Raw genomic sequence first — 545,219 nt, 5'->3', positions numbered from 1 at the left:
GCGCTGGTCTTCCGTAGGACCCATTCGGTAATGCTACGACAGATAACATATAGAGTACATTATAACATTACAAAGAAAAAGTCCAAGGAAAAGAATAACTTAATAAATATGAGTGCACACATCACTTCTATGAGACATGTTTTTGAGTTTTATTTTTATTTTTTTTATTTTTTATATATTATAGGACATTATTACACAAATTGACTAAGTCCCACAGTAAGCTCAATAAGGCTTGTGTTGAGGGTACTTAGACAACGATATATATAATATATAAATATTTATAAATACTTAAATACATAGAAAACACCCATGACTCAGGAACAAATATCCATGTTCATCACACGAATAAATGCCCTTACCAGGATTTGAACCCGGGACCATCAGCTTCGTAGGCAGGGTCACTACCCACTAGGCCAAACCGGTCGTCAAAATATGTAATCCAAACACTTGTCTGACTCATAGACTTTATTACAACGGGATAAAGTCTACCAATGATTATTTTGAATAGTAAAACAACAATTGAGACATAAATACTTTGCCAACGAGAGGTATTACTAAGTAGGTAGGTACGTCGCTACAAAATCAAGTGTAAATCTATTTTTTTTTATATGTAGCTACTTAGTTGGCAAAAGAAGGGAAGATATTTAGATTTAAAATTAACGCTGACGCCCAACCTATAAGGTTTCGTATATAACTTCTTGATCTTATGTAACGAGTTTAATAGCATTACAGTGCTCCAAGAAATTGTAGGCGAAACGTTGTGGCAACGCCTGGGGGCCGATTTTTTAAATTTCGATCGCTCGATTTCGTGTGGCTCTCTTCAGTACTATCTCCACTACTAGGCATTTAAATTCTACTAATAGAATTGAAAACGAGTGGTCAATACCACTAGATTCCCAATTTCAAAAATAGCATCAATAGGATTGTTTCCATCTACAAATCTTAGGGCAGAATTGTATCCCAATAAATTCTTTTGGATTATATGAACATGTTAAACTACTTTTAGGGGACCTGTAATGACCATATTTTTGTAAATATTGAATTTAAAATATCTTTTGGCACACGTCACGTGACCAAACTCGAAACGACATTGAAGATTCTGATGACGTCACAACTCTAGGATTGACACTATCGTTCGTATCTTCTACGTGTGTAAGTAGTTATGTGTCAAACCGTAAACTGTGACGTCACACAAATTTCAAAGAGCGTTTTGAGCGCGAAAGCATCTGTCATAATATATTTTGTTAATTTAACATATTTAAAGCCGTTTTTAGTATAAAAGTTGAATTTTAGGGCCACTTTTAGTTAATATAGAACGTAATACAAGCGTTTCAAAAAACTGGAAACAACCCTATTGACCCACGGGCAACTTGTCTCAACGAGCACATATATATGATTTTTATTTAAAAAAATATTTACATACATAACGATAACTATACGTGCGTATGTCGAAAATTTAAAGGGCCATTTACTGTAAAACGTTAATTAATTAATTGTAGGTATTATATCCCTTGGGTCGTGTTTTACTTTATTGCCACTCGTTCCGAATTTCCTACTTTTCGCACTTCTACGTACTGGTACAGAGGTACATATGGTCCTACTTTACCGCACTATTGCGGTAATTAGCACTTCCCGTGCCTGTGTCAAAAATTTAAAAGGCCATATGTACCTATGTACTGTAATAGTAGATTGTTAACCAAGGGATGAAATGCACTCATTTCTGTCGAGGTAGTTTGGCGCTCGAACTAGTGAAATACTAAGTACTTTTCATGTCGTATACGAGGAAAGTAAAATACTTACATGTGTATTAGGTAAAAAACATGACTTAGTATTAACTTTTATAGTATTTCTTCAGGGTACTTTCAATTTAAATTAACAATTTCGGTAAAAGTATCGAGATTTATGCAATGGGGAGTTAATATTAGAATGGAAATTGTACAATAAATCAATTTTAAATACTTAGGTAAACGAAAAAAAAACACACCAAGGGAAGGGAAAGTAAAAGTCTCTAGTCCAGAAATGTATCATTTTCATAGATAACTTTATAGTGACTTTATGCTGATAAATCAAGGCAATCGATGTATTGTAATTTTGTTTTGAAGTTACGTGAAAATATCCGTTAAGACATCTATGTCAACGGCCAACGACAAATGTCAAACATCAATCGAAAAAGACTCACCTAAGCGGCAGAACAAATGGATGTTTGTTCAGTGGCGCCCCCAATAAAGTTCTATTTTTTTTTGTTGGTCTTTCCGGATTTCGATTTGTCTCTACTGCATGCCCTGTTTGGATTTATTAAACAACTGTAGATCACATCACTAAGATGGCATCACGAGGCCAGGATGAAAAAAAGTGCAACTTAATTTAGAACAGCAGATTTTAAAAAGAAACACACAAATGGGACGGTCAGACAGGTATTATACAAATCTTAATACCACCACAGCATACAAAACTATAACTGACTATATACTAGTATTCCTCGTATACTTAGTATGCTTTCTTCTTTTGAAGACGGTTGAAAACGTAAACTAACTACCTAGGTATGCCATCCGGACAGAAACTAATTGAACGAGTATAAACAAAAACAACAACAGGTTGACTTCTCATTCAACAAAATCAGCTGTATCTAGTCAAATATCATGGACAAGCTGGAGCTGAATTACTCGTAGCTAGCTATAACTCCGAACGCATGTCTTTCTTTCGCTCTATATATAGGTTAACGGCACCAATCATGTGGCATTTCAGAGAAAATTTGGAGTATTTTTGATATTTCACCGACATTTGTAAAATGTTGCCAGTGTTTAAAAACTGATAAACAAATAAATACCAGTACTTATTTTATAGGAGGAAATGGCTTGACTGACTATATACAGATGTATAATTATGTAGAACAATTAGACTGTAACAGATACTTAATTTTGAACGCGAATTGTAGAGATATATACGTATTTTGTTTGCAACACGAACAGTTCATTCCATTCCAGGGTGGCAGATAGGTTTGGCGCGTTGTTTCATTCGCTATGATTGATGCTGACTGTACTTACATATTATGTAGGTGGGCATTTTTTTGTCATAAGGTTCACGTTCCACGTAGCGTGAATTGGTGAATAACATTCCATACCATCCCATTAAAATTAAATTCGATAAAAAAATAATTCTTTTAAATTTTTTTCATCTCGTCTTAACTTAGGTATTAGTTTATGGACATGATAGAAACATAAAAAAGTTATTGGAATGTTACCTATTTAACTGAGCGTAAAAAAGTTATCTGCTGTACTGCGATGGAAAAACTACAAGTAGGTACGTTTTGTATTTATAAATGTAATGGGCAATTTGAGTGACTTAGCTAAGCGTAGCTACTCATCATTCATAGCAGGTAAGTTTTTATGAAGCTATATAAATATCCGGTATTTAGGTAAGCCATTTCTCGCCATGAACCGTTACCATTTACATGGCAGGTAATAAGTAATCATCACACTTTTATTTTCCGTCTTTATTAACTGTCATTAGGCATTATTAAGCGCGTATATCGATGATGATCGGCCTTCCGTCCGTCGGGTAATTGCTGGATGTGCGGCCTACAAATTGAAAGCGGCCGCGGCCCGAGGCGCGTATTGATGGATCTGCTGCCATCGTGAAATTATAGCCGGCCCTTGCGACAGCTTCGCAAATTATGCGTATAATGCTAGTAAATAATACGCGCTCGCTATAAATTCATAAGAGGCTAGGATGCACGTCGAGTCCCTGCGTGAAACTCGCGTCTCGCCGGCCGTAGCCCTCTTCCGCCGTCAATACTTAGTTCGAATATCAGGCCAATTTGAACGTAAGTACACTGACATCAGAATGATATCTGAATGATGTCATTTAGTTCTCGTGCATTTCACTCGTACTTGTCCATACATGTATTGGCGCGAGCGAGATGCAAGAAAACTAAATGACATCATTCTGATGTCAGTATAGGCTCGACAAGGCCTAGTATGTCAGAATTGTCAGAAACTGGGTTGCCATTTTAAATTACCTACTAAGTGACAGGTCTAGGAGAAGGTTATAGATTTTTTTAAACTATGAAGGACCGCCCATAGGAAATAGGAGCTCACTTGTTTCGTACGTAGAAAATGTATGCATGTATGGCATAGTAGGTAGGGTCATAGCGCTAGTTTCCGTCCAGCTCTAGATTTCATCCACGTAACAAAATTTTAATATAAACCTACTTTGCCGCACAGACTTATTGCAATCCTTAATGTCTAAGAAACAATAGTAATAAACAATAAATTTCGAGAAGTGCGAATTATTTTTAAACCGTTGTAATCCCGACATCGTATCAAAATTTCAAGCCATCACCCCTAATATAAAAGTAGTAAACAAAGACTCACTAAACCTCCTAGGGTCACCAATTTTCGAAGAAGCCATTCCCAGCATCATTACAAACGCGATTACTAAATTCAAAAACTGCGCCGATCGCTTGCTCGACATCAATTCTCATTCCGCTCTGACTATTTTAAAATTCTGCCTTTTTGTACCAAAATTTACTTATTTGCTCCGCTGCTGTCCATTTTGGAAACAACAAAACTCCTTAACACCGATTGACAACCTTATTAGATCTTCCCTAGAATCCATTCTAAATATACAACTTAGCGAGCATTCTTGGAACCAGGCGTCCCTGCCCATCAGATTCGGCGGGCTGGGTACGCGCAAAATTTCTAGTGTTGCTTTACCAGCGTTTCTATCTTCCGTCCATGGCACGTCCTCCCTCGTAGGAAAAATATTAAAGGCCTGCACTTTAAACTACGAGACGGCGTGCTTGACGGAGGCCAGAAACGCCTGGCTGACGGCTTGTCCGGGTCAAAATTTACCTTCAAAATTAAACATTCAACGTTGCTGGGACGACACGTTGTGCAAAATTAACTTTGATAAACTACTTTCCAGCTCAGTTGGTCCTACACGCGCGCGGCTCCTCGCAGCTGCAGAACTAGAATCCGGCCAGTGGCTGCATGCCTACCCCTCCCCCCTCACCGGTACTTATCTAGAGCCGGATACCCTCCGTTTAGCCGCAAGCCTTAGATTAGGAGTAAAGGTCTGCGGCGCAACCGTCGACGTGCATGGACACCACGGCCTTTGTTGTCAATTAAGTGCCGTTCGCCTCTCCAGGCACGCTGCCCTAAACGATATCATCCGCCGATCTCTTGCTACCGTCAACGCGCCGGCTATCCTTGAACCAAACGGCGTTTCGAGGGACGATGGCAAGAGACCGGACGGTATGACCCTGGTCCCATGGAAGATGGGTCGAGTGCTAGTCTGGGACGCCACATGCGTCGATACACTGGCACCGTCCCATCTACCAAGAACTTCGGCCAAGGCTGGGGCAGCTGCCGAGGCGGCTGAAACCAAAAAGGTTTCCAAATATCGAAGACTCGGCCCCCAATACCACTTTGTGGCGTTTGGAGTCGAGCCCTAGGGCCGTGGGGTCCAAGCGCCAAGTTACTATTTAAGGAAATGAGTAAAAGGCTCATAGATTCTACCGGTGACCAGAGAGCTGGCAGCTTTCTCTCGCAGCGCATAAGTATTGCCATTCAGCGAGGAAATGCTGCCAGCATCTTTGGCACAATGCCGCGGGGGCCTTATTTAGATATATTTTAATTTAGATTAGTTTTTACCATTTTGTTTTATTATGTGCTGTATGTTTCCCAATAAAACAGAAACAATAGTTCTATATCGGTATATAAATAATATTTCGCAAGGGAATTAAAAATTAAATAAGTAGGTACCTAATATTATACGCAATTCCGTCAAGTAGATGCAAAGTAGAGTCTAGATGGATTAGCGCAATACTATTTAGTAGAAAAAAACAAAATATATCTAGTCTATGAAATACAATAACCAGTAAAATGCACTTCCTGGTTACACGATACGGGTCACAGTTAGGTACCAGGCTGCGGTTATTCCCACAGTTACCAACACGTTGATACCACAGTGGTACGAAAACATCTGAGAACTTTTTCCCTAAATGTCCCTGACAAAAAAAACCAGTAAGTGGTAACTACTAAAATATTTTAATGTTAAAGACTGACATTACTGACAAAGATACCTTTTAGCCACGTGAGTAGTTACCACCAGTACTACTGAGATTTTCACAGTTGTTACAGAGGTAGCTAACTAGAGACGATTTTTTTTAAATTACCTTAACCACGGTATATTATAATGTTGTAGATAGGTGTAAGTGTAAAGACAATAGAATAAGCAGATTCTCTGATGTTATATTTGCATATTTTAACCTTTATACAATAACTTCTTTGTCCGCGAGAGACACTATTAAAGAAGCAAATTACAGTTCGCCTCGACGCCACGAAGATACATAAATTAACGCGGAATACGCATTTCGCAGACACCGGCTGATTGACTCCTTTCATTACTGGTTGCATTGTTCGCCTCAAGAAAAAATTACAAATCCTCCTCGAATACAACACATTTCATAATTATGGACTATTGTGGTGCAGGAACTAATTTCTCGGGGACGAAAGCACTCCTCGCCCGAGGTGTGTAAGAGAGATATATCGCCGAACGTAAAGCTGAAGGTTGATGCCATAAAGGCGGCGCTGATTAGTTTTCAAGGCAAAGACTAGTTCGAAGAAAGGCGCGAGGATTTAATGTCTCGACTGAGCAATGTTCAAAGGCATTGTTAATCGGTGCCTGTGCCTATTCACGCGCAAAATAATATATAGGTAGACCGGTAACTAATTTTAAACTTTGACATCAATTTAATGGAAACACATCGAGATATAGCTATTTTCGAAGCGACTGTGATCGGCAGAGCGTTTCGAATTATTGGCATTAATTGCGCTCATTTGTCGGATGTATGGTGGTATTGTTCCCGAAGCGCCGGAGATTATCGCCGGCACAAGGCGATAGACGTCTCCGGGCCACGTGCGAGCCCTGTGCCCGATCGTGCCCTGGCGCGATTGCGATCTGCCCATATCGCGCCTGTGGGAACGCTCTTTATCAATACATAACTACTTGCCCAAGTACCTTGCTATCTACGAATGATCAAGTCGTGTTCGTGGCTGCAATTAGAGGCAACAATTAATTATAATGAACGTTAGCGAATTGACCCACCTTTGAACCGTTTCCCGTTTTGTGCAATTTGCTGTTTCGTTTCGCGGCGGTCAATCAAGGAACAGTCTAGTTGTCGGTGTCGTTCACCCGCTCGGACGGGCGTATGGACAGGTCGGTTGTTCGTGGCAAACCTTTTTCTAAGTCTTGTAACGGTGTCCGTCTGTTGGACGCGTCCGGCGTCAGCTGCCAGCTCTAGCCGACGGGAGAGACAAGTAAATAGAGCCAGGCTAATCGTCGAAAGGGAAACAGCGAATTACTCCGTCACGGCGCTCCCAACAATTGCTTTTGTTATTGGCGATAGACGCTCGATCGAGTGATGCCACTTGACATCTGTGCGAACTTTGCGAATCTAATAGAGGGCTATTGGAACTAACCTATGCCTCGTGTCAGAAGTAACGACAGACCTATTGAGCGGATATTCAAATGGTTTCCCAGGCATTATAGCGCCTTGCATTTCGAGCTGATTCGAGAGAACGTAAACTATGTTTATCGCATTTGATTGACAGAGTAGTTGTTGTAAATTATCATGATTATATCGACAATTGGTGAGAAGTGGAGGTCTCGTGGAGAGGAGCCGTCGTTAAGTTGTGCGGAGTGACAGGCTAACAGCAGCACAGTGCTGGCGCGAACGGACAGCCGGGCCTTGATAGGTAAGCGGTAATGCAGCTGTCAGCACTATAATCTACGCCCTAGAAAACAAGCTACCGTTATCGACAAAAGGTTATTAAGAGATGCCAAGGTTATTTGTCGTAGACAATTGTTTAACGGCCTGGGAGTATATTTAACAACAACAAACATTTTTATTTCAAAATCGCATTCAATCTGATTATTACTAGACTCTATATGTATAATAGAGTTAGTCTAGCTATTCGGACCACGTGGGCGTGCAAATCCTGCAACATATCAAAAATACATTTAAGAATAGATAACAAAGTAAGAGATTGAAAATTAGTCTTCGAGCGGAATTAGCACGTACCTTTTATCACACCGGGACTACCAAGCGATTCTATAAGGTTTCGCAATTTAAGAAGTTACAAATAAAGTAAAAGAACACCATATTTAAATATGTAGGTAAATTTAAAATATCTCTACAACTTGTGACCGTGATTTATTTCTAGGATTGCAAACGATGTTATGTGAGCCTGCTGGCCATGCACATGTATTTTCACTCCTTTAAGATTGTAATAGCATAGTCAAAATCTAAACATACCTACATAATTATATTGATATAGGTATGTTAGTATCTAAGTAGGTCAGTAGACGGTGTATATCAAATAATCGTTATTTGTTTTACAAGAGGGAATTTGTATTGTTTAACACCTCGTGATTGATACCCAAGTAAGCAAAGGATTCCAAAATTGAATTCCATAAGCGGAATTTTGAGGGTTTCAAGGGTTAAAAGTACTTTGCTACCGAGTAAAACACAATATTTTTCACCACACCAACGCGAGGAAAATACTACTACCTAACTGTAAACAATTATAAATCAATTCCAAATGAATGGCATTAAATACACATATTTATATCAATTTCAATTCTACAATTAAAAGTACTTAAATTCCACTAGCCAACATGAGGAAATAAATAAAAATTTGCATATATGTAATTACCAACTTTGCCTTCCTTGTGGATAAATTCGAACTTTCTCATCAGTTTTCTTGAGAATAAAGAGTCTTTGTGAGCTTGTGTCGTGAAAAAAATCTTTGATAATGTCAAGAATTGCCTCATTGTTATGTCTGATTACATTTCAGTTTATTGACAGTATCTCGTACAGCCCAATTATCTTACATAGAGTTATATCTATTTTTGTTAAGCTGTTAGAGTATGGAAGATACTTTTGGCGCATAGTCTGATCCGTTACTTTTGATGTTGACTGTACCTACTGGGTACAAAACAACGAAGCTCAGCGATAGACAACAACAAATCTAGACCGGGCATCTAAGCCGGAAACCGCGCTAATCGCATGTAAATGCCTACTACGCCCTATCCGAGATGCTTCCTCCGCTCGGTATCATTGAGCCAAGATCGATATCACCTACACAACCGACGTCAAATAGCAAGAATTTATGATTCGCGTAGTGTACACGTCGTGACCGGCCGCGGGGTGGCGTGCGCGGGCGGGGCGCGCGGAGGGTCGCGGGGGTGTCGGCGAGAACAAAGAGGTTGTGTTCAAACGTGCCGCCGCCGTGGCCGCTAATAAGCAATAAACAAGGGGGCGGAGTCGCGCGCGCACCTGAGGGATCACTTCGCGCCTGTGCGATACCAGCCTCTCTGTGCGCGAGCGCAGCAATGCCAGCTCGTCTGCTGGGCTAGCTGATTGCTATTAGAACGTGACTTCCATTAGGTACTTACTTCTAATTTGAATATAGTCATTGGAAATTCAATTTAATTATTTATTCGTTCATCATCGTACCTGCACATTATGTACCTACTTCCACATTTTCTATTTAAAGTAAGGTACTTAGCTTTTAACGAACTTTAAATAGGATTCTTATTTTAATCAGGGTTCAGTGACCAAAACGGCTAATACGAGTAAGGAAATGATAAAATGATTTTGAACAATTATGGATCTATTGTGGATTCGAAATAAATAAATAATTGAATTGATTTTACATGTCAATAGCTTAGCTTAGCGTATCTAGCTGACGTAGACTACGACCATTGCTTTTCATCAAAAAGTGGCTGTGACATAATCGGACAGACAGACGGACATGACGAATCTATAAGGGTTTCGTTTTTTGCCATTTGGCTACGGAACGGAATTATAATACATCCCGACGTTTCGAGCCCTTTACAGCGTTCGTGGTCAACGGGTGACTGAGGGAAAATTACAATGTGCAAAACTATGTGCATACCTACGCAAAATGGTTGTCCGAGCGACCATGCCGTCAATAAGTATATACTTACGTACGTATGTACGTTCTTAATACTATTCATAAGTGTGTTTTACTTGATTGAGAAGCACTTTTCTCTATCAACATTGTATACAATTATATTCAATGCCGTATACTGTTTAGGCTAGATGAAGCAATTTATAAATAATGCCGTCTTAAGAGATCGTAACAAGTGGTTTAATTAAAACAAACATTTGTAATTGAAAAACACATCGATTGAATCAATAAAAATTGCTTATTTTACGATAATCGTAAAAATAACTAGGAAAGGTTCACATTACCATGAAATCCACTGTCCATTATAAAACCACAATAAGTAAAGGTAATTCGACTCACATAATTAATACTTGCCTACAAAGTAAGCGGGTAATCATTGAGGGACCACAATGTATCGTGACGTATACTTAATTCATGTTTTTTCCTAACAAGTTGTTATTCCCGTGCGCATTTGCGACGCAACGATCAAGAACAATTAACGCGCTTGCTCGCTTATACATGAACATTTAGCTGCGAGGCCTGAAATTTATATAAATAGCTACTACTGTATTAAGTAGTGTTTAAGACCGGTATACTTACATGAGTGCAATAAACAATTTTGATTCTGATTCTTAGTGGCTTTGCGAACTGTAGACCTCGCAAGTCTTTATTTGCGTACTAGCTTAAAACTGCATCAATGTATGACTCTATTCTGAAAAGATTTATTAAAACTGAATCAACGAGAAATGCGACCAGCGGTGGCAGCATGGTTCCATTTTTATCACTTGTCACTATGCCCGTCACTTTCGCGCTTACATACTTGTTAGAACGTGACAGGCATGGTGACAAATGATAAAGAGCCGACCATATTAGACCTACAGAACAGCCGGACTGACATAGGACAGGAAACGCTTCGCGCTCGCTAGGTCAATGAAGATTGTATTATGTAAGTAGTATTTTTTCTACTCGTCGACTGCAATGGTTGAATTAAGATTTCGTATACCAAACTACATATAATTGCGTACTTTTCATGTATGGGCTTCGCAACTCAACTATAATAGTTATTTACGATACAAGTGCAGAAAATAGGAAATTCGCAATGAGTGGTGATAAATTAAAACACGACCGAAGGGACTGTTAAAACACACACACACACACGACACGCGTTGCGAATTACCTACTCGCACGTGTATCGTACAAAGTTTTATAATACATTATCTTTAAAGTTTCGACATATGCACGGAAAGTGCTCATTCCCGCACGCGTGCGGGAATGAGCAGATGATGAGGCACCATATGTACTGTAAAAAAATTTTTAACACGCTGTAGTAACTATAAAAAAAATGACCAATCACGTGCCGCGACGCTCCCGTAGAACGATGTACAGGCGGTCGGGGGCTCGCGCGTTTATGTCTTTTTCATCACACTTGCTCCAAAAAGTTCTTATTTCATGCAGGTGTACAAAGGCCTATTTTGAAGGACAAAGGCCTATTTTGTTCCCGCGGGAGTTATAGAGTGTGAAAAAAAGCTATAACTCCCTAAGGAGTTACAGATTTTTTTTATTATATCACTTATTCTTACAAACCAAGTATGTAGCATAAATAAGTTTTACTTTTAAAATACTGGCGTTTATAATTAAATATTTTTGTTTATGTTTAAAATCAAATAATTTGATACATTTAACAGCCGTTTAAAATATTTTTACATAATTTTCAATCGTCGCTGAATGCCGAATAGGTCGGTGCCCTTGATGCTAACCTGTCAAGAAATTACAAAATGGCGGACGAATGTTTGATATGTCACCGTATTTAAGAATTATCTCGTTTAAAATTTTGATTTTTCTTCGCAAGTGTGATGAAAAACATTGTGTGTAACTCCGGGGGTAAGAATATTGCAAACTCGGCTTTAAGGCGGCAAAATTACCACCCTCGTATCCAAGTGTTCACTAACCCCCTTCGTTGCATAATGTACTATTTTACTACTTACCAATTTTCATTACGTACTTATTTAGGTTTTATAGTAAAAAAATATTATTTTTGATGACTCGTAGAAAAAGTATTGTATACAATCGTGATATATTCAAGCTTTTCAATCTCGTACCTTGCTTAGGCAACTCGGCAAGCTTCGTTGCCTAAACACGGTACTCGACTGAAAAGCTCTCTATTATATCACGATTGTATAAAATACTATTATACACTCGTATCGTTAATTCATGAAAATTGGTAAGTATCTCTATCCCAGTATACAAAAATGTAGTGCAAAAGACAAAGACATGCGACTACTGTGGCCCGTTTAGGCTTTTCTAATATGGGAGCCCGACGTGATCGGCATTTTTTTTATAGCTCACTACAGCGTATCGAAATGAATAAGTATTATAGTTGACTTGGGAGCCCATACATGAAAAGTACGCAATTATAGTTTAGTATACGAAATCTTAATTAAACAGTTGAGTTGAATTTTAACTCAACCACTACAGTCGATGAGTAGAAAAAATGTATAATGATCCTCTACATTATTAGTTACATATTCGATATTTAAATCAACGTAAACTACATAATATTCTGTCGTATCCACGATTCTAACAATAAAATTAGTCATTTAATGTTTACCCTGGACTCCCTGGATTAGAGGTTAGTTTTAGATAGTTTTTTCTTGTTATTCATTTATAATGGATATGATCTGTTCTTGTTTTGACAGCTGACAGATCATATAGGCCTCCGTGTTTAACATCTAAAACTACTGCTCTACCCCTCTACACTACAAGTTACAATTTTACAAACTAACCTCCAATATGGTATTGGTATATTAATTGACATATAACTTACTTTCTCAAAACTCTTTTTAGGTACCTCTTGTATTACCTACCCTCGAACAACAACAAAACGTTTTTTCACTACCCTCAATTTTGATTTGTTTATTTACATTTAATTTAATATAATAATCCGTTTGTAGATAAATACGTGGGATCATGAATTCATATGCACAAACAAACAAACAGCTAGACCACTTCAAAGGTACAAAGTGAAGAAATCCACAGCGAAATGATAAAAAAATGGTATTGACTAGCCCTTCAGATATGTAATATGTATGCCAATACTTATGCCAAGTAGTTATTTATTTTGATGGTCATGTTACGAGCTGACAAAATAGCTGATAGAATAGCGCACATCAATATTTAGTGTCCTAATCGAACACCCTATGAATTTCCTGGAATATTTTCTCATCTACTTAGTATATGTATACTGGTACGCACTTAATAGATCATTCGTTTTAACGCTACTGTGGAGTAATCACACAGTAAATATTTTATAATATTAAGTATTTATTTGGGACTGGAAGTCGTAAAACTTATATGACACCTTTTAGAGGTCAAACCTCGTTCGTTTATAAATCATTCCGCGTACCACTTATTATTATTTATGACATTAATTTCTCTAGCAACAACACCGTCGAAATTCCACGAACGAGATCGATATCAGACTTGATTCAATAGTAAACCCATTAGGCACCTACATAGGCTCGGAGTGTGGGTGTAGGGTTGCCCGATACATTTCTAAATAATTACAAAATGACGGTTTCTGAAAAGTCATATTGTCTAGCAAACATTCCATAATATGTATACATATTAAAAAAAACAGACAATTGTTTAATTTTAACATAAGGCTTTTAAAGTAAATTAATTGGTAATATACGGTGTGTGCTATTCGATATATGTAAATTATAAATACTTACCTATAAATAAAACCAAAACAAATAACAGTGATATCGAATAGCACGCAAATAAGGGTAAAAAAAAATTAAAAATATTAAATTTGATCCAATGCCTAATCTCAAACTGCTGAAAGTAATTGCCTTACGTACGGCAACCATGAAAGATCCTCAGTTTTTCGTGAATCCACTTAGTTTTTTTCAAACAGTTCGCAGCCTTGTTACATGTCCATAATAGTCAGGGAAATTCTAACTTCTGGTAACCCTATGGGTGCTACATTTTTGGGATAGCAACCTAACGAGAGAGTGACAGGCCGCTCTTTGATATTGTGGACTTCTCATCATCGAAAACGGCTGCATCACGCAAATTACGACGCGATACCCATCATATAAAAATCCACTAAAGCGGAAAAAACCGACGAATAATACAAGTATAGAGAATGAATTTTAAAGAAGAAAGATGAGGCTTGTTCTTTCGTGATAAATCGCAGCGCGTATGTCGCTCGTTTGATGCTTTTGAAATTTGATTGTTCGGGCGCTGAAGGAAAGTTTATATTTGTTTGATATAGAGGTGAGTGTGTGATGTAGTATGCGAGTTGTGGAGATGCGGCTGATAGTGGCTGGGCGCGGCGGCCGCTAATGGGGGTGATAAGATCGCGCGACCACGCCTCGGCCGCGAATGCCCCGATGTGGTCGGTACGGCACACGGCACCGGGCCCGTGTCATCGCGAATTTAGGATTTACCTACGTCTACAAAAATAATACAGATGCCTCATAATATTCCAGAAGTGACACAGGACTACGCTATATTCCTACTACATTTCAACATCTCGCCCTTAAAAGTGTGTCGAATCATTTGTGACCTGAATGCCATATGGCCAACATGCCAATCGATAACGCTCCGTAGCGTAGCGTAGTCATCTCTCTCTCTATTTCTCTTCCTAATTAGTGCAACAGTGACAATTGCGTTTTGTTCATCACGAAATAAGCGATATATAATATAATCGTCATATCATGTCATTATGTACGACTTTTTTGAGTCAAATTTGGCCTCAAGTAACAATCGCACAGAAAGACCCATTTTACTGAAGTGCAATTGAAAATTACTTGCAATATTGGTGTTACTACACCATATTTTTTTGCTTGCGTAAGAAAAGATGTTATCAGCTTTGAAAAGGGAAAAGTAGACAGGATGTTAATAGGATATCTGTCTGCATTGCATCTTTTAGGTTGGATTGCATTGAAAGGAATTATAAATTAAATGAATCCAATAGTTGAATGTTTAATTGCTCTGTTAGTGAATGTTTCGAGAAACCCGACAATGTTAGAAAAATCAAACCTATTCGCATGCGAAATTAGATCCACGCCTCAACGACACGCCAACCGCGAGCATTCCTAACTTTACGGCCGATCGTATCATCCGCGCCCATAAACGAAGCCAACTTTTTGCCCAACAATAAGCATACATAATTAAATTTACAACTTTATTGCACTAAAGTGGATACGACAGCGGCTGCACCACTACCCTGACATTTGCACCTGTAAAATTTAATTCTGAAAATTTGCAAGTCATTATAGTTTTGTTGCATCAGATTATTGATTCGGTGATATTAACTTTATTGGAGATACTTTAAAAGCATTATTTGCATAATCCGACATTATGACGCTTAAGACGAAGCTCAAGACTATGAAACCCATTGACTGGATGGATGCATCAGTTATAGAATCCAGTTTAAAAGTTTGACGACTAATCCAGTGTAGAAGTTGTGTAACATAATTTCATCTTGACGCTTGAAGAGCCTTTACACCTCCAAATCTAATAATATTAGTACCTACTCTGTTATTGGGGCCCTTTCACATCTCCCGATTTAATTTACTATTAACTATACCTAAATCCTTGTTATATTGTGTGAGCTGTTGTATTTATAAATGTTGCTATGTATTTTTCATGTCAGTATATGATCACTGATATAAATGGTGTATTATTGACTCGGAAAAGAGCCATTGAGGCCTATTTGCAGAATTGAATTTTGAGACATTTTAACGGCTTTGCTAAGACCATCACAACGTTTAAGTAATAATAATTCCTAATAATATAAAAACGATTGGTCTTTCCCCGTTCCGGCTAACATTGTTAATAATCACACCTTTACCCACAGACCGTGAAGGGAAGAATTACAACTGTTCGACTGTAAATTGTAACGGAATGAACATTGTAACGTTTGTTAGTATTCTTTAATGCGGTTAATCGTTGCGATTACTGAGCCGAACCATTAGTTCCAACACTTCGGACCGACCAGTTGCTGGGTATCTGTTTGTCTGTCTGTTACCTCTTCATGCTTAAACTTAGATGAAATTTGGTACCTATAGAGATAGTTTGAGTCCCGGGGAAGGACATAGGGCAGTTTTTATCAGAGATGTGACTTATTTGAAATACTTGTATTTAAAATGCAAATACAAAATGCAAAATACCTATTTTGTATTTTGTATTTAAATACCTTTTAAAGAAAACTATTTTGTATTTTATTTCAAATAGTTTTTGGGACCTATTTTCTATTTTCAAAATACAAAATATTTTTAATTAGGTAAAGTAGGTAGTGACCCTGCCTATGAAGCCCATGGTCCCGGGTTCAACTCCTGGTAAGGGCATTTATTTGTGTGAACACAGATATTTGTTCCTGAGTCATGGGTGTTTTCTATGTTTTGTTTTTTTTTTTTTTTAGGTTATTTATGCACTATGAATTTTTTGAAACAGGGTTTAACACAATACCCACTATTGAAAACCTCTAGCTAGGGTTTATGTAATAGTTGGCGAGATCGCGCGGACCGATCCGCGTTTGCTTAATACCATTATTACATACTTAGTTATGTTTTCCTGTCGAAAGTGTTATTGTATCTATCGTTTAAATATCGACCTTATGTATATGTATTTAAGTATTTATAAATATTTATATATATCATTGTCTAGTATCCACTACACAAGCCTTAATGAGCTTATTACTGTGGGACTTAGTCAATTTGTGTAATAATGTCCTATAATATTTATTTATTTATTATTTTAACATGGAACCGGTGAATCTGTTTAGTAACGCCGCAAATGACCACAAGCGTAACGAGAGATTAAAAATGTGGAATCTTAAGCGTTGCAAGGGTTTCAAGGCACGAGAGGTAAACAAACTTTTCTGCCCTGGTGAAACAAACGAGACGTTTTCACCAACCAACGAGAGGTATATACAAGCTGTAAAACATTACAAATCTAAATTAATGCTTTTAATAATTGAGTGTTAAAAACCGTCACTTAAAAATCCATTCAACCGGTAAACATGAGGAGACACAAAAATTGCACTCTAGAGGACTGATATACACACTATTTTTAAAGAATAAAGACAGCCTTTCCAACTTGTAAATTCCGAGCTGTACTAACTTTTTAATTCAGACTAGGTATTCACTATTTAAGAGTACCTTTTATCGCAAAGTATTTGTATTTTAAAAAAGCATTTTGAAAATACCTATTTTGTATTTAGTATTTTAAATACAAATTTGAAAACTATTTTGTATTTTGCATTTGAAATAGTACCTATATCAAGGAAGTATTTGTATTTTGTATTTAAATACTTTTTATAAACTATTTTTCACATCTCTGGTTTTTATCCAAGAAATCACCCGTTAAGGGAGGAAAGAGGGGGGGGGGGGGGCTTGAAAGTTTGTATGGACTAGCTAACATTGTGAATAATCACGCCTCTTTACCCACAGACCGTGAAGGGAAGAATTACAGTTGACTGATTAAATATTACGTGCATACTACCTAGCTAAGATTAAATATATATATTCTGTTGCCTCCGTATCAACGTACACCTATCCTAGTCACGTGTAGTGTCTAAACTGTATGCAATCATGGGGAACTCCATAATCGTCGATAAAACAATGAAAAATGTGATAGTTTAATTAGAGTTTCCGGGCCTCGGCCGTAAATGTGCTCTTTCATTAGCAAGCCGTTTGATGTGGCGCGAATGCTCCTAATAACAGGACACCTTGAATTGCTATAACGTTTGACGGCGCGCTTTCGTCACGGTGTATGTTTATACCAACCGTTTATTGAACTTGTAAAAACGAAAAAAGTAAAATTTCCGGGCTAAATTGGCTCCCATACAATATAAGTTCCGATTTAACAAAACCCGTAACTTTATTTTTCTTTGTATGTAATAATCATTGTTAGTCATAGTATCAACAATCGTAATAAGAAATGTTTTTATTTCAGTAAATTATAAAGTATTTAGGATATTTTTATCTACAAGTTTTTAATTTACTTTTAGTTAAATTTTATTATGTTTTTACTCAATATCTCTCGTTGCACCAAATAAAATTATTTCTGCTTTAAGTCAAAATTATAGATAGTCATAGTACAAATATGTAGTTATAACATAATATTCAATTTCAAGGTAATGTAAATACTATGAAATTTCGTAATTGCGACAGGAATAATATTAGTTGTAGGCAATAACAATCAGAAGGCCCAATAATCAATTCATATAGTTTTTAAAGCCATTTTAACCGTTTTGTCTAATTTATATTAAACAATGAATACCTGGCAACCAGTCGATGATTTTACACTCCACTTAATGGACAAGAGGTACCTAATACGTGTGAAAATGGCGGGAACCCACAACGTTTTAATGGCTTTGTCTGTGTGCTTTAAAGTAAAGGGTATAGTGCCCTAAGTTAAGCTAAGCTCTTGCTTGGTTAGTAGTCACGGTACTGGTATTTATACTTGTGTGTATTTTCATGGCACGTGAAACGTACGTTTTGTATGTCCTTCTATATCTATGTTTTATGAGCTTTGTGCGGGGGCAAACAGCGAGACTAACGATGCATTGTATTTATAATTTATAACGATCTAGTTCTGGTTAAATAAAGTAAAAACGCAATGAAGAATATTTCCAAAATCATCACCTTTCGTCACTTATAATACTGGCTGTTTGACCAGAAAAATTCTGATGTAAAGGCACCACTAGTCAGCCTTTTTACGAAATTTCTATGTGCAAGATCATCTAATTTGTCCACCAATTGACCAATTAGAACTATTAATGTTTTTACTGTTCAGGAATTTCATAAAGTTTAATTTAAGTATGTAAAGAATAAAACGTAATGGAATTTCGCTTTTGGTAATATATTGAAATGGTATTTTTGAAAGTAATAATGCAGGCCCCTGTGTACCAATATATAGCCTTTAAGTACCCATGCAATGTCCACTTGTCCAGCCATTCCCGGCTGGCTAGTGGGTTCTGAGTTCCTATCTAGCACGCTTCCACATCACCAACACTGATACCTGCCCATGCGATGACACGACACTACAAACTATCGACCATCTACTCAAACACTGTCCCAAATATTCATACTTCCGCTGTGACCACGAGTTTCTCTGTGAACTACATAAAATTGACCGGTATGATGTATCTAAAATAATAGAAAAAGAAGTAACAAAAACATCGTTCGAAAAATAAATTTAATAAAATAATAAACACACTAAAATTAAATTATAATACATAAACGAACGTACTTATAGTCTGTCAAGCAAAGTCTGTCAGTAGCAATGTAAAGCAAACTGAAGTATGGCAACACTCACAGAGCAGTATTGCGCTAAGAAAAGCAGCAATGTACATCGAACCGAAACATATTTCTTTCCGCTGAGCGCGCTCTTCGTACGTCAACTAAAATTGTCGCTCGCGGTTTATTGAAGCATTTGGAAATTGTTATTATTATGAGAGGGACAATTTAAACTGGAGTAAAAACGATGTCAATCAATATGATAAACGAGATCAAAAAATACCTATTTGCAAACGGACTATGCTGGAGAAAATAATGTTTGAATCAAATCATTGCTTCCGCAGGTAGCTGGATTTTAATATATTATCAGATTTCTCGGTTGGAATTCAATATTAAAGATATATCACGATAAAATGCAATACAAATGCTCCTTTATGCAACCTTCAAAAGCTAATTAGACATATTTACGTAGGTACAATCGAAAAATATATCAATAGATTGAATTAAAATAAAGGTTTGTATGCTTAGTAAAAGGTGGACGCAAAAGGCGAGTGCTCGCATTCTTAACCTTTGGTATGCTTAGGAGCAGATCTGCTACATATATATTCAACTTAAACATGAAGATGTCATAGCTAAATAAATGTAAAGGTTAAGGCATTTGCACTTGAGTACTTTTTACCAAACGAGCTGTTAGTAGGTACCTATACTACTGAATTTAACTAGAATAAAACAATCCATTGTTTTATTTAGGTAAATATTAAAACCTAGGTAAGTAACCCCTGAGCCATCACTGGCAGCGGTAGCCCTGGTAGGGTATCACTGTAACTATTCTTGTCACAATTGCAGGGCTTATTAAATATCAAATATCTGGACTATTTACATCATTTTGATATGGTTTTATTGTTTTAGCAAACTTAGAAGACAAATAGGGAGCAAAGAGAACATGAGCACCACGGTAGAAAGCTGTTTTTAACATCAGTTCAGAAACTGAAGAAGCCCAATGAAAATAATTATGCCACTTGTTAATTGTAAATTAGTGTATTTCTCTTGAACAATGTCACATTCACATACCAGTGTAATTTTGAAATGGTTTTACAATATACTTATATAAATATACAGATTAAAAATAAATAAAACACAACTGCAGATATTTTGGTGTTCATTTTTATTTTCAAGGCAATTAAGATACGGGTCACTTTAGCTTACTTACACTTAATTCAGGCCATTCATTGAAAAAATATCATTAGGTTACCAATGTTACTGGTCCACTCCAACCAAGCATCAGAATACTTTGTACCTAGTCACTTATTGCATCTTAAGCATAAAACAGATGTTTGAAAATTTGTAATTTCAAGTTTAAAGTTTCCATTCCAAGTTTCAAAATTTATTCTTATAGTAGTAGTTACACATAAAACTTAGTCTAAAGCAATTTGCCTAATTTATAGTACAGAGATATTCCAATATCTCTGAGACCACTCTTACATGCTAGCTTGGTAAGGTGTTGCTCATACTACTGTTTTTATACAGGCTAAAAATGTTAGATATTTACATGTATCGGCTAGATCATATTTTATATGTAGATATTTAAAAAAGTCATTTAGATATCAGGAGAATGCTGTTAAGAAATTTTATTAACTTTCACATTAGTCTATTCAAGACTTGTCAGGAACTGACACAATTTCAGGTACTCAAAATATTAATAAAAGATACCTTGACAATGGAAACTTAACAACTTCCACTCATGTGAGTAATATGGAGTTATATTGTTTCTGGATAAAAGGTATGATTTAAATGTTAAGATATTTTTCTAAAATTATGCACACTGAATAAATTATTTTAATTTATTGAACAAACAGGTAAAGCGACTTAAAACTTCTCTTAAACAGGTACATACCGACTTCAGAAAGTATAAACTAGGATTTTCCATAGGTATACATGTGCAATAGCTGAGTGCATGAAACAAATCAGCCTAAATAATATATTTTTAATGATGATTAACAAACGGACAACTTTTACAATAATAATCTAAACTATTGTCCCAATTTTTTTAGTTTTTTTAATTAACAAGTTTATTTTTCGTCTTGTTTGCGTTGTACACGTATGTACGTAAACCGCCGTAGGTAAGTTTTGTATGAAGAGAAACTTTTACGAACGCCTTATATTGGGCGAGTTTTAATCCTGCAACAAACATATGGAAGTATTAGGTAGATGTTGCGAAAGAAAGTAGGTATAATCAAGGTTCTTAAACGTCTTAAGATTGTTTAAAAAAGTTACCTTTGAAAATATTTGAGGACTTCATCTGTTGATACTGGGAACAATCGAATCAGTTGCGGTTTCGAGGGCACAATTCGTGGTCTTATTGGATATATTTAGGCATACGTTTTATCTTTATTTAAGCCTTTTAACCCTGAAACAGAAAAAACTGCACATTATCTTAAAAATTCTCCGGGATCTTGCAGTAATTATCATAACCTCAAAATTTTCTAATGATTAAGATCAACGAGCATGATTTTACTTACATTGTAGGCATCTTGACTTTGCTTATGGTCATGCACAATATTATTTAATATATTGATATTTATTTTAATGCTGGGAGCAGAAATTTCTCTTGAATTAGCACCGATTCGGAATGTAAACAAACAAGATGGACGATCCACATTCTACAGATAAAACACAGATTACACGCGATTTTGGAATTATTCGAACAGTGTTGCTAGCCCGCGATTTTTCAAATTTGCCGCGTTTTTCTACTGACAAGATTTGCTTGACCAACTATATATAATATTTTATATACTAATACTACACGATTATAGTAATAATATTCATTAAAATGCTAAATATAAACCAAGTAATAAGAGTTGTAGGCCGCCCGTACTGTAAGCGAGGACCTATAACTTTAAAAATAGACAAAAAAAAAGAGTTCCGCGATCAGGCCAGGCCACATACCGACTACTGGGTATTTCATGTATTTCAATCAAATAAATACATCATAATGTACAATAATTAAAGGTGCTTGACTTAACGACTTAAATATAAGTCGTTAAGGCAAGCAGCTATAGGTATGAAATATCATTTGAGAATAAAAGTCTGCCGGCTCATTTCTGGGTTTATGACGTTTTTAAAATTACTGCCTTGAACCCAGTAGTCAGCCAGGGGAGGCTGACTATTAGGCAATAGACACTGTACAAAAAAGGAATTCCCAATGGTCAGCCGCTTTAAAAATAATACTTCTGTATTGATTTAAATTTTTTTTTTTACTTTTTTCAGATATAATAATTGTTAATTATATCAAGCAGTCCAAATTTTTAACAAGTAATCACAATTTGGCTGCTAACGTCTTGTCAAAATACTATGTGACACTCCAAAGAAAAGTGCGCATATCACATAACCTTACATGCTACATAGGTACATGAAGACGTCACTTCTTTGAAGTAATGTTGTAGGTCATGCTAGACAATTCTTTTATAAATTAAACTTTTTATTAAGATGAAAGATTATTGTGTATGAACGAGTAAGTACTTACATGCTTTCTACGTATGGACAGGAAGGAAGACCAGCGTGGCCCCAATCGATGTTCGCGCGATATCAGCGTTCCGATATTCGAGATCGCCATTCCTTCGCAGGGCCTCTGATAAACCACAAAAAAATTCACCATTATAGTCTTTATAACTATAGATATAAAGCCTAAATTTCCAACACTGCTGCGTCACACTGGATGCGATTCGCACGTCGCTCCGATGTGCGAGCGGGATGTCGCTATAATACGCGCACAGCGTTGTCTCACTCGAACATCGGAGCAACGTGCGAATCGCGTCCAGTGTGATAACCGCCTAAAGGTTTATGGGAAGTAAATCAAGTGCACCTGCCGTCTGATCCCATCGCTGAGCCGTTTTTAAGACGCCCTTTAATATCGCTGATGTTATACAGTGTACGGAATAATCGCTTACTGACATTCTGGAAAAAATGTTCGTGGCCAACAATAATACACACAACAAACGTACCTAGGTATACATACAGTAATTTCCAAGAATCCCGATCTTCGTTCAAGGAACCAAACGATGAATCACGGCCACGTGTCCGATAACGCAGGCTCACCATGTACTTAGTGAAAATTTCAGCAGCGGAAATAGTTAAATAAACAGCTGCAGGTGCGCGTGTTGAGATTAAAAGTAGAAGAAAGGGCTGCAACAATCGTGCGTGTTTAATTATTGGTATGGAACCTATTCCAAGCCTCTCGTAGTTACAATGACTACGGAACCCTAAAAACGAGTGACGTACAAATAATACTTAGGTTTAAACATGAGCAGCAACTTAAAACTATTATACATGTATACTATCTTTACCTGCATTAGGCAGCCCCATGATAGGTATTTAGTAATATTGATCGATATCAAAACCATAGATAGATAAATTTTTATTGGTATTAAGCATACACTGTCATTTACATAGAATTAACATTAATAAGAATTATAATCGAATGTATTTAATTCGCACTAAAATTGCTGAGTAAAATCGTGCAGTGAAAACAAAGGACGACAGCCTATTTTTTTATCACCAGCCAGCGCGCGCGTTGACTTCACTACACCATGCAGGTTTACCATGTTACAACACCTAGGTACCCCACCCTAAGGTAAATTCAATAAATCATTGTGTATTATGTATTAAATATGTATAAGCTATAGTGATTAAAATGCATTAACATTTCAAGAGCACATCTCAAGGGATCGCCATTTTGTTATGATCCGAAATCGATCACACTCAAAAACGGTTCATAGTAACGATTTTTATTCACTTTTCAAAAGTCGGTAACTTCTTCGGCGGTCTTCTTTAGGACTTACGATGATGGATGGGTCTACAGGATCAAGTCTGTGTCGGACAGGTAACAATGCGTGCTTCGGGTATTACGATGGATGCCGAGATAACTTTCGGCAAACGACGGAGGACGGAGATGGTATCGCGAGATGCGACAAGTCACCGCGGAAGGCTCCGGGACGTGTCAGGTCGTTTGTGTATAACGTAGGAACATTAGTATTAACTAATAATGTCAAATTTATCAATACTTGTAACACATGCGAGCCAAGCAAAGCTTAAATAAGGTAAACGTTACAGTAGGTACTCGGATTCTAGTCATAAACTTTGATTTTAGAATTAAATCCAATGGACTGTCCACAGTTTTTTTAAGTAGTTCAGTCTTGTAGCTCTAAAAGTTCTAAAACAATATCTATGACAAAACTGGTAACAGCTAAACGTGTCCATACTCTATAGAACGGCTGGTCGTACAAGAAAGAGTGAAGGGAACCAGATCAAGAGGCAGGTCACCTAACCTATGCGCTGTACTGACCAAATAAAATCCGCAATTGGAAGCCGCGTATCAGACTGTGCCAGACAGTCTACCAACCGGGAGAGATGGCGGGAGACGCCTCTACTACCGATGCGGGCGCCTCAACGTGACCACGACCGAGCTCCGCCAAGAGCGAAACGACAGAGAAGAGAAGAAGCTATTAAATCTGTCTGTAGAATTTTAAGGTTTAGAGTTAGATCAGATATACTTATCGATACACTGTTTATATTTTCTTGCAATAACAGATAATTAAATGACATGAAATTATATAGTATTGCTAAACGGGAAGGTTAATAAGGCGGCCAGACATTTCATTAATTCACCGGAGTTCGGCGCGGCTGAAGCAGCCACATTTAATACTTTATTTGCGTTTAATTTATCATCATGCTAACACTCAATTTTTCACCGCAAACTCCAATTAACGCAACGACATTCGCTTAATTACAAAAGTAATTAGCTTCGTTCTGTCTGGAGTTGTTTGAACAAATTGCAAAAACCTCCCAACTCGCGGGCTCATTGAAAAAGGTTATCGGCATCGACATTACACAGCTGTCTGAACCTAAATTGAACTACCTATACAAACGGGTACATTGTAATCAACAACAATACAATTTAAGTTTGTTTTTATATTTAAATGGCGTGAGTATACATTTTATTTATTTTAACAAATCGGGGCCTAATTGCATACACACACCTAAGTAAAGGTACTTTCTTATTTACATACAATTACATATGATGTCGAAACAAGAAAACCATGAGCAAAGAAAATGGGTCAGCTTATATAGAGATTTCCTTGGCAAGGGAATCCTTGATTCGTCGTAAGTGTATTTATAACGGTATATGCGATTAAATAAAATGTATCGAAATCGTAAAAGTATCAATACTTAATAAATATTGTGTAAACTTAAGTATTTTTAACAGAACAGTGTGGTGCGAAATTGTCAACGTGCACATAGGACATTAAAATTCCTATGCTATAAGTTACTTATAAATATAGCAAAGTTTGTTGACAATGTTAACTTTCCGTTGTCTTCCGTATCTCAGGTTTTATGAGCGCTGCATCATTTCTCGCCGAGTAAACACAGAGTAGGTACGTAAATCCATACAAAAGAAAACAAGTAATAAAGCGATGATTTAACATTTTACTTATCTCCTTATATAGCTACCTTACCTACCTACAATACAAAGCGGCACGGCCGTACCATCCTTTTCTTGAAGCAGTTCAGGTCATTTTCGTTCGACCCCCCTATAACTTCGTCGTGGATAAAACTAGAATCCTGAATTTTCAGTAACCAATCAGGCATTGTATAAACACAGTATATTTCAAATTTCATTCAATTTGAACTAGTAGTTTAAAAATTATAACTAGTCAAAGTTTCTTAATTTTGTCACTCACTCACAGACTGACCGATCATCAGAACTTTAAGGTACTTCTACTTACGGAATATTTATTAAAACTTTCTTGCACAAATTTACAAAATAGAGTATAAATAGCGGACTTAACGCCTTAAGGCATTCTCTACCAGTCAACCATTGGGCTAAACAGAGACAGTTTGGTGCAGGATTGCAAAAAGTGAATACAATTAGTGTTTAGTGTATAACTCAAGGAAAAACTCATTTATTTTGCAATTTCGGTCGAGTTTTCTAGATAGGTACACCAACTACATAAATAACTTTGTAATCCCATATAAATGTATAGGATTACATGAAAACACAATGTACCTATCTCACAAGTAATACTTATAATTATATTAAATTAGATTGCTTAGTGCGAGTGCCAAATCAATATATATTTATTTAAAATATTAAAGATTTTTAATATTGATATGGTCACTAAGTATAAAATGTTGTTAGGTTAGCTAATTACTTACGTAATAACTTAAGACAGGAGGTCCCTTAAGTAGATATTGATTAAATTAATCGACTTGGTATTATATGGATTTCACAACTTTTTATTTATTTATTTAATCTTTATTGCACAATACATGAAGGTACAAATGGCGGACTTAATGCCTTAAGGCATTCTCTACCAGTCAACCAATGGGTTAAACCAGAAAGATTAAGTAGGTGCAGTGTCTTTTAAAGTAAATGAATTTGTAACCGAGACTATATATGAATATAAACTATACATTGATAAACTTACACATATACTTATACACAAAAAAAATAGGTACGGTAGAAGAACTGAGTTACGGGACTTGTTTTTCTTTACAAGTTATGTTTTTGATGGCATTTCGTTTATCATTAACGAATTAGTGTTCTTAATTATATTTACTACCTATTAAGCAATAATCTTTTTACCAGCGGTAATCACACTCCCATAACTAGTCGTTTAGGGTTGTAATCGCCCAAATAAAATAAAAAAACGTAAATGCAGTTTTTTGAAAAAGTTGCGTTCGGCGCTCGAGGTCACAAACTTGGATTATTCATTGAGCCAACATCATAAACAAGTCTGCAAAAAATCTAAACTACCGGATTTGACGCAACCGAACCCCATTTCAAAAGTCGTCAAAGTTACTGCATTATTGGTCTGCATATTTAGCTTCTTGAAATGCCAATCAATCAGATTTTTCACCTTTAAATAATTGTATTGAATGTGTATGAAGCGTAATCTATGCTTTTCTATGCATAAAATGCATAGATTTAGTGTCAGCTTTGTGGAAATGCGATATGTATCGCTAACGGGAAGAATGCGACGACAACAAAGTATTTGCGCGAGGGCACTATCAGCCGCATTTTCATAGCGCCGGCGTGGGACGGTGACACAACTGGCGAGTTCGTCTGACGCATGGCCTTTTGTCTAAGGCACAGGTAATAACAATGGTTTTATATGGTTTTTCTTGAACGGTCGGACAAGCTCGGCTGCACTTGGCTTTCGGGTAGCTCCTATATTGGGACCGTGCAAAGTGCATGGTGGGGGTAAGTAAAGCGATCCCAGCGCATAAGGTGGTAAAAATTAGAACTAACTGCGGATAGCGTCTTTGCGTTTCGTACAAGTTATATGGCTCGAAATGAAACTTTAATTTACGATTACTCCTGAAATATTCATTTAAATTGTGTGGTGTAAGGGACCATTGTAATCTGTATGAAATGCATGTAATTTGATAATTATTAACACTAAAGATCCTAGCCAGTGTGATTTTTTCCGACAACATCGTTATATTTCAAACAAATTGACACATAACCTTAACAAGTAGGTACCCTCCTCAAGAATCACTCTATTGATAGATGACAGTCGTATGAAAATCCGTTCAGTAGTTTTTAGTTCTGGAGTAGTTTTATAAAATGTAGTAAATATATTGACGTTTTCCCCTTGATTTGTGGCTGCTAGGTTGCGTGACAGTTGTGCACATAGCGAATATGATTCGCCAGACTTTTATTCAACTTGTTGTCTTTAAAGTTGTGGAATTAAGAATAAAATCAATAAATATCTGGCTCGAATTTTATTAGTTCGTCAAGCATGTCAGGTAGGTATTTTAACGATTAAGTATAGGTACTACTTATTAGAACACACCAATGCATACTGTATTAAAACTCAAGAATCAAATCAAGTGTTACCAGATTTATATTGAACCAAAGTCGAGTTTAATTTCCAATTCGGTTTATAATACAGTCGTTACATTGTACTATAGAGTGAGGGGACTACTCCGACAGATGGCGCGCCTAATTTGTCGTGAACCCTTCCCGGGCTTCAATCGATATGAACTTTGCTAAATTATTTATAACTTCACGTGCTGAGGTCGACGAGGTTTGTATTTGATTAATTGAAGATATGAGTGGAGCTGGTGAAAGATCTGAGTTGTTATAAGTACCTAAGTGGTTTAAGATTAGTAAAACTAAATTAATTGTGTGGTTTTAAGAAACCACGATGCAAATGAAACTTTTTTCGGATTGTAGGCATTTAACTGAAAATTTTAGGAAAATTATTCGATTTAGGGTATTAAAAACTAATACATTTCACTTCGTTATTTAGTCAAGAAGTAAATGACTACATACCTATAGTATAGGTACTGATGTCATGTAATAAAATAGTAGGTGAAATATTTTTACTATAACAGGGGCCCGTTCCATTGCAACAGCCTATTAGCGGAAGTTTCTCCTACCTCTCCTTCTCCCTTTTTTAGAAAGATAATTAATTGCTCTTACTTACAACTTACAAGTTTTCATGAAATGAGCTCCGAGTGCAAATTGCAATCTATCTTGCATAGGCAACTTCTTAAGGTTGCAAATTATTGTATAGGTAATTATTTGAAAATTCCGCTTTAAAACATAGAGTTTTACTGGTTACCCTTTCTTACATATCAGAACTAAAGTAAGTACTTGATTAAGCGCTACGGGCTACGGCGTAGATCTAAAAACCATAGCTTCCCAGTAAACACTCATTTCTTATTTTCTAACTTAACTAGCGCTAACAGTTGACACTAACACAATCTCTATCTAAAAGTTAATTTAAAACTCAGTATCGCTTACTAGACAATAGTAAAGTTGCTGAGCTCCTGAATCCGTTGCTCTGTTTGCGGTGACTCCTGCTACAACAGTTTCCATTTAAAACACGACTCTATTGAGCAATCATTAAGGTCGGTTAGAGATTGAAACCAAATTTAACCTCCGCTTAAATCAGAGGGTCGAGTGATTAGGGTATCATAAACGTGTAGTGTATTTTGAAACAGACAGCGACACTGATGCACTTATTACAGGCGCGTAGAGCGTTAAGGGACGTTTGCGCGTGTGTGAGTAGATGTAGATACATACACATGTGCGGCTGTATTTGTGAGGTAAATCTCTCCGGAACAAGTTTACAAGTGTAATTGTCGCGGTGGGTGCTTTTAATTGATTTATTCGGTTCCATAACTTGTCTCTATTGCTGCAGCCCTGTGATTACTACCAAGTTTGGGGGAATTGACGTAGGATGATTGTTAACGATTGATTTTTATTACCTTCTAGGATTTTCTCTTCTAAGTCTGGTTAATGTAATGGATTGGTGATTTTAATTGGCTTGTATTATTGATAGTGGTTGTTCTTCGACTGACAAAGGACAGGTAACGATTTTCAAATGTGTGTGTGTGTGTGTGTGTGTGTGTGTGTTAATCTTTATTTGCATGTTCATTTCTTTTTACGGCCCATCGTTCTAACGTTAGGGGTATCAATGGATTCTACGTAGTAATGGAGTTATTGTCAATTTAGTGAGTTGTTTCAAACAGTTGATCAATTAACCGTTTATTGTCAAATATTCGCACATAGGTATCTCTCATTTGCCCATGTTAGCATAACACATAACATTTTACATTCTTTCAGTGAATTCGAAGAGCATGAAGAAGTCCACCCTGCAATAAAGCGGGTGGTCTTAAGGCGGGCGATGAAGCTAAAAAGTTCGTAGATATTTTCGTATTCAGGTCTATCGGAGGCGTTTGCCGATATGCCGATACGCGTAATACTCGCAATATAAAGATCATAAATATTTAATAGTCATTTTCCCACAATGGGGTGGCTATTCGCACCCGCTAACCCTCAGGAGCGCCGTAAAAGTGCGACCGATCGGAATCGCATAAACATAACAACCCTCAGCTTACTAAGCAAAATTATTAGCTTGTTCCACTTATTGTGGGTAGCCAAATTATTTCATCCCATTTGGATTAGTGACAGGTTTCTCATCGTTTTTAGTAGCAGTCGTGTGAATGATACGATTTATGATTTACGATAAAATAGGTAAATAGTGATTGATTTCTAAAGCATGTAGATCTGTTCTTGTAGTTAAAGTCAAGTCCTTAGTAGTCTGTAGTTAACCATCATTTTTCAAAAGCAATAGAGTGATGCCGTGTGTGGGTCTAATTTTCCCGATTTTCGATTGACCAGAAATTTTGCATATATGTATACATATGTAAATCGGATGACAATGCAATATTATGATGGCATGGAACTGACCTGATGATGGAGACACGAGGTGGCTATGGGAACTCAGTGATAAAACAAAGCAAGCCTTAGAATTACCTCGATGAGTCAGTTGCCTTGCTTGTGGAAAGAAAAGTACAGTCATTGATAAAAAAACTTGTACCAAAAATTAAATTTGTACCAAAAACTTATTTATATCTTGATCTGTTTTACATAAGTCGCAAGATGAATGCTTTGAGTCAAACAGGCAGAACTTTCCTATCCACTTAGACAAGTCTGTATTGTCTGCCTCTCGAAAGCAGCTTCAAAATAGCAGCCATGTACGGCATGACCTTAATACTAATAGAAAACATTTATTTATACATTTGTTCCATATGTCAGGAACTCCTGTCCGAGAGCCGTTCCGCCTCTAGCCTGTCGATGGCCGCCCACTCGCCGAACTATTGGCTCGCTGTAATCTTTCACCTTAGCAAAAGCCCCGCCAGCCATTCGAAAATAACTCTTATTCAAACATCTTAAGGTCCTTGAAGTAGATCTTTTTATATTTTATGGAATTCGGTCTCACTCACTACTGTCTTGTCAGTCGCAAATTCGTGGCTGACAGATCGACAGATCGACAGCTTCTACTTCGAAACCTGCTAATGTTGATCTGCCCACACACCTAGAGTTTTTGCGACATACTTATAAATGCATATGTTTAGGAAATGTATTTATGTATCTATAGGAAAAAAATACTGTTCAATTTCAATTTAATTTATTTAATTGCAACCAAGTACAAAACACATACAACTTAATGCTAGGTGTACAGTACGTTCAAGTGTTAATTAAGAGATATCTCGTATGGGTTTAAATGAAATACATGCGAAACTTAGGTACTTTATTGCTTTCGTATAACCATGGCATACTATAGTTTAAATTAAATTATATAAGTAGGAAGGCAGGCAACATATCTATTTGAAGATTCTAAGCAGTATAGATAATATCTTAAATGCAATTCTAATTCTAATAACAAAAAAAAAAAAACACTTTTTGTTTAGGTAACGTACATGTTATTTCGATTAGACACTATTTACGCCTTCGACTACAAATGGTACAATCGTAACATTAGACGCTGTTACACTAGCAACTTACATGGTAAATTATATCTTCTACGCCAGGAATACAGTAAGGTTTTGCTTGAGACTGAAGTTCTTTTCAATTTTCCGCCAATCGAATTTGGCTGTAACATCAATCGAGTTCCCACATTTTCCGAGCGCACTTACACAATATCAATCAAGTTTTATTGGTTATGTCGGGGTGGGGGAGGGCGGTGGGAGGGGCAGGGGGACTATTTGTATCAATAACTTGTCAATGGACTCGCACTCCACAGGGACGAGCGCGCGGTGGGTCATGGACCGCAGAGATTTGATTAGAAAACTATTCAAACGAATTACGATAGTCGTGCGAAATTTGCAGTATCATTACTTACATCGGGAATTGAGCAAATTGTTGAAGATTTCTCTGCTCATACTGTATTAACATAATTATAATGTAAAGAGAAGTTTAAGTAAGCAACGAAGTAAGTCTTTTAAGTAAGCATGTTCCATCCTAGACTGCATCGGTACTTACCATCAGGTGAGATTATGGTAAAACTTGCCTTTTCCAATAAAAATAAGTTGTATTAAATAACGTTTATTATTTAAGGCTTCAGTAGTTAGGTCCACCATGGTTGCTAGTGCTCGTTCTATGGCTTTTATTATTCCAAGCGTAAACATTTTAATAGTTTGTCTCAAATAGTCTGCCTACAACACGTTGATGTTACTTGATCCATCCAATTACAACAAAACTGACACATATAACGACATTACCTTCCCACATTATCGTTCCCGCTATAACGCTACATTATGTGCTGTAAGCGACGGTCGACAAAAGTAAAATTGGGGACACCTTATTTCCCCGGCTGGCTTGCAAAACACGTTCACGCTTGCCACCTATCCCCACATCTCAACGCTTATAGATAGTATCTGTTACACCTATTAGATGCTAAGCCAGAAAACGCTTCGTAATGTAGCGCGCAGTACATTGCCGAATTGAGTCGGTACGCGTTTCGCGTAAGGAATTAGAAAACAGCAATGTGTCGAAAGTTAACTGGTGGAGTCGTTCTTTCAGGCGTCGTTAGGCGCCGTGATGTGAGGTCAGGTGTGCGCCGTCTTCACGCCGCCGCCGCCGATAACACGCTAATGCCCTCAACTTTGCACCGCAAGGGGGTGTCGGGAGTTAGGGAGGCAGGGAGGGGCCATTCGTGGAGGAAAAACGAGAAAAGTCAGATCATTCGCGTTATTGAACGCAAATAACTGAGCTGAGTTGCCTCGACTATATTAACCTTCCAAGGGACTGATAAATACCTTCTTACTGATGGTCTTTAGGTACTTTCACAACAGGTGAAGTCATTTACTTCCCATAGAAACTTTGCTCAAAACAAACGATGATAAAAGAAACAAAACTTAGGTTTACCTAGTCACCCGTAGGTTATTTTAAATGAAAAAAAAGTATACAATGTTCTATAGTCAGCGATATAAATTGATCGACTCTCCCTCGTAATAGTATTTTTATACAATCGTTATGTAATAGAGAGCTTTTCAGTCGAGTACCGTGTTTAAGGCAACGAAGCTGAGTTGCCTAAGTAAGGACGAGATTGAAAAGCGCGGCGTCATGTGTATGGTCAAATTTTTTTAATACTCGGCACGTGATTGGTAAATTTTTCTTTTACTTTTTTTTTATACTACGTCGGAGGCAAACAAGCATACGGCCTGCCTGATGGTAAGCAGTATCCGTATGTACGCCTGCAACTCCAGAGGAGTTACATGCGCGTTGCCGACCCTAACCCCCTCCCACCCTCGTTGAGCTACAGCGTTTACTACAGCGTATCGAAATGAGTATTATAGTTGAGTTGCGAGCCCATACATGAAAAGAACGCAATCATAGTTTGGTATACGAAATCTTGATTCAAGCATTACAGTCGACGCATACAAAAAATCATTTATATTGTAGAACCGCTTAACCTTACTTACATACATGCATTTTAGAAATATTTGAATATTAATTGGAAACAGTACCTAAATCATTTTTTCTAAAGCTCCTGACTTTCTGAGCTTTCAAACGTACTTACTTCCTAAAGTTGCCCCATAGGTATTTTTACGTCCCGCCAGGGATTTTATTCGGTACACTCAAGGTTTTTTTTTTCATCATTTTCTTAAAATTAAAGGATATCGCACACAATTTATAGGTATATTAGATAATTACACGATCCAATATAATCCCCTATTGTTTTATGCATTGCTCCCAAAACGTGCGCATAAACATTAATATTTCATAACGCACGTTCGACAAGTTCGGCGTAAACGGCGGACCTCCGATTTGTTCCGGTGGCGGCTGCCAAGGCAAGAAGTACTTATATTTGCCGCAATAAACGTGAATTTATTACCCAGTTACGTTTGCAGTTTACTGAAATGTGGAGATGTGTGAGCGGAACGGTGCGTTAGCGCCAGCTGCCTCCCCCGCGAGATACCTATCTGTAACAACCTATTATTGCTCTTCATATTTGTTGTGACCTCATATTGTATCACTGTAATTAACGTGACGTTGAAGGTAACCATTTTCTTTGATGAGAAATTTCGTTGTCTACCTATGTTATATAGCTATTATTGCTAAAGGAAATTTGATTATTATTAAGGTATTTAGGTACAAGATCGGTAGGTAGGCTTATATTATTGTAATAGGTACCTTTTTTGAAATCGATAACTTATCGAGATAACTGAATTAGGTTTAGGATAAGTTAGATTAATTTTCTGGGAAGATCCTTATAAATCTTCCCAGGGCCGGATTTCCGTCTAGGCCCACAAGGCCCGGGCCTAGGGGCCTAGGCAACCCGGCAATGTTTTGAGATGGAGAAGGGGCCCCGATATATTTAGGCCCGGGCCTAGGGGCCTAGGCAACCCGGCAATGTTTTGAGATGGAGAAGGGGGCCCCGATATATTTAGGGGAGCCCCCTGGAATTCCAAGAGCCATACCAAGTGCTTAGGGGCCCTAGGTCTCGCCTAAAACTTCTATGACTTTGATGAAACGTTAAGAAGGAATGACTTCCTTGTATAAGTCACTCTCACAATTCAGACAAATATAACGACTCACACTTCATAAAGTTAGGCTCAATTGTATGAGGATATCTGTATAAATCCTCTATGAATTTGATAAAACAATAGAATAGATTTAAAATTCAGACAAATTCACACACTCATTACATACTTCAAAACTCTCTTCAATCTTCGTAAATCCGTTGAAACAAAATCATTATGTAGGTAAATTGTTTACTCTCTCTAGCGTGGAATATTTGATGGGCGTGGATGTAGCTTGATTAATTACATGAACATATAGTTTGCAAATCGGTATCGCTAGGACAAATCTAACGACACTCACAAACGGCAATCTTCTATCTTCGTTAGTCGGATGAAACCAGAGCTTATGTAGTAAAGTCATCTTGCGGCACGGAACGTGTGATGGGCACTCCACTCATGATCCCCTTTTAACTGCGGCTCGCGGCGAGGACGTGCCGCGCATCGCGATGTTCGCGAACATTCGCACTTCAGTCTACTCGCAAAAGAATTTGAAGCCGGTGGAAATGCTGACTTCGCTAGATTTAACCTATCCATAATTTCATGGAGCCTTATTGCGTTCGGCACACGTACGTACTTAGGGTACAGTAAGTGCTCCAATTTAAGTACCTACGTCGTCGCCATACTAGCTGTAGGTAGGTGTAGGAATAGTGGACACTTATGAGCATCAACTGTCAAATGTTAGCTAAACACTTAATACACTGCCTATTAGGTTATTCCTGTGAATAAAATATCTAGGCAGTGTAATTTCAATTAATATTATTTAGACGCTAAGGATTTAATATGAATAATTTACAATACAATACAATTATTATTTATTGCTCGCCAATTTAAGTATATATATTAATAACTTATAGGCAACCAAGTAAAACCCCAATTATAATTACCGTAGCACATCACACTAACGCAAATGAAAAATTCATTCGCACGACAAATTCAATCAGCGCAAAAGTGGCGTCACTCGGCAATTTCTGCGATTGGAAACAGTTTTACAAGCAATAAATTGTTGCAACACCCGTCAGGGGGTATCTTGAACATTTATTAGCTACAACCCAGATTAGATTAGCGTTGCATCCCGGCCCGGAGGACCGTTAGAGGGGTAGGGTACGTTCCAAAACGAGTATGACGGTGTCCGTTCCGAAGGTTCCCTACTTAAGCTGTTTATGTTTTAAGCAGCATGGTATTGTTGTAGGTAATGCGGCCACGCGCCACACTAATTCGATGGAACCTCCGACCCTCGGGTATGTGACTCGAATGACTCGCCAGTGTCGCCATAATTGAATAGTGGGATGTCGTTGTTTTGCTAAAGATAACTTTATAGTCGCTTTGCATAATTGCCGAGCGTGACGCTCTAATTTGCTGCAATTTCGCAAGCTGTCGCGGGTTTTGTTTAGACGATATATTTAAATATGTATTTTTTATTCAACCCTATTGTTTGTTAATAGATAGTAAAGTTAAATTCTTAATTTAAATTAATATATTATTAAACAGCTACTTTTCAGCTGAAGCTTTTCAGTAAATAAAGTAAATAGGTACATCCTTGTACCTTTACCGTTAATGTAATGTACTTATTAACGGTTAAGGTATTCATTGGCAGTTTGAATTCTAGCCTATGCCTAGTATTCAAAACCATTTAAAACCACCAATTAATTACCTAAAACCGGTTTTTATACATACAATCGTATTCTCAAATGATTTCATAGTAACGAGACTAAGAAATAACTTAAGAGTGCCACGCATTAAGTATGCCACGTGATCGTCCATACGAAAAGAGAAAACGTTTTTCCACTTCTAAATATTTTCCATTCTCCATGATTTTTTAGTATGTGATTGACAAATGAAAAACTACGTTATTAGGTTTTCCTTTTGCAAAAAACAAAAAAATATTTTCAAAAAAGCGAAACTTAAAAAAAAGTATTTTTAGTTTACTTTACTGACCCAGGTGATTTGAGCTGGATCAACAGAGTCAATTACAGAAAATATAATTATCATGCTATAGCGATCGACATCAAAATAAAAAGTGATTTGTTAAGATTAAGTTGGTGGAAGCCTTTTTCAAAAAGCTATTCTTCCCTCTTAAGTACTGTTGCGAATTTCCTCTTAATGGCAAGTCGTACCGCACGAAAGCTTTTTAACTCGCTCATTAGTTCATAACGAGACACGTGGCGCCATCTACCGGTACGCGCGCATACGACAGCGCTGCAGTGCACGGCCGCCCAACACGCTTCAGCCAACAAAGTCACGCTTACGGAAGCTAGAGGTACCTCCACCTTCAATAGTCACGCTGTAATTACTGGACTGACGACGAAAGGAGTGTAGTGTTTTTAAAGTTTACTTATACGTTGTGTATATACTTATGTCTACTTCTCCTTTTATTACTGTGTGTATGTGTGTTTTATTACGCTAGAATCTTCTTTTGGAATGAAGTAGTCCTAGCAATATGCTTACTTCAATGCCGAGAAGGAATCTAATGGAGAATATATTATTCGGGGGTAATCGAGTAATTTTCGAAAATTAGATCAAAATCACAAAAAAAAAACCATTATAAGAAATGTCCCTTTTCGGTTTATCCGACGATTGTCGACATTTGGAATTACCTACCCGAATTAAACCTTCTTTGACAATGTTGTCGTTGTTTTTCATCCAGTTTTCAAAGAATGCTAAATAATTTGCAGTAGGTATTGTTAAATAATTTGTAAAAGTACCTGTTTATATTTTAATTTATAATTTATTTATTTTATGGGCTTTATTTTTCTTTTCTTTTATTTTCCTTTTAAAAATAGGTAGTCTAACATAGTTCTTAAGTCAAGAGTCATTATATAACCTCTTTTCTGAAATAAATGATTTTTATTTTATTTTATTTATTTTTTATTTTATTTTGTACCTATGGGCACATAAAAGTGGGAGGGAAGCCTAACACGACAACTTACTTATACTTATATTATTTTACTCGGATAAGCTACACAGCGGTGGCAGCATGGTTCCATTTTTATCACTTGTCACTATACCCGTCACTTTCGCGCTTACATACTTGTTAGAACGTGACAGCCGTGGTGACAAATGATAAAAATCCGACCATCTTAGCCCTACAGGTGTTCATCCTCATACCCTAGAGCCTAAATGGTCGCGCACTGTGCGGTTTAAGAGGAATTTCCTCCCGCGGATGCTCCGGCTGTGGAATGAGCTCCCTGCCGAGGTTTTCCCGAGGGTATAAAGTATGGGGTTCTTCAAAAAAGGAGTGTACAGGTTTTTAAAGGGTCGGCAACGCACATGTAACACCTCTGGAGTTGCAGGCGTCCATAGGCTATGGTGACTGCTTACCATCAGTCGGGCCGTATGCTTGTTTGCTAACGACGTGGTATAAAAAAAAACAGGGTAATTCAGGAGACGTAAGCAGGATCATTTGGGTATTCCGAAGGCGGTCAGGTCTTTTAGGGCTTCATCACTACAGCGAAGTCGTGTGAAGTGGCGCAGACTAGGGCCGAGTGGCGCACTCTTTACTTGTGTCAGGGGCCGAGATCATGTTTGGATCACTGAGTAAGTACGCAGGATCAACCCTGCGCGTTCAGTAAATTATAAGCAACTGGTACTAGTATTAGTGAGGTTAAGGTTATATTTTAATATGCATAAAAAGTTACTTTAAAAAACGTATCTCACTCAAGTGTTATAATTTTACTTTTATTAAGTAATCAAAGTGTTGTCATAACGGTTAAATGAGTTATATCTTTATTAATTAGGTGTTGTAGGTTGATCTTGATTTTCAATAGTTAAATTTTCAATTACCAAAAAAAGTTAAAAATCAGGAAAAAGGTGTAGGTAATTGTTTTAGTGAATTATAATGGTGAACGACCCATTAATCTTTACTGTGTAGGGTTGGTCCTGCTCGCGTCTCATGAATCATTCCGTATGTATCCATGTCAAGTCCTATGCATTCTACTGGTTGGGATCTTACTTATGAAATGTGATGGGGCTCGGAATCGTACTATATAGGTATGTCTGGGTATAATTAACAATTATACTATCTACTGCTAGTACAACTACAAGTTTTGGCAGGTAGGTAAAAATGTCTTAAGGTAGGTATTAATGAATCAAAAACAAAGCATGTTTATGTTAACAAACATTTAATTTTTTTCGTTTAGCAATATATTATTCATAGATAATAATAACTATAATTTAACTACAATGTATCTATGTAGGTACTTCTATGTGTCCGCTGTAAACCATTCCAGCTTTCGAAACATCCTCGCGGCACTAAATATCATTTCTACAATTTATTTAATACATCTATCCTTACAATTAACACCTAGGCTTTCTAAAACAATTTAGTATTTTGATGTATTGCACATTTTACCTAATATGTGAAATCAGGTGCTCAGAACAGCAAACGTATTCGAGGAAACAAACTTGTGAAAAATCGCACTAACTAAATCCAATTAGATTCAAATACTGTCATTTAATGCCTTTATTAAACCCTAATTGGCTATAACTATAACACGAAATTTTGCTGAAACCATCACTACGAGACGAAACTATTAGGAACATATCGTAACAATATTAAATACGACTAAATTAAATATGTTTTTACAATATAATACAAGAGTCCGCAAATAACGAAAGGGACATCGTTACAAATGTCAAAAAGTGAAGGATCCCGATGCTTCTATGATACGCAGATTTTCACAACACATGTAAAGCGCAAGTTCTATTCTTAAATGCATTCGCGATACAGTGGGTATGTTCACTCGAGTCAGCACAATGCTAATAACCCACGTCGTTAAAGTCAGTGGAACGTGCGCGCGCGCCTCCACCCGACACCGCCGCGCAGCCATCCTAGCGAGGACCTTCCAACGATATCGCTCCTACAGAGATCTTGGAGATTATATATTTATTGGCTTAGCACTAAGTGGGACTGTGCGGTGGATGGGGAGTGTGCGGTGGGTGCGGGGGCAGCGGCAGGGGGTGTGGGCTGGCGTCGCGGAGCGAGTCGGGCGAGGAGCCGGGCGAGGCCCGCCGCGGAGGGTACGGCGAGAAACGGTGCTGCGCGAGCGGCGAGGGCGCCGCCGCGCCGCCCGGGTACACGGGCCGCGGTAGCTGCAGCCCCGAGCCAGACGCGGCGAGGTGCTGCTGCGCCAGCAGCTGCGGCGCCAGGCAGGCCCACTGCCCCCACAGCGCCGCCGCCGGTACACCGTACAGCGGGTACGCCGCCCTCAGGAAAAGCTGCGAACGCGCCGCCAGAATAGCCTTCTCCTCTAGAGTCAGGTTGTTATTGTGCTGGTCCAAATCGAAGGGTCGGAGCGGCGAGCGCAGATAGTGTTGCTCCGCTAGCATCGACTCCATTGTCTCTCTGAAAGAACACGATACGGCAATTGAGTAAATTGCTTGCTATTTTACTATTTCATCGTAACTTTACCTTAATGCGAGTATAGGTAATATGATTGTGTGATCGTATCTACCTATGATTAGCGGCGTTGAAGCGCGCCTCATCGGGGAAGACTGATGATCTTTCGTGCTCTCCCGTGATATAAAATCTCGACAAAGAAAAAAATTCAAAATAAAACATTTGCAGATATGAATTGATCGATTATGTCATACATTTTCACTATTTTGTGGAAGGAAGCGATACAATGCGCAATGGTGGGGCTTAATGAGCGGATGTATTAAGTAGAGAGAAATCGTAGAGTTATAAATTTTACCATTGCAATCGGTTATAGATCCATTCTTAAAAGACCAATAGGGTTGGCTAAGAAGTAATAAAGATCGAAGTGGAGTTGAGCACCCCGAGGCATCAAAAGCAGCCGAGGCAGCAAGTGTCGGTCATCGTGTTTGTTTCTGTGAGCGTCATTACACATGCAATACCTACATGATTAGAGACGGGCCGAATTCTAACGTTCACTAGTATGCACACGTAATGAGACTAATAAGTGTTCGTAAATTAATGATACACGGCTGTCGTTTCAGATACCTGCCCAATCATTATCCGTCATTGCCGCATAACTATTTCAACGGCATGTTTCCGGGTCATTTCTTATTTTGATTGATACATCAATCCAGTAAATATGTTAATCAGGCAATCCGACCAGATATCTAAGAATGATATTTACCTCTCGAATTCAGTGAGACGTGACGAGTCGCGGAACCCTTTCGCGAATGGATTACTGTCGATTTTCAGTTTCGTGATCTGTAACAAAAGGGATACGGTTATTCGAGCAACTGCAAAAATCATGCGAGCATTTGACTCGTACTTATGCTGACAATACTTAAGTATTAACCTACCTGGGCGACCGAGCATTGCTCGGTTATAACTATTTATTGTAATATGATGGTGTATAGGTGATAATCTTATCTACATTTTTTTACTAAGTAAATTAAACTTATCTAAAACAATAAAAATTAAAAATATATATTTAAACTTGAACATATAAAAAAAAAGTTAGTCACCGGGCGAGATTCGAACCCGTAACACTCGTTTAGCAGTCCGAGTCTTAACCCGCTGGACCAGACGGAGTGGCCGGCAACCAGCGATTGATCCGGCAACTCGAAATTAGCGACCATATTCTGCATCGAAAGAAAAACGCATGAAAACTCGAAAACACGCGTTTTCCCAAACATACGACTAATCTAGATAGATTGTATACCCCCAAAAACCCCCATATACCAAATTTCAGCGAAAACGTTAGAGCCGTTTCCGAGATCACAGAAATATATATATATACAAGAATTGCTCGTTTAAAGGTATAAGATTCTGTGTAAATTGTGTAGATATTAATTAAATCAGCAGGGCTAAGATGGTCAGCTGTCTATCATTTGTCACCATACCTGTCACGCTCTAACAAATATGTAAGTGCGAAAGTGACGCATGATATGACAAGTGACAAAAACGCGACCATGATACCGCTGCAGGTGATTATTGATCGAAGAAAGCAAGCCATAAAGTACAATCCGGTGATAAAATATTATAATAATGATGAATATTTGATTATTAATTAGCGGAATATAAATTTGATCTCTTGTATCCAATTTCAATTAGATGCTGAGAAGAGGCTTATTTTATAACCCACTGACATAAATTACCATAAGTAGAAGTTCATACTAGGAGTGCCCATGCAATGTATTGGTTTTAAGAATATGTATTATGTACAACTGATACTGATACTGATACTTGGGGTAACTCCAGCCAGCAGATCCTGCAGCAAGGACTAGGAAGGAGAGACTACAAGGGGGAGGCGATGTTGAAACAAAATAGCACTGTAAGCTCGCATGACTCTGCTGATTCAACCTAAGAGGCAGCGAGTCGGTGGATTATGTCAGCGTCACATGCCACCGGCTAAGCCTCAAACGCGAAATCAAACAAAGTACGCTCGCACACCGGCTCATTACGTAATAACCTCTGCCACCCCGCCGTAGGCACCCGCAGCCTGCCCGAGACACCGGAGCACCCAGTAGATAGGACTGGAGTGTAGGGTTTGCAGTCAGGATAGTAGGAGAGACGGGAATATGTATTATGTACAAAGAGAATTACATATTAATAATTATAATTAACCATATAAAGTACTTATTTGTAGAGCATGTACTTAGCTTGTGAATGTTGCCCAAAGTCGAATCATAACTACACATATGATTCGACTTTGGGCATTATAAATTGATTGTTTTTGATTCCTGGCCAATTCAAAAGGGTTCTTTAGCATTAAACGTTGTTGTACTTTTTTGCTATCCAACATTAATATAATAAGCACGACACGGCGACTGAAAATATACTAGCGGGCTTTTATTTATCATGTACCTAGCTTGCAAGTCTCAGTACGTATAAGTAAGCAGGAAGGGCCTGCTAGTGTCACAGTGTGAACGGGCTGTGCGCGTGCACCGCGCCACCGCCCGCGGCGCGCGCTCCGACTAATAAGGTTAACTTATTGACGACATCCACCTCCGTTTATCACAACACTTCACGGCGAGATACAACTATTATTTTATAACCAACAGTAGGGTGTGTTTGCATTGAATTAAATGCACATTATTTTAGGGCAAGAAATGACGTACGGATAAAAAGGCACTTTCAACAGATGGATGTCATTGATGTAGTTCGATACGAGAACATATAGTGGCTGTAGAAATATTTTGAGAAAAACTAATGGCCTAGCGGCAAGAGCGTGAGACTTGTAATCTGGAGGTTGCGGGTTCAATCAAACCCCGGCTCGTACTGATGAGTTTTTCGGAACTTATGTAAAAAATATCATTTGATATTTACTAGTCGCTTTTCGGCGAAGGAAAACATCGTGAGGAAACCGGACTAAGTTTTCGTAAAAACTTGTGCCTACGTCAATTCTTGGGATTAGTTGCCAAGCGGACCCCAAGCTCCCATGAGCCGGGGCAACGTAAGGAAGATGAGACAGGTTTTGATTAAATAATCAGGATTATGAATACTAGCTATTTAATGCAACGCTTACAAAACTGCAAACCAAATAAGTCACTATAAGATATCCAAACACATCAATCTTTGATTATTTACAATGTGACGATGCCATGACACAAAACATCATCGTTAAACAATTTGCAAAGGAAACCTGTATATAATTAAGTCGATGCACCCATAAAGCAAATATTTGATTTAAGGTAGGGCGAGGTGTTAAAAAATGTGTTTGGCTTCGCGGAGGCAGAACGATGAGAAATCGCCCCGCTGAGCCTGCGCCGCTCCCGCTGCGGGCACACGTTTTGAATAATATTTTAGGTAAACCTTCCTCAGAAACCTTAAACCATTAAGCCACTCGAATCGTAACGCCCGATCGGACTGCGACCATTGACGATAATTATCGAAGTCATTTTAGTGTCTCTGCAGACTACGCTATAAAGATGTTACCTACTACAAACTTGAATTGTCATAACGAGCATTGTTCTTCACGAGTTGCACTAATTCATATACGAGTTGCATTAATAGTCAATATTTATTGATACCTATACGATTTATTGCAGTGACCGCAAAGTATTTTTTTTAAATACATTTTTTAATCTAACTAGGGAACAAATCAAATTATTTTATGTAATATTTTTTGATTTGTGTGTTTTTAAGTATAGGCAAGGCATACTACTATATCATACGTTTATATGTTAGCGGTGTAAGCTGAAGACGTGGGTTCGATTCCCGCCTCGGCTACCGGTGTGGTCTTGGTCACTTTTTCTTTAATGTTATGATATCTATTACAGTTCACAATTTTAAATGTTTGAATTGTTTAAAAAATCAGGTAATGCCTATTTGATTCAGATTTATTATATTCATTTGTTTGAACTGGAATGTTTGAGAGACGCGTTAAGACTAGAAAATACATCCGGGCTCGCATTGTCACGGATCAAAGAAAAACGATAAACAATACAAAATATTGACTATCTCGTGACAAATCTTCTGTTGCCGCAAGTAACATCACACACAACGTGTCGCCCGCCTAATGATTACGAAAATAAATTAAAGCTGAACAAAGAATCGTGTAAGTTACTCATTCAGTAAATTGTTTCTTTGAATATCGTAATATTGAAATCAAAGAATTGCACCAGAAAATGAAAGCGTCTTTTTTTCTCTACGTATACTCGTAGGGACCTTCATGAAAAAACCGGCCAAGTGCGAGTCGGACTCGCGCACCGAGGGTTCCGTACAAACCTGTAGTATATAAGTAAAAGTTCACCCATCACGACAATCGAGTCATATCCATTATTTAAAATATTTTTATTATATGATGTAACTAAAAATTTACGGTTACCGCAATTTTTCCTTTATCTGTGCTATAAGATAAGACGTTGCTTCGTCACATATTTCAAGATTCTGAGTTCACTGGAAGTACCCTGTAGGTTTTGATTCCCTTGCGAGTGTCGAAAATTTGCGGAAATTTGCGGCATAAACGGCTGTATCTTTTGATTGCGTTGGCTTAGAAGTTTGATTTTTTCAGAGCTCCAAGGGACAGTACACCTGAGTATTTGGTATTAATTCCACCTCCACGCGTTCCTGTCCTGATAAAAAGGGTCTTGACAGACAGACCACAAAGTAATCCTATAAGGGTTCCGATTTTTCCTTTCGAGGTACGGAACCCTAAAAAGGAGTACCCACTTAGTATGTGCATACTTAGCGTAGGACTCTTAGATTACAGCCATTACTAGCTTTTATTTACTTTCACCTGACCGTTGTCTGTTTGTAATCAAATCTTGCAAGTTAAATTCCACTTCCCAGTTTCCGATTGAGCTGAAAATTTGCATACATATGTAAGTCGGGTGACAATGCAATATTATGGTACCATCGAGCTGATCTGATGATGGAGACAAGAGGTGGACATAGGAACTCTGATAAAACAACGCAACCTAATTGTGTTTGGGGTTTTTAGAATTTGCTCGATGAGTATTAGTTGCCTGTGGAAAGAAAAGTACAGTCAGCGATAAAAGCTTGTACCAAAAATGAAATTTTTAATAAAAACTTATTTCTTGGTTACCACTTACCATGCACTCCTAGTGTGTACATACGTTTTTATGCTTCCGACTTGGAGCTAGTTCTTGCTCACGTAAAAGACAATGCTGGCTTTTAAAACTCTTTATGTCTCCCCCGTTAGATTATTTTGTAATTGGCACATTATGTGGGTACCATTTTGAAGCAGGTCTTAATAAGGGTCGTCATGTAAAGGGTCTAGCAAGCTAAGCTAAGAAGATTGGCCCCCGCAAGGGATTTGGTTGTAATTTGAGGTGCAGAAGTGGCAGGTCCTAAGAACACTGTATGCGTAATATCAGCCTTCGATCTTCTTTTGTTTCAGACTTATCCACGAAAATGTCAAAAAATCAAGGTAATTTTTAAACTGTTATTGCAGCTAAACCAAGCAAGCCAGAGCAACCAAATAAATTCAGAATTAAGGAGCATAAAATGGGGTTCATAATGCATATTTTTACAGACATTCATTTCCTTGAACTTGGATGAAAAAAATAATGTAATTTTTTTCTGCTCCATTTTTTTGCCACTTCTCGCGGAGACACAACTATCAAAAAAATTACGTGATAAGCCACATTTGTTAACTACGTATCCATTTAAAAACATTTTGAAAAGTCATGGTGCGTCATGTCAAAAAAAAAAACAATTACGAAGATATGTTTACTATATCATATTATATCAATAGAGTAGTACCTACTATCTAGTGGCAAATGTGTCTGTAGTATAACTTCCTCTTTCGTTCATTATGAAATAATTAATTGAGACATTATCTAGCTATTTCTTATGCAATTTTAATAATATGTATCTGAAAGAAGGTGTAAATGTTGTAATATATGTTTATGCAAAACAAATGGAACTAAAAAAGTGATAAAGAACGCTGCAAAAATTGATTGCTTTAGGTATTATTTAATTTTTTTTTAAATATGCAAATAAGAAACGAAGTGGGTACATAAAAGTATTGGATGTAAAGTCATTGACAAAAACATTTTTTATTACCATTCCATATTAACAAATAACTCGATACAGCAAACAGAACAATACAATTCTTCCATTTTTACAGAGTCATTTCTCTTCATCGTCCCAAGTATAACTAAATTCGATTCTACAATATTCACATTTTCTCTTACGGGCAATATTTTCGTCCGTAAGAAAAATGTCGTCTGGTAAGGATTTCAGAAAGAGCTCCTTAGACATTTGCAATGGTATGTGGAGCCCAAATATTTTCGACTTTATGTTCGTAATTGTATACTACAGACACACACATTTGCCACTAGATAGTAGGTACTACTCTATTGATATAATATGATATAGTAAACATATCTTCGTAATTGTTTTTTTTTTTTGACATGACGCACCATGAATTTTCAAAATGTTTTTAAATGGACACGTAGTTAACAATTGTGGCTTATCAAGTAATTTTTTTGATAGTTGTGTCTCCGCGAAAAGTGGCAAAAAAATGGAGCAGAAAAAAAAACATAATTTTTTTCATCCAAGTTCAAGAAAATGAATGTCTGTAAAAATATGCATTATGAACCCTATTTTATGCTCCTTAATTCTGAATTTATTTGGTTGCTCTCGCTTGCTTGGTTTAGCTGCAATAACAGTTAAAAAATTACCTTGATTTTTTGACATTTTCCTGGATAAGTCTGAAACAAAAGAAGATCGAAGGCGGATATTACGCATACAGTTTTCTTAGGACCTGCCACTACTGCACCTCAAATTACAACCAAATCCCTTGCGGGGGCCAATCTTCTTAGCTTAGCTTGCTAGACCCTTTCGATGTGTCATTCAATACATCGAAGTCCGAGACGGGCGACCGGCCACGGGCTGCAGGTCGCGGGTCACCGTGGCGCAGCTACTTACGCTTGCACACCCACCTGGCTCCATTGACTACAATGGCCGCCCTCGTCGCGCCTGCGCCTGACGTAATGAGTGCGCCTACAATGCGAGTAGTAGCTGACAATATTGACGCATTATACATTATGTATGCCTGTCGAGCCGCCCGTAATTGTTTTCAATGGGTTGACACTGCTCGTTTCGTGATTTGCTTTTCCGTTAAAGAAGCGTCATTCACTTTTTATGAAGTTTTTTCGTAATATATCAATGAGCAAGCGCCACGGAGTAATGAATGAGACGCTTTCTTGCTACTGACGTTTATTAGATTTAGTACAAACATAAGAACAAGGCGTGTCAAAACATCCTAATTTAAGTATCAACAAACGTTCGCCTTGGGCGGCGGCTGCGCTCACTGACAACATTAAAGGCGCCATAATGACATTATTCCCGAGCGGGAAACAAAAAAAGCTCACAAAAAGGCGTCAAGGAGAAACGAACGTCGCCTGCGCGCTGCAAACGATGCTCTAATTATTGGGGTGGTGATGTATTGTATGGAACGAGATACAGAACCATGTGCACTCGACAAACGCAGATCTATTTATATTTTTGTTTAAGTAGCTAAAAACAGAATTAAACATTCGTAATTATTTATGTTAAGAGTTGATTAATGCTCTATTTATAGTCTATACGATTATCATTCATACTAATCTAAGAATGACTAGCATCACATTGATGCTATTATCTCTTCAACCACATGTATTTAAAAGACATGACGAATTAGATTGTTCGGTTGTCATGTAAACACGCAAGAAGTCAGTCCACAAGCGAGATCGGAGGGACATTCCGACGGATAAATTATGCCGGCGTTCCTGTACAGCTAGGTATCTCACTGATGGACGTAAGGAGGGAATCGTCGACGGAGACGCGGTGATCTATGCATGCATGCGCTTTTAGGGCGAAATCTCCGTACAGTACCTAGTAATAGCGCTATAGATACGCCAAACGATTAAATAATACTGATACATATATTGAATTAGTAAATCTTTAGTTTATTAAGTTTCGATTGTGGATCGAGCTTTCAAATTCTGGATCAAAAGTATCGGACTGTTAATTTTCAATGGCTCTACTCTTGACATACCGCTAACTTTAACTGCAATTCAAACAATCAGTACAAATAGGGTACTTAACCCATCAAAATTATAGCAAGAGTCTACGAGCTCGAGTAAAGAATGATGAAGAGCAATTGTTCGTTGATTTGAAGTTGCACAAGGTTCAATCGAAGACGTTCTCATGGCGTCGAGGCTGGAGCTACAGCTGCCGGTTCTAACGACGTTTTCCAGAAAACCGATGCTTTATTGACAATAATTCGCGAGTGCTCCGAAACCGCGCCGCATGTGGCTCGACCGGTTTCACGTGGGATAATGTGCCCAGTATCGAGACTCGTCAGTTTACTACAAACAAAATTTGCATTAGCATTCTAGATCACGTTAAATAACGGCTGTACTAAATACGTATCGGAAAGTGCCAGTTTAATTCAATCTCACTAACTGGAATCTTACGTTTAATTTGCAACTTCTTTAATTATTTACTATTATGGTCATGCTTCTGAGTATTGCATTTTTGACATAATTAACAGCTAGTAAATAGTACAAAATAAATCACGTAGGCTTTTTATATATGTAACTTCTGACCAGTAATTTCAAGTAAGGTTTCAGATTTCGTCTTCATCCAACAACTCGAGGAGCCGAAGGCTGTCGCTGACGCTGCCCACCGACAGGATGAGAGAGACATCGTGCAAATCGTACAGGTTGTCTGCGATTTCGGCTACTATTCTTATGAGCATTCTGCAAACCCACATTGCTTGTAGACTCTTTACACACTGTATAAGATTTTAACGCACATGCGGGTACAAATTCGAGCAGATCTTCAAATTGTTTCAGCTTCATCGCGAACATTTGATTAACTTAAATAAAGCCGATCATTAGATTCGTTCGTTTCCTGGTTCAGTTTGTTTATTAGATCCTTAAGTGGACCCACGCTGAGTATCAGGTCCACTTTACATTCGTGTCCGCTATTTTGGCTGCACACTCGGAAAATTAACGAATAAGCAATTTGCCACATTTCTATTGAAACGAGCTGTTTTTCTTTATTAATTCCTTTGATTCGGCATTTGATGTTGTTGTTGCGAATTTATGTAACGTCACCTGTCATGGTGCATGGTGATGACTTATTTTACTTTTCGAGACTTATCGGGCAATGATATTAATTACCTAACATTTTGTTTAAGGTTAATGACAGAGGTTAAAATTATACACTGAAAAAATATGATCTATCGAGCAAACATTAAAGTGATTTTCATTAGGATTAATTGCTTTATGCAATATCAACAAATGTTTGAAAAACAATAAAATACAAAACAGTTTGAACGTTTATAAGTATTGAAAAAACGATAAAAATAAACGAACAGTCACAGTCACTACATTTTAGCTACTCAAAACAGTAAAATTTACGGTCTTTTCGGAACAGTAAAATTTACTGTTTTGTTCGATAGGCTCATATGGAACTGTTTAAAGCATGAAACGTTAATGCAATTTCAATAATTTTTATTAATAAAAATATTTTCTCAGTGTAAGTAATATTGTCTCCCATAAGTTCTTGTTAAATTGGCGCTCTATTTACAGCAGGAAAGAAAGGCGTCACTTAACAAGTTGAAATTAATTGAAGTTCTTGTTCAGCAAGATGTTTAGTTTTTCCCCGTACAGTGGCAGGGTGCGCAGACGCAATAAATCCCGCGCCCGCACACGACGGCTGCGCGTGACGTCACGTGATCGATGGCGGGAGAGAGCAGGATGGCATCACTTCATTCACTAAAAAGAAACCAGGTAGAACCGAGATGCAAGACCAATAAATAAATTCATTTAACATTATTTTAAATCCACATTTAAAGAAAGTACGTTGACTTCTTGTATTTTTGCGTTGTGTTTGTTTCTTCTTAACTGGCCTTATTCATTGTTAATAAAGGCGTCGCATCAGGATACCGCATGATTGTGATAACCGCCTACTTAGGCTCGCTTATTTTATTCGTAGGTAGTACAATATTTAGAATATTTACATATTTTCATTTAATAATTTGATCTCCCGATATCATTTGAAAATGATAATTTTTAATTTGATTAATTTTCATTTCCTCTAGCTCCCTATTCTTCCTACGCCTCCAAGTTCCATCTTCATCTCTGATAGGTCCCAGGATCTTCCGCCAGATTTGGAAGATGGAACTGGAGGAGCTGGTTGCGATGTCCAATATAATTGGAGAGATCAAAGCCACACGACTCCGCTGGCTCGGTCACCTAGAGAAGATGGGAGAGGATCGTGCTGTGAGAGGAGCGTATGTGGGGCACCCGGGTGGAAAACGTCCGTCCAGATATCGCTGGAGTGACGAAGTCCTAAAAGACCTGTCCGCCCTCGGAATACCCAACTGGCGCGAAGTGGCGCATGATAGGGCACAGTGGCGCTCTCTTGTGTCAGAGGCCAAGATCCTGTTTGGGTCACCGAGCCAGTGAAGTAAGTAATTAATTTTATTTCATACTAAAAGTGCGTTTTACGACGTGATGTGATATGAATATGCTTTAATAAAATAAAGTTTGTGACCCCTAAAATATAAAAAAAATTTCTCCCGAATACAAAAGAACGTGATTTCTGTGGGTGGGTGTACAAATACTACAAGTTGTCAATTAAACTTACTCTATCAAGTATACATTCCATCTAAGCTCTATTAACCAGCTGACGAGACAAAATATAGTAAAGCCATTATAAACGTCACATCATTTGCATAGTACGGTCACGTCTGAAAATATCGATACGAAAAAAGTGCCAAAAGTATGTATACACGACTTTATTGCCCATATATTAAGGTAGTGTATATATATTTTTGGCACATTGTGACTGTACCTAACGTTAATGGTGACACTGCCACACTCAGCTTAGCCCGACTCTACCTACCCGTTGAGTTAGGTTTTATTTCAATTAGAACAAAAAACGAATTCGCATCTTCATATTATCTAAAATTGATACGAGTGTGATTCTTGCTTGTGTTCAAAATTACTTACTAATTTTGTTCTTACATAGCCAAATTACATAAGATGAGAGATGAGATGTCAGTTTAACAAACTTTAAGTAAGGTTGTTTGTCAGCATCACTTATGTAATTTGTAACATAGAACTTACAAAAGTATCTAATTTTAATATGGATTAGTCAACGTTATACTTGTTAAAAGTTGTCAAGCATAAAAGGATCACAATAAAGAATGAATCGATTATCGGGAAGAAAGAATTGCGGGAGGAGCGGCGCAGGCGCGGGCGGCGGCGTGACACCTGACCGCAGCCATTTTGGCCCATGAAATATGTTTATTTGTCATGGCTGCCCTTTGTTATTGAAATTGTGTTTGCCTTAACTCCTTCATTATATTGTATGATTATGCTCGTGTAAAACACGTTTGTAGCCGATCAATGTGAGAATAGCTTTGAGATTTTAGAATATTGATTGTTGATATCTACTGAGAAATGAGAAATAAATTTCAATTAAGTGTCTATTGAACATTGTGGTGCGTGTGTGCGGTTGCGCTGAGCAGTTATTTCCGTGATCATCTCCTCGAGCCGCGCAATGCGCTCTATAGCGTGACTAACAAAAATAGTTACCTACACGATTTCTTTAATCGTTTTACGACACATTTGTCTTGCACTAAGCATCCAACTTATTCCTATTACTTTTGGCCCTGTTGACACCGATTTTAATAAGATATTTCTAAGGATTACCATTTTTATAAAACTCCATTGAAAGAGTCAACATAGACGGTTGAAACAACTCTGCAGGTTACCATCCGCGAGTTTTTACTCCAGAATCCTCAGTGGAGCTATCAATCATAACAAATTCACAAGTCATCGGCTATTAAAAAACACATTGTGTGCATTGGGGATGCGCGAACGCTAACAAACATTGTCACCTCGCAGCGAGTCGAATCCTGGACAAAGGTTTCTCACAAAACGAGCGAAGCGACAATGGCCCGGTGGGTGTAAAAATGTATAAATATTGAAGCAGGTTGGAGCGCGAGCGCCGTTTTCCCGGGAACCACCCCGCGGCGCTGCGCCCGCGCCAGGCGACGCACAGTCTCACACCGCGACACACACAAAAAAACTATTCAAGTTTTTTGAGCAGTTTTATCTTGTCTTATATCAGCGTTCCAGTGTGATAAAGCACCAATAATGATGTTTCATTTCAAACCGATTTAACAACGTCTCGCTTCGATATAAAATTGTGGTGACACTTTTTTCATACGGGCAGCTAAAGAGATCCGAGTCTGCTGTAAAGCAACTATTCAAAATTAGGCTGGTGTTTCATCGTCTGTATAATGTTTTTAGGTTTTTTATACTCATCTATAACGACGTATTCGACTGCTCTTTTAAAAGCTTAAAGTTATGCAGGCTGAGCCATATCGATCTCTTGGCGCGCAGGTGCAAACATGCTAAGTGTATTCTTATTGTTGTAAGGGATTGGTTTATCAGTGACACTATCTCCGCTGTTCGACAAATGTTTTAGCTGTCAGAGATGTGACGTCAGCCAAATCGGGCCAGCGGTGCGCGCGCGCTGCGATCGAACCGCCGATATCGCGCTCTTTACTTTGTGAAGTGAGTAGACAGATATTTTAGATTTGCTACGAAATACTGATTATACAATTGCCGTGAATAAGCATTCGTTTATTTATTTCCAAAAAAATACTTGATCATTGCGACGCTACTGACTGCAGCGGCTCATTTAGATAATTCCATGTTTAAAGTGCAATGTTCCCTCTGTTAAGGTCAGATTCTGGTAGTCAATCTAGAAGTGCATTAGAATCAATAGAAACCAATGTGCATCGACCCAAGGGAGTCATCTGTAGCTATCGTAGGCGGAGCTTCGATAACATTAACTACGAAGGTCGTTATAAATACAGACCTTAGCTAAATAGTCTGGTGCAAGTAAAGTTTTGCTATCAAAACAGAAGGTATGTATACCTTATTTACATTAGTTATTTTCGTGGGTATCATCTGGAACCAGATATAATTTAAAAATGTCGAGATAATTGATGACAGACTATTTCATAACTGTAAGACAATGAGTATATTTAAGTAACTGAAATACAATAAACTAAGCTTTCACTATGTTTCGTTTTAAGCTTACAAATGGTCCGGAGCAGCTAATTAAGGGGCGAATGAAGATTTATGTACCGCGTTGTCGATATAAAGTAGCTTCCTTTATGAACCTCAAAATGTCCTAATTATTTTACACGGGAAGATACAAAACGAGAAGCGTGGAGAGTGGAGACGCCCAAACGCTCTTGTGACAGAGGATTAATTGTGCATGGCGACATATGCGGCGTGCGGCCGAGGCGGCGGTGAGCGCGACAGGCGGATAACCGTTTAATTATTACATTTTAAGACAGAATTTATAATCTAATTCGTTGATGATTCTATTCTCTAGCTATTAAATATGTATATCAACATATGATATTAAAACGTAGTGCGAGCATCTCAGTCGCACTCTAGTCTTGAACTTTCTTTTCCTTTTTAATAGATTTTTCATTTTGTTCCAGCAATAGCAACTGGTTTGTTTATTATTATTATTATTTTTTATGATACAGGAGGCAAACGAGCAGACGGATCACCTGATGGTAAGCGATTACCACCGCCCATGGAAACCTGCAACACCAAAGAAGATGGGTTTGGAGGGGGGGGGGGAGCTTCATAAACTTTCATAAACTTTGGTTATAATTCCACTTGGCTAAAAATCCATAGGTACACATACTACTGATCCTTTACCTTTATCAGATGTTGAATCATCAAGTCCAGACCAACTCTATTCAGCAAATCGTGATCCCAATAATATAATGGTGCTTTGAATTGTTATTTTTATCAACTATGTAGGTACTGTGCACCCACCAATATGAATCGATATCAATTAACACGCCTAGGTATATTTACGATACAAGTCAATAACACAGCGCAACGATTTAATCGAAAGACCTAAGCACAGCAATTGCAGTTGAATAGATGCTTAAAGCTCGAACTTGTACAAATTATCGAAATGAATACTTATATGGAAACCGTTCAGTAATGTGACGTGCATAGCTGGACATCGTTTAAAGGATTATATTTAGCGCGCGTGAAAACTTTAGTCGTCGCCGTCGGGCACGCGTCAACCGCGCTATCCGTCCGTCGTCGCCTCGCCCGCGTGTGGCCGCCTGATATACAAAAAATTATGTGCCACCTCCCTTTGTTCCACTGGACATACCTTTCAGCGGGATGCAATTAGTGTCGCGGAAATAGAACCCGTCGATAGTCAGTCGACGCACACGTATCCCAAACGTTTAGCTCTCAGATCTATTTCGGGTATCAAATAGATAAGCCAGGCAGATCGATCAATCAGTCCTTTTAGCACGGTGACGTTTATCACGCGCATAAAACATTCTGAACAGTCGTTTGAGGGAGCGCTTGTGCTTTATGTCAGCTGTAAACGTTAGAGCTCTCTATAGGTAACAAACTAGTGTAAGGTGGTCTAAATCTATGAGAAAACTTTATCCTGATTTTAATTATGTCCCATAAGCAGTAAAATCAGCAAACCTGCATAAATGTACCATAGTGTAGTTTGCTGTACCATCTTTATCACCATATTACTGTACTAGCATAAAAAAGAATACTTACAAGTTGATTCTGGTAGGCGGTGACGGCGGTGAAGACACACTCCGGGAAGATGAACGTTTTGAACTCTTCTTGTTCCAGGTCTGTGATCGGCGCGTTGATGGCGCCCTCGCGTCGCAGCACCAGGTGGATCCGGGGCTGGTACTTGTGCATCGAGTTTAACACCAACTAGACAAAAAAGGCAGCGTTAATTTCATAATCTCATATTGATGGACATATTATTGTTGGGTATATGCTTATTCTTACAAACAAGGAAGCACGGGGAAAAGATAGCCCTTATCCTGTGCCCCGCAAGGTGTAAGTTGAGGAGGTTATGATAATACGTATGTGTGTACAATCGACGTCAAAGATATGTTGACACTTTTGCACCTGACTCTTGTAATAAGGTAAACAATGTAAACATATTATTTGCCGTTGACTGTACTTTGTTGATGATTTTCAATACCTCCCATTTGAAACATAGGTGTACAAATCGGCTACAACTGTTTATCGTCCTGTATACTAAGCGTTATGTTAACAAATATATAATTCTGAAAGGTAAGTATACTTTATTTTAACATACTTGTCCATTTTTGTCCATCTCATTGTTGGTAAGTTTGACCTTCTCGAAGGAGACGACCTGCTTGCGTAACTGGTCGCCGGAGAAGGGCGAGTCGGGGTGCGGGTAGAGGCGCGCGGGCGCGGGCGGGTCCGCCTTGCCCGCTACCAGCCACGAGGAGCGGTGGTAGGCGTAGCGGTAGCGCTTGCCGTCCACCGGCACCACGTCCAGCAGCACCGCGTAGCGCGCCTCCGCACGGCACCCCGCGAAAGACACGCGCACCGTCGGGAACATACGTCTGTAACAAAATAAAAATAAATTTTAGTATACTAATACCTAAATAGTAAAAAAAAAACAAGACTGGTTAACATGGTCAGCATAAGTTGTCATTGTTCCTCGCTAACCAGTTACCAGTTAGATTTAGAACACTGCTCCTGAACAGTTTAACTGCTTTTGCCTAAATTCGTGGCTCCACTTCGTGCGTCTTATTGTTTTTCTTTCATTATAAAATAGATATGTAGTACGTACCTACATTAAAGGGTTAGAAGACATGTCATTATAGAAAATATAGCGTCGTGTAATGATATTGTAGATAGTGTGACTTAACGCAGATGTTTTAAACAATCTAGCGATAATACAGTAGGTAATTATTCTGTTTTATCGACCATACACTTCACCAACAGTCTACTTAACTGTGGTTTAAAAATGTATAAGGGTAACTCTGCCTCGTAAATCATAACAGTTGGTAATATTTTCGAGCATGCGAGAAATATTATGCCATCAAAAACTCCATTGCTATCAACATTTCGCGACAAGGAGAAGGGTGCATTAAGAGAATAGTACCTATAGGTAGAGTTACATAATCTTTTACAACAGTTTTACCTACGTCAGTTTATTTATAAGACGTATGCGTTATTTAGTGTCACTTTCTGTGTCATTTGGAAATATGGAGTTATTTTGAAAATGGACTCTAACATGACGAAATTATGGGTGATCATCCGATTCAGGAAATGATTCGGAAGATACGCGAAAGTACCTTAGGTACCTCTCCCACACTCTTCCGGCACGAGGAGTGCCACAAGGTGACGTGGATCTCTCCAGATGGCGTAACACGGAACCAAATTGAACATATTGCGATCAGCCGTGATCAGATTTGATGTGCAGAAACTCCGGGACCCCGAGTGTCGTGAGAACTTCCGCCTATGTCTCCGGAATCAGTTCGAGCTCCTGGAGGAACTCGAGGACGAGCAGATGTAGGAGACCTGGACCCGCATTCGCACTACCTTTGCAAACGCTAGCGAAAAAGTGCTCGGGTATTCTAATCTAAGGAGGAAGGTCTGGATGCTAGGCATAACATCAAGACCCAATTACTGACCTCTGTAGAGCCTCAAACAGCCCGCTTGAAGGACAAATACGGCACTTTTCGATCTATGATATAGAGAATCGCGCGTCAAGATCGCCGGAAAGCCGCTGATGAGCTGGCAGACCGCGCCAATACCGCCGCTAACGGCAGGGACATGCGCGAGTTATACGACATCATGCGCTCTCTCAGTGGGCGTGGTGCTCGTGCAGTCAGGAAACTGCTGAAGGGAAGCGACGGTAGCTTACTATGTACAGCTAGAGAACAGCTGCAACGTTGGACGGAGCACTTTACTCACATTTTAGACCAAACCCAGTCACCGGAACCGGAGTGCAGCACCTTTAGCGAACCTGCCTGGACATTTCAACCATGCCGCCATTATTTGATGAGGTAGTCACGGCTTTAAAATCCTTGAAGCCGGGTAAGTCGCTAGGAATCGACAATGTGCATGTTGATATATGCTGAAGGCTGATATCGCCACATCTTCAACGCTACTGTATCCCCTAATAACCCGTATATAGGAAACTGGACAAGTACCCGCCTAGTGGAAACAAGGACTCCTGGTGAAAGTCCCGAAGAAGGGTGATCTATCGCGGTGCGATAACTGGCGCGGCATCACACTACTTCCAGCTGCTGCCAAAGTCCTGGCAAAATTCCTCCTCAATCGCATCGCACCAAAAGTAGCTGATACTCTGCGCGAAGACCAGGCGGGTTTTCGCCTGGGTCGCACCTGCACTGACCATACTAATACCCTACGTATCCTTATAGAACAGTGCTTAGAATGACAATCGGAACTGTTCTTGCCTTTCGCTGACTTCGAAAAGGCCTTCGACACTGGAATGGAGCGCGTTGTGGTCTAGCCTAAGCAGGATCCCTACCTGTATTGTCCGCATAATACGCTCTTTATACGAAGGTAGCACATGCAGGGTGATCCATGAGAAAGAGCTTTTAGCGCCGATACAGATATCAGCCGGAGTAGGGCAAGGGTGCCTTCTATCACTGCTTTTATTTGTGATTTTCTTGGATGACGTCATGCGTACATGGGACATGAACGTTTTAGAGGACTTGGACTACACGGACGATATCGTGTTGATTTCGCCTACTCTTGCTCATCTAGAAGCCAAACTTGAAAGTCTTAAAGAAGAGGCTGATAGAATGGCCCTGCGAGTCAACAGACGTAAGACAGTTAGCATGCGAGTTAAGTCAAGTACAACGGATCCGCTGTCGCTGGGGGGTGAGAACCTGGACTCAGTGTCAAAGTTTGTGTACCTGGGGAGCGTACTATCCTGCAAAGGTGGAGTGGATGAAGACATCGACAACAGGATAAAGAAGGCGAAGGCTGCGTTCGCTCAGTAAAAGGCTGGTTGGGAGTCAAATGTGCCCTCGCGACGGGTTAAACTTTCCCTCTTCAAATCCATTGTGAAATCTGTGTTGCTTTTTGGCTGCGAAACGTGGAGAGAGAATAACTAATAAACTTCAGGTCTTCGTCAACAAGTCCCTCAGGTCGATCCTTCACGTTTTCTGGCCAAAACCATTCGAAATCAAAACCTATGGAGTAGGCCGGTAAACACCCATTGACGAAGAAATCGCGACACGGAAATGGAGATGGATAGGACATACTATTCGAAGAGGGGAAACGAATAATGCTACCATAGCTTTCGCGTGGAAACCTCCGGACGGAAGCCGTGGCTCCGGGCTTCCTGTACACTCTTGGCAACGGTCCGTCTTAAGAGAGCTACGAGCGGTCGGGTTGAGCTGGAGCGAGGCCAGAAGGCGAGCTGAAGTTAGGAAGGCGTGGCGCGAGCTTGCACCTCTGGGGTGCTTTAGGACAACAACAACAACCTTAGGTACCTACATGATTCTAATGTTTGTATGTAAGTAAATTTGTCACACTATTTAATACATTAATAAAATTCCATGCTTTATGTTAACTGACGACACTGAACTGAAATCTGTAAACTTTTGGTCCTGTTACCCAAATTAAATAATATTCAGTACATGTCGTTCCAGTAGACGGCGCACTAAAGTGTAACACATGTGCAATTTATTTTTATTTTGTTTTAAAGCGTGGACTTCCTCGATCCATTGTTATGTTAAAGCGTACATTTTCGCGTTAACGCAATTATTGGACAATTACTTGGTTGCGTAGCAATTATCGCTCGCTGAGAGCGCGGCAAATCGTCGCCGCTCATTAGAGCTCGTATCGCGCATTATCGCAACTAATTAGTATATTGCAGTGCACCGGATAAGTGTTACATTACATGCGTTTCAACGCATGAAATAAACTATTAAAACACACAGAGAAACCCGCAGAGTGCGTGACGACAGTGTCGCTACATCATTAAGTCGCAATTTTTTACTTACATTCTTACCGTTTTTGTTCCGTAATTCCTCTTAACAAAACCTCAAGCATGTATCGTAACGAGGGCGTATATATTTATTCTCCCCTTATAGCTGAGACATCGTCAGCAATGATAAATATTTAGACATAAAAAGTAGAAATTGAACCACGGTAAAGACAAAAATCGTTTGGCAACAAGTTATAAATTGTAAGACTGCGGTGCGAACCACTTCAGGCGACTTTGACTCTACAGAGCAGCCCCCTTCCCCTTCTTAACGGAGACATTTTTAATGTCACCCGTTGGAGAAAGATGAATGGGTACACATTTTGTAGAAGTGTATGTTTTTGTTGTTTATTGTAAGTAAAATTGTGGTTGGTCGACATAATAGCTCTTATTACACTCCTATACCGCTGCGGTTTCCTGTCGGAGTGTTTTGAATAGGGAGGAAGGCGCAATCATACAGTCGTAAGTTATGTTATACCACTTCATTACGAACAGTTAACAGAGCTTTCAAAAGCGCTAAATTAGAAATCAAATACAATGAACAAACATCGATCGACGATAATAAACTTGTTATAAGCAGAAAAGAGTGTCACAAAAAGTGGTGTCGGTAGCGGGCGCGTGAAACACTATCTCTAAATCGACATAAAATGGTAGTCATTGAGGCGGCGAGAGCGGAAACAACAAATCTTTAACTGTAAGTTGATACGCCACTTCGACTGACTGCCTCTCACTTTTAGTAGACGGCGGCAGCGGCCCAAGCCCCCGAGCGAGCGGGCGCACGCTTGACAATTCGCTATCAAAGCTTGCGCAACGCAACGTGACTACGGAATGCGGCTTCTGACCCGCAAACTAGCATAAGAACATTCATAACACGGGATCAGCGCCCACCCAAGTCGTTTACTAATATTGTGCAGACATGCTTAATTTACAATATGATTTTGATTGGTTTGATTTCTACAGAAAATGTTATGCCCTTACGGCTGAACGGCCGCATCACGATTTAACGAACTATAGATATTCATTCGGACACTCTTAGTTTAAATTCAAGCGTTCTAACGATTTTACAAGATCGAAGGACGGAAATAAGAAGAGCATTAATAAGATTTATGCGCGTTTGGATGTGGTCGCTCGCGTCGATTTGCAAGACGCTTCTTATAGCCTTCAGGATGGTGCATGCGTCGCCGGAGCGCGCGCAATTGCGCACAGCGTTAATGGCGACACTCGGCGCACCGCGCGATATATTACCGCAATGATATATGGCCACCGACGTCGTTCATCATTCTACCACCCAAAAGTTAGCGGAAAAGCGCGTGAGACCAAAAAGACGAGACTCGCATATGAGCCGATTTAATGAGCAGATATCGCGAACAGAAATAAGGGGTGCTATTTACAACGCCTCGTTATTGTTATGACATTGTTAAAACGCATGTCTATGCTTGGAATCTCAAGCTGACATCATAAATTAATCCATTTGTGGGTATTGTACGCTTCATTGGACTCACTATGTTAATTACATATTATAATACTAAATTCAGAAAATACTTGTAATAGGTAGGTACAGATATCATAATTTCAGTTGCAAGTTAATACACCTAAACCGCTTTAGTTATTAAACACCAGAACAATACAAACTAGATTGGGTAAAGACGCAGCTGCAGTAAGCATAAATGTACTGCTGCTATGAGAGTATTTTTAAATAAAGACTATTATTTCCGGATAACTAATAATTATTACCTAAATACTTAATACAATTCTCGTTTTTATTTTAAATCCGACATTGTTCCATCAGTTTAGTTAGGTCTAGTAAGTAACGCATCTGAGTGCGCTGCCGAGACACTACAAGGGTAAAATTAGTAGGTTGCCAACTAAGCGAGCGCGAAGCGTCGCGAGTGGGCATGTCGTCTTAATTAGAAAGCCGAGGTGCGAACTCGTCAATCATTGTTCCTCGCTTCTGCACGCATGTGATGGACTATTGGAATCTTCTCAACCATGCATCCTTTTTATTTAAACTAATTACGTATAGCAAATTGCTGGCGCCGTTTTGTATTATTCGTTTTTTAAGTGCAGCTAAAATGTAGTTTCCAGTTACTAGTAATAATGTTATTTCGCAAGTGCTAATATGTAGGTATTGGACAGGTATTAGGCTAAGTGCTTCATGATTTCATGAAATGTCGTGAGTGGGCTTGTAGTCAAATTTTAAAAGCGAGCGAGGTGCTAATTCGCCAATTCGTCATTCCTCGCTAGAATATCACCTGGTTTTCGCTTCGTTGAAGTATTGGCTTCTTTTCAACCTTATTTTTTACAAACGTTCTTTCCTACGCTACCCTGTTTATATGACCAAGATAAATTTTACTTTGCATCATATGTACATATACATATTCTTTTCTACGCCTGTTTGTCTCACTTAGTCTATAGTTAACCGGTAAACAACAGCATTTTTCGTTATGCAACAAAGTATAGGCAAATAAATATTTACTTAACTAGACTACCAAGACAACTATTTTACTTTTACTACCTTGTTTTGCGCGCAACAGCGTAGGATACATTTATGCTAATACGCAATAAACGAAGGCTGTTAGATAAAACTTAATTCAACGTACCTAATTGGGGCATATACCTAGTTTGTTTACATTCCAACGCCTTATACGTTACGAGTGATTAATAAAGCAAATTATCAATTACTGTGGTACATAAAGATTGATTGTGTAGCACGAATAGGCTGTGTGTATGTGGACGACATTATGCAATAGGAAGCCGTCATTAGCGCAGTGTTATCACGTCGTGCCGTGATTAGGGTCCGCGCAGCCAATCCGCGCTCTGCGTCTAATTATACAGGAACGCTTTATTAATAGCAATTACGCCGCCATATTGCCGACGCGATTTAATTAACTCGATCCGTTGATTAGAGACAGATGGCGCGAGATTGCTGATCCGGAGCCGCTCATTAGCGCACTTTTGGCGCTAGCTGCTGCTTGCCTACGCGTGATACTGTTATCTATGTAGATATATCTCTTGTATTATTAACTTTAATCTATTGTAGAGGTATTATGAGTATTAATGGACAGTAAAGATTGCAATCATAGGCGACCAGAACTTCGCACAATATTAGTTTCATTAGGTACTATACTAGGTACGCCACCCACACTTTATTTACGTAGTTTTGCTGACAAAGTTTTAAAATATCGCTTTTGACTACAGTATACACAAGTATGTAGGCAGAGAACAAAATATCCTATTAACGCAACTCCATAACTGATCATACAAATATTAAGGGCATCGCATTAAAATGCCAATTCATTTTGCAACTAAATTTATCTTATAGGGTGCATGGACGGGCAGCACAGGAGACGTCAGATTTTTGGCGCGAGGAGTAAATGTGAAGTTTATCATTCCAATATAGCCCACAAGATGGCAGAAGCTACTATGCACAAGAAAACGTACGAGAATGGTAGATGGCAGCACTTACTTTGGCGTGAAGTGTCAATATACATGTTTATGTTTCCGATTCAGGCCACAAGATGTCAGACCCTCCAAAGCGCACGGTCCATATACAAAAACGACCTTACCTAAACTGCGTTTTATTACGTTAATGTTGCGTTAATGTGCTTTATTTTGAAACCACCAGTGTGGTCGATTCCTAACAGCTTTATGAAGGCAAGAAAATATTCTCTAACTAGTAGTACGAAACGATATAAATATATGTAGGTGGATACAGCTTAGATAACTACTGTCAGTGACTGCACCTCGCAATGCGTGTGCGCAGAGCCATGTACGGTCATTACTGCGAATTAGAATGAATTAGCGGTAATACTGGCTAAGTACTGCCTAAGTGATTCCTGTCCGGTGACAACAATCTACCGTGGTGGCCTATGAATATTTCATCAGCTATAATCACTTGCAGATTATTTTATAGTTTATTAGATGACTTTTGATACTGATTATAATAAGCTGTTTGTAATATTGTTCAGATATTCGTTTCTAGCTTAATATCTGGCCACACGATTAAGGCTGCGATCAACTAAACGCCGAATAAAATTTGCTTAAAATAGTATTTGATAGGTATGTAGTTCGTTTTCCATGGCGGCAAAAGCTCACGCTACACAATATCTCAACTATTTTCGTCAGTCCGTATATTCAATGTGAAGTCCTAGCCTACCTTTAAAAATAACCTGCCAAGCTGAAGCGTTGAATATTATAAGTAAATATAAAAAGTTATAATTATAAAAGTATATTAAAAGTAGTAATAATATTAACAGGCAGTCTAACTAAAAATATGTGACGGATTTCTAATTAACTTAGCTGCGCTGTAATCTGAAAACATTTTGTAACAAATCTATGTCACAGGTCGAGTTTCAAAGGGGCGACTGTCATACAACAGTTTGAACGCGCGTCTCTCGCAGGCGCTGATCTGTAACGAGTCAGATCCGTCGGATCCAAACGACACCCGAGCATCCATCACGAGTTGACGCCATGACGCGACTGGATGCTGAAATGCGAGCTCTTGGCAGACTAGCTGATGATTTGCAATGTTCGTGGGCCGGAGTCACATGCCGCGGGTTTCTTGTGAAATGAAATTGAACCTTTGAAAAGATCATTTGTCATAGGTGCCATATGAGCATGTCAAGAATGTTACAAAATTAGGTATGTGCAAGTAAAAATGACAACAATAATTATGCGAAAGCAAAATATTTCCACTGACAGATTTTCAGTAGAAGGAAGGGTAGTTTATATATTAGCTTTACTGCAAATAGGACTTATTCCGCAAGAAGTGGTAATTAAGGTGTTATAAGCAAGTAAATAGTTTTAAGTGTTCCTGTTGCATCCTGCTCAAGTAAATCTTGAGATCTGCCATTTTAATATGCTTCGTGTCGTAAAGATAAAATATATTGAAATGATAGATCTCAAGATTTATTTAGGTATAAGTGGCGGGCACACAACATTTATTATGCAGGTTGAGATTATGACGGAAAAGGGCGTAGCACCGTGTACCTGGCGCGACGTCCTGATGACAAACGACAGTGTACTCCAAGATTTTCAATGACTCTGTGACCTCTAGAACTTGCTAATTTATTACAAATTAATTAAGCTCATGAACTATATGACATCACTTTGTACGGACATGACGATAAATGAAGTTCAATGCAGCGATTGAAGTTAATTAACACTACGAGTAACAACTATCGTTAAAAATAAGACTGAGTATTAGCTATGTTATTTAATGAGATCGATTCAACTTTTTAGTATTTTAATTATAAGGATCTTTTAAGCATGTATCAAGTCTGTTACTTAACCAAAAAACATCTAAGACCTTGTCGATTTTTTACCGCATCAGTCGGGCATGACGGCCGGCGTTCGATCGCCGGTAAGTTATCTGCGATCTCCGTACTGACAGAGATATTAATCAATGGGATTGACAAAATCGTGCGAGTGTCGAAAATTTGACGCGGCCCGCGCCCAGACCTCCCAAGATGAGCGATATTTCACCCGCAGCGGACCCGCCCCTGTGCTCATTATTAGCTCTAATTTAGCTCTCTACTGATTTTTTCATACATTTAAGAACAAAATAGTTTGCGTCATTTGTGTCTAACGTTTGCAATCTATATGTGTGCACTACACTATAATACTTATTCATAATAATCATCATAGTAATTACTTCTTACACAGTTATGGAATAGTTACATGACCAATGAAAATCGGCGAGTAATAAAAGTATTCCTGAAAATACAAACAGCCAAAAAACTGTTATTACAGTTTTTGATTACTTCTTAAAAGGATTTGTTATGTAAAACTATTTTCTAATGATAATTATACTTTTCTGTTGCTGGGTAAATACGGGATTCTTTTATTTTACGTAGTCTGCTGATTGCACACTACACAAGTACACAAGATATTGTCAACAGCACTGTTTCAATTCAATATTGTACCAAACATATAACAACCCTCGAATAAAAATGTTTATCTGAAACATAATATAATATTTAATTTAATAAAACTAAAAACTATGGTCGCGCAAATAGGAAATTATAAGTTGCGTGTATGTCGCTGTAACTATAGAATACGGCGATCACAGATGGCGCGTATAACTACGAATTAGCGGCAACTTAATTAGTGAATTTAAACAAATGCCGCTCAAAGCGAACGATTTTAATTGTTGAGTGCCGTGAGGTATAAAACGTACCCCTTATTAGCTGTAGTTTGGCGGAAGCTTTTCTCATATGTTTGTTCGGGGTTGTAATATTATTTATTAATATTTATTTTAGTTGCCGATGAAAATACCATTTTTAATCATAATTCTGATAATATTGGTTATAAACAGGTAGGTTGGTATTTGTATCAAGTAAAATGTCTTTTTGGGTGAAATTGTTGTTAAAACCAATGACAAACATATCATAATATATTCCGAAGTCTCCGAATGTATAAATAGGTAGGTACTGTTAAAACAACATACAATGATATAATTAGAGTACCTACACCTGGCGATCTCATTGCCAAAAAGCCTATTTTTAAGTAAAGATGCATCTCCAACATCGCGCATAGAACCCATTACTTAATGTACCAACAAAACGGAAAAAGCTAATTTAGTTCCGACGTAATATGAGTGAAAAAACCGGGAAATAATGTGCCCGAATGGGCCTCTTCACATTCCCTGCTATGAATACGTGGTGGAGCACTGGGAGCGTCGGAGGCGGGGCGAGGAATTCGACGAATGTCTCGAGGAGGACACTCATCACTTCCAATTCCAACAGAACACTCGATCAGTGCCACACAAGAGATATTATTAACAATCATTTGCTGAATTAAGCGAAATAAAGAACTCGACAATATGCTTGATATTGTACCAAATTGGGGACTGTGGTATTTCTAATTAATGTCAATTAGGTATATGTAATATCAGCTTTAAGTTAAAATAGGTTTATTTCTTAACCGGCTTCAAGATTTCAAAAGGAGGAGGTTCTCAATTCGGTTTTAGGTTTTTTTAAATGTTTGTTACTTCATAACTCCGTCATTTCTGAACCGATTTAGAAAATTATGTTTTTGATTGAATTGAATTGGTCCCGTTTTTGTCAAAACTCAGTTCTGATGATGGGATCCATGAGGAATCGAGGGAATTTAAGAGTTCTCTCGATTCCGATGTGAAAGGCATACGTATAGTGATTTTTGTATTTTCATCAACAAATCAAGCATTTACATTTAAAAAAGTGACATTTGATGAAGTGATGAAGACTGCTAATGATGATCAGAATGGAACTCTTCAACGACGCATAGTTCTTCTTTCACCGGTCTCCCTCATTGGAGTCGGTTTCTATTCTTAAAAATTATTTATGTTGATCGTCATTTTAAGTTTTATGACTAAGTGTGTATGGCTAGAGCCAATGTTGGCCGAAAGTTAATTAGAATTGAAAATATTGAAATTAACCATTAAAATTAACCATGGTTAATTTTAAATATTTTCAATTCTAATTAACGTTCGGCCAACACTGGCTAGAGCTAAGAAAAATGGCAAATAAACTGTATATATACTCGTAAATAAAACAAACAATTAATTAATTCAGTATTCAGTTAACTCATCACAACACATTTTCATTTCGCCTCTACGTATAATTTTCTTTACACTCAGAAAAATATAGTAGAGACCACCAAACCAACCAACCAAGCGCTACAAGCGAAACCTATCCTATCATTCTTAAATTAATATACCTACCTATATAGCAAATTTATGTTTCAGTAAAGCCTAGAACAGAATAGTATTCACAAAAAGGATAACAAAATAGTGTTTTGCACGCGCTGAAGTGCCAGGGGCGTTACAGCGCAGTCAGCCGACGGTCGCGAAATTTCTCCTCTTTCTGTTCCTATTGTCGCCTTGCGGTAATGGTGTCACATTGCATAGCGACGTCCGAGCTCTTCTTGTTTCCCGTGTATTTCGGTCGGTTGTAAATTTTACGAGGTGTTGCGGTGTCGTGGGTGATTCGTTATTTAGACATGAAAATCAACATGTCACTTCGATAGGATTCACAAACCTTGTAAGTGAACACGGCTATGTAGTGATACTAGTAACATAGCCGAAATGCTGTCAAACGAAATTTTACACACTGGAAATCCAATAAAGTTGAATGCTACTTACTCACGTGGTGAAAATTAAACGAAGATTAGAAGTTTAACGAATCCATTAGTTCGGGCCGTAATTTAAAACAAATGAGGAAGACTTTATATATCTGCTTTTTTTTACTTTTTTTTAATATCCTTTAAAATGTGGTTAAAAATGATTTTAATTGATTTCTTTAATTATACTTTACTTTTTACTGTATTCTTTCATTGAAAATATATCAATGGTGGTAGTCAAACAAACGTTGAAATGGTTTGTAACTAATTTAGGTTTATATTTTAGATTCAATAATTGGTTAATAGTCTAAAATTTACAACTGACAGCCAGAAAATGAAGTATCAATTTGCCTCTTCTCGTTTTTGTGGTCTATGGCAACACCTGTGCACTTCCGTTCACAACACCGGCGAAGAGTTTCGCAACTCGACACCGAAATTGGGAACTTTGGCGACAATATTGCGAAAACTGTCGCTTGCACCCCCCACGCTACCTAATTTACCACTCGCACCACCATTCCTTTGATTATTCTTACCACCCTGTTCGTATGTTAACATACCTATTAGATTTTTCAAACAGGAAAATACATTGAATATAATCATGCTTTCTTACTACAAACGTCACATCATTGGAAAGCAAACGTAAACAAGAATGACAGTTTGTTGTTTTGAGCTTAGAAAGATGTTAAATATGGTAATGTTGACAATATTATATTAGCTCTTTGTTATCTGTTTGTCTATTTAAACAAAACAGTGAGTGCATACATATTACCTACAAATTGTGGTTCTGAAATTCAATATTGTCAAACGTGTAACGCTGAAACTGTAAGGGCGGTTTCAGACTAGCGATTTATACGAGCGTATGCATACGCGCGTGTACGCTCATATAGGCCAAATGTAGGGGAAAGTAACGCTCGTGTAAGCTCGTATAGGCCAAATGTAGGGGAAAGTAACGCGCGTGTAAGGTCGTATAGGCCAAATGTAGGAACATATAACGCGCGTGTAAGATTGTACCGATGAAACGACCGTATACGCGCAGAAAAAATACGCTAGTCTGAAACTGCCCTAAAAGCTTAGTTTGGGTGTCTCATTGTAGGATTGTAGGTACAGTCAGCATCAAAAGTAACGGATCAGATCAAAATTATCTACCATTCTCTAAGAGCTTAACAAAAAGAGATACGAGTATGTCTCTACATGTAGTATAATTGAACTGTGTGATATTTTTGATCTATCTCTATTTGGTAAAGCGTATTCCACGGTATCAGATACTTTTGGCGCGTTGTTTCATCCGCTACTATTGATGCTAACTGTACACGAATACGTCAAATGTATTGTGGAACATACTATGGAAACAATGCCCGTGGTTAAAAAAACTGCTTATGCTACCTGATATGAATTATTTAAGGCGTATTAGAATAGTCTCTACATGCTGTAAGATGAGCCTATTGAACACCGCAGCTGTCCATTGAAAAAAGTAGGCGTTAACAGCACCTATTGAGACAGTGTAAACCTGTGGATAATAGATATTATGCAAATTAATTTTTGTATGTTTAAGAAATATCGAACAAGCCATTGTAAAGAAAATCTATGAATAATGGACGTAATAAAGTAAGTACGCTACGACATGCGAGATTGATGACTGGATGGTACATTTGCTTGACAAGTTAAAACCATGCGACGCAAATCTCCAGAAGACGATGTAGTATAAAGCGTGTGCACGTCTCAAGAATGTTAAGTGTAGCTATAGCTACGTATGTCAGCGTCTGGCTGGAGACGTGCCCTATGTCTGCGGCTGCTAATGTCGTCAGTTCCGGGCCGGGGAGGGGGGAGCTTGGGGAGGCACGTACTGACTGTTAAAACGCTACATGTCAACGGGGAGGCGTCTCCCGGCCAGGGTTACCAGACATTACAACTTTTCAGGAATTATTAGATATTTTTCAGGGCTAGATAAAAAATAAGGTGGAGAAACGCGAAGAATCGCGTGGCTGTATAGTGTATGTCATATTATTGATTACGGGCTCTTGAAATGTATTTTAATTAAACATATCACGTACCAGTGTTGGCCGAAACGTTAATGCAATTGACAATTATCCATTACAAATTGAACCGTAAACCATAACGGATGGTTACAATTTAAGGTTCAAATTGTAATGGGTTAACGTTCGGCCAACACTGTCCCGTGCCTTTTACTGCTGCGGTTATAACACTGCTACCTGAAATTTAGGGACATGTATTTAAAATAAAATTATATAAGTTTATTTTTAGGAAAAATATTACAAATTGAACATAAATAACATCCCATTCGCCCATTGATGGGCCAGGAATTTTGTTTAAGAAACAGGGATAATGCCAGGAGTTTATGTACGTAATGGTATGTGATAACCCTACCCCCGGCTGTAATCGCTGCGATGGAGGTCCGTTGATAATGTCGTGACCTCTCGCTGGATTATTGGGGTTGGGCCAAACTACCGCGCGATTATTTGCATACTCTGGCATTGCTCGATTAACGGCGGTTTGCTAACTTCAAGCTCCAGCAGATGTGTCATAAATTCCATTTATCGAATCATCGGTATACTTATTTCATAAAATTACCGTAACAGAACAAAAAACTAGCTTTGCTATTCATAGACACAAAAGTTTGTAAGCAGATCTATTTAGGTACTCTGTTAAGCTTAAAGCTGCGACCAGACCAGCGGCACACCGAGTGCCGAGCCGCTTATAATATATCTAAGAACAAAAAAAAAATGAATGTATGAAATTATCGGCTAGGCACTCGGTCCCGTTCTCAGATCTTGACTCTCCCACATGTCTGGTCGCAGCTTAGGTATGTAAATAAAATTTGACACAAAAATCGTTAGGTACATAAAATACTCTTTGCTCAAAACCATTCCATAACATATGGAACTGCGATTAACGAAAACAAAGTTGAGGATAGAGCCAGTAGAAGAATACCTATTTCAAATTGAAATTGTCATTATGACTTTATGAGTAATGTGTTTTAATGGCCGGTGGGCTAACAAATTGGCATCCGACAGCAGCAGGCGACAGCCCACACCGGCGGTTAGTGCAGCGCGTCACTCGACACTTGTCGAGATCAAACGGACTGCGCTTGTCTTGAATGATGGCTAAACTTGTCTAGACCGTGCTTTATGACTGTTAAACAATAATACAGATTGTGCACGGTTCTATGAATTACTTTTATAGTGCTTAGTACGTCGTTGGTGGTGGAGGTTACCACTATACTTCACTGCAATATCCTGCCCGCTGGGCGCGAAGGGAATGTTACTGTAAAATTATTTCATGACAGTACATTTTCAGTAACATATAAATAATCTTAATTGGTGGAAATACATGCCCACCGTAGTTCTAACATTAAAGTGAAAAAAATTAAACATGCTGCTAAATATTAGAAGCCCATTTTACTCATGCTATGTTTGGTATGTTATTAACTATAATTAATAGCACTGACATAATTAACCCTTACTTATTTTAGTTTGTTACATCCAATTAAGTTTCTAATTAGAACAAGTCCAAAATGTTCATCGTTAAAAATGCTTACTTTTGGAACATAAGTAATATCGCATAGTTTGCCCATACAAAAAGTGGTACCGGATGTCAACAAGCAAACACGAAAGGGCTAGTCTCTACATAAACATTTTCCGCGTACTTACTTCCATAAATTAGTTCCCGTGAAGGCACGGTATAAATACCCGCGAAACGCCACAGTTCACTCGCTCATTACTAAGGTACACTAATAGTTTTATTTATTGGCTTCCTGCGCGCTCCACAACAACCGCACCACTCCTATACCAAATTATTGCTTCCCAAACAAAAGCGGAATATTTTGGCCCACGAAACCCTTTTCACCCTCATTAATAGTCGATATCGGTCGCGAACCAAATATACACGTATGCCACCCGAGGACAAAACAGTCATCAATATAATAAGCACCTTCCCGTTTTGTCAGGCAACAACCGATGCCGCGCGTCTCAGCAAAAATTACAAATTACACCTTACTAACTTTCCCAAACGTTTATCCGAAAAAACTTATTCGATAATCACCTATCATTACTGGCGGGAGGCGTCAGACGACGCACACAAAGGGCGTCGGTGGCACCGGAAGAAAACGACGAAAATTAAAAGTTTCCACCAAACAAACCAACAGCTGTCATATTAAACCGTCAAAGTAAAGATTACAAATGAAATATTCACGGTGAAAGCGGGGTTCAGCCCGTGGTTATGTAAATAAGTGGCTACGAAAATGTACATAATTAGTTTACACGTTTTCTCCGAGACACCCTTAGCCCAGGAGTCTCAGGACGTCGGGTGCCCGCGGCATATGCGGGGCGTGCGGGGCGAGATCAGTCGCCGATATACATGCTAAGGGTGCATTTACATGAATCACACATCTATTACAAGCTGTATTCTAATACCCTACATGTGTTCTCTTCACATAACCTAGATAATAGTTGATAGGGTTGCGTGCTTGAATTATTAATCCATTGGAAATTAAAAGTAGGTGTAATTCTTATTTGTAACGAGTTGCTTTTTTGTAAGGGCTGAATGAAATAGGTATATAGGTACTTTCAGCTCGATATAACTTAATTGCAATCTTTTTATTTACGAATTTCTAAACCCTTGTTATCACAATTAGTCTTCAGTCACATTTATACACCGTACTTTAAGAAGTAACTATATTATTAATTAGCAACTTCTATTTATTCTTCCATGCCTTCCTGTACCTCCACCTTGTATAATCATTATGTGGAGAGCTTTTCATAAAATGTACAGGCTCTAAAGATCTCTGTCGCACGAGTGACAGCTAATCTCGTAATAAGACACGAATCAAAGTGAATTCGCGGTGCGACGGACGGGGATGCGCGTCACCGCTTCAACGTCGCGTGTTCTTCCTTCTTCATTCTTTTGTCGTTTTCAGTTCCGTCAAATAACGCGTACCCGTTTGCATACATTTTCACCGCGCCACCCAGGTACGGTGAGAATTCGCCCCGCTCTCCCCCCGACGCCGTCTTTCACGAATAAAATTAGTGTCGGCAGCGTGACACAAACTGAATTTAAGCTAATTAGATATTTATAAAGAAATTTCCGATTCAGCAGCAAAGTTCAAAATTTGACTTTGGCCCCGCAAAGAGTTTGGTGGCGTTTTCAATTTAAACTTGGAACAAGTTAAATAATGCGCGAGTTGCGGCCAACTCGATTCATCTAAAGGTTTTAGTAGGTTTTAGTGAAATTAGCTTTTGAATTCAAATGACTTCGGAATATCCGTTGGGTTTCAGCTCAACTTTTAGGAGACAATATTAATCCGAGTATTTATTAAAAGTAACTTGAGCTTATTGCGCGCTTGATAGGAATTAAACTCATAAAGAAAGCTTAGGGTGGCAGTGGGGGTAGTTGTAAAATAGTGAGGTAGGGTATGAGTGTTGAGACATGTAATGCGTGGCAATGGTCGCGGCTCGTGTGCAGTTCGCGCGTTCGCCCACCTCGCGCCTAATGTCCGGGCATAAATCAGAGGTAACAGCCCCCCTCCCCCCGCGCGGTAAGGCACCGCCGATAAAATTCCAAATTGTTTTCTCGCCCCCGGTGGGCGCCGCCCTCGGTTCGCTCTTAAACGCCGTTTCAAGTTGCACTTGTGAATCGCACTTTTTACTGTTCTTGAAATTGGCGTTGCGAATTGCTTTTCGACTTCGTCCATTCAGCGTTTATATAGCGACGGTGGATTTATGTTTTACGAATGTAACCGAAATCGAGAATGAATTTTTCGCATGACTTTACTATTGGCACATCGATATGGAGGCGACACGCTGGCATGTTAAATGCGATCCAATTAGAAGATTAAGCGTTGACAATTACGGTGTCGGGTCGCGATCGTATATCAACAATTATCGTGCGAGCGCGACAAATGGCAAGCGGGCGACGCCGACGCGCACCTGTAAGCGCGGGGAGCGCAGCCTCGCTACTCAAGCGACACCCACACACACTTAAATCCACATTACATCTTTCATACAAGATATCAAAGATTGCATGCGCCCCCTGTTCCAGGTGTCTCCTCTGGTAGAGAATGCAGGAAAGTGCATATGATCATCTCGATGAAACCAGTGCGTTCACAGTGCGCCGCCATCCTGATGGGTCCATGCCATGTGCTTTGCTACAATGATTGAAAAGCGATGCCTGAAGTTTTAAGTGTCATAGTTGATTTAAAGACAACGCAAGCTGTGACAAACTGCTAGTTTTCGAATAGTATATATGTGCATGTAGAGACACGTGGGACGCGCACGGTATCGCTCTATAAATTGTCCGCTAGTTCTGCGGATTGGACACGCGAGCTCTGTACTACTCGTTCGTAAATAAAACACTGGCAAATACATTATTTGTACGACTTGATGTTTATGTGATGCTTGTTTATAGTTTTTAAAACACAGATTAAACCTATCTCAAATGCATTTGACCATTAAACGTGTCTTCCAGTTTTGATACCATCACGAGGACATACATTACTTATGGTGTTTGAAAATAAAAGATAAATAATGATATTTCTCAGTTGTTTTATAATGCTAGTAAATATTACTTGAGCAGCGCACTCGGTTGTGACAGCGCATGAAATTATTAGTGATTAGTGTTTTAATTAAGAACATCTTCAAACGCTGGCGTGATAAAATACACAAGAAATGTCTACATTATACAACCTGTCTTTAGAGAGAATAGAATAAAGCAATATTTTAACCGGCTATTACTCACTGTTCAAATGTTTCATTTTAAATAAACGCTTAAAAATTAAATAGTTTTACGCAAAAATATCGCAGCCACATCAGACGCGGCGAAAAGCTATTCATTTTATTGTGCAAATAAATATGTATATCTCTCTCTATATTAACAGAATGGTGTTGAGAAGTAAATCAAAGACCGCGTTGTCTGCCAAGTCCGTGCGCCGATTAAAGCGTTGGCAGCCTTCCGGCAGACATCTTCACCGCGCTGGCTCGCCCGCAACTTCTAAACCACCGTAGAACCCTTAGGTCGGAACTCCAACACATATACAACAATACATTCGACCGATAGCATTTGAAGCAGCTCTTTGAAGTATTGTTCTCCCATTCGTACTGCTCATTTTTAGATAAAGACGGCTTTCGTGTTTAGTTTGGGTTTGACAAATGAGCCTAATGATGGGGGCATGGCTCGTTCGACACCTTCCAATCAGCCCGCCCATTAGATAAGAGGGCTTACTCGTATATATATGTAGTGCATAGTACTCAACCACTCCTTATTGGTTATGACTTACGTATTGTTATTTTATAACTAATCTTCTAGTGTGAAAGTCTTATCAAGAGGGCAACAGATACCCTATTTTGGGCTAGGGACATTAGGGATCCAAAAATAGGGGACAATATTAAATTAAAATTTAGTATTTATCTATATCAAACCACGTCTGACCATAAATTCTATCAAAAACCAATAACTGATAGTGCGAGTTTCACTAAAACTAAACCCGCCAGCATCAGTTGGACGCGTAATCGGGAAGCTGACAAACATCAAAATATTTGCACACTGGATGAAAAATAGCCCCCAGTTGAATAAAGTTCGAAAGAGCCACACAATGAGACAGGTTTTAAAACGCAGCTTACCGCTCCGACGCGATTAGCATACCAACTACTGGATATTTACATTATTCTATTACGGCTGTTATGATAATCTCTCGGGGTGAACCGAGCTAATGTGCGCGGATTAAGCTCTTCCATTCAATTGGTGATGCACTTGTCATAAATAACAGACCTTGTTGTGGCACGGCTCCTAATAGTTACTGTAGGTATTATTTTATTTGGCTTATTTTATCTGGATAAATGTTTCGAATTCTTTATTTTGGTGAAATGTTTATTTAAATGCCCAACTTCATGAGAACAAAACCTATAGCGTATTGCCAGAGACGATTACGATTTGATGCACATATGTACCTAAGCAAAATACTTTGGCAGACTTTGGCTTGACAGGCATTGAATTCTTACTTATTATATTTTTCACAAATTGTTGAACACCGAATGTCATCTGACGTCCTCGATATGACCCGACAACTCGGCAGATCTCCGCGGAGCAATTCAATTACAGTGAAAGATCCCTCATAAGCGAATCGTTTTTCCGAGTCATTAATTTTTTCGAACGACACGGGGCCGCGTGATATGGCGGGGTGGGTCCGGCGGGTATCTCGCGAGATAATGCTGATTTATGTGGCCGGGCGACGGCCGTGATTCGTCGCGCATCGTCGCCGCGACATGCGAGCGACGCGTCGTCCCGTGTAGAGTTCGCCTCCTGTTTGCTTTGCTCCCGCGGCTCGCGTCGTCCGACACACATTCGTGACGGTTAGTTGGCGAGATTTATGCTAATCGACGGGGCCGACTCAGATAAGCTCCCGTGACGGTGTGTGGCAAATTGTCTCCCATTGCGACTTCCCAAAGCCCTTTGTAGCATTCGCTATCGCGTTTAATCTTTTATTAACTCGCACGACCGTAACGAACATATCGCTAATGCAGAAAAAGAGATAACGTGGGCGAATCATGACGATACATCGTAGCGTACTAAGAAAAGGTAATAGTAACATAAGTAAAGTTTTTTCATGCAATGCTTTTTAAGAGGCAGTATGAAATAACACAATATTATCAATCATATTAACGCATATTGTGTTAGTTAGCATAGGTATAAAAATATTGCATGCGTTCAATGCGTTTCCAGATGTCGTGTTTTATGGTGCGAGGTAGAAAAACTGAATGCCCGAGGCGTCGTTAACTCGAGAACATTATAAGGAATAAATAAGTAAGGTATTAATACTGCTTTATAGTCCGTGAAAGAGCGGGCATTGTTTAGTGCTCCGTAGGTACTCGGTTTTGTGCCCATTTATATTTCGTTTAGCGGTAACGTAGTTATTTTAAACTCTTCGCATAGAGTAGTTATTACCCATAAATACTATTCAATAAAATGGTAACACAGGACATTAAAAGTTATACATATACAATTATTTAGGCAATAATTATTTACTATTCTGGAGTAAAATATAAAAACTAAAAATTGTATAAATATTACCTAAACTTACATCCAAGTTATTCTTATAAGTTTAGATTAACCTAAAAATTATAAAGGATCAACATTTACCCTTTTTCTTTAATTAAGGATGTTCTTATCTTGTGCTATCAAAATATTGATTAAGCATTAAGGGTTGGCAAATTACAAAAATTGGAAAAAGAGGAAAGTGCTGTGTCGTTAGTCGTTATCGATAGATTAGGTCGCGAATTTGTCACGATCGGCGGGCTGTCGCGGTGATTTACTGCCTCCGATAACGGCGCCGGCGCACTGATAACGAGCACCTATTATAAATGGTGTGAATATTGCTAAATATATAAACTTCGGTAAACTTGATATTTCATGTTACTTAAAATATAATATATCCCACCAATAACATTTTTATGTAAAATGTTGCCAAGACGAAACCATATAAACTCGCACTGTCAAAAATTTAGCAGATCTCATGTAGAGACAAGCTTCTAACTCTACAAGCCCTAACTTCACAAACTCAACACCTTAGTCAAAACATAAAAATTTTCAGACCTCTAGCATCAAAATTTGTGGAACCCTCATACAAATTTTCATCCCCTAGGTTAAATGGGGGGTAAATGTTCCAAGTTTTAGATTATTATTGTTGTTTGATTATTATACTTTAGATTATTATACTAGCTTATATACCAAATTTCAGCTTTTTAGGACTTCAGGAACTACCCTAAGAGTTTTGATGATCATTGGTGAATAAGTGAGTGAGTGAGTGAGTCAATGACGAAATCGGGTTTATTTTAGATAGCAATAAAATCTACAGTCCACTTTTGACACCCGAGAATTTTGTTTATCTGGGATAATCCAAAACCGCTTCGTTAAAACGTAGGTAATGCCCTTACGATTCGCTTATGTCAGATAACCAGCTTCAGTAAACAAAAATATTGCTTCACAAACAAAGAATATTAATTAAAATATAATTTGGGTCATATACATATTCTAATAATTAGTATATACTTAATTATAAATTATAATATACTGTTTTAAAGAAACTAAATCTATAATTTTTATAAAAATATCATTCATAAAGTATAAATGAATGCATGGCAATATAAAGGCTGTAATTTTTAAATGAGACACTGAGAGCAGCTACCTGATTCTATGCTCGTACGCCAAAATGATCTTAGGAGACAAGATTTATCCAAAATCTGTATATACCAGTCGACCTTAATCAAAAAGTTAGTAACGGAAAGCCCTAAGTTTTTAATTAATGTCGAATAAAATGTACAGATATTGGAAAAATACCTTTCATTCGAAATATTGCCAAAATAGTAGATTTTGTCGCTGGTCTCAGTGCCTTATTTTAAAATCTACCCTTTTTAGTATTTTATAAAAATAACTCCCTACAGATTAGTACAGATTATGTTGTGAGAAAAGCGTTTCCATATAAATCTTTAGTCTGATATGACATAAGGTCTAATTTCTCATGGCTGGTAGAAAACGGTTTTACTAGACCTGTATCGACTATCAAAGCCTCAACCTATACAATTCTTCGATTGACGACTTGATGTCGGGTAGTCGGCCACCGCGGGCGCGGTGGCGGCGGCCGATTGCCCATTGTGCGCGTTCGCGGCGCGACCGACACGCTTCGCTCGACCGCCACTGTGCCACCTACCTTATCGCCGGCGACTTCGATCGACGATTTCGCCTTGATCTCGTTAACCAACAATCGATTCGATTACCTACCACTGAGTTTTTAATTTCACTGTAAAGCTTAATGGCTAACCTACACTACAAGTCGCTGACTAAATGTACTCAATCAAGCGCGGTGAGCGGCGATGCGGTAGGTTCTATTGTGGTCTAATGTGCCATTCAATTTTTAGATACTTGGAGAAATTGCATGTGTTATGATGACTATAAAGTAACGGTTTAGTAGCAGACTATTGGGTGCTATTGGCTAATAATCAGTTAATAAGAGATTTGCTTTAATGTTTGTCAACCGGGTGCCGTTCAATTTTAATACAAACTTTTAGCATAATTTCATTTAACTACTATTGAAACTCATAATAAACATTATGTATAAAAACAAAACATATAAAGTTGTTAGTCATACTAATTTAATGACAGAATGCTCTATAATCATAAAAACATTCTTCATAACAATCCTTAGGAATAATTTTACTTGTTATAACATACATTTCGTATAATAATTAAAATATAGTACTAAATTTTAACGAATGGTGACATAGTGTTCTATGATATACTTGGTGTCAATCAAACTATTAAATTATACAACAATCTACCTATTCAACTTTAAAGCTGGTCGCCGTTAGGTACGACGACGAGCGAAGCGAGGAGGAGTGTTAGGTAGAACTGCGACCATATGGGCAGAACCATATGTCTCGGAAATTGTATTTTTGCTTGTTCATTTTCACTAGGCGTTTATATGAAGTTTATCTGAATCCCTTAGGAACCACAGAGGTTCCAACTCACACTGGCCGCTGCTTTGCGGTAAAATGATATAGGTATGTCGACAGACGTAAAGTATGGATGTAGGTAAGTTTGACGCTTAGAATAATCGATTATGTTCCATGCAAATATAATGTTTAAGTTTTTTAATAATTAGTAATTCAGTGTTGTTAAACTTTCAGCAAACTCAATCAAATAAAGTTTATGAACGATTTGCCGTGATTTTATTGTGAAACCACACCTTCAACATTATGCTGTTGGTTTTCATGAATAAAAAACGTTCTGAGTATAAAATAGTATAGGGAGCGTGCATGAACTGGACGTAGTTAAAGGAAAAGGATTCAATCCACAGCGAGATGAGCAAAAGTTATGGAGGTTTAAAGGTAGAAATGGTATTCCTCATTACTGATTCACTTTTCCCATAATACTTATTTGGATGAAACATGAGTTTTGACGTGTTTTAAGATTCTGTACATAAACGATTTACTTTAATGTCGTATTTCTTGAGATATTTAACTAAATGTGGGGTTGGATCCATTTTGAGAAAATACTTTTTCCATGTAACCTTTTTCATTTTAAATAGGCAATAAGGATCCATCCCAATAAATTGGAAAAAAAAACGAGAAAATCACCAAGAAAAGATAAAAAACTTTATTAAAAAAACAATGTAATAGCTTATCAAAGTATTGAGTATTAACAAAATTGAGATCACTTCTGTTTAACGATAATAAAAGCCTCTTATAATCACTAATCGTTTTTTTATTTTTTTTATTAGCCTATTTGTGTGTCCCACTACTGGGCAAAGGCCTCCCCTCTAGCTTTCCAATCCTCCCTGTGCTGAGCAAGGTCCCGCCAGTCCCGCTGAAACGCATCACTAATCGTTTACATAAAAAAAAAATTTAGGACATAAATCAAGATACCATTTTTGAACAATATTTCCCATGACATACCAAATTCATCACATATTAATCTTTTGTAAAACCAATGGAAAATGAATATTTAATAGTTAATACCAAAGTAATTGTAGATTAAAAGAAATATAACTATAACCATACCACTTACTTTTATGCCTATTTTCGTCATTTTTTTCATTCTTGTCATAGCATGCCTTCCGTGCAAAAAATTTAGGATCGCTATTCTCAGCTAAATAATAACATACACATATTAGAACAGAACTTTAATAATTTATCTTATCTTATCGGAAGAAGTTTTGATGGATTCAACCAAAATAGCTTTTACTCACCATTTTTGTCGTTACAAATCCACAGACCTGTCTTTCGCGACAATGCACAGCATGACGCAATAGCAAAATCAGTTTTTTTAGTTACAAAAATGATAGGTAAAGTTTCAAAATTATAATTACTTATATAAAGCAATTTTTTTTATGAACAATATAATTAACATGGATCGTTATTAAAATTTAGCATTGTATTGCCATTTTAAATAAAAAAAATCCCTATAACGTATTTATGTAAACTGGATCTTTTCTGTTGATTAATTTGCCACTATGAAACTATACCTGGAGTAAATTATCAAAAAAGATCCAAGTAACTTAAATCGACTTTGATGTTTGACGCTGAATATAAGAACAAGTTAATTTAAACCTGCAAAAATGATTCAAACAGTTTGAATGATTTCTTTCTTGTTTATGAATTACGATCCAAGTCGACATATATAGCAAAAAAATCAAAATTAGCCTATCATAGCAGTAAAACTGCCTTTTAGGTTAAGTATAAAGTTGTTTAAATTTAAAAAGTCAGCCTAAAGTTAATATATTTAACATGAATCGTTTTTGTTGTTTACTGACACACCAATGCTGGAATAACAAGAATTTCACAAATGTGATCCAAGTTTGCTGAATCGTTTTTGTTGTTTAGCTAAAGTATTTACACATCGTCAAATTAGTTTCTCAAAAATGATCCAAATGGGTTGGATCAGTTTTGTTGATATATATTTAGGACGAAAAGTATTCATTGCATTTTCTCAAAAAGATTCCAAGCAGTTTGGATTTATCTTGTTGAAATTTATATAAACCAGTCCTGTCACTAACATAATTTTACAACAAGGTACCAAGAGTATTGAATACCATTTTTAATCTTTCATACATGGGGGATGGTATCCGATGTCGATTAAAATATGAAAACGCTATGTGAGCTCAGTGCTTTTTTGCTGAATGAAAATATACACATTAAAGGCCTGCCTGGTATACTTAACTCATGTTTTGGTATTTTTGTGGATTGGATCCTTTTCCTTTAACTACGTCCAACTGTAGGAGGCAGCACAGGCGCCGTCAGATTTTTGGCGCGAGGCGTAAATGTGATGTTTATTGTTCCGATGTAGCCCACAAGATGGCAGAACCTACTATGCACAAGAAAACATTTGACGTGTAAATGTACACGTTTTTGGTTCCGATTCAGGCCACAAGATGGCAGACCCTCCAACGCGCACGGTCCCTATACAGAGTGAACATTATACTGGTTACCTGTTATGCAAATACATTACTATGCTACTAAACTATAATTACTTTCGAAATTATGCAATTCGTTTTTATTGTATTTGTTTTTATACCAAATCATAATTTCTGCATATCAAAATTATGCAATTCAAATTATGAAAAATAAAATTTCGCAAATTGTTATTATTAAAAACATTACACACCCTTGTCAACCACTTTTCCGATGCAAGCCTCATTTAGGCTTAAAAATAGATCAGTTATTAAGCAGTATTTACGTAAATTCAAGTGACCTAACTGACCTACCCGAGAGTCTTAATTATTTTTACATATTACGACCTACCTACTAAAGAGTAACAGTAGTTAAAGAACTAACAACATAAGCGTGTTAAAATGAACTCATGTTTTTTTAATTATTTACACACGTATAGTATTAGACAGGTCGGTTTTGTCTTGAAGGTTCAAATTTCTTAATATCCGCTCATTTTTCTCGCGGACTCTGTTGAATGGTTGCTGTGGGTTAGGGACTTGCGGACCAATATTTTTGAGTTATTTGAGTTGTATGTAAGGTATGCTACAGTAAAATGTATAATTAAACCTCTCGTAGTTCCAATACAATTGAACCTGGTGCCCGATCGTGAGTTTTGTAGTTAAGCTTTGATCTGAGTCACCTCGCAAATATCCGGGCAGCAGGCTTAATCACTCGTTCGTGCACTCACCTGCCAGTTTTCGTAATAATCATCTCCGTGCCAAGTTCGTTGAACTTGTCCCACAGCTCCTTCGTCTCGAGATGGCACTGTATGTGCCTCATCTCGTCGCTGGACCACCGCTCGGCCAGCTGGGGGTTGCGCGGCGGCGGCGACAGCGCGCGCGAGCCGCCGGCCGCGCCGCTCGCCGATCCCGCCTCGGACGTGGACGAGACGTCGACGGGGGAATCTCGCTCGTACTCAGCGAGAGGTGGCGACGGCGATCCGGAGCCGGACGCTGCTGCATCTACGAATTTTTCTGGAAACAAAATTAATTGGGATAAGTAAAATTAATATAGCATTCATTATTAGTTTAGTATAGGTAACAGAGCGTTTTTTCCCTAAAGCAATACATTTTAAATAATACACGTACTTAAATGTTTGGGGTGTAGGAAGTTTTCCGGGCTTAGCAGAAAAGTCTCCGCAACTTACCATATAATTTTTAGTTAACTGTACATAATAAATCAATAATAGCCTGTTTAACTTCTAATGTACAATGTTCAATATAGTATAATACATTATATACATATATAATACACATACATATACATACATATTATATACATACATATGTATTTTATGTAATTTTTTGAATCAGGCATGTATCGGCCTATAATAAATAAATACATAAATAAATATTATAGGACATTATTACACAAATTGACTAAGTCCCACAGTAAGCTCAATAAGGCTTGTGTTGTAGGCAACGATATATATAATATATAATTATAAATACTTAAATACATAGAAAACACCCATGACTCAGAAACAAATCAATAACTTCAAATGTTGTTGCAAATCATTATCATGGCGGCCATTTGTATTTTTTCAGTTTTAGTGGCATGGGGTATCACTGATCGCCTTTTGATAACTGATCAATGACAGCCCGCGAAATATAGTTTTTTTAGATTATTTAGATTATCCAGGGTTTCTTAACTGATTTTTGTCAGAAGTAGTCAAAGGCAGCCTGTCAATACGCCAAGCATCCGAACATCATGCTATTGTTGAGTACATATTGCTAGTAAATGTTGATAACGTTTTATTGTTGAATTGCGTTAGAATATGAGACTGTTTTTCCTAAACTACCCTTGTTTCTCTTTGTCAAGTAACCCCAAATGCACAAAAATCCTTATAACTCCTGAACCTTTTGAAGTTTTACTCCCTATATCGAGTTATGTCGAAAAAATGGCGAGTATTATAATAACCCCAAATTAAGTTTAAAGTTAGTTTATATGTAATTAGTTTGAAATATAGTCATAAAGTTGTAATTAATGAATTTACAAAAAAATGCAGGGCCAAGTGTGTAAACTAATTCCACTAGGATCAAAACATTACCTATGACAATGCAGTAGGTACACATGAATGACAAAAAAAAATGTTCATTTAAATCTAAATGGATAATTCTTATTAATTAGAGAATAACTACTAATGTATATTCTATAAATTCGTTGTTTAAAGTTACTTCTCTGCTTTCCAATTTGTATGTGATGTGTCTAATGATGTGTCATTTTTTTTTAAATATTTATTGTAAATATTGTGTTACGCTTCGTGCTGTACACGGTCATGGCCCCGACGGAAGACCAGCGCTAGCGCAGCCAGGCTAGCACCATGCTGAGTCGGGACCATTTCGTGATTTACCTATATATGTTATGTTATGTTATATCACTTGTTTTTTTTTCGCTCTCTACTGTACTCTACTACAATGTTTTTAATAATGATTAAAAAACGTATTCCATTAAACAGGTTATTAACACCTGTTTAGATACCTACCTATAGAATTTCAGAAATTAAGGTCCAATTTTTATTAAATTTCCCTATCCTATTAGCGCATTACTTACGTCGCATGTTCACGATGTACGAAATACTTACATGCCACTCGAAAAAAAAAAGTTAATTATGGTGTTGTGGTTAAGAGTAAATTAAAATTTACTTTCAGAATCATTTCATACCACTAAAATCTACGTCTCTTTTAAGTTTGTGGTTATATCAAAAATAAACGCAGTAGAATGATTCTATAATGTATCGATGGGCATACCCCGGCCGCATACCTACATATGGAATTTTGCGTCGGTTTTCGATGGAATTTTGAGATGTGCAAGCGAGACAGCACTATGTATGTATATAGCGACGTCCCGTTCCGTCCCGTCCCTCACATGTCATTCCGTACGGAAACCTAGTCAAAATTTCGTATGTATGCGGCCGGGGCCTGGCCAAACAGCCCCGGTTTGACGGGTGCAGTTAAGTTTGTTGCAATTGGGTCTACTGTACTCTACTACAATGTTTTTAATAATGATTAAAAAACGTATTCCATTTAACAGGTTATTAACACCTGTTTAGATACCTATAGAATTTCAGAAATTAAGGTCCAATTTTTATTAAATTTCCCTATCCTATTAGCGCATTACTCGTAAACAAAGGAAAACACAAATGTAGAGTACTTCCCCAGCGAAAACAGCTTTAAATATGCAGGCGTGAAGTTTCAGGCAGCCAACATGGCAGCTGCATTATTTACCACCTTAATATGAAGAAAATGGCTTCCTACTCGCATAACATGTAAGTGTTTTCGCTTTTGATTACTCGTAGTTGGAGAATTCGATTACGTTTTCATGATATTAATTTCAATAATTTTGCATTGAGTTTTATTTGTTATTAGGACGATAGCAAAGATAATTTGAAATTGAGGTGGATTATCAATGAAAGTTTTGTAGCCACAGTAAATTTACTGCCATCTTTCGACACATGATTACAACTTTTAGAACGCCATTTGACTTTGATTCTTATTCTTTCACTGATATATATGTGTTAAATTTGTTAAATATCAAAAAGTGACGCATTTCTTTTGCATTTACTTTATATTCATTATATTTTTTCCTTCATTAATATACATATTGCTTTTTTTCTGTAATTTCGTAATATAATCAATACCAAAAATTACCATTATTCTATTTTTTTTATATCATGTATTCAAAGAAAAAAATAAAGGATTGTTTATAAACTCATCAAGGGTCTTTTTCTTGATTATAAAATTAAAATAAATAACTAAATAAATAAATGAGTATAGTATATTGAGTTGAACTTTATTGCTAATGTCGACTACATAGCTCGCTAACGTCTTACCGTGCGATAAAAACTCCGATGCCTATAATATAATATAAATAAGTATACAATAAAAAATAATTTACTCACTATACAAAAATGTAGGAACAAATATACAGCGTGTATTTTTGATACGACTACATAATCAAAGAGTAGTTAGTTTAGACTTTAATGATCACTTTCATGGGTTTTATAAAAATTGTCGACTTTAATTTTCATAATAAAATAATTGAGCAAGCCATATATCACTTCTTTGTTTTAGCTCAAAACGTCGCATAATCACGATGTACGAAATACTTACATGCCACTCGAAAAAAAAAAGTTAATTATGGTGTTGTGGTTAAGAGTAAATTAAAATTTACTTTCAGAATCATTTCATACCACTAAAATCTACGTCTCTTTTAAGTTTGTGGTTATATCAAAAATAAACGCAGTAGAATGATTCTATAATGTATCGATGAGAGCTACTAAGTTGAGAACTTAGCGGCATACCCCGGCCGCATACCTACATATGGAAATTTGCGTCGGTTTTCGATCGAATTTTGAGATGTGAAAGCGAGACAGCACTATGTATGTATATAGCGACGTCCCGTTCCGTCCCGTCCCTCACATGTCATTCCGTACGGAAACCTAGTCAAAATTTCTTATGTATGCGGCCGGGGCCTGGCCAAACAGCCCCGGTTTGACGGGTGCAGTTAAGTTTGTTGCAATTGGGTTTTCGATTAAGAAGTGTGAGGAAAAGTGAAACTTACTATAAGTTAACGGCGAAAAATTAAACGTAGGACGGTACAAAATATAATTTCGTTTTTCTTGACGCTAAGTGCCGATGCAATCTAGGATATAGCATGCTTGCTTACCTACCTAAAATAGACTGAATTATTATTTGACGTAGATTTGAGTAAATGTTACAGTTGCAATAAGAATAAATCTATTAGATTAACAATGCTATCTGAGAGATATGTACATAGATAATAAACAAAACACACTTAATTAAAAATATTGACTTTAAGGATGATTCACATCTGTTATTATGATTTAGAAATTGGTTTGAACGTGATCTAGTAAGCAGTTTTTTTAATACGTCATAAATGGTACGGAACCCTTCATGGGCGAGTCCGACTCGCACTTGTTAACTTCTTTGTTACTTACACGCAAAATATAATATTGTAGCATATAATTTCTTTTTTTTTTTATTGTCGAACTAATGAAATTCAATCCAATTAAAAATACAATTAGGTTCAAACTTACTTATCGTGTGGTGGTCCGTGGGTGTCACGAGGTTAAAGCATAATAATTATTTTTTTTACTTAGGTCCTTATATTTACTGGGATTAACCTGGTTTTCTCACGACGGTTTCCTTTACAAAAACGATTGGTACAGGACTTAAATGTTAAATTATAGGTATTTATATCGGGGTTCGTACCCGCTGCATCTTGTTTAACAGCTGCACGCTTACCAACGTAGCACAATAAGTAGTTAGAATAGAAAATACGAGTACATTAAACATGACAGATAAACATGATGAGAGATGATGATTAAGTGATGACCAGGTCGGTCTATTACATAATACCATGTACCATGTACCAGTATAATACCATTATATATTGGAAAATACTAACGTCTAATTAGATTTTAGCTTATTAGGAAAAATGTTTACAATATAATTATAGGTTTATCTACTACTATTACCTAACTAAATAATGTGGCTATGTATCCGAAACACAATTAAATAACTGTTTTATTTATTCATTAATTTTTGATTCTTTTCTAGATTAAGTATAGGCTATTTTGAATTCCAATAACGTTAATTGTTTGGTGGTGGTGGTGGTTTATTTAGAAATTTATGAACTGTTTTATTAATACATAAATATCTTTATTTATTATTCGTTTAATTTTAAGTTTTTCGGCTAGGACTGCTGTTTGTCTTTTTTGCAATTGTGTTTGCTTAGTTGCCAGTAAATAGATGATATCTGATTTCAAACTTAATTTTAAGGTATTACATATCAGACCCATTGTTGTTACTGTAATACCAAAAAGTGTTTAGGTACAAGCAAATAAAAGTCAATGACTTTGTTGTGGAAGTTTAAGATCAACAAGCAAAAAATATGACCGAAAATTTACTTTTAAATCCGTTTTGGTGAAATAATATGTTTAATATTGCAATACCTACATACCTTCAATTAATAAGTATAATACAGCAAATTATTCGGAAACTGGTTAAGCACGTCAAGGATTTAGTTTTGTCAGAAGAATCTGATTGGGAAACCAATAAGTGTAAAACACGTAAAATACATATGTGTACGTTGATAAGTAGATATAGCTAGTATTTGTTTTACTTATATGTTTTTATATTGTTTATGGACAACATGTCCGTTAATGATATTTAAATAAATAAACGACACGTCTTACTAAACAATATGAATAAATGAAAAGTAAAAAATCTTAAAAGTTAACTTGTTTCGCAGCGGAACTTGAGGAAGTTGTTAGCGAAAAAAATACCGCGATAACTCAATCATCGCTTACCTTTAACCTTTTTAGAATAGAATAGAATAGAAATCTTTATTGCGAAACCATGGTACATAATAGTTGTTATATTAGAGTGTGAAAACACATGGCACCCTGTTAGGGCATTGCAAATAATCTTACATCTAGGTATTCTAGTTTCTAATAGCTATGCTATATGAATACAATAAGGTAAATTACTATTTTAATTAATGTAATCCGTGAACGTTTGGTTTATGTGGGCATCTGGGCATTAATGTCAAAGTAGGCAACAATTAATTAGTCCAGTGCTACAAAGATTATTAATAATTAGGTATTGTCGATGAAATGGCATGTCTTATTTCCTACTACCAATTACTTGTTAGTTATTCTTCTATACTTATTAAAGCAGAACTTTTTCCTAAAATTGTGTCAGAGTTTCCCGTGTTTATTGTCGTGTTAACTACTTAAAATATATGTATATACGTAAATGTACTTTTGAAAATTATTGGAATAGAATGTACTCCTCAAATCTAGTATACATACGTGGTGTACGTATTAGTTTGATAGCTATTTTTGTAGGGCTGATTTAAATATATGATGCTAATATTATGGCCATGATTGATGAATATTTTTTTAGGCTAGAGAAGAAAAAAAGTTAGTTAAAACGACCTACTGAACAGCTAAGAATCAGGATTAAATAAGGCAATGCATCATGAATTGCAGCAAGCATCGCCAGTAAGGATTAGATGAGAGTGGATACGAACCTAATGGCGTCAAGGTGTCCTCCCTGGGGTCCCTGTGCCTCCTGCGCTCGCGGCGCTCCTGGCGGTCGCGGGCCATGATGGCTGCGATGGAGAAGTCCGTGGCGCACGGCCGCGCCGAGCAATCCTCCTCCATGGCGGCCCGCTCGCGCTCACGCTGCAGCAGCATCAAGTTGGCCCCGCTCGCCCCCAGACCGACCCCACGACCACAGCTCAACACGACGTCACCGTCCGCGCATCCCATTGATGCAGAACATAGTCCAGATACGACCTTAACTCTTATAATCCCTTTTCAATTGTCAAAGTTAATCAGTGTTTTCAGTTTCAGGAGCTACAAGTTGTTTACAAAATAAAAACACCAACAAATAAAGATCACAAACTATCTATTGAGCTCTAGTAACGAAGCAAACAATGTTCGTCAATATGTTTAGGCGCGTATTCGTCGCGTTAGAAGTTTCAGTGCGAAGAAACTTTTTACGCGCGCGGCGACGAGGCGTTTCGAGCGGACCGGTGCGGCGCGGCGCGATGTCGACTCGACTGAGGCGGCGGCGGAGCGCCAGGCGGCGGGCCGTAGGGAGGGGCCTGCATCGCCGCCCTATGCCACCACGCTCCGACCACGCACACACTACTGATTTTTTTATTACTTCTTTCTTATAACGTCCGTCCCGCTCAAGCCGCTCGCTCCTCGCACTCGTCTTCCAAGCGGCGAGTTTTTCTCCGCGCGATAACTATTGAAATTCGCTAAATGGCTCACCGCGGTGCGGAAAAGGCTCTCGTTAAACGGTGAGTCGATCGTATCGCGGTATTTATTCGCTGCGCCGACGCCTCGCATCACTATTTATGCCGCTCCGCCTCACCGCCGATTACTTCAATGAGAATATTCGCGCTTATATTAATATGAATAAATAAATAAGCTCTTGCTTTATTACATGACGCAAATGGCTCCGAGCGGATAGGCTATTACCATTCTTATAAGATATTAATAAATTGTGATTAACTGGGATCGATAGCTTACATACTTGCGCTCTGTGTATCTAGACTACATACGCTATAAAATTAATACCAGTTTTTCTTTACATAAAACTCTTTGAACAGTCAACTTATTAACTCACTAGTTTTATTACGGGCACAAGCACTATTGTTTGCTCACTTTTCGCTACGTTTGCTCGTTTAAGGCATTTAATTAGAATGACTTTATAAAGTTGATTAGTTCGAGCTCGGCAGAATAAACAAGTGGTCGCAATCAGCGTACGCGCCACGTGATTGGTGAACGGAACTTTATGGCATGGGATCAAATTTGCGGAAAATTGCACTTAGACTTTCTCGTAGATTTGTATAAAATAATTTATTACGTGCGAGGGAGTCAAACTAACCATGCAGGAGTGCAGTAAACCTTATCGCTCGCGGTAATGGCCGCTCAATGGCCACGATCGGCCTGTGAAGCCAACTGATATCAATAATTCCGTGCATATGACTTAAAGCACTATAGTTTTTGTGACTATGTAGCCAGGTAGGCATTTTCCAGAAATGTTGTTTAATTTTACTAGGACGGTTTAGTTAATTCAACCGTATTAGGTACTCTACAAATAGGTACCTATATTATTTTGGTTTTGGCTAGTAACCAGACTTGCCTAAATTGAACTCTCCCTAGTTTACAGGTAGGTAATTAACGCATTCACTGCCAACGTTTTCGTAGCGCTACACGCGTAGCCGATTCTAGCGTTTTCCCGCTTTGTAGAGGAAAGCGACTAAGAAGTAAGAACAGAGCGCCCTCCAAGCGGGTTCCCGGCACTCAATGTGTTACATATAGAGATTGCATAAACTAACTCCATCTTAAATCACGCAGCATCATTATCTAATTAGATCACCAGATACTTAGGTACTTTGAGGTAATAGGCAGGCTTGATTAATATTTAGGTAAGTTATGGTTGCAACTTGCAAGTGTGCAAGTGAAACAAGTTTCCTAGAAGTTTGAAGATTTCCACAGGAAATAAAGTTTCCATTTTGGAAACAGGAAATTCGGTAATTGAATTTCGTAAATATTACAACTGTCCATCTGCACGTTAGTACTTATTTTACTAAAGATATTTTTTTTTGGCTAGAGAATGTAATATAAGAATAAGATTTTTTTTATTGCCACATATATATTTACTTGTTTTTGTTTCACCGACCTGATTGTTAACTTTTTACTGTCGCAGAATAATAAACTCTAGATAATACCTAACCTACAACAAAATAACAAACAAGCGTGACCCGCTCTACCTGTTGCTGAGTTTACATCTGCATGCAAGTTAGTTTCATGTTGCAATTAATTGCTAGTTTAAATAATATGAACATTGTTGTCAAATGATGGATAAAATAAAAAAATATACAGAGGCCGGAATATTAGGAATTGACGGGCAAGTAGTTATAGGCTGCCGAGTACCTACATGGAGGCTGTAGATAGTTACAATACTGGTCAATTAATACGTACAAGCAACTGATGGAAATCTTTCTTTCTATTTTTTTTTCTTACTGCAATAGTAGGTATGTTGACATTTTTAAAATTTAGCTTGGCACCGACATCGAACATATCTACTGCAAGCGCATATAAAAGTTATTATATCTTATTCTATCTTTTTTAAAATCAATTTTTGCTTTTTTATAACTACTGGTTTGACTGAAGAATATGCGGTTCTATATTGTGTATAAATTAGTAAATACTCAGTTAAATCAAAAACATTACATTAAATTTATGAATATAAGTGAAATACAGGCTTCATGCCTACTACTTGCTTCCGAAAGTTCCGAAGCTTATGGTCCAGCCCAAACGGTAAGAACTAACCCATCAAAAACAATACTTGTCAAAAAAACCAAGTCTCGCTACTCAGTTGTTCTGCGGTAAAAAGTTGTGAGATCCATATAATACCAAGTCGGTTATTAATTTATTCAGTCTCTACTTAAGCGACTTTCTGTCTTAATACGTCCAGTCTCTAAGACCACGATCGTGGTCCATAACAATTGAAAATCAATTGTGTCTGGAATCTCCGTACTCGAAGCATTAAGTTGTTACGTAATAATTAACAGCATCTTATAGTGACGTATATCAATATTAAAATTCTTTAATGTTTTATATAAATATATTGAGACTTGGCCATCGCCTGAAAACACGTGTAAATTCAATCGCCTGAAAACACATGTAAATTCAATTATTTAGTGCGATGGCCAAGTCTCAATATATTTATATAAAACATTAAAGAATTTTAATATTGATATGCGTCACTATAAGATGCTGTTAATTATTACATAACAACTTAATGCTTCGAGTACGGAGATTCCAGACACAATTGATTTTCAATTGTTATGGACCACGATCGTGGTCTTAGAGACTGGACGTATTAAGACAGAAAGTCGCTTAAGTAGAGACTGAATAAATTAATAACCGACTTGGTATTACATGGATCTCACAACTTTTTACCGCAGAACAACTGAGTTGCGAGACTTGGTTTTTTTGACAAGTATTTTTTTTTGATGGGATCTCATTTCTTTTTGTATTTTGTAGACAGTTCTACTTTTTTCCTTTTCGGTACCTTCTACTTATTGTATATATGTATAAATAAAACATAAAACATCGTTACGAATAAAGCCTATATTGAAAAATTTTACTGAAGACTTGGCTGTATGGGCTTAATTTTCTTTGCGGTCTTTTCTAGATTTTTTAGTTTTTCCTTGATTCATACACCAAACACTACTTTTATTCCAAATTTGAAGCTTCTAGGTCTGCTAGAAGTGCCTTAGAATTTTGATGATCGGTGAGTCAGTGAGTGACAAAATTAAGAAATTTGACCCGTTATAATTCTTAAAATACTGGTTCAAATTGAATGAAATTTTAAATATACCGTGTCTTTACAATGCCTGCATGGTTACTGAAAATTTCAGCCTTCTAGTTTTATCCACAACGAAGTTACAGGGGGTCGAAAATGGTCTGAATTGCTTCGAGAAAAGGATGGTACGACCGTGCTTTTTGCTCGACTTGGTGGGGGCACTGCCGTGCCCCCAGATTTGTTACTAAATCGATTGAAATCTATATATATATAGATCTATGTACTTCAATATAATTTTTATTAGAAAAAATACATTGTGACCTGCACTTTTATTTTTTTTATATGCTCTGGCAATAGATAATGCCAATAGAATGGTTTTTAGGTTTATCCATGGTATTTAAAAATAATAAAACGAATTATTAGTGTGGAGTAGCTGAAATACACGAACAACATTAGTAACAAACGTCAGTTGTCTCCGAAGTGTGACGTCATCGGCTCTGTAGAATTCGCGCCAAAAATTATGAGCGTTTCAACCGCTCAAAATTCTTCAACATTTTAAATATTTTTTAATAAAATAATGTGACGATTTATAAAAGTGTTTTTAGCTTTTCCGGTGTTCCACTGAAATAAATAATTATTTAAAAAATGTATAATTAATCATGCATGAGGCTAATTGGATATATAAAACATTACACAGTACACACTATGCTACCAAAGCACATGAGATATTTCAATATTGCATTATTACACACAAACAAGAAGAAAGAAAAATAAAACTAATACCTTAAAACCTCCCCCAAATCCCCTACTTCCGGCATAGACCCCACAATACTGGCGGCGTTACCTCTTTGCACCGCCAGACTCAACCTCTGAGCAAGGAAAGAGCCTGCATTGTGGTCTCCCGAGACATCTATCAGACGTTCTGACACCTTTTTATAATTTTTTTTTGGTGTCGGACGACCAAGGACCCATGGTCTCAGCAAGCGCCACAAACTCATGCACAATTATTAAAAAGCGAATAACGATATGACATATAGGCAAAATTACAATATAAAAAAACAGATGTAACAAATCACATGTAAGCAATAAGTAAGAACACTTATAAATGTACGCCGAAGTGAATAAAAGTTATATTCGTATTTTGATACATAACTTGGACCGGTCACAAATTAATTAACAGATCATACTCCATAGCATATCAATACCTGTAACAAGTTATTTAGCAACAACTATTGGCTATAATTACGCCTTAGACAAGGGATTGAGCAATTAAAAACGTCAATATCTGGATCATTCGAGCAGCCATTCAAATTACGAGCTGCGCGACAGAGGAAACTATTTTGCCTATAATTAGATAAAACTGAAAGGGTGGGGGAGGGGGGGATAAAACCTTTTAGACCGAGTGGGCGTATTGAACAAAAATATTAACATATACCAAATTTCAGGACTGTTCTAGAGGTTTTGACCCTTGTCCTAGTGCGATTCTGCTAAAAATAGTATCGGTAATACGACCAAAAAGCAAACATTGCGTTGTCTATCTATATTACTTAGTCAAACCCTTTGAAACAAAAAAGTTGCTGCTAATCAAATGTTGTACTTACTAAAATATAATAAACAGACCCCTAAAATCACCCAACTTGAAAAGCCATACTTCGCAGCCTTATTACGAGTAAGCTTAGAATAAATTTAAAAGTGGAAAAAAAACTCCGGTAGCCGTCTAAGAAGTGTAACTTTCTTACGGTAGATGTCGCTAGGGTCCCCTAGACCCATATGGTGGAAAATTTGCTGCCTAATGGATGAGGCCTTGGTGGCTCAGATGGCAGAGCGCTGGAGTATCGATCCAGGGGCCGTGAGTTCAAGTCTCACCCAAGACAGTAATTTTTTCCACTTTTAAATTTATTCTAAGCTTAATAGCATCGTTCGCAGACGTTTCTGCTTGTTAAAATTAATTTATTACGAGTAGGTACCTATAGCGACCGTATTAACGTTCATATAACGTTAGCGTATCCATGTGTTTGCAATATTAACTGACCATATGTCTCAAGTGAAATATACTAAGAACTTAATTATTAAATGTCATGATGACATTACTAGAATTAGACCAATATAAATCTTCAATAATTTTGATAGCACACGCAGCGCCAGTGTTATTTTAAACTTCATACTTAATAATATATTAAATAATGACGTATAAATACCTAACACTCGCACTACTCTAACTTTAGTGTTTATGTGTTAATTTACCTAGTTCCTGGGTAACGCTATAGTTCGTAAGGAATTTTAAAATTATCTGACTGTTACCTGATTTCGAAAAGTGAGAAATAATGTATAAAAGTGCTCATGTTATACGTAGGAAGTTTCATGAAAATAAATGTAACTTCGTTTCACGTGGTAATTCCGTTGAGTACACGCCCGAAAATTGCCTTTTACTCCATCTATTTCTCAAATTCACTATACCTAAGTTTTTTCAGATAGTTGCTTAAATTATTCAGTTTAGACACTTTAGTTAAATGAAGGGTTCAGACATTTTCCATAGAGATGAAAGTCTGGGTACCAAGGTTTCAATTGAGGTAGTTTTGCGCTCAAACGCTATGGGTCTGAGACTGAAATGGTGCCTTTCACCCGAGTTGAACACTCTACTTGTACGACGAATACGAGGGATCCAAATAAAATCTTCTTTCCAAAATCAATCTAAACTTCTGTATCTAAACTTCTCATAACTTAGATACATTTTCATTGAAACGGGATATATCGTTGTCTAATTCTCACGAAATACTAAATTCGGGGCGAATGAAAAGAACACGTTCGCTCGTGTGTCATAAAACATTTTCTGATTACCTATTTGTAATAAACAAATGCAAAAAATTTGTAATTTAAGTAATAGACCAACGGCCATGAATTTCCTTCAGGACTTACTTGGAATCGGTGACTTTATATTTATGAAATATATGACCCATTTACCATAGGTATATTTTTATCATATATGACAATTTATCATATTGACTGTAACTTTTGTTTTCATTACCAAACACAAGCAGTCAACGGCATTATTCACACAGCCAACTTTTAATTGACTAACAAATAACAATTTAATGACTGAAGAAGGCTATTTTTATCATATATTATTTTTATTTACATGAATAATGTACAATAACTTTTAAAAAGTTGTAATAACGTTTTAGTGAGACCGTTGCAGTTGCTCATCTACGCAAGCTTAAAGTTTAAATAATTATTTTTAATACATTTGTCAAAAAAGTTACGTAGCTGTAAAATATCGTTACCAAAGTTCGTTTTTGCGATTTAGTGCTTTTTACTTTTATGATAAAAAACATTATTTTTTTTCCATAATCTATACGTCCACAGAGTTTGGATGTTCATAAACACTCCTTTTTTTTCGCCATTTGAAATTTACTATGTACAAAAAACATTATGACATGATAGAAACTAAATATTTATTTGTTATTATACAAATGAAATGTCTAATAGTACATTACGGAGTGCCGTTCAATTTTAATACAAACTTTTAGCATAATTTCATTTAACTACTATTGAAACTCATAATAAAAATTATGTATAAAAACAAAACATATAAAGTTGTTAGTCATACTAATTTAATGACAGAATGCTCTATAATCATAAAAACATTCTTCATAACAATCCTTAGGAATAATTTTACTTGTTATAACATACATTTCGTATAATAATTAAAATATAGTACTAAATTTTGACGAATGGTGACATAGTGTTCTATGATATAAATAAATATTATAAGACATTATTACACAAATTGACTAAGTCCCACAGTAAGCTCAATAAGGCTTGAGTTGAGGGTACTTAGACAACGATATATATAATATATAAATATTTATAAATACATAAAATCATAAATACATAGAAAACACCCATGACTCAGGAACAAATATCCATGCTCATCACACGAATACATGCCCTTACCAGGATTTGAACCCGGGACCATCAGCTTCGTAGGCAGGGTCACTACCCACTAAGCCAAACCGGTCGTCAAACTATACTTGGTGTCAATCAAACTATAAAATTATACAACAATCTACCTTTTCAACTTCAAAGCTGGTCGCCGTTAGGTACGACGACGAGCGAAGCGAGGAGGAGTGTTAGGTAGAACTGCGACCATATGGGCAGAACCATATGTCTCGGAAATTGTATTTTTGCTTGTTCATTTTCACTAGGCGTTTATATGAAGTTTATCTGAATCCCTTAGGAACCACAGAGGTTCCAACTCACACTGGCCGCTGTTTTGCGGTAAAATGATATATGTCGACAGACGTAAAGTACGGATGTAGGTCAGTTTGACGCTTAGAAAAATCGATTATGTTCCATGCAAATATAATGTTTAAGTTTTTTTTTATTAATTAGTAATTCAGTGTGGTTAAACTTTCAGCAAACTCAATCAAATAAATAAAGTTTATGAACATTTGCCGAGGTTTGATTGTGAAACCACACCTTCAATATTATGCTGTTGGTTTTCATGAATAAAAAACGTTCTGAGTATAAAATAGTATACAGAGTGAACATTATACTGGTTGCCTGTTATGCAAATACATTACTATGCTACTAAACTATAATTACTTTCGAAATTATGCAATTCGTTTTTATTGTATTTGTTTTTATACCAAATCATAATTTCTGCATATCAAAATTATGCAATTCAAATTATGAAAAATGAAATTTCGCAAATTGTTATTATTAAAAACATTACACACCCTACATTACGATACAAGTGCGAAAAATAGGAAATTCGAAACGAGTGGCGATAAATTAAAACACGACCGAAGGGAGTGTTTTAAATCGACACGAGTTGCGAATTACCTATTCGCACATGTATCGTACAACGTTTTACAGTACATATGGCTCTTTAAAGTTTCGACATAGTTACATAATGTGCTACTTTACGCACTAGTGCGGAAAAGTAGCACCATATGTACTGTAAAAATGTTTTTAACTACTTGGGTGAATGGGACGTAGGTCGTAATCCAAAAAAATAAGAAGTAAAACCGACAGCTGTTATTTTCACTCAAAATTCAATATAATAATAATTCAAGTTTTCTAGGAAATTATACTATCAACATAGCTACTGTATATCCTGCCTATCTACCGTGGCCCTGTTTTGCTCTATTGGTCATCAACTGAGTATTTGCTCTGTTCATTGTGAGTCCAACCTCAAGGCTCGCTGTGGCAAGATCTTGTAGCATCTGTTGCAGTTGAGGTGCCGTGTGAGTTAACCATTTATTACCGATGAAATTGCCTCAAAATATAATAACTAAAATAACTTAAACTAAGCTAACCTAACCAAACATCATACATTCATTCAAAAATTACTACTCGGCGTCATCACGACGTTCAGCCATCTAGTTAATCGTTGCGGTCAATGACTTGGCTAGTCGTTATTTAGCCATTTAAATAGATTCAAGCGTTTTTAATGAACAGCGTTTTTAATATGAAGATAAAATTGAAATAATATATTTGGACTATCTACTTACATCATTTGTTTATAAAATAGATCCATTGCAGTAGAGCTAAGATGGTCGTTATTTTATCATTTGTCACCATGTCTGTCCCGTTCTAACAAGTATGTAAGTGCGAAAGTGACGCATGACATGACAGGTGACTAAAATGCAACCATGATACCGCTGCTGGAAGGGGATTAGGACTATTTCCAATTGTTCCAGGTGGGGAAATAGGATAACATTTTGCCATTTGTTTTCACTAAATTTCTCATTGGAAATATGCCACTTTTCAACCCTAGAGCCAAAACGTACCACTTTCAAGCCGCAAGGAATACCAAATAACAGTTTAGTTGGTTTTTATTTTTGGGATATTTCGGATTGAGTACAGAATGTTTAATTTAATTTTCATCACTCATGCTCATAAACGATGTTATTAGGGCTAGTAGCTCATTAACGGGCGGTAAGATTTTTTTTTAATTTCATTATGCCCATGGGCATATTTTTAATTATGTCACTGATTCATACGAACCAAGTAGGTAGATATAAATGAGTTTTACTTTCAAAATATTGACGTTTATCATGTAATACTTTTGTTTATGTTTAAAAATATTTAATTTGATCAATAAAGCCGTTTAAAATATTTTTAAGCAATTTTCAATCGTGGCTGAATGCCGGATGGATCCGTGCCTTCTGTCAAAAATGACAATATGGCGGACGAATGTTTGCAATGTCGACGAATGTAAGAATTATTTCGCTTAAAATTTAATTTTAAGCGAAACGGTACAAGCATTACGAACTGGTGTTCATTCTTGTGTTTAATTCAATGTACTATTGGCACAAATAACTATACTTAATAAATAAATTATCCTATGGATTCGTCCTCATCGTCATATAGTTGAAACTTCAGTACTGCGCAATGACACTGCCCATTTCACTTTTGTCAAAATCAACTACAATTGTACTTCACGTTAAAAATTTAAAGCGAGCTTGTCGTGTGAACGCACTCGCTGCGCCCACGGAGGGGGGGCGACGCCCCAAGTAGGCGGGACACTGACAACGCAAAGTAAGCTAAACTCTATGTTTAAATACGTAAGGTTCAGTATAAAGCTAGTTGTTTAGATGCATTTAATGCAAGTCCCTGGTATGAGCGAGGGGCCCGCTAAGTAGCTTTCAAGCCCGTGCGGCGATCGGGATTTTTTCGCCTTTCATTAATTCATTTTATAGAATCCGCCGTTTTGCAACACATTCTCGAGTTTTTGTCGCGATTCAATTTAGTACTTTTGTTGTTTGATCTCGTTGTTTATTTCTTTTGTTTAGTGAAGAAATTAATGTTTATTTGATATTTATTCTGTACCTACGAAGTATATATGCAATATAGATATTGTGTCATTTCCTAGTAGGTATCAAAAATAGATGACCTTATACTCGACCGCAATCAGAATACGATTATATATAATAATTATAATCATGAAAGTCAATCTATGATAATATATCTTCAAACTAAAAGGCCAGACACTTATTGACTGAGCGAGCGAAGCGTCTCCATTTCAGCTTGGGCAAACATGCTTTCGTATGTATTGTACGCCGTTTGTCTAGCTACTCGGCGGGTTGCATTTCTCAATCGCGATTCTCATGTATTGTTTGAGTAGCTTTATATAATTAGATTTATTTATCGAAGTAATTATTGGGTTTTTTTAAATGCGGTGAATGGGGTCGCAAAGTCTCTAGTAGATAATGGCATAAACTGTCTCTACACACATAATTCAGCGCTATTCTTGATAAATATTGTGTCTTCTAGTATTCCATACAAAAACTCTAATGGTGCAACTCTTTCCGTCCGTTTATCTTTCGCGTCACTAAATATCTCTCTATATTATAAAATATGAATCGTGGTAAATTATTTATCAATAGCTGCCGAAAAAATATCTCCAATATAATTCGATGAAAAACTAGAATTAGAAAATGAATATGATGTTTTCTTCCAAGCTTTGAACTGAAATAAGTATTTTCATTTATCTGCACACACTACCATTAATGAAATGTTGTAACTATTTAATAACATTTGTAATGTTATGTAGGTATAACTTACCTCTGTTTTTCACATATACAATAATAGACATTTTTAACTTTTATTGTAAAATATCAGATAATAACATTTTAAAACAAGCAGTTTAAGATATTTATTTTTAAATGAGTTATTAACTTCATTTAACAAAATCATATTCAACCATTTCTACCATATTTTATGTTTAAATTACCTACTTAAGAGTCAAGAAAATGTTACCAACTTGTAGGTTTTTTGTAATAAGCAGTTTTATATTATGCATATAATTTTGAATACTACACTTAGTACTACTTATCTATAGACTACTAGGTAGTTATATGGTATATTGGAATTTTCCTACCTACGAGAATACAAGAAATCTAATATAGTTTCAGATGAAATTCGTAGTAGGTAATAAAATTTTAGTAGGAGCTCGATATTAAAACAACTAAATCATAGGTATGCGACTTGCATTTCCTTCCCCACTACAATCCTGGGCACTATGGGATTACTTAACTTTATTGCTAAACTCGAAACTTGGCTTGGTTGGTTTACGACAATACAGTTAAGTTTAGTAGACAGCACCTAGGTATATAACGATTCTAAGATATCATCAGAATACAGCAATCCCAAATTCTGAAGACTACACAAAGGAGAGTTCCTGCACCGATATAACACTTACTGATGTAAGTACTTAGGGTCACCTGACTGCTTGTTGATCCATTTGGGGTTCAAGATAATTTTACTGTCAATATTAACGATACGAAATGTCCAATGTAAAGAATCCTAAATGGCTTTAAAAAGGTGTAAGTTTTAAAAAGTGCACTCATTGTTATTTAGAATATTGGACGATATAAATCGTATCATCCACGATGACGTGCAGATTTGTCAAATCTAACCTTTAATTACGTGTCAATACGAGTCAAGGCACGCGTCATCGTGAATGACACGATCTATAAGTGTTTACTTAAGTTTAATAGATAACAGTAGCAGAATTTACATTAAGCTGCACCTTAATTGCTTCCAGTTTCTCATCTACATAGCAGAGGATGTACCTGAAGCAAAACATGGCACATATCGACTAGCAGAGAACTTATTGGGCCGGCATATTTATTATTTAGCATATGATATCGGCACGACGGACACTAGGTACGGTAACTCAGCCGAGATATGTCGTTAAAAGAGCATTTGTTTATTGTTTATTATTATATAGGTACTAGGTAGACCGTTGATGAAACGTGTTGTGGCTATATTTTGTGTATTTTTGATATAACCTCAAACTTAAACTAGATGTAGTTTTTTTTTAGTTTAGTCTTCAGTACCAGAGAATTTTTTTTTCGAGCGTCAATGTATTTCGTACATCACAATCACTTGTGACAGTTGTGACGTCGCGTCATTAATGAGACATTTTGAGTTAAAAAAAGTAGGTAGTGATACATTCCTTGCTGAATTATTTTGTATGAAAAACTAAAAGTCGTCCATTTTTTATTAAACCTATGAAGTGTGTTAATTACAGCCTAAACTAACTGCCCTTTGATTATGTGTTCGTATCAAAAATACACGCTGTATATTTCAATCGTTCTGTGATTTTAAAAGATGTGTATAGTGTAAGAAAAAAAAGTGCCCGAGTTTGACAGCTGAAGAAAATTGCGTTGCACGGGGACAGGTTTTGTAAGTACCATAAAACTTAATTTAAACATTTTTAAGGATTGTCGCAATAAAATTTGTCGTAAAGCGAAAGCAAAACTCCCTATAAGCCGCCTTACGCAATTAATGGAGGCCCCTCATCTGGATCACTAGCAAATTAATTTCAACATAAAACTAATCTTTGGCTTGACAGAACTGTCTTCATGATTTCGTAGAAAAAAAAACAGAATCAAATTACAATGAACATACCTTCTCACATACAACCCTGGTTGTTACACCTGTCTATGATTTTTTCATTCAATAATTTTCTTACGTAGCTATTGAACTTTTCCGAATATGAGTGCTGGCTTTCAGCATTCTGAAATCCGCAAGAAAGCAAGCAGATTAGGTTAATGCTAGTAGACACATAGACATACCACTCACTCATATAACAAACTTTGAGTAAAATAAATATTTGGACTGAAAAATGTTATACCTTCCGTAAATTTTACTACGAATTCGATTTTACGTACTTACCTAACTTGGAATTATAAATACCTACTACATATAACTTAGCAACATAGTAACCACCACGTATTCATAATATATTTAATTTAGAGACGCAGAATTCCTAAGTCCAGTACTAGACGTGGCAACTTGAGACAAACACACCCGCTCCGGACAAACGTCGCGCGGCGGTGGCCCCACGTCACCTGAATAAATTAGGACGGTCCGATCTTAATTAATGTGCGACCCATACGACTACTACTTTTATCGTGATTAAGAACCTTTCTTGCCGTTTTCTAAGCACAGGGTGTTTACTAATGAACTGTTAATGACAGTAAAGTAGTAGTAAACTAATCTTAAATCAAATAAACCAGTAAGTAGGTAATTATACATGTGGTTAATTTACACTACCTACATAAATTATAAATTCATTGTAGATTTTTCCCTAATACATTTACTTGTATATAATGATATATCAGATGATATAAATCCACGTCAATTTAACAATATTATAACCTTCCAGCGCCCAATGTCCAAAGGTCAAAACGTCCAAGGAGTCAATATGTCCAAGGCTCAAAACGTCCAAGGAGTCAATATGTCCAAGGAGTCAACACGTCCAAAGGTCAAACCGTCCAAAGAGTAAATTTGCCCAAGGATAGAACAAATAAAAAATGTATCCAAAATGAGTTGACATCACGTTCAAAATAAATTATAAACTGAAATAGACGGCTATTTTTATTTGAAGTAAAATGCAGTTCCAGAAAAATCTTGAGCTCCTTGCGATCTTTTCGAATAAAGCATTATGTTTACCTACATCTCGGCATGTAGGGTGACAATGCGCTCCCCGTAGCGGCGGACAAGCGGAACGGGCCTGTCTCGAGGGACGCTCTAAATCGTATTGGTTTCCTATAATTTGTTTATTTAGGTGTTTTTTCAATGCAGAACGGTGAACACAGTTTTTGTGTATACATTATACAGTATTTTGTTTCAAGTTGTTGTAAACTGAGGATTATTAAATGAGGCATTTTTAAGTTACTTATTAAAAAAAATGCATGCGTACATTTAAGTGTAACGGGTGCACACAAGTTGCCCAAAAATATGTCCCATAGGTCTTATGCCGGCGAATTAAAAGCTATAGGACATAATTTTGAGTAATTTGCGTGGACCCATATTTTTACACTTGACTGTACCTATTTAATATAGTAAACTTTTATAGGTAGTTGTTATAGGTTCCTAACTAGCAAGTGCAAACAATATCAAGGTAGGTACATACCCGCGGATGACCCATAAAAACGATAGCTTTGATTTCTTATGCCTGATATTTGTAGGTCTTACGCCTAACAACCTGCCACCATAGTCTGCGAGATACTTTCGCGGGAATTCAGAATCCGTAGTTACATTACATATAGCTTAATTTGGAGTAAAATGTAGTTTAAACATTTTAACATCAACTTATCTACTGATCATAAATATCATAATACCAACAACAATACCAATTCGAGCACATCAAAACCTTCAGCAACGTAATACTTGTCATGTTGACCACCACAATAGCTTCTCATCGTCTCAGTAAAGCAGTAAGTAAGCTTAATATTTGGAGCTTCTCAGCTTATGTTAAAACAGAGCAGAAAATACCAAAAATTCGTTAGAATCGGTTATTATATATTTTTCCAATTCATTACACATTTTTAGGTAGGTCTTTTAAAAGAAAACACAACAGGAATAACAGGAATAAGCTAAATCCTAATCCAATTCTATACTTGGCCAAAACTCTTAATCCTTTGTCTTCAGCTGAAAAATATTGGAGCCGATAAATAATCCACACAGCGTCCACAAAGTCATAATGTGCAAACGCCAAGCTCTCCGCGTTTGGCTGACACTGGCCAACTGAGGCGCTGCCACTGCTAGCTGAGCGATTTATCATTTTTTGTTAAAAAATCTTTTTTACCTATCTTAATTTTTGGGTTTTGTCTTATGCAGAATCATTAAGATATCGATTCAAATAGTATACATGTCACAGATTGTCTTTTCCGGATCGTTACGTTTTAGTATGCCATATAGGTCTATGAAAAGTCTATGTTTTTTTCTTGGACCGAAAGAGCTAACAATTTTAAAGGAAGCAGTAAAATTAAACAGCAAAAAGGGAATACCAACAAACTAACACAACCTACATTAAATTTAATAGATTACAGAGAGAAAAATAAACACAACAGAGACCAATATTCAATCATAGATAAGAAAGTAAAACGTGCGATACGACGTGACATAAGAAACTTCAACACCAAATTAATAGAAATAGCTATAAAGACACACACTTCCCTCAGAGCAGCAAAACATGGAGTTAAGCAAGAAAGAGCATGGATCACAAGTTTGAGAGAAGCAGATGGGAAAAAATATAGCAGCCGAGACAAAATAACCAATATATGCACGAGGTTTTATTCAACTCTATATTCAGACCCTTCTGCGTCTTCAACCAGGGCTAATTATTCCTGTCCCGATACCATCTCTCCCATAACGGGGCAAGAAGTCAATACCGCACTAAAAAGTTTGAAATACCAGAAAAGCCCTGGAGAAGATGGTGTAACAATGGAAGCTCTGAAAGCAGGAAAGACCACCTTGTTGCCTCACTTAACGAAACTGTTTAACTCCATCTTGTACTCTGGTCGTTTGCCCCAAGATTTTTGCCACTCAAATATAATTCTCCTTCATAAGAAAGGTGACAAATCAGACATTGGAAATTATAGACCTATCAGCCTAATATCTCACATTTATAAATTATTTATTAAAGTTATCGAAAATAGAATAGCCCCCCTGCTTGATAAACACCAGCCCCCAGAACAAGCCGGTTTCCGTCCAAGTTTTTCCACTACAGATCACCTTCACAGCATAAATCAAATAATGGAAAAGTCTAACGAGTTCAAAATACCACTATACCTGGCTTTCGTAGATTACAGCAAAGCGTTTGACAGTGTCAAGCATTCTGCTGTATTCTCCGCAATGCGTGAGCAACGTATCGACAATGCATATATTGAACTCGTTGAAACCATTTATCGGCAAAGCACAGCAAGCATTAAATTACATGTTCCTGGCCCTAAAATTCGCATTGAAAAGGGAGTCAAGCAAGGCGACCCGCTATCTCCGAAATTGTTCACCTCGTGCTTACAACAGATTTTCCAAAAGCTAGTGACCAAGTGGGAAACAATGGGCATTGACGTCGACGGCAAAAGGTTAACTAACCTGCGTTTTGCCGACCACATAGTTTTGTTCTCCCACACTGCACCCCATCTAGAACAAATGCTACAAGACCTTAGCACGGCAAGTCTTGAAGTCGGACTCGAAATGAACAGGGCCAAAACCCAGTTAATGACCAATGGCGCAAAACGTGGAGTCAAGGTTGATGGGCAGGATATCCAATATGTCGACGAATACATATACTTGGGCCAGATAGCATCCTTCGATGACAGGCAGTCTAAAGAAATCGATCGACGCATCGAAAATGCCTGGAAGAGCTTCTGGTCCATGAAGGCACTAATGAAGGGCAACCTTTCACTGACACTAAAGCGCAAACTCGTCGACATGTGTATCCTGCCTATCCTAACCTACGGCGCCCAATCTTGGTCATTAACGGAAGCCCAGAAGTCCCGACTCAAGATTTGCCAGCGAGCAATGGAGCGCAGCATACTAGGAGTTCGGAGAACCGATCGAGTTAGGAACACCAAACTACGCTCCAGAACTGGTATTATAGATGTGGGTGTTAAGGCCGCTAAGCTTAAGTGGGGTTGGGCAGGACACGTCTGCCGTATGCACCCGGATCGGTGGGCCAAATTGGCTACCGAATGGACACCGCAGATTAGCCGGGGCAGAGGCAGGCCAAAAAAGAGATGGCGGGATGACCTCGACGCTTTTTGCAGAGACTGGCGGGAACATACTTCAAACCGTGATGAGTGGCGGAAAAAAGGGGAGGCCTTTGCCCAGCAGTGGGACACAAAATAGGCTATTTAAAAAAAAAAAACCTTAGTCCACTTAGTACAACAACCAGTCTAACCGCACCAAACTCATCCACCTTAGCGGGGGTCTTCCATGACTCGCAGTACCTTTTCAAGAAATTTTCTGCCCTACCAGCCATCACTTTATTCTATCTCCTATAGCTTAGAAACTCGGACGCTGAAGCTATTCCTAAAGTAACGACGCTAGGCACGAAGAATTTCGTGCATTAACTCGCCTATTTCTATCTCTATCGCTCTATCCCGCCGATGATGCCGGCGGTCAATGCCACTGTGCGAGCATGACAGTGGCTTATATGTTAAGTTTTCTTACGTGTTGTTTTCTTCTTTTATTTTGCCACGAATATTTTTATCATTATGTCCGTGCAATAGAAATAGGAGCAGGCGGGTCAATGTACGAAATTATTCATGCTTAGCGTTCGTACTTTATTATATAGGTACTTACTTAAACTATTAAATTATATTTCACTAATAAGTACCTAAAATCCGCCAGCAGTGAGTCCACCCAGGGCAGCGAGGCAGAACGAGGCGCGAGCTTGCTTTATCTGAGCTGGCGCGCTCCAAACAATATATTTATTGGACAGCGGAACCCCGGCGCATCTATTCACAACACCTTCGTTGCCACTGCACTGCAGCGAGACAATAGTGACGTAAGAAATCGCCGATTTGTTCATTTTTAGCAATAGCCAGTTCGGAACAACATTTTCAAATTCTGGAAATAATGATACTGCAATAGGCTACCATACTATTTCTGATATGTAACATGTGTCTAAAAAAACAGAATATTCATTGATTCGATTCGAGAAATAAAGTATATTTCCATGCAAATAATTACCATCGATTTCTTATTTATACCTACCAGACCTATTTACATGCAGGGATATCAGCTTTACCTCGTTTTCTAAGACACCTTATATTATAAGGTAATCGATCAGCGGTGGCAGCATGGTTCCATTTTTATCACTTGTCACTATGCCCGTCACTTTCTCACTTACATACTTGTTAGAACGTGATAGGCATGGTGACAAATGATAAAGAGCTGACCATCTTAGCCCTACAGTAGGTATATTGCAGAGACACCACTGAAATAAAAACAGCATTAAGTAATAAACCACCTACAATTCTACAAAATCTAATTACATAATATCATTTTCTATATTTCACTAGATATGCTGTACTCGTAAAATATATACCTACGTAAGACTCATTTATGATCAATGACACACTGACGACTCAAAATAATTATGATATGAAGTCTACTGATGCATGTCTTGATGCAAATGTTGAAACGAATTTACGAGTAATTAGTAAGTAAAATCATTTTTTATAGATAATGATCATTTATGATTTTATAAACCAGGTTGATGATCAGAATCGGAATGATCATTGACGCAAATCCGATAGGATTTTAAGACGCCTATCCGATAATTTTTAATTTATTGTCTCTCCTAATTCATACCAGTTCAGGCCAAGCTAAATTTTGTATGCGCATGAATACTGAAAGTTTGCAGTGTGCACTTATTCTGACTGTAAAAATTTAGTCGTGAATGTTTCAGCAGTCGCCAGTGGAGCCAGCGGCGCGGTGCAGCCGAGCGTAGACCGTCCATCATGCGAGTAAGGTCACAGTTTGTCCTGCCCGCCGCCGCCACTGCCGCAACGCTCCTGTTTTACGATACAGCGACTGTTTTGTTTTCAAGATTAAGCGAAACTAACTACCGGTTTCTATCGCTTACTGACCCATTTTATTTTATCGAATTGCCATACTATACGTTATGCCAAATTATACCAAATGTATAAATTAAAAAATTAAAATTCTTTTATTTCAGTCAGGGTCCATATACATCTTACAGTTAAAACTACAAATAAAATAAAATAAAATTAAAAAAACATAATTAATAATTATACCACAAATAAATACTATTCTTATACACACATTATTTATATTACACCATTTACACATAACTGACACAAAAATACCCATTAATAATCAATATCATAAATAACATTTTTATTAAGTTGGATCATGCAACAATGATTCATATATGCGCAGTCGAACCTGCTCGCAATCATTGTCAGAATACTGTTGGAGCTGCCCCTCACCCTGCGCACCAGGGAGGCGCAGCGCTTCCGCATGGTGGCATGGAAGCAGTCTACCCTGGCTGTAGCAAACATCCCTGACGCGCTGCAGTATCGGGGCAACCTCATCAGCACTCTGAACGCATCGTTATATTGGATTCGCAGAGCATTGTACTGTTTCTGGGTATAATCACTCCACAGGCTGCTGGTATAAAAGGCTGTACAATAGGCCCTAAACAGGGTGACCTTGACTTCAGCGGAACAATGTAAAAACCTGGGGGCGATCATATTAGCCCGTACAGACAATGCTCTGCGCTCCCGCTCGATGTCTGCATCGTCCTTAAGGTCAGAAGTTACTTGATGTCCGAGATATTTAAACTGGCAAACTAGTTTTAGCGGTGTGCCATTTAGTTTGATCGGAGGGACATCAGGCAAGCATTTGTTTCTCACCTTAAAAACCATGCACTGACTCTTACTCACATTATATACTAGGCCGTGACTCGCAGCATACCTCTCGCAAATTCCTAGTAGTCTTTCAAGGCCACAAGCAGAGGCACTCAGCAAGACCATGTCGTCTGCATAGCTAATATTATTGACACATATTCCGTCAATATAGCAGCCGACACGGACACTGCTGAGCTCCTCGATAAGTGCGTTGATGTACAGGTTGAAAAGCTTCGGCGAGGTCAAACCACCCTGCCTCACTCCACATTCCAACCTGTACGGATCCGATAGTACTCCAGCCCATCTCACTCTATTTTCTTGATTCTGATACCAGAACTCAAAGAGGCCACGCAAGTCAGCTGGCATATTTATTTCTTTTAATTTCTGCCACAAAAAGTCGTATCTAACCAAATCAAAAGCCTTTGTCAAATCTAAGTAACAAGCATACACAGGTGTGTTTCTGTCCGTATAGTACTTGACAGTTTGCTTTAAAGCCAGTATGGCACTTTCCGTCGATAAACCAGCCCTGAAACCGAACTGATTATCATGCAGTTTTAAATATCGCTCCATTCTGGCACCAAGCAAACTGTCAAGTACCTTGGCTATTACTGTGGCTAATGAGGTGGGCCTGTAGTTCCTCGAGTCACTTATGTCACCAGTTTTATTTTTCACGATCGGCACCACCACAGTCCTCATCATGTCAGCTGGCATGTATCCGTGTCCCACACATAGCGTGTAGAACATAGCAAGCACTCGAGGTAAATGTGGCCCAGCGTTCTGAAGGTGCTCTATACTGAGACCATCGTGCCCAGGAGATTTCCCTCTAGACATAGATTTTATCGCATTTTTCACCTCTTTGCCTGCAAATCTAGTGCCCAACTCCTGGCCACGACGTACCTCATTGTTGACGTCCGACGCCCGTGATGGCCCCAATGGCGACTTTACAGTAAAACTGTTTTAAAACAACTCGGCTATTCCTTTCAGCTCGCTGACACCGTCGACGCTCACGGGAAGGCTCGGTTTGACATTTTGTTTATTTGTGGACTTCCAAAAGCTTTTAAAATCACGCTTAGAATATTGCGCTGTTATAATGTCTAACTTTATTTGCTCTTCGTTTCTCTGACACCATTTCAAACGCATCTTAAACCTTCTCCTACTATCACGCATTTCCTCATAATGGTATCCTGACTTCGGTTTGCCACAAGACAGCCACAACTTAAATTTATTTCGAGCCTCCTCGTGGACCTCGCTCACATATTTATTCCACCCCGTCACTGGTTTTTTCTTATCAACGCGTCTACATTTACAACTCAAAGACGCCGATTCCGATAAAGCAGCAACAATATCGCGATATAAACAATCAATAACATAGTGGTGATCATCAGAGTAACATAAATTATCGCAGCATCCACGAAGTTCCGCAGGGAAATCAATGGATGGATATTAATGGTATACAAATGTATAAAAATCTAGTTTGTAGCCTTAGCTGCAAATTCCACATAATATTTAAATTCATTCAAGAACCCACCTATAACCCCAACCAGGTGGCACGCGGAAACAAAAACATGAGAATCCTTGCACAAATAAAGCTCGTAGACGTTTCAATCACGGCACTATTTGACCAGGAACTGGTCTCCGGAGAGGCGAACAAGATGGATCGCGGTGTCAACACGAATTTGCATCCCTTGTTTGTCTCCGCGGAGCGTCGGCGGAAAAAACACCGCAATCTCATTGGGTTCGGTGCAGCGGGCGGCCGCATCAGTTATTCGCCGCTGCGGCCGGCTAACACGATTATCTGTCGTTTCGACCGAGAACCTCTTTTTTCTATTCCCTTGTTTTCCAACTTCACGTCTGCTTCGTGTTTTTCTGAATAGGAAATAGGATATGTCAGACGAAAAATTGACAAAAATATGGCTGACGCTGATGGAAAATAGTGGGGTTTGCGATACGATCTGTCGGATCGCGTTTTCTGTAAGTAGTTGTACGCTCCCATTTATTTGCAAGATCGTTTTCCTGTTTTGATTGTCCTTATAGGGTTTATTCACGCCACGCCGCAATCATATTTATCAAAACGTTCTACGAGAAAACTATTTGGAAATTGTGCTTACGCATTTACTCTATTACAACAACAGCTGATTTTCATCTAAATAAATTACTAGCCATTTAAAGTCAGAACCATAATAATTCTAATCGCTGTTAGGTACAAAATTCGTGATGAAAATGTTATCCATAAACAGCTGAAGAGCGGCGCGCTGTTATTAATGTTGGTGTCAGATGAAGAGCGACGGCGAGTGACGCGGGGCGGCGTGGACTCGCGAGAGCTGCCCGGCGTGGGTGGCCCTGAGGTCACGAACTCGCAACACTGCGATATTTACCTTGTTGGATTCACGCCTCGTTACAACACTTATTAATTTACCAAGCCATTTTTTTATAGTTCCAAACTAACGTTTCCTCTCCCAAATTCGTCTCATTAGCACTCGCGCGGCCTTCCTTTTCACAAAAACTACATCCACAAATTATACAAAAACTATTCCAGAACTGACAGATGAGTTTTAAAATATTTCAGCAATGCACTTTTTCTGATATACTTATGTGAAAGAAACCCACGCCTGATTTACTAACGAAGATCTAATATTAATGTACAAATTATATTTGTTACGTTAAGTTTCTACTAATTTATCTATGTATATTAATAAGGGGTATTCAATGAAGTTTGAAAAATAAATAAATCACGACAGGTATGTATTGCTAAATGTCCGTTCAGTGACAGCGCGTAACAAAAAGCTAATTTATCTCCGATTTCATAGCGTTACCTACCCGCTGTTCATAGTCGTAAATTGCAGGGCCACGAGATATGTGATTGTACCATGAATTACAGAGGAACCACACGCAACGGCTCATAAAGATCCCTCTAATGTCTTCATACGATACTCACAAGCGCTTCAACACGAAACTAGTGTCGGGTAAATTCACCAAACTAATAATTTCCTCGCGGTGAAGTGAGTCCGCAGAGAGTAGCTCACACGCTCTAGCAGCGACCCACTGATTACGACTTGATTATACCCTACAAAAACTTTCATAACCCGGAACTTCCATTGCCATTAGTGGCTAAAAAAACAATTATTGACGCCTCATGATAGCAATTAACACCCATCTGTTATTACATCCAAACCTTTACTTTCGGTAGACCTACTATCATGCGTAATGAGTTGCTCATATCGGCTTGATAGTTCCAGAAGATTGTTTTGTTGGTAAAGTAGAATTGGTGCCTTGTGTAGATTGTTATAGGCTCTATACTGTAGTGGTGAGCGGTAGTAGAAATGTGTGGTGTGTAGACGTGTGAAGCTGACGCCTCCTGCGGGCGGCGCACGCAGACCACCCGCGCCGGGCCCGGCGCCCGCGCACCGGCCCGAGGGCGTGCGCGCTTCACACGTGACGGTACCCAGAGTTTTTTTATTGACATTGCAAAAACTTAGAATAAATATAAAAGTGGAAAAATTGCTGCCTTGAGTGAGACTTGAACTCACGGCCTCTGGATAAAAAATAATAATTGCAAAAACTTTAGACGAACACTATCTTTTTTCAAAACGTTGAATGGATCGCACGTCCATCAACTTGGTCAATGCTCGTGATCTTATAGATAAGGCTGGCGTACGGACGTCAACAGGTTTGACCTAGCCGAGGCCGCGAGCGCGAGGTGTTTCAGTGTGGTCCGGCGTCGGCGGCGCTGTCGGCGCGCACAACGGCACGCGCGCTATGCGCATGAGCACAGCCTCGCTCTAACTGCTTAATAAATGACCAACCGACGGCATTAGGCGGATCACATACATCATTTATGTAAATTTTGACGAAGACATATCTATCTCGGCCAGAGCTGCCTTCACTCCACACGACACGCATTCCAACTGAACTTATTATGCCTTAGATGATAAATACTGACCATGTCACATGTCTACTACAAACATCAAGTGCACTTTGCCTAAAATCATCAGAGAAAATTTAAAGAAATTGTTAGTAAAATATTTATTGAAATGAGAAGTGTCCCGTTTATCAGGTGTGTCGGTTTACTAAACGAAATATCGTTATTTGGATTGAGTAGAAATCAATAAGTATAAAAGGTAATTTACCTTTATTAGGGGTAGCGGGGACTTCAATATCGAAAAAGCCCCCTGAGCTAACCAATTTTGGTCCTACTAACTCCATAACCGGCTCTGCTGATGTTAGCACTATAAAGTAAAAACTTGTTCACCTGTACTAAGTAAAAAAAATCATTACAAACTCTCAAAAACATGTACCTTTATACATTGATGTTTGCGGATACACTGACGCCTTTGCATCGCTTGGTCGATAATTTAACTGTCCATCTTTCGCAACATACTCGTAAATCTGAATAAAATTGTCGTATCAATTGTATTGATGCTATAAATATTTTATGATTAGTGTAATTAACTGCTTGTCAGACGTCTAGCTAGGGTGGGCACGATTGAGCTCTGGCTTTACTAATAAACTACTTACCTAATTAGTATGTACATATAAGTACACGGACTCATTTAGTAAGTAGTGCACATGTACGCGCCTCAATTAATTTATCATCCAATTTATTTTATGTAGGTACGTACAAGCCTTATTGAGCTTACTGTGAGGCCAGATCGATCCGTGTAAGATTGTCTTATAATAGGATTGTATTTATTTATGTACCTATTACTAGTAGAAATAGTAGATTTATAAATTAATAGATTAATTAACAGTACATTACGATACAAGTGCGAAAAATAGGAAATTCGAAACTAGTGATGATAAATTAAAACACGACTGAAGAGAGACATCGTACAATATTTTACAAAACCTGCCTTTAAAATTTCAACGTAGTTGCGTAATGTGCTAATTTACGCACTAGTGCGGAAAAGTAGCACCATACGTACTGTAATAGTACATTTCGATGTTAGTGCGGAAAGTATGTCATTACTTCACGAGTACCGTTTATTTTTTAATATTGAATACTTATTGAAAAACCGTTCTCAATAAGTTGTCTGAATGGAACGGAATAGCTGCCGAAACGCCTGTCAAAGCAGAGGCGTTTTTTCTTACTGCAAGAATGATTTAAGTTTCCAAAGGCAACATTTTAAATATACGATACACAAATAATAGTAAATAACGATACTTAGGTAATAATAGTATAATATTTTATATTTACAATTGTTTCTGTCTTATAGAACATGCATAAAAAAATACTTGTTTGTTACGTTGTTATTTTTTCGCAACTGTATTAAAAAACGTCCTTCGATACACGTGCGGAAATGTCATTCTTCACTCGTAATGTAATGACATACTTTCCGCACTAGCATCGAAATGTACTATTATGCAACCAATTAACTTATATAAATATGAAAAAAAAACATGACAGTTTAGTAGTTTAGCGAATTTGTATAGTATATGTATATAATAAAATGGGGTAGGTACCCTACTTTTTTTTCCTTTTTTATTTAGCAATGCCTTACATACGGATTTAACGTTCACACAATTAAACAATTCTACCTATTTTAAAGCACGCTGCGCTTTTCTTTAGAACCAGCTGTATCTCCAGCTTCGAAGTCCATTGTTTCGCATTGTTTGTGCTTTCTCTCCGTACACTTCATTCATCTTCAAAACCTTGCACTATTGTTGAATTAATGGTTTTAAATGATGTTGTCACAATATTTTGTGACAATTGCGTTTCTTACCCTAATATAAAAATAATTGATTCGATTTAAAATGTTCGCTTAGATGTACAGCCAGCATCAAAAGTAGCGGATCAAACAACGCTTCAAAAGTGTCTACCATTCGGTAACAGCTTAACAAAAAGTGATGGTTCTATATTTAGAACCATTTAGACTGTAAAATATATACTTATGGATGTGAATTTTATAGATTTACCTATATTTAGAAAAGTTATTCGGAATATCAGATACTTTGGCGCGTTGTTTCATCCGCTACTTTTGATGCTGACTGTACATCTAGTACTTACCACCGTCTTATGGATACATCCTTACGTTGGATAATGGGTTACAATTAATTTAAAAGAACATAAGTCACAGTCGTTAGGTGAATGATATTTGAGAGTTTTGATGTCTTACATATTAGTCATAGGACTTTTTATTGATTGCGATATTTAAATAATTGTGTGAAAGTTTACGGTGTAAAGGAATACAATGGTAATAAGGTACGGCAGTGGAACACTGTAATTTTTAAGTGACACTCATGTACTATTTTGACTTTCTACCAGCGTATAATTATCGTGTGACTTTAACCAGTTGTTCTGGAGACGGCATATATTTAAGGCTGTTTACGATAATGTCAAAAACGTATTTGACTACACTTTTTATCACTAAATACGAACAGTAATTAGTGTTGTTTCTCGTTGTGTATACTGAAAAATATTACATCAATAGACATTTAATTTAATTAGATTAGATCACAATTAGCTTAGGTACTTCAGATGATCACGTGGCTTTTGGTAGCATCTGTCTGCCCGAAACATTTGAACTTTTTGAAGTTTGTCGATGTACGGTCACAGACGTTAATTGTTGATCCATTTAGGGTTCAAGTTAATTTGGTTTTCAATAATAGCGGTATGAAATGGCCAATGTAAATTTAGGTATAAAAATGTAGCAGGCTCAATTCTCCATACAAACGTAGGTACGCTATCATTTAAAATCGACTCGCTAGATTGCTCTGAAACTTTGTACTTACCATAAAAATCAATATCAATTACATATAATAACAAGTAATTGAGGTTGGTGTATTCTGAAATGTACTGATTACGTATTAGAATTAGATTGAGAATGTGTTAATGAATACAAATACGAAAATTTTTTTGGCTGTTTCATACATTTTGGCTGTCTAACCTTGACATTTTCTACGGGAGAGTAGGTAAATCCCCATACTAAAAGTTGTTCTATATGACCTATAAGCCCGTAAATTATTGCAGGTGACTAAATTGAATGCCAATTCATGAAAACCGAGGACAAAAAGTTTCTTTCATATATTAGCCAGCTACATAGCACAGTCATACGTTAGACATTAACTGCCCCCTGGGCTTTTCGGAGCACACTTCACGCCCGCGACTATTGTACCTCTATGAAGACGTTTTCATTTGATTCCTTGTTGTATTGAAGTATTGAGGGCGAGTGATTGGCCACAAACCATCACTTAATTTATAGTTTCGCATGGTGTGGTCTTGGCATTGTTCGTTTTTGTATTAGTTTCTGGTAATTCAAATGACATTTTACTCTTAACTCATTCGTATTTTTTTAAATATTGGTTAATATATTTTAAATTAATATAGATTTAGAGCCACATTAATTTATTTTTTTATCAATATAAACACACCACATTATAAACTTTTTCATGTTCATAAGTACAGACCTATATATGTAGAGTGTTTTTTTTAGTGGAATAATATGGGGAAATCCAAAACGATTGAAGAGAGAGGAAAATTGTTTTTGGAACCATTCGTTTTTTATTTGTGAAAACAATTTTGGATTAGTCAATTTTTTTATTAAACTTTTCCTTTGTACAACAAACTATTCATGTAAATACTACTATGTTTAATCTAAGAATCGCAGTGACCTTGAAAGTCATATTCTAATGTTTTGCAAAACAAACATATAAGTAATATCGATCAACACCTAATTCAAAATTACCAATGACCAAACTTAAAATTTCTTTGAAACCAACCGCAAAAAATTAACGCATGTGTTTGCAAAAAAATGATAGATTATATTGCTAGCGCCACGTGGTCCGAGGCCGTGTTTGGACACTTCACCCTATTAAGGCGCGCACCCCGCGGCTCGCATTCTTGCCCGAAGCCCTTGGTTTGTCAACTGACACATTAGCCAAGGTGTTTTCCACGATGGTGGTCTTTTTTGCGCGCGCCCACACTGTTAATTGGTGACAATTGTGATCACCAACCGTCCGGGTGAAGAGAGATGTTTCCACACAACAGATGTGTTGATAATTACGTTTTCTTCATGCTGTTGCTGTTTGTTGTAAAATTATTTCGTTCTATATTTTAAAGTGGTATTTAAGGGTTTGAAACCTTTAGTTATGGATATTGGTATTTAAATTTCAATTACCACGGAAGGTCTATTTTACATAATTAACATTTTTGTTTCATCCAAATGCAAGTCAACTTTAAGCATAGGTTAGGATCAGCATTTAAATCTAGTTATTTATCACACTTACACTCAGATAGAAGTTATTCATGATTTTTTTTTTCCAATTAAATATAAAAATGAAAGTCATGGAATAACAAAATGCTACTGTGTGTTATATAATTATATTTTCTAAATTCTTCTCACAAACGAATGATAGGTATACTCATATCTAAAGCTTTCGACCAAATTGCATTCGATCTATATCAGGTGATCGTAAATTGACTTGGGTATTTTTACCACTGCAACCTGCATATGTATTTATGTAAGTGCCATTGAGTGAACCACAAGTACCTTCGTATTATAAGGCCTCATGCACGCTGCAGTTTTTCTATAAGCACTTACAATCTATTCTCGTCTCATCAAGGGTTATGGACTCGGCGGCTTCAGACATTAAGATAATGTCCAGGAGCTGGTGGCTAAGAGATGTGGCGCCAGTCACCCGACACCGGGCCTGTCGGCGTTTTACAACACTAAGTGTTATAGTTACGGGGATGCTCGTGTTAATCTCGAGAGATTACGGGGTCTGAAACACAAAACGCTCTCTGAAAACTCGAATTACAGAGTGAACTAAAACAACCGCCTCGTATTGAAGAGTTGCATTCAAGTTCAAATAGATAGGTAAAAAATAAGACGCACTTCGACATTACTTAATCAGTTTGTCACATTACTGACATTGTGAAATTTCAGCGATATCGCAATATTCGAATGTTCACTCGAATGAAAATTAAAAATAGTCTCCGTTTCAGCTTGGGCAAAAATGCGGTTTTAAGTTACGCTCGCGAGGTCTACAGCTCACAGAGCCACTAGTTTTATGTACTCTAATTACACTATTTTGATGAATTTATAGTGACGTAATACGGCCGTTATGTGCTTTTACTAAAACTTATGGTTCATGAGCCCGTGATGTTTTTGTTGTTTTGTTTTTTGTTGGACAAATTTAAAGAATCAAAGTATTTAATCGTTAATGCCAATTAATAGAACAGCCTAATAGATACCTAGATTAGCTTTTACACATCATACATTTAGGACTTTAGGTATTATATATACAGGGTTCTTTTTGAATGCGGTAATGTAATACCTTTACCAAGTAAATCGATCATGCTGATTTGCAAATATCGTCATTCACGAGCTAGAAAATATAAGTTAATGCCTGATGCGAAAAACCGTCTTATAATATAACCGGTAGTATGTAGTTGATCATGTGAGATGGAAAACAGGGCAGCGATGAACTCGGCCCGATTATGTTTGATCGCGATTTAAGCACCCTGTACTACCTACCCGTAGCGGCTCTTTGTAACCGCCGCTCTCACACTACCGTCGGCAAAATAATTTATTTAACTTTGTTTGTGTACATCTAACATATATCATCATCATCATTTAAGAGCATGGCTCTTGTCAGTGGAGTAGACGCCAGTATAACATATATAATATATATCTATGATTTACCCCTTATTTAATCAATAACCAGAACTTCAACATTAAGAGGTAAATTACCAAAGAAAGCTATTTTTAATTACTTGTACTAGCATCTACAAAAATAATGGCAAGTGTTTTTCAAAATGTAACTAAATTCACATATAAGTAGATAGCGCTATAGGTAGGTAAAGCTGCAATTTTTAAAATGATGTCTAGACGCAACTATGCATCATTCTAAACTGCGGTCTTAATACCTAACATTTTTTTCTAATGCTCTGAAAATGGCTTAGGTATTGTTTATCTATAAAGCGGGTTGAAAGGGATACGTTTGGATCTAGGAAGTTTGCATTTATTTAGTAGTAATGAAAATTCGGTTCCAAATGGATTTGTTGTGTATTTTCATTCTAATATTTAACTCCCGATTCCATAAATAACTATTATTATGCCTGTGCCTTTCATCCCTTGGTTAAAAAATTATTACTAGTGGTTCTGTGAGCGAAAGATCTCGCGATCCGGGTTCGCCGTTTATTTGTTTATTTCCAAACATTGAATAAAAAAAAATCTATATATTCTTAATAATCGAACCTGCGCACCATCACTCACGAAAATCGGATTGAAAAATGCAACTTGTAGACGAGAATATCCGTACATACCGTTTTCGTTCATACCTTTTCGTTGAGATGTAAGGATACCAAGCAAAGCTTAAACCAACAGTCGCAAAGAAATAGAGCCCAGAACAGTCCAGCTCCACAATTGCGATATAAGGTTGTCTCGACGTTGTTTCTGACCCTATACTGCAATCTGGTTGAAGTCTGCTCCCGAGCTGAGAAGTTTTTGCAAATTCGGCGGCGATCGGTCTCGCCTATTATAGCGAGCCTTAAGCTGTAACGATATCATTTTATTGCCAAGAAATGAATGTTGCAACATGGAACCAAGACTTAATATGAAAAAATAAATGACATTCATGAGTTTTGAATAGAAGTGGTTAACATATACCTACATACGTATTCCAAAAACATGTCGTTATAATACATACTCATTAGGACTGCTCAAGGTATATAGGTACTCAAGAGTATGAAAAACATTTTTTTTTTTGGCTATAGAATGATATGATCTGATATTGAGTCCACAACTTTGCAGTAGGTATGTATTAAGGTGCATTGCAAATATTACGATATGGGTATGAAAGTAGGAAAATTTTGTTTTTTCGACTATAGAATTATTAAATATTCAGACTTATAGAGGTTAAAAGGCAACATACCAAACGAAATATATACCTCGGGTGAGTGATGAAAGTAGCGACAATTATTAATGATCTTATAAGTGCTTTACATTGAAATTGAGTTACAAAAAAAATTTGGACTCACACGTGTTTTGCTTACTTACGAAATCACACTGGACTGTCGCCTTTTCGCATAAAGCCGTTTTTATTCCCAATCGAAGCTACCTAATTACCTCGCCGACCGGGGTTGGTGTTGATGAAACAACGTTTTTGTGCGCAGATTCGCGGTAGTGGTGTTATAGCGCATAAACGGTACGCCCATTAATGACGCTAAATATATTGCTCTCGGGAACCCGCTCCGAACAGCGCATGAGCCCGACTTAATTGTTTTAAACGTTCAAGGAGTCAATTACTAGGACGTGAACACGGCGACACCTTCTGTCGAGCTTGCCGTGCGGGAAGCAATTAGCTAAGTACGTGTACTTGCTTAGAAAGCGTAACTTTCATTCCGTCGTAAGTTCATGTGATTTTCCTTTTCTTTAGGTATCCATGACACAACACTTGTTTACTGCTATATGCTATGTTTTGTTTATTGTTGTCTGCTGCCTTATAGATTAGTGATAGATATGACGTTCAACTAAAAAATATTTTAACTAAAAATACTCCAAAATAACACGAATCACTTGTCTGACCCGAATCATAAATGAGTCAAATGACCCGTTTTCATTGTTATTGAGTAGGTATGTGTGGACTGCTCGCAATTGAGGATGCTGAAATCGCCCTGTGGAAAAAAATACATCTCTGAACTGAGAAAAATTTGGGGGTCTAAGTAATATATTGTGCAGTACTTACGACTTACAAGTTTTCAATAATAGCGCCTTAGGCAAACGAGCACCACAACAAATCCGGAAAATCGGAAAGCCCTCAGGACCGGGCGTGCAAAATTTGAGCCATACAGTTACCACTGCGTGGGCCGCCTAATGGCCATTTGCTCTCATTGATTAAAGCAGACGAGCAATAAAACGCGTCAGTGCTCGTAAACTGGCACTCGAAGCAGCGCTACCGGCGCCCGCGCTTCAAAGAGACGCCGACAAAGAGGCCGCGCGCTCCCAGCCCTGTCAACACAGTCACGGGCCGTTCTAAACGTTTCCCTCGGGCTGAAATTACGAGCGATGAGCGTTACAGTCGAATCGATAGCATTTGCATACAAATTTTTGAAAAGGTTTTTTTTTGCGAACAGTGTGTTACATATAAGTTATATGTATACATTACATCCTGCCGGAGCGAGCCTTTTCTAGAACGGTTACAAGCACCTCGTCTGCCCGGGTTTATCTCAAAAGAATGATTCTTTTCTGAGATAAACAAAATCGAATTTTTGGCCCGATTCGAACTTTAAAATAGGTACCTAACCAACGACAAACATTTAGAATAGTGTAGAAAAAAGTTTATTGCAAAACCATCTACAAACAACACCACATTATTTAAAAAAAAGAAAGAAGATCTAATACACTATGTAAACAGTTATAACTACTTGTAACCTACACTAACATGCAATAGTTACAGTGATGATGCTGCAATAGAGGCTACAAATGGACACCACTCAGCATATGCTCTAACATATATATGCTTGAGCGCTGGTCTTCCGTGGAGCCCAGGGCAAGAAGATAGCTCAGAACAGTAAAGGCAGTATCAGACAGTGATTTAGCAAGTAATATTTAACACAAGTTAGTAAATAATGCATGGAAAATTTTCAAAGCGGAAGTGAGTAGGTTGGGAATATCTAAAAATATATAAAAATATAAACAGGTAAAGATACGAAATGGATTAGATGTTAGTGTCAAAAGCGATGTTTTTGTTTGAAGAAACGTAACTTTTCATATCGTATCTAGGTACCTACTCCAAAATAAATGTAGGTACAGTACAGACCGCGCACATTTAACATTAAGAAGCTTGTCTATGCAACCTCATTTGTCCATCAAAAGATCTAGATTATAAGAAGCGAGCGCGCCAAAGAATTAGATATGTATATATTCGCTCGAAAGGCCCTCCTCCTTCATTACTCAAAAAAGTAAATGATTACAACTTGTAGAAACCATCGACAATATTAAAACCAAAGAAGTGCATCCCAGATAAAATATTGTTAGTGTGCGCGGCACACGCGCCACGAGTACCACGCCGGATAATCCGGCTGGAGTGTGCCCAAAAACTGCGGCGTCTCAAGATGGCAATTTTAATTAGGCGTATTAGCACTGAGCCCCTTATTAATAGGTCGATTACTTGCGGGCGGCTAGCTGCAGCGCAGGACGCGCCGAGCCTGCAGACTAGCCGGGTCTCACGAGATTACCCGAGATGCTAACGCAATCCAAACTTAGCTGCGGAAATAACAACGCAATGTACTAAATATATAAAATAAAAATAAACATTTATTTCAGACTAAAGGTCCATACATGGTTAATTTAATAATGCCGCTTCTTCATATTTATCATAAAATTAGATATAAACCCTCTCTTTTGTGTTAGCAATAATTAGGGGCTTTGTATACTTATTGATCGACACTAAGTAGATACTTATTGTTTGTGAATCTGCATGTACATATTTGCACGTACATGTACATATTTGACGAACATGTTTGCATTTGTATAGTATACATAGGTAAAAAGTACGAAATAAAATGTACCTTCTTCCTATATTTACTCCAACTATGGCTACCTACTTAAAACGTTTCATAAGCTGCTTTGCAAATGATATTTACCATCAGGCAGAAAGTGAGCGGCCGATAGCACCGACACTTCGCAGATTTATGGCGCAGCAGATATCGCAGATATTTCCAGACAAATTGATATTTTCAGCTCGCTCCATCATGTGGCTATGAACTCCCAACACTCTCAAGTAGGTACTTTATGCTCGATGGAACAGCAATTGGTTTACACTGTTCCAGTGCCAATACAGTGAGTTCGTTTCAGAGATATTAATCATGAATCACACAGTCATAAATATTATGTTTCACAAACAACCCACGAATAAACGCTAAGATGAGTGGATTGATAAACTTAAATACAAGCAGTGCTGTAACTTGTGAAAGAGCGCTGGTAGCCTAGCGGTAACAGCGTGCGATTTTCATTTCGGAGGTTCAAACCCAGGCTCGTAACAATGAGTTTTTCTGAATTCATGTACAGTCGGACTCTAACGCCTTGAAAATAGAGGCGTGTTCATATATTTGTGAGTACCTTGGCCGCTTCGATATATCTGATGGTGACTGTACGTTATAGGTAGGTATAGCCTGTCCGATTTCTAAGATCAAGTTCGCCATACATTTACTATGGCGTACTTAATCTTAGAAAAACGGATATACTTATTTGATATTTACCGGTCGCTTTTCGGTGAAAAACTGACTCTTCCGGTTTGAAAGGTCAGATGGTAGTCGCTTTCTTAAAAACTAGTACCTACGCCAATTCTTAGGATTAGGTGCCAACCGGACCGTAGTCTCCCATGAGCAGTGCATGGTTAGGACAAACTCAAAGAAGATGAAAATTACTAGCACTCTAACTTTTTATTTAATATTAAATAAAATACCTACCTACTAAATAAATATTTGGAAACTATCTTACACAAATCGACCTACCCCTAAACTAAGCAAAGCTTGTACTGTGGGTACTGAAATACTGCTCGATTTACAAATATCTACCACGTTTGGCGCTTTCAGCCGACTTCCCTATACTCATTCAATAATAGCCGCATCAGATGTGAATATTTTTCAAGTGGTCATGAGAGCCGCACGCGCCGGCTGACTCAGCGAGGTAAGTGCTGCCCGCAATTAAGATTGTACGATGAAGACACATGCTGAAGTATTTTCTAATTACGTACACCATCAATCACGGCTCAGCCAGACCAGGCCAGAACACCGCCAATCAAGTAATTGCATCGCGTGCATTGGCTTTTCGGTCCTCGATAATAATAGGCATTTTATTGCCCCTAATGGAGTCTCTAGGGCCGCCCGGCTAAATGATCAGCATTTGGTATCCGTCGCTACTTTTAATTTAGACTAATATTCGTATGCAGTAAACACTCGTGAGTGACGAAGCTCCCTAACCATGTTTTTCTAATCAATTAAGGCATCGATTGTTTCGGTATTGCAAGTTAATGGAAATTTGATATTGTTGAGTGACTATCATGTTGATTGATTTTAAAATGTAACACGCAACTGTTTGTAGCCTCGTGTGACGGCACATCGGTTGTTTCTAATTTATAATCGGCTTGTAGCAGCGGCATTTTTGTATGTCAGCTAGATACTTTGACAGGGTAAGGGCATAACGAAACAGATTTCAATTTGTGGCATGCCGGCAGCGAGCGGGCGCGTCTGACAATAGAGGTGATGGTGCTCGGACAGGTGGGTGACGGCCGCCCGCGCTGCTCTCATAATCCTGTCTCTCACCGAGCATTCGCCTTACATAAACCACTATAGCTTTGATCATAAGATCTGTAACAACATTGTATCGCAAATCATTCTTAAACTGGTTAGCTTGAGCCCAGTGTTCGGAAAGGTCGACGGAAACAACAGTTTTGATCTCGGCAGACACCCAGGCGAGTCGAGACCGCGTTGTGTGTGATCGATCGATATTTCCACTTTCATATTCCAACATCATTCCTACACATCGGCTATAGGCTGATGGAATTAAAGATATCGTAATTAACCCGTATTCTCTCCAGCGTAATACACCGTGTAATGTAACTGCTGACCTTGTTTACCAAATAGCGAACAATGCCTACGTTTTGCAATGCAAACTAAAGCTCATCAATCATCATTCATCAGAGGCCTGAGATTACTCAGATCTCGACCTATTACACAAGTCACTTTCAGTAATAAACTGCTTATAAATGTTTATAAATCACTATTAATTTGAGTAGAATGGTCTGTAGAGCTATTTGTGTTGTCTTTTATTAGTGCACCTTACTTGACTTTCTTTTACGGTCTCACTCAATAATACAAATGAAATCAAACCTATGCGAGCATTAAAAAAATTATAGAAAAATTTATAGAATGAGTAGGGTCTCTCTAGACCTCCAAAATACGGAAAAGAAGATGGATGGTTAGTGCGCGTGAGTTCAACAATCGTGAACCAATTGTTAGAAGTCAGATCACCTATCACCGAACTGGGTAGCGTGCAACGGTTAGTTCATTTCTTTGCCAAAATTAAGTATTTTTTTTTCTTAAATCTTAAAAATAACGGTTTTTTAGCAAGACTTACCTTATCAAGAAAGTTACCTACATACACAAAGGGGAAACTACTTTTGGCGAGAAAATATTTCCATGCTGGAGTAGGTATGCGTTTTGATTTTTTTATTAAACTTGCTAGATCTGATCTGATATTGTTCCATTTTGAATATAATGTATATTATATATAAGGTTACTTTAAAAAAATACTTATCTGTATCTTTTGTAAGTGGTTACAATTCCATTTTTATAATTTCAAAGTGATTACTTAAAACAAAAATCAAACAATAATAAATGAGGTAATTTGGTTTGTTCCGTATTCGCGTAGTATTTTATCTTTATCTTGTCATTTAAATATTTTCAGACCATCACATGCCCGAACCTTAAAATTAAACCGAACGATCAGTCCGTTGTTATCTGTAGTGATAGAACGTCGGTAAATCACGATCATCGATGATCGGCCGATGCGATGTCAGATTAGATCGCGACATATAAGCTGATCATTCGTAAACCTTATTGCAACGAGTTAAGGTGTAAGAGTAGTGAGTTGACTGTGTTGCACTTTGTACCGGCAAGCGTCCGCCACCATGACTGGCGCTGAAAGATGGCATAACATTGCTGTTCAGTTAGTTAGCGGGGCAATTTATCAGGAGCCATTGTTTTCTATCGTTGTTGATCCCTTGACCATGACTGAGCATTACTTGGGAATTCCATAGGTAGGAAAGATAGTCGATTAATGATAAAATTTTACCGTGTAGAAGGTACTATTTTGATAAGCCCTAATTACTACTGATAGATACTACCATAGATAAATAAGTGAGCTTAAGAGTGCTCACTCTAAACATAGATAAAAACCTATTTATAGAACTAATAAGTTTTTAGCGAGATTAGCGAAAACTTATTTGTAATAGCATTTAAGATTCATAAGTAAATATTAACTTTTAACCGAGTTTTATACTTATTAATCATATGTTTTACCAGACCTTCCATACAACTGATTATTTATTAAGTAAGGAAGCTGATGTATGGAGTGTGAGCACTCTATGTAAGATTACTTATTTCTCTATAAATGTACCAATAGGTATATCGTAAACTTGAAAAAATAATGATTCTTTTCCTAACAGCTGTACCTATGCAGAAACCGTCGTCCAACCCTGCATAGACTTTGAAGTAACGAAGTGTGGAAGTACCACTATGAACTTTAAAGGAATTTGAGGGTCAGTTCATTGCAGTCTCTTATCGTCATAGAATTCTGAGCGTACTGAGGGATTCAAGTGTTAACACCCAAGGCGGAAATAATTATTCTACCATGTGAATGTAACACATACTGCTTTTCACATCACCTATGAAGAAATTATTATGTTCCAAAGTAAAGGCCAAAATGGGGAGTTCGTACTATTCTTGCACAGGAAAGTAAAGGTGCGTTTTATACTTAAAAAAATCTATACAAAAAAAAACATAAATAAAATTGTTTCCTAGAACACAAAATTGTCACTTTGGTCCTTCTAGCAGGGAAGAAACTTTTCATCCCTGCTACTTTGATCCCTCCAGGGAAGAAAGAGCCCTTTTCCGAATGAGTGATGTGAAAAAATAATTGCTTTATCTTGAACCAATAACCGTACAACGCGCTAACTGAATAAAGCAATTCAGCCCACCTACTTAGTCTATTTTTCCCCTAGCACGGGACTTCACTAACAAACATCCTCGGGGCTAAATGAGGGATTACCGGGGCCGGTGCCGAAGCCGCAATTACTAGCAGCTTTGCGTTCCAATACTGAGACCCTACCCTGGGCTCACGTTACTGACGCTTAACACGTGCGAGAGTCGCGGGTTTAACAAACCTGTATAAAAGTGCCCTCCGATTACCCTGATCCTATTGTAAATACATTGCATTTTTTTTTTCATTTTGATTGCTCTGAGTGTGTCGATCTATGCATATCATAACTACGTAGGTACCTACTTAAAATATATGTTTACGTATATCCACTTAATTTGATTTAAAATACACGGTGTTTTTTTTAAGTCCTTTAATTTCAAGGGCGCATTCCTGAGCTTTTAAGTTACTTTCTCAAATAAACTGGTATTCTAATTAACTCCGAAGATCATCAGACAAAGATCATCAACGATTTATTTTCATCTGATTAAGCCTCTTCGAGCATGTACACTTGCCTTAGGGCCTGTTTTCATATTGATTAATATGAAATCATAGTGTTTAGTATGAGTTTTTGCATTAGCAACTAAATGCAAGTCCTATCTCGGACGATCGATATTCAAAATGTCATTGATATGTCATAGTATTGAATTGCTTAGTGCATTTAAATTACGTGTTACAATGAATAACTTTTTACGAAAAAAAAAACATACTTAAATGAAAAAAATCTATGCCATTTCGTTTCCTTAAATGTCGCTATGACTCGATGTTAGCGGAGTTAAAAAAAAACACCGTGCCAAATTTTCAGGTATTATATACTTTTCTATATATTTGATTGATATGAGTCATAAATGTCATAATGAATGAAATTTGGTTATTAAAATTTAATACCTACTAAAATCTGTCAAAACGTGAGTTTAGAATCTCGAGGTCACGTTCCACTAAATACGACTCTCCGGTGTCACGCAACCATTGAGAATACTCGATCTGCTACTACCAAGCGCAAGGGTCATTCGAGCCACATCCTTAATCTAAGCTTAGATGATACGTGACTTCGTTTCAAAAGGATCTAAATCATTATGTCATAACTTAAATTGGTCAGCATTAGTTGCTTGCTTGAATTTTGTAATTTCAGTAAAGTCCCTTTTTAACCGACTTCATAAAGGGGACCTCATTTTGTTCTGTAGTAACAAATTCATCGGGACATTTGTTTTTTTGCTCCCCGGTCAGAAACCGAGTCTGATGATGGGGTCATGAAGAAATCGTGAGTCTCTTCATATATTATTGGCACACATATAGTAAATTGTTATTGTGTATTAAGTACCTAACATATGGTCTTGTATCTGGAAAACAGTTCTACACTACTGCTGAATATGACAAAATTGAAACACTGACTAATTTAACTCGTTTTCTGAAATGTTCTTAAAGATTATTTCATATTAACATACAGGGTCAATCACAAAAAGATGGCATTCGGATGATCCCTTTTCCACTCAGTATTTAAATGGCCCATCGAGTTGCAAATTTGCATGGACACATTATGAATGGAATTCATTCACAAACTGTAGCTTAGCTGTATCTTTTGTAGCTTGGTGTACATAATACAATTGTTATGATTGACCGTGTTAAACTGTGTAGTGAGTAGCCAAAATGTCAACATTGAGGTAAATTGCACGATTACAGTATCAGTACAGTCGGCAACAATAGTAGTGTATGAAACAACAAACAAGGTATAGTCTGCCACACTGGAATACGTTTCCATATAGAGATTAAACTTTACAGTTCGCATTCTAAAGTACCTGTTAAAAATGTATTATTTTAGATAATTTTAGAAACATCTCTTTTTATTAAGGTGTTGGAGAATGGTACTTTTGACGCGTAGTCTGGTCCGTTACTGTACTTTTTAAATGCACATCGTGCATTTACTTTTTTCGTATTCGAAATAAAAAGTAGAGTGTTCAACTCGGGTAAAAGGCATTATATTAGTCTCGGACTATTGGCGCTCTCACTGCATTCAAGCGCCAAACTACCTCGACAGCAATGGGTACCTTTCATCCCTTGGTTAATAATTAAATCTACTATTTCAGCGTTGTAGGGGTGCAGGTCTGACAGGTATGAATCATCCTTAAATATATTACTAATGATTATACAAATATTTTACTATAGCCGTTACCGATAATTTTATCGTCAAAGTTCACAACAGTCTAAGCATCTTGTCGGCTCAAACCAAAGCCTGTCCTACAATGGAGAGGCATCAGTAAACGGCTAAAAAGTCGGTAATCCGTCAGTAAGCGATATGACACGCGAGCCACACCGGGACAATGGAACATTATATCTTCTCGTATAGTCTGCTGCATAGTTTACCACACAGTATAACGCGAAATTAATTTGTTTCACAAACTATAATACAAAATTTTAAATTCAAGGAAGAATGGAACAAAAAATACAATAAAGAGTTTAGGCATACATACATACATACATACATACAAAAGTTTGCAGTATATCACGGTCCATAACTGATCTGTGAAAGCAAATAAGTTACTTATGCAAATTACGGAAAGTTCCCAAAAAGTTGGAAAAGTTGTCGGAATTTCAGGAAAATTTTATAGGAAACCAAGGAAACTTTAATTTTCTGTATGATTATGTATATATAGGTATGAAAACTTTTTCCGATTTTTTTCCATGTGGAAAGTTTGCAGTTTTGGAAACTTTCCGATGGCACATTACCAACTTAATTGAGGACTAAATTTTCCGATATTTTATGTACCATTTTTATATTCGTACATTTTTTTTATATATTTCCGGAAGCCGTTATTATATATTATATGTCGCGAGCCATCACGATTTGAACGCCAGGAGTACGCCAGTTGTCGTTATCATAGGGCTTATACATTATCGTGTACCTACGCTGTCAAAATAACAAGTCAAGTTTCAAGTATTCGTTAGTATAGTATAATTATAAAATGGACAATTTTTTTAAGCCCTGTCTCTTTTCCTTGGGCACTACCCTTGGGCACTAAGGGTGGAGCTACCAAATTTGTTGGTTAAAAAACGTTAATTATTCGTGATTGTCATTATGTGAGCTCCGTAAGCTTCATTTTACTACTTGAAAATATTAATGGCTTTTTGAGATTTGTTAATTTTTGTCGTCGCGTCCTTTTACAAATAAAGCTTTTTTCTTCTTCTAATATTGAGCACAGGTCGGAAGCAGGGATGTAACTTGCTGTAGACTGTACCTACGTCCCGCCCCGGGCACTGCCATCGCACCACAGTTTCGCTACAACTTATTACTGATAGTGCTTAACAAGTGTATGAGAAGAGAATGCGAAAATTGCGAAATTACACAACATTGAAGTTGTTGCAGGTTGACTATTTTTAGCTGCATGTTATTCGCACTTCTCCGAAAGATCTCGCCATTACATGATTCATTCCAAGTCTTAGTACTGAAGTCATTAAGTCCACTGAGCTTGATGTTCATTGACTTGAAGGACTTATAGTTTTTTCATTTCTCATGCTCTGAAAGAGGGTCATTGATGTTCTATGAGGTGTGCAGAAAGTGATACCTTTCTGCACTAGAGCATTTACTTACCACCTTTTTTACGATAAGCAATTGAAATATGGTTTTAAATGAATTTGTTCTACAATTTCCATTCTGATATTTAACTCCCCATTCCATAGATAACGATACGTTTACCTAAATTTTTAATTGAAAGTTGATTAAATTCTTGAGGGGCCAAGAAATAATATAAAAGTTTATACTTAGGCATGTTTTTATTTAAACACATATATTTTACTTTCCTCGTATTCGAAACGAAAAGTAGACTTGGGTGAAAGGTATCATTTCAGCCTCGAACTATTGGACAAACTACAACAACCGAAATGAGTGCCTTTCATCATAACTACAACCATTATACCTAATTCCAAATTATTTATTTGTAATCCTATCCGTAAGGATGTCAGTGTCCAATGTGCTGCAGTAAACTCCGACACACTGTCCACTTGCAGGCAAATACCTACCTACTAGTATTTTAATATTTAATATATGGTCGAAAATAAACTAGTTATACCACGCGTATCGTGTGCCGCAAATAACAACAACTTTTCACGACACGATCTTGTCGTTTCAATTTCGATATAGTCTGTCGATCATTGTACCTGCAGCCACTTTCGATATCCTTTTTTTACGCGTTGCATCGAAAAACGCGTATCATAAAACGGTTTCCCATTATAAAAAGATTAACATCGATTTTCTGGCATAATAACACGATTTCTTCTCATAAGAATGGACACTTTCGGTGAACGGTGGCTGACTAAAGCAATCCTTCATGTACTTTGACAGCGCAAGCTGTGTGCTTGGAAGAACGGCAATCACGCTCGAACGTATCGGACAGACTGTTCTTATCTAATAATTAGAAAAAGTAAAGATTTGGATTATTTTACAGAAAATAGATTCCCGTGAAAAGCTACAAAGTACAAAAACCGTAATTACATGGTACAGCATTGGCACTCGTGTATGTTACTGAAACATCAGCACAAATAAGCATCCTGTCTCATTCTTACACCAGAACTGTAACCCTGAATTTTAGGGTTCAGTAGATATTAGTTTGAATGCAAGAAAGCGTGATTTATTTGCTGGCAGTTCGAAGATCAAATAAGTTTATATTATATAATTATATATATATATTTATTTATGTAATTTATATAATTATGTATCCTTATGTATTTAAGTAGTTTATAATAAATTTATATGTATTAGGACTTTATTTCTTTCATTAACAATTTCTTTTACTTTTAAATGCACCGCCTACAATCTCTCCTGCTTTGCCCTGGTAGAGAATGCCTCATGACATTAAGTTCGCCTTTTGTACATTAAATTTTTCTTTTGTGCAATAATGTTTAAATAAAATAAAAAAAATCGGCCAAGAGCATGTCGGGCCACGCTCAGTGTAGGGTTCCGTAGTTACTCTTCCGTCACAATAAGCTAAACTGGAGCTTAAAGTATAGTAAATTGTTAACCAAGGGATAAAACGGTACCTTTCACCCGAGTTAAACAAATAGGCAAATTTGCATCTTTTTACTATGAAGGGGAAACTTTTTGCGATAACTCAAAAACAGCTAAACTGATCATGTCCGTTATAGTTTTCATTTAATGTCTTTCTTAAGCTCTACTTCCACGATTTTTTTCATATTTTTTGGACCTATGGTTCAAAAGTTAGAGGGGGGGGGACACAATTTTTTTTTCTTTCGGAGCGATTATCTCCGAATATATTCACTTTATCAAAAAATGTTTCTTAAAAACCCCTATTAATTTTGAAAGACCTTTCCAACGATACCCCACACTCTTGGGTTGAAGCGAAAAAACAAATTTCACCCCCACTTTACGTGTAGGGGAGGTACCCTAAAAAAAAATATTTTTTTAGATTTTATTGTACGACTTTGTCGGTTTTATTGATTTATATATCCATGCCAAATTTCAGCTTTCTAGCACTAACGACCACGGAGCAAAGCCTCGGACAGACAGACAGACAGACAGACAGACAGACGGACATGGCGAAACTATAAGGGTTCCTAGTTGACTACGGAACCCTAAAAATAAAAAAGAATGAGACAGCACGATATTTGGAAATATAATTTCTATGATAAATACAATTTCAGTTAACGACACACACTAGTTAACGGTAAGAAAGACTACTTTTGCTTTTATATGTATCAACTATTTTGTATATGCAAAACTTCTACTCGCTCAATTTTCTTTGTATAACAACTTTTAGCAACAAAAACTTGTAGTTATCAGACACAGCAGTACCAGCATGGTTCCATTTTTAACACTTGTCACTATGCCCGTCACTTTCGCACTTACATACTTATTAGAACGTGACAGGCATGGTGACAAATGATAAAGAGCCGACCATCTTAGCCCTACAGACATAGATATATGTTATGTTAATGTTCATGCCAAGTTGTATGTAATCTAAGCATGTCGTTATGAAATAAGAGTGCAACTATGGTTGTGTGGGTTCCATGGGATTTTGTGTGACTCTTAACATCAAGATTCAATGGAGGAAGAATCATGGATACAACATTCAAAAGGATAATATTTATCACATTTACCAGTATTTCTTTCAAACAATTGACGCCGATACATCCACGTAATGCGACGCGGTCCGCGAACCCGGGTGTTATCTTCTTTGTTACACAAATAAAGGGAATAACAATTTTACGTCAACTTTCTGTCAGTTTTCGGTTCCACATAATACGTCATTGAAAGTAACTGTCACTCAAATGTCAAAATATCACTCGCGTGTATGAATTCCGCGGTACATTTCCCTAAACGTCGGCATTTCTGATGTTGTCACAACAACACACATAATAGAATAATTGAATAGGTGTTTACCAGATAATGCGTTTGAAATCTTGTTATTGCCAAAGGAAAAAAAATGTCTGTAACTAAGTAAGCCAACTGCACGAATATGATGGAAGAGTTTTATCGCAATAACGTCTTTGATAAGTAGCATGACATCGAATAACGTCGATGCGAGAGTGTCGGATGTATTGACTTTTAATCTCAGCGATAAGTGAGAAAAAAGCAAATATAACGCCGCCTACATACATTATATATCCTCATATATAGATAGTTCATTGATAACCAAGGGGTGAAAGGCACTCTCACTGCGTTAGAACGCCAAACTATCTCGACAAAATGGTGCCTTTCACCCAAGTTAAACACTCTACTTTTCATTTCCAATACGAGAAAAGTAACAAACGTGTGTATTTAAAATAAATACTAAGCACAAACTTTTATAGTTTTTCCTGAGAATACTTTCAATTAACAATTTAGGTATAAGTATAGTGATTTATGGAATGGGGAGTTAAATATTATAATGGAAATTATACAACAAATTCATTTAATAACAAATTTTAATAGCTTATCGTAATATAAACGAAAAAAAACGTACAGGGAAAGTAAAATGCTCTAGTGCAGAAACGAATAATTTTTTGCACACTATTTAGAACAACAACTAACCACAGCATGAGAAATATAATAGTACATTTCGATGCGAATAGTGAGGAAAGTATGTCATTATCATTACTTCACGAGTACCGAGATATCTTGCCACTTAAATTTATTATTTTTACATTAACAGAAAGTTTTTATGTTGATTACGACTTTTAAAGGAAACTAACATTAACACTCATCAATAAGTAGTCATGAATTGGAACACGTGGAAAAGTAAAAAGCACTAATTCGCGAAATCCAACTTTCCGCACGCTAAACAGCTACGTAAAATAGCACTTTTTGAGCAACTGTATTAAAAAAGTAATTGTTACCACCTATAATGAAACGTCCTAAATGTAATACACAGTATCAACTTACAAAAAATTATAGTGTGTATTAGAAAGCTACTGTCTAAATAAAATAATAAAGGAATAGAAATGATTCAGCTGTTACATATTGGTTACGAGCGGCGGCGTCCGGCAAATTATAGACAAACTCAGGTGGTTATTTTTTCAACGCGCCCGGGTGAGAAATGCATGATTGGGGGCCGGGCCCAGAATGGCCAGATTACAGGCCTCGGCCCGGAGACACGCCACCAGCTCTCGCGCGTAATCATTATTTTGACTACAATAAAGTGTTGGTGAACTAAGTTATTGCCACCCAGCGTGCTTTTATTAGGTATGTCGTGTTAGATTTTGTTTTAGATTACTTTTACTATCTCTTCCAATAGGTATTTAAATTGAAATTAATGAGCAATTTGCACAGGTAGTAAAAAAGTTCTATAAATATATTAGATTTACCTATACTAGAAAGTTATAAGTACTTACTTCATCATTGTACATATATGTAAGTACTTTGCAGTGTTTCGTACGGACTACAGTAGTTACTCATACATATGTTATAGGCGAATTTACTACGTAATGTGTAAAGTAAATGTGGTCTTTTAACTGACTTGTTTCTCTGACTATTCTAAATAATATTATGAGGCCCCATACTTAATTAATATGTATTTAGGTATTCTCTAACAAAATTGTCTACCGTTGTTTTAACACATCGAATATTGCGTTAACATTCATTAACATTTTTATGCAAATTTGAATTTGGATCACAGGTTTAAAATGGGCAAATTAGGAAGGAAATTACAGGGCGGGCGCGCCGATGGCGCGTTGTTCGAGTAACGGCCCGCTGCCGATGCCGTGCCCAACCATGGATAAAACACTCGCAGAGGGATCCTTTCATCTGCTGAGCAGCAACTTACGAATCACGCTGGATAATTGTATTATGACAATGTGCGAAGCAGAGGTTGATTAATTTTCGTCGTTATCATTATTTATTTGATTTAATAATATTCTAATCTTATTGCGTTTATATTGGTCAAAAATAGGATACTCTTAGTTATATTATTTGTAAGAAATGTATGTATTTATAATAAGGACAGAAGTAAGAAAGGAAAGGCATGTGCATCAAAGCAAATGTTGGGAACACACAAATTAAAAATAAACCTCATTTCGTAAAATTGCAATCAAATAAATACAGATCTAATCTGTTTACGGAGCCTAAAGTGTAAAAAGGCTAGTTATAGTATCTAAATACCTACTGTCAATCGTAATCATCGAATAAGTGAACATATAAGTAAACTGCGCAAACGAACTTTGTAAGATGCGAGCCTTCTGGGCTTATTTACTCTATAAGTCTATACTACGGACTGGACCATAACTTAGTCTCATTTTCGAAAGTGTTAAAATTGACTTGAATAAACTATTAACTTTCAACGGATATCCGAGACGATTAAATTTTGATAGGTGGTTATTTATAGATCCGATAAAAAATAGGTAAATAAGCCATTTGGCGTTGCTTTTAATATAAAGCAAAATATATCAATGTTTTAATGGTTCTCCGTTTTAGCAAAAAATTATTGAACTAGAAACCTAGAACAGAAGGCCTTGTCGTAGCTTTTAGCTAATCTAGCAATGTCTGCAACATTACGAGGAAAATAGAGCTTGTGTATTCCCAATAGGAATAAAAATAAATAAACATGTTGTATTTTTATTTATTAAATAGAATTAAGCTCGGCCAGGGCAATTGCAACTACGGGGCAATTTCAACTACGTTATAGCTAGTTATACTCGTACCGTGGGTGAACTCTTTGTTATGACTGGAAAAGTGTGCGATGAAGTGACTTTAGCTCTAGACTCACTTCTGGTATTTCTAGAGTAGGTACTACTGAGAACTTACAATTTAAATAATAAATAAGTAAAGCCGTATTGAAGTATAATATAAATATCGTAAGGTGTATTGAATGCATTTTGCGAATATTTCAGAATTTCATGTAATTCGAATAATCATACATTATTCCAACATAGTGATATTTTATTTTCGGAATACCTCGACAATCTTAAATAGATATTGGGATTTACATGATTCCATCTTACAAAGTATTTGACGCTAACTGTACCTACTTAATTTCAGATGCTGTAACAACGATTATTTTTACCCCTTTTTTAACCAAGCACAGCATAGGCTTACCCTACACTTAATAATCATTTCATTGGCTATTTGTCACCAGTGTATTAGTGGAAACAAATGAACAGGTATGCGAGGCGGCATCGGCAGCAGCAGATTACAAGGCCCGCGCGTAATAAGGCCCGTCGCCTCCACCCTATATTCAACTTAATGCTCTCGCAATTTCACTCAACATAATGAACACAATAAAAAAACACGTTTTCGGCAGATCCTGAGGGATCTGGGTGTATTAGCGAGTTGTGCCGGCGGTTGAACTAGAGCTTTCAAGACTGCGAAGGTGGCGTTTTTGTAAACATACGGTTTACGGTCAAAGGCTCTAGAATAGGCGAGAGATGACTTTGTTGATATAAAAAATCTATTTCATGGGATAAATACAAACGGAAGTGTTTTTGACGAAACGAAAGCGGAGAGCAAGCGATGAGTCTCATGGTTTCGTATGTCTGTTAGGGTGTTCTCCTCTACCTCAGGTAAGTAGTATTTTTATGTGATTATATAATGATATTTTTGTCTTTATACATTTTAAAAAATGTCGGAGCCTTACGTTTAATTAGTTTAAGCTATGAAAAGACAGACTTGTTAATAAAATGAATTAAAAAGAGACTTGCGTTTTCTTTATAAGTCACAAGGTTTCATACGAGTAAAACTATAAGGTTCATAAATCATATAGTCATCTCTAGCTGACGTAAATTTGGAGTGTATGATTTCTACATTTACGTCCTCCATTGCGGCCTACATAGTAATTGATAAAACTTAAAAAAAATGCTTTTGGTCTGCCATCATAATTATTATAAATCTATGAACTTATTCTATATACCATATTTTAATTAAACTAATTTCAAATTTAATTGACGTAATGGGTCCGGGATCCGGTTCCTGCCACTTGAAGGGATAAATACAGTTCAACTTATGTTTATACATAAAGACGTGACAAAGTGTCGATGCGTTAAAGGTACTTATACCTATAGTTAACTACCGAACTACCTGCCTAGGTATTAGGGAAATATTTGACATTTTACAATTTGATATTTCAACCAATGTTTAGACCTTACCCTACTAAACCATAAATAAGTTATTAAATGATATTTACTCATCAACCTTGCCTACTGGAAATATAAGATGCACACTTGCATTAGTTTTGTCAACTTTAAGCCAAAAAACATATAAAACCAATATTGGGACCAGTCCCATGCGGCGCGCTTGTCCCAGCCTCCGTATTGATCCCGAGATGAGCGTACTCCCATTGATCTTGCCAAATTGTTCCAAGAACCTCAGTGTTTTTTTATATATTGCAAACTAAGTAGGCAATAAGAAATGAATCAATATCAAATTCATTGATATTCAAAGATTCGTGGAAGAGCAATGTCAAACGATAACTGATTGAGCGTATATGTATAATGTATAAATAATAAATAAATAAATAAATATTATAGGACATTATTACACAAATTGACTAAGTCCCACAGTAAGCTCAATAAGGCTTGTGTTGTAGGTACCTAGACAACGATATATATAATATATAATTATAAATCACCCATGACTGAGAAACAAATATCCGTGTTCATCACACAAATATATGCTCTTACCAGGATTTGAACCCGGGACCATCAGCTTCATAGGCAGGGTCACTACCCACTAGGCCAGACCGGTCGTCAGTATGTTTTATAACAAACCTTAATTAGCTTCTTCAGCAAAGTAACAAGAGCACCTAAATATTAATGTTTTAATTAAGTTCATTGGTTTTACAAGCAGAGCAAAACATGCCCCTTCTGTTACTGACAGTTCACTACATATTTAGCTTAACATTTTATTTCGCAATTATCCGTCCGTATTTTCCAACGCTACTATGGTTTGCGCTGTTTTTGTTTTTAACCCCTGGCATAAAAAGAGGGGTATATGTTTGACGCCAATGTCTGTCTGTCTGAGTGCCTGTCTTTGGAATCGTAGCTCTTCAACGGATGGACCGAATTCGATGACTTCTTTTACGTGAAAGACAGTACCCTTGCATCTTAGCTATGTTTTATAGAAATCGATCCAGCAGTTTGAAGAGTATCAGGGTGCTTAGCCAGCTTGCCAATCGTTAACGCTCCGTAGCTTAGCGTAGGCATCACTATAATACTATTCCACATCAGTGCTACAGTGCCAGTTGCGTTTCGTTCGCTATGGAGTTTTAACGATTGGCCCGTTGGCTTCGCAAATTGATATTTTTGGGATATAGCGTTAGCGTAGTATTTTTTTTAGTTTAATTGTTATATGTATTTTTACACACTTTTCAGCTGCAGCGTGAAATCATGTATAGTTGTATCATAAGCATGCATTGTCCCTTGGCTTGGATGATACGATTAATGATTGTATGGGAGACGCTAATATACGACACTTTTAATAGTTGTATTGTATTCGAAACTTCATTACAGTCAAAACCTTGTAAGCTAGATAAACTCACAAAACGTGAGGCTGAGTCGTCCTAGTTTGTGTTGCGATAGGCGGGCATCAGATAGCAGTGTGCAGTGGAATATGACGACAGTTTGCAGCCCGAGCACAGCCTGATAAGCGAGCGTCGCAAACCGAAACTATTGACATAACATTGTGTGAACCCTAGTATAAATTAAACTCGGGACTCGTAATGACTGCGAGTATAAGAGAACTCAGTTATTATGGTTATCTGAAGCGAACGCAAGGTCAGTGAAGTAAGTAACATCCATCTATTTCTCAACTTTTTTGTCTCGGCGGTAAAGTTCCTGTTACAGTATAACATGTGATTGGGAACACATACATGTGTGTAATGCGAGTTCACATTATTTTGGTTCGACAAAAGGATAATGCTGGCTTGGTAGAAACAATAATAGTCCGGGATTTAAATATGTATATTTATAATATAATACCCGTAAGTATATATGTACTTACATTTACGGCAATGCCCGGTCCTACGCCTCTTGGTATCATGGGCATCTACCGTAACAATGGTTGACATCTTCTGCGAATATTGTGTGTGGTTGAACATGACATTTTTTTTCTGGTAGGCTACATTTTTACCGACTTGCTTACAACAAGATATTAGAAAGAAGCTAAAGCTTTAAGCTAAGTTTTGGACTGACTCTAACTTTAGGGGCTTGCCATGCTATATACTTAGTTGTTGAGACTTGAGCAGGGACAGTAAGTAAAACAAAGAGGTTGGATTCATACAACTTTGGTTGAATTCATACAATTTTATTAACTGTCAAGTACTATGTAAAAACATTTTCACTAATAAAAAGAGAAAGATATTTTTTTGAATTGATGTCCTATAATACGTAACAGAGCCCTTTCGTAAGTTTATCTGATGAAGGTGATTGAATCTTAATAGCATTTCGCCGGCTACATTTTAGACACATGAATTTCAGTTTCATTTCTATTAATTTTCTTTGTAAACATAAAATATCCAGCCACTCAAGCAAGCAATAGCATTATAAGCATTTTCCCAGATGTCTGCGCTGTACCATACCTAGAGGATACATTTTATTCGGTTAAGCATAGAAGAGGGTCTGTGCATTTTCTCGACGAATACTCGCTGTAAAGCAGGCTTAGCGCCGATAACCGAGAACTGGGCAACGCAGAGCAGCAGCGGGCAGTGGGCAGTGGGCAGCATGTAGTAGGCAGTAGGGAGGCAGGAGCGCGCCCATCCGATACCGGCTAATACGACGACAATTCGCAGCATCCCGCTTTGTATCCGGCCCTCGCAATCCTATCTTTTATTTTTCTATCGATTGCGCACTTTTAAGAACCCGTGTTATCTGGAAAAATAAAAGAATGGTTTGTTTTTATTCACAGCCGCAGCGTTTCCTACATATTGATAGGTATGAGATGAGATATGCTAAATTGCCTTGCTGATAGTGTAAAAACGAAACCTTATTAAGATTTAATGCATAACGACATCAATGTGTAGGAAAGATGTAGAGAATGATACATATGCATTAACTAGACATGACGATGTCCCTCTGAAAATTAACCTACTTTTAACCCTTCGCTATCAGATATCTGATAAACTTCATTAAGAAACGAGCTAATGACCAAATAATAATCGCTGTTACAGCTCTTGATGTAGATATTCGAGAGAGATTACCTTAATCTATTAACTGTTAACGTCAGAAACTCAGACGGCAATTTACGGAACTTCCAGAAATCACATTAAACGACAACATCAAACAATAATTTTTGAAAAAGCAATTATCATTATACAGATAGGAGGGTCGGGGGCGATCGCATTAACATCATAAAAGGGGCGAAGTTTGTCTGCGCCCCCGGGACACCCGTCGGCGAGGAGACAGTTACATATTACGCAATAAAGAGCTGTTCTCGCGAAAGGAAGTGTGAAAATGAACAACATCAAGGGGTTATCTTGAATTACTCACTAAAAACTTATTGCCTGAGCGTCGGCGGGCGTCGCGGGGGTGCGGAGGAGTAGCGGGCGGGGGTGGATTTGCCGCGAACAGATAAGGGCGCGCTATTGGGATCGCGCCGTTCTCATCCAATTACACGGTCGAGCGAGCGCGGCGTGGAGCAGATAAAAACGACGCCTCCGGCCGTCGGCTTGTCGCGCGGCTAACGGCTAGCCTCGCGTCACGCTGTCTTCGGCGTTACATGCTACCTCGCCATCCCCAACCTACACCACCCTAGATACAACTGACTGCACTGAAAACACAACGGGATGACTATTAAACCAACAATATATTGCAATGCCGACGCAACATTGATGATTCGTTGTTCGATACTAGATTTTTTATACTACGTCGTTGGCAAACAAGCATACGGCCCGCCTTATGATAAGCAGTCACTGTAGCCTATGGACGCCTACGTAGCTGGATGTACATGTAGTGAATAAATCTCAACAATTTCAAATTCAAGCGTAACAATTTTCCTATAAGATTTTATGAAAAGGGCGCCAGCTCTAATAAATCAACCTGTAGGTAGTAATATTAGGTATCAATCATTTTATGTAATCATTCAATACAGCGTAGGCACACACACTTAGCAGAAGACAATCTCGAGGAAGCAATCTAAGTCGGCGCGCTGAGGGAATTGCCGGCCGCGCCGTGAGGGCCGCGTCTAGATTCAATTTCCACCAACCATCGCCACGGGAGCGCATCTCACAGTCATGCTAGCAAGCACACGTTCATTCCGTAAAAACACTCCAAAATTAAATACAAACAAGTACATGTACAGAAAGAATAGGGGCGCGAATCAATTAGATTTGTTATCATTTCTTTTGTCTGCCAAAAGACTTCGCCACCGCAATTTGAACTACGGCTTCCCGAGTACTATAATTCCCGTCTTAGGCTTAATAGCACCGTAACCTAATAAATAACAGTGACATTTGTTTTCGGTACTAAGCCCCACCCTCTGTCACAACAGAACCCAATCCGACAGCGTGGCCGCCGCCGCCGTATGTAAATAGTTTACCGAAAGTCGCCGCTCGTCCATCACGCGTTGTCACATAAATTATGCCGCGGCGAATCCGCGGTCGAATCATTGTTTGACTTTTATCTTATTACGTACATCTCCCGATTTTGTTCGCGTCATATTTCTTGTGACTTATCGGCCTTTATCTATCGTTTTGTGGCGAGTAGCGCTATCGATCACTCGATCCCCGGAGCGGGCCGACAAATTCGTCTCCGAATATTTTTAGTGGATTAGGCGAACCGTCTGTGTCGGTGAGCGGCGGGTCACCGCGATGACTAATGCGTCCCCGAGATTATGTGGAGCGCGAGTTGTCGCTTATCAGATGGCTGCACTGAGGTCCAGCGACAACTCAAGCCTCCTATCGGCAGCGCACCCGCGCGGTGGCGGCGGGCGCCCGCCGCGCGCGCACTATATATCGCCACCGTCTGCTCCCTCGTGACTAATGATTCGTCTTCTGAAATATCTTAGAATTATTCTTCATCGGTCGTGGCAATAAATTAAGTCACGCACTTGACTCTTAAGGAATGACGATTCATTTCATATTTAAATACACATGCCTCGATCACGACTTGCACTTATTCACTTCAGATGTATCAAGGCGATTCGATGGGTACTTTTAGCTTGGTATACTCGTACATAAGGTGTCGTTGGTTGCAATGACGTCAGTTAATCCTAAATGACAAATAATGCCCGGCAGCGGGAACAGTAGTCGCAGCACGAGCCGTATCTCGATCTGTCGTCCGCGACACCCGACACCTCGGTGGCATTCCCTGGTTCCGCCTTAAATTAATGAAAACATCCATCCATAAAGACCCATACGCCTCTGCGTTCTTATGAATGAAATTCCAACCCGAGCTCGAATCCTTTTTTATGATAACCATAAATTAAACGACCAATTTCCAGCGAGTGTCACAGCACGGATAAAGGAATCATTTTTATAATATCCTCAGCGCTTAACAAGGGTACAAATAATGCCCACGCATATTCACGCGGCTATAAGTTGGGATCAGGAGCGGCCACTGACTGCTAAACTGTTAATATAAATAATGAACTGTGTTATGGGCTGGCTGGTAGCTGCAGGACAGCGTTAACTAACAGCCGTTTTGTTGGCGGACTCGTAAGTTAGGATTGTCGAGCGCCGGTGCCGGTGGTCAGTACGAGAGAAGGCTCCACGCACAAAATAAATTAGCACAACATTTTATAAAATATACACTTTCCTTTCCATACTATTAAATATAAACACTAGGTAACTTTTTTAAGTTATTTATTTTGGAAACTATCAAATACAAAAGTAACTATTAGATATACACAACTAAGAAAGTACCTAAGTATCAACCTTAGTTGCATTATACAATAGTACCTGGGCGACCGAGCTTTGCTCGGTTATAATTATAAAAATTAAAAAATAAACTTGAACATATTTAAAAAAAAACAAAAGTTAGTCTCCGGGCGAGATTCGAACCCGTGACACTCGTTTAGCAGTCCGCGTTATAACCCGCTGGACCAGACGGACAGTGGCCGGTAACACGAAATTAGCGACTATATTCTGCGTCGAAAGAAAAACGCATGAAAACTCGAAAACACGCGTTTTCCCAAACATAAGACAAATCTAGATCGATTGTTTACCCCCAAAAACCCCCATATACTAAATTTCAGCAAAATCGTTAGAGCCGTTTCCGAGATCCCGGAAATATATATACAAGAATTGCTCGTTTAAAGGTATAAGAAAATAATGACAGTTACACTGCTATGGAAAAATTAAGCTCCGAGCTCCGCCTAGATTTTATAAAGTTAACATTCTGACAGGATTTTATAAAGTTAACATGCTGTCAAAAAATTGTTAAGGCCAATAAAAGAGGTTAAAATTCCTTAGAGTTAACCTCTACAAACAAACCATAACAAACCTAGGGATTGCAATCCGGTCCGGCGGATCCGGTAATCCGGCCGGATCCGGCACTTTTCAAGAGCTACCGGATCCGGTAAAAATTACCGGATCCGGACCGGATCCGGTAAAATAAAAAAACGCTTAAATACAGCACGCGCTGTGCATTTTAGATGAGAAAAAGGCGACGGGTGAGAAGTATGAAGTTAAACATAACAAAAAAAGAATGAAAAGTTTGAATTTAGTAAGATATTTATATATATATATATTATGACGATAAATGGGAACAGAAGAGGATTTCTTCTTCTTTCGTGTTGGTGGCATGATATGACGATTACATAAATACTGTAATAGAAGGAAAAATTAAAGGATGCAGATGCCATGGAAGGCATTTGTAATTTATGCTAAAGAGAAAGTTAATGTTGTGTCATAATGTTGTGATAGGAGATTTATAATAGTAAACAAATGAGCAGGATTAAGTCGGCCGTACTCTACCGACTAGAGTTGGACTCATCAATATTTAGTTTACTCCGATTATACATATATATATAATTAAAATACAATATTGATTCTTTACAATCTCATTCAATCTTATGCGATTTCCTTTATCTCCTGGCACATGCTACTCTACGTGTAGCCAGTTCTTTATTTCATCCAAGTAACTTTTCTTAGGGAGTCCCTTTCCGCGATGGTTTTCAATCTTATACTCTATTATTTTTCGCATGAGATCGTCGTGTCGTGTTTTGTTCCCTATAATTTGACCAATATACTTTCCTGTAAATTAAAAAAAGTTCATTTTTTTTTATCATAGAGTCTGCCACATTCTCGGACAAAAAATTAAAGCAAGATGATACTGGAGCACATTTAATATCATTTTGGTTAAAAGTAAAATATCTTCCTTTCTTACTAGAATGGATGTCAACGTTACAAAGAATTCAATCAAAGAACAGTAACAAAAACATGTCCTTTCAAGGAGTTAAAATTCCCACCCCACATCCCATCATCGGGCTTGGAAACTAATGAAATTTATAATTGTAATCGAAAATTTGAGCACTTCTGAATGGTTAAATATAATAAATGACCGATTTCATATTTTGTTATTAAACTGATATAGACATTGTAACACTTTTTAGTCTTTTTACTACCAAGTTCTATTTTATTGTTAAGAAGTTATTTCTTAACTTCAAATTATAGATTTAGGAATACGTTTTACTCAAAAAACTAGAAAAATATGACATTTAATTAACTTCAATATCCCTATACCAAACCGGATCCGGCCGGAATATGGCCAAAATCCTTTGGATTGAAAATCAATCCGGTTTGCAATCCCTATAACAAACCATATATAGGTAGTACCTAACTAATAATCTAATTATGGTTTTCTTTTTCTTCTAACTAGTTCTATCTAGGTCTTTACAAACAAATTAGTCGTTCTTGTAGGTACTTCATTTTAGGATATTTCCTAATAAATCCATTTATTATAAAAATATTAACATATTAAAAGATAAAATAGGATCATTTTATTAAAGATTGTACCTATATTTTTACGTTACGTCCTATTGCTAAATGAGCGGAAACTGCTAAAAATACCCATATGCAGATTATTTTATTGCGAAGTTATTTTTTATTTGGGCAGTATACAATTCTCGAAGATGGCTTAATAGTGCGATTTTTTTATTTGCAGTCCTTCGCAGTGAGAGGTCCGGTTCTGTTTGTCGAATACTTGTAAATTAATAAAACAGCGTCGTTAAGTTTTCTGTTATAAAACAGTTACTATAACTACATACGTACCTGTATATGCTTTGTACCTACGTTGAATATTTTATGACAAATCTGGTAGCCGAGCGGTATGGCTTTCAAACCGGAAGTATTAGGTATCATGTTTGTTTCCTGATATTTCGAGTAGTATAGTAACCATGGGTACGCAGAAAACGGCTTTCCGCTAAAGGAAAACATTAAACATCGTAAAGAAACCTGCATAGGTACATCTACGAAGAAACAATTGTGTGAAGGCCCTAATCCACTTTCGGCTAGTGTGAGGACTTTAGCTCAAAACTCTTTCATACAATAAAATGTAGCATTTGCCGAGCAGTGGTATATACGAATCACGTGATGTAGCAGTCTACGCAGGGGCGAATTAGGGGCTACCCAAGCTACAATTTTCTCAATGACATAGGGTTACTAATCGTATCCACATAATATACGAAAAAAAATTACGTTCTGATGGTTGAAAAATACAAAAACCTTTTTTAAGCTCCACCCTGTACCATCATTAACCTGACCATTCGTAAACCTGATAAACCCCCCGATAAGGGAGCCGCTGTTAGTGTAGTATGTTATGTGTGATAGTTGAGAAGTGGTCAATATTTTTGTAACTCAACAAATCTCCTTAAATCTCCAACAATCTACAACAATGTATGTAGTTTAGCGCAGTGTCTTACACGCAGCCATCCACTGCTCCGCCCACGCGACACACCATACGAGAAACAAAGGCTCATATTGCCATTGCCTACTTTGATAAGGAACCAGTATAAATGCGAGCTCAACATCCGTAATTATTAAGTGCACTCAGGGATCACAGGTTAACCTGGTGTTTGCGATAGGAGCCAGGATTTACTACCCGTTGGTATGACTTATGTGGCTCGGTGCCCTTTGAGGCTTTAGCTTACTTGCATTACGAGTGAAACATATGCGTGTCACGAAGAAAACCCAGAGAATTCGCTAGAAATCATGAGGACCACACGGCACGACACTAAAATGTTCACTTCTACTGCTAAGGACAAATAAGTTATTCGTTTTGTCTTATCCTTTTGGTTTAGTTTTAGTGAACCTTGTAATCTTCTCGTTTAATGTCAGAGAAGATCTAATGGACTAAATGTCAATTATTATGACCAAGTTCTTCCACGTCGTTAACTGATACAGTGGTTAAGAGATGTGATGAGTGATGAAGAATTGAAGATGTATAATGTAACCTCGTGAAAGGCTGTGGTGTGAAGGCTGCCCTCCGTTGGTGGGTTGAGGGACGGTAGCCACCCAAGCACGAATAAAAAAATATGTTTTCAGTAAAACCTTCACGACTGAGGTTTATTCACTTATTAAATTTTAGTTTGCGATTTTATTAAAGTAGGCAAATAAATACTATCATTTTCTATACTTTTGAATGTGGAGAAGGTATTAAATAGTATTAGTTTGTTCTGAAATATAATTGCTACGTAAATGAGAACGTCAAATAAGTAATTATTAAAAAAATAATAACTCTTACCCCTCTGAATTCTTCACATAGCATGTGGGTGGATTTTATAAAAATTACGTACGTAATACATACTTATCAATTTGAATGCAAGTAAACATTGTCAATGATAAATCACTCTAAAGGCTCTAAAGAGTCGCGATGCGACAGGGATGGTTTCAAGAAGGGGAGAAGGAAACCAGCTCGGCAGAACCAATGAGGTACCACGACCACTGGACACAACCATTTGCTGCGACCTGCAACCTGCAACACCGACGATGCTACTGTATGTGGCCCTTACCATTACCTTGGGAAAGTCGATGACATCGTAAAGTATGTACCAGTGAAGCCCGGATTCGTCATGAGGGTCGCGAAGTTGGAATCTCGACACAATAAGAATTTTAATACTTTTGTGGTGAGCGTTCCAACTGAACGTGTAGCGACCTTCACCAAGGAGGAGTTTTGGCCGAAGGGCCAAGCAGAAGTTTCCGCGGCTGGCTCCCTGACACTGCGGAGTTGCGTAACTCATCGCACCCATAATGTATTTTTACAAGCTTTTATTTAACTTGCCCTGTAGGGCTACGGCTACGATGGTCGGTTTTTATTATCTGTCACCATGCCTGTCACGTTCTAACAAGTATGTAAATGCGAAAGAGACGCATGACATGACAAGTGATAAAAATGCGACCATTACACCGCCACTGATGTTATTTTGTTTCGTTGGTGTCAAATTTAGAAGCTAATTTGATCCACTTTCCAATTTGGGATTGAGTTAAAAATTTGCATACATGTGTGTCGGGTGACAATACAATATTATGGTACAATCGAGCTGATCTAATGATGGAGACAGAAGGTGGCCATAGTAACTCGATGATGAAACAACGCAACCTAATTGTGTTTGGTATTTTTAAAATTGTCAAAATGAGTATTACTTGCCCGCGGTAAGAAAAGTACAGTAAGCAACAAAAGCTTGTACCAAAGTTTTAATTTTTACCAATAACTTATTTAGTGCTAAATTTATTTTCATAATAGTTATCAAGGCTAGTTTAAAAGTACCTATTATTATTGGAAATTAGTTGCCTGAAATAAATATTTCCATTCATTCATTCAAACGGTGTTTCTGAAACATACCAGATGTGTATTTTTTATGTTATAGTGAAACATTTTAGCTTTAAATCTAAAACTACTGAAAGGATTCTTAACGTTAGTCAGATGTATTTTTGTGTAGTTTGTGCGGAAAGAGAAGAGTCGTGGAATATGAAAGCAATACATTTTCTAAGACACTTCTCTTTTCGCACAGATTCTAAGGGATTATGAAAAGTTCATATCCTGGGCTTGAGTAAGGAATTCAACAAAAATATATGCACGAAGAAATACCTAACTATATATAAACGTAGAGCGTAATGTTATGTTTTTAAGAAGGCTGTGCAAGTTACGCAATGTTTCCAATATGCCCTTGTTACTCGTACATAACCGAGTTACATTACCAGCAATGTACAAGGAAAAAATATTCTTCGCACAAAACCGGGTAATGTATTAAGAAATCTTTTTTCTTTGGTTTTGATTGGTTGAAATGGTTTTGTACACGGAATAAAGATTTCTTTTAGCAAAACCAAGTAATGTAAGAAGAATATTTACATCCTCGTACAAAACTGGAAATGTTATCGGTAATGTGCAAAGAAAAAATATTTCTTAATACATTACCCGGTTTTGTGCGAAGAATATTTTTTCCTTGTACATTGCTGGTAATGTAACTCGGTTATGTACGAGTAACAAGGGGACCTGTGCTTATTTTTAAAATATTTAGGATAAAAAAATGGCAACTGCATTATATTGATTAAAACTTTTATACTTCAGAATGAAATCATATTTTAGAATGAAATCATTGATTTAGCATTAGAATCTGAACCTCCGAAAACTGAACAGCTCTTAGGCTGGTCAACGTCACCGTTTGGTGCTCGTTCGATACTAAAGTGTCCATGTAAATGATTAAGTGTTAAGTTACGATGTCCGCAGGCGCGCGCAGCAGGCCCCGGCCCATTCAATATTATATTACTTTACCACACCACACCTCGCATCGACAAGCGAAGATGTTATCGCTCCGGAATGTTATAAAATTGAATATTTCCCATATATTACCTAATACGCTTACCCCTGCAGCGTCTATGCGTCTTCCGCACACTCCACGTCTGTCCTCTACACACAAATATAACGTTTTACGATACATTTTATAACGAATAGAGATGTTATTTAGTTTCGTCGTCAACATTACCACGAATATTTTAAAGTTCCGTTTCATTGAAATATCATGTTCCTACAAATTTGAATTATTGTAGCTATGCTTTCTTACCTTTGTTATCTAAGTAATAATTGCCATTAAGAATGTGAGAAAGATACTCTATCAAGTATGGTTTACCTAAATAGCAATTCACAAATGCCTTAAAATTTAAAAGATATCTCAAGCCCAGTGCTTACCTAAATAGCAATTTACAAATGCCTTAAAATGTAAGAGATATCTCAAATCGCATGCAGGTGAAATAAAAATCAAGCCAGTGAATTGATATAGGTACTTTTAGAAAATTATTTAATTGGACATTATGATCACCAAAATCGTTTCTCGAAGCATAAGCAAAACAGGTCTAAAATGTACGAGATGGCCTGTCAAATGTCTTTGGAAGTATTGAATTCACAAAAAAAATTGTGATTGAGTAAATCATTTGATTATAGCAGTAGGTATATTCCAACTATTCCAAGATATAACCACACCCACCGTATCTCCCTGAATATATCTTTTCGTATCGTCCAGTCCACTAACCTTACACTTTGGCACATTCAGGCGACCGCTAGCGGCCGTTATGAAGCTCAAAGGCGGTTATGTTTTTTTCATTCGTTAGTCTGCCTCTTTCGCACTCATAAAATGTTAATGTACCTAAGTGATGGCTTCCCTGTTACACTGTTCAAGCCTTCCAGAAGTATCTTTAAGGATAATTTTAGATCTGTGTGGCCTATAAATATATATGCTCAAGCAAAGATACATAATTATAATAAGTACTTACCTACAGTCCTTACAGATATTTAGTTAACTACAGTTACTACAATTACCAGTCATTCAGCAACTAAACGTATATAATTAATTAAGAGTTTTATGTGCCTAATTCGCCAGTATTCGTGACACAGTCGTTAGTGTAATGTATACAAAATAATAGTTCGCTTAACATCCTATTTAGGTAGACAAATGAGCCGTTCGTTTATCCATTGCCGAAGCAATCAGCCCACATAAACACACAGCCAAGACATAAACAACGCAACGTATCGCAGTTGACGCCCGGAGTGACACCACGTGCGTCCCTCGCTCCATTTGGCTTTCAAATTGAAACAAATCTATAAACGAAATCCATGTTTTAAATAATGACACCATCAAAAAACAATAACGAACTTCTCGGAGTGCTTAAGCTCTACGTGTTTGTATGTAGTTATTCTTATATTCGCACGTTGATTAACTATTTATCCGTTGGAGATGTAGTTGAGAAAACGGGGTCATTCGAAACGGCTCCGGATGTCTCATAATGGAGCTTGAGACACTGCGCAACGGGGGGCCACTAGTTAGCACGCCAAATTCCTTTCACTGCCTACGTTCAACGTAGATATCGCAACGGGACACTGTTTCTCAGGCTTTGGTGAATTGATAATAATATTTGACTAACAAATAATATAATTTTCCAATACCAACGAACACCATCTGTTTTACGACTTAACCGCAATGTGACGAAATTCTTTTTTATGGCAAATGTGATTTAATTTCCGGTGGCCACAAAAATCTGTATTCGGTACACTTACAAATATTTCCTGGACCCCTACCGGGAAAATCGAAGTTCGTCAATTGCGGGCATTTTTCTCTGTCACTCTAATTACGTCTTAGTAAGAGTAAAAGAGAAAGATCCCCGCAATTTGCGAATTTCGGTTTTCGCGGTAAGCCCCCCGATTTTTATCATCCAAAAACTAAAACGCAAGTTAACCCGTTATTGATGTATTTAAGGTATGTAACATATTTAGCAACTCGAGACAATATTTTAATATCTGTATAATTGAATCCGACCAAAACTTTTTTATGTAAAGTGTTCCGCAACGTTGGATCTGAAAATTGATATATGATATAAATACGTTTTTCATGATTTTTAAATAAATCACCCCCCACCCTTTAAATAAAGGGGATGGAAGATTGTCATAAGCAACTTACAAAAAGAAGTGAAATCCCACTAAAAACATTTTCATGTAAAATGTTGCCAAGACGAAACCATAGGGCTCGCACTGTCAAAAAGTTATCAGATCTCATGTAGACCCAAGCTTCTAACTCTACAAGCCCTAACTTCAAAAACTGTACACCTTAGTCAAAATATGTGGCTTGGCCGTTTCATTACTACAAGAACTATTGTATAACAGAAAAGTAATATACTGATACTGATGAACTATTGTATAACAGAAAATAATGACCATTTTTCACGTCACGCCCACGTGATGGTAGTGCAATGGCCAAGTGACATATTTTGACTAAGGTGTAGGATTTGGTGGTTCTAGCATCAAACGTTGCGGAGCCGTCATACAAATTTTCATCCCCTGTTTAAAGGGTTGGGGGTAAAAGTTCAAAGTTTTTGGGTTTTTTTGCTATTCGTGTACTAATACAAGCTTACATACCAAATTTCAGCTTTCTAGGACTTCAGGAACTACCCTAAGACTTTTGATGACCATCAGTGAATAAGTGAGTCTGTGACGAAATCAGGGATTTTTTGATATCCATAAAATTGAAAATGTAAGAGCAATGCAATTGAAACTTCTTATGTTTAATAGGTCCACTATCGACATCATATCCCAAGAATTTTGTTTATCTGGGATGATCCAAAGCCAAGTTACAAAAAAGTCGAAGCGCTTCAAGAAAAGGTAGGTTCACTTCGCTTGGCTCCTCTTGGCGGGACACTACCGTACCCCCAGGATAATCATTTAAAAAGTCAAAGAAATGAGAACCGAAAAAAACAGAAGGGAAATGTGGAACAGAAAAACGTGTCGTCCTTTTCAGGTTATTGGTAGGTTCGATCTTAAAGGAATTTTTTACACGCTTACTGACAGTTTAGCACATTCACCGCTGAAATACGGTCGTACCGCTACATCGTAGCCGATAACATGGATTTCCTGGTATGTAGCGGAAATGCTTCTTAGAGGCAGAACGGCAACGAGAAAAATACGTGAACTAAACCTTAAAATTAGTTTCATAAATAGTCGTTGTTCTTTAGAAATTGTTGTGATAGTGTTTGCCGTTCCCGTATTGGCTTACACGGCCATGAAAAACGTTGTCTCTCTACCTGACACTGCTTGTATAGTCTGTAATAGATTCGAAGGCCAATGATGATCATTCTTAAAACTTCAGCGTGCCCCTTGCTACCTTTAAACTAACATGACAGACGCAGGTAAGTACTTGATTTCTATCCTATGGCAGTCCGCGCAACGCCAACTACGGACACTGCCAAACGAAGTAGTTTTTTTTTACATTTCGAAAGCGCGAAGCGGTGTGATTTTATTGGCGCGGGTTTTATATCAGAGAGCGAGTGTGTCGTAGCGAATATCAATTAATAGGCGTTGGGGCGCGCGGAGCTGCAAAAGTGTAAAGTGCAGTGAGGCGGGGGGCGTTACGTAAATCACGGTGGAGTAAATCGACAGCGCTGAAATGGGAGCATTTCACATAGCTTACCCATATAGTATTGGGCTCAAACTTGGCATTTCGTAATATGTAAGTACTAATGAGGTTTTTGGTGTTAGTAGGAACTAAGGTACAATGGATGGAATAAGGTTAATATGGCTAAATAATGAGACTTAAACTTTATTTTTACGACTTTTTTTTTAATTTTAATATATTTTGCGTTACACACAGTTATATCAAACTTTAAATAAAACCCATAATAAAACTGTTCAATTGATGTGAAGCATTCATTGAAAATTGTATAAATGTTTAAATTGATAATATAAAAAAAAAAACAATTAAATTGATTCAGAGCTCGATTGTATGTTGTTGAAACTAGTGCCTACGCCACATCTTGGGATTAGTTGTCAAGCGGACCCCAGGCTCCCATGAGCTGTGGCAAAATGCCGGGACAACGCGAGGAAGAAGAAGAGCTCGATTGTATGTATACCTATATGAAGTGCGAAGTAAGGGAAATAAAAGCGGGATGGTTCTGTTATTCGTTAATCACGATGGCACAGCCCTGAAATGGGGTGTAGTTGACTATATAATTACTGTATAGGTACTATAGGACCTTTGATGCACAATCGTACATATAAATGAGATTCTATAATAGGCTATAATCGAGAATATTTCACTTTACTGAAGTATCCCTAGAAATCTCCTATTCTCTACAAATACCTATGGTCAAAGGTACACAATTGACCTGGGACTTTGGGATTTGATGCAGTAAGATCGCTTGATTTTTTTTTGTATACACCGTGTTTTTATTGAATTCCGTTAACTTCGGGGTATGAGTAAGAACGTTTAACCCTTTTCCAGGCATAGTACGATTTATCGACCACATACGCACCATTAAAATTTCAACTTTAGCATTCCGATTTAAGGTTCAAATTAGATTACACTTTTTACTTGTCTTCAAATGAATCAACAAAGCTGGATTAATTGGAATATATTTGGATTTTTTGGGAAAACCTTGTAGATTGGTGCGGCCTGGAAAAGGGTTAAGGAAACTAAATGGCATAGTTTTACAAAATTTTTTTTAATGAAAAGTAGATTGTCTCGGACTATTGGCGCCAAACTACCTCGACAGAAATGGGTGCCTTTCATTTCATCCCATGGTTAACAATCTACTATTGATTGTTAACTTCTCTTGTTTTGTTTGCTTATGTACATCTATTATATTATAGCTACCAGTATAGAGCATCAATATCTGGGTAACAATTCTATTTTCACGCGAGCAAGCGGCCGTTACCGTCACATGGACATAGGCCGGAGCACAGTCAATAAAAATTTGAGTGCCTAAAACACACGCTGTGTTTGGCAGCGGTCGCCAAGCAAAACGTACGAGAGTGCGTCCGGCACTACACGTTACTGTTACAGTCGATACAGTACAGATGGCACGTGAAAATTATGGCCGCTCGGATTTTTCGAGAGCATTAATGCAAATTTATCGAGCAGCGTAGCGCTAATTGCGAGCGACGCGCGCTCGCTGATTGTTTTCTCCTCCAATTTATGGCAACACCTATTGCCGATTTAAAGCTTTAATTGTAAACGATTCACGTGTTTTATTGGATAGTCGGGCTGTATTTATTCGAGTGGCCGCGGCTCTCTGCGGTTTCTGTTATTGATTTTCCCACTGTTTGTACCGAGTCAAAGTTTCACTTGTCGTTATCGAAGTGGACTCGACGCCTGATATGATATATATCGCAGTTGCAATTTCACACTAAAATACCCACGGCGAATGACCTGTGTAGTAGAGTGATAAACACATTAATTACTTGAAAACATAATCAAATGTTTGCACGAACACATTTTACTCTATTTTGCAGTGTATGACATTGAAATCAACAAAATTGCAAGAATAAGGGTCCTTAGCAATTCATTTTAGTAAATTATTAATATTACATAATTGAAAATAGTCAGTAAAAAAATTCCGGAAAAGTTACTTCATGACAGGTTTCTGCCTGCCGAATAAATAGCATTATATCATTTTCACAGTAACCACAATAAGCGGTGTCATTAACCGTCAAAGAAACTCTGTTTATAAAATAAGTGAGTGACGTCACATCCGAGCGGTCAACAAAGTTAAGTGCGGGCCGGGGGCGTTCGAGTTTTTCGCGGGAGTTTTCCGCGCCGGCGGCGGCGGAACTTCGGCCATTATTATTTTACGCGGGCAACAAGCGGCGCGATAATATCCCGCGCTTCAGCCCGGCCAGCTTAAGACTTCCTTTAATGGCCGAACGTGTCTTCTTACTTTTCGTTTAATAGGTGTAATAACTTAAAAAGCGAAATTTTGAATTAAAGTAAAGATTTTAGCCGCGAGAGGAATACCGTAGCCACCGGGGCCGCAAGAAACGTGGATGAGGTTTACTGTAATTTATGCAGTCATTTTATGAATGTCCAAACACAATTACAAAATTTTGGTTAGCTTTGACATAGGAAGAGCGAATCTTTTTCATAACTCATTTAATTATTTTCCAATTATAAATCCTATAACAAATTATTATGAAGCTACATGTTCCTACTAAAAGGCTAGCATAATCTGTGACCGTCTCAGGTGATATAATTGAGGGTGTATACTAACAAATAGGTAAGGCAAAGAATAATCAACGTCAATTGTGGATTAGCGTAGTCAGACCAAATGTCTAATGGAATCAATACTGAAAACTTTTTAGGAAAAATCTGAACGGGAAAATATAATCATCAAAATATGCAAGGCTTTGCTTTAATGTAACAATTGTTCAATATTGTTCTTGGACTAAAGTAGCCCGATCGCCTAATGGGGCCCGATGATACCCACGTCACGGCGACGTGCGGCGTGTGCCGTGTGTTTCGGCTTAGCTAGGTGTAAGCCGGGTCGGGTATCTCGCACTTCGTCCCGTAAATCAATCCTGTCCGTCTCAGGCGACGGCAAAAATAAAAGGTCGCTGGAACTCCTTGGTGCAGCAAACTCCAGTGGGCGAGGGTTGGAACGTTATTCCATTTTTAATGGTCAAACGGTAACCAAATTGGAACAAATGACATTCCGTTTGGCGTTAATCGATGTATGATCGTCATCTTGGCTAAGCCTCCAGATTAGCATATCATGGCTGTTTTGAAGCCAATGGGTACAGGCAACCTCAAACCATTGTAAATGAGATGAAGTGTGCATCGTGTCTCGTGGGTTGACACGCATCGAGGTTGCCCGATCAGTTAGACCATCAAAATATTTATTGAATCAAATGTATTAAAACGGAGGAGTTACCTCCTCTGAAACACGGAATTGCCTATTTGGAGCTAGCATCTAGCAGGCAAATTAGTCTAATACATGGCAAACGTAAATGTGCAAGCTAGTGAATACCATTTCTAATTGCTGTTTAATTCAACACCCTATCTACTACGAGTATATAGTAATTCTTTAGTATTGTTAAAATGTTTTGCAACTGTTATTTTGTTAGCTAGCATCTTGCTCGAGCAACACGGAGTCGCCACTGAAATCCGCTTACACACACGGTTTAGTAACAATATATCTACACCGGATCGACTCGAGCCCGCGTGTGAAATACTATGGTGCTTTGTTCTTCAGGTGTTGGTGCTGTAAATGCCAACATAGATATAGGGTCTTGTTTCTTATTTCTTAATCATTAGCAGCAAAATAAATTTAAAATACAATTACTAGCTCATGCACAGCAGGCATTCTGTTCAGTGGGCCCCTAGCCAAGATGAAAATCGTTTGCGCCGTAGCGAACGAAACGCTGTATCTCTATCACTCTTTCTTTTTTGTGCGACGGAGAGACAGCGTCTCGTTCGCTACGGCGCAAATGATTGTCATTTGGCTGGGGCCTGGAATCTTAGACCTCCTTGCCTCATCATAACTTGCTACTAGGCTACTTCAGAGTATTAAAAAATGACGGTATGATGAATAAGGTGTTACCAGGTTTCTTTATCTGTCCAATACTTACTCATATTGGATAGGTCACCTTATATGACATGACAACCTCTATTTCAACAATGTCAGTTATCAATCGCATTGTGAATGAAAAGCAATTTCCGCCGAGTTGCGCAAACAAATAATGGGAAGTTATTTACCGACAGGCTTTCTCGTGTCATGCGATGCCACAACACGACATAATGGAATAGAAGAGTTGACAGTCCATTGTCTGGTAAATTATTCACGAAAACTATTCGGCGCTCCAAATCTTCAACAAGATCGTGCGATATGGGGAATTACACGCGTTTCCATATTTCATAGACAACTTTAATGACAGTCGTGACAGCATTATATTGACTTTTTGCTGCTGAATAATGATGTCGCTTTCACGAAAACGTCAAATTATAAGATATGCGGATCTTTACGATGGATGCTTCGAGATGGTTATTATATAACTCATGCTTGAAATATAAGGAAATAAGGAAATGATCTTATATTGCCTCTGAGAAAAACTGTGTTAAATTAATTTATATATACGTATGCATTCGTTGATTTGTCGCACTTGCAGAGCACGGGGGGGCAATTAAAAGGCTACCTTGGCCACGGTTAAAATGATTCGCTCAAAGCAGCAGCTGGCAGGGGTTTGTTTCATATCTTCCGGGTCAAGAGAATCTTGAGGTCACGTTACAGTGGATCGCTCAAGATCCGGGCTAGCCTGCGCTCGCGCACAGAAAGGGAATGGCAGCCAGGCCAGGGCATCCGGCAGCGCGCGGCCGCGAGCCGTCATTACCCGCCCGACGATTCAATTCGACACATCTTCAGGGTTTCACCTCGCCCAATAATTACCGGCACTATCATTAAGCCGCGTGCACAACAAAACGTAATAACCTTGCAATTAGACGGTGGCTGTCATTAGACTGTAATAGAGTTTCGTACAACAATTTTGTGAGTAAAATCGTCAAGCGTGTCACATTACCGGCGTCCATTAGGGCGTTTACACAACACGGAATTGAAATGAGCAGTCCACAGATTATCGTGATAGACAAACAGACCGCTTTGTCTCGATAATAACGCCTTATAGGGGATGTCCCGCCGCGGACTATCGTGTTTCACTTGTTTACCTACCGCGCTCCATCACAATGACAAATTGCTGCGCCTTATGTATTTAAATATCCTTGTTTGTTTATCACAAATAATCTTAAATTAAGTAACTTTCTCAAAGACACCGGTATTCTAATTAACTCCATTTCGGAGATAATCAATAATTAATTATTATCTTATAAGGCCCTTACGAACGTATACACTTGCCTTAGGGCCTGTTTAGATTTTAATTAGTGTTTAGTACGAGTGTATACATTTGCTATTAAATGTAAGTACTATCTCGAATGATTGATGTGCAAAAATTTTCTATTGTTCGGTTGAATTAAATGAAATGCCCGTGTTACAACAACGCTATATGCAACATATAATTACTTTTTATAAAAAAAAATATTTTTATATTTTTTTTAAATTAACTATGCCATTTTAGTTTCCTTCAACGTATTGATGTGCAAAAATTTTCAATTGTTCGGTTGAATTAAATGTAATGCCCATGTTACAACAACGCTATATGCAACATATAATTACTTTTTATAAAATAAAATAGAAATATATTTTTTTAATTAATTATGCCATTTTAGTTTCCTTAAACGTACTTACCCATACCCCGGATTTAACGGAAGACAATAACGGTGTATATATTTCAAGCGTTATATATTATACAACCTAGCCCAATTTAAATTTCGAGTTAATTTTCCATTAGAAACACTAAAATGGACATGATGTATAAGCCATATCAAATGGTAAAAGCTGGCATGTTGGTATAGGTATATACGGAGTGTATCAGCCGTCCGATTTCGGCAGGTCGAACGATAATATCCACACGTCGAGAATTAGGATCGCGCCGATAAGATCGTATCGTTCCACGTTAAATAACACGTTTCCTGCAATCATCGTGGTAATTTTAATAAATTATAATTACGATATTCGGCGGCTTTTCAGCCTGTAATGACGGACAACAAAACACCCTGACATTTAAATAACACATATCGCTTTTGATATCCACCGATTGTTGTGATATATTTTATAATTCCAAATGTCACCTTGAATAAAATGTGACATTTTTACTCCGACCTATTTAATAAGGTCATATATTGTACATACCTACTTTTAATCTGCTCCTACTTTTTTTTTTTTAATTAACTACCTTTGGTTTTGGTTTGGTTTGGTTTTTTTTTGGCCAAAGCCCAAGTCCTCACAGTCCGACAGCTCTACATATACATACACAAGGTTTGCCTCTCAATGCATACATACGCGTCTAAACTGGATAATTACTCTGAATTGCTCTCTAAACGCATTTTTAAATGACCTATTCTATCAGTCAACACTGCATTTGGCAGGCGTTTCAGTAATGTCCTTAGCTCTAAGACTTACAATGCTGCTGTAAAGCTACAAAGTGGGTTGATACATTGCATGGTATCGGAGTCTCCCGCGTACAGGCCTAGCCCAGTGCGGGGACCCCTGGAAACTCCTTTCATGTAACTATGCTATGCACCCACCCGATGTCACGCCAATTCTGTATCGATTCATACTGTTTTGTGTGCAATAAACTTATTTTTTATCTTTATCAATTCTAAAATACCATTTTATATTCTATTTGTAATAAAGATCCTCTCAAAATCTTAATAATCTTAGTGCGCCTTCTGATGAGTTTAAATCCTGTCTTAAAACTATCGCTGATATATAACAAACTGGATATAATAGGTAAATAGGAGCATTCGATCGCATTTGCATTTAGGGTAGCAGGTTAAAATTCTGTAAATGTTTGAAAGATTTAGTGGCTCTAATATTTAAGAAAGGGATAACATTGGCGAAACAAATTTAAAAAAAAGGTACTTAACCTACAGATTCGTACTTTTTGCAATTTCAAACCCAATTGAATGTTATTATAATTACAAATGTGCAATGGAATAATGGAAAGTTTCCGTCGGCACATCAGTAATCATAATAAGTGTCCGGGACCGAATTTAATTTTAACATGACAACTTACCGGATTTAAGTATCCAAATTAAGTATTTACTTTTTGCTGAATTTGTTTTTGTATACCCCCAAAATGTTGCTGTTCATATTATAATTGTTAATTACGTATAAATATAATAAATGCAAAGGTTAAGTTTACCTTTACCTACCTGCTTTTAAGCATATCTGACACGAGCTCGTTGCTCATAGTTAATTAATAACTCTAATTTCCTTAAAATATCCATTTAATGTGTTAGCCACGGAACTAGGCACTTTATTCTGCGTTAAAAATTAAATTAATTACTGCAGCACAAACAGAGACCGATTCAGGCAGATGGTCAAAATGGCAGTCGTAATAATCACGATAAATCTCACCCCAAAGGTGTTTTATTGACTGTGAAATGGATTCTGGTGGAATGGTTTTGTTTTAGTTTCGATAAACGAACAACTTGCAAAATACAGAATTACTAACGTCAGTTTTCAATAGATTTTATATACCTATCAATAATACTACTACTACCTATACTTAAGGTGCTTACTATATCATCCTATGATATTTAGGTTTAATATCCCAATTTCAAAAATAGTTACTGATATCAACCTAGCTTCAGTCAATTCATCGGCATAATGACAGGGTAGTGTTGTCATCTAATTTGTGAACATGTAATGAATAAAAGATAGTTATTAATGAGGCTAAATGTGGTCAAATTACGTATGGAGACAATGATCTGCAACGGCTGGGGCTAATGTCAGTCACTTTATTGTTTTAGATCACCGCCGCCCTCTAATTCAGTGCATCGCCTGTAATTAAGGGCCAATGTGCCGAAAAAAACATATCAAGTTCACCCCTTCGTGGTAAGGGCATCTGTGGTCGCCGCGCGGCCAGTCGACATCTACTCGTAACGGTATATGCGGGGCAATTTGAAAGATTTACCCAAAGCCATACTTACACCGTAGCCAATATCACTATCTCTATAATGCAATTTAGAGTTGAACCGCATAATTCTGTAAATCTCCGCTCCCCTTCTTTCGATTGCCCAAACCATTGAGAAAAAAAGTTGTAACGGTCGTTCAATTACAGTTTAAGATTCCGCACAGAAGCGTCGGCGACCCTAAATTTTTCCCAATTAAATGCAAAACTCGCCTGGACCGGCAATATAAAATTTAACGTCCATACAATTCGCGCAACACAAATTTTTATTACCTTCGCCCTGTAAGTAAGTAAACAAAAAGAACAAATTAGCTCGGGCCTTAATAGAAGACGTCGTCCGAGCTATATCCCACCCGGGACACAAGGGTGTAAAAAGTAAAACAATAAGGATTCCGCGCGACTGCGAGGGGATATTTATTGTTAATGAAAATGGCGGGATTTGAACTAACGTCTTGTAACTAAATACCCTCTCACGGTTAAAACGAGCACTAATTTGGTTTTTACAGCGCGTCCTTAATTCGATTTGGCGGTATCGCGGGCGCACTATTGGCAGTAGCAACGATTAATTTGGCCGGATTATATTTTTCTCCGGCGCCTTATGGAGTCCCGCACCCCGCCCGGCACTTGCTTACGCGCCCGCAACACGATCCAGCTGAGCGGAGGAAAAAATAAAATAAAACTTAAGCCCCGTTTAATTTGAAGGGTGGTTCTGGGCTATTAAAGTAACACGCTTATGTATTGCAAATTATATTGAAATTTGTCTTCCATTACTAGGCGTCTTCCTAACACAAATGTTGCCCGCATTACGCCGGGAGATTTTTATTCCGCTACGCCCACCCTTGTCTCCCGCATTTTACGTCGGAAGTTGGTGCTTTTTTTTCACTAATTAAAACTCTTCCGCGCCGTTTCCTCTGAGAACCGAGATCCGATCAATTAATTTTTGGGCGGCGTAAGCCATCTCTAAATTTACTGGGCTGTATAAAAACAATTTCGATTCCAAAAAAAGGGTAGATATTAAAAAGTAATTGATCAAGTAGCTAAGCTTTACGCTCTAAACGACGGCATTCAATTAGCGAACTTTTGAACGAAATAAAAAATGTTGGGGAATATTAGCTGCGGCGTAGAAACCCTTTTTCTTTTCTGTAGTAACTTCAGTTAAATTATGGTAGATCTACAGAGTCAGGAAAGCTGCTGAAGATTCCATGAGAGGGCATTATTTACCGGACAGTGATCGCCCCCGTAATCGCGCCGCGATGCTCGGAAGGCCCCGGGATAGGATCACGCGCTCTATTGTTTCGACGACCGACGACAATCACTTTCTGTAAGATCACTACTGGGCAATTTCAACATAATATACTTGATTAGTTCAAATTGGCGCTACCTGTACATTATGTTTTATAATAGAAAGAAACTGGACAAATCGTTTATTGACCTCCACTATCAAAACGGGTAAGCCGCTGCTTTGGCTCTGAGCGTACGAGTATACTATAGTATTTAATGCCCGGTTCACATCTATTCCAACAGCATTCCAGACATTCCAGTCCAGTGACCGAAACTAGCGCTGGACTGGATCAAATCGTTTACATGAATTCCAATAATTTAAGACTAATTGAAGCGGTACCATGGATTTGGCGAGCTGGAATCAAAAAGTAGACCGTCACTGGACTGGAATGCTCACTGGAATGAGTATATTCCAGTATCGGTTCAAATTTTTCCAGTGGTATTCCACTGCTGGTTTCGATCACTGGACTGGAATGCTACTGTAATAGATATGAACCGGGCGTAAGTATCTTTATGTTAAAATTTGCATAGGACCAAGGAGAGAGGCATAATAAAGAAGAGAACTATACACAACGGTGAGATGAGGCAATTAATATACCGTGATTTTGTATCATATGCGCGGTTGCTGCGCGTACTAACTGGTCCAATCCGAGCAGGAAACTCGATAAAAATAATATTGGTATGAACCTCGCACCCAGCACTTAAAGTATGGGCTTCCCTTAACCGTGCAGCAACTATGTAGTCCAAGTCCAGCGTCGGCGAGATGTAAGGGTCGTCGGTCACGTGCGCGATCGCTATTGATTTCCATTTAATTCGACGCGTGCCGGTGGCGAGTGCGCTGCCTGACCCGACCCATCAACGACAAATTGCATTCACCGTCGGCGCCTTCATTTCCACTGATTGAGGTGCGATTGATTTCGTCTATTTGCTTGGATTTGTTTTGTATTGTCTTTTTGTTTAGTGGTAGTACGGGGAACAGGAGGCACAGACAAGTTTTAATAATATGATATTGATTTGATATTAGTATCTGTACCTACAGCGATTTTATTTATTAAGGCAAGTGAACATGCACCGATACTATATATATATATATATATATATATATATATATATATATATATATTGCTGCCATGTGTAGATAGAGTTGTGGCATTATAATATTTTAGGTTATACAATATAGGTGTATCTACCTACATTTAAACACGATCAGAACCCACAATATCGCAGATGAGTATCCAATCCATACCACTAAATACAGCAACTGCCAATACCTACATAAAGATACTGTGCTATACTTATGCTTACCTTACGTATAGATAATTTTATGTTACTTCAAATAGTTCCTATGCAATGCAATATGTATAATCAATTATTAAAATTGCATAAATTTTGACTTCACTACGTAGGTCCAGTAAAATAAATCACACTCCCTGTTACAATCGAAATCGAACTGGCCTGGAACTGGCAGTCTATGCTAACATAGACTAAGAAATATAAAAACAGTGCCTCTGTATTTGAAAAACCGTATTTTAACCCCTGACGTAACCAGAGGGGGTTTAAGATTAACGTGTTTATCTGTATGTGGCAAATTAACTCCCAAAGGGATGAAGCGATTTAGATTTAACTTATTTTTATTAAATGATTTAGTTAAAATTGAAACTTAATCATACATTATTGTCCTATCCTATGTATTTAGATCACTTTTAATTGAAATCCTGAAATATTACCAGTATTTATTTAGTATTGTACCTATAATTTATAGTAACAACCAATGGCACCAATAAAGGGTAAGATAACGTAAACATATTGAAACACTTCTGCAAACAATAGATCAATATAATTGATTATAAATTCTACTGCAGGTAAAGTTTATACTTATCTACATATCTTCAGAAAATTTAGCAAATGAGCGAAAACGCTATCCGAGATAGCCCAAGCAGAGATCGTTATGTAGGTACAGTCGTCATCAGATATATCTGGTGCTCAAAAATATCTGAACCCGCACTCTAACGCCTCGACAATAGAGGCGTGTTTAGATATGTGTGAGTACCCTGCCCGCTCCGATATATCAAATGGCGACTACACATAGAATACATCGCTCCTCTACCGTTTTCATTAGTCTTTGCAACATTTCAGAACGAGCGAGGCATCACGTCCGCGGACAATGCGGCCCAAGACAAAGCAGCACTTCGATTGTGCCCGATGATTGATCAATCAGTACATTAGAAAGGATGGCTTAATTGAGGCAATTTCGTGCGTTTATTTGTACTGACGAACGGGACGGTGGGCCCAAATTGCCTTCCATTGTAAGTGCAGCTATCGTTGCTGAGGAAGCTACGTGGCTACCTCAAGTGTACCTACCGGGGTAATTACGTAAAGAAATAGCTTTGTGTAAGGTATTGTTCTGGTGAGATTGGTTTAGTGTCCCAACTATTTTGTATTAAGAATTCGGAAACTTCGGTACCTGCTCCTGGAATCGGTTTCATATAATAATATAAGGATATATACTTAACACATAATAGTTCTTATAATATCGTCAAACTACAATACGTTCCCGAAGAAATGCCTAATGTGTGTAGAGTCTGTTCGGAAAGAGGAGAGTCGTGGAATGTATTAGGCCCCAAACATTCCACGACTCTTCTCTTTCCGCACAAACTCAATACAGGTACCGTTAGGATCTCCTGGGTGGAGATCCTAACGGTACCTGTATTAACTAGTATGTAACTAGATGTATAGCCCAAAAGCTCTCTGACACGGCCTGACTGACTTTTGGCTGTGACTGTTTTTGAACAGGTAGGAATAGTAGTTTTTTCTATGGACTGTTTTTAGCAAGTTCTAAAGTAATACCTACATCGTAATCAATAAAATTGTATTTTCATTGTTCATTATATTTGGATTTTGAAACTATTAACTGCGCATAATTATAGTGCAACTACAGAAACCTGTGCAATAAGTAGTATAAATCCAAATTAAGTAATTACGTCAATTGTTAGTGAATCGCGGGGTCACTTCAGCAAACATTCGCCGGTCCTACCTACTTCCTGCTGCCTAATCGTAAATATTTGATAGCTGCTTATTATCCGCAAGCCCGGCCCTATCCGCTGCGCCCTGCTTAGTGCTTACGTAGTAAACCAATATCCGCAAAAGGACAAAATATCGCTACAAATAAACGTTTAAGTTTATGGACTCGAAAGATATTACCGATTCGTGGTCTCCTTTTTCTTTAGTTCCCGGACGGCCATCTTGGCGACATGTGGCGGTAGATTTAGGCGGGAAACGTGCCCCGGTATATTAGATTATGTCGAAATGAATTGAGCGCTACTATTGGATATGTTATTGACGTAGATTTGCGATCGGAGGAACGAACTGATATTTCGTATTGTTATTAAAGGCGCTCCCCGCGGACGTGCGCCGGGTCTCAAGTGCCCCGCCCGATACGGCGCCCTTATGGACCTATCGTTTAGGCCTCTTTATATTTTTCTTATGTAAATACGGTTTCATATCCGATGAGCTTTATTTATGTGGGAATCGTTTTAGCGAGATAAGTCTTTTGTGCTCCAGTGTTCACCTCTCGTGATGCATGTAAATTTTGTTTGTTTGGGAATACCTATTGATTTATGTTATCCGTTGCTTCTACCTTTGTTTATTTAAAAAAAAAATACTTACATAGGTATATTATACATATGATATGAGAGTAATGCTTATGTGTTTGACCCTATGGTTAACTGGTAGTAAATGGCATTAGGCAGACAGTAGCTTAATTTACGATATTTAGGACATTATTACACAAATTGACTAAGCGCTGGTGGCCTAGCGGTAAGAGCGTGCGACTTGCAATCCGGAGGTCGCGGGTTCAAACCCCGGCTCGTACCAATGGGTTTTTCGGAACTTATGTACGAAATATCATTTGATATTTACCAGTCGCTTTTCGGTGAAGGAAAACATCGTGAGGAAACCGGACTATTCCTAACAAGGCCTAGTTTACCCTCTGGGTTGGAAGGTCAGATGACAGTCGCTTTCGTAAAAACTAGTGCCTACGCCAAATATTGGGATTAGTTGTCAAGCGGACCCCAGGCTCCCATGAGCCGTGGCAAAATGCCGGGACAACGCGAGGAAGAAGAAGATTACACAAATTGACTACGTCAATAAGGCTTGTGTTGAGGGTACTTAGGGGGCGTCCATAAATTACGTGAGGCGTTCAAGGGGGGGAGGGGGTTAAGCTTAATCTTACCAAATCTCACTCGGGGGGAGGGGCGTTTTTAGCAAATATCACGTAATTTTTTTCTTAGTGGACAAAAGTGTAAATTTGCGTGGAAGTAAAGTTGAATCGGAATAAAAAATTTTTTTAGAAAAAAATAGCAAATTTCACAAAATAGTGTTTGCCGTATCTGCCGGGACCCCGCAGAGCAGCACAGTAGCCCTTCGATTGTTTAACAGTTATCGACCAGCCGTATCGACACGTGTGACAAACGACGCAGCGTAAAGAGCCGAGTAATAGCGATGCTCGTACAAGTTTTGACCTGCTTCGTTTACCCGAGTAAATATTTCACTTAATAACCATTCTAGAGACGTTTTTAATGATTCAGAATGAACTTCCGAAAATATTATAATGCTTACGTTAAAAGACACGTCTACAAGACAAAAATATGCTGTCAAGAAGAAATGGTAAAATTATGGAATACAGCAAAACAAAAGTTCCCGATGAAGAGGATTTGGTTAAACTTGTTCAACATGAGGTTAATCAGCTTCTTAGAGAAGCAGAGGAAAGAAAGGCCCGAAATACTCTGGCGTTCCTCTTTAAAGTAGGTTTAATATCTTCATAAATTTATATTATAATATTGATTCTATGTGCAAAACATTTCAAGATCGCGGTGCAGAAAAATTAACTCAAGCACTTTCAATAGATGTGTAAGTTTTTTATAAATTTCATCTCCAGAAATTGTTACAAAAAAAAAAAAGAAATGTAGGCCTGAAAGTGAAATTTTTAATTTAGATATGCTAAAAATACAGATTAAACGTATTAATGCACCTTTATTTATTATTATTATCAATTCATTATTTTTTTTATAATTATTATTATTTATTAGTATTTTATTATTATAATTATTTAATTTTATCGCATCGAATAATTAATTCTCAAAAAAGCCTCACGTAATTTATGGACGCCCCCTTAGACAACGATATATAAATATTTATACAGTACCTATTTTATACAATCGTGATATAATAGAGAGCTTTTTTATATCACTATTGCATACAATACTTTTTCTACGAGTCATTAAGAATTATACTTTTTTTACTATAAAACTTAAATAAGTAATGAAAATTGGTAAATATCTCAGTAGACAAAAATGTAGTACAAAGACATAAACGCGCGAGCCCTCGCGCGCATCCTCCGTTCTATGGGTGCGCGGCGGCACATGTATAGTCAATTTTTTTAGTTGACTACAGCGTATCGAAAATTTTATATCAGTTGAATTGGTCGCCCATGCATGAAAAGTACGCAATTGTTGGTAATGGTATACGAAACCTTAATTCAATCATTGCAGTCTACGAGTAGAAAAAATACTTAAATACACAGAAAAAACCAGGATTTTGACCCGGGACCATCATCACCGTGGGTTACGTGATGCATGTGAACAGTGTGTCGAATGTTGTCCAGCATTGCAAGGTCTATATGTACGCGGACAACATGTGCCTGGTGCTCGCCGGCGGGGATCTGTCGGACATGGTAACCAAGGTGCAGGACGATTTTGAGAACATTACCAAGTGGGCGCACGATAATGGAATAATATTGAATATTAACAAAACTAAATGTATGAGAATATTTTCACCGTATAATAAAAAAGCAAATCAAATAACGTCGAATGATATTAGTATTATAGGACACACGTATGAATGTCTTCATTGGAATAAAAATAATTGTAGATGTAGTAAAATTGAATTAATTGACAGTTTTAGATACCTAGGATTATTAATTGATACACATTTCAACTGGAAATTGCATATCAATCAGGTATGTAATAGATTGCGAGCTATATTGGGGCAATTTTATCATTTAAGCAGAATAGTCAACAAGCGCACCTTGTATATTGTCTATCATGCCCTGGCGGACGCATTGTTAAGTTATGGACTCAGTTACTATGGACGTACCTTCAAAACATATTTAGACCAAATAAAACAACTCCAAATTAGGTTAATTAAATATTTAGTTGGGCGAAACACAAGGAATAGGTATAAACATCAGTATGACTCACTGTTCTCATATTGTAGAATTCTCCCAGTGCATTGCAAAGTCACATACTTAAATGTTATCAATACGTATTATACAGATGATTTTAAAGTACAGAAAAAGAATAAACGTGTGACTCGCTCATCTAAAAAAGTAAAATTGTATCAACCTGCAGCCAAAAACTATTATGGTCGGCGAACCCAAGAATACTTAATCCCAAAAATTTACAATGAATACCCAATATTGCTAGATTTCCCTAAATTAAAAATAGGTAGACTGAAAGAAAAATTTAAAGAAATATTAATAGACAGATTCGATAACTCCATAAAGCATGAATAGTAAATTAAATACCTAACATTAATATTAGTATCATAAAATAACTTCATATAAATCAACTATTGTAGTGCCTCTTGCCACTTGTGTTGTAAAAATATAACTAGTTGTTAGTTTATAAACAAACGTAGTAATTAGCGTTAAGGTGGTTCGATTTTCATACAAAAAACAATCGCTATTTATTAATTAATTACACAATATTATTACATAAATAGTTGCGCATCTATCTACTTTCGAATATTCATTTGCGCTAAATTAATAGAAAAACTTTGTTTCATACAGAAATCATGCAATAATCAACGTTATATTTTTATAAATTTTACTCATGTGTGTGTGACAAATGTCGTGTACAAATACATTGCGGCGTTGCCACTCCATGCTTCGGACGGCCATCGGCGCGACGTTGCGATGTTTGACGCGTTTTTAGCTGACTCTGTCGACACTGACACTCAGTGTGACCAGGCGTACGATAATTGTCGTACATGTATGATAATTTGGGCCCCGGTATGACATAATGTTCCAAAGAGCATTATCGAACACTAAAGTACTATAATTTCAGCCCTTGGATGATGCCACCTTAAAAATTTAGTAATTTGAAGCAAAATATGACACTTTCTCTCAGAAATAGGCTAAAATTAGTATATTTTGGGTGTTCGGCTCCTTGGTGTAAGTTTAAAGTTTAAAATGTCTCAATTTTCTGTATACCGTTTGAGTCTATCCCAAAAATACACAAACATAAACAGATTTTTTGCGCAATTTAGACGAAAATTGTCTTTTTTTTATTATTAATTGGAAATTTAAGCTTATTTTGCTAGACATTTTTAGGGCCTGCCTTTTTGATTGGCGTACGATATTTTTTTCAACGGTACAATAATATTGACACTCAAGTACGATAATTCGCTTCCGCTCGCCTGGCAACACTGCTGAAACTTGACAGGACCTGGGGCCTACCGCGAAAACCTAAATTCGCAAATTGCGGGGATCTTTCTCTTTTACTCTCACTAAGACGTAATTAGAGTGACAGAGAAAAATGCCCGAAAATTGACGCATTTCGATTTTCCCGGTAGCCGCCCTGGTGCTTGACGTACTTGATAGAAAACAACGCTGTCGCATGTTCTGAATTGTGATTTTATGTGTTTTTGGATTGAAAATGATAGCGACGTCTAAATAAAGTTACAAAAATCATCGATATTCTGGTCCGCAAAAAACCAGGAAAAGTGTAACTGTAATTGGAGTCTACAAAAATGACCAATTCATAAAATATGACCTAGAAACTAGTTCATTTTTATAAAACTCAATTTTGCCCGAGATTGTACTTAGGCGAATACCTAAGGGAGCTAAGTGTATTGATCTTGAATAATTAGTTGGCTAATATATGACTCCAACATGATATGGACATTTACATCATAACTATTATACCTAGTTGGTTACTAAGTTCTGTTACTCGATTTCTTTCTTTCTTCCTAGCGTTGTCCCAGCATATTGCCACGGCTCAAGGGAGCCTGGGGTCCGCTTTGACAACTAATCCCAAGATTTGGCGTAGGCACTAGTTTTTACGAAAGCCACTGTCATCTGACCTTCCAACCCAGAGGGTAAAACTAAGCCTTGTTGGGATTAGTCCAGTTTCCTCACGATGTTTTCCTTCACCGAAAAGCGACTGCTAAATATCAAATGATATCTGTTCTGAAGTTCTGTTACTCGATTTGCAACCTCTTTATTCCCGTTAAAACAAATGCTACCGAAAAAATAAAAAATGGCATAATGTGGTGGATTTGTGAGCTATAATTATATACCACACATAACGCTTATCTCGTCGTATCTATAATGAATTGGGGCCTAAAAGATAATCGTATTCCAATTTTTTGAAACGCTTGTATTACTTTCTATATTAACTAAAAGTTGCCTTAAAATTCAGCTTTTATACTAAAAACGGCTTTAAATATGTTAAATTAACAAAATATATTTTGACAGATGCTTTCGCGCCCAAAACGCACTTTGAAAATTGTGTGACGTCACAGTTTATGGTTTGACACATAACTACATACACACGTAGAAGATACGAACTGTCAACTGATATTTGTCATTTGTTGTTAATCGCCTAACTGTCAACAGTGTCAATCCGAGAGTTGTGACGTCATCAGAATCTTCAATGACGTTTCGAGTTTGGTCACGTGACGTGTGCCAAAGATATTTTAAATTCAATATTTACAAAAATAAGGTCATTACAGGTCCCCTAAAAGTAGTTTAACGTGTTCTTATAATCCAAAATAATTTATTGGGATACAATTATGCCCTAAGATTTGTAGATGGAAACAACCCTATTGCGTTGCACAAATGTGGGCACCCGCCAAACATGATTTTGGGTGTGTCATACTCAGGGCTAACACAGATTCATTTCTGTGAAAAAGGTGTGAAAACCGGAAACTGGAAACCGTTCTCGAACCAATACCTAGTGAAGCCCTTAAGCCACACCCTATTTCAAAACCAGCCATGGATCTTTGAACAAGACTCAGCTCCTGCACATAAGGCAAAAACAACTCAAGCCTGGTTTCGAAGGAACAAAATTACCTAAAAAATTACCTAAAAAAAAAAGAAATGTATTGTATATTGCTATTATAAGTTAAGAAGTAAATATACCTAAATGTAATCTGAGTGTTAGCATGTAAGGTTTATCTGTTAGTGCTAATATTAAATAAATAAATAATAAAAAATAAAATAATAAAATTGACTTAATTGCCCACGAAGACTGGCCGTCCTCCAGCCCGGACCTTAACCCCCTGGATTATGCCATATAGCAGGTTATTGAGGAGAAAGCCTGTGCTAAACCCCACACAAAGCTTAACTCCCTCAAGCGGGCCATAGTTAAGACAGTGACGGAATTAGACATGACAATCGTACGTGCCGCTATTGATGACTGGCCTCGTCGTTTCAGGGCCTGTGTCAAAGCCAGAGGAGGCGATTTTGAATGATATTGTCATATGTGATTCCTGATTTACTTATTATTTTATAATATATACTTTATTAAACTTTCGTTGGTATATTTTATGTAGATAAAGATTATTGCAGTAACAGAATTTAATAACCAACTAGGTAGAAAACAATGCAATACATAAACACATAAATTGGATATGATGTGATCCGTTGAATGAAATTGACAATAAATAAAATAAATAAATAATTTTCTATCCCTAGGCATTGTGTGAAACTTCTAGTTGTGTCAAAATATCGGGAAATCAATAATATAAACAAACATGGTAAATATCTCATTTCTTTTTATAATGGTTATAAATAGAAGGCCATGCAATTTTGTAACTCACTGTAATTTAATTAAATGTATCGTAAAAAAAGGTTTTAATTCTACTGTAAAATAGTACCTACTTTTTTAAAGGCTGGGCAGTAAGGGAAAACAGCGTTTTTTTTTTAAAAGGATACCGGAAAATCTGACTTACAAATTTGGACTTTCTTAGGTTCATTCTACTTAGAATCTTCTCCACCCTAGCATTAAAAAAAGATATCCTAAAATATCCATACCATTACGTCACATTTTAGTGTGAAAGAAATTTCAGTGTAAAACTAAAATTTCAATACAAATGTTCGGGTTTTTATAGCACGAGGATTGATTATGCTAGTGATTCTGAGTTGGAAGAACCCAAAAATATCATGATGTGTGAGAATCAGATTTTTAATATTTTTATGGAAAAACGCTCATATTTCTCATAAAATAATTTATTAATAATAGGTACTTGATAATACTGATAACAAAAAAAAAATTAATGAGTCTCGAACCCACATCCTCTTGCATGTATTTCCACGTACATACCGCAACGCTATTGAAGCCTACTCACGCTGTGCCAAATTGTCTACTACAAGGATCCCAGTACGACTGTTTGAATGTGTGAGTGATAGTTAGAAATAGAGTCAAGAAACATTCTGTCGACATTAAGGGGTAGTTTTTGTACAATGAAGTGTTCAATGTTTGTTTTAATAGTTCAATATTTATTTAAAGAGTGCGCTAAACATAATTTACAGTATAGAAATACCAAAGACTACTCCACAAAAAAATTAAAACTCGAAATTTGCAATTGTGGCGCCATCTAGTGAGTTTTAAGCTTTGGGTAACCTAGTCGAACCACCTTAAGGTAGTTTTTTACGCACCGCTGTGCTCCTGTCACGCGCCCGCGCCACCAGTGTTGAGTCACCAATCCTACGTTATACCTACTTCATAATTGTAATACCTACATAAAAATTGGCCATGCCGGGACGGTAGGACAGTGCAAAATTATGTACCTTTTTATAAGTATAACGAGCGAGCTCATCGCCAACAAACTGTCTCGCAGTTTGGCGAATATTTTGTTTTGTGGTACACATATTTTATATTTTAATGTTATAATAAAAAAAAAAATAATAATAATATCTTAAATTATCATATCAACATATCTATTACAACCTTTAATTATAATAAACACAAATGGGTGGAAAAACAATTAAAAACTTAAATTAAAAACTTATAAATAAAAAAATTGTCCCAGATCGAGACCGCTTGGCAGGGTGCCCAGAAGGCTGGCTGCATTGCCCCTCTGGATAGCAATGCTTATCCGCTGGGCGAAGTACAGGCCAGCCCTCTGGTCACCCGAAGCCTCTATAAGGCGTTTTGCTAACTCCTTATAGAGGCGGCGCGCGCTAGGCCCCCACGGCCCTAGGGTTTCAACCCCAAACGCCGCAAATATGTAACTACTGCCGAGGTTGACATACTTGCGACGCTTGAGGCTTTCGGCCGAGGATGCAGCCGCACCAGCGTCAACTTTGGTGCCTGGAATATGGGACGGTGCCAGGGTATCTACGCATGTAGCATCCCAGACAAGGGGCCGTCCCATACTCCAAGGCACCAACGTCATTCCATCAGGCCTCTTGCCATCATCCCTGACCAGGCCGTTTGGCTCGAGGAGCGCCGGCACCTTGGCACTAACAAAGGCCCTACGGATGACGTCATTGATGCTGGCGTGCCGAGGTATCCTCCCAGCACTTCGGCTGCAAGAGAGGCCGTGGTGGCCTAGGTTGTCTACCATGACGCCGCATTGGCATCGGTGAGGCATGTTTGTTGATGCTCCTATTCTAAGGCAAGTGGCCAACCGGAAAGTTGAGTTGTCCAGCAAAGTTCCTATTGTTGGTGATGGAAGTGCCTGCAACCACAGACCCGACTCCCACTCCGCTGTTGCAATGAGACGAGCTCGATCTGTTGGACTTAGTGCCGTCTCTAGGAGGCTGTTCCTTGTTAGACGACAGAGAGGCTCGTCCCACTGCCTTTGCGAGCATGGGTTGACAGGTGGGTCTGTGTTGGGGCATGTTAGTGACCATACGTTCTTGGCCTCGGAACAGTGCGCAGCCTCCAGGACCCCAAGGGAAGGGGCTAAAATTTTCCCGATAAGGTTTTGAGCACCGTGTACCGAAGCCAAGAAAGCAGGTAGCGCCACGCTGGAAATTTTGCGGATGCCCAGGCCACCCAACCTAACGGGCAGGCTAGCCTGGGTCCAAGTTCTTTCCCCAAAAGATATGTTGAAGACGATGGTGAGAGTTTCTAAAATTAAATTGTCCAAATTTGAAATCAAAGTGGGGTGTTTCCAAAAGTGTGATCCGCGAAGTATGTATGTAAATTTTGGAACAAAAAGACAATGTTTCATTATACAATAAGCCGAATGTATGTTAATTTTAGTCAAACGATGTGAAGATGCCTTGAAATTTTGAATTTTTGTATTTATAAAATTTCCAAAAGATTGGTCCAAGATGGGACAGCCAAGAAGATGAAGCGTTTCTTTTGTAATAATTTTGATTCCGGGGGCAAGTTGGTTAAATTGTTCCAATGTGCGTTCTTTGTTTGGGCAGGACTCTGTTACAAAGAGTTCGCATTTCGAGAAGTTGAGGGATAGGCCGATAGCTATGAATTCAGTTCTTAATTTTTCTAAGTCATTTAAAACTGAAATCGCTTCACCGCCAAGGGTCCCATCGTCTAGATACCAAATATTTAATTTTGAATTTAGATTCTTGATTATGGGATGAATAGCGAGGCTGAAAATTGCTGGACCGAGGGGGTCGCCTTGTTGACAACCTACGGAAGATGCCAAAAGGTTAGATTGGTATTATAATCTATTACATATGTGTAAAAAAGTTAAATTACAATTACAATATATATTTAGAATTTTTCAACACACTTGCTCAAAACGACGTTTTTATTCCACCGATTTCTGGCTCATAATCTTAGATATTAAACACGCGTGCTTTCAGTATATTAACACTTGTGCTTTTTCATTATGTTATCTGACTGAGTTAAGAAGGTAACTGATTGCTAATAACATGCCTGGAAACGGAGCCTTCTTAATTAGGTCGAGTAATATTTTTTAAGCAATTTTCAAATATTAGTTCAAAGAGGTTTTATCACACCAAACATAATTTATAGATTAAATTATCTCGTAAATTACATTGATGAATAAACATAATATTTAATCGATTTGATCTCCATCCTTCGAATAGAAATACGAAAATATTAGCATTTTAGATTTTTTTTATTGGCTGTTTGTCGATTTCGTTCGCGCCTTTGCCTTGCGTGCGCATTAGAATCGTGCGAAAAAAAAAACGCGCTAGCCATTTTCCGTATTTGACATAACATTGGAATAGGTAGTTTTGCATGTTTTTAGTTTTTATATTGACGAAAATGTCATTTTCAAGCATTGAAAATGAAGAACACATAAAATTGACGCTGCCAGTAATACTAATAGAGGCAAGAGCCGAGAACGATAGCCTTTTACCATCAAAATCGGGTGAAAAATAATTGGCGGCATATATGAAACTTTTATTGGAAATATAGTTCAGTGGAAAATCAGCAAAAACGCCCAGTCTTTCTTGAAAAACGTGTTGGTAGCTTACTTCAATGAACTGGCGAACAAGTGCCTACAAGCCCAGCACGCTTTGGTGCAATTAATCGATGTTAAAACTGTGAGCCACCATTTTGAAAATTGCACTTTTACTGTTTTGACAAAAAAAAAACTAATTTATAAGTTTTGTTTTTTCCTCGCAAGTGTGTTGAAAAACGTCGTATGTGTGTAATGACCAATTTAGCACACTTGTATAATCTCCTTCTTCTTCCTCGCGTTGTCCCGGCATTTTGCCACGGCTCATGGGAGCCTGGGGTCCGCTTGACAACTAATCCCAAGATTTGGCGTAGGCACTAGTTTTTACGAAAGCTACTGCCATCTGACCTTCCAACCCAGAGGGTAAACTAGGCCTTGTTGGGATTAGTCCGGTTTCCTCACGATGTTTTCCTTCACCGAAAAGCGACTGGTAAATATCGAATGATATTTCGTACATAAGTTCCGAAAAACTCATTGGTACGAGCCGGGGTTTGAACCCGCGACCTCCGGATTGCAAGTCGCACGCTCTTACCGCTAGGCCACCAGCGCTTCATCATAATGTACTATTATTACACGATCTGTAAGGCTAAGTTGATTCCTTTTCCGGGTTTTATTCATATTGCCTCTTTACTAAATTTCTCAAAAGTTACCTTATACATCTATCATTACGTTTGCATCCAGTCATAGATATAGAGTACAGTCGTGTTTCAAAGTAGCCGAAGAAGTATTTAAGTGTCGCGTCAAGATCAAAGGACGGGACGGTGCCAGGCGAGTGCTGCGTCTTCAAGGGTTTCGGCGAGGCAAACAGAAGCGCCGGTACAAAATACCATGTGGCGCAAGTTACATGAAACCAGTTACTTAGTAGTAGTAGAGCTTTTTTGACAACTTCTCTCATTTCTGCATCGGAAATGAAATTTACCTTTTCTAAAATGGAATCTTCTTTGATTCTTGTGAAATTTCCAATTTTTTTATACTTTCCGCAACACCTTTCCCATGTGTATCTATAGGAATAGTATTCACGGAGTTTGGCCAAAAGAGCTAGCTTCTAGATATGTAACTATGACAATGACCCTCTGCGTGTATTAGTTTCTAATAAGACTTTTAACAAGAACTAGTGAACGCTAATCAGTTGGGCTCTCAATCTTTTAAGACTGATTTACTGCCTAGTCTCGGTTATTTTATTACCAAGGCTAGGCCTACTGTCTCCATTATAAAGTACCTATATCTATACCTAAGTGACTTAGTGTGTTGTAATCAGTTGATCATGCACATTTTTTTCGTTATACATAGCTAATGAAAATGAGAATTTTATACTTATCAGTAGTTAGATCAAAACATTTGAAATCATTTTTCGACCATAAAAAATATACATTTAAACGATATAATTTATACAATGCCAGAAGTATAGTATTAGTTATACGTAAGGTTAGAGAGCCTTTACTACTACCACTTGTATGGTGATATTTAATTTAAGAATCTAAAATTATTTCTGAAAAACGCTCGAGTAATTTTTTAGTTAACAGAAAAATTCTGAACTGGAAATTTTAACTTTTTAATAAAATACCTTAACACTACACACTAACATACCTTTTTTAATAAAACATACAAATCCGCTTGTCGATTTCACTTGCGGCACAGCTGAGTGCGAGGGCGCGGGCCAGCGGCGGGCTTTGATGTCGCGAGGGTAGTTACGAAAATTAATAAAGTGAACGACGTGTAATTGCTTCCGATAGCTTCTGCGCCAGCGCATCGGCGTAGCCGCTTTACGAGCAACACAAACTGCATTAAACCGATTAAACGCTTGCGCTCAGTCTTTATAAATATTGAATAAAAAAGCACTACTTACATTATTACGCAAGCAAAGAAAGATAAGTAAGTCGTTTGTAGTAATGTTGAAATTAACTTTCGATTCAATAGCAAGGGTTTTCTTAAATAAATATACACATACCCATATTTTTTTTACTTTGTGTAAGTATGTACTAAGTATATATTATAGGACTTTATTACACAAATTGACTAAGTCCAACAAAGCTCAAAAAGGCTTGTAGTGTGGGGGTTTTATTAGGAGTATGTCTAAGTGACAACGTTATATATATAAGATACGTGTTTTTTTTCGTTAATTTCAAGGGCGCATTCCTGAGCTTAAATTAAGTAACTTTCTCAAAAACACCGGTATTCTAATGAACTCCATTTCAAAGATAATCAATTTTTTATGAGGCCCTTACGAGCGGGTACACTTGCATTAGGGCCTGTGTACATATTGATGAGTTTTTAGTACGAGTTTATTTATTTGCAACTAAAATTAAGTACTATCTCGGACTATCGATGTACGAAATGACATTGATACTTATGTCACAGTTTTCAATTGTTTGGTTGAATTGAATGTAATGCCCGTATTACAATAACGCTGCATGCAACATTTAATTACTTTTTTTTTTTCAATTAACTATGCCATTTTAGTTTTCTTAAACGTACTTACCCATATCCGGGAGTTAAAGGAATTCAATAAAAACACGGTGTATAAATACTTAAATACATAGAAAACACCCATGACTCAGGAACACATTTCCGTGCTTATCACACAAGTAAATGCTCTTATACCAGGATTTGAACCCGGGACCAACGGCTTCATAGGCAGGATCACTACCCACTAGGCCAGACGGGTCGTCATATACACCGTGTTTTTTTTTCCGTTAATTTCAAGGGTGCATCCCTGAGCTTAAATTAAATAACTTTCTCAAAGACACCGGTATTCTAATTAACTCCATTTCGGAGATAATCAATATTTAATTTTTATCTTATAAGGCCCTCACGAGCGTGTACACTTCGCTTAGGGCCTGTTTACATATTGATTAGTGTTAACTATGAGTTAATACATTTGCTACTAAACGAAAATACTATATCGGATGATTGATGTTCAAAATGTCATTGATTTGTCACAGTTTTCAATTGTTTCGTTGAGTTAAATGTAATGCCCGTATTACAACAACACTGTATGCACCATTTAATTACTTTAAAAAAAAAAAAAATACCGTAAAGTCGGGTTACATGACCCTTTTTTCTTGTATTTTTTTATATACTTCTAGATCATTACGTTTCTATCCTTGATCCGAATTTTTAGTTACGGTTAGGTGCATCTTAAGGATACGTCGGATAAGTAAACGTAAAAAAAAAGTAAAAAAAAAACCTTCTGCGTATTTTTTTTTATTTTTTCATTTTTGGGCCAAAGTTGATCTTAGATGCGGGTAAGTTTGAACTTTATACTTATTTTCATACAGAAAGTCCCACTATTAATCTAAACAACAAAGAAACCCAAGAAACCTCTTTAAGGTAGGCTAGTAAATGAAACGAATTAATTTTTGATACAATATTTGACATTTATTTGAGCAAAAATCAAACAAAAATAACTTTTTCAGTTCTGAGATAGAATAAAAGTTGTTCAAATTTTAACAAAACCTTAATTAACAGCCTGTTAATGAGAATCATCATTAGAATTAGTCAACATATACGATAATAATCACCTTTATTAGTAACAAGAATATGGTAATATTTTACCTCTAAGTAAAATAAAAGTACAAAATCTCAGTCAAGTAAAACTTAATACTGAAAACGTAACAAATTCTTAAATCACAGCATTTTAACGAGAATAATTGTTGGAAATAGTAGGCTAACAATTCGTTTTTGTAACTTAAGACTCACTTACACTTATTTTAAACCTATAGAGAACAAAAACTCACAACAATCATGAAAAACTTAAAATTTAGATACCAGCACTTAATTAATTCAGTCTTTAAACGAAAACTATCATTGGATTAACGAAAACTATCAACTGATCTTCGTCTAAAATGACATAATCGTATGATTATGTCATTTTAATACGATGGGTACAATCAATGGGTATTACTTGTAGGCTAGCTACCCGCGGGCTAAAGTTCCCCGAAATGGGGGACAATGTTTACTATGATTATACTAACGAACTTTATGTTTCTAAGAAAAGACTAAATAAGTTTTTATTGTAATTGCAGCATTCTCAAAGACATGCTTTGTATCAAGATATAGGTATTAGTAAGCTAACTAATCTTATTTCGCTGTTTTAACCAAAAGTTTGCAGACACCATTTATATACGTACGTCTCACTTCACGTTTGATCGATACTGACAAGTTGAAACCTGCGCAAGCAACTTGGAAACGGTACCACGTCGCGGGTAGGTAGTGCCATTTATGATTTTAGAGGGTAACTGCTACGATCGGACGTCTATTGGCTTTGTGGCGGGATGTTAAATCTTTTTAATTTTTTGGGACAATCTTTACCCTTAGGGCTAAAGAAACCCGGTTTTACGGTAATTAAAAAATTAAAATAAATGTTTTTTTAAAGAAATTACTATGCGATATAGTTTCCTTAAACGTACTTACCGATACCCCGAAGTTAACGGAATTCAATAAAACACGGTGTACATATAGTAAATAAATTACTTTACATGTACTATTTACGTTCATATACGCTGTAACTTTCGTTATATTTTTCAGCGCATGTTATTCATTTCTGTAAAAAGCTGAGAACATAAAAAACTGAACAATCGAACGTCTATTCTTAAATCAGGTTAAAGTTAAAACCATATCCGTATCTCATACAATTTAACAATCGGCCAATTAAGATACTAACGGAGCAGTAATTCGAGCACCTGTCAGTCTGGCGAGCTTTAGGATAGCGTTATCGGCGTGCGCACGCGGCTCAAAGTTTACACCGGCAGACAGTAGCGCTTTTATGTTCGGCGGCGCCTCTTACCTAATTGCTTTCTGTTTGAGGGCTTTAGTGGCTGAAAGATGGTATCGCGAGGAGTTTTTATGAGCAAAAATAAGTATACTTATCGAAAAGTATGAAAACGTAATATTTTCAGTGGGTAGTTTATAATGCTATGTATCACTATAAAAAATATTATTAATGAAAATTCTGACGTATTGGTATGATGGAAAGGGACAGACGATTATTAGCGTCTTGTCAACTTTAGTAGACGTTTATGAATAAGGAGGTTATTTCACAATTTATTTAAATAAAACTGTACAATCCACCCATTTTTAAGTGCTGCCGTGGTGTACAATTGCAGCAATTGTGTAATGCAGACAAGTATTAAATAAGTACTAAATATCTATGTACACATATTTTCTTAAAAACGCATAACGTCAACATTAAAGAAACTGCGCGTATTTGGAATATTTGTGATTTCGACCCGACGCAACGAATAAAATAATAACGTTAAAAGAAACCTATCAATAAAACTCAACTTAACATGTCCCGAAATAAAACACTTTGTTATTAAGTTGACAAGCAACCGTAAAAATGTTCCTTTAAAATGTAAAATAAACAGATCAATCATGTTAAAGTGATCCCACCGGGCTCGCATCGAATCCCCGAAAAGAAGCCTACGTAAGCGTCTATTATAAAGCACAGATGTTACCACAAGACCGATTTATTACCCCGTTCCCCTCGCACAAACGCAATGCAAACTGGACTGAGCAAGATAGAAAATAAATGTGATACGTATTTTTTATTCTTTTTCAAAATAAGAATTGTTCTACATTCGGGAGAGTGATTGACACGCGGTCGCCGGCGGCGCCCCCTGACGCGCGGCAGTAAGCGTTCACAAGATGGCCCTCGCATTATTATCATTTTGTAATTTATTACGCTAATTATGAAAGGCCCATATTTAAAAATGAAACAAAGGTATTACAGCGGCCGTTTCTGTAAAAGCTCCGCGGACGTGTGGCGTGCTACTTTTTTGAGCAAATAAATCTAGGAGTGGCCATCAATCAACTTGTCAGATGGACGGGAAGTCCCGTTTCACATTATTATGTAGATCCGTGATTAAGGCATTTAAAAAAGTAACGAATTCACAATATGTAGGTGTAATATTAACGTAACCCTTTCATTTCTGATTGCTGTATAAAAAGGGAAGGGTTTGTGTTTGATGCGACGTTATTTACGGACTGACTCGTAGCACTGCATGTTGACGAATTAGTCTGGTGTTCAGTGTACTTACATAGTACCGCGTGAGGATTGAATATAGTTACATAGAGGTACAAGGATATATTTAATAAAGCTATATTACCATTGGGGCGATTGCGGGTCGTAATTGGGTCCGAGCTACGACGTGAGAAGACTAGCCATCGGCCGGTCCCGGCCCGCTGCCCGCTGCCCACACCCATATTTACTACACGTAATTGGAACTTTGACAAGATAACACCATCCACTAACTAATTATGATACCTACGATACAATCTTTGTCTCAAGACCAACTCACAGAGTAACAAATTTAAGATATAGCTTGAACCTTTAGAATATGTTAGTACATATAAATATTTAGGTGTGCATGTTGATAACAATTTTAACTGGAAAACGCATGTTACTGGAGTTTGTTCAAAACTCCGCTCGGTCCTAGGTAAATTGTACCACTTAAATAACTTAGTTAATAAAAAAAACAATGTTCGTTGTTTATTACGGGTAAGTGGACTCAATCATTAGCTATGGTCTTAATGTTTATGGTCGAACTTTTCATACTTATTTAGACGAAATTAAAAAAATACAGTGAAGATCTATGAAATACCTAGTTGATAAAAATAAAATAAAAAGAAGCTTAAAGGAAATTACGGCAAATTGTACAAGATATGTAAAATACTTCCTATAAATCAAAAGGTGCAATATATGGTATCTGTAGAAAATAATTTTGATGATAAATTTACGGTGCGGAAACAAAGTAAATATAAAACAAAGAGCATAAGGCTTAATTTTTTTTGTACAAAACACTGCTAAAAACTATTATGGCAAAATAACTAAATCTCTTTGATACCAAAATCAGCCTGCTAAGGGCAGAAAATAAAAATATAGAATAAATGAATTTAAAAAAAGGTTAAAAAGAACGTTACTGGAAATTTTACCCTAATAACATTGCTTTGAAATTAACCTGAATTAGTTGTTAAAGCACCAGTGACTATTTGGTTTTTGTTTGTTTTTATATTTATAAACTATCGCCATGCATGTTCGCTTTACATATCGTACCTAAGCTTATCATTAAGTGCATAGCATAGATACTCGTATTAAAATGTATAAATGTATAAGTATTCTTGACGACCGGTTTGGCCTAGTGACCCTACCTACGAAGCTGATGGTCCCAGGTTCAAATCCTGGTAAGGGCATTTATTCGTGTGATGAGCATGGATATTTGTTCCTGAATCATGGGTGTTTTCTATGTATTTAAGTATTTATAAATAGTTATATATCGTTGTCTAAGTAGGTACCCTCAAAACAAGCCTCATTGAGCTTACTGTGGGACATTAGTCAATTTGTGTAATAATGTCCTATAATATTTATTAATTATTTATTATTACTAATAAATGAGCGCTATCTCGCCAATAAACTGCGATCGCAGTTTGGCGAATAAAGTGGTGTCACAATGTTATGTACCTTTATGATGAATAAAAAAAAAGGCAGATTCTGACTTATCATTAACACAATTCACGACTTTGAAATGGCAAGATATAACTACTCGTAAACCTTAGGAATAAAACTTTGATACTAACCCCAATTAGTCTAACTAGGATTATCTTGACGACTTAAACTCTCAAACTCAGCCAATTCTGGAGCGGATCTATCGACCGTGTCAATTTACAGCCAGTTTAACAAATGTACATAGCAGCAATCAACAACTAAGCAGCCTAAATACCACCTCCTTGCCACCTCCTCCTTACTTCACCCCCTCACCTTGTTCTATTTAGCGGCCAATAAAAAAGAACAAAAGGTGACATGCAAATGCAGCACGTTAGCAAAACAATTATAAAATTTCTGTTAAATTATCAGCGTCTTCAGCGTTAAAGGTTAAAGGGTAAAGCTAGCGTAGAACGTAAGTAAGACGGGGTTTGACGCGCGTTTCGACGCCTCCCTCGCGGGGTGACTTTAAGCCGCACTTGCAATTGAAACATCGCCGCCGAATTTCGAACGGCCCTGGCTTAACGCATCCCGCACTCCACTCGATATGCGTCTCCTAACTTGTAATTCGGAGCTTAGGCGCCGAAATAACGCAGATTCACGACTTAAGGAAGAAATCTTGAAGCTGAAGCGTTGTATCGTTAAGCACAGCCAAACGTAAGTATATGAAGGTATATAACTAATCTTGCATAGGACGGGGTAGGCTCAAGTGGATAGTTATAAACGATGCGGACAGCACAGACATTTGACACGAGAACAAAACGACTCGAGCGGGCTCAGAAGACGTCACAGGATTCGTGCTGCGTCCACTCTGCAAGACTGCGTGGTCACGAGAGTAATCCTTATTTATGGCAAGACGCCTTGCGACGCCTCCGCCGGACCAACTATTTGTCAGGCACTTGCGACTCGCAAAGCATCAATCTGGGATGTTAGCTTAGCGATACCGACGACGCCTCACGGTCCACATAATTACCCATCCGTCTCATCACTATCGACATTTGTTGTTACGGACAGGAATCATAACAACTAAACAGTTATAAAAGGCGTAACTTAATCTATTATCTACCTGGGTCATAAATTCAAAATGGACGTAAAGTGGCCAACAAAAGTGAAACTGAGTCACCCTTAGAGCAGTAATTCAACAGGAGCACGGCTGGACAACAGCCCCGGGCCGCAGCCTACTCGTTAGGCGATCACTCTAAATTACGCGCAATATACGCGGGCCATCTCTCATTATTACGACTCTATTTTGGCAAGTCACAACAGCGGGCGTGGTGGTCATTGCGGGCGGTCACCGCTCACCATTATCCCTGTATCACCCGCTGCAACTTTTTTTCACAACACTGACCAGTACCCCTATGCGGGGTGCCGTATGAGATAAAATCGTAAATTATAGCCCAATTCCATGGCTGTTAAGACTTGACAGATGAAAAGGCTTATGATGCGGAGACTGTCGGGGATGAATCGTTAACATTTGAAATAAAATGGGGCTACTTCACTATAAAGACATTTAGTGATGATTAACGTCCACTTACTTTGTTTATGGTGTGGTGGCGAGTACAAGGCGTTTCAAATATTTTTTATATGCGAACATTTGAAATTTAACAAAAGACGGTTCTGAAATGCGGTCGTAAAATAAATTTTCCATATTTGAGGCATCCGCTTTTATTGAAGCAGGGTAACATAATCATGGAAGGTTTATCGCCCCAATTCAACATTGTCAAAATGTTGTCCTCACTACCTATAGAGCTTTCCCCGTCGCATCATGTAGGAGCCCAGGGTGCCTAGCCAAGGTGACAATCGCTTGCGCTACAGCAACGAAACGCACCCAGGATGCGCTAGGTAGCATTATGCGAAGATTTAGCGCTGGTACTAGTTTCTCGAATGTGACTCTCATCTTGCCTTTATATTCCCAGGATTTTTCTTTAAAATGTACATTTATTCTATTATGAATGTTTTTAGTAATGAATTAATTTATTGAAAAACGCTGTCAACCATCTGTCTGTCACTTTGCACAGCAATATTTTTGTCTAATTTTTCAAATTATACATGGTCTTAGATGCCTAAAACTGCTTTTATTTTATCAATAACCATCGAATTACTGTGCAATAGTGTGGGCAGGCCCAATACTGAACAAATAATAACATATCTTTTTGTTTCAGACGTTGCGGCCTTGTCCGGGCTACGTCGTGTCATCCTGACGGCCGACGTCAACGCCTTTAATGGACTTTATATTTACATTATTGTATATTTTAAGTGATTTGTGATATTCTGTGAATAAGTATTTTGTGCTCTAACTATTGGAGTGTAGTTTTCCGGTAAGTGGATGCATGCCGCAACTCAACCAGGCGATGGCACGTCATACCAAAATTTTACTTGTGTACAATGCGATAACTCTTTTAAAACGCAGAGAGGCCTCAATATTCATATTACCAAAAAACACCGTCCTTGTATCAGTCAAAACGATGCCGGTCTAAATTTAGACCCATCCTTTTTGACCACCCCCCTTTCTGACCCACCTAATTCTATCCCTTTCCATTTATACCTCAGCGAACTTAAAAATAATGTTCCCGTTGTTAAAAGAGTTCCGCGCGGCGCTAGGATCACAGTCGCTAACCACCTTTCAGGACTAATTACAAAATGTGTGGAAAATAATCAACTTGATGATTGGCATAAACTTTTCCTTTTTTCTTTCAATACCCTTCATGCCAAAAACGATGGGGCAATTTCTTTAACACAAAAAATCAAAAACAATTGTGTTTCGAATACAACTCCACACATTTATCGACCTTCTAAAGGGTGCGCCCCATCCACCTTCAATAGAACCAAATTAATTGAAAGTAAAATTAGCGACGGCGATCTTAAAGGTGCCGCTCGTATTCTTTTCACAAACGATGTGCTATCGCCAGATACTCCTGATACCCTCTCGGCCTTACGTTCTAAACATCCCCCGGCTCCTTCAACACCACACTCATTTGCCCCACCTACGGCTGACCAGGCCTGCCTCCAAATCGGAGGCAAGGACATTATTGACGCTATAATGTCATTCAAAACCGGTTCGGCGGCTGGCCTGGATGGGATCTCGCCCCAACATTTGAAGGACCTAATTTCTCATTCGGTGGGCGACTCAGGTGAGCAGCTTGTCTGTTCCCTTACTAAATTAATAAACTTTATGTTTTCAGGCAAAATTAACACTGAAATTGTTCCTATCCTATACGGTGCAAACCTGATTGCCCTAACCAAAAAGGATGGAGGGGTGAGACCCATTGCGGTGGGGTCTACTTTACGACGTCTGGCATCAAAAATTGCGGTTAGACACTTTAGATCAAAATTGCAGTCCCTTTTTGAACCAGTACAGCTAGGTTTTGGCACGAAAGGTGGGTGCGAGGCAGCCGTCCATGCCCTAAGGACCTACCTTTCATTCGATGATTGTGAAATTGTAGTCAAAATTGACGTTAAAAATGCTTTTAATTCGGTTAATAGGGACACTTTGCTGACAGAAGTTAAGGACAAAATTCCGGAACTGTACAATTACCTTTTCTTTTGTTATTCAGACTCGTCTAAATTAATGTACAAATCACATGAATTATCTTCTGAGGTTGGTTGTCAGCAGGGTGACCCTCTCGGGCCAGCAATTTTTAGTTTGGCTATAAATCCAATTATTAAAAATTTAAAATCAAAATTCAACGTCTGGTACTTAGACGACGGAACCCTAGGAGGCGACCTGAATACTGTGCTCTCTGATTTGTCTTTTGTTAGGAGCAGTTTCGAAAATATTGGTTTAGATTTGAATTTCAGCAAATGCGAACTCTTTATTCACAAATCTTCTTGTACTTTGACCGACTTAAAACCCAAATTTGACGATCTGGCTCCTAATATAAAATTGGTAGACAAGGATTCTCTTTGCCTCCTGGGTTCTCCTATATTTGAAGAATCTTTTCCTGATTATGTTTCTAACTCTATATCTAAATTCAAAAGTCACACGAATAGTTTACTCGAAATTAGCCCTCATTATGCTCTTGTGATTCTGAAATTCTGTCTTTTTGTCCCTAAATTTACATATGTGCTCCGCTGCTGTCCTTTTTGGAAACATCAAAATTTATTGTCGCCTATAGACGATTTGATCAAAATTAGTTTAGAGATGATTCTAAACATTCAGCTGAGTGAGCCTTCCTGGTCTCAAGCGTCCCTCCCTATTCGGTTCGGAGGTTTAGGAATTCGCAAAATTTCCAGTGTGGCTTCCCCAGCCTTTTTGGCATCCATTAATAGCACGTCTGGTCTCATAGGAAATATCTTAAGGGCTTTGCCCACAAACTATGAGATTACGGGCTTTGAGGATGCTAAAAATGCTTTTAAAATTGCTTGCCCGGGCAAACAATTTCCAGACAACCCAAAATCACAAAGGAGCTGGGATAATATTTACTGTGATTTAACTTACAATACTCTTCTAAACAACTGTACAGGTCCAGATCACGCGAGACTTTTGGCGGTCGGAGCCCGGGAAGCCGGCTACTGGCTACATGCCCATCCTTCACCTAATACTGGTACTTTCTTGGATCCGACCTCCCTAAGACTGGCGACTGGTTTGCGACTCGGGGTTTCGGTATGTATGCCACATATATGCTCTTGTGGCACGGACGTGGACCGACTGGGACACCACGGATTATCTTGTCAAAAAAGTGCAGGTCGTTTTTCAAGACATGCGTCGCTTAATGACATAATTCGTCGATCTCTTGCCACCATCAATGTGCCTGCTCTTCTTGAGCCAACTGGCATTATCAGGGATGATGGCAAGAGGCCTGATGGGGTGTCCTTGGTTCCTTGGAGCTTGGGACGGATGTTAGTGTGGGATGCTACCTGCGTAGACACACTGGCACCGTCCCACCTCCAACGGACTAATGTAAAAGCGGGCGCAGCGGCGGAAAGCGCCGAAATTTTGAAACGTAATAAATATAAGAGCCTCGGTAGAGAGTACCATTTTGTACCTTTTGGCGTTGAAACCCTAGGTCCATGGGGTCCCAGCGCGCACAAGTTTTTTGGAGAAATCGCGAAACGTCTGGTTGACGTAACTGGTGACCGAAGAGCTGGCGGCTTCCTCGCACAACGTATCAGTATTGCAATACAACGAGGAAATGCCGCCAGCATCCTTGGTACAATGCCTCAAGGGCCTATTTTAGATATAAGCTAGTTATAGTAATCATCTGTATATATCCATTATGTATATTGTTCTTGTCATTTATCGAAGTCTTTTTTTTAATATGCCAATTGGATATTGGAAATGCCACAACCATACTTTGCGAGGTTAAAGATTAAAGACCAATGTTTAAATAAGTAGCGAGAAAAAAGTAATTTCATAAGTTCGGCTGATCAGATGTCGATTACTGTTTTTTTTTACGATTTTGAAGTTTGTAATTAATACGTTTTATTGTTTTGTGTGAAGGTATGTTCTTACTGTTAGATTGGAACGTTAGTAAACAGTGCCAATAATTAACAGTAAAGACACAACAGGTTGATACTGACTGAATAAATAAATAAGTAGAAAGATACAAGAGTTGTAGACAAAATGAAGGCACAGAATACCTACGTAAGTACCTACGTATTACGAAAGTGACTAATGTGATTATCGATGCTTAAATATGTAAATTGAAACAAGATATTTGTTTCAATCAAAAGTTACTAGGTATACGGCGAATATTAGGGTAAAGGCACCTATTACCGTGGTAGTTAAGGAACTTTTCAAAAGAGATCCAAAAATTAAGGGTATCAATGCTGTCTAACAGCCAGGATTTTTTTTTTCATCAGAGCATTTAATGAACTTTCCGTTTCACACGTTTTTGGATTCATTTTGGGTTATTATATGTATTAAAATATTTTTTGAAGCCAAAATGACCAAATCTTCTATTACCGTGGCAAGGGACAGGCTGTGATTCTATTATCGCGAATTGAGCTTTCATTACCGAGGGTACAATTGGCATCATTTTTCTGCACTCGTTAACAGAAACCAAACTCAAAATTCGAAACCTAATACCGAGGGTTAAAACAATAATAACGACGTGGATTCTGTATATTATTTTTGTGTCATTAAGTTGAATAATGACACAAAAATAAAAAATAAAACTATAGGAGTATGTTTAAAAATAAGAGATATATTCGAAGAGATTATAATTACACTTTGGCACAATCAAATACTATTAAATAGTTAACTTACCAAGTACCCACGAGTACCTGTATAACAAGTTATAAGTTGAATGTTTTACATGTAAAACAACAAAAATTATTGTTAGTAAAGTTTTACTAAGGACGTATATGACAAATAGGCCTGCCTGTTATTAAATAAAGTAATTTTTGAATGCTATAAAGATTGATAAGAGTTTGTCTTACTGACATAATTAGCTGCACAAAAAAAACAAGTAAGTAACATTTTCTCATAAGGCACAGCGTAAATTATAGTCGAAATTTTATAAGCTGGACGTTTACCACCTGAATGAAAGTTTACCACAGTGAAATGGTAAACGTCCACATTATAAAATTTCGACTATATATAAAAACATGAAATTTTTTAATTCTAATATTTTTGATAAGGTAATTAAGTTAAATAAAGTCTCTCACATATTATGTGTTATAATTTACCCGTTTATAACTAACAAATCACAGTACTTTTCTTATTGCTGATTCTTATAGCTAAAAAAAATCATATCTGAGATTTTGGACTACTGTATAAATAAAATTATATAAAAAAAAATCTAATCGGAATTGTCCGGCAGTTGGGTACCCTTCCTTGTCTGTCAGAGTAATAACTGAATCAGAAAACAGAAGAATTTAAATCTGATAATGATAACTGAAGTCTAAATTTTATCAACGAAATCTGTACTTGCGGTACCCTAAATGCGATATTTCAATACAATACCAAATAGTCACTCGGTAATAGATAACTCTTTAAGAGCCTATTACCGACCCATTCGATATTTCTCTGGGTCGGTAATAGATTTCTATACATTCTATTACCGAGGGTAATCTGATCATACCATCGGTAATAGGCTTAATTTGGAGTTTAATTAAACCTAATTCCGACCCATAAAAAGAATAAAACACAGATGTTTTTTAAAATCAAATCAAACACGTATATTACAAGCTTCATGTAAAGACAAAATCACATAACTGGCAAGTAAATTTTAGGTTTTAACCCAAAATAAAAAAAAGTTGACAGATTAAGGGTTCCTATAGAAACAAGGAAATCGGTGCTGAAGTATTTGTTAAAAATTAAGGGTTAGTTGAATACTTTCCATACCACGGAAATAGCTCTTTAATAGCGTGAATAGATCAAGATTGGAATAAATAAAAGAAATTATAAAATTGATAATTTGTACCTAAACTAAAGAGTAAATAACAAAACTACCACTTTTTCTATTAACGTGGCATACCACGGAATTACTTACCACAGAAGTAATTGGCGCCTATCACCGCTGTATTTTATTTTCAATTTTAAACGTATTTCCCGGTCAAAAACTAAGTTAAAAGTAATTCAAAATCGTGTAGAAAACAATACGCAACCTCTTAAAAGGCATTGCACTAGTTTATTTGCCATAACTATTACGTAAAACACTAAGTAAGATTAGAGTGCACTTACCTGTGGAGTCACGCGTCTGTATGGAACAACCGGTTCTTGCGCCGCCGTCGCACAAACTGACGAATCGCGAGTTTTTTGTTACACTCACACAAATGCACACTAATGGGCACGATAGACCAATGAATCAGCTTGTTTTGTGTATGCTTTATTTCTTAGAGAATAGATCTGTTTGCTTGCAAAATACGTGTTTGTATACACCGCGGTGTTAGACGTCGATTTTGATACCCGCGTTAATAGGCGCCGTTACCCTATATTTTATTTTAAAAACTGATTACAGACAAGGACTAAGGGTGACACTAAATGTAATAACCACTTTGTCATCGTATTTCCCGCTAATATATCCTCCTGACCTTAAGGGTCTAAGATCTCTAAGTGTCGCGATCTACTAGAAGCCTCAGCAGCGTGTAAAGATTGACGGTTATTGTTTTGCTTGTAATGATCGGATTTGTGCTAAAGAGTGTATAGTAGAAAAGACAGCGTGGGCGCACTGCCGTAACAAATAACATTGTGGCATTGATGATGCTGAGATATATTACACAACACTTATGGCATCCACGTGGCGCCAACACAAACAATGCGCCATTACGCGCCGAGGCTGCGGACAGTCCGGCCAGGTATAGAATACTCCACGTCCAGGTCTTACTTACCATCAGGGATACTGAAAGAGACGTTTGCATAACTATAACAAAATATTTTGTTACTAGATACCTAGTTCTTAGTTCAGTTATTTTCTGAGTTATGTAGATACTCAATGAATTCGGTTAAAAAAATTTTTCAGTGGGCTCATTCATAAATATATTATCATTTTGGTCTTTTGTAAGTACACCAAGGCTTAAATACGAAGATATGAATACAAATAAACGACCAAAAATGGCTACTTACACGTTACCTAATGTTTAAACCAACAACGTCGTGTAGGTACACCTTCTTCGTCCGAGTAGATAATTTAGACTATTTATTTAACCTTACAGTACAAAAGGCGGACTTAATGCCATGAGGCATTCTCTGCTAGTCAACATTTAGGCAAAGCAGAGAGATGTACAGTACAAAGATGTGCAGAGAGACTTTGTACTTATTGAATACGGATAACTTCTATAGTATCAACTTTATTTGGAAGCGCTGGTGGCCTAGCGGTAAGAGCGTGTGACTTTCAATCCGAAGGTCGCGGGTTCAAACCTCGGCACGTACCAATGAGTTTTTAGGAACTTTGTACGAAATATCATTTTATATTTACCAGTCGCTTTTCGGTGAAGGAAAACATCGTGAGGAAACCGGGCTAATCCCAATAAGGCCTAGTTTACCCTCTGGGTTGGAAGGTCAGATGGCAGTCGCTTTTGTAAAACTAGTGTCTACGCCAATTCTGGGGATTAGTTGTCAAGCGGACCCCAGGCTCCCATGAGCCGTGGCAGAATGCCGATGCCGGGACAACACGAGGAAGATGATGTATGCATCTTTATTTGATATTTTTACAAGTTCTACGCCTTAGAAATATTTATGAAAAACATTCGAATAGGATAAGCCACAGAATGCTACCCACGAAACTGTCTTTAAAATTGATTGTCAACCTTAACTTACTTTGCCATTCATACATTTTGGTGACCTTTTTTATCACCCAATAGGGGAAGATTGGCACCATTCGTACACTTTTTATATTTTGATTTTTTTAAATTCTAATATCAAAGATAAATTGCATAATCGGTGATTATAACAAATTACATATATTCAGCTTCCCAATAAAAATATATGGAGTCATTATTTCTTAAAATAAATGAATGAAATGCATTTTAATAAAAGCTGTCAAATGTCCGAAACTACCCCACTATAGGGGTGCATTCGTACATAGATAGGGGAACATTCGGACGGTAGGTTGGTAGGTAGGTACAGGTAAAATAAAATAGCAAAATAATTATCAAAACTCGTATTAATTGGCATTAAAAATAGCAACGATGTAATAAACTAAATGACAAAACTTTTTATCAACAAAACATATTCATTTCTTAGAAAAATCTTTAAATAAGTAGAAAATACACAACATGGTGTAGACTATACCAATTTTTAAACCGAATCAGTCAATGAGAGATCAATATTCTAGTTACTTGCTGTATCAGACATAATTAGAGTCCAGTTTCATCCCATTTTTGCGGATAGGTACATTTCAGAACTTTAGCATAATCATATGCCAGCTTTCTGACTTGTAATATTGTGAACCCGTAATGCATTTTTGAGCTTTTTGCTATATATTCGTTTAATTGGGACTCTTGTTCTTGAGAAAATACTTGATAACTGATGAATTTAGACTGATATGTGCGGCTCGTGCCAGCATCATCATGTTTATCTTTTATTTTATTTACCCGACTCTCCAAAGTTGAGGCCTTAAAGTTATATTTATCCGCTGCTTTTCTGTAAAACATTTTCTCTTCCAAAACATCTTTTATTGCAGAGGACATATTTTCTTCATTTATTAATGTAGACCTAGTCTCTTTTTTTCTTGTAACTCCGCACCATTTCTGCGTATTTTCTGAAATTAAAAAAAAACCTGTTAATACATGTACGTGTGGGTATATTCGTATAGTTGCAGGGCACATTCGTACGCGTACGTTGGTTGCTAGTTATTCGTACGAATGTGCCCATCAGTAGGCGTACGAATCTGCCCCGAAGGTCAAAAATGAAAGATTTTTATCCACACACAAATCATGTATAAAAACCCGCAAAAAAGATACATTATCATTATCGTGATCGTAGTTACTTACCAATTAGCAATAATCCAATAGAATTTGGCACTTCACATAACCACGAAACACCCGGAAACATCGACAAAATATTTACTCTGAGCATGCAAAAACACATTTCTTCCTCTCGCATTGCTCGCAATGGCCGCACTGGCGGCTAACTTCGTTGACAACTGACGGCCGCCTGAGCCCACTCACACACGCAAAGCCGTAATAAATACGTCGTTCTAACAGGCGGTTGTAGTGACTGTATGAAGCTTCCCCGTGTATGAATGGTGCCAATCTTCCCCTATTTCTATAAATTATAATTTACTAAATGTAGGATTATTATAGTTACGATACAAGTGCGAAAAATAGAGAATCTGCAACAAGTGGCGATAAATTAAAACACTCGAATTTGCACTTGTATCATACGTTTTTCGGGTTATTCCCACTAGTTACCACCAAGTTGTTACCAGTGGTAACTCAACTAGGTTTGGTTGGCAACCACTAAAATTTTGTTTGAGATTAATTGAATACTAATAAACACAATAGAAATAGTATAGTATAAATAAAGAGTGCTTTAATAAATAATTATAAGACGATTAGTGTTTCAGTAAACTACCTTAAAAGTTGGTGGTACAGTCAAGTGTAAAAATGTGGGTGTACACATCTTACTCAAAAATATGTCCCATAGCATCTTATTCCAGTGTAATAAGAGCGTATTACCATATTTATGAGACGATTCTTTCGATACATATTTTTGCACTTGACTGTAACTACTGGGATTTTATTCCCAGTGGTAAAACGTGGGAAAAAAATCCCAGTAGTTCGGTTTAAAGAAACTTTACTATCTAAGAAACTACAGAAATTTTACTTAAAGACAACTTATAAATAGCTAACTTAAAAACAATACAAGTTACGCAATAAAAAAGCACTTATTATGACAATGTTTAACAATACGAGTAACACAGTTGCCACTGGTAACAACTTGGTGGTAACTAGTGGGAATAACCCCGTTTTACAGTATTTATGGTCCTTTATATTTTCGACGTGATTACATAATGTGCTAATTATCGCACTAGTGCGGTAAAGTATCACCATATGTACTGTAAATAATATTACCTTTAATCCCTCTGGATCCCACACCTTCTCTGTACTCAGAGATAAACAATCAGGCAAAGCAGTAATAGACTGTCGCATCGATGTCCTATGCTATACTACAAGCAATCATGGCACTGCAGATCAATGAGATTGAACTTTATTATACACGCATACAGTTCATGGAAACTGTCACAGTAACTCGCGCCGTTCAGCTATGTGGGTTTAGCGTCATGTTCAAAATGCGATTATTAAATTAAGGCACAAGGACCGTTGAACGCCGGACCCCCGCCGCTCGAGGGCCATTCTCTTCACCCACAAATATGCTCCATTCGACCACTATACAGATTTGTGCCGGGATAATATCAATGTGATATTTCGTGTTTGTGTTTGGACACGAATGATGGAACGGTTCGCGACAACAAATGTCAATGAGGGTGAAGTGGCGTTTAGGGACATTTCTGAAAATAGACGACGCTTCGCTATCGTAATTTGAATTTAATGTAGATCTATTTAAAAAAAACGTTGGTACATTGTGGGCTTAAAACAGCATTTTAGACGAGGCTTTGTCTCCTAGTTACCATAAGCACTAAAAATATGTTCTTACCTAGTAATAAATTACAAAGTGTATTATAACACAATACACGTGAAAGATGACGAACCCAAACGACAACAATTGGCCCAAAGAAGCATGAGAAATCCCCAAAGAAGTTGATAATAGTCGAGCATTCGCAGACTGGATATGTGTAATAAGGGTTTTTTTTTTTACCTATCGTTTTATTAATATAATCACAGTTATTACAATACTATAAGATGACAAGAAAACCAAAGATAGGAAAGTGTTCGAAGAAAATGTATTTACAAAATCCTCTTACAATACCATGTCATTGGTATCCATTACACGGAATACAACGGAAAACATCCAATTCAGGGTTATAAATACAAATAAACAATCGTGCCTTTACGAGCTATGACAAATCCGAATTACAATCATAACCTTTATCCAGCGCATTCTCGGCGCATTCGGGGCAATAAAATAACTCATGTCCAATTTATGTTAATACAATAAATACTGACATAAATTATTCTGACCGAAGGTCTAGAAGACAATTCAAATTTATGTTTGAAAAGAACTTACTGTCTTAGTAGGGCTCAAACTGAATGATTTGTGTGACGAATCATACCCAAAGGCTATCTACTTGCTAAGGTACCTTACAGCCTATATAGGCGGATCATTTATGGGATGTGGTGGGACTTTCAGTGTTGTGACGACCGGTCTGGTCTATGGGGTAGTAACCCTGCCTATGAATCCGATGGTCCTGGGTTCGAATACCGGTAAGGGCATTTATTTGTGTGATGAGCACAGATATTTGTTCCTAGGTCATGGATGTTTTCTATGTATTTAGGTATTTGTATATTATATATACCTATCGTTTGTCCTGAGTACCCACATCACAAGCCGTCTTGAGCTTACAGTGAGACTTAGTCAATTTGTGTAAGGATGTCCCTATAATATTTATTTTATTTATTTAGTGATCTAAAGTCAATAAGAAAGAAACAAAAAAAATTAAAACATTTATATTCTATTAATATATCTTATCAATCACAATCACAATGAATGTCATGACCAAATGTTGGAATGTCATGACAAGTCATAGTTATGTCATTCCAAATGATAGTGTCTGGTCTGCAATAAAGGGAGAATGTTGTGATACAGATTGCCAAGACGCGTTCATTAAGTTCAATGCCTACAGGAGCAGAATAAACATTTCTCAATTGTTATTTCAATTTACATATCCCCAGGCGTTCGGTTACAACACAAGTGTTCACGCGAACGAACTTAAACCGCAATAATACTTCATAGCAAATAATTGTTTTGAAGTACTGTCATTAAAAAGAAAGAGCGACAAACCGACAGATGCTCGCGGCCATCTTGCGGCCTACGTGGCATTGTCTGTCGGCTTCGTGACTTTGTGGTCACAATGTCTCCATTTAAAATCAAATTTTAGTATTTCCAAAATTACCAGAAATACCAGCCAAAAGGTGCAAGACGTCGTACATGTGAGCAACGGCGTAATTTGTAGACATTCGTTGCGGTCTACTACGAATAACTCCTTTTAATTGTGGTCCGAAAGCATGTATTGCATACTTAGACGCGTTGGTATATTGTTTAGGGTTACGCAACCACGGAATCCGTAGTCAATAAGGAAAGTAGCTGTTAAGTATACTTATGTTATTTTCGGCAATCCATTTGAGGGATATATGCCGTTTTCGCTTCAATCCCAATGTAGGGTACTTACATTAGATCTTTGGTCTTTCTCAGTTCGTCCGTTCCGTCCGTTATAAAAAATTAACAACTTTTAGTTTTCCATATAAAATAATTCAGCAAGCAATGTATCACTACTTTGTTTAACTCAAAACGTCGCATTTAATGACGCGACGTCACAACTGTCACAAGTGACCATGATGTACGAAATACATTGCCGCTTGGAAAAATGTCAATAATTAATATTGCTCTAGTAGTTAAGACTAAAACCTACGTCTAGTTTAAGTTTGTGGTTATATCAAAAATATACACTATGTATTTGAGTTTTTTTCGTTCACCATACACGCAATATCGACAAATCCCCTAAAATTTTTTGAACACTGTAAATCACAGCATTTTCCATTTTACTCGTAAGTATAACTACAATTTCGAATAAGTACCCATCATATGATTGGCTAATAAATAATAAGTATGTGCCTATAGAAACGGTAACAATCATGAGACTTTAAATATGAGAAAATTTGGAATATTTTTGATATTTCACCGATACCTGTATGGCGCCATTTATTATAAAACAAACAAATTAATAAAAAGTCAAACTTACAGCAGCTCTATGACTTTTGTTTAGGTATAATAAAATGTTTCCAGTGTTTAAGAACTGATGTTAAATACTTATTTTTACAGCGTTGTTTTGTTACATTACATTATCGGTGTTGACTAGACCGTCTTAGAGTCAGTCTCATCTAACGAAACTGTACCTTAAAATAAGAGAAAAAAAAACAACGGGTTGCACTCCTGGAGTGTCGGCAGAAGTGAAAACTTGAATATTAACGTTGTGCATTTTTGATATTTTGGAGCCATTGAGTAGCAGTTTTATAAAAAGAGATAATTCTGTATTATACATACATAAATAAATTTGAATGTGGAAGATATTTTGAAATGCGAATTTTAGTGTTAAGTAATGTATAACATATACAGGGTAATTCATGAGACGTGAGCAGGACTAAAGCATAGTTAATATAGAATTGACATATAATTAGCAATGTATAAAAAAAACCATGGCGGGAAAAAAATTGACAATTACAATTCAATCACCAACCTTCAAAGTATTAATGGTGAAAATATTATTTTTTCTAGCTTTATGCATTTTAAAGTTTTCGACCATGAAAATTGAGAACAGGAGATTGATCGTGCACATACTTCGAAAATTCTTATCGATCCCGGACAAAGACAGCTAAGTCGCTTAAGATGCTAAAAGCTAGTATTTGTAGGGCCATAAAACGTTACAAGGAGACTATCAACCGACAGGAAAATACAAACTAATCGGAGGTCTGGGACAAATAACAATTTTTTTGGAAAAAAGTGCCAAGGTCACTCATACAAAATTCAGGACGGTCTAAATACGATTTATCCCAAAAATTCAAAGAAACTTCTAGAAAGATAAAGGTAAGAGCTATCGAGCAATAAAACAGCCAAATCGGACTGTTAAACAGATCCGACAAGCTAAAACACTAGCTCGACTATTGTACGACTCAGTATTGACAAAATTCGAAGGTTGCTTGTTGTTGGACAGTCAAGTGTAAAAATATGGGTGTACACATCTTACTCAAAAATATGTCCCATAGCATCTTATTCCAGTGTAATAAGAGCGTAGTACCATATTTATGAGACGATTATCTCGATTACATATTTTTGCAGCTGACTAGACGACAAGACGTATGTAAAACTCGATTTTAAATTTTAATCAACAACTCGGTTCGAAGTTTTATATGGCCAATATAATAGAGGTAATTTACCCGAAAAATATAAGTTCGTGAAACTTGACATGTTCGCAAAAAAACATATGATATGGCAAGGAATTTATAATTGCGGCTGTAAGACGAAAAGTTTTATAACATAGTCAACAATGAAGTCGGACCTTTATATTAAAGAGTGCTTAGAGAAATGAGTATTACCATTTATTAGAACCCATAACGGTCCTGTGAAATGTTAGCTAGATTTAGCCAGCTGCCACTACTCAAAAAAAGTTTTGGCATGGTATGCTAATAATCAGGCCAATTACATACCCCGCGAGATGAATCCTTCGAATCGTCCCCAATTTCAATCTATAAAAACTACTGGGCAATCATGAAAAAAAAATTAAACAAGACTAATCAAATTGTCCAGGGTATCAATTCATTGCCATCTACAAGAAATCAACACGCCAAAAATGTCGACAAAATTGTTGTGCAGAAAATGACGGGGGTCCATTATGAAAACAGTTCGTAATTATTTACATAACAGAGTTTTTTTTTTAATTTATACATATTTGAAAGCTAAATACATTACTATTTAAAATTCACCATTCATAACTTTCTTATTTTATTAACTTAAAAAAATAACAATCTTCTAGTGCGTACCAATTTTATATGAACTATGCTTTACAGCCTACACCTCAGTAAATATTAATGAATCGTTCACCATCATTTTAAGTAAAACAATCACGCTTCTTTTCTGTTATTTAACTTTTTGGTAAGGAAAAATTTGAGTATCTACAATCACGGAAACCCAACAACACAAAGATACAATACAACACAATTAACAAATATTAAACCTCTTTAACCGTTATGACAGCACTTTGATTATGAAGAAAATAAAATGTCACTCTTGAATGAGATACGATTTTTCATCGCTTCGATGACATTCAATGTGCACGTCACCATGACGTCACGTGTCCGTCTTACGAATTTTCAATCTGACGGTCACGTGACACCTGACGCCCTGACGCGAGTTTAACATTTTTTCCCCATCACAAAAAGTGCACAGCGCCGCTAAAGAAGTTTTCACTTCAAAAAAACATATTATTTCCCCTAATTTACGCACATAAAAACAATACGCATGCGAGACAAGAGCTGTGTAGCGTGAAATTGCCATCTGTGTCGAGAACGCTGGTAAACGTACGCGTAAGTAGGTACGCACGTTACCACCGATTCCCACCCTCATTAGGGTTCCAGCTAAAACCTTATGTAACGTCACAATATTACACCGGTCTTTTTTACTCTTTTTATGGCTGACCGTACCCCGATATCTTTTACACGACAACTATCAAAATGCCCAAACTCAACGTAGTTGCATCATCAGATCATCTCTTGCGAAAGTTTACCAAATTTCAGCTCAATCCGCATACCGCACAGTAGCAGAAGATTCAAAATCAACGTACAAGATTTTAATCAAATAAATATAGAATACAAACAGAAGTATACGAAAGAGCGTACTTTCATCTTAAAGGCTGGCAACGCACTTAAAACCCATCTGGTGTTGCGGATGTCCATGGGCGATGGTAATCATTTACCATCAAGTACTCCGTCTGCTCGTTTGTCTCTTATATCATAAAAAAACGTGTACAGTGTACGAGGATGCACTGTGGTGACGGCTAGGGACGTAATAGTACATTGTGCAACGAGGGCGGGTAAGTGAAATTTTGCAAACGAAGTCTTTAGGTGCACAACCGCCGCAGGCTATGTATTAAAGACTCGGTTTTGCAATATTCTTCCCGCCAGAGTTACACACAATGTTTTTCATCACACTTGCAAAGAAAAAACAATCGGTCTAGCACTGTTCCTTATAAAATGTATGGATGTTTTAAATCCATGTATTAAATATGAAGCACGGTGTGGGTCGCTATAGTATTTTTTTAAATTAAAGGAGAACCTAACAATATTTTCGTAGCAGGAGCCTGATTATGCCAACTTATTGTTCACTTTCACCAGACATAGCCATAAAGACTGAAGTAGGTCTTCAAGGAGTTTATTAATCAAGTAGAACTGGGCTTAGTGGCATTTTTCTCCAAGGATGTCGTGTTCATTATTTCTCGAGAAGGCGGGCGGCATGATGAGAAATTAATCCGGGGGTGGGCAGGTGGCCGGCCGTCGCCGCAGGTGCTGTGTGGGCCAATTTGCGACAACCAGTGTCGCCCTAGCCTGTGTACACGGTATAATCCAACGAGATACGTCTTCGAGTAATAGCGCGGCGTCTTAAGATTTTTTATCGCCGAGTTCCCGGGGTTTCAGGCTCGCTTTACTGTTTTCATTTTTTCCTATGTGGGTGGAGTATTTAAGCAAATTTGTTTGAATTCTGCACCTATACCCGTAAGTATATTATTAATAAGACATACTAGTACATAGACATACATACATACTCAGCACCTAGGCATACCTTTTTTCACCACACCAGCTGGTAAAGGCTCTCTTGATTGTTCAAAAAGTGATGAGTGAGTTGCATTTTATCTACATGTGGGGAAAAGTAAACATGCAGATGTAAATGTTGAGTTGTTTCTTGATGTTAGCTAGTAGAGTAGAATTAACTTTTAAATGATGATTTTGAATGATAAATATTTCATGACTTCCATTTCGATTTGATTTGTATGATTTTGTTTGATATCTTAGAGTTAATATTTTCTTCTGGTTGGTGTGGTGAAAAATTTTGTGCTTCGCTCGGGGGCAAAATTTGTTTAACCCTCGTGCTTTGAAACCCTCGTTACGCTAAAGATTCCTCTTTTCGAGCCACTTGCTACACTTGTGGTTTAATTTTGGGTTCTTTCGCTAGCTCGGGTATCAATAATAACACGAGCGGTTAAACAACTTTGCCTCCTTGTAAAACAAAGTAACTATTAAATAATCACCTTTGTCTCGGAACAGATTTTTGGTAGCTTTTTTTACCTACAATCACATCCAAGGGCATAATTGAATTTCTCTACATATAAGTTAATACCAATAATGACAATGATTATCTATTTTTAACCGACTTCAAGATTTCAGAAGGAGGAGGTTATCAATTCGGTTGGTATGTTTTTTTTTTAGTGTTTGTTACTTCGTAACTCCGTCATTTCTGAACCGATTTTGAAAATGATTTTTTGATTGAATCTATATATATACAGATTGGTCCCGTTTTTGTCAAAACTCATTTCTGATGATGGGATTCATGAGGAATTGAGGGAACTCTTCAAATGTGAAGAGCATACATATAGTGATTTTTGTATTTTCATCAACAAATCAAGCCTTTACATTTCAAAAGTGACATTTGATGAAGTGGAACTGCTGATGATGATCAGAATAGAACTCTTCAACGACGCATAGTTCACGTTTGGTGATTTGTCCTCTTCGCTGTGTTTGTAAAGCAAATTAGATTTTTAAGACAAATTTTTTCAAGTTCGAGTTCTGACGATAGGGTCCATGAGGGATCGAGGGAACTCCTCAAATGTTAAAGGCATACAAAGTGATCTTAGTATTTTCATCATCAAATCAAACATTTACATTTGTAGAAGTGACATTTGATGAAGCGTAACTGCTGATGATGAACAGAATGGAACTCTTCAACGCCGCATAGTTCACGTTTGGCAATTTGTTCTCTTCGCATGTTTGTGAAGTTAGGTTTTCAAGGCACATTTAGTCAAGCTTGAGTTTTGATAATGGATTTCATGAGGAAGTGAGGGTAATTCTCAACTCTTTTAAGCAAACTTATAGCAATTTTTATTATTATTTCGTGCATGGTGTGAAATAATTTATTTTAAATGCAGTTGAATACCCTATTGCGGGTATTTTACCAGTCAACCTGCAAATCTGAAATGTGTCAAAGTGGGTGCAGTGACAAACCTCCTTTTACCTCCTTTTCTACATAATTAGGCGTAGGACGCTGTCTTGTTAATTTCATTGTATGAAATCCAAATTCACCAATAATCTTTCTTTCAACGGTCTCCCTCATTAAAGTCGTTTTTTTTTCTTAAAAATTATTACATACTCAATTGAATTTATATGCTCGGATTTTATTATATGATAATTACGGTAGTTCAGTCAGATAATCCTGTGTAACTGCAGGGTTAACACGATGGGTTAAACGGCTCAGCGGTGGCAGCATGGTTCCATTTTTATCACTTGTCAATATGCCCGTCACTTTCGCGCTTATAGACTTGTTAGAACGTGACAGGCAGGAATGGTGACAAATGATAAAGAGCCCACCATCTTAGCCCTACAGTATCTATTGAATCGGTCCGAACCAATAAGTTGAAATAGATCAACAATGTTCATTTAATACTTAATTAATTTTCATCTGTTTATAGAAATATTTCAATAACTACTCTCAGTGGAAAAGCGTCTCGCGGAAGGCGGACGAGTAATCCCGACATATCTTGGTACATTTCTCAACGCGACACAGCGGGACTTAGCGGAAAGCCGCGCCGCGCAGATGCTTATCTCAATAACAGTTTTATTTATTTTTGCCAGACTCTGATCCTCCCCGCGGATGCGTCTAATGAAAATAGAGGAAGATGTTCCGCTCCGCATCCTCAGACGAGGCGTCTGCCTCAAGCCTCGCGTCGCACGCGAATTGCAAATGACAAACTGCTTGTTCCGATGGGAACGGCCCGGTATTTGCAATTGCATGAAATATTATTCCGTTTTTTTGTGACTGTTTGGAGCGTAGAAGTGCGAGCGTAGACGTGCGAGCGTTTTTCGGTTAGGAGGAATCGATAGTTCTCTTTCTGAAGCATGCATGATGCTTTAGTTGCTTACATACGTAGTCAACTGCCTAAAATAATCTTTACACTGTTTAGGCTAAAGTCGGAAAACTCGTAACTCCAATACAGGACATTAGGGATTTGCTACTTTGTTCAATAATAAGTACCTTAAGTTGAAACCTCGTAACTATTCCGGGGAAATTTCGAGGTTTGCGACTTAAGCCGACGACATTTTAGTTAGACACAGAATATAACGGAACCTAAGTAAAATACTCACTAACTTATTTAGCTTAATAATAGCGATTTTACACTGCTAGGTATGAGAAAAGTAGGTGTTATGATATTTTTGAATACATTAATAGTATCGATATATTTGTTTTCATCTGTATACACCGATTCCATATAAGTAATTTACAAAGTAAGTAGTGCTTTAATTAATCGCGTATAACTCAAATAACTTTCAACTGACGTTAAAACAGAAATGAATTCGGGGTGAGAGCTCGCTTATTTCGTTTGTTAGGACTTCAGTTAAAGTGCGGAACACATTGCTGCATTAAATCAAATTAATTGTTAACACTGGCGAAGTATGCTCTTTGTAACAAACTTGCACGGGCCGTCGGTTATTTGGTCGCGAATTATGCCCTCTCGTAAAACAGAGCGTCGTAAACCTAACACCGTCACAAGTTCCGAGCGAGATGCAGATCAACTATTAATATACATTTATTAGAAATCTGAATTAAAAGTCTTGTACCTTAGGTAAACGAATAATGCAAAAAGTACAAGACTTCATAGCCAGTGTAACTGTAATGAATTCGCCAGAAACCTGATAAACGAACAAGACTACATACTGAGCCTAAAAGATGTCAATTCTAGGGCTAGACCTGTGACAATGAGCCCCCACGTGAACTGGTGATGGTGCTCAGTGGAACACCACCCTAAATAGTAACATAACAAAAAAACAAAAATAGACTATCTGATTATGGCTGTAGCCGATTGCAGATTTAAGTAGAGAAAAAAAAATGTATAATTATGATCGGTGATCTTTATTTTTAAAAGACAAAGGATTAATGAGATCTAATATAAATAAATAAATAATAAATAAATATTATAGGACATTATTACACAAATTGACTAAGTCCCACAGTAAGCTCAATAAGGCTTGTGTTGAGGGCACTTAGACAACGATATATATAATATATAAATATTTATAAATACTTAAATACATAGAAAACACCCATGACTCATATCCATGCTCATCACACGAATAAATGCCCTTACCAGGATTTGAACCCGGGACCTTCAGCTTTGTAGGCAGGGTCACTACCCACTAGGCCAAACCGGTCGGTCGTGTTAATATAATAATGATTTTTTCGGTGTAGGTACTTATATGTTTAAATGTAGGTATACATATTTGAAAAGCTTTATTACATCTCAGACAGATTAAATGTTTGTGTTGATTCGTCAACCTATCAATTAGGTTATTTTTTATTTACTACTTTTTCTGAAATAAAAGTAAAGCAAATCATTTAGGTATAATGAGCGTGTAAGTTATGCGGTCAAATATAGCATTAAGTACGTTCATATTCCTTTACTTTGTGCCTTATCTTTGCGACTTAATTTAAACCAAATCGACAAAACAGCTATCGTTCACCGCTTATTAAAAGGCAATTCGCGTGAAACACCGCAAAGACGCGGTGAAAAATCTTGCGGTGGCGACCGTCCCGAGTCTAATTAGGTCATTTGCCATAATTGCCGGTTCCAGATTGGTTTTTTCGCGTCGACAACCTCCCGCGGGGCACAGTACACTCTAATGAACACTTCTAGCGCTGAGAGCGTTGAATAAAAATCGAATTTCTTCGCAGCGGTCCTCTTAACGACGTAAAACGTGAGTAGGTACAGTCGGTGTCCTATTGAAAATGTTTTTTTATTTACTTTTGTCGCTGATTAGGGTACCTGCCTTCAAGTTTAGTATTGTAAGTTAATGTGATTTTGTAATTATCTACCTCTAAATAAAGAAAGAAAACTTTCACCTTGCGTTTCGTGACTCTCGTCGTTCGTCGCAGCTGTCCACTTACCTACTCGTACAGGACCTGTGAGCTATCGATGCCCATCGGGCCTTGCTTGCGCTCTCGATGGCAAGCTCTTTGTGTCGTATATAGCACCAGTGGTTGTTTTCGGCATCTAACGGTTCACTTACCTATTCGTTAATGTCTTGCGAGCTGTCAATGCCAGGCGGGCCCTGCTTACGCTGTCGCTGGCCCAGCTCTTGACGCAGCAGTACCAGGTGCTCGTACTGTTCGGCAGATGCGTCTAGCAGCTCAACGCACGCGCGCATGGCCCCCGCCTGCTTACCGCTCTCTTCTTCTACTGTCTTGTCCGCAGCTTGGCTTACTAGCATCACCCTCTCTACCATTTCATCCAACCTAAAATAAATTGAAGGGGTTATCGTATAGCGCTTAAGAATATCTGATAAATTTAGACATGTAAATAACTAAATATTGGGCCTATAGAACGTCGTAACCGTCCAAATTCAAGTATAGGATAATAGGTCTAGGTTTTTCAATACTACTTACTTTCGCTTTCTTATCTCAAGATGAATAAAGAACAGCAACAATACTAGGGTAATAATGGCAGTATTTAACTGCGACCAAGTGAGGTGCTGGGCGAGGATGTGGAAACGAGTCACTTGCACTTTAGGAACTACCGTCCACAACGAGAAGTCGGGCACCAGCAAGGTCAAGGGCAGCGTGAACGCCAGGAGCGCCCCCGTTATAGCAGTCCAGTCCCATTCTCTGTTGTTAGCAGGCATAAGTGTTGGCCAAATTAATCTAGGTGCTTGTGAAATAAAAGTATAATTTCATTGGAAATTTTTGTAACGCATGACACGCTTGCGAACGCCTGACATTTGTGTGACAACAACTGTCTTTAAATCAAATTTGCCTAAGATTCCCTCTGCGCTTGAAAGAGGTTTCATTGACTACGCATTCGGCGGCAAAGAATATAATACTAGGAGGTCGGAGATTATGTTTGTTATAGGAATCTAAGCTACATCACAGACACAAATTATTAGTGTAGTAGAAAATGTGTTTGTTTTATTAGACAAAGTTTTGCGAGGCGGCAAATGGGCCGGCGAGCCGGTGCGTCCATCGAAGGCGCGGCACGACGACAGGCACTCACGCGGCATATCAATTTCCACTAGGTACACACAATAAAATTGGACGGTCTCCGGAGAGGGCTTAAACGATTCGCCGTTTTGTCTCGGGGCCCAGCTGTGTAATGACCGGGACAGGAAAAAATTGTCAGCAAGAAAACGCGAGGGTAGTCGGGTTTATGTGAGCGCGGCAGCTGGCGGCGGCGACGCGCTCCTAACGGTCTCTGCTTACCTCGCAAAACCCGCGCCAATTTTATTTATCGAAAATATAAACCGATTTGCGGAGGGCCCTCGTAAATTTTGGACGGCCGATTTATAGCGGTTACAGGGCGCGCTTAAAACCAACTTGCTTCTTAAGAACTCCTCTTTCCATTCTTTATTTCCTTACGTAAACAGATCGTGATCTAATCTCGATAGTAAAGCCGACCTATCATACGTACGAGTAGTTGTACCTACTTACCATTCAACTTGAAAACTGATCGTCTTGTCGGTAAAGCTTTTCATTACTCCATTAAATGCCCTTAGACTTAGACACATATGCCACTAAATGCCCTGAGACATGTCATATATTCAGAGTTTTGGACCCATTTTTGACTAATTGTCAGTTTTATTATAGACCAAAGAAACATATAGACCTACCGCGGAGTAGGCACTTACCTACTATAAATGTGTCCACGAATGTGATCCGTATGATCCAGCTATGAGGTGTAACCTCTCGTCTTACAATTTCTTTTTTTCAAAAACGTTTGTTTCTGCTGTAGCACGGCTGAGGTGACTCGCGATTTTAGACCGCCGCATACGAAAGTTTAAACACTGTTGCCTGCATATCTATGCAATAAGCACCTAGGAAGTAAATAAAGCCCCACCCCCATCTCAGGTGATGAACCCAATATCGGTTTTTTTTTTCTTATTTATTTTATAAGCCATACATCTTAACCCTTTTCCAGGCATAGTACGATTTATCGACCACATACGCGCCAATAAAATTTCAACCTTAGCCATCCGATTTAAAGTTCACATTAGATTGCACTTTCGGAAAATGTGACTTGTTTTCAAATGAATCATCAAAGCGGGATTTATTTGAATATATTTGAATTTTTTGGGAAAACTTTGTAGAATGGTGCGGCCTGGAAAAGGGTTAAGTCGGTAAATCAGAATTTTTTTTAGCGTGTGAAATTTTAACACTAAGTAGGTCGGTCAAACACATTTTAGAAAAAGGTTACTCCTATGGAGAATACAATAAAAGTTAACGACTCTGGTACATAGACATTCCATTTTTCTTATTTGAGTCTCAAATACTGAGAAAATGAATCCCGTCTGTGAAGGTGCCACGTAAAAATTAGCTTTAGATTCCCTTAAATTTGCGATGTTTGCAGGAAAGATGCGAACGAGTTTGCTATAAAATACGTATGACCCAGAGACATCTTTAATAAATACCGTCGTTTCATTATTTACAAATAGCATAAGGTCACTGCACCTTTTAAGATAATTTCCAGTTCCGTAGGTACGTAAACAATCATAGTTTAATTGAGTAAGTGGTACCTACTTGGTTGCGTGCAGTAGAACATTTCCTCACGGAATTAACAAGCTCGGCAGCGACTAGATCGCGAACAGCTCCCGTGGGTCGCGGACGGGCCACACGAATCAATTAGGTGATTTGAGGGTACCTTTGCGTGTCAGGCCAGCGAGTCAATAAAAACCCTTAATGCACCCTTTATTACTAGTTTCAATGTATATAAGTACTTTCGCATGTCTGTCTACTATACATTTATATATCTACGGGTTATTAGTGTGTACAGACAGGCTGCTTAGTTATAAGTAGGTAGCAACTTCATTTATTCGGTAAGATGGTGGTCCTAGTCTTGAAAAATAAGTACCTAAATGCTGTGCTTAGTTACAACAATAGCCAGGAAATGGGGATATTGTACGCCCAGTGTAATAATATATCCAGGCGAGCGAAGCGAGAGCGTTTAGAAACACAAGGCTAGCAATTCTTATTCCAGCCGAGGCATGTATAAATTTTGTTTCATTCAGGTAACCTAGGAAGACCAAAAGGATGATGGAAAGACGAGATCGTAGAGATTGCCAGAGAAAACTGGACAGTAATAGCGTCTGAAAGAGACGATTGGAAATGCCTGTAGACCGCAAGCCAGGATCAATTTCCATGACCAATCGCCTCCCAGCTGAAAACTCGTGTAGTGGTTAACAGCTGCCGCTCCGTTGGTGGGTTGAGGAATGGCAGCCGTCGAAACACGTAAAACAAAAAAAAATGTCATCGCCTCCCATTTGATACTTTGTCAAATGTTAGTTCAGATGCTGTTGTTAACTAAAAAAATCGTTAGCCGGTTATATCGCGGTGGTGAGAACATCAGCTGGTCGCATGAACATGTAAAAAATAAGCGATATACCTTTTATGATAGCAATAACAAATCATGAAACTTTGCATGTAGCATTTCATCAGGCGTAAACGCCTGAAAAGCCATCAACGGGTTACGCAATTTACACATTACGTATACTTTGCCGCACATAAAGTCGTAAGGCGCATATTTTTTACGTTTGTTTTACAGTTGACGGTCATTCCACCGCGATAGAATCGGCTGACGGTTTTTTTAGTTTAAAACATCATCTAACAAAGTATCAGCCGGTAGGCGATGACTGACGAAATATGCTCCTGGCCCGCGGTCTACCGGAGGAGGCCTTTACCCGCCGAGGGGTCCACACACAAACTACACCGAATGTGTTCTAGTTAAAAAATATGATATAGGTACTTATTCTAACTTTAAAAAAAACAATTATTCTTATTATAATGAACATTCTTTTTTTAAGGTACGTAATTGATTTAATGCAAATGAAAAAAATATATATGATTAATGATTAATTTATTAATATATGTTTATTGGAACACAACACAAAACTATATATATTTTTGTTTTTTTTTTTAATGCATGCTTTACTAAGAAAATGTAATCTAAGCTAATTTATCATAACGAAATATTGCATGATATAATCAAAATTTGGAATAATAAAGGCTTTTTTATTTCAATGTCAACATTTATACATGCCTGTTTCTAAACGCCCTCGCTTCGCTCGCCTGGATATATTTTTACACTGGGCGTGCCTGGGCACCCATTTCCCGGCTATTGTAGTAACTAAACACCTTACAACTTACGTATTAACCCTACCCCTCCCCCTTAGTTAATACCTAAATTAGGTATTAACTTGTAGAAGGTGTAACAAAAATAGTCGGGATCCGTTTAAGAACATATCGTGTTCTGATTAGGAAAAGTAGAAGAAAGTTTTTATACTCGGATTTTTTTTGGCCTTTGTATGAAAGGTAAGTACTTGTAAGTCAGCCAGACTTGCGACGACTTGCCCCATAGAAAATAATAATTCTTTTCGCGTACTAATTTTTTTTCTTATAGTTGTTCCTTATTAGAAAACGATACCTAATATGCCCTTAAACGAATCCCGACTATTTTGTTACCCCTTGTATATCAAAGATATGTATGAAGCAGGGATTATAAATGAAAACAAGAGTCATTGTAAAGGATTTTAATATTTGTTTTATTGAGTGACGCTACAAATGTATAAAATATCAGTCACGCTATTAAAAAATTTGGTACTTACAATTAATAATGATCCATGTTATGATATCATTATCGTATAGTAGTAGACATGCAATTGATTTAAAATAATACACGTTAGATAGGCACCAACAGTACAATAAATATTCTAATACATTTTGATTAGTATCTGATGTGAATCTCATTCACTTCAAGAAGTCACGGATGATTTTAATTTTCTGATGGCCGATTTAGACATAATCACGTGTTTTCCCGTTCCATAAGCATTCATTTTAATCTATAAAGCCCATTACTGATTAGAATCACACCCAAAGCTTTCGTCCTTATATTTGGAAACTAATTAGCATCGAATAAATATTTAAAAGTAAGGTACCCATTGGGTAATCAAACCAGTATCATAACGAGTAGGTATGCAGTCAGCATCAGTCAGTCGCGGATGTGACTACGCGACAAGAGTACTAGGTACCTATCAAATAATTTTATGAAAAGAGACAAAATTCTGTGTATTCATATACATACATATGTATAGAATAGGGTTGTTTCCAATTTTATGAAACGCTTGTATTACGTTCTATATTAACTAAAAGTTGCCCTAACATTCAACTTTTATACTTACTAATAAAAACGGCTTTAAATATGTTAAATTAACAAAATATATTTTGACGGATGCTTTCGCGCCCAAAACGCTCTTTGAAAATTGTGTGACGTCACAGTTGACGGTTTGACACATACACACGTAGAAGATACGAGCTGTCAACTGACATTTGTCATTTGTTGTTTATCGCCTAACTGTCAACAGTGTCAATCCGAGAGTTGTGACGTCATCAGTATCTTCAAAGACGTTTCGAGTTTGGTCACGTGACGTGTGCCAAAAGATATTTTAAATTCAATATTTACAAAATATGTATATATATAAAGTAGTTTAACATGTTCTTATAATTCAATAGAATTTATTGGGATACAATTCTACCCTAAGATTTTTAGATGGAAACAACCCTAGTAGACTATGCCAACTACATTCAAACGCGAACTATAAAGATATAATTATATCTCTAAAACTATTACTTACAGGTTGGCAGATATTTAGGCGCGATTTTTTTTACCGCTTCTATAGGTACTATTGATGCAAACTGTACCTACTTATACTAAGCTGGTTTAGAATCGAAGTACATACATTATGTCGAGCTTATGCCGAATTTACCTTCAGATTATTATAGATTTAAATTTATATCGACAAATTGTGACTAAATTACTCAATAGGGAGTATTACTGCAATGTTCTGCCGCCAGAGTGCAGCACTAGCACCTTTCATAAACCATAGAGTAACTTATACATACTGTGCCTTAAACTGTTTTTGACAAGTTTTCACAGATAATAAAATATGACATTGATACATCAAGGCGGTTTGTTTACAAAGGGCCTACCGGGAAACGCGAAAATCGAAATTGAGTTATCTGCCTCTTCATCGCTCGAATATGCAAAAGTGATATTGAGGGTAGATACTTTCGCGTAATATTCCCTATTTAGCAAACCTAATAGTCACAATGGTCGATGATGTGGACTTAAGAAATACGAAATAAGACTTAAGAATTTAAGAAATACATACAATTAATATGCAACAGTGGAAACAGAGATTAATTATCACAAAGAATAATTGTAGAACTGCTACTATACTTATAATATAGAATTGTACTATATTATGTATATGTATACTCGGACAGATTCATCTGTTGATCTGTTGTTGTATTTAATTATATAAGCAATAAGCATACATTGCTCAAATATTGACTATTTCATTTACTTACACGTCCTTTTATACGAAGTTGGCGCCAACTCCTGTATCTTTGCTATCTGTCTAAACTAGTTTTATATTAAAAACAAAAAGGATGCCGATAGCTCATGAGACAATGGTAACACACCTACAGTAATCAATCGATAAGCTGCCTGACTTTATACACAGCTACCGATGCGGGCTATTAAAAAACAACAAAAATATAATAAATGGTAAATATAAAGAACATAGGTACTAATAACTATGTAATTTCATACGCCACTCTCGTTGTGTACTAATCCGTTCTGAATCAATATTGCTAATAACAAAAACGTTGTTATAGACATGGGCAGATTTATAAATACTTCGATTGAATGGTGTTCTATGCTCTGGAAAAAATTTCATACAAAAGTTTTTAACCTAATAAGATAGTATTTTCTTTATGGTCATATTCGATCGAAATACTTTTCGCAAAAAGAACACATATCACAATTATTTTTATGGCAGATTAATTATAACATACCTTTCTATCTCTTTGGTCTTAATGAAGAAAAGTGTTATATTGGTAGTTTAAAGTATAATATCGACCGTTGCCAGAAGCAACGACAGAAGATGTTTTCTGGTAAATAAATAATAAACTTTATAAATTATAATCATTTGAGCTTATAAATATTCGAATACTTTTTTGAGACAAATAAGACTAGAAAGGTCAGTTAAAGGTACAAAAAAAATCCATTAAAAAAGAAAATCTGATGCAACTATATATGTATACAAATCACAAAAAAATAATACAACGTGAATGTGTTGCCTTCTTTTATAAAAGTAAGAGACCAAAGTCTTATCAATTATTATAATCGTTTCACTCACATTATGTATGGGTAATGTACCATTCAACTACTTTAGCAAACATTTATCAGCGTTCCAATATTTAAAATTTAGGTACCTATATACGTTATTCCCTCCGTGTAGTGTGTCGAGTCTAAAATTCTTGTATACGAATTTACGACTCTGATCATCTGCTCCTGATTTTTTTACAAAAGGCATAGGTAAAAAAGTCTGGCCAACCAACGGTGACATTGTAAAAGGGCTGAGAGCATTATACTATCTGTCGGATGAAGATACTCTAAGCATATGCTTAACATTCCTTTCGGCTGTGTATGTTTTAACTTTTAACTGCACTAATGATATGGATGGCAGGCCAGATTATAAAGGTAAGTACTTATATTTGCTAACTCCGGTCTAAGAGTTAAGTATGCTACTCGTATAAGGGGGTATGTGATGTGATTGTGGACTTTGATACAAGTTTGACGAACCAGGCTTTTTAATTCCTCTTTTACTTCTACTATGTTCCTGAAAACCTCAGTTTAAAAAAAATCCCTTAATTTTATAAATTGCAGAAACTGCGGTATAACCAAACACACAATCATTGACGATTTGTTGGCCACACAGTCTCTCTAAATTCATTACATTTCTTCCAAATTGACACAATACAATTTACCACAATATACATATATAATATAATTTTAATTTTATTATCGGTTCTTATGCTTACGGCTTTTCATTTTAGTACGATGTACGTTTAAAGATGCGTCATTATTATTATTACCAAAAGTTAATCTTATCATAAACATTAGCTGTGTCCCACCCCCTAGGTGGGTATAGTTATATCTAAAAATAATGTACCTACGGGTTAACCTTCCTACACTCCACATTTTTTTCAAATAGTTATTGATTATACTTTTAATTACTGCCATAATTATTACTCTTATGTAATAATCTAGTCGTAATGCGAAAAACTCGTAGGTAACATTTATCACAATGTAAAGAATACAGCTGTAATTATTTCGCACTTTAATTCAATGCACAAGTAATGTAGCTTCTTGTACAAAGAGGTGAAAAACTCACTGATTCCATTGTTTTAAACTGCTTGGAACCAAACAAAAATCTGCAGTCTGTGGTTTAAGTTTCTTTGGATTTAGCATATCTAATGACATGTTTTATTTAAAAGATTACAGCGCCATCTGCGTATAACTTTGTGCGTTCATCGTCATTGTACAGGTACTTGCCAAATATTTACACTACTACATAGACACGACGGGTATTTTATAAGTTAAGTATTTTACTAAAAATATTATAATACGATATTTATTGAAAGTTACTTTGTTACAGTGAAGCACACTGGTCTACAATGACTTTATTAATAATTAAATACATTTTCTGTGTGCAGAACAAAAACTAGTCGTGACATGGCATTAAAAGATAATAATTTAAAATACATTTCCTCTGATAACTACTTATCTTCTCATATGGAAACAAACCTAAATAAATTGATTTAAACTTAACATCTAATGAGATAAGAATAGTATAAATTTATAATATACTTTAAACATAATAAATAATAATATCCGCTTATATGTATTTTTATTTCTAATGACAAATAGCAAAAAATGTAAACAACTCTTTAAAAAAAACTTGCAACAGCTGTCATAAAAGTTTCTAATCTGACAATATTTCCACTTATTACACTACAAGAAAACGTGCGCCTTGACTCATATGTGTCATGATATTAAAGGTTAGATTTGACAAATCTGCTCGTCATCGTGGATGACACGAACTATATTATTATGGGATTTTACTACGTAACAAGGCCACACAACAGAACACTACAAAAAGCAGCAATTGATTGCTAATAGCTCAATATTTTGTCAAATATTTCGCTTATACACACATAGTTAACTAATTATTGTGTATTATATCTTATATTATATATCTTATTCGTTCCTAAAAATAGATACCAATGGTCACCACGTGACAGAAAAAGCGTGGTCACCACCATCACAGATAGCCACTAACGTATTGTTTTAGCAAGGGAGTGCGTCCGTCAGTTCCATCCACATTGATTTAAAATAAAAGTAGGTATCTAATATAGTTCTTGGGAGGAACATGGACTGATGTTGTATAAAATGTAGGATGCAACTAAAATTGCATTTAAAAGAAGTGACACTTTTCATATATATTTTCGTAAGGTCACGTCTGAAAATATCGGTACGAAAAATGTGCCAAAAATATGTATACACCTTAATATATGGGCAATAAAGTCGTGTATACAGATTTATGGCACTTTTTGCGTATCGATATTTTCAGACATGACCGTACATTGACCCGCCTGTTGCTATTTATATTGCACGCGCATAGTTATATTGCTGTTCCGCCCATGATGCCGGTTGTCAATGTCACTGTGCGAACTTGACGGCAATATAATTATGCACGTGCAACAGAGATAGCAACACGCGGGTCAATGTATTACGAAAATCTATATGGAAAGCGTCTCTGCTTTAAGTATGGTGACCTCTCTTCTTCTCCTCCTCTCCTCTCTTCGTAAACGCTTAATAATGTCGTAAACTGTTAATCTGTGTAATCTGTGCCAAAGACAGACCAGAATACATGTCTTATATCTAAGAGATCTATTAAATAACAGTGGGCAAGCTGTCCACCGCCTCCATAAGGCTCGGTACTGAATCTACTTTCATACCTTTTTTGCGGAGATCGTTGAGTTCTTGTACCAACTGCGATTTGTCTTTTCCAAGCGTTTCCCTGAAAATTGAGACAAAAAACTTTAACATTATGACGGTCACCAGAGGACCAAGCAATTAATTGTAGTCTCACTCGATTAACGACTAGACCATTGTAAACCTAGCCTCTTCTAATATGAGACCACAAACAAAACAACTCCTTAACTCAAAAAATCTTTTTAATTTAAGATTAGTAGTTAAGTTAGAAAAATGCATGTTTTTTTTATATGAAATAAACAGATTAAATTTAATTTTTTTTTTTTTTTTTAGATATTTTGGCAACTCGGCCGCTCCGATATATGATGGCGATTACGACTGTACGTAATAAGTGTATGTTTAAATATAACTTCATATTCTTTATATTTAAAATATAACTCTAAATATGACTATAGCTATACGTTGCTATTGTTTAAAACCCAATCTATTACCTATTACCGTTCAGGCTATAAGGTCTAGTCATAGAAATAAACCGACATACCAAACACGCATATAAGTATACACTCAAAAAATATCTGTTATTTGGGTAAAAAGAAGTATACTTACATAAAAGTAAATATTATTTTATTGTAATTATTGTGTAACGTATAAAAAAATAAGCATAAAATTAAATATAACATTAAAGCTACTTAACAATAGGCGGTCTTGTCGCTAATAAACAATGTCTTCCAGGCGTATGACGCCATATGTAAATTTTGAAACCATAAAGTTGTGCAAATTACGGTCATTAGCAGCTCAGTAGGTTATGTAAACAAGGTTGCGTCATCTTACGTCGTCGAACCTCGTGACTTGCTAAAGTAGCTAAGCATCTGTTTAGCATGACAAATGGGTTCAATTCAGTTTTGTTTACGGTTGGTAAAATGTGTTAATTTTTCCACACGTCTTTAATAAAATAGAAAGCTGTCTTATTCCATATCTAGTTACAAAATATTGCTACCGAATTTCTGTCGAGGTAGTTTCCTGTCGGACCTGCACCCCTACAACGCTGAAATAGTAGATTGTTAACCAAGAGATGAAAGGCACCCATTTCTGTCGAGGTAGTTTGGCGCTTGAACGCAGTGAGATCGCCAATAGTCTGAGACTAAAATGGTGCCTTTCATCCGAGTTAGTTTAAATAAAAAATTATGGAATGGGCAATTAATGATCAGAATGGAAATTGTACAATAAATCCATTTAAAACCAGAATTTTATATGCTCATCTTTAAAAAAACGGACTTTGAAAGTACAGTGCTCTAGAGCAGACACATGCAATAAAAATACATTTACAATAATAGGTCATGAATAACGTTTATCTATTTTTCAGAGACACAGATTAACATTACGTGATGATAACAAAGTTGGCGCATTTATTTATCATTACATTGAATCTGCTAATCATAGATCCGTACACAGTTTTCAATTCAATGTCAAACTAGCCCCAGCCCGATTCTTCGCGTAGAATTCGTTAAAAACTTTCAACCCAATGTTCGCCCGCTTTGGGATTGATATTCGTAATCTTTTCTTAGTAAAGCTTTCAAATTTTTAAGGAATATATGTATGCAAGATCCTACACATACCTTCAACAGTTTAGGCTGTGACGGTATTGTTCAGTATACATAGATATAAGGATGTTAATATTGAATGTCAAGCCAAAGATCAGTAGGTATGGATTCTGTACATGTTCATAACCCATTAGTCATGAAATTATACAACCTCTGATCTAGTTCATACCTACATGTTTGCTGCTATCAGTCAGCTGAGTGCACATACAATATACTAATGTACAGTCAGCATCAAAAGTAGCGGATCAAACAACGCTTCATAAGTATCTACCATTCTGTAACAGCTTAAGAAAAAGTGATGTCTTTAATATAGAACAACAAAGACTGTAAAATATATACTTTTTAAGAGCCCATCAACGTGCTCACTAGCGCCACTGCTAAATAATTGTGATTATTTAAATTTAACGATAGATATTTAAAAAAGCGGCCAAGTGCGAGTCGGACTCGCCCATGAAGGGTTCCTTTATGACGTATTAAAAAAAACTACTTATAGTACGGTCGCCAAGCCGCTCAGAGGCCAGATTTAATTGACTCAGCTCGGCCTTACCCACAACCGGTATCAATGTGTTCGGACAGTTCTCCTGATCACCGTACATGCGGTAGTAAAGCGGAAAAATGGTGGAGGGGATAGTAATGACGTCACAAAGATGGCGGCCGGACCTATTCTTTTTGGCGGTGTATCTCGAAAACCACTTAACCGATTTTAATCATCGAGGTGTCAAATAATAGCTTATATTATGGAGATTATTTCCTTTTCTACAAACATTTACGTGAAACCTATAGGAAAAAAAATAATCACAAAAAACAGTTTTTTTATAAAATTATTATTTTTTATTTTGTAAAAATCTCCGTAAATATTAGCATTTCGCAAATTTTGTTTAATATAAAACATATTGCTTCATTATCAAGGAATATAATAAGCCTTAAAACATACAGATCGAGTAATAAACAATGAAGCTACACTCATTTATTTGCGCATGGGTAACGATAACTGGCTTTTACCGGTCGAAACTGTGGTGACTGTTACGATACGTATTGAATGGAATTTATAGAGTATCGGTTTTAATTACTGAAATTATAATTAAAATTATAAAAACCAGACACAATAATGTTACCTTACTTCGACGTTTAGTCTCTTTTTTCGTCTTAATCATAGGTAGGTACATATTTCTTTTTACTTAAAAATTTTATACAGGGTGAACTTTTAACCACCAGTCATACTCTGCGCAGCGACTTTATAGGTCATACTTAACAACTTTTACTATGGGACCAATTCCGAAATCGCGAAAAAAATTTTGACTGTCCCATATAAAGGTGCGACCAACTTTACCAGACCAACACTTTTCCAAACTGAGCTACAGCTGTCCGATGAAGTTAAGTACTTAGGACTAACTCTCGACAATAAACTCAATTGGAACAACCACATCAACAAACGGATAGACAAGGCGGGAGTTGTCTTCTGGCAGTGCAGAAGGATGATTGGTAAGAGGTGGGGACTCAACCCGAAAATTTCCCTCTGGCTCTATAAGACGATAATCCGCCCCTTAGTCTGTTACGGTGCTCTGGTTTGGTGGCCAAGAACAAACCTAGGCAACGTACGAGACAAACTACAAAGACTTCAAAGGCTCGCATGCGCGGCCACCACTGGCTGCACGAGGTCTACCCCGACTGCAGCCATGGAGGTCATGCTAAACCTGACCTGAGGACGACAATCATGAAGGACTCAATCCCCGGGAGCTGAGAATCTTCACTGATGGGTCCAAAACAGACAGCGGATCGGGCTCTGGAACCTTCTCAGAAGACCTGAACATGTCGATCACCACTCCGCTAGAAGCCCATAACTCGGTATTCCAAGCTGAGTGCATGGGCATCATAAACGCGGCGGCTGCCATCACTGCAAGGAAGGTAGTAGGATCCTCCATCCGCATACTCTCCGACAGTAGAGCAGTCTTAATGGCTCTAAATAGCCATATAGTTACATCCAAACTTATACACGAATGCCACGAACGACTAATGGAGGTATGTCATAATAACAAGATCACCCTATAATGGATCAAGGGACACAGTGGATCCCGAGGTAACGATGCTGCGGACGAGCTTGCCAGGCAAGGATCGAATGCGGGGGCGATTGGTCCGGAACCGATTCTTCCGATACCATTTAGCAAGGTACGCTCAATGCTGCTGGCACGTACAGGGAAACTACACACAGAACACTGGCTGAACCAGACTGGATGCAGACAGACAAAAGAAGCCATGCCTGGCATCAACGGAAAACTCACAAGGGCGCTCCTGCAACTAGGGAAGGTCCGACTGAGTATGGTAACCAGTGTCATAACAGGTCATGGACTATTTAACAAACATCTTTTCACAACAGGTGTCACAGACAGTCCCCTGTGCCGAGGTTGAATGGAGATAGAAGAAACAGCCTCTCACGTGGTGCTGGAATGCAGCGGAGTGACTCCATACAGGGCTAAACATCTCGGATCTCCGAGAGACGTCCCCGAGGTCCTACTCAACATCAAAGGTTTGATAGGATTCCTCGAGGAGCTGGGCTGGCAGGACTAGCCCACCCCCAACATATCACGCAAAATAGGCGCAAGTCGTCGAGTTGCGGAAAAATCGCCCGAATACAATACAATACAATACAATACAAGGTGCGACCAGACCGCAGCTTAAAAAACGGTCACGATACGGAATCGCAGTGACGCGTCGTATGCGTACCGTTTTTGACGCATGCTCCCCACACCGCTGTTTAAGAAACGGTGACGGTACGGAATCGCAGTGACGTGCTTCACGCGAATCTTTTTTGTTCGCAAAACAGTTGCGTCTTTTACGTCACCGGTACGGTGTCTGCCATAAGATCTCCGTGTAATATTTTTTGCGATTTTTACGCAGTTCAATTTACGGTGCGTCAGCTTATTTTAAGCAGCGGTGTGGCGAGCATGCGTCATGGACCCTAGTACGTCCTTAAACTACGTCCAAAAGAGAGGTATGGGCATTGTGAATGTCATCTCGCTTTGTGTGGTAGGGCACAGCCAGTGGGTGTCATTCCAGATCCAAATTTTCTTGCGTGATTCGGCATTGGTCCCATAATAAAAGTTGTTCAGTATGACCTGTAAAGTCACTGCGCAGAGTATGGCTGGTGGTTAAAATTTCATCTTATACCTATATTCGACACAAGTAGTAAGTACTTACAGACCAACTATGATACACATTTTGCCTGTATAGTGATACATAGTGAATAAATTAATACCTGATTTAAAAAATAAAACAAAAATAACAAATAGCATGTTATTTAATTCAGTAATCACTAATCAGTCTTAAACAATGAACATCATACTTTTAGATTAGACAACAAAATGTATATTTATACTGTGTTTCGACTTGAAAGATTTTACTGCTTTAAAACATAAGACAAACCTACCAACCAAATGTATAAAAAAAAATGTTTTTTGTGATTATTACTTTCCTATAGGTTTCACGTAAATGTTTGTAAAAAGGAAATAATCTCCATAATATAAGCTATTAGTTGACACCTCGATGAATAGAATCGGTTAAGTGGTTTTCGAGATACACCGCCAAAAAGAATATGTCCGGACGCCATCTTTGTGACGTCATTACTATCCCCTCCCACCATTTTTCCGCTTTACTACCGCATGTACGGTGATCAGGAGAAACGCCCGAACACATTGATACCGGTTGTGGGTAAGGCCGAGCTGAGTCAATTAAATCTGGCCTCGGAGCGGCTTGGGGACTACTAATAGTAAAAGTTGTTCAGTATGACCTATAAAGTCGCTGCGCAGAGTATGACTGGTGGTTAAAAGTTCACCCTGTATAAAATTTTTAAGTAAAAAGAAATATGTACCTACCTATGATTAAGACGAAAAAAGAGACTAAACGTCGAAGTAAGGTAACATTATTGTGTCTGGTTTTTATAATTGTCATTATAATTTCAGTAATTAAAACCGATACTCTATAAATTCCATTCAATACGTATCGTAACAGTCACCACAGTTTCGACCGGTAAAAGCCAGTTATCGTTACCCATGCGCAAATAAATGAGTGTAGCTTCATTGTTTATTACTCGATCTGTATGTTTTAAGGCTCATTATATTCCTTGATAATGAAGCAATATGTTTTATATTTAACAAAATTTGCGAAATGCTAATATTTACGGAGATTTTTACAAAATAAAAAAAAATAATTTTATAAAAAAACTGTTTTTTGTGATTATTTTTTTTCCTATAGGTTTCACGTAAATGTTTGTAGAAAAGGAAATAATCTCCATAATATAAGCTATTATTTGATACCTCGATGATTAAAATCGGTTAAGTGGTTTTCGAGATACACCGCCGAAAAGAATAGGTCCGGCCGCCATCTTTGTGACGTCATTACTATCCTCTCCACCATTTTTCCGCTTTACTACCGCATGTACGGTGATCAGGAGAACTGTCCGAACACATTGATACCGGTTGTGGGTAAGGCCGAGCAGAGTCAATTAAATCGTGTTTCTAGAGGGCTTTTGAGATTTGGCGACCGTACTATTAAACTACTAGATCTCGTTCAACATTTTACCACTTTGGACACACATTTTACCACTTTGGTAGTGTCTCTCGCGCAAACTATTCACTTTAGAAAAAAATTATATTAGGAACCTAAATATCATTTTCGAAGACCTATCCATAGCTACCCCACACGTATGGGTTTGACAAAAATTTTTTTTTTTTTAATTTTATGACGTATTAAAAAAAACTACTCACTAGATCTCGTTCAAACCAATTTTCGTTAGAAGTTTGCATCGTAATGTATATCATATATTTTTTTTAGATTTTTCATTCTGTTATTTTAGAAGTTACAGGGGGGGGGGACATACTTTTTTTCACTTTGGGAGGTTCTCTCGCGCAAACTATTCAGTTTAGAAAAAAATGATATTAGAAACCTTAATATCATTTTTGAAGACCTATCCATAGATACCCCACATGTATGGGTATGTTGAAAAAAATTTTTTTTTTTAATTTGATGACGTATTAAAAAAAACTACTTACTAGATCTCGTTCAAACCAATTTTCGGTGGAAGTTTACATGGCAATGTATATCATATATTTTTTTTAGATTTTTCATTCTGTTATTTTAGAAGTTACGGGGGGGGGGGGACACACATTTTACCACTTTGGAAGTGTCTCTCGCGCAAACCATTCATTTTAGAAAAAAATGATATTAGAAACCTCAATATCATTTTTGAAGACCTATCCTTAGATACCCCACACGTATGGGTTTGATGAAAAAAGATTTTTTGAGTTTCAGTTCTAAGTATGGGGAACCCCCAAAATTTATTGTTTTTTTTTCTATTTTTGTGTGAAAATCTTAATGCGGTTCATAGAATACATCCACTTACTAAGTTTGAACAGTACAACTCTTATAGTTTCGGAAAAAAGTGGCTGTGACAGAATCGGACAGACAGACGGACATGACGAATCTATAAGGGTTCCGTTTTTTGCCATTTGGCTACGGAACCCTAAAAAGGGGGCCGCTACGTATTGTATTTAGTATTTAAGTACCTTTTGAATACATCAGAATAGTTTTTACGTTGCTGGATTCGTCAATCTAGGCGTCCAAAGTTAAAACGGCCGTTTTTGTTTTGAGTTCATAGATCGACGAATCCAGCAACATAGAAACTAGCTTGATGTATTCAAAAGGTACTTAGATACAAAATACAGTACATAGCGGCGGTTATTAAATATGTATCGTACAATTAAAATAATCACAATTATTTTCCAGTGGCGCTAGTGAGCACGTTGATGGGCTCTTAACGCGAATTTTAGAAATTTATCTATATTTGGAAAAGTTTTCCGGAATATCAGATACTTTTGGCGCGTTGTTTCATTCGCTACTTTTGATGCTGACTGTACTGCTATCAAAGGATTTAATTTAACATCAAATAGAAATAAATATCCATACTTCAAAGAACAAATCTCGTTCTAGACTGTAAGCTTAGACTTTATGTATCTTACTTTATTTTAGAGCTTTCTCAGTTGCATTAAAAATGAGCCCAAGGTCTGCTTTTGGTAACCTAATCTCAAACATCAACTGAGCCAAATGACCTTCTAACTTACAAGGAAAATCAGGCCTCATTGGGATTTTTCAAGTTTCCTCATAATATTTTCCTCCACCGAAAAGTCTGCTATATAATTTTCAAATGACAAATCATAGATGTATGTATGTATGTATGTCACTTTATTGTACTTAAACAGGTTAACATAAAACAGACAAAACAAAACAAAAAAAAATGTTATGTACAAAGGCGAACTTATCCGTAAAAGGGATCTCTAGATAGATAATTTTCGAGAAACTCATGGGTATGAACTGGCGTTCCATGCCATTCAATTTCAAATGAAACCACACCAGCCTGCGCTTATCCTACTTTATATGTATGTGTACTATGTATGAAATAAGATATAAACTCACCATATTGATATACACGTGTGCAGCAGCGGAATATATATGAGCAACAGATCATCGTCGCTAACGGCCTCGTAGCGGCGGAGCGCAAGCTGCGCCCAGCGCTCCACCGGCCCGGCCAGTGCGCCGCCGCTCGTGGCCGCGCACGCCACCACGCGGCACAGCGCGCTCAGCACCACCCGCGACCGGTCTGTGTACACCTGCAATGTGTAGTATAAATATTAGATTTCAGAAGGCATTTTGGGACTCTGATTGATAAGTACCATGGCCGATTTTCGGAATTACCCCACATTTGGTAGTGACAAATACCTAAGTCATAGAATAAAACCTAGAAAAAATAATAGTTTTCCTGTTCTGCCCTCCTAAATAAGCTAACTGATGGTATCTCAGAAACAAATGTTTTTGAAAATGGAACTTATAAATAAATAATTTAAGGTACATGTTTACATTCAATTTTCATTTGAGAGACGGCCATTTATTTGTTAGGCAGTGTTGTATAAGTACAATTTGATAAATAAATAATTTGATGGTTAATAAGTGGTTAAAAGTATAATCTAATTAATTTAATTGGAGCACACATTATTTATTCATTCTATTAGATCATAATAAAATATAGTTATTGTTCTCTAAATGAGTAATCATTAGCAGTGCAAATTATGTCCTACATTACCAATAGTAACCATTAAGATTACGAGACCATAAGATTAGTCATTATGTACACAAATTACCTTATTTAATAATCTGAAACTAGTTTCCAGCACAGAAAGTGCCATGTCATGAGATCCTTCGAACATCAGTTGTCTGGCTTCGGCTAACTCCACATCTTGGAAAAATGCTATAGCTGCCGGGGACTCTCTAAGACGCGATTCCTCTGATATAAGCTTCAATAATGCCTCAAATGCTGTAGCTCTGGCTGTTATCAAGTTAGGGTCAAAATTGCCCACTACCATCTGAAAAGTATAAAAAACATATTTCATCCTGAATACGAAAATTTTTCTTTTCTTTCAGCCTGTGAAAGGCACTATTTAAAATCAATTTTCTTCAGGAATGAAACAGATTTAATAAAAATATTACAAATATGTATTAAAAATCCTGGAACAACACGTTATAAATGAAGTAACGCCCACTTAGGAAATACTTCTTTGTTGTTTAATAAATAATACATGACTCATACCTTTCTAGGGAATGATATGGTGCTTAAAATCGTTGGGAAATCCTTTTTGAGTCCATTGTACAGATCCAAAAACTGAGTGTATCTCCTTTCTACGTTAACGGGCTCTGGATCAAGTCTGCTAATATCCTGCCTGACTTGTAACATGTAAACCACAAACTTCTTATCTGACCCATTGCCTGTAGATATTCTGGAAGACACTATTTCAAACTTTATCATTGTAATTGAAAATAACGTTACGGGTTTTTTGAATTTAGAGGGTTCGTCACTTCAGCTTGTTAAACGGAAATTTACAACCACAACCAACTTGGGAAACAATAACAATGATTGAGTGAAAACGAGTCAAACGAGATGACCAAGAGATAACTAAATATGACATTGACAGCTGTAACAGTAGACAGTGACACATGACATGTCATTGTGACTATATTTAAGCCATCTTTTCGAGCGTGCAAATCATAAGTCAAAAATAACGTCATCTAAAAAATAAATAGAAACACTCAATGTAAAGCCCCCTCACTATGCGCGTGAATCGCAGCGCGACTTCGCGGAGCGAACATATCACGACGTTGACGTAGACTCCACACTCGCACAACTTCACGGCGATTTCGCAGTTTGGTTCGTGGCAAGATGGCGCCGAAACGTCAGCTGATCGGATTTAGTTTGCGGCAACGCACTGAGGGCCTACCGCGAACCACGTTCGACGTGTTGCCTCTCTCTCGCACTCGTAAATTTGTGCGTAAGCATGACAGGGATGCCTCCCTGTCATGCTTACGAACGTGGTTCGCGGTAAGCCCTCTGGGCTCCTACCGGGAAAATCGAAGTTCGTCAATTGCGGGCATTTTTCTCTGTCACTCTAATTACGTCTTAGTAAGAGTAAAAGAGAAAGATCCCCGCAATTTGCGTATTTCGGTTTTCGCGGTAAGCCCCCTGATTCAACCTGGGAACTGTCAAATTGATTTTTGGTTGATCAAGTTCGCACCCAATAACCAAATAGCCACCATAGAAGGTTATGACTGTTTAACAGATTAACCGACTCGTGAGCGAATCGCGGCTCGAAGCAATTGCGAGTGTGGATTCTTGCAAGTTCGCGCTTCGCGTCTCCTTTGACGCGGGCCAAATACTGACAAAAAACGGGGAATAAGGCGCGAATGCGTGAACAATCTGCGAAATCGACGCGAGGGCCATCCACACTCGCGTTCGCGGCTTCGCGCCTCGATTCGCGCACGAGTGTGGTGGGCCCTTAACGAAGAATGCTCCCGAATCACACTACTGGGGGCCTACCACAAAAATCGAAGTTCGTCAATAGGGTTGTTTCCAATTTTTTGAAACGCTTGTATTACGTTCTATATTAACTAAAAGTTTCCCTAAAATTCAACTTTTATACTAAAAACGGCTTTAAATATGTTAAATTAACAAAATATATTTTGACAGATGCTTTCGCGTCCAAAACGCTCTTTGAAAATTGTGTGACGTCACAGTTTACGGTTTGACACATAACTACATACAAACGTAGAAGATACGAACTGTCAACTGTCAACAGTGTCAATCCGAGAGTTGTGACGTCATCAGAATCTTCAATGACGTTTTGAGTGCCAAAAGATATTTTAAATTCAATATTTACAAAAATATCGTCATTACAGGTCCCCTAAAAGTAGTTTAACATGTTCTTATAATCCAAAAGGATTTATTGGGATACAATTCTGCCCTAAGATTTATAGATGGAAACAACCCTATTGCGGGCATTTATCTCTTTCACTCTAATTACGTCTTCGTCAGAGTAATAGAGAAAGATCCCCGCAATTTGCGAATTTCGGTTTTCGCGGTAGGCCCCCTGAACTCTCAGTAATGAACGTACAGATGGCAGTACAAAAAGCACTCATACTATCTATAGTATTGTAGCCTGGTAGGATCAACTAGATTTGCTATACGGGTGCGCCCGTGAGGGACAGAACATATGCAATGCGCCTAAGTTTAAAAACACGTTTTAACATTCCTGTCAACAAACCAAAAACGACCTACGTAATTTGGTCGGGTTATTATTTGTTGCCCACCATAAGCCTTACTAAAATTTACGGTAAGTAATTAAAAATACTGTGACAAAGACAAACAATCATAGCGCTTTCTCTGCTACTCTTACCGAAAGTCCCATAAGAGCATCTCGTTCGGGCATCTGCCGGCTCTACCTTTTCATACATCTCTATAAGTACTTATTTTACCTCTATGTACTATACTCATACCTGCCGTTATAGTGCCTTTTGCTTGGTTTTGGTCATGAAGTGAGCACGAAGTAAGTAGGTATTTGAAATAATAGACAAAACCTTATCTGTAGGTTTTAATTAGCAAAACATGACGTATGTGAATGACAATATGAATTCGGCATGTAAGATAGAAAAATAATAAATGCTGTGAGTAAAGAGGTTCACCACATTCACCCGGGCCAGATATAATCGGATAAATACTTAGGCGAATTCCGGATTCTGCCGGACCTCCGGGGTTGTTCCGCACCTGTGGGTTCATTTCTATCAGGGCTCGGTGGCTCTGGCATTTCTTGCAGAGTTTCGGATGGCGACTGCGACGACGGAGTAGCGAACGGCTACATACTCGTTGTCACCGTTATCACAGCACCCGAGAGGAGCTAGGTGACGATTGGACACAGTCGTCTCTCGTCCATCTTCAGTCCGTACGTATGAATAAGTGGGGTTGGTTTCTAATACCTCCACTTCTTCTACTAACGGTTGGTACTTCGATTTTCGATCAAATCGTCGCATAAGAACCTTGTTCGAGCTAGTTAGCCATGTCGGAATTGATTCTCCGTTTGCTGATTTTCGCGGATGGCGGAACATCCTCTCGTGTGGCGTGCAGTTCGTAGTTGTGCATAGCAGCGAACGTATCGAATGCAACGCTTGTGGAAGAACATCCTCCCAACATTCTATTGGTAGGTTTCGAGACTTCAGCGCTAGCTGAATAGATTTCCACAGGGTAGAATTCAGTTTCTCAACTTGACCATTTCCTTGCGGATTGTATGGCGTTGTACGACTTGTTGCTACTCCTCTGGAGTTGAAAAAGTCCTTCACCTCTGCCGACAAGAAAGATGTCCCTCGATCGGAGTGTATGTAGGCTGGCATGCCAAACATACTAAAAATGCTGTCTAAATGTTTAATAACAGTTTTGGCGCTTATGTCAGAGCATGGAAAAGCAAACGGAAATCGGGAATACTCATCGATCACTGTTAAAATGTATTTGTTGCTTGATCTGGAACTGGATGGTACAGGTCCTTTAAAATCCATGCTCAGTCTTTCAAATGGCGCTACAGCTTTTATGAGTCTATTTTGTGGATCTGGTTTAGAGAATCTAGGCTTAACTTCTGAGCAGATGCGACATTGGTTCGTCATGTTCCTTATTTCTTCAGTGGAATATACCAAGTTTTTGGAACGAACCCAATGTGCCATTCTTGTCACTCCGGGGTGACAGAGAGCTTCATGGAGAGATTGCAGCTCCGCAGGTGTATTGACGATGGCGCAGACACGGGAGAGAGCATCCGCTACATGGTTCTGCGTGCCGGGTCTGTACACAATGTCATATTTGTATGGTGACAGCTCCAGGCGCCAGCGCTGGATTTTCTCATTTTTGATTTTACTGGTGTGTTTCTTGTCAAACATAAAGGAAACAGAACGCTGATCAGTAATTAGCAGAAATAGCTTCCCGATGAGAAAATGCCGCCATTTCTTCAAGGATTCAACGATTGCGTAAGCTTCTTTCTCGATCGCCGAATGGTTCTGTTCACTTTGATTGAGCGTTCTCGAATAGAATGCTACAGGCCTGCCAGCCTGTGAAAGCGTCGCTGCAATTGAGTGCTCCGATGCATCCGTCTCAACCGTAAATGGAACGTTGTCGTCAATGGCATGAACACAGGACTTTACTATATACTTCTTGAGATCTTCGAAATCTTTGATCATAGTGTTAGTTAGTGGAAATGTCTTCGTTTTTGCTAGCTCGTGTACTTTTTCGGAGAAGTTTGGTATCCACTTAGAGTAGTGAGCGAACATGCCCAGGGCTCTGCGCATACTGGGCAAGTCATGCGGAGGAGGTAGCTTTAAAAGAGGCTCTAATCTGGCGTTGTCCGGTTTGATAACATTATTAGCAATCGTATAGCCAAGTATATTAATGGCAGATTGTTTAAAAGTAGATTTGGTTTCATTGAGTGTCAGACCGTACTTTTTAGCAGCTGTTAGAAAGTTTTGCAAATTTGTATCATGCTCTTCAGGTGACTTGCCACATATTGTTATATCGTCGAGATAGGCAAATGTGCCTGCTAGATTTTCTGTCCGAATAAGCCAATCTATGGTTCTCTGGAAGCTAGAAACACCATTGGTAACACCAAAAGGGATACGTCGGAATTGGTAAAGATTTCCGGCAGCTTCGAACGCAGTAAAATGTCTCTCCTCTGGCAAAATTGGCACCTGGTGGTAGGCACTCTTCAAATCTATAGCGCTGAAGACGGAGTATTTGGCTACTTTTGAAATTAATTCTTCAATGGAGGGAAGCGGGTAAGCATCTAGTTCAGTATATTGATTAATAGTTCTTGAGTAGTCGACTACAAGACGTTTCTTATGGGTTGTAGACTTCGTAATTAGTACCTGCGCTCGCCACGGTGACCTGCTTTCTTCAATAATACCTTCCTTTAAAAGATTATTTATCTCCTCCTCAATAAAGCGTCGATCGTCATCACTGTACCGTCGTGACTTGATGGCAATCGGTTTGTATCCAGGAGTTAGGTTTGCAAATAAAGGTACTGCAGGAACGGACGCTACAGCCACATTGCAGACAACTAAGGGTTCTCTCGGGCCGCCAAACTCGAACTCGATAGAAGAATGTTGAGCCAATACGTCGAGGCCTATAATGACGTCTGAACACAGATATTCTACTAGCAGTAGCCGTACGTCCTCATATGAATGCTTGCCCAATGTAAGATCGATACTTATTTCTCCTGCAACTGGCGAACTATGAGTTAAAGAGGCCATGGATATTGTCTGCTGGCTGGGCTTACTTGTCAAGGAACATAACTTGGCAAATTTAGAATCCATAAAGCTCTTGGCACTGCCAGTATCTAGCAATACTTCAGCTTTGATACCGTTGATGTACGTAGGTACCGTTGTTCTGCGTAACGACGATGGCGATGCAGCGACGATACTGGCACTGACGTTATTCGTATCAGGTATTGCAGCGCTGGTTTGATTCTTGCTACGACAAACGTTAGCGAAATGTCCTTTCTTATTGCAAAGCTGACAAGAAGCATCGAATGCGGGGCAGGTCTTGCGTAGATGTACACGTCCTCCGCAGAAGAAACATTTTCTATTCGAGCGATACGACAAGGCTGGCGTGGCAGCGGAAGAGTTTTCGCTTGGGCCAGCAGTATTCCGTATGTTTTCAATAGTCGCATTCACAGGGGTGTTGTTGTAATGTAATGTGTTGACTTCTGCCATCTCTAGGGAGCGAGCTTGGTTGTGCGCTTCATCCAATGTTAGGCTCAGGTTCTCAAGAAGCCTTTCTCTTATTTTAGTTGAAGAGATTCCTGCTATGAAGGCATCACGGATATTGTCGTCCCGGTTTGTATTGCTATCGACGGCAGTGAAGTCACAGTCTTTAGATAATTGTTTCAGGGATTGAATATAAGTGTCTATTGTCTCTCCACTGTTTTGCTTTCGTGTAGCGAGAGCATGTCGCGCGTAGAGAATGTTCTTTGGTTTTACGTAAATCCCGTCTAGTACGTGTATAGCTTGTTCGTAAGTTTGACACTCGCTTATGTAGTTATAGACATTTGGAGATAGGTGATTGATTAATATATTTAGCTTGACCTGATCGGAAGAGAGAATTTGCACTGCAAGGAAGTTGTTGAAAGTCTTCTTCCAATGTTCCCATTCTGCAGCCGCGGTGCTTTGCGATGGGTCTCCTTCAAACCGCTCAGGGCGTAGATATTTTTCCATTCGTAATTAGTCGTTTCTTTTGCTAATTAAATTGAAATAATAGACAAAACCTTATCTGTAGGTTTTAATTAGCAAAACATGACGTATGTGAATGACAATATGAATTCGGCATGTAAGATAGAAAAATAATAAATGCTGTGAGTAAAGAGGTTCACCACATTATTTTTATATTCTTTGGTCATTAGGTAAGCACATGTACCGCAAACCGTTTTCATAAATTTATTAAATAAATCGCTCGCTAAATAGATCGCTCTTAAGCGATAAGACCGCCTGTTGTTACCTCTATCAAATTGTCTTTGTTTCTGCAAGTACATTTATTGTAAACTATATATGTGAGGTGTGCAATAAAAAGTATTGTATTTTATTGTACCTACAAATACCTAGGTATATCACTGGCCAAAAATACCAACTGCAGTTTTATTCAGGTATGTAATAAAACACGTGAATACAACCCCTTCAATCTTTATTGACAACTTGTTGACAACAGTAACGCCAGTCAAAATGAAAGTTATTAGATCTGTAACTTTTCTCAAAAATATTCGAAATATTCGCTTCTTTACGTTTAGTGCACCAGTTCACGGGCACAAATGGTTTCCTGATGCGGAGTATGTGCAGCAGTTCAGTGGTCCAGCTATATACAGCACACCTGAAATGGAGAAATATTACAAACCGGTCTATCATGGGAGACTTCCACCGGTAGAACGAAAATTGAAAAATATGTGGATCAACTTTGGCCCACAACATCCAGCTGCACACGGTGTGCTGCGACTGATCCTCGAACTGGATGGTGAAACAGTGTTAAGAGCCGATCCCCATATCGGATTCTTACACCGAGCCACGGAAAAACTCATGGAAAATAAACATTATAATCAAAGCTTGCCCTTCATGGATCGCTTAGACTACGTGTCATCTCTTGCAAATGAACAGACCTTTGCTTTAGCCGTTGAAACCTTAGCCAATATTGAGGCACCCCCCAGGGCGAAAGCGATTCGAGTACTCTGTACTGAACTTACTCGGGTAGCCAATCATTTACTGAATATAGCCGGCACTGTTTTAGATGCAGGCGGTATTACACCTTTTTTTTGGACGTGCGAAGAGAGAGAAAAATTATACGAATTGTTCGAAAGACTATGTGGAGCTAGAGTTCACTGCGCTTACATAAAAGTCGGCGGAGTGTCTCAAGATCTTCCGATCGGGTACCTAGACGACGTCTATGAGTTATGTAGTAAAATGGGAGAACGTTTAGATGAAACAGAGGACCTAGTAACGGGCAATCGCTTATATTATGCTAGAACGGCAGGTATTGGCGCTTATAGTGCTCACGAAGCGATCAATTTAGGTTTCAGTGGACCGATGTTACGCTGTACTGGTGTAAAATGGGATTTAAGAATCAATCATCCATATGACGGTTACGATCAATACGATTTCGATGTTCCCGTGGGAACGTATGGCGATTCTTACGATCGACATCTTTGTCGCCTGGAAGAGACTCGTCAGTCTTTGAGAATTATAAATCAAGTCATCGATACTATGCCTGAGGGCGAATATAAAACGGACGATTCGAAATACTGTCTACCGAGTAGAGTAGAGATGAAAACTTCTATGGAGTCTCTAATTCATCACTTTAAGTTGTGCACAGAGGGATATCCGGTTCCGCCAGGCTACACTTATACGGCGACTGAGTGTCCGAAAGGCGAGCTCGGGCTGTATATGGTGGCGGACGGCACGTCGCGGCCGTACCGCGTGGGAATGCGCCCCAGCTCGTACACCCACCTCGCAGGCATCGCGGTCTTCGGCAAAGGACTAATGTTAGCCGATATATCTATAATTGTCGCTAGCATAGATGTAGTTTTTGGTGACGTTGATCGTTAGATCTCAGATACATTTCATGATGGAAATAATAATGCATATATTTGCGTGAAAATAATTTATTCAAAAATTGTTTCCTTCCAGTTGTATTATTGCGTTTATCATAATCATTACTATAAATAAATAACAAGTATGTAGGCAGCTATATTACCTACAACGAGTTGCTAACGTAACAGGTAATAGAAATACCAATTCTAAAATCAGGTAGGTTTAATTCTAAAATCACCTACGTCGTAAGAATTTCTGCAATGGCAGATTAAGATAATAATGTAATGAGTAAGAAAATAATTACAAAACAACATATTTAATTCTTAACTATACAATTTAGGAGGAACGATTAAACAAAATAGGGAGATACTTAATATTTGTGTTACATACTTGTAAGTATATTACCAATATCAAGAAAGCAGTGTAATTACGACGCCTCATTACAGGTCGGTCAGCTGCAAAATAGTGCTACTAGTAAATAATAATAGAACACTAAGTATATAGTTTGTAAATTCCGCATACCTAAATATTCAGACTTTACTAGAATACACATTACAATTAAATATATAGAAACATCCAAGAATACAATTTCTTACATTTGGAATGCATAGTTCCCATTTTAATACCTGTAAAGGTACTTGTTAATCTAGGTATTGGACGTGTATATAAAATTAATAACTTAGGTACATATATTTTTCAAACCTGGTGTCCTTAAATATCGGTACAAGTCACTCAATACTAGTAGTCCTACTCCCATCCATGGACCATATATTATTGATACACTTTTGATCTAGAGATATAATATGCATACATATGTACGATACATTAAGTATAACATGTAAGTATAACATGTAAGTATACTTACACTTTTAAACATTTAGAGAGCAATCCAAGGCATAAGATACAAGTATCACCATAAATATAAAAGTCACATACACTACAACATCTACTGCGAGTTGTCAGTGGATAATGTCGGCTTAGTGCAGAGCAACTGCACTGATAAGCAATCATGTAAGGATTATACCTATCCTAAGGTAACTTAACGAATAAGTTGTCTCTTGAAATAAAGTTTCCCATTTTATATTTAACCCTTTTCCAAGCTGCACAAAACTACAAGGTTTTCCTAAAAAAAAAAACAGATATACCTATTCCAATTAATCTCATGACTAATTTGAAGACAAGTCACAATTTCCCGAAAGTGTAATTTAATTTTAACCTTTATTCTGATTGCTAGGGTTGAAATTCTATTGGGGCGTATGTGGTTGATAAAGTATGCTATGCCTGCAGTGGCAGCATGGTTCCTTTTTTGATCACCTGTCACTATACCCGTCACTTTTGCGCTTACATACTTGTTAAAACGTGACAGGCATGGTGACAAATGATAAAGAGCCGACCATCTTAAGCCCTACTGGAAAAGAGTTAGATACTTTTGTGTGTCTAGTAAAATGGCTACACACCTGCTCAAAAGCATATATCCTAATGATTTTACATGTACGAGTACATTCACAATACCGTAAGCACAGGCAACACTTGCCATGATTGAACAAACCGAAGATAATTTATAAAAAAACGGCCATAGCATATCGAGCCATGCTCAGTGTAGGGTTCCGTCGTTACCGTAGGTATAAGTCAAAATAGACTTTTTGGAAAAACCCAAAAACGGCTGAACCGATCAGGTTCGCTATTTTCCTTGAATGTCTTTACTAAGCTTTAATTTCACGATTTTTTTCATATTTTTGGACCATGGTTCAGAAGCTAAAATAGGCACAATTTTTTTTTCATTCAGGAAGATTAAATTATTTCCGAATGTATTACGGTCATCGAAACAATTCTTGAAGACCCATATTCGTTTTAAGACGTATCCAACGATACCTCACGCTATATACACTATACTTTTTAAATCGTCATGTTTACTTTGCGTAACTGCGATTAATCGCACACTTATTATTACTACTAATAAAACTGAAAGCTACTAGTAATATTACCAGTATTCTATAAGCAGTTTTCGATATACCAAAGCTAGGCGCACTTAAACGGTATGGCGCACTTTGCCCCCCTCATCTAAATCATTGTTCAAACTTGTGCTTAGATACTATATCATGTGTCGAAAGATGGCAGTAAATTTACTGTGGCTACAAAATTTTCTTTGAAAATCCACCTCTATTTCAAATTCTCTTTGCTATAATAAAAACAATACAACGACGATAAACTTATTTTTTACAGCAAAAATTATCAGACTGAACAGCAGTACCAATATAGTGCTATTTGTCATTTAAAGGAATAATTCTGTGGCCCTAGTGAAAAAGGGTACAAGTCTCTGGCAGCGCAGGTGTAAAGGGGTGTAAGTTCCACGTAACACTTATGCCCTTATACACCTAAACTGCCAGAGACTTGTACCCTTTTTCACTATGGCCACAGAATTGTCGTTTAATAGTTTACCAAAAAATACTGTTACTATGGTTTACGACAAAACACATTTCATTTAGGTACGTAACATACCTACTAAAAGGACGGGCCTTTGCCTATTGGGAAGCACAATCGCAGAAATTTTTCATTTTACAGTACCCACAATATTTATAACATATAAGCGTACATAAAGGTACATAAATCGTTGGTCCTTTAAATTATTGTATTATTCAACGGTACCATTCATCCTTGTGACATTTTCTCATTCGACTCGACGTAAATACAGGAACATAATTTTTGGAAAAGCCTTAAAACGCATCCGGAAAGAGAGTGGTAACATTCCGGTTTCGACTGCCATTTGACGCCGAGGTAATAAACAGGTATTCCGCTGAGGAGTAGAACGACTCCTATGGCCGTGTCCTTGGGTTGGTATATGGCCGGGACGAAGACTAGGAACCCGATAGCGATGAGGAAGGTGAACGGGATGGCGAGGTGCACGCGGATGGGGCGCGGGATGTCGGGGCGCGCGCGCCGCAGCCACAGCATGCCCACCACGGACGCGCCCACGGACAGCCACAGCGTTTGGGAGAAGTAGTTGATCAACGCCAGCACGTTGCTCGTCGATAGCATCAGCAGGGAAAACAGGCACTGAAAACATACAAGGGCTCATTAAATGCTGTACTAAAAGTCAAGCAACCAAAAAAAAACTAGAGAAGACTTTGTCTACTAGAGTTGTGTTTGTGTAGAAGACATTCTGCGGGACAATGCATTTATTATTTTTTCCTACTCCTCTACTGTTATCTGTCATTTATGCATTCATTAACACGAATATAAGAACATACATAAAAGATTTCAAGAAAAGTCTATATTGTCTATTCCTCATAAAAGCTCTTGTGCTTTTATAAGCTATAATGTTACTGCGATTAATGGCTACCAACCTAACAAAACCAAAACGAATACAGTTTTAAACTAAGTGCATTGATGCCAACTTACAAAATATTCATTTGGTTGCATAGTAAAAATAATTACTTCATAAGTCAGAAACACGCATGTGACACCCGTAATATAGCAACACCCATAGACTACGAAGACCGCTTAGCGTTGCTTGTTAGTCTCCGTAGGCTACGGTGGCCAAAATTGAGAAAAAACTGTCCAAATAATTAATTTAGCAAGTAGCAAGTAACAGGGCCTCATGAGTTACGAGGAGGTGTCGCCGACCGGCCGGCCGCGGCCCGGGGCGGGCCGGGCGCGTAACAAGGTATGCTCGCGCGTCTTGGCTATATACTTTTGCTGTAATTTGTTTACCTAAATTAAGATTTATTTTTGTTGACTCGTAGGAAAAATATTGTATGCAACGTTGTATAAGTAGGTCAAAAAAATCTCGTGGCGTATTCCTTCACAATGTTCGCCTACGCCTTCGGCTCCGGCTCACATTGTAACTCACGCCACTCGCCTTTTTTGACCCTTCTTATACAACTGTTGCATAAAATACTATATTTCGGTCGGAATTCGGTAGAGTTAAAATCAAACGTCTTAATTGCTTTAGACGGCTCCGATTGATGAAAAACGCCTCAGATACCATATCCATATATTCAGATTATTAGCGTAGTCAGCTAAGCTTACCGTGAATAAGAGCGACGGTATGGGGGTCTGGCGCTTTATGTGGAAGAGCGAGAAGAAGGCAGGCATGTGTCCCTCCTGCGCGCCAGTGGCGAACAGCCTGGCGGACGTGAACAGCACGCCATTGACGCCGCCGAACGTCGACAGAGCCACGAACACGGGGATCACCCAGCTCCAAGCGCCAAAGAGACGTTCACCGAATTTCTGAGGAGGGAAACAACGTACAGTACAGAGATAATGTTTAAAGATAAATTAACTTTACTGATCACCTGTAAGAGCTGTCGTTGTAAATTGATTCTACTGTCTCGTACATAAGGCCGATATTTAAACGATAGATACAATAACAGCTTCGACAGGAAAATATAACTAAGTATGTAATAATGGTATTAAGCATACGCGGATCGGTCCGCGCGATCTCGCCAACTATTACATAAACCCTAGAGGTTTTCAATAGTGGCTTTTTGTGTTAAATCTTGTTTCAAAATTAATAGTTAATAATAATAATAAAAAAAAAAAAAAACGTCAACATTAAAATATTAGGTATATTATACGAGTATACATCAGTATCAAGACATCCGAATGTCAAGGTTCTCAGTTGTTAAATTAATAGATTTAGCTTAGATAGGTAACTTAACGACACCGTAGTTTGTAGACTACATAAGTACTATTGAGTCGTCTCAGATTTTAAACGTTCTGTTCGCCTATACATTACAATAGACCTAGAGAAAATAAGAGAAGATCAATCGAGTAAAGTACCTACTTTCTAAAGTCATTAGTGAGTATAATATATTATTAATATTATGTTCGTCCTTTACATAATCTCGGACACGTGGGGCGAAGACAACACGCAGAGGCCCCTTGTAAAAAGGGCAATTTACTCTAAAAAGTAATGTTACACTAACCAACGACTATCCCTGTATCCCTTATTGATATTATTATTACATGAAGCTTATTAACATGCCACTTTATTTGCAAAGCGCGAAACGAAACTATATCTATCGTCTACCGTTTTCTTCAAGGTGTAATTCATTTATTTTAAACGAGAACTCACAGTATTATACAGTAAACTATAAATAATCTTGAAAATAATAATATAGACTTAAAAGTAAATAAATAAAAAGCGGCCAAGTGCGAGTCGGACTCGCGCATGAAGGGTTCCGTACCATTTGAGACGTATTAAAAAAAAATCTACTTGCTAGATCTTGTTCAACATTTTACCACTTTGGACACACATTTTACCACTTTGGAAGTGTCTCTCGCGCAAACTATTCAGTTAAGAAAAAAATTATATTAGGAACCTAAATATCATTTTTGAAGACCTATCCATAGATACCCCACACGTATGGGTTTGATGAAAAACTTTAAAATTTTGTGACGTATTAAAAAAAAACTACTCACTAGATCTCGTTCAAACCAATTTTCGATGGAAGTTTGCATGGTAATGTATATCATATATTTTTTTAGATTTTTCATTCTGTTATTTTAGAAGTTACAGGGGGGCGGGGGGCACACATTTTTTCACTTTAGAAGTGTCTCTCGCGCAAACTATTCAGTTTAGAAAAAAATGATATTAGGAACCTAAATATCATTTTTGAATACCTACCCATAGATACCCCACACGTATGGGTTTGATGAAAAAATATTTTTTGAGTTTCAGTTCTAAGTATGGGGAACCCCCAAAATTTATTGTTTTTTTTCTATTTTTGTGTGAACATCTTAATGCGGTTCATAGAATACATCCACTTACTAAGTTTTAACAGTATAGCTCTTATACTTTCGGAAAAAAGTGGTTGTGACAGAATCGGACAGACAGACGGACATGACGAATCTATAAGGGTTCCGTTTTTTGCCAAATGCGTTTTTAAAACCAAACGAACACTTAGATATAAATATTATAAGAGCAAAACTGAAGAAGAAAAACTGTCCTATAACAATTACTCTAAAATATTAAGAAAGTGCTTATTTGTACTTCAGAAAAATTGTAACGATCAGTACATAAGCCAAGCGCAAAACAAGTGTAAGGCGACATGGAATGTTGTAAATAAACAAATTGGTAATTCTAAGATTTCACCACAAATTGATAAAATCGCATTTAATGCCAATTTAATTCGAAATGGAACTGACATTGCTAATGCATTCAATAATTATTTTATAAATTTAACAAATAATGACAGTAATATGACAAATAGTAACAATGCGACGAATCAGAATGTATGTAACCTTATCCCTAACAGTGTAAATAGCATGTTTTTAGAACCCACGACCCCTCAGGAGGTATTAAAAATAATAATGTCATTACGCAACACCAGTTCCGTTGGCTATGATAAAGTAAATACGAAAGCTTTAAAAAGTGTAGCTAGTCATTTGATGGTACCGTTATGTCACATTATAAATTTATCTTTGGAGCAAGGCGTATTTCCGAACAAATTAAAATTCTCTGTTGTTAAACCACTTCATAAAAAAGGAACAAAAACGGACATGGGTAATTATAGACCTGTCACATTGATCCCTGTAATAGCCAAGATATTTGAAAAAGTCTTCTATGCTCGATTACAGAAGTTTCTAGATAAGAATAAAGTATTAGCAATAGAACAGAATGGTTTCAGACCAAATAAATCTACAGCCTTAGCCGCTTTTACTTTAATAAAAAAAGTTATAAATAATATTAATAATAAAATGCCAACTGTTGCTCTCTTTCTGGATATGAGCAAGGCATTTGATTTTGTAGATCACAATGTACTGGTAAAAAAGTTGAATTGTTATGGTGTTCGTGGTCCTGCAGAGAATTGGATTAAGTGTTACTTGTCTAACCGTGTACAAGTTACACAAATAACTAAATTAAATAAAGTAACAAATACAATGGAAGAGTTTATTTCTTCAAAAAGAGAAAATAAAGTCGGGGTACCACAGGGCAGTATTTTAGGACCCCTATTGTTTATTATTTATATTAATGATCTGCCTCGTGCAGTCCAACATCCTACAGTTATGTTTGCCGATGACACAACCATCATCGTAGAAAGCCAAAATGTAGGAAATTATAATGATATAGTGAATAACGTCTCAGAGGAAACTGTAGAATGGCTAACAAGAAATAACCTATCTATCAATACTGATAAAACCAAATATATTTACTTCCGTACCAGACAGGGAAAAGATCTAAGGCTTAATATTAAATGTAATGGGAAACCAATAGAGAAAGTAGAGTGTCAAAATTTCTTGGGGCTTTATGTAGATGAGCACTGTGAATGGAAAGAGCAGGTTAAGGCAGTCTGCAACAAAATTAATAAATTTGTATTTGCAATAAAAAAAATTAGACTTGTAACATCACATAAAATTGCCCTGTTAGTATATTACGGATACGTGTGTTCTGCTCTCAGATATGGTATTGTATTGTGGGGCAACTCATCTGACATATCTAACGTTTTTATAGCTCAAAAGCGCTGCATAAGAGCGATATTCGGTTTAAAACCTTTAGACTCATGTAGACCTATATTTAGACAACACAGGATTCTAACGCTTACATGTTTATACATTCTGGAGGCATGTACCTTTGTCAAAAAACACATGGATCTGTTTCTGATTAAAGACAACAATAATAAGCGAACAATTACACAAAAACCTCTGAACATGCCAGTAGCAAAATTGAGCCTATTTAAAAAGAATTCCTATTATATGCTAAGCAAAATTTATAATACAGTGCCGAAATCTATTACTAGTTTAGTTGGACATACATTTTATACTAATCTTAAGACATGGTTAATCGAAGAATGTTACTATTCATTAAATGATTTCTTTAATAAAAATAATAATTAATAATAATTTTTTAAGCAGCAAATAACCCTTGTTCGAGCTGCTGGCATGAAAATGTTATTATTTAGTTTCTGAATTTTTAAATTTTATAATTATATTGTATATTTGTATAGACTATTGTAGGTACCTGAATATTTCTACGCCGATGCATGCCGGCAGAATATGCTGACCTAACACCCTCTACTCACCAACATTGTACCATATTCTCAGAAATAAATGATTGATTGATTGATTGATTGATTGATGATTGATTGCCATTTGGCTACGGAACCCTAAAAACGTCCCCCAAGTCACTGCAGATGAGCAGTGTCCGCAGAAGGCTGGCCGTATTCCCACGTTGGATGCCAATGCGTATCATTTGAGCAAAATAGGTGCCAGCCCTCTGGTCACCTGTGGCATCTATAAGGTGCATTCTTCGGCGGTCCTTGTAGAGTCGACGCGCGCTTGGCCCCACGGCCCCAGCGTTTCGACCCCAAAAGCCTCGAAAATGTAGCTACTGCCGAGGGTGGCGTATTTGCGGCGTTTGAGGTCTTCGGCCGCATGCTCAGCATCACTGCTGGTGCCCGGAAGGTGGGATAGCACTAGGGTGTCAACGCATGTGACATCCCAAACTAGAGGCCGTCCCAACTTCCAAGGCACCAGAGTCATACCGTCGGGCCTCTTACCATCGTCCCTTGCCAAACCGACGGGCTCGGAAACGCCCGGAATTTTAACACTCACAAGGCCCTTCGGATGACATCGTTGATGCTGGCGTGTCGGGGTATGCCGCCGGCGCTTCTGCCACAAGAAAGCCCATGATATATCTACTCCTCTATCTGTCCAGAGCAACCACAGAGCCAGCGATGGGGGACTTAATAGTTCCTAAATGCAAATAAGCCACCAGTCGAAATGTGGAGTTTCTGTCTACTCGTATTAGGGTGCCTAATATGGATGGCGAGGGTAGAGCTTATAAATAAATAAATAATAATAAATAAATATTATAGAACATTATTACACAAATTGACTAAGTCCCACAGTAAGCTCAATAAGGCTTGTGTTGAAGGTACTTAGGCAACGATATATATAATATATAAATATTTATAAATACTTAAATACATAGAAAACACCCATGACTCAGGAACAAATATCCATGCTCATCACACGAATAAATGCCCTTACCAGGATGTGAACCCGGAACCATCGGCTTCGTAGGCAGGGTCACTATCCACTAGGCCAAACTGGTCGTCAAAGCAAGAGCTTGCAACCACAGACCCGACTCCCAATCCGCAGTGGCAAGAAGACGAGTTCGATCTGCCGTACGAGTTGACGTATCAACAAGAAAATTCCGTACTGTTCCTTTCCACGAGACAACATTTATTTTGTCGTAGCACATTCGAGAATAGACCCACAATATGTAAATAACTCCACGTGTTCGCAGATAATGTAAAGTACCTAGCAACTATAAATTAAGCGCGGTGTAATAAACGCTGACAGATCATATCTCTATTATCAATTTATTATTAACTGGGTTCTGCAACAGAGTTATTATTAAAACAAAGAAGATAAGTTATTACATGACATAGGTATATTGGGCATTTTCCGCCCTATAACTCTATTATTGTCTCATAATATGCTTTATAAATAAACTCTGTACCTACAGTTACCATCAGATATATCCGAGCGGCCGAGGTGCTCAAAAATATCGAAACACTTCCCTAACGTCTTGACAGTAGAGAGGTGTTCAGATATTTATGAACACCTCCGTCGCCGCTGTGGCCGCTCCAATATATCTGATGGTGACTGTACCAACGGTATGTGCTTTTTAAAAGAAGTTTACAGGATTTTAAAGGGTCAGCAACGCAACGCGCACGTAGTGAACGCTTACCATCAGGCGGGAGATAAAGTATGCATGTTTGCCACCAACGTCGTATAAGTATATACCTATAAAAAAAAACTAGGTAGACGGCTTCAATAAAAATACTCTACCTTTATAAAGCCGACATGGCAAAATTATAAGGTTAAATAACTCACTTTTTTTTTTATACTACGTCGGTGGCAAACAAGCATACGGCCCGCCTGATGGTAAGCAGTTTCCGTAGCCTATGTACGCCTGCAACTCCAGAGGAGTTACATGCGCGTTGCCGACCCTAAACCCCCCTCCCCCTCGTTGAGCTCTGGCAACCCTACTCACCGGCAGGAACACAACACTATGAGTAGGGTCTAGTGTTATTTGACTGCGGTTTTCTGTGAGGTGGAGGTACTTCCCCAGTTGGGCTCTGCTCTAAATCTGGAATAACATCCGCTGTGCTGTGCCCTACCACACAAAGCGAGATGACATTCACAATGCCCATACCTCTCTTAATACTTATTGCAATATCAATCAACGTCATGACGTTGACGTGTAACTTTATTGCACTAATAATAAACTGAAAGCGACGTCCGCATTTTTATTACGCGACTGACCTTACACCCCACGCAGATGTTGCATTACAGCAGTGCGTGTTTAGTGGTGAAAACTAGTAAAGAATTCTTCACTGATTAATGAACAAATGCCTGGAAGAGAAAGCCGGGCTGGCGTCCAAAAAGCTCAGTATGCTCAATAAGGCGAAGCGATTCAAGCGATATCTTACTCCGGGGCGACTAATGCTATTACATTATTGCTATTACAAACCACAAGTCAGACCCCGTATGGAGTATCTTTGGCAGAGACTAACCACCTGGATACCAGCTAGGCTTTGACCAGATCCAAAGGTGCGCTGTACGAATCGTGGATGATCCTAGATCTAGATCCTACTCAACCTTTAAAATAAGGAGACACTACGTTTTGTTCGGTACACGAATGAGTGAGGGTTCTATTCTACCGCTGAAAATACTCTTACCACCGTCCATCTTTAATACAGTTGTTATCAACCTCAGGCCATAAGACTAATAAATCAGAGAGATAGACTTAATGCAATGCATCCCCACCCTTTTCCTTAGCGAATGCAGTATGTGTTACTAAACTTGTGCTCCATCTATTACGTTACTTACCACAGCTACGGCAAACTTCATCTCATCCTTGCTAACGACGGCAAAGTAGGCGACGTTGGCCAACGCATAGATGATGGTAACCATGGGCATGGCAATCCATATCGCCCGCGGCAGGTTCCTGAAACATAAAGCACATACTTGAGCATAGATCATAAAAATATCACGACTTTTATGGCTCGCTAGTGACGTGGAGGCGTAACAATAGACTTCTGAATAGCGTCGGGTTTATGACTTACTCGTAATATCTAGATACCTATTTATCTATGTTTATGTTAAAATTAAGGAAGCTGCAGTTTTGGCTACAATTCGTACAATTTAATAAATAATAATTTATAAACTAGTTTAACTCTCTGTGTACTCGTACGTAAAATGAATTAGGTATCAAAGTTATTCGGAGCACACCTCGAATTTACTAATAAGTAATTACTTTAGCAAGATGCACTACACATTGCATAAACATATGTACCTATAAGTATCAAAATGAGATTATTCAGTAATAGGTAGTAAGTAATATTTAAGTTAAAATAGGCCTGGTTTGAGACATATATTTTTTTTCCAATACCTGCGTAAATGTTTCGTGCTATTCCGTTATTTGAATTGTTAATAAATCGCCTAGTTCACACTATCGAGGCTGGATGTGGAAATGGCTCCCAGCGAATAGTGCGAGATAAACGCTATGAATAATACATGTAATAGGACGAGTGTTCATGCCGTGTATTCTGATTGGTTGCAAGAGCGAGTGAAGGACCAGCCAGTATAACGAGACTTCAACTAAAACCTTGGTCTCCAACTCTCCAGTTGACGTCTTATGTTGCCATCTCCCCATATGTATAATGCTCAGATCATAGAAGGTACTAGATATCTGGCGGAGGCGTGGCGTGGCGCGTGTCTGACTTCTTATATCTATGGTATAATGTGACCGAACCGAAGGCCAACGCATAAAATGTAAACGCCAACTATGATCATATTATTACATATTGCGTCTATCGATTATGTGCGTGTCAGTGACGTTTGACGGTTGCCCGCCATCTAAAGAAGGGACAGTTGTCCCACGACATGTTTCGCCAGCGACGTCAGATGAAGTGCTGCGACGTTGCCGGACTACGCTCGAGATGTCGGGCGACATTGCGCATCTTACATATGATGTCGCCCGACATATCGAGCGAAGTCCGGCAGCTTCGTGGCACTTCGCCGGTGACCGTTAAGCGATTGGAATGACTCTGGAATGGACATTACACTACCCGCAGTCATAATATATCTTTCTCGATTTAATATCGCTGAGTTAAAGAAAATCGTCTGAATAACTGACCCTTAATTACAGCAGGAATATGATTTCCTTATTTGTTTCAGTTCTTTGTACCTATATCATGAAATTGTATCAAGTCACGGTTGCCCTTTAGGTAAATGTTTATTATATACCTACATAACGTGGTATGTGCATTCACGATCACTTTTCAGGGCCAGCTTTCACTGAATAAGTTTCCACCGATGATCAAGAGTAATCCGGGTTGAGGGTGAAAACTTTCACCGGTTTTAATTAACTGATAGCGGGGTAACTATGTCCGGATTTCAGATTTTCAACTATTTGAAAGGGATTTGATTGGTAAGGTATCAGTCAGAAATACCTAAGTTAGAGTCACCAAACTTTGTTAATTACTAAAAAAATCTAAAAATATATTATTTTTGTCAAATATGTGTAGTTAAGTAAATTAATGGAATCATGATTGTCCTGGTAAATAACTTAATACCGGTATTATTTTACTAATGGATGTCCAACGAAACCTACATTTAATACTGAAAAGCCTCTGCTTTTGAACAGAGGAACGCACTTAGGCTTGTTTGAGAATCTCTCGAGGGATCTACTTCAAAGAATTTAAAAGTCGAACGAGTCGAGTCGAGTCTTTGCACAAACACTGCTATTTGTTAAAACTTCCTTATATTTGACGACCGGTTTGGCCTAGTGGGTAGTGACCCTGCCAACGAAGCTGATGGTCCCAGGTTCAAATCCTGGTAAGGGCATGTATTCGTGTGATGAGCATGGATATTTGTTCCTGAGTCATGGGTGTTTTCTATGTATTTAAGTATTTATAAATATTTATATATTATATATATCGTTGTCTAAGTACCCTCAACACAAGCCTTATTGAGCTTACCGTGGGACTTAGTCAATTTGTGTAATAATGTCCTATAATATTTATTTATTTATTTTATTCATTACTTTTTTATTTATTTTACTATGAACGTCATTTTGAATAAAAAACAAAAAGCGTTACGACCGTTAAGTAACTCTTTTCTTAACAGGAAAATCACACAATGGTTTACAAGAAATTATTCTGTATTAAATGTATTATAATTAAATTATAATTTATTAGTAAATACATTTACAAAAATGTCACTCACACATTAACTTAATGTTATGATACCAGTACGCAGTGTGAGTTCGTTTGACCACCGAAAGGGTTTTTCCCCGTTTTTCCAATTAGATACCTACCTATACCTTTATTTTAAATTGTACCTGACGGCTTTACCTACATTTAAATCGTACAAGCTACAAGCTCGCTGGGCATGCCAACTCGTAACGACGATAAGAGGACTTGAAGTTTCAGTGGGAATAAAACTATTTTGATCTGTTAAGCGTTATTTTTACCTATGTAAGGTATTGTATAAATAGCGGAATAAACTCAACCTGTTTTTCAACGAAAACAAGAATCTACAAAAACTGCACAAGTAATTAATTCCAGAATAACGATAACCAACTATAAGAATATCAATTTTCCATAGTTAACATTGTGTGCAATATTTGCATAGGTACCTTGTACCTACTAAATATTTTTTCGCCACACCAGCTCGTAACGGCTCTCTTGATTGTTCAAAAACTAATCAAAAAATTAAATTTCATGCACAGTTGTGAAAAGTAATTTAATGCAAATTTTTAGTTGTTGTTTCCTTGTGTTAGCTGGTAGAATTGACTTTTAAATGAGGAATTTCAATGATAAATATTTAATAACGTTCATTTGGATTTCATTTCGTTTGATTTTGTTTTACAATTACAAACAAACGAACAAACCAACATTTATTCAGCAAATAGGCCACAGGGGCACATTTACATGCCCAATTTTTACTATAAAAAATAACTAAATACAATTACAAATATGGAATCAATTAAATATTAGTATTTTCCTCATGTTAGTGTGGTGAAAAATTGTGTGTTTCACTCGGTGACAAAATCTCGTACCTTGAAACCCTCAACTCTCAAGATTCCACATTTCGAACCACTCGCTACGCTGACTACTTAAATTATGGAATTTTTACTTGCTCGGATATCAATGAGCACGAGCGGTTAAACCACAACTTTCCCCCCTTATAAAACAAATAACTATTATCGTCCGCACATTTTTATCGTGTGCCACAAAAAAATCCACGTCATTACAAGAATGGCTGAGCCCGGACTTGTCCTTAGTGGAGGAAGATCGTGCCTTCACGTAATATCGCTTATAAATAACGCTCGTTATTTGCTCCTCTAGTTTTGTTCCTTCATTAAATTACGAGTAGGTACCTAGCTATAATGGTGTCTTGTTACAACCAAATTGGACTAATGGAGTGAATTGGATTGATTCCTTGTGACCTTATCAATAGTTTAGTAGAAGTGTTTGTTGTTATTTGCCCCGACGATACGATTTTTCAGATCATCCACGTCATAATATCACAAACATATCTCCCCCTTGGGTTAACCTGTTATAGATGAAATTTACTGAATTAGATGTCATATAAGCACATAAGCAATGTCGAATAATTTAGTCAGATAGGGTAAAAGAAACATACTTACTTTGCTTGGATGAAGGGAAACCGTAAGTCCTTCTACGTAGGTATTTTTAAGCCAATATATTTATGCATTAGGTTTATTTTTGATACAATATTTTTAAGTATCTCTAACTGTTTATTTTCCCTACAACTGTCCCTCTTGCCCCATAGTTCCTCCTATCCCACCTAACCTTAAGCCATTCTATGTTCTATTAAGGAAATATTGTTTAAGCCCTAGGGCTCTCTAGAGTGGCGGAGACCGGATTTGAACCGTACTGGAGGTCTTTGTTGCGTTTATAATTTATATATGGTAGAGTAACTACTAAAACCATACTTAAGTAAATCAATAAATATGATAAAATATTTTTTTTTTCCTAAAAAGCTGTTAGATAAACTTACTTGTACGGATCCTGTAGCTCTTCGGTGACGAAATTGAGGTAGTTCCAGCCGCCGAAGGCGAAGAGACCCGAGTAAAAGGCCAGCGCCACAGTACCAGCTGTGTACTTGCCCTCCCATGCATTTTCAAAGTTTTCCGTGTGCCCTGTCAAATTAAAATCACCTTTAAACCAACTTCAAAAAGGGATAGTTATTTATTTATAACTTGTCGCTGAAATTATCCATGACACATCTATAACAATTAGGGTTTTTTCTTAAGTGATTTATATAATTTGCTGTCGGAAAGTAGGTAGGTATAAAATCCGGAACGATTTTATGGAAAGCGGCTGTTGTAATTGTACCTATTTAAGGGTAACTCACGCTGGAATGGCCCGGGTCCTACAAGGCAACCGACACTTCATTTTCCACGGCAGGTGACCGATGCTTTCTATAGAAAACGAAGTGTCGGATGCCTTGGCCTGGACCCGGGCCGTTTTAACGTGAGTCATCCTTTGCATGATGAAATTAGAGTAGGTAGTTACCTACTTATAAGTATAGTAGGTTGTTACATTTATTCAACTTTACTAGGCAGCGTATAACGCAAATAAAGCATTTTCATAGTTCATAATAGTACATTACGATACAAGTGCGAAAAATAGGAAATTCGTAACGAGTGGCGATAAATTAAAACACGACCGAAGGAAGTGTTTTAAATCGACACGAGTACAACTTTTTACAGTAGGTACATACATATGACCCTTTAAATTTTTGACATAGTTACGTAATGTGCTAATTATCGCCCTAGTGCGGTAAAGTAGCACCATATTTACTGTACAAATAATTACAGATAGGTAAGTAACATCTTCGTGAATTTTATTGGAACGAAAATAGGTGGCAAAAGAGTGTTGTGTTCGTTCTTCTTCTTTTTATCCTGTCACCCTCTGTTGGGGTGTAGGACTCGGAATTATCGGGTGTATGACTCCAGTCCTGGGCAGCTTGGGTAACCTGCTCCCATCCCATCCCCAGCACACCCAACTCTTACTCTTGTTGTTGTTAGTAGGTAGGTAAATTAATTAAGTCATACGTTAGAATATAAAATAACATATTACGCGTATTATTTGTGACCATGAAACAAGTACGAGAAACTTGACGACTAATATTAACGGAAATAAATAAGGATAATGTAGTATTCATTCAATTTGTATTATAAATCTTGTTATGTAGAGCGATAATTGTGTAGCTGTTGTTGTAATTATTTTTTTAAAGTTTATTAACAAGGACAAAAAATTAATAATACACACACAGATATCCCTGCGAAAAAAATTCAAGCTTTCCTGTACGGTAAGGATAATTTAAACTTAAGAACTCGATACATTTACAACAAAATTTATGATCGTTGCCTGTCATTAAATTGGTGGATCTGGATTTGTGACTGACTGTACAACTATACAGTTTGCATAGTAATCATTATGGAACTAGATTTTACTTCAATTTATTAATATTCATAGATACAGGATAAAATAAATAACACGCAATAGAAATAGCAAACCGGTAGCGATTAAAATATGTACTTTAGCTATGCGTGGACTTGTTCCAATATGGAAACATCGAGATTATCAAATCTCAGTTTATAGGTACGTCTTACGATTAGATTCCGACCTGTTCCATATTAAATAAACTAGTACATTTCAGTGCAAGTGTGGAAAGTGTGTCAAGGGACACTTGCACATGTACATTGAACGACTTTTTTAATACATTTGCGAAAAAATCACAATAAAACAAATATTGGTGACGTGAGACTTGCAGACCTTTCAGTTACGAATTTTTCCTTGAACTTGAATGTTAAAGCCCGACCAGAATTACCAGAAATATATGATCATTGTCAAGAGGGCGCTGTTATTCTCATGTATAAGGTGACAGTTCAGTTTAGTATGAAACATTAAGCTCCAATGAAATTCCGCAATATGGCGCATATCATATATTAATGGTGAGGCTTTAATTCAGCACTATACGAGGTTCAGCAATGATTTACATTGCAAACATTAATCGCAATAACTCATTTCATACAAAAACACTCTCACAGTTGCATAAATTGCAAGTTGCCTAAGTTGAAGTATGTATTTTGATACAACTAAATTATAAGTGAAAATACTGATAATGGCGGGCGCCGGTTTTACTTTTTAATTTTTAATTTTTTCTGTTAACGACAGCCAATGTGGTAATGATAGTTTCGTCAACCAAGAATTAAAAAGAATGTTTTAGTAAAATATTGCATTATACATATAACATTTAATTTATATAATAACAAATAAATATTTAATATATAACGTTTCATAATATTTTTTACGTAATAAACGTAGATATTCCGTTCCATTCAGACAACTTATTAAGAACGGTTTTTCAATATCCAATATTAAAAAATTAACGTGTTATAATGATTAAGAGGTAATTAATACAATATGATATATGTAATTTTTTATGATTCTTACATTAACAGCAGGTTTTTATGTACATTACGACTTTTAAAGGAAACTAACATTAACACTCATCAATAAGTAGTCATGAATTGGAACAAGTGTAATTTAAAAAAAATCGGAAAAGTAAAAAGCACTAGTTCGCGAAAACCAACTTTCCGCACGCTAAATAGCTACGTAAAGTAGCAGTTTTTGAGCAACTGTATTAAAAAATATTTTACAGTACATATGGTGCTACTTTACCGCACCAGTGCGAAAATTATTAAAAGCATATTACGTTACTGTGTCGAACATTTAATGGGCCATATGTACTGTAAAACGTTGTACAATACATGTGCGAATAGGTAATTCGCAACTCGTGTCGAATTTCCTATTTTTCGCACTTGTATCGTAATGTACTAATTTATTATATTAAAACGATTGCTCGACATGTTTCGCTCCATAACGAAGACCTTCAACGGGAATACGCGTGGCACGCGCAGAGTCGGCGTCGGTCCGCGAAACGAAACCGTTCTGTATCTCACGGATATTTGTTATTAAAGAAGATGTCGCCTTTGATCGCAGTCGCAGTTGAAAATTTTCAAATGATAGGTAAGTATACAGGATGATTCAGGAGACGTGAGCAGGATCAAGCCTGCATATTCGGTAAATTATCAGCAACTGTTTCGTACAAGTATTTGTGAGATTAACGTTAATTTAATTTTTACTATTCAAAAAAAAGAGTTTTATTTTATTTACGATATTTATGGTCACCCTCTTTGTTTTATTCATAATAAGAGACAAATTGAGTGTCATCGGAGTGTGGTTACTTTTATAAAATCGTATCTCACTCAAGTGTGACATTTTATTTTCTTCATAATCAAAGTGCTGTCATAACGGTTCAAGAGGTTTTATCTTTCTTAATTAAGTGTTGTAGGGTGTCCATGATTGTAGATAATCAAATTTGTCCTTAAGAAAAAGTTAAATAACAGATAAAAAGCGTGATTGTTTTACTTAAATATGATGGTGAACGATTCATTAACATTTACTGATTGTGTAGGCTTAGTCCAGCTCACGTCTCACGAATCACCCTGTATAAAAAATACCAAAATGGTACATATATAGGTACGCTTCTACGGGCGGCTTCGTCTGCGTGGAATTATGATGATGACTGATTGATAAGAACTATCTTATGTCCTTGCTCCACCCCGGGGCTCAACCCTATCTCCATACTTTCATCTAAATAGCCAGAGAGCAGCACTACCACATCATATAAACCATAGAGTAACTTATACATACTATGCCTTACACAGTTTTTTGAGAAGTTTTTACTATGACATTGATGCATCAAAGCGGTTTGTTTACAGAGGCCTACCGCGCAATTTCGTTATCTGGCCTCTCTATCGCTCGAATCTGAGTATTAAGAGTGATAGAGAGGCAAAAATTTGCGTTTTTTTCGAAATTTGGAGTTTCGTGTTTCGTGGTAAGACCTCAGAATGTGGTAGTGGCGCCCTCTACACAGAGTTTTGCGTAATATCCCCTATTGGTTTAGCGGTTTAAGCGTCAAGAGGTAACACACAGACAGACAGACTTTCTTTCGCATTTATACATTTTATAGTATTAGTAGGTATTCCGACTCAAGCCGGTTCAACGGATGTATGGATTGGATGTGAGCCGCCACGCGGAGGTGGAAGTGGTCAGTGCTAGCCGTTTAAATAACGAGGGAGACAATACTCTAGTCGTTGTACACAAATAGTATCTGAGGTATAGAAAGAAAGACACTACATTTATTCAACACCACAATATAGTACATTATAAATCGGCCAAGAACATATTTATTTATTTATTTATTTATTGTTCGGAGAACCAACAGCTATAAATTGTACAATAGTTATATATATAGATAACAAAGAGCCAATTATAGGTTCCCACCAGTAGCAACAGGTTAACAGATAATTGGTGGTTAGTACTAGATTTTTTTTTTTAGAACGTGTTACCACTAATATTTTTAAATATTAATACTTATTATATTATATACTTACTGAACAAAGAAACCAAAATTTATCAGTAAACTTAATACGTTAATCGATACAATAATATGCCAACACATACGACTCGCTCACTCAAGTAATTTGTCTGTTAGAATCCGTCTTATAGTTGTGATGTTGCTATTAAAAACGTCTATATCCCGCTCCTTCGTTAGTTCATTTAGATGTGTCAGGCTAATGGAAAATATAAGATCGAGATGTTCATTTAAATATCCCCTAACGTTATTTACTTTTAATACGGAGGAGTAGCGTTAATTATATCATAAATAACTTTAGTTTTCTTCTTATTTAGGTAGGTACAGTTGAAGTGATATCTGATCACACAGCTCACAGCATACAAACTTCTACTTATATAAGGGGGTCTACTTATATAACTAACTCTATGACCCTACATTAAAATTTTACAAACAAGTACCTACCTAAAGAAATATCGGCTACATAATATTGAACTTACCGATGCAGATGTAGTAAAGGCCCGAGATGATGATGACCACGAGTGCGAATAGCTTGGAGGAGGTGAACACATCCTGGATCCGCATGGTCCACCTCACGCTGATGCAGTTGATGGCCGTCAGGATACCTGCAACAACATCATCTTCTGTCTGGAGGTATACCCGGCCGCCAAATTGCATGGCAGCTTTATTCATGATTTCGTTGATAATATGCCCATGCAATTGTGCAGGCTCGCTGTACAGGCCGCTGCAAAAGTACATGACCACTTTATGAATTCATTCCAATGTGTTCATGTAATTTTACAGCTTGTCTTGCTAAATTCAGCTCATGGACAACAAGGAATGGCTAAAGTTTCCAATGTGCTTATGCTGATTCAACTGGTGAAAGCGGGTTCGGGAATTCAATTAAAAAACAGCTAACTGACTGTTAGCCAAAGTTAATCAAATTAGGTAAAACCCAGCGAGCACAAGACGCCAAATTAAATGTCTTCAGCGAACAATCTAACATTGTCAGTGATTTTACTTAGTTTGCGCTCAATCGTAAGTGAATTTTCGCCGGCATCTGGTTGATTTTCCGAGCGAGTGGTGCCTTGAGGTAATTAGGTTAAGTGACGCTTCCGCCCGACGTGAGAGGAACCGTCGAACGGTCAATTATGTTTATTGAGCCGCTTATCTAGAGAGAACTTCGATTTTTCATTCATTGTATATTTCACCTTGTGAGTAATTGTTTTGACCTATAGAATAAAGGTGCAACAAAAGCAGTAAGCTTAGTTTTTGTTTTGCCGTACACTGCTCTGTATTGGAATTGGAATATTGGAGAATGTTTGCCTCAACATAAACTAAGCCATCAGCACATAATTTTGCACCTTTTTGATATTTTTGCGTCTTAATTTGTAATAACATTAGATAACGTGTCATGTCTCTGTCCATTAAAATAAGCGTATCAACAAACTTCGTAGCTTATTGCGAGGGGTAGCTCTTTATTCATATTGACATCCAAATAAGCCAATTACTTAGTGGTACATACTTAATCAGGTAAAAGTATTGATTGTTCCGATAGTAAAGATACTAATGAGAATTTAAAGACGATTGTTGTTTAGTATTTATGTAATTAGGTTCAATGTAGTGTCGGAAAAGTAAAGTACACAACGTTTAAGATAGCAGTAAACCGGTTTATAAACAATAACATGTACCGTGAGAACCACGCGGCATGATAAGTTTTTTTTAAATACCTAGTTAACATCAAACAATTTTATTGTGATCTCCACTAACGCACATCTGCTATTAGTGTCGAGTTCAAACTTATACTGTTCTGAAAGAGTACTCAGTATGCGACGCCAATAACATTACTAGAGTAACACGCTAACCATTCAACAGGTCGTTTCTTGAGGAATCTCGCGGATGACTTACTTCCGTCGACAAGTGCGTAACTAGAGATATACCTTCTACGCTAGATGTCGTAGATATATGGATACAATTTTCACTTTATTACAAGGGGTTAAGGCACAAAAGTGTAAGCATCATTTTTGACATCAACAATACAATAGCCATTCTACACCAATCACTCAATAGGTAACTGCGACGTAAAATCGATCACTCCGATCAGAAGTCACAACAAGTCTGCCTGCCCACGTTGGTTTGAGAGTAAACAAGATCATTTAGATAAATGGTTGCAATCGACAGTTGTATCAAATGTGCATCGATGAGGTAGCTTGGAGTCAGAAGTCAATGTGAGCAAAATCAACGGGAGCAATGAACTCAAGTCCACTTGGCTTATTATTCTTATTAAAACTTTCCATCTCTAATAACTAATATGTATACATTAATCATTACTGTATCTAAGAAAGTATTGAATGAATGAGTACCTACCTACTTAATAAGTAGTAGTTTTCTTTCACTAAGCAAGTACGTACACTACATTAATGTACTATAATTGCTAAGAAGAATGTAACGAACAAGCAATATAGGTACGCATTTAGAATAGATATCAAGAGATTTCTCTTAACCCGTTTAAGGTCATCAACAACTAAATTTCGCTTTTAAAATTTTAATGCGTATTAGTATGTGTCGATTTAACTTCTCTCAATAGGTCAAGCTTGTAATATGTGTGATATCTTCATGTTTAATTAAGATACTTTGTTCTTTAGGGCTTCTAGATGAAAATATTGAAAACACAGCCATAAGTGTCAGTCCGAATTTAATTAGTGAGAGTAGTAGGGCAATAATTACATACTATAAAATACTTAAATCTTAAAAGTAAGAAATAAGTTAGCCAATTTGGATCCCTATCTACGTGCGTAGGTAACCTACTTACTTAATCTTAGGGAAACTTTATACGGAAATCGCATAAGGAAACTAGGTACATTCCCTTATTTGAATTAAAGTTAACAATAATTGGGGCTTTTTAAACGTTATAATTATAAAGATTCCCAATTAAATACGTATGCCAATATGCCGATAAAATCTCGTCGCAGTCAGTACCTATCTATTTAGCAATTAGCATATTCGGTAATGACGAAACATAAATTCCGAAAAAAAAATTAGACAAACAAAAAACTCACACAGTCACATGGCATCCTGCGGCGGTTCACACTCCAGGAAAAAAGGAAAAGGTAAAACTATGACATAACACTGTTCGTCCACGATAAATACTCCCAATTACAATGAAGGTTAAGGTCAAAATGGAAAATAAAACACAAATTGTCACTTCTGTTTCCAAAAGTTGAACATCTGTCGCCGGCCGATCGTAAAATTCCTAGGCATATCGTAAAACGTGAAAATCTTTGTCTCGTTCCCTGAATCGACGGAGCCTCTTCGGGCATCTGAAGCAACCTAACGAACCTGCCTTACCTATTGGTTTAATGTGACTACCGTTTAAAGATTACACAGGAAAATTACCATCGGCCTCTTATTATCGGCCGCCACCATATCGACCATAAAACTACTCACAGAGACAGACAGCGGCCAGCAACTTGACGGCGTCCTGCGGCGGCTCGCACTCCGGAAAGAAGGGCTTAACGACATAGTGGCCGAAGGTCAGCGCCACGATCGCCTGCGTCGTGGGCCTGATGATCAGCAGCGCTATCCACATCCGCAGGAACGCGGGGAGCGGCCCGAAGGCTGCATGGATGTAGGCGTAGTCCCCGCCGGACCGGGTTATGGAGGTGCCGAGCTCCGCATAGCAGAGGGCTCCGAGTGTGGATAGGACTCCGCAGAGCACCCATATTAGTAGGGACACCGCTACCGATCTGCAACCAAACAAAAATCATTTTTTCTTCAAAAGATCAAATCTACGATATTTCATTTTATTTTATCTAAAAGTATTCAAATGTCAATTGATAAGGACACGACTTTAAAAAGCCAAAACTCTTAAAAGGAAAGGGGACTGTCTTTTCTCCATACAAACGTAGTCCTCATTTTCCTCTCTGGATATTGACATAATGGAAAATATTACATAGACATTATGCAAAAAATAGCCAAAAAAATATGACGTGATTAATGGACAACCATTATAAGGGCCTTTGGGACTCAGGCCACATTTCCACATTTTGGGCACATTGCGACCGCCCTCAGTAATGAGGAAACCGATGCAAGGAGGAGAGACTGGGGATGGGTTTTTCGATATTATCAGACCGGGTCACTAAGACAATCCATAGAACTTCCTTTGCTTTTCCGTTCGTAATCAAGTAAAATAAATATTCCAGATTTTCCACATTTTTGATTGTGCTGACACACTATTTATTATAACCCACTTTTACATAATAATAGAATAGCACTTGTCAAATCTACATAAGTACAAGTAAGTTTAGATTTATATTTATAATTATAATTATATCACTTGACCCCATTCTAGTTCCACGGTTCACTGCGTAAAGATCTAATGGTTAAACTAAGACATACTTTGTAAGCTAGATGACAAGCCTAGCTCATTAATCAAGATAATACTCCTTATACAGAGTCTAGAGTGTTGTAGCAAATCTCGATCTACTACAATACTTATATAATAGAGTACATATATCGTGTCATCGGTTATTAGCCCTATTAGGATTAGGACAGACATAATATTATGTTAGTATACTTATTATGTAAGTAGATTATTTTCACTTTCTATAGATTTCTGGTCAATTATACTTATTTTTATTATTCCGTCGAATCCGTCACCATAACAGCAAAAACAGAATCCATTTTCCATCATATTTCCACGGAAACTTACGAACGTGTCTTGCTATTTCAGGCAATCTCGGTACAAAAAGTAGTGACATGGACTGAACTAGCATGACAAATACGGACGTTTCTGAAAAAATACGATGGAATACAATTGTGTCTAAGTCTAGTCAAAAGTCCCACTTTGTCGCTTACCTTAAGAGGCCGTTATCAATTTTAGTCGCAAAAATGTCAAATTGATAGATTTAGTCGATGAAATTGTACACCTTTTGTTAACTATTAGAAATAACAAATACGGGTTTCCATTAGCACGTCTTGTCATCTTTCATTTTAATAAAACATTTTTTTGAAAACAGACTCGCTCAATTAGTAATGATTTTTCTGATGGACGTTTAGGTAAACGCGCATAAAGCACTGATTTTAAAGCTCTTATTTGTAAATTTCGTGAAGTTTGGACTGCTAAAAATGGTAATTTTGTATTACACATATCCTGTACTTCAACTTTAATAAACTACATTTTTGTTAATATAAATTTAAAGTAGTGTAAATGAAAGTTAGACGAAATCAATTTTCTCCAGAAATTACTTTGAAACAAGTGACAATTTCTCTGAAAATCGACTTAATTTCAACGTAATTTTGATACTTAAACAATCTACAACATTTGCTGAATCTGTTCTTATACATTTTGTATAATTTACCACCATAATTTTTTGATGAATTTTTAAAAACTGTCCCTTCTCGTCACATATTACCGAGGACGCACGCTTGCGACCGCATTATTAAAAGGCAAGATGAGAAGACGTGCTAATAGAAACCAATACTTATTAACAAAAGGTGTACAATTTCAACGACTAAATCTATCAATTTTACATTTTTGCTCTAAAATCGTTACCGGGCTCATAAGGACGAGATTTTCTGGTATCTTTATACGAATAACCTGTCAAAGCGTCTGGCAAGCGATAAAGTGGACTTTTTGCTTGGAAACGACACAAGTATGCTCTACATCTGTAATTTCGTCATATCTGACTGTCCATCTGTCCGTCCGTTTGTCCGTCCGCGTATCACAGCCATTGTACCTACTCGAAAACTATACATAAACTATATTTAAATGAAATTTGGAACAAATGTACCTATTAGTTAGTTAGTGCTTCTGGGCATTTTCCGCAACTCGACAACCACCCCAGCTTCTCCAGATGTACCTATTATGTGAACCGCTAAATAGTTTAGCTCGGAGTTAACCGTTTATACATAGTTAAACTTTACTGTATAAACGGAACGGGCAAGTGGGCCTTATAATATCAATTTAAAAAAAAGTTAGGGCAAGGGTCTTCCAAGTTCCATACATGTAGACTTAAGTCGCAAAAACCATGCAATGTCGACGGGTTGACGGTACACGTCCGAGTGAGTTCTTGCCTCACTAAAATTACCCAAGTTATATTTATATTAAAGGACTTGAACCCGCAACCTCTGCAATCCGTGTATTGCTCTTAACCAATTGAGCTTTGGAAGCCTACCAGAACCTCGCAAATCTTTCCATTTTTTTTTTTAATAAATATTTGTAATATCGCTCGCAGACGTATCTGCTTGTTAAAATATTAGTTTACCCAAATGATGTCAAAACAGCCCTAGAAGTTGGACGTTTAGTTTTCTTGCAAATTGTTGCACATGCAACGTCTATTTTGATAAAGTTTATACTTCAAAACCATTATCTAAGTCACGAGTACTCCCCAAAGCTCAAGCGGGCAACATGTCTGATAAGTTGATAATGATAACCCACTATATAGGTGAATTAGAATATTATCAGGTCCATTAGATACAAAGAGCTCAGCGTAGAGCTGGTAACAGCTTTTGTTATAGATATTACGCTAGGCACATTTAAACCACAAAAGGGCTTTTATCAGATAACTTAAGCTGTGAGAGGATACAATAATGCGCCAAAAGTACCTATCTCTACAGTCTGCGTTCAAAAGTAGGTATCCACTACACCGCTATGCTATACCTACTCACTATACTTTTTGTACAGCTATTAGAGTATGCTATTATTGATGCTCTTCTTCTTTGTCCTACCTTTATCCCAGTTTATCTGGGGTCGGGTACGTTTGCGCCAAAGAATTATATTTCGGGTTGCCTGTGGGTTGATGTTCTGCTTCTGGATCTCTCTCTACGTCAGACCACTATGTAGAAGGTGGCCTGCCTTTTACCTTCGGCTGTTCTAATAAAATAATGGTATTATTGATACTGACTGCACACATCTACCTGTATATCTTTTATTAAAGTATGTATGTAACATGATACTTGTAGATCAGTGATTAAACCCTAACCATAGCTCCACATAGTTGACAGATTATACTCGCGCGTAACTTGATCCTAATTCTCTGCAGACCTACCTACCATACTATTAAGTGATCGAAGCATTCCCTGTCGCCTACACTGAGGTTACACTGCATAGGTTTCAGGGACGTGAAGGTATGTGTAGCTACTATGAAAATGAATAAATTCTAAGAAAATATTAGGGTTTCTAACAGTTACCTATATTTCATATGGAGCATAATTATAATATAGGTACATAAAAACAAATAAATAAAAAAACGTTAGTGAATTATAGAACGGGATTTGATCGCGTATTAAGTTCTAAACTGGACCAAGTGCGGGTAGTTCGAAAAACTCGCACGGCTAGATGTTCATGTCAACTTTAGCCAATCTTCTCCAAGCCCACGGGGACAACACCGTCTTCGAAACGTCGGAGGTATTTTTAGAATTTAAAACGCGATAAATCCTGTTCTATAATTGAATAATGTGTAAAAATCGTGAAAAACTTAGTATTATATAAAATAAAAAATCATAGAAACTTCTACCTTCCTAATACCTATTTATTTAGTTACCTACAAGCCACAGCCAGAAAATCTATTAGCTGCATACAAATGTGTATGCCGTTAGGTTAATAGTTTTGCTGACTGTTCATTTCCCAAAAATAACGTCAAATCTGTGCGTCAAATTATGGGAGCCACACAGGAAAGTAACAGACTCTAGTAACAGACAGACCTATCAGCAGCAGATTGTTATAGGGTTCCGTTTATCACCCTTCGGAACCCTAAAAAAGAGGTATGGCATACCTCTCCTGACGTAAATGTGGATTTATGATTGGAAAGTAATACTTAATTAATTTTCTGATCATAAACTCCGCTGCGCATAATCTTGTAACCAAGAAATAGAAAGTAACGCAGGAAGTCATTCATAAACAAGAATCATCAAATCGATCATGCGGGTCGAATTGAGGGCAGTATCGACGTGGTTACTTAGCTGGCTGACTAGTAAAGTAGATCATCGTCATCCAACTATTACCGATCTGGCAAAAAATATTTAGTGCCCAGGTAGGAATTTCAACGACCGCATCTGCGGATAATTTAAGAACTGGATACGTGACTATTTAGTATGTATTACTTTAAAGCTATGGACATAGGTAAACAGTGTCGCAAAAAGACTGTCGTAACTATACGCGCAAGTAGTCGCAAGCTTCTAGTCAAACCACACCGGTAAAAAAAAAAGATAAAATGTGATTAATAAAAGACATTGTGTAAATCGATGGAAGTAAAGTTTAGGTGAAATGAAAATAGAATGAAAGCTTTTCTGACAACAAAAGATTCGCTGACAACAAAATTGCAAGAAAGTACTTCAGTAAATAATAATGTAATTCACTTCAACGAAGGCGTGGACGCAGGTGGTTTCATTTAGCGATAGGTGTCCAAGCAAGTTATGAATACGAAGCCTTGAGGCCTTGACCCTGTTGCTACGGTGGACACGAGGCCGTTCACCCTCATTATCGCCTTGAAAAACAAGTTCAACAATTAACACTTTTACGACAAAGGAAACATTTTGAATTAGGAACAAAGTTGCTGCTATTAAACCGGTTACATTCTGCACATGTGTAGAATGTTCCATCTAAGAAATATTTCAAGTTCTCATGATCATGCATCATGGGATTCATGGTTCATGCTCATAGGTAGACAGAAAACAATCTTCCACTTTCCGAAAGCCTATTATGCAAACGCCATTTTTTTTTTACTTTTAAGTAGTGTAGCAACGGGAATTAACTGTTGTATATACATTTATGTTTTTAGATAAAAAAATATATTACATAGTGTGAGGCCAAGATAAGGTAGCAGCGATTTTGATATCCCAGACGGTGCAAGTGTCAAGTAAACGTCATAATTTCATAGAAGTTTGACGTTTAAAGTAACCCGTGCACCGTCTGGGCTACCAAAATCGCTGTCAATTTATCTCGGTTTGACTCTAGTTACAAAGAAACAATTAGTACCAGGTATATACAATTAGTAGGTGGAGAAGAATGCTCGGTAATTCGGTATCACCTTTGAGCGGCAATAAAAATACCAGAAATAAACACAATCAACATATCTTGATAACGGATGCTGAAACTTGAGACGATTATCCAGCGGCTTAGTGATGTTAGCATTGACCTGTATAGTGTTGCTCTATTATTCACACAGCACGATGTCTTGTCTGCGTATCTCTTAGTAAACTTGACCGTGATATTCGTAATAGCTTTGAATAACCGAAGTACCTATAAATATTGGTTCGATACGATCACGGTAAGCGATGGAAACAACAGTCCAGGTTGAGATGCTACGAGTATACCTATCTATAATCGCATCATTCATGATTAGATATATATAAAAGGTTTGTATTCACTAAACCGCACTAAACTGTGTGCACATTTTTGAGTCAGGTTTAACCGTTGCGACGGCATATCGCTGGGAGTGTTATTTATATTGAGGTCAATATGTGGAGAAGACCGGTATATAAAATGTTTGGTTGGGAAGACCGTAATAGGGAAAGAACTCTCGTACGTACTGTTCTACCGTAAGTGAAGTATATGTGCAAACGCCAGAGTTGCTTTTGGAACTCTTACTTGAGCTAGTAAACGATCTTACCTGATAGACGCTCTTCTCAACATTGACCTTACACACTCATAATTTTATTTATTGTGGACGTCCATATAAACGACATTTTACCGTCATCGTCACGTAAAAGAATGAGGTTATATTTTATATGCAATTATGCATTTGCTTTTAAATCATTTACCACAGGTGGAAGCAGCATATCGCGGACGCTACGTGCACGATAATAAGCGGTATAAAAGCGCCATTAACCATAAGATAAACACATCTGTCGAATTACTCAATACGAATATAATGACCCATGCGGGTAAAATAAGAGCATTGCAACTTGGTTTACATGTTCTTTGGTAATATCTAAGCTTTAAGTAAGAAAAAGTTCTGTACCCCTAGTGTAAATAAATTCGATTTTGAAACGTGACGTACGCGTTTGCGTTTAGTCTCATTTTGTATGGGTTTTTGAACAGCGCGCCAAGCGGGACGTTTTGGAAAGTCAAAAATCTCATACAAAATGACACTTAACGCAAACGCGTACGTCAAGTTTCGCTGTCGAAAATATTTACACTAGGGGTACTGATGCGTTGGGGGTCAGCTCGAGGAAGGTGAAGGCGGCGTTAAACGTGAGTTTTGTCAGTTAATTCTTACATAGACACGGCACCACGTTGGCAGAGAAGAAGCGGGCCTTCCAGTTTTAGTAAATAACAATTTTATGCTTTGTTTTTAAATATTTAATTGATAGATTACACTTTGTAATAATGGAAAATTAAAAAAAAAAAAAAATGGAAATATTTTCAAAGTTGCTTTCTTAGAGTTAGATATGAGGATATTAGGTATAATGTGAGATATATTTTTTTATAGATATAAAAAAAATGAAAAATATCGTATCTGCAGGATTCTGAAGAAAAAAAAGCGGCCAAGTGCGAGTCGGACTCGCCCATGAAGGGTTCCGTACCATTTATGACGTATTAAAAAAAACTACTTACTAGATCTCGTTCAAACCAATTTTCGGTGGAAGTTAGCATGGTAATGTGTATCATATATTTTTTTTGATTTTTCATTCTGTTATTTAGAAGTTACAGGGGGGGGGGGCACATTTTACCACTTTGGAACTATTCAGCTTAGAAAAAAAATGATATTTGAAACCTAAACATCATTTTTGAAGACCTATCCATAGATACCCCACACGTATGGGTTTGATGAAAAAAGATTTTTTAAATTTCAGTTCTAAGTATGGGGAACCCCCAAAATTTATTGTTTTTTTTTTTCTATTTTTGTGTAAAAATCTTAATGCGGTTCATAGAATACATCTACTTACCAAGTTTGAACAGTATAGCTCTTATAGTTTCGGAAAAAAGTGGCTGTGACATAATCGGACAGACAGACGGACATGACGAATCTATAAGGGTTCCGTTTTTTGCCCTTTAGCTACGGAACCCTAAAAAGAAGTCGTCATCCTCTCCATTTTTTTCATTATTTTTTTAGTTCTACGGGTCAAATTGATTCAAATGGCCTAAAGGTCAATCGTAATACCGACTTTCATGCTTTTAACACAATTTGCAGCGTTTTTTGGCGTACCGCTAGCACTATACCGGGTGTGGTCTGTAACACGAGCAAAAAATTAAACCGTAGCGTACTCCTCAAACTGACCAACATTTGTTCAGCGACTTGTAAAAATAACTTGTGTTTTGACTTTTAGCATACTTTAAAGTTTATTCTAAAACGCAATGTATTGGGAGAATCAACTTTTTAGCGTCACTCGTTGCCATGGTTACGATTAGTTGTCCAGGGGACAAAAGTTCATTGAAATACTGATTTTATGGTACTTAAATGTATTAAACTTGCGTTTTTGTGGTCGTTATAACCAATGTCCATACTGGGCCCCCTACTAAGCATGTTAATAGAACGGCATACAACGTCTCTTCATACAAACTGTGCCACTGTTGTCCCTTGGACAACGGGACAGGATAACAAAACAAAAAAAGTTGATTCACCCTATTGCGAATTTTGTCCAGTTTAAAGCGTGACAAGGACAAGCAACGTCAATTACACTGATGACAGCGTACACTGATGTACATTGAAGATAATATTAAATTTGTATGAAAAATGGAAAGTCTAAAATCTTCATAATTTTTGAAAGTCGCTGAACAATTGTTGGCCGGTTTGAGAAGTACAGTTTACAGTTTTATTTTTTGCTTATATTACAGGCCACACGCGGTATAATTTCTGGTTATTTAGTAGCGGTATAATTTCTGGTTATTATTTAGGAATTTGAGAGTGGAGACTTTTGGGAGAGTCGCGCCCAGAAGGGAAGCCAGAAGTGCGTTGGTATGACGATATCAAAAGAACAGCTGGATCGAAATGGGTACGTAGAGCGTCATATCCGGTACATTACATACCGTACATAGAGCGCAATACAGAGCAAAATGGCAAAAATTAAAGGAGGCCCTACATAAACTGAAACAAATGTCATATACTCACAAGGAAAGGTACCCAACTGTCCGGTTCCGATTTGATTTATATTTATATATGTTATAGAGTAGTCTAAAATAACGGACACGTATTTTTTTTTAGCTGCCCAAACTCAACCTATTGGGAGAAATTGTCCTCCAAAGTACTATAAAGTTACTAAATCTTCTAAATCTTCGAAAGTGATGCTCAAGCAACTTGCTAGTTAATGGCTGGTTTGAGTATATGTTTAAAAGCAGCAAAAAATAATGAGTACGTGTTTTGTTATATCGGCTAAAACTAACTTTTTCCTAAAAAAATCGACATTCGAAGTTTTATAATATCTTATCGCTAAAGTTACACATAAAGACGGGTGTTTTTTTAGGAAAACTTGAGTTTAAGCAGATATAACAAAACACGTGTACATTATTTTTTCCTGTTCTCAAACATATACTCAAACAAGCCAGTAACTAGCAAGTTGCTCGAGCATCACTTTCTATAGGAGTTAGAAGATTTAGTAACTTTTTAGTACTTTGGAGGACAATTTCTCCCAATAGGTTGAGTTTGGGCAGCTAAAAAAAAATACGTGTCCGTTATTTTAGACTACTCTATAACATATATAAATATAAATCGAATCGGAACCGGACAGTTGGGTACCTTTCCTTGTCAGAAAAACTGACCAAACCTCCAGTGCCCCAGGCTGGAATCGAACCAGCGTCTCCTAAATCTCTAAGATTGATAAATTTTTGCCATAAATATAAATTTGACACAAGCTTTTATCGCTTACTCTACCTTTTTTACCACAGGCAACCAATACTCATCAAGACAATTCTTCAAATAAAAACCCCAAATACAATTAGGTTGAGCTATTTAATCACTGAGTTCCTATGTACTCATTCCTAGTAGCCCGATGGTACCATAATATTGCATTGTCACCCGACATATAATATATGTACCTACCTATGCAATTTTTCAGCCCAATCGAAAATCAGGAAGTGGGTCAAGCTTCCAAAATTTGACCCATACTAACAAACAAACATAACTAACGAACAGGGCAAGTTAAATGAAGCTTGTAAAAAGGGCTAAGAAAAGAAGAGATATGGCCGGGTATCGACGTAAATAACCTCCAGCTGAATTTCCAGGTGACGTTCTTTTCAAAATTACATGGATCTTTTTTGAAAAGGAACACTCTAGTTAAACTCAGATTTGAATGATTCATGACTTTAGCATATGCTATTTTTAAAAATGTTTATTAGATACTTACGTTAACTATGAAGGCATCTACTAGATAGGTACAATAGCCGGACCCTAGTTGCCATGTGAATTAAATCTGAAGTAGAATGCTTCAATAATTGCTAAGAGGTCATGATCGTGACATGTGTTCAATTCATTGCCATTTACTCCAAAGTACCTCTCTAATATATACCGGGCAAATAGCACGACCTTGTCACCTGCATTCACAGTCAGTGCAAAAAATATGCTACGGAATTTCGCAAATTAAGGGATTGAGAACGAATAGTTATCCTTCCAGACAACCTTCAGATAGTAGAAATTACCGTATGGAAGAAATGTGTATAAGGGTAGCAAATATAAATGGAGAATCAGAATAGAGGAAAATATGAAACAGCACAAATATATGTATATAACAATATAAATATATACATAAATGTGATAAATAAATATATATAAACACAAATATACATCAATTTAAACCTTAAAACTCCCCGTATGTATCAAGTATCAGGGGGCGACACTTATAAATGTAGTTAGCATTAGTAAAGATAGCGGCGATTTCTATTAATGGGATCCGATCACATACTTTTGGGCAAAGTTGACTTCCGATTATGCAAACTACATCACCAGATGTCACTATAAAATTGATACAATTTAAAGGCACGAATACATCATTAAGAAGGTTGCATATACCTCGTATGTCAAGACTTGTCTTTATTCATAATGTTACCTAGCAACTGTTGTATACTGTCAAAAAATGTAAACAGAGATATGATTGATTAAATTTGTACTTATTATTTCTCTATTCATTTTAAAGTGCAGAGCAGAGTAAAATCGGAGCAAGCATGAAACACGAGTCAAATTCAAATAGCGATCCCAATTTTTATTTATTAGAATCCCAATAGTCCCAATGTTAGCATTGCCTTGAACACTTAAATTTCTAAACCTGGAGGTTAATATTGAAACAAACTAAATTGTAATTCTTAAATACGGTGACATTTCAAACATTCGTCCGCCATATCACATTGTAGGTCACAGACAGGCATCGAAGGTATAGATGTTTCCTTTACATTCTTACGTAATATATAATACTGGTTCTGTGTATAGACCTCGCGATAAGCTTCATAAGCTCAAACAATATAAAAATAAATACTTACTTGGTTGAGTCATTATCATATAGCGAACTCACAATAGACTTAAGTGCCGTAGACTCTACTGGCACTTAAGTCCTTTAAGCCAATTTCTACCATTTTGAATATTTTCCATACGAAAGCATTTTTGCCCAAGCTGAAACGGAGACCTTCACTAACGCTCGGTCAATTAAAAAATTATAATACAGTGGGAAGTACAATAATAAATATAATAATAAATATAATAAGCATAATTATTATAATTTTTAAATTTATTGTATATTTTAGTGTAGTTATTCTTTAGTGTCTATTTCTATTATAATGTGTGTGTTTGTTTGAATATTGTACAAATATGAGCCAAATAGCTTGAAATAAATAAATTTTAATTTTAATTAATTTAATTTAATAATACAGTAGGGGAGGCGGTCAGCCTTATTTTTTCTTACATAGGGAAGAGAAGGGGTCTAAAGCTTAAAAAAATCGTCCTACATAATAAATGATGGCGCCAATTAAATTTTAACTGATGAGTTTGAATGATAAATAACCTCATAGCGTTCGTTTGGATTTGATGTGTAATGTTTTACAATATTTCCTTCCCTTTGATGTAGTGAAACATTAAATTTTGTGTTTTACTCGCTAGCAAAGTTTAACCCTCGCAACGCTCAAGATTCCACTATACGAACCACTCGTTACGCTCGTGCACGAATTTTGGGATATTTCGCTTGCTATCGATATTAGCACGAGAAGTCAAGCAAAAACTTTCACTCCATATAATACAAATAATTATTATTGCACCAATAACATTATACTTTACATGTAAAATATTAAAAAGGAAAATATAACTATGCTTAAAATAGTATTTTATACAATCGTGATATAATAGAGATCTTTTCAGTCGAGTACCGTGTTTTGGCAACGAAGCTTGCTGAGTTGCCAAAGTGAGGTACGAGATTGAAAAGCTCGATTATATCACTATTGTATACAATACTTTTTCTACGAGTCATCAAAAATAATACTTTAAACTAATAAAATCATACAGGTACTAAACAAGCCAAAAGTATACAGCTATTTAAGATACGCGAGCACCCGCGATACCTTCATACTCGTAAGCGCCCCGGCCGCCGGGACCCTGCGGGATGGTCAACGACACCTTCTCATAACTCATGAGGCCCTGGTACTTGCTCCTTGCTAAATTCAATTTTTAGACAGCTTTTTCTCGATTTTGGCCACCGTAGCCTATGGAGACTAACAAGCAATGGTAAGCGGTTTTCGTAGTCTATGGATGTTGCTATATTAAGGGACACATGTGCGTTTATGACTTATGAAGCAATTGTTTCTACTATACAACCTAAAATAAATAATTAATTTGAGCTATCGTTTTGTTTCGTCCTCCTGACCTCGGCGAACTGTGATTGGTCAATTTCATTATGGTTGACTAAACCGTTTCGAAATCAATATTATAGTTGAGTTGGGAGCCCATACATGAAAAGTACCCAATTACAGTTTGGTAGACGAAATCTTAATTTTTTTTTTTTTTTTTATTGTCTTTTATTTATTTAGGGACTTTTAATCTAAAGATTATGCCAGTCCCATCGTACCTTAAACTATGTAAATTACAATCACGCATCAATCACGGCCTGACAGTATACTGACTAATAGAATTATAGATAAATAAATATACCTCCTTTGCTTCTTCTGAATTTGGTGTCGCCAAGATGCTTTGGAACGCGCCTACATCTAACCTATTAAGCTTTATTGACTTCAACAATATTTGTCTTTTACCTTCGTTCCGCACACATTCCACCAATACATGTTGAACATCCTCTACAACATTGCAAGCTTCGCAGTTCGGGGATAGCTCTTTTTTCATCATAAAAGCGAACTTTTTTAGAGGAATGTGTCCTGAACGAAGTCTTAATCCTATCTTAATCAATTTCCTACTTATCTTAGCATTCATAAACCAAGGAATATGAGGAGGTTCACATTGCATAGTCCTGTACCATACACCTTTTTCTTTACAACGCTCATCAAAGTGTTCTTTCCATATCTCACGTACTTTCTTGTTGTATTTATGTAACTTTTCTGTATAGTCTGGTGTAATATAAACTTCTGCTCCAATTGTGCAGGCTTCTTTTGCTAAAATGTCAACCTCCTCATTTCCTCTTAATCCTACGTGTGCGGGGATCCATTGCAGCCTCAAAGACATATCAGTTGGCAGAGAGTACAATTTATCAAGCACAGTATAAGCTATCGCTGTACCTCTGTTTCCAGAGGCGCAGCGAGCTACATGTTGCAAAGCGCTTTTACTGTCTGTAAAAATGACGATATTTTTGCATTTTAAACTAATTGCATAAGATATAGCCTCTGAAATTGCAAACAACTCCGCCGACATAATACAAATTTCTGAAATTATTTTGTAACAGCTTTTGATTTTAGACAACGGGTCAAAATATGCGGCTCCTATATTAGTTTCGTTCTTTGATGCATCTGTGTAGACTTTGTGCCAATCTCCATATTTTTCACTAACTTCAAATAAAACATTGTTTCTTATATCGCTAGGGTGGTACAATTTCTTTGCACGTTGCACTAAATCTAAATTAGTAATGATAACATCTCTGAAATGTATATTAGAAACCCAAGTATTCAGACTGAACATTTTAAGGGGATTTGAGGTGAATATCCTTTCATATTTTACGTCGGAGTAAACAGTTGCAAGCAGTGGTGGTTTTTTTCTTATCCAATACCTCCTTCTACAAGATAATTCAAGTACTTCTAGAAATTCTACTGTTTTATTATTGGTCCATGCTAAACATTTAAGACAATATTTGTAAGCCAAATAGCATCTACGTATATGTAAAGGTACTATTACTAACTCAGACTCCATTACATGAATCGGAGTAGTTTTTATAAAGCCACCTATTACTCTTAAAGCTTGATTCTGTAGCTTATCTAATTTCGTTACATGAGAGTTGGCGCTACAGTCATACAGAAAACATGCATAATCCATCCTACTGCGAATTAGTGCTATGTAAATTCTCCTTAAATGAGAAGGGTGTACACCCCACGTCGGTCCGGACAGAACTTTCAATATATTAAGGTATTTAGATATCTTTACAAGAGTCTCATTTATATGGCTGCTAAATAGCAATGCCTTATCCAACCAGAACCCTAAGTATTTTATTTTGTCCACTGAACATATTAAGTTATTCCCATGAGTTAGGTTAATGGGCTGTATTTTTCGTCCTCTGGTAAATAAACAAGCTTTAGTTTTACTGTTCGATATTTCTAACCCTATTTCTCCTAGTTTATTTGCTATTTCCTTGAGTGATACTTGTACGTTCATCATACTTTCGTTCAAGTTACATGACCTTTTATATATGACGAAATCATCCGCATATTGAGACAACATTACGTTTTCAGTAAATTTAGCTATTTTATGAGTAACAATATTGAATAACAAAGGAGACATAGGGTCGCCTTGTGCTAGTCCCTTTCTGCACCACCTCTCACAGTCTCTTGTATTACCATTTTTAATTGTAAGCTTCCTACTAGTAAGAAATTTCCATAAGTAGTTGCATATTTTAGAACCCACCGACAAATTATCCAACGTAGTAACAACTTTTTCTACCAACACATTATTGTACGCGTTATCTATGTCTAAAAAACAGGCGAGGGTTGGCATCTTCTCAGCAAAACCCATTTGTATGTAAGTAACCAAGTGGACCAGGGCATCAATACAAGACTGTCCTCTTCTAAAACCTGTAACAGACCCTGAAAATATTTTGTTTTTCTCAACGTACCATTCCAATCGTTTAGTTAACATAATGTGGAAGATTTTGCAAATACAAGATAATAAAGATATAGGTCGAAGCTTATTTTCAGCATCACGACGATTACCTGCTTTAGGAATAGGTACCACCTGTATACTTCGCCATTGCTTTGGTACAAACGCATTAGCAAATATCAAATTATATAGTTTCAACAAATGAATTTTGGCGCACGTAGGTAGGTTAAATATCATTGAATACGTTATTTCATCTTCTCCAGGTGAAGTATCTTTCTTTTTAACACAACACATTAATTCATGAATGCTAAACTCTTGATCTAACTGCATATTTTCGGATCTAATAATGGGCTTTCTAGGTGTCACGGAGTCTGGCGCTAGACTACGCAATAATTCTATTTTCTTATCATCGGATATGTTAAACGTATTACCTCGGATACCTCTGGCCCAACGCATTTTCTTCCAAACTTCTGATGCCGTAGTAGACTCACCTAAACTGTCACAAAATTTATGCCAGCCTACAGCCTTCGCCCTTCCAATTTTCTTTTTGCTTTCAATATTTATTTTTTCTAATATATCTAAATTTTGCGGCGTTGGATTGCGACGAAACTCTTTCAGTGCTAACCGTCTTTGTGCAACTATTCTAGATAAATCTGAGCACCAGTAGTGTTTAGGCGTAAATCGTTGCAAAGGGTTTTTGCATATTTTAATTATTGGAATATGTCTATCTGCAGCTTCATTTATCACAGTTAAAAAGTCATTATACATTATTTGAATATTTGTGGCATCCGATAATATCGTCGGTAAACGCTCCTGAATGTACTCACTATATGCTATCCAATTTGCCTTTCTGTAATTACGCCTAGCGTTAAATACTAACTTACAATTGAACGTCATAGAATACTTAATTATCAGATGGTCACTTCCTAAATTTTCATTACATACTTTCCAATTGAAATAAATTGCTATATCAGTAGTAACAAACGTAACGTCAGGTGCCGACTCTTGTAACACGTTATTTACTAACTTTAATCTAGTATGACTACCATCATTTAGAGAGATATATCCATTATGTAGTGCTGCATCAGCCAATTGAACACCTCGACTATTATTTTTATAAGACCAGTTTATATGATGCCCATTTAGATCACCTGCCATCACCGACAATTTGGGGAATATTGAAAAAATACCATCCCAATCGCCGTAAGTAGTACGTACAGATGACGGACAATATACTGCTACGACGTTTTCTAGGTATTTACAATTTAGAATTTTGACATGTAGAATTTCAATTCCAGGATTTACAACAGTGTATGAGGTTTGGTACGATTGTATAGACTTATGAATAATGATAGCTACGCCCCCATAGGAGTCCGCTCGGTCGCAACGGTACACATCATATCCACTAAAGTTCATAACTGAGTCCACCTCCAACCAGGTTTCACTAACTATAGCTATATGGATCTTTTCTTGGCTTAAAATTGCTTCAAACTGTACAAATTTAGGTCGTATACTTTGTGCGTTCCATTGTATAATATTTAAAGTCAGCTCCTTATCCATTACAAAAACTAGAGAATATACTACTCAACAAATTTTCGCTACTCACGATCTGTAATACAAGCTTAGTTATTGCGTCCATGATTAATTTAATTCCTAGTTTAATTTTCTCTTCAAGAGATGTATCTGATACTAATATATTTTTGGCCTTTTTTAAAAATAACGCCCATGAGAATAGATTCTTCTTTTGTTGGAGGTTTTCTTGATCAGGAGTGTTCTCCAATCTTATACAACTATCTTCACTTACGACGTCTGTGTTTTGATCTATCTTTGCCTTTTGCTGTGTGATATTCTTCTTTGTACCTTTTACTTTTTTCGGTTTTGGAGTACCAACGTGCTTATGATTTCTTTCTAAATTACTCTCCTCGTCGCTTCCATCATGTTCCATTTCTAATTCCGTGTTGTGGCTTTGTGTCGTCACATTATTAAGAACACTGTCTCGATAGTTTGTAGGCAAAGTACCGGACGTGCCTGGTAGTGTGATGTTTTCATTTACTGCATTCGTATCTTTTAGCACTGTGTGTACAGTCTCCTGGTCTTTTTTCGGACTTAACACTTTCTGTAATGCTATCCGGTAAGTACAATTTTCTTCAGCCATAATCACCCGAATCCTTCGTTCTTTCTGATATGCTGGACAACTCTTGTCAAGAGCCATGTGTTTCCCTTTACAATTAATACATACAAAGGTTGTCGTTTCGCAGTTATCGTGAGTGCCTCCACATTTCGGACACATTTTCTTCTTGTTCGGACATACTTTTAGTAAATGCCCGAACTTCCAACAGCCTGCACACTGAGTGACAGGGAAATAATTTAGCTCCACCTTGATTCCATAGCCATATGCAGACACATATGGGGGCAAAGTGGCTGACTGAAAACATACTCTGACGGTCTCGCTATCAACCCACGCTCCGCGTTCATCGAGCCTTTTTAGCCTCTTAGCAGACACGATCTTGTACATACAATCAAAGTTATTCTTTATTTCTTCTTCAGTGACATCCAATTCTATTCGCCTCAATATTCCATATGTCAAGTTTAGCTCAGTTGTTAGCTGACATCTGTATCCCAAGTCAGACATTTTTTTTGAATTTAACAATTTATCCGCGTCATGTTTGCTATTGAACCTTATTAACACCTTGCACGAGTTTTTATAAGTTATTTTTTGTATGTTTTGTATGCCATCTGATCTCAATAACTTAGCCAAGCCAACTTGTTTAGGCAAATCTTCCTTCGATGTGACACACACCTCACAATCCTCACATGTCTGAACAATACACTCGACGCGATTATTCCGCGGCAAATCCGACAAATTATTCATTTTAGTCAAATCCGATAAGTTATTTTGCGATAAACTTCTATTCAGACGCTTTGTTCTTCTCTTTCTTTCCACTAGAATAAAACCGTCTGCATCGTTTTCATCCGTGTCATCACTAGGATTTCTAGGTCTCTTCTCACTTCGTGACATCGATGAGGGTGATAGTTGCGATAAATTATCCTCCATACTTTGGTCATTCATACCCCTATTATCCTTATTCAAAATTATTGGCCTAATCTTGTTATTTTCGTCTGACGAATCACTAGACACATCATCTTTTTTATCTCCAAAACTCTTTTCACTCATTATAAATTATAACTTCATTCACTTAGTACTTAGGCGTAAACAATAGACACTCGAGCCCGGCCGGCCGGCCGGCGCGATAACGAACCAGTTATAATATAAATGCAATAACAGGTAAAGTGCAGCAATCAACACGTCGTGTTATCACTAGATGTGAAGCCAAACTGGAAATCTTAATTCTACCATTACAGTCGACGAGTAGAAAAAATATGATAATTGAATTGAATTAGTAAAATATGATTTTGGCGCTTTGTACATTTACGACTACGTTTATGACACCTAATTTTTCCTCATAATTGGTATTTCCTAAGTCGATTGCTTAGCACAATCGAAAGTCAAACTTATTAAATTACCTGCTTATTGGAATAATTGAATAAGTTGTCTACAGAAACATTTTTTTTTAATGATCCTTTTCAACATTATACCTATAAATAATAAATCGATGAAATGATCCTAAATCAGTTAAACATTCAATTAATTAGGTACTATACTTACAATTTTTCACATTTTAGAAACGTAATTTATAATAACCATAGAGCCAAGAATTTACCAAAACAACTTAGGAAACTGAACAAAAATATCTTAGCCCACGTTGTACTCATAAAGTGTAATCAAAACCGTGACCGTTTTATTGTATAATTCGAAAACTTTCAACCGGTTGCCATGGAGCCGTCACGTGTCAAATCTATAAACACTAAAGGATGATGCAAGACAGGCGGGAAATTTAATGTTTAAATTTCCCTATAGCTTACCCGGTGTTGTTGAAAACTCCCGCGGGAGAAATGAAAATGCCGGAACCGATAATTGTCCCGATAATAATCCCCACTCCATTGAACAATGTTATTTTACGTTTCAAAACCACTTTTTCGCCGCCGGCGTGCGTCTGTTCACCCATTCCGCAAAAATCAATCGCATAAACGCCAAACGCACGTGGGCAGGTTAGACGCGATCGCGTTCCAGCGGCAGTCCGCTTCGGCTCTGAGACTAGCAACTACGACACCTCACCGCGGGCTCTCCTACAAGACTGAATCACTTTCAGTTACCATTTTTTACGGAACCGGAATGGGCAAAGTTGCATTGACGTCAGACATTACCAAGTCGACCGCACGGCGGCTTGTGTTCGAGGGACTGACACTGACAGGGGGACTTGTGGATCGCCGAGTGCTGCCGAGTACGCACGCCGCCTGATAGAGATGAAATATTGGGGGACGCGGGCTTGCGATAAAGACGGCGAAATTCGGGTGGGCCATGATGCCGAATGAATGGGCGCCGGCAATATTTGAAAGGAAAAAATGGTAGATCTTGCTTTTAATTAGAGATACTGGAAAAAAATGTCATTTTCTGAATCGTTTTCGTTATTTCAGCGTATAAATAAAGTAAATACCTATTAAATAAAGTGAGTACTCAACTTCGTATAAATCACACTTTTAAATGTCTCCACGCTTAACTGAATTACTTTGATTCCCAATTTTCATGTATTCCTGGTCGAGATTTTTATTTTATTTTTTTGTTTGTTCTAACAGAATAGAGACGTTACATTAAGTACCTGCGCGATTTACATCTTCATTAAATAATTGGAAGAGCTAACCACTAGAACTCTACATTATTTATTACTTACGAGTTTTATTTTAATTTTAAATGTGGGAATATGTACTCCATTTAGACTTTGGAGTAAACTGAATTTTAAATTCTACAGGAAAAAATCATCGTGCTCCAAGTCTACTTTCGAAATTCCTGTCAGTATAAAAAAAGCTATACTTAAGATCAACAAAAAGAGGTCACTTTGTATTTCCATATTCGATTCGGTATTCCTGTTACATTTGACTATCTTTTATCATATAGGGCCACATTATTTAATTAAATGATAGAGCTGAATGTATTGACATTTACCTACATATGATTATGTATCGAGTCGAGTGAAAAAAAATGCGGTTGGCAGCCTGCTTATCAATTTCCATACAGGATTTTATTATATCATCGTCGTATGGAGTTTACTATGGGACTAAGATACCGATTCTGATTTTAATTTCTTATTCTAAAACCGTTATGGATTTGACCTGTCAGATGTCAAAAGAGACACAGATGAAGCGATTATTTTCATATGTCAGTCAAAAAACTTTTTAGAAAACTTTAAAAGTTGTATTACATGTAAGATAGTATTAGGTACTAACATTGACATGTCATTTTGGTAATTTGTTGTATGTAATTTTAATTTAATCTATTAATTTATTATATTTTATACAGTTTTATTAATTAACTAATTTATTTTGTAATATGTTGTTGTATTTGTTGTTTGTTGTTGATGAGATGGTCGAAATAAATGATAATTTAATTTAAAAATATATATGTATTTATTTATTTTTTTTATAGACCTATCGACCACACATTGATTTTTACTTTTTACTAAAAATATACTTGTATTTTTATTTTCTCTTTCAGTTATATAGTATCAGTATGTATGGTCTGATGGAGTGACACAAAAAATTTTTTTTATTTCTAAATTAAGTAGCGGCTCACAAAATATATATATGTTCAAAATTTCATACAAATATATTAACTTACTATACGTTCCGAGTAAACTGGCTGTGACATACGGGCAGACAGACGGACGGACGGATCGACAGACAGACGGGCATGACGAAACTATAAGAATTACGTTTTTGCCATTTTGGCTACGGAAAATTGTATCCCTCCTACAAAAATACGTAAGTACATAAATGATATCAATTCAGATCCGATTTATGAAAACAAGAATATAGTCGGCGCAACGTAAGAACCAATATTTGACACTTATAAATGTGAACCTTATGTGTATTAATGACATTACCTTATGCATTTATATTTCCACTGCAAACCTATTGTGAAAATAATAGTTATTGCCTCAGATACCAGGAAACTTATTATTTCATTTCAAACCATTTTGCAGTGTTTCTCACCTTTTTGTTAACGGCGTCTAATTGGCGGTTTAATATTTACCTTTTTAAGCGAAAAGAATAGCTTATTAACTGACTTCAAGATTTCAAAAGGAGGAGGTTCTCAATTCGGTGTATGTTTTTTTTTAATATTTGTTATTTTGATTTTTTTTTTATCTACAGACAGATATATTACAGATTGGTCCCGTTTTTGCCAAAACCCAGTTTTGGGGGCCTACCGCGAAAACCGAATTCCGCAAATTGCGGGGATCTTTCTCTTTTACTCTCACTAAGACGTAATTAGAGTGACAGAGAAAAATGCCCGCAATTGACGAACTTCGATTTTCACGGTTGTAGCCCTGATGTTGGGATCCATGAGGAATTAATGTGAAAGGCATATATATATTGATTTTTGTATTTTCTTTAACAAATCAAGTATTTACAATTGTAGAAGTGACATTTTATGAAGTGGAACTGCTGATGATGAACAGAACGGAACTCTTCAACGATGCATAGTTCACGTTTGGCAATTTGTTCTCTTTGCATGTTTGTCAAGCAGTTAGGTTTTCAAGGCACATTTTTATATTTCTATCCTATTTCGTTTTTTTAATAATTATCTGGTGCTTTATTTCATGCATGGCATATTTGCATAATTTATTTTGAATACAGTCGAATACCCTATTGCGGGTATCTTACCAGTCAACCATAACGCTGTCTTTTAAATTTCATTGTATGAAAGCCAAAATCAACAATAATCGTTCATTCACCGGTCTCTCTCATTGAAGTCGGTTTTTTTTCTTAAAAATTATTAAATCCAACGAAATAACGGTAATTTTTCGATGAAATTCCATTTCGGGAGAAAACTTTTCCACTAACTACATCTTAACATATCACTTTGATTTTGATGTCGAACGGTTTAGCTTTTTTATAAAAATATTTTATATATATTTTTTTGCCTAAACCTAGTTTTTTATTGTGTCAATAAGATACTAAAAAATCATGGAGAATGGAAAATATTTAGAAGTGGAAAAACGTTTTCTCTTTTTGTATGGACAGTCACGTGCTATACTTACTTCCCTCTCGTGATAAAGCGACCATATGGCCACCGGACGACGGCAAACCTAGATGCAAAAGGTATGGTTTAGGTAAAGGTACATCTTAATTATATAATTATGTTTATACCTATTCCAGCTTCCTAGTACCTAGGTACCTACTTATAATATTTTTCACATAGTTTGGGTTCGGTGACAGCTGTCATCTCAATACAATTTGGCATATTAAGGTTAGAAATTGTATTGAAATTACAGCTGTCACCGAACCTAAGCTATGTGAAAAATATTATAATGATCACTGAGCTCAGTCGCGAATGGACAGACGGTAAAGGGGCCCACTGATTAGTAGTCCGCCGGACGGTATCGGCCTGTCAGTTAGAACAAAAAGTTGACAGCTCCGAACAACTGGCAGACCGATACCGTCCGGCGGACTGCCCCCTTAAGACAGGCAGGTGGACATAAAGAAAGTATGAGAGTTCCTAGTTGAGTGCGAAACCCTACACAAATCAAACATAACTACAGGCAAAACTGTGTTTAAAAAAACCCATAAAGCAGGCCTTGATGTGATTTCATTCTAACATCTTTAATCTTGTCAATTTACGACAAATTATTTGCCGATTCAGTTTATAGAGACATTCTCTGCTGAATAATTTATGAGTAAATTAGTAATTAACTACCTACTTGCCTACTTCGTTACTACCACTATTATCTATGTTTTTAATTATAGGTACTTAACTTACACTAAATAAGAACGTCACGAATGGAGGTATTCGGAGGTCACTATTTACAAACATTTAACATAAAATTAGTTATAACACGCAGATTATCACGGCATCGAGTTTTCAAAAGTACTTCGTGACTCACCTACCTCCACATCTGTGAAGTCAACTGGCCTGGAAAAAAGTAATAATCAGCACAATGTCAAGGATGTAAACAATGTATAAATAGTTGATAAAATTTTTACAATTTTATCTGTCGCAGAGGTGTTTTGAAGACTTCGCGGGAGACATCCTGAAATAACGCGATTTGCAGCGGCGGCGCGCGCGCACCCGCGCGGCGCTGCTGTCGCCCGCGCCTTTCCGACGCCATTTTCACACACGCACCGAGCTTTCCCGCGGACAGGTACGTCAATTTTTTTATCCCACATATTAGAAAAACATCACCACTGAAAAACACCATCAAAATACAACGATCCGCCGACTTAAACACGTATCACCTCTAGTTTAATATACCTACACTGATTTTTACCGCTCATTTAATAACAAGAACAATGACCCAGCACACGTAATACCTAGTTATGTTTTTTATTCTTATTTGCGATTGCTGAATATAAAACTATTAACTGGCGTGTTTAACCAAAGCTCGATAAATCTGTTTACCGTACTCGTCGCCAAATTGCCGATTTCCATGTCAGTAAAATAATTGGAGCTAATAACATCTAAAAGTGAACTATGGAATGTGACCGTCATGTTTGCGTTACATCAACGCATTGACGGACCGTAGTGCACTATCCGACGATTCCGAATGATTAGACAGTGTGTAGCCGTGTTCGAAAGACAATCTATTTGTGTCATCATGTCCTTATTTTTTTAATAGATCACCAAGCATCCCCCGCAGCGGCAGCGCGGCAAGACACGAGTCGTGTCTCAAGCTGCGGCGCCCTACGCACGTGCTCGCCCGTGTCTAGTGACTGTGCACTTACACCAAACTTAATCGTACCTAAATATTCAAATGACTCTAATTCAAAACCTGAGTGAAGCAAAAGGCGAAACAATGGAGGGATCCCCGGCCAAAGAGGACAGCGCCAAGTCCTTGAGGCCCGTGAGAAACAGACGATACACACGGTGAGTGCGCTGACATGACTCAATACTTTCAGCCTGGAGGGATAAGTTTCTTTGTGCGTCACGCACTAACAGAACGAGCATCTTTTATGCAAAAGCCTCTACGAATCGCGAGTGTTTTGTTATTCCTCATGTTTTCACAGCACGTAAACTAATGTCAAACATAAACTTTACTTGGTACTCATACAATTACAGAAGGAGTCTAGTCGCAGGCCAGCGTCCTCAGAAAAGGTTATTCACGCCAGAAATAAAGCGGTATTTAAAGGATTGGCTAGTGCGTCGAAGAGACAATCCCTATCCTAATCGAGAGGAAAAGAAATACCTCGCGGATGAAACAGGCCTTACCTACATTCAGGTACCCGTACCTACATGTTTATTTGTTACATAACTAAGTGATTATCAAGTCTCATTTAAATACGAGCTGCTAAAAAACTTCATGTAATGTATCATGTTTGTGCCTGCCACCAACCTAATTGGAAGCGTGCCAAGAATTGCTATTTGTACATACCTAAATAGGCACTATTTTTGTCACTGCTTTGTTAACCGCAAGATTTGTATTATTTCCAGTTTTTAGTTAGCCAACAATAAATCTTCTTATTTCTTTGCAAAACTTTAACACGGGTACTTTGCGTGGCAGCGCACATTGTTTTTCAAGAATCACAATAAAAGTGACAAGCTTACGGGTTAGAATGAGTTCAATAGAATATTCATTAAATTACAACAGTATAAGTAGGTATATTTTCAAGTACCTACGCTTATTGAACACTTATTTAGTTATAATACCACGTGTAAGACTACCTACTTAGGTACAGAAAATTTCAGACAGCTGAATTTAATTATTTTGAATCATTAAGACGAGAGTGGAGGACCCGCGTGAAATCGCCTTTTCATACAAACGTAGTCCTGATTTTCCTCTCTATATATTAACATTATTGAAAATATACTCAATTTGTTGTAATTCAACCACATCTACGCACGTTTGAATTTTATTTTAACGATTATAAGAGTTAGGAGCATTTAAAAATTTGTATGAAATCTGTTTTTTGCTCCTAATTTTAACAATAATCAGAAATACTAAAAAAGTCAAACGTAAGGGCATAGCTGTGGTTAATATACATCAAATCATGTAAAAATATTTTCCATAATGTCAATAGCCAGTGAGGAAAATGGGGACTACGTTTGTATGGAGAAGCGGCCGTCCGCTTTCCTCTTAAGTCCGCGTTAATTATTACAAAGGGTACACACCCCAGGCCAAAAGTATGGTAACAAGCTTAAATTTTTCATGTGATGGATTTTCATACTCATTGACAATTAGAAAACAAAAGTAAAAATGATAATAGAACATTTGAAAAGTAAACATAAACATAGAAATAACTCAAATTCTGGTTACGACAGTTGCCAGTTCAACATTTTATACGGCAATCAAAAAGGGCAATATGTAATTTTTTCCAATATTTATATATGTTTTCGCAAGTTTTTATTTATAGTATTTTTCAAACTCAATGGGTAGGGTCACAGGTGTGATCTCCATATAATTTGGACTAATTTGGACTGCTTTATGTTTATACATTAAAAGTCAACACTTACCACACAATAAATCATTTATGCAAATTAACATATTACTGCATTTGCTATATAAATCAGCCTCTTGCTCTGTTTCTATGCATTTTTGTTTCCCACGGATATTTTTTAATCTTTTTTTACAAGACTTGCATTTAATGTTTTCCATTTTCCACTACAAAATGCAAAAAACAAATGCAGATAATATTATGTGTCAGATGTTATCAAAGCTGACACGTCATCGTTGATGTACTTCTATCTGTACATATAATGCCAGTGACTACTTATTGGAGAATCGTTTTTTTTTGACATGAAGCACGAACATTTGTGCAAATATTTTTATATGTGTATGTAGTGGAAATTAGTGGCTACTAATGCATATTTTTTTTGGAGGTGTACCTCCGCGAAAAGTAAAAAAAAAATTGGAAGGAAAAAAATATTTTTATTTTTTGCAATGAATTTTAAGGACAGGATGCTGGTAAAAAATATGCATTTTGTAGTTTTTTTTATTGTTATCAAATATATTTTTGTTTGGTTCACGTAACTTGAATCGTTTATAAAATATGACACTTTCAATGATACCCTAATTATTTTACGTTATCCTGAATAACTCGCAAACAAAAGAGAATCGAGGTCTGATGTTAAGCATGGAGGGTCCTTAGGACCTAACAGTACACTACCAGAAATATCGACAAAATCCGTCGTTGGGGGCACTTCTTGTTCGCTTAGCCTGCTAGACCCTTTAATGTATATCTTACTTATTTTTTGTTTCAATAAGTACATTATAAAGTATATTAGGATGTTTTAAAACTTGAGGTTTTTGAGACTCTAGCTTTAAAAACCACAGAGGAAAGAGTCGAGTACGTTTGTATGAAGAAATGACCACTCCTGTTGCCTCTTAACTTAACTCGGGCATTTTGTTTTGTATGTCCGGATGTTCTCCTCTACAGGTCGCAATTCTTAACCGATTCTCGTGAAATTTTGTGACCAGATTTTATGATTTAATAGTTTTTTTGTGTCGATCTAGTTTTAGGAAAATTTTCAAAACACGGAAGTTGACAATGGCATAAAAGCCATCCATATGCTAGTTTTTAAGATTAACTAACAAAATTGTATGAGCTCTGTCGGAAATAAAATGTTTTATTATTATATCTCCTTGGATTTCACGGGCCTATAAATCCCGGTCTTTTGATAGGCTTGCGTGGGGATATAGATCCAACACGTCGAGGCCCCTTGGAGAGCTTTAATGTCATGTAGAACGCCTGCTGGAACCCGTTCATAGACGCAACAATAGACACCCATGAACCGGTCGCAGCAGGTATTGGGACTATTGTAGTAAAAGTGAACAGTATAACGGTCTATGGATTGAAGTTTGGGAAGACAATGAGACTGGGTTATTGCAAAGACGTCCGGACACAACAACGTCCTGCCATAACAATGTTTTCACTAGTTATCGAGGCAGGCGGTGACTGGGCCCTGAAAATGCCTTCGTTATTATTATTATAAAGGACTTAAGCACCAATAGGCGCTTAAAACTATTGTAAGTTCACTGTGATAACGATTCATCGATTTCAGTATTTTCCACTTTCACATTTTCTGAGCTTACCGCGAGGTCTAGCTCACAGAGCCACTGCTTATAATGTATATAGCTCTTTATTTGTTGTGTGTCGTGTCATACTATGTGATGGTTTAGTAGTATATGTGCCTTGTTAAACTTCGAATTAGATGCTCATTGCCATTCGTCGAAGCTTAGATCTCAGACAAAAATTATAAGGTTGTGAGCATATTTGTTGTCATGAGCAGACTGCACTGATCGTAAAACACAGAATATAATTTACTATAGCTAGGTGATCACTGATCCTATTCGTCATTAAATAGTTAATCATTACGATCCTATCTAACGTTATACACTAACAAATTCAGTAAATTACACAAAAAAGGTAGAGCCGTGTAAAGCTGAAGATCAGGCGCGAAACAAATGATTGAATTACAAATTTAAAAAAGCCTCTATGCTTTATTTAATTAGTTATGCCCTTTTCATGTCAAAAATATCTGTAATGTAATCACTTTGGAAAAGCACTGATACTCTTTAAAGTGCTGGATCCATTTCTATCAATCAAACGTAGGTAAGAACCACCACAAGGAAACTCGCTTACACGTAAAAAAACCGCATCAAAATCGATCCAGCCGTCGGAGAGCTACAATGCCACGGACAGACACAGACAGACAGACATTGGCGTCAAACATAAAACACCCCTCCTTTTTATTAAAATATAGTGCAATAAGTTTTATTCTCGATTCTGATAAAATGTTTTCAGTTTTCTAAAACTTTCCCTTTTTGAAATTTCCGCAGATATGCAACTGGTTCGCTAACTGGCGGCGCAAATTGAAAAACGTCAATGCAGATCGAAACCAACAGACATGGGGCCATCTCATCCGCACATACAACGACCGCGCTCAGGGCAACGTGGAGCAGTTCAGCATCAGCTCCGACGACAGCATCTGGAGCGAGCCAGAGCCCACCAGCTCCAACTACGAGTCGATAGACTTCGAGACTGAACACGACAGCCCGGAACCACACTACCAAGAGGACTCTGACTCCTCCACAAATTCTAAAGAGAAATGCGAATTTTTCAATAACAATACCTATAGCGAGCAGCAAGAATGTCTCGGGGAGTCGAAGAAAATCACGAGTCCGTTACTCCTTAGCAAGTGGTTGGAGAGCGCAGCGAGGTTTCAGCCGAGTGAGATGAACTACTCATGGTGGGCGGACGGGAAGCGGCGGCGGGTAGAGGCGCGCCCTCAGCGGGTCGTTAACACCGCGAGGCACGACCGGGACGAGGTGGAGGCGGCGGTGGCCCTCACTGCCCTCGCCAGCGCCACCACGCGCCTCACTGCCCCGTAGAGTGTTCGCACTTACCACAACTCATTTATGTGATTTTCTTCACTCCGCACAATGCATTGATATGTGCTACTTGATTGATTAAGTGTCCTGTGCTGACATAATACGACACCTTTCCCATGAGCTCTTTCAGAAACAAATTATAGGACTTTGACAAGAACGATTTGGGGAGAAGCGTATTTTAAATTAAACTTAGGTATTTGCAACCTTTACCGCTTCAAAAAACTTACGTATAATAGATACCTATTTCTCCAGTCAATTACTATTTTAGTACTAATAAATTATATTTAAGGCGGTTATGACACTGGCGCCGCAACTGAACGCGGAGACGGCGTGGCGGCACAGCGTTCGGTTGCGGCTCCAGGCCTCATTGCCGTAAGGATTTCCAACGAGACTATTTGACGCAATGTTTTTTAATTCGCCTACTTTGGTGTCTTACTGCTGGGCAAAGGCTTCCCCTCGTTTTCTGCCCTCGACCCTGCCATCGGTATTTCTCCACCATTTGGGGTTAGAATGCGTCCAAGTCGACCCGCCATCTCCTTTTCGGTCTGATTGTAAACAATCAGTAACCATTTTGGCTCACATTTCCGGGAGCAGGTGGCAGACATGTCCAGCCCAGTCTCACTTAAGCTTAGCGGTTTTGACACCTACATCTATAACTCTAGTTCTGGAGCGTACTTGTTTCTGATTCGATTAGTTCTATATCGCTCGCTAGCGAACCTTGAGTTTCAATTTTAAAGCCTCGGTTGATAACCAAGTTTTTGCTCCGTAGGTTAGGATGGGCAGTATGTACAAGAGAAGGTCGCCCTTCATTAGAACTTTCATGGACCAGAAGCTCTTCCAGGCGTTCCCAATACGTCTACCGATTTCGATAGTTTGCCTGTTCTCGAAGGATGCTATCTGACCCAAGTAAAACGTACTCGTCGACATATTGTATATCCTGCCCATCTACTATGTTTAGCTTATTGGTCATCAACTGAGTTTTCGCTCTATTCATTCAATTTGTGTGTGAGTGAACAATTTCGGAGAAGATATGGGACTTTTCTATTATTTGATTAAGAGTTTGGAGATGGTCTTGGTTAGTGGTGGAGAAGCTAGGTCGAAATCCGGCTTGTTCGGGTGGCTGATTTGTCCAGCAATGGGGCAGTTATATTCTTTATTATTATTTTAATTAATAATAGAACATTTTAACTTGTTTACCTAATTTGTTACTATGCCTATAGCATAACACGCAATTTAAAGTCCTTTCCTAACTCAGGGTAGGTTTTGTATTAGAAAAAAGAAGGATATTCCTTAAGAAAGGGCAAAGATTCCATAAAATTTCACTCAGTTTTATTAAAACGAATAATTTAGCTTCAATCATAGACTTTACTTTTGAAGTGTATATAGTGTCTAAGCTAATTCTGTTGTTCAATACTTGCACTTGTAATGTCCAATGTAAAATAAACCTTAAAAGGCTCAACAGTTCAACTCCGCAACTGTACACGACGAAAATTATAGATACCTACAGAATTTCGATCTAAGAAACTTTACCCTTCTTGACTTGATTGTACTTTAATTTATAACCTGCTAATGTGATCGCAATTGGTTTGTGTGTCTAAGTACGTCGGTGACTGCTGTATTCAAATATCTTTAGTCTAGGCTTTTATTACCTATAAGAATGTTACGATTTTATCAAAGATGTGTGATATATGTAAGTAATTACTGTTGAGTTCACAAAATAACTATTTGGAAATATTTATCAGTATAAGCCGGGTCCACACAGAGCGAGCATACGCGCGAGGCAGCAGGATTTGCCACGCGCGTATGCTTGCTCTGTGGACCCGGCTATTGGTGAAAATTTACTAGATAATAGATATCTAGTAAATTTTCACCAATAGCCGATAAAAAAATTCATGACTACTTATATCTAAATTTATGTGCCATTTAAAATAAGATTTGCTCAACTTAACTTTAGCCTGAGTGATACTGCCTATTGCCTTAATGTTTTACATATATGGGTAGATTAGGTCATTTTCGTTGTTTAATTGATCTCTTTTAGATTAGACATTAAGTTTTAATGTAAATTTAACACCTGCCAAAGATTGCGTTTAAAGTTCCACATTTATTATAAAAATAATAAATTTAATGTGTCTGAGCATTTTCTTTGATCTTTAACTACAAAACATATGAAGATTACACATCAATTACAAGAAGCAAATACGGGAGTCCACACAGAGCGACCATACGCGCGAGGCAATTTCCTCGCGCGTATGTTCGCTCTGTGTGGACCCGCCTATTTAAGAGCTGGATGATTAACAATCAGGTGTAGTATCACCACTCTCAGCCTTTATACTTCCACTTGAGAGCCCATGCTTGCCCATTGCAGATTAGGTACATACATACTTTATAATTTCTTTATAGATATACGAGGGCTAATCCGAAAGTTGTTAGTTGCTCCGGCTCTACGCATGCGATTAAAATTTTATTTATACTATTGTGAGGGATTTTTCAGTGCTTATTACAGTGGTGTAAATACATTTTTAGAAAACGCTTATTTTTGTTTTTATTTTATTTTTAATTCGACGCGTCGAAGCCTAACCATCAGTCATGAAAATCAGTAATTGAGACTCCATATGTGCTGTCATTTTATAGACAGTTTTTGTAAAAAAAAAAAAAAACAAGTTTTTTAGGTGCTACTAATGATGAATCTCGGCCGTTCTTTTACGTATAAATCGTTTTGATTGAGTAAATATTAATATGACTTAATAGGTGTCAACAATGAGTCCTTTCATTAAAAGTAAAAATTTCAGATATTTAAAAAAATACATATATGCATATAAGATTATTTATAGATTTATACATTGGAAATAGCAGAAGGAAGATAATAATTAGACCCGGGTAAATTTAAGTTCGATTTTCAAATATTTCAATACGAAATTCATTTAATTGATCCCAAAATTGCCGTTTTTTCTAAGCAAACCGTAACCCCAAACAAAACAGCTTTCAGTTAAAAATATATAATAAAAAAACTATTTGCATTAATTTAAAAAAAGTTATGGCCATAAGTAGCATTGAAATATCCCTCACAATAGTATAAATAATTTTTTTATCGCATGAGTAGAGTCGGAGCAACTAACAACTTTCGGATCAGCCCTCGTACTTTACAGTTTCAATTCAATCTACCAAATACTTTCTCTAGTTACTGTGCAAGAGAGATAATTAGATTTTAATATAGGTTGTAGTCATTTTAAGTTAAAACCACATTACAAGCTAGCATACACTGGACCTAAGAGCAACTTGAAGAGCAATGGTGAAGAGGGTCCACAGTCGTCACATCCCTCCACTATGAGGATATGACAAGGAAGACTCATTTTAAGTACCTACCCACTGTTTTAGACACTGGGTAGGTTATGTAGAATTTGTGTATATTATTCTTACATTTCTGAAATTTTCCCGCAATAGGTAAAAGAATAAGGTATATAAAAATAAAAAGTAAAGTTAAATTACCTTTTAATGCATCTAAACTGCTCTTATATTTCAATTACTTCTCTATTAATTATTCTAGGATTGTTCCTGACTTTCCGCAGGTTGTTCTGATTTGTTCTGAAGTTCCACATGTTGGTCGAGGTTTGAGACAAACATTTGCTGGGACTGGTTCAGTTGTCCCACAAGACTGGATCCTGCACTTTGTAGGATGGAACACAGTTGACTTCTAGCTACATCCAAGTTGGGTAGTTTGCTGAACTCAACCAACTCATTCTTGGACATTAATCTGTCCTGAATGATCCCCGCTGTAAGAAGATTGAATGATATAAGAATATTGTAGAAAGATTAAAAACTTAAAAGGTTTTATCTGCTTAGCTTAATGGGATTGTCTGATGTTTGTCCATTTGAAAACTAGTTAGAACAGAAATCAATTCTATGACAGTATGACTTTCAGATGCATATGGAGCGATAATATACCAAAAGATATCTTATAGCAAGGCATCTTACGATATATTTTACGTACCATTTGACTGAGTCCACACAGAAAGCTATTATATATATTTTGGTATCTTACGATATTTTATAGCCAGGTATCTTAAGATACACTTATAATATCGGTATATTACAATATATTTTTTGATGAAATATATTTTATCTATCTCAGAATGTAGGTGGTAGACAGAGAGCAATACATATTTTAGAATTGATGTGTGTGGTGCTTAGACATACTATAAGATATCTGTTGGTATCTGTCCTTACTTATGGTATATTATATTATTGCTCCGTCTGTGATGCACTTTACACAATGGATAATCTAATCATAACTATAATATCACCCACTAGATTCATAATATGACCTATGAGCGATGACCCATCAATTAATCAAACCTTTAAAACATTAATTATAAAAACATACCCATGATCACCAGTTGTGGAGCTTTCTTCATAATATTAAACATCTTTGCAACACTTGCAGGTTGACCAAATATTATTTCTTGGTGAGAAGTAAACAAATGATTGACAGCTTCATATCGTGTTCCCTTAGTAGCCATGGACACAATTTTTTTGCCATATGTCCTCAAATGCATGTCATTCTTCTTCAATGCAGCAAATATTGGCATTTTGTCCTCCATGGGAATAGAATTTTTGTGAAGAAATACAACCATTTTGGAAGTGTTGAACCAATTTAAGCACTCTCTGGCTAAAATGCGTTCGAAGGGATTATCAATCTCCTTACTTCTTCTCTTCTCCCCCCGATCACACAGTGCAATATCAGGCATCGAATTCTTTGGTGGTACATACCAAGGCTTTGTCAAATCAATCAGTAATTGCCTCTCGAAATGGGGCTTTCTAGGTTTCTGGATGTTAATCTTTCCTCTGAATCGGCGTGCCAACAGGAATGGTGTTTGAATTTGCAATAGACCTGTAAACACGAGAAACAAATTAGACCTGATCAATCAAACGTAAACGGTAACACAGATGCGAGTGCAGTTAATTATTACCTCTGTTCACTGAAGCCATTTTAAGATCTTTGTATAATTATTAAAGGATATTCATTTCACAACAACCTAACCTAAAACCAAATGTATTGACAATTTACCAAAATGAGAAAATGACACTGACATGGACATAAGCCAGCATCAGTGTTGTCACATACAATTTTGCCGAAGTGGTAGAACAGGTAGCAAAAATAGTTAGAAATGGGTGGTTTTAAAATGAAAAACAGGTAGATGTATCAATCAAAGCTAAAATGTTTCAAATTTATTTATTTATTTTTGTTATTAGTTTTTAATATTGTGATGTTAGTACACACTGGCCAGCATATCCAGTATCCACATTAAAAGATTCATTATTATTATTATGCTCTCTAAAGCGTTTCAAAATAAAGCTTGAACAGTTGAGGAAAAAACAGTATTGCCATTATAAATAATATATCTAAAATCAGGGAAAGTTTAATAATTATAATCATATCATTTATTGCAAACCAGCTACAGATACATTAGGTATAATACCTTTAGTGAATATGCACTATTTTAGATACAATATAAATTTTACCACATGAAGTTGAAGCTCTTAATTAATACATTTGCTTATTGTGACTGGAATATATTAAGTTCAGAATCTTATGGACTTTTTAGTTTGTATAATGGTATCCCAAAAGTTAAAAAAATGTGATAAATTTGACTTTTGATAATTCACATTCGCATGTGGACAATCTAATTTCTTAATAAGTTTCTTTGAATAGAGAATTACTGAATTAGTGTTATTACCCATACTTGCGTTACTTAGTAATCATTTATTTAGCGTAATTATAGTGAATACAACTCACTGGTATAAGTTAAATAATTAAGGTTAGTAAGGAAAGTTTTCGAAGTCATTCCATGAGTGTTTTGATATTTCACAATATTAAGAAACATTATTTTCACCACTTTTAGTTCTAAACAAATGCATTCGAGGCACGTGTACTAAAAGGCATTACATTAAATTGCAGAACAATGAGAGGTTACCAAGAGGACACTCCGCCGTCGTCAATCAGCGGCGACGAAATCGCCGGCATGGACGAAGAAGAAGCTGTATTCTTAGGCTACTTGGACGAGATGGATGAGCTGGTAGACGACAACATGGAGGAGGTTACTGACCAGGAAGAGGAGGATACAGATATGGAGCCTCCAAAAGATCTCTCCATACTCGTTTTTAACAAACATGTTGGTTCAGTCTTCTGTTGCGACCTCCACCCAAGCGGAAAGTTAGCTGTGACGGGAGGAGAGGATGACAAAGCCTTTGTCTGGTCTGTACAGACAGGAAAAGTTGTCTTTGAATGCACTGGACACAAAGATTCAGTTATTTTTGTTGGCTTCAGTTTTGATGGTGCCTACCTTGCTACAGCTGACATGTCTGGTTTGATTAAAGTATGGAAATGTAATTTAGAAGAAAACCAACAAGAGCCATGGCCTATTGCATTTGAATTTGAAGCAGAAGACTTGACTTTTGGCTTGTGGCATTTTGCAGCCAGGGTTCTTATCTGTGGAGCTGTGTCTGGGGATATTTATGTGTTTAAAATACCTTCCGGTGACATTAAAGTTTTGCAAGGTCATAACACTAGAGTGGAATGTGCTAAGGCGAGTTTAATTTTTTTTTATAGGTACTCTTTATTTTTCAGATTAGATTTTTTTACTTCAAAAGTAGTGGTAATATTTTTCCTTCAAAATTAAATCTGAGTAACTATGCACTGAATTTTAGTGTTGTTTACATATTATTGTGCCCCAATAAGTGTCGTAAAAAGCCTAGAATTTCAGAAAAAAAAAACAGGCTATGTAATTTAAGTTCACAAGGTAGATTTTTTTTTCAAACTAACAGGAATGTAACTTAAACATGATTTAAGTTCCACTTTAATGTGCAAGTCAAAATGAAAATCCCCGTAGATAACATCAAGGTGTTACGCTGCAGTAATTAAAGAATGCATTATCTACTTTTTGTGGTTGTTGTAAGTAGAGATTACAATATTGTTAATACTGAATGATAATAATGTGCTGCATCATGCACAAACATTGATAATTTTTACTAAATAACACAAATATAAATCACAATGCAGAGGGGGCCAACCAGCAACCAACAAAATGAAAGCTAAAATGTGCCTGCACTCAGTAGAAATTTAGGATGCAGGGCAATTTTGTCATTTTCCTTTCTATAACTCTTGCATTTTCATGCAATACAGAGGCAGATAACCAAATTTCTATTTTCATGGTAAGGCCTGAAGTTCTTGATCTAATATATTTATTTAGTAATAATCAACTGTTAATTATGCTTCCAGATGTTCAAAGACGGAGTCCGCTTAGCTGCTGGTTATGATGATGGTGCAGTGAAGGTGTGGGATCTTAAGACAAATGCAGTTCTTCATCAAATTCAGGCCAATGTCCATGATATGAGGGTAACAGCTATTGACACACATCCAGAGAATAATATTATGGCATCTATATCTAGTGATGGTAAGATTACTAATAATTTCATCGCAGTAAAATAAATATCCACAAAACCTTGTATTTATATTTTCGTTCATAAGAACGAATTGCATCTATCGATAATGCAATAGTGCTTGATTAAAAACCAACAGTAAGTGTAAGGCAACACCAGAATCTAGTAAATAAAGAAGACTAAACCCTCTTACCATAATATTATTTTACAATTTAGGGATTTGGTTATGAAAACTGCCACCCTACTGCTATTTATAATTGTAAAATGTAAAATTGGACATGACTGAACACAATTATAGTCACGAAAATAGATTGAAAGATAAAGCATTTTGAGCCCTTAGAAAATGTTTAAAAGAATATTTAAAAAGTTTAAAAATGTTAAAACTACATTTTAAAATGCTTCTATAATGTCTTAGTTGTACTTTTGTGCTTATTACAGTGGCCAGGAAATTCGGATTTTATGTTTAGAATTAATAATAGCAAACAAGTTGACAGATTTTATATAGATAAAGGTAAAATTGAAAAATAGTAAATGGCACACGGTGTGTGTTGTATGAAGGCTTGAATATTTTGAAGGGTGGGCGGTCAAAACCAATAAGTCACGCAAATTGGTTTTTGGAATTGGAACCTTATGTGACATGTGTAGAGTTCTTATTCAAAAGACAAACTATCTGGACTTACTGGGATTGACCACTCACCCGTTAATTTACTAGTGTCGGCTTATACCTTTGGTTCATGTGAGATGTTAAAACATTGCTTCTTAAGAGTTATCTAACACTATTACTTTACTTATCTTTTTTTACAGGTAAAGTTATTCTGGTCACATCAAGTAATGGCAAAGTTGTGGGGCAACTGCAAGCAGATAATGATTTAGAAACAGTTGCCTTTGCTCAAGATCCACAATTAGGATTGTTTGCATTAGGTATGTAATTTTGGATGTACCAATCCTCATTTTTTATTAAAGGTGCAAATAAGCATATCCCTCAAGAATACTATTACTAAAATTCAGGGATTCAGATGTTTCCACTCCTATCTTGTTTTGTTGATTGTATTTTTGTTCTTGCATTCGGAAGTATTTAGTATCAACTTGTTAAATTAAATATTAATGGTTCGTCTTGTACATTCTACAGGTACCTTAAATGGTGAAGTCGGTATATGGGACACAGCAAGACAGATGGTCCGTCATCAATGCACCAAATCTGACGATGAATCAATTGTAGGAGTTACCAAGATGATATGGGTGAAAGACCATCTTGTTACTGGGTGTCTTGACGGAGCCATTCGGGTATATCAGGGAAGATCTGGTGAAAAGGTGCTCCAATTGACTGGCCACAGATCAGAAGTCCTAGATTTATGTTTCAATGAAAATGAAAATGTAATACTGACTACGTCAGATGACGGAACAGCTAGGATATTTAAATATGAAATAAATAAAGATAAGGATTAATTTTATTGTTGTTTTTAATTATATTGGACACATTGCGGCGAATGAAAACCTAAAGAATTTGCCACATGGGCTGACCCGGAAACCGTATGAATAACATAACGCTCAGCGTATTCACGTAACAGGATCCGGATCTTAAAATTGGCTTCAGGCATGATTTTTTTTTTGAAGGCTTCATTGTTTGTACTTTCCATGAGATTAAAATGTTTCTACTAAACCTACTATCTATTGTACCCCAGAAACTTCCTAAAATTCATAGATCAAATTTAATACTAAGAATTTCACAAAATATCGTCAAATAAAACAAAAAAAACAATTGTATAAAAAATACTAGTCTAGATTGTTTTTTAGAATAAATTCTAAATGTCAAACAAAATAAAAACAACAAAGAAAGAACATACATTGGAATATCCATTTCATCATCATTAATCAAATATAATAAATAATCATTTCGAATCACAATTAATCCCACGTTGTTTTATCATTCATGTTGTCTTGTGTGTTATATATTATAATAAGTTTTTGCCTTATATGATTCTTAAATTTATTATTTGATAATTCAGTAATATGATTTGGAAGTTTATTATAAAATCTCACACAATTACCCATGAATGATTTTTTAATTTTATGGAGCCGAGTAAAGGGCACTGCGAGCTTGTGTTATTTACGTACGCCGTAAAAAAATGCTAGTAAGTGTATAGATAGATTCTGTACATTTTTCTTTCTCAATTATTGTCATTATAACAAAGAATCTGCTAAAAGTTATATACATATGGGTATAAATTTAGTCTAATTTTAAATTTTTGGATGAATATCGTGTTTTTAAATTTGTTTACTGAACAAAATAGTTATTTGTGCAACAAGAGAGGAAAGATGGTTTTTCTTGCAAATATTGATTTTGAGTCAAGTTTCGAGGGACTCAAAAACACGAGATGTAAAATAACTTTACTCTCTTGTGACACATACAACTTTTCACCTCAGTAGTGAGAAAATATTCAAGGTTAAAAAAATTCAACATCAAGTAATGTTAACCGCATTTCTTTACATTCATGAATGAAAAGCATCATCATTATGACGAAAGCTCCTAGAAATATTATTGTATTCATGGCCTTCACTAAATTAAAAAGCTACTTTGTCTCACTCCCTGGAGTGACGAAAGTAGACTTGTTTGAACTGCTGAGGTGAAAAACATTTTTCATGCATGTAGTTGTAGCCCATTATGCAATACAAGCTTTACTTTTACACCCCCCGCTCCGTCTGCAATATACAAGTTAAATTTAAACCAATTTCAGATTAAGTTCAATACAACTGTATGTTAAATGGCGCCATTCCGTGTATTAAAAATCCTGAATAACGCTGTTAAGATTTTCCTGGGGACAATAAGACTAGATAGATACACATTTAATTAGTTTATTAATCGTCCGCTAGATGTTGATAGTTAATATCCAGAAAATTGTTGAGCATTAGACTTTTCGTTAGTCGCGACATCTATTGACAAGTAGCAGTACTGATAAATTTCGGTACTTGAAGATGTCGACTACGAAAATAACTCGCGTTTTGTTAAGAAACCTGATGTATGGAGTTAGCACTCTATCTTAGTTATTTCTCTATATCATTAACACTCCAAAAGTTGGCAAATACCGCCCCAAGCTAGCTCCCAAGTCCGTTTGTATTAACTTAGATTTAATCTGTATGTTACCTTTCATCAGCCTTTCATTAATTCACAAATGTTTTCATCATATTGTGTATAACGCTTCTCATTGGGTACTAATTTTTGCAAAGTTAGTAACTATTTATCTAATTCAAAAATAACAATTGCTACTGGATTTCTGTACTAATCGCGTATTACTATGTCTTGAGTTTGATATTACAGAATCCAATGAAAGCAACTTTGTAGAGGGCTTGCTAGTCCGTATGATTTACATGTCTCTGATCGACAGCTATAGAAACCTACTGTTCTTTTGACTGCAATTGAATACGCGTAATTTTTGAGAAAATTTAATCATCTGTGCTGTAGTCAATCAATAAAAATCGGCCAAGAGCATGTCGGGCCACGCTCAGTGTAGGGTTCCGTAGTTACTCTTCCGTCACAATAAGCTAACTGGAGCTTAAAGTATAGTAAATTGTTAACCAAGGGATGAAACGGTACCTTTCACGCGAGTTAAACAAATAGGCAAATTTGCATAATCAGTACCTAATTAAAGTAGGTAAGTCTTTTTACTATGAAGGGAAAACTTTTTGCGATACCTCAAAAACAGCTAAACTGATCATGTCCGCTATAGTTTTCATTTAATGTCTTTCTTAAGCTCTACTTCCACGATTTTTTTCATATTTTTTGGACCTATGGTTCAAAAGTTAGAGGGGGGGGGGACACATTTTTTTTTCTTTCGTAGCGATTATCTCCAAATATATTAAAATATCAAAAAATGTTTCTTGAAAACCCCTATTAGTTTTGAAAGACCTTTCCAACGACACCCCACACTCTAGGGTTGAAGCGAAAAAAAAAATTCACATTCACACTTTACGTGTAGGGGAGGTACACAAAAAATTAAATTTTTAGATTTTATTGTACGACTTTGTCGGCTTTATTGATTTATATATCCATGCCAAATTTCAGCTTTCTAGCACTAACGACCACGGACCAAAGCCTCGGACAGACAGACAGACAGACGGACATGGCGAAACTATAAGGGTTCCTAGTTGACTACGGAACCCTAAAAATGAAACAGTCACAAAAAATGTACTCGTATATAAATACATTCATGTTGATACTGTTAGGTGCTGTCATTGACCCCAATGTTCATAATGAAATCGCTCATGTCCTGTATTGAAGATGCTACAATAGGTATTATTTTCGATCTTAAAGAAGCTCTATCGTGCAATCGTGATCAAGACCCTAGTGTACCCTAGTGTCCCAGACAGCTTATCGCTTATCCAATGACCAAGTTATCCTTGGTAATTATGCCAAATGAGTGTACCTACGGGAAGATAGAGACAGATGAACCAAAACCAGTTGCTCAAACTTGGCAGAGAACTCACAAAAAACGGTACTCACTCCTATTCTAAGCTTTATGACTGTGTCACAAGACATATTTTTAAAGAGTATCCGATTCACATAAAACATTTTACGCATTGAGTCATCCTGCGCCGGTAGACGGTCGCGTTTAGTGGGGTTACTGCTAACCTTAATGGAATAGTAAAGTAGGTGTGCGTAACGTTGAACGTTCGTGTGACGTGCATTCATCTGATAACTAAACAAATATTACGTCCCGACAAAAAAGTTATAAATTTAAAAAAATGCAATTAGTCTCTTGTTTCCTTTGTATGATTTACAGTAGAGTGGATTTTTACAACTTTTAATGTGTTGCATATTTTAACCTGCAAATAGAACATTGTGTAGTATAATCATTAATGTTCGTGTTATCAGTAGCTGTGGTAAGCCTGACCGCTGCTACTTTATCAATTCATGGCGTTTTTATGGTGTAGTTCGCACGTGGTGGTTCCCGCTCATTCGCCGTCCGGCCTGCGCCGAGTGATGCAATGTTTGTCTGACGCCGCTCAGTTTTTCAGAAAATTAACATTATGATTAAATTCGCGGCGCTGTAACCACGTGTTAGGATACTGAAGGATTTGATTTGTTTACCGTGATAATTTAAATTAAACGTTTAAAATGGCGAAAGTTTCGGCATCGGAAGGACTGAAACCTAAGGCGATGGAGGTCGGCGGAGAGTCTGGAAACTCTGGAGATGCTGACGGGTCGCGCGAAGGTCTACACTTGAAGAAGGAGTTGGGACTGATGAACGGGGTGGCCATTATCGTGGGGGTGATCGTGGGCTCGGGCATTTTCGTGTCGCCAAAAATGGCGTTGAAGTATGCCGGCTCCAAGGGCATGGCCCTCATTGTCTGGATCCTCTCGGGCTTCCTCTCTATGATCGGGGCTCTGTGCTACGGGGAGTTAGGTGAGTGTTTGCTGATAATTTATTGTGTACACAGACCTTATTTATCTAGTTTGTTTACATCGCTAAGCCCCAAATGTTTAGAGCTGCACTCGCGATCTGATATCGGAACAGACTGTGAATGTAATTGTATGCAAATTCTAAATCTGTCTGAGAAATTAAACTTCCCTTACAATATAAATACATAGTTTATTAAATTACTACGTAAGTATACGTATACGTTCTTCTAATTATTTTTATTAATGTCACAATTAAGTAGCTTTTGGGGTGTTACATCATTACAATGTTAAACATATGGTTATTTAAATAAAATGGGTTTCTCTTAACAGCAAGTTTTCCTCAATGACTGATTAATTTTTAATGGTAAATAACTACTACAATTATGAACATTTGTCAACGCTACTCAATTGGTCTCTAGTACATAAACTCTTTCAATTATTTTGCTTTCTAGTTTCTACCTTCTTCTGGTCCGGAGCATGGCCTGGGGTATTTTGGAGCATTTGTTTTAAGTTTTTAAGAGGTTGGGTTAACGTAGGCACCTCCATGTTGCCCAATTAAGTAGGTACAGTACAGTTTAATGTTTGTGGAGTTTGTAGACTTAGTTAGCCGACTCTACCGAAATAAAGAGTCGTAAGAATACCGCAAGATACTACTTAAAACAATTCATACGGAAAAGAGGTTTAGAATACAGTTCGATAAAAGTCACATAAATTGATCCCGAAAAGCATGTAAATAACAACTAGGGAACAATAGTTATTTGTTTTATAAGGGGGCAAAGTTGTGGTTTAACCGCTCGTGCTAATATTGATACCCGAACAAGTGAAAGATTCCAAATTGAACCACGAGCTTAGCAAGTGGTTCGAGAAGTGGAATCTTGAGCGTTGCGAGGGTTTCAAGTCGGGCCTTTGCCTCCAAGTGAAACACAAAATTTTCCACCACAGCAACGCGAGGAAAATAATAACCATGAAAAACCAAAAAATTCAAAACAAATGAAATCCACAAGAACGTAATATAAAAATTATCATTTAAAAGTCAATTCTACCAGCTAACATAAGGAAACAATTCAGAATTTGCATCCGATTACTTTGCCCCACATGTGGATAAAATGCAACTTTCTCATTAGGTTATGAACAATCAAGAGTGTATTTACCAGTTGGGGTGATTAAAATCAAATTATTTCATCAAATCCGCCACCATCGGTTTGGTTCCGATCACCTTTTCTTAAGCCGGTATACGACATATATTCCAGTTTATAGCTTGTTAATTACAACAAATAAATAATAAATAATAATAATAATAATAATAAATTCATTAGCAGTTAAAATTTTATCATTTCCTATTTTACTCCCACTGATACTCAAGCATCCACCTGCTCCGTGTAGTTAAATCACTAACTTCTAAACGAAATACACTCATAATATGTTTAGGTGTAGATAGGTACAATCGCTACCCCGGGGGTCCAACCCTCGACCGATGGGTTGAGTGCACTCATGTGTTGTGTTATGTGACAACTTTTCTCCACACGTGTCCGTCATTAAGCTACTGCGCATGAGGCAACAGACAGAATTAACCTCCCACTGTGCAGTGCTGGCCAAACATCTGAATATTTATAACAATTAACAATATTGCATTCAGAATGTAACACGATAACATAGTATGTGTGTGTGTGTGTGTATTACATACTTACGAAATAAATATAGGTACCTCCTGTTTTGTATTGTAGACAGGGATAGTTCATTACGTAGAGAGCACATTTGTTATCACTTCAAAGAATGTAACATTTAAAATTGTTGCTATCACAGATTAGTTTGTTATCAAAGGTTCTCTGGAAGAGATCGCTCTAGAGGTAAAATTTGTTCAGCTACCCGAGACAAAAGTCTAAGGGTCTTGGGGAGTAGATATTACAAATTAAAATTAAATCTACCCCCAGAAACAGTTAATTATTATCAACTGAAGATATACTGAATACTAAAATTATGATAACAGGGTAACTATTTAGATATACTCTACCGTAAGAACATAACGTCATATAGAAACATTATGGAATTCATAAACAAACATTATAATTATACCTACCTTTTTTTTTTATAAACGGATAATTATTTTAGCTAAAAGTTCAATGGCACAATAACATAAACGACTTCGTATAAAACCGTATTTTTATTGTGTAATTTGGCAATAGTAAGCAAGCCTATTAATTTTACCCGTTTACACAAATAATCCCATGAAATATGCAAACCTAACACACACACACACACATACCTAATAAAAATACGATAAATTCAAGTTTGTGGTACGAGTACATACACTTTTCGCTCTCGTTTCCTGTAATAAAATCTGTAGATATGTCATGATGCCTAATGCAGAATAATCGTTCATAAAGGTGAAGACCGACTTTTAACATTTTGGTGTAATGTATCGCGTTACAAGTCGAGAACTCAACATTATTACGGTCTGTTGTCGGTTTTTAGCGATTCCTTTTGTAATGTAACCCACATTTAAACTATCACAAGTCTACTACTACTATCACAATAAAAGCGGAGGCGAACGCCTGGGAGGCCTAGCCAAAATGACAATCGGTTTTTGACGACCGGTCTGGCCTAGTCGGTAGTGACCATGCCTATGAAGCCGATGGTCCTGGTTCGAATCCCGGTAAGGGCATTTATTTGTGTGATGAGCACAGATATTTCTTCCTGAGTCATGGATGTTTTCTATGTATTGAAGTATGTATTTGTATATTATATATATCGCAGGTAGCTCGAACTCGAAACGAGCGAGCGTTGGACACGTAGTTGTTACTGCAAGGGCCTCTACACACCTCACCTAGAACTGCATGCGATTTGCGTTACATTGCGGCATTTAAACGATCGATTGAATCCGTTGCACCTACTTGGTGTAAGTGGGGCAGTTATCTAAAATCGCATGCGTATACAAGGCCTGTAGAGACAGAGACTATAATGTAACAAAATTGCTTTGAATGATGAGTAGTAGTAGTAGATTAGTTGTAATACATTACAACTTAACGGCAACAAGTCCGTTTAAAAAGCAATTTTACCACCAATCGGAGATACCTCACGTATTTAATGCTATCTCCAAATTCATCCAAAAAATTACCACTCGCATGTGGCTGATTGTTCACTGAATGAGATTTCACACAAATTTGAACCTTAATACTATCACGAAAGTTGCTTTTTAACGACATGCTTGGTTTGGCACGCGCGAGCGTCGGCGTCTGGTCAACTCGATAGCTGCTGCCCGACGCAACGTTGGCGGAACTGCGAAGCTGCTGGAAAGAAGTGTGGAATGGCCCTAATACAAACAAAGGCTTGTGAGATTAATGTTACTATACAAACAAACGTTACATGACGTAGTCAGTCAACTGCAGAGATAATCAAATAACTGACCCCCCTGCATGGAAATTTGTTTGCAGGACGATCAACTATCTCTGCAGCTTACTGTACCTATTATTTTGGTCCTTATTACCTACAACTTTCACATTTTTTTACACTGACCGATATCAATATCATATCTATTTATCTTGACCGATAAAGCTATCTAAACACTCGTGCGGATCCTAATTTACACAACTTTCTCTGATAATATCGTTATTAATTGTTATTTTACATCATGTAGTCGGTTAGGTTAGGTCTTCAGTCTGCTGTTTTTGGGGTTGCGTAGCCAAATGGCAAGAAACGGAACCCGTCATATGGATTCCCGATCGACTCGATATGGATTCGTCATGTGTCTGTCTGTCCGTCCGTATGTCACAGCCACTTTTTTCGAAACTATAAGAACTATACTGTTGAAACTTGGTAAGTAGATGTATTCTGTGAACCGCAATAAGATTTTCACACAAAAATAGGAAAAAAAAATATCCCCATACTTAGATTTTTTTTCCTTTAAATCTATGGATAGGTCTTCAAAAATGATATTGAAGTTTCTAATATCATTTTTTTCTAAACTGAATAGTTTGCGCGAGAGACACTTCCAAAGTGGTAAAATGTGTCTCCCCTTGTAACTTCTAAAATAAGAGAATGATAAAACTAAAAAATATATATGACTACCTACCATGCAAACTTCCACCGAAAATTGGTAAGAACGAGATCTAGTAAGTAGGTTCTTTTTAATACGTCATAAATGGTTTTCTCGTCATGGGCGAGTCCGACTCGCACTTGGCCGCTTTTTATTGAATTCTACACACGTGGCATACATATCTATTACGAGCTTAGTGTGTCCCTTACACAAATATGACAAACTTATAGTATTTAACTTATCTATTCCTGAAATATGTTTTTAACATTATTGGCATTATTGCACATCATTAAAAACACGCCCATGAAGGGTTCCGTACCATTTATGACGTATTAAAAAAACTACTTACTAGATCTCGTTCAAACCAATTGTTTGCATGGTAATGTATATCATATATTTGTTTAGATTTTTCATTCTGTTATTTTAGAAGTTACAGGGGGGGTGGGGACACATTTTTCACTTTGGATGTGTTTCTCGCGCAAACTATTCAGTTTAGAAAAAAATGATATTAGAAACCTAAATATCATTTTTGAAGACCTATCCATAGATTGGTTTGATGAAAAAAGATTTTTTGAGTTTCAGTTCTAAGTATGGGGAACCCCCAAAATTTATTGTTTTTTTTTTCTATTTTTGTGTAAACATCCTAATGCGGTTCATAGAATACATCTACTTACCAAGTTTGAACAGTATAGCTCTTATAGTTTCGGAAAAAAGTGGCGGTGACATAATCGGACAGACAGACGGACATGACGAATCTATAAGGGTTCCGTTTTTTGCCATTTGGCTACGGAACCCTAAAAAGTTGAAACCCATAAAGATTTCATGCTTAATAATTATCGTCACAAAACTTCCAGCGATTAATTTTTCTTAACTACTCACGTTAACTGGGTAAACTATTTTCTGAAAACTCATAAACCATTGGAATTCAACAAAACAAATCTAAAACAACGGGTTGCACTCCGGGAGTGCCGGCAGAAGTGAAAACGTGAATATTAACGTTGTGCATGTTTGATATTTTGGCGAAATTGAGTAGCAGTTTTATAAAAAGAGATAATTCTCAATTATACCTACGTAAATAAATTTGAGTGTGGAAGATATTTTGAAATGCGAATTTTAGTGTTAAGTAATATATAACATATACAGGGTAATTGCGCAATTGCGCATAAAAAAAGTACGTTTAAAGTACTTGTGTTCGTAATTTTTTCTGTTGAGTGAAAGTCAAAAAATTAACTTTCAAATCGTTGAAGTCCCTAGAGAAAATCCTCAAGATTAATTATAAAATTTTTGGCAACCGTATTGTGAATATTGTAATCTAAAAAAGCGGTAAAAAAAATTTTAAACTCCACTCTCTAAAGCTACGTTACTTAAAATTAAAACTTAGGTATATTTAAGAGTTTTCTAACACTAGAATAAACGTAAATATATGCGTTCATATACGTTTTACGACGCCTATTAAGAGGGAAGAATAGCTTGATGTTTTGCAAATTTTGAAAAAAAAACGAAAACTTATAAACCTAGTGTTTCGTTGTGTCAATAACATACCTACTAAAACATCATAGAGAATGGAAAATATTTAGAAGTGGGAAAACGTTTTCTCTTTTATATATAGTCTTTCTCTGGTGGTATATATTTCGCAGTCGGATTGTATAATCCGCCGTATTACATTATGGCTAGCTGTTATCAAAAACAGGGCCGTTTTGAAATGCGGCGGTTCAACGATTAGCCATATTGTCATTGTGATACGTTCGTCAATAAGGCGGCCCACGTTTAGGGGCATCGTACTACTATTTAGATTGCAGAGTGACCATACAAAATGAAACAATTTTATGAAAATCAATTTTAATATGAAAATGCTAAAAGATTTCTACTAACAATATTCCTTGTCAATCAAGAATTATCATAGTTATTATATACTAAATAAAAAATTGTTATGTCAGGCAGCGCCACGAGTGTTACAAATGGGAACTAAAAACTGTCAAAGAGCCGGCTAATGACTCGCTGTATTACATTACGGCTAGCCGTCTTGAAGAACGTTTGGCAACGAATACATTCCGGCGGATTTTCATTCAGCCGCATTCAATCCGGCTAATCGTTAACCCGCCGCATTTCAAAACGGCCCTGTTTTTGATAACAGCTAGCCATAATGTAATACGGCGGATTATACAATCCGACTGCGACATATACAGGGTATACTTCACTATTAAATTCATGTGCGTTTTGTGAGTAGGACCCATCCCATTCCAAGTGAAGTAGGTACCTGCCTAAACATCTTAAAAGCTTTTCCCAATCTTTAAATAGGTACGACAATGACATGAGTCAAACTCGAACATCCAAAGAATACAAAAGATCAATTCAGCCGGTTATTTGTAGTCTGATCCCAAGCAATAAAGTACGCCACTTTGACGATTGACACGCTATTCTTAGCAGAAGTGTCACAAGTCATGCGGCATGAAAAGGCATGAGTACAGTCACCTGCAATAATCTTGCACAACAAAGCATGAAAAAATATCGGACTCAATCTTATTTATATAGGATGTTTATTTAGTCAGCTGCAATATTTTACGGGGTGAATAGACCTATAGGTCATACTGAGCAACTTTTACTATGGGAGAAACCCCGAAATCGCGAAAATCGTGGATTTTACGCAAATAATAATTATCAAAAATCTTTTTTTTTTACTTTAGCAAATAATATTTTTACCTATCAAATTAGATCTGCCATGCTCTCCCTACCTCTAAACGTTTGTCGGTAATAACTTTGTAATTCCTATGACCCATTCAGTGAAAAATAATTACATTAGATTTTCCTATTGTTACATAATAACTACATAATTGCATATTTGCACCGATAAATATTTATATTAAAAAGTAATTTTCCATGTCATCTCATAGATGGGGGGGGGGGGGGGGGGGGGGGGGCGAAAAAATCACTACAGAAACACGTTGGGGGAAGAAAACCTCACGTAAATTTTTCTATAGTGATCGAAACTAAGAAAATATATCTACCACATACTTTTTTTTTGGTTTCCTTAAACATAAATCTTCAATGGCATTTCAAAATAGCGAGTCTAAACAAGATTTACAATACTATTTAATTATATCGAAATTAATTATAGGAATCAGTGGGGAAAAATTGTTTGACAAGTAGGGAGTTCCTGTATCGATAAACTCGACTATCGATGCTAGTTCTATATACTAGTGATCACTCAAGGGTTTGCTTGTAATAATACGTTTTTATTAAGAGTAAAAATAATAATTAAATAATAACTCAATGTACTCTTCTTCGTTTTTAACATAAGACAAGACAATTTTATAATTTTATTTTTAACACAAGATAAGACTATTGTTAAAGTAAACGACCAGAATTTGTTCCATATTTTCGGGTATTAAGCGTCTAAAATTAAGGGAGTAAATGAGTGATGAACTTTTATGAGGAATAGACAATATATATGTAGGTACTTTTCTTGAAACCTTTTATGTATGTTCTTATATTCGTTCTTTAATGAATGCATAAATGACAGATAACAGTAGAGGAATAGGAAAAATATGTAATAGTAGGGTATTTGACTAGTCAAATCAGCTCCTTTTTTTCGATTTGTCAAAACGATTTTCCACCATGGAATTTACTATGAAACACTAGTCAAGTTACATACTCTAGTTCTATACGATTTATAAAATAGAAATTGTGTATAAAAACAACTGCTGTCTACGTTTCTCTATCAATGTTCTGGTGCTTTATGTCATGCATGGTGTGAAATAATCTATTTTAAGTACAGTCAACATCCCTATTATATACCGAATACAAAGGTTAATTTACATTATTGGTTTCATGAGTAATAAAAACACGTCCAGATCGCGTAGTCTTTTCTCATGATAAAAAACCGAGGTTATAATATATGATTTCTTTTTTAATATACTTTGTTCCATTTTCAGGAACAATGATCCCCAAGTCCGGGGGAGACTACGCTTACATCAGCGAGGCCTTCGGGCCGCTCCTGGGTTTCCTCTACCTGTGGGTGGCGCTCTTCATCCTCGTGCCCACGGCCAACGCGATCACGGCAATCACCTTCGCAGAGAACATACTGAAGCCCTTATGGCCGGTCTGCGACGTTCCCAAGGCCGCCTCTAGCCTTATAGCAGCAGTCCTTACTTGTAAGTAGTTTTGTTATACCTAACATATTTTTATTTTTCGTCGCTATCGATCCCCTCTAGTTGTATTCTGAACCACCTGAAGATTTAGTCCTGGACTCTTGTCACCACCTTACTTGTTTACGTGACTTAAGAACCTCATATTTCTCTGAAGCCTTACAATTACAGAAATAAGTGATATTATTTATTTCTTATTGATACATTTATTCATACTTCAGGTTATTAACTAAGAATTATTAAGGAAGATTCGCGAAAATAATAGATGTTTACTCCACACTATATTGCTATTCTTTACATAGGTTGACCAACAATATAGTATTTAATGGTTGTCGTTCTCATTAGCTTAAACATATTTCGATAAGAAAAAGAACTAGTTTTTTCTTTTGTTTCTAGCAGTTTTATCGGAAACTATTTTGTTCTAGTTTATAGCCAATTCGCATTTCTTATTGTTAATTTCGTCGTGTAAGCTCCAGTAGCCGTACCACGAGTTGGCATTTGATATTGATGTTAATGTCTGCAAGAAATCGATCTCATTCCCCTTCTCTCGCACCAATACGCATCGCAATCGCAGACGCTCAAACGTTGGCTTGGCTATCCCCTGTTAGGCGCCATTCATTAATTAAGCCAGTGTCAGTTTTTGACCCCCTCCCACCTTCCCAAAAAATAAGAATAGGCCGACCCTCCTCCACCCTATTTAATATTTATCACGTAAGAATCTTAAAGTTCTATTTAATACATCCCCAGTATAAAATCTATACAGAGTGACTTTGTTACGGTGACTAAGAGAGTTACTTAAGACTCATAAGAGTACGGTAAGCCGTTGGCCTTTTTAATTAAATGCCACATTAGTTAACTCTTATTGGAAGCAAGTTTATATATAAGTAAATACTAAGGCAGCATTATTATACTGACCTGCAAAAGTATATTGTGCAGAATATGCAGAGAACACGTTTGGCTCATCACATTCTAGGACAAGCCGATCTCAAAAGGAAAGGTGCATAAACTGGTCCATCAAACACCAGTAATTTAATACGCGTTCTCCTTTAAGAAGTATCACAGCCACCGACAGATGAATTTAATTTCATGTAATTAAATACTGAGACATGGATCGACATTCCAAGAAGTGCAAGAGTTGTCGGTTGGAAATAAGTGTAAGTACACTGATTGTGATCGGAACCACGGGGCGAGTCGTCATTATACAGCGAACCGGTTGGGCTTCCTCGAAATAAGTTTGGCCGTTATTTATTTGGGATTTTAGATGTATTTGAATTACTAATAAATCAGATACATTTGTAGATAATCAAATTCGCGTCATGTTCAGCACCGTCTCCTGCAAAAACAAAAATGCATGGCCATGTTAAAGTTTATTTATACTAGTATGGTATATGTAGTCTATTTTTAGGATAACGAAACATCCATCCAGCATATGTAATTTGATTTCTTGTATAAATGTATTAATACGAGTGGGACGTAGGGTAACAGCACCAGTGGCCAGCCAGGGACCAGTAGTCAGCCTTTTAAGTCGTTTATTGGTCATAAATATCTGGTATATTCGATTAAACACATCGCGTGTAGTCAAATAGGAGCTCTGATTCCTTATTCGTTAATACGTAACGCGGCAGGTGCGGTGAGGTATCGGGGATAGGAAATATACTCGTTCATAAAGGTGATGTTTGTTGACGAGAGCTGGAGTGTCATGTCCGCCATATTTTTTACTGCACGTGGTGTTCTTTTAACGAGTGAGAAAAAATATGTTTTAATATAAAAAGTTACTGTTTTTTGTTGATGATGGGTTTATTGGTTAGTTTATCTATTAAATTGCGTTATATTTAAATAGAAATATCAATATTTAACTTATAAATTGAGGAGGTTGACCACTGGATACCACTTTTTTACAAAAAATCCAGTGCCCAGCCTCCCGCGGCTGACTTTCGGGTTATTAGTTATTTTTTTAATTTTCGATCCAATGCGACCGTTAGGACCGTTACATTTACATTTTCAAATTTAGTTAGGCATGTCTCAGTCAATTTAAAGTAAAACCCAGTAGTCAGCCGCATTTGAAATAACGTTTTAATGCGGCTAACCACTGGGTTTCACGGATCCAGTACTCAGCCATTATCTTCCTTGGTACGTCGCTGCCAAATATTATGAACTTTAACTCATTTAAATAAGGTTCAAAAGTGTATACATACTTTTGTTGAGAAATTCAATATTCCAATATCTAACGGACCCCTGCACGGGTTTCACCAGCATTTAAACCGATTTTAAAAATAATGAATTATATTCAATAAACAGATTCAATAATAAAAAATAAGAAGATAAATACAGTGTTTATTAGTTTGCAAGAATAATTTTAAGTACCTATGGCCTACAAATTTCGTGGCATGAGAATTGTACTTATAAGAGTATAGGTACCTAGACCTACCTATACTCTAGCTTCCTACCTAGGAATGATAAATATTATAATATCGTACACTAACCCATCACGATACCGTATCGGGTATCGTGTTAACTTTAATACAAATAATAGTGTTTTTTATTTCATTGTTATTAATAGTTTATAAAGGCTGAGTACTGGGTACACAAAGGCTGCTTACTGGATTTTAGAGGCTGACTACTGGAGAAAAGTGCCATTTTTTGTTTAATCTTAATTATAGATATTATAAAGAGGATTGTTATTTTTTGACATACTTTATTTCAAAACTATAATAAACACTTGATCTAACCATGTCATGCGTTTATTTATCCGACTAATCCTGTAGAAACGTCAGGAGTACAAACTTTAAAAATGAGTTATAAGGCTGACTACTGGTGCCTTTACCCTAATGATCCTGAAATCACATTGGTATGCAACGTAATGAAATAGAAATAGAAAATACATTCATTTATGACAAAATAGACACGGATGACAAAAACATGTTGGCAATACAATGAATTAACATTTAGCGCAAAATGCCATAAAAGGGTCACAACTCAGCATGTAGTTGGCAAAGCCAATGTAATTGTAAAAAATCCGAACGTACCTCAAGGACAGGATTTTTCGTTGGATTTTGTGACCAAGCGAGTAGGTGTAGTAGGTGTTTTATGACTAACACTTCTTTATCTCCAGATTACGGGATGTAATTTATACAATAGTAGGATCGTACGCTGACGCTGTAGGTGTTATAAAGGGAGTGTTGAGCGGACGTAGTACTCGGTGACGCGAAGAGGCATCGGTCTTCGTCAGTCTAGGTGTGGATGTGGTCCACTCCTCGTGACCGCGTAGTGATGTCCCGTTGTCAGTTTTATTTTTCCCTGTAATGTTCGCCTGGCTAAATTCCCGGAAAGTTTCTTAGATCGACAATGCCCCCGATTAAATTGTGCTATCTTCTTTTATTAAAAGCATGGATAGATTATGTACTAGGTAGGTATATTGTCGACAAAGTTGCGGGTGATGTACTCTCTCTGCGACTTTAAGAAAGAGAAGATGAGGCACTACTAAGTTCTGGTCTACAGAAGGGGAATGATCTGCGAAACATGACATTTATAAAATGCTTCAATCTCTACCTTAGGTATTCGACATTGCCAGTACTGGTAATGTTACTTTGTGTCTTTTAGTTTTTCCTCCTCCTCCTCCTCCTACCTCTGATTTCAGTTAATAGTAATAGCAAATGAAGACAAGATCGATTGACACTATGACAAAATAACCCTACGGCTGGTTGGTAATTAGTCAATGTGCAAATTTCCCGCTGTTCCCGTCAACGAGGGATAGTAGCCGTCTTTAAAACGCGTTGTCGCTCGGCGGTGGCCGCACTGATTGCGGCTGACAGGATAATGGGCGTTTCCTCCCGCATCGTGCTAACACACACTTGTGCGGAATTATCTTGGCGAACACACAGTTGCGTAAGGGCACTTGTCCGAACCTAGTACATAACTGCCCTAGCACCCGGCGTTAAAGGATATTAGCACGTTAAGGAAAACTCCATTGTCACAATAGGCCAGTATCCTAACCCCTAAAGAGTCAAATTGGAGCCAATGTGACTCATTGGCTACTCATTAATGAAACGTCACAACACAGCGATTTTCCTCGTACCTAGTAAATGACCATGCAATCTAACCTCCTTTATATGAGTAGGTAGGGCTGTAGGGTGGATATTTCGGGTTAAAGAATATTTTTATTATCTCAAAAAGAAATTTACATTTCACTTATATGAGAAACATTTTTCTATAAAATTTGATGAATAGGTACATAAAATTCATAATTATTATTTATACATTGCGTAGATAAAGTATTTAAGTTTTACAAATGTTTAGTTCAACAAACATGCATAAACATAATACGATAAACGTAAACAATAATATTACAGATTTATTTCTAAGTACTAAAGCATGCACTGATTTTAATAATATATCGCAAGTGCAAAACATGTTTGACCTAATAGTTTTTCATTAATATCAACTGTTGTGAATCATATTTGTAATGAGTTGTAAAAAGTACAGAGCAGAAGAATATTTATATACAGCAATTAAATATTTCATAACTTGGTGTTTAAGGAGGGTTAAAAATATTGAAAAAACAGTGAAGCCTTGCCCTGGTTGACCTTAAGCCAGTATCGAGCTCGGCAGCTGTATCGTGATAACACTCATAACACCTGTGGCCATATCGTAATTAAATATTATGTTATACGATTTCTGATAAACTATACTGTGAGAGAATTGCGAGACCACTTTCATAGTCCATACATCTATGAAAAAATGAAACAAATGTGTATGTGCATGTACCCAGTATTTAGGCATGCCCTACGATATCCTCCTAGCGTCCCAAATGCTACCTACTTACATATTTTTTTTCTTAAACTAATCTTTTTTTTTCAAATTTCCAGGTTTTCTGACAATTATCAACTGCGGTAACGTGAAATGGGTGACGCGGCTGCAAGACTCATTCACCGCCGCTAAGGTGCTCGCGCTGCTGCTCATCTTCCTGGCCAGCCTGGTGCACCTGTTCCATGGACACACCGAGAACCTCGAGGGCATGATGCAGGGAACCAAGACCGAAGCCAGCGAAATTGCCATCGCATTCTACTCGGGCTTATTCTCGTATTCCGGATGGAATTATTTAAATTTCGTAACGGAAGAATTAAAGGATCCCTACAAGTAAGTCACATTATGTATAAAGCATCGAAACAGGCCACTTTGAATGGAGTTATCAAATGATGACCCGATTTCATCGCTCTTAAATATATTCGTTTTCGGAGCGCCTAATATGTATAGTTAATTTGGTGATAATTCACATTCCTTGACTGTAAAAGAACCGGTTACATTAATTTTATCTACCTCAGTAATTAACACGAAGTAAGGCAAGTACTTGACTAATATTGGTTATATCAAAAAAAACTTTATAAGTGGTCCTTCGAACCGGATCATACTTGTATGCCGCCAAAAGTCGGTGTTTAATACCTGGAATATAATATAAATGCAGTGCATGTAAATAGTCATAGATGATACTTTAAAAACTACAGCCTGCTATTGCTGCTTCAAGCTGGGCCCGATTCTACTTATCAGAAAAGATTGAATTCCTTTTTTCAGAAACCTCCCCCGTGCCATCTGCATATCGCTGCCCGTCGTGACCGCCGTATACGCCCTGACCAACGTGGCATTCTTCGCCGTCCTCACCAACGCCGAAATCCTGTCGTCTGACGCCGTGGCCATCACCTTTAGCGACAAAATCCTGGGGTCGTGGGGCTGGATCATGTCGCTGTTCGTGGCGCTGTGCACGCTTGGCTCACTGAACGGGGCTATATACGCATCTTCTCGTCTATTCTTCGTGGGGGCGCGGGATGGGAATTTGCCGTTGGCGATATCGCTCATTGATGTGAAGAGGTTAACGCCTGTGCCCTCACTTTTATTCATGGTAAGAACCGTGATGACAGACCCATATATGCAATAAATACGTAGATATACAATGAAAGAAAATAAGTACGTAAATCTGCTAGCTGTTGAAAAGTTAATATGAAAGTACCAAGTATTACATAAACAGACACTAAATAAATCCAGTTATATGCAATTAATTTAGTAGCACTTGACTCTACATAAAACCGCATCCACTTACATATAACTTTCATCAGAACGGAAAAATATAAACACGATACGTTCATTAGAGAAAGTAAATAGGTGTGGATAATGGAAACTCAGAAATGTATCTCGCGTTGGAGAATTACAAGTATTTAAGATGCTATAAAATATCTCCATATACGTACGTAATTTGGTATGTTACCACGTTGGTATATTTTTTTAAATACTGCAATATAAAACGGTACATATGCCTATAGTAAATGACACCAACCAATTTGGAGTAGGTATTTTTGATATTTCACTGATACCTGTAAAATTTCTACCACATTATTGCCCATTAATACTCATAATTAAATATTCTATTCGTCTTTTATGTTTTCGACGTGTTTAATGAAATATACTTACCTACTGCAATTAGTATCAACATCATTAAAAGATTAAAACATGGCAAGTGAAACAAGGCATCAAACATAAAGCAGCTGTATGACCCTTATTTTTGATGCAAAACAAGAAAAAATACAGTGTCTATACAAAGTCGCGTTTCTTTAAAATTCAGCGGGGTCTTGAATGGGAGTTTAGTTATTCGGTCTAAGCGCCGAAGAAAATTCATTGGAACTGAGCTCTGCCTCGAAATAATGGTGCTCAATAGATGGTGCTACAGGACCCGAACCTGACAAATGAGATAGGTCTCTGGTCAGCCGACATGAAAATATTCATGGCAGCACTGTCGGTGCGGCTGGTCGACACCACAGGGGACCCCAGGGCTGGCGCGTACCTCTCTCAACGTATATTTCCCTTGCCATACAGAGAGGTAATGCCGCCAGTATCATGGGGTCCATGCCGCAGACCGACCTGTTAGAAGGGGTATTCTCTTTGTAATTGGTTCTTTTTTTTTTGTAGGTAAGTATATTTTATAGTAGATGATTTTATTTTATTTCTAGGTTTAATTTTAGTTTTAATTTTGTAATATTATATTTTAGTTTAGTTAGTCAATATAGATTGCAATGTTTAAGAGCTTTATTAGAATATTTCAATATTGTGTTTCTTACCTGTATGTAGTTGTATGTATTTAATTTGTTTTCTTTGTGGTGCAATATAGTGCCGACTAAAATGGATTGAACTGGGACCTGCTGCGTTCGTGACGCCATATGGCAATTCTGAATATTGGAGGAACGCGATTTTGTATAGTCGTTGCTCTTCATTGGTCTTGTTTTATTCATCCATGGCATTAGGATATTTACCCATAAAGAAATAAAATTGGCGTTGTTTTTGAACACCAATTTACTAAAATATATTGTTATTTCCAGTGCCTCGTGACGCTGGTGATCCTGGTGTGGAACGACGTAGAGGCGCTGGTGGTGGTGGTGACCGCAGTAGAGGCGCTCTTCATACTGTGCAGCGTCACCGGCCTCCTGTGGCTGCGATACTCCCGCCCACAGGCCACACGGCCCATCCGAGTAAACCTCATATTGCCCTGCGTCTTCTTCATCGTTTGCACCTTCCTAGTAATCCTCTCCTGCTTTGAACACCCGAAACAACTCGCCATAGGTCTCTCCTTCACCCTCCTCGGCATACCCGTCTATTTCATATTTATTAAGTGGCAGAACAAACCCCTCTGGTTCCTCAACGCGGTACACAGCTTTAACACGGCTATATCTAAACTCTTTCTCTGTTTACCAGAAGACTCGAAAGATTTATGATCATTCGAAAAACTGAATGTGTGTGTGATCTATTTTTTTACGTGCATTTGTGTTCTTATTGAACTGTATTATTTATTTTAAGTTAATGTTGAGCTGTTATACAAAAAGATCTGTACCTACGCTTGTTTATATACTTAGGGTTAAGTATTTACATTCCGTCAATTACAAATTGACTATAATTGCTAATTCCTATGCAGTTGTGAACCTCGCAGGCCATTTTTCAAATTAGCCTTACTCGTGGCATTATGACCACATTTTAAAATCTTCCTATAGGTTAGAAACCTATATAACTAAGTCGCTTTTAGCTTATAAATACACATCAGTAATCTCGTAACATTTTGATATTATTTATATTTATTAATTAGAGTAATCGATTATGTTACGAGTTAACTGATTTGTTGTTAAATAATAATATAATTAGGTAACATAAATTATTAAATTTATGTATTTTGAAACAAATAATAAAAATGTTGTTGTTTTATGATTTTAGTGTCGCCTAAGGTTGCTTTTCTACCTGAGCTAAAATGCGTTAAGTGTACATACAAGGGGCACGAAGCTTTGTATTTTATTTAATACTTAACGTAATGCAAATTAGCTCTTCTAGTGATAAGGCAGCTCAAACATCGTGCTGTCGGTTTTTACCACGAAGAGTGTATAAACTTGGTATTAACGGACTTGAATGTAGAGCGTTGAATAAAACTTTAAGCTAAAACTGTTACACCTTAGGGCCCTATCGCAGCGAGTTCGCCGCGCGCGCGCAACGTTCGCGGCGAACTCGTAACGCTCGCAACGAACTCGTTAGGATAGGGCCTAAGGTGTAACAGTTTTAGCTTAAAATTTTATTTTCAGCGTTCGCTTCGCTTTCAACTCGCTCGCAAATCGCCAGTGTGATAGGGCCCTTATCTTTTAATATATTCCGCTGTCTACTAAGTAAATTAACTAGTAACCAGGGCCCGTGCATTTCATTCAGTTTTTTTTTTTTTTTACAAAACTACAAATTTAGTATTAACCCAATAACGCGTAGAAAAATAAATACTTGTTCCATAAAAAATTCCAAATTCCACTGTTAAAAATCAAAAATATGTATTATTTAATAAACTATTAATCTATTATTTAAATGAGTGACAATGAGATGAAAGTCAGTGAGACGTTTCAGTTCATTTAATTAAAGAGGTTGACAAATGATTAGTTATTACGAAAATGCCAACTGGAATCATACTCTATGTAACATGAAGTCCTTTTTCCGTCAACGGCATGAAATGTACGAGCCCTGCTAGTAACTATCTATGTATCTGCTAATTTCATAAGTTTTCATTAGTTTCACTGCAATATATCTATATCATCGCCTTTGCTCAGTATTATTCTGACAGCGCTTGGGTTTGATTCCGCTCTCGTTTTCGACATCAACAACATAATTAATGTCTTACCTAAAAGCGGCGTCTTTTTCGAATGCAATTAATTTTTTTACATAACTATGACCGTGCCAATATATGAGTAGCATTTTAACCCATGCCTTTATATTTTTGAGTGCTAATAAATGTTGTAGTAGGTAATAAGAATTAGTAGGTAGTTCTCTGATCCCAACTCAGTTCACATCTAAGGCTATATGAAAAATGTTCTATAAAATTAAATAATATAAATAAACGTATGATTACCTAACTTATGGAATAAATTTACTTGAACATACCCGTGTTTTTATTCCTTTTGTGTTTGCACAGATGTTTTTCCAAGCATCTACGTCACGTAAACGTAACCGATTTTTTAAATCAGACTTATTAAATAAAACTTGCGCCATGGAGGTGCCTGCCGGAGAAATCTTCACCGTAATAAATGGTATAAAGTATGGTATACAAAATAATGGTATAAAATAGCCAATACAGTGTGTATATCCAATACGGGCAATAAGAGTAAATTAAACCAGGTATAGAATTTATCCGTCTAATCGTTAATTAAGGAGTTTTTTTAAAGTTACAGTTAATTATGACCCGTAATTATTTTTTGAAAATTTACCGAGCAACAATGTACTGCAAATATTACGAGACATAACATGACTCGCCATGACATTACATCCTAGGTTTTTATATTAACTGCCTGTTGGCAGTTACTATAAAAACCGTTGTGTTGCGTTGACAGTAACTTTAAAAAGCTCGTATCTAATACTTGTGTGATTGTGTGTTGCTTTATATTGCGGACCCAATTATTTTGTATGGTTAATATTTTCATTGAATTTCTTAACAAAATTGATCACAATATAATTGACAACATTTCATTTTTTTTTTACCTGAAATTTTACATATGATTTGGAAGTATTTTGCTTCCTGAACACTGCAATATATTTATATGTATATGTAGATAGCAAAAACGTGCATAAATGATATGAATCTGTAGACCATTTTCATAAGTAATTTAAAGGATATCAAATACCCTACTACTATAGTTGGTCCTCTACATAATTTGTGTCAACTTCGTATAAGCAGAGGTCTGGTATGTTCTAATATCAGGCAACCTTATTTTCACTTCACTCCACCAACCCAAAGCAGAAAATTCTAATCAAATATAATTTATCATCCACCAACTGAGGTCTAGTTTTTAAAAAAATATCAGGAATAATGTCATTTTGCCTTTTATCCCTTTTCCACCCGCCATCGCTATTCACCCCGGTTTACGGTACCTTACATCAGACTAACATATTTGTGTTTATATGCCTAATAACCATAATACCTAATTCTAATCTCTAAAACTAAAAATATTTTTTGTGACAGTTTTTTGCTGCGTCACGTGCTCTGAAGGCCTACAGCGAAAGCCGTACATCGAAATTTGATAGCTGCGCCTTTCTCTCGCTCTTACATATTCGAACGACAGAGAGGAAAATAGACGAAGAGCGAACGAATTAGTTAGTTGGGCCCTTCCTGGTTTAGGATTCGCTTATATGTACCTCTAAATTATATTATGTGTACCTCTAGTGGTGGTGGACGTGAATAGCCTTGTCCCGTAAATAAGTATATAATGTATAACCTAACAGGTTATGGGGCAAGGAAAGCCGAAAGTCACCATTACAGACGGAATAACGCGTATAGTCCAAGTCCATATATACGACTAAATAAATATATATATTATAAGTAATAAATAGGTAACTATTTATTCTTTCTATATTAATTTCTACAAATAATAATATAACCAGAGGAAATAAACGAAACGCGTTTTTATTGTCAGTAGAGCACATAATATTGGCGCGCAATCGTGACACGGATTGTACAGATTGTACTTCCTATATCAACAACAAAAGAGCGTGAAACCAACATTGTCAACATTACATTTTGTTCCGACGAGGAAGCTGTTTTCAAAAGTATATATTTTAATGGTACGGTCAATTACATAAATATGTCAGCGATTATACACTTTACGTCTTTGCAATAAGTGTAAAAAAGTATACTGTATATTTTAGAGTCTTATTATAGGATTTGTAGCTATGACTATGACGCACTAAGGTTCGTTTGTTAACTCTTCACAAATATCCTTTCTATCGGTTATTGAAATATAACTTGAACAATACAGAATACACTTATAATTACCATAACGACTTAGTAAAATATTTATTGTCACTATTCCATTTTTTTAGGGTTCCGTAGTCAACTAGGAACCCTTATAGTTTCGCCACGTCCCTCTGTCTGTCCGTCCGTCCGAAGCTTTATCGTTAGTGCTAGTAAGCTGCAATTTGGCATGGATATATAACTCAATCATGCCGAGTGTACTTGCCCTACACGTAGGAAAAATGGGGATGATTTTTTTGTGTGGTGTCGTTGATAGGGGTATTTTTTTAATATTTTCAGAAATAATCTGAAAACAACACTGAAAGAAAAAAATATGCTCCCCCTTCCCCCTCTAATTTTTTAACCATGGATCCAAATATTGTTAAAGAAAATCTCTAAAGTAGAGCTTAGTAAAGACATACAATGAAAACTATAGCGAATATGATCAGTTAAGCCGTTTTTGAGTTATCTCAAAAGCTCTTCCCTTCGTTGTAAAAAGAAGTGCCTACAAAGCTTTGCGAAGGCACTCCCTTTTGTTTGCGTTGTAAAGGACGGGTAACTAAGGAACCCTACACCGTATTTTGTGTCTAAAAGGCTAAAACAATGCTAAAGAGAAACTCCTGTTACATTAATATATTAATAGTGGAAGCTGTACTAGCCCAATTTCAAAGAAAAACCGCAAATCGATGTACAGTTTAGCCATTTGGCACACGCATACTAGAGAAAATTTGGAAGTGCTGAGTCTTTTTAGGGTTCCGTAGCCAAATGGCAAAAAACGGAACCCTTATAGATTCGTCATGTCCGTCGTCTGTCCGATTATGTCACAGCCACTTTTTTCCGAAACTATAAGAGCTATACTGTTCAAACTTGGTAAGTAGATGTATTCTATAAACCGCATTAAGATGTTTACACAAAAATAGAAAAAAAAACAATAAATTTTGGGGGTTCCCCATACTTAGACCTGGAACTCAAAAAATCTTTTTTCATCAAACCCATACGTGTGGGGTATCTATGGATAGGTCTTTAAAAATGATATTGAGGTTTCTAATATCATTTTTTTCTAAACTGAATAGTTTGCGCGAGAGACACTTCCAAAGTGGAAAAATGTGTGTCGTCCCCCCCCCGTAACTTCTAAAATTACAGAATGTAAAATCTAAAAAAAATATATGATATACATTGCCATGGAAACTTCCACCGAAAATTGGTTTGAACGAGATCTAGTAAGTAAATTTTTTTTAATACGTCATAAAATTAAAAAAAATATTCTTTTTTCATCAGACCCATACGTGTGGGGTATTTGGTTTGAACGAGATCTAGTAAGTAATTTTTTTTTAATACGTCATAAAATTTAAAAAAAAAATCTTTTTTCATCAGACCCATTCTTGTGGGGTATCTAGGGATAGGTCTTCAAAAATGATATTTAGGTTTCTAATATCATTTTTTTCTAAACTGAATAGTTTGCGCGAGAGACACTTCCAAAGTGACAAAAAGTGTCCCCCCCCCCCTGTAACTTCTAAAATAACAGAATGTAAAATTTAAAAAAAAAATATGATATACATTACCATGCAAACTTCCCCCGAAAATTGGTTTGAACGAGATCTAGTAAGTAGTTTTTTTTTTAATACGTTATAAAATTTAATAATTTTTTTGTTATCAAACCCATACGTGTGGGGTATCTACGGATAGGTCTTCAAAAATGATATTTAGGTTTCTAATATCATTTTTTTCTAAACTGAATAGTTTGCGCGACAGACACTTCCAAAGTGAAAAAAGTGTGTCCCCCCCCCCCCCCCCCCCTGTAACTTCTAAAATAACAGAATGAAAAATCTAAAAAAATATATGATATACATTACCATGCAAACTTCTACCGAAAATTGGTTTGAACCAGATCTAGTAAGTAGTTTTTTTAATACGTCATAAATGGTACGGAACCCTTCATGGGCGAGTCCGACTCGCACTTGGCCGCTTTTTTTGTATGGGATTTTTTTACTGAAATGTAATGATATAGTATATTTTAGAATAGCCTCAAAAATTCCTTTCTTATGATACCACACACGATACGATTCTGATATTTTTCTCAATACCAAAATAATAATGACTCAGCACTCCCCTCCTAAGGTAATTGATTTTAGGACATGCGGGCCATACATTTTGTTTTGACCTTAGTATGCATGTGCAGCTAAACTGTACATCGATTTGCGGTTTTTATGCGTACACCTTACTCTATAAATTATGCATTTTTACAATAAAATTATTTTCGAATAAAGTTACAGGTCGTCCTCATGATGTTTCACAATGGGTATATATTTATATATGTAGATAGATAGATAGATAGATAAAAACTTTATTCGTTTCCACAACATACATGGTAGGTAGGTATAGACAATAAGAAGAACATGCAGCTTAGAATTATTCTTAAAACTAGTTTACAATTCTTGAATGCAAAACCATGTGTCGTGGCAGAGAATAGGCGCTGGCTCAGCATGATGACGCGGCAAGCCACATCGCTGATATTCTGCCAGGACCTTACAAAAACAAAAAAGACTGTACAACGCTTAATTCTTATTAATATAACCTAATTATGCTCATGTTGTGTTGTGTGTGTAATGGCGTGTGCTTTTGTGTATTCGATATAGTAGGTAGCTACATTATTGAGATTTAATTTATATGTTACAATTTGACCCTAAGATTTTGTAAAATTTGAATTTAAATAAATAAATGAGACTACTTCATCTACGAGGGAGTTTCAACCTTGAAGTTTTTGATGGTTTAAAAGGTGTAACCGATATTTAATTTTAAAATTGAATTTATTTTTTAAATTACGAATTGGGGGAGGAATGTTGTTCCAACATTTTGTTGCACGGTAGCGGAAACTCCCTCTAAAAGCAGCGGACTTGTGTTTAGGGACTTGTAGCACGGCTGCTCGTGACGTTCTAGGTTGATGGTGGTTGTTAGTGAGCCATACAAGTTTTTTAAATAGATAGGTGGGCAGTTTTGTCTGTATGGTATCAAAGAGTAAGCACGCGAACATAAGATCCAGACGAGCGGTCATTTTTAGAAGACCCGAGTTATTTAAGTATGGTGTAACGTGTGCCCGGGGAGGGATTTTAAAGCAATACCTAGCGCACGCATTTTGCACTCTTTGAATGAGACGCTGTGAACGAGCAAGAAGACATGGGCCGTAAGCAGTGAGGCAATAATGAAGTTTAGATAAAACGAGGGACTCACAGAGTCTCATTCGAAGTTTGACACTGAGAAGATTCCGGAAATTGTACAATATTTTTAGGCGATAAAGACAGTTCCGGACGGTTTCTATCACGTGATTTTCGAAACGTAAATTTGTGTCAAATAATAGTCCAAGATTTCGGGCCTCATCGACACGATCAACTATCACGTCATTAACAATAATATTTGGACGTTTACTTATAATAGTCTTAGTCTGATTTATAGACCCAAGAACCATAAATTTGGTTTTTGATGGATTTAGCACTAGACAGTTTGTGGAGGACCATTCTGACAATCGTTTTAAATCGCCGTTGACCTTCTCGATAGCTGTGGCAGTATCATTGGGATGAAAAGATAAAAAAAATTGCAAATCATCGGCATAAAGCTGATATTTACAATGTTTTATACAGCTGATGATGTCGCTACTATACAGGATGAACAAAAGAGGACCCAAAATGGATCCTTGAGGCACTCCTCTTTTCACCTGGCAAGGACTGGACATTGAGGAAACCCCGTCTGTTTCAGTTAATTTGACTATTTGTTTACGGTGTTCGAAATAATTGGAGAACCAACGTACTGAGTGATTATCAAACCCATAATAGCGTAATTTTGAGAGTAAGAGATTAATATTGATACAGTCAAACGCCCTCGAAAAATCCAGTAAAACCATTACTGTGCCATGTCCTATATCCTGCGCTGCAAGAACCTCATCAATTACATCAAGCAAAGCTGTAGAAGTACCTCTTTTTTTTCTAAAGCCCGACTGATTTTCGGGCAAGATATTATTGGATTCCAAATATTGGGACACCTGATAATAGATCACTTTTTCCAAGATCTTCGACAGGTACGGCAAAATACTTATAGGGCGCAAGTCTTTAAGATCCTTAGGATCGTTTACTTTTGGGATTGGGCGAACAATGGCTGTCTTCCAGATTGAAGGAACTTCAGCTGTTAGTATCGAAGTGTTTATCAGATCCGTAATTATTGATAAAGTTAGTGGAAGTGTCATTAATATCATATCATATGTTATGTCATCATACCCTATAGCGGTGGACTTGGTACCAAGTAATAGTTTTGTTATTAACGTTTCATCAACAGTACTTAAACTAAAAGTAGAGAAGCCATACCGATGGTTATCAAAGAACGCCAGAGTGGCAGCGTCCAACACATTACTACCTGGAACTTTTAAAAAATTATCATTAATTACTGTCGGATCGTTAAATATTTTCGGCAAGGTAGAGGAATTTTTAAGGTTAGGAATTACGTTATGCTTTAGATTTTTCCACAGAGTTTTAGGATTGTTCAAATTAATGTTTATATGTTGCTCGAAATAGGCTTTTTGTTCAAAGTATAAACTAGTGTTTACCAAATGTTTCAGTGATTTATAATTTAGTCTATCAGAGTCTTGTTTACTTTTTTTATATTTTTTGTGTGCTTCGTTACGGAGACTCATCATATAGCGAACATTGTCGGTAAGCCAAGGTTTAGCAGCTTCTTTTAAGGTTTTTTTTTGGACTGGCGCATATAAATCAAAAATCCCTAGTATATAGGTGTTGAATAGTGCTACCTTATCCTCAACGGACCCTAGATTAGTGATGTTATCCCATTGTAATTGGCCTAAATGACTGTTAAAATATTCCATGTTGATCTTATTTAGGGGTCTTTTATAATAAACTAAAGGCGGGACTTTAGGTATTTTTATATTTACATTGACAAAAACCATAGCGTGTCCTCCCAGCTCCTCCTTATGGTCAACCTCAGTATTGAGAATCGCAGCATCTGAACAGATTATATCGATGAGAGTGGAACTGTGTTCAGTATAGTGAGTTGGTTCCGTAATGTGGTTGATAACATTATTGCAAACCAGAAATTGTTGCAGTCGTTTGCTTCTATAATCATTTGAATCCAACATATTGATATTAAAATCACCGCTCAGGATGACATGGTCATAAAGGGAAAACGATACGATTGTTTCACTCAGAGCATCCAAAAATATGTCTAAACTTAGCCATGGAGGACGGTACGCGGTTCCAAGTATGAAAGTAGTGGTATTCAACTTGATCCTTAGCCACATTTGTTCCACATCCGGATGAGTAGGATGACTACAGGTTCGCGCAGTAAGACCGTTTTTAATATAAAAACCTACCCCACTACCGCCTTTCTTTGTACCGAGTGTGCGAGGGGCATGTCGTAGTCTGTACCCCGGCACTGTGGGCGCACGACCCTCTTGGCCGGTTTGCAGCCAAGTTTCATTTATAGCCATTATATCCGGTTTATGTTGCTCCATGGCTACTGAGAATTCATCATGTTTATGCCTACTACATAAGGATCCTGCATTAAAAAGTCCAAATTTAAAATGCTTAGGTTTTATTTTATTTGAAGAGAGATGTATGTATATTGATGTATCATATTATTTATGTACGTATAATTTTGTGATATTTTTTTGTCATTTTACTTTGTATTCTGACCCTGCACCAATTAGGATCTTTCGGTTTGGCTCATGGTTGACTGGTAGAGAATGCCTTCTGGCATTAAGTTCGCCATTTGTACTCTTCATGTATTGTGCAATAAAGTTTAAAAATAAAAATTAAAAAATTAAACGGAACAATTTTTGTAAACACCAATAAGCGCTTCATAATGACATGACAACAGAACTATACACCCAATTTAAAGATGCAGTCATTATACCCCACCTGACAGTATGTGCTAAACTAACTGGGACAAGGAATTTTTTTAGGGAAATTTTGGTTTCCGTACAATCGTACAATAACAACATACAACATACATAATAAGCATTTATTTTTGTATTAATAAAAGTATACGGAGGATATTTTTACTACCCTTAAAAATATTAATATAACTAAAAAATAGCCTAAATAAATTTATTTATTTTTATTATTAAACCAGTTGACGATTTTTAAATTAATAATGGCATCTTATGTATCATCTGACAAAGTATCAAACGGGAGGCGATGAAATTTTATTGTTTTACGTATTTCAGTGGCTGCCATCACTCAACCCACCAAGGCACCAACGGAGCGGCAACTGATGTCCACGAGGATTCATCATATATAGTCGTTAACCACTGGACGACGTCCCGTAACGTGACGTAACCACGTTTTCGCCCTGGAGGCGATTGGTCATGGAAATCTGTTCCTGGCTCGCGGTCTATTTCTGTATCGCTCGAATATCTAAGAGCGATCGAATAGAGAGGCAGATAAAGAAATGTTGGTGGTCGTTTTTCGCGGTATGGCATCAGTAATCTGTACAGATAATTTTGTTGTAGTGGTATCACTGAACAGAGATCACGTCATTGATGTTGCAGGGTGCGTAGATGTCAATCGTTAACGCTCCGTAGCGACCGAAACGCAACTGTCTATGTCGCACTAATATGAAAGAGTGATAGAGAGATAACTACGCTACGCGTTAACGATTGGTATTATGTCTACGCACCTTTTTGCGTTCGAAATTTAATTTGCTCCTTTTGGGAGCGAATTTTTTCCCAGTAAATGGTAAGTTTATATTATATTGATGGGCTATTTTCGGTGTAGTTATTTAAAATGAAAGCACAAATAAAATACAGCAGGTTCCCTTATTGTACATCGACACATGCCAAATGAAAAGGAAAATTGTACCGGAATGACAGATGCTACAAAAAGTCATGTCAGTATCTCCAAACCTTATTAAGTTTTTATAGGCGTTTTCTATCAACGATTGTCATCTTGGCTATGCCCCCTTGTTTTTATCAGTAGTTCCACTACATGAAAGGGCACTTTATTGAAAGCTAATGCTTGATTTATTGATGATAAACAAAAATCGCTATATAGTTATAATTATAAATAATAAGAAAAAAATAATATTTGAATAGTTCCCTAGATTCCTCATGGTTCCCATCATTCGAACTGGGTTTTGACAAAATTAAACCAATCTGGAAGTAAGTACACACTATTCAACAAAAATAGTACATTACGATACAAGTGCGAAAAATAGGAAATTCGAAACGAGTGGCGATAAATTAAAACACGACCGAAGGGAGTGTTTTAAATCGACACGAGTTGCGAATTATCTATTCGCACATGTATCGTACAACGTTTTACAGTACATATGGCCCTTTAAATGTTTGACACAGTAACGTAATATGCGAATTTGCGCACTAGTGCGGTAAAGTAGCACCATATGTACTGTAAAATAATTTGTCATGTCGGTTCAGAAATGACGGAGTTCTGAGGTAACAGGTAGCACATTTAAAAAAAAACATACAACCCAAATGAAACCTTTGAAATATTGAAGTCGGTAAAAAATAAGTAATTTTGTATAAATAATTAATTACTTGTGTCATGAGCAAGATGCTATCAGAGAAAATAACGAGGTTTTAAGTATTGGTTATTCAATTAAATTTAATACCTAACTCTAATAAAAACTGCATCAACCATGCAGCAATTGTAATGCTTCTGACTCTGTCATGTTTTGCTAAAATATAGATACCTATAATTTATCAAGTACTTCATCATGCATATGTACGTATATATCTCTTAATTCAATATAAATAAAATACTTATTATCACATTACTTAAAGCAAACTTCCTCGTACCTACTACTAGAAAATGTGAGGCTCTTCCAGCGTCAAACAAAATAGATAAAAACCTTGTAGTGAGTATCTAATATTCAACGAATTCTACACCCTATTATCGAAACTATAGACATATATTTGCGTAATAAGAAAACATCATAGTACGACCTACCATAGAGTAGGTAGGTAAGTAAGATATGAAAACATATTTATTGACATGCGCTATCAGAGTCGGTGGCTGGGAATGTTTGTTTTGGGCGCAGTCGGTAAATAAGTACTGCAAACATAAACATAGGTATAATTGCTTGTCATTTGATGCTATGAATTAAAGTGAATTCCGATAATAGCCTGACAACAATGTAATATAGGTAAATATTTTTTGGCTAAAACGCAAACTTATCGCAAACGACATCTGTGTCTGTAGCTCGTTTGCACCAGTATTATGTACCTATTGTAATTAGTGGGCGAAATGCACTTCTTATAAACATACTGTATGGTTCTATACATATAAAGATAAATACTATGTATAACAGATTTATGTATCTTTGTATCCTTTTGGGTAATTTGATATTGTTGTGGCAATTCTATCTCAATCTGGGTAACGTCATTTTCATATGGCAACACAATTTTTTTTTAAGACGATCTTGACATACCTATAATTTTGAGAAAGACTTGACGTTTATGATTAAACGATTTTCCTGCTTATTTCTTAATTATAATTCATTAATAAATAGTAATAACTACTAAAAGGGGGTTTAATTGAAGAAAGACTATAGACTCTCTACAATACTTATAATGTGTACTTTTATCAATAAGAGATTAGGATTTGATTTTTAAAGTGCGAATTGGCCTCCTAGGTTTTGATATTCAGTTGATATGTAGAGAAGTGCACCTAAATATCATAATGTCATATGCTCTTCATAAGTTCATATGCCCTAAATTTCAAAACGACTTAGTCTCAAAATGCTTAAATGTCAAATTGTTTCCTTCCTAAAATGGCCGAATGTCATAATGCCTTTTATTTATATCGTCCAAATACCTAAATGTCAAAAAGTATGTTTTATCAAATGCTAAATTGCCGGTTTTTTTTTATATATAATAAGTATGATTATGTCTTAAGTGCATTTTTATAACCTTTGTCCTATTTACAATATTTTTGTAACAATCTCCGGAGCTAAATAAAAAAGGTAAACTGGAAGAGATCCCTGAAAGGGATAAGTTCGCTTTTGTAAAAATGATATGTGTAGGGATTGCAAACCGGATTGATTTTCAATCCGGCCGGATCCGGCTGGATTTTGGCCATAATCCGGCAGGATCCGGCCGGACCGGATCCGGTTTGGTATAGGGATGTCAAAATTAATTAAATTACATATTTTTCTAGTTTTTTGCGTAATACGTATTCCTAAATCTATAATTTGAAGTTAATAAATAACTTCTTAACAATAAAATAACCCTTAGTAGTAAAAAGTGTGGCCTTGTCAATATCACTTAAAAACCCAAATATGAAATCGGTCGTTTATTATATATTATATATTCACAAGTGCTCAAATTTTCGTTTACAATTATGAATTTGATTAGTTTCCAAAGCCCGGTCATGGGATGTGGGGTGGGAATTGGAACTCCTTGAAATGACAAGTTTTCGTAACTGTTCCTTCATTGAATTCTTTGTAACGTTGACATCCATTCTAGTAAGAAAAATAAGATATTTTACTATTAACCAAAATGATATTAAATTTTCCCTCATTTTTTGCCCAAGAAAGTAGTACTTTAGTACTTTTTTTATTTACAGAAAAGTATATTGGTCAAATTATAGGGAATGGAACACGACTTACACGACACGACGATCTCATGTGAAAAATAATAGAGTGTAGAATTGAAATCCATCGCGGAAAGGGACTCCTTAAGAAAAGTTACATGGATCAAATAAAGAATTGGCTAGACGTAGAGTAGCATGTAGGTACCATTAAGGAAATTGCATAATGTAAATACAAAAGATTCTCTCTCAAATTTGAATAGAAAATAAACAATATTTTATCATATATATATATATATATATATATATAAACTCGAAGTAAACTAAAGATTATCAATGTTATCATTTCATTTCATACATTCATTTTCAATACAAACTTACAATCTTATATTCATTCACACATGTAACACATATTGATTAGCCCAGCTCTAGTCGGTTGAGTACCGCCGACTTAATCCTGCTCATTTGTTTACTTTTAATCTCCTATCACAACATTATGACACTCTTTTCTTCTCTTTAGCATAAATTACAAATGCCTTCCATGGCATCTCCATCGTTTAATTTTTCCTTCTATTACAGTATTTATGTAATCGTCGTATCGTGCCACCAACATGAAAGGCAACTTCTGTTCCCAGTCATCGTCATAATAAATATATTTTTATTTAACTAAATTTAAACGTTTTCATTCGTTTTATGCTCTGTTCAAGTTCATACCTCTCATCCGTCGCCTTTTCCTCATCTAAACCGCACAGTGCGTGCTGTATTTAGGCGTTTTTTTTTTATTTGACTGGATCCGGTCCGGATCCGGTGATTTTTACCGGATCCGGTAGCTCCTGAAAATTGCCGGATCCGGCCGGATTACCGGATCCGCCGGACCGGATTGCAATCCCTAGATATGTGTTCTTTCCTGTTTTATGTTTCTCTTTTTACAATAAAGTGTTTTACTACTTACTACTACTAAATACGGATAATATGGGATAAATAAAATAGCACTCATGAATGTAGGTAAGTTGACATTTAGGTATTATGAAACCACGTCATTTTGAAGTTTAGGCACAAAAAATACTTTAATTTTATTTCGCTGTTTGTTTTCGTTCTTATTGAAAAATAAATGTATACGTGCTAAGGCCATGCTACGAAAGATTTCCTATAGGGAGATGTGTCCTGTTACAGTTGGGAAATCCAATTGTATCAATATTTCGCTAAATATTTATATAATCATCGTCCAAAATATAAATATGTGTATTAGCGGCATAGGAAAACCCCGACGTTATCGATTTTAAGTGAAACCCAGAGCATATATATTGAAAAAACTAAATTATGTAAATTCAAAACGTGATCTTTGTTGAATACCAACATCATGTTTTTTTTAAACGTAGCTACTTACAGGAAAGTAACGTCCCGGAATATTTAGATTAAATAACTCAGTCTACGTACTCACTGACTGAAGCGTACTATTGTCTGTTTTGGGTTCCGTACCTCAAAGGAAAAAACGGAACCCTTATATGATCACGTTGGTGTCCGTCCATCCGTCCGTCCGTGTGTCTGGCTGTCTGTCTGTCAAGACTCTTTGTCTCGAGAACACGTGGAGGTATCGAGTTGAAATTAAAGCCATATACTTGTCTACAGTCCCTTGAAATTGTGAAAAAAACAGATTTCTAAGTGAACGTCAAAAAAAAAGATACGGCCGATTATGCCGGAAATAACTTATATTTCGACACTCTCAAGGCGAGTCCCACTAGTACATTTCCGGGTTTTTAACTATAACGTACGTATGATTTATAAAATATGGGTAGTAGTATTAGTAGTATATCTTTATTTGCTAGAATTATGGTTAACACAGATGTTACATCAAAATTTTATCCAGCACAATTCTGCCGACTTACGGCGTGCAAATTTTACTATAAATACTTAATGACTAACATGCATTTACTCTATATTTACATTTCATCGATTAATTATTACTTAATAATGTTTATATTTATAATTTGTTAGTTACAAAAAAACAAAAACAAAATGAGTATGATAATATTAACAAATGTCCTACAGAATTCATTACATTAATTAAATTATAATTAGGTACAAACATTTTAAATACAATTAAATTTACAGCCCTTTATTGCGCATAATTATTAAATCTACAGTTGGTTTCTTTTAAGAATTCCTTCACTGAGTAAAAGCACTGCTCTTTCAACCATAAACTAAGTTTTTTGCAAAAACTGTTATAATCCATATCCGTAATTTGTTTTGGTATAGAGTTATAGATCAAACAAGCCATGTAGTAGCAGTTTTTACGGTACAGTTTTAGTTTCATACACCTTTCGTCGGGTAGTTACACAAATTTCTGTTTTGACGTTTTACTGGGACTTCACTCATCAGTTAGCTGCGACCATGATCTGTGAAACCTGTGTCGAAATATCGGTAAATATAGGTAATAAAATAAATTCACTATATACCCTATAGAAATGTAATTTAATATGTGTTCAAAACGCGATATTCTTAATTGTTATATAAAGTATGATGCCATACATTTTTTATACAAAAAACAAAATTAATGAGCGCTCCATAGGTACTATGTGTTTCCTATGGGCTATGGGCTAGAGGTACTTCAGAGTAAAACAAAAACAGACTATATATAGTACCCATATCAGTGCAAAGCCAAGAAGCGTCTTAATTTTAGCAGTTAAAATATCTATAACTCGAGGTAGACCCTTAGGTTATAGGTTTAGGTTCCTTACCAGCCGCCTGAAATAAGTGGTTAAACTATAGTCGATAAGATAAGTAGAATTTATTAGCACAAAAATAACATAAATTATAATATTTTGTTTATTATAATAATATCGAGCGGAAAATTGTGCTAAAAGGTCTTCACTCAGCTTGATGCCACGAAGTGAGTCCTAGCTAGGACACGTCAACACTGACTGATTTTCAGTGTAGCCCGGTAAAAGTAAAATTAAAACTAGAACTAAAACAAGAATTAGGTGGCACAAATATCCAAGAAAACATAAAAACATAGTAATCACAGCATTAGTCCAATATGAAGTAACAAAATAACGTTAGAATCGATCAATGAAAAAACTGACAAAAAGAATTATAAAGAATAACGTTTTTTTTATATATAAACCCATATGTACATGTGCTTTGCTTGTGTGTGTGTGTGTGTGTGTGTGTGTGCGCGCGCGCGCGTGTGTGCGTGCATGTGCAAAAATGTATATTATTAAGAAATAAAGAATTTTGTATTTGTATGTGTGCGTGCGTGCGTGCGTGCGTGCGTGCGTGTGTGTGTGTGTGTGTGTGTGTGTGTGTGTGTGTGTTTGTGTGTTTGTGCGTGAGATTAGTTTTGCTTTGAGCCCCTTTGTTACCTACGTTATAACTACACTTTTTAACTGTCTTTCAAAAAGAAGTTCGTCCCAAATTCCTATACGGGAAACGAAACATGCTCAGGTTTTTTTTTAATGTCAAGACTTACTCTAACTTTGTATCTATGGAATGCTCTTGATTTATCATTTGTCCGTACCCTTGCCCTTGGTTGGAGTTCACAAATAAAGATAGGGCGGCAAATAACACCACGGCAACTGAAACGGGGATTACGTACTCTAATGTAAACTCTGGAGTGGTCTGCTTACTTCGAGGAGAGGAGGCATACATACAATAACAAATATAGTACATTACGATACAAGTGCGAAAAATAGGAAATGCGAAACGACCGAAGGGAGTGTTTTAAAGCGACACAAGTTGTGAATTACCTATTCGCACATGTATCGTAATCGTACACCGTTTTACAGTACATATGGCCCTTTAAATGTTCGATACAGTAACGTAATATGTTAATTTTCGCACTAGTACGGTAAAGTAGCACCATATGTACTGTAAAATATATTTTAATACAGTTGCTCAGAAAGTGCTACTTTACGTAGCTGTTTAGCGTGCGGAAAGTTGGATTTCGCGAACTAGTGCTTTTTACTTTTCCACTTGTTCCAATTCATGACTACTTATTGATGAGTGTTAATGTTAGTTTCCTTTAAAAGTCGTAATCGACATAAAAACCTACTGTTAATGTAAAAATAATAAATATATAAGCATATTTCATATTTTATTAGTTACATCTTCATCATTATAACACGTTCATTTTTAGGGTTCCGTAGCCAAATGGCATAAAACGGAACCCTTATAGTTTCGCCATGTCCGTCTGTCTGTCTGTCTGTCTGTCTGTCTGTCTGTCTGTCTGTCTGTCTGTCTGTCCGAGGCTTTGCTCCGTGGTCGTTAGTGCTAGAAAGCTGAAATTTGGCATGGATATATAAATCAATAAAGCTGACAAAGTCGTACAATAAAATCTAAAAATTTAATTTTTTTTAGGGTACCTCCCCTACACGTAAAGTGGGGGTGAATTTTTTTTTTTCGCTTCAACCCTAGAGTGTGGGGTATCGTTGGAAAGGTCTTTCAAAACTAATAGGGGTTTTCAAGAATCATTTTTTGATAAAGTGAATATATTCGGAGATAATCGCTCCGAAAGAAAAAAAAATGTGTCCCCCCCCCTCTAACTTTTGAACCATAGGTCCAAAAAATATGAAAAAAATCTTGGAAGTAGAGCTTAAGAAAGACATTAAATGAAAACTATAGCGGACATGATCAGTTTAGCTGTTTTTGAGTTATCGCAAAAAGTTTTCCCTTCATAGTAAAAAGACTTACTTTAATTAGGTACTGATTATGCAAATTTGCCTATTTGTTTAACTCGGGTGAAAGGTACCGTTTCATCCCTTGGTTAACAATTTACTATACTTTAAGCTCCAGTTTAGCTTATTGTGACGGAAGAGTAACTACGGAACCCTACACTGAGCGTGGCCCGACATGCCCTTGGCCGGTTTTTAATATTGAATATTGAAAAATCGTTCTTAATAAGTTGCCTGAATGGAACGGAATAGCTGCCGAAACGCCTGTCAAAGCCGAAGCGTTTTTTCTTACTGCAAGAATGTTTTAAGTTTCCAAAGGCAACATTCGATATTGTTTTCATACAATTTAAATATACCATACACAAATAATCGTAAATAACGATACTTAGGTAATAATAGTATAATATTTTATCTTTACAATTGTTTCTGTCTTATAGAACATGCATAAAAAAGTACTTGTTGTTTTTCTTATTTTTTAATTTTTTCACAACTGTATGTAAAAACGTCGTCCGATACGCGTGCGGAAATGTCATTTTTCACTCGTCCCGAGTCTTGCCATCTCGGTACTCGTGAAGTAATGACATGCTTTTCGCACTAGCATCGAAATGTACTATTTTAGGGTTCCGTACCTCAAAAGGAAAAAACGGAATGCTTATAGCATCGCTTTGTTGACCGTCTGGTCCGTCCGTCTTCTTTTTTAATACCACGACGGTGGCAAACAAGCATACAGCCCGTCTGATGGTAAGCAGTCACCGTAGCCTATAGACCTGAAACTGCAGAGGTGTTACATGGTCGTTGCCGACCCTTTCAAAATCTGTACACTCCTGTCTGTCTGTTAAGACCCTTTATCTTGGGAATGGTAACGCGTGGATGTATGGAGTTGAAATTAAAACTATATACTCAGGTCTACAGTCACTTGAAGATGTGAAAAAAAGAAACTTCTACCTATATAAGAAAATATACCTAGGGCCGTTTATGCCGCAAAAAACGTATACTTATTTCGACCTAGAAGTATGATATTTAGCAAGTAAATACAACAAGTCCTACACTGAACAAGTACAGGGAAAAATCGGAAAACTATAATTTGTAAAAAAAAAAGAGTTAATTTTGTACTGAGGGTTCAGTCCGTCTAGCACTTGCCCCGTTTTTGTTTAATTGAAGAGAGATTTTTAAGATATTAAAGATTTAAAAAACACCGAAATCACGTGCAGGCACTGAAATCAATTTGCATCACCGAATTAAAATATGCTTGTACAGAAATCACGTTTAAATTTTATATCTAAATTATTTTACAATTTATTCATATTTTTAAAGGCTAATGATCTTACAAGCTTACGTAAGATAGTGCCTTTATTGCGGCTTATAAAACAACAACTCTGAAGATATTTCACACTATTTGACTATCCTCATACAATAGGCCGGTATATGGTCCTGGAACAAGTTTAAGACATGTCGACCAAAAATTCGCACAAGAGCCATGAGGGTAAAGATGTTTGTTTCACACAATTCAACCACACACTCATCAAAAATAAACTTAAAACAAGAAACAAGAAACTTTTGAGTGGTGTTCAATACAAAAAAAAAACACTGATAAGTCACCCATATACTTACAAATATAGCTTTATGTTTATAAAATGTATCGTGTACTCTTTAGGTGTGTTTTTTTTTTAATGGAGGATAGGCAGATGTTTAACCACGATCTCACCTGATGGTAAGTGTTTATAGTTACAATATAGAGTACAATAAACGAATTTACGAAGCAGGAATTTATTTCGGGGATCACTTATCGGTGGTCAAAAAATCCACTGAAATCAACACCACCAATATTATAGGACATTCGTACACAAATTGACTAAGTTCCACAGTAAGCTCAATTAGGCTTGTATTATAGGTACTTAGCCAACGACATATATAATATATAAATACTTAAATACATAGACAGCATCCAATACTCAGGAACTAATATCCGTGCGCATCACACAAATAGATGCCCTTACCAGGATTTGAACCCGGGACTATCGGCTTCATAAGCAGGGTTACTACTCACTACCCACTAAGCCAGACCGGTCGTCGGAGAAACGTATATAAAGTCACCTTATTATATTGTGACTGCACCTCCACTTTATACAACAGTTAAGGCACAACTAAAGCATACTATGTTTGAACCACTGAGCTCCTTGTCCACTACTTTGTAAGAGTACCGACATGTTTTGCAAATTACACCGAAATCAGTCACTAGCCCGGGTTATATAGTAAAATTGTTTTTATTGAAAGAGTTTAGCAAACACATTAATTTGATATAAAGAATATGATAAAATAACTAATACATTATACGTGAATCCTCATAATAATTTCGATTTAAAGCTCCATCTTGAGTAATAATTTTTTGTTTCTAAAAATCCGGGTGCGGTACACTCGCCCACCGAACATAATTTTTTGCATTTGATTTTTTTTTCTTTTATTATATAAATAAAAAATAAATGTTTTATTGTGTCTCAGAGAGATTAAAGGCTAAAGATGACGTCTGATTTTATTCAGATTTTTGGAACAGTAAATTCAACTATTTTTGGCCCCGGACACGTAAATGATATGCCACGATATGCCCTTGCATGATAATTCAATAATAAAAAAAATAGCAGTCGCCACCGGTGATCGTAGAGCTGGCAGCTTCCTCGCACAGAGAATAGGAATCGCGATACAACGAGGAAATGCTGCCAGCCTATACGGCACCATGCCGCGGGGGGGATAGTTTTTAATTATTTATTTTAAGATTAGTTTTATGTTTTCAATAATTGATGAAAAAATATTTATTAGCCTTTATTTTATATTATCGTATTTTTGTGGGCCAGTTTAAAATTAAGAAGGGGGAAACATTATAGACTTCGGATGTGAGTATTTCCATATAATTAGTATGCGCATCGTGTATTATTATTTAGAACGCTCTATATTCCATAAAATACGAATTATACTTGATCTATTATTCCAATAATTTGCTTATTACATTTTTTTTAAACCAACTATAAAGTCCTAAGCCACTTGAAGGTACTTGCCTACCTATGCGTAATACTTTACTGTACTTAATCGAAACAAGGTTTTTTGCCCTGACTGATTAGCAATTGTAGCATTGAAGGCTGAAAGACACTTAACTTTTTGCTAATAAATTGTCAACCATTCACTTTCTATATCATTACGTAAACAAAAGAGCCATATTAAATAATGGTTTTAATTTCAACTCGATACCTCCACGACTGGAGTCGCCTTTAAGAGCTTACCCCTCTGTCGAATACCTCGGCCACTGGTCATATGTATTGTATGGACTGAGTACTGACGTTTATCTGACATAGCATGGTTCATTTGTACGTTACCTGTACCCGTTGACGTGCCCCTCCCCCGTAAAAACCGGCAGACTGTTTTATACAGAAAATTACATACAAGGCGTCTCCAGTTGTTAAATCCTCCAAGCCTCCACGCGTTCCCGAGATAAAGGGTCCGTTTATCTGTCTATAACGGACGTACGGACGGACGGAGGGACAACAAAGTGATCTTATAAGGGTTCCGTTTTTCCTTTTGAGGTACGGAACCCTAAAAAACCTTACGTTTCTGGTTGTCATTAAATCCTGGGACATCATGCCTCTTAAAGATGATCCCTTAAGACCTAATAAGATGAAAGATGTTAATATGGACATTTTACAGAAAACCGCAGCCAAATAACACCGGTGAGTAAGGTTGCCAGAGCTCAACGAGGGTGGGAGGGGGTTAGGGTCGGCAACGCGCATGTAACTCCTCTGGAGTTGCAGGCGTACATAGGCTACGGAGACTGCTTACCATCAAGCGGGCCGTATGCTTGTTTGCCACCGACGTAGTATAAAAAATGAAACCTAATATGAAGTGTAAATAACGGACGTAGTTTTCTTATTGTGACATTTACTTTTTATTTATTTACATACATCCAAGACATTCAATAACTCTACCTGCAAGAATATTATCGGTTTGATTAATACTGTCACCCGCCGCACTGAAGTCGATTATAAAACCTGATATTTCAATGGCTGGCGTGGCAAGAACGTCATTTTCTGTCACGAATTTTTTTTTTTTTTTTTTTTTATTTCACGATATTACAGATCTCCAAATACTCCTCAGCGGCGGGCAAATTAGGCTCAGGCAATAATTAGTAGATTAGATATTGGGTCACCAGAGAGCCAAATGACATATTTACAGCGAGGACGTTCATTGAATCCTGAGCGTAGAATTAAGAGTTAACGCGCCCAAGGTGGAAATAATTTTCACATCTCCCTGCTCTTCACATCACCTACGAGGAATTAAATATTTATATCGGCAATGCAACGATGATTTACGGGGGAAAATGGGCAAGATGTGAACAAGTATAGACCTTATACGTTCTGTACGAGCATAGGGATATAACTACTCAATCGCTCGAATTCTGGAATGTCGTACGAACCCATTAGTGGACATAGTCTCGTGTCTAGACAGTTGTTCACAACTATTACCAAGGGAAGGTGAACTAGTATAAGTGTGATCTTCGATATCGCGTACTACTTATGGATCTCAAGACCAGTTATATTGAGAATGAACTCCAAGTCAAGACAAAAATGAGTAGTGAATAGGGTAACTGCCCTGTAGTAGGAAACGCACGTGTGCTAGTCCACACGTGAGCTGACTACGTAACGTGGTGCAGAGCATACCAAATAATATGTTAATTTGGCTGATATGCAAGCATTACATTTTTAAGCACAAAGGTATAAGGAAGTATATTATTTCAGCAAAGCATTTAAATTATTTATCCATTTTGTCATATATGCTGGCTAGAGTAGGTATATTTTTTTAATACTTTATTTCGTAAATGAATCTGCATGGCTTTTCTAAGAAAATATGCACACTGCCTACTCGTAATATGCATAACAGTTTCCTGTTAGGCTGCTAATAAAGTAGTTGTATTTTTCAGCAGATCCCGGACTAGGTATAAGTAATATATTTCGCTTAGTCTGGGCATGTTTATTTACATATAAAAACATTAATACCTAATTCATATTCTTAAGAAGCGGATCTTATCACTTATCACACAGTTCGACTAAATAACCCCTTTGATAATGTAAGTAAATATGACTCTATATATAAATACAGAGCACGCAATCATCCATTATTTGGCTGCCATCGAGTCTGGGAGGAGCGATCTTGGTCGGCGGGTCGGCACTGACGTCGTTTTCGCGCACAACCCACTGCGTCCGCGCAGACCAGTACCACATTATCAGTAACGGTGTTACGACCGGCCTCGGGACTCGAGCGTCAGGTGAAAGTCTCCGAGTCTCAGACGCACAACTCACCTCGACTCAACAGCACGCGTTCAATTTCGAGTTTATCAAGCGCAAATTACCCGAAGTTAGATAAACGCGAGTAAATAAACAATAGGTCGTGCAGATCTGTCGGTTACAGCCGGTGCGCAAGCGTCGCGTCATATCACGCCTGACGAGTGCACGTTGAGCGGCTGATAGTGCCGCGAGCGCAGCTCAGTCTCGACCATGCTGACGACGGGTGTCGTCGCAGCGCTGGCGCTGCTGGCCGCCGCCCGCGCCGACGTCGGCGACAATAAGCTGGACCTGAACAGCACGCGGCAAGAGCCTCCCGCCGAGGTTGCCGAGAAATACTTCATAAACAAGATTTTCGACAAGTACGGAGACAAAGGTTTAATTACATTCGAGGTGAGTTTTTTTTGCAATTCCATAACATAGATATCGATTGAAAACAAGTACTTAAAGGCAGTTATTCAATTTATAATCATTGGAGAGTTATTATGCGTTCGATTATGAATGAGTGATGGAAAGTTAGTCAACTTTCTACATGATATTTATAAGCGCACGTAACTTTACGTAAACAAGTTCATAAATACGTATAACTAGTTGGATTGGAGTGACACTTCACGGTAAATAGTACACATTATAGTATTTCAACACCTTGTCATGCTTCAGTGAAAATTTTTTAATAGCCAATAAATAGGACGAAGTTTCCCTTAAGGTTATAAGTATCCAGTTAACGGAAGTTCATCAACCTCAGGTACAGTGCGATATTTTTATCGTAATCATTTGTCAATATTTATTTTTCGGTTGATCAGACTGTTAAATATTGATAGCTCGATACTCTATGGGAAACCAGAATCAAATAAACTATCCTGATAGTTATAAACCCGTAATACTTATCATTAAGTATGGAATATAATAAAATGTAACTATTTCATGATTCTCATTTACCTTTTTTGTGAGTTCCTAATCCTTTGTTAGATACTCATTAATAAGTACACAATGATTAACTACATATATCTGGCTAATGTAACAAGCTACATTTGCATCTTTATTAATTAGATGAACAAATATATTGACAAAATAATAAATATAAATATGTAAAACTCACATTATGAGTAAGTACTATAGGTAGATATTTTTTCGTACTATCTATAATTTATTAAAGTTGTTGTAACTTTAACTACAGTATAAAGTTTAATAAATTTCTCTCTCACAGTTAACAGGTTCGATTCTCGCGTCAGCACAAATATTTGCATTCAAAATGTTATTTACATGAGCACAAAAGCGTTACATTCGAGGCTAAATTATTTCATTAAAACAGATATTAATGACATCAGTAACAATATGCGACTAAACTAATTATTCATATACCAATTTAACCACATCCCTCCATAATTAATTATTTATTTATGAGTTTAAGGAACTATTAATTCAATCAAAATCTAAGTGTGCCTTAAACCTCTTGTTTTTAATTGAGTGTTAGTTAGTAGTACCTGGGCGACCGAGCTTTGCTCGGTTATAACTATTTATTGTAATATGGTGGTCTATAGGTGATAATCTTAACTACATTTTTTTACTAAATTAAACTTGTCTAAAACAATAAAAATTAAAAAATTATGTATAAACTTGAACATATAAAAAAAACAAAAGTTAGTCACCGGGCGAGATTCGAACCCGTAACACTCGTTTAGCAGTCCGCGTCTTATCTTAACCCGCTGGACCAGACGGACAGTGGCCGGAAACACGAAATTAGCGACCATATTCTGCGTCGAAAGAAAAACGCATGAAAACTCGAAAACACGTGTTTTCCCAAACATAAGACTAATCTAGATAGATTGTATACCCCCAAAAACCCCCATATACCAAATTTCAGCGAAATCGTTAGAGCCGTTTCCGAGATCACAGAAATATATATATATACAAGAATTGCTCATTTAAAGGTATAAGATAGTACCTACCCTAGATAAGTTTGTGTAGCCTTAATGTATAAGTAATATGTTCTAATTAAAATGAATATTTTTAGACAATCTTACTTATTAGATCAACCTAGACCCAAACTAAGCAAAGCTTGCACTAGGCCACGATATACATACTTATATAGATAAATACACACTGCGATACATAGATAACAAATATTTGTGATAAACATAAGGTAAGGTGGGGTAAGACTATCACCGGGGCTAGACTATCACTTGTATGGAATCCTTATACTGTTTGTCTTGTCCCGAGCAAAATAAACTATGTTCGTCTTATTACCCCACCTTAGATTAAAAATAATTGATTTTGACGACCGGTTTGGCCTAATGGGTAGTGACCCTGCCTACGAAGCTGATGGTCCCGGGTTCAAATCCTGGTAAGGGCATTTATTCGTGTGATGAGCATGGATATTTGTTCCTGAGTCATGGGTGTTTTCTATGTATTTAAGTATTTATAAATATTTATATATTATATATATCGTTGTCTAAGTACCCTCAACACAAGCCTTATTGAGCTTACTGTGGGACTTAGTCAATTTGTGTAATAATGTCCTATAATATTTATTTATTTATTTAAATAAAAGCCTTTATCGGAATTCGAACCCTTCGGTATTCTGCTTCGTAGGCAGAGCCACTACCGACTAGGCTAGGTTAGATACATAATTTATAAAAATCCCAATTTCTAAACTAATACTTTGTAAATAAAAAATGTAGGTATTCCAATCAAACAATATTCCGATCTAATTATATTATGAGAATCTCGATAATATTATTCTTCCGAAACAAAACAAAAAATTGTTTTTAAACGAATAATATCATCATTACTATTGTTCGCTATGTAGGCACGTGCCTCTAATTAGGCGCAAGCCCACAAATCTACACAATACGCATTTGCCATTCTTGCCAGAGCGCTCTTACCTAATCCTTACTGAACAATATGACACTCCTCTATTTCTAAGTTAGACGGCAGTTGATTAAGCGCCTAAAAATTACAGTCGGTATTGTTCTCTACAGAAAAGATAAACATGAAGCTCGTCGACGCAGATGCATCGGCCCGATTAATGAGCAATGACTGTGCACGGGTGGAAACAAAACATATTGCTCATTTCATAGTAAATTTTTAGTAAATAAATACTTGGAGTTAGACTAAGATAACTCTGCAACGATTTTGATGAGTTTTATTTTAAACATCAAATTCTATGAAATTATGACGTTAGAAGAGGGAAGAAAAGAGAAAATGTTTTTCCACTTCTCCATGATTTTTTAGTATGTTACTGATACATTGAAATAGGTAATGTTACAAAAAAACATTTCAAGAAAGCGAAACCTAGAATATATTATGCTGAAGCGATTGACATCAAAATCAAAGTATTTTTTTTTATAAAGATTTAGTTAGTGAAAACCGTTTTCTCCTGAAATGGAATTTCATAGAAAAAGTACCGTTATTTCGTTAAGATTGCATTACTACTCCCTCTTAATAACACTTTCACAGTCTGTGTTACGAAATCGCTGCAGGGTTATCTTGGTTAACTCTACCTCGGTCAAACATATTTTAGACAAAAGTCTCTTCTCTGGACAATACGATATAAGTTAACAACCCGTGTCCATATATCTCTTGTTTACTGAAAAAATGTATCTATAAGGGTGCTTAAAAATTAACTTTTGATTCTCTTAACGTTGCTATGTCTGAAAACGAGAACGAGTTAAGCTTCGTCGTACAATAAAATGTGAATGACTCACCTCCAAGTTATTAACTACCGCACTTTAGGCAGACAATTTTATACTTACGTTTAGTCTGAATGCCTCGTTAAAACAGTAGGGAACCTAAGTAGACCTGAGTTAGTCAGAATTAGGCACTCGATGACACCTACAGACTGCCTACGGATGATTACGAATCTGATTTTAAATTATTCAGTTAGAAACAGCCAAAAATGTAGGTTTTCGGAAAGAAACAGTACTTAACTATCCTATTTAATGATAAAAACGTATTTAATTTCAAACCATATTATAAATAGACATATCATGGCGCCTAACAAAAACCACAAAATATGTCTACTTACTACTACTAAAAACATGTATTAATTCAGAATATTAAAATTCAATAAAATATTGCTAGTGCCATGTCATTATCGCTACATGTTAGTAGGTACATAAAAGAATTAAATCATAACATTATATAAGTAAACAATATTTTTGACGATGAGATCAAGATTTATAATAAAATAAAAATAAAATAAAAGAATGAAAATAAATAAGTACAATTCAAAATAAAATAATATAAAATTATCTAGAATGTCACAAAATATGTCACAATTTACTGTTGTTATTCATATAAACAATGATTTCATTTCAAAAGTACAAATAAAATAAAAAAATGTCCAATACCAAGACCAACCTACAATTGGTAATTTTATGTTGTTCTCAATATTTTTTCTGTACCTAGCAATCTTTACTTATATATATATATATATATATATATATATATATATATATATATATATATATATGTATATACATATATACCTCTACAAAAACTTTCTATCTACGCCGAATGAACGTGTGACGTCAAGTTGTACTTATTCATAATTTACTAATTAAATTAAGTACTAATTAACAATGAAACCGACTTACTCAAGCGCCACGTTCGAGCATCTATTATAGATTTACGTGTTACAGCTGATTAAATAATATAAACAAACAAGATAGCTACCTAATTATCATTAATCGGCACTTTAGTTTTTAAGCAGCAATTTTTATTTTTCATTAACGGCTTTACATTACCTAATTACCTACGTCAAAAATAATGCTACGTTGTTTATGGCTTTCAAAATATGCCACACACCTACTTGCACACAAATACATTGGCGCACCTGGTTAATGGCTAATTTATGCCACCTTATAACACAATAGTTATACAAAATTAAAATATTTCGCGATATGGCAATTATATCATACTTATTTAATGCAGTTATTAATTCAAACAAAAAATTATTAAAACTTACAAATCTTGGGATTAGTTGTCAAGCGGACCCCAGGCTCCCATGAGCCGTAGCAAAATGCCGGGACAACGCGAAGAAGAAGGATTTATCGGATTCAAATATATTAAATAATTAAGTATATTTCCACTTTGAAATGTGTTAAAATTTTGGTAGGTGATTGATATATGGGTAGCAACAATATGATAAAACTATGAACCAAGATGCAAATTTTTCAATTTACGCTAGGCTTTCTAACCAACTTCAAGATTTCAAAAGGAGGAGGTTCTCAATTCGGTTGAATCTTATTGTTTGTTTGTTACTTCATAACCGCGTCATTTCTGAACTGATTTTGAAAATTATTTTTTGATTAAATTTATATATAGGTATACAGAGTGTCAAAACTCAGTTCTGATGATGGTATCCATGAGGAATTGAGGGAACTCTTCACATGTGAAAGGCATAAATAGTGATTTTTGTATTTTCATCAACAAATCAAGCATTTACATTTAAGAAAGTGACATATGATGAAGTGAAACTGCTAATGCTGATCAGAATGGAACTCTTCAACGACGCATAGTTCCCGCTTGGGGATTTGTCGTCTTCGTTATGTTTGTTAGGCGAATTAGGTTTTCAAGACACATTTTTGTCAAACTCGAGATCTGACGGTAAAATCTATGAGGAATCGAGAAAACTCCTCAAATGTTAAAGGCATACATAATTATAGCGGTTTTTGCATTTTCTTTAACAAATCAAGCATTGGAACTGCTGATGATCATCAGAATGGAACTCTTTAACGACGCATAGTTCACGTTTGGCGATTTGTCCTCTTCGCTGTGTTTGTTAAGCAAATTAGATTTTGAATCCAATTTTCATTGCATGAAATCCAAAATCAACAATATTTTTTCTTTCACCGGTCTCCTCATAGAAGTCGGTTCTTTTTTCTTAAAAATTATTTACATGCTTGTTGGTTATTGTAGAACTATAATCAAACGTTAATTACAGCTCTTGATTCATTAGTTAGTATTAACTGATATTATAACTAGGAATTAAGTAAGATATACTTTGGTAGAATAAGTTCGACTTGGGTATTTTAAAATGTAACTGACTTTGGTCATCACCACCAAGTGTTATACAGGTTGTAGGTACCTAACAAGATTTCTGAGCCAAATCCGGCTCTTTAATAAGTATAGTAGCATACAAAAGGATAGGTGTTATATGAAAAAAGATTGACTCTCCCATACAAAATCTTAACATCAGACCAGCCAAAATGTATGAGAAAGCCAATATTTTTTTTCGCGATTTCGGGATTGGTCCCATAGTAAAAGTTACTCAGTATAATCTATACACTCACCCCGTAAATTAAACGGATCCCCACCATTTTTGTTATCTGTATACAGGACGTTTTTTTAGTCGCCTCCTATAATTAATCGCGAAAAATAATTTGGCTGATTCATGCATTTTGGCTGGTCTGATGTTAAAATTTTGTATGGGAGAGTCAATCTTTCTTAAAAAAACATCCTGTATAGTAAATATCCAGTGTCCTAATTCTTTTCTATACTACTATACTTATTAAAAAGCCAGATCTGGCCCAGAAATCTGTTCAAAAATTTAAAGATTTTTGGTAAACTAGACCGTAGACGCTTTACGTTCAAGGATTCTCAAAAATAATTATTTGTTATATGTTCACAATCAGTGGCAAATTGGTCGCACGTCACGCCCAGCTACACAAGGAGCACTTGATTAACCGTATCGAACGCCTCGACGACATTCACGACACAATATCACCTAAATCTTTTCACAATCACTAGCCTGTGAAATATTTACTGAAACATAGTTTTAAAAATAATTTTTCACTATTTGTGTCTAAATATGTTTATGTAACACGAGTTCTACGTAAATCTATGAAGGCGTCCGCTAGCTGGCGCTCGTGCACGTACCGCGGGTGCCATTGTAGGTAAAATCCGTCGAATGGTATGGTAGGATCAGGGCTATAACCGCGTAAATCGAAGTTCGTCAATTGCGGGCATTTTTCTCTGTCACTCTAATTACGTCTTAGTAAGAGTTAAAGGGAAAGATCCCCGCAATTTGCGAATTTCGATTTTCGCGGTAGGCTCCCAGATATATGTGCTATACGCGTGTGCCCGTAAAAACACGTTTTAACATTCCTGACACCATACTAAAAACAACCTACGTAATTTGGTCGGGTTATTTGTTGCCCACCATAACCTATAGTAACATTTACTGTGACAAGGAGAAACAATAGCGTTGATCCCCTGAAGGATGGGCCGTGCGCTGGTGTGGGACGCTACTTGCGTCGATACGCTGGCAGAGTCCTACTTGCCAGCGACCAGCAGAAACGCCAGGGCGGCGGCTGACGCCCGAGAACGTTTTAAAACAAATAAATATAGCTGTCTCGGCACCATCTACGAAACGAATTCGTAGCTTTTGGTGTCGAGACACTTGATCCGTGGGGCAAAGGTGCGCGTGGGCTTCACAGGGAGCTTGGATTGAGGGAGGCAACGGGAGACCCTCGCGCAGGCAGCTTTCTCGCGCAAAGGCTTGCCGCCGCCTGCATGATGGGCACCCTGCCATGAGGCCAGGGTCTGTTTTAGGTATCTTTATTTTTCTAGGTAGGTTTAGTTTTAGTAGTTTTATTTTATAAGTAGTCATAATTTAATTTTATTCAAAATGTATCCTTTTTCATCATAAATAATTAAAACACGATATTACTGTAAAAAAAACCAATAGCGCTTTCTCTGCTACTCCTACTAAAAGTTCTGTAAGAGCATCTCGTTCGGTCATCTCCCGGCTCTACCATATCATCTCTAAACTTATTATTGTACCTCTATGGTCGCACGCGCCCGCGCCATTTAGCGTACTCATACTATTTTTCGTTTACCCGCTCACCCGCTCTGTGCACCCGCGCCAGCTAGCAGACGCCCTGAGGTATAACCGCGAAAACCGAACTTCGTAAATTGCAAGCATCTTAACTCTTTTACTTTTTAATAAAAACGTAAACCTAATTAAATGTTCGCGGTATCGGTAGGCCCTATGAATCGCTCTCAAATCATTTCGGAACAGGCACATTTAATGGATATAAATTATTAGTTAATTAATTAGGTTTAGTTCCCTACTATATATCTCATATAACAATAAGTATCGCGGCAACAGCAACAATAACAATAAGTAATAGCATTTTATTTTTATTTACTCATGTTTAAAACACAATAAATAAGTTTTGAGCTATATAAACAGCGTCTTAGATAGCGCTAGAGTTATCAATATAATGCCCCGTTCACATCTATTCCATCCAGTCCAGTGATCGAATCCAGCACTGCACTAGATCTGGATCGCAAGATCGCATCGTTTACATTAATTCCAGTCGTTTTCATCATGCAGCGAATTTATAGAAACTGTTACCAAAAACAATACGTTTTCTCTATTTAACGTTTAATCCAGCACTGGGTGGACGGTCTACATCATTACAGGATTGGGCGAGCTGTAATCAAAAGTAGACCATCATTCCAGTCACTGGACAGGAATGGTTACTGGAATGATTATATTCCACTGCCGTTTCACATTATTCCAGTAGCGTTCCAGCGCTGGATTCGATCTCTAGGAATGCCACGGGAATAGATGTGAACCGGATATAACAATTGACAACTGACGAGTGCCTTTTAGGTATATCAAATTTAAATTTCATCTGATTTATTAAGATTGGTTTACCAAAAATATGACTTGTTATTTAGAAAATTATTATAATAATAGTATCTTGATCTTATATGGGATATATAAATGCTAAGTTTGTAATTACAGAATGTTAAGGTTAAGGTTATTATTATATTAAGTAGGTATCTGCTTTGTATATATAATTGCAATTTAAATTTCGTCATGGCTGACGTACATAATACTGTATTAATTTACTGTCACCTAACTGTTACCTGTGATGACGAAATAAATAAAATTGAATTAAATTGAATTGAACTGAGCGTTATTCGCTTACATATACGTTAGATAGATCATCTACTCGTTTACTTTAATAAACGCTTCATAGATCTATCTACAATATAACAATGATTCACTAGACAACTATTATAATAATTATGAGACGATTAAGTGAACTGCAATATTCGGTATTAGAACAAGAGAGATCAACCTCTTTTAATAAATGTGGCTGCACTTCATTTTTGGTAGACTTCGAATTTTTATAACTAGGTAACGTTACGTTAATAGTTAGTGCAGTTTAATCCGGTTCGTTTGATACGTGGCAGCCGTCCGCCGCAGAAAGCACGCGGTCAAACAATCCAAAGGGCCTACCGTGAAGACAGAAGTTCGCATATTGTGAACATTTTTCTCTTTTACTCCAATCAAGGCGTGATTACAGTGACAGAGAAAGATGCCCGCAATTCGCGAAATTCGGTTTTCGCAGTTATAGCCCTGGCGCTTGTCGTGATGTCACACCACGCTGTCCATCGCGACTGGCGTTTTAAACTGAGTCGACCGTCCATTGGCACCCTCATTAGAGGAAATGTATTTTCTAATAAACAAATCGATTTCTGTATAATCCGGTATATTAATTTTGCAGGTCTTTGTCACACAGTTTTAATTTGCTTATAATTTGCTCAACTAAACGGCAAATGGTGGCCACACTTTTGGGGACCTAAAATTGGGGATTAAGTAGGACAACGACTCAACAAGCTTCATGCGTAATAAACCATTTTATACCTTGGTATACACACAGTCACACACACACTGGTACATATTTATAATGAATGACTATAGCGAATAAAACAAAACTCAGAATAAATTTAAAAGTGGAAATATCACTGCCTTGAGTGAGATTTGAACTCACGGCATCTGGATCAATACTCTAGCGCTCTGCCAACTGAGCCACCAAGACCTCATCCCAGCCAGCAAATTTTCCCACCATATGGGTCCCCCCTAACGAAATCTACCGTAAGAACGTTACACTTCTTAAAAGGCTAATACCGGAGTTCCAAGTCATATTGGAAATTCACCAGCAACGATGTGCTACCCATACTAAATTGATTTTTAACAAGCAGAAACGTCTTCGAACAATGCTGTCAAGTTTAGAATAAATTTAAAAGTGGAAATATTACTGCCTTGCAGTGGCGGATCGTTCAAAGAACTCGATTCCCACCGGCTTGTCTAATTTCAGCCTGTTGATGACTTTCACGATCGGTTCATGGAGAAAAGGAAAGCAAAATGAGCTCCGGGTTCCCTACGAACATTTGTGACGCGCCGCCACTGCTGCCTTGAGTGAGATTTGAACTCACGGCATCTGGATCGATACTCCAGCGCTCTGCCATATGGGTCTAGGGGACATCTATCGTATGAACGTTTCACTTCTTAAAATAATCTAATTCTAAGCTTAATAGCATCATTCGCAGACGTTTCTGCTTATTCAAAATCAATTTAAGCAAAACTTATTCAAGAGTCAATAGGAAGATAGGTAATTATCGTATGCAATACAGATCTTATGCTATTACAAATTTAAAGTTTACCTAATTGTAAATTAATAAAATTGTATGTTACATATCATACTATCTTCAATTATGCACTGTTACCGCTAGGTAACACATTTTTTATCTATTTAGAAAAGTGATGTTATACGATTATGAAACATTTATTTATTTTACCATTATCTCGCAATTGAAGTTGGGAAATTCGGTCAGTGGGTAAAATACGTTTCATACTTTGTATCCTAATGTTTACATAGTTAACGGGTTTTGCTTCTATATGGTATTAGGTTTTCCTGTCAAGATATTAGTTATCATCATTGACTATGATAACTGTTTACTGTTCACTTGTTATTCGTAAAATTATGTCTAATCCTGCCACACCTAATTGTTATCTAATCTTCTTATTTACCTTACCTACTACTGAATATTAAATAATCCTAAACCTCTTATACTAAGTATACATATTGGTGTTATACACAGAATAGTTTATACACGGTGTAACAGTAGTACGAGGAACCCAAAAGATTTCAACCACGCACTTCTGAGGCCAAAAGAAGGATTTTTTTACATGAGTTTCGTACTTAAACTCATTCGCCAAAAAAAAAAATTTTTTTTTTTTCAAAATTTGAATATATTTGTACATAAAAAGCTAATGTTATGGTAAAATTGGCACTGAAAATGAATTATAAAGATTTTTTGTGAAACCTACTTTTTAGGGTTCCGTAGCCAAATGGCAAAAAACGGAACCCTTATAGATTCGTCATGTCCGTCTGTCTGTCCGATTATGTCACCGCCACTTTTTTCCGAAACTATAAGAGCAAACTACTATACTGTTCAAACTTGGTACGTAGATGTATATTCTATGAACCGCATTAGGATTTTTACACAAAAATAGAAAAAAAACAATAAATTTTGGGGGTTCCCCATACTTAGAACTGAAACTCAAAAAAACTTTTTTCATCAAACCCATACGTGTGGGGTATCTATGGATAGGTCTTTAAAAATGATATTGAGGTTTCTAATATCATTTTTTTCTAAACTGAATAGTTTGCGCGAGAGACACTTCCAAAGTGGTAAAATGTGTCCCCCCCCCCGTAACTTTTAAAATAACAGAATGAAAAATCTAAAAAAAATATATGATATACATTACCATGCAAACTTCCACCGAAAATTGGTTTGAACGAGATCTAGTAAGTAGTTTTTTTAATACGTCATAAATGGTACGGAACCCTTCATGGGCGAGTCCGACTCGCACTTGGCCGCTTTTTCAAAGGTTACTTGTCACTTTTTGACATCTATCAATATTAGTACATTATGATACAAGTGTGCTAAGTTAGTCATTACACACGAGGCGATATTGTCACTTTGCCGTTTTCAAAGGTAGTTTTAAATACTTAGCAACAAAATGCTGGAATAACTTACCGCCACCTATCAAAAACTTAAATACAATTAGTACTTTTAAATTAAAACTCAAACAACAACTTCTAGAATTTCAAAGCATGCTACCTCCTGGTACTAGAGTAAAGCCGTCGTATCTGTAGTGGTCGAAATCGTTCTTATGCGCCGTTCAACTTTGTTAATCTCGGTACTTACTTATAGTAAAATTATTACATTCATGTTATTTATTTCCTCAATATATACTTTATTACCCAACGTATTTATTTAGCCTAAACATTAAACCTACTATCACATATGTCTTAGTATCATACAGTATAATCTTATAAATATATCCATAAACACAAACATATATTTGCATACCTATATTATTTTCTACACAAACTAAAACAGTCTTAGCCATACAGTTTCCGACAAGCAGCAAGTAAATTCGTATTGTACGAAGGGTCGGCCTGAAAACCAGCGTTGTAGTAGGTAAGCCTGCTCACTGCAACACATGCTGAGGTTCGCTCCTTTTTAGCATCATAATTTTAAAAGTTTTTTATATCTACATGTAAACATAAATTTGTGCCTAATTAAGTTTCATTGTAATGTTTTGTAGTATTGCCTGTAAACATGTTTCAATGTGGTGTTAAATAAATAAATTCTATGTCTTCTATGTCTATGTCTATGTCAATGCACACGCGTTTCATACGACGTTTTTCAACACACTTGCGAGGAAAAAACAAAACTTATAAATTCGTTTTTTTTTTGTCAAAACAGTAAAAGTACAATTTTCGAAATTGTGGCTTACAGTTTTAACATCAAATATTGTACCAAAGCGTGCTGGGCTTGTACTTGTAGGAACTTATTCGCCGTTCATTGAAGTAAGCTGCCAACACGTTTTCTAAGAAAGACTGGGCGTTTTTGCTGATTTTCCATTGAATAAAAGTTTCATATGCCGCCAATAATTTTTCACCCGATTTCGATGGTAAAAGGCTATCGTTTTCGGCTCTTTGCCTCTATTAGTATTACTGGCAGCGGCAATTTTATGTGTTCTTCATTTTGAATGCTTGAAAATGACATTTTCGTCACTATATACACTAAAAACATGCAAAACTATTCCAATTTTATGACAAATACGAAAAATGGCAGGCGCGAGATTGATCGCAACTAATAGTTGCATTAGACTCCCTAGGGAGTTATAGCTTTTTTTTATTATGTCACTTATTCATACAAACCAAGTAGCATAAATGAGTTTTACTTCTAAAATACTAACGTTTATAATTTAATAGTTTTGTTTATGTCATTTTCAATCGTGGCTAAATGCCGAATAGGTCTGTGCCTTCAATACCTCGCCTGCCAAGAAATTCCAAAATGGCGGACGAAAGTGAATATGTCACCGTATTTAAGAATTATTTCGCTTAAAATTTAGTTTTTTCTTCGCAAGAGTAATGAAAAACATTGTGTGTAACTCCAGGGGTAAGAATATTGCAAACTCGGGTCTTTAATTTCCTCCAGCCTGCGGCTGTCGGGTATTACCACCCTCGTATCCAAAATTTCACTTACCCCCGTCGTTGCACAATGCACAATGTACTATTTACGCACGATTCCAATGCGCGCGCAAGGCAAAGGCCCGCGCGAACGAAATCGGCAAACAGCCAATTTAAAAAATGTAAAAAGCTAATATTTTCGTTTTTCTATTCGACGGATGGAGATGAAATCGATAAAATGTTATGTTTAAACATTAATGTAATTTACGAGATAATTTAATCTATAAATTAGGTTTGGTGTGATAAAACCTCTTTGAACTAACATTTGAAACCTAATAGTTGGTTAAAATAATGTATTACTCGACCAAATTAAGAAAGCTCCGTTTTTACGCAGTTACCTTCTTACCTCAGTCGGATAATATAATGAAAAACCACGAGTGTTATAATATACTGAAAAAGTACATGTGTGGATTATGAGCCAAAATCGGTGGAATAAAAACGTCGTTTTGAGCAAGTGTGTTGAAATAGTACATTACGATACAAGTGCGAAAAATAGGAAATTCGAAACGAGTGGCGATAAATTAAAACACGACCGAAGGGTGTTTTAAATCGACACGAGTTGCGAATTACCTATTCGCACATGTATCGTACAACGTTTTACAGTACATATGGCCCTTTAAATGTTTGACATAGTTACGTAATATGCAAATTTTCGCACTCGTGCGGTAAAGTAGCACCATATGTACTGTAAAGGATATTTAGACTACGACCCATGATGGCGTCATTGCCATCAAAAACGTGTTTTGCACTGAGTTACAATAAGATGTTTTTTTTTATTGGTATTAACTCTGAAACTAGGGGAAATCCAGAAAAGTATTAATGCCATTTTAGTCTCTAAATGTGATCAGTAAGCATCGGAGTTTTTATCGCATGGTAGTCGACATTAGCAATAAAATTCAACTCATATTCATGCTCATACTCATTCATCTATTTCATTACTGATTTTAATTTTAAATCATGGACAAGAACGTTGACGAGTTTGTAAACGATCCTTTAATTTTATCTTTGAATATATAAATATGACAAATAATAATAATGATCATTTTTGTATTGATTATATTAAGAATTCTCATAAAAAAAAAACTAATTTGTATATTAAAAGAGGTAATAAAAAAAGACGTGTGGCACTCGGGGGACTGCCGCGGTAAAGCTATTGCATAGCATTTTGTATCAACTTATGCAATTATAATTATTTATTTATTTTATTTATGCAGTATTTCTTTTTCTTTGATATTAATACCACCATAACCAACCACCAGTAAACCAGTATAACGATATGATCTCAGTTGATAGGGATCTCGAGGTTTCACTTCTGATGGTTTTTCGGAAAAGACAAGTACGCTTGACAAGAGATAATGTAAACACTGGTAATTCGTAGTTACTCCTGGTATTTATATATTCCAATCGTTCACCGAGCGCACGACTCAAGATAACCAATATAAAAGTGTGAACCTTGTTTATTCATAGTTACGATACGTATACGGATTCACTTATATTGGACAAGTTGTAAGTCATGGGAATAAGCGCCTTCAACGGCGGTCTTTATTAGGTAGCGTCAGGAAACAAATATTTATAAAAAATATACGAAATTAAAATAAATAGGCACTTTATTTATTTTATGGAAAACAATTTTTTTTCGCTAACACATTAAATAAAATATGTAAAACTGTATGTATTTTATATGTAAAACCGATAGTTTATCTATACAATTAAAAAAAATATGCGGAGAGGGCGGTATAAAAAGGAAAATTATAATGTATGGAGAAAAAAAATTTTCATAAAAAACGAAACCGAGCATCATTTTTAATTTTCACAATTCAATCGCTAGGCATTTCCACAGCTGCAGCTCGTTTTAAAATAGAAATAAGTGAAAGTTTTTTCTCTAAACATTATAGTTTTCATTTTTTTAACGTTAATACTGATTTTGAAGTTATATTTTTTTAAATCATTCCCTATCGAAGGCGAAATTAGCAATGTCCCACTTTTCTCGATTTGAGACGGCAGCGTGCCCTTACATTAGAATGTTCAATTTAAAGTATTCGTTCTGATTTTCATCGTTTTCATTTTCATCACCTTAGTTGCTCTACAAAGAGGACAAATTAATACAAATACTCAAACGGTAAATACGTAGTTAGGGAGTTTCGTTCTGTTTATCATCAGCAGTTCCACTACACTAATTGCCAGTTTTTGGATGAAAATGCTTAATTTGTAGACAAACAATACAAAAATCACTATATGTGTACCTATAAGATTTTAAGTGTTCCCTCAATTCTTCATGGATTCCATCATTAGAACTTTGAACCCGGGACGGGACCATCGGCTTTATAGGCAGGGTCACTGCCCACTAGGCCAGACCAGTCATCATACATTTTACTTGACAAATAGAGATGATTATTATTTATTTCTTTTGTTTATGATAAAAGGTTAAATTTGATTGATCTAATATCTGTTCTAAATATTTTTTACACAGTTTTCAACATACATAAATACATCTTAAAACTACACTATAACTCGCATATTAAAATTGTAAATCCGAGCTCTCGTTAAAAATGTTGTCCATAGTTTTCCTATTGTTGTACAAGTACTATTTAGTAATTTTTGATGGACTATTCCCGATATTTGGGTTTCAAGTTAATGCAAGATATTGTTTTAACAATACTATCAGAAAAACTGGATTTTTGGTTAACAGCCGGTTATTCGTAAGTATATTAAAATAAAAACCGGTTACATTCTATAGTTTCAAGGAATAGGAGCACATGATTTAAAAAGTTGCATTATTTATAAAAAAAATTGCTGACTCTACAATGCATGAAGTGGGCACGCCTACTTGACACTCGGATAAACGTGTTACTCACATGGGTAATGCATTATTTAGCTGTCGCGCTCACTCAATAACAAGGAAATTTTTAATTTTATTTAGAAAAAATATGTTTTCAAATGTTATAATAGTACTTACGAATGAAAAGTGATACCGTGAGCTTTGTTTTTGTGCTTGGAGCTATTGAAGCACTGGAAAAAGGCGCAACACGGCATTCTTTGGCAATATTTTATCGAATTTGATGACAATGTTGACACTTCAGCGTCACCCATACGACTAATTCAATATAGGTCCCGGAACCTATATTTTGTGGCTCACGATCGACCGCCTGGTACCTCATCTACCCCTATTACGTACATCAATGATACATACAGATTACTATAAACAGCTGCTTATGTATTTGTCCGATTTCGGAGCAGCTCGTCTCGATTCGTGCGAGTTTCGTAGAGTAGTACCATAGAAATAGGATAGTATAGAACGACTGTCAAACTTCAAAAGTGTGACCAAAAATGAAATGCAAGTGTGTGCGTAAATTGTCTATGTGCGAACAAAAATAGTGATGTCATGTTACAACATATTAATAATCTATCGATGTTTAACTGCTTTATCGACTACTTTTTCAAATGTGTTTGTTTTTATAAAAAATGTAATAGGTATGAGTATTATTACTACTATTAGACCTTATTAGCGCCTTTAGTACCTTTAACTTTCTTTTACAGCGGACGCATAGTAAATAACAATACTGATAGTGATAACCGAGGCTACAGTTACAGTCGTTTCAGTCAGCATCAAAATGGTCAAATATATAGGTACACATGTGTCACAATGGTCAAATATATATTGTTACTTATTTTACAGTACATATGGAGCTACTTTACCGCACTAGTGCGATAATTAGCACATTACGTAACTATATCGAACATTTTAAGGGCCATATGTATTGTAATACATTTGCGAATAGTTAATTCGAAACTCGTGTCGACTTAAAATCGTATCGCCACTCATTGCGATTTTTTATTTTTCTCACCTGGTTTGGTGTTCTGGGACGTTTACTTACTTACTACTTACTCCGTTGGCTCAGCGACCCAAAATGAGACTTGGCCTCCGACACAAGACAGCGCCACTTTTCTCGGTCCTGTGCGACCTCTCGCCAATTGTCGACTCGAAGCTCGCGCAGATCCGCCTCCACCATGTCGCTCCAGCGATACCTAGGGCGTCCGATAGGACGTCCTGCTAGGCGACCCAGGTACGCTCTTTTTACGTTTTTTCGTTTTTACTTGACTAAATTACTAACGTAGTCCGATCAAGCATTATGGAACCCGGCGCTGTCGGTAAAGCAGGTGACTCGCGTTTATAAAGCAGGTTTCTGTCGTATGCGGGTGTGAGTGGTGTAACATGTGCAATGTCGTTAACACAAACACATGCTAAGTGTTAACAGTAGGCGCAAATAGTTGACTTACCAAAGAAAATTTGAAATTCGCGCCTTTTCCGCCTGACAAGTTGGGTTGGGTGTGTATACGCTGTCTTGTGTTTCCTTGTGTTAGCGGCAAAGCCGTGGAAAAGTGGTTAAAATGTAAGTAATGTGTTGGAAAGTGAAGTTTAAATTTATCGCTGAACATGTGCATCTTCAAAAAAGGTATTATAACAATCGTTATTATTTTACGTCGGTTATAAAGGTTAATATCTTAATGATGTCTTGTGAACAACTAATTCCATACCTACTAATATACCGACAAGTTATCGATACAGTCATATGAACATTTTGTCAAGCCCTAGCGTAAAGTAACAGTTTAGGTTTTTACACAAAATATTCTAAATTATTGACTAATATCATGAAATATTAACACACAATTGAAGAAAAACTTATAATGAACTGTATAAATTGGCTTTTTACACTTTTTATGCTGTTAATTTGATATAATATCGTTACGAAAATTTCGCTACGATTATCATAATTACCTGTGAAATGAGTATTTCCCTGGGTTTTTTGGCCCTGAAACACAACAATCCGGCACACAACATGACACCATCTTCACTAAATTACTTACTTAATATTTATTTTTGATTTTGATTCTCGTATATTTTTAACGTTAAAAAATACGGCAATATGATTTTGGCCGCCTCGGCCGCCTTCGAATTCAAAAAATGGTTACGTTTTCTCATATGTAGTCTGCCTCTTTCACACTCGTGGCTTGTTCATATACGTGATGGCTTCCCTTTCGCACACTTCATCTGTCTGTCAAGCGAAGCGTATGACAAGTCTCTGAGTAGTACAATACGTCTAATCGCACGCACACAACGCCGTGTCGAAGACTGCCGAACTGAAACGACGTTAGACGAAGTGGGGAGCGTGAGGTTTTTTCGTTACGGAATTTCTGGATTCGGTCCCCGCGCTCAAGGCCCGCGATAGAAGCTATGCAATAGCTTAATAAATTAGTTATTAATAATAAATAAATTAAATATAAATTAATCAATACAAAAAGTGTCATTATTCTTATTTGCTATATTTGTGTCATGAAAGAAAAAATTAAAGGATCGTTTACAAACTCGTTAACATTCTTGTCCTTGACTATAAAATTAAAATCAGTAATTAAATAGATGAATGAGTATGAGTATGAATATGAGTTGAATTTTATTGCTAATGTCGACTCCATAGCTCGCTATTAGTCTTACCATGCGATAAAAACTCCGATGCCTAGTTATCAGGAATACACATTTAAAATCTTACGGTTTCCTCATGTTACACCGTGTATAAATAGTATGTATTTTAATTTATTCTCTGTCCCTGCCAGAAAAGGATACCTATTGAGTATAATTAATTTGAATACCGTCAGCTGCTTCAACATTGTGTATCCATGCCAAACATTGCCTGAGTTGAAAAGCAGTGGTACTCTACCAAATCCATAAATTTAATTCTTAATAATAGGAAGAGGGTGACCATAGGACTACGATATACACAGCTAGGTATTTGATAGAGAAAACTGTTTTGTCACGGTTACGTAGCACGTTAGGTAGTGACATATATATCTAAGGACGGGCCTTACGGGCACTAAGAATGGTGCTAGTTCAGTGGTGTCACTCACGAATTCGAGCCAATCGTGCAGTCTAATGCAACTATTAGTTGCGATCAATCTCGCGCGTGATGCACACTCATCAACCAATCGCGTTGTGGCGTTAGACTGCACGATTGGCTCGAATTCGTGTGCGTGACACCGATGTACTGGCCTCATTCTTATTGCCCCTAAGGTCCGTCCTAAGGGCCCACTGTCAGTTCGTCAGTTTCGGCCTGTCAGTTATTCGCTATTGTCAGCGTTTGCGAATAACTGAGAGGCCGATATCGTCCGGTGAACTGGTAATTAGTTGGCCCCTTTAGATATATGTCAATGACGGTGGGGCATTAAGTCCACCATTTGTACAATTTTATATCGTGCAATAAAGTTTAAATAAATAAATAAGTCAAATATGCAAAAAAAGCAAAAACATCGAAATCTTTCATGGATACGTTGACTGACATGACAGAACGGCATTTATGCTGGATAAGTTGCCATTCATTTTGTTCTTGTAAATCATCAACATACTTACCTATTTTACAACAATTCGTGAATGATTAGGTAGGTGTAATCCGATGCTTACTTATCGCTTATCAAAAATCGGCAACCACAATTCATTGCGCTTTGACCTTCAACTTGACTTCCTAGTTTCCGTTTGAAACCTTGTAAATATTTTTGCACGCTTTTTATTGGGTCCTTGATATGATAAAATATTGTGGCTATGTTCACAATATGTTATCATTTCTCATCAGGTATCCTATGATACCTACCTGTTTCCGACTAGGTTACGCTATCATTTTTAAGAGGGTTGATTTGATAAATAATACCTATTTAACAAAAACTGAACGATGTCGACGATAAAAACTATAAAATTATATACCCACTGTTTGTGTTTTGTTTTATAATTTTAATAAAATCTTGCTAGAGGCAAGTAAGATTTCAATACTTCCCTCGATTTTTCTGAGATCTCATCATCAGATCCTGAATTGATGATATTGAGCATAACTACGACGACCTTATACCAATTTAATAAAAAAAAACAAATCGGTCTAGCCGTCTCACGTCTTCGAGAAACCAGGGCACGTAAAGAAAACTCTACCAACTGAGGACCTCTTCTTTTTAAAAGTTAGTTGTAAATAACCGTCGTAACGATTCGTAACCGGTTCTTTCAACTTAGCGAAAGTTGCGAATTTGGATAACATTATTTTTATTACATTGTTTACGAAACTCAATCGTGTACTTTTTAATTCTCTCAGGGTTTCGAGCACCTGCTGGACAGCTTAGGGCTGGGCGGGCGCGTGTTCTCCTCGCCGCACGCGCTGGCTGACCACCGCGTCAACGGCACCTTCACGCTAATGCACGACACGCAGCATCGCCACCGGCGCTCCCCCTCCAGTGAGTACTGACTTACAGCCGGATAGCTGGGCGGTACTTGAAGCTAGGGCTGGGCGAGCTAATCCCTGCGATGGCCGTCCACCGCATCAACGGCACCTTGACGCTAATGCACGACATGCAGCACAGCAACCGGCACTTCCCCTCCAGTGAGAACTGACTTGCAGCTGAGGCTGGGCGGGCTAATCCTTGCGCTGACTGTCCACCTGTCCACCACGTCAACAGCACCTTCACGCTGCAGCACGAAATGTGTCACCGCCATCGACGCTCCCCCTCCTCTAACTAACTTGCAGCCGGGCGGCTAGGGCTAGTCGGGCTGTTGTGACTCAACTGCAATTTAACGCTGCTGGTTAGCCACCGACTCTCCTCTTCTACAATGTATCACGTCATGATAGGCTACACAGGCTCATGACGGAGGACGTAGATAACATCACGCAAGACATATCACTTAATCTATACTATGTATAATATACTATCTATAATATATTATTAAGAAAAGGTAAGACTTATCTACATTTAGTATTAATGTTGGATAGGTTTCCAGAGGTAGATTATCAAAGTTCATTGCATAGCTTCTAAGTTCATTAATAGTAGTAGATCGTAATCGGAAGTGGACTTCTATTACTGTAATTGTCTGTTGTCGGTAATTAGGTACAGCAACTTCAGTCAACCATCGTTTGTAATATTATGTAACCAAACATCATAATGTCTTGTGTTACCTAGAGTCCGTCTACGTTTCGATAAATTTGCACTGAGTTGGAACCACGGAACGCTTGGTAGTGACAATGTAGGTATGGCCGCATCATATTTGACTTAGAAGTCTTAAAACTTGGCTGGCGTCTTAGCGTAGAGTAGATAAGTACTCTGAATGATTAATGGGAAGGGTCTGTAAATGTTGCACTGATTTATTTATTAATTCAGTAAATGTTTATACTTTGGCTGGTCAAATATTTTATGCGAAACTGTCAAGCCGTTCATTTTTACTCAAGAGTTCATAGGGATAAATTCAAACATATAGGTTACATTACAAATTAAAGAAAGTCAATTTTAGAATTAACAATCATATTTTTTACTATATTGAGGTACTAACGGTTTATACAGTCCCATTTTGCCCATAATAGTCTACATAGATGTTTGATAGGTTTTTATCATTCACCCTCCAGAATAAAGATCGAAGATTTTATGGTGAGAAAAAGAAAAAAGCTAATAAGTAGACTAAGACTCTAGGTCAAGTTCGGTAAATGACTTTTGGCCTTGACTTTAGAACTGTCGCTAAAATCGTTTACTTACATTTGTAAATAGTCGCTACCGTGTTTATAAGATGCCCGACCTTCGCGCTGCCACTTTTCAAGCCATAGGTATGACTAAGACTTTTAGCGCTAAACACATATGATTTGATCTCACGGTGTAGGTATTTACATTCAGAATACGGTGTACATAGAGGTACATACACATATGTATCATTGATGATAAAGCCCTTTGAAACCTTCATAAACCGCTGCGATAGCGGAAGAACTATAATTTAACCTTAGACTCGTAGACTCAGACAATATATAGATTATATAAAGGTAGGTATGTAAATAATTTATCACGGAAAACGAGACACATGCCAAATCTTGATACCGGTATATTCTTAGAATACCTAACCATTATTCCTTTCGCAAACATAATCAAGTTCGCGATTAAGTTCCTTATTTTGCTCGGCCGCACTTGAATGAACTCACGTTGTCTCATACCCACAAAAAACCCAATTGCAGACACCGTTTCGTATCAACTACGCGCCAAACACGCTATGACTATGACCAAATGACAATAATGGGCACCAATCCGTTTTTCGACGGCCTTTTTCAAAGCTGTGACCAATCCGGCTAGATTGGCGTTTGTCAATGAATTTTACAGGCTACCGTGAGGAAACTACATTAGTGGAAGCATTTCTTCCTAATCATTATTGTTATATGAAAAACCTAACCTTGTCTTGCTCTTGTCATTCGACCTTCTGAATGCCTTTCGAAGTACATAAACTAAAAAAGAATACTTGTTGGGTATACTTACTGCAATACAGGAATTTACATGCTTTCCAAAGCTTACTTAAGGCCAAAGCAACTTAGGTAGGCATATCCAAGAGCCTAATAGGTAAAAATACAATAATATAATAGGTGACTCCATTTTTCATCACAACCACAGGCGTTGTCGATGTAGTTGTTAGAAATTAGCATAGTTAGGTCCGGTGTAACATGTCCCGCGTTGATTTCAATAGAAAGCGATACAGACTATTCGCACAGCTTTCGTCTGGGGATTCCCTTCAGCCCAATACGACTTTTTGCAATGAAAACGTTGAAACTGTTTTTTTTTTTAATTTAGGTCTTCTAGATCATGGAAGCATGTGTACTATATTCAACTCTACGTCATTTCTAAGTCCTCGATATTGATGTATTGAGCCCTAGAATGATTCTTAATTCAAATAGCCATCACTGAATAGAACTGTCGGGAACTCTCAATTACGTGCTTACGTCTTAGTATTACTCAACAGCCTTGTTCGCCAAGTTAGGCCGTTATAATGATAAGATGAAAAATAGCTAGTCCCGGTCACTCCTGTCTCACTGCCCGTTTGCGTGAATGGTACGTCAGTGAGCTAAACAACATAGATCCGGACCTTTCGTCTCAACGAACCAGCTTAATTGTGACCTCTAGAGACATCACAACGTGCGCAATTGAAGATCACATATGTGGTGGTTTGCCTGAGAGAGATGCTCGGTGCGATGTGATAATAACAGCCCTGTGTATGTATATGTACTCATGCGAACGGATAGTGTCATTGTCATTTTATAGCCCGCGATTATCCTATTAGGGATCTCGCTCTTGCCCGCTCGCGTAAATACTAAATTCGATCAAGTATGCTCCTCAATAGCGTCATAGCCGTCTTCCCAACTAGCAAAATAACCTTATAACCAAAGGCTTATATGGCGAAAACTCTTATAAACGTCATTTAAAGGCATCGTTTATGTCAACATACCGTATAAAAGCTTTTTACAAGAGGATTAAGCTAATACGGCTACAGACTTTATAATAAGGTCAGGTAAACGTTTACAAACCTAAATTATATGACTACAATAAAACCTTTACTTATAAGGTTACAACCTTTATAATTGGGTTCGGTAATCGTCAATAACACCAAATTATATGGCCACTATAAGACTAAAAATATTAATTACCTTATAATGGCTAATTATACGGGCTTTTAGCCAAATACTATTAAAAGACACATAAAGGCTATCACGGAGGCTTTTTATCTTATAAAAGAAATACACAGGATCGTTATAAAGCATTCTATCTTATAGAGGTCAGAAAGTAAACGTCTTTACAGCAATGGAATACATGTCATTTATATGACTTTCAAAAGAGTTCAAGTCTTGGTTAGTCAGGTATATAGTAATTATAAGCGTGTAGTCCTTATTATTGTCATAAAACTTTTGTTTATATGACAAAGACAGCCATTACACGAATTAAGTTTGCTTACATAAAATTATAAAAGATGAATTTGGAAGAATGGAAAAAGTTCAAAAAAAGTGGTAGTTACAAGAGGAAAGTGAAAAGGATGTACGACCAAATGAATAATGATATTAGTAAAACTACGACTTCTACTTATGTCAACAACACTTCTTTTGTCAAGGACAATACATCCGAAAGTGCAATTGGTTCCGTACAAAATATTAACTTAGAGAGTTCGGTTGACGGCTTTCAAAGTTCGGAACATTTTAGTGAAAATTCGGAATATGACAGCCAATTTGCAGTATGAACGAAAAATAAATCTTCTCTTCTTAGAAATCGGTCCAGATCAATGAAAATAACCATAGTAGTTCGTTCGGCAGATCTAGGATAAAAGAGTTTTATTTAGTCATTACTGAACCCTAATATGTATCAAGATGGAGAACGCTTAGCTCGCAACATAACCACTTTAAACGTTTTTCCCTTGTAAACACCTTATAGAGGTTTTGTTAATTTCTTGAAGACTTATTGAGGCAATAACAAAGGAATGAAAAATGATTCAAACTTTTTTTCACCACAAAACATTGTCAATTAATGGGGGCGTTGAAAATGAATTGAAAACCATACCCCATTTCCTCACTAAAACGAGGTGCCACTTAGTTTCAAATATTAAAGAGACAGAATCAAAGTTAGAATTATAGAAATAGACTTACCCTTTTCAAAATGGTTGATGAATCAAAAAATATGTCATTTATTAGAAACACTTGCGCAATTATTCTTGTTGTAGGATTGCTGCGACGTTTTTAAGTTTTAAGTCATTTAAAGCGATTCTTTCATAGCGGTTATAAAAACATGCTTCTTACGAATGGAGTTCATATAACAATTATAAGTTAATTCTACTTAAGCAAGGTTTATAAAATTCAACTATAAGGACTTTGAACATATAAAGGAGTTAAAATTGGCAGTTATATGGGAAACATACTTATTGCTAGCCTTTATATGTCTAGTATAAGAAAAAATAGCAAATAATAAAGCTACAATATGGTAATCATAAGGTTTACTTACTTATAAAATGGGCCCAATTCCACTCTTATAAACGTTTATGTGACTTGTATTAGGATAACTTTTTTTTCCTTATAAACCTTTATATGACATATTTTTGCTAGTTGGGTTTGTTCTGCGCTGCGCCTTCATTATGCAACAATTATCACTTTTTGAGCCATTATCATAAAAAGTTATATTATAACCAAGAATTGTTTTGTTGATATATTATCTTATAATATTTTTTATGCTTTTCAGCGGAACCAATACTGAAAAAGTCATGCCTGTCGCCGAAGGATATATTAGAAGTTTATGGCATAGAGAACGAGCCCGGCGTGATCACCATCAGTCCTCAGACGTTCCTGGATATGTGCCCAGCGCTGGTGTACCAGCTGGACCAGCGCTCTTGTTACAAGACAGAGGTGCCGCCCACCAAATTGGATAAACAATGGAGTAAGTATAGTAGAAACTTGTAATAAATGTCATCAGATGCGAATATACTTCGTGTATTGATAAGAAATTTGTCGCTAATCTTATCTGTGGCTGCTAGATAGTTCTTATGATGCTACCAATTTCTCACGATTACTTTTCTATCTTCTAATTATAGCTTGGATATACGCATCACTGAGCATACTCGTGATCAGCGCTACCGGATTACTTGGAGTAGCGGTGGTACCACTGCTAAAGTCAGCTATCTTCAGCCAAGTTCTGCACTTCCTCGTGGCCGTAGCAGTAGGAACGCTCTGTGGAGATGCTCTACTACATTTACTGCCACATGCCCTTAAATCACATGGCCCTTCATCTGAACCGCAGGAAGAAACTGAAGTTATTCTCAAATGCAGTGTCACCTTCCTCACTATTTTACTTTTCTACGCCGTCGAAGCGATTATGCAGACATTACATGGAGGACACGCTCATTCCCATGAAGTTGCTCATGCACCAACTATTGAAGAAATTAAAACAGAGAGTGCTAAACAAATAGAGCCTGTACCTATAGAATTAGGTGCCATGATGCCAGGATCACCGACGCCGCCCGCCGAGCGCCCGATGACGTCGACGGCGCTGATGGTGATCGTGGGCGACGGCCTGCACAACCTGACCGACGGGCTGGCCATAGGCGCGGCCTTCGCGGGAGACCCGGTCACCGGCTTCGCCACTGCCCTCGCGGTATTCTGCCACGAGCTGCCGCATGAGCTAGGCGACTTCGCTGTGCTGCTGCGTTCTGGTATGAGCATCAGGCGTGCGCTGTACTACAATCTGCTTTCGTCTGTGCTCAGTTTTATGGGCATGGCAGGCGGAATTTGGCTGGCAGAAGACCACGAATCTGCATCTCAGTGGATCTACGCCGCGACAGCGGGGACTTTCTTTTACATAGCGTTGGCGGATTTAGTACCCGAGATTAACGAGAACAATCACGGAAAAAGTATGAATTTATTGTTAGCTGTGCTAGGAATTCTCACGGGAGGAATAATTATGTTGCTCATTGCTCTTCACGAAGACTCGATACAATATTTGTTTAGAAATTCGGAACAGTGAGAATCCTAAGTACTACTTAGGATTATGTAAATATAATGTGATAATTGTAGGTACTCACGGTTGTTCAAACGAGTAATGTCATTAGCTAAATAGGAGTGTTAATGAAGGCCCTGAATCCGTCTTGTATTAGTAAAAAATAGATCGTTATATATATATAGGTTTTTTAAATATATATATTGAGTATTATACGTAAAAACCGTTTGCAAGGATAAGTAGCTCGTAAGCGTAAAATAAGCGATGTAAATTAAGTATTTAATAAAATGAAGGCTTTTATATTTAAGTAAGTAAGTAAGTAAATATTCTTTATTGCACCAACAATTATACATTTTACATACATGTAAAACTACAAATGAATTTTAAAGGAAAATAGAACCAGGTAACAACAGGCGGTCTTATCGCTAAAAAGCGATCTCTTCCAGACAACCTATTACTACCTTATTATATTTAAATACGTATTCGGATGGTCTAATGTACATAAATAGGAATAAGTATATTATAAAGTAATGTAGTTAATATTATACTAACTAACTACATAAAATGAGTATTCATCCATCCTTAAGTAATATTGTTCATAATCATATTTTTGTGCATATGGGTGAGTAAGATACGTTGATTGATTGCTCTAAATATGTATATGCTCGTAATTTAAAAAAAGTAAATGTAAAAACACCAAACATTACGTATTTGCATGATTGAGTATGATGAACATGAATGTAGGTAAGTAGTTAAGTACCTAGTACCTACCTAAGTATTAGCTGCCGATTAGATAAAGCTGGCCTTTACCATTGATTAAGTATTTTTCCTTAACTTCTATGTTAAGTTTGACAACAATACTCTCCCGTGACGGTTCCTCATGTAGCTTTTGGTGGGTTAATTGATAAAATATGTTTATACCGTATTTTATTAATTAAATGTTATATTTCTAAATAAATTAATGTGCTTTATTTGCAAAAACGTATGGGAACAAACATTTTACGTCAAATCAGCTACCCATTGCTTACTGCATTGCAGCTAGCCATTTAAAATGAATAGGGAGGGAGAGGTATTAGTGCTGTATGTAGTATGTACTGTCAGCCATATATGGTTTACTTTACATTGGACGTTGTATTCCGTTAGTATTAACGACCAAATTAGCTTGAACCCTGGATGGCTCAACAATTAAAGTCCGTAACTGAACCTACCCACTGTCAAATGTAATGTACCCATTTTTAACTTTAGGGTAACTGAAGGGTGACATGACAGCTAACATTGGATAAGGAAAAATACTCCACAATTCCTACTTCTTATTTTCATAGGAATTTGACATTTTTCCGGTTACGATGAGGCTTCCTCTGAAGTCAGAGGAGTTAGCTCAGGTCGAGCTCGTTGGATGTGCGCGGAGTCTATTTGACTAGAGAAAACAGAGTGACCATGGCTACATATATGATTGTGATCTGAAGTAGCATAGAGAAATAAGTAAGGTTGGAGTAATCCATACCTTCGTTTTCTTACCAAAACGCGGGTTATTTTGCTGTCGACATCTAGCGTCAAGTAACGAATTTATCTGTACTGCTACTTAAAACCTACCTAATTATCACAATCAAATAGTATTTTTTTAATAATTAGAGTCAAAACAGACCCGCGCACATTGGGGTACTACTCAACAAGAAGACATATTTTATGTTATTTAAAATAAATAGTATACGTATTTAATTTACAGCATTTAATTATAAAAATATTTTAGGTAGGTATGTAGAGTCCAGCCAAGATAACTCTGCAGCGATTTTGATAGCATAGACTGTGCGTCATTATTTTATAAAAGTTTGACATTTAAAATAACACTTTCACAGTCTGTGCTATTAAAATCGCTGCAGAGTTATCTTGGTCTGACTCTAGTCGTAGATTGCGATCATCACAGGCAATCATTCTTCTAATTTAATAAGTTAAATATTCCAACCTTTAGGTATTAATGTTAAATAATTTGCTAACATTTCAACACTCACTATTGTAAACAGGCTGAAGAAAGCTACAATACTCTATTTTTAGTTCAGTTCCTTGCAGGGATTGTTTTTTTTTGAGAAAAGAAAGAAGTAGGAATTTCTCGGTTCCGGCCATACAAAATCGGTACCTAGAGCATGACTTAAATTCGGGAGAAAAAAATCCTGAGAAGTCAGTTAAATTCAACTTTTAATTGGTTTGTTGTATTTATAAAGAAATTGGACTTAAACTCACACTTGGTCGATATTTCACCTTACTAAAATTGTTGTCACAAAAAGACATCAAAGTTTTTATGACAGTTTCCCTATGCCTGTAGATATCTTCTAAAGTTTCGGTTTTACCCGCAGTATCTAACTTTAACCTTTTCGCCGGCATTGACTTGATGTACGAGTAGAGAAACAGGTGAGCATAAAGTGCTCATTTCATACATCAGTTTTATTAGCAAAACGCTTATTATTTTCATAGTCGACATTTAGCGTCAAGTAGCGAATTTATCAGTGAAGCGAAAGATTCATAAATTAGTTCGAAAGTGGAATCTTGAGCGTTGCGAAGGTTTCAAGGCACGAGGGTTAAATAAACATAACAAAATTTGCAATAACTACATTGCGTCTTGGAATAAATTTAAAGTGTGCTAAAAATCAAAACACAAGTTATTTTTAACCGACTTCAAAAAAGGAGGAGGTTCTCAATTCGACTGAATTTTTGATATCTCCGAGAATTGTGAACCGATTTTCAAAATTATTTTTTTATCGAACGGGTATAACCCCGAGATGGTCCCGTTGGCACCAAGTCGGGGTCTGATGATGGGATCTTGGAGATATCGAGGGAACTCTTCAAATGTTATAGTACATGTATGGCGCTTTTGGTAATATTTGAAGTCGGTTTTATTTTTTGTTAAAAAAAATTAAAAGTCGCTAAACAAATGTTGGTCAGTTTGAGGAGTAAATTTTTTTGCTCCTGTGACAGGCCCCAACCGGTATCAGGGGTATAACCACGAAAATCGAAGTTCATCAATTGCGTGCATTTCTCTCTGTCACTCTAATTACGTCTTAGTAAGACTAAAAGAGAAAGATCCCCCAATATGCGATTTTCGGTTTTCGCGGTAGGCCCCCAGAGCTATAACCGCGTAAATCGAAGTTCGTCAATAGCGGGCATTTTTCTCTGTCACTTTAATTACGTCATAGTGAGAGTAAAAGAGAAAGATCCCCGCAATTTGCGAATTTCGGTTTTCGCGGTATGTCCCCAAAAGACTAATCATTTGTATCGATTAATGAGTTAATGAGTGTTAGTATTAGGTAGTGTATATGAGATTGCAATTATACCAACATTTTCATAGTATGATTAATTTTCTCGATATCAAAACTTGGTCGTTTGAGTTAATCGAGTGAAAAAGAACAAAAATAAAAATTACTTTTAAAATACTTGTCGTTTTATTTTTAGGACTAGAAAAATCAGTAAGTACCTAAATATTTCCACTGCATCCGTCTTATGTATGTTACATTTACATGACTGTGGCCAACATTGGCCTAGCACAGAAGTGGCGCGGCAGTATCTCGCCCGCGAGATAGACTACCCGTCCCTCTCTAATTAATACAGTAAGAAAAAGACAGTCGCGCCGCTCCTATGCTAGGCCTACAGATAGGACCCAGTTATTCAGTGGAATGAGATGCAATCTAAGGCCTCACTATGTGTAATTTTTTATATTAAAGTATAAATGGAAAAATTCACCACCTCTGGAAAGACTCGAACTTGCGACATTTTGGAACACCGGTCCAATCGCTGCTACTAACTAAGCTACGCAGGCTTACCAGAAACGTGCGAACCTTTCCATTCCTTCCTTCTCTTCTTTCTTTTCTGTTCTTCTTTTTTCTGGCAAGCCTCCGTTGCTAACAGCGATTGGATGCCTCACTAAGTTGCTTCGATAATCGAGATGTTTGGCATCGGCCACTGTCATGTAAGTAGTAGGTAGGCAACTTTACTGTAGCATTACATGAAGCACAATCCTTTGTTAGGCCAACGTAGGCCAATCTAATCAGTAATCATAGTCCACTAGTAACCCTTTTATAATCTCGCCATGTCCGTCCGCGGCTTTGCTACGTGATCATTACCAGCAGCTGCAATTTAGCATAGATACAATAAATCATGCATATGCATGGCGACAGAACGATAAAATAAGAACTACAAAAAAATTTTTTAGGGCAGCTCCGATACAAAATGGTTTGTTTTTCGCTTTAACCCAATGGTGTGGGGTATTTGTCGGATGGTTCCTGCTATAAAACCAAAGGGCCTACCGCCAACATCGAAAAATCGATATAAGTTATCTGACTCTCTATCGCTCGAATATGCAAGAGCCAGACAAAAAACAAATATCATTTTAGTAGGTTTTTGGTAGGGCCTCAGGGTCTCTAAAGGATTCTCTTACACTTATCCTGCCGTCGGGCCTTACGATCGTGGCCGACGTCGCGCTCGAGTAAGATCTTGTCGCCTAAAGTTTTCACATCACACACAAACATCGATAACATTTTTACGCCTAAAGTTTTCACATTTGCCGCCTTTTAATACTGTCAAAATTGATTTATTAAATTACACAACTCCGCGGTTTACCCTACCATAACAAAAAAATATATTTGAAAACAAACATACAATTTGGACATCTATAGGCCATGTAGAAATTAGACCCATGATAGCCCAAATGACAAAACTACTGTCAAAGTGTCATCGGAGATTTCGTCTTCTTGAGCAGGTTGATTTCAGCTGCACAATATTATTAGTTAAGTATAAGTCAATATTCACCACTGAACATGCTGAGAGGGCTGGTAAGATCTTCTAGATAATATCGACACATTTGACAAGAATTAGTCAAATCTTTTGACTGTATTTTTCTAAAGTACATTGAAGTATTCTAACTCCTAAACATAACATGACAAAATCATCAAATACTTTACCCAAAATTTGTATTGATACTGAACAAAGAAAACGTATCAAAGACAAGCAAATTTCAATCGTTATGCTAATTTAATAACAACTTGCGCAGTATCTCGCAAATCTATGTGAAGGCATGAGTGAAAGTTCACCAAATATCTGTTTTTAAGGTTTTTCTTATATAACGATAAAAAAATAACTACGCATCATAGCTAATTTTATCTACATTCTAAAGCAGAATATATTCGTTGAATTTCTTTGTGTTTAGAAATATCTTCAAGTTGAACAGCCAAATAAATTTATATATACTGTTTACTTTATCTAGTTTTATCAGATTCATTCTTCAGAATCCTCTCACTCTCTTTAGGCAGCACATTCACAGAATTTCTTTGAATATATGATATTTATAACATTAAGTTAATTTTTAACTATAGAAAAGCCATAATAAAACAATAAAATTATCGCAATCACAATGTGTATGATACAACCAAAACATCATAAGCGCTGTAAAATACTTGGTGCTTATGCGTTTAGGTCGCGAGATTCATGCTCTGCTTCTATGGTTTGTTGTCAAAACAACAACAACTCATGGTGCAAAATAATGATCCTCTGAGCCGATTCTATACATAGTAATAATAGTTTAATGATTTATAATGACGATGCTACACTTAATTCTACTGTCAAACTTGGTGCTAATTTAGCTTAGACAGACTCTATGAATTATAGATTGCCCTTCTCATTGCAATAGATTAAGTAAAAAAATATTTGAAATTGGAATGTCATATTGACAAATTGCAGTTATGAAAAGTCATAAATATTCATGAACATGAATCAAATAATAAATATTCGGCAATAAAATGTGGTTAACTGGATAATTTTTATAGAATTGAAGAGAAAACTATCTAATGAGGGAAGTTTTTTGTCATGGGTTTTTGTGGTTTTCTTATTAAAAATGGGGTAAGTTACATAAACTGTCAGGATTCAGGAAACAATGTTAAGGTCAGCCAGGGCAACAACTACTAAGACATGAAGTGAGTCTAGCGCTAGAGCCATTTATACCATGGCTGAACTCTCTCTTATATCTGGCGAAAGTGTGCAATGAATACAAGTAGCTCTAGCTTCTAGGCTTTTTGTATTTTTAGAGTTGCATTTGTCCCAAACTCCCATAAGTCCCAAAGTTGCAATTGCCATGCTGACCTTATTTGTTCTTCCCTTTAATTTATAATTTGGACTTACGTCTGTGTCTGCATCGCATTTTTATTGAGCTCGCACATATAGGAATACATGTTGGTTGTAAGATAGATTAATAAGCAATCTGGCAAGGCAATATATACATATTTATTACTATTTTATTTTTAATATATATTGCAGTATAAAATTAGTCATATTTCTTGCAGATAATTTTTGGAGCTGGAATGTATGCAGGAGTGTATGTAGCTCAAAATTATCAGGTAAAATCCTCATTCCTGCATTATAACCTTTTCAATTGTTAGCTTTTCATGGCTAAACTTCTCAACTAATTTTGATTAAATTTAGCCTTGGAGACAGCTAGTATAAAATAATTGCAAAGGAGGCTATGCCACCATGCTAATAATTGTCCATGTTTTAATAATCAATCTTGAGACCTATCAGTTTATACAGAAAGTTATTAAATATTGTAATTGTAATAAAAATTATGCATCTAGAATGTTTCCTGGTATTACTTGTATAGCCTCTTTTGTGGCTATGATATAACCATGTCATGCTAATAAATAATTAAATTGTATCTGATTGACCTATTATCAATTGTCTGTAATAAGTACCAAAACTAGATGTAAAATTGGAAAACTAAAAATATCCATTTTGTTGAATTGCTAATAGGTCATTCAGTTATTAAGGAATAATGTATTTATTACTTATTATGTCTGATAACCAGGGCTATTTTTCTTGATACAGGGTGCCCTTGTGTATTTCTGTGAGAAAACAAGTAAAGCTTGTGATGAAACATTGGATGATTATAAAAAGCGACGGTTGGTTTTTCTTAACTTTATTTCTATTTTACTTGAATCATTATGTAAGCCAGGAACCATTCTGTCAATATCATAGTTTAACTTTATGTAATATAATAATTTAATTATGCAAATGTTTACCTACATAAAATCTCTAATGATATATTTTTTACCTTACAGATAGATAAAGTGGAAGACCCAAAGGTGTTATTTAACAAAGTCTATGACTCGATTAAAGAGAAGATTGATGACTTAAAAAATCCTAAAGATAAATGAAACTGGACATGGAGAAATAGCTGAAGAAAATGCATACAATTTTGTAAATATGATTTATTTTAGTTATTGTTATACAATGATAATTTAAATAGTAATAAATAATATTTACTGAAATGTGCTTTAATTTATAACATTGATAGTCCCCCACCAATATGTTCTACTCTTGTTTGAGGTTCCTCAAATGCTAGCCAGTCACTAGAATGTGTGGGCAATAGCCCCATGCTCTGACATTTGTACAAGGCAAGAAATATATTCACTATGTTTCCAATGATAAAGACTAGCTTTTGCCCAGCTGCTTGTGTCCCTTCCACCATCTTGAAGGTACTTTGTGTGAGGAACAGGGACTTAATGGGCCGCACAATCAACATACCCACCATCATTATAGGGAATATGGATATAGAGTTACCAGCCATATACATGATAAACAGGTTCATAGGCACCTGCTTTAAAGGCCCCAATGCAACATCCCACAACTTTTTGATCAGTAGATGGTTGGAATCCGTATCCTTTGATGATTCTGTATGACTTGCACCGGCAGACTGGCTGTAACCAGGGGGAGATGGCAATTCCACTGACTGAGATTTGTTTCTGTAAATTAAATGCGCTAGGTTATAAGAGACCATCACATTTAAATAATAAAAGTAACTACGACGATCCCTTACTTCGGGTTGAAATCCAAAGCCCACTTGAACTTTTTGTTTGTCTTGAGTTGTGACATGATTATTGGTTTAGAACAAAGCGTTTATTGAAGTATTCGTAAAGTATTTCCGTATCCTTGTCACCGAATTACTAATTTACTCTTGAATAAATTGATTAAAATTAATTCAGCTACTCAAGTGAAGCACTGACAGAAAATGACAGGAAGAATGAGTGTTGCCAGCTGCGGCTTATGATTCGCTCCGAAGGGTCCATGCCAGAGTAAAGTAAGTATATAGGAAAAGAGAGCCCTCTTGAAGCATTTTAAGGAAACTAAGTTCGAAGCGCTATCTCTATTTTGTATCTGAAACTAGCTATGTATATATGTGCGTGTGTGTGTGTGTGTGCGCACACCTACATATTATGCATCCGTATGTGTAGATATTTTCATACCACATAACATAATATTAGGTCTACTTTTTAATTTTTTTGTTTGATTTCTTGTAACTTTCATAGTTTTTTTGTTTACAAGCTATCAAACAAAATATTAACTTGTAAGCCGCCCTAAAAGTAGACCTAATATTATGTAAAAAAGTTTTAAAAGAATGGAATCCAAAAAAAAGACGTACTTTATAGGAAAGCAAGTATTGTTTATTGCTTTTAATTTGCTATACAAGACAGTAATAGACTGGTGTAAGTACTTGAATTGTTGAGCTTCGTCTTCTGTGACTTGTGTCTCAGTCTGACTTAGAACTCTTTCATGTGCGCGTAACTGGATTGCATAGTTCTCGACTGAGCGTTTTTTCTTCTTTGACCTTAACATTCAGCTGGACTTGAATTCAAGATATTTCGGAGGTAAAATGCACATTAGCAGGATTCCTGGTAATTTCGGTTCGCTCTCTAGCTCCGTAAACAATTCGCTCCAGATATTTTATTAAATAAACATATGAGTAATGATGTCGGTTCGGGTCCTTCTTGTACTAATAAATTTCTGGCATAGGACGTACGTCTTGTTTGTTGTTTGTAAATATACTCCATTTCGTCTAACTTAGCGGAATCAAATTGGACAAATCTTGGCAGAGTGTCATCCGACATGTTTGTCGTAAATAAAATTAAAATAATCATCGCTGGTTTTCATAGTTGCATGAGCGCTAAGAATGTCGCGAAGTACGCGATGATTGTAAATAATAGACAGCAACACTTAAGCCCGGAAACGTAAAATAAAGAACATGAAATTTAGTCTATGGTAAGTGACGCTCTTTTCTCCTTTTCAAATGTATCATGGTTGTTGCATATCTAATTTGTTCAAGTAAAAGTTAATATCAGTGATAGTGACTCAAGATTTCCTGTTTCTTGCTCGTGAAAGAAAGCTAAGTATTTAGCATAAGATAAAATAAAACGAATTATCAATGTTTGGATTTATTCTATAATGGTTTGGTTTTACAATTTGTCACTATGTGCTTACTCTGTTCAATGCTGTTTAGCTGGCATGCAAGTGTGGCATGCACATGAAACTAAGGTGTTAAACCACGCATACAAGTCATGTATGCAATGGAATAATAGGTATAAAATACCTTGAGGCAATACTAACATGCAAGCAGCGATTGCATGACGTAGGAGCTTGGCCAATATGGCATCGCTTTGGGTGGCATGAGATATCTGTACGAATTATGCTCGGATGATCTGATTGCCGACCTATAACAAGCTCATGCGTACCGGGCCTCTAATAACTAAGAATAAGGCTTTGGGCCACCTAATTAGATTGATGTCCTTTGGTACCAGGGGATAGGGCGGTCTAAAATTACAAGTACAAGTCACGATAGGTGATTGTACTCGCCAGACGGACTTGGCACAAATAAAAGTGCAATCATGTGAAAGCACATCCATAAGTGTTTGGAAAGTAAGTAAATAAGTAATAAATATAGAGTAAGACTATACTGACTACCATTCAAGTAAACAATCCTTATATGTATATTAATTAGGTAAATATTTAGTGATTCAAGTGGAATCAATCTTAACAATATTTAAACAGGTCTGGAGTAGAACGTGGTCTATGTTGGCCGCTGGCGTTGGGGAACGCTGGAGATCTTGAGTCACACCGAGTCCAACTTAATTAAGGTAAGGATGACAATATTCCTCTCATACTACAGAAGCCTCAATTACAATAATGCCATAGTATGTCTATCAACCAATCAATTAACTAAATCATAAAGCGAAGCAGATATTTAATCCTACTGGGTTATAGTTATTGTTGAACCAAGGCAAGAGTGATTAAAGGAATCTTGGATTACAATGTTAATCATTATAAATCTTTATGTATTAAATTCATCCCCTTTGGTACATAAAATTGGTGACAGTTGCTGGAATAAATTAACAAATATATATCATAGCTCATATTTGCTACACAAAGGATATAATAAGAGGTTTCCGTATGGTGAATGTGGTCATCCTATCTTGAAAAACAGGACATTTAATAAGATAAATTTACCAAATAAATCTGAAATATGGTTCGTGGTAGCGACATCTGTGGAGGAACAAGCAAACCTGACATCTGTATCGGAAATCGATAGGTGAATAAAACATTGTTTCAGGATAATTTACGAAAAGGAAAGCAGACGTGCAGCAAGTCTAATAAATATATGTGGTTGTACTTTATTTATTTCGTAGTTTCGTTAAAGGAAGGGGTCCTTTAATTATCATACAAAACTTAATTTGTCGAGCTTGTATAACGCAAGGTAAACTTACAAGTAGTTCAACCGCTCCTCGACAGGTGGCACCTCATTTGAAATGAGACAGCTATTCCACCACAGATGGCGTTGTGAACACGATTTGTATATAATTATTTATTGCATCATCATTTTGAAGTAATTTAATAAAAATACTTTAAATGAGATTTGAATGAATAAAAACGTAAAACTCGAAAGAGTAAGTACAAAACGGAAACGTATTTCGTTCCACAGAAATTACAAGTATGCAGTGACATTGACAGTAGTGACAAGTACAAACAGGTTTCATAAACGCGGCTATCGACAAACAACTTCGAATCCTGTTGTTAATTATCAAATTACTTGAGAAATCCAGTGTTTCATAATTGGAAAGTGCTCACAAATCGAATATTAAAGGAAATAATTCATTATATCATCAGGTAAGAATGGATTGGAATGGATTCTCACCATTTTGTGTTTTTACGCCGTCAAGCAAATCACTTTGTGCGTTGTTTGTAAAGTTTCCATACTTTATCGAAATGTTTCCATAATAACTAAATACATAACGATTTGTTATTATCACTAGTAGATTCTACAATGCATTTAGTAAAGCATGTATAGATGGAAGTTCGTTTTACAATCCGTATCAAGTAGAAATTATAGTGAAAGATATATTGCGCCTTTTCCAAGTTTTAAGTACATATCTTAAGCTACTTTGACAATAGTTGAGAAATACAAGTTGTTACCCGAAACAATAAAAATTATCTGGTTAATTACATTGAATTAATATATTAAATGTATCATTTATCATCAAGGTAACTTCATAGATGCTTTAAGAGGAAATTACATACTACATATCAACATCATTGCCCAGTGGTGGAGAGAATGCATTGCTGTAGTATTTGAAGAAAATCTAATAAAAGAAACTAGGTTCAATTAATGACAAGGTATGTAAATGTAAGTTTAGAACTCCTGGTGTATTAAAAGGGGACAAGTTAAAGCCTTTTTTAATGAGATTATTGTATGAGATATAAATTATATACAAATTAAAGACTTAAGCAAATAAGTCATTACATTTAGTAGTAAACAAGGTTTATTACAATTAAACCTGAACGATAACAAGTTAGAAAGAATTTAGCGGTTTGTGTTTGATTGTGACTATCTTTGTTGAATAAATAAGAACCAAAATATGCTCTTGAAGTTTCTTGCTGTTGTAAGCAAATTGCCAAAAGGGGCACGGTAGTGTCACATCCAAGTCAAATGAAAAGTAACATTTAGTGAGAAGTGTTACCCAAGTTCGGGAATTAGTGCTGTTTATAGACTAGGTCGAACTATGTGTGGGACTTGCATGTGAACTTTAATAAAACTTTGCTAAGCAAGAGTAACAGTGTTGAGCTACGACCAAGTATTTCACAAACTTTGTTTACCATTTATCAGAGAATGGTATGAAGCGAGTTGATTGAATAAAATTCACAATCAATACACAGATTAATTATATTATAATTAACAGCCTTTACATAAAAGTCACTTACCAATAAATTGTGTTGATGGGACTCCTTTGTAGTCAATATAGAATTTATTTACAGTCTATTATAGTCAAAGATAATAATTTCAGGATTATTGCACAACAATACTGCTGAAAAATAAAAAATGGAAGAAATATATTTGGAGAGACTAAATAAATTTGTATCTGGAATAAAAAACCTGTCCAACAGTTCCAAGGTCCTTTGTACTCTGAAGTCGTGGAGTGATGAGGAGGAAGAACAAGCCAAGATTGTTTCAGCAAAATTACAAGCCGTGATAAACCGATTTAACACGGAGCTTTACCAATATTTTAATACAGCTACTAATCCGAATGCTGATGAAATATCTATTCTGACGACAGAGCAATTAAATGGTGAAGAAGCACTAGCTGAATTGAACGCGCTTATACAATCAAAACGAGACAAGTTTGGTTCTTCATCCACCTCAAGTCATCCTACCAATAGAGGAAAGTTGCCCGAGCTTCATTTGCCAACATTTGATGGGAATGTTCTTCAGTGGACACAGTTTTGGGATCAATTTAACTCGAATATTGATCAAAGGGATCTGAAAGATGTAGACAAGCTCCTTTATCTGAAAACATCTTTGAAAGGAGATGCGAAGACCATTTTAGATGGATTGGAAACAACTAATGATAATTACAAAATAGCTGTTACTATGCTTACCAGCCGATATGGTAGAAAATCACAGATAATTGATGCTCATTATTCAAAATTATATAAACTAAAGAGGGCTGAGAACCAGGACGAATGTAGGAAAACGTTAGACGATATTGATCGGCACCTTAGAATATTAAACTCCTTAGGAGAAAATACTGAACACAATCACCTGAGATTCCTAATTATGGAGAAATTCCCCGAAGATATTATATACGAGTTGAAATTGAAATTAAAGGATGAATCCATAGAGGAATTAAGGAGAGAACTGCAGGTAGTGCTAACAGCCAGAGAAGATGCTAAAAGAACTTGCATGGAAGACAACAGCAAAGACAAAAATTACACAACAGAAACTCTTCTCATACAAGAGTCAAAAAACAAAAGAAAACCCAAGTCAAGGAAACCAGATGCTAATAAAATCAACCATAAGAGGTTCAAACCAACTGTGACTGCCTTTAGTAAGATATATAACAATAAACGAAAGTTCAAAGAAGAAGAAAACCAATCTGCACCCATTAAAAAGAAAAGGAAGATCTCATGTATATTTTGTAGTGGAGATCACTTCAATGACGAATGTACCAAGGTCAAAACCATACCACTTAGAAAGGCAAAATTAAATAATCGCTGTTATGTATGTTTATGTCTAGGCCACAGTGCAAGGACGTGTAAAAACAAAACAAGAGTTTGTCCGCATTGTGGGATGAAAGGACAACACAACCGAGCGCTGTGTCCTACGAAGGAACAATACAGTCATTAAATGTCGTGTACTTTTGGATTGTGGTAGCATGAGAAGTTATATTTTACAAAAGGTAGCTAGAAAACTTAATCTGGAACCAGAAGAAAAACAATGTCTTACGGTATTCACCTTTGCCGGGGAACAACCGTATGAATTAGAAAGTCCATTGGCTAGACTCTATCTACAAACAAAAACAAATAAAATGAAATTAATATACGCAAATATCGTGCCTACTATCACTCGTGACATATCCACTTTTAATAAAGATTTCTCGGAATGGAGACATCGAGACCGGTATCTTCTAGCCGACGATGGATCACTTGAGGATCAAATTGACATCCTGATCGGAAACGACTATTACCAATCACTAATGTTGTCTGAGAAAATAGAGATAAAGGAAAATCTTTATCTAGTAGACTCTGTGTTTGGTTGGATACTATCTGGTCGATCGAGAGAGGAAAGGGGAGACGAACTGTCCGTACTCACGTACTTCCAAGCGTCATATGAGACCAAGCTAAACGAACCTGATCCACCGTTGGATAATACATCTATGAAGACTTTGTGGGACCTAGAATCTATTGGAATTGTCGACTCACCTAACACCAATAGAGATGAAGAAGCAATCAAGCACTTCAACGAAAACACCATGTTGAAGGATGGAAGATACCAAGTCAGCTGGCCATGGAAAGATTATCCTCCACAGTTACCAACTAATTACGGATTAGCGTATGGAAGACTCGTGGGACTCGTTAAGAGACTAGATAAAGAAACTTTATCACTTTACGATAAGACACTAAGTGATCAATTGGAAAAGGAAATTATCGAAGAAGTTCCTAACGAGAAAGGAAAGGAACATCCCATACATTACTTACCGTTTCATGGAGTAATGGCCACTGGAAAGCCACTTAGACTCGTCTATGATGCTTCAGCTAAAACAAAGAAAGCGAAAAGTCTTAACGAATGTTTATATGCCGGTCCCATGATGCTCGAAGACCTTACTGGATTACTAATTCAATTTAGATGTCATAATATAGGATTAACTGCAGATGTAGAAAAGGCTTTCTTACAGATTGGATTGAATAATGATGATAGAGATGTAACTAGATTTCTCTGGGTGAAGGACTCTGAAAAACCTGTCACTGAAGACAACCTCATACAATATAGATTTACTAGAGTTCCTTTCGGAATTATCTCAAGTCCATTTTTATTAAACGCAACCATAAAACATCATCTACAGACCTCTGAAGGAAATTATACCAAACAATTAGCTAACAACATATATGTGGACAACCTACTTACAGGCACGGGGTCAGTGGATGAAGCTTTAGAATTGTACAATGAGGCAAAAGATAAGTTCTTAGAAATATCAATGAATCTTCGAGAATGGAGTTCTAATTCAAAGGATTTCATAAATCAAATACAGGATGCGGCACCGGAAACTATAGTAAAAACTTTAGGTTTAAATTGGGAATTGAAGAAAGACTCACTTCATCTAAGAGCCAAAGTAATTAAGACCAACAAAGTTACAAAAAGAGGAATTCTTAAAACTATAGCGGCAATCCTCCTTGCGGCAATGATCCTTGTGGATTCAGTGTACCCGTAGTATTACCAGCCAAACTACTTCTTCAACAATTATGGAAGGAAAAAGTCAAATGGGACAGCTCACTATCAGATGAAAAGAGACAAGAATGGGTAAATATTCTAGAAGATCTTAAAGCAATAGAGTCAATACGTCTACCAAGAAATATGACTATTCCTAATGAAAGAAAGGCACAATTGCATTGTTTCGCAGATTCTTCGACAGTAGCCTACGCGGCCGTAGTATACTTGGTACAAAAGGATAACATCCAGTTTGTAATAGGTAAATCACGCCTTGTGCCTGCCAGGAATCAAGAAAACAAAAAAAAAAACCGAAACTTGAACTTTTAGGCGTTTTAATTGGCAGTAGACTCATTAAATATGTCCTCAAATTCTTGCAAATGGATAGCACAGAAACGATATTATGGACCGATAGTCAGATCGTAAAAAGCTGGTTTTATTCAGACAAACTGTTAGAACCGTTCGTATCTAGAAGAATAGAAGAGATAAGAAGTAATAAAAACCTAATCGTGAAGTATGTTCCATCTGGACTTAATCCAGCAGATGTTGTAACACGACCGAGTACTTCAAAAGAAGAGAGAAATAAGTGGTTGGATGGACCTGCCTTCTTACGACACGATCCAAAGGCCTGGCCCAAGAGCCCAGGTATTGAAGTTTCTCTTCTGTTGGGGGAGGGTCTGTCTAACACAGAAAATCATCAAAAAGATAAAACATTGCCTACCAAATCAAATCCTGTAACAAACTCAGATCCTCAATTACAAGAAATAAGACAGTTACAACAAACAATGTTCCCGGAAGAAGTGCAAGGGAAGAAAACGAGTTTAGCTCGCAACCTAGATTTATTCTGTGACACAAATGGAATCTTACGATGTGACGGTCGTCTCACAAATTCAGATTTATCCTTCAACGCAAAACATCTCATTCTCTTACCGAAAGAATGTGAATTCACAGAAAAACTCATAAAAGAAACTCATGAAAAGAATCTCCATGTAGGAGTACCTCACACTTTAAGTCTTATACGTCAGAAGTATTGGATACCTCAAGGTAGAACTAGAGTCCAAAAAACATTAAGTAAATGTCCAAGATGTGTAAAACACGGAGGAGGTCCGTATGAATTACCCAAGACTCCTGCATTACCGGTAGAGAGGGTGAAGTATACGACTTCATTCGCTTACACAGGGGTAGACTATTTTGGACCAATGATTGTGAGGACGGAAAACGGTTTAAAGAAAAGATGGATCTGTCTGTTTACGTGTCTTGTAATAAGGGCGATACACCTAGAAGTCGTCAAGGATCTGACGACTAACGAATGCCTCATGGCATTTAGAAGATTCATTGCTACAAGAGGAGCTCCGACTCTTATTATATCTGACAATGCCTCGCAGTTTAAATTATTGGGAGAAGTATTGTCAGAAGAAAGAAATTTTATAACTAACATAAAATGGAAATTTATTCCACAGCTCACACCGTGGCATGGTGGAGCTTATGAAAGACTAGTAGCAATTGTAAAGCACTGTTTAAAGAGAACACTTCAAAAACACATGCTTGAAGACAATCAACTGTTAACCATAATTAAAGAAGCAGAGGCGGTTATTAATACTAGACCCCTCACATATGTGGGATCAAATGTAGAACACATACTTAAACCTGCAGATTTCCTAACGACAGGAAAGTGTTTAAGTATAGAAATACTCATAGAAAGTTTACCACTTTCAGGTTCACTTATAAAACAACAACTTATTGAAGGTTGGAATCGCGGAAACATGATAATGGATGAATACAAAGAAATGTTTATTAACCAGTACTTACTTAGTCTCAGAGAAAGATATCGAAATTCACCTAAACAAGCAAGGGTGAGATCTCAGAAAAACCCAAAGGTGGGAGATATAGTACAAATAAAGAGTGAAGCTAAAAATAGAGAAGGATGGAAGGTAGGAAAGATTTCAGAATTAATAAAAGGAAAGGATGGATTGTGCAGAGTTGCAAAAGTAAAAGTAGGGGACAGTGTGTTCACAAGATCTATTGCACATTTGTATCCTCTGGAAGTGGATGAGGATGTATCATTCCAAGATCCTACAAGGGAATCCCTAGTAAATGAGGATAAAAACAGCATACTTTGACACTGAAGATCTCCCTCAGACCTTACCTTTAAGGACTAAAGAGAGTAACACGTACGTCCCTACCTGCACAAACGATTCTAAGGAAGATCATCACATATTAAAAGAGACAAATGAAAACGACTTGACAATGGACCAAGGAGAACTGTTGGAAGGCACAAATTTGATACAAAACAGGGAAATTGCTCCAGAACAAGTTCCTTCTGGGTCAGAAACTGATATAAATAATGAAGAGTCGTCAAATCATCAAATTGTATCGACTGATCAACGTCGAGCAGCCGCGGTCCAGGCTATGGAAATAATCCATAGATGGACACAAGAATTAATGTCAGCCATTAATTAAGATCCAGAGGGGGAGTGTCGCGAAGTACGCGATGATTGTAAATAATAGACAGCAACACTTAAGCCCGGAAACGTAAAATAAAGAACATGAAATTTAGTCTATGGTAAGTGACGCTCTTTTCTCCTTTTCAAATGTATCATGGTTGTTGCATATCTAATTTGTTCAAGTAAAAGTTAATATCAGTGATAGTGACTCAAGATTTCCTGTTTCTTGCTCGTGAAAGAAAGCTAAGTATTTAGCATAAGATAAAATAAAACGAATTATCAATGTTTGGATTTATTCTATAATGGTTTGGTTTTACAATTTGTCACTATGTGCTTACTCTGTTCAATGCTGTTTAGCTGGCATGCAAGTGTGGCATGCACATGAAACTAAGGTGTTAAACCACGCATACAAGTCATGTATGCAATGGAATAATAGGTATAAAATACCTTGAGGCAATACTAACATGCAAGCAGCGATTGCATGACGTAGGAGCTTGGCCAATATGGCATCGCTTTGGGTGGCATGAGATATCTGTACGAATTATGCTCGGATGATCTGATTGCCGACCTATAACAAGCTCATGCGTACCGGGCCTCTAATAACTAAGAATAAGGCTTTGGGCCACCTAATTAGATTGATGTCCTTTGGTACCAGGGGATAGGGCGGTCTAAAATTACAAGTACAAGTCACGATAGGTGATTGTACTCGCCAGACGGACTTGGCACAAATAAAAGTGCAATCATGTGAAAGCACATCCATAAGTGTTTGGAAAGTAAGTAAATAAGTAATAAATATAGAGTAAGACTATACTGACTACCATTCAAGTAAACAATCCTTATATGTATATTAATTAGGTAAATATTTAGTGATTCAAGTGGAATCAATCTTAACAATATTTAAACAGGTCTGGAGTAGAACGTGGTCTATGTTGGCCGCTGGCGTTGGGGAACGCTGGAGATCTTGAGTCACACCGAGTCCAACTTAATTAAGGTAAGGATGACAATATTCCTCTCATACTACAGAAGCCTCAATTACAATAATGCCATAGTATGTCTATCAACCAATCAATTAACTAAATCATAAAGCGAAGCAGATATTTAATCCTACTGGGTTATAGTTATTGTTGAACCAAGGCAAGAGTGATTAAAGGAATCTTGGATTACAATGTTAATCATTATAAATCTTTATGTATTAAATTCATCCCCTTTGGTACAAAGAAGGCCCATTCTTTTCTTCTTACCTTCGAAAATATCGAAACCTCCCGGCACTGCCTTGAACACTGTTAAAATTTGTAACATTGGAACTATTGGGAGTCTGATTTCCATATTTGAATTTGACTTGTGTTTAATGCTTGCTCCGATTTTACTCTGCTCTGCACATTAAAATAAATAGAAAAATAATACGTTCATATCAATCATATATGTTTACATTATTTTGACAGTAAACAACAGGTAACAGCATTATGAATAAAGATAGGTCTTGACATACGAGGTATATGCAACCTTCTTAATGTTGTATTCATGCCTTTAAATTGTACCAATTTTATAGTGACATCTGGTGATGTAGTTTGCACAATCGGTAGTCAACTTTACGCAAAAGTAGGTTATCGGATTCCATTAATATAAATCGCCACTATCTTTATTAATGTTAGCTACATTTCTAAGTGTCGCCCCCCTGGTCCATGCTATGCTATGGAAGGTAGAGGCAAGGAACAGAATCTCTTTAGGCAGAACTGTTGCAAAAGCTATAAATAATAGTTCCAAATTTCTCCAGAGTAGCGCTAGAGTAGTTAAGAACCTAGGCGTTATTGACGGAGTGAAGTGCGCTGTCTATGATTAGATTTTTCTCAAGTATTCTAGGTATTGTAGCGCCACTTATTTATGGTTTTTTGTCGGAGACTTTTTGGAATATGGAGATTCTGTTCCTTGCCTCTACCTTCCATAGTCCATGCATAGAGTAGAGTCACAGAATATATTGGATAGTAGGGTAACATTAATACATAGATGGTAGGATCAACCGATGTTCTAAAGCCTGACCAGGAATATATGATCATGCGCCATGTTGCGGAATTTCATTGGAACTAATTTCTTACGCTGGCAATAATTTTAATGATAGGTTGTCACCATTGTCAGTGTCATTGTAGCGGTTTACTTGAATAATACTTATGTCTATGACCGTAATAAGATTCATATACTAGCCGTGTCTTATCCAACCTCGACATTGGCAGAATCATCAACACCTTGATGGAGCCATAACACGAAAAATTGATTGAATAATACTTAAGTGTTGATGAAATCACCGTACACTGTCTTGTACTAACCGTACAATTTTAGTCACTATAACCCGCTGCTATAACCGTACAAAGCTCCTCAATACCTTGATACTGGCGAAATAGTCCCACTGGACTGAAGCCATATTTTTTAAAAGGAGAAGAAGAAGTGTTGAATATTAAATAATAAATTACAAAAATGTTCAAAACTATACACAATCAAGATCGAAACATTGTAAATGATGTAAATAATAAACTGCTGGAAAAAAACCTTTTGGAAAATTATACTATTTCGCTACGAAACATTTACAAATTAACATCAGAGCTGACAGGTAAACAAATCAAAATGCCATTATAGTCTGGTTATTACGACTTGCTTATTGTAACATTGTGTTATACAATTGCGGGCAGCCGGACTGAGTTGGAGGGACGCGGACGCGGAGCGGGAGGCACAGGACAGGAGCGGATGGCAACGTCTCACGAAGGCCCTCTGGACCAATGGGGTACCATAGGACGACAACCTGTTTAGCCCCCTCCAGACTATGTGCGTGAATCGCGGCACGACTTCGCGGAACGAACATACTGCGACGTTGACGTAGACTCCACACTCGCACAACTTCACGGCAATTTCGCAGTTTGATTCGCGGCAAGATGGTACCAAAGCTTCGTCTGATCGGATTTAGTTTGCGGCAAGGCACTGATTCAAACTGGGAACTGTAATTGATTTTTGGTTGATCAAGTTCGCACCCAATATAACCAAGTAGCCGCCATTATAGAAGGTTATGACAGTTCAGATTAACCGACTCGTCAGCGAATCGCGGCGCGAAGCGATCGCGAGTGTGGAGTCTTGCAAGTTCGCGCTTCGCGTCTCTTTTGACGCGGGCCAAATACCGACAAAAAACGGGGAATAAGGCGCGAAGGCGTGAGCAATCTGCGAAATCGACGCGAGGGCCCTCCACACTCGCGTTCGCGTCTTCGCGTCTCGATTCGCGCACAAGTATGGAGGGCCCTTTATACAAGCGAGGAAATACTTGCAGTAACAAAAATGAGTTTGAGTTTGAAAAATATTTACTAGGCTTTGAATACGATCAATCGTATTCATTGACTATGTACCAGAACCTATGTAAGGTTACGGAATATACCTACCAACTAACATAATAGTGGCCTTTTTGTGAGCCAATCTTGGACGTAGTAACATGATAGACGAAATAATTTTTCAGCTATAGAGCTGAGCTGAGCTGATGGTGTGGCTAATAAAGGCCACACCATCTAAACTAAATATTGGTAACTATCTGCAGTAATTATAGTCATTATTAACATTTTTAGATAAATCAGGGCTATAACCACGAAAATCGAAGTTCGTCAATTACGGGCATTTTTCTCTGTCACTCTAATTACGTCTTAGTGAGAGTAAAAGAGAAAGATCCCCACAATTAGCGAATTTCGGTTTTCGCGGTAGGCCCCCAGGGGCTTAGATTACGCGGATTACGAGAGAAAGTCGTTCCTCCTAAGATTTTAGGCTGCCAAAGAAGAGCAAACCAAAAATAAAAAAGAAGATACACTTAGACTATTTTGACCTATGTGTGATACGTAAGAAACTACATGAATTTTATACGAAAAAAAACAAGTAACGTACTGACGATTTAAATAATGTAGACACCAAATATTTGGATTCTGACTTTGATTACGGCGAATAAAAGTATGTAAGTCAAAATAACTAGTTGCCAATCCACATTGTTCAGACTATACTGAACTGTGGCCATATAAATGAGAGAAATAGCGCCCTCTTGACAATGATCATATTCCTGGTCAGGCTTTACATATACGCGTGCGCCCATAAGGGACAGAACCAGAACATACGCAATATGGAAGGTAGAGGCAAGGAACAGAAACTCCTTAGGCAGAATTGTTGCAAAAGCGTCCAGCTGTCAGCTTTAAATAATAGTTCCAAATCTCTCCAGAGTAGCGCTAGAGTAGCTAAGAAACTAGGCTTTATTGACGGAGTGAAGTGCGCTGTCTCTTCTTCTTCTTCCTCGCGTTGTCCCGGCATTTTGCCACGGCTCATGGGAGCCTGGGGTCCGCTTGACAACTAAGCGTAGGCACTAATTTTTACGAAAGAGACTGCCATCTGACCTTCCAGCCCAGAGGGTAAACTAGGCCTTGTTGGGATTAGTCCGGTTTCCTCACGATGTTTTCCTTCACCGAAAAGCAACTGGTAAATATCAAATGATATTTCGTACATAAGTTCCGAAAAACTCATTGGTACGAGCCGGGGTTGGAACCCGCGACCTCCGGATTACAAGTCGCGCGCTCTTACCGCTTTCTTGAAGTGCGCTGTCTATGATTAGATTTTTTCTCGAGTATTCTAGGTATTGTAGCGCCACCTATTTATGGTTTTTTGTCGGACACATTTCGTTATATGGAGATTTTGTTCCTTGCCTACTTCTTCTTCTTTCTACCTTCCATTATACGCAATGCACCAAATTATAAACACATTTTAACATTCCTGACAACATACCAAAAACAACCTACGTAATTTGGTCGGTTTATTTGTTGCCATACTAAAATTTACGATGGGGAATAAAAAAAATGAAACTGTGACATGGACAAACTATCATAACGCTTTCTCTGGTGCTCCTTCTGAAAGTTCCATAAGAGCATCTCGTTCGGTCATCTCATAAAATTTTAGTCATGAAGTGCCAATTACATCCACACTTCCCAATTTTTTTTTTTTGAAAACTAATCTTGACTAAACAAGAAACAACTATTATATAAACTTTTATGGACACTTCCCGATAACGGACCCGAAATCGTTTCACGGAATATCAGTACATCATTTGATACTCGTAATGACTTTAAAGTATCGAATATTTTGTCTCTTAATATCCGATCCAAAGCGTCCATATTTAAAAAAAAACCGGTCAAGTGCGAGTTCGTTTTACTCGCGCACCGAGAGTTATACAAAAAACATGAGTACTCATAAGCATAGCCAATAACAGAACCGCGATATACAAAAAACATGAGTACTCAACTCATAAGCATAGCCAATAACAGAACTCCCCGGGATTTACACAAAATAAAATATCATCTGTGGGTAGGCTTGTGACTTGTGCTGTACAAGAATTGTAAATGTAAATTAAATTGTAAATCTTTAAGATACAAAGAAAAAGAGAATAAGAAAAGAAAAATAGTAACTGAAACCTGGGAAATTTCATAAAATGTGTAGATAAAGTTATAATTTTGCGAGTATCACTCTAAGAACAAATTACTAATAATTAATTATAATCATTAATTAATAATTATTAATAATAATTATTAATTAATATATTATTATTAGTAGGAATGATAAAATAATAATAATTATTATTATTTTATCATTCCTACTTTTATATTTGTTTATTAGGATCACCAACAGAAGATATGTTATAGAGTAGTCTAAAATATGTCATAAATGCTGCAAACGGTTATGTTTTTTGTTAAAAATACTTTCAATGTGTCTGGGTTAACGTTGATCATTTCATAAATATTCCAAATTTCGAATCGATAGCTGAAGTGGTTCTTGAGATATTTAGCGATGTGACAGACAGACAAACGGACGGACGGACAGAGTCGCGCCATAAGGGTTCCTTTTGTACCTTTTTGGTAAGGAACCCTAATTATAAGTACCTATGTAGTAGCAGGCTAGTCTGATTTAAGTCACAAACAAATGTTTTAACATTTCTTATGAGAAAAGTAAATTAAAGAACGTATCGGAAATGAATATTTTAATAATTATATTTAGATCTAGCTTAAACATATAACAAACGTAGTGATTATATGCTCTTTGCATATAACATGTTATCCCTATTATTGAACTTATAGTTCGTGTCATCCACGATGACGCGCAGATTTGACAAATTTAACCTTTAATGACATGACAATACAAGTCACTGCACGCGTCTTCGTAAATGACACGATCTATAATTGCCTCTATAGTACCGAAATATAGAGATTTACAAACGTAGTAATTTATCCATACGACTGGTAGAGACGCGACCATGTTCAACAATACCTACCTTTGTTGTATAGAGCTTGTAATGCTGAATACGAAAACAACATGAAACATAAAGAAAAGGGAACCTAAAATTTATTTTTAAGATGGCACTATAATACCTATCATTAAAATAAAATATGTAAGTATATTTAATGTATAAAAATCACATTAAGATCAAAGTGGACATATCGTACCGCTTTTCCATCAAAACGTAGTATCCCTAAGGTAGTATCAAAGGGGCATAGTTGTGGGTTAATATACCAACTGACTTAAAAAAAACCAATTACATATGTCAATATCCAGAGAGGAAAATGGGAGATGGAGGGGGGGTTATATGGAGAAGCAGTCTTCAATTATTGTCTCAAATCAAACACAAGTACCTACAAGTGCTTTCAAAGAAATGAGTTTCGAAAGTCATATAAACATTTATGGTTCGTGTTCACAGATGACTTCGCTGACAGGCTCCACAGAAACAGAATTAGTATCGACTTCCTTCAGGTTGTCTCTGGAGGCGACATGCTCTCTGCAGAATACCGTTATGCGATCGCATGCTTCGCGCATGATGTCCTCCGGTACTGTCAGAACAATCCGCATGTAGTTAGGGTACTCGAAACACTGTAAACAAACCCAGAGTTCAAGAGTGATCACTTTTAAAAAGTTATGTTTACATTGTGTAAATAAGTGTGGCGCCTCCCGCGGTATTATGAGATAAACACCAACGTACTAATTCCTGTCGTAATAAAAATATGGTACTTATGCTTTTTGTTTATTTTAATTTAGGTACACCCGCCCTCCTGACTCTCACCGCGCGAGGTATAGTTGTTTAATGGCGTTATTCATAAACGCGTTACCTGAATTAGCTGCGAATCGTTTGTCTTTATCTGTCATTTTGACTTATGTATTTGTGAGAAAGGGATAAAACATAATTTAATTTAATCAGGCACGTAAAGTTTTATAAATAAGGGGGTAAATCGCAAAGAAAATATTACATACATCCCTCATTAATTATCAACTAAAAAAAGCAAAGATCCCTATTAGGGTGTAACTTATTTAATAAAAAATAAAAAAACATTTTGAATGAAGTCCGGGTAGGGATCTTATTTCATGCAGATGTACTGAAAGACAATGGCCTAAGTATATTGTTCCCGCGGGTGTTATGGATTGTGAAAAAAAAAAGCTATATCTCCCTTGGGAGCTATAACTTTTTTTTTTATTATGACACTAATTCATACAAACCAAGTAGCGTAAATGAGTTTTACATTAAAAATACTGCCGTTAATAATTTAATATGTTTGATTATGTTTAAAAATATTTAATTTGATTGATTTAATAGCCGTTTAAAATATTTTTACATTACTTTCAATCGTGGCTGAATGCCGAATAGGTCTATGCCTTCGATGCCTAACCTGTCAACAAATGACAATATGGCGGACGAATGTTTCATTATTCATGTCACCGTATTTAAGAATAATTCCCCTTAAAATTTTGTTTTTTCTTCATGAAAAACATTGTAACTCCGGGGGTAAGAATATTGAGAACTCGGGTCTTTAACCACCCTCGCTTCCGAGAACTCACTTACCCCCCTCGTTGCACAATGTATATTCTTTTCTAACCTTTCCAGGTAGGCAAAAAACTGATTGTTCTGACACCAGTCGCTCGACGAATTGAAGCTCGTTGTCGAACTGAGGAAATAGGGACATCTTTATTTGAATCATCATATACATGGCCCCTTGAGGCATCACGGGCCGCAATCCGGGGGCTCGGCGCAATGCCTCGTAAGCCAGCTTGGCTTGGCTCTGTAAACATAAACAAGGTATAAGATAATTTATACTCGCAGCCCGTTTTTTGTTTTGTTCAAATGTCAGTAATGGTAACACATTAATTAGTTTGTGATTCTTCGTCATTTATATTTTATAGAAAGAAAATACTGCTTATTAAAGAATAAATAAACGGTATCGAAATAACCGTAGAGCAGCCGTGGAATTAACCATATCCACCTCTCACTTAATCTATTCAAATTTCTTCATCCTAATTAAAATACTACACCGGCGCCTACTAACCGATAAGCACGCGGGCGACCAGAAACTTCCACTCACCTCTAGAAACATTATAACATCGTCGAAAAAGCTCTGTGGCGTTAGTTGCAGTATAGCGGGTAACGCACGCTGAATTAGCGTATTCGGGCCAAGTATCCTAGTAGTCATATTATTCAAACCTCTGCGAACTTCTTTCCCAAATATATTCTGGCGATCGTGTATGATCACCCAGCCCATCCTCCAACCCGGCACTAGAAACCTCTTAGTCAGTCCACCACAAGAGAGCACAGGAACATCAATTGAAAGCGAGGAAAGAGCATGGTACTGATTGCCAGAAAACACCATATGCTCGTATATCTCATCTGCTATTATGGGAACACGATTTCTCGACGCAATATCCAATATTTCAGTCAAATGTTCTTTACTGTACACGGAACCGCAAGGATTCGACGGATTTATAATAACTATTGCCGCGGTTTTGTCGTCTATTTGTCCCTCGAGATCATCAAGATCGACTTTCCATTGCTGATCAGGCTGTAAATAGTGATACAATGTAGTGAAGTAAGCTTCTAAATTCCCTTGACGCATACCTACGCAGTAACCAAGAAGATCATACGTAAATGAATCAATATGCAAACTAGTCTACAATCAAATGAAAACTTGTTATGCCTCTAGAAACTTGAATGCCATCGACTCTTGTTTATCTACTTCCACATTTCAATAAACGAGGCTATTTTGCAAATTTTATTTATAACTGAACCACGTGTCCACAAGCTAGGTTTATATTTTTCCATGCAGATATAAGTACTTCTTAAATCATTTTTTTTAAGTTAAATATCAGTACTTACCAACAAATTGTAATATTTTATTTGAATTCCTAAGCCTTCGGATAAGGTTCTGTATATCAAGAACCCCGGCCGCGGCACCAAAATGTTCTGACCGGCATCAGCCAGCACAGTAACGGCCATCTCGATGGCGTGAGAGCAGCCGCTGCAGAGGATGACGTCCTCGGCTGTAATCGGTCCCTGGTGGGCACAGTACTCGGCCACTGCGTCCCTGACATCTTGGTGTCCTTTACCGGGGCCGTAACTTCTAGAGCTAAGCAATTCGATGCTGTCCCGCACAGCCTGTAGGACTTGATCTGGTGGATTAAGGTTTCCAAATGTAGTTGGGTCACCTAAAAAAATATATTAAGTTACCATTACCAAAAGTATGATCTGCAAATAATATTTATGACACAGATAAATATATTATTGTTGTTTAGAGGTTAGTTTAGGTTTAGTTTTATTTATAGTTAAGTTTATTTGTTAGTCCTTAAGTATTTTAATGATTGTATTTTTTTATTTAATAAGTTTTAGAATAAATATTTATTGACTTGTTATATTAACTTGATTGTGACTTATTGTGCAATACATTATCAATTTCCCTAAATAATCCGGCTTTTGGATTTTGGCATATTAGAATGGCAACCTTGTTAACCTTGACTTAATTGATATTGTACCTACTCCTCTAATTCTTACAAAAATCACGTTTTTCCACTAGTCAACTTTAGGTACTATAGCTATTTAAAATTCATGATAGGTAAAATTAATTTTAATTTAACATTTAAAGTACCCTAAGGTTTCAGAATTAGCTTTTCCTTTTTATTTTAGGGTTCCGTACCAAAAAGGTGCATAAAGAACCTTTATGGTGTGACTCTGTCCGTTGTCCGTCTGTCTATCACATTGTTAAATATCTCGAGAACTACTTAAGCTATCGATTTGAAATGAACAACGCTATCCCAGACACATTGAAAGATTTGAAAGTGTTATTTTTTTATTAACTATAGAGAATGCCCAATATAAACAGTAGGCAAAATTTCAATGTCTAGTTACCAGAACAATTGGGGTGGGGTATCGTTTGAAAAAGCTGAAATCGAACATTAAAAACTTTTTTGAACGAATGTGGCATAATTTTCTTTTCCTTGTCTCCCAAGTTTACCAACAAAAAATTATCAAATGTTTGCATAACTGTGATTGGTTTATTTTTATACATATTACAGGAAAAATATAATCACACCTCTATTTTGAAAACTTTTTTTAAATTGTGAAAAACATTTTCTAATTTTATTTGCAATTTAACCTCCTTCTACAAGATTACACTAAAAACACTTTCATTCAAATAAATTGACATCGGTTCACATAATAACAATGAATAAGGTAATAAACACCAACATACAAGGTGCCCGTGAGCATTGCGAGAAATTTTAACGGTGCATTCCTGATGGCAACAGAAGCAAAAAATGTTATATGACTTTAAAAACAATGTTGTATTTTTTTCCCCCTTTTTTTGAACACTCCTGTACATAAAACGTAATTTTTATTGATAAACACATAACATGAAATTAACTAAAAAGTTTTTTTTTTATTTGGGGTAGCCTCTCTCGAATACATTTTTTTAAATTTTTCGATGTCAATCAATAGGTATGTCCAGACTAGACCTCAAAGTGGCAATACCGCAGTCAAAAATGTGTTTTGTACCGACTTATGGCGAAAGAATGATTTCGAAAAACATTTAATTATCTCTGAAACTAGGCCTAATCCAGAAAATTTTATACGACATTTTAGTTTCTAAATATTACCAGGAATGCTTAGTTAAAATGTCTCGCAATGCTCACGGGCACCTTGTATAGGTACCTACACAGGTCGCGCAAATTAGTTAGCCAATTTACCGATAGATGGCGCTATTCACAAATGATGCTTTAAAATAGTGTACTTCAGATCAAAAGCCTTTCTTGTTTTTTTTATACTACGTCGGTGGCAAAGAAGCATACGGCCCGCCTGATGGTAAGCAGTCTCCCGTAGCCTATCCAGAGGAGTTACATGCGCTTTGCCGGCCCTCGAGAATGGCTGGGACGTTGATGTTGACGAAAGCCCGACGGAGGATGTCACATTGAGGCAGGTCTTCGGTCTTCGCTGACACTGACACCATATAATCCCAAATAATTGATTAATTAAACGATTGTCCATTAAATATTTGTACGAATTCTCATATTTCTTATACTAGACGCATTTTTACAATATAAAAAAGGTTTATTGTACGCACATAGATTAAATGTCCCCATAGCTTAATAAATGACAAAAATATTAAAAATAATATAAATAAAATTAAAGCGCTTCCGGTACATTTTGAGGCATAGCGAGGCCTCACTATTTACCCCGGGATTTCGTATTTTGGTGCGACGGTTTTTTTCTTATCTTTAAAAGGCTGTATATTTTGAACCATGCCAGCCATAGGCACTCCAGACTTTCAGAAAAGCAAGTTTTTTCTTGCAACAATTATTATATTTTGAATAGCTCACTTCCGGTCAAGATTTCGATCGGGCAACCGGCATATTCGGATTCAGCGGGGTCAAATTGTATGTAGTGTATCTAATTAAATATGTTTGTACGGATCAAACTAGGGCTCCTGATATCCGTGATACACGCCGATCCGTAGCTACGGGTTCTTAAGCCCGGCGGTACTAAGATCACGAATTTCACGAACACGGCAAGGTACGTACCTCGTACCTGCGTTCGCGTCCGGATTCACGTGACACGCCGTGACACGCCATGATACGTAGCCCGTACCTGCGTTCGTGCGTGGAGCTTCGGGCTCGGTTCCGTTGGATAGGTACTTATCGCACGTCTCGTAGGTTCGACACGCCCGGGAGAAAAATAAATAAGGACTAGGTATTATTGAATTGAGTTACCACTTAGTATATTGAATACGGGACGTACATCGGACAAACATTTACGTGTGAATTAAACTTAAATTGTATTTTTGCATCGATTTGAATATAATGGTTATATCTAAATAATTTATGGGGTTATTCTGTTTTTTGTATAACCAGCTATTGATTTTAGTCAAAACTAGTGACCTGCTCGTTGCATTGCACTAATATAAATATAAGGTGTAAAACTCCCTAGTAAGTATCATTATAAAATTATGAACTAAAGCAACGCTGTGCTACTGGTTGTCATTATTAAATCAAGGCTACTATCAAAGAATATAACGTAGCCTAAATATAAACAAGGCAATCCTAATCCAAAGAAACAAAAGGGTAAATTTCTGCAAATCTTTGGTAGGTATGATAAAGATAATACAGGTAAACAAATTCAACAAAAACACATGTACGGGGCCACGGAAAAAAAAGTACGCAGCTGCAGTACTTATCAGTTTCGGACTTTCGGCACATTAAAGAGTACTGTTTTGTTTCTAGATTGAAGGTAATAATGACATATTATTGTTAGAGTGTTTTATTGTATGACTAACAAGCTAAGCCAACATACCGGGTTTTTTTTGTAGATAATAAGTGTAGTTGCACGTGCAGACAAAGATAATAAGATTTGCGAGCGACCTATTAAAATGAAACAAACAATATACATAAGTAGCTGTGGGCTTTACCTTTTGTTCGTGAAGTTGAAAGAAGTGACCGCGATGTTTTGTTTTACAAATTCGTGGTATTTTTTTATTTAATCTGGAGGGGGCAGTTTAGAATTTTGAACTCACATTCATTGTCATTAGTTAATCCTGACATCACAGTTGGTCTTCAAGTTTTAATTTAGCCGTGAATTTAAAGTTATTTTTGTTGTTGTTTCGTAATTTTTTTTTTGTTATTGTTAGTGTATGATTAGTGTTACTCTAATGGTGTGTTTAAACTATTAACAATGAAGAGAAGTTGGGTGTGGAGATATGCCACCAGAGTCGGAGATACAGCTTGATGTGTACCTTGTGCAATGATCGCACAAATAATGAGTTTTCCTGTCGTATTATTTGTCGTATTTTAGCAACCTGTTTATTAAAGTAGCTATTCATTGTAATCAATGTTTGGTTCTTTTCATTTATTACTCATTAATATTTAAAAGGCCTTACTATTGGAAATAAATTTTAATTCAAAAGTAATGAAACGGAATTAGAGCTATGAATAAAAAACTCACGATACATTTTTATTCGTAGCTCTTAGAGACCGCATCGTATCTTCACTCAACGTCGCGGGCGGACCGAACCGGCGTGTTCTTAAGATACGTGAAGCCGTGATCACGCCTACACGGATTTACACGGATTCACGTACCCTAATTTCACGTAGCCGAATGTCACGTGCGGAACGGACCATAAAACCGTTGCCGTGAAACACGAAACCGGGCGCACGGCTACGGGTTCACGAATCACGGACACGACCGCGAGCCCTAGATCAAACCCCGCAAGTTAAATTTGACCCACTTCCCGACTTCCAATGAAGCTGAAAATTTGCATACATATGTAAGTCGGGTGACAATACAATATTATGATACCATCGAGCTGATCTGATGATGGAGACAGGGGATGGCCATAGAAATAGGGTTGTTTCCATCTACAAATCTTAGGGCAGAATTATATCCCAATAAATTCTTTTGGATTATAAGAACATGTTAAACTACTTTTAGGGGACCTGTAATGACCATATTATTGTAAATACTGAATTTAAAATATCTTTTGGCACATACGTCACGTGACCAAACTCGAAACGTCATTGAAGATTCTGATGACGTCACAACTCTCGGATTGACACTGTTAGGTGATAAACAACAAATGACAAATGTCAGTTGACTGTTCGTAACTTCTACGTGTGTATGTAGTTATGTGTCAAACCGTAAACTGTGACGTCACACAATTTTCAAACAGCGTTTTGGGCGCGAAAGCATCTGTCAAAGTATATTTTGTTAATTTAACATATTTAAAGCCGTTTTTAGTATAAAAGTTGAATTTTAGGGCAACTTTTAGTTAATATACATATGTATAATGTAATACAAGCGTTTAAAAAATAGGAAACAACCCTATTCTGTGATAAAATAATGCAACCTAAATGTGTTTGGGGTTTTTAGAACAGTCTTGATGAGTATTAGTTGCCTGTGGAAAGCATAGTACAGTTAGCGATAAAAACTTGTAACAAACATGAAATTGTTGTCAAAAATATCACAGCATGTTTGAGGTTTCTCCATTATAGACATAAAAATAAATTAATGCAAATGATGCTGCTTTCCAAAGAAAACTATCAAGTACAAGCTTTATATTTTTGTATCCCTGTTCGTATTTTGTTTCGTTCGAGACAATTGTAATAAACCCAAACTCAATGATGTTGTGTCTTATCACCTAGTTTCCTATTCTCACCTCTGAAGGTGACTGAGGTGAAGGTGAAGGTGGCCGAGGAGAGACTGATCTCTAACAGCGTCGGATCAACTGGATAGGTATGTACAGTACAGATGTCGCCAATAATTCCATGTGATTTTCAATCAATTAATTGCCGACTAGACACTGGGGAGCAAGTTGCAACGAGCTAATTTAGCTGCAAAACCCTTACCTACGTAGTCTACATACTAACACATCAATAAACGAATTATCACAAGTTTTAAAGTGATAAAAGCTTAAAAATCATTTCTATAAATAGTTTTGTTAACAGCATCCGGTCATGGGACATTTAAGAGAAAATTTGAAGTATTTTTGACCTTAATTTTAAATTTATTATTTATTTATGAGCAATAAAATAATAGCGGCAATAAAAAGAGTGCAGGCGTATAAAGATTTTAATAACAATACCTAATAACCTATTGTATTGTATTGCATTGCATCTAAGAAATCATAAGTATCGATACTCCTATAAGATAAGTACGAGTACTTCATATTAAGGTGCCGAGAGCAGTTTTTGAAAAATCGAGCCGCTTTTATCAGGTCTCAATATGCCAAAAATGTTACTCGTATAAGCAACCTGGAGGATTTTCTCTAGTGACTTATCGATTCGAATCCTGACTTTTTGACATTCTCGCGATAGAAAGAAATCACTAACATAGACCTTCAACGCACTTTAAAAATTTGGAAGAATTTTAAGTACTTACACCGAAAGTTAAAAATATTAGGTATATTGCTTTGAGAAATGCGCAATTTTATTTTCGAGGGAACTCATCGATTACATTTGTTTTTCTTAAAACTTAAACAAATTAAAGTTTAAAAAGTTAAAAACATGATATCCGCGGTCAAACATAATTCGCTAATACGCGCGGAAGGGGGGGGGGGGGACACTCTTAATAAGAATCTAAGGATGGATGGTCAATGTGGAGAATACCGTCTATCATGTAAGACAGTCTACGAGCTCTTCGATTGCTTTTAACTCTGCGTTTATACACATACTTCACTTACGGTCGGTAGAGCAGAATGAGCGACGCTCATCCTTTCCGACTGTGTCTGTCGTAACTGATATATATATTCATGGCAAATTTCAGCTTTCCAGCACTTACGATCACGTACGAAGCCGCGGACGAACAGACAAAAAGACGGACACGGCGAAACTATAAGGGTTCCTAGTTGACTACGGATCCCTATAAACCTGCTAAGTGCGAGTCGGACTGGCGCCCCAAGGATTCCGTAATCACCCATCTAACATTTTTACCAAATGTATTTTTCCCCAGCACGACTCACGCTTGAACTTTCGAAGGTAGCTGTATTCCTGTAATATATTGGTAGATAATGAACTATTTTCTTACTTGGGTAGGTAGTAAACTATTTTCTGTCATTATTTTTTTTTTCAAAATTTTAGGCTCTGTTTTCGAGAGAAGGGAATATTTTCTTTCAAAACTTCTAAATAATCTACCTTCAAAATTATCAAGAAAATAGAAATCTTAACAATAAGGGCTTTTTAATTTTCTTATTTACCCAGTCCGCCGCCTAAAACTATCATAAATAAAGTTAAGCGAGTAAAATAAAATGGTGTAATATTATATCAAATGTAAATTTTAATACACCCCTAACCTATTCCAGTTCTTGTGATAGAGTAGGGTTTCGTGTTCCGTCTATCACCCCTCGGGTACAGTACCCCTAGTGTAACTAAATTCGATTTTGAAACGTGACGTACGCGTTTGCGTTTAGTCTCATTTTGTATTGGATTTAGAAAGAGCGCGCCAAGCGGGACGTTTTGGAAACTCAAAATCCTATACAAAATGAGACTTAACGCAAACGCGTTCGTCACGTTTCAAAATCGAATTTAGTTACACTAGGGGTACTGAACCCAAAAAAGTGTAAAACGTGTGTCGTAGCGCGCCGAGGGTTCTGGTAATGTCTAATAGAACTTAACTTGGGCGAAGTGCGTGGTGGGGGAACTCAAGAAAATAATCGCGCTCGATGTGGCTAAAGTGAGAACTTTCGAGAAAAAGTATACCTTTTTTTCAAATTTGTCAGTTGTCAAATAACTGTGACGTTTCATGGGAAAAGGTACGTACTACCTGTGGCGGTTCGGTTGGCGCTTACGTGGCGTAGCACCGCATTAGTATTGGAGCGTCGTAAGCGCCGACCGCCAAGGTGCCTTTACCCGTGGGACGTCACAACTAATCTGTCCCACTCCCATAATGGCCTTAATAGTCAAAGCGAAGTAGATGATTATTAGGTATTATTTTCCAAAAATGCCAAAATTATTTAAAAAAAAAAATGTATTGACAGTTTAATGAAAACTTTTTCCTAACGTCTCAGTTCGTGCCAGCAAACTTGTTTAAGCAAACTTCTACTTTTTGACACGCTAGCGTAGAAAAACTCAGGGCGGTGTAGTGTTAGACCAAGCTAAGTTTTCAGCGATGTTAATGGCCCTGGCGGTGCAAATGTTATTTTAAACGTCATATTTCTATGAGATTAATTATGACGTTTAAATACCACTTAGACCGCCTGGGCTATCAAAATCGCTGCCAACAAGCTTGCTGGTCTAACTGTAATCGTTTGGATAAATGTATAATATATATTTTTAAATATATATCAATCATTACATTCATTAATATTTTATAATCAAAATGTTTACCCCCTCAGATTGTTTAAGTAGGCACTTACCTATCTTTTAATGACATTCGATACTATCTAACCTTTTCATTTTGCATTATATGTACAGCACCCTAAAAGCTGCTTAATTAGTCCTCACACCTTGTAACAAACACATCACTGTCGCACGCCTACTGAACTCACCAATGGAAAGAGCAATTAGCTGCTTATTAGGGTGCGGTTCCACTTGTAAGTTCTCAACAATCTCCCTGATCACGTTATGGGTGTTGCGAGCCAACGCTGAAGCACGCACCTCCCACACCTCCCTGCTCAGAGACCGCTGCGACATGGGCACACAACTTGCAAAATGTTGAACGCTATGGTGACACTTTAGAGAACACAATCGTGAATAGTGTCCGCTTACCGATACACCTCAGTTTTGTATAGAAACCGATCTGGTGTGAGACGGTTGGCGTGATCGAGCCGCGGAACTGGTTTCAAAATGCAGATGAGATGACGACAGTGGAGCTAGTTGTAAACATTCCACCCTTACCTCCATAAACTACTCCACTCTTCGTACCATTGGCCCCGGTTTATACATAAAATATATAAAGCGTTGAATGCGCAGTGGCTTCAATGTGCGCAGTTTAAATAAGTAGTATGTCGAATGCATTTTTTTTATAATAGAAAGTTCATATTTAATAAAATATATTCCAAGTAATACATCTAATAACCGGTTGTGGTACTCGAATTTAAAATAAATGTATTTGATTCCTTTTGAGAAGTTTGATTTAAATACGTTTACTAACTTTTCCAAAAAAAAATTTAATACCACGGCGGTGGTAAACAAGCTTACGGCCCACTTGATGGTAAGCACTCACCACAACCTATGGACGCCTGCGACTCGAACATGCGCGTTGCAAGCCTTTTAAACTTAATAATAGGTATAACACAAAATCGCGAATTACATCCAAACTTCCCGTTAATGAGCCCGAAATCAGTCCCGTTTTCGTGCCTGATAATCGTTTTCCGTTTCACGGAATATCAGCACATCGTTAACAATATTTGAAGTGTAAAATAGTTATTTGTTTCTAATTGCCAAAAATGTTTAATGTTTGATATTTTTGCATATGAACCATTTTTTTACATTTCATAAATGTATTTGGTGAAACGGAAAAATACTCCGAAAACGGGTCTGATATAAGGCCTAAACTTTTGCCACTTTTACCGTTATAAGTAGAAAATCAATTAAATAATACCTGTTATTAACTATTATAAACATTGAGACATGCAAACTTTCACATTTATGATATACCTATTAGTAGGGTTCATTATTTTAATGTGAATCAAATTAGTTTCATGCTAAAAATAAAGCGATAACAATAGAAAACTGTAGCTAAACCGTAGCATAAACGTTTTAGTTAAAAACTAATACTAAACACCTTAGGTATACTTAAGTATATTAGGTATATCTTAGGTAATACTACTATAATTTGTCAAGCCTCCTTTATCGCTGTCGGTGGTAAAGATTTTTTTAAATAAACACAATGACTTTTCATACAATTTAACCAGTCTCATCAAGTTTAAAGTTACTTCGGTACCTACCTTTAAACATGATTACTATACAACTAGGGAACAAATCAAATAATTACATATGATATATTTTTTTATGATTTGTGTCTTTAGGTTTCCGTACTAAAAAGGTGCAAAACAAACCTGCGACTCTGATCGTCCGTCTGTCTGTCTGTCTCATCGCTAAATATCTAGAGAAACACTTAAGCTATCGATTTGAACTTTGGAATTGCTATGAACAACGCAACCAGACATATTGAAAGTACCTATATATTATTTTTAAATTAACTATGAAGAGGGGGCAAAATTTCAAAGTCTAGTGACTCCAATTGTACATTCCAAAACATTTTTTTTTCATAGTGAAAAAGTTATTTCATTATTAAGGAAAATGTTAAAAAATATAACAATAAACATTTCCGAAATCAGTTTGCAATTTAATCAACCTTACGAGTGTTTATTAGTTTTTTTTTTTTTTTTGAAGCGCTGGTGGCCTAGCCGTAAGAGCGTGCGACTTGCAATCCGGAGGTCGCGGGTTCAAACCCCGGCTCGTACCAATGAGTTTTTCGGAACTTATGTACGAAATATCATTTGATATTTACCAGCCGCTTTTCGGTGAAGGAAAACATCGTGAGGAAACCGGACTAATCCCAACAAGGCCTAGTTTACCCTCTGGGTTGGAAGGGCAGCTGGCAGTCGCTTTCGTAAAAATTAGTGCCTACGCCAAATCTTGGGATTAGTTGTCAAGCGGACCCCAGGCTCCCATGAGCCGTGGCAAAATGCCGGGACAACGCGAGGAAGAAGAAGATTACAGTTTTTTTTGCTTGAGGGGCTCTCTCAGCTTTTTTAGGGTTCCGTAGCCGGGGGCCGTAGGGGCAAAAAACGGTAAAGTAATGCTCGAACGGCTTGAGCATGAGTTTTGCTCCCAGTCTCGTTTCGGCCGTCGACAACGACAACTGTCAAACATGACGAAATAGTCTGTGAAAAAATGCGCTTATAATAGCAAAACAACAAGAATAAAGGATGGCATATATTTCTTTCAGTGAGTTCTATTGTTATTTTAACAGAACTAATGTGAATTCTTCCTAATTTTATGATATTTAATAATTCATTTTGTTGATACTACAGGCATAGGTACGGCTCACCTAGTGGCAACCGGTCACCGTAGCCTATGGAGTCCTGAAATACCAGGGGTCTCACATACGCGTTGCCGACTACTTAATCAAATCGATTCGATGTGACATGAGCACTAATTTTCTTCTTGTAAAGGAAAGATGCAATTTCCACAGGTTAATTGACATAAAAAACATGGGTGGGCTTTTTTACGCGTCTGAAGATGTATTTACTGTTTGCAAAACAACTGAAACTTTTTGAAGACATAAAATGCGAAGGGGAATAAAGAATAACATATCGAAAACATTCATGCACGTAAACATTTTTACGTCATGTCTAGAAGAAGAACATAACAACAATCATAGAATTGTTGTAATAAAGTCGATAATTAACCGGTATCTAACTGTACGTTTACATTACATTGCGAAAAACGAAAGCTCCAAAAGTAAATGTAGATCAAAAAGATAATTATAAAACAAATTGAATTTATTTCAAGGAAACTAGGTGTTTTTAAGTCGTTTTATTTTATATTTATGTACGTAGTAAAATGTTCTTCTAAAAGCAGGGCAATCGCAGACTACATGTTGTCATTCAAAACAAAAACCATTCATACAACTACATATCTCAATCTCGTTTCTAAAATATATACTCGTATATTCTATTTCCGATTTTATATTTTTATTTAAAGACAATAATATTAAAATAATTTGTATAAAGCGACTCCATTCACTCGCTCACGGTTCATGAGCTACAGCCTGGTAACAGACGGACGGACGGACGGACAGCGGAGTCTCAGTAATAGGGTCCCGTTTGACCCTTTAAATACGGAACCCTAAAAATATAGGCGCGAAGGGATATCGTCCCATAGAAAATTAGAACGTTAAATGTTTTAATTATAGGTGGTTTTTATGTATGCAACAAACGTAAGCTATATCTGAGCGAACGTAATAATAGTTATGCTGCTGTTCTTAGCTTTAGTGTAAGTATGATTTTACCCATGGCAATGTTATAAACACTAAGTTGTTAAAAAGTTTATAATGAGCGCCTATAGCTCACTAAACTGTATTAATTTATTGTTATTACTGTCTAGGATGGAAATGTACACTAGATTAAGTAATTACATTGTACTAAATTATGTTAAATAAAGAACTTATAAAAAAAAATAGAAAATTAGAATATGACTATTTTTAGGGTGCCATGCCCAAAGGGTAAAACGGGACCCTATTACTAAGACTCCACTATCCGTCCGTCCGTCCGTCCGTCCGTCTGTCACTAGGCTGTATCTCATGAACCGTGATAGTTAGACGGCTGAAATTTTCACATATGATGTATTTCTGTTGCCGCTATAACAACAAAAACTAAAAATCAGAATAAAATAAATATTTAAGGGGCCTCCCATACAACAAACATTTTTTTTTTTTGCCGCTTTTATAGATAATGGTACGGGACCCTTCGTGCGCGAGTCCGACTCGCACTTGGCCGGTTTTTTTTATACTACATCGATGTCGAACAAGCATACGGCCCGCCTGATGGTAAGCAGTCTCCATAGCCTATGGACGTCTGTGACTCCAGAGGTGTTACATGCGCGTTGCCGACCCTGACACTCTGCACCCTCGTTGAGCTCTGGCAACCTTACTCACCGGCAGGAACACAACACTATGAGTAGTCTAGTTTTATTTGGCTGCGGCTTTCTGTAAGGTACTTCGAACTAAGAGGTATGTTACTTCGCCAGTTGGGCTCAAAGTCCTATCGCGAAAACCGAAATTCGCAAATTGCTCTTACTTTACTCTAATGAAATGAAAGCGAATGTCATTCCAGGGGGCTGATTTTTGAATTACGATTTACGAGCGCTCGAAGTCGTCACTCGAAAATGAAAAGGAAAACGGCGAATTGATATTTTAGAAATACGAGAAATAGAAATTGGGAATCTAGTGGTATTGACCACTCGTTTTCAATTATATTCGTAGAATTTAAATGTCTAGTAGTGGAGATATACTGAAGATAAAAAGACCTGGAATATTGACAAAGAATGTTATCTTCCACCAGGACAATGCACGTGTTCACACGTCACTAAAATCGATGGCGGAGATTGCCAAATGTGGGTTTGAATTATTGCCCCACCCACCCTATTCACCCGATTTAGCACCATCGGACCTTCATCTGTTCCCAAATTTAAAAAAAAAACATATGGGTGGTATGAAATTTTCAAGCAACGCCGAGGTCCAAGCTGAGGTGGATGCCTATTTTGAAGGTCTCGAGGAAAGCTTCTTCAAAAGTGGTGTAATGGCTCTGGAATCCAGATGGAACAAGTACATTCAATTCGACGGGGACTATGTAGAAAAATAAAAATAAATTAAAAAACCTCTGTTTTGTTTTTAATATTCAGGCCGCGAATTTTTCAATCCACCCTCGTATAATCCACTATTACCTCGAAAATAATTTTTACTGAACATATATGAGGAGTACTGAACATGATTAGATGAATTTAGTTATTTAAAGAAGCTCGAATGCCACTGCTAGTTACTTATTTATAAATAAATGTTCCAGTTACAATATTTTTTCTTTTATAGCAAAACAATTTAGTGGTGTAATAAAATGGCTCAAAAACTCTCGCACTATCGCTGGTCACTTGCGAAAGTACATTTATATTCCATAGCGCATTTTTTTTTTTAAATCTTGAAACATTATGTAAACCTTTTCGTATCAAATAAATATAATAGACCTTTAATGTTGTTTTGAACTTTGTGCAATGTTTACGTTTAGCTCTTGTTTTTGTTATTGACACATATACGCAATACGCATTGATTTTAATTCCATTCATCTTTTGCTCCATAAATTACCGAGCACATCGTTTTAGACGATTCATTATATTTGTGCTTAGTCCGAGGTAGTTATTACATGTAGTATCCTGATTCCAGCGTCTAACGTCGCGATTTCAGAGCCTAAAAAAAAAAAATAACCCTACCTGGCAACACTATGGTCACCATACTTCATTCTGTTTTCGCGCGATAAACTAACGTTTCGCGTCCCATTAAAATAAATAGTTTTATGTATGGTATTACATAAAAGATTTCATAATTTGTCTGAAAAAGATGCTTAAAAGAGCTAGTGAAGGTGAGGAACACGATGCACGAAGATTGCGGAAGATACGGAAGATGGAAAAGAAGATACAGAGATACAAAGAAGCCTTGACTGGTAAGCTTTCATCAAACATTGAATTTAGACTTGTTATACTAATTTTTTTTCCACACGTAGCTGGTTATTTTGAGTGCTTTGTACCTCAGCACAGTAAAATGTCGTTGTGATATTATGAATATGCGTAAAATTATTCATAACCTATAGCGGGTTGCTCGAGTTTCGGAACCCGTTTCTCTCGTTGAGAGAAGCTATCTGGTCTTTTACCCCCATTTTCCGTTGGAAAAAGGGGAAGATCTCGTTGAGATATTATAGGACCTTAAGAAAATGACAATATTTTACATGACCTCATGCCGGGTTCTTTCGAATTTCGAAAATCCGATGTCCCCGTTGGGTGAAATGAACTTAGAAGATAACATCTAAGCATACCCCCAGACTCCGTTGGATCAAGGGGAGGATCTCGTTGAGATAGTATGCCTATTTTAAAGAGAGGTGTGATATGGGCCCATATTTTTAGTTCTTACTCAAATTCACTAGGCAAGTGGCTCTGAAATATGGGTATATACCTAAATACTTACCATAAGCGTGTGACTGAAATCTAACATATCATGAAAAAATTTCAGCCACTGATCCAGAAACGTTATCAATTTTGGAACAAGATAGTGTGGATGAAAATTTCAATAAGTCAGAAGAAGTTAATGCTCATAGTGACAAACCAGAAGACACCCAAGAACACAGTCAAGAACATGAAGAAGAGGAAGGTGACATTGAGACAGAGGAAGACCTGCCTCAAGACATACTAGCTGCCCTCGGAGAAGGAGGACAAGATGACAATGCCAACTATGGAGCTGAAATAAAACCAGAGATTGTTAAGATAATCAATACTATACTAACAGACGGAATGAATAAAGAAATGCATGAATCCTTATCAAAAACTAAGATCCCAAGAAACATCAAACTGTTAGATGCCCCAAGACTAAATACAGAATTTGCAGGTTTACTCAACAACTCCATGACTAATAGAGACAACTTACTGAAGGATAGGCAGCAAGACCTGGGCAGAGCAATTGCTTTAATTACTGAAACAATTAATGATCTAACCAAGAAAGATTTTGACAAATTGCAGGCAATAAAGTCCCTGAGTGACAGCATAAGATTACTCAGTAACCTGCATTACAATTACACTCAAATTCGCAGAAAGATGATTGCACCATTTATGGATAAGTCATTGACACAAAACCTAAGTGAAAACAAGAGGTCTGAGTTTTTATATTCTAAACTAGAGGAATCAGTAAAAACATCTTCTGCAATGAAACGCACAATCAACATTCTAAAACCCAAAAACACACCAAAAAACTATCAGAATCCCAGGCGGCAAACCGCCCCAAACCAGTACACGCCCAGAACAAACAACATAAATTACAAACCAAGACCATACCAAAGCAATCAGACTTCAAACTACAAGCCTCAGCGCAGCCATCAACGTCCACCTCAACAAGTGAGGTCAACCCGCCGACCAACAACATCCCATCATCGAGGAGGTCGTGCGAGGTACCCATAAAGGTAAATTTTGCTGCCCGCCTCAAACATTTTTATACTTGTTGGACATTTTTGACAAACGATGAAACAATCCTAAATTGGATAAAGGGATATTCCATTCCTTTTGATAGTGAACCAAGTCAACATAATGTTCCTCTTAATAATACATTTAATGCCTCTGAGAGAAAGATTATTACAATGGAAATACATAAACTTATTGTAATGGGGGCTATAACCCAATGTCAACCAAGCAAAGATCAATTTTTGTCTAGTATTTTTACTATCCCTAAAAAAGATGGGTCTCACAGATTTATTCTCAATTTAAAGTGTTTAAACAATTTTATTATAACAAAACATTTCAAGCTGGAAGATGTTAGGACACTATGTAAACTAGTTACAACAGATGATTACATGTGCACTGTTGATTTAAAACACGCATATTATTTGGTGCCTATAAATGAATCGCATAAGAAATACTTAAGATTTACATTCAATAAGAAAATATATGAATTTAACTGTATGCCATTCGGTTTGTCTACGGCTCCTCTAGTTTTTACTAAACTTTTAAAACCAGCTATTGAAACACTAAGAGAACAGGGTATTAGGATTATTATCTATCTTGATGACATAATTTGTCTTGGGAGTACTTACAAGGAATGTCTAAATAACACCCAAACAACATGTAATTTATTACAATGTTTAGGTTTCATAATTAATGAGGAAAAGAGCTCTATAACTCCATCCCAAGTGAAGGAGTATTTAGGCTTTACTATTAATTCAAGAAACATGACTTTAAGCCCTACACTAAAGAAACGTAATAATTTATACTCCCTAATTAAAAACTTCCTTAAAATTAAATCATGCAGTATTAGAGAATTTGCAAAATTACTAGGAAATTTAGTATCAGTCTGCATAGCAATTCCCTATGGGTTTGTATACACAAAAAAGTTAGAAAGAGAAAGGTTTTTAGCTCTAGAATGCCATAATGATAATTTTGAAGGAATTATGATCATGAATAAACCAATCAAAACAGACTTAATGTGGTGGAAAGAGAACATTCTAGTAAAGAGTAGTCACATTAAGCAATATAACTTCTCTCTAGAAATATTCTCAGATGCTTCACTTATGGGATGGGGTGCATTTTGCAATGGCCAGAGTGCACAAGGCAATTGGTCTGAATGGGAGCGCAATCAACACATTAACTATTTAGAACTTTTAGCAGCTTTCTTTGCTCTAAGATGCTTCGCAGACAAATATAATGACTGTGAAGTACTTCTCAGGATAGACAACACAACCGCCATAGCATATATTAACCGTATGGGTGGGGTGCAATACCCGTTACTAAATGATATTACTAGACAAATATGGAGGTGGTGTGAAGCGAGGAATCTGTGGATTTTCGCATCTTACATAAAATCAAAAGAAAATGTTGAGGCTGATTTTCAGTCTCGCAACTTTAATGTAGATACAGAGTGGGAACTTGCAGAGGATATTTTTAATATTATTGTTAATAAATTCGGTGCCCCCGACTTAGACCTGTTTGCGTCACGAATTAATCATAAATGTGACAAATATATATCATGGCACAGGGATCCTTTCGCCTGGAACATTGACGCTTTCACAGTCAAATGGAACTCTACCTTTTTCTATGCTTTCCCCCCTTTTGGTATTCTACTAAAAGTTCTTCACAAGATTAAATCAGAAAAGGCCACAGGCATTTTAGTATTTCCTTTGTGGCCTTCTCAAGTTTGGTATCCACTGTTAAAATCTATGGTAATATCAGATATACTAACATTCGGACCATCTGAAGATCTCCTCATGTCTCCTTTCAGAACTCCACACCCACTTCAGACTCAACTTATCCTGGCGGCGTGCAAATTATCAGGGAAGCGTTTAAAAGAAGATTAATTGCAGAACGTTCAGTTGACATTATGATTGCTTCATTATCTAAGAACTCCATTAAACAATATAATAGTTGTTTACGCCAGTGGTGGCTTTACAGTAAACGTAATAATATAGATACTTTCAGTCCATCAGTCCCTATCATAATATCATACTTAACAAACTGCTTCGAGAATGGCCTGTCTTATCAATCACTTAATTGCTATCGCTCAGCGTTATCCCTTATAATTGGCAGCCATATAGGCACGGATGAGAGAATTAAGCGCTTATTCAAAGGATTTTATAAGTTGCGCCCTATGAAACCTAAGTATAACGATACCTGGAACCCAGACACAGTATTAACATTCTTAGAAAATCTATATCCCTTAGAATCTTTACAACTAGAGTTACTTACAAAGAAACTAGCAATGTTACTGATTTTGTCAACAGGCCAAAGAGTACAGACTCTCTTTTATATTAAAATTAATAATATTAAGTACCCTCCAGACGGTATCACAATACTAATTACAAACCTTTTGAAGACCTCTGGGCCCAGACGTCCTCCAACAATACTTAGCATACCATATTTAAGTAATAAACCTGAGATATGTCCGGCTAAGACTTTAACTAGATATCTAGAAACTACTCAAAATTTCCGACAAGAAAATAGCTCCCTCAAAAACCTTTTCCTTACTTTTAAAAGCCCTATCAGAGAAGCTTCCACTCAGACCATTAGTAGATGGCTTAAACAAATTATGAAGGATAGTGGAGTGGATATATCTAGATTTTCAGCTCACTCCACTAGACATGCGTCTTCCTCTAGAGCACACAGAGAAGGCCTTACTGTAGACAGCATAATGAAGGCTGTAGGTTGGTCATCAAGGTCGCACATATTTGCCCGACATTATAATAGACCACTAACTAATATGGTTAATGACCAAGTTCAATTTGCCCGGGCAGTGCTTGGAGATTAAAAAGTTATTGTTTTTAGTATAGTTACTTTAAGGGTCAAGGCCTGAGTTAAGTTTCATTTTAATTCTTTAGTTTAAACTGTATGTTTTGTACTAAGACAGTACAAACGCATTGTTATTGTTGATTAACTTTTAAGAAAATAATTAAGAAGCTTATGATAATTACACTATAAGACTGTTACCCAACGATTAAGTTTATTTAAAATTTAAACTTTATGTTTATTCTAATTTGTTCTCATTCTAACTGTTAAGAATACAATAAGTACCTAAGGTACAAAATGTGACATTAGTAAATCTCTATTTTCCATTAAAACATCTTAAAGTAAATAAATAATGCTTATTAATTTTCTCTGAACATCTACATGTAATAACTACCTCGGACTAAGCACAAATATAATTACAGGATTAAACGAACTTACCTGAAGTGAAGTTCTATCCTGATTATATGTAGTGCTTAGTCCGAGGTAGGAAGTTCCCTTCCCTCCCAAGATTAATAGTACCCTCTTAATCTCTTACCCTCTTAATTAGCTCTGAACTTAATGAAGTATGGTGACCATAGTGTTGCCAGGTAGGGTTATTTTTTTTTTTTAGGCTCTGAAATCGCGACGTTAGACGCTGGAATCAGGATACTACATGTAATAACTACCTCGGACTAAGCACTACATATAATCAGGATAGAACTTCACTTCAGGTAAGTTCGTTTAATCCTGTAATTATACGTGTGGTCTTTGATTACACTTAGTTGCTACGGGTTCCGAGGTTTTTTTTTTGTTTTTATATTACGGTCATAGACAGTGTTCGGTGTAGTACCATCAATAGTTTCACCACGTCAACAAAAGTCAGCTGACAATTCGACATGTGTCAAGTGACAAATTCATAGAAAAGTTATGACATATGTCTCGGACAAATGTTTGGCACAAAACAGATAGGTACAGAAGTCAATCACATAATTATATGTACTTCACTTTTCATACCTACGCTAGGCGGTCGCTCTAGAGTTGTCGACTATGGCTTATGCACAAAAAACTGTCGTGGTAGTGGCTAGTCTAGTTGTTTAATTTATTGTTGAGAATAAAACGGGAAGAATGGAAATATAAATTAATAATAACTAAAATACTTTTATTTTAATGTCTTGTCGAATGTTTACAAATTTGTGACAGTAAATATCTTGCGACGATTTCGACATTGGCGAAATGCACGATTGTTATATTTTAAAGTGTAATAAATTCGAATTCTCATGTACAAATATCCTACAAAACAAAACAATAAACCAGCCTACTATTACAATACTTACATAAAGTTTACAGAACAGAAACATACAAAATTATACTTTTGTAAATGTTCACCATCGAAAATCCCTAATAACTTCTAAACGGATTACCCTAGTTACACAATTTCCATTGTCCTATCCGTTTTAGACCTAAACCTATCAAATAGCACTAAAAACAACACAATATCTACACAAACAAAAAATAATGTTTTCAAACTTACGTAAGGTGCCATGACCTAACAAAAATTTAGTTACTTCGTTTATCTTTATACTGATTAAAAATAGGAAACTATTATTTAAAACTATCTTGTTCTTCGGAGGCCGAGGCGGGGCGCTTACCTTCCTACCTAACTGTTCCTTGTAACATTAAAACGAACCATCGAAATACAAGCAGATACCTACTAACCTCTCTGAAACCACTGGTAGGTTAAAAAGCAACAATAGAGTTGTTTCTAATTTTTTGAAACGCTCGTATTACGTTATATACTAACTAAAAGTTGTCCTAAAATTCAACTTTTATACTAAAAACGGCTTTAAATATGTTAAATTAACAAAATATATTTTGACAGACGCTTTCGCGCCCAAAACGCTCTTTGAAAATTGTGTGACGTCACAGTTTACGGTTTGACACATAACTACATACGCACGTAGAAGATACGAACTGTCAACTGACATTTCTTCTTTTAAAATATGGCTTCCATCAAATCTGTGATGATTTTGCCAATGTCAAGTTTCGTTGTAAGTTTTAAGTGTGCTCGTAGAGCATGACGTTGTTCGGTAGTTGCTTTTAGTAAAGAGATAGCTGGACTTTACTAAAAGCCACGATGGATTGCCGGATGTTGATTAAAACATGGTTAAACGCGTTTCAAGATTAGTTTTTCATTAACTGCACACTTCCACGATAGTTCACTGCATAATAAGCTATCAATACTACACTTTGAACAACACAAATGAGCAAAACACAAAAAAATATTCTCGAGACGTCTTCGCCATCTTGAATCTCAACGACAACTTGTCATTTGTTGTTTATCGCCTAACTGTCAACAGTGTCAATCCGAGAGTTGTGACGTCATCAGAATCTTCAATGACGTTTCGAGTTTGGTCACGTGACGTGTGCCAAAAGATATTTCAAATTCAAAATTCAATATTTACAAAAATATGGTCATTACAGGTCCCCTAACAGTAGTTTAACGAGTTCTTATTAATCCAAAAGAATTGATTAGGATACAATTCTGCCCTAAGATTTGTAGATGGAAACAACCCTATTCACCAACATCTAAATGTACACAGTTCTGTCAATAAAGGAATTTTATCTTTATCTTTTACCGTTTAATATTGAATTTAAGCAACTGTCCACTGAACAGATATAATAACTCTTTTTTTGCTCCATTGTTGCATAAAATAATTAAAATAGTTCACAGTCGCGTGTCTCAAGCGGATGGCACTCGCGCTCGCACTAGTCTCAACCAGTCCGAGATATCGTGTCCGTGTGCGTTGCTCGAGCGCACTTTGTATGTAGATTGATTTCTGTACCTATCAGAGGGCCTACCGCGAAAACCGAAATTCGCAAATTGCGGGAATCTTTCTCTTTTACTATCACTAAGACGTAATTAGAGTGACAGAGAAAAATGCCCGCAATTGACGAACTTCGATTTTCGCGGTAGGCCTCCTGTTTTGTGTGTTTGGTGAAAGTGAAACGAAGGTAATGGGACTAATGGGCCAATATATATATATGATATGGTGGATATGGAGCACGAAATCAGTCCCGATGTAGGGCCTAATAATGGTTTTCCTTTTCGCGGAATATCAGCACATCGTTAACAATATTTGAAATGTAAAAGAATGGTTCATATGCAAAAATATTAAACATTGAACATTTTTGGCAATTAGAGACAAAAGTATTTTTTACATGTCAAATATGAAATATGGTAAAAGATGTGCTGATAATGAAACGGAAAAATACTTTTACTCGGGCCCGACGTTGGGCCTGACATCGGGCCATAGCGAGTGTGGATGTAATTGGCTCTTAAGTTACATAAGGTTAAATTGGTTAAGTTAGTATAGTCTTTAACCCCCCCGAGGGTTGCCCACCTTGTCGTGGTGGAGGGGCTTAGTAGCCGTGGCTTGGTCTCCCACGGTCAAGCGAAGAGGCAACCAGGGCCGGCCTGTTTGAGGTGCTGGCTGGCCCGAGGAGGACGCTCCAAGTGGGCTTGATAAGCCCGCTTGTGACGCGTTGGAGGTCGACCGTCGAGGAAGAGGAGTGTCGGTATTGCGGTTAGCCGTTCTCCCTATCCTCGACGGCCGAGGTGGGATCGCAGGGGAAGAGGCGTGATGGTATCACGATGCGCCACTCTCCCTATCCCCTGCGACCTTGGCGGGGCCGTTCCGCTGTAGCGGCGTTGGTGGGGCTGCAGAGGAAGAGGAGTGTCGGTGTTACGGTGTGCCGTTCTCCCTGTCCTCTGCAGCCGAGTTGTGGTTTGCGGCAGAACCATGGACCTCATCTGCCGCCGGGCGCTGGGGAGTTTTCTGGCGCCCGTGGCCTCCTTGTGGCGGGCTCGGGGGGGTCCGCTACACTGCAGGACGGAGGCCGAGGAGGAAGGCGCGTCGAACCATTTGGCGCGCCTCGCGTGAAGGGCCTTCGGGCATCCGCGAAGGAGCCGCTCGCGGGCGGCTGCCGCCGGTGGGGTCGCGGATGAGTACGCAAGTGTTCCCGTAACCCCACCAATAAGGCGGCGAGGTGGCATATGGGGGGTTTTTAGTGGGTATACCGTGGGCCTCATTAGCCTAGACGGGAGTCCCACATAACCACTCGGGTAACCCCCCGCACCCGGGTGGTATGCGGAATGCATTTTCCCCCCTAGGAAAAAAAAAAAAAAAAAAGTATAGACTTTAACGCCGCCGGGCGCTGGGAGTTTTCTGGCGCCCGTGGCCTCCTTGTGGCGGGCTCGGGGGGGTCCGCTACACTGCAGGACGGAGGCCGAGGAGGAAGGCGCGTCGAACGAACGGGCGAACGGCGGCGAGGTGGCATATGGGGGATTTTAGTGGGTATACCGTGGGCCTCATTAGCCTAGACGGGAGTCCCACATAACCACTCAGGTCACCCCCCGCACCCGGGCGGTATGCGGAATGCATTTTCCCCCCTAGAAAAAAAAAAGTATAGTCTTTAAGGGCCCCATCACACTCGTGCGCGAATCGAGGCGCGAAGCCGCGAACGCGAGTGTGGATGGCCCTCGCGTCGATTTCACAGATTGTTCACGCCTTCGCGCCTTATTCCTCGTTTTTTGTCGGTATTTGGCCCGCGTCAAAGGAGATGTGAAGCGCGAACTTGCAAGATTCTACACTCGCTCGTCGGTAAATCTGAACTGTCATAACCTTCTATGGCGGCTACTTAATTATATTGGGTGCGAACTTGATCAACCAAAAATCAATTTTAGAGTTCCCAGTTTGAATCAGAGCCTTGCCGCAAACTAAATCCGATCAGCTGACGCTTCGGCGCCATCTTGCCGCGAACCAAACTGCGAAATCGCCGTGAAGTTGTGCGAGTGTGGAGTCTACGTCAACGTCGCGGTATGTTCGCTCCGCGAAGTCGCGCCACGATTCACGCGCATAGTCTGGAGGGGGCTTTACACTATAATATTGGCAAGTGTGAAAGAGATCACGCTATTCCGCTTGCACATCTCGTCTGTAGTGAAGTAAAGGCGTAGTATGTAGTTAAGCGCTAATTACATCCACACTTCCCAATATTGGGCCCGAAACCAGTCCCAATTTTGGGCCTAATAATTGTTTTCCGTTTCACGAAATATCAGCACATCGTTAACAATATTTGAAATGTAAAAAATACGTTCAACCCTATTTATAGTGTTGTGTTCCTGCCGGTGAGTAAGCTCAACGAGGGTGCGGAGTGTTAGGATCGGCAACGTGCATGTAACTGCTCTGGAGTTGCAGGCGTACATAGGCTACGGAGACTGCTTACCTACCTTACCTACTTATATATATATATATATATATATATATATATATAATATAAAATGTGCTGATATTTGGTGAAATGGAAAAATACACTTTCACGGGCCCGAAACCGGGTCTGATATCGCCTGATAAAGTGTGGATGTAATTGGCACTTTAATCGATTTACCTTCAAATCGATTATCTATACTTGCATTGATTTGACTACTGGCAGCACACATCACACAATTGAAATGTCAAAAGTCGATCAATATACTTGACATTTATCTTCAAAACATAACCATAAAACATAACTAAAATTATTAAAAACAAATAAATTTTGTGCTAGGGAAAGTTGGAACCTGAAAAGGAGCAATATCAGAAAAAAACAATGCTTTTAACAACGAAAAATATTTGTAAATTATTGACACAAACTTTGAAGACAGTGCAATATGCGAAAATACGAACGCTAACTACAACTTCCAATGTAGATTCTATTAATTATTGTGCCAACATAGTAAAGTAATTAACTTTTTCAATTTACTTTCTCTATGATTTTTTAGATTTACGACATATTCTGGTACTTGTGTCTTCTTTCACAGATAGATCGCATGATTATGAAAATTTTCTGGCTACACTACTTATGACAAAAGCTCTCCGGTCACCGGCGCTAGTGGTCAGAGCATTCAATGTAGAAATTGCCAGGGTCCAAGACCAAACTACAGATCCACAAATGGCAATGATGCGTATGCAATTTTGGCAAGACACTTTGAAGGACATTTATAAGAAGGACCAGAGTCTTAGTCAGGTTCCAGCTAACCCTGTTGCTCAAGAGTTATTTAAGGTAAGTTAACTTTCCTTATTATTAGTATTTTCATTCCAAATATCTTCTTTGAATTAATAATATAATTAATCATCGAGATGATATGAATCAGTAAATTTAATACCTGTATGTTGTAGGTCTGTAGTGTCTACAAAATACCAAAGAGAAATTTGCAAAAACTCATTGACTCCAGACAGAGGTTAATGAAAGCAAAATATTTTGGTAGCCTGGCTGATTTAGAGAAGTATACTGATGAAAGTGTATCAGCAATATATTATACAATACTCTGGCTGGCGGGCGTGCAGAACTTGCATGCTGATCATGCAGCGTCCCATTTAGGTAAAGCCCAAGGACTCGCCAATATGCTACGGTATGTTTGTCTCCTTTTTATGTCTGAAGTTTAGAGATAGTTTTTTAAAAGTGCTAAGTTCACTCCTTATTATGTTGATATGCATAAAATACAACAAATGTCCTTTATATTTTTTGATATATGTCCATTAAAGTATTTTAAATAAGGTTAATATGGCTAAGTCTGGCATAGGGATGTGTGGCTGACCTTCACATTGAGGCCTATTTACCCATTGAGTAGTGTTTATTGCAAGTTTATACATTTGCTACTTGTTTCCCTAGGTAAACATAATGATCAACACATGTAATCTGTTCAGACTAATTATAGGTTTTTTTTAATGCTATTTGATATTTTTATTTTTTCGGTTTTGGTAAAGTTGATTTCTAGCCCTACCTTATATACTTGCTACTTGCATTAACTGGCAAATGTATGAACACACAATTAACAATAATGAATGTGTAAACAGGCCCAATGTGAAGCCCAGCAACCGCACTTACCCATATGCATATTTTTCCATATTGACCTTAGGCAAGATATGATTATTTATAGATTTTAATGTGGTTAATTCATTAATTACAGATCTATACCCATGTCTAGTCATTATAAAATGGTATATGTACCCATGGATTTGTTAATGAAGCATAATGTTTCTCAAGAAGATGTATTGAGATGTCGGGATAGTGAGAACATGAGAAATTGTGCTTATGAAGTTGCAATCTCCGCAAATAATCATTTGAAAAAGGTACGAAATATTGCAGATTTTTATTTAGTGTAAAATATATATATTTATGAGTCTTAAGTGTCTGCATGTTTTGCTACCCCCACCATCACCAGATTTTGTTTTATGGGGCAGAGTCCAACATATGTCCCAACTAGTCTTATTTCTAATTTGGTTGTTTTTTTTTCAGGCAAGAAAAATAGATGTTCCGCAATTAGCTAATCAAATATTTCTTCCAGCTGTAGCAATAAACAATTATCTAAAAAAGCTCCAGAAGTGCAATTTTAACGTGTTTGACAGTTCGCTAGTTCACAGAAGTGCTACTTTACCTCTCATTTATTATTTTATGAGACTCTTGAACAAGTATTGACTGTGTTATATGTATAATATAATAGGTATCATAGTAGAAAGTGTTAAATTATTAATAAAGTGACTTTAATAGAAAATCCTAACACGTTTTTTTTATTGTGGTAAATACACCATGTTTTTTTCCGTTAATTTCAAGGGTGCATTCTTGAACCATAAAAATTAAGTTAGTTTTTCTCACTCTCACCCTTTTCCAAATAAAAGAACAATTTTTGACATCGGTTCACATGATAGAGAATTATCCTTGAAAAACCAACATACGTGCATAATATCGTGCAAATTAGTTAGACAATTTGCCGATAGATGACGCTCTACACAATGGTTATACGAGATAGTTTAATGGTTTACGAGGTAGTTTGTGCGAAAGCGAGTATAAGGTACAATACAATACAATACAAATCTTCTTATTGCACAACCTCAACATAACATTTACAGAGAGACATACATGAAGACAGGTGAGAACAGGCGGTCTTATCGCTAAAGAGCGATCTCTACCAGACAACCTTTCTTCGAGATACGTTTTTGTTTTAAGCATGATGGCAAGTATGTTGCTGTTACGGACTAAATGGTTAAAGTAAAATAAAACAAATTTGACATTTTATAAGAAAATTTTATAGAAATAATTGCACTGTTACGCTTAAGCTTCTTTCATCATGCAAATAAATACTTACAACAGTTCAGAGATTCAAGCAACATGTTTGGCAACCAGAGTACCTAAAAGTACCTTATAAAATATGCAGCTACAAATCAAATAACACTAGCGACAAGTTACGCACTATAATTAAAGGTGAGTTCTTCACAACTTCAAATTCATGAATAAAAATATTGCATAGATAATTATTCATAAGTATATGTCGACTTATAATCTACTTCAACATGCATCTATGTGAAACTTACAATTTGATGTAAAAAATACTTACAGGTATGGAGATACTATGTTTCAAATTTAGTATATAATATCAGTCAACACTTTAGTGTATTATATAAATCTGTTTTTATAAATGATGGTAATACAACTTTGGTAGAGAAAGGATCATAAGTCTTTGGCGTAATCAATTCCATGGAGATAAATATAACATGACCTAATCAAGGAATACTAGCTATTGCCAAAACATCTACAAATTCTGAAGTTAATATACCTAGAATAAATTATTATCCTACTCAAACAATAACATAATCTGCTGCCAATAATATAATTAACATGGTGAGTTCATTAAATGAATAAATCTGCTAAGGCAAATATTTCGTGAGCAAACAAATATAAGTACTAAACCCTGTAAAGTACTTACAAGCCACTTATGCCTAAATATGCATGACAACCTTGTATGTGACAATCTAAGCTTCTTAGTCTAAGAAAGGTAAGCTTACATGGCCAGTGGTGGATATATTCATCTAAGAAACAGCTTCATAGAGAAACTGATTTGCTTAAAAAATTGCAGCATTTATGTGTAATTTCATTACCATAATTATTTCAATGAACTTGTAACAAAATATAATTATCACAAAAGTATATTCCATTCAGGTGTTTCTTATAAACATCCACCATTGTACTTATAATTAATAGAAAATTTATCCCTTTATTAAAAATTTTGGAATGTCATGTACACATTTACTTTAGTATTAACATAAAAAATAGTTGCTATACAAACACAGCCAATTAGGAAATTATAAAGCTTATCTAACTGGAATGTAAAAAGTTATAAAAGCTAATAATTTAGTCCCTAGACACTAATATCAAGTCTAGGATCAACAAAAAGCTATCTTGTAAGTACTACCGCTTGATCACAGTGAACTTATCCACTGCAAAGCTACCAATATATATACATACATGTTACCATGACATGTTAGTTACTCAGAGGGTGTCAAGTCCTTTTCAGGCTCTCCTTCAAACAATATTTGTTGGAGCAGGTCATGTATGGGCTCAAAAGCCTTGCGACAAGCAGCATTGGTAGGGATGAGGTAGTCATGCATGTCATGGTGGCTGATGGTGCCATCGTTTTGAATTAATCCTTTATCTATAGCTACCATTTCCACTCTGTTCATGTTAGTGACTTTTTCCCTTAAAAGTGCATTGATCTTTGCATTCCTCTCTCTCAACTTGTTGGGATGCTGCCCCCGTGGAAGTAAGCTCTGAAATAACAACAACACAATCTTAACTAATAATTATAGTATCTGTTTGTTCGGCTCACCCTAAAGACCTACTGTCACTACAAAACCATTCAACACAGGAGAAAAACTACAGGCTTGAATCATTCCAAGGCGCTTATCAAGGCCTTCAGCAAAAAGGCAGCCTCGAACGCCTTAGCGCTGTCTAGGAACCAACTACGCAACTTGGTAAGGGTGCTCACTGGGCACTGCGGCCTAAATAAGCACATGCTCACTATGGGGAAACGTGACATGGGGCGGTGCAGACTCTGTATGGAGGCAGAGGAGACGCCTTTGCACATCCTTGCAGAATACCCTTGCCTAATGCGCACTCGTGACTCAATCCTGGGCGGACACACATTGCGTCCGGAGGAGTTAGGGTCTCTCGAGATCAAGAAGATCCTGCAGCTATTTGAAGTTGCAGGTTTGGATCAAGAGTTGTAGTAGGTGGCGATCACAATAGATCAGGAATGGTTGCAGTGATATTTAGGCTGTAGAGCCTTACATAGCCCCTGACAAAGCAGAAGAAGAAAGAAGATCTGTTTGTTTGATTAACACAAAAGATTGCAATGAATCAAAGTGACTCTGCAAGGGCCCTAAAACAATACGATAACCTGTTTTTTATATTACAATTAAGGCAACAAAAGGGGGAAGATGTTCAATAAACAATGTTTTACTGGAAAGATAAAAATACTTACAGGTAAAACTATATAAGCACTTGGGTGTTTTTCCCTAATTGATCGGATGATTTCTAAGATGCCTTCACACACTTGTTCGGGTGTATTTTCTACATTATTAGTGCCCACATGCACTACAATGACCTGCAAAAGCAATACATAATAAACATTTAAAATATTGGCAGGTAGCATTCAGTGCCGAAAACCAGACTTATTAAGTATTTTATGATTTTGTTCCCAGGCCAGAGGACCAAATAGTCAGGATTGTTGTACTACAGATTTATGTGACTAAATTTTTTGGCCTGGCGCAGTTGTCTTATTTAGCTAGGTGGCAATTAATGTATTAAATAATGGACATACCTATGAGGTTTTTGAACTGTGTTTAGTCGACTACTTAAGTAAAGGCAATCCATTGTAAACAATGTATCAGTAGAAATACCTTAGGGTCCACATGGTCCAGCTCTCCATTTTTTATACGCCACAGTACATTCTGAGTCTGATCATTGTGGATGCTAAAATTAAGGCAGTGAAGAGGAGCAAACCATTGATTCCATACTTCAGTATGTTCCAATGCTTGTAATATAGAGTCTCCTATGAAAATAACATCACCATCTTTGCCTTTGGCATCAGACAAGAATCGGTTATGCTAAAAATTCACAAAATAACGTTACATACACATTATGTTAGGAATATGTAAAAGTGATAAACAATATGTGCGAGTATCTAGAAGCTAGTGAATGTAATAGGTGCGATGTCAGAAAGAAGGTAAATTACATGTTAGGCTTTGAACAATTAATTATAGTTTTAGAAACTTAGACTTACTATGCTATTCCACCTTCCATCGCCGTCGGTGTCCTGTTGAGGAGCAGGTACAGAACAAGGATTCATTTCCGTGCAGTAAACTAATTTCACCACTCGTACAAAATTGGAAGCTATCTATTTAACATAAATCTTTCTAAATTCTACAATCTAGAACCTAAATCTATCGATATTATGTAGGCGAATTAAAAATTAGCGAGCCGAAAACGACAACGAAAAAATGGCGTCCACAGATAATGTACCCCGCTGTACCAAGCAACAAGCAGTCGTGTGGGTTAAATAAATTTAATTAAGGAAGACCGATCATTATTCAATTTGTTTCTGAAATGGCTAAAATATTATAGTTATAATAATTTTACAAACCTAGAACCACAAAATACTTGTTAGAGCTACTTTGGTTAGAAAAATTTATGAGTATTTGAACATATCCTCGGTGAATGTCATCGTCAGCTGTCACTGTCAGTTTGAGGTTAGATCCTTAGATCAGTGATCAGTACCAGCCAGGGTTTTGAGGGTTTCATCCAATTCCAGGTTTAATATACAGCACAGCACAGTTTTCTTATTGTTATACCAATATTGGTTTAATATAGCATAGCACAGTTTTCTTATTGTTATTCCAATATTGACGACTTCGAGTCTAGAAAACGAAACAGAGGACATAGACCCTTCAGTATAAATTATATTCTAATATCTGTTATTTCTAAATATTACTTCATGAAGTTCAAGTTTTTGAATAATCCGGTAGAATTGATTTCCAATTAGTAGGATTAATTGAAGTTATCTGCAAATAAAATAATTAAGTATTGCAATAAAAACACAAGAAACTTTAATTAAGAAATGGATCAACCCATATCTCTAGAAGAAATTGAAACAAAACACAGGAAGGAAAAGAAAGAATTGCAAGCTCAGATACAAAGCTTGAAAAAAATAGCTAAAAACGATAAGACTAAGAAAAAAGAATTAACAACAGAAATTGCTAAATTAGAGACCGAGCTAGAACTCCGCCACAAGGAGGAACTGGCTGCGCTTGAGAATGCACTAGGGGAACCTGAAGACTTTGCATCTCTCGAAGATGAAGATGAAGTACCCAAATTAAAGGTTAGTAAAGCTCAAAAACGCCGGGATAAAAAGCAACAACAGGAAAAAGAAAGGGCAGAACAAATAAAATTACAAGAAAAGGAAAACCTACATGGTCCAAGGAATATTGAAATTCAATCAATAATTAATAAATTAAAGGAAAGGAAATTGTCAATATTCTCAATACCTTCTGACGGAGATTGCCTATATCAAGCTGTGGCACATCAACTACTTGCTACTAGATCTAAAACAGTGTTAGTAGAAGATCTGCGGAAACAGGTTGCAACTTTTATGAGACAAAACAAAGAAGACTTTCTGCCATTCATGAGCAACCCAAATACATTTGAAATGCTCACTGAAAGTGAATTCAATGATTATTGTGATGAAATTGTAAACACCAAGGTGTGGGGTGGTCAGCTGGAGATAAGAGCATTATCTAATTCATTGAAATGTCCCATAAATGTGATCCAAGCCTCTGGGCCAGAGTCCATAGAACAAGGAGTGGAGTTTGAAGGACCTCCACTAATAATCACATATCATAGACATATGTACAAATTAGGGGAGCATTATAACTCAACCCAGGCAATATCTGAAATTGATAGCTAAGATAATTTTTATAGTTTCACTCTCTTACGTATTTAGTCTATTCTATGTATTATATTCTATGGATTATTGTATGTATGAATTTGTGTTATTAAAATGCTATAATTTTTTTTCATATTTCATTAAAATATTCAATGACCTTATTATCCCAGGTTATTCAATTGCTTCACAATCAATGTGAAGTAATTTCCTAGAAATCCTACTTGTTGCTGCATATATCACTTTTTAAATAAAACTTTCATTCATTCAGTGCCAGCGCAAGCTACAATTCAATTCAATTTATTTGCAAAATGTAGTAATACAATAAGTTTTTATATACAAAATGGTGCGTAAATTATACTTGAATAAGCACAATCATAGTCAAATTCATGTATTGAACATATGGAAATTTTAATATCCAAGAACAAAGAAACACACAAACATAAATAAAACTTACTAAGATAAAAAAATTGACTCAAATCGCCGTCATTGGGCAAGGTACCTAGAACGCTGGCTGTATTTCGCCGCTGTATGGCGATACTTATATGCTGTGCGAAATAGTTGCCAGCCCTCTGGTCGCCCGCGGCCTCTATTAGGTGCGCCGACAAATCTTCATAAAGCCGACGCGCACTTGGCCCTCATGGCCCCAAGGTTTCAACGCCAAACGCCGTAAACATGTAGCTGCTTCCTAGTGCTGCATATTTGCGGCGCTTGAGGCTTTCGGCCGAGGATGCCGCAGCGCCAGCGGTAACTTTGGTGCTCGGGACATGGGACGGTGCCAGGGTATCAACGCATGTAGCGAACCACGATCCAAGGCACCAGTGTCATTCCGTCGGGTCGCTTGCCATTCTCCCAGGCTAGACCACTGGGCTCAAGTACTGCCGGCACTCTGACACTAACAAGGGCCCGACGCATGACATCATTGAACATATAGATTTATTCCTGGCTGCAGGAGCAGTCTTACATGATAGAAACTACTTAAAAAATTATCGTTTTTAGAGTCCCACTACACTAGTTTTCAGGCCAAGTGCTACACAAGTATGACTACACTAGAATATCAAAAAAACCTCAAAATGCAGGGGCCCCTTGCTTGCTTGAATATATTTTCTTACTTCAGTACTTAACTGATGACAGGGACCTAAGATACAGTAGAGATAGCTCACTTCTGCCTGCATATCGCTGCATCCCTGACACATGCCTTCCCATTAGTTCTCATTCTAAAATCCCATCTCCAGCAATGGTGTGGGGACAAGTGGGTACACGGTGTAAGTGTAAAACAACATTCATTGTAAAATAATATTGGTGGCAAACAAGCGTGCGGCCCGCTTATGTTAAGGGTACCCAGCAAGCTCGTTTCTCCATACAAACGTAAACGCTCTCATTTTAAAACGACAGGCTAGATTGCTTTGAAACTTTATACTTAAGATAAGGTACAGGGCTGTAATTAGTTTATCTAGCCTCAGATACCAGAGTTAAAAAATACAGCGAATTTAAGATTTTCATACAAAACTTATTTTTGCTCTATTTCGTTTGTTTTATAAGGTAATTTCACCTCTAGATATACCTCATGTCATTGTACGTGCAAAGTTTCATTACAATCGAACACGTAGTTTTAAAATGAGAACGAAACTCCGTTTGTATGGGAGGGTGAAATTCAGCCACGTACCGCAACTTGTGGGCACTTGCAACTCAGTAGTTACACACGCAATGCTGACCCTGCAAGCTTATAAGGATTCACTTTGGGAACAGTGGAAACCTTACCATCAGGAACACAACACTACATACCGTAATCGTAAGTGCCTTGAATACTGTCCACGAATTACAGTGTCGTAGCGTGAACTAATGTAGCCGTGGGCGAAACCACATCTGCGAGGTCCTTTTCAATGTGGTACACATTGAAAAGGTCATATGTCTTTTCAATGTGTATAAAAAGGTTTGGTTTTGCGCGGCACCCCTAAGTGCGAGGTCGTGAGCCAGGGCCCCATTCGCCCACACCTAGCTACAGCACACCACTGCCATGAAATTCAGGACTTTTATGTAGTTTACTATTATCAGTATGCATAGACAAAAGAATATAACTGAAGTTTTGAATAAAATATAAAATTTACTTTTTGTTTTTTATTTGCAAGCAAAATCAAGAATACTCGTTTAGTAAATTATAATTAAGAAACTAACATCAATAAGACGAAAAGACAATAAATATTTTTTTTTCTTCGTTAAAGTTATACTCCATTTGCAGCCTCGGGTGCAGCCGCATTGCCGTCCTCCGTGTTGTGTTTGTTAGGGTCGTCAGGCTTCATTGCTGGGAACAGGAGCACCTCCTAAAAGGATTTAAAAAAAAACATGATTATGTTAGCTTATACACCTACACTACACTAGTTATCATTTATTTTATACAATACCCTATTCATGCAAAATATGACAATTGCTCAAGTTGCATTATATGAACGGTACAGAATACAGTGTGAGGGGTTCAGTGACTTGAGAACGTTACTCAACGCAGGTTCCCCGCGCTAGTGATCCCCGTGATCAGCATGACTGGATTACTCCAGTAATATCATATCAATCACAATTCATCCTACTCGTAAGAAAAATCAATCCGAAATAGCATCTTAAGAGCCCATCAACGTGCTCACTATAATTGTGATTATTTAAATTTAACGATAGATATTTAAAAAGGGGGCCGCTACGTTCTGTATTTTGTATTTAAATACCTTTTGAATACATCATAATAGTTTTTACGTTGCTGGATTCGTCAATCTAGGCGTCCAAAGTTAAAACGGCCGTTTTTGTTTTGAGTTTATAGATCGACGAATCCAGCAACATAAAAACTAGTTTGATGTATTCAAAAGGTACTTAAATACAAAATACAGTACGTAGCGGCCCCCTTTTTTAAATATCTATCGTTAAATTTAAACAATCACAATTATTTAGCAGTGGCGCTAGTGAGCACGTTGATGTCTTGCTCTTAAGTCTCTAATCGATGTCCTTTTAAAAGGAAAAATTAAAATCGAATTTTGCTGCAAAAAATACTTTGGGACTAAGGAGGATAGAGAACACTTCAAAGAGATCACATGTTAGACTAAGATTGCCTTTACGTTTACATTTGTGCGTAACATAGCCTTTCCAGGCACATTCTTGCTTCCAGTGTTCCTGCCTGCAAGTAGCTAGAAGTACTTGCCTTGATATTATTGGAGTTGGTGAGGAACATGGTGAGCCTGTCGACCCCCAGGCCCCAGCCGCCGGTGGGCGGCAGGCCGTACTCCAGCGCCGTGCAGAAGGCCTCGTCCGTGGGCGGGGTCTCGTCGTCGCCCGCTGCTCGGTCTTTGGCCTGCTGCTCGAATCGCTCCCTCTGGGTTGCTGGGTCATTCAGCTCCGTGTATGCATTACAGATTTCTTTCTTCATGACGAATACTTCAAACCTGTGAGATTAATATATTATTATAATAACAGTTTATCCTCCTAATAATTTGTTAAATTGAAATCTTCCAAGTTTTTAAAAGTCGAGCGTCGGTTACGCCTCTTATCACGATACAGTCGGAGAGAATAAATATATGGCATCCAAGTAAAGCGAATTAGAGCATGACACACCGTTAGAGTGTTGTGTAGTAATTCATACGAATTAACTAGGTATAACTGAGTTTTACTTTTAAAATATTAACGTTTATAATTTAGTATTTTAGTTCATGTTTCAAAATATATATATATATATATTAGTTCATAGTTAATTTTAGTAGTATAATAAGCCATTTAGTTTGCGACTAACAGTGAGTAAGGGATATATCAAGGGTCTGTCTGAAAACCAGCGTTGTAGTAAATACACTCCAATATGTTGAGGCAAGCTCCTTTTTAACACTCATGAATATTTCTCCCTTATATATACAACTCAATTTCTTAGTTTTTAAGTCTAAATTTGAGGCTTATTTGTATTAAATGTCACTGTCTGTTAACTCTGCCATTTCATGTGATGTTGAATAAAAATATTCTATGTCTATGTCTAGTAGTAGTTTATTATATGTTTTGTTTTAATCCTAATGAAAAATATACAATCCTACAGTTGGTGAATATACATATATTTAATAGCCATTTAAAATATTTTTACACAATTTTCAACTGTTGCTGAATGTCGGATAGGTCTGTGCCTTCGATTCGTAAACTATAAAAATATGACAATATGGCGGACGAATGTTTGAAATATCACTGTATTTACGAATTATTTTGCTTTATTTAGTTTTTTCTTCGCAAGAGTGATGAAAAACATTGTGTATAACTCCGGGGGTAAGAATATTGTTACTCGAGTCTTTAATTCATTCCAACCTGCGGCTGTCGAGAATAGACTGTGGTACAATTTCCCCCCTCGTTGCACAATGTACTATTACGCCATAGGGCATTCTAGCGGCAATTTTTTTTCCAGCCATCATCAGACATTGTGTAAATGCTCCGAATCGCCACCATCGTTATAATTTTTTTTTTATGGTATAGGAGGCAAACGAGCTGACGGATCACCTGATGGTAAGCGATTACCGACGCCCGTGGACACCTGCAACACCAGAGGGGTTGTAAGTGCGTTGACGGCCTTTAAGATGGGAGTACGCTCTTGAAGGTTTATAGAACATAAAAGTTTCGAATTAGAATACTTTGAAAATAATAGTAATAATCTCGCATCATCCGACATTGGATCAGTCACCGTGAAAATGCTTTGAATCGCCAACATCGTTATAGAACATAAAAGTTTCGAATTAGAATACTCTGAAAATAATAGTGATAATGACCTTTCTGTAAGTCCAGGAATTTCTCTGTGATACTTGGAGAGTGGGCTCATGATTTGCGGGTGGTCCAGGATGAATGTCGGGTTGATGCATTTCTCTTCAAGAAACTCACCTACCAGCTTGTCAAGCAGCCTAGCTGTGGTCCGGGGAGGTGGGCATTCGATCTGCAAAGGCCTATCAGATTACTTAAATTCTTTTTATTTGGGTAGATATTACTTTCCCAACTGAATACAACAAAGTTCTTTAACCCTTTGAACGCCACGCCTAGCATGCGCGGCGTGTCACCATGAGCCTTGTCGGAATGCACGAAGGTTGATATTAGACTGTAGCCGTGGGCGTTGACGTCTTTGGCGGTCAATGGTACAGAAAATAATACATTTTTAAATTTGGCAAGTGCTTATAAGATTAAATATTGTATATATCAAAAACTACAAATATATTCTCATAGATAATTTATCATTTCTAATAGCACGAAGACTTTTAATAGTGCTCTTAGAAGCCCTTTAATTAGGTGACTTAGTGTTTTACACAATTTAAAGTAAATTAAATTATTTTGGGAGCAAGAAAACACATTATTAGACAATTACATTACCTCATGCTTCTCACACAGTTGGCTGAGGAGCGTGTTGGCTTCAATGGTGTCCAGTTTGTCAGCAGGCGGCAGCTTCACCTTTAGGACACTCTCCAGGGTAGAGATCATGGGCACTCGCGTAAACGGAGGCGTGAAGTCTATCTCTACTTCTTCTCCTTCAGGCCCATCTGGCTGGTATTTTACCTGTAATGTTTAAGTTAACCCGTAAGTTAACTGATTAGATTACATTCTACCAAAGTAAGTTTTTGCACATTACTATTTTAGTACTTCTGTACAGTCTATTTTGGTCTGATTACATTCCATGGCCTGTCTCAAAATTTCTAATAATTGTCAGAAAAATCAAAAGAGTAGGATTTGTACATATTCTAGTAAAATGTTTTTATTTTGCACCAGTGCCCTTCTTACCTCACCTGTGTTTATAGGCTGACAAGCAAGAAAACATGTATATGCTAAATAGAACGCTATTTACCTTGTATGAACCATGGATGCTCTTAACCATACCAGAAAGCATGGTTTCAGTGATGTTCATCAAATCATTGTAATCAGCATATGCCATATAAAATTCACAGGTAGTGAACTCAGGATTGTGAGTAAGATCAATGCCTTCATTTCTGAACTGCCTTCCTATTTCATAGACCCGATCCAATCCTCCTACTACCAGCATCTTGTGGTACAACTCTGGGGCTATTCTCATGAACAAGTCCATGTTGAGATCATTGTGGTGTGTGATGAAAGGCTTGGCTGTGGCGCCACCAGCAATCATGTTCATCATGGGGGTCTCAATTTCAAGGAAGCCCATGCTGTCCAGGAATCGTCTTATGTATGCAATGATTTTGGCTCTTGTGTAGAATGTCTGCCGAACCTGTAACGGTAGAATGAAACATATGTGACTATGTATAACTAATTTCTACTTATTCCTGTAATTTATTGAATAGTCTTGATATAATGTGAATTATTATAGTAGCATAAAAAATGCACATAGCAACACAACCTTGCATACTTGCATTTAACTAATTTATGTAATTATAGCAATAGTTACATGTAGCAAATTCTTACATACTGTATTGATAATGTGCATTGACTTAAAATTATTGCCCATTATCATTAGTGATAAGACTGCCTGTTGTTTACAATCCTTTAGTTTTCAAGGTTGCATATTGTTTTCTATTCTATTTTGGTGCATGATAAAGAATATTGTATGACTGATTATGACTTTTAAGAGATAGAGTTCACATAATGTTTATAACAGTCAACAGATTAAGTAACTTATATTTAAATAAATAACCATAAGACCATACATTATCATTCAAAATTAAATCTAAATATCTCTTTCTAAATCTTGTTTCTTTGTCCTTAAGGCCAAAGTGCAGATGAGGCAGCATGTGCAGGCAAGGAGACAGTAGCTTAATGGTCTTGGGCACGATGGAGAGCTCCCCTTTCTTGGTCTTGCCGGGATGCCCCACACAGCCAATGATGTCGCCTCGCCTTAACTTGTCAGTGTCTGGAGCAAACTTATCCTCGGACTCATACATTTTAGCATTAGCCATCACCTGAAGGAAAAAGCAAATGGTTATTCATTTTGTAACTACATTATGAAAAAAATAAGTAGTGCAGACTTAACCTTTAAAAATTTAATTGCTCCCTGGATTCAGTCAAAAACATAATTTCAAACTTCAAGATTGTCCCATTAAGTGGCAGGTGCCTGCAGCAGGGCAATTCAATCAATCAAATTTGAATTTTAAAATGATTAACCAAAGTGGTCATCGCAAAAATTCAATAGCCGGGTCCACACAGCTCGGCCGAGGCACGTCTACACTGGCTGTGCATGAGAAAATAGCCTAGCACATCTGCTCGCTCTGTGTGGACGCGGCTAATAATGATACAATCCACCTGAAGGGTTATAATGCTTTCGGTTGGCTTTGCCTCAAATTGTCATGAAGATCAAAAATATACATGATGAAATTAATTTAATCGGTGATCAGAAGTTGAAAAATATTAACTGCCAACCTAAACATAATTATATATGCAAGATCTCATGCAATTCACTTCACCATATAATTAATTTTAATGATATTCTTATAATTAACAACCAGCGAATTCCTACACTTTATTTTTATTTAAGGAAATTAGGTGTATGTCAAGTGCCATCCTTTGGCTGGGAATTCAACAATTAGACAATGTCAAATTAACAGTTTATAAGGCTTTAGTTTTTGTGACTGCTGCTTTGGAAAGAGGTTTTTAAACTCCTTATACTAAACCATTGGTAAGGCGACAATAAAATTCAATTAAAATTTGATTTCAACTTAAAAATTCGGTAAGATTAAAAATAACTAGTGCCCCATAAATGTGCTGACCATTGTTGACTAAATTAGCAAAATTGGGTCCTGATCATTGATTACATTTTATCATGTATAAATAATTTATAAATGTGCAATATTGCATATGTCGCACACCAAAAAGGTTAATATTTAGGTTATTTATTTTGTCATAAACATGCTCAAGTTTGTAACTGAAATTACCTGAATTTTGAATCCCTCTGCTCTGAGATCATAAAAGATCAGTTTGGCTCCAGACTCTCGTATAGAATGAACTCTGCCTGCTACACTCAATGTAACAGTCTCAAGTACTTCTCCACTTCCTAATTTAGTGTACTTGTTGATGAACTCCTCCAGAGAAATCGTAACGTTGAATTTGTGTGGATAGGGGTGCTGGTCCTTGGGACCCTCCTTGAGGGCTGCCACGGCAGCTGTTCGCAACTTGTAATACTCATTTGGACTAATTTCCTCTTCATTAACCTTTGAGGCTTTCTTTTCCGTATCCACGACTGGTTGTTGAGCGGCTTTTTCTGCCTTCTCTTTAAGCTTCTGCTCCGCTTTCAAACGACGTTTTAATTCACTGAAGCAAAAAAAATACAATAATATTTAGACATCACAAATACATACATTAATAAATGAATGCTAACCGTTTATTTACTGCTGTCGATACATATGCGAATCGGTTGACCGTAAATGTATTCCTTTGAGCTAGCAGCCCAGGCAACGATGCGAGAGCCTTCGTGGCGAACATGACGCTATTTTCTTGGAAATGCCACACAATACTCACTTCTTTGACAACTTTTCACTTGTAGCTTCAGCCATGGCTTTAACTTATGATCAAGTTTAAGGTAATTATCTCGCTTAATTGCCTCAATATGGTAAATTAGGTACTACTCAGATTTGCAATTTTTAACTTATAACCTAAAAATAAATTTTCGAAACGTTGATCTGTCATTGACAATTTTGACAGTATTGTTTGGTATTACCAGACTAAGAAACTTGATATAATAAATCTTTCCACACAGACTAGAGAACTTATTCTCCAAATAATGAACTTCTGAAGTAGAACTTAAAACGTGCTTCAATAAGATATGAACTATAATATAGCATTGTATCTTCAAATTAATTCTTCATAGTTCGCGATTGTGAGGAGTTATTGGCCACATATTTTGGAGGGTTTTAATTTTGCTAGCAGCACTGAAAACTGTTTCAGTAATAGTTCAAACCCCTTACCTATTAAAGAAAAAGAAGTTACTAAAATGAAATAAAACCATACAATGTATTTTCACTTATAATATCTGTTCATATAATTATTGTGCCGTGATAATTTTTTTACTAAAAATGTAAACCAATTATTGCTAATTTTTTTAAGTTCATGACATTCATTGTACTGGCAATATTTGTATTGACATCACAGCTGTTCGTTCGTTTCGCCTGTGGTCTAGGGGAAATTGTAATAATTTAATCTGAAAGTGAGTTACACTTCGTTCTGCGCGTGTATTTACGAACAATATCAAACCATCAGTGGCACAATCGACTTATAAAGCTATCATTTGTGCATCTACGCTATTTTTGTAACGTATTTCATATTTGTCAAATCTCATTTTAGTTCCTTTGCAATCTCGTGAATAATAGTTTAAGTACCAAATAATGCAGTGTTATTGAGTTTTTGTGTTTTACGCCGCGCCGTTGGTTGCAGGTAAAATCTTATGTAGACAGAATTGCTTTGGTCATCTATCCAAATCATCAAAATACTATGCCTCTTTTTGGTAAGTCACAGAAGAGCCCAGCGGAGCTTGTGCGATCTTTAAAAGATGCAGTGACTGCGCTGGAAAGGGGTGACAAGAAAGCAGAAAAAGCTCAAGAGGATGTGAGCAAAAATCTGGTATGTGAACTGTCATAATTGTAGTTGTATGTATCAGTATGCATAGGTTGTTGACAGGTACTGAAGTGTATTATGTTTGTGATAGGTGTTGATAAAGAACATGCTGTATGGGACGTCGGATGCGGAGCCACAGACAGACATCATTGTGGCACAGCTAGCTCAGGAGCTGTATAACACAAACCTGCTTCTGCTTTTGATTCAGGTACATAATGTTTACAGTTTTATTTTGTCAACATATTCAGTACTTTTATGTTTTTCTGGTAATTGGGTTATCTTATGCAATTTGTTGGTGTGTAAGTGCAATGAATACTTTCTTAGATGTGTTTCCTTGATAGCATGTAAAATCAATATTGCCTGACTCATAATATGATTAATAGGGATAATTATTTCTGAAAAGAAACTTATGATGTGGAAATATATAAATGTAATTAAATACCTTCTTTAAAAATATTTAAATAGTTATTCAATAGCCATACTTATTATGGAAAAAAGGTGTGTTGTGTTGAAGAAATTAGTAGCCGTTATAACATCATGATCTAAATATCCATATAAATGTGTAATGTGATCTTGTGATGATGCACATTTCAATGAAATCATAGCAATATCGTCATTAATTTAGTTTGGGTGCACTTTTTTATTCTGGCTACTATGTATAATTCTTAAGTAATCAAATATTTGCAGGAATATTGTTTTTATTATTAAAGGTTACTAAATTGTATGTATACCTGAAATGTATATGCATTAATATCTATTTTTCTTCTTAAACTATCCAATGCAGTGTCTTTTACTTTATGACGCCAAACTCCTTCATCAATCATTTTAGGTCTGAATAGCTAGTTTTGTTGCATTATTTTTTATCTTATTTTGGACTTATATTACCATAGTTTTGCCTAATCATATGATCAGTCCAGCGTCACTCTTGTTGTTCCACTTCTTTACTTTTTCTTTTACTCTTTTTTTTGGCTAATATTGGACATTTCAGTGGCGGATTTGCCCTAAGGCTCCAGTAGGCCTGGGCCTGGGGCAGCTAGATATTAGAGATGGCACTTTATATATAGAAAAGTGCTCAGAAAAGGGCGGCTAGGACTTAATAAGGGGTCTGGGGCCTATTTCAAGTTCTATACTTTTTTTAATTATTTCCATAAAGATTAATTGCATTGTTCATAAACACGTTATAAGCCTTAATAAGCTACTTTTCTAGCATTTTGACTTATGTATTTCTAAGAAACGGATAAGGGCCACCCCACACTAGCGTCTTTTGAGCATCGGTGAGTTGTCAGTGCTATGGATAAGCAGCAGCCATACAGTTGACTAGACACTGATACTTGGTAGATGCTAGTATGGAATGGCTCTTACACATAAATTAACAAGTTGAGGCTAGAAAAGTTTTATGAATAAGAGAACATTAGACTCGAGAATACTTGAGTCTAATTTCTCTTTGTAAAGTTATAGAGCAGTTCTGTAGTTTTGACTTGTATGAATTTTGTGGGCTGTAACTAGCTAGAGCTTATCTAGCTTCATAACTTATCTTATCAGAAAAAACAATTGGAAACCTATGCACTAACCAAATATAAAATATTTCAGAACTTGAACCGCATTGACTTTGAAGGCAAGAAAGATGTGGCGCAGGTTTTCAACAATGTGCTCAGGCGTCAGATCGGCACCCGGTCACCAACTGTGGAGTACATCTGCACCAAGCCGGAGATTCTCTTCACCTTAATGTCTGGGTATGCATTAACATTAACATAGATACACATACTTATTTTTAAACCAAGAATATTGTGTTGGTGTACAAGTAAGATACAATTATTGAATGTAAATGTTTTAACAAAATAAAAATCAAGATATAAATATGGGAAAGATTTAATTTTAAGAGACAGACAAATGTGGTTTGATGATCACTGATTATGGAATGAGATAGCTAATAAGTTTTGTATATGACAACCTGAATAGAAATATGTACCACTAAATTAAAATGGTTTTTCACCACGCCAACTGGTAAAAGCCCTCTTGATTGTTTAAAAACTAATGAGAAAGTTGCATTTTATCCACAAGTAATCAGATGCAAATTTTGAGTTGTTTCCTTATGTTACCTGGTAGAATTGACTTTTAAATGAAGAATTTGTATAATAATATTTTTATTTACGTTCATTTGTATTTGACATGGTTGGATTTTTTTGGTATTTCATAGTTAGTGTTTTCTTCTCGTTGGTGTGATGAAAAATTTTGTGTTTCAATCGGAGGCAAAGTTTGTTTAACCCTTGCCTTGAAACCCTCGCAACGCTCAAGATTCTTCTTCTCGAACCTCTTGTTACGCTCGTGGTTCAATTTTGGAATCTTTCGCTCGCTCGGGTATAAGCACGAGGGGTTAAAGAACAACTTGCCCCCTTGTAAAAAAAAATAACTTTTATTTTATATTTATGTTAACACCATAACAATTTTGCTGTATGAAAATAAAATTGAGTTTTTTAACAGTGTATACTCGTAATAAAATAATAGTTGGAGGCAGAGCATTAATTGGTCTGATTAGACTACATTATGATCGTTTGATGTGTTCAAATCAGGGGGCCTACCGCGAAAACCGAAATTCGCAAATTGCAAGGGTTTTTCTCACATTCATTTTATTCATCGCATTCTTCACATTCGCCAACGCGAATCCGAATGTCTAGGATGCAAATGTCCGAATGCGAATACGAATGTTAGGGAGAATGTAGTTATTATCATTACATAAAATATGTTAGTACATAAAGCATATGTTAACTTAGAACGGCATGTTATAAAGTGGTGCTGGCTGAATTGCTGATTCTTTCTTCTTCCTCGCGTTGTCCCGGCATTTTGCCACGGCTCATGGGAGCCTGGGGTCCGCTTGACAACTAATCCCAAGATTTGGCGTAGGCACTAGTTTTTACGAAAGCGACTGCCATCTGACCTTCCAACCCAGAGGGGTAAACTAGGCCTTGTTGGGATTAGTCCGGTTTCCTCACGATGTTTTCCTTCACCGAAAAGCGACTGGTAAATATCAAATGATATTTCGTACGTAAGTTCCGAAAAACTCATTGGTACGAGCCAGGGTTTGAACCCGCGACCTCCGGATTGCAAGTCGCACGCTCTTACCGCTAGGCCACCAGCGCTTTTTAGGGTTCCGTAGCCAAATGGCAAAAAACGGAACCCTTATAGATTCGTCATGTCCGTCTGTCTGTCCGATTCTGTCACAGCCACTTTTTTCCGAAACTATAAAAGCTATACTGTTCAAACTTGGTAAGTAGATGTATTCTATGAACCGCATTATGATGTTTACACAAAAATAGAAAAAAAAACAATAAATTTTGGGGGTTCCCCATACTTAGAACTGAAACTCAAAAAATCTTTTTTCATCAAACCCATGTGTGGGGTATCTAAGGATAGGTCTTCAAAAATGATATTTAGGTTTCTAATATCATTTTTTTCTAAAATGAATAGTTTGCGCGAGAGACACTTCCAAAGTGAAAAAATGTGTGTGTCCCCCCCCCCCCCCCCCTGTAACTTCTAAAATAACAGAATGAAAAATCTAAAAAAAATATATGATATACATTACCATGCAAACTTCCAACGAAAATTGGTTTGAACCAGATCTAGTAAGTAGTTTTTTTTAATACGTCATAAATGGTACGGAACCCTTCATGGGCGAGTCCGACTCGCACTTGGCCGCTTTTTTTGTGAATTGCTGATTACTGGTCAAAATGCAATACTTGAAAACAGTTTGCGTACACTGCTCATACGCGAGTCGACGAGACAGGACACAACCTGCGCACATTCGCATTCGCAAAAAATTAGCTTCATTTGATGCAAATACGAATGTCGATGCGAATGTTTGAATGATGCGATTATTCGTATATACGAATGCGAATATTCGTGACAGTTCAAGTTCAAATCATGAACTGGAAGTGGTAATACAAAACATGCTTTTTGCATAATATTTTGCAACTCATAACAGTCATAATACATTTGCGCAATTCTCTTCCAAATCCCTTTAATAAGAAAGATACTTCAGTTTAACAGATCTTATTTAGACGGTTTTTCGTTACATTTCGGTATTTGTTCGATCGACTGAATACATTGTTCTCTGTAGTTAGCAATGGGCTTTATATTATACAATTTCAATTTATGAACTTGTAACAACGTATTGCGTATTCGTGTCATGAGGAAACTTGCGTACATCCGCGAAGAAATTCAAAGGTATATGTGAAGTCCCCAACCTGCATTGGGCCAGCGGCGGGACTATAGCTCAAGCCCACTCGAATATGAGAGGAGGCCAGTACCCAGCAGTGGGACGTATATAGGCTGAATTATTATGTTATTATTATTAACAATGTATTGACTGTTCTGCAGGTATGAGCACCAGGAGATAGCGTCGAACTGCGGCACCATGCTGCGGGAGTGCGCCCGATACGAGGCCTTGGCTAAGATTATGCTGTATTCAGACGATTTTTACAATTTCTTCCGTTACGTTGAAGTTTCCACTTTTGATATTGCCTCAGATGCCTTCTCTACTTTTAAGGTGGGTATATTCAATATTCAGGTGTAGTTGTTTTAGTAATGGCAAGTGGCAGGTCAGTGCAACAGAGATCTAACATGCATAGCATAACGCGTCTCTTCCGATGTTCTGTGAATAATAGTTATTTACGATACAAGTGCAAAAAATAGGAAATTCGCAATACATAAACGGCCGTTTTAACTTTGGACGCCTAGATTGACGAATCCAGCAACGTAAAAACTATTACGATGTATTCAAAAGGTACTTAAATACAAAATACAGGACGTAGCGGCCCCCTTTTTAAATATCTATCGTTAAATCTAAATAATCACAATTATTTATCAGTGGCGCTAGTGAGCACGTTAATGGGCTCTTAAAGTAGCACCATACCTAGTTGGTTAATAAATTCTGTTATTGCAATAATCGTTATCTACATAAAATATACGAACGACAGTTGAATAAACTATATATTAAAATGAAGTACACAAAATCAGGAATTACATATGACAATATCATTCAAAATGGCCTCCTCTGGCCTTGACACAGGCCCTCAAACGACGAGGCCAGTCATCAATAGCGGCACGCACGATTGTCTTGTCTAATTCCGTCAGTGTCTTAACTATGGCCCGCTTGAGAGAGAGAGAGAGGGGCTTAGCACAGGTTTTCTCCTCAACAACCTGCCATATGGCATAATGCAGGGGGTTAAGGTGCGGGCTGGAGGACGGCCAGTCTTCGTGGGCCATAAAGTCAATTTTGTTCCTTTGAAACCATGCTTGTGTGGTTTTTACCTTATGTGCAGGAGCTGAGCCCTGTTGAAAGACCCATGGCTGGTTTTGAAATAGGGTGTGGCTTAAGGGCTTCACCATTGGTTCGAGAACGGTTTCCTGGTCCCAGTTTTCACACCTTTTTCACAGAAATGAACCTGTGTTAGCCCTGAGTATAACACACCCAGCCAAATCATCACATAAGAGGGATGATGGCCTCGTTGCACTCTCGGAACAGCCGCAATCACCTCTTGACTGGTTTTTTGCATACACTCTGTCATTCTGGCGGTTACAACATTCTTCAATGGTAAATTTTTTTTCATCTGTAAATAGTATTTTTCGGTGGCCATTTTGTGCGTACCGCTTCAATAGCACGCGACTTCTCTCTAGCCTCATAGTCTTTAATCGTCCATTAAGCAAATGACCTTTTTGTCTGCGGTAAGCGTGTAGTCCAAGGTCTTCATTAATAACTTTTTTTAGGGAGCTTATCTTCACAGACATCTGTATTGCCAACAACATTTGCTTCCGGACGCTTCTTGCAATTCTTGCCTTCACTGCCTTAATTAGAGCTGGGGTCCGAACGGTGCGTGGTCTTCCAGACCTCTTGGGGTCATCGAAGTTCTGAGTACTATTGTATCTATTAATTGTGCGATAAACAAATAAAATTGTTTGTTGATTTTAGGTTTTCAAGCAACTTCAAAATCATGTTTGGCGGGTGCCCACATTTGTGCAACGCAATTACTACGATACGATTCTCTTTTAGGTCCCAATTCATTATAGATAGGACGAGATAAGCGTTATGTGTGGTATATAATTATAGCTCACAAATCCACCACATTGTCATTTTTTATTTTTTCGGTAGCATTTGTTTTAACGGAAATAAAGAGGTTGCAAATCGAGTAACAGAACTTAGTAACCAACTAGGTAAAGAACCTTTATGGTGTGACTCTGTCCGTCGTCCGTCTGTCTGTCACATTGCTAAATATCTCGGTACTGTAAAGGAATATACCTACCACTGGTTAGTATGGTGGTTTAGGTATTCGTTGTCAAAATGTTTGATGAATAAAAGGAAAAATACATAAATTACAAAAAATCAAGAAAAAAATATTCTCGAGTATACGCTTGGCCTATACTCTAGTAGATGGCGACATCTTGGAGGATTAAACAACTGGAGTCGCCTTTAAGAGCTTACCCCTCTGGCGAAAACCTCGGCCAGTGGTCATATGTATTGTATGGACTGACGTTTATCTGACATGGCTATTTGTACGTTACGTACATTTGCATTGCCTCTCCCCCGCAAAAATCGTCAGACTGTTTTGTAGAGAAAATTATAGACAAGGCGTCTCTTCTTCTTCCTCGCGTTGTACGGCATTTTGCCACGGCTCATGGGAGCCTGGGGTCCGCTTGACAACTAATCCCAATATTTGGCGTAGGCACTAGTTTTTACGAAAGCGACTGCCATCTGACCTTCACATCCAGAGGGTAAACTAGGCCTTGTTGGGATTAGTTCGGTTTCCTCACGATGTTTTTCTTCACCGAAAAGCGACTGGTAAATATTAAATTCTATTTCGTACATAAGTTCTGAAAAACTCATTGGTACGAGCCGGGGTATGAACCCGCGACCTCCGGATTGCAAGTCGCACGCTCTTACCGCTAGGCCACCAGCGCTTCTTATATTACAGACAAGGCGTCTCCAGTTGTGAAATCGTCCAAGGGCGACACAGTTTGATATTTAACACATATCAGTGAAAGAATTAACAGGGGTCAAATAGCCATATGTCATTCTAAGAATTATAGTCCTACGTCGAAAGATGGCAGTAAATAAAATTTAGTTAACAAACTACAAAATTTATTTCGACAAATACACCTCTAAACTCCATTCTGTTAGTTTGTATAATCATCTTTATAGATAAGGCTATTATTTATTTTTCATCACACTTGCTCGAAAATGATCTTATTTTATGCAGGTGTATTGCAAAAGGCTATTTTGTACCCGCGGGAGTTATGGATTGTAAAAAAAAAGCTATAACTCCCTAGGGAGTTGTAGCTTTTCTTTTAAATTATGTCACTTATACATACAAACCAAGTAGCATAAATGAGTTTTATTTTTAAAATACTGACATTTATAATTTAATATTTTTGTTTATGTTTAAAATTATTTAATTTGATTAATTTAAAAGCCGTTAAAATATTTTTACATACTTTTCAATCGTGGCTGAATGCCGAATAGGTCTGTGCCTTCGATGCTTAACCTGTCAAGAAATTACAAAATGGCGGACGAACGTTTGATATGTCATCGTGTTTAAGAATTATTTCGCTTAAAATTTAGTTTTTTCTTCGCAAGTGTGATGAAAAACATTGTGTGTAACTCCGGGGGTAAGAATATTGCAAACTCGGGTCTTTAATTCCCTCCAGCCTGCGGCTGTCGGGAATTACCACCCTCGTATCCAAAATTTCACTTTACCCCCCTCGTTGCACAATGTACTAATGTTTATCAACACGCATTAACTTAAAGTACTTACTTAATATTTTTAATTTGTTCCAGGAATTGCTAACACGTCACAAAATGCTATGTGCTGAATTTCTAGAAGCCAACTACGATAAGGTGTTCAGCCACTACCAGCGGCTGCTGAACTCCGAGAACTACGTGACCAGGAGGCAGAGCCTGAAACTGCTCGGAGAGCTGCTGCTCGACCGGCACAACTTCTCCATCATGACCCGCTACATCACCAACCCAGACAATCTGAAACTTATGATGAACATGCTAAAAGAAAAATCACGCAATATACAGTTTGAGGCTTTCCATGTCTTTAAGGTACTTAAATAACAATTGTTGTAGATACATTACTCACCATTAATTGCAGTGCAGATATAATACAAAGGCCACCCAACCGTATCAGTAGAAAGTGATCTAATATCTTCTTTTTTACTGGGTCACACGACACTCAATGGTTTATCAAATTATCATGCAATAGCTTCGTAAATAATATATCATTTTTTCTGTCCATCTTTGGAGTTCAGTAGACAAAATAGCAAAAACGGAAACCTTATAATTCCGTCATGTCCATCTGTCCGTATGTCACAGTCAATTTACTCGGAAAGATGTATTTGGGATATAGGTGTACTTTGTGAGCCGCTGCTTAGTTTAGGTGTTAAATTAAAAAAAACCGGACAAGTGCGAGTCAGATTCACCCACCGAGGATTCCGTACTTTTTAGTATTTGTTGTTATAGCGGCAACAATAATACATAAACCGTGAAAATTTCAAATGTCACGGTTTATGAAATACAGCCAGGTGACAGACGGATACACGGACGGACGGACGGTACGGTACGGAACCCTATAAAAAGGGAAACACTCCCGTACATGTTACTGAAAGTGATTTTCATTGCATAAAATGAAACTTAATGTACCTATTTATAAAATGACGTACTTTACTTGTATGGCATTTTGCATTTTATGAAGGTACCCAACCCTCCATTATACGTGATCCGACATTATACAGACGGTTTTTTTTATCGGGCCTCGACCTAAAAGTACTGGGACCAATGTTGAAGCATGATTGTAGTGAAGTAGAGTCAGATCAAGCTAAGTTGGCTGCGATTTTGATATCCCAGCCTGTTCAAGTGTTAAATAAACATCATAATTTCCTATGAAATTCTATATTCTATTATTTTCTTCGAGCAACACAGAGAACGGAGACGGCGTTCGTACTATTTCCCCTCTGGCAAAGCATAGGTACAACTGTACCTATGGCGGTGCATGTTGTGTCTCGTCCGTACACAAAAAGGGGTTATTCCCAGTAGTTACCACCAAAATTTGGTTAGCGTTCAATACTAATAAAAATAGTATATATTTATACAGTTTTTAAGTGCGTGTGAGTGCTTCAATCACTAATTAATTAAAAGTCGAATTAATTATAAGTTAATTCGTTATTTGTTTAATTATAAGTCGATTACTGTTTCAGTAAACTGCCTTAAAAGTGATCAAAAATATTCAGTGCAAGTGAAAAAATAGATTAAAGAGAAATTAACGTTTGGATAAAATTAAGTATAAATGGAAAAAAAATCCCAGTAGTTACCACTGGTAACAACTTGGTGGTAACTAGTGGGAATAACCCACAAAAAGAGATAGAGGTGTGCAAGATTTGTTCTTTGACGTGTGTCATTTTCTATGTATTTGTGTCGTCATTACAGATTGGATTTTGTATGTAGTGAGTGAGAAGTGCGACTGTGGGCTTCCCCCGCAAAAATTAACCAGTTTTCTGTTAGAGCACTGTTTTTATAGCGTAAAGGAATATTTAGAATATAATAATTTGCAGAAATAATAAGAATTTACAGGTCGAAATTTGCATGTAATTTTATTATTAATTAATTATTTATTTATTATGAATTTTATTACCTGGACTTTAATTTTATTTTAATTTATTATAATAATTCGTAGAAAATATTTTTGTAAAATTTGCATGCCGTTTTGTGCGACTGAATACTATATACGCTGTCACTACAAAACAACACCACTGTATTCTAGAATTAAGTATTCTCGCAAATAAAAAATCTTTATTTTAAAAAATGGCAGAAAGATTTGTACGGTAAGATATTGCTTAGGCTCCTCCCTTCCGACGTGCCGGAAGCCGGTGTTGCTCGAAGATTACTTCTATAAGTTTGACGTTTAAAATAACAGTTGCACTCATTGACCAAAACAATGTGAAGTGGCCGACAGAGACGACTCAAATGAATCAATAGATTTTTCGAAAAAAAAGCTCAGGCTCAGGTGCTCACCATCGGACCACTTGAAGTCTCCTATAATCACAAATGTTACCTTTTATGCAGTAATATTGTTCAATTTTGATTGGTGAACTAAATACGGACACACCTACTTTGTCAGTAGAAAAACTCAGTCTCTCAGAAGAAGTCAACTCTTTGCGTCTACATTTTATTGCCGCCTTTTTCTACTGACAAAGTGAGTGTCTCAGAGAATAGCAGGTACTTTAAAAAAAGTCTGTACTCAGTCTAGATTAGTACCTGGTCGGTAGCCCCTATGATGTCGATTTACCTGTCGTTCACCTTTTAGTAAGTTAGCACGTATAAAATTTAAAAAAAAATGTTATGTTGTATTTTTTATTTACAGGTTTTCGTAGCCAATCCAAATAAACCAAAACCAATATTGGATATCCTGCTGAGGAACCAGGACAAGCTGGTGGACTTCCTAACGAAGTTTCACACGGATCGCTCCGAGGACGAGCAGTTCAACGACGAGAAGGCTTACCTCATAAAGCAAATCAAAGAGCTGAAGCCGTCCGAACACTAACATTGATTGCATTTCATCAGCCCTTCCTACACGACGTTAGTTACAGATGCTATTATATTTAATTGCTTAAGTCACCGGGACTGGCGGACTAGCTAGCTCAGTTAACATTGGAATTAGAAACGGAATTTACATTTGGTCTGTGATGAGTCAAGGAAGAAAGTATATTTGTGCTACGAGCAAATTAACATTTTTAATAAAGATTTGTAGGGATTAATGTTATTTTAATGGTTTGACTTATGTCTTTTGTAAGTTGTTTAAACCATTTTTAGTTATATGACGTGTGAGTGACGAGTCCGGAATCACAGTCGATATGTCGCGTCAGAATGCTCCTCGCCAGTATTTTAGCAGCACAAGGATATTTATTAGAAAGGAAAAATGCAAGTACAGGCTACTAACCAAAATATTTCGTGCAGTGTTTAGGAGTATTTTGATATACGCAAGACATGAACACAATAAGTATCTAGTATTGAATGTTTTGTATACGTTATAACGCCGGTAGGGCCATTGTTGATTAGTAGGAACCCAAGATCTACGCTACGATATAGGACAAGATTTGTACGTGACATTTTTGGAAATAGTTTGTTTTTAAGTTTCTTTTGTATCTAGATCAGAAGTATAAATTGTTGAACATGAAGTATATTTTATATATGTATTGTGAGTATTGGTTGTATACTTGATCTATACTTTCAACACTACTTTGATGTCGTAAACATTATTTGTGTTGCATAAAAGCTTTGTAGTAATTTGGATGTTTTAATAAGATATGCTAAATTCGCAGATAGATCTCTTTAGTGTTTCTATGCAAATTGTAAGAAATGTATTCAGCCATTTAAATAAAATAAAATAAAACTTTTTGTCAGCTAATTTAGCTATCCACATTTCGGAATTACTCACCAACTGTATGGCAATAATTTACCTCTAAAACTGCTTATTGTTAGAACTGACGTATTTCCTTTTAAAAGTATACCTCAACGAAGAAGTGAGGTATAGATCCCATCACAAAAGGTCGGTTTGTCAAATACATTTTGTCCAAACATTTTAAATGGCTAAATTCATTTTCTAGGAAGAGTCATATAACAGTCCTAATTTTGACATACCTAATGTAAAACGATTTTATTTTATCAACATCATTAATGCAGTTTACATTCTATCAAACTGAATAAATTAAGATATTTATATTGATTATTCTCATTATTTCTACCATTACCCCTAAAGCAACTGGCTGTTATAGTCGCCCCCAGAGGTATAACGGAGCGGTAAAGGTGTTCACCAATATCTATACAAAAAGTACTGCCAAGACGTTCCTGTTCAGATATTTTTAAACACTTTAGCCGCTTTGATATATCTGATGGCGACTGTAGAAACCTTTGGTATATGGAAGGTAGAGGCAAGGAACAGAATCTCCATATACCAAAAAAAACCATAAATAGGTGGCGCTACAATACCTAGAATACTTGAGAAAAAATCTAATCATAGACAGCACACTTCACTCCGTCAATAACGCCTAGGTTCTTAGCTACTCTGGAGAGATTTGGAACTATTATTTATAGCTGACACTGGACACTTTTGCAACAGTTTTGCCTAAGGAGATTCTGTTCCTTGTCTCTACCTTCCATACTTTGGTAGGCTGGCCCAAAACGTAGTGATTATAATATGCTCTTTGGGCAGGCCTAACAAAATCTTGTATCGCGTGATTCCTACGAGAGAAAGAATAACGCTGTTTCTACTTCGTGATGTTTCCTGTATTGCACGCACGGAATAAAGTAACATAATTATTAGAAAAACATGGATAGCTGTTATTTTTTTTTCACATTTTCTATTTAATAAATCGGATAGAACTAAAAAAACTAGAGTTGACCGTGACGTCACTATTGTAGTTTTCATATAGTCTGTCAAGCATTTCCGTCATTAGAAAAAGCAAATTTAAAATATGTAGGCACGAGGGGTTATTGTCCCATAGACAATTAGAATTTCGCCTTTTTCTACTAACAAAGTGGTTTGACCGGCTATAAAATTGCATATTGACAGTTCTAAAAAAGAAACGGACTAGTAGCATAGAGTGCTCACTCATACATCAGAACGAAAAGTCTAATGCTCAACAATTTTTAGCTAATATTCTAAACTATAACCGGAACTCTATTGTCGAATCCTTTGCTTGTAATATTAGTTGTAAATTGTTGAGTAATGTCAGTCGCGACATCTAGTACAATACATATTTAGATGTTTTGATAATACAGTTATGCCCGCTTTCACTGCGAGCGGAACGGGCTCCGTTAGTCTGCTTAATTCGCAATGGTGAAATGCATTATAACTGCTTCCACTGAAAGAGTAAAGTTCCATTTTACTCCAGTCTGCTCCGTCCGTTGCCTCCGTTTCCGCGCATATTCCCGTTTTTGGTGGAAATCAGAGGGCCTAACGCGAACCACGTTCGACATCTTGCCTCTCTGTCGCACTTGTAAATTTGTACCTAAGTGTGGGAGGCGCAACACGTCGAACGTGCTTCGCGGTAGGCCTTCAGGCACCAAAGTCGACAAAAAGAAACAGCATTTCCAGTTATAGTTATTTTATTAGATACGAGCAATTATGTAACCCCGCTGTACAGCATGTATGATAGTAATTAATAATAATCTTGAACTATCGAATTAGAATATATATTTACAAGCACATCTGTTGAATTTTGGATATAAAGTAGATATTTGAATAGGTACCTACTTTTTAAAATGATAAGATATTTATAGCTGGATGGTTATTTCCCAATATGAATCATATCACAGACTTAGTATGCGCCCAAAACTTTTCAGTTAATTATTTTACTAAATTAAATAATGAAATATTTCATATTTTTCATTAGTTTGACTTAAGATGATTAATTCAACATCGTCAATGAAAATATCAATATTTATAAAATACACACACATAGATGAATTTTCATATTTCATTATTTCTATCAAGTTCCTCTATCAGTATCGCAACCTCGTTTACTCTTTTACTGACGATTATTTTCAATAACATCCAATGTCAACCTTGTTGGAATGATAGATTCATATTTTTAATCTGTAATCGTTGGCTTCCATTTCGTCCCATAGACATGACGTCCTAATGTTTAACGTTTGTACAAAGTGTTTGTTCTATAGAACTCTAGGGAAGTACCCGCGTCTACCAGTTAGCGCAAATATCGGTATACCTACAAATGATGCAATAACACGTGAATAACACTCTCATATTGTCTACGTACTGACACTGGAACTGCTATTAGCTTCAATAATATGTACCTACACTTGGATTGAATTTAGAATAATACATAATTTCATTTCAGTTAATAATACATCATTTAAGAGTTATTTAGATTTGCCTCGGCTACAAAAAAGCGAAAGAAAATATTCCACATTCCAATTAAAGTTATGGAAAATGTAGGTATAAGAGATGGGGTAATTTAATCACAGTCCAGTTATGGTCAGAAAAATAAATTAGATCAGTCTTCAAAGGATAATTTTGTGTAACATTTCGGGACCAGAGTTGATGCCACAACCATGTACAGAACACATGTACCTAATGGCAGAATATTGAGATTAGGGTTCCGTACCCAATGGATAAAACGGGACCCTATTACTAAGGCTCTGCTATCCGTCCGTCTGTCACCCGGCTGTATGTCATGAACCGTGGTAGTTAGACAGTTGAAATATTCACAGATATATTTCTGTTGCCGCCATAACAACAAAAACTAAAAAGTACCTACGGAACGCTTGTCGAGTCCGACTCGTACTTGTCCGGTTTTATTTTTTGTATAGCTAGTTCAACACTCAAATCCAAGATGGCTTAAAGTTTCTTTAGATAATGTTTTTTTGCAATTAGTGCTCTACGTAGCTGAGTGTGTGTTCACCTTTCACCTCAACTCTGTCGCCGACACCCGTAGCTCAATTCCAAAGAGTCAAATAGTCTATTAAAAAAAAACACATTGGCCTAATCAAATAAATATACCAAACAGAACAAGGGTATATCTGTCTATCTTTACCCTGTATAATGTCGTGTTATTTGACCAATTAACCACTCAACCTCAAATCCCGAAATTTGATATTTGCTAGATTTTAATTTAAAGTTACATTGCTGACCAGATATCGAGTTAGCGGAAACCGAGGAGTTAATCGATACAAAAAATATACCCAAAAAAAAAATTCAAATCACAGAAATGCATTTGAAACAACTTAAATTAGATTTGATATTTTAGAAGAGTTAGAAAGCAGTAACCGTTATATTTTATTGTAGATTAATCTAAATATCCATTTCATTATGATAATTAAATATTATGGAAGAACTAAATACATATAATACTAGTTACCCCACACAGTCTCCACGTGTGTGGCTCGTAGTATCTATTGCATACATACTTAATAAGCTTTTAAACATAATAATCTTCCGTCACAATCGCGATATGACACATTACAAATCTTCAGTCTTGCTAAAATATAAACAGTTGCGCACTTATGTACCCACTTTATAATTCGATTTTTTTAGGATTAGATACGTAGATCTCAGCAGAAGTAAGCATGAAGTACAGTTCGATTCACAGGAGCTGGCACGAATGAGCGAATAAAAATATCTGTGTGTGTATCACATTAACCAATAAAATGGTGGCAGTATACCGAATACAGATGTCACTCATACAAATATAAGTTTCGTTCATTCCATTCGTGCCAGCTTTCGTGAATCAACGTATACTTTATTATTATTAGACACAATTCGGTAATAATTATAAACTGAAATCAAACAATAAAGAAAAAGTTACAAGTCCACCGGTGGCCGAGGTGCGAATTTTATTTTATAATCTATATATAGTGTGTTGATAGTGTGACAACTTAAAAAAAAAAAAAAAACAAATCATAAAATATTTTATTTGATTTATTCCCTAGTTGTATTAGGTAATCATGATACTTGAAATTGTTTCACTGTTATTCCGCAAAACATACTCGATAAATATTCTTTATGCTGGCATCTACGGATCCTTTCTAAGGAAAAAAAACGAACTATAGCTAGTGTATATATAACACCTACTAAGTACCTGTGACTATGTATCCAGCTACTACAAGATTTCAAGATACTAGAGTCTGTGCGGAAAGAGAAGAGTCGTGGCAGAAATCGGAACTAACATTATCATTATTATCAATTTTATATGGCAATCAAACCTTAGACCCATGTCTAATAAAAAGCAAACAAACTTCTGTCGTTTATATGTCATTGTGTAATTTTATTTACAAAAACAGCAAGATTTATGTGGATAATAATATCGAGACGGAATAAAACGGACAAAATAATACATAGCTCAACAAGCGAAATTACTTTTTATTATTATTTTGTTTCGTCAGCGGGAAAAAGCGGCTTAAAGCTTCACTATCGACTTACAAAAAATACACAGAACGTGTTTCCGCTACAACGGGTATTTATACTACTGTATTTAATATTGAATTATTACCTATTCAATAGTCCCCCTAATAATGAATCTCCGACACGAAATCGGTAAGTATATTCCAGTATATTCATACAAAATATATTAATTTACAGGTCATTCATTTTCTTAATGTAACTGACAAACAGTTTTGATACTTTGACATTTTATACAAAATAATAGTTATGTATATGTAATTAATTTTCAGGATTGAGTAAAAGTACAGTTTATCGAATTTGTAATCCACGTATCAGATTCAAGCACATCCAATTCTGATGAAGATATTTATTTGAGTCTCTCTGGTTAATCGAATTGAAACTGTCGTGAGACAATAATTATACGGTGTACACTCACGTGTTTTTAGTCACTCGCGCGACATGTATGGGAGAGCCTAGTTTAGTCTCCGTTCTCAAGCACTCTTTCTGCTTGTTCTGAAGCTAGCTCAATCATTAGTGACATTGAATGTTTAGGTTCAAGACTTCGATTATAAGGAAATAAAGTTTTTTAATTAAAATATTTAAGTTTATTTATTTTTAAGTTCGTATAGGTACTAGATATACAATATTTGGATTCATGGCATATGCTCAAAATACACATTGAGCCAATGTAGTACAAATTATTTGTAAAGATATAAGGTCCACCGAAATTGTGTTGCTGTTAGTTACGAACTATTAATTATTAGGTATTTTGTACAAAGTAAAATATAAATCCCAAAAATACCTCTTGCACTAATTTTATACCAGACTCGTAGATACTAAGTTGATGGTTCGATTGCTCAATTTCTACCCATCTTACCCATCCGGTGTTGTCCTAAAATAAGTATTGGACTGGGCAAATTAGATTGTAAATTGGACTTTATCTGGTTTAGTACGAGAATAGCAGTTGGGGTTGAGCAGATTCTTAACTAGTTTTAGTAGTTTTGTCAATCGAACTGTCATTTTAGTAGCTGGAACATAAAAACAAAAGTTGGGTTGAACCTCTAGTTAGAAGGTGAAATGGTAGTTACTTCCGTGAAAAGTAGTGCCTCTGCTAATTTATAGGATTCGGTGACCGAGCCGACACCAGGCTCCCTTAAGTGAGCCGAGGCAAAATGCCGAGATAACGGGATTCAAGTATCATGATCTTTAGTGTCGCACTATAATTTCGTGACTGTGTTGTGAGCATAACAAAAACCATAAAATAGCACTGAAACGCCCTCAGATCCCACGACTCTTTCTGCACAGACTCTATTTGTCTTTCATATAGTGTCTTGCATTTTCTTAGATATACTTATTTAAATTAGTCATCTATTTCAATATAGTATATTTTCAAGTTGACATTTTCCTGACCTTTGCCTGGAAACGTTATCCACGTTGTACCTCTAATTTAGATGTAAATGAACATTAAAATATACCTCACATTTCATTAAAACAACGAAATAATAATTACGTAAAACAGTAATAAGTTATTAGTATCAGTAAAAACCCTAAAATAAGAATGGTCTTCGATCATCCAAATTTAATGATAATTCTATTCTATGAATAAAATAGGGCCAAATTTGTATCCAATATAATTCACGAGATCAAAATTATACACTTAATTTAAAACACATGTTCGAAATAATTTTACATAAATAATTGAATTAATTTAGACAACAAATTTTCTAAAGTGTTCCAAATAATCAAAGTCTTATCTATATATTTAAGATATTGATAAAAAACGCTTATTTTACTTAATCTAAGCGTGCTAAAACTGATATCGTCGTAGAAGCAATCATCTCGCGCACACTCCGTTTTTGTCTCTCGGCGCGAAAATAGTTAATCAACGGTCATTCAATTTAGTCAGAAACCTAAACGTAGTCGCATATATTACCGTATAAGTTAGAGTTCGTCATAATATTTATTTCTTCGCACTCGGTGCTTTCTATGGATTTGTTTAGCCAAAAGCCTTTGAGCAGCTAGAGAGTTTCTTTAACTATAGTCAAGTTTGATAAAAACCCATTTTCAGTAAGGTCTATTTTTCGCTTTGGTTCGGAAGCTAGATGGGCGATTGGGTGCAACCTTCGCAAAAATGATAAAACCTGATATGGGACACTTTTGCGTGTCACCGACTTTACCCAATTTTGCAACCGTGGAAAGCGCTCAGAAAGGGATAACTGATGCCAAGTTGAACGATCTTGTGTGCGTAGATGAGCCTTTACCCAGGATGAGGGGCCCATCAATGGCAGTAGACTCGTGAAGACTCCCAGTTCAGTGCCAACTCCTAGAGGAGCGTAAGAAACCTAGCTCATGATGATGAGTTGTCCAGTGTTGTTGGCGTAGACGAGTCCCTGGCCGGGCTGAGGCGCCCAGCGGAGGCAGTTGAGGCTCGTGAAGCCTTGCTCCCAGTTCTGTTCCAACTCCTTAATGGGAGACAGACCCGTACGGCTCGAGCTCTCTGTAATTAAAACTTAAGGATTATTTGTCTGTTTTATCCAGTCAAAAATTTGGGTAGCGTGGTGAAGCGCCGCGAGCCCGTCCGGCAGGTGCCGCGCTGTGGGTGACAGTCACCGAGACCAGCTGAGTGCTGACTCAACGTGTGGGTCCAGTCGGAACTGCAGCGCGAACACGCTGTTGCGCGCGTTGGGCAGCGTGGTGAAGCGCCGCGAGCCCCTCGGGCAGATGCCGCGCTGTGGGCGACAGTCACCGAGACCAGCTGAGTACTGACTCAACGTGTGGGTCCAGTTGAAACTGCAGCGCGAACACGCTGTTGCACGCGTTGGGCAGCGTGATGAAGCGTCGCGAGCCCCTCGGGCAGGTGCCGCGCTGTGGGCGACAGTCACCGAGACCAGCTGAGCACTGACTCAACGTGTGGGTCCAGTTGGAACTGCAGCGCGAACACGCTGTTGCGCGCGTTGGGCAGCGTGGTGAAGCGCCACGAGCCCCTCGGGCAGGTGCCGCGCCGTGGGCGACAGTCGCCGAGACCAGCTGAGTGCTGACTCACCATGTGGGTCCAGTCGGAACAGCAGCGCGAACACGCTGTTGCGCGCGTTGGGTAGCGTGGTGAAGCGCCGCGAGCCCAGCCCCACGGCCAGGTGCCGCGCCGTGGGTGATAGTGCCACCGAGACCGCGCTCTGCTCTAGTACCGCTGTGTGTAAGCACTGGCCCAGACGCGACCATTCCAGCGAGTATACACCTGCACAATAAAAAGGTGTAAGGCGCTTAGCACACTGGTCCGACGTGTGAGCGGATGTTGCTATAATACGCGCATAGCGTTGTCTCGCTCAAACATCGGAGCCACGTGCCAATCGGAGCAAATAAAATAACACATTTACTTTATTCTTATATGCTTTGCCGATGAATGAGAACACATTACAACACTTTTTTCAATAAGAACAGCTGCAATATGGTTTTTGGTGCATCGACACCAAGCGTATGAACGCCAATTATTGGCTTCAAGGACACTATTATTCGTCGGATTGAGAGGTAAAACTTACTTTACTAGGTACTTAGACCGGCCAACCCCAATGATTGCTTACTTACCTAGCCAATGGTTAGTATTCCTTAATCGCGGCACCGGCAGTAACGCCACCAGGAGGCGCCCGTCCTTTGATATGTCGATGCTGGCGTCGTTGTGGATCCGACATCTTTGGACCACCACGTTTTTTGTACCTGAATAATAAACTAGGGTTTAGAATAGTGTCAATGGAAAGTGCTTAGACATTTTGATTCGTTGTCCTTTCGGAAGTCTTAACATGATGTATCTGTATGAACTTATGGTGTGTGTTGCTGTGTCAGAGTGTCGACATTTTTCATTTAAGTAAAACTTGAATGTAATAATCTGTAGCTATAAGCGTGATCCTGGAATTGGCTTTCCATCTTTTTTTTTTAAATTTATTGAGAAAAAAAGATGGAAAGCCAAGAGAAGATCTTATGTATTGTTGCTACTTTGTATTGCTAGCTGTTGGATCTCCGTAACTTAAATGAATGATCGTATGTCGCTGATGCAAAGTGTTCAAACCAATCATTTGCGTTTAGTACAATACAAGCGTTCGAAACTCTTTATAAAAAAAAAAACTTTCGCACTTTGTTTTGTATTTCCGTCCTGTCATCGTCATACAAGATCTAGGTGTAAAAACGGCAACGGATTGGAATAAAAAAAATGATACAGACCTTTTATAATTTTCTATAAGGGCCAAGAAAAGTAAAATAACAAATTTCCTAAACGTGTACTCATGAATATGCCTTTTTAGTCTGAGCCGAAACACGTTTTGCAAGCGATTGATATTGTGGTTTTTTGAGCGGTGGTTTGGTGGAGGAAGCAATTCTTATGTACAGTCTATGTTGGCAACAGCGGCCAATATCGTTTAGCATTCCCGCAGTATTTTGGTTAGTAACGCAAGTACGTACTGTCGGCGATGTCGGGCGTGTCGCCGGTGGTGAAGTCCCAGGCCTGCACGCGGTGCGCGGGCGCGGGCAGCGCGTCGGACAGGATGCCGGAGTCCAGCAGCCCCGCCATGCCGCTGAGGCGCCGCGCGCCGCCGCCGCCGCCCCCACCCCCGCCGCCGCCGCCGTGCTCCTCCTCCACCGCCATGGCGTTCTAAAACAAATGGAGACAGCCGTAAGAGGAAATTAGAGCAATAGGTATGTTAGTCAAATCGTGTTCTCTAACCTTATTTGTAAACCAAATAGAGCGCGAAATGGACAACTGCCGTTCAGACTGATTTCGAGCTCCGTAAAAGGGTCCAAAATAGTGTTCTATTATGGACGAAATAGAATGGTAAGTATTTAAAAATATTTTTTAATGCCATTATCCAGGGACGACGTAGTTCCCACGTTTGTATGAAGTACAGTTAATCTTTTTTAGCAACCGTGATATTATAATACGTGAACAAAAAAAAAATTACCTGTGCCAGTATAATAGGTTGCAGATACTCTTGAATGCGTGGCAGCCTATGCGACGGGCTGGGCGCCTCGTTGACGTTGTGGTCGTTGACCTGCATCAGCGCCGCCACGTTGTTCACGTTAAACTGCATGGGCTGCACCTCTACAACCCCGGCCACTTCGCTGGAATCCTCCCCTCTATCCTGCTCGGGTCGTGACCCGAGAATGTGCGGCCTATACGCCGCGAACGGTCGCCCTCGACCAAATTCCGGTCCACTGGGAGACCTATTCCCCGGCTGCTGATTTTCCGGGTTGTTAGATTGCAAGGCGAACATTTCCCGCACCGAAGACGGTGTATACAATCGAATGGTTTGTAAGCGTCTGAAACGATTCCTCGCCGCCGATCGCAATCTAACGGCTTGCATGTGAGCTAGGCGAATCAAATGAACCCTCTGCTCGAACTCGTCAACCGCGCGAGGAGATTCTTGTCTGGAGTTGTCACTCGAGGGAGAAGCGTTCGACGGTCCGGCGACAGGCTCATCGAGCGTGTTAGGAACATTTCTTGAAGCATTTACCCCGGAAACATCTTTATTGGGCACGAAGCGCATAGCTGGGATCCTGTGGTGGGATATTGGAGGAACTCTTTTCTTAACTATTGGATGTGCACCTGGGTTGGTCCTGTGCAACGCTTTAAGTCTTCTGCTCTCTAAATATAGTTCTCTTCTGTTTCTTGCCGTCGCCGAGTTATTCTTGTTTGCAGCTGATATTTGCACCGCGAGCCGATTGCTCCACTTCTGTGCGGAGGAATGAGACGGAGGCGATTCCTCTGGCGCCGAACTGATTCCCGTTCCCACGCATTGTGAAGTGCGCGCTCTTTCTCTTTCTATGACGCGGGCATCATTATTTATTTTTTGGATAGGTACTGCACCCGACTCCGGCTCGCCGAGGAGAGTGGGGTTGTTGAGACACATGACTTCGTCTGGGCCGTCCACATCCACGTTCACGGGTTCCGAATGCTCCGCGTTTTGAATGCGGACTACATTCGAAGAATCTACCCGCGTGCTCGAAGAGCCAGAATTACTGCCAGATCTGGCAGCGTTTCTATTTGTCATCAACATCAGGCAAGTCAAAGCTAAAGCTCTTTTTAGTGTACGTAACATAGTTATAATAAGTTGGCTAAGACCTCGCTCCTCCAGACACATCATCATCATGTTGAACATTACGGAGAGAACTTGCATGGCTCGCATTCGGATTTCGTGTCTAGTGGCGCTGATCTCAATCACGCGTGCAAAATCTCTACGAGATCTGTTGTGGGGATGCCTGTGAGATAGCCGGTTCGCGGCCGGATTTCGAGATCGCCGGCGAATCTCGTCTTCGGGCCGCCATCGGTAGCTGGACTGTAACCGTCGCCGCGTGGAAGGCGAGGCGCGGACGCTCGGGGAAGACCTCGTCTGAGGGGAGCGGCGAGGTCGAGGCTCGCGGTTGTCGTTATTAGTTTCTGTCGAAGTGTTAAGATCACTCCCCGTCACATTGGAAGCGCTCGCAGTTCCAGAATTTGCTGAAGCGTCCCGTCTCTCTGGCTGACTCCTACTGCTCTCGTCATTTCGTGCATTATGCCTCGCGGGTCTCGCGCTATGCAATTCGGATAAAAACATACATCTCTCTAACAGAGATCTAGTATAATAGCTGGGTAAGTCTTGTCGCCCCGTTTCCCTATGCAACGTCAATATTCGTCGGCGCAAATTCTCCCACATAGCTCGAAGCTCCCGCATGGTAATCCTGTTGCCGCGCAACCACATATTGGTTAACAGCAGAGCGTGTTTTTGTAAAGCGTGTACTCCCGACCTGACTCTTCTGTAGGCCTCGTCGGGTGGGACGACACTTCCTCTCGTCCAGAAATTATCTCTACTAGTAGACGGGCGGTTGGAATTTAAATCGGCAGTGCTGGTCGAAGGTCTACTCTCCGGTTGCTCACCTCGTTCTTGTTCTCTTTCGCCTTGGGGTAGAGCGTTTTCACCGTCTGCGGTGCTCGCGGCGGCCGGCGCGCTGGACTGCGTCCGCCTGAGTAGGCTCGACGCAACTTGGAGAGGCGTGCGCCGCGCCCTGAAGATATTGATATCTAGGGACTCATCGCTGTCCGAGTCGGAGCTGGAGGAGAGAACTAGGTCTCGGCGGAGACTGGAGCTGAAGAGGCGCACGCGGGGCCGGGGGCGCGGGCGGGGGCCGCCCTCGCTGTCGTCGGAGCGCGCGCCCGACGCGCTCCTGCGCCGCGCCCCGCCGCGCTCCACGCTGGCCAGCGTCGACAGCGACATATTAGTGATCAAGTTTAATAATCTCGTTCCCGAATCTCTCAATATGTCACGTATTAAATCTAAACTTTCGTTGATCGCCTGCGCGTCCACGGGTGCGCTGGTGGGGCTCATTTGGGTCGAAGAGTTGGTCATGGTGGGTCTTTGAGCGGTCGGTTCGGATGTGGAGGTGGTAGGGGGAGTGTCGGGGCGGAGGCTGGTGAACCTCGGCCAGGAGGGGGTGGATGACGCGTCGGAGGAGGTGGAAGCGCTTTCGCTTTGCAGCGCGCTGGCCATGTGCGCGAGGTGCTGCCGCCGGCGCTGCGCCGCTATATTCGCAAACGATGTCGCCGTGAACAAACTTGTGCGAGAGGAATTAGCGTTTGCGGATGAAAGTTCCGAAAAATTCACTCTGCTAGACCGGGAGAGGCCGCCTGTCGAAGAAAAGGGGTTTGGCAGTAAGCGAGTGCGTTCGTTTTGGTCTATCGTTCTGAAAGACCTTCCGGTGCTGTCTGTCAGGGGTTGGAATGCTGACGACCGCGACCCGAAAATGGAATGTTCCTGTTGCGGTGAGTCTGGGTTGTTTTGACTTCTGGAATTTAAAATAAAAATTGTATGAAGGCACGTTAGGTACGTGGCACAATACTTAATATTTTCGTATACATAAGTGTCAGTTGACATAGGATATATGGATGTAAGAGTTACCTCGGGTTTCCATCAATAGACAAAACGTCGAGATTCAAGAGGCGACTGCTACTGCTGCCCTCCCCGTCACTTCTTTCGGCACCGTCTTGCCGCCGTGACGTACCAGGGGAAGATTGTGCTGAGGTAAGAAACAATATTTTGCATTGAATTTTATTAGTAAAACAAACTGTATCGGTCAAAATTATAATGCTCGCAATGTTTTTTTCACTTGAAAGGCAAAGTTCAAAGATTCAGGGTGAGTCCTATAAAATATAAGTCAACGCCATCTAATAGTTGACGCTAGATCGACGTCACAAATTATTTATTGACTTCGTATGCCATTATTAATCCCTCGAGTCCCACGGACGCGATATCGCGTCTGTAGGCCTAGCACTAGCACATGATTGGCGCGACAGTATCTCGCGGCGAGATAGACTACCCGTCTTTTTCTAACTATGTTAATTAAAGAGGGACGGGTAGTTTATCTCGCCGCGAGATACTGTCGCGCCAATGTGCTAGCCCGGCTGAAATGACAATCTTAATTTGTAATTCTAAACTCCTAATCGTAATTCTAGATTTAAAACCTCAAGGTCGTTCTCTGGCTGGCAATTAGGACCCCTGGGAGGCTGGGACCCGAGGAGCTCTAGTTGTCCGTGATATGACGTAACAAAAACGTTAAAGTTTACCATCATCATTGGCAGTAGAAGTGGAGGGGCGCGCATGGGGCAAACACGGCGACGGCGACAGGTCCGTCTCCATGGGGTCGGTGCCCCGGTCCGTCTAACGGTCAAATTTTATTTGTCAGTGTTTTCGGATCACATTTCAACTTGTATAGTAATTTACTACATGATATATTCAGTACAGTATTCTATGACAAACTTTCTGAGAGAATTTCACAGTTATTTCTTATCTTAGAATTACTACAATCAAACAGTTATGTCTCTTTGAAAGTCTTGTCTCTGATTTGACAGCTCTAGTAGATAGATGTCTCTGTACGGCCCCATACATTATACGGTAACCCTGGTTGCCAAAGTGCGACATTTTCCAATTACCACAAAACATGGTCTCGTCTAGTTCAGCTGTCTAACTCTCAGGTAGTGTTGGTAGGAACTCGAGTCTTTTGAGTCTAAATTGAAGAACTCGATTTGTTTTTACGAGACTCAGAGCTTAAAAAACTTCTGAGTCTTTTAAGTCCAGAGTCGAGTCCCTTATTGAGTATTTTTTTAAGCGCAACTCAAAAGAACTCGATTCTCTGAATAAAGACTCAGTTAACAATTTTATAGGTTTTACCTAAACAACAGTAAAGGAAATAGGCGTTATTGTATGATTTGTTATGTATATCCATGAATTTTACACCAACACAAAAATAAGGCATTTAGAAGTTATTTGTAAAAAAATTACAAGTTCTCCGACAAGGACTCGAGTCTCTAATAAGTTGAAAAGAACTCGAGTTTCGTCTTAATTATAAGAATCTGAGAAACTGAGTCGAGTCTTAAAGCAGAGGACTCAAAGGACTCTAGTCTCAACCTATACTCTCAGGTACGATTTTTTCACTTTACACCTCTTCAATCACATAACTCTCTACTATCATTAAATACCAAAAAGCCTAAACACTTCCTATTTACTTTTACATTGTCCTCAAACTATTGAAAATATTAAAATACCTACACATTAGGTGGCTGTCATACAGGGTAATTCGAACGTACACTGATATCAGAATCTCAGTGTACGTTAATCAGAGTGATGTCATTCGCTCGCAGTTGTTCAGCATGTCGCTCGTACGTGTCCGTACATGTATTGGTGCAGACGAGACGCACGATAACTAAATAACATCGTATAGATAAGATAACATTCTGATGTCAGTGTGCGTTCGAAATGGCATGATTGTTAATTTATTTTAAAAACGATACCCTTATACGTATAGAGGTAAATGGCTCCATCGAATAGTGTAAAAGCATAGTTGGTTTAATTTCTGTGTAATTTCTCAACTCATTAGTATATAACAGTTAACTCAAAACTCACCGTATTCGGCGGCGGCGGCGTATTAGTCAGTCTATGGCGCACCATAAACAACCTCTGATAGTTCCTCACCAAGCTGTCATATCTCTGCACCAAGTTCTGATACGAGTTAACGATCATATCCTGCGCAGTTCCAGGGTTCTCCTGGTTGCGACTGGGGCCTTCGCTAGGGTCGTCGCGACGGTTCAGCATGATGGTTGGGGGGCCGTGTTGCAGTAATGCTGTTGTGACGTTGCTGGAGGGCCCGGTGGTCCAGAGTGATATTCCAGTTATCAGCTTGTAACCCAGGGCGTCGAACGCTACATACCTAGAAGAAAGGTTTAATGAATTCAAATTACTACTAGGTCTACCTTCCCCATATTTTATTTATTTATTTAGAATTTGAATAAAGGCAACAAGGCCCATATTACAAAATAACTTATTGACTAACATACATGTACAGGTTATAGACTTAAAACTAAACACTATCGGCGAACACTAGCAAGCTAGCGCCGTCTCGTTTCAACACTCACCTAACTTTTTCATTAACATTGTTAGTGGATACCCTAGTGAAGGGCGCGGGTTGGCTCCAGTCCCAGAAGTACAGCTCGTTGTACGTTGCGATCACGAGCAGTTGCTCTCGCGGGTGGAAGGCGATGGAAGCTATCACCGTCTCGTTTCGCACGTTCCATACTTCACTGCCACCCTGTATAACAAGCATTTTAAATCACTGCTTTTATGTCAAGCCTATCATGTGCGGCGTGTCGTAGTGAACCTAATTGGATTGCACGAAGGTCGATGTTGGGCTGTAGCCGCGCGTGAATACGTTAATAAAGGATCTTACATACAAACTGGACGTTTTGTCAAAGCCACTTCGTTAATGCGCGTAAAATACGAATGTACATAATATTACATTATATTATAATAAATGCTTTTGTTATAATAATAAGTTATTTAGACCCAGCTAAATTTCAACACCATAGCAGGGACTCTTCTCCACTTTATTTACAATAACCCCTACACCTGCTGAGACCTTAATGAGTTTATTATAGGATGTATAGACCTTTATGAATTTACAAACGGAAAAATAAATATGTTGATCATAGTCAAATTACAATAATTATACAATGACAACGCGCATATAGGGTCGGCAACGCTCATGTAATAACTCTGGAGTTGCAGGCTTCCATAGACTATGGTGACTGCTTACCATCAGGCGGGCCGTATGCTTGATTGCCACCGTCGTGGTATAAAAAAAAATGCATATGTGAATACCTTGTACATTTTTTTTACATTGAAAGGTACCTTCTAATTCCAGATAAGTTCAAAGATTTAATCACACATTTTTTTTTTCATTTAAATAAAAACATGCAAGATAAAAAGTAAATAATTTAAAACTTACACTGGATATATCCCAAACCCTGACTTGTCCTCCCAGACAGCCTGAGCCAATTAGCTGGGGATGGGATGGATGGAAAGCAATGCACCACGGTGTACGAGGATGCCCCTTCAATATCCTCACATGTTTGCCACTCGCCAGCTCTGACACATACACATTGTGATTGCCATGAGTTGATGCTACTTTAGTGCTGAAAAAAAAAAGATCAGTTAGGCAAGGCAAAACATTATTTATTCAATTAGGCCTAGCACAAAGCTCTCTTGAATCGTAAATGTAACATAAAATATAATAGAATTTAAATATTTTTTAATAAAGAACACAAATTACATTAAAGGCATTTGATCGCGTACCTATTCGAAGGCTTATTGCTAAATTGGAGCACTTTGGGATTCGTGGTCAGCTCCTTGAATGGATATCGGACTTTCTAACCCACAGGATATTTAAACTTTAAAGTAAGAGTAGGGGAAACTCTATCGAATTAACACAACGTCTATAGTGGCATTTCTCAGGGATCAGTGCTGGGACCAATCCTGTTTGGCATATTTATAACGGATTTGAAGAGTGTAGTACAGTCGGAGCTGTCAATATTTGCTGACAATACCAAAGTTATGGGTAATCCATTAACTCATAATGTTATCCAAAGTGATTTAGATCGCATAGTTCAGTGGACTAAAGACTGAAGACAAGTGCACAGTTCTACATATAGGAAAAACAAACCCAAAACTAAATTACCACATTGATTCTGTTCCCCTAGAAGCAGTGTCTAGTCAAAGAGACCTGGGCATCACTATTTCACATAACTTAAAATGGGACACGCATATCACCAAAATTACCAAGAGAGCAAATTCTATGCTGTATATGATCCGAAAAGCATTCCATGTAATTACTAAGGATCTATTTATTAGAATATACAAGTCATACCTCCGTCCTTTACTTGAGTATGCTTTTCAGATATGGTCCCCATAATTTAAAAAGGACATCACTTTGCTGGAAAAAGTACAGCGAAGAGCAACTAAAATGGTTGCTTCACAAGCCATATAAAGAACGGCTTCAGGAATTCGGTCTTACAACATTGGAGGACAGAAGGAAGCGACGCTATCTTATTGAGACATACAAAATCTTGTCTGGACACTACAATGTTCCAAATATTAAAGACTTATACATATTAAGCCAGAATGTAAGGTTGAGAGGACACTCTAAAAAACTAGTTAAACCTCCATGTGCTAGCAACCCTAGTAAATGTTTGGAACTCTCTAGCAGAAACTGTTGTTAGTGCACCGTCGGTGAACTCTTTCAAAAATAGACTAGATACACATTTTAGAACATTAAAAAGTGCTAAATAAACACAAAAGCTGCGATATACACGCATTACCTCCAAGAGCTGCTAGTGTATCAAATAAAATAATAATAATATGACACAATTAGGTTCTTGTCTAATTTAATATCTTGTCTTTTAATTACTTATATAAGAATTTAAGTCTTGGAGACCCTCTACATCTCTAAGGATAATTTAATGATTTATTGTTTTTATTTTATCTCTGACACTAGAGACTTATACATTTCTAAAGAATTTTAGTATTTGTTGGTTTTATTTTTTTAACATAGTTTTTTTTTTGTGTAATTTGCCATTTAGAGACAGTATACATCTCTGATAAAGTATATATTATTTCATCGATTCCATATTTGTAATTTTTATTGTTTATAAAAATGAACATGTAAAAGTGCCCCTGTGGCCTATTTGCTGAATAAATGTTTCAGTACCTGGGCGACCGAGCTTTGCTCGGTTATAACTATTTATTGTAATATGGTGGTCTATAGGTAATAATCTTAACTACATTTTTTTACTAAATTAAACTTGTCTAAAACAATAAAAATTAAAAAATTATATATAAACTTGAACATATAAAAAAAAAAGTTAGTCACCGGATGAGATTCGAACCCGTAACACTCGTTTAGCAGTCCGCGTCTTAACCCGCTGGACCAGACGGATAGTGGCTGGCAACACGAAATTAGCGACCATATTCTGCGTCGAAAGAAAAACGCATGAAAACTCGAAAACACGCGTTTTCCCAAACATAAGACTAATCTAGTTCGATTGTTTACCCCCAAAAACCCCCATATACCAAATTTCAGCAAAATCGTTAGAGCCGTTTCCGAGATCCCGGAAATATATATATATATATATATATACAAGAATTGCTCGTTTAAAGGTATAAGATATTTATTTGATATTTGGTCACCAACAAAATATGTATAAGAAAAACATACAAAAAAGAAGAAAGTGTCACAAAATTGCCTCATCTCAGCATGTTGCTGGTGACTTCCAGCGCTGATCTTCAGATGAAACAATCAAGTGAGGAATCACAACAATAATGTGGAAAACAAACACTGTTGGATGCAAAGAACACCTAAAATGCCAATAATGGTTATGGTTATTACTATATTACTAAAATAAATGAAAGAACCATTTTAAATATAAAGCTAAGAGATAGGGTGAAAATAACTACCATAAAAGCAAAATCCAAGACCAAAACCCTATCATCAGTGATCAAGCAACAAAAGTGGAGATGGGCTGGCCATATAATGAGGGAAAACAAAGATAAATGGACTAGAGAACTTGTGGAGTGGTGCCCAAGATATAACATCAGAAAAAGCGGGCCACAACAGTACAGATGGTCCAACGACCTAAGAAAGACTGGAGGAAAAGCTTGGATGAGTGTTGCAAGAAATAGACCAGAATGGAAGACTTTGGAAGAGGCCTTCGTCAAGGGACGAGTTGGAGTTGCCGATGGAAATGATAAATAAATATACTTACAAATGTAAAAACTTCAATAATAAAGGCTATTTTTATTTTATTTATTTTATATTACTATACAGTAATGAATGATGTAGGCTATCAATCTAAACTTAGCTTTCAAGGTTTATATTAGCTTGTTTGTAAGGTCTTGGTGTGAGAGTGATGTTTTTGTATACACATAGGGTCAACTACACATCTTACACACAAAAGAACCCAAGATAAAAATATGAGGTTGCAAACAAGGCAATGATTGTATTTCTGAATTGCAATCTCTTTTGAGCAATCTTTGACCTGCAACTCAATAAACATGTAAGATATTCAATTATACATATTTAAATGGCAGTTACATGATTTAACTTATTTTTGAAGAAGTGTGACATTATTATGATTTTATGAAACACTTAAAACAGAAGAGGACCTAACAATTTAAATTTGGATTATTATTAACAATAGTAACATCCTTACCCATCAGGACTGAAAACCATGAGAAATGTGGATCTGGGGTAGCCTGGCAAATCACAGGACTGTAAAAAAAATTTTTACTATATATTTACTCGCTTTAGTAATATCTTAAGAATAATTTAATAGAGTCTGTGTGGAAAGAGAAGTCATAGAATGTATTGATTCCCTTATAATCCATGACTCTTCTCTTTCCGCACAGACTTTAACAATTTGTTGACTCCTCAATTCCCATGTATTGGTCAGGAAAACAATACAATATTAAATTCTATGTATATTTAAAACTTTGAGGCTTTTTGGACCACTTTAATTTTAGATCCTTGGGGAGGTATTCAAGATATTTTTTATACTAGAATTGCACATTTTAACTGTAACATTGAGTTCTATTCATTTTTACTGCTTTTGGTTTGGTAAATTGTAAACATACTCTTATAGTAAGTGGTTTCTGCACTAAGATATCCTCTGCTATATTTTCAAGTACAGTTTTGTTGGCCGGACTGTGTGGAGGATCCAGGCCATGCTCCCGCCACTGCCAGCTACGGACAGCATTGCCAACTTGGGGAGCATCATCAATAGGCTCATTCTTAATTCCAAGCCATTCATTGTCTATTGGGTCCATAATTCTGTAAAAAGAATAAACTTTAAACTTGAATGTTCTTTTTCCTGTTTGCTAGAGCCAGATTTGTATTCATCAGATTATTCTGAGATACCTGAGGTTCTAACGGAACTAAGTTGGACTTACTCCAATAATTATATACTTGTACACTCATAACAACAAAATACTATTTCATTTACCTGGTTTATAATGATTTTATGATATTCAGAGGTGAATAGGCTATCTGCAAAAGAAAATAATATGTATTTACAAGCTCATGAATATACTCTAAAAGGAATAAACCAGTACAATAAATATATCAATAAAAATATGCAATAGCTAAAAACATTTCAAGGGTTTTGTGAAATAAAAGCCTCATTTAATTAGTAATAACATGAGTTGAAGCAGTATTTCCTTGCTTTAGATGTTTGGCACGGTTACGTGAATGTTTATCTTAATTGCCTAGAGCTCCATTATATACATCTAACAACCGAGTGGGCCATATTGGAATACTTATGTCAACAGGTTATTTCTTATCACAAAAACATGGAATAACAAGCATCTTCTTCCAATGATTAGACGACATGATTAGAACGAGCATCGATCTGATAATAGCGGCTGCATTTCAAGTTATACAACCTACTCATACTACGTAAAAATAGAAAAGATACAATCATTCTTACTTGAATCATGATGTGGGATTACAATGTTGCGATAAAATCAAACATTTAGCTTGTTAAAATCAGTTGTTTTTCATTGGTTATCAGAAAGTTTACATAAATAACCACAAATTCTACGACTTAAAAATCCATAACAGCAACAATCCAAATGCACACAGCTGCGAACTGTCAAAATGCAGACTTCGAGAACCTTTCGCAAATAACGAAACGGAGATGCTACGAAAAAATTAAATCATATTTAATTCATTCTAAGACTTTGAAATATATATTAATTTAATGTTTTTATTACATATATGTTATTTTTTGTTTTTATATCCTATCACATTTTTAATAAATGTAAACTTATGTTGGCAAATCTGAAAGATACTTCAATTTGTTTGTATCATGAAACATAGATGGTAGGGCAGGAGTGCTATATAAGTGCCTATAAAAGTGCTATACGCGTGCACCATGCGTGCACCCATGAGGGATAGAACATACGCAATGCGACAAAATTAAAAACACGTTTTAACATTCCTGACAATATACCAAAAACAACCTACGTTATTTGGTCGGGTTATTTGTTACCCACCATAAACCATATTAAATTTACGGTGGGAATAAAAAAAAGTGTGACTGTGACAAGGACAAACAATAATAGCGCTTTCTCTACTACTCCTACTGAAAGCATAGAGCATGCATAGAGGTACAATAAGTACAGAGATAAAATATGGTAGAGCTGGCAGATGACCGAACGAGATGCTCTTATTGACTCTTATGGAACTTTCAGTAGGAGTAGCAGAGAAAGCGCTATGATTGTTTTTCCTTGTCACAGTCTCTTTTCTTTTATTCCCAACCATAAATTTTAGTATAGTTTATGGTGGGCAACAAATAACCCTACCAAATTACGTAGGTTGTTTTTAGTATGTTGTCAGGAATGTTAAATCGTGGTTTTTTAATTTTGCACATCTATGTGATCCCACCATCTATGACTGGAAGATAGATAAGTTAATCCCGGTCGGTCATTTCCATCTGATCCAGTTAATATTAAGTTCATGCATGAAAAACAAGAACATGAGTTTTGTTATCTGCCTTTCTATCGCTCTTTGTTATTTGTACGATAGTGAGGCAGATACCGAAACATACCAAACACAACCTACGTAATTTGGTCGTATTATTTGTCACTCACCATAAACCATACTAAAATTTACGGTGGGGTATACAATAAAATGAGACTGTGACAATGACAAACAATAATAACGCTTTCTCTGCTACTCCTACTGAAAGTTCCATAAAAGCATCTCGTTCGGTCATCTGCCGGCTCTACCATTTCATCTCTCACTGACTGTATCTCTCATAGAGATACTCTCTAACAGAGCATACTCTAACTTTGTTGTCATAGTAAATTGAACCTTATCACGGAGGCAGAAAGGTGTTCTTACCAGACTAGAGAAAACGGTCCACTTGAGATAGCAAAAGTGGGGCGCGGTGTCTCACTCGCACATGTTGCCAATGTTAAATATATACCATTGTGGTAGTATTTATATCTATATACTATTGAAATTAAATACTTTCTTAATTGAAAGTATATCTTATATGTGGATTTTATTTTAGTGCTATACAGGGCTATGACAGTATAACTCCCAAAACGGCCGATGTAGCGCTACCATCGCCCCTCCCCTCGCCCCGCCACCCCAGCCCCCTCCTTCGCAGCAGCCATTATACATTTGAAAAGTTTTGACGACTTTATTGTGCCGAATTTCAAAGTCGAGTACGTTGGTGTGTAGTGTATCTCCTCGCTTTTTCGCTGAGTTGAGATCCTAAATATCCAAATTCTCCTTTGCTGTTCGGAACAATACTTTGTTATTGTGCTGCGGTGTCGGTTGTGCAATAATAAATAACCATGAGACTTAAAAGTGTTGTGTTGGTGGGTGCAATGCAACAAATGAAACACATCGACTTTTTGCATTTCCTAAGAAGGATTTCCTTAGAAATTTGTGGATGTCTTTCCTTGTGCCTACGAATCCTCTTCTGCTCGGTCTATCAAAAGAGCAACTGCTCAGGAAACGTGTGTGTGAAAAACATTTCGACAAGCAGCAGTTTGACGCAGAAGGCAAAAGACTTCGGTTTTCTTACCCTTGCCTATTTAGGGATGATGAAATAGCACACGGTGAACCTCTTGCAGCACTTGGAACTGGTGAGTACCTACCCACTTCTACTTCTATCATAACTACGTAAAGAAAGATTTATTAACACGTGACTATGTACTTGACTTTTTACAGTTCATGCTTAATTACCATATATCAATACGAAATTCTTATTTCGTTCTTATTTCACCGTTGAACACGCTCTACGATTAAATAATAAAACTATTGAATTAAAGCTATGTATAGATTTCGTTTCTTGGATTATAATATTTTATAATATTGTTTTTTAGTGCCACATGCTCTGAGTGACCACAATTATTTTAAAGACCAAGATGATGAGGACAACACAATTGAACAAACACTTGTCATAGGAAGGCCAGGTATGTGTTTTATGCCTACTATTATTATAAATGCGAAAGTAACTCTAATCTGAAAGTGACTTTGGCCTGTCTGTTACCTCTTCACACTTAAACACCGAACCAAGATCAGAGTTAATTTGGTATAGAGATAGTTGAAGGCCCGGGGAATCGGATAGTTTTCACCAATCATCATTATCAACTTCATAATCCCACGCACAACAAGTCGCAGGCATAAGCTAATTTCACATACATAGATAGACAATAAAGTATACTTTTATATGTATTTTATGTTTAACAATGTCATCAGAATGGTCTTTTAACTTTACCTTGGAAAAAACATAACTGCCCACTTTCAAATAGGTGTGCATATTATTATGCAAAAGTCTGCATGGTATTTTTATCATGTGAAATATACAACTGCCTATTTTCAAATAGGCTATGATGTTTCTGATGTGACTTGACATCTTAAAACACAACTTCTTTTTATATCTGTTTCTAAGAATGTTTGTATGTTTTTGTGAATGTCTTATCTCAAGTAATGCTTATAAGTATCCATTTATGTGTGTTCAATGAATTGGACACCTTTTATTTTCCAATAGTTTGTTGTGAAAGCAACTTATTCAGGAATAAACAGGCATATTTTTATTTATTTATCTCAATAAATAAGGTTCAAATTTTTATTTCTATAAATACAGAAGAGAAAAATTAGTTCATGCTCAATCTTTATAGAAAAATATTGTTACAGTTTCTTCTCTTAATTTAGACCTATAGTTTCCATTAAAACATATCTTTATATTGAATAATACATTTAACAATTTCAGGCGAAGACTTCCATGAGCATCCATCATGCTCATATTCTCAAGTCGAGCCCTCCATCCTGCAGAATAAAGGTATGTCAGAATAATACCACATATTTTAGAAATTTTACATTCCGGTCTGGCCTAGTGGGTATAATAAGTCCTATTTAGTTAGTTAGTATAAATCACTTGAGAACTACGAGTACCTAAGTGGTAGCACAATTAATACAAGCTTTTAATTTCATCATCCTGTTATCTGTGCATCTGTAATCAAATATCGCAAGTTTAATTTGACCCACTTCCAGGTTTCTGAGGTGACATTTTGCATACATATGTAAGTCTGATGACAATGCAGTATTATGGTATGATCAAGCTGATCTGATGATGGAGACAGGATGTGGCCATAGGAACTCTGTGATAAAACAACGCAAACTAATTGTGTTTGGGGTTGTTAGAATCTTCTTGATGAGTATTAGTTGCCTGTGGAGAGAAAAGTACAGTCAGCGATAAAGGCTTGTACCAATAATTAAAAAAAAAAACCAAAAGCTTTAATGTATAACTTGACATTGGAGGTCTACATTCAATATTATTAGGAATATGAATGGATAGATATTAGTTGATGGTACCAACTAGGTATCTTATCTAAAAAACAAGTAAATAGTAAGTTTAAGCCATAAATTCCCATTCATCTTGAGAATAATATATGCGTCATTGCTGGCTAACATTTCTTTTTTACTCTTTCAGACGTGATAGCAGTAGAGGAAAACTCATCATCTTTACCAAAAGTGATTGAAAAAGCTGTTCAAGAAGTCTCCTCGGCACATACAGGTTTGTGTTTCAAGTTAAATTATTCTTTTAGATGTGGTTAGTAATATAATTATTTGTTTGTCTTACTATACGTTTCTTACTTGAATTTTTAAACTTTATGCTATATAATTGCTGTATTCTTCCTTCCTCGCGTTGTCCCGGCATTTTTCCACGGCTCATGAGAGCCTGGGGTCCGCTTGACAACTAATCCCAAGATTTGGCGTAGGCACTAGTTTTTACGAAAGCGACTGCCATCTAACCTTCCAACCCTGAGGGTAAACTAGGCCATGTTGGGATTAGTCCGGTTTCCTCACGATGTTTTCCTTCACCGAAAAGCGACTGGCAAATATCAAATGATATTTCGTTCGTACATAAGTTCCGGAAAACTCATTGGTACGAGCCGGGGTTTGAACCCGAGACCTTCGGATTGCAAGTCGCACGCTCTTACCGCTGGTGGCCACCAGCGCTTCTTAGTGCTTATGATTGCTCAGTGTAGGTATATAATTTTTGCACCTCAAAGAAGCAACAGTAAATTTTTAAACCTTAATTATAATGTATGCGTCATTGCTGGCTAACATTTTGTTTTTAGGGTTCCGTACCAAAAAGGTACTAAAGGGACCCTTATGGTGCGACTCTGTCCATCCGTCCGTCTGTCTGTCTGTCACACTACTACATATCTCAAGAATCACTTAAGCTATTGACTTGAAATTTGGAATAGTTCTTATGAATAACGCTAGAGTCTGTGCGGAAGGAGAAGAGTCGTGGAATATATGGGGCCCAATACATTCCACGACTCTCCTCTTTCCAGAGGTCTACACTCAATATTATTAGGAATATGAATGGATAGATATTTGTTGATGGTACCAACTAGGTATCTTATCTAAAAAACAAGTAAATAGTAAGTTTAAGCCATAAATTCCCATTCATCTTGAGAATAATATATGCGTCATTGCTGGCTAACATTTCTTTTTTACTCTTTCAGACGTGATAGCAGTAGAGGAAAACTCATCATCTTTACCAAAAGTGATTGAAAAAGCTGTTCAAGAAGTCTCCTCGGCATATACAGGTTTGTGTTTCAAGTTAAATTATTCTTTTAGATGTGGTTAGTAATATAATTATTTGTTTGTCTTACTATACGTTTCTTACTTGAATTTTTAAACTTTATGCTATATAATTGCTGTATTCTTCCTTCCTCGCGTTGTCCCGGCATTTTTCCACGGCTCATGAGAGCCTGGGGTCCGCTTGACAACTAATCCCAAGATTTGGCGTAGGCACTAGTTTTTACGAAAGCGACTGCCATCTAACCTTCCAACCCTGAGGGTAAACTAGGCCATGTTGGGATTAGTCCGGTTTCCTCACGATGTTTTCCTTCACCGAAAAGCGACTGGCAAATATCAAATGATATTTCGTTCGTACATAAGTTCCGGAAAACTCATTGTTACGAGCCGGGGTTTGAACCCGAGACCTTCGGATTGCAAGTCGCACGCTCTTTCCGCTGGTGGCCACCAGCGCTTCTTAGCGCTTATAATTGCTCAGTGTAGGTATATAATTTTTGCACCTCAAAGAAGCAACAGTAAATTTTTAAACCTTAATTATAATGTATACGTCATTGCTGGCTAACATTTTGTTTTTAGGGTTCCGTACCAAAAAGGTACTAAAGGGACCCTTATGGTGCGACTCTGTCCATCCGTCCGTCTGTCTGTCTGTCACACTACTACATATCTCGAGAATTACTTAAGCTATCGACTTGAAATTTGGAATAGTTATGAATAACGCTAGAGTCTGTGCGGAAGGAGAAGAGTCGTGGAATATATGGGGCCCAATACATTCCACGACTCTCCTCTTTCCGAACAGACTAACCTAGACGCATTTGCCCAATATGAAGAGGGGGCAAAATTTCAAAGTCTTGTGTCTAGGTCAAGTGGGGTATAATTTGAAAGAGCACAAATTGTATATTCCAACTCATGTTTTTTTCATACAGAATAAAAATATGAAAGAAAATGTGAAAAAAAAATACAGGATACAAATTTTAAATTAAATTAAATTTTACAGAAAAATTAAAGCAACAAATATTACTTTGCTAATCCGCGAGAAAATAACGTGTTAGCCAATCAGTGCTAACCCGTTATACTTACTTGCGTATTTTTCCGTCAACTGAAAAGTCCCCTTCAGCCCTTTCAGTTGTCGGGTGTCAGACCGTCAACATCTCCAGCATCTCCTTAGGATGCCTCGTAGAGAGGCGAAACACGTTTCGAATTTTGTACTTTTGGTGGTGGGTTGTTATATTTATTTGCGTATTTATTTTTGCGGTGGGAGGGTGGGGACATTAATTGCATGTAAAAATACGCAAGTAAGTATAACGGGTTAGCACTGATTGACTAACACGTTATTTTATCGCGGATTAGCAAAGTAATATTTCTTGCTTTAATTAGCATGGATTTCCGCAAAGTAACGCCTGATTCTATTAATTATTTAAATTTTACAGGAAAAATATAATCAGACCTCTGTCTTGGTAACTTTTTTTTAATTAACATAAATCCTTTCCGAATTCAGTTTGCAATTTAACCAACTTTACGTGTGTTTATTACACCTGAAATTTATATGAGATTACATTAAATACACCTTTTTTCAAATAAAAGATCAATTTTTGAAATTGGTTCACATGATAGAGAATTATCCTCGAAAAAATTACATCGAGCAAATTAGACAATTTGCTGATAGATGACGTTGTACACAAATGTTCTTAGTATAGGTCACAAACTATTAAGATAATTATATATGTACTTCTGTTCAAAAGTCTTTCGCCTTTATACGGGATATTTCAAAGTTTGTACGGGACCCTTGGTGCGCGAGTAAAACGAACTCGCACTTGACCGGTTTTTTTTTCTCTTTCAGATGTGATAGCAGTAAATGAAGGCTCATCATCTTTACCAAAAGTGATTGAAGAAGCTGTTCTAAAACTCTCCTTGGTACAAGCAGGTATGTGTCTCAACCATGGAGGTACTAATAACATAGAGATGAAATGGGGAGGGGCCAGATGACCGAACGAGATGCACTTATGGAACTTTCAGTAGAGAAAGCTAGCTAACTATTATTTTTTGTCCTTGTCTAATTTTTTTTATTTCCTACCTTAAATTTTAGCATGGTTTATGGTGGGCAACAAAAACCCCGAACAAATTACATGGGTTGGTTCTAGTTCTATGTTGTCAGGAATGTTAAAACGTGTTTCAAAATGTATCGCATTGCGTATGTTCTGTCCCTAACGGGCTCACGCCTATAGCACGTCTATAGGATCCTACCATCTATGGTTTCAAGTAAATTTATTGATTCAGATGTGGTTAATAATGTAATTATTTATTTCTTAATATACGTTATTTACTTAAATTCAAAGCGCTGGTGGCCTAGCGGTAAGAGAGTGCGACTTGCAATCCGGAGGTCGCGGGTTCAAACCCCGGCTCGTACCAATGAGTTTTTCGGAACTTATGTACGAAATATCATTTGATATTTACCAGTCGCTTTTCGGTGAAGGAAAACATCGTGAGGAAACCGGACTAATCCCAACAAGGCCTAGTTTATCCTCTGGGTTGGAAGGTCAGATGGCAGTCGCTTTCGTAAAAACTAGTGCCTACGCCACATCTTGGGATTAGTTGTCAAGCGGACCCCAGGCTCCCATGAGCCGTGGCAAAATGCCGGGACAACGCGAGGAACAAGAAGTTATTTACTTAAATTGAGATTTTTTTTGTACTTAATGCTAAATAATTTCTCGGTGTGGGTATATAATTTTTTGCATCTCAAGGAAGTGCAAGTAATTTTTTAAACCTTAAATATAATTTATGCGTCATTGCTGGCTAACATTTTGTTTTTACTGTTTCAGATGTGGTAGCAGTAGATGGAGGCTCATCATCTTTACCAAAATTGGTTGAAGAAGCTGTTCTAGAAGTTTCCTCGGCACATACAAGTTTGTGTTTAAAGTATTTTTTTTTATATGGTTGATAATGTATTTATGTTAATATACCTTATCGAACGACCGAGCGAAGCGAAATTCTTACATTCAACTTCAAACACGGCTGACTAGAGGCATCGCTTGGCTAGAAGGCCATGGCTCTTGTAGCTCCATAAGTTTCATAACCCCGTGGCTATGGAGCTACAAGAGCCTAGAAGGCTGAAAAGCTTGCTTTCCGGGCTTGTTATTTGTAAGAAACTATTATGGTTGAGTTTGGTTTCAAATGAAAGTGCTCGGTTTACTCATTTCAAATATTGTTTTTAAATTTACCATTTTAAAAATTTTAACAAGATATAACCGCAATAAAATAAACATAATATAGGTATGACAAAAACATTACGTTACGGTGTACCATAGATACAGTTGACTTACCTAAATATATTAGTTAAGGGCTCCACAAACTTTGCAATAAATCGCACGTGGTTTTCAATCCAAGTAAATGCAACCTATTCAATCGCTACATATAGTTTTTTGTTATTTACATATTTATTTAAAGTTAATTGCACAAAATACAAACAAATTACAAATGGCGGACTCAATGCCTCTTTAGGCATTCCTACCTTTCCTTTAGGCATTCTTGCCTTTGCATTCTCAACAAAATTTATTATTTGCAAAAGTGCCCGCAAAATGCCTCCTCCAGTGCGATGTATAGGTACTTATGCTTCTTCAGTCAACCCCAGTACTTTTTGTACCGAGACTGACTGAAATAGCATAACACGTTCGTACTTTTCCGTGAAAATACGATGAAAAATAATTATGCACTACAACTGTACATACTTCTCACATACTTACATATTAATATATAACGATGAATACTACGCAAACTCTTGTTTCAGCAGATAGTTCTAGTGCTCTTGTTTATTTATAGTTTATTCTGTTCCAGAAATTAAACCTACACCGTCCCGTTCCGCCCAAGAGAAGGAACTAACACGGAAACCTAGAGGTATGCATATAATTATATTTAGTAGTAGTAGTAGTAAAACATCATTCACATAGAGTTGGACCAAGCTAATTTGGCAACGATTTTGATAGCCCAGAACTGTTATTTTAAACGTGAAACTTCTGTGAAATTATGCCGTTTAAATAACACTTGCACAACCTGGGCTATCAAAATCGCTGCCGACTATGCTTCGTATTACCAAAGAGAATTGATTAAGTATAATAGAGAGGTAAAGTCTAAGAAAAAAAACGAGCCCCTTAGTTTGACATCGAAAACAAATGGCTCTGTACTGCGCCATATGTTTTGCGGTCACTGAATTGTCAAACGTAAACTTTTGACAGTCAGAGTTACCGAAAAGTGTATGTAGCTGTACAGCGCTATCTCGTTCACCTGTCAAATCCGTAGCACGTATTGTCTTAGATTTACGCATCTTACTCAGTCAATGTATCTTTGGTATTACTCTATCACAAAACAAGTACATAACAACGAGATGAGAGAATACTCTAATACTACGATACTCTAAAGGATTAAGATATCTGTTCCAGTTAATCCTTAAGTAATAGAATAAGATACATAGAAAATGGTAGTCAAATTAAGATTTGTACATGATACTTAGAGTATACAGTAACTGGAATAGACTTTCATAATTCATAATCATTTATTTGCACATAAACAGGGTTTACATAAAAGGTGTTACAAAAGTTACATGTCCTAGCCTGGTCCTAGCCTTTTTAGCCGTTTTTGACAACATGCAAATATGTCCTTACTTCACATGAGAAGCATTGTCATTTCATTAACTTACCCCTCTGTCAAAAAAAACAATATTTTAAAATATACAACCACGCACGCCTGTACTGGTCCTAATCGTGAGCGGACCTAAAATAAGCCGTCGCGTTCGCATACTAAATTTGTACGGAAGCGCTTATATGTGGTGACCTCGACTGTTGCATATTGCATGTCCAGTAATTGCTGCTTCGGTCTAATAATTACGTATACGACACACTTCTAGAAATTCTAATGGTATACTGGGACCCTAAAAAAATTAGTCTGTCGTTTATTTTTAGAGTCGGCCCAAGCTAACTCTGCAGCGAGTTCGATAGCACAGAGCGTGGAAGTGTTATTTCATATATGAAGTGTAATTTCATATAACACGTCATGATTTCATATATTTGAAGTTTATGACAACACTTCGACGCTCTATGCTATCAAACTCGCTTCAGAGTTAGCTTGAACCGGCTCTACCTATGTGGATTCGGCACAGGGATCGGAACCGGTTTTTTGCAAAAACATCGAAATAACCATATATTTCGGTTTATTTTATACTCAAAATGTAGGACTCAGTTGTGTTTTTAGATAACGACTTCGTATTATTAGATTGCCCGATTAGGAATGAAATAATTAACAAAGAACGAAAAAATACCGTTTTCGTTCCCATACAAAAAATACCGGTTTCCGATCCCTGATTTGGCATATCCAATAATTCATTTACTAAACGCTTGTTGCGCCATCTTGGTTACTATTACTTTGCGCGTTTATCCTCATTGGCTTCATGCTATTGAAGTTAATCTTCATTTAATTATTTTAACTGTTATTTATACTCATTATTGTTTATTACAGGTACGATTATGAAGCAATTAAGTTCAAAGGGAAGAAAATTCGTTAAGAACGTGATGAATATTGCGTCAACAAGTTTGGGTCAGACAAGCGAACAAAGACTTTCACAAGCTAAATCCTATGGAAGTAACGAGCAGTTGTTTAAGAATTTCGACCTACTTAACAAACAGGCACAGACTGTTTTGCTAATGCAATTAAAGCAATGCCGTAACAACAAAATGGCCAGAAGGTTCACGATGAAGGAAAAACTTATGGCTCTAATGCTGATGAAGCAAAGCCCAAAGGCATACAAACTTTTGGAAACAATGTTCGCTTTGCCCAATAAGAGAACTTTACACAGACTTTCTGAAAAAATATGTATGAAACCAGGAGTGAACCCACAGATATTTTCCCATATCCGAAATACAGTGAACCACTGGGGACAACAGCAAAAGTTATGCTCAATAGTATTTGATGAAATTGCATTGACACCATACTTAACATACAACGAAAGTAACGATCTAATTCATGGATTTGTGGATGTGGCTGGCGAAAGAAAATTGAAGTTTTGTGATAATGCCCTTGTCTTCATGGTAAGAGGCATATGTTCTTCATGGCGGCAATGTATTTCATACTACTTCTGCGAAGGAACAACATCTACGGCCGAAATGCAGGAAATTTTAAAGCAAACCGTGGCAGAAGTAGCTCAAACAGGACTAATACCTTTAGGACTAGTTTGCGATCAAGGATCGACCTTTAGAACTGCGATCAAAAAGTTCCGAGAGGAGACAATACGTAACTGTAATCTCGAAGCTAACACGAAAGATGGTAAATATAAATGCTATATTTTTTTTATGCTCTAAGACATAGATATAGGTAACTTATTCCAAGAACCCGTAAATCTATACGGGTTTTTGTGGTTTCCGCTTTATGGCACTTAATTTCCTCCTCATTTATAATTTAAAAGATCGGCCAAGAGCATGTCGGGCCATGTTCAGTGTAGGGTTTCATAGTTACCAATCTGTCAAAATAGGCCAAACGGGGGCTATTAGTAAGTGTCACGTACATTACACGCATAAGGGAGTACCTATGCAGTGCTGGGTATGTTGTTAGGGTTCCGTAGTCAACTAGGAACCCTTATAGTTTCGCCATGTCCGTCTGTCTGTCTGTCCGAGGCTTTGCTCCGTGGTCGTTAGTGCTAGAAGGATGAAATTTGGCATGGACATATAAATCAATAAAGCCGACAAAGTATAAAATGAAACGAGTTAAAAACACCTAGTTTCTTTTAAATAAATTCAATTTGTTCAAACGCATGTACAACAACCAAAAAAACGTGTCGGTAACGCGTATATGTCACACTGGTGTTTCAGGACTCCATAGGCTACGGTGGCCGCTTGCTACTAGGTGAGCCGTATGCCTGTTTTCCACCAACATGGTATTATAAAAAATCTAATGTAAACTCCATAGATTTCTGTTCCGTGATAACCGTTAATTTGTACCAACAAAATGAATTATTAATTACCATAAAATTACGAAGAATTCACATTACTTCTGCTAAAATATCAATAGGAAACTCACTGAAAAAAATATCCCATCCTTTTTTCTTGTTGTTTTGCTATTATTGGGAGCGTGCACGACTGTCACGCAACCTAGTGTCCGCAAGTCTAGGGGAAAACGTCAATTCACTACATCTTATAAAACTACTCCAAAACTAAAAACTACTGAACGGATTTTCATACGACTTTCATCTATCAATAGAATGATTCTTGAGGAAGGCTTAAGTATATAACTTGTTAAGGTTTTGTGTAAATTGTTTGAAATATAACGATGTTGTCGGAAAAAATCACGCTGGCTAGGACCTTTAATCGAAAACGCTGCCTAATCCGTTTGAGCTATAACAACACAATATATGATGGGGTTGTTTCTCATTCATAGGTCTACAAAAACAGTCCGCGATGTTAAATGTCTATCTTTTAAGGATAACTTACTAAATCCATTCTTAACTTCTAGAAAAAGATCACGTAATATGTGGCATTTGCAAAGCCATTTACATGGATACATTATTAACAATTATCATAATAAATACGTTAGTTATATTAAGCATTTCATACAGATTACAATGGTCCCTTACACCATTCAATTTAAATGAATATTTCAGGAGTAATCGTAAATCAAAGTTTCACTTCGAGCCATATTGTACGAAATGTTAAAGACGCTATCCGCGGTTAGTTCAAATTTTTACCACCTTATGTGCTGGGATCGCTTTACTTACCCCCACCATGCAGTTCGCACGGTCCCAATAAGGGCATTTTTTCGCAGAACATTATGTCAGTTGTCGTTGTCGACGGCCGAAACGAGACTGGGAGAAAAACTCATGCTCAAGCCGTTCGAGCATTACTTTTGTGGGGCCATTTTTTCGGCTGATAGTGAATCCAGTTAATCATCACTTATACTTACATCAATGACGGACATAATCAGTTTAGCTGATTTTCAGTTATCGTAAAAAAATTCCCCTTCATAGTTTTTACTAACTACTAACTGTGGATGTACGTCTTTTTAGACGTACATCCACAGTTAAACGTTATTACGACATTAAATGGGTTGTTAAAGTTATTTGGCATTATTCATGTAAATAAGCTAAAATTTAAGATACTTATTTTACTCATTCTATTTTTATTTAATATTTAATTTGTCTAAAACAGTTTGATTGGCTGTATGAGTAAGGCCGTTGACTATTGGCAGTTTTAGAACGAAAGAGTAAAAATTAAAAAGTAAGAGGTAATTCCGCTAATTTTATATTCATATTCGTTTATTGCTCTCATGTACGATACATTATGTCTAGGACTTATTATTATACTTTACTTTTTCATGCTTTTTAATGAACCAAATCTTTTTTAAATTACTACAGTTTGCTAAAATATGTGTTTCATTCATCTATATGTTTTTCGCTATGGGATATTTATATTTAGACATCCAAAGTCTCCGATTGCAAGTAAGTCTGTTAATTTAATTAGGTACTGATTATGCAAATTTGCCTATTTGTTTAACTCGGGTGAAAGGTACCGTTTCATTCTTATACTTACTTTAAGCTCCAGTTTAGCTTATTGTGACGGAAGAGCAACTACGGAACCCTACACTGAGCATGGCCCGACATGGTCTTGACGGTTTTAGTTTAATAGTGATTATATCCGAAAACATTAACTTCACAGTACATATGGTGCTGCTTTCTCGCACATGTGCGGGAATGAGCACGTTCCGTGCATACGTCGAAACTTTAAAGAGCCATATGTACCTACTCTAAAACGTTGTGCGATACACGTGCGAATAGATAATTCGGAACTCGTCCCAATTTAAAACACGACAAAAAAAAATATAGTTTTTTTTACCGTTCTGTCTCAATGCATGATTTATGTATGCATGCTAAGCGCGTAGCGCGTAATTTGGGTCTCATAATGGATTGCGGACTACGTTATGAGAAGCATATTGCTGCGGCTATTAGAAGTTGTTTTTATAAGCTTAAGGTTTTATATACAATTCGGCCATATTTAAGCGAAAACCTGCGATGTCAACTAGTTGAGTCACTTGTCCTATCAAAGCTGAATTATGTGGATGTAGTATTTGGGCCTCGGCTTCTTGCTAAAACAAAAAGGCTCATTCAACGTGTTCAAAATGCCTGTGCTCGTTTTGTTTTAATATTCCGTTGAGAGCTCATGTGACTCCATTTCTGAATAGCCATAATATCCTTAAAATGCAACACCGTCGTAAACTTCACTTGGCTTGTCTGCTCTTTGGTGTAATGAAGTATAAAACCCCCCCATATCTCTTCAATAAGCTATGTTGTATTAAGCTTCGCGAACGCCGTAACTGTGGGATTCAACTGTTAACGCCGCGCCATACCTCAGCTGCTTTTCGGGGAAGTTTTCGCTACGCCGCGTCGAAGGTCTGGAATAACATCCCTCCCCCCTTGAGAAACCTGCAAAGTATTCATAGTTTTAAGTCAAAGTTGAAACAGTATTTACTTAATCACCAACTTAACCAGGAAGCCTACAGACTTGATACTAGCTGCCTGTAGTTTGTACGCTTTTACTTACGCTTACCACAAGTTTTTTGTTCCTTCTGCAGAGCAATAGTTCACCACTCCTGTTATGCCATACATGTTTGAGTATTATTATGTTAGTATTCGTCTTCCTCTGATGCTATTTTCATAATATAAAAATCTTGTAAATTGATAAAATGGACGCTCGATGTTGGTCTGGTCTGTCATTGCCTTTTAGTTCGTGTAGCTACCGTTGGCGCTTGTTGCGTATGCAGCTGTAATGTTCAGCCAAGGTATGGTTGGACCGGACCGATACAGTGTTATGTTTACGATGCTTGATATAAAAATAATCTTTACTTAATTTAGTCGTTATCTTTTATCTATTTTTCAATTTATTCACTCTATATTATTTTGTCTTTTTCCTTCTTGTCTGTTACCTTTCGTGATTTTTCTCACTTGATGGTCTCATCGGAAGATCAGCGCTGGAAGCCACCAGCAACATGCTGAGATGAGGCCATTTCGTGGCACTTTATACTTCCTTTGTTTTTGTTATATCATGTAATTTAATGTGTCTTGTTTGTGTCTACGAATAAAAAAATATTCTATTCTATTCTATTCTATTCTAAATTGCAGCTTCCTAGCACTAATGATCGCGTAGCAAAGCCGAGGACGGACAGACAGACAAACATGGCGGAACGAAACGAAAAGGGTTTCTAGGCGACTACTAAACCCTAAAATGCTTTTGAATACCACCATACCACAGTAAAAGTAAAGGATGACTCACGCTAGACCGGTCGGGCCCGGGCCGAGGCGTCCGACACGTCATTTTCTATGACGGCCGATCGGTGATCACGTGGTGCTTTCCATGGAAAACGAAGCGCCGGAAGCTCCGGCCCGGCCCCGGCCCGGTCTAGCCTGAGTCATCCTTAATAATCGTTAGTACTTATGAATAAAAAAAGAATAATCACTCAACCATTCCAATAATTTCATATAGAACATGTTGTCCAATACCAATGCCCAAGGATTGAATATCTATCTAGATTTTATTTACATTGTCATGTCTTTTTCACAGGACATACCCTCGAGGCATACTCGAAAAATAATCGTTTGATTTTTGAATTTTTAAACTTCATGATGTGTATAAGTAATAAAAGGTAAAAATTATACTGTATTGATATTGCTTTATTGTTTCAGATGGCACAATTAACATTGCTGGGCATAATTTAAGTATATTTTTTGACCCGCCCCATCTTCTAAAAGGGTTGAGAAACAATTTTCTCAATAAAAACATTATATGGGAAGGAAAGAGGGCCTCATGGAAAGATATTCAATTTATATACGATATAGATAATAGATTGGGACACACAAGGGCATTACCCAAATTAACTGCACATCACGTTGATCCAGACAAAATAAAAAAAATGAAGGTCAGCGTAGCGGCGCAAGTTTTCAGTTCACGAACGGCGGCCATGCTAAACTACACAGCTGCGCTTAGTAAGTTCCTATATTAGAATGTAACTATTTACCTCTTTCTTGCGTCATATATTGCCATAAAACTACGAAAACTTTCATTATAGGTGGCGCTGCAATAGTAAAAAAAAAAAGTACTTTTTACTGACAAATTTGACAAAGAACCATTTACGAGTATAATTTGCGGGTCTTTAACCTCATCAAGCGTTGGTGGCTGAGTGGATATGACGTCCGAAGGTCGCGGCTTCAAATCCTGGCTCGTACTCGTACCAATGAGTTTTTCGGAACTTATGTACGAAATATCATTTGATATTTACCACTAGCTTTTCGGTGAAGGAAAACATTGTGAGGAAACCTGCATGCATCTGCCAAGAAATTCAAAGGTGTATGTGAAGTCCCTATCCGCATTGGGCTAGCGTGGGGACTATAGCCCGAGCCCTCTCGCACATGAGAGGAGGCCTGTGCCCAGCAGTGGGACGCATATAGGCTGAATTATTATTATTATTATATTAACCTCATCAGAGATCCTTTATTATACGAACCTCGCATAGTATTATTTTTATTAAGGGGCTAATGTAATGAAACTTACTAATGATTTACTACCGTCCTTTGACTTTCAGATAACCTTCACAATGGTTCAGACTCAAGTGACACCATGGAAGCTACAGCGGAAATCATCGAATTTTTCGACACCCTATTCGACAGTGTCAACGGCTCCCCTGGCGCCACCACAAAAGGGAAACTGAGAAAAGCAGTTAAAAAAAACTCAGCACACCATCGTTTCTGGTTAGAAGCCATTGAAAAATTAAAAAAAATACATTACCAAGATACAAATAGTAAATTGGCTGAAAGGCAAGGAAATCCTCGAATGGTTCGAGTACCGTCACTGGAAGGATGGATTGTAACACTAGAAAGTTTCAGTAGGATATCGAAGATATTGTTTGACGAATTTGGCGTGGAATATTATTACCCTCGGTACATAAATCAAGACCCACTGGAAAACTTTTTTGGTAGGGTGAGGGCTCTCAATTACAGAAATGTGAAGCCAAATGCGAATAGTTTCATTTATACATTTAAATCATTACTTTTGTCCAATTTGCTGAGCCCTCATTCTAAATTTGCAAATTGTGAAGTGGATAGCGGAGAGACAATATTAGACGCAAGTTTTCTCTTCGAGCTGGATGATGAAAACAAAGAAAATACAAGTCCCAACATCAGTTCTCTCCCATCCACTTCACAAGATCTTCCAAGTGGGTCTAAATTAGAAGGAATGAAAACAAAAAAGACGTGTGGCACTCGGGGGACTGCCGCGGTAAAGCTATTGCATAGCATTTTGTATCAACTTATGCAATTATAATTATTTATTTATTTTATTTATGCAGTATTTCTTTTTCTTTGATATTAATACCACCATAACCAACCACCAGTAAACCAGTATAACGATATGATCTCAGTTGATAGGGATCTCGAGGTTTCACTTCTGATGGTTTTTCGGAAAAGACAAGTACGCTTGACAAGAGATAATGTAAACACTGGTAATTCGTAGTTACTCCTGGTATTTATATATTCCAATCGTTCACCGAGCGCACGACTCAAGATAACCAATATAAAAGTGTGAACCTTGTTTATTCATAGTTACGATACGTATACGGATTCACTTATATTGGACAAGTTGTAAGTCATGGGAATAAGCGCCTTCAACGGCGGTCTTTATTAGGTAGCGTCAGGAAACAAATATTTATAAAAAATATACGAAATTAAAATAAATAGGCACTTTATTTATTTTATGGAAAACAATTTTTTTTCGCTAACACATTAAATAAAATATGTAAAACTGTATGTATTTTATATGTAAAACCGATAGTTTATCTATACAATTAAAAAAAATATGCGGAGAGGGCGGTATAAAAAGGAAAATTATAATGTATGGAGAAAAAAAATTTTCATAAAAAACGAAACCGAGCATCATTTTTAATTTTCACAATTCAATCGCTAGGCATTTCCACAGCTGCAGCTCGTTTTAAAATAGAAATAAGTGAAAGTTTTTTCTCTAAACATTATAGTTTTCATTTTTTTAACGTTAATACTGATTTTGAAGTTATATTTTTTTAAATCATTCCCTATCGAAGGCGAAATTAGCAATGTCCCACTTTTCTCGATTTGAGACGGCAGCGTGCCCTTACATTAGAATGTTCAATTTAAAGTATTCGTTCTGATTTTCATCGTTTTCATTTTCATCACCTTAGTTGCTCTACAAAGAGGACAAATTAATACAAATACTCAAACGGTAAATACGTAGTTAGGGAGTTTCGTTCTGTTTATCATCAGCAGTTCCACTACACTAATTGCCAGTTTTTGGATGAAAATGCTTAATTTGTAGACAAACAATACAAAAATCACTATATGTGTACCTATAAGATTTTAAGTGTTCCCTCAATTCTTCATGGATTCCATCATTAGAACTTTGAACCCGGGACGGGACCATCGGCTTTATAGGCAGGGTCACTGCCCACTAGGCCAGACCAGTCATCATACATTTTACTTGACAAATAGAGATGATTATTATTTATTTCTTTTGTTTATGATAAAAGGTTAAATTTGATTGATCTAATATCTGTTCTAAATATTTTTTACACAGTTTTCAACATACATAAATACATCTTAAAACTACACTATAACTCGCATATTAAAATTGTAAATCCGAGCTCTCGTTAAAAATGTTGTCCATAGTTTTCCTATTGTTGTACAAGTACTATTTAGTAATTTTTGATGGACTATTCCCGATATTTGGGTTTCAAGTTAATGCAAGATATTGTTTTAACAATACTATCAGAAAAACTGGATTTTTGGTTAACAGCCGGTTATTCGTAAGTATATTAAAATAAAAACCGGTTACATTCTATAGTTTCAAGGAATAGGAGCACATGATTTAAAAAGTTGCATTATTTATAAAAAAAATTGCTGACTCTACAATGCATGAAGTGGGCACGCCTACTTGACACTCGGATAAACGTGTTACTCACATGGGTAATGCATTATTTAGCTGTCGCGCTCACTCAATAACAAGGAAATTTTTAATTTTATTTAGAAAAAATATGTTTTCAAATGTTATAATAGTACTTACGAATGAAAAGTGATACCGTGAGCTTTGTTTTTGTGCTTGGAGCTATTGAAGCACTGGAAAAAGGCGCAACACGGCATTCTTTGGCAATATTTTATCGAATTTGATGACAATGTTGACACTTCAGCGTCACCCATACGACTAATTCAATATAGGTCCCGGAACCTATATTTTGTGGCTCACGATCGACCGCCTGGTACCTCATCTACCCCTATTACGTACATCAATGATACATACAGATTACTATAAACAGCTGCTTATGTATTTGTCCGATTTCGGAGCAGCTCGTCTCGATTCGTGCGAGTTTCGTAGAGTAGTACCATAGAAATAGGATAGTATAGAACGACTGTCAAACTTCAAAAGTGTGACCAAAAATGAAATGCAAGTGTGTGCGTAAATTGTCTATGTGCGAACAAAAATAGTGATGTCATGTTACAACATATTAATAATCTATCGATGTTTAACTGCTTTATCGACTACTTTTTCAAATGTGTTTGTTTTTATAAAAAATGTAATAGGTATGAGTATTATTACTACTATTAGACCTTATTAGCGCCTTTAGTACCTTTAACTTTCTTTTACAGCGGACGCATAGTAAATAACAATACTGATAGTGATAACCGAGGCTACAGTTACAGTCGTTTCAGTCAGCATCAAAATGGTCAAATATATAGGTACACATGTGTCACAATGGTCAAATATATATTGTTACTTATTTTACAGTACATATGGAGCTACTTTACCGCACTAGTGCGATAATTAGCACATTACGTAACTATATCGAACATTTTAAGGGCCATATGTATTGTAATACATTTGCGAATAGTTAATTCGAAACTCGTGTCGACTTAAAATCGTATCGCCACTCATTGCGATTTTTTATTTTTCTCACCTGGTTTGGTGTTCTGGGACGTTTACTTACTTACTACTTACTCCGTTGGCTCAGCGACCCAAAATGAGACTTGGCCTCCGACACAAGACAGCGCCACTTTTCTCGGTCCTGTGCGACCTCTCGCCAATTGTCGACTCGAAGCTCGCGCAGATCCGCCTCCACCATGTCGCTCCAGCGATACCTAGGGCGTCCGATAGGACGTCCTGCTAGGCGACCCAGGTACGCTCTTTTTACGTTTTTTCGTTTTTACTTGACTAAATTACTAACGTAGTCCGATCAAGCATTATGGAACCCGGCGCTGTCGGTAAAGCAGGTGACTCGCGTTTATAAAGCAGGTTTCTGTCGTATGCGGGTGTGAGTGGTGTAACATGTGCAATGTCGTTAACACAAACACATGCTAAGTGTTAACAGTAGGCGCAAATAGTTGACTTACCAAAGAAAATTTGAAATTCGCGCCTTTTCCGCCTGACAAGTTGGGTTGGGTGTGTATACGCTGTCTTGTGTTTCCTTGTGTTAGCGGCAAAGCCGTGGAAAAGTGGTTAAAATGTAAGTAATGTGTTGGAAAGTGAAGTTTAAATTTATCGCTGAACATGTGCATCTTCAAAAAAGGTATTATAACAATCGTTATTATTTTACGTCGGTTATAAAGGTTAATATCTTAATGATGTCTTGTGAACAACTAATTCCATACCTACTAATATACCGACAAGTTATCGATACAGTCATATGAACATTTTGTCAAGCCCTAGCGTAAAGTAACAGTTTAGGTTTTTACACAAAATATTCTAAATTATTGACTAATATCATGAAATATTAACACACAATTGAAGAAAAACTTATAATGAACTGTATAAATTGGCTTTTTACACTTTTTATGCTGTTAATTTGATATAATATCGTTACGAAAATTTCGCTACGATTATCATAATTACCTGTGAAATGAGTATTTCCCTGGGTTTTTTGGCCCTGAAACACAACAATCCGGCACACAACATGACACCATCTTCACTAAATTACTTACTTAATATTTATTTTTGATTTTGATTCTCGTATATTTTTAACGTTAAAAAATACGGCAATATGATTTTGGCCGCCTCGGCCGCCTTCGAATTCAAAAAATGGTTACGTTTTCTCATATGTAGTCTGCCTCTTTCACACTCGTGGCTTGTTCATATACGTGATGGCTTCCCTTTCGCACACTTCATCTGTCTGTCAAGCGAAGCGTATGACAAGTCTCTGAGTAGTACAATACGTCTAATCGCACGCACACAACGCCGTGTCGAAGACTGCCGAACTGAAACGACGTTAGACGAAGTGGGGAGCGTGAGGTTTTTTCGTTACGGAATTTCTGGATTCGGTCCCCGCGCTCAAGGCCCGCGATAGAAGCTATGCAATAGCTTAAAAATGAAGAAATATTAGAAAAGATGAAAGTACAGTGTTCCGCTTATACCGCAGGGTATCTATGCAGAAAAATTTCAAAAACAATTGACTGCCAGAGCTGCTTACAGACTTACGTAAGCAGCTCTAAAGAAGAACACCACGCCTATATTCAATACAGAGAATATAAAAGACTAAAACACAATAACCTTCAATATCCCACAGAAATGTTTTTGAAATTATACAGAGAAGCAAGTGTATCCATGATCCATAATTTCTTAAATAGTAATTGCTTCAAACGAAATGTTGGTACTGACCTGCATTGCAAGTTAAGCCAATTGAGGATTTCTTGGCTGGGATGTGCAGAGCATGGCAATATTGTAAAAAGAATATTTTTAACCACAGTCATAAAACTGCATATACATAACTGGTGTAATATTATAAATAAAATTTTAAAGGGCGACATAGAAGAAAAATATGCATCCAAAATGGAAGAACCACAAAAATTAGCGTATAAAAAATATAAAACACATAAACTTCGCCAAAGAACATTAAATAAATAGTAATATTCTTTCGTTTTGAATGCATATTTTTCAGCTATGCCGCCTTTTAAAACATATTTAAAACCGGGTATATCGCGAATTTAAAACCATAAGTTTTGGGCAAAAATTTTATTTTTTGGTACAAGCTTTTATCGCTGATTGTATTTTTTTTTCACAGGCAACTAATACTGATAGAGACAATTCTAAAAACCCCAAACACAATTAGTTGCGCTTATTTATCACAGCGTTCCTATGGCTACCTCCTGTCTCCATCATCAGATCAGCGTGATGGTACCATAATATTGCATTGTCACCCGACTTACATATGTATGCAAATTTCCAGGTTCATCGGAAACCGGGAAGTGGGTCAAATTTAACTTGCAAGATTTGTCCTATTCATACTAACAGTAGGGCTAAGATGGTTCTATTTTTATCGCTTGTCACTATGCCCGTCACTTTCGCACTTACATACTTGTTAGAACGTGACAGGCATGGTGACAAATGATAAAGAGCCGACCATCTTAGCAAGTTAAATAAAAGCTTATAATATTTAAAAAAAAATCGCGATTGACCCAGTTTTAAATATGTTTTAAAATGTGTTCAAAGCGCGAAAGTTTGAAAAGTTATATGTCGCCTTTGTTATAAATAAATACATTAAGAAATAACTTTGAGTTTTATTTTTTAAATGATCATAATTGTGTATTTATAAATCCCTATTGCGGTTATCGATTAAATCATCGCATCACTATTTATTATCGATATCGATTATCGAATTTCGACAGCACTAATACGTCAAACTTGACAGCTACGTCCACAGAGTATGTTACTAAAAGTATCACTACTGTGGCGCCACATCGGACCAAGCGAAAACAGGGCGTAAGTGACTGTCGTATCTGTTACGAAGTAACTAATTAATAATCTGTGGTGCTATATACAGAGTGCGGTTCTCAAATCTTTTAAGTAATTTGTAAATAATTATGATGTCAATATTATTAACTGATTAAACCAAGCATGTGCATAACAAAAAAAAAAACATTATTTTAATATGATAGACATTGTAGAAACTTTGAATATTAATTGGTATCCCCAACTTGATGACATATTTTCGAGATATTTCCAAAACACGTGAATGGTGGAGCTTAGCATTTAATTGCGAAATATTTAAAAAATGGGTAAAAAATGTTGTGTGATAGGTTGTAGAAGTGAAAGTTTTGCTGATTGTGGTATATATTTTCACAGGTGACCACAATCATTAAATTTTACGATAAAAATACAAGACTATAATAGGGTTGTTTCCATCTAAAAATCTTAGGGCAGAATTGTATCCCAATAAATTCTTTTGGATTATAAGAACATATTAAACTACTTTTAGGGGACCTGTAATGACCATATTTTTGTAAATATTGAATTTAAAAATATCTTTTGGCACACGTCACGTGACCAAAACCGTAAACTGTGACGTCACACAATTTTCAAAAAGCGTTTTGGGCGCGAAAGCATCTGTCAAAACGTATATTTTGTTAATTTAACGTATTTAAAGCCGTTTTTAGTATAAAAGATGAATTTTAGAACGTAATACAAGCGTTTCAATAAATTGGAAACAACCCTATTGTCAAACTCATTAGGAGGACCATGATGTCGGCACGATGTGATAAGTAGTTAAGTAGGTATGTCTATATTTCGGCATGATTAAATTGGTGGAATGATAACTATTACAGAATAATTAATTGCCAAAATTGAAATCCAAAGTCCGAAACGGTTTTACTAACTATTTATATATACCTACCTAATCGATTCGATATAGGTTGGACACACATTTTCGTCAGTAGAAAAAGGCGGCAAATTTTAAAACTAGTTGCAATCACAGATCTACGACGAGTAGAAGACGCTTAAAGAATTAATGATAGTTAAAGTGTGCAAAACGTAAGCCATCACGCATTACATATGCGTATATACCATGAGTGCGAAAAAGGCAGACTACAAATGAAAAATTGTGTCCATTTTTTAGTTTGACAGTGGCGGCTAACGGTCGCCATTTATTAATTTTCAAAGACATGTCCGGCATCGTAACACCTTAAGTATTTTAATTAGAAAATATTAATCTCATCCACATGGAATCCAGGGCTATAACCGCCAAAAATCGAAGTTCATCAATTGCGGGCGTTTTTCTATGTCACTCTTATTACGTCTTAGTGAGAGTAAAAGAGAAAGATTCCCGCAATTTGTGAATTTCGATTTTTACGGTAGGCCCCCAGTTATTAGTATGTGTAAGCGAGAACGAATATCGACAGAAGTTACGGCGGACCACCTATCAGCTATCAGTAACAGATTTTAGGACGACTAAATTAAGTAAGATTTTGTGAAGCGTTTTACAGAAGAGAATAAACTGTATCCATCCCTTTTCAGGGGCCATAATACTGGCACAACAAAAAGACAGTAAGATTCTCTCTGACTATGCACAAATGAGAAAAGATCTTGGCCAAACTATATATTCCACGTTATCTTAATATCCCAGATACATATAACTTATGGTCACCCTAATTAGAAAGAGATGCAACGCCCCACCTTGACTTCTCATGTAGACACACTTTTTGGCTAATGTACCCTATCCGGTTAATCTTATATATAAGTCCGTGGTATCCAAGGCCTGTCGACTTCCTTAGAAAGATATGACGCTTCATAATTGCGCATGTGTGGTCTGACGCTCTGGAAATAGATACCAGTTATTAATATAAAAATATTTTGCTACAGCAACATTGCTCCTATCTGACTTTGTCTATTCAACTTTGGGAACAAATAAAAACATTTTTATCAAATATTTTGATTTATGTCACACTACCATATGTAAATTATTATTATTTTATATAAATTATTACCTATTTCAGTTTGTCTTTGTCTATGTTCATAAAATCTATGGAGGTCAGAGGCACATATCGGTATATCCATAAAGCCTTGCACTTGGGTCTGGCCGGTTAGAACATAGACAAAAGTCTGCAATGTCAATGCTGTCAAAGTAATTGACTATTTTCATTTTCAAAACTATCAGTTTTCATATAAAATGATTAAATAACGATTTATGTTCTTGAAATAGATTTATTGATTAATTTTTAATATTAAAAATCCACCGCACAGTATCTCCGCTCAGACTCGGTTAAAGTTTAATCCATTGTACTAAACTAAGAAACAACAATTATTTCAAGGTAAGAAATATTTTAATCTATAAATAAAATAAGTGTACTATTGCCAAATTCAAATACATAAATTTAATCTTACCACCCTCTTAAGTCCCACGGACGCCCTATCGCATCCAAAATTACAATCAAAATTCATCATAGATGTAAAATTTTACATTGTTTTAGCCGGCAATTTAGAACTCTGGTAGCTATTAGCAAGGTTAGTAATTAGGGACATAGGTTATAGTATTGTTTAAAATGTGACTGTTTTGTTTTAGAGGGTGAACGTGAGAAAATAATCCATCATTTCCTTGGAAAGGCTCAAAATCAAAAGGCACGGATCCGCCACATAATTCCGACTAGTTGTAGTTTCTCGGTGACCATCAACAAGACCGCTGCATTGAGCTGTGGAGCAGAAAGTGTCCGACAGTCGGATAGATGTAATAACAACTTTGTCTGTTATATATTCATGTAATTTTTAGTTTTTTGGGCTGATATATGTGATATGATTACAAGTTACACTAATTGCAATTGTGGAGTAAAATCAGATGTGCCAAAGATCATGTTTTAGATATATAAAAAGCTATATTAAATGCAATAAATAGTATATGTATATATATAAAATTGTTTTTATCATGAAGATTTTAATGACTTCTATTTATTGTTATGAAGGTGATCTGGGAATTAAAACATGCGCTAAAAATAGACGACCTAAACATAAATAACGCCTTAAAAAAATCAATAGATAATCACACGCACAGGATAGGTTAACTATTTGGTACCCACATCAATAATGAACCGAAATTACCGACCTGTGGTCTCATTGAATAAAATTCATATAGGTATGTAGATATTATATGGAAGTGTCACAGTTAGTTCAACAAGCCCCGTCCGATACATAAATTTGTATAGAAAATGACTTTTTTCCTGCCTATTGTATGTTTTTCGAACGAATTAAGCTCTTTTGATCCTAATATATAGGAATAAAAATATTTATAACTTGATAATAAACTGTATTGTTACCTTTTATATTGAATAACCGGCCAAGAGCATGTCGGGCCACGCTCAGTGTAGGGTTCCGTAGTTACTCTTCCGTCACAATAAGCTAAACTGGAGCTTAAAGTATAGTAAATTGTTAACCAAGGGATGAAACGGTACCTTTCACCCGAGTTAAACAAATAGGCAAATTTGCATAATCAGTACCTAATTAAAGTAAGTCTTTTTACTATGAAGGGAAAACTTTTTGCGACAACTCAAAAACAGCTAAACTGATCATGTCCGCTATAGTTTTCATTTAATGTCTTTCTTAAGCTCTACTTCCACGATTTTTTTCATATTTTTTGGACCTATGGTTCAAAAGTTAGAGGGGGGGGGACACATATTTTTTTTCTTTCGGAGCGATTATCTCCGAATATATTCACTTTATCAAAAAATGTTTCTTGAAAACCCCTATTAGTTTTGAAAGACCTTTCCAACGATACCCCACACTCTAGGGTTGAAGCGAAAAAAAAATTTCACCCCCACTTTACGTGTAGGGGAGGTACCCTAAAAAAAATTAAATTTTTAGATTTTATTGTACGACTTTGTCGGCTTTATTGATTTATATATGCATGCCAAATTTCAGCTTTCTAGCACTAACCACCACGGAGCAAAGCCTCGGACAGACAGACAGACAGACAGACAGACAGACAGACAGACAGACAGACAGACAGACAGACGGACATGGCGAAACTATAAGGGTTCCGTTTTATGCCATTTGGCTACGGAACCCTAAAAAACTTTAAAATATAGATATCATTATCTCTTAGGACAAAAGATGCCTGTGATTTTGATTAATATGTAACATAATATTTTTTTATTTGATAGATACTAATTTAAAAACCTCACCCCAACAAAAAAAAAAAAAGAAAAAATACAAAAAGAAATTCCGTCGCCGGGATTCGAACCCAGAACCACTAGCTAGAACTGGATCACTACCTACCAAAACCCGCCAGGCTAAACCGGTTGTCAATTTTAGTACTGAGATACAAAGAGAGCGCCACTAGTATAAACGAACTTTTGAAAGGGGCATTTTTTTGTATGGAGTTAGCGTTCTTCTCCTAGTGAGTATTATATTCTTTGGTGGTATCTCTATGCTTAAGGGTGGCAATGGCAACATTCATTAAATGCATTATTTGCATTTGGCTTAAAGGACTCGCAGCCAGGCCATAATAGTTTTAGAAAAAAATTGCATTTGACAGCTGAATAAAAATGTGATTCAGTTACTTGGTTCAAAATTCTAATCGCTAGATAATAACTGTCGTAATCGTTTGTGATATTAGTCTACCATAGTGGAACAATATGTGTTAATGTTATACCAAAAAATAAACTCAGTGCTGCAGCTACTCAAGCTGATATATCTACACCGAATTATTTGGTGCACCCTGGTCCGTTCAACAGTTGCAAGTGTTGCAACTAATCAAGGATTACGATGAAAAAGAACGGTTAGTGTATCTGACATGAAATTGAGTAACTATTATATTTTGTACTTTATTTGAAACGAATCCAAAGTTAACCGTACCTATCTATACGTAGTAATTACACATACATATATAATACCTATTCTTTTACCTCGGACGTGTTGTCGCCCATGATTGCCGCAAGAAGGATGTGGCGTATCTTTTTTTTATGAGATATTTGAGTCGCAGAAAACTTTTGAGTTCGTTGTCACTTAATTCCTCCTATATGGCTTTATTGATTTTGAAGAGTTTTAGTAGGTACAGTACCTACCTCTTTATGTAGATTTCTGGATGGTTAGATTTAAAATAGATAATTAAGAGCGCACAGATTTTAAGGCTGGAGCACACCAAAAAGCTCGGACAAGGGCTATAACCGCGAAAATCGAAGTTCGTCAATTGCGAGCATTTTTCTCTGTCACTCTAATTTTATCTTAGTGAGAGTAAAAGAGAAAGATCCCCGCGTTTTCACGGTAGGCCCCCAGACCAGCCGGCGTAGCCAAGGTGATGATCGCTATCGCTTCGACAACGAACCGCTTTGTGTCTCTCTATCCACTATCACTCTTCTATATTAGTGCCACAGCGACAGTTGCGTTTCGATCGCCACGGAGCGTAAGCGATTTGCACGTTGGCTACGCGGCCAGCGCCGCCTCAGCTCTTCCGCTCGTCATCAACTATTGGTCAACCAAACGTAAGCACGAACGGCGACTCAACGCTTCTCAGATGTAGGCACGGCTACGGCTCGGTAACATCGTGCTTCCGGATGAGCGATAGCGTACACGCCAGTTAAGCTGCCGGTCGCCTTCACCGCGGTCCCGAAACCTGGCCACGCTCAAACGGTATCACCAGGCTAGAGGTCGTGGGGTTGGGTAACGATCGGTAGCGAAAAGCTGGCCATCACCAGCAGCACACACGTCCACAGAAACACGTGGAATGACCTCCACACATCGGTGGGGAGCCACCCGTACAGCCTTTGTAGCCTAACGACGGACACGGCAACTAGGGAGGTATCGCAGGATATCCAGTCCAGTGAGCGATAGCGCGCTTACAGCACCCGTGGTACAGCGGGGCCTGCGGGGGGAACCATAGGCCGTAAGCGGGCCCCCGTGCCTATGGCGAGACGCAAGCGCGGTGACAACCAGTTGGAAAGTGTTGTAAAGTGTGAGAAATATTTGCTGTTTGACTTCATATATTGATGACTATCAGAACTATTCAGAACAGTTTTCAGCCAATTTAGCAAATGTCGCGATGCGATCCCCGCTCCCGTTTAGATTGCTGCAGAAAGTCATTGTGTGTAATATGTTAGTATAACAAAGACCAGCCAAGAGCATGTCGGGCCATGCTCAGTGTAGGGTACCGTAGTGTATGCAATTTTTTTTCGGAGTGATTATTTTCGAAATAGATTCTTTTTTCAAAAAATGGTAGTTGGAAATTCATATTACGTGCTTTTTCCACTTCGTCGCCATGATTGATTTAGGTACGTGCCAAATTGCAGCTTTTAGCACTAACGATCATGGAGCAAAGTAAGAGAGGTATGGGCATTGTGAATTTCATCTTGCTTTGTGTGGTAGGGCACAGCCAGCGGATTTCATTCCAGATCTAGAGCAGAGCCCAACTGGGGAAGTACCTCCACCTTACAGAAAACAGCAGCCAAATAACACTAGACCCTACTCATAGTGTTGTGTTCCTGTCGGTGAGTAAGGTTGCCAGAGCTCAACGAGGGGGGGCGGGGTTAGGGTCGGCAACGCGCATGTAACTCCTCTGGAGTTGCAGGCGTACATAGGCTACGGAGACTGCCATCAGGCGGGCCGTATGCTTGTTTGCCACCGACGTAGTATTAAAAAAAAAGTCGCGCACCGACAGACAGACAAATATAGCGAAACTATAGGTAAGGGTTCCTAGACTTCTTAGTTGACTACGGAACCCTAAAAACGATTGTAAAAACAATTATTGCTATTAATTTCTATCAGGCGCTTTGAAAATTTCAGAAAAATCAACTATTAAAGGACTATACAGAACAAGAAAACATCATATCATTTGAATTTGTCTCCATTTTCATTCAACGCTGTATATCAAAACTCCCCAGGTAAATGAACTATATGAACTTATAATGATGGAGACAGTCTTGCACAGATACAAGAACAATATCTTGCAGTGCAGTGCAGTGTAAGTAGTACACACATACTGCAGTGGTGTATTTTTAATTATACGCTACCTAGTAAGATTTAATTTCACTTCCTTTCATTTACAGCAATTACATCAGCAGTGCTATTATGAGTAGTGCAATTATGAAATGAAATCAAAAATATACTTAATAGCAGTCACAAAGTTACGAGGCCTCGCAGGTTGCTTAAATGGTCACCCATCCAGAAATTCACATTTCTAGAACTAGAACAAAATGCGGTTCCTCTTTTCTTTGCATACTTTTTTGTAGAACAATTAATAATTCACCTAATTGTCCTAATTCATGATCAAGATGCTTAGCCAATGTACCAATCGTGAACGCTCCGTAGCGTACCGTAGTCATCTTTCTCTTATCACTCTTCCATATTAGTGCGACAGTGACAGTTTCGTTCGATACGGAGCGTTAACGATTGGCGCGTTGGCTACGCACCCTGGGCTATAACCGCGAAAATCGAAGTTCGTAAATTTCGAGCAACTATCTCTGTCACTTTAATTACGCCTTTATTGGAGTAAAAGAAAAAGATGCCCGAAACTGCGAACATCAATGTTCGCGGTAGGCCCGCAGGTAATGCGTTGACGGAAAAAAGACAGAGAGTCTACCGCCAATCGCCAACATCGAACTATTACAAATAGTTATCTGCCTCTCTATCGCTTCTGCACATTCGAGCAAGAGAGAAGGAGATAACGTTTTTCGATATGGGCCGTAGGTCCTCTGGTTTGTTAATAGAGACTATAGAGAGCAATGTGAAACTGTATTTTATATATGATTCTTCTGTATCATTTAAATTTATTTCAGTTTTGAGCCGATGGTTCGTATTTTAATTATGGACCATTACATACATACCAGCTTGAAAATCATCTATCATGGAATCGTCTGGAAAGTTTAAGGATTGGTTAACTGGATTTAAAATGCATATGGCCGATGTGGCGGGAGTAAAGGCAAACGTTATGGAGAGACCCATTTGGGTATAAAGTTTTTAATAGAATTTTTACTCGTAGTAATGGTACTTGTTAAACGCGCCTCTCTGGCTCATTAATAGCACTGCATAAAAACGCAGAAACTTGTAAACGTAGAATATTGTATGTTATCCTCCCCTTGTGTAAGATTTTTTAACTTTTTATATACACACGTACTTATAATAAATTCATCATACAGAAGCGTTGAAAAACCGCAAATAGCTAGAACTACCAGCATAAAGATATAAACTGTTTTCTTAGAATTAGAACAGATTTCTTATGTATGAAAATATTATTACTGCATAATTATATCAAATTCGACATAGTGTGCAGTAACTTATATTAATATATCATATTCATATATATCTGACCATCCATTTCTGTCATAGCGAAGACTGGATTACCCATAGACATATTGATATTCGCGCCAGGTAAAATAAGTAGGTGGTTTGTTAAAAAGACAACATTCATACTCCATTCGATGCCAATTTGTAGATAAATCTTCGAATTAGTTGCGTTAGGTTGTACTTCTAGATAGAATTGAACTGTTCTCTTGTTCAGGTCATTCCAATTGCTTACTGAGTAGACGATTCGAACAAACAGGATAAGTGCACCAGATGCTTCGATCCAGGAATTAGGAACAGTACCACTATAACAGTTAGCAAACTATCTAAGTATCTGCTTAGTTTTGTTGCTATCATTATTATGTACCATTTTTCGGGGCTAGTTCTCCGCTTTTATATCGTTGATAGAAAACATAAATTGAAACTTACGAGAACATAATGCATGGATATAACCACGTGACTTTTCGTAGCATCTGTCATCCCGATATATTTTTCTTTTCGTTTGGCGTTTGTCGATGTGCGATTTTCATCTCGGCTAGGCCCCTTAACCAGGCAGATATATATTATTTGGTAGCCAAATTTGTGCCTATTTTCTCGTCATTCTTTGACGGTTTTTCACCGCCAAGCGACTTTCAGGCAGATTGACAGCTAGGTAAATCTGTGCGTGTACGAGGCACGAGTATTCTAGTAAGACCCAAGGACCTCTAGGACTTATTCAGTTCGATGAAATTTAAATCACATTCAATTATTATTGGAGTTTCAGGAGTACATAGGCTACGGAGACTGCTTACCATAAGGCGGGCCGTATACTTGTTTGCCGCCGACGTAGTGTAAAAAACAATTGGAACAGAGTTTCATTTGTTTTGTTACGTTCAATTTTCCAATAAAATAAAATCAACTGTATTTATTACCTGCACTATAAGTTCAAATTTCAGGGGCAAATTTTGGATTTTCAATTTGTAGGGCTGGGCCTTAGGAGAGTATTATAGCTTACTTACGTACTTCGTTGGCTCAGTGACCCAAGGTGAGTCTAAGCCTGCGACACTAAGACAGCACCATTTTTCTCGGTCTTGCGCTACTTCTCGCCAACGCCAGTTGTTGACTCAGAGTTCGCCCAGATCCGCCTCCACCATGTCGCTCCAGTGATACCTGCGGCGTCTGATAGGACGCCAGGCGGTCCAGGTACGCTCTTTTCACATTCCGATCTTCGCCCATTCTCTCAAGATGGCCTAGCCAACTAAGTCTGTGAGCTTTAATCTCCCCTGTGTTGTGGATGCAGCCACTTGGTCAATTTCGCGTTTCCATAGGACTGTCCAGCTTCCATTAAGTCGTCGTTTGGGGCCAAGTATCGTATGGAGAAGTTTCGTCTCGGGAACTAGCTGCATATTTTAATCTTTAAGTTAGTCTCACCGCTTCGCATCCCGTTGGCTAGAATTGGGCGTGTTAAGTCCAACTTTTTGGTTTTTTTTTTTTGGAGACTAAGTAGACTCATCAAGATCCGAATCTACAAGATGTACCTATATTTGTCATGGATCTCCAGGTCACGTTACTCTGGTTCGGCATTGAACTCAACGCACCCTGAGGTTATATCAATAGGAATGCTCGGCCAGATCCAGCTCTCGCCGTCTGGCACTAACGAACCAAATGCTAAACGGTAAACCTTATTTTACGAGGTACTAGATACTTCTGTTTTTCGTTAGTTAAGTTATTCGTCTACAGCGGTTGGTTAACAGCAAACGGCGATTAAAGACTTCAGGATGGACCAACGATGGTAAAGAATTAACTGAATGATTAATGAACTTAGAACACAATTTTGGTACTTGTTGTTCTCCATATTATTATAGTTAAGGATATTGTTACTTGTCACATAGCATAAACGAATTTCGGATCCTCCCCTTGTGTAAGATTTTTTAACTTTTTATATACACACGTACTTATAATAAATTCATCATACAGAAGCGTTGAAAAACCGCAAATAGCTAGAACTACCAGCATAAAGATATAAACTGTTTTCTTAGAATTAGAACAGATTTCTTATGTATGAAAATATTATTACTGCATAATTATATCAAATTCGATAAAGTGTGCAGTAACTTATATTAATATATCATATTCATATATATCTGGCCATCCATTTCTGTCATAGCGAAGACTGGATCACCCATAGACATATTGATATTCGCGCCAGGTAAAATAAGTAGGTGGTTTGTTAAAAAGAATATTCATACTCCATTCGATGCCAATTTGTAGATAAATCTTCGAATTAGTTGCGGTAGGTTGTACTTCTAGATAGAATTGAACTGTTCTCTTGTTCAGGTCATTCCAATTGCTTACTGAGTAGACGATTCGAACGAACAGGATAAGTGCACCAGATGCTTCGATCCAGGAATTAGGAACAGTACCTCTATAGCAGTTAGCAAACTATCTAATTATCTGCTTAGTTTTGTTGTCGGGGCTAGTTCTCCGCTTTTATATTGTTGATAGAAAACATAAATTGAAACTTACGAGAACATAATGCATGGATATAACCACGTGACTTTTCGTAGCATCTGTCATCCCGATATATTTTTCTTTTCGTTTGGCGTTTGTCGATGTGCGATTTTCATCTCGGCTAGGCCCCTTAACCAGGCAGATATATATTATTTGGTAGCCAAATTTGTGCCTATTTTCTCGTCATTCTTTGACGGTTTTTCACCGCCAAGCGACTTTCAGGCAGATTGACAGCTAGGTAAATCTGTGCGTGTACGAGGCACGAGTATTCTAGTAAGACCCAAGGACCTCTAGGACTTATTCAGTTCGATGAAATTTAAATCACATTCAATTATTATTGGAGTTTCAGGAGTACATAGGCTACGGAGACTGCTTACCATAAGGCGGGCCGTATACTTGTTTGCCGCCGACGTAGTGTAAAAAACAATTGGAACAGAGTTTCATTTGTTTTGTTACGTTCAATTTTCCAATAAAATAAAATCAACTGTATTTATTACCTGCACTATAAGTTCAAATTTCAGGGGCAAATTTTGGATTTTCAATTTGTAGGGCTGGGCCTTAGGAGAGTATTATAGCTTACTTACGTACTTCGTTGGCTCAGTGACCCAAGGTGAGTCTAAGCCTGCGACACTAAGACAGCACCATTTTTCTCGGTCTTGCGCTACTTCTCGCCAACGCCAGTTGTTGACTCAGAGTTCGCCCAGATCCGCCTCCACCATGTCGCTCCAATGATACCTGCGACGTCTGATAGGACGCCAGGCGTTCCAGGTACGCTCTTTTCACATTCCGATCTTCGCCCATTCTCTCAAGATGGCCTAGTCAACTAAGTCTGTGAGCTTTAATCTCCCCTGTGTTGTGGGTGCAGCTTCCATTAAGTCGTCGTTTGGAGCCAAGTATCGTATGGAGAAGTTTCGTCTCGGGAACTAGCTGCATATTTTAATCTTTAAGTATCAGTGTCCCCGCTTCGCATCCCGTTGGCTAGAATTGGGCGTGTTAAGTCCAACTTTTTGGTTTTTCTTTTGTTTTTTTTTGGGGACTAAGTAGACTCATGAAGATCCGAATCTACAAGATTACGTACCTATATTTGTCATGGATCTCCAGGTCACGTTACTCTGGTTCGGCAATGAACTCGACGCAACCTGAGGTTATATCAATAGGAATGCTCGGCCAGATCCAGCTCTCGCCGTCTGGCACTAACGAACCAAATGCTAAACGGTAAACCTTATTTTACGAGGTACTAGATACTTCTGTTTTTCGTTAGTTAAGGTATTCGTCTACAGCGGTTGGTTAACAGCAAACGGCGATTAAAGACTTCAGGATGGACCAACGATGGTAAAGAATTAACTGAATGATTAATGAACTTAGAACACAATTTTGGTACTTGTTGTTCTCCATATTATTATAGTTAAGGATATTGTTACTTGTCACATAGCATAAACGAATTTCGGGCTATTGCGCGTTGGATCACGCAGAATGGAGGGTTCCGTACCGTCATATAGATAATGCGAAAAAAATAACGGGTAGGTAATGCGAAAAAAACAACGCTAAAATAATCGAGACGGGCATACAGACAGAGGTCCGCCTGTGGGGGCACTCAAGTAAATACCTATACTTATTCAACGGTTCTGCGTGACTGTCTAAGTGTACATCATGGCAAATGACGTACATTGCCTTTGCGAAATTAACTTCTGCTACGTTGTGAATGGAATGTATTTACCATTTAACTGAAACTAGATTTAGCTACTTATAAACTGGAAGTAATCGACCAATGAAAACGTTGCAAGTAAGAAGTCATAATCCGCATTTTTAATTCAAGGCAAAACGTAAAGCTATAAAACTGTTGCAGTACGCAAGCTACGGGGCCACTTTCACTTCAGGCTGAAGATTTCTGATTTACGGTTCTGTCGTAAAATAGATCTCAAACACGAGCCCCGCCATCGCCTGCTTCCGCCCCGCTCGTAATATCCTGAATCACAGACTACTCACCCGCTCGACGGAGCAAATAAAATGCTTCGCGTAGACCGTTTCGTAGACCGCTACCGGCATTCAAACGTACGGCTCGCAATACGGCGTCCACCCGCCTATTGTAAAGAATATGGAAAATTAACAAATATTCTTAAGTATAAGTACTTAAATCGACTTCACATAACAATTTGAAATGTCATTAAATGTATTTGCAATCATAGTGCATCTAATAATAATTACAATTAGCCCCAAGGCGTAAAGTATTAATGTAGTTCCATTCTGGTCTTCATGAGCAGTTCCATTTCAGTAAATAGCACTGTTTAATGCAAATTCTTCTTAAAATAATAAAAATACGCTATAAGTCTGTTCTTAACTTATCATTTGAAGAGTTCTCTCGATTCCAGGATTCCATCAGTAGGAATACGTTTTCACAAAAATAGGACTAATCTGTTATTAAGTATGAGATGAGAGCGCGATGGGTGTACGATAACCGATTACAGCAGAGGACACAGTACTACGAAATAGTAATGGCAAGTTATTAATCCAGACTTAGTCCTAATTCGATTAGATTAGATGATTTATTTCATGAAAGACTAGATTAGATGATTTATTTCATAATAAATTTGCATTGATGTCAAAAATATAAGAATTTCTATCATGATCGTCAAAATAAAATAAAAATGAAAATAATAACAATACTAATGAAATAAAATTATAGCTCCAATAAGGATTGTCAATACAATTAGAATAACAGTAAGTAGGGAAATACGCGTTAAAGTTTAAAATGTGACATATGTTCGGGTAAAGTAATATCTGTAGTATAAAATAAGGATGCAACTAAATAGCACATATCATGGAATAGTAATTTATAACAAGAGACTATGGTAACTGCAAGGTGATGCAGAGTCTATGGAAAGTAATCTGTGCGTGAATGCCCCGAATATAGTCGCAAGCATGGGCAAAGGCAACAACATTATGCGATACAAACTTTGCTTTTTATTTTCTTTATGGGCTAGAATATTCGCGTTTGTCATCATAACATCTTAAAAATACTGTATTATGGCGAAGGAGAAGGAGAAAGTAAATTTACCTACTGTTACATATTGTTTTTAGTATTTTAGTAGTCGTCCGTTTAATGGCATATACGGTATCGTGTTCTCATTAGGATAAAGTATAAGAAAAAAATTTTGACGCGAAAAATTTTGCCCTTTGTATGGAGGCCGACTTCGACGACGACGTGCCTCATAGAAAAAAAATAATTCACGTCAAAAAAAAAAAAAACTACTTTTTCCTAATCAGAAGACGATACCTAATATGCCTCTATAAGAATCCCCACTATTTTGTTATATGTATAAAATAATAGATATACAAATACAGCAGCGACCACATCGTGGATAGGGTAGTTTAAAAATTAATGGACAAGAGTGCAAGTGCATCCCGTTAGGTTTTCTTTTTTAATCATCTAGCATTCTCACTAAGCGTCACTTGCACCATTCCACTAACCCGGGATTACCGGTTAAATTAAGTTAACGCAGTGTCATATTGCAAAGGTAACCATGGTAACTCTAGGTTTAACCGGTTAATCCCGGGTCAGTGGGATGGTACAAGTGGCTCTAAAGGTTTTATATTTTCAAGATAGAGCTCGAAGAATTGGTTAGTACCCACACTACACACTATTTATTACAACACATTCTTAAGCGTACAGCGAGCTGCAATAGTACATACCCACTTTATAAATAGAATTGATTCGGCTTTGTGTACAGTCAGCAAAACCATTAGCATAGCAGACCTGCATAGTAGAGATGCTGAGCTGCTGAGCTAATAACTTTGATTACTGTACAAAGGCGATCCCTATAGTTAAAATAATCTTTTCCAGCTAACGTCTAACGTAACTGTGATAAAAAAATTTAGAGAACCCTAATAACTTACAATGTACAACATTTTTTTTATACCATGACGGTGGCAAGCAAGCATACGGCCCGCCTGATGGTAAGCAGTCACAGAGGTGTTACATGCGCGTTGCCGACCCTTTAAAAATCTGTACACTCCTTTTTTGAAGAACCTCATACTGTAGACCCTCGGGAAAACCTCGTGTATTTATATATATATATATATATATATATATATATAGTTTGTGTCATCCACGATGCCGCGCAGATTTATCAAATTTAACTTTTAATAACATGACATTACGAGTCAAGGCACGCGTCTTCGTGAATGACACGATCTATATCTATACCCAAATAATATTGTAGTTGTAGCGAATATACGAAAGCTACCCTTCCTATTTGGCTATAGGTACCTATACGTATTTCACCTATTTGCTTCGGGTTTTATGACTATCCTTATCACAGTTATGTAAATAAGCGAGTATTCGTGCCAAACTAGCTCGGGATATTGTTTCACGAGTACATTTCAGCTTTGTCTCACCTGGAGCGAATGTGCGGTAAATCAGCTATATTGTGTAATATGAAGCTTCATTCCTACGGTAGCGATGAACCGAAATGGCACCTTATGAACGGTTACAGAAGTCAATTTAGATCCTACGAGCGGCATTCAGATTTTAAAATGTGTTATTGACGTTCGCGAACACCGAAGTTCGCGAATTGCGGGCATCCTTCTCTGTCACTATAATTACGCCTTAATTGGAGTAAAAGAGAAAAATACCCGCAATTTGCGAACTTCAGTGTTCGCGGTAGACCCTCAGGCTCTTTCAATTGAGTGGTATTATAAAGTGACTCTTATTTTATCGCATGGATAAAGCCATCCATAATACGCCTACAGATGAGTAGAGTATGGATTGTTCAGCGCGACTCCCAAGTCGCTGCGTGGAATGAAAGCGGACGTGCACATTTTGTTGTTGTTAACATTTGGGATTATACGTCAGATGTCACATTGCTTGCGTTGAGTGTTTGTAAAGTTGTGTTTAACTGCATAATTACCTGAAGTGCGCGTTCCGATTACACGTAGTTATTACAGATTCTGATGGTAAGCTAGAACTCTATTCGCAACGCTCGTACAACCAAAGGCAACAAATGGCCTAGACTGTTTCAAAACACCACACAATGCTTTCCGACCATGTCGTCACCCAGACCAGGGTGCCTAGCCAACATGCCAATCGTTTGCGGTCCGTAGCGAACGAAACGCAACTATCAATTGTGTGAATTCACAAGCTTCTGATAGGCGGCGCCACGTAAATATTGTACAAATGGCGGATTTCATGCCAAAAGGCATTCTCTACAAGGGTCTGTGTCTAAAACTCAACCATTCTCTCATTCATCTATCTAAATACGTGTAGTACAGGCAACGCACAGCCTAAACCGTTCATGGTAGAACCTTGGATCGTGAAACATATGTATATTCTTCAAATGATGTATAACTTTACAAATAATAAATATTTTCTAATTTACAGCTTGAAGTTTTGAATTAATAGTTTCTTGGGGGTAAAATACGGTTGAAATGAAAATTTTAACTAGAGATGCAACGGATAGTTGTTTGGCCGGATACCGGTAACCGGATATTCGGCTAGACCATCAACTAACGGTATCCGGCCGCCGAATATTCGGCCCACGGAACTTTACTTAATTTGTGAGTTTTGCAGATGCGCGACTAATTTCTAGGTTTGAAACGAGTTTTGTCATGTCATTACGAAGTAACTTCGTTAACAGTTAGTAGGTATAGGTACACGTGCACCCGCATACTTTGCAATTTTAAACAATAAACGTATTGTGTGATTTGTGTGATAGTGGTTACATGTGGATTTTTACCTACTGTATTACTACTAGTAGAAAGTTCTGAAAAAAGGGCAACTAAACGATCGCCGCTTAATTTGAGGTAGATAAAGAAGGTGCTACATAGTTAGTTACGCCATCTGTTTACTTTGCAAACTAATAATTTCACGTGGGGAGAATAAAATAAAACTGGGATCTCGTGTATGAAAAACCATTTGCAAATATGTATCAATACATTCTTAATTTTGATAAAATATCTCTTCTCACTATGTACCTAGCAGTGTTTACAGTGAGAGACTGAAGAGGCAGGGCTTTAAATGATTAATCAAACTTAATTAGTATGTCTACAGTAAAAATACATTATAGGTACAAATAATACTTAATACTTACTGCTGAGGCGCAGCGACCCGAAGTGGATCTTGGCCTCCGACACCAAAGACCGCCATGCTTCTCTGTCCAAAACCGTCTACCGAAAAATCCTAGGACCCACACGTGGAGAGGATGGAACCTGGAGACTCCGTAGGAACCAGGAGATTAAAGAGGTACATCATATAATAGGTATGTTAAAAAATTTTCAAAATAATAAACGACTCCAAAGTCAAGTAAATTTACTATCCGGTATCGACTGGATAGTACGTCACTATCCGGTATCCGGACAGATGTTGAAATAAGGCCCGGATACCGGATAGTAACCGAATATCCGCTGCATCTCTAGTTTTAACTATATAATATCGGCAACTTGAGTGCAGCTTTTCTGGTTAGCGGTGGAGGTAAATCCTTATAGGATACTGTCAGCAGTGTTAGCTAGGGTCCTGTTAGCATGTGCGGTTCCTAGCAGCGTGAGATCGTTTGAAACGGTACGTCATCAATAATTGGGGAAATTAAGTGTGATTCACGCTGCCCAATCAGCATGCAGATTGTGCATAACATAACAAGGCCCGAATAAATTAATTTAAATACATTTTAAGCATATTTAGTTATCCATTTTTGCAACTTAATTCTTGACATTTTAACCGTTATCACTGTTATCAGCTTATTGGGTATATAATAGCTGGTGGACACTAAAATAATATCTGGCCAAATATATAATATAGATGTGCGAATATTTGACCGATTGCCAGATGACACTAGTACGAGTATTTTGACCACGCTCTGTGCAGTGTGGTGTGGTGTGAGACGTACTTTTGATACTTTAACGTCCAGCTACGGTTTATTACCGCGAAATACCGAAGTTCTCAAATTGGGGGCATCTTTCTCTTTTGCTCTAATTACGCCTTATTGAAGTAATAGATGCCCACAATTTGCTAACTTCGGTGTTCGCGGTAGGCCCTCTGTTGCGGGGTTGGTGACTATTGAATGCGGTAAACGAACGTATTGTTATCGCGTCTTTAATCGGCGACGAAAATTATTTTTTCAATAAGTGTTTTAATTAAGCTACGAGTATTAACTGATATCACTACATACAATCCTGAAGAAAATGTTTACATCTTATAATGAGGCACGTAAAGTTACCCGCGGATCTAATAAGCGATGATATCCATCCCATATATTTACATACACCGTACACGCATACTGCGGCGTGATGGGTATACCCGAATCCTTGATTTCCATAGCATACGTCTAGATATCTATTTACATAATACACGTATAAGGAGAATGATGTAGGTAACAACATTTTTCGCAAAATTTGATTCTCGGCAATTTTGCGCTCGGAATAGATTATTTTTGCGGGGAGCGGGCGACGTTACGGCGATTCAATTTCAACCTACAATTTAAATATTATGACACGCGATTTTATGAGTTTTCGGGAAATGTTCATTTCATGTAATTTCCTTAATCACAGTGTAAAATTATGGCAGCTATTACGGCGATTCAGAAGAGAGGCAAAGCAAACATAGGTAAGTACTTAATTCGTTTTAATATGTAGGTAAATATATACCTAATAATAAAAGGGTTCTAACTTTTTAACTCAATACCTAAGTAAGTACTTCAAATCCTATAAATTTATTTCATAAATATTATTGTTTTTGCTATTATGTCGGTAATTAGAATTAGGTAAGTACAAAGATAATGACGTCAACATTAGTCTGGGTTTACATCCTTCACAGCCGATCCTTTTTAGGGTTATGATAGCATAACCTACATTTAGCATTTGATATCGAGAAAAAATCGTTTTGATATGAGCATTGGACGCAATCGTGCGCGAAATGGCTTTCCATCCTTTTTCAAGAAAACCCAACGCGAGATCTGACAACCAAGAGTTTCTATTGTACAAAGGGTGTTTTGTCGCATACCGATAATTTCAAGAAAACATCCATTAAATACTTGCTTAAAGTAATATTTTCTGTCACAGGCACGGAAAATACCTGCAGTAGGTTTGGAAATCAAAAATCTCACGACGTATTAAACATAAAAATGTGAATCTATTTATTGTGTGGGTAGCTCACTGGGGCTAAGTTTACGGGAAATAAGTATCTTAGAAGGAGCAGCTTAAGTTAGAAATAGTGTTTATTCCCGAGACAGCGAACATTGTTCCTGTCCAATTACAATGGAACTTCGAGGCTCGATTTAGACGCCTTCTTACGACGAGCTCCTTGCATTATCCTCCAGTGAACTGCTGAAATATTCAACGGTAACAAAAATATCATCATCGTTCATTCTCTGGCTGAAGAACCAGTTGTATTATCAACATAGGCGGCCTTGTCACTCTTAGACATCATCGGGTATAAGTAGTTACGTAGTTAGACTTAAAGTATTGTATCGCAATGTTAGTTAATCCAGCTACCCACACGATGCCAGTCCATTTTACTGTCTTAAATACGTTTGCCACCAAAAACATTTTCATGTAAAATGTTGCCTAGGCGAAACCATAAGGCTCGCACTGTCAAAAAAATTGTAGATCTCAGGTAAACCTAAGCTTCTAACTACAAGCCCTCGATCATATGTCTTTTATCTTCTTACCAAATTCTACACCTTAGTCCAAATATGAGGCTTGGCCGTTTCGTTACTATTGTGCATAACAAAAAAGGAATGAATATTGAATAAAATTTTCACGGTAGCGAAACGGCCAAACCACATATTTTGACCATAGAAATAGGATAGTATAGAACGACTGTCAAACTTCGAAAGTGTGACCAAAAATGAAATGCAAGTGTGTGCGTAAATTGTCTATGTGCGCACAAAAATAGTGATGTCATGTTACAACATATTAATGATCTATCGATGTTTAACTGCTTTATCGACTACTTTTTCAAATGTGTTTGATAAAGTTGAAGTTGTTTGAAAATGTGTTCGCAAAGAGTTGACTTACCAAAGAAAATTTGAATTTCGCGCCTTTTCCTGCTGACAAGTTGGGTTGGGTGTGTATACGCTGTGTACAAGTATACGCTGTCTTGTGTTTCCTTGTGTTGGCGGCAAAGCCGTGGAAAAGTGGTTAAAATGCTTGGAAAGTGAAGTTTAAATTTATCGCTAAACATGTGCACCTCCAAAAAAGGTATTATAACAATCGTTATTATTTTAAGTCGGTTATAAAGGTAATATCTTAATGATGTATTGTGAACAACTAATTCCATACCTACGAATATACCGACAAGTTATCGATATAGTCATATGAACATTTTGTCAAGCCCTAGCGTAAAGTAACAGTTTAGGTTTTTACACAAAATATTCTAAATTATTGACTATTATGATGAAATATTAACACACAATTGAAGAAAAACTTATAATGAACTGTATAAATTGTTTTTTTTTACACTTTTTATGCTGTTAATTTGATAAAATATCGTTACGAAAATTTCGCTACGATTATCATAATTACCTGTGAAATGAGTATTTTCCTGGGTTTTTTGGCCCTGAAACACTACAACCCGGCACACAATATGACACCATCGTCACTAAATTACTTAATATATATTTTTCTTTTTGATTCTCGTATATTTTTCACGTTAAAAAATACGGCAATATGATTTTGGCCGCCTCGGCCGCCTTCGAACTCAAAATTGGTTACGTTTTCTCATATGTAGTCTGCCTCTTTCGCACTTATAGCTTGTTCATATACGTCATGGCTTCCCTTTCGCACACTTCATCTGTCTGTCAAGCGAAGCGACTGACATGTCTCTGATTTTGACTAACGTGGAGAGTTTGAGAAGTTAGGACTTGTACTTTTTGACAGTGCGAGCCTTAATATGTTTTCGTCTTGGCAACATTTTACATGAAAATGTTGTTGGTGGGATTTCACTTCTTTTTGTAAGTTGCTGATGACAATTTTCCATCCCCTAATTTAAAGGGTGGGGGTTGATTTACTAAAACTTCTGAACTATGTACCTATTTTATTATTTATAACAAGGAGTCCCTATATCAACTTTCAAACCTCTAGTATCAATTTTGCGGAAGTCTCATACAAACTTTCATCCCCTAGTTTAAGGGGTTGGAAGGTTTAAGGTCCAAGTTTCAGTTTTTTTTGTTGTTTATTTACTAATTCTAACTTTCATACCAAATTTCAGATGATTTCAGGAAGAACTCTAGAATTTCGATGATCATCAGTGAATCAGCGACGAAATCGGGGTTTTTATTCAGTTGGTTAATCAATACAATCAAAAGTATAACAGTTATTATGCAATTGAAACTTTTTATGTTTAATAAGTTATAAATAGTGATATTTACATCATATCCCGAGAATTTTGTTTATCTGTAATAACGTTTATAAAAATCGTAATTAATTTAATTTAATTTCCCACAAAAGTATTATTTTGCCATCATTCAGTAAGTCTTCAATCCGCATCGAGCTAGCGTGATAGCAACAGCTCAAACTCTCTTGATGATCTATGAGACCTGGGGCCAGTGCCGCTACCGAGGGGTGAGTTTAGTGAGGTTGCTTATGGTGGTTAATGGTACTTTCAAATAATATTTGTGGCCTTTTAGATATAAAGGCCACCGGCATTACATTAGTCTCGGAAAATGCAAAGAAAGCAAATGTTATTGGACCCCATGTAACAGTTACTTTGGATTTTCTCCTATTAAAGATCCCGGCTACAGATGTATGAAAGCTACCCATATTTAATTTACTGGTAGTCTTAAGCCTGTCTTTAAAATGAATGTCGTCCTGGGACACTGATTAAAATGCACAGGGGTGACGTTTCAGTTGCTTACCGAGAACGAACGAGTTCAGAAAAAGCCAGTATAAGTGCGACCATCCATTACGAACAGCTATTAGATATAGCGAGGTTGTGTTTCATTGGTTCGCTAGAGGACTTGGCTCATTCGAGCTCGCGCATTCAATGGAAATACAAAGCCAGTTGACAATAGACGCTGTTCCGGATCAAACGGTTTTTGTTCTTCGCGTTTAATTTGAACGACAATGTGGACGGAGATTTTCAATCTAAAGCATTTTTGTCATTTCCCTCCTCGAAGATAATTTGAGATATATTTGCAGGAAACAAAATACTTATCTATTTTTTAAATAATTTTTTACTTTTTGCACAAATACAAGTAAAAATTAAAATAGGCGGACTTAAACAAATAAACATTATAAATACATATATAAATTAATTATATAATTATACGTTTATTTGTAATTATAATTAAAAACAAGTACAATAACAAAACTTTATAGTGTAGTTTTATAGTGTTAATAGTTACCGTACTAGGGCGGTAAAGTAGCACCATTATGTACCTACTGTAAAAAAATACCTATGTTTTTTTCTTCTGAATTAATGCAAGATGAAATCTTATTTACCTAAAACTAGTGATAATAACATATTAGTGATTAATTAGAGTAAAGAAATCAACTTTTTAAAAACAACAAAATATTCTATTTTTCGCGCGTTTGACAATCTTTTGTTCAGTACCCCTAGTGTAACTAAATTCGATTTCCAAACGTGACGTACGCGTTTGCGTTTAGTCTCATTTTGTATTGGATTTCGAAAGAGCGCGCCAAGCGGGACGTTTTGAAACCTCAAAATCCTATACAAAATGAGACTTAACGCAAACGCGTTCGTCACGTTATGATGTCGATCAAAGTTACACTAGGGGTACTGTTAATTAATATAAATACTTACAAAAAAATGTTCCGATTCTAATAAAATGTTAGGATCTTTTTTGTTTATGACTAAATTGTACAAATCACAATTCAGTGGTAGATGAGTGATAGTGGTAGATGTAAGATTTTAGTTTTGGAGAGGGCTTCAACCTAATAAAGGTGGGTTTAGGTAGGGGTTTAATTTTTTTTTTCACCACACCAACTGGTAAAGCCCCTCTTGATTGTTCAAAAACGAATGAGAAAGTTGCATTTTATTCACATGTGGGGCAAAGTAATCAGATGCAAATTGTGTGTCGTTTCCTTATGTAAGCTGGTAGAATTGACTTTTAAATGATGATATTGGATGATCAATTTTTAATTAAGTTCATTTGGATTTAATTTGGTTTGTTTTTTTTGTTGGTATTTCATAGTTAGTATTTTCCTCGCGTTGGTGTGGTGAAAAATGTTGCGTTTTACACGGAGACAAAGTTTGTTTAACCCTTGAAACCCTCGCAACGCTCAAGATTCCACTTCTAGAACCCGCTTGCTCGGGTATCAATATTGGCACGAGCGGTTAAACAACAACTTTGCTCCCTTGTAAAACAAATAACTATTTACGTATATACGGAAAACAAAAACGGATGAAAAGTGAGGTTAATAGAAATTGCAGATAATGTACTTAAACAAATATGACAGATTTTGATTTTGTTAGCACTTGACATATAATGATATAACTTAAAATGTTTAAGATAGTTGTTTTCACTGAAACATTAATAATTGTTTGCCATCGACGTAGTATCAAAAAATACTTATATCTTAACTAGTCATTGATATAAATAAAATGTTTAAGTATATAAATTATTGATAAAATAATGGTTGTCCACAAAAAGTGCGAGATTACGAAGAAACGAAGCTTCGGTCAGGCACAATTTACAATTTATGCAAAAGAAAAACTGCTTTTTAAAAGTAGTAGGCACAGTGAAAATGGGAAGTACACAAGACTGGAGTGCCCGCGAGAGTAGTTCCTGTCACGTTTAGTCTCTCTCGCAGTCTCGGGAGGGTCGTCTGAGATCGCGCAGCACTAATTGTCAGACGTTCTGTGCTCATTACAGAAGCTTAACAAGTTAAAAGCTCAGATCATCCAATATCAATGCGCTTTCCTTTTACCAATAGTTTATTGCGGATTTCGAGGTCGCGTTACAGGGGTTTGCAGGAGAACTTTATTCGCGTAATAAATGGGAATACCTGTGCCACTTCGTTTCCGCGCGGACGAGAAACGGTCAATATTTGTTTTGCCGTTTATCTTGAATTCAAAATGAATGAACATTCTTGAGTTATACCGCGTTTTTATAATGTTAATTGGCCACCGTAGACTGCGGTAAAGGAACTAGAAAGAAAAAAAAAACGTTGCTGTGGGTACTACGGTCGCCTGTAAAATTACCATGACATGCTGCAGCAAATTAAATATGTAGGTACGTATTCATTGGTATTGTCTGAAGGCATTGTTTCAAAAATACTATAGGTATCGATGTAATGTCAATATCAGACCTTAGTGTTCTGCTATATTGTATATTAATGTACAAATAATGTAACTTGTGACCTGGGTACGAGTACCTACATGTTTATTGTAACTGTGGTGCAATGCAAAACGAAAACGCCAAGTTCAATTGTTCTGGAAAAAGGTAGGTACTTTATTATACAAACTGCGATTCTTAAACCATTGTTATTTATTAAATAATTTTTAAAGGATTTTGTCGTATATAAAAGTGACCTCAAATAAGCCCACATTTGTACTTTAAATCCTCTCTTTAAAGCCTTTTTGGTACTCTAAGTAAAATTGATAAAGCATCAATGGAGTTATTAGTTGACCGAGTGTTAGCAAAGGTCTCAGTTTTAGCTTGGGCAAAAATACTTTCGTATGTCCAGATTTTTTGTCCTTCCAGTTATTAATATTTTTTTTTCAAAATGGCGGAAAATGGTGAATTTATTCAGTTTTAAGCTCTCGCGAGGTCTACAGCTCACAGAGCCACTAGTATATTTTAATTTGTTATTCTAATCTATTCAATAAATGATGAAGAATTAACAGCTTGAAATGTTAACATATTAGGATTGTTAGGTACAACTTTCAACAAAGGCAATAGCTAGCAACTGAAACAGCCATTTGGCTACGTACCACTCGGAGCTCTTAGAATCTTAGTGAAACTTTTAATGGATATACGCGTCTCTTAGGGAATATTTTGAATTAGTGGTTAGTTTCTAAAGCCAGTCAACAGCCTAAAGTTACAATTGTTAGGATTAAGCCCTTTAGTGCCTGTGGCCCTGTGCCACAGTTTTGCCAGGCAAAAGGAAAATTTTGCCTTTGAATATATAAATGCATTTGACAGTGCTAAAGCAGAGACGCTTTCTAGATAGATTTTATATAATTATATATGCGCGTGCAATAGAGATAGGAAAGCGCAAGTGTCGCTTCTTCGAATTCTCATTTCCTTCATCACGGATTGTAGAAAAGGTGTTGGTAGTCGCATCTTTGGTGTCCGCATCTTTAAGAACCGACTTAGTTATTTAGACTCCAATAATGTTCAGCCAGCAGAGTTTTTTTTGAAAAATCGTGGTGCTTTTTTTAGATTATAAGATTTATAAGTAATGTGGTTGCCAAAAAAATATGAAAAGCAATCTTGAAGCCTTTCTGACCTTTCTCTAGTAACTTTATCGATTCGAAACCAGATTAAACAACTTTCGCTTCATAGAACTAAAAACCTGGAACATAGGTCTAGATCGCAACATTATCATTTTTTGCACAATAGCTAAAAATATAAAAATGCGCACGTTTATTTTTGATTGAACTCATCGCTTACTTTTTTTTGTTAAAACTAAAAATAACAATTTAAAACAATGATGTCCGCTCAGTGAGAGTGAGAGAAGAACCTGAACTCACGGCGCAATTGCGCATAAGTTAACTCTTTTAAATTAAATTATACGCTTTGATCCATAACGAGGAGCTTCGACGGGAGCAGACGTGGATGGACCGACGCAGACTGCATATTTACTATATCTGTGTCTCAAAAATTTTGTGATTATAATTACTAATCTTTTAAATTTCTCACAGACTTTAGTAATTTTAAGGCACAGGGACAGGGCACACTGCATCCGATTCGCACACTCCGAGTAGGCGAGTATTACTTAAGTAATATTACGTAGTAAAACTTCTGTAAGTTGACTTGAATATTCTTGCCTAATAAAATACCATATTGTGGTTTGTTTACATTTTTTGTATACCTAAAGAAATACACTATAGCAACAACAACACATAGTTTTTTTATATTGCTGAATTGTTGATTATTAAGCACTAAGTGCAATTAATGGTTACTAAAAATTTACCATTTGTTTGATTATTGATCTCACCTACATACAACTCCTATGAATCTAATTTGGAATAAACAAAAATAAAATAAAAAAAAACATGGTGTGTGTTGAAACTTTCTAAATTTCTCGAGATACTCGAGAAACCAGTCAAGAAGTCCTTCATTTTAAAATTATGTGTCTAGAGTCCTTTATGCAAATAAAGTGTTCAAAATTTAATTCGAATTAATACGAATTCAATCTGATAATAAGTAAACTGCGGGCAAGGAAGTTTCGTAAAAGTGGTTTTTACTCATTTTGTTACGCGTTAAAGAAGTTTCTCATCAATTTTGCTACTATAGTAACATACTTTATTTTCTTGACATTACATTTTACATTAATCTTGAAGACTGATTTAATCCGTGTTGTTATTTTTGTTACAAAGAGTACCTATTGATAAAACGTATAAATTATTAAACGAGCATCGATAGAATTTGCACAACTTTTCCGCTTTTAAACACTGGGAATTTAAAAAAAGTTCGAACCCCGATCTGGGGCAGAGATTAGTTTACAAAATTTATTGTTGATGGAGCAATTTCTATAGTTGCCAGTACTAATTGGGGCACGAGAATTCCTAGAAATTTGATTTCCGTTCGCTGCCCGCCCGACCGGCCCGGCGGCGTACTCTCATGGAGACCTATTTCTCGCGACTCCTTTAGCGATGGGTTATACAAGGTGAAACAAGTAGAGTAAAACTTTTTTTGACGCGAAAACATTTTTTTTTTCTATGGGGCAGGTCGTCCAAGTCGGTCAACCGGCCATACACAGACCAACAAGTTTTCGCGTTAAAAATAAAATTATTTAGTTTTTCCTAATCAGAACACTATCACTATACCGAATATGCCCATAAACGGATCTCCACTTATACAAGTGCTCTGTAAATACACATGTACCCACCTTAACTTTTTGCTTCTTTTTCTTAAGTTGACTTATTTTCCTGCTCTGGAAGGTGAATCTTGCTTTTTAGTGTAACTACAGCAACATATGACCACACCACACCAGCTCGTAAAGGCTCTCTTTATTCTTCACGAACGGATGAGAAAGTTGTATTTTATCCACTAGAGTGGCAAAGTAAATTGGTGCTGGTAGGATTGACTTTTAAGCGATGATATTAAATATTTCAAATATTTATTATATTATAAATATTTTATAGAATTTATTTGTATTTGATATGTAATGTTTTACAGCTAGTATTTTCCTCGCTTTGGTGTGGTAAAAAGATATATATTTAACCCTCGAGCCTTAAAAGTTGAAACCCTCGCCACGCTTTAGAATCCGTGAAAGTCAGAATGGCGGGTTTACCTAAATAAAAATAATTGAAAAGCATACCATATCTTTGTACCTAATTTGTACTATTTAATACCTCCATTAAAAAAAATTGTACCTCACGGTACGTAAAGTTATCATCAGTACACCCGCCATCCTGACAGTCAGAATGGCGGGTGTACTTTATTACGCTATGTTCCCGTGGTTATTGATAAATTCTATAAAAGCCAAATTTTTGTACCTTTTTTGTACCTTCATATTCAATTATAATATGAGTCATTTTATTTGTGCTTTCTAAGTTTTACTCATTTTATATTTTGCTTACTATTACAATTTTGCGGGCGTTAAAATTTTTCAAGTTATCGATTTCATTTTTAAGAAAAAACGCTAAGGTACAATTATTTTTATTACGCCAGGATTTAGTACCTTTAATGTTTAATCTGTTAAGTTCAAATAACTCAGAAAATTATGTCTAGTAACTAAAAAATATCCACATTTTAAATGCAGAAAGTTATACCAACATACCTATAATGTAAGTACAAAAATAAATTAAGAATTATGTCGTAGGCGATATCGTCCTCATCAATCTTGTGTTGGACGACAGTCATCAGTAAATGGATTGCAGGCGATATAGGGAGCTTACAGCGGGTATTGGAAACGAAGGTTTCATGTCATCTACAAATATACATACATTTTCACAGGGACTTTAATTTCCTATTAGAAACTTGTGAGCCTTGTTGTGAGTGTGAGATGTATTTACATATTTAGTAGTACCGATAATGTATGTATGTAGTACGTTTAAAACTTTATTGGGTTAGCATGGAGCGTAGATTTTGTATTGTCAAACAATATTTTCGCTATGAGATGACAGAACAGAACCCCTAGTGCAGGGGTTCCCAATCTTTTTCAACATGCGGCGCAGTTACAAGTTTAGTATTTTGCAACGGCGCCCTTGTAAATTTAAAATCACGGTCGAAAAAGAGTGACACGACGCTATATTATTTACCGATGCGAGCGCTCAAATAGGTACCCGCGAATATTTGTGGTTTCGGATAATGATAGAACTCACGGCGCCCCTCTTTACTTTCTACGGCGCACCAGAGCGCCGCGGCGCACACTTTGGGAACCCCTGCCCTAGTGTAAATTTATTCGATAGCGTGACGTGACGTACGCGTTTGCGTTAAGTCTTATTTTGTATGGGATTTAGAAACAGCGCGCCAAGCGGGACGTTTTGGAACCTCAAAATCCCATACAAAATGAGACAACACAAACGCGTACGTTACGTTTCGTTTAAATTTACACTAGGGGTACTTACAGATTATTACCATGTGACTAAAACCCGTTATGAAACTAATTGCTTGATAATTCGAGACGAATAATTATGATTGCTTAAAATTTTTGCGTGTTTACTGTTGTGAGTAATAAAAGATACCTTGGCAAATCATGAAACCAGTTACTACTTTGTTAATTGTTAATTTCTCTACGAATTAACAAGTCAAAAGTCTTTTTAGGGTTCCGTAGTCAACTAGGAACCCTTATAGTTTCGCCATGTCCGTCTGTCTGTCTGTTTGTCTGTCTGTCCGAGGCTTTGCTCCGTGGTCGTTAGTGCTAGAAAGCTGCAATTTGGCATGGATATATAAATCAATAGACTCGCGCAAAATAGGAAATCGTGGTCATGCATGGAGGAGGCCTTCACCCAGAATTGGGTCCCCAAAAATTAATTAATTAAGTTATTTAGATTTTAAACGAATTTTAACTCTGATGATAAATGATAATCGATTCTATATATTGTAATTGTTTGCTTGAATTTTATGTTTTTGTGGGAATAAATGGCTTTATTATTATTATTATATAAATCAATAAAGCCGACAAAGTCGTACAATAAAATCTAAAAAATTAATTTATTTTAGTGTACCTCCCCTACACGTAAAGTGGGGGTGAAATTTTTTTTTCGCTTCAACCCTAGAGTGTGGGGTATCGTTGGAAAGGTCTTTCAAAACTAATACGGGTTTTTAAGAAACATTTTTTGATAAAGTGAATATATTCGGAGATAATCGCTCCGAAAGAAAAAAAAATTGTGTCCCCCCTCTAACTTTTGAACCATAGGTCCAAAAAATATGAAAAAAATTGTGGAAGTAGAGCTTAAGAAAGACATTAAATGAAAACTATAGCGGATATGATCAGTTTAGCTGTTTTTGAGTTATCGCAAAAAGTTTTCCCTTCATAGTAAAAAGACTTACTTTAATTAGGTACTGATTATGCAAATTTGTCTATTTGTTTAACTCGGGTGAAATGTACCGTTTCACCCCTTGGTTAACAATTTACTATACTTTAGGCTCCAGTTTAGCTTATTGTGACGGAAGAGTAACTACGGAACCCTACACTGAGCGTGGCCCGACATGCTCTTGGCCGGTTTTTTTATAGTAAGTACTAACAAAATACTCCTAGAAAAAGTTGTAACATTCCGTCCCAAAATTTACTACTGTGTACTAATAGTGAAGCTATCTGAATATCTCAGGCTATGTGGGCCTAACTTGTTCTTGTGACTGAAATAGAAATGAGGTCCGTTTTGGGTCATCTCGGCACGGAAATGATCCTGCTGAAATTTTTATCCTCAGATATATTTTAGAGTCGGGATGAAGGGATAATGTGTCGACGTCACCGGCCGATGCAAATAGCCCCGTCGACCCTGCGATTTGACGCGAGCCTCGCCATCAGGAGTCCTCCATGAAATTTCAGCCCAAAATAACATCAGCATTCAGAATATATTAAAAATTCAGAACCTGACAGGTGACCTACTCTGAAAATATCTGCATTTCATCACGTAGTATTAATTAACAAGTTGTTTATACACACATTCACTGAAAATACACAGAATCAATCGTAAATAACGAAATAATGTAAATATGCGCGCATCCATTTCTGTAACGGTCATTTCATTTGCATTACGACTCGTGTTTCCAATCAAAGAGAAGCGTCGTTTTTCTATATTTGTTGGAGGCAAAAGCATTGATACAAAATTATTGCTTTTTATCAATACTGCGGATATGCGGCATTCAGCAAATAATGTGTCTTGTCAGAGTCATGGAATAGAAGACTGAATTTAATCTACCAAAGGAATTCCAATTAATGTAGAGCTCGTTGGAGTGGATCATATTTTTACTTCGTTTCAAAGCTCGCCGTTATTTGTTAGAGACATCTTACTTAACAGCTCAGCATTGGGTTTGCTATTTTCACAAGTTCGTTTTCACAAGTATTTTACTTAAATACTTGGGATTTTACTTTTGATTATATCTCCCTTTTATCGAACAGCTTTTGTCAACCGTCTAGTACTAACAAGTCTGATGTTCGTATATGTCGCCTGTCTGGGTAAGATAAGTTACAACCAATTTGTTTTAAAACATCATCATTATCATCAACAATTTCAATCGTGTAGAAATTTCACTAGATAAATATTTGGACGCCTAAGCCGCTGACTTGTTTTAGTGGATACCGATTTATGTAAATAAACTCACATGAGGGCACGGTCAAACTGCTTTTACTATTCCCAATTTTAGGAAAAAATGAAGCGAAAAAGTTTGGGAACGTATTTTTGAAACTGAGCCACACAAATGTCCCGAAAACTTCGGCCTGCGCTGATTCGTCGGAATTCTGTTCGGCAGGTCGCGCAATCTGCGACTAACTAGACGCCGGCAATTGCTGTAATTTAATAAACACTTCCCTAATCGAGTACTGCGACAAATGCCGTTGGGACGAAAAATATCGTTAAAAGTCAGCTTTCAGTCCACGAGTCCAGCTCTACATTCGAAATTCTCATAGAATTGATTTGGCTACAAAACGGAGCTGACCCGCGTCGACTTGGGGTTTATTAAATTAAATAACTGTTTATGACATTTGGAACTTAAACCAATTACGGTCAGCTAGACGACGGGAGTTGTTAATGTGAAATAAATAGGAACTAATAAAATCTGATTAAGTTTGATTTAATGGAAAATGTGTGTGATAATTTAGGTCTCAATGTTCTTGGTAGGTAGGTAGTAGAGTAAGCAAATGTAATGTAGTATCAATAAGGAAGTAGGGTGAGTTAGTTTTCGTCCAATTATAGGAGTTGTTCGAAATGCGAAATAATATCTTAAAGTACCTACTCTTACTTAAATGTATTAATGTATTTGTTTTTATTGCTCATATTGCCTTTTTAAGGTTAATATTACTTGAATATAAATAATATTTACGGTTTTTTCTTTAAAAAATATATTTTGCAAAATAAGTGTTAGTGTTTGTCCACAAAATATTTAGTTTCCGTCGACGTATGAACTGGTTTTCGACCACTGCATTATTGAGTTGAATCAATTATTTAATCAATCAATATTTTATTTCGTTTTTTGTTTTCTATGTTATATTAGACTTATGTATACACGATTTATAATTGGTTTACAGTACATATGGGGCTACTTTATAGCACTAGTGCGAGAAGTAGCATATTACGTTACTGTGTCGAACATTTAAAGGGCCATATGTACTGTAAAACGTTCTACGATACATGTGCGAATAGGTAATTCGCAACTCGTGTCGATTTAAAACACTCCCTTCGGTCGTGTTTTAATTTATCGCCACTCGTTTCGAATTTCCTATTTTTCGCACTTGTATCGTAATGTACTATTATAGCTTCTGCCCGCGACATCATTTTATGTAGATAGATCTATTGTTTAGTTTGCAATAAGTCCAAAATTGTGTGGACGATAACTAGCGCAATAACCCTATTTTATCTCGGTTGAAGATATTTTGGAAAAACTGAGAATATCATGAAAGATTGACGTTACGTCTATAAGCAGGTCATGAGGACGATTTATCATAGGCAGTAAGACGTTTACAGCCGATAGCAACTGATTTGCTTCAAGTCAAATGCGAATCCGATATTTACGTATTGTAATGTCGAAGGAATAGGGAATGAGGAAAGTATTTTAATGCTCGTATGTGGACGATCTTCGGCCCGGACCGGATATCGGCCATCTCCTCTTGGCTAGTCTAATTGTTTGTATTGTAACTGATATGGTCATTACATATTGGGCAATACCTCCTTATTACAAAAAATCAAAAATATATTCGTCGTTATAAATCTGCCAGGTCTGCTAACTAAGGTTGGTTTGTAGCACTGGAGGTTTACTTTGAGTAAGCTGATCATTGTTTTATGTAAATAAGTAGTGTTTATTGATATAAATATGTGTATATAATTAAATAAATATTTTTATAACAAGATCCAGCGAGATCCATACATATGGTTTTGTTGTTTTGAATTTGTTAATAAATGAATGTTACCTTATATTTAAACACACACACACACACACACACACACACAAAACAAATCGTATTTTTTTTGTATAAGTGTTTTAGGGTTTCATACCTCGAAAGTGTAGAAAGGAAAAAACGGAACCCTTATAGGATCACTTTGCTGTCGGTCCGTCCGTGACGTCCGTCTGGCTGTCTGTCAAGACCCTTTTTCAATATCAAGCTGGAATTAATATCAAAAACTCAGGTCTACTGTCCCTTGGAACTGTGAAAAAAATCAAACTTCTAAGCCAACGCAATCAAGATACAGCCGTTTATTCCGCAAATTTTCGACTCTCGCAAGGGAATCAAAATTTACAGGGTACTTCCCGTTAACTCAGAATCTTGAAATTTGGTACGAAGCGACGTCTTATAGCACAGATAAAGGAAAAATTGCGAAAACCGAGATTTTTTAGTTACATCATATAATAATATATACCTACATGTTTGTACGGAACCCTCGGTGCGCGAGTCCGACTTGCACTTGACCGGTTTTTATTTATTTATATTGTGACTTTCATTGTTTAGTGATGAGCTTTATCGCAGAGGCATCAACGCGACAGCACTGCTCGCGTTCGATAAGCCGTGCCGTCTTTGTATTGTCTGAAATTCAACGTCGTAGCACCCGAGAGCTAGTTTAACTACATTCTAAGCGTGTCACTGATACTCGCGACCTCGTTGCCAAAATTGGTAGAATTTAGCGAAATTAACTATTACGTAACTTTGAATGTAACCGTCCCAATATTATGTTTCCTAGGTCGCACTGAATATATTTGGATGAAATGTTGCGTGTAGTCACTTTTCGTGACCTGTGAACTATAATGATTTCAATATTTTCAATTTAATACTTACTTAGCTTATAAGTGTAATATTTAATATTGATGACCTTTTGTCATACGAATAGAATAGATATTTCATATATAAATCTGCAAGTGGTGTATTTCATCAAATTCCACCTGAATAAAGACCTGTGTAAGCTAGTCGGATAAAATCAAGCGGGATGTAACCAACCATGCGTGGGATGCGTACGTTACGTTACGATGAACTACGCAAGTTTTTTATCAAATCGTTCAGGATCTGCATGCCTCTGGATAATGTTGATAATAGCAACACGAAATGATTTTCCTTTCAGGGTAGGTCGTCTAATAATATGGGTCTTTGATAAATAACGTTCCATTAAATAGATATTGAACTAAAAGCTATTATTATTAGCGTTGTTAATGTACAAGAACATTTGGAATACGTAAATAACGGGGTGTAGTGGCACTTTTCACGTGTGACAGCCACTTATGGCAGACGTTGGGGTTTTCAATTCGAAAGTTCGCTTAGGTACCACTTAAATTGTGTAGTTTCGAGAGCGCGTTTTTTAGCAGTTCTCACCATAAGTTACAAACTTTACTAGTTTCAATCATTGACTAATAAAAAATAAACAGAAGGTCCGTTCTCGCCGTTCTTGAAAATACATACCTAATCTTGCCCGACTCACTAGGGTTGCTTCTGTATTAATATCGAATTTTAAAAAGGAGTAGGTAAAATAAGTTTACAGACATACATACATACATCGATTCGTTTATACATACATCTTATCATTTTTACATTCCTTAAAGACTGCATTTTGACGTACATGACAGTAGGTACCTACGTAGCAGCGGTGACGTCAAGTGAGCAACGCGCGCACAGCCCGACTAAGCTCTGCCCGAGAGTGCCCGAGAACGTCTGTAAATGTAACGTCTGTGTGCGTAAATGTCACGTCTGTGTGCGTGCGGCGAAAATGGCACTTTGTACTGAGCGGACTCTACTCCGGCGCGCGCCGCCGCTATTTACTTTGTGCTTATACTAGTATGTACTACGTACTAGACAGGCAATCGAGAACAAATTATGTCCGCCATTTTCGGCGTTTGACGTCTGTTACTAAGATAAAGAATAAGCGCTGCTAGCCAGAGGTGAAGCTTTTATGACAACCCTAGTGTAAATTTATTCGATAGCCTGACGTGACGCACGCGTTTGCGTTAAGTCTCATTTTGTATGGGATTTAGAAACAGCGCGCCAAGCGGAACGTTTTGGAAACTCAAAATCCCATACAAAATGAGACTTAACGCAAACGCGTACGTCACGTCTCGTTATCGAATACATACTAGGGGTACTGGGGGCCTACCGCAAAAACCGAAATTCGCCAATTGCGGGGATCTTTCTCTTTTACTCTCTCTAAGACGTAATAAGAGTGACAGAGAACAATGCCCGCAATTGACGAACTTCGATTTTCGCGGTAGGCCACCTGATCACATTCTGCCTACATATCTACGCACTACAAAGGATCGTGATTAAATGTTATTTATTATTTTCAACCGTGACGAAAAATGTTTATATATGTAATAAGGGCGATATAAACATTATATAAAAAGACATAAAACCCTTTCTTATTGACTCTCCTAACAGTTTTGTTCACATCGCGCTTGTAGCACAAAATGCTCTTTAAGTTAAGTGAAAAAGTAAAAACACTACAAAAACAAAGAGATAAAGGAAAAAATATATCATTACATAATGTCCTGTGAACAATACCTACCTTCGTGTCTGCAAAATGTAATCTATGCGTTAAAGCAAATGGTATCAGGCCGCAAATAATTTTAAGTGAAGTTTTTTAATAATCTAAATGAGCTTAAAACAACAGTTTTTCGCAGCGGAATGTTATTATATTGCTTTTACTATATTTATAGGTAATATTAGTATACATTTTCACTACGCACAAAGGCATTTTTCATTTTTTATATTTTATAAATTTTCATCCCATGCGTGGCATCTCGCCAGTAGTCGGAGACTACTAAACGCAATGAAGTGCTTCATTGAGGTGCAGACACATTTTCTTCGAGATGCCTTCTCTATTAACTACTACATACTCGTAGTATCGTATCTACTCTAAATATTAAATTAGTATTTGTTGTGTTATGGGTAGTAGTTGTAAACTGACCTTGTCGGTCAGAACACTTGAACGTAATCCATTCATTACGTCATTGACGGAAAGCAGTCGGTATGGAAGGTAGAGGCAAGGAACAGAATCTCCATATACCAAAAAGTGTCCAACAAAAAACCATAAATAGGTGGCGCTACAATACCTAGAATACTTGAGAAAAAAATCTAATCATAGACAGCGCACTTCACTCCGTCAATAATCAATACCGCCTAGGTTCTTAGCTACTCTATCGCTACTCTGAAGAGATTTGGAACTATTATTTATAGCTGATAGCTGGACACTTTTGCAACAGTTCTGCCTAAGGAGATTCTGTTCCTTGCCTCTACCTTCCATAGCAGCCGGAATGGCGACGGGTTAATTATAATAGTCCACGACATTGCCATAATGACCGATCATTAATCTATGTTTGCTCCACATTGATTGCGTCTAGTAAACGTGATACTGATATTGTCGATGATTGAGCGTTGGCATTATAAATTGATGAATGTATAAAATTGATAAAGTAATTTATACTTAGGTACCTATATCTATCGGGTAGGAAGGTATTATAATAATATGTCAATTCATGTTCATTAATCCGGCCGTAAAGATATCCAATAGGTACTAGCGCCTTATTAAAAAAAAAAATGTTTTTATTTTAACTGGTAAACTTATACTTGGGAAGATATCTCGATAAAAATCGCACTCGAACCAAAGGCCTTATATATATTTTCGTTTAAATGAAATTGAAATTGATTGAATTTGTATTGTTTTTTCGCGTGTCTTCGTAAAAATGTCTTCATAAAACTATCTGCTGTAAGTAAAACTATTCAATTTCATTTTAATTAAGTTTGAATTATAAAGTAAAAAAAAGTATAAATATTTATTAACCAAGAAGTATTGTTTGAATACAGCAGCTTATCGACGACTTCCACACTAGGCTATGCAGAGGCTATGCCTGTATCGTGAAAGTCATGTATTTTTGTATGCCATGTTTTTTATTTCTTATAAGTAAGTTAAAAATATATTAGATATTGTATTATAAACTTGGTGTAACGTGAGCTGCCTCTTTAGCGTTAAGACCGCCTGTTACCCTCTGTTTGTTGTTTACCTCTGTTTTTTATGTATTATGTGTTTCTTAGTAAATATTATTTTGAGTTTGCGCAATAAAGAGGATTTGTATTGTATATGCTGTGTCTCTCCGACTGTATATTTGGCATTAAATTATTTAAGATATTTTTTTGTTTCGAGTGTTTCGAAACACACATTTATTCGGCGACACATGTACGGTCGCGTACCTACGAGTAAAGACATAAAAAGTGTTGTGTTCAACAGCAAAAGCTGCTTTTACGGTCCTAATAATTTTGCTTCTTATACTCGTAATAGCGGCATAAATACAGTATGCTTCATATTATAGACTTTTATACGTTGAGGTTGTTACATTATTTGCTAACCATGCGCGTCGCTTTCCAAGACCAGAAGAACGATCTTCGACTACGCTTAGGTGTTACGGATCTCGAGGTCACACTTATACTGTTTAGAGTGTTTTGTCAAGATTTGATAAGCTTGGTAACCGATATCATCAGTGGGTAGGTCAGCCAACGTTTATCAAGGACATGCGTATGAAAGCTTCGGCAAACCTGTACAGGAGTGTTTCTCAATTACGTATAAATCTACTGATTTCAAGGCATTGACATATATCTAAGGACGGGCCTTACGGGCACTAAGAATGGTGCTAGTTCAGTGGTGTTACTCATGAATTCGAGCAAATCGTGCAGTCTAACGCAACTCGTTGCGACTAATCGCGCACGTGATGCGAACTCATCAACCAATCGCGTGCGTGACACCGCTGTACTGGCCCCATGGTCAAGGCTTCGAGGTCTCTTTACTCTGGTTTATTCAAGAACTCGACAGAGCAGCGTTCGCGAAAATAATAAGAAGACGCAGTCTTGATTTTATACATTTACTTCCTTCGGTTACCTAACCAACGCAACGTCTCGGATTTCTCGTACTGATGAGGTCGTATTTATATTGGATCTCTTTTGGCCATATGCTAGGTATACGATGGTAATTGCTAGGGCCAGGCGTATAGAAAAATTGTTACTGCGAGATTTATCGACGAAATCGCTGGCGTTGATCCGGATTATCTGTGAGGGCGGCCGTAAATTATCACTAAGGTTACAACGATCTGCCCTTTGATGCGCCACCCGTTGCGGCGGAAATGTAACTAGTATATATTGCATTTTTACAGCTCTGAAAATATAGATTAGATTGATCGACATGGGTAAATTCGGTAATTATTATTATATTGTTTTTGTTCATACTTAGTAAGATATTGATGTGACTCCTGAAGATTTGGGTATTTTTTTCTTATGTTTATTTTGTGTTACCTGTAATAATAGCATATATTATTAAAAAAATATGTAAACTCTAACCTCCTTATTCATAAACGTGTACTACTCGTAAAGTTACGATGTCGCTAATCATCGTTTGTCCCTTTCCGACGTATTGGTATGATGGAAAGGGACAAACGATGATTAGCGGCTCGTAACTTTAGTACACGTTTATGAATAAGGGGGTATATCAATATACTTAGAAATTTACCTCTAGTTTTATGTCAACCTAAATGTATTGTACTAAGAGTATTAGAAACATAAAAAAAGTTTGAAGTTCGAAACGTCACGGAACGTGTAGTGTAACTGCCCCGGATTTTGTGATATTTAACTTTTTTAACTACTACTACTACTATGGTAAAAAATCTTGGAGTCATATTTGATCGCACACTGTCTTGGGTACCACAGATAAGTGAGATCAGTAGGAAGATGTTTGCTTATCTAGGGTCACTTCGCAGGCTTCGTGGCTTCTTGCCGCTCGCTACCAGAATTGCGCTTGCTAAATCTCTTCTTCTCCCTATATTGGATTATGCCGATATTTGCTATCTTGATCTTACAGAGGACCAGCTAAATAAACTTGAGCGCCTTCAAAACGTCAGTATAAGATTCATATTTGGATTACGCAAATATGACCACGTCTCTGAATTTCGAACCCAGCTCAAGTGGCTCCCTATTCGCCATCGCCGTAACTCTCATATTCGTGTACTTCTTTATAATATTCTTTTCAACCCCTCTACCCCTCTATATCTTAAAGAGTGTTTCAACTATCTTTCCTCGATCCGCTATGTGGAGACGCATCTCCTTGATCCACCACCTTCATCAAAATATTCAAAATATTATAGCAACTCTTTTACTTTCGTGCTGTTCGGTTGTGGAATGCTTTGCCATTAGACATTAGACATGCTAAATCCCTTCCCGTTTTCAAAAATCTTTTGACCCTTCGCTGCCTTAACTTGCCTTTATTTAAGATTGTATAATATATATATATGTATGTATGTAAATATGTATTTATTTTATTAGTAAGTATGTAGGTATGTATTATAGTGTTTGCGTCTTCATTTTGTTGAATTATATGTATATCGGCACTACCCGTTCAATGTTGTAAGTTCATAGTTTCCTGCTACCCAAAGGTTGTCTGGAAGAGATCGCTTCTTAGCGATAAGACCGCCTGTTATTACCTAACTTTTAAGTGTTTTTTTCATTTCCTGTCTATTTTTAAATGTATGGTGCACAATAAAGAATATTTACTTACTTACTATGTGATTTTGCAAGAATTTATATCAAATATAAATGGTGTTGTGTTCCTGTCGGATTGCCAGAGCTCAACGAGGGGGGGGGGGGGGGTTACGGTCGGCAACGCGCATGTAACTCCTCTGGAGTTGCAGGCGTACATAGGCTACGGAGACTGCTTACCATCAGGCGGGCCGTATGCTTGTTTGCCACCGACGTAGTATAAAAAAAACACTTATCCCTACTTCTACTAACTAATTAATAAACCTAACTCCTATTCTACAACACTGTTAAACAAATGAATGAATATATGACGACTTTATATAATTTTAAACATGGCCGCGCGTGGTATATAAACATGCGGTACTCAGTAGAAAAATAATTACGACTGGCAGCTCTTTTTAAAGTTTTTGTAGAACAGCAACACTATCTTGTTTGTCAAATTTGCAAATGGCTGAAGAGAGAAGTTTTGTCGAAAATTATTTCTTTGTGATAATTTGAAAAAACGGTCAACCTTAACGCGTCGCCGCCGTGTTTGAGTTTTGAAAGTCAATACTAGTTTCACATTATTGTTTGTCACATAAGATATACATTCGAGATTAATTAAATTATTTAATAGGTATTTCAAACTCAAAGGTAATTTTTAGGTAATACCGAACATGTTCCAAATTATCACGACCGTGGCCTCAAAATTCTGTCACCGCCACGGACTTGAGTCCACGTTCGTGACATAGACACGTGGTCGTGATATTTTTAATTCGTTTGATTAATTTAGAGGCAAACGCACTCTTTAGAAATGGATTTTTATTAGCTATAGATGATTTGTTATTATTGCCCGACTGCCAAAGCAGATAAATGGTTTTCGCGTGTATGTATGTATGATGTGTATCCAATTCTTTGTCACGTTCTACAGCCTTTATAGTTAAACAGATTTCAACGTATGAGCTGTCATTAGATTTCTCGTATTCATGAGAGTGATTTAGGCTATGTTTAAATTATTATATGAATCAAAATAGTGGAGTTCGCCGCCAAAATGCCGAAATGTCACGACTGAGGAACATTTTGTCACAACCGTGATTATGTATTCATTTTATTTACCTTTCCTGAGGGTATTAAGCTTGGCCATATGCATCAACAATTTGCTTTTTGTATCTACTTTTGATATATGAAACAATATGTGAAAAATAAAAATAAAAATTTATCGAATCTTCGACTGACACACGCATCGATGAGTTAGAATTATACTTATTATTATTAATAACGCGGTCTCGAATTAAAGTTTGTTTTTAGGGCTCCGTAGCCAAATGGCAAAAAACGGAACTGTTATGGATTCGTCATGTCTGTCTGTCTGTCCGTCCGTATGTCACAGCCACTTTTTTCCTAAACTATAAGAACTATACTGTTGAAACTTGGCAAGTAGATGTATTCTGTGAATCGCATTAAGATTTTTACACAAAAATAGAAAAAAAAACAATAAATTTTGGGGGTTCCCCATACTTAGAACTGAAACTCAAAAAATCTTTTTCATCAAACCCATACGTGCTGAGTATCTATGGATAGGTCTTCAAAAATGATATTGAGGTTTCTAACATCATTTTTTTCTAAACGAAAAATAGTTTGCGCGAGAGACACTTCTAAAATGGTAAAATGTGTCCCCCCCCCCACTGTAACTTCTAAAATAACAGAATGAAAAATCTAAAAAAAAAATATATGATATACATTACCATGCAAACTTCCACCGAAAATTGGTTAGAACGAGATCTAGTAAGTAGTTTGTTTAATACGTCATAAATGGTACGGAACCCTTCATGGGCGAGTCCAACTCGCACTTGGCCGCTTTTTCTAAACTGAATAGTTTGCGCGAGAGACACTTCCACAGTGGTAAAATGTGTCCCCCCCCTGTAACTTTTAAAATAAGAGAATGATAAAACTTAAAAAAGTTATATTATGTACATTACCATGCAAACTTCCACCGAAAATTGGTTTGAACGAGATCTAGTAAGTAGTTTTTTTATACGTCAAAAATGGTACGGAACCCTTCATGGGCGAGTCCGACTCGCACTTGGCCGATTTTTATAACATTAGAGTTATCTGGAAACGAGCCTATTGTCCGTGTCCTAATTTGTTATGGGCCTAATAAGCAAACTACTTCGTTAGGTTTTCATCATTGTACTCGCTCTAAAAGAGACGGCGTGATGGATCGGAGGCCTTCAACAGGAATTGTATGAGCACTCTCCTCTATTTGTAAAGTGATCGATTGACATTTCGTGCTCAAGGCACTTGCAGTTAACCAATACCGTTAGATTGAAAATACGATATACGAGGCATAATGGTCCATAAACTTCATGATGATAACGGCCACTTCGTATCTACGTTTTAATATAAATAAATGTATTGTTTTTTTTTTTTTATATTACGTCGGTGGCAAACAAGCATACGGCCCGCCTGATGGTAAGCAGTCTCCGTAGCGTATGTACGCCTGCAACTCCAGAGAAGTTACATGCGCGTTGCCGACCCTAAGCCTCAGATTCATAATAAAGGGCTTCTCGGATCTTCAGATATCGATTTTCATCTTGTTTAGAGCAAATATGCAGAAATTCAAGATGGCTGCTGTATTTTTCAATTTAACCTCTGATTCCTATAGTCAAAGATAAGTTGGCAGCGATTTTGATAGTCCAGACGGTGCAAGTGTAAAGTAGGAGTTTTACGTCTAAAATAACACGTGCCCCGTCTGAGCTATCAAAACCGCTGCTAACTTAGCTTTGTTTGACTCTAATTTCGTTTTATTTGTAGTTTAAATAGTTATGGTCAGGTATTTTACCATATTCCATTTCTGAACGCACCCATAAAGTTCGACAACCAACAATGCCAATCCTTTGTGACAGTGGCACTTTTTATTGTTATTTTCTTCTCGATATAATCCGTCGCATTCCCTTAAGAAGGTTTTCAAGCCCACTATTCCAATCGAGTGCAAATTTTAAACCCTTTTTCACCAATTTAGGGAATTAATACAAACTTTCAATGAACGCCACTTTAACTCCCTTGGGGAATTAATTTCTAAAAACGCTGAAATCTATTTTTTGTTTCCTATTATTGTGTCTTTTACGACATTTCAAGATCACTATTTACAAAAAAATTCGTTCCCGATGCAAACTTACAACCCTTTTTTCACTAACTTAGGGAATGAATTTAAAAAAGGTGATATGAGTCAGTTTTCTTCTATTTGAATATAGGGGTGCGCGTTGGAGGGTCTGCCATCTTGTGGCCTGAATCGGAACAATAAACATTTACATTTACTCGTCACGTGTTTTCTTGTGCATAGTAGATTCTGCCATCTTGTGGACTACATCGGAACAATAAACATCACATTTACGCCTCGCGCCAAAAATCTGACAGCTCCTGTGCTGCCTCCTACAGTTCATGCAGGCTCCCTATAGAGGTGATGCCCGTTTACCAAGTTTCAAGTTCCTAGCTTAAAAAAAACTCGTACCACATATAAACTTATATCCCCGTTTTTACGTCTTTAGGGGTTGAATTATCAAGAACGTGTTTTTCTATGAAGTTTTAAAGCATTTGTAATAGATTCAAACTTCCAACACCTAATTTTTTAGGAAAATATTTTTTAAAAACGCTAAAATAGTTTTTGTTTTATTCTAATAATATGCCCATATACAAAGTTTCAAGTCCGGCACTCAAATAAATGATTGACTTCCATACAAACTTTCAACCCCTTTTTCACTACCTTGGGGGATGAATTTTCAGAAACACTGAAATTAGTTTTCTTCTATTTTAATAAAATACCTTTTTATAAAGTATCAAGTTCCTGGCTTAAAATAAAATGTGAACCCCATACAAACTTTCATCCCCCTTTTAACCCCCTTAGGGGTTGGATTTTCAAAAACGTTGAAATAACTTTTATTTGTAATCGGCTATTATGCCTTTATAAGAAATTTCAAAACAATGGTAATGGATTCAAACTTTCAACCACTTTTTAACACCTTTAGGGGATGAATTTTTAAAAACGCTGAAATTACTTTTCTCGTGTTTTAATAATATGCCTACGTACAAAGTTTCAAATTCCTCACTCAAAAAATATTTAATCTCCATACAATCTTTCAACCCCTTTTTCACCACTTTAGGGGATGAATTTTCGAAAACGCTGAAATTTGTTTTATTCTATTTAAATAAAATACCTTTTTATAAAGTATCAAGTACCTAGCTTAAAATAAAATGTGAACCCCATACAAACTTTCATCCCCCTTTTAACCCCCTTAGGGGTTGGATTTCTCAAAATCATTATCTAAATCAGTCCAGTGGTTCTCGAGTTTATGCGTGACTAACAAAGGCATTTCATTTTTATTTATATAGATAGATAGATTAAGTTTAAACAAATCTCTCTATTTACCCAAATATAGATCGTGTCATTCACGATGACACGTGCCTTGACTCGTAATGTCACGTTATTAAAAGTTAGTTTTAACAAATCTGCGCGTTATCGTGGATGACACGAATATCCGTGTTGCAAATATTTTCTTAGTGAATATTTTATTTTTAAGTAGTTAAAGTTTGGGAATAGGTTAGTTATAGGTACCATAAAATCAGGCGTGGTAAAATATCTAATACTTCGATTTTTTGCATATTATGAAACTTTTGCCTGAACACTTCTTCCTTGTTACATTATTCGCTGAGCAATACTACACACGATACTAAAAATAAAAATTCAATTCCAACCAAAATGGTATGCGTAATTACGAAGTAATTCGATCTAAAATTAGCTTTTTGCCGAAGTTAACAATGGTTATTTGAAGCTTTCATTTTGTTAGCTATACAAAGAAAAATAAAACTTTACAGAGACCCCTCAGGTGCTATCCGTGAAAAGAATATTTATAAAGTTTTCTTTGTTTTAAAAAGTTCTTTCTCTTCCTCATCTTCGCTTTACAGTATTCGCTTAGGTACTTAAGTCTAAATTCAGGTTCATACAATATCCTGACAATTATAGCTAAAGAAGAGTGTAATGTAAGATTACATGTAGGTAATATAGCGTCAACGGACGCACGCCCGTTACACCCGTCTGGACCCGGCTTATGAAAGTTATGAAACAATTCAAATTATTTTATTTTTACATGTGCGTTGTCGCTTTAAGCTTACAAGGATCCAATGTGTTGACAGGGTAAAGGAAAAATAGAGACCTCACTTATCCAACACAGTGCATCCTTGGGAGAACTCCAAACCTTACTCACCATAAGGGTCACAACACATACCTACAGAGTAAGTAGCAGCGCTAATATGACTGTCGTCTTTTCTAAAATGGAGGGACTTCTTAGAAGGTACAAAATACAATTATATGAGGACGACCACTGACCTATCACACATAGACAGTCAGTCCTCATAAGGCTAATCTGCCAAAAGTGAAGCCGAAACACCATCGATGTGTGCGTGCGTAGTATAGTCAAGTTAAGAAAAAGTATGGAAGTAAGTCGTGTAGTCGTGCTTTTTATGGATTTGTTAGATGGCGCAACTAGATTGTTTCCCCCGAGTTGCACCGTTTCTATTATGTACGGAAGACCGTTAAATTTTAGGTATAAACTATAAAGTGCCGTAATTTTGGAGTAAATTAAAAGCTATTAGGTTCAAGCTAAGTAGTGTATAGAGAACACCTTGGTGCATAGTATATCTTAATTAAAAAGATGTGCAATGTATGATACCCTAAAAAAATTTTTTTTTTCGATTGCGGCTCGAGGATAAGTCAGTCGGTTGGTGCAATCTCAAGTTAAGCTTTTTAAAGCATTATAAACATTCAGTTAACTTTGCACGCCTGGGCAAATTATGGAACATGTATTTTTAATTATTTTGTACATTGTGCTTCGGGGGAAATTAAGAGAGACGTGAAAATTTTAAAAACGGTACTTATCTAAAGACACTACATTTGCACTAAATAAAAAATAGATTTTTTTTACCGGAAGTTTGTCAAAAAGTAAATAGAATTAATCGCATCGAACTGCAAGCGAAGGTGGTTGGCAGCACGCGGCGCGGGGCGCGCGGGGCGGGGAGATAGCGCAGCGCGCAGCTAGGGTTTGCAATATCCGACAATTTTTCGGATCCGGATACATAGAAATAGGATATCAAGAACGACTGTCAAACTTCAAAAGTGCGACCAAAAATGAAATGCAAGTTTGTGCGTAAATTGTCTATGTGAGATCAAAAATAGTGATGTCATGTTACAACATATTAATAATCTATCGGTGTTTGACTGCTTTATCGACTACTTATTCAAATGTGTTTGATTGTATAAAAAATGTTATACGAGTAGGTATGAAGTCGCTTCCCTTATGGTCATATAGGGCCCAAAAGGTGCCTTTGATGAAACCAGCATCATATTTTAGTATGTTGTTAAGCATGTTATTCTGACTAAAAAACCATCGGGAGACAGTTTCTAACGTGGTTAAGTCACCAGTTATGACGTCATCAAAATGGCCGGTGCCGTGTTCAGAATATTGCGTATACCACAGCAATTATATCACATGTAAGCTTGTGTGGGGTGTCATAAAAAGTAAAATTAAATGCGCTACAATATCGTTTATACATTTGACCTTGTAAATACCATAGTTTGCGAGAAATTTTAAGTTTTATTAAAATTTTCCCGAAAAAAAAATCCGTTTTTTGTTTTCATCAACTTTACTAGTAACTTTACAGGAAGACGTTGTATCAAGATATGAATGCTACATTAATAAGCTATAAAATTCCATTAAAATTTTGAAAATCGGTTTATAAACAAGCAAATTACACTATTTTTGTTCCATACCGGATGACACCACCAAGAGTCGGATGGCTGTTTCAATACAATTTGCAAGGCAAATGATGTTTAAGTAAAGGTAACTTAAAATATTTTCGATAAAAGTATTATTATCAAAATTAAGAATACTGAGATCGTTTTATTGTAATTTACTCCGGATCTAGCTAATTAAAGTTACACACTAAAAACAAAAATATTTTTTTTTTACGTATTATTTTGTCCCAGAGCATGCACCTTCGCATACGCAAAGCATAGTGTATTTAAATCCGTGTTTTACTCCCCCACACCCTGTACAGCGTTCTTTGCACTTGCAAGACAATAGCTCCTTGCAGAGGTGTACGCTGGTCCATCATTTTTCTTTCGTCAAGCCTAGTTGCAAGAATCTAGCATTTGTGGGTCGCTATTCAGGTAAATTGGTCCCAATGTGGGTCTGTTAAGCCCTTTTTATATGCTGTAGGAGAGCATCCTGTTGAAGGAATATACTCGATCGCTCTGGTTTTTCCTAAACAAGATCCTCCTCGCAGTATTTACATTACCTATTTGTGTCCCTACTGGGAAGTTATATGTAGGGTTTGCAATTAGAATATTGTGATATTCTAATTATTCGAATATCCACCAAAATAAATATCCGAATAAACTGATTTAGATAACACAGAAATAACGTTTTTAACTATGTTTTAATACAATGATATCACCCCCAACTAATTTTAAATGATTACTTGATTACTACAATAGCTAACATAATGTTATCTCTAAAACCGTACTTAATAAGGAGGGTTTATATCTGGATTAGCTGGTGCATAGTTGGAAATACATCCAATGCCTCACCTCGTGTTCATTCGTCATGAAATACTAACTATGCTCTCATAACTCCACGCTAGTTGGATACTCCGAGGGCGTTTTAAGGCTACTCTAGCTCCCTATTTTTCCTACGCTTTCATCTTCTCTATCTTCATCTCTGATAGGTCCCAGAATATTCCGCCAGAATTTCGTCTTCTTCACTAAGAACTTGTTCTTTTTTTTCTGATTCAGAGTCCAAGTGTAATACTTACCGATGTTATTCATCAAAATCTAATTATTGTCTTATAGACTTGAATCATGGACAGTCTACTGATCAGCTTGGACACTAGAACTCGGCGAAGCGCTGCTGAGCATCTTAGGGCATTTTGGATTCGAACATCTATCTCCTCTTCCCGATTACTTTAGGTAGGTCTTTTCTTTTCGATCTGCGGTGGCAGCATGGTTCTATTTTTATCACTTGTCACTATGCCCTTCATGACAAATGATAAAGAGCCGACCATCTTAGCCCTATTCATTTGGAGATATTCTAGTGGTTGATTATCAGACCAATTTTCTCTCCTTCCTACTCTACTATCCTAGCCTTGGCCTTCAGGTTGCTTTTGTTTTGAGCCTATAGCCCCAAGTCATCAAGATATCCAATGATCTAATTGCATTGCATTAAGCAACATTCGCATTCATTGTATAAAGTTACTGCGTGACATGATGTACCTATCAAAATTGATGTGCTGTTAGTATTTGAATTGATTAAATATATGAAAATACTATATTTAAATGACAAAATGGTATGAAATTATTCATAAATTTCATTAGAAAATTGTTCCGGTTATAGGTCAATAACCATATTTAACGGATCCGTACTATCCTGATCTTATGACTCGATATCCGGATATTTCGGATATCCGGATCTCAAACCCTACGCGCAGCGATTGTTCCGAGACAGTTTGTTTGACACTTTTGACGGGCAACGAGCACAAATCTTTCTTCTGGCATTAAAACGGAACTATTGTTTTAAACAATATTGAGTGAACTAAGTAGTCTAACGTTTTCGTAAGTATATGGAAAAACGCGATTTTTCGAATTTAACAAACATTGAGCGTACCTGTATTTAATTTGTTGACTGTCTGTCTGCATACTCAGAAACCCTACTATTTTTGCAGTACATGCCACTACTCGTGCCTCAAGAGCCGTGCTTCGTCGGTGCATCTACGCGCGTTCCTTCTCTTGCCAAGTTGCCACTAATCACGCGCTTGTCGCTTCTGTGTATTTATTGCTCTACGTTTTTGGTACTTGATTACAAAACTGCATGTTCCGTATAAAAATGCCAATTTTTTATGGGGTGCGAATGTAAACAAAATCAAATGAATATGATTGCATCAATTTCCAATAGTATTAAAATTTCCCCCGAAGTACAACGACAGTAAAACATGAAAAACTACTTTCCGGGTGTCGCACCATGGTGCGAATTTGACATTGGATTTAGATATTTTTTCTAATTATTTACTCAATTTGCACCGAGTACATTACTTTCCCCAGACCCGCAATGGCCAAAATAGATTTTTTTTAATGTTGTTTTTTTTTTTGCCTGTTCCGTAGCTTAAATTAACATAAATAACACGTGCGAATTTAGATATAAGTGTTGTAAAACGTACGCCAAATTACACCGAGTACACCTTTTTTCTCTTCTTAGTTATAACCATTACATTATTTTCAGCCGATTTCACCCCTTTCCGGGGGGGTGAATTTAGTAACGATTGTATAAAGTCCGTAGTGATTTTATTAGTCCTTAGAATTAGTTCCTGACTTTAGTGAAATTTGAGTTAATTTGACCGTACTACGACGCTCGTGTCATACGCTCAGCGACACACACATATATACAAAAATGGGTTGCCAGTATTCATTTATTCCCCTCAAAGTAGAGGGATTTTAACCACATCCTTATACTTGGCTATCAATCATTTGGAAGTGTGTATGTAGATATTAAATTTGTAGCAAAAGCGTTCAAGATTTCTTTAAGGGACTTTGCATTTCTGTACTTTGTGAAAACGGCTTTAAATATGTTAAATTAACAAAATATATTTTGACCCATGCTTTCGCGCCCAAAACGCTCTTTGAAAATTGTATGACGTCACAGTTTACGGTTTGACACAACTATGTACATACCAAAGAGTAAAGTAAGTATATAAGTATATACACACGTAACACCAAGGCCCCCCGTTGTCTATTCTTAGTACAAAATTTGATACTCAAGCCGTAGCCATTTAGGTAGTGGGCAAGCTGTGTATGCGTGCGTGTGGGTGTGGGTGCTTTAACCAACTAAAATAAAATATGTTTTCTGTAATAATTGAGTTATTATATATCATGAAGTATTCATTATCCATTAGCATTTCTGTGATGTTAATTTTTAATGCAGATATGAAAGCTTCAATTAATTGCTCACCACCAAAATGGCTACGGCTTGAGTATAAAATTTTGTACGAGAACAGACAACAGGGGGCCTACCACAAAACCCCAAAATGGCATATTGTGGGGATCTTTCTCTTTTATTCCTGCAATGACGAACTTCGATTTTCGTGGATAAGCCCAGTGTCAAACCGTGAGTTGTGACGTCATCAGAATCTTCAATGTCGTTTCGACTTGGGTCACGTGACGTGTGTTAAAACATATTTTAAATTCAATATTTACAAAAATATGCTTATTAGGGGTCCACTAAAAGTAGTTTAACATGTTCAACAACAATCCATAAGAATTTATTGGGATACTATTCTGCCCTAAGATTTGTAGTTGGAAACAACCCTATTCTGCCCTATTCTGTCAATATTGTATCAATAGTCCTGAAACTGTAGCTGAAACTTTCCGTCCATCTCGCAGATAGAAGCGGATCAGTCGGAAATCTAAAACGAATAGTAGACAAAATAAAAATATGAATTTAAACTGTAATTTTATAAAAGACTAAACTAAATTTGAAATAAAAGAATGAAAAACTAAAAAAGTATATAATTTTCTATAGTCATACAAGGAACATAAAGTAAGCATATTAATTTTATCAATGTAATCGTCATGCCTCATTTGGAGGAAAAAAGATTCATATCACCTGGCAACATTTATAAGTAATGGCGGCTGATGAAAATTTGGATTTTTGTATTTACAATTACGTAAAAATGTCACATTAAACACGATACTTACGCATGAAACGTTTTATCAGGCGGTTTGTTTTTATTCACTGATGTGTTGTGACACCCATTCACCGCACAAACAACCATCTTTCTTGTATTTTTTAATGTATAACCGGGAGGTGTACACAAACTAACTCGACCTTGAGTAATGCGAGGGCCGTTCGGATACGATGACACGAGTGCGACATAATGTCGTACTCGAAATGGCTTCACTAGGGATGTACAGACTAGGCATCTAGGCTAATTATAAATCTATGAGGACGACAATCACGAAGGACTTAATCCCCGCAAGCTGAAAGGATTGGGCTCTGGAACTGTTTCAGAAGACCTAAACACCATTCCTCCTAGACTAGTGGACTCACGACATGACTCAATATTCCAGGCTAAATGCCTGGGCATCATCAATGCAGCTGCTGCCATCACTGCAAGGAAAGATGTAGAAACCTCCATCCGCAGACTCTTAGCAGGGCTGTCGTCTTAATGGCTCTAAAAGGCCATATAGTTACATCTAAACTTATACAGTATACACGATTGACAAGAACAACTAACGAAGGTATGTAATAACAAGCTCATCCTTCAATGGAAAAAGGGACACATTGGATCCCGGGGTAATAATGACGCAGCGGAGGAGCTTGCCAAGTTATTGGTCCGGAACCGATTCTCCCGACGACCCTATAGTACACTCATAAGTGCTGGAATGCACAGGGAGATAGCACCTAGCACACTGGCTAAACCAGACTGGATGCAGACAGGCCATGCCTGGCATTAACAGACGACTCACAAAGTCGCTCCTTCAACTCGGTAAGGTAGTGTCCTAACATGTCATATCCAGCTCATGGACAATTGAGGTCAAGCAAGTAGTCCTCTATTTATTTATGCCGTGGTTGCATTGAGACAGAAGAGACAGCCTCTCATGTGGCGCTGGAATGCAGCGAAATGGCTCCATATAGAGCAACCAAACCTCGCATTTCCGGGAGATCTCCCCTAAGTCCTACTCAGCATCAAAGGTTTGATAGGATTTCTTGAGGAGTCGTAGAGTTACGGAAACCTGCCCGTGTAAATATGTATAATACAATGTCCCACCAATGTACCAGTATTACAATTTATTATATCATTCCAAAAATGTTTAAGTTCAAGATGACATACATATATTATTGGTCAGTAAGTAAATGTAGATTTCCAAAAGAAGTAAACAGAACTTGGATCAAGATTTATTGAGACATTTGTTTTACGGAATAAAACAAGATGAAAGCGATATAGGGACTAAATTCACTGTCATGGGAAAATTGCGTTCCTGTTTTTCCCGTTAGGTAAATAAGTTAGGTACTTACTTACCTACTAGCTCTGAAATATTACTGCTCTAGCAAATCAAATTCATTTGGCAAATTACTTATATTTTCGCGAAAACGAGTTACGCGTGTTATTTGTCTTATCAGCAAACCTCCTTTGGAAGAATTATTTATAAATGTTGTTCATGCGATTTCTGACTGCACTTTTTTTTTTAAATATCGATCTTAATCATCTTTTAGCCAGTTGCTGAGTTCTGCATCCAGGTCGTCCTGCCATCGTTTTTTATATAAAATGACCCACCGCCGCATCCCGCCTTGTAAATACTAATCTCATTTAATTTTCAGCGTTCTCAGCTTTACTTTGATATTGAGGTTCACTCACTCAAACTAGATTACTAGTATTAGTAGGGTTCTGTACCCAAAGGGTTTTATGCACGCTTTAATCTTATTTTACATATTTCACCTAATTCTGAAGACCTGGTGTGATGACGCTGGATCCGTAGCACATGTTATAATATTTTAGCATTGTCTCATTCGTTATGGGTTCAAGTGCTTTATTATCACAATAAAGAATTTTATTATGAGAGCAACTTCCGTAACATTACGCAGCATTTTTATATGCGTTTGCTTAATGTAATAGACTGCTATAAACGAGACGATATGCGAACGTGTTCAACATGTTGTATTGTAGGAGTGTAGTGTCGTTTCTTCAAGCGCATATGCGCGATATGATTAAATAGATGAATGAGGTTGATATATGGCTGGGTCTTTCCTACGCTCTCTTTCTATCCTTACCGAGAGTAGGCAATCCTGTAGAAATGTGACTGCGGGACCCATAATATCAATTTGTCAAATATACATAACCTCTTAAGAGGATACGGGAGCTGAGATTTTAAATATTTTAGGTGAATATATCCGTCTCGGTAACGGAAGCGGTTCCTAAAACTAGTGCGATAAGGACAACGTCAGGTTAGACGAAAAATCCTGCGTAAAAATCTCAAAAAACGATGTTTCGTACTCGACTGTTTCCTCCTCCAAAACTTAACCAAATGTAACGAAATTTTGAGATCTAAATGGTAACGAAATTATCTGTGTCGGACTATTTTGTTTTATAGGCTTATTTATGTCAGTTTTGAATATCATGCTTCTTTTTGCGGCCTAATAAGTTAGGCCAATATTTGAAGTGCACTAGCGCCTTAAGAAAAAAAATATCAAAAAAGCAAAACAGTCCGACACAGATATTAATAATATTAAACTGTGTTGAAAAAATCATTGCCCTAGCTTCAAAAACCACGGAGGAAACAGTCGAGTACGTTTGTATGGAGAAATGACCACTCCTGTTGCCTCTTAAGTCTCAGAATCGTTAGTTTCCTTTTTGAATTTGAAACCTTGACTTATTTAATCAAAGTTAAAAGGAGGATAACAAAGATCGCTTTGTACTATTATCGCATGAGGCGAAAGCCCGCCAGCCGAATTCCAACTGACGTGCGAAATTTAATAAGATTGTCATCTCAACCGATGTAATAACGTTGCGTGGGTCGTAGATCATTATAAATTTGATTACTTTAAATACCATAATACCCAGAATCAAGCGTAAGCTATTAAGAATAAATAAAAATAATAAATGTTTTCTTATAATTTTGAAATACGCGTTTTCTTTTATAAGTTTTGCTACGTAGCGCATAGTGTAATTTGTAAACTACATTGTCAATTTGTCATATATTAGTTGTGTAAACTTTACAAGACTTATTACGTACCCTTGTAATCATCAATTTACACGCAATGTTTTTATCAAACTGACGAGGAACTAAACACCTATTTTTTTGTGTATAACTGTTAAGGTATTCGACTTATAAGCTCCTTAAGTAGATCGAGGGACATGATGTAATAAAAGTCCATTAAATTCTCAAGATAAATATAATCCATTAATTTACCCCTGTATTTGCCTAACGATGTAAGGAACATGGGACCGTGCGAAGTGCATGGTGGGGGTAAGTAAAGCGATCCCAGCGCATAAGGTGGTAAAAATTTGAACTAACTGCGGATAGCGTCTTTAACATTTCGTACAATTATATGGCTCGAAATGAAACTTTGATTTACGATTACTCCTGAAATATTCATTTAAATTGAATGGTGTAAGGGACCATTGTAATCTGTATGAAATGCTTAATATAACTAACGTATTTTATTCCTTATTCTTTATTTTGATAATTCTTCATAATGGATCCATGTAAATAGCTTTGCAAATGCCACATATTACGTGATCTTTTTCTAGAAGTTAAGAATGAATATAGTAAGTTATCCTTAAAAGATAGACATTTAACATCGCGGACTTTTTTGTAGACCTATGAATGAGAAACAACCCCACCATACATTGTGTTGTTATAGCTCAAACGGATTAGGCAGCGTTTTCGATTAAAGCTCCTAGCCAGCGTGATTTTTTCCGACAACATCGTTATATTTCAAACAATTTACACAAAACCTTAACAAGTTATATACTTAAGCCTTCCTCAAGAATCACTCTATTGATAGATGAAAGTCGTATGAAAATCCGTTCAGTAGTTTTTAGTTTTGGAGTAGTTTTATAAGATGTAGTGAATTGACGTTTTCCCCTAGACTTGCGGAAACTAGGTTGCGTGACAGTCGTGCACGCTCCCATTCATCGAGACAATTCTAACAACCCCAAACACAATTAGTTAGCGTCATTTAAAGGCAGAGTTATCACAGAGTTCCCATGGCCATCCCCAGATCACCATGTCAACATAATGTTGTCATCCGATTTACATATGTACTTATGCAAATATTCAGCACAATCGGAAATCGGGAAGTGGGTGAAATTAAGCTTTCAAGATTTGACTCACACTAACATACTAATAGGGCAAGTTACACATTTTGTCATCAAAATAAAACAGATTACTATATTTTTTTACACACTTTTTTATTGCTGAAGTACAGTTACTTAATCTCATTTGCATGTTTAATGTAATAATTTAACAAAATTTGTAATGGAACTAAACTAGATGTGCTTGTGTTTTTCTACAACATCCTTAGAGTACAGTACAATGACGCTTTGCTAATTCTCACCAAATAACCACGTTTTTGCAGTTGTTGAACCTGACTTCTTTGCCATTATTAGAAACCGAATAGCGTCGTTCTGGAACAGGGTACGCATTTCTAATAATAGGCTAATTATGACTGTAAATGAGAAGATTTACCAAAATGTGTTTTTCCTGCATTGTTGGTTATCCGCGCATCAGCAACCGTAGGTAGATTTTAGTGTTTATTTATGTGATTTAAATTTTTATTTTTACTGTATTTTTCTTTTTTTATCATTTAAATTTGTTGTATTTGTATTTTAAAGTTATGAAATGAGTCTATTGCCTGAATAAAGAAAAATTCATTCATTACATTATCATCGGAATTAAGGAAGTACCAAATTTCAGCTGAATTGGATACCAGGAAGTGGTTTATATTTAAGTTGTAAGAGTACCCACAAACAAATAAACAACAGGACAAGCTAAAATAGGGTGTAAAAACAAATGGGTTACTGGCATTTAGGTACTTGTACAATGTTGTACTCGTTAATTTTTGGCACTCCACCAAATGTATTTTGTAATCATTAGGAAAATGTGTTTGACCTGAATTAGCTCCTTCGCGAGATTTCCTCCAAGTGAACTGAGCTAGTGTGAATGTAGGTTTCTAGTTTGAAGTGGTGGCCAGGAGCAGGACTCACACTCGGTAATAAGGTTAACGAGGTGGGTGAAGATCTGCTAACGAGGAAAGTCTTCCGCTTTTATTTAATTTCAAAAAGGCAGGAGTAAAAAGGAGCGGGCGAATCAACGGTATAATTCGTAGACTGGAATGAGGGTAGCACTATTACATACCTATAGTAGATAAAGTGAGAAGTGCCAAAATGATTTATACTCGCCTCTGGGAAAGGGTTTATTTTTTAAAGTTACCAATTTCAGTGGCGGGCGGGGTTAATACAAATCCTATGGTATCTTCAGGTAAATATGCCTGATGAACCCTAATTTTGTATAGTATATTATTGTATATCATAATATATCACATCTAATATTAACTCAGCCAGGACCAGGGGCCAGGACAGCACTCTATTCTCAAAATACTCTAAGAAACTTTGCTATCGTGTCCGTGCGTCTCGCGAAGTTTTATGGCCCGAATGAGATAGATTGGGGATCGGATGCATTATTGGCTATTGAAGATTGATTCTTTGACTTGGACGGAAAAGTTTGGGATTGGTTATACTCGCCCGTGTGTGGAGTAATCATGTAGACTGTGGAGGCAGTCAAGAAAATGACTATCGTCTATAGTTCTACTCTGCTTAGGGGCATTTCAATAAAAACTTCTTAGTTTTTGCTTTGTTATTGCATTGTGTTTATTTGTCGAAATATGAATAAAATTATGAACGCAAACGGTCTGTTTGTGCTCATAAATTACTGGTTGTCTAGACTGGATACTGAGTTTTGGTAAAAGATCTTAAATGTGGATGACATTCCAGATCTAGAGCAGAGCCCAACTGGGGACGTACGTCCACCTTACAGAAAACCGCAGCCAAATAACACTAGACCCTACTCCTAGTGTTGTGATCGTGCCGGTGAGTAAGGTTGCCAGAGCTCAACGAGGGGGGGGGGGGGTTTGGGTCGGCAACGCGCATGTAATTCCTCTGGAGTTGCAGGCGTACATAGGCTACGGAGACTGCTTACCATCAGGCGGGCCGTATCCTTGTTTGCCACCGACGTAGTATAAAAAAAATATTTTAGGCTCCCATGGTTTTCGCTGTTTTTTACATTTTTACTTTAGAGATTAAAGGTTGGCAAGTAATATTAATATGTTTGTTAAACTTTAAGCAAAACATCCTCCAAATGGTGCACATGTATCTAATTTACTTGCACGTTTTGTTACATAAGATGTTTATGGTGTTATCTTAGCATTTCTAACTGGCCGGTTCCTTTTCTAATTTGTGGGATGTTACAAATTGGTATTTCTGTTGTAGAAACGACAGCTAGCAGCTGAGCCCAGCCGAAACTTTGTCAAATCACCATTCTAATCCTTAGAGTGCAGCTCTGTTTACATTGAAACTGAGGATTGGAATTATTAAGATGGAACAGAGATTGTGCTGAACTTGTCGGAAGATTGAGCCGGGCCTTATTCAAATGCAGATTTAGGTCAGACATCGATTGACTTCGAACAGAGTAATTAAGAAAGACTTGAAAGTTAGATTGCTTGATTCTTGTCCATTCAACACGGCGTCTCATTTTCTGTGAATTGATTATGGCGATCATCTATCGTGGTTATCTATAAATTGATTTATCGAGTTAGTGTCAAAGGATTTATCCATTTTAATGCCGGAATTAATTTTGCTTAAGAAATTTAATAGTTTACGAACTGCCTGTCGGCGTGCGGCATTTATGCGGTACCTGCGGGAAATGTTTGAGGAAAGTTGAAGCCGGTCGTACAACTGCTGAGGAAAGTTGAAGCCGGTCGTACAACTGCTGAGGAAAGCCCTGCTTTCAATTTAAATGTTTCCTACTTACATGTCTGCTGAGTTTAGCCGTTGCCGTTGAAATAACTTATCAAAGGAACCGACATGAAAGAGTTTAATACATTATTTACACTATCGTTTAATTACACTATAGTAAACTTTTTATTTTTTCACATTCGGAAATGGGCTTTTTCTTCCGTGTTAGGAGGGATCAAAGTGGCACTTTTCTGCTCAAGGACATTTTATTTCCAGTATAAAATATTAACACATTGAAATATGTAATCAGTATGCACATAATCGATTACAATTTCTTTATAAACGATTACGTTACGTGCATAGTATTTTTCTAACTTAAATAATATTTTGTCATAATAAAAAAAAAATTAGCATAATATTTACAAAAAACGTAAAATAATTATTTTAATAATTTAATTTTTATTTTATCATTTTGGGTGTTTGCTGCTGTCTTAGAAAATATATTATGTGCTGCAGTACATATGAGCTTTGAGCTTACTTTGTTTTTGTTGGAAGGTACCTATATGTACGAGGGGTAGCTGAAAAGTAATCTACCTAGCCTATAAATAATAAATAAAAAAATACTGGCCGCTATGAGTTCGTGTTTATTGACTATTCTTTTTTCGAAATTACAAACTTTTATTAGTCAGTTGCTCTTCACTTGTTTTTGACATTCGAATTCTTGCAACATGTCGCAAGTCTCCCAACAGAAAAATAATTTCATCAAAATAATAATTTCTCAATTATAGAGCCGCGTTCAGTGACTGAATTTCTCACTAAAGAAGGAAATACGCCTTCGCAGATAAAACACTTCTGTTGCCCGTGTTTGGTGTTTGTGTCCTGTCCACAATAAAGTTCTGGCCTAGGCAATTTAAATCGGGCCGCGAAAGACGATCCTCGTAGTGGATAACCAATTTCGACCAAGGTGAAAAATATAATTCTTGAGGACCGACGAGTGGAATAGTGGGATAGCTAGAGATGTGGGCATTAGTAAGAAATGGGTAAATGAAATAATTCATGGCTATTTAAACATGTCTAAGGTTAGTGCCCGTTGCGTCTCCTAAATGCTGACCGCGTTAGACAAGGACAGACGTGTCAAATGTTGTCAAGAGTTTTTAGACATGAGTCGCGGCAAAGAGGAAGAAATTATTTCCAGGATTGTGACATATGATGTGACTTGGATTAGACATTGGGACCCAGAAAGTAAACAAGAATCACTACAATGGAAATTCAAAGACAAAAAGCCTTCTCGGAAGCTCAAACTTCGTCCATCGGCTAGCAAACTTATGGCGACAATTTTTTGGGATGCTGAAGGGTTTTGACTAATAGATTATTTACCTAAGAAAACGACAATGAATGCTGATTATTAAGCAAATTTACTTTGCCAGGTGAGAGATGCCATAAAAGAAAAAAAGCGGCCAAGTGCGAGTCGGACTCGCCCATGAAGGGTTCCGTACCATTTATGACGAATTAAAAAAAATACTTACTAGATCTCGTTCAAACTAATTTTCGGTGGAAGTTTGCATGGTAATGTACATCATATTTTTTTTTTAGTTTTATCATTCTCTTATTGATGTTACAGGGGGGGGGACACATTTTACCACTTTGGAAGTGTCTCTCGCGCAAACTATTCAGTTTAGAAAAAATGATATTGGAAACATCAATATCATTTTTGAAGACCTATCCATAGATACCCCACACGTATGGGTTCATGAAAAAAAATTTTTGACTTTCAGTTTTAAGTATGGGGAACCCCCAAAATTTATTGTTTTTTTTTTTTTTTTTTGTGAAAATCTTAACGCGGTTCACAGAATACATCTACTTACCAAATTTCAACAGTATAGTTCTTATAGTTTAGGAAAAAAGTGGCTGTGACATACGGACGGACAGACAGACAGACAGACATGACGAATCCATTCCGTCCCGTTCCGGGTTGGAAAAGCAGCCTCATGGTAGCAAATTTATTTTAACCTTTCGCAACGCTCAGGATTTAATGTACGCCCGCGCGCCGCGCCGTAAATATGTCATTTTGCTCCCTTGTTACACTTTGGTAAATAAACTCTTTCGCTATACCAACGCGAGTGAATACGAGTATTAAATTAACTATAAAACTTTAAAAAATAAATCCAAACTAATGCTATTAAATATTTATCATTACAATAATTCACTTAAAAGTCAACTGTATCGGCCAACATGAGGGGACAAGTCAAAATTTCCATCGAATTACTTCGGTTTTGACGAATGAATGAATGAATGAATGAAAGTTTATTCACAAGAACATATGGTACATTAGATATCATTAAGTGTACATTATTGACCCTTGATATGCTCGGCCCTAGGGCATGTGAAAATTATTTGTATTGACACAGTTTATGCATGTCAAAGTAAAATACGTTACAGAAATCACGAAGAAATCAAGAGCCTTTACGAGCTGGTGTGGTGAAAAAAATATTTCGGAGAGAAAGAGAGAGAGGAATACAAACAAATTAGAGCGTGTAGACATTTTACATACAAAACTTCTACTCTCTATTTTTGTTTGTATAAAAATTTTAATATGTTTCGTGAATGGTTCATGTCATATAATTTAATAAGCATGTCGTTTTCAATTGAGAGCGTAACTTCGATTGTACGAGAAGCGGTTTTCTGGCGGCATGTTCGTGTGACTGTATTGTAAGAGAGATTGAGATCTCCATGACTAAGTTTAGTAATAAGATCTTCATATCTTACGGTTTATTGTAACGTCAACTTTTACTAGGTTTACATGTGATCCACACACTCTCAGCCTATCCCTGAGAAAGATTAAGATCATCCATCTATCTCTCCATGATCCTCGAAGTTAGAATAGTGCCACCATTCTCATTAACACGATATGATAATGAAATGCTTATTTGCGAAGTTTATCCGCGTTTCACGGGCATGTGTGCGAGCTTACACACATGAAAAGCCTGCCACCGCAGTAACAAGCGAAGCCGTGAGCGATCCGTGCCTAATAGAATTCCAGAGGGATGTTCAAGAGGAGAGATTACAGTCGGTGAAGGAATCGACCGTTCTACTACAGAATTTAACAATAGATAGGTTATATTCATACATTAGTAGCACAACAATACTTCTATCTTATCTTATACCTTTAAACGAGCAATTCTTGTATATATATTATATTTTGGGGAAACGGCTCTAACGATTTCGATGAAATTTGCTATATGGGGGTGTTCGGGGGCGAAAAATCGATCTAGCTTGGTCTTATCTCTGGGAAAACGCGCATTTTTGAGTTTTATGTTTTCTGTCTCCCAGATATCTTATACGTTTAAACGAGCAATTCTTGTATGTATATATATATATATGTATATATAATATTTCTGTGATCTCTGAAACTGCTCTAACGATTTCGCTGAAATTTGGTATATGGGGGTTTTTTGGGGGTATACAAGCTATCTAGATTAGTCTTATGTTTGGGAAAACGCGTGTTTTCGAGTTTTCATGCGTTTTTCTTTCAACGCAGAATATGGTCGCTAATTTCGTGTTGCCGGCCACTGTTCGTCTGATCCAGCGGGTTAAGACGCAGTCTGCTAAACGAGTGTTACGGGTTCGAATCTCGCCCGGTGACTACCTTTTTTTTTTATATGTTTAAATTTATATATAATTTTTTAATTTTTATTGATTTAGACAAGTTTAATCTAGTAAAAAAATGTAGTTAAGATTATCACCTATAGACCACCATATTACAATAGATAGTTATAACCGAGCAAAGCTCGGTCGCCCAGGTACTTACTTATTTATTTCATTACCTACGAATGAACCTGTTTTTGTCGATTGATTCTCGCATACCATCTTATCTTTGTTACACTGGTTGGTGAACATAAGCTTATGTCTTACTCTTTCAGTGTCAGCATGTGCTCGTTAGCACGTTTATAGATTTAGCTTGTCGAGGCGCGACGCGACTAAAGAGCAACTGTACAGTTTGTACCTACAATATAAGCGCTTTAATTTTTGCACGCACATAATCTAACTGCAGTTATAATATAATTAGTTTAACCAGGATTATCATAGGGTATCGTGCAGTCACGTTTTTACGAAAAAACTTGTATTGTATCAGGGACGCAGCCGAAGTGGAGTGCTTCGGCGCGCTGGAGCCAGTATCCGTTCTCGGTCCTCCTGAGGATCGGCTTTAGGCTTTACTCGATCGCGCGCTGCGCAGCCACTTCATGTTTCCGGCCTAATGCGGAGACACTTTGTCAATTAGGTCGTGTTTGATCTCAGCCCTCATGCAGCGGGGCCTTGGAATTCGCATGCTAGCAAGCGCGCCGACATAAAGTTTCGAGGGTGTAGTAAGCTATTTTCAAATATGGTATACAGTAAAAATAATTTGCGTGAATTGTTTGATTTTATAACATTTAATTCCGAGGCGTAATCATAAATCGCGCTCTTGAATGCAGCTTTTCGTATTTTCCGGCCCGATAACTTAATATTTTGGTAAAAAGGTAAAAATAAAGTGTTTAAACCTGGGGTCTATTGCATAATAAAATAGAAGGTAACCCCCCCCCCCCCCCCCCCCCCCCCGTTCAAGCTTTTCATTGCTGTCTGTCCTCTTTGCACTTATGCAAGCTTCATATTATGAGTAACGATATCTTTTATATACTCTTAAATCTTTGTAAGCTTTATCGCAATATTCCAATATTTAATCCACAAAGATACTTATGTTAAATATATCACTAAATTCTACAAGACAATTTGGAAGGTGTTTTTGTAATGAAAAAGATCTTGTAATTAAATACATAGGTACAGTGTATTCTAAAAAGTCGTGCGTGATTCGCATACGCGGCGACGACACGCAGTGACGAGGAGCTTCCTACTAGCAACAAACACGCCTTTGTTCCTAAGTAACGTTTCACTCACTGCTCGCGCTCTCTTTACTGCATAAGAAAATATTTGCGAAATATCTCCTTTGAGTGACATTCGCACGCCTATTCGTCGTATTTCCGTAGGCGTAAGCACGTCTACTGAAAGAAAATTTATGTACCTACATTTTATGATTGCATATTACAGTAGGTACCTACATAAATGTAATGTTCAGTGACTGGACGTATTTTCTTCTATAAACGTCGACTTTTACAAAGCAACTTAACGTCGTCGCGTAAAAGCCCAATAACTTGATTACAACAATAACAAAAATCATTACGCCGAGACATTATTTCCATCTGGTGCCAATATCACAGGAAGCCGATTCGTTAATATAAACGACTTAAGAATATTGGAAATTATATTAAACAAGGGAAATAAGCGAAAAGCTGATAACGAAGTTTCAGCATTTGAGTGACGTTTATAAGTATATATTTTAAAAGGCAACGTTCTTGAGTTGCCAGCAATTGCTGCCGCCACTTATCGGATTTTATCGTGAGGGGCGACAGATAATTGCACAGACATCTGTCAATTCTAGTCAAGACTTTACAGACTTGGTCTACGAACTTAACGTAAGTAGATCGCTCATTCACAATTTCTGTGCTTAAAACAAATGTTATTTGTCACAGAAGCCATTATATTAACAATTTCATAATGGAGTCATTCTATCTTGATTGAAGTTGACAATTTTATTATTATTTCAAAATACGTAACTTATTTTTTGTAAAGCCAACTCTGAAAGTAATTAAATAGTTCTTGTTTCGGGCAAGCATGCCAAAGCAAGTTTCTCTGTAAATGTGTAACCTATCTCTGCTTTATTTGTATGTCTGTCTACCTGTATATACAATTGGTTTGTTTTCCTTTTTAATCCCCGACGCAAAAAGAGGGGTGTTAAAAGTTTGACGCCAATGTCTGTCTGTCTGTGGCATCGCAGCTCTTAAACCGTTAGACCGATTTAGATGCAGTTTTTTTATGTATAAGCGAGTTACCTTGCGGTGGTTCTTATAGCTATGTTTGATAAAAATTGATCCAGTAGTTTAAAGAGGATCAGCTCTCGCCCAATTTCCAGATCTAAGGCACCGTTGGCATATTATTTATTTAAAAAGGTTCAAGCAACCAACATTAAAAAAATAAAACGTACGCAGAAAACACTAATAATAATAAAAAAATAAGCCATAAACATTATAAAATTAAAAAAAAAGATTGATAGCTATTTTTAAGTTTTTTTTGAATTATTAGTTTTTATTGCGTAGGAGTTTTTACAGCGAACCGTTTCCTTTTCCTACTTTTTCATCATATGTTATACATAATACTTACGTAACTCAATAATTAGTATCACTTGGCGCACTTT

At 37.1% G+C, this 545,219-nt stretch overlaps 22 protein-coding genes, 5 long non-coding RNA genes and 1 other non-coding gene across 40 annotated transcripts; 16 read left to right on the top strand and 12 right to left on the bottom strand.

The window, feature by feature from the left end:
- The first annotated feature begins 19,247 nt into the window (after positions 1-19,247).
- On the top strand, positions 19,248-20,381 carry LOC133517867 (uncharacterized). The gene is made up of 2 exons (XR_009799418.1): positions 19,248-19,575; positions 20,141-20,381. It is a non-coding gene; the product is annotated as an uncharacterized LOC133517867 (long non-coding RNA).
- LOC133517868 (uncharacterized) lies at positions 20,251-22,005 on the bottom strand. 2 transcript variants are annotated; one of them, XR_009799420.1, is made up of 3 exons: positions 21,751-22,005; positions 21,506-21,638; positions 20,251-21,409 (listed from the first exon to the last, which is right to left on the bottom strand). It is a non-coding gene; the product is annotated as an uncharacterized LOC133517868 (long non-coding RNA). The 2 variants fall into 2 exon arrangements; XR_009799419.1 differs by lacking the exon at positions 21,751-22,005 and having other exon boundaries at positions 21,506-21,737.
- Positions 22,006-38,713: 16,708 nt separating this feature from the next.
- On the bottom strand, positions 38,714-88,752 carry LOC133517889 (T-box transcription factor TBX20-like). Of its 2 annotated transcripts, XM_061851358.1 has the most exons (7): positions 88,019-88,752; positions 81,648-81,933; positions 55,188-55,461; positions 54,629-54,793; positions 40,711-40,787; positions 40,063-40,137; positions 38,714-39,953 (listed from the first exon to the last, which is right to left on the bottom strand). In XM_061851358.1, the coding sequence occupies exons 1-7, from the start codon at positions 88,257-88,259 to the stop codon at positions 39,509-39,511; spliced, it is 1,563 nt and encodes a 520-aa protein (XP_061707342.1). In that variant the 5' UTR covers positions 88,260-88,752; the 3' UTR covers positions 38,714-39,508. The 2 variants fall into 2 exon arrangements, with proteins under 2 accessions (XP_061707342.1, XP_061707343.1); XM_061851359.1 differs by lacking the exon at positions 40,063-40,137 and having other exon boundaries at positions 88,019-88,683.
- A 27,346-nt stretch (positions 88,753-116,098) lies between these two features.
- LOC133517902 (uncharacterized) lies at positions 116,099-205,415 on the bottom strand. Of its 4 annotated transcripts, none has more exons than XM_061851376.1 (3): positions 204,385-205,415; positions 204,009-204,234; positions 116,099-116,720 (listed from the first exon to the last, which is right to left on the bottom strand). In XM_061851376.1, exons 1-2 carry the CDS (start codon positions 204,618-204,620, stop codon positions 204,009-204,011), a joined length of 462 nt encoding a protein of 153 aa, XP_061707360.1. In that variant the 5' UTR covers positions 204,621-205,415; the 3' UTR covers positions 116,099-116,720. The 4 variants fall into 4 exon arrangements, with proteins under 4 accessions (XP_061707360.1, XP_061707359.1, XP_061707362.1 ...); XM_061851375.1 differs by lacking the exon at positions 116,099-116,720 and adding an exon at positions 138,387-138,985 and having other exon boundaries at positions 204,385-205,410; XM_061851378.1 differs by lacking the exon at positions 116,099-116,720 and adding an exon at positions 139,016-139,883.
- Positions 205,416-208,499: 3,084 nt separating this feature from the next.
- LOC133517898 (sorting nexin-20) lies at positions 208,500-223,601 on the bottom strand. Its single transcript, XM_061851370.1, has 4 exons — positions 223,061-223,601; positions 222,615-222,836; positions 221,893-222,086; positions 208,500-213,911 (listed from the first exon to the last, which is right to left on the bottom strand). The coding sequence occupies exons 1-4, from the start codon at positions 223,274-223,276 to the stop codon at positions 213,785-213,787; spliced, it is 759 nt and encodes a 252-aa protein (XP_061707354.1). The 5' UTR covers positions 223,277-223,601; the 3' UTR covers positions 208,500-213,784.
- A 5,897-nt stretch (positions 223,602-229,498) lies between these two features.
- On the top strand, positions 229,499-230,956 carry LOC133517892 (NADH-ubiquinone oxidoreductase 49 kDa subunit-like). The gene has a single exon (XM_061851363.1). The coding sequence runs from the start codon at positions 229,546-229,548 to the stop codon at positions 230,914-230,916; it is 1,371 nt and encodes a 456-aa protein (XP_061707347.1). The 5' UTR covers positions 229,499-229,545; the 3' UTR covers positions 230,917-230,956.
- Positions 230,954-272,812, bottom strand: LOC133517891 (large neutral amino acids transporter small subunit 2). The gene is made up of 7 exons (XM_061851362.1): positions 272,469-272,812; positions 253,825-254,123; positions 250,878-251,003; positions 245,947-246,088; positions 241,747-241,864; positions 234,931-235,131; positions 230,954-233,955 (listed from the first exon to the last, which is right to left on the bottom strand). Exons 1-7 carry the CDS (start codon positions 272,609-272,611, stop codon positions 233,551-233,553), a joined length of 1,434 nt encoding a protein of 477 aa, XP_061707346.1. The 5' UTR covers positions 272,612-272,812; the 3' UTR covers positions 230,954-233,550.
- Positions 272,813-273,434: 622 nt separating this feature from the next.
- LOC133517897 (homeobox protein Mohawk) lies at positions 273,435-284,121 on the top strand. 2 transcript variants are annotated; one of them, XM_061851368.1, is made up of 5 exons: positions 273,435-273,452; positions 276,662-276,802; positions 277,277-277,524; positions 277,717-277,876; positions 281,435-284,121. In XM_061851368.1, exons 3-5 carry the CDS (start codon positions 277,412-277,414, stop codon positions 281,984-281,986), a joined length of 825 nt encoding a protein of 274 aa, XP_061707352.1. In that variant the 5' UTR covers positions 273,435-273,452; positions 276,662-276,802; positions 277,277-277,411; the 3' UTR covers positions 281,987-284,121. The 2 variants fall into 2 exon arrangements, with proteins under 2 accessions (XP_061707352.1, XP_061707353.1); XM_061851369.1 differs by lacking the exon at positions 273,435-273,452 and having other exon boundaries at positions 274,048-276,802.
- A 1,337-nt stretch (positions 284,122-285,458) lies between these two features.
- LOC133517899 (large ribosomal subunit protein uL10m) lies at positions 285,459-433,442 on the bottom strand. Its single transcript, XM_061851371.1, has 4 exons — positions 433,433-433,442; positions 286,954-287,038; positions 286,368-286,874; positions 285,459-285,756 (listed from the first exon to the last, which is right to left on the bottom strand). Exons 2-4 carry the CDS (start codon positions 286,970-286,972, stop codon positions 285,527-285,529), a joined length of 756 nt encoding a protein of 251 aa, XP_061707355.1. The 5' UTR covers positions 286,973-287,038; positions 433,433-433,442; the 3' UTR covers positions 285,459-285,526.
- Positions 287,602-290,874, top strand: LOC133517866 (angio-associated migratory cell protein). Its single transcript, XM_061851326.1, has 5 exons — positions 287,602-287,802; positions 287,943-288,570; positions 289,263-289,437; positions 290,228-290,344; positions 290,553-290,874. Exons 2-5 carry the CDS (start codon positions 287,947-287,949, stop codon positions 290,867-290,869), a joined length of 1,233 nt encoding a protein of 410 aa, XP_061707310.1. The 5' UTR covers positions 287,602-287,802; positions 287,943-287,946; the 3' UTR covers positions 290,870-290,874.
- On the top strand, positions 293,958-311,203 carry LOC133517865 (large neutral amino acids transporter small subunit 1). Its single transcript, XM_061851324.1, has 5 exons — positions 293,958-294,825; positions 302,787-303,005; positions 307,865-308,135; positions 308,568-308,892; positions 310,361-311,203. Exons 1-5 carry the CDS (start codon positions 294,537-294,539, stop codon positions 310,751-310,753), a joined length of 1,497 nt encoding a protein of 498 aa, XP_061707308.1. The 5' UTR covers positions 293,958-294,536; the 3' UTR covers positions 310,754-311,203.
- Positions 333,658-360,784, top strand: LOC133517890 (zinc transporter ZIP10). The gene is made up of 4 exons (XM_061851361.1): positions 333,658-334,218; positions 354,305-354,443; positions 359,226-359,420; positions 359,575-360,784. The coding sequence occupies exons 1-4, from the start codon at positions 334,039-334,041 to the stop codon at positions 360,501-360,503; spliced, it is 1,443 nt and encodes a 480-aa protein (XP_061707345.1). The 5' UTR covers positions 333,658-334,038; the 3' UTR covers positions 360,504-360,784.
- Positions 343,598-343,670, bottom strand: Trnan-auu (transfer RNA asparagine (anticodon AUU)). The gene has a single exon. It is a non-coding gene; the product is annotated as a tRNA-Asn (tRNA).
- Positions 365,199-367,780, top strand: LOC133517903 (uncharacterized). 2 transcript variants are annotated; one of them, XR_009799425.1, is made up of 4 exons: positions 365,199-365,296; positions 366,800-366,853; positions 367,338-367,411; positions 367,571-367,780. It is a non-coding gene; the product is annotated as an uncharacterized LOC133517903 (long non-coding RNA). The 2 variants fall into 2 exon arrangements; XR_009799424.1 differs by lacking the exon at positions 365,199-365,296 and adding an exon at positions 365,329-366,359.
- Positions 367,705-368,545, bottom strand: LOC133517901 (ER membrane protein complex subunit 4). Its single transcript, XM_061851374.1, has 2 exons — positions 368,329-368,545; positions 367,705-368,254 (listed from the first exon to the last, which is right to left on the bottom strand). The coding sequence occupies exons 1-2, from the start codon at positions 368,382-368,384 to the stop codon at positions 367,792-367,794; spliced, it is 519 nt and encodes a 172-aa protein (XP_061707358.1). The 5' UTR covers positions 368,385-368,545; the 3' UTR covers positions 367,705-367,791.
- LOC133517888 (uncharacterized) lies at positions 375,790-379,195 on the top strand. The gene is made up of 2 exons (XM_061851357.1): positions 375,790-378,103; positions 378,890-379,195. Exon 1 carries the CDS (start codon positions 375,921-375,923, stop codon positions 377,658-377,660), a length of 1,740 nt encoding a protein of 579 aa, XP_061707341.1. The 5' UTR covers positions 375,790-375,920; the 3' UTR covers positions 377,661-378,103; positions 378,890-379,195.
- Positions 384,004-395,759, bottom strand: LOC133517893 (tyrosine aminotransferase). Its single transcript, XM_061851364.1, has 5 exons — positions 395,318-395,759; positions 387,172-387,500; positions 386,384-386,857; positions 385,901-386,083; positions 384,004-384,902 (listed from the first exon to the last, which is right to left on the bottom strand). The coding sequence occupies exons 1-5, from the start codon at positions 395,460-395,462 to the stop codon at positions 384,714-384,716; spliced, it is 1,320 nt and encodes a 439-aa protein (XP_061707348.1). The 5' UTR covers positions 395,463-395,759; the 3' UTR covers positions 384,004-384,713.
- Positions 400,665-406,038, top strand: LOC133517864 (uncharacterized). 3 transcript variants are annotated; one of them, XM_061851323.1, is made up of 3 exons: positions 400,665-400,990; positions 401,554-402,493; positions 404,302-406,038. In XM_061851323.1, exons 1-2 carry the CDS (start codon positions 400,888-400,890, stop codon positions 402,489-402,491), a joined length of 1,041 nt encoding a protein of 346 aa, XP_061707307.1. In that variant the 5' UTR covers positions 400,665-400,887; the 3' UTR covers positions 402,492-402,493; positions 404,302-406,038. The 3 variants fall into 2 exon arrangements, with proteins under 3 accessions (XP_061707307.1, XP_061707305.1, XP_061707306.1); XM_061851321.1 differs by having other exon boundaries at positions 401,554-406,038.
- On the top strand, positions 410,665-412,878 carry LOC133517863 (NADH dehydrogenase (ubiquinone) complex I, assembly factor 6). 2 transcript variants are annotated; one of them, XM_061851318.1, is made up of 5 exons: positions 410,665-411,058; positions 411,143-411,380; positions 411,497-411,729; positions 412,288-412,450; positions 412,617-412,878. In XM_061851318.1, the coding sequence occupies exons 1-5, from the start codon at positions 410,928-410,930 to the stop codon at positions 412,794-412,796; spliced, it is 945 nt and encodes a 314-aa protein (XP_061707302.1). In that variant the 5' UTR covers positions 410,665-410,927; the 3' UTR covers positions 412,797-412,878. The 2 variants fall into 2 exon arrangements, with proteins under 2 accessions (XP_061707302.1, XP_061707303.1); XM_061851319.1 differs by having other exon boundaries at positions 410,927-411,058; positions 411,139-411,380.
- LOC133517900 (platelet-activating factor acetylhydrolase IB subunit beta homolog) lies at positions 413,382-416,655 on the bottom strand. The gene is made up of 4 exons (XM_061851373.1): positions 416,437-416,655; positions 416,054-416,260; positions 415,636-415,758; positions 413,382-414,922 (listed from the first exon to the last, which is right to left on the bottom strand). Exons 1-4 carry the CDS (start codon positions 416,500-416,502, stop codon positions 414,641-414,643), a joined length of 678 nt encoding a protein of 225 aa, XP_061707357.1. The 5' UTR covers positions 416,503-416,655; the 3' UTR covers positions 413,382-414,640.
- Positions 416,774-418,222, top strand: LOC133517895 (deubiquitinase OTUD6B). Its single transcript, XM_061851367.1, has one exon. The coding sequence runs from the start codon at positions 417,271-417,273 to the stop codon at positions 418,114-418,116; it is 846 nt and encodes a 281-aa protein (XP_061707351.1). The 5' UTR covers positions 416,774-417,270; the 3' UTR covers positions 418,117-418,222.
- On the bottom strand, positions 420,196-426,739 carry LOC133517887 (lysine--tRNA ligase). 2 transcript variants are annotated; one of them, XM_061851356.1, is made up of 8 exons: positions 426,556-426,739; positions 425,973-426,348; positions 424,752-425,003; positions 423,923-424,315; positions 423,454-423,636; positions 422,865-423,025; positions 421,274-421,514; positions 420,196-420,413 (listed from the first exon to the last, which is right to left on the bottom strand). In XM_061851356.1, the coding sequence occupies exons 1-8, from the start codon at positions 426,588-426,590 to the stop codon at positions 420,315-420,317; spliced, it is 1,740 nt and encodes a 579-aa protein (XP_061707340.1). In that variant the 5' UTR covers positions 426,591-426,739; the 3' UTR covers positions 420,196-420,314. The 2 variants fall into 2 exon arrangements, with proteins under 2 accessions (XP_061707340.1, XP_061707339.1); XM_061851355.1 differs by lacking the exon at positions 426,556-426,739 and adding an exon at positions 426,416-426,549.
- LOC133517894 (protein Mo25) lies at positions 427,149-439,421 on the top strand. 2 transcript variants are annotated; one of them, XM_061851365.1, is made up of 7 exons: positions 427,149-427,240; positions 427,468-427,653; positions 427,739-427,855; positions 429,238-429,380; positions 432,022-432,190; positions 435,476-435,745; positions 438,060-439,421. In XM_061851365.1, the coding sequence occupies exons 2-7, from the start codon at positions 427,525-427,527 to the stop codon at positions 438,237-438,239; spliced, it is 1,008 nt and encodes a 335-aa protein (XP_061707349.1). In that variant the 5' UTR covers positions 427,149-427,240; positions 427,468-427,524; the 3' UTR covers positions 438,240-439,421. The 2 variants fall into 2 exon arrangements, with proteins under 2 accessions (XP_061707349.1, XP_061707350.1); XM_061851366.1 differs by having other exon boundaries at positions 427,218-427,342.
- Positions 439,422-440,785: 1,364 nt separating this feature from the next.
- On the bottom strand, positions 440,786-459,676 carry LOC133517886 (uncharacterized). The gene is made up of 14 exons (XM_061851354.1): positions 459,424-459,676; positions 458,941-458,984; positions 458,573-458,768; positions 458,152-458,210; positions 454,893-455,079; positions 454,024-454,196; positions 453,515-453,818; positions 452,179-452,272; positions 451,514-451,631; positions 448,544-451,400; positions 448,047-448,236; positions 447,180-447,308; positions 446,641-446,832; positions 440,786-446,094 (listed from the first exon to the last, which is right to left on the bottom strand). Exons 3-14 carry the CDS (start codon positions 458,762-458,764, stop codon positions 445,940-445,942), a joined length of 4,650 nt encoding a protein of 1,549 aa, XP_061707338.1. The 5' UTR covers positions 458,765-458,768; positions 458,941-458,984; positions 459,424-459,676; the 3' UTR covers positions 440,786-445,939.
- A 1,437-nt stretch (positions 459,677-461,113) lies between these two features.
- On the top strand, positions 461,114-477,408 carry LOC133517862 (uncharacterized). The gene is made up of 10 exons (XM_061851317.1): positions 461,114-461,596; positions 461,837-461,926; positions 462,727-462,795; positions 463,447-463,530; positions 466,405-466,488; positions 467,384-467,467; positions 468,396-468,455; positions 470,070-470,873; positions 475,276-475,575; positions 476,172-477,408. Exons 1-10 carry the CDS (start codon positions 461,401-461,403, stop codon positions 476,906-476,908), a joined length of 2,508 nt encoding a protein of 835 aa, XP_061707301.1. The 5' UTR covers positions 461,114-461,400; the 3' UTR covers positions 476,909-477,408.
- Positions 477,409-480,967: 3,559 nt separating this feature from the next.
- On the top strand, positions 480,968-482,148 carry LOC133518230 (uncharacterized; the record flags this gene model as incomplete). Its single annotated transcript, XM_061851862.1, has 1 exon — positions 480,968-482,148. A coding segment is annotated over one exon (537 nt), but the record flags the coding sequence as incomplete, so codon positions are not given.
- Positions 482,149-484,121: 1,973 nt separating this feature from the next.
- On the top strand, positions 484,122-485,280 carry LOC133517859 (uncharacterized). Its single transcript, XR_009799416.1, has 2 exons — positions 484,122-484,683; positions 484,935-485,280. It is a non-coding gene; the product is annotated as an uncharacterized LOC133517859 (long non-coding RNA).
- Positions 485,281-487,894: 2,614 nt separating this feature from the next.
- Positions 487,895-490,359, top strand: LOC133517861 (uncharacterized). Its single transcript, XR_009799417.1, has 2 exons — positions 487,895-489,237; positions 490,132-490,359. It is a non-coding gene; the product is annotated as an uncharacterized LOC133517861 (long non-coding RNA).
- Positions 490,360-545,219: the final 54,860 nt, after the last annotated feature.

This window comes from Cydia pomonella, chromosome 5 (assembly GCF_033807575.1).
Source record: "Cydia pomonella isolate Wapato2018A chromosome 5, ilCydPomo1, whole genome shotgun sequence".
NCBI classification, from domain to species: Eukaryota; Metazoa; Arthropoda; class Insecta; order Lepidoptera; family Tortricidae; genus Cydia; species Cydia pomonella.
This window is presented reverse-complemented; position numbering and strand designations above follow the sequence as displayed.

Excerpts from the sequence above, each read along its gene's own strand:
- LOC133517895 (XM_061851367.1), top strand. The coding sequence starts at position 417,271 with ATGGATCAACCCATATCTCTAGAAGAAATTGAAACAAAACACAGGAAG.
- LOC133517900 (XM_061851373.1), bottom strand. The coding sequence starts at position 416,502 with ATGAATCCTTGTTCTGTACCTGCTCCTCAACAGGACACCGACGGCGAT. Across the intron at positions 415,759-416,053 it reads TGGACCATGTGGACCCTAAG|GTCATTGTAGTGCATGTGGG; the intron begins GTATTTCTACTG and ends TTGCTTTTGCAG. Across the intron at positions 414,923-415,635 it reads GTGCTTATATAGTTTTACCT|AGCTTACTTCCACGGGGGCA; the intron begins GTAAGTATTTTT and ends TTGTTATTTCAG.
- LOC133517898 (XM_061851370.1), bottom strand. The coding sequence starts at position 223,276 with ATGATAAAGTTTGAAATAGTGTCTTCCAGAATATCTACAGGCAATGGG. Across the intron at positions 222,837-223,060 it reads CCATATCATTCCCTAGAAAG|ATGGTAGTGGGCAATTTTGA; the intron begins GTATGAGTCATG and ends TATACTTTTCAG. Across the intron at positions 222,087-222,614 it reads GTTTCAGATTATTAAATAAG|GTGTACACAGACCGGTCGCG; the intron begins GTAATTTGTGTA and ends TACACATTGCAG.
- LOC133517893 (XM_061851364.1), bottom strand. The coding sequence starts at position 395,462 with ATGTCGCAGCGGTCTCTGAGCAGGGAGGTGTGGGAGGTGCGTGCTTCA. Across the intron at positions 387,501-395,317 it reads GCTAATTGCTCTTTCCATTG|GTGACCCAACTACATTTGGA; the intron begins GTGAGTTCAGTA and ends ATATTTTTTTAG. Across the intron at positions 386,084-386,383 it reads ATGTTATAATGTTTCTAGAG|AGCCAAGCCAAGCTGGCTTA; the intron begins GTGAGTGGAAGT and ends TTATGTTTACAG.
- LOC133517887 (XM_061851355.1), bottom strand. The coding sequence starts at position 426,519 with ATGTTCGCCACGAAGGCTCTCGCATCGTTGCCTGGGCTGCTAGCTCAA. Across the intron at positions 421,515-422,864 it reads ATTCCTGGACTTACAGAAAG|GTTTGAAGTATTCGTCATGA; the intron begins GTCATTATCACT and ends TTAATCTCACAG. Across the intron at positions 420,414-421,273 it reads CCAACTCCAATAATATCAAG|GAGGTGCTCCTGTTCCCAGC; the intron begins GCAAGTACTTCT and ends AAATCCTTTTAG.
- LOC133517901 (XM_061851374.1), bottom strand. The coding sequence starts at position 368,384 with ATGTCACAACTCAAGACAAACAAAAAGTTCAAGTGGGCTTTGGATTTC. Across the intron at positions 368,255-368,328 it reads GCTTTGGATTTCAACCCGAA|AAACAAATCTCAGTCAGTGG; the intron begins GTAAGGGATCGT and ends TTTAATTTACAG.
- LOC133517891 (XM_061851362.1), bottom strand. The coding sequence starts at position 272,611 with ATGGGTGAACAGACGCACGCCGGCGGCGAAAAAGTGGTTTTGAAACGT. Across the intron at positions 251,004-253,824 it reads GCTGGCCGCTGTCTGTCTCT|GTATCCTGACGGCCATCAAC; the intron begins GTGAGTAGTTTT and ends ATGTTGTTGCAG. Across the intron at positions 241,865-245,946 it reads GAGCTACAGGATCCGTACAA|GAACCTGCCGCGGGCGATAT; the intron begins GTAAGTTTATCT and ends TTTATGTTTCAG.
- LOC133517889 (XM_061851358.1), bottom strand. The coding sequence starts at position 88,259 with ATGGGATGCGCGGACGGTGACGTCGTGTTGAGCTGTGGTCGTGGGGTC. Across the intron at positions 81,934-88,018 it reads GGACACCTTGACGCCATTAG|AAAAATTCGTAGATGCAGCA; the intron begins GTTCGTATCCAC and ends TTTTGTTTCCAG. Across the intron at positions 54,794-55,187 it reads AGATGGACAAAAATGGACAA|TTGGTGTTAAACTCGATGCA; the intron begins GTATGTTAAAAT and ends TTTTTTGTCTAG.
- LOC133517899 (XM_061851371.1), bottom strand. Across the intron at positions 285,757-286,367 it reads TCCACAACTGGTGATCATGG|CGGGGATCATTCAGGACAGA; the intron begins GTATGTTTTTAT and ends ATCTTCTTACAG.
- LOC133517886 (XM_061851354.1), bottom strand. The coding sequence starts at position 458,764 with ATGGACCCAATAGACAATGAATGGCTTGGAATTAAGAATGAGCCTATT. Across the intron at positions 452,273-453,514 it reads CGCCGCCGCCGCCGAATACG|ACGGACCGGGGCACCGACCC; the intron begins GTGAGTTTTGAG and ends TTTGACCGTTAG. Across the intron at positions 447,309-448,046 it reads CACGCCCGACATCGCCGACA|GTACAAAAAACGTGGTGGTC; the intron begins GTACGTACTTGC and ends TTTATTATTCAG.
- LOC133517863 (XM_061851318.1), top strand. The coding sequence starts at position 410,928 with ATGCTTTTAACAACGAAAAATATTTGTAAATTATTGACACAAACTTTG. Across the intron at positions 411,381-411,496 it reads TTGCTCAAGAGTTATTTAAG|GTCTGTAGTGTCTACAAAAT; the intron begins GTAAGTTAACTT and ends TGTATGTTGTAG. Across the intron at positions 412,451-412,616 it reads CAAATAATCATTTGAAAAAG|GCAAGAAAAATAGATGTTCC; the intron begins GTACGAAATATT and ends TTTTTTTTTCAG.
- LOC133517866 (XM_061851326.1), top strand. The coding sequence starts at position 287,947 with ATGAGAGGTTACCAAGAGGACACTCCGCCGTCGTCAATCAGCGGCGAC. Across the intron at positions 288,571-289,262 it reads CTAGAGTGGAATGTGCTAAG|ATGTTCAAAGACGGAGTCCG; the intron begins GCGAGTTTAATT and ends TTATGCTTCCAG. Across the intron at positions 290,345-290,552 it reads ATTAGGATTGTTTGCATTAG|GTACCTTAAATGGTGAAGTC; the intron begins GTATGTAATTTT and ends TACATTCTACAG.
- LOC133517888 (XM_061851357.1), top strand. The coding sequence starts at position 375,921 with ATGGATAGCACAGAAACGATATTATGGACCGATAGTCAGATCGTAAAA.
- LOC133517890 (XM_061851361.1), top strand. The coding sequence starts at position 334,039 with ATGCTGACGACGGGTGTCGTCGCAGCGCTGGCGCTGCTGGCCGCCGCC. Across the intron at positions 334,219-354,304 it reads AAGGTTTAATTACATTCGAG|GGTTTCGAGCACCTGCTGGA; the intron begins GTGAGTTTTTTT and ends TAATTCTCTCAG. Across the intron at positions 359,421-359,574 it reads CAAATTGGATAAACAATGGA|CTTGGATATACGCATCACTG; the intron begins GTAAGTATAGTA and ends TTCTAATTATAG.
- LOC133517894 (XM_061851365.1), top strand. The coding sequence starts at position 427,525 with ATGCCTCTTTTTGGTAAGTCACAGAAGAGCCCAGCGGAGCTTGTGCGA. Across the intron at positions 429,381-432,021 it reads CTCTTCACCTTAATGTCTGG|GTATGAGCACCAGGAGATAG; the intron begins GTATGCATTAAC and ends ACTGTTCTGCAG. Across the intron at positions 435,746-438,059 it reads AGGCTTTCCATGTCTTTAAG|GTTTTCGTAGCCAATCCAAA; the intron begins GTACTTAAATAA and ends TTTTATTTACAG.
- LOC133517864 (XM_061851321.1), top strand. The coding sequence starts at position 402,668 with ATGGAAATACATAAACTTATTGTAATGGGGGCTATAACCCAATGTCAA.
- LOC133517897 (XM_061851368.1), top strand. The coding sequence starts at position 277,412 with ATGACTCTAATTCAAAACCTGAGTGAAGCAAAAGGCGAAACAATGGAG. Across the intron at positions 277,525-277,716 it reads AGAAACAGACGATACACACG|AAGGAGTCTAGTCGCAGGCC; the intron begins GTGAGTGCGCTG and ends ATACAATTACAG. Across the intron at positions 277,877-281,434 it reads CAGGCCTTACCTACATTCAG|ATATGCAACTGGTTCGCTAA; the intron begins GTACCCGTACCT and ends AAATTTCCGCAG.
- LOC133517892 (XM_061851363.1), top strand. The coding sequence starts at position 229,546 with ATGAAAGTTATTAGATCTGTAACTTTTCTCAAAAATATTCGAAATATT.
- LOC133517862 (XM_061851317.1), top strand. The coding sequence starts at position 461,401 with ATGTCTTTCCTTGTGCCTACGAATCCTCTTCTGCTCGGTCTATCAAAA. Across the intron at positions 461,597-461,836 it reads TCTTGCAGCACTTGGAACTG|TGCCACATGCTCTGAGTGAC; the intron begins GTGAGTACCTAC and ends ATTGTTTTTTAG. Across the intron at positions 461,927-462,726 it reads ACTTGTCATAGGAAGGCCAG|GCGAAGACTTCCATGAGCAT; the intron begins GTATGTGTTTTA and ends TAACAATTTCAG.
- LOC133517902 (XM_061851376.1), bottom strand. The coding sequence starts at position 204,620 with ATGCCTGCTAACAACAGAGAATGGGACTGGACTGCTATAACGGGGGCG. Across the intron at positions 204,235-204,384 it reads CTTGAGATAAGAAAGCGAAA|GTTGGATGAAATGGTAGAGA; the intron begins GTAAGTAGTATT and ends AATTTATTTTAG.
- LOC133517865 (XM_061851324.1), top strand. The coding sequence starts at position 294,537 with ATGGCGAAAGTTTCGGCATCGGAAGGACTGAAACCTAAGGCGATGGAG. Across the intron at positions 294,826-302,786 it reads TCTGTGCTACGGGGAGTTAG|GAACAATGATCCCCAAGTCC; the intron begins GTGAGTGTTTGC and ends TTCCATTTTCAG. Across the intron at positions 303,006-307,864 it reads TATAGCAGCAGTCCTTACTT|GTTTTCTGACAATTATCAAC; the intron begins GTAAGTAGTTTT and ends TCAAATTTCCAG.